Source organism: Geotrypetes seraphini, chromosome 6 (assembly GCF_902459505.1).
Source record: "Geotrypetes seraphini chromosome 6, aGeoSer1.1, whole genome shotgun sequence".
Classification (NCBI taxonomy): Eukaryota; Metazoa; Chordata; class Amphibia; order Gymnophiona; family Dermophiidae; genus Geotrypetes; species Geotrypetes seraphini.
This window is the reverse complement of record NC_047089.1, coordinates 212,461,123-212,908,709: the sequence shown is the minus strand read 5'-3', so window position 1 is coordinate 212,908,709 and position 447,587 is coordinate 212,461,123. Positions and strand designations below refer to the sequence as shown.

The window sequence follows — 447,587 nt, the reverse complement described above, 5'->3', positions numbered from 1 at the left end:
GTATAGAATCTGGCCCTTAATGCCCAGATTTTTGTGCAGGAGGTAACTTACTTAAGGAACAAAATTTGGCTTAAACTGACCTTTTATTGCTGCAGATAAAAAACGTGAAAGGGCCTTCCTTCTATTTGAGTTTCAATGATTTCGTCAAATGGAGTCGAGAGAAGAGAGGAATCTGACTTAGAGAATGACACGGTGATAAAATTCATCACCGTTCCCGTCCCTGCGGATAACCGCGGGAAACCATCTTCATGTCATTCTTTAAGGAGAGAGGGAAAGAATCAGAGTATGAATGGCCACAACCTCTGACTCACAAGCTTTGCTTTGAAGAATGTTGAGATTGAGCAGCAACATTCCAGAGCTGAGATTGTGATGTCATAATGCCTCATTCCACCAGTGACTAAGAGCCAATCACATCAGTGATGTCACAATGGCTTCATTATCCTTGACTCACATAAGAATCAGAGTATGAATGGGCTCAGCCACTGACCCGCAAGCTTTGCTTTGAAGAGTGCTGGTTTAGAAGGACTGAGGTTGAAATAGACGCTAGAAAATGACATGGGATTATTTCCCGCGGTTATCCGTGGGGACGGGAACGGTGATGAATTTTGTCACCGTGTCATTCTCTAATCTGACTATTCCTTGATGGTGTAATGTGAAATAATGGGCCTCACCCCCACTACTCTGGTTTGGACAAGAAGGACTCTCCTGATTGTTTATAGCAGGGGTGCTCATACTTTTTTGGCTTGCAAGCTACTTTTAAAATGACCAAGTCAAAATGATCTACCAACAATAAAATTTTAAAAAATACAGAGCACACTGTACGTAGAGAAAATGTTAATTATCATTTATATTCGGGGTTTTTTTCAAAGGTCAAGGCAGATGACTTTAAAATATGCAATGTCACCTCAGTAACAACTATACAAAAATAGACAAATATACCCCCTCCCTTTTACTAAACCGCGATAGCGGTTTTTAGCGCAAGGAGCTGCGCTGAATGCCCTTCGCAGCTCCCAACTCTCATAGGCTCCCTGTGCTAAAAACCACTATCACGGTTTAGTAAAAGGGTGCCACAGTGCAAAATATAGACAGCAGATATAAATTCTCAAAACGGACGCATTTTGATCACTAAATTGAAAATAAAATCATTTTTCCTACCTTTTTGTCTGGTGATTTCATGAGTCTGTGGTTGCATTTCCTTCTTCTGTAAAGCCAATATTTCTTTCTGCCTTCCTTTCCTTCTCCCCCTGCCTGCCTGTCTTTCTTTCTTCCCCCCCCTCCCCAAAGCCACCACGCCGATTTCTCCCTGCTGCTTCCCCAAGCCAGGCCTGGCGCGTATAAGCGCCGGGCCCACAAGACTTCACCTCTGACTTCAATTCTAACGCCGGGGAGGAAGTTCCAGGCCAGTCAAACAGCGATTGGCTGGCCCAGAACTTCCTCTCCGATGTCAGAATTGACATCAGAGGTGAAGTCTTGTGTGCCCGGCGCTTGTATGCGCAAGGCTTGGCATGGGGAAGTTTTGTGAGTCCGGCGCGTTGCCTTTGCGATCGACCATTTGGGCAGTCATGGTTTACAGGATAAGCGGGAATGAACTGTTTGCACTGAATCAGTGAGTCCGATTCTTTTGGACAATGAATCGATGCACCAGTTTGAATCGATTCAAATTGTCGAATCAGGCAGCACTAATGCATATGTAGTTGTGGTAAAAACAAGCAATGACATATCTTTCAGTCTGTTGATTGGCAGAAGGCTCTTGCTTTATAGAAGACAGCAAAAGGGCTATAGCTCTGTTACACAACATACCCAATATTTGGAAACCCCTTAATGATGGAGGCAGAGCATGGGGAAAAAGATCCATTGCCTAACACAAAGGAATTCAAAAACCAGGTCTTGATAATTATTTATTTATTGATAATTTTACTTGCCCATACACTAGAAGGCCCTCTTTTCAATTACCACCTTGCTCTTTCTGTCCTATTAAATTGTGGTGTTCTTCTCTGTTCAAATTTTTTGGTTTTAATTATGATTAAACTGCTTTGTTTTCACCAAAACAAAAGGTAGTATTATAAAATCTTAATAAACTGTAATACTTAGTTTCTGGAAGTCAATTTGGGGACAAATACAGTGGTGCCTCACACAACGAACTTAATTCGTTCCAGGAGCAAGTTTGTTATGCGAAAAGTTCGTTATGTGAAACGCGTTTTCCCATAACAATACATGTTAAAAAAAATAATTCGTTCTGCAGCATAAAATATGCTAAGATGACATAAAAAAAGATAAATTTGTCAAAATGGTGAAAATGGTGGTCTTGCTGAGGCCAAACTCTTTGACGAGGTCACACTGTTTTACCCCACATTCACTCCTTCTAATTATTTCCCGTTTCATTTCAACAGAAATCACCTTCCTGCTTTTTTTAGAAGCCATGATATATAAAAAATATTGAGTTTATCTTAAAAGGACGACTGTATACAGTGAGAGAGGGCAGTTAAGCGCAGTGACTAACGACTGCCTGCAGTGCCTGCGCGGAAGGATGCAATACATCGGCAGCTCGGGCGACTTCGTTGTGTGAAACGAAGTTCGTTGTGTGAAACGAAGTTCGTTGTGTGAAACTAAGTTCGTTGTGTGAAACGCGTTGTGTGAAACGAAGTTCGTTGTGTGAAACGAAGTTCGTTGTATGAATCAAGACATGAAGTTCGTTGTGTGCAGCGTTCGCTGTGCGAGGCGTTCATTATGCGAGGCACCACTGTAAATCTTATTCTTGAGTCATCTGTTCCCTAAACCTATGAAGCTGTAATTTGTGGTACGTTACTACATGTTAAGCCTACTTTAGATAAGTATAAAAGTCGCCTTTTCCTGATCATGACGGGAATAGCTGTTCAACTGATCACACATAATTGGAAGAACCATGACAGGATTAATTACACTTTATGGTGGGTAAATGTGTGTACCACATATATGAAATGTAAATGTGTGTACCACATAAGTATGAAAGAATGATGGCGGAACATTTGGGGACTAGTAAGTCCTTTAAGGATGTATGGAGTCCATTGACTACTTTTGTTGCATTACAGTAAGGGTCATGTTTCTTCTCTTTTCATTAGATTTCTTTACACATCAAGGGAGGGAGGGAGGGAAATGTACTTTGAGGAGTTAAATGATTTAATTATAATATTGAAATCACATCATATGTTTTATTGTATTAATAATTAAGATGAGGATGGGAGTAAATGACTGTTTAATGTAATAATTGTATAGTTATTAGTGCGTTCTATGCAGTATTTTATGATTTACCAATTGTATTGCACTATCAAAGTTTGAAAATCAATAAAGATTTAAACACAAAAAAAATAAACTAATAAAACACTATATTTAGATAGAGAGAGGGAGGAGAGGAGAAGTCTAGTGGTTTGAGTAGTGGGTTGCAAAACCGAGAAGCTGCAGTTCAAATTCTGATTCTTCATCTAATGTTTCTTATGACTTTAGGCAAGTCACTTCATCCTTCATTTCTTCAGGGAACAGAGATGTGATATTTACCTGAATCCATTAGCCAAGCAGATTTGGTTTGTAGGTAATCAGTTCTGCTGCGAAGTGGATGATATGCAGCTGCTCATACCCATTGGTCCAAAGTTACCTACTGCCCTGAATAAACTGAAAACCTGTTAATGGCAAACTTCAGCTCCCTTTTGGGAACTACAAACTCCCTTTTAAAGCAGTGGTCTCAAACTCAAACCCTTTGCAGGGCCACATTTTGGATTTGTAGTTACTTGGAGAGACTTGGAAAAAAAATAGTTAATATCTTATTAAAGAAATGACAATTTTGCATGAGGTAAAACTCTTTATAGTTTATAAATCTTTCCTTTTGGCTAAGTCTTAATAATAATATTGTAATTTATAGCTAAAAGGACATATGATCAAGAAACTGTTTTATTTTACTTTTGTGATTATGATAAACATACCGAGGGCCTCAAAATAGTACCTGACGTGCCGTGAGATTGAGACCGCTGTTTTAAACTCTAGTTCAGGAATCTTGGGGTACCATTTGACTCAACAATTTGTTGGTCTTCCAAATCCAAGCAACCATCAAAAAGGCAAGGCTCGACTAACTAGTTCACACCACTATAACATCAAGGTTGCGATACAGTAATGCACTCTATGATGATGTGACTACAAGGGGTTGTACTCTATGATGCTTTAGAATGTTGCATTACAACTGATAAAAGGTTTTAGGCAATGTGATCATATCACACCAATTCTGCAAAACTTTCACTGGATACCAGTATGATGCAGGGCTAAACTGACCCTTGATCGTCAAGTGTCTTAAGGAAATGGGTCAGAGTACTTGAAGAATAAGACGTCCCTCTATGTACTTCCAAGGTCACTAAGATCCTTCCAAGACCTAACCACACCCTCTCCTTAGGAAATCCCACAATATGACACACATAACAAGCCTTCTTGGAGGTAGCCTCTATGCTCTTATATGCACTCCTAGGAAGGCTTCACTGAACACCATACTATCTCTATTTCAGGAAGCAGATGGAAGTTTGGCTTTTCTTCCAAGCCTTTAATGGAAGAGGTAAATAACTAGTCTTTGTGTGTGTCACTAGTTAGTATCAGCTGTGCTTACCACAGCCAGACTTGCTTACTACATGTTCTCTAGCTAAGATCAGTAGTATAAGAACATATAAGAACATAAGCAATGCCTCTGCTGGGTCAGACCTGAGGTCCATCGTGCTCAGCAGTCCGCTCATGCGGCGGCCTAACAAGTCCAGGACCTGTGCAGTAATCCTCTATCTATACCCCTTTATCCCCTTTTCCAGCAGGAAATTGTCCAATCCTTTCTTGAACCCCAGTACCGTACTCTTGCCCTATTACGCCCTCTGGAAGTGCATTCGAGGTGTCCACCACATGTTGGGTATAGAACAACTTCCTAGCATTCGTTTTGAATCTGTCCCCTTTCAACTTTTCCGAATGCCCTCGTTCTTTTATTTTTCGAAAGTTTGAAGAATCTGTCCCTCTCTACTCTCTCTATGCCCTTCATGATCTTGTAAGTCTCTATCATATCCCCTCTAATCCTCCTCTTCTCCAGGGAAAAGAGCCCCAGTTTCTCCAGTCTCTCAGTGTATAAAAGGTTTTCCAAACCTTTTATCAGACGTGTTGCTCTCCTCTGAACCCTCTCAAGTATCGCCATATCCTTCTTAAGGTACGACGACCAATATTGGACGCAGTACTCCAGATGCGGATGCACCATCGCCCGATATAATGGCAGGATAACTTCTTTCATTCTGGTTGTAATACCCTTCTTGATTATGCCTAGCATTCTGTTTGCCTTCTTAGCGGCCGCTGCGCACTGTGCCGTCGGCTTCATTGTCATGTCCACCATTACCCCCAAGTCCCTTTCTTGGGTACTATCATTCAATAACATCCCTCCCATCGTATAGTTGTACCTCAGGTTTCTGTTTCCCACATGTAATACTTTACATTTCTCAACGTTGAACTTCATCTGCCATCTCGTCGCCCATTCCCCTAGTTTGTTCAAGTCCCTTTGCAATTCTTCACAGTTCTCTTTAGTCTGAGCTCCACTATATAGTTTGGTGTCATCCGCAAATTTTATTATATCATTGGGTATGTAAGCACTCTCTACATCATTGGTCTCTAAACTGTTTAATTATTTTATTTCCCAATAATGGACCTCTCTTGTAATTCTTTTCATATTGTGTTTTTTAAAAAGCTTAAATGCACATAGTTTTATGGCGGCAGGAACACCTTTTGACATGTTTCTCCGTCAGGCTTTCTCAAGGAATTGCCCTCTCATTTAACCCGCACATCCTTTTGACTGTGTATCTTCTATTAGTCAAACATGCAGCTCTTCCTCTCATCCACTTCCCTCTTTCTGTCATGAACTTGGTTAGAGAAGCAGAGAGTAGCAAAAAAAAAAAAATAAATAAAAAAAGACCAGAATGATGATGAGGACCACCCTAAAGGTCTTCAAGGGCCATCATTGACCCCCCCTGGACCTTGCATTGAAGAACACTGCTATAGTGTGTACTGTTGTTTGAATACACAGACAATGCAGAGCAGACCAACAAATTTGATTTATCGAAGGATTGAGTAAAGGAAGATCATTGCCTCTGTGATTCCACTGTTTGAATAGGCAATAAACAATGTCTAGGTTATACTTGCTGTACAGTGCTTTGGGTGACTTTCCCTAAAGCAGGAGTAAATAAATTTTAGGTACATAAGTATCTATGTGTAATATATATATATATAAAATATCCCACAAGGTTTCAAGGTTTTATTAAAATTTGATTTAATCGCTTATCTAATTTCTAAGCGAGTATACAATATATATATTTAAAAAGCATGAACGTAATAAAAAATGCCATTAACGATACCATTAATACTTACAAAAAGAAAGCAATTACAAAGAAACATCAACTAATAATTGGCATATTAAAAAGGGATAAACGAGACAGACATACAGGAGACAAAAGGAAATAGGGTTAAAAATACAATTTGAATAGGAATGAAAGACAAATAAGGGAAAAAAACACACCAAACAAAAGGAAAGGGCTCGTTGCTGCTTAATACATTGGTGCTGACTAGTCCAATGTTCTGTAGATCAGTGTTCTTCAACCACCGGTCCATGGACCAGTGCCGGTCCACAGAAATTTCCTGCCGGTCCACAGGGCTAGCACGTGCATCAGGCCCAAAACAGTGTTCTTCAGCCGCCGGTCCACGGTGCGATCGATGCGGCGTTATCTTCAAGCCAGCTCCCTCTTCCTAACTGATTCAGTGTACAGAGCCATGGGCAGTGGCTCCTACGCGCGTCCTGCGCCTGAACCGGAAGCCTTCTCTCTGACGTCGCAACGTCAGAGGGAAGGCTTCCAGATGAGGCACGGGACGTGCAAGGTGCAATTAGTACTATTATGGGGGCGGGGTCTGGGGTGGAGATTGGGTAGAGATGGGCGGGGTCTGGCCCACGACTTAGCCCAGTGTTCTTCAACAGCCGGTCCACAGACCGATGCTGGTCCACAGAATAATTATTTTATTTCTGCCGGTCCATAGATGTAAAAAGGTTGAAAAACACTGCTGTAGATAACTAGAAGGCCTTAAGTTCCTAAATTGTGCAAGGGTTAAAAAATAGATTAGCTTGAGCTGCATCTGAAGTAGAAACTTGAGAAGGGAGCTCTGTGGAGTATAAGAGCAGGCCGGTTGTGTAATTACAGCCTGTTACTCTATGCATAGCTACATTATACTAACTTATGTTTGGGGAAACCAATTAGAATAGTTACTTTAATCTAACCTAGTATTTATATAGGCATGCCCAACTTTAATTAAGTCAATCCTGCTCAGGACAGGACAGTTGCCTATCCAATCCATGTTTTTTACAAATAGCTTTGATATAAGGCAACATTGGACAGAGCTTTATTGAGTTATATTTCTAAGTAACATGCTATCTTTTGGACAGAAAAACTAGGGCTATGTGAAATGAGAAAAAAAAATCATCTGTTTTTCAATTCTCAATGCAGAAAATAGCATAGTTTGAATTAATCTGCATAGGGCATATGGTATTTAAACTTTTTATGACCTTTACCTAAGAATGAGGGCAAAAATTAGACCCTCCCTCCCCCCTTTGGGACATAAGGATATAATAGTTGCCTGACTGCAGTGGTTCTCAAACTTGTCTTGGGGAACTTCCAGCTAATCAGGTTTTCAGGATATCCACAACGAATATTCATGAAAGATTTACATTACATTACATTAGGGACTTCTATTCCGCCTATACCTTGCAGTTCAAGGCGGATTACAAAAGAGCTAACTGGACATTTCCAGTGAAGTTACAACAGTATTGGTTGGTTGGGTTTTTTTTGGTTACAAGGGAGGAGAGGTAGCTGGATTAATAATAATAATAATAATAATAACTTTATTCTTCTATACCGCCACAATCTTGCGACTTCTAGGCGGTTTACAATCAAGAATGCTGGACATTCAGCGAAATACAATAAGTAGATATTCAGAGGAAATACAGAGATCAGAGACCTCAGGAGGCAATAGTATAGAAATACAATTTGCTGAGCGAAAATGTAATATGTACATTTTAGTAGGTAATGTCCGACAGGACCTGTTGGGGATAAATAGCAACGTAAAGTTACGATAAGATGAAGATAACAGATTATATTTATAACAGTGGAAGAACTTGCAAATTGGATATTAAATTGACTAAGTTACTGTGTGATATAACAAATAGATTACAGTTAGAGTACAAATAAGATTACATTACATTTCAGGGATCTGAATACTTGGTTGGTGTTTTGGGGAGGAAGAGATTATTTAAGTGGAGGTTTTGGAGGAGAATTTATCTAGGAGGAGGGAGAAGGGTTGGGTTAAGATATCTGGATAAATTTTTTGAAAAGTAGAATTTTGATTTCTTTTCGAAAAGTTTTGAAGTTGCCTGTTGCCGTCAACAGGTTGGAGATGGAGTGGCTAAGTTTATTTGTACCTCCCCCACTGTATGCAAATCTTTGTATGAATATTCATTATGGATATCCTGAAAACCTGACAGGCTGAGGAATCACTACCTACTGGGTCAGAAAGGTCAATCTAGCCCAGTATCCTGATTTCAACAGAGGCAGTCCAGGTCATAAGTACCAGGCGGGATCCCAAAAAGTAGCAAGATTTACCCCTATGGATAAGCAGTGGCTTTCCCTGGGTCTATATTAATAACTGAGGGAAAGACTTATAGACTTTTCCTCCAAGAATATGTTCAAACCTTTTTTTAAACCCACCTAAATTAACTGCTTTTACCATTTGCTTTAGGAATGAGGGCCAGAGTTTAACTATTCCCCCTTTTTACAAAACCACGGTAGTGGTTTTTAGTGCAGGCCGGTGTGCTGAATGCTATCCGCTGCTCCCGACACTCATAGAATTCCTATGAGCATTGGGAGCAGCGTGCTGGCCTGCGCTAAAAACTGCTTTTGCGGTTTTATAAAAGGGAGGGGGGATATGTTGAGTGAATAATAGTTTTTCTCTTAGGCTTCCGTGGCTAGCGCCATGATTGTTGCAATTATCCGGGTCTCGCCGCATCTACAGACCACAAAGCATGATGGCTGAAACATTAGTTCTACCTACTGAGTTGCGGCAAGACCTGGACAACTGCAACAATCAAAATATGTGTTCCTATTTGTTTTAAACATGCTACTTAAAAATTAATGTAATCTATGGGCCTATAACCTTTTATATATGATGTACATTAGTATAAGTTTCCATGCACAAATACCGTGCTTTGGGAATTGTGCTGCTATCTGGACTACACTTACTTTTTCCACTATTCTTTAAAGCAGTGTTTTTCAACCTTTTTTGGGCAAAGGCACACTTGTTTCATGAAAAAAATCACGAGGCACACCACCATTAGAAAATGTTAAAAAATTTAACTCTCTGCCTATATTGACTATATATAAAGTAATTCTCTTGAATAGGAATCAAATAAACACAAAGAAAGTATTTTATAATTACTTTATTACGAAATAAAAATTATAAAAATTATAAAATACTTTATTCAGTGCGAAACCTGGGCCTGTTTGGCTGAACACAAAGCTGATATTCTGGCTGGAATCGAAGAAAGACACACACGTAGCTCTTCGTCAACAGCTCTCAGTCTCTCTCTGTATTTGGTTTTTATAGCATACAAAAATAGACAAATATACCCTCCATCCTTTTTATTAAACCACAATAGCAGTTTTTAGCGCAGGGAGCTGCGCTGAATGTCCAGCGCTGCTCTTGACGCTCATAGGCTCCCTGCGCTAAAAACCACTATTGCGGTTTAGTAAAAGGTGACCATATTGTAAAATATAGACAGCAGATATAAATTCAGAACTGTGCATAGTAAGTGAAGGGAAGTTTTCATCTCTGGGAATTTACCCAGTTAACTATTAAGTTATTTGGGCAAATTCCTTTGAAAACTGTGGTAATACTGCCTCCACTTTGCTAAATTTAAAATAAAATAATTTTTCCTACCTTGTCTGGTGATTTCTGGTTGCACTTTCTTCTTCTGACTGTGCATCCAATCTTTCTTCCCTTCTATCAGCCTGTATGCTTTCTCTCCTCCACACCTCATTCCCTCCCCCAACTTTTTCTTCCTCTTTCCCTGACCTTTCTTTCTTTCTTTCTTTCTTTTTTTCTGTTTCTCTTCTTTCCTTCTGTTTCCCTGCCTGCCCCCTTTCTTTCTTTCTCCCTGCCATTCCCCAAGCCACTGCCACTGCCGCTGCCATCGGGGAACAGGACCCACCAATGGATAACAGGCCCCAAAGCCGACGCCGACGCATGCTCTCCCTGACGTCAATTCTGCAATCGGAGAGGAAGTTCCGCCCAGCCAGGCAGCGATTGGCTGGCCCGAACTTCCTCTCCGACTGCAGAATTGACGTCGGGGAGAAGAAGACTTATCGGCTCGATAGATTAGATCGCCAAGACAAAGTGAGTCCTGGGTGATCGACTCACTTTGCCTTGGCGAGCTACTGGCGCCCCTGCCTCGGGCCCCCTGTCAGCTCCGGGCCCGGCGGCCCTGCGGCACACCAGGCAACATCTCGCGGCACACTAGTGTGCCGCGGAACAGCGGTTGAAAAACACTGCTTTAAAGGAAGCCTCAGCCCCACCACTCCACAGCAAAATTGTTATTTTGTTGCGAGAAGATTTGTGTGGCTCTTCATCATTGGCCGTCCTTGATATATAGTATTCTAAGGTGTTTTGTTTATATTTCCCATTCACAAAAGTGCTTCAATAAATAATTCAATAAATAGTGCTAAATGTTTCTATTTTGTAATGGTACTTAGCTTGCGTTATCCAACTTGAACACAGCCAAAAGCTCAGGAGTCTGACCCCTGTTTTGGCTGTGTTCAAGTTGGATAACGCAAGCTAAGTACCATTACAAAATAGAAACATTTAGCACTATTTATTGAATTATTTATTGAAGCACTTTTGTGAATGGGAAATATAAACAAAACACCTTAGAATACTATATAACAAGGACGGCCAATGATGAAGAGCCACACAAATCTTCTCGCAACAAAATAACAATTTTGCGGTGGAGTGGTGGGGCTGAGGCTTCCTTTAAAGAATAGTGGAAAAAGTAAATGTAGTCCAGATAGCAGCACAATTCCCATAGCACGGTATTTGTGCATGGAAACTTAAAAATTAATGGCATGTCCCCTCATCTTTGTGTTTTTGTGTTTTTTTTAAAAGAATAAACAATTGATTTGTGTTTACTTGCTCCTCTCTACTAAGGATTTTATAGACATTATATCTTCCATCAGCCAGTGACTTAGCAACGGTGCCTGGCATCACTGCCCTGTCCGCCTCCCCCCCCCCTCCTCCCATATGTACTCTTCCCTGCCACTCTGATATCTCTGTACCCTTTGCTCTTCCCCACTGCTCGAAAATTACCTCATCATGCCCTCCTCTTGTACCTCTTTCCCATCTTTGCCGGCGGCGAGCAGGCTGGAAGAGCTACTGCTTGCACCGGCTGAGGCTTCCTTCAGCCATCCCTTCTTGGCCTTGCACACAGGAAGTGATGTCAAAAGAGGGACGGGGCCAGCGCAAGCAACACATATAATAGCCTGCTCGCTGCCGGTGAAGTTGTAAAGAGATACGGGGGAGGTGCAGTGATGTCAGAGCAATGGGGATAAGCAGGAGGGCAAAGAGAAGAAGTGCCCCCACCAAGTCGGAGCCTGGGGCGATCCACAACCCTTGCACTCCCCTTACTAGGTCACTGACTGCAGCCATCTCTTCTCCAAGTTGAAGAGCCCTAACTTCTTTAGTCTTTTCTCTAATAAGGAGTTCCAGTTCCTTAATCATGTTGGTTGCTCTTCTCTGTACCATTTCCAGTTCCACTACATATTTTTTTTGAAACGTGGCGACCAGAATTGCACACGGTAGTGAAAGAATGATCTCACCATAGAGAAATATGGATATTATGATATTCTTAGGAAGAAATAGAGAATAAAACAAACATTCTGTTGCTTTTTTTTGTTTGCTGCCATCACACATTGAACAGAAGAATTCCATGTATTTTCAACAATGCACCTGTATCCTTTTCCATGTTAATGACTCCTAATATGTTAACCTAGCTGACAGGAGTAGGCAATTCCGGTCCTCGAGAGCCAGAGCCAGGTCAGGTTTTCAGGATATCCACAATGAATATGTATGAGATGGATTTGCATTCACTGTCTCCTTGAGATGCAAATTTATTGTGGATATTCTGAAAACCTGACCTGGCTCCAGCTCTCGAGGACCGTAATTGCCTACCCCTGACCTAGCATCATGTTGCTATAATTTGGGATATTTTTCTCAATGGTGCATCACTATGCACTTGTTCATATTAAATTTCATCTGCCCTTTGGATGCCCAGTCTTCTACCCTCCTAAGGTCCTCCTGCAGTTTCTTGCAGACCTCATGATCTACAACTTTGAATAGTTTGGTATTACAGTAGAGTTTTGATTATCTGATATAAATGGGACTGACGGGTTGTTGGATAATCAAAAAGTCGGACAACAAAGAAAAAGTGAATGAGGGATAAAACCGAAGAATATTGAATGAATGTTTCAAAAAGAGGAAGCAGTAAAAAAGAAGTTCTTAAAATTTAAGGTGCCCAAGAAAATTCCCTACACTGCTTTTAACTAAGAGTGGTGCTGGGAAAGAGAAAAAGAAATCTTCAATGCTGTGATATTACTAGGATAAGTCGGATAAAATCTATAATGTTGGATAAGCAAAGATTGGATAAGCAAGACCTTACTGTATTTGCAAATTTGGTCACCGCACCCATTCCCATTTCCAGATCATTTATGAATATGACAAAAAAAGCACTGGTCGCAGTACAGATATCTCTGTGGTATTCCATTTGAAAAAGTATCTGCAAAAGTTAGAAGTGTGATCTAATGTTTGGGAACTAAAATTCAATGTGAAGAAGCGCAGAGTGATGCACTTGGGGAGTAGAAATCCAAGGAAACCATATGTGCTGAGAGGTGAGAGGCTGATATGCACGGATGGGGAGAAGGACCTTGGGGTGATCGTGTCTGAGGATCTGAAGTCAATAAAACAGTGCGATAAAGTGGTGGCTGTAGCCAGAAGGATCCTGGGCTCTATAGAAAGAGGCATACCAGCTGAAAAAAAGGAGGTGTTGATGCTCTTGTATAGGTCATTGGTAAGGCCCCACCTGAAGAACTGTGCTTGGTTTTGGAGACTGTATCTAGCTAAGGATGTAAAAAAAAACAAAGAAAAGAGACAAAAATGGTATGAGACTTGCGCCAAATGACATACAAGAAGAGATTTGAAGACCTGAATATGTATACTCTAGAGAAGAGGAGGGACGGGGGAGATATGATACAGATGTTTAAATACTTGAAAGGTATTAATATAGAAACAAATATTTTTCAGAGAAATAAAAATGGTAAAACTAGAGGACATGAATTGAGGTTGCAGGGTGGCAGACTTAGGAGTAATGTTAGAAAATGCCTTCTAGGGAGGTGGTGGAGATGAAAACGATGACGGAATTCAAAAAAGTGTGGGATGAACACAGAGGATCTCTGATTGGAAAACAAATGGTGTAAAACAAACTCCCTGTTGTTTTCAGATTTCAGTACAAAGCAATAATGGTCTGCCATCAATTCTTATACCTGAACTGTTTAAGAGCACGATGTCAAACTATCTCTCCGTTCTGGGAATTCTGCTCTATTAAAAACAAATGCTAATCCAAAATACGCTGAGAATGTGACTCGGACAAGAGGTCATGGACTGAAACTGAGGGGCACCAGGCCCAGGACAAATATTAGGAAGTTCTGTTTCGCACAACGAGTGGTGGACACTTGGAACGCTCTCCCTGAGGAGGTCGTGATGGAGACCAGCATTCTGGGTTTCAAGAGCAAGTTGGATGCACACCTTCTTGCAAATCACATTGGGGGAATACGAGTAAACAAGGTTTCTCAGCAGGGAACACCTGGCTTGGCCTCCGCGGGTGCGGGTCGCCGGACTGGATGGACCTAGAGTCTGATCCGGCGAAGCCATTTCTTATGTTCTTATGCTGTGCTGGGGTCAAATCATGGAATTCTCTTGTCAGTCAGTTACGAAAATGTTACGACAAGGGTAACTTCAGAAAACTGCTTAAAACGCATTTGTTAATGCATTTATTTTAGAATTTGATTTTTAGGATTGTCCTTTTGCTGGGTATCTCATATGATTTTTTGAGGATTATTCGTCATGTTTGATTTTATTGTTTTATTGTATTATGTATGTAAAGACATGTAAACTGTTTAGGCTTAAACGGTATATAAAGTTTTAAAATAAATAAATAAATAAGGACGGGGGCGTCCCATATATGGTGAATTGGTTTAGGGTGAGCTGGAGAGGGCTTTGATAGAAGCTCCAGTGACAGGATAGGCTGGAGTGGGCTTTGATGGCAACTCCGGCAGTGGGAATCTAAAGATAGTATTGGGCGGGCTTCTATGGCTTATTGCCCAGAAATACAAATTAAATATAAATGTATAATGAGTGTGCCTGGGCAGACTGGATGGACCATTTAGGTCTTTATCTGCTATCATTTACTATGTTATGTCACTATTCACCTTTCTCCATTGAGAGAATTGGCTATTAAAGCTTAATGTTGTGTTTTCAGTCTTTTTTTTTTTTTTTTGTAAATCTTTATTCATTTTTATACGTACAGTAAGTGTGATAATATATAAATACATTTGCACATTGAGAATATCACTTAATATTCAGCAATAATACCAATCATAAAATTTTATCTCCCTCCCTTTCCACCCCTTCATAATAAATAATTAAATTACTTTATATAAGATGTCATACTTAAAATCCCCCCTCCTCCCTGAAAAATGAACTTTAAGAATTAAGGGAAAAGTAACAACTAATCATTACAAAATTTTGTTAATGGCTCCCACACATCTTGAAATTTCCTAATATATCCTCGCTGTGTTGCTATTACTCTTTCCATTTTATACATATGACATAATGGATTCCACCAAAAATTATAATTTAGTCTACTCCAGTTCTTCCAGTTATAAGTAATTTGTTGAATGGCAACCCCAGTCATTATGAGTAATAACTTGTTATTATTTGACTCTTTGCTCTCATTGACATACCAACTAATACAGTATCATATGACAATGCCACTGGATTTTCTAATAAACAATTAATTTGGTCCCAAATTGATTTCCAAAAAGTCATAATAAATGGACAATAGAATAATAAATGATCTAAAGTCCCTGCTTCAAGATGACAGTTCCAACATTTATTAGACTTAGAGCTATCCAATTTTTGTACCCGAACAGGGGTCCATAATGCTCTATGTAAGAGAAAAAAACATGTTTGTCTCATAGATGCTGACACTGTACATCTCAAACTCCAAGTCCAAATTTGTGGCCATTGAGACGCAGAAATTTGATGCTTGATCTCAATGCTCCAAATGTCTCTCAGACCAGTGTTTGGTTTCTTTTTAATAAATCCAGTCAGCAAGGAAGTCCACCTGAAGGCATAAGAACTCCATACTATATTGATTATTAAGGTTTTTCCACTCAGGGAACCCCACCTGAATGGCCTGCTTCAGTTGCAACCATCTAAAACTTTCTGATTTATTGAGGCCATATTTATGTTGCAACTGTGAAAATTCAAGCAGTTTACTATTAGAGATAACATCATCCAATAAATGTATTCCTGCTATCATCCAGTGCTTCCAGATAAGCTTTTCTCCGCCAATTTGAATCTTAGAGTTCAGCCACATAGATTGATTTGTAGATTTGTGAATTAGAATAGTTGTGAAATTACTTACATATCGCAATGTTTTCCATGTATTTAGTAATATTCTGTTATCTTTACAGTACCTAGGCATTTTGATACTGAGAACATAGCATAAACGTATAGGAGACATGAATTGCCATTCTAACCACAACCAATCTGGGAGTTTTTCCATGAGCTCTGGGAGGACCCAATACATACCCTGGCACAAAATATAGGATTGATGGTACTTATAAAAATTGGGAAAATTTACCCCTCCCTCTGAGATCAGCTTTTATAGAGATACAAAGCAACTCTAGGAGTTTTACCCAGCCAAATAAATTTTGTAAGAATGCTATTTAATTTTTTATAAAAGGACCCTTGAAAAAACCCCAGCAACATACCCATCTGATAACAAACCACAGAAAAAAAATCATCATTTTAATAGTTTGGACTCTCCCCCACCACAAAAATCTTTGGATGCAGGAGATGCATTCAGTGTCTGGATTGAAGTTTGATCGGATACTACGTTACACCCTGAGGCAGCTAAATTGTGAAACACTGGCCCTCGTTGGTGTACCGATCAACAGAAGATAAGTTGAATTTATTTTTTCATCTATCTTGGATGTTTTCTAAGCCAGTTACAACATAGTACAGTGCTTGTTTCATCTGAAGGAGGTTTTTTAGCTAATGAGGTGAACGCTCCACCACCCTTATTCCGTCATTGTAGAGGTGAGAGGGCCCTTGTCTGAGGCTTTTTCCTCCATTTGAAAATGTTCATTTAGTCTGTACTGTGTCACCAATTCATCTGACATAGTGCATCTTACCATTGTGAAAGTGTTTAGATTTAACCTCAACATGTTAAAAACAATTTTAAAGAAGGTTCTACCATTGATTCTCTGTTCTGTACCATTGCCAATAAGCCATGTGGCAGGCAAAAAGGCCTTTCTATTGTAAACAGTCTTTGCTGCCTTTTCTGCTCAAGAGTCAACTGGTCAGTAAGGGATTATTTTAGTTGGCTGAACACTTCAGAAGACAGATCATATCCCAGCCACATATCTGGGCCAGAAACCTGTTAAATTCAGTACTCCACCTTTAATAAGCAATGGAATAGACACCAAAAAGGTTGGAGTTAATCTGGAACTCATTTTAAAACTCAGTGCCAAGTCTTTCAAAGATATTCTTTTTTGAAGATTTCCAGATGAATTCAATTTATTTCAGATTTAGTAAATCACTGGCATTGTTGAGTTTTCTTAAGAGCAATTTATTTTAATAAAGTGGTGTTTTCCATTCATAGAGGCTTTAGAATTTTGCCTCTGTTGTGATCATTTATACATTCCAGTTTCAGAAATGTTCCTGGTTTCACACATTAATTATATCCTCTGTGCCAATTGTAATTTGGTGGCATAAAACAGGAAGTGGCCTATACAGAACAGGAAGTATCAGCCTGCCATCAGGGCCAGTGAAAGCATATTAGGAACCTTAGACAAACCTTCAGTCTTGTTTCCTTTCTATGCACATAGGTTCACCCCTTCCCTAAGATTCTGATAGTTAAATGCAAAATTTTGATCACCTCAATTCTCATGCAAACCACTGTTCACTTAGGGTTATCAGATGTCTGGGAAAACCCGGACATGTCCTCTTTTTAGAGGACTGTCCAGGCTCCTCGATGGGCTTTCCAAAACCCAGCGAGCTCTGGCCACATCTGGAGGGGCTCTGAGCATGTGCAGAGGACGTCACATACATCTGTGCATGCTCCAAGCCCTCCAGGCGTGGCTGGAGCTCGTCCAGAAGAGAGGAGGCTTTGTGGGGGTGGGGCTGGAGGCGGAAAAGGGTGGGGTCATGAGTCCTGGGTTTCTTGGAGAAAAATATGGTAACCCTATGTTCACTACCACAATCTTGATTGTCTTTCATTGCCATCTATTCTTGATCTATTTTAATCTGGTTCCTCCAACTCCCCCCCCTACTTTCTATAGATCAAGGGTCTCCAAAGTCCCTCCTTGAGCACCGAATCCAGTCGGGTTTTCAGGATTTCTCCAATGAATATGCATTGAAAGCAGAGCATGCACTTAGATCTCATGCATATTCATTGGGGAAATCCTGAAAACCCGACTGGATTCGGCCCTCAAGGAGGTACTTTGGAGACCCCTTCTATAGCTACAGCCCTTGCCAAAGTCTCTGGTGTCCCATTCCTAACACTGTTCCCCTGCTGATCTGCTGCTTTTTGCTATGTGTGTAATAATCTTCACTGTGTCATTAATAATCACTCTGAGAGCTAAATAGATTCACTATTTTGGATGCAGCTTGTTCTTGTTTCTGCAGTTCATCTGTATAAATATTGTATGCATCTATGCCTAGGGTTACCAGATTTTCCGCAGGAAAATCCAGACCCATGGCCACGCCCAAGGTCCACCCAATTCCACCTGTGTCACGCCCCATTCCGCCCCAGCCAGCATCGGCGCAAGTGCGGACGCAACGCAATGACGTGACGTGCGCGGATGCCCCTTCCCGATGCAATGTTGACGGGGAAGCTTTTCAAAACCCAGATAAAGTGCTGGGTTTTGGAAAAGCCGTCTGGAACCCTGGAAATGTCCTCAAAAAGGAGAACATTTCCAGGGAAATCCGGACGTCTGGTAACCCTATCTATACCAGTTTACTCCAGAGACAGGTGCTTCTGTGCCAAAATGAAGATCTATGTCAGGTCTTTTTTTAAAAATAAAACCCTTGTGCTCAATGGCTTAGCTGGGGAGGTTGGCACCCAGAATTGTTGTGCCATGTGCCCCCCATACACCCTGGTCTTCCCCATCACGCCATGCACCCTTCCGCCTGAGTGCCCTTCCCCATCATTTGAGCACCCCCCCTCCTCTCCCGCCCTTCGCATAACTCTCAAATGTTCATTGTCCACCTGTTGCTTGCACCGGCCTCAGATCCTTTCTGACATCACATCCTGGTCCTGTGACCAAGAATTGACATCACAAGGGATTTGAGGCCAGCGCAAACAGCAGGTGGACGATGCTGCTCACGCTGGTGAACATTTCAACAGGTACGCCGGCATTGCTACCCCCGTGAAGACAACACTTAGGGTGGTCCACATCCCTCCCCCTTACTACGCCACTTGATGTGCTGTAATTTGTCTGGTCCACCTTTGCTCTTCTATTTTTCTGTGTTCTGAAGAAAACCAGGCATTTGGCAATGCTCACATCCTGAGACCTGAGCACATCGCACATGTGCACATTGCAAAAGCTTTCCAATGGCTTAATCTGGCTTCCCCACAATAAAAGATGTTACTTGACAATATACAGAGCAGCCAATCTGATTCTTAAAGTAGTTTTCACAGTAGAATTAACAACAAAGAATATGAAGTTTCAAGTTTATTTATGGCTTGATATACTGACCATCACATGTATCTGGACGGTTTACAATATAAAAAATTGGAAAAATCCAATATAGAAATTTGGTTAAAATAAAAAAAAGAGTGGGTAAAACTAGACTAAGACAAAAATACACTTATTAGAAATGAAAGGAACTGGGGAATAGGGAAGTTTTAGTTATAATATGTAAATAAAAATAAAAGGAAGGATAGAGGGATAGGAAGTAACAGAAGGGAGATGGGGATGTCGCTTCTTAAAAACATTTTTCCCCTTTAATAGGTTCTTAAGTGCATTATGGATAGGCATCTTTGAAAAGGAAAGTTTTAAGGTTTGTTTTGAATTTATTAAGAGAATTTTCACTGCGAAGATAAAGTGGCATTGTATTCCAGAGCGAGGGTGCGACTACTGAAAAAATGGAATTTCTAGTATAGTAGAGGTCCTTGATAGAGGGTACTGTCAGTAAGTTCTGATTCGTAGGTCGAAGGGCCCTAGGAGGGGTATGTGGGATGAGATATTTGTCAAAAAAAGCAGGAAGGTGGGATGTTGTAATTTGAAAGGTTAGAAGAAGAATTTTATATTTTGTTCTGTGAGATAGGGAATTATGTACATTCCCTTTTTGTCCATCTGTGGAGTCTGCATGTGGCAAGTTTTAGGGGGATGGGAAAATTCTGAGCTCGTAGAAATAGTAGTGGGGAAGTAATGTTTGGGGTAGATCAGTTTCAGGCATTTAGTTTTTGGAGTTGAAGCCAAGGGCATAGCCAGTCGTCTGTTTTAGGGGCTGGCGTAGGGGTAAACTAGTGGGTCATGCATTTTCTCTCCCTCACCCCCCAATGTTAAAAATCCTACCTTTGCTGGCAGAGATGCCAAAATCCCACCAACCAAAGAGATCTGCTACCCAAACAGTCCCCCTCCTCCCTTGTCAAGTCAGCATTGAGCCTCCAGCTGCCAGTTCGTGCAAGAACTGAGCATGCTCAAGAAGTGTTGGCGCTGGCAACTGGAAACATGCCGCACTCTTCCTTGTTCCCATGGCAGAACGATGGGGAAGGGCGGATTGGGCAGCGGATCTCTGGCTGGCAGAGCATCGGCATCCCCATCAGCCATTGAACAGATGCTGCAGCTTTACTCTGTACAGCGTTGCGTATGTCGGGTAGCGCTATAGAAATTAATAGTAGTAATTAATAGTAGAGGGAACCTGAGCCCCAAGTGACTGCGCGGTTCATAGTCTGAAGCGAGTGAGACAATCGTGCCTGGACAAAGGCGGGTGGATAATCGCGCACAGGACATCAGCGCGCTGGATTTAAACTTAATATTAAAGTGTTCCGAGGGGTGGGGTGGGGAGGAAAACTACCGCAATTAAGTTAGTAGTGTTGGTGCTGCCGTTGGGGGGGCGGGTTTGGGGGGAATTATAGAGGAAACAGGCTTTTTCCCTATTTTTAGGGAAAAAGTTCAGTTTCCTTTGTAATGTGGGGGGTTCTCCCCCACACCCCACCAATGGCAGCGGCAACACTACGCCCCCCCCTCGGAACACTTTAAAATTAAGTTTAAATATGGTGTGCTGATGTCCTGTGCGCGATTGTCTGCTCGCCTTTGTCCGCGCGTGATTTTGACGAATCACCGACTGCACCACTAGTTGGAGCAGTTTGTGAGATGTTGTGTCAGTTGTAAGTAGTGTTTGTGGGAGTGGGATAGTGTGTGTGATGGTGAAGTAGTTGTGGGAAGCTGGGTTTGGGGGGTGGGGCAGTTTGCAGGATGATGACGTACTTGAGGGGGGGGCTTGTGTTAGGAGTTTGAAGTTTACGAAGTGGCGAGTCAGATGGAGAAATAGTTTTTGAAGTGAAGCAGTTTGGTAGGGGTAATTTCAGGAGATAGTTTTTGAAGATAGGGCAGTTTGCGGAGTGCAAGGGCAGTTGCAGGAAGTATTTTTAGAAATGTGGCAATTAGTGAGGTGGGCTGGCCATTGTTGGGCTATAGTTTTTGGGCTGCAGGATATTTTGGGGAAGGAGCAGTTGCGATGGGGGTTCATTTTTGATGGGGTAGGAGAAGTTTGGTGTTTTAAATAGTAAGAATTTCTACCTTTCAAACTGCCTTCTCCTGTTCTCTTAATGTTACATTTCATTCTATCTGAGGCCCCCTTTTATGAAGCCGTATTAAGCTTTTTTTTATCGCTGTATTAGCTCCAATGCTCATAGAATTCCTATGAGCGTCAGTTAATACCACTGTGTCCGGTGATAAAAAAGCCTAACTTGACTTTGTGAAAGGGGGGTGGGGGTAAATTTCTATGGTACAAAATCTGGAACTCCTTTCCTATATAAATGTATTGGGTCATATTTTAGAGGAGGGGGACTGATTTCTCTGGAACCCCTGGTCAGATCTGGCCCAGTTTCAAACTAAATGTCTCTTTTTACTAGTTTTGGCAACTATTCCTATTCTATGGAAGCTGGGATTCTCCATAGAAGTGCGTTGAACCATTTGAGGGGGAGAGGCAGAGGCATTTCTTTTGATTTGGGCCATTTTTAATATTTATTGTGTCTTTTGTTGTTGTTTTCCCGCATGCCAAGTTTCAGCCTATTTTGTTAAACTTTTTAAGTTATTTTCTCCCCAGCTAGCCAGACATTTTGTATAATTTTTTCCAACCGTGGGTGGATTGGAAAGAATAAAAACAGATTATGCAGGAGGTAGTAATTATTATTATTAATCCCTTGTTTGTTTTTTTTTGGGGGGGGGTGATTTTGTAATCATTTTTATTAGGAAGGGTACAACAGGATAATAGAAACAACAAAGACACCAATAGCTTAAATACAAGTAATCTAATCCTTTGTATAACACCATCAGGCATCTGTAGCATTGACATATAGTAATATCTGTGCTGATCTGTATCAATACTAGGTAGAACGCCTAACTAAAGGTTTGTGCAATATTAAGGTTCTGATTTACAAAGTTTTTGCCCTGGTCACAAAATGGGAAAATCAGTCTTTAATCATCTTATTAGAGGTGAAACAGGTAATCTTGGAGGTGAAACTGTAACTTGTGTTTTCCTGTCTATGAGGCATAAGAAAATAAGAATAGCCATACTGGGTCAAACCAATGGTTCCATCTAGCCCAGTATACTATTTGTCAATCCATGTTCCAAGATCTGGCAGAAACCCAAATAGTAGCAACATTCCATGCCACCAATCTCAGGGCAAGCAGTGGCTTCCACCATGTCTGTCTCAATGGCAGACTTTTCCTCCAGGAACTTGTCCAAATCTTTTTTTTAAACCCAGCTATGTTAACTGCTGTTACCACATCTTCTAGCAACAAGTTCTAGAACTTAACTATTCTTTGCGTGAAAAAAAAAATATTTCTTCCTATTGGTTTTAAAAGGCAGGAGGCTTGCATTGACAGTTGTATGACCAGATATAAGAAAAATGCCCCAAAAGAAAAAAATCACTACTTAAAAGATACAATCACTGGAGTTAGGGTATAACTAAGAGCAAAGCATGCCCTATGAGTGCAATGGCTTCCAGGATATACGAACTACAATAACATAAATAATAAATGTAAATGAGTTATAAGCGAATGCTCTAAGATAGAAGTTGAAAGCTCTAAGGGGTAACCTAAATAGAGCGACTCCAGTGCTTACCAGAAGCAAAGCCAGCAATTAGCTGGCTAGCCGCACACCATCATCTGGGCGTTCCCACGTGCAAATAAGTGTTTAAATCAATCAAATAATGAAAACAGTGTTCACATGAATATACCAGCCATGCCAAAGCAAAAATTAAAGCTCACAAGGCATGCAATGCCCCGATTGGCAGACCCGCAGGAGATTAGAAAAAATGAAAAAAAAAAAAGGGAACTTAGCTGCATTTAGCTCCACTTGGTCCGTGAACACCAAGAGACTGGAACATCCTCATAGGTCTTAAATTGGTGAGGAAAGTCCAATTTCCATGGTTGTATAACCAGGGCACTTGTGTTTCAGGGGGACTCTGGGAATGGTGAATTGGGTAGCACACGAGGAGCAGCACACCATGCATTCTTTAAGTTAAAGCACTATTAGCCTATAAGCAGGGGTACTCAGCTCAGTCCTTAAGCTGAAACACATTCAGCAGGCCAGGATCCTCACAGTGAATATTCATGAGATATGAGGGATCTTCAAAAGGTTTCCACACTTTTATATTTTTTAAACAGTATTTATTAAGTATCTTAAAAGCAAATTATATCACTTGTTTCAAGTTTCACCCTATTTTGCGATATATTTTTTCCCAGCATCCTGTTATTACCTCTTATTACTTCTCCCGCCCCAACCATTTCCTGTGAAAATATGAAAGTGTGAAAACTTGTTTTGAAGAACCACTTAGATGTGCATAGAATGGGGGTAGTGCATGCATACATATTCATTGTGGATATCTTGAAAACCAGACTGGCTTGGTGTGTTCTGAGGACTGGTTTGAAAACCCCCGATCTGGCAATATGGGCCATTTGAAAACCGCTTACCTTCCCTGCTCTTAGAAGTACCCCCTGTGTTTTCTGGGTGGTTGTCAAAACCTAGGGTTAACAGATGTCTGGATTTACCCGGACATGTCCTCTTTTTAGATGACTGTCCAAGTGTCCGGACAGGTTTTCAAATAGAGAATGACACGGTGACAAAATTTATCACCGTTCCCGTCCCCGCGGATAACCGTGGGAAATAATTCCATGCCATTTTCTAGTGTCTATTTCAACCTCAGTCCTTCTACACCAGCATTCTTCAAAGCAAAGCTTGCGGGTCAGTGGTTGTGGCCATTCATACTCTGATTCTTATGTAAGCCAAGGATAATGAAGCCATTGTGACATCACTGATGTGATTGGCTCTTAGGCACTGATGGAATGAGGCATTATGACATCACAATATCTGCTCTGGATACCAGAGACTGTCATTCTGTAGTGTCTGTTTCAACCTCAGTCCTTCTGCCCCAGCATTCTTCAAAGCAAAGCTTGCGGGTCAGTGGTTGTGGCCATTCATACTCTGATTCTTCCCTCTCTCTTTAAAGAATGACATGAAGATGGTTTCCCACGGTTATCCGTGGGGACGGGAACGGTGATGAATTTTGTCACTGTGTCATTCTCTATTTTCAAACCCAGCAGTTTGTCTGCATTTTGAAAAGTGTTGAGCTCGGGGCTGCATCTGGAGGGCCTCTGCGCATGGGTGGATGCAATGCGATGATGTCATACACATGCACGCATGTATGTGACATCATCGTGTCACATCCACACATGCATAGAGACCCTCCTGACACCACCCCAAACCGATGAGGTTTGTGTGGGGCAGGGGTTGGGAGGTAGAACAGGAATAAATGCTGATTAAGGACCAGCAAAGCTTTCTGTTGCTGAAAGCTAAAAACGTTAGCAGTTTCGAAAACAGCTGCATTAAAGACACTCGGTCAGCTCCTGGCACTGAAGAACCAATTCTCCACTAATTGAATAGAGAGAGCACGCTGATAGACTAACCATTTGCAATTACTGCTCAGAAAAGGGCAGGTTAGACTGAAGGTCTTTAAGAAGGGCTTGCTTGTTTCTATGAAAAGTTGGAAGAAATATTGTTTGATCCAGAACATTTCCCTTGGAGGGAACAGGAGTCAGAAACATTGGCGAAAGTTAGAAGGACCAGCCCTAGGTGAACTATGAACCATGCATCCCATGCCCATCCATAGTCCAGCATCATTCCTTCTCTCAGCTAATCCTTCCCCTTCCTCAGGGGCAGCCCTTTAATGAGGCCAACTGAAGCGGCGGCCTCAGGTGGCACTCTTGAGGGAGTGGCATCTTGATGCCAGCCAGATGTCAGCTATCTGCTATTTGATTCTCTCTCTCTGCCGCTTCCTTTCCCAGCATCTAATGCTTTCACCCTTCTCCCCCAATTGTCATTTTTCCCATTCTCTCCCTCCCCCGCATCTACCTTTAGTTTCATGTAAAAGTTGACGGTAGCGATTCCATCCTGCCAGTCTCTATGTCTTCGTTCCACTTTAGCTTGCCCCAGTGGAAACAGGGGGGTTAGAGAGGGTGGGCCGCAGTAGAGAGAAGGTGCAGGGACTGGCAGCAGTGAATTGCTACCGCCGCATGGCAACTTTTACGGAAAGCACTAGCTACAGGGGGAAAGCATTAGATACTAGGAAGGGGAGTGGCAGAGAGGCTGGCAGCAAGATGCTGCTCCCTCAACAGTGCCACCTGAAGATAGATATTGGACTTGGGGGAGGGAGTGGGAGAAGGGAGAGATGTTGGACTCAAGTGAAGAAAGGAAGGAAAGATAGACTTAGGGATGGCCTAAAGGAGGAAGGAATAGATTTGGGAGATGGATGGGGAGGGTAGAAGAGCTAGAAAGGGGACAGGGAGAGAAGGCAGAAATATGTCAGGAGGGATGCCCACTTCTTCATGCCACTGAAGGCGCACTCCCACGCCTGGCGCCCCCCTCCCAAACATCCTCTATCCTCCTCCTTCCCCCCCCCCCCACACACACACACATAAAAAAGGCAGGAGGCACCTGAGCCAATCATGGACTTCCTCCCTAAGGAATGACCTGACTGTGGGGGGCTCAACAGAAGGAGGGAGTGGGCATCCCTCCTACCATAAGTTTGGCAGGCAGGCGGCCGACAGAAGCCCTGACAGTGATAGGAGGCTGCTTCGCCTGTCAGGGCTCTGCACCGACCCAATCGCTCACTGAGCGATTGTCTGAGAGTTTGCATGCACCTCTGTGCAAATTTGATAGTGAATCAATCCTTGTTTAAAAATCAGCCAACAGTGATTGAGTCGCTATCTTTAATGAATCTGGGCCTTAGAAATTCACACTTGCTGCTCATGCCAGCCCCAAGCCTTCCTTCTGACACAACTTCCTCATCCTGTGAACAGGAAGTTGCATCAGAGGGAAGGCCGGGAACAGGTATATGCAGTGAGTATGAGTCCCTGCTCACTGCAAGCAAATTTAAAAGATACTGAGAGGTTAGGGGAGTGGAGTTAAGAGACTCCTGATTGCCTGGGGGAGTCGGGGTGGGGGAAGGAGAGAGAGATGCCAGGAGTCTTCAGCTGCTGGGGCTTGGGAATCTCTGTCAACCACACCACAACTGTGCCGCTGTTGGGTGTGCCTGAGTTCAAAGTGGATGGGCCTATGCCCACTCAAACCCACTCATGGTTATACCACTGTATTAACACTGATTTCAGCGGGCAGGAGAGGCTGCTACCTGCTTAAATTGCTTGTGCCCACCCAGCTGACAATATTCAGCCACATTTAACCGTGCCGCTGAATATCGGCACTCATCAGCCTTGTTCCAAGTGGGCAGATTATGTAAGGTTACCATATGGCTCCAGAAAAAGGAGGACGGAGTCAGACATCTGGGTTTTACTTCCATTGAAAGCAATGGAAGTAAAATCCGGATGTCCCAATCAGTTATCCTTTTCCTGGAGCCATAGGGTAACCCTAACGGTATGCAGGGTCAAAACCAAGAGTGAGGAGGGTGCTGGCAATATTCAGGATGGGCACCTGCATAGCTTGAGTTCCTGAATAAATTCATGTAGACCAGTCTGAGCTCCCCTGGGAGAACAGTACAGAAAATTGAATGAATGAATGAATGAATGAATACATAACCAGATATTTAGGATTTCATAAAGCAATCCTAACTGTGCTTGGTTAGCTATGAGGGTGTCAGAACTGAATTTCAGCTGGTATCCGCATATCTTCCAGTACCCTGGACCTACCTGAATTCTTTGGTGGTCCAGCAGGACAATGGGAGCACAACCAAACCCCACTGCTGTTCCTAGCAGCTGCATGGTAAAAATGGCCACCATGACCTCTAGCGGTAGTCTTGTGGTACTTCTGCTAATGTTTTATGTTTTATTAACATTTGATATACCGCTTAAGCATATTACATATCTAAGCGGTTTACAATAAAATACAGGTACTTAGAACTTTCCTAATACCATGAGACTACCACTAGAGGTCACAGCAGCCATTTTTACTATGGAACCTCTAGGGACAGGATCCAGTGGGGTTCTGCCTCCATTATCCTGCTGGACCACCAGGGAGTTCAAACAGGCCCAGGATGGCCTATTCTGAGGGGGGTGGGTGAGGAGGGGATCTTGATTGTTGGGGGGGGGGGGCATGGATGCAGGACTAATGCCAATCCCAGATGATATTCAGGTGGGACTGGCAAATGTCCCAAGGTCTGACACACTCCAGTCAGTTGCCATATTCATGATGCCCAGACATTTTCCCCAGCATTGAATATCAGGGCCCAATTCTGTCTGTGGCCTCAATGTTTTATAAAATTGCTGATTGCCATAGGTTGAATATTGACAGGTATTTATGTGTTTGCTTTCTTTTAATTAGGGGAACTATAGTTTCACTTTTAAAACGTCATATCTATAAACGAAACAGAAAAAGTTTAACCCAGTGCTACCTCTGGATATAAAGAGGCAGCTGGAGTTCCAGCACCCCCCCCCCCCTTAACACACAAACTCATTTGCACACTGAGGAATGGATTGGAAGCAGGGGGCTGGGAAGATGCAGGTAGGTGGCAGGAGAGCCTTACGGAATGTGAAAGCAATAAAGGTCGGTTTGAATCGAATTTGATGTTGGGGCTGGTTCCAATGAAAGACTATCAAGCCTGTGAAATCCACTCAGGGAAAATGCTGAGGGGGAGGTGGTCTAACCCGGCTTCAAACCAGACAGAGGGGGGATTGGGTCTGGTGTGGGGAGAGCTTTAGGACCCAGCGGCCTCTTGTGTGTAAGCGCAGGAGGAGGTGGAGGAGAAGAGGGGCTGGGATTCATCCTGGCATGGAGCAGCAGCTGGAGTCGGGAAAAGCCTCCAACGAGATAGTGCAGGGACGAATCCGCTAACCTCCCTCATTAGAGGGGAGGAAAGCAATACCCCCGGTGCAAAAGGGGGGGATCGTTTATTCTCTATAGGAGGAGCAACAGGGCAAACAAGTTGCAAGGAAAGGGCAAAAAGGCTGACATTACTTTCGTCTTATTTGATGATTAAGCCTTACATGCTTGAACTTCTGCTCTCCGTGCAAATTGGATACAGGCTGCAAACTCTTCCCCCCCCCCCCCCCCCCCCCCCAAAGCCTGCAGTTTAAAGCGGTGCCGCTGCTTATTTCCTATGGAGCCTTGACTGACCCAGAACTGCCCAGAGGGTGACCAGAAGCGGCGGCGGAGGAGTCCCCCCTTAGGATGGGCTGACGCGAGGCTCCCCCGGGCTGGAAGCTGCCGCTCTCTCCAGGATGCCGTGGGGGGCTGCGGGCTGCTCGTGCTGGCGGCTGCTGCTGCTGCTGCTGCTCTCCTCCGCCTCGCTGGGCTCGGGGTCCCAGGCGTGCCCCGTGGCCGGCTGCAAGTGCGTGGGGGAGAGGACGAAGCAGGGGCTCGGCCACCCCAGCGCCGCCCGGAAGAAAGTGGTGTGCAGTAACGAGGAGCTGCTGGAGCCCCCTGATCCCCGCCTCCTGCCCAACAGGACCGTCACGCTGTGAGTACTGCGCGCAAACCGCTGGCCAGATGTGCTGGAGCGACGTAGACGCGTTCCACAATGTTGCTTTCTCTTCACTTGTCAGCGCGCCTTTATTTTTTTATCGTCTCCACTGGTCTGGCTGGGTCATTCATTCAGTCTGTTGGGGGGATTTCTGTTCTCTAGTTTCTTATTTCATTCTGAGTTTCTTTTTCTAGATGACACTATTTTCAGCCCCTTCTTTGGGGGGAGGGGGGTCGCCCCCCCCCTTACGCCTTTTTGCTTGGTTCCATGAAAGCCGTTGTATTCTTTAGATGGTGCCACTCCTGAGCTTTGGGGGGGGGGATGTGAAAGATACTAGTTGCCTTGTCCCTTTTATTCAGTAAGGGGAAGAAACGGGGGGGGGGGGGGAAGGCAGGGACTGTACTGATGCTGCTCTTTAGTACCACCCTGGCACAAAAAGCTGCCAACTCCGGTGGGTTTATGGGACACCTTGGCCAGATGTGTGCTACAGACTAATGACAAGAGTTTGCACTTCATGTAATTCTTTGCCCTAGAATAGGAGGCAGTGTAATTAGGGCTTAGCTCCACTGCAGGAAAGAAGAATTAGACACAAAGCATAGACTCTCTCTTTGCTATGGGTAAGGTGGTCTACTGAGAGAACTCTTCAGGGACTTCTGGGGAAACAATTTTGAGATTCCTGTTGCAAAGAAGTCTGAAGCAACTGTTTTACTAGAGCATGTCATTTCCTCAAACGGGGCCAGTCCATCCATTAAGGAAAACTAGGCAGTTACCGGGTAGGGGGGGGGGGGGGGAATCAAAGAGCAGCTGTAGTCAAAGAAGCAAAACAATAGATCACGACAGCCACATGTACTCAGAATTTTCAATTTAATATTTAAAAGCGTTAATAATAATAACAGTTTATATACTGCAGGACCGTGAAGTTCTATGCGGTTTACAATGAATTAGAAAGATTCTATGAATTAGAATGGTGTCAGGTCAAAAGCGTGCAGGGACAAAGGCGCACCCAGACAATTGAGCGCAGCGTGGAGGCGTGAGCCGCTCAAAATTACTGTTTTTAGGGCTCCAACGGGGGGGGCGTGGGGGGGAACCTCCCCCCCCACTTTACTTAATAGACATCGTGCCGCGTTGTGGGGGCGTTATGGGGGGTTTGGGGGGTTGTAACCCCCCACATTTTACTGAAAACTTCACTTTTTCCCTGTTTTTTAGGGAAAAAGTTAAGTTTACAGTAAAATGTGGAGGGTTACACCCCCCAAATCCCCCATAACGCCGGCGCGATGTCTATTAAGTAAAGTGGGAGGGGGTTCCCCAACAAAACCCCCCGTCGGAGCCCCTAAAAACAGTAATTTTGAGCAGCGCACGCCTCCGCGCTGCGCTCAATTGTCCGGGCGCGCCTTTGTCTTTCGCGCTGTTGTCTATGAACCATTAGAATGAATTACAATGAATTAAAAAGATTCAATGCAGTTTACAATGAATTAGAAGATTCTACAAATTGAATGGAACATTCATAGCTAGAGATTAGTGGTTAACAGTTTACGGGATCAGATTTGGGGGCTGAGATTGTGATGTTACCTAGAACAGGTATGTTTTTAGATGTTTCCTAAATTCACCATAGTTGTTTGAGTGCATAATTAGTTTTTCCAGGTCTTGCCCCCATGTGGCTGCTTGATACGATAGAAGATGTTGATGGTGTCTCTTAAATTTACATCCTCTAGCCCAGTGGTCTCAAACTCAAACCCTTTGCAGGACCACATTTTGGATTTGTAGGTATTGGAGGGCCTCAGAAAAAAATAGTTAATGTCTTATTAAAGAAATGACAATTTTGCATGAGGTAAAACTCTTTATAGTTTATAAATCTTTCTTTTTGGCTAAATAATAATATTGTCATTTATGGTTAAAAAGACATATGATTAAGAAACTGTGATTATGATAAACATACCGAAGGCCTCAAAATAGTACCTGGCGGGCCGCATGTGGCCCCTGGGCCGCGTGTTTGAGACCACTGCTCTAGCTGATGGGGAAACGAACTAAGGGGGGAGGAGTTGGTTATCGGCCTCAACTTAATGGGGAGAGTCGTAAGGCTGCGCCTAATACCCTTGCACCAACCCTGTTGACAGCTTGAAGCGCTAGGGATGGGGACTCGTACATTGCCGTTTTGTGGCTTTGGCATTTCAAAGCTAACATTCAAAGTGGTGGGCACTGGAGGATTGACTTGCCCAGGGGTCACAAGGAGCAGCACTGGGATTTATTTATTTATTTTTTTACATCTTTATTTTAAAACCAGCATAAAGTGCAATATATTATCAATCAATTAACTCAATAGACAGCACTCAATTCCTTCTAATGATATAATAAATCCATAACCCCCTCCTCATCCCCACCCATCCTTCCTAAAAGTGTAAAAACATTTACTATAATGCAAATGGACAAGATAAACAACCTTGCAATCCAATAATAAATTAATTACATACCCACCCATCCTGGATGCATATAATCAAAGGGCAAAATCCAATAATCAATCTTTACAAAATTTTGTCAATGGGTCCCAAACATCCTTAAATTTTTTTATAATGTCCCAATTGTATTGCTCTCATATGTTCAAATTTATAAGTCTGGCACAAGGATTCCCAACAAAAACTATAGTTTAATCCAGGGGTCTCAAAGTCCCTCCTTGAGGGCCACAATCCAGTCGGGTTTTCAGGATTTCCCCAATGAATATGCATTGAAAACAGTGCATGCAAATAGATCTCATGCAGATTCATTGGGGAAATCCTGAAAACCCGACTGGATTGCGGCCCTCAAGGAGGAACTTTGAGATCCCTGGTTTAATCTGTCCAAATTTTTCCAGTTTTTCAGAATAAGTTTTATAGCGACTCCCGTCACGATGAAAAGTAATTTGTTGTTATGGGAAGTTATTAGACTCTTGGCCCTCATCAACCTGCCAAACAGCACTGTATCATATGTCAATGCCAGTGGATTTTCCAGTATTCTATTGATTTGACTCCAAATGAATTGCCAAAATTTAAGTATCGAGGGACAAAAGAAAAGCAGATGGTCCAGTGTCCCTATATTGAGATGACAGTGCCAGTGTCTATTTGACTTAGAACTATCTAAATTTTGTAATCTAACAGGGGTCCAAAAACTTCTATACAACAAAAAAAAAAATCATGTTTTGTCTCATAGATGCTGACGCTGTACATCTCATCCTCCAAGTCCAAATTCGTGGCCATTAAGACGCAGAAATCTGCTGCTTAATCTCAGTGCTCCAAATATCTTTTAAGCTCGTTTTTGATTTCATATTCCAATATTCTGCACTGGGATTTGATCTAACAACCGCTGGGTGCAGACTGCAGAGGCAGCAGCTCAGCCAGCGAGCCACAGCCCTTCCCCTAGCAGGGGGGTCTCAAAGCCCCTCCTTGAGGGCCGCAATCCAGTCGGGTTTTCAGGATTTCCCCAATGAATATGCATGAGATCTATGTGCAAGCACTGCTTTCAATGCATATTTGTTGGGGAAATCCTAAAAACCCGAACTGGATTGCGGCCCTCAAGGAGGGACTTTGAGATCCCTGTACTAGGGGGAAGGCATTATAAGGACCTTAGCTTTACCTACTGTAGTTGCCCTGGATGTGCATGTCTAGCTCAGATCAAGTTTCTGTTCCCAAGGCACATCTCCATGGCCAGAGCAGAGTACTTTATTAGCTCCTGGGTTAACCTTCAGCCTTGCCCTTACACACACATACAATTAACTTCCTGATCCAGCATCATTCCTTCCAAATGATCCTGTAAAACTGCAAATATTAAACTTTGTTTTATTTCTTTATTAGTTTTATAATTTTGACAATCAAAATCAAAGCATAAGAAAAAATATCATGAAATTAGAAATATCATTAAATCCACATAATTCAAGGAAAATTTATTATTTACCTGTGAGATCTAGGTCTCAAAATCCCAATCGGCAGAATTTATCTGATCTCCTAGAGAGGTCAGAAGTTGAAACTCGGGTACCAGCTACACTATTAGTACAGTTTGGCATTGATTCAGATAATAATAATAACAGTTTATATACCGGAGTACCGTGAAGTTCTATGCGGTTTACAAAAGATTCAAAGAAGGATACAAATTGATTGAACTTAAAAGAGGTGAAAGATAGTGGTTAATAGGTCAAGAGAACCGTTATTGAGGATGAGGAGATGTACGGGTCAGCTGTCTAGATACTTCAGGAACTGATGTGTTTTTAGGCGCTTCCTGAATTCCTCGTAAGTAGTGGGCGAGAATAATTGTTCTAGATCTTTACCCCATAATGCTGCCTGATGTGAGAGAAGGTGACCATGGTGTTTTTTCAGTTTACATCCTCTAACTGGGGGGGGGGGGGGGGGGGGGGGGGAAATGAAGTTCGAATGTGAGCTTCTCTTGTGTCTGTTGGCTGAGAAGGAGAAAAGGTCAGTTATGTATTTAGGGGCTAGTCCGTATAGTACTTTAAAGCAGAGGCAGGCGAACTTAAACTTTACGCGTGCTTCCATCGGTAGCCAGTGTCACGTGATCAAATTTCTTTAGCCCAAAGATTAGTCTGACCGCTGCATTTTGCATCAATTGTAAACGTCGCATATTCTTTTGGGAAATTGCTAAATAGGCGATGTTACAGTAATCAAGTTGACTTAGTACGAGGGATTGTACCAGGATTCTGAATGCTGACGTATCAAAATATGATTTAATGGATCTAGGTTTCCAGAGAATGAAAAAACCCTTTCTGATTAAGGAGTCCACCTGGTCTTTCATGGTTAGGCATTGATCCAGGGTTACACCCAGTATCTTCATGGTAGACTGAATAGGGTAACTAAGTTTAGGGAATGGATGTTAAAAATATTCTTCAAATATAAAGATGTTCCCTTTTTGTCTAATATTATAAGAATGTACCCAGATGTTTCACATCCGACACAGAGGAGAAGGAAAGTTTCTCATATTGAGACCTAAGGTGGTTCAGTTGGAGGCGACCTTTGTTCTGAGATACCCCTGTAAATGTATAATAATTTATAAAGAGAACAGATATGTTTTTTATGAACCGCAGCAGTTATCTAAATTTATTACTTCTCAGGATAGTAAGTGATAATTAATCCTGATTCTCAGATCATTTACGTAGATAAGGAATGTTCCATGGCAGTCGACCCTCCTTTTGGTTTTCCTGGTTATGTAATTTGTTTGTTAATTTTCAGCAATTTCAGCACCGTCTCCATCTGATTGTGGACTAACTATATTGTGTATTCAAAAAAATTTTCCTTGAATTATGTGGATTTAATGATATTTCTAATTTCATGATATTTTTTCTTATGTTTTGATTTTGATTGCCAAAATTATAAAACTAATAAAGAAATAAAATTAAAAGGCTAGGGGGCGGAGCTTGACAAGATGGCGGCTCGAAGCAGCACGCCGACACCGTAGCAGACCGAGTGTTTTTCCTACCCAGAAATGGTTAAAAGAAAGCCCAAGCGCCCGGGGCTACCGGGTGAGCGATTACCTATAGTCGGCCCGATGGACGAGTTCGTGCAGCAAAGCAGTATCTGGAGAGTAATGCCTCGGCTGGAGGGGAAGCGCTGGCTGAGGCGTGTCTCCCTTCCTTTGAGGGTGTCAGCCTCTCTCAGGAGGAACAGAGTCCTCCGGCCCGCCCTGATGCGGCGAAAGCTGAAGCTGGTGCAGTGGGAGGAGAGCAGCCGATGCCGAGTTGTATCCAGGACGCCTTCCTGCTTGCCCGGCAGGGCGAAGTTCTCGGAGCCATTTGGAAGCAGGGGGAGTGCGCAGTTTCATCTAAGCAGCCGCGAGGAGAAGAGGATCGGATAAAAGTTGTTTCGGGAATATCTGCAGCAAACGCAAGTACTTTGGCTCTACTAGGGGCAACCAGAACTGAGTTTTTGCCCTTACCTAAGCCTAAAATCTTCAATATGGAATCAATTTGGGAGGCTATTTCAAATCTCCAGTCTACTCTGGGGAAACCAGATACAGCAACTTTCTCAAAATTTTACTGCGGTACTATCGGAAAATTTGGATTTCAAGAATAGAGTCTCGGTATTGGAAAATAAATCAAATGACTGTGACACCAGAATAAAATCATTGGAAGCGCAAGCACTAACGGGTTAAAGATAGTGCAAGTTTATATTTCAAACAAGAAATGGTGGAAAACTCCATCAGGAGAAGTAACTTATGTTTTGATTTTGATTGTCAAAATTATAAAACTAATAAAGAAACTTTTGTTTTATTTACATAAACGTGATGAGAGCAATTTCCAAAATCCCTTATATCCAGGTAAGTCAGCAAGCTGAAGCATTTCCACCTTCTCTGCAGATAAAATTAGGTGTTGCTGCTGCTTAAACCTATTTTACTTTGACTGCAAATGTTCTTTGTCCCCCATCACCAGAAGCTGCCACCATAGGTGAGAGCCTAGTTTGCCTAAGGGTTAAAGCCAACCTGTCTCCTTCTAGAAGTAATACTACTATATATGTAGATAAAGATGAATACGTTTTTGACTAGTTAATATTGTCTTCCTCAGGTCCAAACAAAATGGATAGGTTTGAGCAAAAGATAACTGTCAGAAACTACTAGTGAATCCTAAAGCACAAGTTACTGTGATAGGGGAGAAGGGAAATAGAGAATGACACGGGGACAAATTTTGACAATGAGTTTTGTCGCTGTCCCTGCCCCATTCCTGTAAGCTCTGCCTTAACCGCACAAGCCTCGAACACTTATGATTTTAAAGAGTTTGAGGCTTGTGCAGACGAGGACAGAGCTTAGGCATTGGTGGAATGAGGCATTATGACATCACAGTCTGAGCTCTAGAATGTTGCTACTTATGATTTTAAAGTGTTTGAGGCTTGTGCAGATGAGGACGGAGCTTAGGCATTGGTGGAATGAGGCATTATGACATCACAGTCTGAGCTCTAGAATGTTGCTACTTATGATTTTAAAGGGTTTGAGGCTTGTGCAGACGAGGACGGAGCTTAGGCATTGGTGGAATGAGGCATTATGACATCACAGTCTGAGCTCTAGAATGTTGCTACTTATGATTTTAAAGGGTTTGAGGCTTGTGCAGACGAGGACGGAGCTTAGGCATTGTTGGAATGAGGCATTATGACATCACAGTCTGAGCTCTAGAATGTTGCTACTTATGATTTTAAAGGGTTTGAGGCTTGTGCAGACGAGGAAAGAGCTTAGGCATTGGTGGAACGAGGCATTATGACATCACAATCTGAGCTCTAGAATGTTGCTGCTTATGATTTTAACGTGTTTGAGGCTTGTGCAGATGAAGACGGAGCTTGCAGGAACGAGGCAGGGATAGGAAAAGACCTCTACAGGATAGGAAAATGGTTACTGCGGGGACGGGGAAAAATTTGTCCCCAAATCATTCTCTAAACGGGAGTTAATACATTACAATTGAACTAGAGCTGTTCTGGATCTGATGGGGGGGAGAGTGTCAAAGAATTCCTCTTCTAATGCTGCACCATGGCTTCTGAGCCCGATACCACCTGAAATTGCTAGTAAATCAGTGTATTTATTATTGTTGGTCCAATGCTTTTTTCTCTCTCTCTCTCTCTGTGTTTGGAGAGAGCCAGAGTTGAGAAGTGGTGCAATTTCCTGCAGTGCAAATGGAGATAACGGAATCTGGCTGGGTGACTAGCCCCAACACAGTCGCATTCTTTCCCGTTAACAGCTCTTGGTTCCCTTCCACCTTTTCCCATCTGCATCACATCCGCTAAGTACCACACACTGAGCCGAATGGTGGACTAGGAGATAACAGGAAGGGAAAGGGAAAAAACAGGCAAAATGCAAGAAAAATATAAGATTATTTTGAGGAGGAGTGCGTGCACGTAAGGCAACGCAGTTGAATTTTCTGCTTAGCCAGGCTCTGTAGGCATCATTTATTGACATTCTGAAGAGAACACTAGCTAATTAATAGATACATTTAGGGATGTGATGTTTTTAGGTACTGTCTAGTTTGTCATTAAATGACCAGAGTTGTATTAACTTTATTTAAGCTGCTAAATAAGTACGTTGGGTACACTGTCACAGTCCAGCTGAAATGTAACTTGCATGGCTGGGGCTCTTCTCTCTGGAAAAAAGGAGGCTCAGGGGAGATATGATAGAGACCTTCAAGATCATGAGGGGCATAGAGAGGGTGGATAGGGACAGATTCTTCAGACTGAGGGGGACAACAGGTATGAGGGGGCATTCGGAGAAACTGAAGGGAGATAGGTTCAAAACAAATGCAAGGAAGTTTTTCTTCACCCAAAGGATCGTGGACACTTGGAATGCGCTACCGGAGGAAGTGATCAGGCAGAGTACGGTACATGGATTCAAACAGGGATTGGACGGATTCCTGAGGGATAAATGGATCGTGGGATACTGAGAGAGGTGCTGGGATGTAACACAAGTATAGAAAGCTAACCAGGTAATAAGTATAGAAAGCCAACCAGGTCGTGCATGGGCAAGACCAGAGGGTGAGGACTTTGATGGGAAGATAGGACTTTAATGAGAAACCAAGGTGGAAAGGGGCCCCTTCTGGTAATTCAGACAGGTCGTGACCTGTTTGGGCCGCCGCGGGAGCGGACTGCTGGACAGGATGGACCTATGGTCTGACCCGGCGGAGGCACTGCTTATGTTCTTATGTTCTTATGTCAAGTAGTACGGTGATCAGAGCTGTGTATACACTTCTCCCTCCTTATTCGCGGTTTTAGCACTCGCGGTTTTGATTATTCACAGTTTTTAGCTTGCTGGCTCCTCCCCCCCAATTACATCAGCTTGCACAGAGAAATCGCCGATTCCAAGCGTTTACAAAGAAAAGCGCCGATTCCCTGCAGTTTCTTCACCGTGTTTTGCCTCTCCTTCGGGAACAGGCCAGGTCTCCCGCCATGTTGTTTGCGGTTTCACCATAGTCACGATGGTTTTTAATAGAAAACAGCTAATAACGTATAAAAAAAAAAGTTATTCGCGGTCTTTCAGTATTTGCGGTTCTGTTAATCCCCTATCACAGCGAATACGGAGGGAGAAGTATATGTGCTTATCTGATACGCTTTAATAAAGACACAACATTGAAGGCGTCGGTGCAGTGCGCCACAGGTTCAAGGAAAGCAAACAAAATGTTGGGTATCATTAAGAAGGGTATCACGACCAGGATGAAGGAAGTCATCCTGCCACTGTATCGTGCAATGGTGCGCCCGCATCTGGAATACTGTGTCCAGTACAGGTCGCCGTACCTCAAGAAGGACATGGCGGTACTTGAGGGAGTCCAGAGAAGAGCAACTAAGCTAATAAAGGGTATGGGGGACCTCTCATATACTGACAGATTGAAAAAACTGGGGCTGTTCTCCCTGGAAAAGCGGAGACTTAGAGGAGACATGATAGAAATCTTCAAGATCCTGAAGGGCATAGAAAAAGTAGACAGGGACAGATTTTTCAAATTATTGGGAACCATAAGTACAAGGGGGCACTCGGAGAAATTGAAAGGGGACAGATTTAGAACAAACACTAGGAAGTTCTTTTTTACCCAGAGGGTGGTGGATACATGGAACGCGCTTCCGGAGGCTGTGATAGACAGGAGCACGTTACAGAGCTTCAAAGAAGGTTTGGATAGGTTCCTAGAGGACAAAGGGATTGAGGGGTACAGATAGGAGCAGAGGTAGGTTATAGGGATAGGAGTAAGAGGTAAGTTATAGAAATAGGCAGGGACCACTGCTCAGGCAATAGGCCTGACGGGCCGCCGCGGGAGCGGACCGCTGGGCGAGAAGGACCTCTGGTCTGCCTCAGCGGAGGCAACTATTTATGTTCTTACTTTTTCTATATAGTACAGTGCACTTGGTATCGTGCACGACAATTCACATTCTGATAATTCTGCAACAAAATGTTGGTTCATAGACAACCCCGCGAAAGACAAAGGCGCGCGCCGACAACTGAGCGTAAGACGGAGGTGCGCGTCGAAGAAAATTACAGATTTAGGGGCTCCGACAGGGGGTTTTGTTGGGGAGCCCCCCCCCAGTTTACTTAATAGAGATCGCGCTGGCGTTGTGGGGGGTTTGGGGGGTTGTAACCCTCCACATTTTACTGTAAACTTAACTTTTTCCCTAAAAACAGGGAAAAAGTGAAGTTTTCAGTAAAATGTGGGGGGTTACAACCCCCCCACCTCCCACAACGCCCCCTCAACGCGGCGCGATCTCTATTAAGTAAAGTGGGGGGGTTCCCTCCCACACACCCCCGTCGGAGCAGTAAAAACAGTAATTTTGTATGGCGCGCGCCTCCGTGCTGCGCTCAATTGTCTGGGCGCGCATTTGTCCCGGCGCGCTTTTGACCTGACACCAAAATGTTTATAGTTTCAATACCAAATCTTCAGTCAACATTAGAGGTGATAGGATTCCCACTATCTATCTATCACACATTCGGTGTAACCTCTTTGAGGGTCACTTAACATAAACATAAAAATTGCCTTAGTGGTTCAGACCAATGGTCCATCTAGCCCAGTGGCCCATCCAGGCCATTAGTACCTGGCAAAACCCCAAATAGTAGCAATGTGCTATGCTACTGATCCAGGGCAAGCAGTGGCTTCCCCCATGTCTGTCTCGATAACAGCCTATGAACTTTTCCTCCAGGAAATTGTCCAAACCTTTCTTGAATCCAGCTACGCTAACCGCACTTACCGCAACCTCGCTCTGGCAACGTGTTCCAGAGCTTAACTATTCTCTGAGTGAAAAAAATATTTATTCTTAAAATTTATCGACCACTTAAATCTAAGCGATTTCCATTAAAAACATACATAGCATTATAACAGACATCATGGAAAACAAGAGATGACTGTCGGAGCAAAGCTTTAACAATTCACAATACTAAAATAATACCATATTACAGTACAACGTCGGGCTCTTCCACTTCTATATTTCCCATAAATTCAGACTACAATCAAACACTATCGGCCGTGTGATTATGCGTTTCTCAGTAGAATGACATTATCAAAATTGCAGTATCGAAATCATAATTCTCCTTTCTTTACGTCTTGTAAGATAGCTGTAGCATAATCAATGCCCCCCTCATGTATCGCTTGCATGCGTCAACAAACAATTGTGTTTTTTCGGCATCTTCTTAAAGCTCAAACAATCGGTACAAAGTCTCAACCTGGGTTCGGAAGCTGCAAACTTCATGGAGGGAAGAAGGGGGGAGATTGCCTTAATGTGAAACATCTTGGGATTTCAGTCTGGAGCAATTTTGGCACTGAAGAGAAAATTGGAGCAAAGATTTGAAAAATCCTCTCTCAGTTTGATGCTGCCATTTAGTTCTTGCAGGAAAACAGAACTTATTATGGACTGTGTTCAATATGTCATACACATCCCTCCCCCCCAAAAAAAAAAAGAGAGAGAAACTGAGTAGCAACTTGAAGTGAATTCAGTGGTCGTCTCTGTCTGCTGGGACGTTCTTCTTGGGTACCATCTTCACTTCACAGCTGCTGGATCCAAATGGGACGGGGATCATTCTATCCATATTTACAATGTCTGACTACTCTTGGTGTCTTTTTTTTTAAATTCATGTCATAGAAACATAGAAAGATGACGGCAGAAAAGGGCTACAGCCCATCAAGTCTGCCCACTCTTCTGGCCCACCCTATCAAGTCTGAGTTCTAATGACCCAGATCCTTAGCTCGACCCCCAAAGGGATCCCACGTGGATGTCCCATTTATTCTTAAAGTCGAGCACGCTGGTGGCCTTGATCACCTGCACCGGAAGTCTGTTCCAGTGATCTACCACCCTTTCTGTGAAGAAATACTTCCTGGTGTCACCACTATGTCATCTCCTATAAAACTAGGGAATACACAGATAAGCAACTGCTCCTCCAGTCCTCAAATAAACTGAAAATGTGAGGGCTCATGAGGACTACAGGGCCCAAACAAATAGCCTAATATGATATTGCTTTCAGCCTTTCCCTTTACATCCGTGCTGCCAAGTGTTATGGTGGGTTGTTTAACTCAGAATTTTTAAAAATTTGTTCTGAGTTTCCCTTCTATTGTACTCAATCTGTAAACAGAGTCGAGCCCCTTTTTTGGAGAGGACTCGGTAAATAATTTTCAAATTTGGTTTAAAGCACTATTTGGTACTGCGCCCACCTACCTTCTGAAACACTTTGTTCTCCAAAACAAACTCCGCCTCTCACATAGAACACTATTATTCGTCTTTCTGAATCCCAAAGGATGCCAATTCAAAAGATTCCTCGACAAGACACTTTCCTTCCAAGCAGGAATCTGGAACAATACTTTAAGTCAGTGTTCTTCAACCACCGGTCCACAGAAATTTCCTGCCGCTCCACAGGGCCAGCACGTGCATCAGGCCCAAAACAGTGTTCTTCAAGCGCCGGTCCACGGTGCGATCGATGCGGCGTTATCTTCAAGCCAGCTCCCTCTTCATAACTGATTCAGTGCACAAAGCCACAGGCAGAGGCTCCTAAGGGCATCGTGCGCTTGAACCGGAAGCCTTCTCTCTGACGTTGCAACATCAGAGGGAAGGCTTCCAGATGAGGCACGGGATGTGCAAAGTGCAATTAGTACTATTATGGGGGCAGGGTCTGGGGTAGAGATGGGCGGGGTCTGGGGTGGAGATTGGGTAGAGATTGGCAGGGACTGGCCCACGACTTAGCCCCGTGTTCTTCAACTGCCGGTCCACGGAACGATGCCGGTCCACAGAATAATTCTTTTTCTGCCAGTCCATAGGTGTAAAAAGGTTGAAAACACTGCTCTAAGAGACTTACTCCTTAACTCATTGTCATACCAATCATTCAGAAGATCACTGAAACCCCATTTATTTGACAAACTCGTTTAAACTTCCTCTGCGTCTACTTGCATGCTCCTGCCTTCTGATATATATAATTGTCACACGCCTATTTGTTTACTCCTACTTCTTGCTCTTGATGTAACTTCGCTGCATTCCTACAGCCTCTCTTGTTGTAAACCATCTTAAACTGAAAGGTATGATGGGATATAAGTAAAGTTATTATTATAAATCTAAGGATTGGATTGGACCCTCCCTGGTTATTCCAGGCTTTCTTAAATTATTACTCATTTTACCAGGAAGTTGTTCCCAGGGCAGGATTAGGCAGTCACCTAGGACAGCAGCTTGTTGGGGAGGTCAGCAAAGAGCAGTAGCAGCCAATGTACAGTAATAGACCGCGATAACCCCACAATATCAGGAAAGGCGGGCAATTTGCAAATAACCAAGTTTCCAAGTTGTATTTAAAATTTGATTAAACACGTTTTTTGTTGGGTTTTTTTGGGGGGGGTTCTGGTACAAGTTTTTATCCTAACTCAACACATACTAAGGATCTAATACCAATATACCTAATATACAGTTTACAAGTTAAATTTGTCTTAGTTATAGTCCAAGATTTTTCAGTATAAGCTTTTATCCTAATGCGACACATTTCTGTGCATACAGTAAGTATCTGCATTACACTTCCAGGTATCACACAGAATAACATTCCAGCACATGTGCAGATGTGTGCCAACATGGTTTTCTGTTCAGTCATGTGCATAGCACTAGCATTTAAAGGTGCGGGGTGTCGGGGGGGGGGGGGTGTCAGGGGTGGGGGACCCTGGCAGCAGGAGGGAGTAGGCAACCCTCCTGCCGTCCTTGAATTTAATGATGCAGGGGAGGTCGGAGGACCCCTGCGGTAGCGGAGGGAGTGGGCATCCCTCCTGCCGTCCTTCAATTTAAAGGTGCAGGGGCTTTCGGGGTTGTTTTAGGGGTGGGAGACCCCGGTGGTAGGAGGGAGTGGGCATCCCTCCTGTCGATCTTATACAGAGTGTGAGGGGCTGGGTAGTGGCAGACGAGGGAGCGTCGGCGAGAAGGGAGAACATTTCCTTACGCTGCTCTCCCTGCCAGCCAATCAGCTGAGCTGTCAGGACTTGGGGGACACCTATGACTCAGTTAATCGGGGCAGAGAGAGCAGCGTTGCCAGAAAGGACGAGCTGTGCCTTAGCAATTGCTCTTCTGAGCAAGTGCCAGATACAGTTTCTCCCGCTCTTTACTGGAGATTCTCCACACAAATACCGGCCAGTTTTGAAAATTCAGCCCAGAGACTGCTGATTGTGTGTGAAGTCATCTGCACTGCAGCACTCTGCCATACAGAAGTTTATTCATAAAGGCAGTTAATAAATCCCAATAAAAAATACATTTTCATTTGGTTTTGTTTTGTTCCATTTTAGCATTCACTGAAAAGAAACAGAACAAATCTCCCTTACATGTCCTTAATGTTTCTTGCAGGAACCTGCCATCTGTAGGTGATTGCCTTCTCTTCACCTGGTTTCATTTAAGCAGAAATGTAAAAGAAAATAATACTTTTTAAAATCAGATAAACTTGGTACAGGTGAAGGTATCATGTATGAACATAGATCACTCTTTAATTCATGTACTTTGTTGGTCCAATTAAAAAAAAAAAAAAAGTATCAGACGGGGAGAAACAGTAGGATTTGAACCAGGCTTCTTTGGTTGTCAGCCTGGTGCTGTAGTTATTAGGTTACTCTTTCACTTTCCTTTAAAAAAAAATTGTAATTTCTATTTATTATCTTTTTAAAGTGGACCAACACTGCAGCCACTCTTCTTTATCCAAGATAGGAGACGCTTCATTTAAGGAAGAGACTGCTATAAATTGTGCCTATGGGTTGGGTTGGTTTTTTTTTTTGGTTTTTTTTTTCGGGGTCCCCTCCCGGGATCAAGGTTGGGCAGCATTTGCTGAGACTGATCGCAAAAGGTTTTTGAAGTCATATGCTCGGTTCTCATTTACAAAATTAATATAGGACCAATGGAGAAAAGCAGATTAATCATCAAGTACATTGTTTTGATCTCCCCTCCTCCTCCTTCTTTCCTGCAATTTCCCATGTTTTCTCTGTGCTCAGATTCTTGTTTTCCTTTCACTCCCAGGACCTCTCTTCTTCCAGTCTCTCACCCTCCTTGTCTCTGGTTCCATGTTATTCTTCTATCCCCTCCCTTTCTCAGGATGACCTCTCTCCTAGTCAGTGGGATGGAAAAAGTGCAGCCTTTGTAACCAGACGTGGAGAGCAGAGAGAGGCTACGGCCAACCTTGCTGTCAAACACAGGGTACTTTAAACCTCTTCCAGATGTGCAAGTCCTAGAACAGAGCTCGCTTATGCGAAGGGCTTGATTGCAGTGAAATTACATGTCGTCTGGGGGGATATAGAGTTTCCAGCTTATGATCTCTTCCTAGGTCAGTTCAAGCTTCCAGAGAGGGCTTGTTTATTTTGTGAATTGCCGGTCATAAACAAAACTAGCGTGCACGAAGCACTGACCCCATAACCGCCCCCTCATTCACCCCAGGCGAGTGGCGATTGGGTAACAAGTTTGGCTAACTTTATTGGAGTCCTCGAGAAAGAAATGTGCCTTTAAAAAAAAAAAGAGAAACATTCCTTTTCCCTTATTCCCTATCGCTTCCAGGTCACAGAATGATTCTTCTGTGCTTGGTGTGCAGTGTAGAGTTAGCAGTAGAAATTTGAAGGGGGGGGGGGGAAAAGGAGAAGCCCTGTATCGATGTAGGATCATTGAACTGTAATGCATCCCAGTGATCAAGAGCCTGTTCTGGTGAATCCGGTGTTCTTTTTTTATCTGCAAAACCTAAAGCTATTAGGAAATTCAGTGTAATCGGGCGGAGGGGGGGGGAGGGCCGCGAGTGTGTAATGGGGTGGAGAGGTACCGGCGCCCCCACCAAGATGGCGCCTGGGGTGGTCTGCCCCCTCCCCCTTACTGCTTGGGTTGTGGTCTGCTCCTAAAGTGCCATAAGAAAAGCAGCATGGACTAGAAATGGGCAGCCAGAAAAATTTTGGGGTTCCCCCATTTTTTTTCCCTTCTCAACCAATGTCATTAATACGTACATTATTTGCATATGGTGCACTCTTTTCTTGAAGAGTGGGCGCTAAAATGTAGCTGGTAATTCAATGAGCGCTGTGCTATTCTACAATGGCATCTGGGTGCTCAGATTCCGTTACAGAATACTAAAGTACGTTGGCAGCAATGAGCTTGGGCACAACCATTGATGCCATCTCTATAGCTGGTATAAATGCGTATTCTTAATTTCTGTCATTTATGCGCATAACTAACAGTAAGTTTAATACTTGAGCGTGCGACCTGCCTATGCCCCTCCCACATCAATTCCTACTTTGCAGTTATGCTAGAGAAATTAGCTACAAACCTCCAAAATCTATATATGGTTCTCAAAATTGCACACACAATTTAATTGAATAACAAGCCAGTTGGGGGCAGGATGCAGAGAGCTCTGGCAAGCTGGTAGAAAGCCCGGGTTGAGAGTGATTTATACGCTTGCTGGGCTAAGCTCGGCACAAATAGCATGCAAATTATATGCACACTTTTTGTGCTGAGCACCTCCGGTGAAAGTGGGAGGAGCTGTGTTTGGCACCTGCCCACAAGGATTGAGGGTTAGGCAAAGATAGGGTTACTAGATTTTCCATCTGGTAAAAGAGGACGCGTGGCTCTGCCCCTGAGCCTGCCCCACTCTGCCCCCCCCCCCCTCCTGGTTCACTGCTAGACCACCAGGAATTTAAAAGGTACGCTGGGGAGGTGGGAAGGAGGTAAAAAGTTCTCAAGAGTCGGCAAGGACAGGAGGCGGCAAGGATCTCTCCTGTCCTGGCCCACCGCTGGACCACCAGGGATTTAAAAGGTACGCTGGAGAGATAGGAGGGAGGTAAAAGTTCTTAGGCAGGGCAGGGAGGGAGGGAGGGAACTGGATGCACAGCCTGTCATAGCAGAGAGGGAGGGAAAACATGGTGCAGGGCAGGGAGGGAGGAGAGCTGGGTGCAGAGCCTGGCAGGGCTGGGCACAGCTATAGAATCACGCCTACCAAGTTAGGTGGCTAGCTTAACTCCACTTGGTACCAATGAAGAGGTGTTGAGTGCCGATTTAGCTTATCCTATTACTCAGTTAAGATAGGCGCCTACATTGGCTAGGTATGCCAATGTAGACACCTAACTTTAGGTACACTTTATAGAACTTGGGGGACAGTGTACATACTATGGACTAGATTATATTTATGGAACTTGAATTTGGGCATCGTAACAAATAAGCGCTGAACCTTTTCTGTAAATGGTGTTCTGAGTTGCGCATGTGGAATACTGCGTCCAATATTGGTCGCTGTACCTTAAGAAGGATATGGCGTTACTGGAGAGGGTTCAGAGGAGAGCGACACGTCTGATAAAAGGGATGGAAAACCTTTCATATGCTGAGAGACTGGAGAAACTGGGTCTCTTTTCCCTGGAGAAGAGAAGACTTAGAGGGGATATGATAGAGACTTACAAGATCATGAAGATCATAGAGAGAGTAGAGAAGGACAGATTCTTCAAACTTTCAAAAAATATAAAAACAAGAGGGCATTCGGAAAAACTGAAAGGGGACAGATTCAAAACAAATGCTAGGAAGATCTTCTTTACCCAGCGTGTGGTGGACACCTGGAATGCGCCTCCAGAGGACGTAATAGGGCAGAGTACGGTACTGGGGTTTAAGAAAGGATTAGACAATTTCCTGCTGGAAAGGGGGATAGAAGGGTATAAATAGAGGATCACTGCACAGGTCCTGGACCTGTTGGGCCGCCGCAAGAGCGGGCTGCTGGGCACGATGGACCTCAAGTCTGACCCAGCAGAGGCATTGCTTATGTTCTATGTATAGAATAGCCCATAGCGCTGGTGTAAATATTCATGTTGAAATTAGGCGCGGATCCCTCAGTTTCTATAATACTGTACGCATTTTTAGTGCACGCCTCTGACATACCCATGCCCCTCCCATGGCCATGCCCCCTTTTCTGTTGCACGCTAAAAGATTTATGTGCATATCTTAAGAACATAAGAATAGCTTTACTGGGTCAGACAAATGGCCTGTCAAGCTCAGTAGCCCGTTCTCACGGTGGCCAATCCAGGTCACTGGTACGTGGCCAATCCAGGTCACTGGTACCTGGCCAAAACCCAAAGAGTAGCAACATTCCATTATCTCAGAGTAAGCAAGATTCCGGAACCCCAAATAGTAGCAATATTCCGTGCAGAATCCCCAAAGAGTAGCAAGATTCTAGAATCCCAAGGAGTAGCTTCCCCCATGTCTTAATAACAGGCTATGGACGTTTCCTCCAGGAATTTGTCCAAACCTTTCTTAAAACCAGCTATGCTATCCTTTTTTTACCACAACCTCTGGCAACGCGTTCCAGATCTTAAACTATTCTCTGAGTGAAAAAATATTTCCTCCTATTGGTTTGAAAAGTATCTCCCTGTAACTTCGAGTGTCCCCTAGTCTTTGTCATGTTTGACGGAGTGAAAAATCGATCCACTCGTACCCGTTCTGCTCCACTCAGGATTTTGTAGACTTCAATCGTATCTCCCCTCAGCCGTCTCTTTTCCAAGCTGAAGAGCCCTATCCGTTTTAGTCTTTCCTCATACGAGGAGCACATAAATCAGAATCGTTGCCGATCAACACCAGTAATTGATAGCGCCCAATGATTTGCGCTACATGGCTTGTTACTCAATTAAACTGCATTTGCAAATAGGGTATGCCCAAATCTGCACATGTAATTTTGAGCACCCTATATTTAGAATCCGGGCATATATGCAAATAGTGTTATCGATGAACGACGTTAGTTTTAAAGGACAGACCATTCCTAGCAGGGACTTGCCTGTCCCCAATCTAGTGCCTAGTCGTCACCTCTGATGCTGTTTTGTCTCTCTGTTTCTCTCAAGCCCCCCTTCTATCCTTTTCCTTGCTATGCAAGGGATGCATCCTCCAGGTGTGCTGCTGACTACAAATGCATACCTCGATCAGTGATCCCCCTCCCTCCCCCCCATATTGCAGATCTCTGGAAGGAAATTAGTGAATTAATCAAGCAGGTGGGAGAGAGCCTTTCTTTCCACAGGAAACATTAAATATAAAGGCAGGGGAACCCTATTCTTTTCATGGGCTGGGGTGAGGGGTGGGTGGCTTTCCTCTTCCCACATTTCTTATGAGATTTGGGAGGACAGGAAGGGATTGTTATTGTATGCAGAAAGCTTTTTTTTTTGAGCAGATGCCAGTGACCCCCATTCACTTGGGGGAGGGAGACTTTTGCCATGAGTTTCAAAGCCTGTGGGCACCGATGCAGCATCAGAAATACAGCTGCAGCCGATGAGCCTGCAATATTGAAAAAAAAAAAAAAAATGCCCTGGTTTTCATTACCCAAAGCTCTGGATCAAGCTAGTGAGGTCCCAGAGAACAACTTTGGGCTTCTTCTGATTTCATCCTTTTCCATCCGATATCAGACTCTCTGACTACTATTCAGATCAGTTTTGAGAGTACTGGAACTTGCCCCTCCCTTTTTATGAAGTCGTGTTAAGCTTTTTTTATCATCAGCTGTGGCGGTATTAGCTCCCATGCTCATAGAATTCCTATGAGTGTCAGAGCTAATACTGCCGTAGCCGGCGATTATAAAAGCCTAATGCAGCTTCGTAAAAGGAGGAGTCTGTTTTTCCTGCAGAAGCATGATTACTTGATACTGTTGCATTCAATATCACAAAGTACATTTCGTATCATGAGTGTGTTTGCGTGTGGTGGGGGGAGGGTTGTAGACAGAGGCCCACCTATTTTGGGCCTAGGCCCATCCTTGCTGTGGTTGGCGGAGATCACCACTCCCACACCTTTTCCTGGCCAGAACTCTTCCAAGCTGGGTCACCAGTGGCAAGTGTCCCAGAGAGGCTCCTGCCACTGCTGCGAGCTCCCTACATATGTACCAAAACTGAGCAAGCCGGGGGCCCACGGGGTGGCAGCAGATACTCCTCTGGCTACCCAACTTGGAAGAGCTTTGCCTGAGAGAAGGTCTTCAGTTGGTAGGGCTTGGGGATCCCTATCAGCCACAGCAAGAGTGGGTCAATTATGCATAGGGTTTCCATATTTGTGAAGACAACAGAATGAGGACATGACCCCCAAACCCTGCCTCCCACCGATCCCCACCCTCTTCAGATTTCACCCATTCCTTTAGTCCCCTTTCCCATCCTCTGTACCCTTTTAGCCCTCATCTACCCTCCACTGCATCTCATCACCCTATCAGTTCCATCCTATCTCTCCTTCTTTATTTTGCCTCTAAGGCCATTCTTCTATTCCTGTTCCTATATTCCACCCCTGTCCAGCTTCTCTTTCTTCTTTACTCTTTCTTCTGTACCCCCACCCCAGGACCAATATCTCTCTCTTCATGCCCCTGCCCCCTCCTCATGGTACTGCATCTTTTTCACCCTCCCTGGATCACCATCTTTCTCAGTTTCAACCCCCATCCCAGCATTTGCCTATCTCTCCCTCTTCTTCACCTTCTACTCCCCAAAAGCTCATTGTGGCAGCATCTCTTCCTATACTAGGGGTGGGCAACGAGGGCCTCAATCCAGTCGGATTTGAAGGATTTCCCCAATGAATATGCATGAGTTCCATTTGCATACAATGGAGGCAGTGCACGCAAATAGATCTCAAGCATATTCATTGGGGAAATCCTGAAAACACAACTGGAATGTGGCCCTTGTTGCCCACCCCTGCCCTACACCCTAGCTATGGGTCTCGCTGTCTCTCTCTGTCTGTTTGTCTGTCTCTCCATATCTTGCTGTGGGTATCATGTTTCTCCAGGGCTAGTGCAAGGGTACTGGGTACCTGAATCCTCCCATCAATTTTCATGCCATGTAAAAGAATGCATTAATAGTTCTTTGAATTTGTGTGGCTGTAGGAAGCTTTTATTTTGCATTGACTGTAGCTGCTCTTTTCTGCCCCTAGAAGCTGCTGTGCTGGGTGACCGCCTAGTCTTTCCAGATAGTTGGGCCATTTCTACCTTTGCGTAGAGACCTGTGCTGGCTTTACTTGAGGTTCTGTATTCATGCCTGGATTCTCTAGTTGCCGTGCATTTTATCGATGGCGCTAAACCATCATTAAGTGCACTGATTTTAACACCCAATTATCAAAACGGCTCACCGTGGTCTTTTCCGTGCCTTCTAACAGCCTCTGATTGTATATGTAGTACAATGAGGTCATTAATATTAAACAATCGTTAATATTAAAATAAGCTCTCCGGGCAATTCCCGAAAAGGAACGCCCCCTCCATTTATGAGGAATCGGGACCAATATTTACCAGCAGGGTCTAAGCCAGTGGTCTCAAACTCGCGGCCCGGGGGTCACATGCAGCCCGCCAGGTACTATTTTGAGGCCCTCAGTATGTTTATCATAATCACAAAAGTAAAATAAAACAGTTTCGTGATCATATGTCTCTTTAGCTATAAATTGCAATATTATTATTAAGACTTAGTCAAAAGGAAATATTTATAAACCATAGAGTTTTACCTCATGCAAAATTGTCATTTCTTTAATAAGACATTAACTATTTTTTCTGAGGCCCTCCAAGTACCTACAAATCCAAAATGTGGCCCTGCAAAGGGTTTGAATTTGAGACCACTGGTCTAAGCTGTTGTAGCCTTACTTTCCGGTCACTATCTGAGTGCTGTTTGGCTCAGGCACTGATTGGAAAATAAAGCAGCTCAGACCCATCACCACAAACGACCCCAATTCCCTCTCCCCCCCTTCAGAGCCCAAAAACAAGCCTGGTGATCTAGTGGTCCCCTGCCACTGCTGTCCCCCACTGATGTTCCCTCAAATTCCATGCAAAAGATTGGTAGGAGGCATGCCCATTCCCTCCTGCCTCTGCCAGGGAACCCCCCCGACAACAAGCCCCCAAGAAGAAACCCTGGTGGTCTAGTGGGTTGTCCTCCCACCGAACCCTTTTTTTTTTAGAAGACCAGGAGGAGGGATGCTTTGCTGGCAGACCCGCCTCTTCAAAATGGTGGGCCTTTCCCTTCCTGGTGCATGCTGGGATGCACTGAGAGAGGCCTAATGCCCTGATTGGCCCAGGTGCCTAAGACCCCTCCTCCTAGTGGCCTTGGGAGGGGCCTTAGGTGCCTTCTACCTAGTAGAATTTCTATAATATCCCACATAGGCTGTGATGGACAGATAATGATGATAATAATAATAACTTTATTCATGTATACCTCCAACACCTGCAGTTCTAGGCGGGTCCTTAACACAGTGGGCTAGTGTTCAGACAGACGATAGTGTGTCGGAACAGGCCTACAGGCATCAGATTGTACAACTGTTAGTCGGATCCTCTGGTGGCAAAGTTCCGGCACACTATTGTCTGAACGCTAGCCCAGTGTTAAGGACCCTTGAGGAAGGCAATTCTTTGCCGAAACACAGACCGTGTAGGGTCTGTTTACCTCAAACACAATACAATTTTTATGTTTTTATCTTGCTGGTATCTGTCGGATTTTGATTTTTTTGCGTTATTGATTTGTTTTGAACACCAATAAATTGTGACATTTTAACTCCTGGAGTCCAAGACCTGGTTCCATTGTTTTGTTCCATAACCACAAAATTAAACTACGGCCCCTGTGGGCCCCCACCCCATTCCGATGCCAATGCTTCTTAGTCAATAAAAGGAGTTTGAAGGGTATGTGTAAGTAGATAGGGAGTCAATGGAGTGACTTGAGGAGAGGGGTAACGTGAGCATAGCGACAGTGGTGGAATATAAACTGTGCAGCAGAATTTTGAACAGATTGAAGGGGAGAGAAATGGTTTAGTGCAGTGGTCTCAACATGCAGAAAGTGAAGTTTAGATAGTTTTTCACTTTCTGCATGTTGCACTGCTTTCAGCTGTGTAAAGCTGAAATTATCAAAAGTAATTAAGGAAAGATTTATAAACTATAAAGAGTTTTACCTCACGCAAAATTGTGATTTAGATTCTAAAGTATCAACTGCAAGAGACAAGATTTTGGTGTAGTCCTCAAGGCTTTTTTGTAGAGGGGAGAATCAAGTGTCCGGTGGTCGCATCCGCAGCTGCCTTCAGCTCTCACCTTCTCCAGTACTGGACACAACCGCCATCTTACATCAAGCAGTCACTGCCAGGAGAGGTGCCAAATTTTGCGATAGTTCATGAGATTATGTACACACACACAAGCTGCATGTATACACACACAAGAAGCATTGCCTCCAATGGTTACCTTACATTCTAGAATGTTACCCGTCTCACTGCTGTAACTAGTACTGCCCGATTCAGGAAAAAAATGTTTGATTCAATTTGATTTTCCTGTCCAATTGAGTGTTTTTTTTTTTTTTTTTAAAACATCCTGGTGGGTTTATTTTATAGCCTCTTCACCCACCCCACCTCCTTTGCCCTCTCCTACCCACACTGGTGCTGTGGTGTAAACAAAATTAAACAAACAAAAAAGACTTTTCCTCTCTCTGTTAAATGCTAGCTCACGTTCACGGTCTAACACTAGCTCTGGTAGGATACACATTTCAAATCTGACACATTGTAATCACAAAACAGAAAATAAAATTATTTTTTCTACCTTTTGTTGGTCCCAGGCTCTGGTTGTCTTCTGATAATTCGTTTGCCAGGTTCTCCTTCCCATTTGTTGTTTTCTTCTTTCTCCATGCTAACCATCCATCTTCCATCTCAGTCTTCCCCTTCCATTTTCCTTCCCTCCCCTGGAAGTCTGGCATCTTTCCTTTTTTTCATCTCCATCCCTGCAACTGCAGCGATGGACTCCACCATCTCCAGATCTACCATCTCTCCTTTTCATCTAGCATCTCTCCATCCTTCCTCACCACCCCAGGGTCCACCAGCTCTCCATTTCTCTTCCCAACTACCCTCCTATCCAGTGTCTCTAGCTCCTTCCCTCACACCATCCCTTGTGTCCAACTTCTCTCCCTTTCTGTTTCTTCCCTCCCTAAATCCCATGTCTCTTTGAAACCCCCTTCCTCCCTCCCTCCCACCCTCCGTGTACTTCTATACTAGGGCCCCTCTCCCCCGAAAGCCTGCATGTCCCCCCTTATTTGCAGCATCCTCCGGCTTCCCCCCTGGTCTCCCGGTCTTAGTTTCAGCTAATTACGGCAGCCTGCAGAGAGGATCACCAGTGCTGTAGCGATCCTAGAAGGGCTGCCATTGGCCTCTGCAGCACGTTCCCTCTGCTGCAGTCCCGCCCCTCCTCTGACGTCGGGGCAGGATTGCGGCAGAGGGAACGTGCTTTGGAGGACAACGGCAGCCTGCAAGAATCGCTACAGCACTGGCGATCCTCTCTGCAGTCTGCCATAATTAGCTGAAACTAAGACCGGGCGGCCAGGGGGAAAGCTAGAGGATGCTACACAGAACGCCTAAGCACTGCAGCACTCGACTGATCTGAGAGGCTCCCTAAAGCAGGAACAGCAGCGGCAGTGGACGGCCAGCAAGAGGCAGCGCTGCCGCTCCTGCTTTAGGGGACTTGGGCCAAATCTGCACTGAGGGCCTAAAAATAGTACCTGGTGGGCCACATGCGGCCCATGGGCTGCGAGTTTAAGACCACTGGTTTAGTTGAAGACCTTCAAGGATTAAAGTATGTTGGGATAGAAGGAGAGATATTAAAGAGCTAAAGAGTGAATAAAGAGTGAGTAGGTCAATAAGAGGAGTTTACTTTGACCTCTATACGGAAGTTGATGGGGAGCCAGTGAAGTGACTTGAAGAGAGGGGTGATGTGAGCATAGCGAGTCTGGTGGAATATGAGTAATGCAGCAGCATTCTGAATGGATTGAAGGAGAGAGAGATGGTTACACTGAAGGCCAGTGAGAAACAGGTTGCAATAGTCTAGTTGAGAGGTGATGAGGGAGTGGATAAGAGTTTTGATAGTGTGCTCAGAGAGGAAAGGTTGGAACTTGGTGATGTTATAGAGAAGAAGTGACAAGTTTTGGTGGTCTGTTGGATTTGGCACCTGAACACCAAAGTAGGTGTATTTAGGGGGGTGGAAAAAGATTTAGGTGCCTATAATGTAGGCGTTTAAAACCCTGGTCTATATTACAAGTACCTAAGTTTTAAGTTGGGCACTGTTAAGCGCGATTCTGTAATGGGTGCCATGTGCGATTGATATGCATTAGGCTGCCATAGAGAGGCGATGAATTGATCAGCTAGCCAGCCGGTAGTGCTAGTGTGTAAGGCAAAGCACTGCCAGCTGGGAAGGTAGGAGTTAAGAAGGGGGGCTGCGGGGGAGGGAATGAGGAGAAGAAGAGAGACTAACAACTGGGGGAGGGAAGGTAGGAGAGAAAAGACTGGATTACAGTGAGTGAGTTAGAAAGGAAGGATAAAGATACCTTGGGGGGGGGGGGATAGATACTCCACAAAGGAGGGAGAGAGACCGCCGGAGAGATAGAGGGAAAGACAAAGACCCATGTAGAGAGGGGGAGGGAGGCAGGCAGGCAGGCAGAGAGATGGTAGACAGTGGGAAAGAAACAGAAATGTTGGATATGGCAGTGGAAGGGAAGGTACAGCGATAAAAGATGAATGGTGAGCAGGGAGAAAGAAGAAAACGCCAAATGGGCAGGAGACCCTGGTGAGCAAGTTAACAGAAGACAAACAGAAACTAGAGCCTGGGATCAACATGATTTGATTAATAAAATGAGCAGACAACAAAAGGTAGAAAAAATAATTTTATTTCCTATTTTGTGATTACAATATGTCACATGTGAAATGTGTATCCTGCCATAGCTGGTGTTAGACAGCAAGTGTGAGCTAAGACCTAACAGATAGAGGAAAATACTTTTTTGTTTGTTTTTGTTTATACCACAGCACTGGTATGGGGTTGGAGTGGGCAAAAGGAGGTGGGGTAGGTGAAGAGGCTACAAAATAAACCCATCAAGACGTTTGAAAAAAACCCACCCGACTAGGTGGGAAAATTGAATCAAAAATTCAATTCAATAGGCCAAATCGAATCAATTTTTTTTTTTTTTCGTTAAATCAGGCAGCACTAGTATGGAGTAGGGTTACCATATGGCTCCAGAAAAAGGAGGATGGATTGAGACATCCAGATTTTACTCACATTGAAAGCAATGGAAGCAAGGGCAGATTGAGACATACAGATTTTACTTCCATTGAAAGCAATGGAAGTAAAACCCGGATGTCTCAATCCGAACTCCTTTTTCTGGAGTTATATGGTAACCTTGTGGAGAAATGTGCCATCTAAGAATATCCTGTATATTATGTAGCCTAGAATATTTCATTACATCACTGAATCCTCCCAGAATGACTGTGGATTATTTACAGCTGGTCATTGCTCTGTGGTTTGAATCCTAATCCCTGTGTATTGTCTGAAGGATGTCTTTAATCATCACTCAATTAGTCAATTAAGTTATATGTTGCAGCACATGTCCTCTGTGCAGTCTGATGGAGAATGAATGTCTGTCATAGGAATACCAGCTGCCCCTTTTGGGTGCCTGCAAGGCAGAACTGAAGCAAACCAAAGGCTTCTGGGTCCAGGAAGGGGTTGAGACTGTGGTCAGAAGGAGTCTGGACTAATGGAGCCGGATGGGGGTTGGGGGAGGGAAAAGGAGGTAGAAGTCTTTAAGGATCTTGGTGGTGTTAGTTCTAAATGTTACAAGAAAACGCTTTAATAACATGAATAGTGTGTGTGTACAATATTTCTTTTCAACTAGTGTTTCTGTCTCTGAATCATAGGAGAAATTATGTATTCTATGGTTTTGGCAGATGTGTCGGTGTGCTTTGTGGCATTCTGCTTCGTGTATGTGATGCAAACATAAACCGATTTCTGGACCGCATAACCAAATAGTTCAATGCGGTTCACAAAAGATTCATATAGAATCATGAGAGATGAATGAATATAATGAATACTAATAAGATACTGATATGTTTTGTGTTTTATTGTCTGACGGACTTGAGTGTGCTTTAGTGTGAGAGGAGAATCTACGTGGCACTGGTTGCTTCCTCTGATAACAAAAAGCATCTGATGTCCTGGGAGTTCGTAGTGAATTTAGGTAGAAACCTAACAATGAATAGAGAAGCACAGTATGCTCTGCACTAGTGCTGCCCGATTCAGAGAAAAATATTTCGATTCGATTCACCCTGTTGAATTGATTTTTCGATTCGATTCACTGTTAATGACACAGCTTTTTAAGTTTAAACATTTTATTTAACCAAGGCAATATCATATCAAAAATTCCCAGCTTCCATCCCCAGCCCCCCTGCCGATTTCAGCTTCCGTCCCCAGCCCCCAAGACTCACCAGCCCCCCTTGCCGATTCTCAGCCCTCTCTGCCTGTTCAGTTACTTACTCGACTGGATGTGGAATCGCGGGGAAGAGAAGAGAAATGCGGAGACAGCCAAAAAATACCCTTTGCTTCCAACTGGTCCGCTGCACGAGGTCTGCTTGCTCCCCCTCGACGCTCCCACGTCCTTTCGTTTCTTCTGATGTAACTTCCAGTTTTACAAAACCGGAAGTTACATTAGATGGGAACGAGTCCGGCGGCCGGCAGTGATAAAAGAATGAACTTTAATCGGGATGAATCGGTAAGTCCGTTTTTTTACAAAAACGAACCGATTCGAATCGTGAATCGGGCAGCACTACTCTGCACCCTAGTCATAGGGGCTGTGATCTGAGCCCAGGTTCCAGCAACCTCTCTGGGAACATAACATGGCTGTAAGTACTTCCATGTACACAAAGAGGGGCCATTATTTCAAATTTTCAGCTTGTAAAAGGATGTTTTTGCACATGGAAAATGATTCATAAGATTGTGCAGCTTAATACACTTGTTGGCATTCCTGGGGGTTGAGGGGGGCATAAATGAGTGGAGGTGTCTATTTTATAATCTGTTAGAACCAGTCTTGGCTAATAACCTGAATGTGGACTATCATCGGTCCAAATGTCTTCCCTTAATTTTTTAATTTTTAAGGGTTAAATTTTATTTTATATAGTGACATTTACTGTTTTTCAAAATACTATTGCCTCTATGGGCTCCTATAAAGATAGCATTTGTATAAATTATGCGCATATATATATATATATATTTGCACCCCTGTTGGGAACTCTTGCTTATAATATAATATAGTATAGAACTTAGCTCAGGTGTGGTTTTCTACCCGACCGCCTGGAAGTGACATTTGAACCGATAATAGCCCGCATTCAGGCTAGGGAAAAAATAAGACTGGTTCTAACGGCAGCCATTCGTTGGTGAAACAAGAGCCTTGTTGGACTTGGACACCGGTTCCTTATCTTCACTTCAATGCCGAATATGCAGGAAGATCTTTGCGTTGGATCGCGATCTTGGGTCGTTTAACAGCTGTGAAGATAAGTGAACATTTTCCCTAGGTTCTTTTACCTGTTCCCTGTGCACAGTGGTGGGATATGTTCCCGTTCTGAAAGATTACATTTTTGAAAGATAGTGGAGTTGTTTGCCCATGATACAGAATAAGAACGGCTGCCGTCTGCATATGAAAGAAAGTTGAGGCTTTTTCTCCACTGTAATGAAATGGTTTTTCAGTGGGCATTTCCACCACTTGGCTAATAACATTTTCTTGATTTAGAGGTTGATTTAAATGTCTCTATCATATCTCCCCTCTTCCACCTTTCCTCTAAAGTATACAGATTGAGATCTTTAAGTCTGTCCCCATACTCCTTATGACAAAAACCATGCACCATTTTAGTAGCCTTCCTCTGGACAGATTCCATCCTTTTTATATCTTTTTGAAGGTGTGGCCTCAAGAATTGCACACAGTATTCTAAATGAGGTCTCACCAAAGTCTTATACAGGACTTTCTTAAGAGATCAGACTCCACAGGTGACCCTTGAGGGGAGGAATGCTGGCCTAGTGCCTATGCCTCATTTAAGATGACCTCTATTTCAGGAAGCAGGTGAAAGACTGTGGTGACTGAATATGCACTTGCTGCATTTCATCTAGCTTGCTGCACACTCTGTAACCGAGACCAGTGTCTCCATACCTTATTCAACCAAACATATAATTTGCCTTCAGTCTAGCCATCCACTTATCCCACTACCTTATCTTATCCATCTTGTCTGTCTATGGTGCTAATTTTAGAAGCTCAATTTGTGTTTTGCACATTTGAAAATTGGCATTTAGAAATTCATATTCCAAATGCTGATTTTTATAAAGCCAGGATATGAATGTCTAAAAACTGCTGCACCGCAAAAGAGATAAGAAGACCCAAAAATCCACAGTAGAATAATCCAATGATGATAACGAAAAACTGTGGATGCTGATGTTCTGAAAATGATTTATTATACGTCCTTTCACAATAAAACCATAAAAACATAAAAATACATATGTAATAGTCCAACCGGTTGGACTGTATAGCCATATGACAAGGGGATATGGCCTGGATGTGTTGATTTGGGTAGATTTAAAACATGGACATTCATTCTTTATTGTAGAAGAGGAAGGAACATCCATCCATGTCTATAACGGTAGATGTCTGGATTTAGACCTACCATTGAAACATCCAGAGGACCTTTGTTGAAAAGATCAGTAACTGTTTGCATTTACCCTGTTTTAACTGTAAAACATAACGCAGAATAAGTGCAGTCTTTGTGGTACATGTAAGGAATGTGCCCAACATCTGCCCTGCATGTATAACCCTCATAATCCCACACATTGTGGTGGTGCTGCTTGAAACCTATGTTTCCCCTTCCAGCCCCCCAAACCAGATCTAAAGCCCCATCATACCAGACACCCCTAAGGCCCAATCACCCTCCTGACACTCCTCCTGTGATTCAATCACCTACAGAAAATCCTGATCTGGATAAGAGGTATGACATCTCCAAGCTCTACCTCCGCCCACCCCTCATTTCCCCTCCCCCAGGCCCTTCCTGGGATGTAGATAGGGTTACCAGATTTTATATATGTAAAATCTGGACCTCCTAGACTCACCCCCAGGTCCACTCAGTTCCACCCATCCTCACCCCATTATGCCCACCCCACGAGTGATGTCGGTATGATGCTCGTTCATATATTGCTTTCTACTTTGGCTGAAAGTGTAAAGGTGAAGAAAGGCCTGGTAAAAGAAGAATGAACTATTTTGGTTTAGGTTCTTTTCTTATCCTAAGACTACCAAACATAGTCTGTTGAAAGCAAGGACAGAGGAGCAAATAAGTTTTATTTTGCAGTATTGCGTTTGGAAGTTTTTGTCATCCAGTAACCTGTTCTGGCAGTGTGGAAAGCCTGTATCTATACACATTAATAATTTTTATAACTAACAGACAGAGAAAAGTGCTTGAAGGAGACAATTACACAAATACAAGTCTATGGTGCAATTCAGTCTGCTGTGGTAAATCCACAGGTCCTGAAGGTATTTATAAGGAATTTTATAAGGAGTTCATCGAGATATTATGGTCCTCTCATCTAAACATGCTGAAAAACTGTTATCTAAAGGATATACATTCCAATTACCATGAAAATTGCATTGGTTATAACCTTATTGCAAACAGAAACTAATGAGCTTGACTGCTCATTATCTGGCCCATTTCTTTGATCAATGCTGACATTAAAATCCTTGCCAAAATATTTGTTTTACGATTACAGGAACACATTGCATCTCTGATTTTATTGGCTCAGTCTGATTTTATTCCTGGGCAGTCAGTGTTTCACAATCTCAGACAAGTGTTTAATGTGACCTTTTTCTGAACTTGTGTTCTCAAATGGTGATGAGTTGGCACTTTTGGAAAATTAGAAATTATTTTAATCTGTGGAATGGACCTATAGTTTGAGGTACTGAAACACAAGTGGCTTTTTTTGTTGTTGTTGTAATATATTGAGGGTATGTTCATGTACGAGAGGCCACTGAAAAGTTCTCAGCCCAACCGAGAAGAAAATGATGTGGAGTCATGAAACTTACAAGTATTCCACACTTTTCTTGACACTTTTTATTTTATTTTTTGTTTCAATGAGGCAAATGATGGGCAGAAGTATAGGGATACCAAGCCATTATGACATCACCGATGAGGTTGGCTCTCAGGTCCTGGTGGAATGAGGTACTATGACATCACAATATGAGGAGCTGCTGAAATGTTCTTAGCCTAACTGAGAAGAGAATGATGTGGAACTTTCCTTGACACTTTTCATTTTAATGATATGAAATGAAATGAGAAGTGTTAAGAAAAGTGTGGAATAACTTGTACGTTCGATGGCTCCACATCATTCTTTTCTTGGTTAGGCTGAGAACTTTTTGGCGGCCTACTCTCTGATTGTAGGCATAATTAATCACTTTGATTATGTTCGTGAAGGTACAGTAAGATCCTACAACTAGTTAACACGTGAAGTCCGTAAACCCACTGTGCTGTTACTTTTTTAGTTGTTGCAAATTAAGGACATATTCTGTCAATGGTACAAAAAGTATTGTGCTCCAGTTGCAAGAGAGGTTGAAAAATGCCAGTGATTGCAACTATCTTTTATCATGGAAAAGAAAAGGTTTCTATGCTATATTGATTAATCCATGTCTAACGCACCAAATAGGGTTGGGTTGAAATTGTATGAGAATCCTGGTGTTTTGGAGGGCTCTTACTGGAATAGGTGATTGATAAAGGAAAATAAGAGTAGGGAGTTATACCTGCCTGGTGTATCTCTCCTCTTTCTAGTCAGCAGTTGGCTTGTATTGTACAGTATTTATTGTTGGATATGATGTATGCCTCCAGATGTTCTTCATGAACAGGTAATGCTTTAACTGGACTGGGCTACATAAGCTGCTGTTTTTCACTGTAATCTGTATTGCAAGTAAAGAAAAATAATAGTTGTTGAAAAATAATTATATTTTCTCTACCAAGAGAGTCTGTTTCTTATTAACTGTTTTGGATAGACTTAAAGTATTGCTTCATTTCTGCTTTTATAGACATGTGTGAACTAGGAAGTTCAGTTCAAGTTCAGTTTATTTGATATGCCTGAAATCAAAGTAAAAGATCTCTTATCACAGCCCCTAACCACTCACCCCAGAGCATCTTTGGAAATAACTGAAGGAATCTCTACACCAAAATGCACCCCTTCCTCTCTGAGTACACTACCCGGTCCCTTGTCCACACTCTCGCAACCTCACGTTTAGATTACTGCAATTCTAACTGGCCCCTTGCTGTGCTGCCTCTCTCCCCTACGCAAAACTCTGCTGCTCGACTCATCTTCTATCAACTTCGCTACACTCATGTTACCCCTCTCCTTAAATCACTTCACTGGCTACCTATCCACCTTTACATACAGTTCAAGCTCCTATTGCTGACCTACAAGTGTGTTCATTCTGCTGCCTCTCAATATCTCTCCTCTCTCCTTATATACCTCCCAGAGAACTCTTCCTCAGATCAGACACTCTTAGTTGTACCCTTCTCCTCCACTGCCAATTCCAGACTTCGTTCCTTTTATCCAGCTGCCCCCTGCGCCTGGAATAAATTGCCTGAGTTTGTCCACCACACCCCTTCCCTTGTTTAAAAGCAGACTGAAAACCCCACCTTTTTGATATAGCCTTCAATCCATAGCCCTAATCCCCAATGCCCACCAACCTAGCCAGTAGATTAACCATGGCTTCCAGTCAAACATCGTATTACCTACAAATTACTTTTTAATGACCTTTTAAAGTGCTTCTTCTGTAAACACCTTATCTCACACGCCAGTTGACTCCATAAACATCTGTAAGGAATTTAAGATCAGCTTCTTAATGTTCCATTCTATAGGGAAATAGTACACGAGCGCGTTAGGGATGCAGTTTTCTCAGTTAATGGTCTAAAGTTGTGGAATTTATTACGTCTTATTGCGTCGATCACTAACTTCCATCAATAAGTTTAAGGCAGATCTGAAAACATTTCTTTTTGCGGATGCATCTTAATTTCTCCTTTAATATACAGCGCTGTTGGCATCATGGAAAATGGAAAATCCCCCAATATGTTTCCCCCCCCCTTGCTTTTCTATTACATTATGGTGTGGGGTAGTAAAATTTTATTAAACTTGGAAGCATGGAGACTCAAGAGTCAACTTCTCAATTTCTTCTCTGTCTGCACGCTTCATGTGCAACTTCCAGTCTTGAGGCCAATACATACATTCTGCTATGAGATTAAACTGGCTGGACGTGTCCGCTACGTGTGTAAGATTTTAAGCTGTTCACAGTTGCACAGTGGGGGGCATAGCATGGGTCAAATGGGAGCAGTGGCATAGCGAGGGTGAGAGGCTCCCCGGGCAGTGGCGCCTCTCCCTTGCCCTCATCTCCGCGCCCCGCTCCTTCCCCGATCCCGCCTGCCAAGCGCACCCGCCCCTTCCCTTCCCCCATACCTATAGTTGAAGTTGTCGCTTGCGGCGGTCAACAACATGCTCCTCGCGACCCTGTCGGCTCTCCCTCTGACATCGGCTCCTATGCGCGGCACTTGGAAGGGACGTCGGCGGGAGAGCCGAATGGGTCTTGAAGAGCACACTGGTGTCCGCCTCGAACAACAACTTCAGCTAGAGGTAGGGGGGAATGGGAAGAGATGAGAGGAGGAGGGGTGCCGGCACCCCCATCAATATGGCACCTGGGTCGGACTGCCCCCTCCCCTAACTACGTCACTGAATGGGAGGGACATAAGCTGGATTTGGAGATAGGATGAAAATCTTTGGCTCAGAAATGGCTTCCTCTTGGCCTCTCTGTACTGCAGTGACATTTCTCGTACAGAGCTTGCCTGGAATGCCCTCCTATTAGAGGTGATGGGGACACAAATTTTGACAGAATTCAAAAGGCATGAGATAAACACAGACGATCCCTATATAGCAAGAGGATGGGATCAAAGCAAAAACAAATGACTTTCATACTTCGAAGAAATACATAGACGTGGTAACCTGCACAGAGCGGCAGGTACAAGCCTAAATAGAGACATGAAGGAGGTAACCTTAGGATTACCAGATTTCCGGATTTACATGGACTTGTCCTCCTTTTAGAGGACTTGTCAGGGTGTCCAGATGGATATATAAAAAAACAAAACCCCAAAACAGCAGTTTCCCAGGTTTTGGAAGGCCCTGACTCTGACAAGAGCTTGGGGCCATGTCTGGAGGGCCTCGGAGCATGCACGGATGCGACTGATGATGTCATGTGCATGTGTGTGAGATCATCATGTCACATCCGCACATAATCAGAGGCCCTCTAGATGTGACCCTGACCTCGGGGAAGAAGAGATGAGGTTTGTGTGGGGCGGGGGTGGTGCAGTGCCATGTGTCCCTTTTTTTGTTTTGCTTCAACAAATCTGGTAGCTATAACACTTCTCCCTCCAGATTTGCGGAGGATAGGGGCAGAGTCGGACCACGAATATCCGGCTCTGACCCACCCCCGCCTCCCTCCCGCCTTCCCGGCCTTACCTGGTGGTCTAGCGGGCTTTCGGGGCAGGAACGATCTTCCTATGCTCCTGCCCCGTGCAGATCGCCATTAGGAAATGGCTGCTGTGAGTTCCCGTAGTCTCTCGAGACTACGACGGGAATTCCCTACAGCTATTTCCTAATGGCGATCTGCACGGGGCAGGAGCATAGGAAGATCGCTCCTGCCCCAAAAGCCCGCTAGACCACCAGGTAAGGCCGGGATGCCGGGGGGAAGACTTAACGATGGGGTTTTTTTTCTTTTTTTCCCCCTCCTCCAAAAATCATGAATATGTGAAATCGCGATTACCGAAACCGCGAATGGGGAGGGGGAAGTGTACTCTTATCTACCTTGCTGGGCAGACAAGATGGACCATGCTGTGCTTTATTTGCCATCTGTTAATATGGACTAGGTTCACTAAGCCCACCGATCGTGTCCCAACCAGTTTGCGATCATTTTGCAACCCCCGACCTGATTCACTAACCCTCCTCCCGATCCAATCCCGATCCGCGCATGCAAATGAAAGGAATGGCATCCAAAAGTAGGAAGGCAGCGATTCACAAAACAAATTCAGGAGCACCGGCTGGGCTGGCTGATCACAAAAGAAGCGATTGCTGGGGACTAGTCGCTCTCGTCCTTGCCGACTGTCCTTCTCTCTTCCGCCCTGAAATCCCAGCCCTGCAGCCTTGAAACCATCAAAAAAGTGCCCTGCTGTCTACCGCTCTGTTCTCTTTTGCCCTGCTTCCCTGCTCTCTTCCTGCCTCTCTGTGAAGCCATGTTTTTAACCCGCAGTTTTAATCCACGAGATAAAAGCGGGGCTGCACTAACATTTACTTGACAGCTGCCCCGAAATCCTTGCTTTACCTCTGACCAAGCCCCCCCTTGCAGCATGTTCTGTTCATTAAAGCCCTCCCCCCCCCCCCATATGGAGAGCAAGTGCATGCGCGGGCCACTTCTACAGGCAAGAAGATGGTCTGCACATGTGTTAGGATCGCTCTGCAGCGATCAGTGGAGTCGGTGTGGGGCGTGCCTCCGATCGGGTTAATTTACATGAAGACTAGTAGACAATTGGTCGCTCGCCCACGGATCGGATGGGAAAGGTAAGTTTAGTGAATCTTGGCCTTTGTTCCTCTAGGGTCTCTGAATGTTTCATTTTCGGCCTAGAGAGGAAAAGTCTTATTTGAGAACTGAGCCTGGGTCCAGTATATAATACCTGATATCGCAGCTAAGGCTATTCTTGTTACTCCATGAGATCTGTGGTTGAACCAGCCAGATCAGTGTGGCGTCCTGCTGAAACTATGTGCTTGGAATCCATGCAGTTGTATCGTAAGAGCAAACCTGACTCCCTTCTGCTTCCTTGACAGTGCATCGTGCCGACTCCCTGGATTTCTAGAAGCCGAACATCTTGTGGAAGCATAATGTGGGAACAATTAAAGCTACTTTGCCCTCCCTTAGAGCTGTCTTTTAATTAGATCTTATAAATCCCACAATTACTATAATGTGGATAATTAGAAATCTGGCCAAATTTATAAGTTAGATAACACTGAGCATACTTTTTTTTTCTGTTGAATGTTTAGTCTGTTCACTAGATCTGATGTTAGATCTGATCACTATTAAAAGCTTTTTTGGAATTTTTGAGTGTTTCTTTTGGTTATTTTCCTGCCTTAGCAGAGACTTACCACTTGATGGGCAAAGTGAAGTAACTGGTTCTTATTTCAGACAACTTGTTAGAGATTCCCTGCCTGAAAGCGGTGACCATGGAAACCAACCAGGGCAAGTGCAACAGGGTAAATAAAGTGTGGCAAGGGGGCATGGACCTTGGGAGAGGAACCAAGCAGGAATGGAACCCCGTGCCACACCTAACATGCTTACCACTGTGGCACAGGGCCACAATCGGTCCCTATGCCACCAGGCAGCTCAGGAAACTGCTGGAGGAGCAAGATGCAGCAGTACTGGAGCATAAAGAATGACTCGGGGGGACAAATTTTCCCCCATCCCCGCAGGAACTCATTTTTCTGTCCCAGCAAGTTCTTTTCCTGTCCCTGCCCCATTCCTGCAAACTCTGTCCTCATCTGCACAAGCCTCAAACACTTTAAAAATCATAAGTATTTGAGGCTTGTGCGGTTAAGGCAGAGCTTACAGGAATGGGGTAGGGACAGCGACAAAACTTGTGGGAATGGGGAAATTGAGTTCCTGCTGGGATGGGGACAGATTTGTCCCCCCGTGTCATTCTCTACTGGAGTATTGACCTTTGGTGAGAGAAATCTGTGCTGCGTTTATTTATTCCAGGTCTGGTTGGCATTAGGTGAGCCACCATGGTGGTGACAGGCTTGACAGCAGAGGAAGGGGGGGGAGAAGAGGTAAAAGGTGAAGAGATGCTGGCAAAGGAGGGGGGCAGAGTGCATTGACTTGAAAACTGCGGGGGGTGGAGTTTGCTGAAAATAGAAGTGGAGCCATGATTTGTTAACAATGTCCTCTTCCCTCCCTCTGGATGCTCTGCAAATGGTAACAGCGGTCATCCATCTAGTGCAGAGTTTGCCAGCCCAGTCTTCAAGACACACCTAGCCAGTCTGATTTTAAACATAGTGCCGCTAATAAAAACACAGTGAATACATCTAATGGTGCTGGTTTTTAAACAGAGGAAATGGACCTCATAAAAACCCGAATATCTATCCACTTAAAATTATGTACTGTTTTTGTCTTTGTTAATATCACATCAAAGGCTGACAGTAGATATTATAATAAACCTCACTTATAGCTATTATTCTCAATTGTATGGACCTTCAGATCGCAGCCAGGTACAAAGCTACCGGTTGCTTTACTCTTTGTCAGTCCAGCCTTTATTTATTATTCATGTTGAACTCATTTTGTAATTTTTTCTTAGAATTTTCTGTATATTAATATTAAAGGAACGTCACTTAGCTTATAGTGATCCTGTCCTGTATTCACCTCTCCCTAATACAGGATAGGATCACTATAAGCTAAGTGACGTTCCTTTAATATTAATATACAGAAAATATATATTAATATACGAAGAGTAAAGCAACCGGTAGCTTTGTACCTGGCTGCGATCTGAAGGTCCATACAATTGAGAATAATAGCTATAAGTGAGGTTTATTATAATATCTACTGTCAGCCTTTGATGTGATATTAACAAAGACAAAAACAGTATATGATTTGATTGACAATACTACAGTGGCTTTTATATATTATCCACTTGAAAGACACCTATTTCCCGGGTTTGGGGGTATTATCATAGATGAAAAATTCTCTGTTGTGCTATGACTTAAATACTTGTTGATATGTCTTTTTATTATTTTTCTGTGTTTCTACTTGCAATGCTTGCATTCAATCAGTGGCGTAGTAAAGGTGGCGGTGGGGGGGGGAATGGTTTACCCCTGCCACCATCTTGGTAAGGGCGCTGGCACCTGTTCTTCTCTCAACCTCCCCCCCCCCCAGCACCACCATACTCAAGCTCTTCATTTGCGTGTGCGACAACATCAACCTGCTTCTCGCGCCAGAGTCAGCTCTCCTTTTGACGTCGCTTTCGGGTCCCGTGAGGACAGCAAGTGGGCGATGATGCTGCTCGTGCTGGGAAAGTTTTAAAAGGTACGGGGGAAGGGGGAGCGTGTCGCAGGGCAGAGAAGAAGGGTGAAGAGTGCGGGGGAGAGGCGCCTCTCACCCTCGCTCCGCCACTGCATTCAAGCTCAATAAACTTATAGTACTTGCTTTGAATCATGGTGGTATTGAAATGTACAGTAGAAACTTATTGAACAACGTATGCAGCAATGCTTCAAATGTTCAAAAAGCAACCAAAGACTTTATCTTTGTTCCCGCTTGAATCAACAGGGGCACGGCATTTTCCTGATAGTAGATAGCAGTTTAACAGCAGCGACACGTCAAGCACTTCCTTTGAATAAGTCATCAAAGAGTAAAACCGTGTGGCGAAGATACGTGCTTGGTTGCTTTGTGAAAGTTTAAAGCATTGCAAGTACAGTACTCCCCACGATATTCACGGGGGTTCCATTCCAGGAACCCCCGCGAATCTTGAAAAACCGCGAATATGGTTTTTCAGGGGGGAGACTGGAGAGGGCAGCGGGAGAGGCAGGAGAGAGCAGCCGGAGTGCCGGCGAGTGCAAGAAATCACTCGCGGTATGCTCCGACCGCCTCTTCCTGCACTAAGTCAGGCCTTATCCAATCAGCAGCTGCGTGTCAAAGCAGCTCCTGATTGGATAAGGCCCGACTTAGTGCAGGAAGAGATGGTCGGAGCATACCACAAATGATTTCCTGCACTCGCCGGCGTTCCGGCTGCTCTCTCCTGCCTCTCCCGCTGCCCTCTCCTTGTTGGCGGTTCGTGGTCGGAAAATACCGTGAATGACCGGGACCGCGAACCGCTGACTGCGAACGACTGGGGGAACACTGTACTATAAGTTTATAAGTTTGAGACTGAATGCAAGCATTGCAAGTAGAACACAGAACAATAACTAAAAGACATATATAAACAAGTATTTAAGTCATAAGACAACAGAGAGTTCTTCACCTATGATAATACCCCCAACTACTGCCAACAAGAAAGTCCACATAAAGATCAACAATGAAGAAATAGATAGAAGTGGTGACGGTTCAACAGCAGAGATCAAGCGTCGATTAGCACCGGGGTATGCAGCCATGGTGGTGAGCATGGACCAAATATGGAAGCACAAGGACATCTCAATTGCCATCAGACAAAGGTTGATCACTGCCATTGTGTTTCCAATTGCGACATATGGCTGCGAGACATGGACACTCACGAAAGCAGATAGAAGAAAAATAGACACCTTTGAACTGTGGTGCTGGAAAAGACTTCCACAAATCCCATGGACAGCTAGGATCACCAGCAAAGATGGCCTTGATCATATAAACCCAGAGTTGCCCCTGGAAGGCAAGATTACCAGACAGAAACTGACCTATTTTAGACATGTGATGACGGTGAAATCACTAGAAAGGAGGTGCTATTCGGAATGGTTAATGGTGAAAGGAAGCAGGGAACACTAAAGGCTCGATGGCTGGATACTAGTGCTGCCCGATTCAGGAAAAAAAAATTTTGATTCGATTCAGCCTATTGAATTGGTTTTTTGATTCGATTCGATTTTCCTGCCCAATTAGATGTTTTTTAAAAAAAACCATCCTGGTGGTTTTATTTTATAGCCTCTTCACCGCCTTTGCCTTCTCCTAACCACACTGGTGCTGTGGTGTAAACAAAATAAACAAACAAAAAAGACTTTTCCTCTCTCTGTTAAATCCTAACTCAGCTCTGGCAGGATACGTGTTTCAAATCTGACATATTGTAATCACAAAACAGAAAATAAAATTAGTTTTTTCTACCTTTTGTTGTTTGGTCATTATTCAAATCTTGTTAGTTCCAGGCTCTGGTTGTCTTCTGATAACTTGCTTGCCAGGGTCTACTTCTTTCTTCTTTCTCCGTGATAACCATCCATCTGCCATCTCTGTCCTCCCCTTCCATTTCCCTTCCCTCCCCAGGAGATCTGGCATCTTTCCTTTTTCTCGTCTCCCTCCACAGATCCACCTTTTCTTAACTACTCTTTCATCCAGCATCTCTCCCTCCTTCCCCACCACCCCAGGGTCCACCATCTCTCCCTTTCTTTTCCAAACTACCCTCCTATCCAGTATCTCTATCCCCCCCCCACACACACACCATCCCTTGTGTCCAACTTCTCTCCCTTTCTGTTCCTCCCCTCCCTAAATCCCATGGTTAATTATCTCTCTCCCTTTCCCCTATTTTCAGACCCATTATTTCTTCCCCCCCAAAGTCCGGCATATGCACGTCTCTTTGAACCCCCCCTTCCCTCTGTGTACTTATACACCAGGGCCCCCCCTCCCTTGAAAGCCTGCCCCCCCCTTGAAGGCCTGCATCCCCCCAGAAGGCCTGCCTGCCTGTCCCCCTTGAAGGCCTGCTCACTCCCCCCCCCGGAAAGGCCTGCGTGTTCCCCCTGGCTTCCCCGCACCGTTTACCGTATAGGAGGGGCGGGACGGGACTGTTTACCGTCAAAGGAAGGGCGGGACCGCAGCGGAGGAAACAGCATCAGAGCAGCGCAAAGATTGCTGGCATCATGATCTTGCTGCAGGCTGCTTCTATACGGTAAATGGTGCGGGAAGGCCAGGGGGGAAGCGAGATGCCAGGGGAGGGGGGAACCGTATAGCAGCACTAACCGGCTGATGCTCCCCCTTCACCCTCTAAATCAGGTGCAGCAGCAGCCGGCCAGCAAGAGCAGCGCTGCCGCTTCTGCTTTAGGGGGCAAGGGGGGAGGGTCAGCCGAATCAGGAACAGATTTTTTTTTTTTTTGTTGTTCTTTTGAATCGATTCACCCGAAGTGAATCGATGAACCGATTCGAATCGGGTAGCAATACTGGATACCATCAAGAATGGCATGGGGATGAACATCAAGCAATTGAAAGAAGCCATAGAAAACGGGGAAGCATGGTGAGGACTAGCCTATAGAGTATCCAAGACTCGGACATGACTTGATAATAGTAGTAGTAGCAGCTAATTCTCCCAAAACCTGAAAATAGGTGTCTTTTAAATGGATAGACACTCGAGGTTTGGGTTGTTTTTTTTTTTTTTTTAGGTCTTTTTCCTTTGTTTAAAAACCAGCACCATTAGATGTATTCACTGGTTTGTATTAATGGCACCATGTGGAGGAGGTTTTGAACACAGAGATTTAGTCTCCCGATTGATAAATTCTGATTTTAAAGATATCCATAATGAATGTGCCTGAGCAGGGATCCCATATAGCTCCAGAAAAAGGAGGTCGGATTGCGATATCCAGGTTTTATTTCCATTGAAAGCAATGGAAGTAAGTAAGATTGAGATAGACATCTGGGTTTTACTTCCGTTGAAAGCGATGGAAATAAAAACTGGATGTCTCAATCCATCTCCTTTTTCTGGAGCCATATGGTAACCCTCTGCATGATTTAACCTTATTTACATTGCCTCCATTGTATGCAAATCTGTCTCATCCCAGGCTGACTTTTTTTTTTGCTCTTGGAATTTCTAGGATTTATGAGTGAAATGGTGTGGTGGATGTGTTAGTCCACTTATCAAGGCAATATATAGAAATAATACAAAAAACAAAGGCAATAAGGTAATACCTTTTTTATTGGACTAACTCAATGCATTTGATGATGAGCTTTCAAAGGTAATCTACCTTCTGGGATTTATGGGAAATGTTTTACAGTTTAATGAAGCTCATCTGCTCTGTGGGGATAGAGCCCATTATCCTAGTGCACTCTACAGCAGATAGCTGCTTCAGGGCTGTATCAGCCTAGAAAAATGAAGTGTGTCTCTCATGCAGTTTTTAAAAAGCTGCTCTTGGCTTGGCAGGTACACTTTGTTTGCTTTTCTTCCATAATTAAGGCAGGCAGTAGTAAGTGGTCTTTCTGTAGCCCTGCCGGGTTTTATTTTTTTTGCACAGAAATTCTTTTCTCCGGAGTCCTGTGTGAATCCACAACCCGCATTGCTCCTCGCTGTGGCTGGCATTTATTTATGGGGGATTTATTCATCCAAGGTGGTATACAGCAGATACAATTTAACATAAATACGTACCATTTTATTAAGAGCATAACAATAGTAAAATGACTAAATATAAATATAAATACAATTACTCCCCCCCCTTTTTTTTTTTTTTTAAACCGTAGTGTCGGAGCTGTCACCGTCATGGCCGATGCTAAAAACCACACTATGTTTTTGTAAAAAATAAATAAATAAATAAATAAAGGGGGGGAAGGGAATGAGGTAAACCTGAAATTTTCAAATTGAACCTAATAACAGGACTGCCATAAAACAGTATAAAAAATACACATTTAACAGTACTGAAATTCAAATAATAGAGATATAAAACAATGTCAGCGTAATACTAATGAAACGCCTAATGATAGGCCTGCCAAGCTGCTGCTGAGGAGCCAGGATGGTGCCACTATGCAGCATCTCCTTCCAGAGGCGGTAAGAGAGGCCTTCATAAAATGTCATCTCCTGCTGCCACTGGTCCCGTAGGAAATGACGTTCTAGGAAGGCCTCTCCTGCTGCTGCTGCTGCTGCTGCTGTGGGAGGGGCTAGGTGGCACTGGGGGCGGGATTAGAAATAGTTGTGGGCAGATTTGGACAGCCTTATGGATGGGACTGGGTGGCGTTATGGGCAGGACTGAGCAGTTATGTGCGGAGCAGGGGCAGGATGGGTGTAGGCCCTAAAACTCCCACTTAGTAATAAGCATGCATTAGAACATTCAGATAACATACTGTAGATATGATGCTAATACAATACAGCTTACTATGTAGACAAGGGGTGAAGTGTAGATATATAAATTAAGACAAGATAATGTGGTACAGAACTAGTTGGGTGGTTAAACTCAAGGCAAGTTTTTTCTACAGTTAACAAGATATAAGGAACTAGTCTTAAGTTACAATGTGTAGTTAGCTAGTCTAGGTACATAGTGATTGAGATGGCTATTATATTTATAACTGCTTTAGATTGCAGTTTGAACCTAGAAAGAAGGGGGATAATGAAAGTGTATCTTTCTTTTCCAACCTCTGATTTCCTGTTGTGACTCCTTAGGCAAGGCCAACTCAACCACTAGACTATGGCTCAGGGCGCAAAAATCCCTGGCCCCTGTGCTCACCGCCAGTGCTCCAAAGATTTTTTTTCCCTCTTTCTCTCTCTCTCCAGCCCCTAGTCCAGCATTGCTCCCTCTCTCCTTCCTTCCCCCGTGGCCCTCTAACATTACCTTTCATGCCGGCAGCAACAGCGTGCACAGTAGGCTGCTCTCAGCCAGCCCTGGGGCTTCTTCTCTGCTGCGTCCCACCTGCAATTCCTATTGGCGGGACATAGCAGAGGAAAGACCCAGGGCTGGCCGAAAGCAGCCTGTTCTGCAAGGTAATGTTTAAAGGCAAGCAAGGTAACATTTAGAGCAGGGGGTGCCCACACTTTTTTGGCTTATGAGCTACTTTTAAAATGATCAAAATGATCTACCTACAATAAAATTTAAAAATTAAAAAAACACAAAGCACACTGTATGCAGAGAAAATGTTAATTAGGCAATGTCACCTCAGTAACAACTATACAAAAACAGACAAATATACTCCCTCCCCTTTTACTAAACCGCGAGAACGGTTTTTAGCACAGGGAGCTGCGCTGAATGCCCCATGCTGCTCTCGATGCTCATAGGCTCCCTGTGCTAAAAACTGCTATTGTGGTTTAGTAAAAGGGGCCAGCAGATATAAATTCTCAAAATGGACACATTTTGATCACTAAATTGAAAATAAAATCATTTTTCCTGCCTTTGTTGTCTGGTGGTTTCATGAGTCACTAGTTGCACTTCCTTCTTCTGACTATAAATCCAATATTCCTTTCTTTCTGCCCCCCTCCCTTTTCTTTCTGTCTCTTTCTTTCTCTCTCTCCCCTGCCCCCTCTTTATTTCTGTCTTTCTTTCTCCCCCTGCCTGTCTTTCTTTCTCTCTCTCCCCCTGTCCCCCCAAACCATCATACAAGTGCCGGTCCCACAAGCCTTCACCTCCGACGTCAATTCTGACGTCGGAGAGGTAGTTCCAGGCCAGTCAGGCAGCGATTGGCTGGCCCAGAAATTCTTCTCCGACATTAGAATTGACGTCGGAGGTGAAGGCTTGTGGATCCGGCGCTTGTACATGCCTGGCCTGGCTCGAGGAAGAAGGAAGAGCAAGATCGCAAAGGCAACGCGATCGACTCTCGTTGCCTTTGCGATCTACTGGTCGATCGTGATCGACCATTTGGGCACCTCTGATTTAGAGGGTCACAGGGGAAGGAGGAGGAGGAGAGAGACAAGTCGACAGAATGCTAGGAATGATAAAGAAGGGGATCACAAATAGATTGGAGAAAGTTATCATGCTGGCCATGGTGCACCCTCACCTGGAGTACTGCGTACAGCACTGGTCGCCATACATGAAGAAGGACACAGTACTACTCGAAAGGGTCCAGAGAAGAGCCACTAAGATGGTCAAGGGTTTGGAGGAGCTGCCATACAGCGAAAGATTAGAGAAACTGGGCATCTTCTCCCTCGAACAGAGGAGATTGAGAGGGGGACATGATCGAAACATTCAAGGTATTGAAGGGAATAGACTTAGTAGATAAGGGCATGTTGTTCACCCTCTAAAGTTGAAAGGGGACAGATTCTGTACAAACATAAGGAACTTCTTCTTCACCCAGAGAGTGGTAGAAAACTGGAATGCTCTTCCGGAGTCTGTCTTAGGGGAAAACACCCTCCAGGGATTCAGGACAAGTTCCTGATGAACAAGGACGTATGCTGGTAGGGCTAGTCTTAGTTAGTGTGCTGGTCTTTGACTAGAGGGCTGCCGCATGAGCGGACTGCTGGGTATGATGGACCACTGATCTGACCCAGCAGCGGCAATTCTTATGTTCTTAGGAAGCAATGTTATACTAGAAGCTTGAGAGAGAAGGGAAGAAATCTTAATCTTTGTGGATAGGGGCGATACTGGGAAGGGGGGGGAGACACCACTAATCGAAGTTGCCTCAGGGTGCCATAACTCTCTGAGCCAGCCTTGTCCTTAGGTCTTCTTTTCTGTACCCCTTCATCTCCATCCCATATTGCCTAGCATGAATTCATGACAGCTGTAAAGTTTGCACCACGCCTTTTTTTTTTTTTTTTTTAATGTGGATTTGGCTCACACCTCTTTCAGTAGTAGCTGAAACTGAGCTACATTCAGATACACTAGGTATTTTTTTTATATCTTCCTGCCTTGCTTTCAGGAAATAGGGTAAGGAGGGGCCTGGTTACCCCAAGCATGCTTTTATATTCCATGGTGTATATACAGTAGTTTTGAGGTGATTCTGGCTAGCCATGGTAACTGCCTCCCTTTTTGGCAGAATTTGCAGCTGCTGGTGTCAGAGGCCTGCTCCCGCAGTAACCCCTCGCATTCCTCCAGGCCTCATCACTCAGTTCCAACATCTGCTGCCACTTATCTTGGTGTAGCCCTGCCTCCTGATGTGGCTTTTCTAACAGATATTGTTCCCCTGTATTCTGCTGACACTGGGCACACTCTGCAGCTCCTTTGTCTCCCATCTTTTTTTGGGATCACAGGTGCTTTTCATATCCCAGACAGCTCTTTGTTTTTCCTCATAGATCATAGAGGGTTTGGTCCTATTTGTTTGAGGTTTCTTTGCCTTGGATTATTACATATGATCACAAATCTTTTTATTTATTTTTTTTAATTTCTTGCTGTCTTTTCCCAAAATGAATAGTTATCAACATTTTACCAAAGGTGTTTTATAAAGTGGTTATAGTTTATTATCAATTCTTACAGTTTGGACTGATTTCATTAATCTTAGAGGGCTGGAATTGATCACAAAATGATTGAATCCCCAAATCTGAGGTTTTGAACAGATGTTACATGCAAATGTCTGCCACAAAGAGATGATTGACTATGATTGAAAGTTAAGAGCACTGTGACGCCAACATCAAGGCTTTGATCAGATGGAGAGCTGTCTTCTCAAGGTTATACTCATAGTTTTAAGCACTAGTTGCACTTTAAGCATTTTTGTTGTTAGGTGCCATTGACTCGTGCTCGAGTCCTAGCAACTTGATGAATTGCATATCTAAAAAGAAATTGGTTTTGTGCTAGTCCGGAAAGATCCTCCAGTGTCATCCCCATGGTTGTTTTTAGCGTGTCCAGCTATCTGTTTGCAGGTTGCTCTCTTCGCCTGGTTCCTAGGATCTTCCCAAACATGATGTCCTTCTCCAGTGATCTCTCTCTCTCCTGATGGTGTGACCAAAATAAGACATGATTTAAAATATCTCCTTTTCTACTTTCTCCATGAAGTTTTCCCCTCTTTACTATAATTGTTCTTCCCACAAGAACGGGGGTTCTCAACACAGTCCTTGGAACACACCTAGTCAGTCACATTTTCAGGGTACCCATTATGAATATGCAAGAGATTCATTTGCATACAATGGAGGTAGAGCATGCAAACCTAACTCGTGCATATTTATTGTGAGTATCCTAAAAACTTGACTGGCTAGATGTTTCCTGAAGACTGTGTTGAGAAGCCCTGCACTAGAAATATCGAGCATGATTGCAGATAAAAATCTTATAGCTTATTTTGTCTGACTGTCCTGCACCAGTTCAGGCATATAATCTCTTCCTCTCCTTAAGAGATCCAATGTAGTTGTCCTACACCTTCTTAATCACAGCCCTACCAAGGTACATCATAATGACATGCCAATGTAGGACCCATCTAGATTGCTACTCAAAATGCAGCATGCACAACCTCAGTTCACAACTTGGGAAGTTCTAGTGTAAAGAAATATCTGCTTACATTACTCCTGAGCCTACTCTTTATCATCCTCATCCCACAATCTCTCCTAATGTAGAGCAGGGGTGCTCACACTTTTTGGTCTTGCGAGCTACTTTTAAAATGACCAAGTCAAAATGGTCTACAAATAATAAAATTTTTAAAAACACAAAGCACACTGTACGCAGAAAAAATATTAATTATCATTTATATTCCAGGGGTTTTTCAAAGAGGTCAAGGCAGATGACTTTATGCAATGTCACCTCAGTAACAACTATCCAAAAATAGACAAATATACCCCCTCCCTTTTTACTAAACCGCAATAGCGGTTTTTAGCATAGGGAGCTGCTCTGAATGTCCCGTACTGCTCTCGACGCTCATAGGCTCCCTGTGCTAAAATCCGCTATTGCGGTTTAGTAAAAGGGGGCCATAGTGCAAAATATAGTCAGCAGATATAAATTCTCAAAACGGACACATTTTGATCACTAAATTGAAAATAAAATCATTTTTCCTACCTTTGTTTGGTGATTTCATGAATCTCTGGTTGCACTTTCTTCTTCTGACTGTGCATCCAATATTTCTTCCCTTCTTTCAGCCTCCTGTATGCTTCCTCTCCTCCAGAACTCATTCCCTACCCCAGCTTTTACTTCCTCTCTCCCTGCTCCTCCCCTTTATTTCTTTCTCTCTGCCCCTTCTTTCTTTCTGTCTTCCTGCCCCTTTTCTGTCTGGCTGTCTTTCTCTCTCCATGCCCCCTTTGTTTCTTTCTGTTTCCCTTCATTCTTTCTGTCTCTCTGTCCCCCCTTTCTTTCTGTTTCCCTTCTTTCTGTCTGCCTGCCCGCCCCCTTTCTTTCTTTCTCCATGCCCTCCCCCAAGCCACTGCTGCTGCCATCGGGGAACAGACCCCCAAGCCGCCCACTGCCGAGTTGTGATCTGTCCCTGCTTCCAGACGCGGTAAACAGAAGCGCTGGGCCGACTGACCTTCTACCTGATATCAATTCTGACATTGGAGAGGAAGTTCAGGCCAGCCAGGCAGTGATTGGCTTCCTCTCCGATGTCAGAATTGATGTGGGGGATGGGGGAAGCTGGTCAGCCCGGCGCTTCTGTTTACCGCATCAGGAAAGCAAATGTTGTCCGTGGATAAGCAGGTAGAATGTGAAGGCAACGCGAGTCTATCACGGAGCCTGGGATGGGCTCCGCAATCGACTCGCATTGCCTTTGCAATCTACTGGTCGATCGCGATCGCCCTTTTGGGCACCCCTGATATAGAGCCTCCAGAGAAGCTGGCAACAGTGTGTCAGTCCTACTTACGTAAAATCCAGACCCAAAGACCCACCCCCAGGCCTGCCCAGTTCCACCCATCCCCGTCCCCCCCTCAGCCTGTTCTCATCGGTCGGGAGGGCATCCGCTCAAATGCGATGATATCACGCACGCGTGCATGCGAGATCACCATGTTGCATCTGCGGATGCCCTTCCTGACACGATTTGCTTTTCAAAACCTGGACAAAGTGCCGGGTTTTGAAAAGCCGTCCGGACGCCTGGACATGCCCTCTAAAAAGAGGACTTGTCTGGGTAAACCAGGACAACTAGTAACCCTAGTCTTATGGCTGCCTCTGAGATACGCAGGCATTTCAAGTTGGCAGTTTGAAAGAAATACAACAGGGTTTGACAAGAGATTCCCCCAGGCGTCCTAGATCAGTGTATCGCAAACTGTGTGCCGCGACAAGATTCCGGGTGTGCCGCGAGAAGCACATTAACATAGAAATATAGAAACATAGAAGATGACGGCAGAAAAGGGCTACAGCCCATCATGTCTGCCCACTCTGCTTACCCACCCCCTGTCTATGCCCTAATGACCCAATTTCCTTATCTTGACCCTCGTAGGGATCCCACATGGGTATCCCATTTATTCTTAAAGTCTGGCACGCTGTCTGCCTCGATCACCTGCATTGGAAGCTTGTTCCAATGATCAACCACTCTCTCTGAAGAAATACTTTCTGGTGTCGCCATGAAATTTTCCTCCCCTGAGTTTGAGCGGGTGCTCTCTTGTGGCCGAGGGTCCCTTGAGAAAGAAAATATCATCTTCCACTTCGACACGTCCCGTGAGGTACTTAAATGTTTCGATCATGTCTTCCCCTCTCCCTACGTTCCTCGAGAGTGTAGAGCTGCAATTTGTTCAGTCTCTCTTTGTACGAGAGACCCTTGAGTCAGCTAGTGCCGGTTGCCTGTCCTCCTCACCGGTGCCGCTCCTGCTATCCGCACCTCCCCACCAGCATAGTCATTTCTGGATTAACAAGCTCAGGGCTCCATCTGGAGGGCTTCTGCACATGCTCGGACATCGACGTGATGATGTCGTACGTGCCCCGTGAAATTATCACATTGGCATCTGCGCATGTGTGGAGACCGTCCAGCTGCATCCCCGAGTTTAGTGTGCCATACTTTGGAAAAGTTTGCGAGACACTGCCCAAGACAAACCTCCTTTCTTGCAACCCTCTTAATTAAGTTTCAACACTTCAGCCCCCTATGCTTGTGGTAATTAAGTGTAATTACCATCACCGCAAAACCATCCCTCCCAGCATAAGCCCACAGATCCACCCACTCCTACCCCCCAATACCCAGCCACAAATATTCTATCCCAGATACCCCTCAAGTCCCCCCTTCCTGCTTTCCTGAATGGAGCACTAGAGGGGACCTGCTCCTAGCCCCTACTGCCTTGGGAAATTTGATGCGATAGGGCCCATCATCACTTTTCTGCCCAGGGCCCTTTCAGTCCTAACCTATGCCACTGAACCTGATACAATGAAAACAAAGCACTTTGACCCGGAACACTCAGGAAATGACCTTTCCAAATTTATTGTACAATGTAAGGGGCCAAATCTTGAGTCTTAACATGTGGGGCTGCTTATCTGTGGTCTTTTCTCACCACTTGACTATTTGGCCTCATTAGCGTACTTAGCTGGATTTATTTTTTGATGAAAAGCCACACAACAACTTTGTTATCTGCACAGTCTGGGAAGCAGCCAACTCAACAAGGCACTAGAGTCTCAGTGAAGCATTCTTCTGGAGCTGAGGGATAATTCAGTTTATGAAATGTAGGAAAATGTTATCTTTGTGTACCAAAAGGCATAACACACATATACTCTCGCCCACTACCCCAGTGCAGCATAAGGCATGTACAGGACTCCAACCAAGGGCAGATAACATCAGTAGAAGTGAAGGTTCCATGCCCCACTCAAAACAAAAGAAACAATCCAACTTGTCTGCCATGAGCAAGCCGAGCGATGAATAACACAAAAGATGTAATTAATGTACAGTACAAAAAATATATAACCCTTTGGACAATGTTGTAGCCAATAATGTCCAATCACAAATCCAATCTGTAATTGGCTAACACTCTTAATCCCTCAGGGAGAATGCTTTAACTAGGAAAAATGTAAAATAATTACAAAAGTTCTTTAAATAATGGACATCAGTATGAGCCCTTGGCATACAAACGAGGGATTGCGGGCTCGGGTAGTAACTCATAGGTGACCAGCACCAGACACAAGTCTAAATGAGAACTGCCCCATACATCATTTAGTCCTTTTTGATATTATCACTCTAATCAAAATCCAATTTAAATCATAGTCAACATTCACACCGGGGGATAAAGGAAAAAATACAAAATAAATAAACTCCCAAGAACCATCACAATATCACAGTATCTAAAATAATTGAGTGTAAAGTGCAGAGTGCAAAAGTGCTTACAAAAAATTCATACTAGAATATCGTGCTCCATTGCTTATTGTTGAAATATGATAATCTTGCTTAACGCAGAGTATGTATCAATGTTAAAAAAAGATGTGAAATAGTAAGAAAAAATGAATACTGAAACCCTCAAATTGAAAAAATTCATACAACATTCATAAAAAAGTGGATGAATAAATAAGTACAACCACAGTTCATGAATCGAATTAAGAAAAATGCATGTCCTATATAGAGTTCATGCTCCCTCGTAGCAATTCATAGCACCACTTAATTCATGAAAAAGTTCATCCGCAATTGTAATTCATTAAGAAATACTTGGCTGAAGTTTGTCTTGGAAAAATCTACTGCCACACAAAATGTGGGGGGGGGGGAGAGGTGGTTTTTTTTTTTTAAGATTCTTTATTCATTTTTAAAACTTAAATTGTGCACAAAAGATGATGCATTTACATAAAATATTATATTTAATAGAATAACAAGACTTATTTTCTCCCACCCACTTCCCATTAACAAACACCTCATAAAAATATTTGAAATCAACCCTTCTATACTTCTTAACAAATGCCAAACAGTCCCTCCTCCCCGGATGTGCATGTTTTCCTCAGTTATACAAATAAATCAATCTTTACAATATTTAGTTAATGGTTCCCAAACTTCCATAAATTTTTTATAATATCCCTTCTGAATGGCCATAAACTTTTCCATTTTAAAGATATAACATAGGGATTCCCACCAGAATGAATAATTTAATCTGTCCCAATTTTTCCAATTCTGTAAGATAAGCTGCATGGCAACTTCTGTCATTATAAACAAAAGTTTGTTATTTTTTGCTGAAATTTGACTTTTTGCCCTCATAGCTGTTCCAAATAAAACGGTGTCATATGATAAAGCCACTGGATTTTCTAATAAATCATTAACCTGATCCCAAATCGATCTCTAGAATTTTAGTATCAAAGGAAAATAGTATAGTAAATGATCTAACGTCCCAACTTCCAGATGACAATGCCAACATCTATTAGATTTAGAACTATCTACTCTATGCAAACGAACTGAGGTCCAAAATACTCTGTGTAATAAGAAAAACCATGTTTGTCTCATAGATGCAGACATTGTACATCTCAATCACCAAGACCAAATTTGTGGCCATTGAGATGCAGTAATTTGATGATTTATCTCAATGCTCCAAATGTCACGCACACCATTTTTTGGTTTCTTATTAATGTTTACCACTGAGCGGCCTGGTGACCCAGGAAGTCCATCTGAAAACATATGACCGCCAAGCTATTTTGAACCTCCAAATTTTTCCATTTAGTGAACCCTTCCTGAATGGCCTGCTTCAACTGCAACCATCTATAATTTTGTGATATATTGAGACCAAATTTGTGTTGCAATTGTGAAAAATCAAGCATCTTACCATCAGAAATAACATCATCTAAATAAAGTGCGTATGCCTCCTATCATCCAATATTTCCAGATGACCTTAAATCCGCCAATCTTGGAGTTCGGCCATATACACAAAATGTTAATCACCATTCAGAGCTCCGTTTTACCACCTTTGTCAGGAGTGGAGATTGCCAACAATAATTTAGCAAGGTGACAAAGGCTACTAAAGACCCGTCAGCCTGAACTTCCACAGCGTGTAACAATCAAATCGCTGAGGAATGAAAAATAGTAATGACGTCTCAGAAGTTTAAGAATGCCTAGGAGAACCCGCGAGAGCAGCGCACGTTAATGTCCAAGGTGACGTCAAAAGTGAAATGACCAGGCAAAAATGATGTGACCTCGCAAAAAATGTGAATATATATATATATATATATTCACATATACAGCGCAAAGAGCGCTGAAAAATCAAAACAAAAATCTAAAAAATGTACATAGAGAAAACAAATATTAAGGAAATGAAACAAAGTAAGACAAAACAAAACAAGTCCCATATTAGCCATCAGAAACTTAGAAAGATGAATAAGAATAGAAAATCATGGACGTTCATAGCAGATTTAGCTAGTAAAACATCTGTATACGTTTTCATTAAGACCCATAGAAACATATGATTTAAGGTAAAAAACCCAAGAATTTTCCCGCTTAAGGAGGTAAGTATGTCTGTCGCCATCAAAACTTGTGGGAATCTGTTCCAAAATGCACCATTCTAATTGAGAAAAAACATGTTGGCGAGTCATGTTATGAGCCACCATAGGCGCGGTAGACTTGCCCGTTTTCAAGCAGCTGCGATGTTCGATTAACCTGGTCTTAATACTGTGGGTAGTACATCCCACATATATTAGTCCACATGGGCAAGAAATTACATAGACAACAAACCTGGACTCGCAGGTAGTATGTGACCTAAGCTGATTAGAGTGATAATATCAAAAAGGACTAAATGATTTATGGGGCAGTTCTCATTTAGACTTATGTCTGGTGCTGGTCACCTATGAGTTACTACCCGAGCCCATAATCCCTCGTTTGTATGCCAAGGGCTCATACTGATGTCCATTATTTAAAGAACTTTTGCAATTACAGTATTTTACATTTTTTCCTAGTTAAAGCATTCTCCCTGAGGGATTAAGAGTGTTAGCCAATTACAGAGTGGATTAATATACAGTAACATTCTTTTCATTGGTCTCTCTTTTAATTGTAATTACCGGCTCAGTAACTATTTTTTTATTATTAACCCTTAAGATCTGTCGTACCTGTTTCATGATTACCCACGGTTCTCTACTATTGTGATTTTATTCAATCTGGTATATAACATTCTCCTTGCCTCCTCTCTCCCACAGTATCGGATCACGGTATATTAATCGCATCTTTTGACTATCGCTACTAAGGTGCGCTAGCATTTTTAGCGTGTGCAAAAATTAACACCAGCTCAATGCTGGCATTAGTGTCTAGCGCATGCGACAATTTATCGTGCGCTAAGCACGTGCGGCAATATAGCGCGGGTTAAAACCGCTAGCGCAGCTTAGTAAAAGGAGCCCTAAGTCTCTTCTTTATTTCACTGCTCTTCACCATTACACTTTTTGTTGGGGGGGTTTTTTGGGGTTTTTTTTTTCAAAGTATTATGGTACACGTTGGTTCACCCTTATTCATCACCACTGATCACAGAGATCGTGCATGCTTTGGCCACCCATTTTAAAGAATCGTTTATTCACACTTAAGTCACACATCACAATCCATTGGTCATGCACTCGGCTAGCACTTCACCACTCTGAACATCTTATCATATTACATTTACCTCTAGGACCCCTCAGAAAGGAGTGTTTCTCCGAAACACAGCCTGTGTCGGGTCCTGCGTTTTCACACATGAGAACCAATCATTGAGATCATCATAGTTTATTAATAAAGTAGCCTGGCGCTTTGTACATCGTCTTTGAAGATTTTTCCTTTTGTTATGCGCCACTCAGCCAACATATGCACCCCAACAGAACAGGTACAGCACTAAGCTTTCCTGGCAGATACTGCAAATTTAACTGGCAAGCCAGGGATATCATGTATTTCAGGCTTTAGTCTTTTTTTCTCCCATGCTCTTTCCATTCATAAGTCTTTTCTGAGTGAGCAGCATCCATTCTAGCTGTCCCATGCAGTTTGTGTGATGGGCTGAGTGTCTCGGTTACAGCATAGTGTGGCCCACGCTATAGTTTCTATGGATACAAATAGCTTCAGAGGTTTCTGCTCTTCTTTGGAGAGGGTGGAAATATAGTCACAGTTAATAGCACTGATGTAGTGTTTCCTTTTTTTAAACTACAATAAAAATATATTTCATGGCAACTAAAATTATCAAGAAATAATTTCTTTCCTTTTCCCCTTCCTCTAAAGCTCCCCAGCATGCTGCAGTCCTTTGTCCATGTAGTATAGGGAGACAGATGGTTACTTCAGCAACTGGAAAGTAGATAATGTGTGCTCTTATGTTTTCATTTTCAGCGTCAGGAAATCACTAGCCGGTTAATATTTAGCCAACAGAGCCAACATTTAGAAAAGAAAAAGTGGACACTGAATATTGGCATTACCTTCCAAAGCCCACCTGAACCCTCCCCACATGACCCAAAACTTCCCCCTGAAAATTGGTCAGCCCCCCCAATCCGATCCCCACTTTACAGACAGGCCCCATTGCCTGTTGACCCCTCCCTACAGTAGTATTGCAAGACTTCTGGTAGAGGTAGGGTTACCATATGGCTCCAGAAAAAGAAGGATATCTCAATCTGTCCTCCTATTTCTGGACTTAAACCTAAAGTAATATAACCCTGTGGTATTATCTATAAATACAAACAATAGGCGTAGAATAATTCTACGCCTATTGTTTGCTCCTATTTCTGGAGCCATATGGAAACCCCAGGTAGAGGTCATGGCAGCCATTTTTTGATGGGAGGACCTGCAATGCGCAGGAGCCAGAGGGGCACACATTCAGCAGATGGTTCAGACCTTGCAGGTAGATCTTAGCCCAAAAGTTGAGGTATTTTGCTTCTGTTAATGACAACGATTAAAGAGCCTACGGCCGGTGAATTACAAATAAATGTATATTGGTACTAGATCCTCAGTATTTGTTGTGTCAGGATAAAAACTTATATTGAAAATCTTATACTATAACTTTGGCAAATTGTAACCTGTAAACTGTATATTACATATATTGTGGTTAGATCTCGTATGTGTTGAGTTAGCTTTAGAAACTCAATAAAAAATTTTAAAAAAAGGTCTGAATTCAACAGGCTTCCAGTTACACTACACTACACTACAATTCTTATATACTGCCAGTATCCCCAGTGGAGCTCAGTGAGGTATAACAAATCAAGAGCTGGGCATTCCCATGATTCAACATCCAGATACGACATATTCTTCAAATAAAATAAGTTTTCAAAGATTTACAGAATGAGCTATAAAAATATAACTCTCTAAGCTTATTGGGTAATAAATTTCAGCATTCTGAGGTAAGAACTGACTTATAAATAACATTTTTGGGACCAGGATAAGCAAGTTCTAAATATCTTTTGGCTGTTCTTAATAGTATCAAAGTATTCATGTATTCTTGTACCTCACCATGAATAATAAGGGAAATAAAAGTATATAGCAAGGTTCGGTTCTTGGGCCTGTTCTTCTTTTTAACATTTTTGTAAAAGATGTTGCTGAAGGACTATCTGATAAGATTTGCCTCTTTGTGAATGATACCAAAATCTGCAAGAATAGACCCCCCCCTAATCGTGAAAACACGAGGAAGGACCTAGTGAAGCTTGAGGAATGGTCTGAAATTTGGCAGCTAAGATTTAATGCTAAGAAATGTAAGGTCATGCATTTGGGCTGCAAAAACCTGAGGGAATGGTACAGTTTAGAGGCTGAAGAACTTTTGTGCACAAAAGGGGAACAGACTGGGATACCACCTTTTTGTAGTTACCCAACCACACTCAATTTATAATTTTAACTTAGCTTTTTTTTGCAGCAACACCCCTCCCAATGCGTTTCAACCACTTCCTCGGGGTCGGGGATGCAATATTTTTAGTCAGGCTGTCCACTTTTGGAAATAAGAATTGTCACCATTAGCGCCATAAGAATGCGGCAATAGTTAGAATGCTGTTGACATGAGAAATACAGTTGAGAAGAAAGGCTAGGGCTTAAATCTCAAGTGTTGACTTGAGTGGGCTTTTTTCCTTCAATCTCCATGTAAATATATTAAGAGTTTGAAGAAAACTTATGTTTTCTAAGATCCAGAACATTTAAAGAATTTCTTAGAATGAAGGCAGCTTCCAGTGCCTATAGGTGTATCCACCCCTTTAGATGTATAATTTGAATGATGCGGATGTAAAATGGTTTACCGCTCTGGTCCAATTAAGAATTTTCCTGTGGATTTTTTTAATACCTCCAAAAGATTTCCTGTCAATCTTGCTTCCTCTTGCCCTTTTTCTTTCTTTCTTTTTATTTTTCTTTCTTTCTTGAGGTTAAAATAGAGGCTTGCTATGTATTTATTTGATTATATATTTATGGGAGGAAAAAAATTTCATTTTAAGAATTTATTTTCTTTAACAAGTGTTTTGCTTGTAAATTGTGAAAATTGTAAGAAAAAAAAAAAGAGGTGATAGGCTCAGGATTAATCTAAGGAAATAATATTTTTACAGAAAAGGTAGAAATGCATAGAATACACTTCTCCCTCCGAATCTGCAGTTTCAGTATAAGTGGATTCAGTTATTCGTGATTTTTTTGCAATTTTTAAGCCATCCAAGCATCCCTGGAACCTTACCTGGTGGTCTAGCGGTGAAGCGGGACAGAAGCGATCTTCCTATGCTCCTGCCCCGTGTAGAGCCATCATCAGAATGACTGCCATGAGTTCCCGTTGTAGTCTCAAGACTACAATGGGAAGTTACGGCAGCCATTCTGATGATGGCTCTGCACGGGGCAGGAGCATAGGAAGATCACTCCTGCCCTGCTTCACCGCTAGACCACCAGGTAAGGTTCTGGGGACGCAGGAGGGAGGCGGGAATGAGTCAGAGCTGGCCGAGAAGTTAATCGCGATTTTTCACACTTAACGGTCCGGCTCTACACCTAACCCCCGTGAATACCGAGGGAGAAGTGTAGTCTCCCAGTATAGGTGGTGGAGACAGACTGTGTCTGAATTCAAGAAAGAATGGAACAGGCACGTGAGATCTTAGGGAGAGGAGGAGATGGTGGAAGCTGTGGATGAGCAGACTGGATGGGCCATTTGGCTTTTGCCTGCTGTCATGTTTCTATGTTTCTAACTTATAGATGATTCTCGCCTCCACTGGTAGTCGGTAGAATTTCCCACTATCAATTCTGAAAAAGGGTAGACACATCAAGGGTAGACACGCCAACCACGCCCAATTCTGGAAAAAACTGAAAACTCTGCTCTTTGACAATTAATTTTATAAGATCACCATAAGCACCTATTCTTTTGCTTAGTACAATTAGGTTTTCTCCTCCTTCCCACCCCTTCCTCCTTCCTTCCCCTCTTCCCCTATTTCCCCTTCTTCTCCTTTCCAGGTCGTCTAGAGCAGTGGGTCCCAACCCTGTCCTGGTGGACCTCCAGGCCAATCGGGTTTTCAGGCTAGCCCTTATGAATATGCATGAGAGAGATTTACATATAATGGAAGTGACAGGCATGCAAATCTGCTTCATGCATATTCATTAGGGCTATCTTGAAAACCCAATTGGCCTAGGGGTCCTCTAGGACAGGGTTGGGAACCACTGGTCTAGAGACTGTTTAGGTTTGTGCGACTCACAAATATTAGATTAGATTAACAGTAAAAAATATGAATATCTGTGTCTACTTATATTTATAAGAAACAAAAAAGAAGACCCAATATTCCACAGTGAGAACAATCCAATAAAAAAAACAAGACTGGATGTAGATGTTCTGAAAGATGATATATTATTCTCTCTTCGCAATAAAAACATTAAAATGCAAATATAAGTCTATAATACATATGTGATAGTCCAACCGGACCCTACATGGTCCGTGTTTCGGCGAACACGCCTTCCTCAGGGGTCCTAGAGGGGATTGAGGTAGAATGAAATAAATAATAATAATAATAAATGATAAGTTATCAATAGCATTAAAGTGACTGTGGTGCCAACCTTATGCATGCAAGTTAATGGCTAAATTTGCCCAAAAGATGAAAAAAGTGCCAAGTGTGACCATGCTGTGTAAGGTGACTGGGATCATGGACAAGAGACATAAGAGGAAAAAGAATGTGTAAGGTGCCAAGAACAACGAAGGAGAACTGATGAATGGGAAACTAGAATTTCATAGTGTATAATGTGCAGATTGGAAAACACATTGATCGGGATGGTTTGTTTAAATGGAGAAAGGGGGACTTATTCTTGAAACAGCCTCATGGCGAAACATGTTGATTGTGACAGGTCCCTTACCCGATTTGATCAAGAGACAAATGAATGAAACAACATTTTTTAAGATAAGTTTATAATTTAAAAGTATTTATGAAAGCACTAAGCACTTTATAACAGCTTACTAATAAGCAAAAATATAAGAAAAATAATACAAAGACGTTGAAAGCATACATAGAGGGGGCAAATGAAGAAGCCATAGCCATTAAGATATTTGTGTCACCGAACAAAAACGGGAGACCAAATGGCATGTCTGAAGCCCTAAAAAAATATATATAAAAAGTTTGCTGCATTGAATAAGGTATAACAAGTATTGGTCAATGTTTTACGATTGACTGGGGCATTTACTTATGTAATGTGCACATTCAGACATAAAAACAAGCTCTGGTGTATATCGTGATCTGGCCGTGAAGACATACTGATAAAAACCATATACATACCAGATGATGTAGGGTACACAGATAGAAGAATAGACTAAAAACAGTGTACTTGTCTTTGAGCTATAGATAAAATAACTGGAAAAATTAGAAGAGGCTGATTTACAGCTTTTGGTGGAACTCTTTATGCCACATATTCAAAAATGGAAAGGATAATGGCTATACAGCAGGGAAATTTAAAAAAATTTCAGGTTATTTGGGAGCCATTAACAAGATACTGTAAAGATTGGAATTATTGCATAGAATAAATATTAATTCCCTTTTGTTCATACATGTCCAGGGTGGGGTGGGGGGTGGAAATATTTTCTAATTTCTTTTGTTTATGATTAATTGTTGGATATAAGGGAGGGGGATATTTGATGAAAGCTATAATTTGACGATATAATAAGTAATGTTAAAGTATAAAATGATTGTATTTTGTATTATACTTATTGTTTCAAGTTTCAAGTTTATTAAATTTTTGATTGATCGCTTTGTCATATTTTCAAAGCGATGAACATTAATACAAAGTAATAAAAGTGGATACAAAATTACCTTATTAAAACAAAATAAAATTAAAATTACATGTAATCTAAAACATTAATTATCAATAATCAATAAATTTATACTATATACCTACTTGACATAACATGAATAAAAGGAAAAAGGGATAAGAAATACAAAATTCAATAAAAAGAGGGGTAGGGTCAAAACATGAGGTTGGGAATTAAGATTGATGCATCATTGTGTTCATATTTATAAGTACTTAATCGAAAGCGTCTTTATAGAGGAACGTTTTTAGGTTGATCTTAAATTTATCAATATCTTGTTCATTTCTTAAATAGATTGGCAAGGAATTCCATATTTGTGGCGCTGTAACTGAAAAAATGAATTGTCTTCTTGTATTTATAATTTTAAGAGAAGGAACTGTAAGTAAATGTTGTTCGTTGGATCTTAATGATCTATTAGTGGAGTAGGGAATTAGAGTTCTATAGATAAAGGCCGGAGTTTTATAAAGCATTGCTTTAAAAGTGAGCAGACATATTTTATAAGTTATTCTGTGCGATACTGGAAGCCAATGGGCATTTTTGAGAAGTGGCGTTACATGATCAAATTTTTTCTTTTTTGTTATTAGTTTGATGGCGGTGTTTTGAATTATTTGTAATCTTCTTATTTCTTTTTGTGTAATCCCTTGAAAGAGGGCATTGCAATAATCAATTTTGGAAATTATTAAAGAGTGCACCAAGATATTTAATGATTTAGAAGAAAGATATTGCGAGAGAGAACGTATTTGCCGAAGTCTATAAAATGAAGATTTAATGATATTGCTTATATGTTCATGGAAGGTTAATTTGCTATCAAATGTCACTCCTAGAATTTTAATACTGTGAGTTTTAAAAAATATGAATAAAGATTTATACAGGATAAAATAGGTCATATATAAAACAAAACATATGGAACTAAAAAATAAATACATGGGATGCATAATGAGCTATAATTTAAAAGCGTAAGAACTATACCCTCATACAAAACACTTAAATCAATGAATGACGATGTAAAATGAAACAGTTGGAGAAACAGGACAAGATACCTGAATTACCTAGAAAAGAAGAACAGGACAATCGTGACTAAAAGATGCTAAAATAAACATTACATCAAAAACCACATTGTATAGCGCAATAAAACAAAAACTTAGGGCTCTTTTTACTAAGGTGTGCTAGGGCTTTAACGCACGGAATGGCGTTAGTTCTAGAAGCGTAGCGTGCGGTATTGCGTGCGGTAATTTCCTGCGTGCGCTAAAAACGCTAGTGCACCTTAGTAAAAGGAGCCCTTAATTAAACATAAACGTATACCCAGTGATCTACAGAGCTGAAATCATTCTACAAAATTGGCCTCAAAATCCAAAGGATACTACTCAAAGCTTATTATCATTAGCCTGTTGCCGGAAAAAAAGCCAGAGTACAAAACTTCCTCCGAAGAGAGGAAGAAAAAATTCTCTGGCCCAAAATCCGGACTTAAATCCACTGCCTCAATAGAACACCAGGTACAAAAAAGTCAAAAAGGTTGCACAACAATCACAGTTACTTAGCGGACGAGCAGTAATATAACTTTGAAGTCTTGCTACTTCTTCATACGTCCGTCGGTGAGTATCTCGTAATCCTTTCACCAGTCAAACGATGATTGTAATCCCTCATAGGAAAAGCTAAATTAATTCTGAGCAAAATTCTGGATAAATCTCAACAAGAGACCTTGCAAGGCCTTGTTTTGCGGGTCGCTGCATCAGGTGGAAGTCTGAGATAGGCATCTTGCGGTTTCGAAAATGGATATTTTCTCCACTTGATTGTTGGATGTCTGTCACAAAACGTCCAAACTCAGACTTAGACATCCTATCGAAAATGTCCCTCTTTATCAACTGAACTGAAATCTGTATCTGGTTATCTTTTATGCGTGGCTTAAAAATTTGGTTCTTCCACAGATATTTGTATTGAGACCTACACTATGACAATATTCACACTGAATTTTATTTTTTATTATGAGATAGGAACGCCAACTACATTGAACCCAATATTCAGACAGCAGGAGGCAGCCCAGCTATCTCCCACAGTCAGCAAAGAAGCTGGAAATTCTGGGCTGTATCTGGTGACTGGCATTGAATTTATGGGAACTTTTTGGCTTCTAGAAACATAGCTTTTAAAAATGCTCCACTGAGAAGTCACCCTCAAGTTACCACAGCTTCAGACCGGCTCAAAAATGTTTCATGCAAATAGGTAAATGTTTCTCTCTGTGCATTACACGCAGGGTTACCAGATGTCCGGATTTCCCCAGTCATATCCTCATTGTAGAGGTTTTATAGTCATATTTGTATTTATTCAAAACAATTAAACCAGACAGAAATAGAGTTGCAGGGGTGGCCTGTGCTGTTATGCTCCCAAACAAACCACCATCCTCTCCTCCCCTCATACCCCAAATCCCGATTCCTGAGCACATTCCAGTATCGGAAACAATTCTAAATAAGCCATCTGGCTGCCTACTGGGAACACTCATGGGTGCTGTTTATTCTCTGGCCAATTATAAACCATAACAAGATTGTTCTAGCACTGCAGCAGAGATACAGTTGTATTATTAAGGGAGGTGAAGTTCACATGGTCATGGGGGGCATGAAGGCAATGGAGTTGCGAGAGTGAGAGGCACCTAGGGCAGTGGCACCCTTCGCCCCCTCTCCCTCCCCACCCCTTTGCCTTCCCCTGTACCACTAACTTTCCTGGTGCGAGCAGCATCACGAACTTGCTGTCGGCATTGGCTCTCCCTCTGAGGTCTCTTAAGCTACGCTAAGCCTCTTCAGAGCGGGGATGCTAAAGCAGCTGTCAGCGCAAATGGAGGATTGCTCAGCCAGGGCAAGCCAGGTGCAGAGCCCGGAAGTGTCGTCAGAGGGAGAGCCGATGCTGGCGCAAGCAGTTGGAGTTGCTTCCTACGCCGGCAAAAAGCTAGAGATATGGTGGGGGGAGAGGGAGGCAGAGAGGAGGGATGGGTACCAGCACCCCCACCAAGAAGGTACCCGGGGCAAACTGCCACTGGATGGGAGGTATACTGAACATCATCTCTCATTTGCAGTCCTATTCTAGGGTACCCCTGTTGGACCAGTACTGAAATCTCAGCCTCTCTCCAAACAGTACTTTCAGTGTACCTCACTTCTGCTCTGCACTGCCTCCTGCTGATAGTTCCTCACACAGCCTTAACCCCTTCACCTCATACCTGCTCTATATCACCCTCTGCTATTTCAGAGCTGAGATTACTACACCCACCTCTTCAATTCACCCCAAACACGCACAGTTTGGGTATTTATTTAGCACAATCCTGATGGATGGAAAATAAGACAGAGAATATTATAATGCCTCTGTATCGCTTAATGGTGTGACCTCACCTTGAGTATTGTGTGCAGTTCTGGTCGCCGTATCTCAAAAAAAATATAGCAGAATTAGAAAAGGTTCAAAGAAGAGCAACTAAACGATAAAGAAGATGGAACCTATTTTGTATGAAGGCTAAAGAGGTTAGGACTGTTCAGTTTGGAAAAGAAATGGCTGAGGGGAGATATGATTGCTGCACTTCTTCGAGGGAGTAAACAGGCAGATAGACAAAGGCGAAGCAGTTGTCACTGTATATCTGGATTTTCAGAAGGCGTTCGACAAGGTTCCACATGAATGACTACTTCGGAAAATTGCGAGCCATGGAATCGAGGGTGAAATACTCACATGGATTAAAAACTGGCTAGAGCATAGGAAACAGAGAGTGGGGGTAAATGGATAATACTCAGACTGGAAGAGCATCACCAGTGGGGTGCCATAGGGCTCGGTGCTTGGACCTGTGCTCTTCAACATCTTTATAAACGATCTGGACATTGATACGATGAGTGAGGTGATTAAATTTGTGGATGATACGAAGTTATTCAGAGTAGTGAAGACGCAGGGAGATGGCGAAGATCTGCAATGTGACATAATCAAGCTCGAGAAATGGGCATCGACATGGCAAATGAGGTTCAATGTGGATAAGTGTAAAGCGATGTATGTCGGTAACAAAAATCTCATGCACGAATACAGGATGTCCTGGGCGGTACTTGGAGAGACCTCCCAGGAAAGAGACTTGGGAGTTCTGATCGATAAGTCGATGAAGCCGTCCGCGCAATGCGTGGCAGTGGCGAAAAGGCATAATTGGAGGCACCTAAGTGTTGGCATGTAAATAATGCCAACTTACACTAGTATTCCATAATACTCCGTCAAATTCGCTCTCTTTCACAATATCTTTGTTCTAAATCTCTAAATATCCTGATCCATTCTTTAGTAATCTCTAGAATAGATTACTGCAATGCCCTTTATAAAGGAATTGCACAGAATGAAATAAGACGGCTTCAAATAATACAAAATACTTCAATTAAATTACTAACAAGGACAAGAAAATTTGATCACGTAACACCATTGCTCAAGAAAGCTCATTGGCTTCCAGTATCCCATAGAATAACATATAAACTAAGCCTACTCACTTTTAAAGCGATGTTTTTTAAAACACCTGCATTTATTTTTAATACACTAATTCCTTACTCTACAAATAGAACATTACGATCCAACGAACAGCATTTATTAACAATTCCATCTCTCAAAATCATTAATACTAGAAGACAATTTATCTTCTCTGTTACTGCTCCACAAATTTGGAACTCTCTGCCAATATACTTAAGGAAAGAACATGATATTGAGAAATTTAAGATTAACTTAAAAACATTCCTTTTCAAAGATGCTTTTGATTAACAAGTTCTTCCCTTGAATTTAATAATGCTGATTTCGACAATTCTTTGAACTCCCATCCTTATGTTTTTCCCTACCTTCTTTTCTATTATAAATTGTATTTCATTTCCCCTTTTTCCCTTCATTCATGTTTGTTAATTTGCATTCAATTTATTTATTTTAATGGTTATATATTAATTAATGTTTTATTGTTAATTTTAAAAATGCAATTTTATCTTAAAGTTGTAATTTAAATATTTTCTTTTATGTATGTACATCGCTTTGAAACAAGATTAAGCGATTAATCAAAAATTTTAATAAACTTGAAACTTGATAGAATCTGGCACCCAGATGACAGTATAGAATTTGTTGCCTAATGTTTGGTGCCCTTATTAGAATTGCCCCCTGAATGTCCTCCATACCAGACAGTGTAACCCTAGCTTTACTTGCACTGATTAGACATGCTCTTAATGGCGATGCATTGTTTTGGGATTGAAGGGTTGTGAAACGGGCCGTAAGGGCTGTGGATGAGGCGGGGTAGTAGAGCTGTGGGGTGGAGGGGTTTGGGGCTGAGGGGTTGTGGGATGGGCCATAGAGATGTTGTGAACTCTCGTGCCATGGAACAGATGGGGCTGGGGCATCCCACACTGAACTGGCGGCTCTTGGACGGCAGCAATGAAGGGGCGGCAATGAACCTGGCAGCTCTCAAATGGCTGCGATGAATCATCCTAGACCTGAAAATTAAGAAGTACAGTGTTTCCCTGCGAATTCGTGTCAAAGCAGCATGTCAAAGCAGCTCCTGATTGGTGTAGCCCGACTTTACTACAGGAAGAGGCGGTCGGAGCAGACTGCGAGTGATTTTCTTCACCTGCCTGCACTCCAGCTGCCCTCTCCTGCTTCCCCTGTCTTTTAACAGGCGAAAAACCGCATTTGCAATTTTTCTAAATTCGTGGGGGTTCCTGGAATGGAATCCCCGTGAATTTCGGAGGAGTACTGTATAAGAAAATACTTTCAGTTGGAGGCTTTTTGAATAATGCTTGAGTGCCTGAATAAAATTCATGTAAACCGTTCTGAGCTCCTATGGGAAAACGGCATATAAAATTGAATAAATAAACTGTAGTGCCAGTACATCCAAATTCTGATGTGTAAGATTTGAACTGCCCCACAACTAAGACCAGGCTACAGTGAGGAAACGTCTCTTTTCACCTGGGAACATTCAAGAGCAGGTAAATAGGGGTGTAAGGCCTGTGCTAGGGACTCTCTACCCTGCCTATTGTCTATCTGCATGCCAAGCCTCCACTGGACCTCCTTGCCCTTGTCCTTTCATTCCAGGGCTTTTTCAGGATAATGTATTTATGTACAAGATCAATAAACTGAGGCCCACAAAATATTACACAGGGTTAGAGCAGAGAGAGCTGATGAGGTGAAGAAGACCCTTTGTCATTTCTTTCCAAAGAATAAATTAGTGTTTCTGAAGACTCTGCATTCAGGATTAAATACCAGTGGCCCAGATTTTGACTGTTTGCCGCTGCTGAAGTAGTCTTGAAACGTGGCAGGCCTGGGAGTCGCTCTCTTCTCCGTCTGTGGTTTCTCAAACCTTCGACTTGTGGAAACAATCTGGGCAGGCTGGTCTGTGTGTCATTTCCTCTTTCAGTCCTCAGCTGCCTTGACACAGCAGAACCTGGGGACAGCTGCTTATTAACACAGGAAAGCCGGCGAAGGCCTCCTACTGCAGCATTGGAAGTTTCTTAATTGATTACAAAAAGTGAAATAACTACAGTTACCAAAAAAGAAGAGAAGTTAACCACAGCCCTGCAGGCAGAAGGCTGTGTGATTGCACGTCATTCTAATGAGAAGGCTGTGTTATGTGAAAACCATTTCTTTTTATGCTGAAGAATTAGATTTGAATTTCTGGGAATCCCCTTTGTCAGACTTGTCATTAGGGTGGTCTGCAGGTTTCAGTGGGAAATGGATTGAAAATTGTTTTCCTGTGCCCCAGAGCACAACCGGAGCAGGAAGTCAATTAGCTTGTGCTTTTCTAAGAGTAAGCCACTTGGGGCTCTGCTTCCGGGCTTTTCTGAAGGTATATTAGTCAGAATGTGAGCCCACCAGGACAGGTAGGGAGAAATACTTGAGTACCTGAATATAAACTACTTAGGCTATAATGGTCTATAAATGCTAAAAAAAATAAAATAAAATAATAATAATGTTACAAAGGCTGGTAGCAACTTATAGACTGGGGTGAGGACGGACTACATAAAAAAGTGTGACACCCAGAGGGGTGGGAGGCAGTAGCATGCAATCGGGGCCTACAGGGGATTTGCCCCACCCCCTAAAGGTCCTGAGGGCACTGCTCTGAATTTTATAGGGTGAGCAGGCAGCAGGCAGATGCTGCTCAGCCAATTAAATTCAGATCAGTACTGTCGGGGCCTTCAGGGACTTTGGAGAATCCCCAGCCCAAATGGGCTTTTTTTTTTTTGGTGGGGGGGGGGGGAGTTATGTTTTATTTGAAGCATGCCACTGGTGGGAGGAAATGTAAATAAAACAAAAGTTCTTGCTAGAGTAGCTAGAGATGGGTAGAAGGACTTGCTGCACATTGTATAAAGACTGAATTGTGGCCTGGAGGTCCTCCACCTCTGTTATAGATATAAGGGGCCACACATTTCTAAAAGTGGCTTTGGAGTCCCTAGAACTTACAATGTTTCCTTGCAAAATATGATAGGAGTGTATTAATATACATTTTCCTACCTTAAGTGTAAGGAATGTGATGCAATATGTGAATATAAAACCCTTCATGAGGGAGCTTTTTCCCCAGCTTTTTTGCCTATCTGCATGGTTTGGTATGCCTGGGATTTGTAGAAAGTGTCCACTATTTGAAGTTCATTTGTCAGTAGATCCCTAGGAGGGCTGAAGGAACTTGAAGGATTGATTTACGAATTCAACAAAATAGAAGGGGAAAAGTCTGGTACCAAAGCCCTGAAGACTGCAGGACCTGAGGAGAACAGATGTTTTGCTTTTCTGAGAGATGAAAAGCTGAGTTACAGAGGAGAGTGGAAAAAAATCCTGAAACTAAGGAATTTCCTTTGGTCTGTGTATTTCTACCTAAGTTATTGAGTAAAATCTCCTCTTATTCTGAGCTGCCATTCTGACTTTACATTGTGTGAGGGAAGCTACGTGCAGAGCTAGGGTCTTAAAAACAAGTCTTTCTTCACACCCCATATAGCCCAAGGATCAGGGGAAAAGAGTTCCTGCCTTTGCCCACTCTCACAACCTAGAGCTCTGTCATCCACAGTTCCCCAGTGCTACATAGACATTGAGTGGATGGCGCTTGTCTGATCCAATTGGATGAATGAAAGAGTTGATCACATGACCTCGACGTTGCGTACGTTTAAATAGACACCGTGGCCTTGTTCGTGTTAGAAGCCAGTACAAGGTCGGGAGAATGAGCAGAAAGGTATGAATTAGACCACTCTGATGATGCACGACAGTTTTAAGTGGGATATAGTTTTTAAGACTGTCTTTGTATCACAGGGGGGGAACTGCCTTGAATAATTTGAATGTTGGACTACGGTAAGCTTCCAGTGAGGACTGGAGAAGAAGTCTCGGTGACACTGCTGTTCATCAGAGTCTATTACACCGATGATCCTAAGAAACTGATGAATAAATGCTTGTATGGGATGTAAGATGGCTGTATGAAGATATTGTCACAGGTGAATGACAGTTTATTATGGAGGAAAGTGTAAGGTCATTTTTAAAAGTCAGGGACTGCAGAGAGACCAAGTGCCAAGATCCTTCAGTCTCACAAGCAGCAGGAAAACCTGTCTGCTTGACTCCAGAGTGCAGTCTGTGGCCAAAAATAAATTCAGCTTCCACTGATAAGCATTCATTGACTGAACAAATAAATTCAGAAGAGGAAGGAATTCCTGCAGCCAACACCTTCAGGCCAGGGCCGGGAGATGAAATCAAACTGACTGTGATACAAAAGGGCTTCTGTGAGCCTGTTCTGAGGACTTAGGGCTAGAATCACTAAGGACACCGATCGTGTCCTGACTAGTTTGCGACCCGATTTTCCTACGACCCGATTCACTAACCTCTGTGTCGATCATCCTCCGATCTGCGTATGCAAATGAGGGGAAACAGCATGCAAAGTAGGCAGGCAGCGATTCACTAAACAAATATGGAACACTGACTGGACTGGCAGATCAACAAAAGAAGCGACTGCTGGGGACCAGTCGCTCATGTGCTTTCTGACTGCATCTCCTGCTCTCTGCCCCTCCTCTCGCCGCCTTGCTCTCTGCCTTGACTTTCTGTCCTGCTCTCTGCCCTGAATCTCCTTTTACCACCCCGACTCTCCTGCCCTTCCCCCGCAGTGCGAGCCCGTGGTTTAACCCGAGGTTTAAAGTGGGTTAAAACCACGGGCTCACAAAATATTAAAAAAGTAAAAAGCTTGCAGCTCTTTAAGCATGTGCAGACCATCTACAGACAAAGAAGATGGTCTGCGCATCTTCAGGATCGCTCACTAGCAATCCGTGCGGTCGGTGGGGGTGTTCTCCGATCGCCCCCATCTGCATGCTGACCCGTTGAGAATTTGTCGGCCTGCTAAGAATAACCCACGGATCGGGCACGATCAGGCAGGTTAGTGAATCGGGGCCTTAGAGGTATAAGAATCTCAGTTTAAGAGACTTAGGGCAAGATTCTCAAAACTTTAATAATAATAATAACTTTATTTTTTTATACCGCCATAATCTTGCGACTTCTAGGCGGTTCATAGTGAAGAATAGCTGTACAATCAGCGAATTACTAATGCCATTATTAAACTATTTTCCGGCGGTTTAGCCTGTACGCAGTTTAGCTTCAGATTATCAAAAGGGATTATGTCCATCTTTAACGAGGTTTCTAGCAGTCTCCGACACTGACATGCAAATGGGCTCTTCAACATTGAAACGAGCCCTCCGGTGGATTCTTAAAAAATGCCGAGCCATTTTCAAAAAGCGGCGTCAGCCTTAAACAACCTGGGCCAATTGGAGCCTCAGGTCCCTCCACGATGGGGGAGCGGTCAGGTCGCAGTGGGTAGTTTAGTGCAGCAGGAGAGAGTGGCATCTCCCCTGATGTGGGGTGGCAGTTGGGACACGGTGAAAGTTTAGTTCGTGCAGCAGGAGAGAGTGGGCATCTCTCCTGCTGCAAGGGGGGGGGGGGGCGTTGCTGGGATTTTAGGGCAGCGGGAGAATGTGGACATCTCTCCCGTTGTGTTTTAGGTTTTTTTGGGGGGGATGGTTACCGCGTTGATCGTTTTTTTGTGTTTTGTTTTTGTTTTGGGGTGGTTTTTTTTTTTTTTTTTTTAAAGAATGTCTCAGGTTTTTAGATTCGGTAACAAAACAGCTGGTTTTTGAGAATCCTGGCCTTAATGGGATGTGACTAAGATCCAGTGCTGGGAACCTCAAGAGAATGTAAAGAGGCCTTTTTGGGGCAAAATTGGAAAAATCTCTCTAGTTTGCATTTAATTGAAAATGAAGATATGGACACACTTCCACTCCCCGCTGGAAATCAGATGATTGTTTACTAAAGTAGGGAGATTTATTTCTCACCCCCCCCCCCCCCCACATACACACACAGAAATATTTCTTCCCTGCTCTCTGCCATTGTTTTCCAATGAAAGGGAAGTGTGGTGGAAAGCTTAGTGTCCCAGTAACATGGTTGAGTTAGTGAGAAAAATTCATCCTTATGTTACTCATGCAACATCAGCAACAAAAAGAGCATTGTACTTATGAGGGGAGCCTCACAGCAGTTATGGAATACAGGACTTAGAAGAACAGAGGATGCAGGTCCCTCCTATCCGTACCATTCTCCCTCACTGCCAACTCCAGACTCCGTCCCTTCTATCTTGCTGCGCCTTATGTCTGGAACAGACTGCCCAAGTCATTGCATCAAGCTCCATTACTAGCAGTATTCAAATCCAAGCTAAAAGCTCACTTTGTTTTTTTAGGCCGCTTTTAACTCCTAACTCCCAATCCCCATAAGTTACCTATGCCCATCTTACTATTCTCCCTGTGAAAAACTCCCCAACCTCTATATGTACTATTTGGTTGTCTGAACTAGATTATAAGCTCTTCTATGCAGGGACCATCTATTACATGTTAAATGCACATATACAGCGCTATGTACGCCTTTCAGCGCTTTAGAAATTATAAATAGTAGTAGTAGATCCCCCATGAACTTGGTGCTCACCAGTCTTTCTGCAGTCATGTTATGACTCCAGATCACTTAGCTGTAGAAGACATGTGATCCCTGGGAGATGCAGGACAATACTGTCCAATGAGGTGGCCTCCCAGGTTGTGATCAAATGCAGGTTTCGTGACCCCATTTGGGGACCTGACCAAAACTCTGAGAATCTCTGGTTACAATCTAGGATGGTGAATGTGATTGCACTAGAGAATGACACGGTGGCGGTTTACCCGCGGCCACCGCATTTTAGCCGCGGGTCACCCGCCGAAAACGGGGAAGAAAACTAGCAGTCGCTGCGGCGACGGGGACAAGGCAGTCTTGTCTCCGCAGTGAGGTATCAAGGATCGCGCGGTCCCCGCAGCCACCGCCCGCCCGCCTGTAGCATTTAGCCAGCTCCCTCCCTCCACCTCACCTTAAATTTCGAGTTTTCCGGCTTCCTTTTTTCCGAGCCGCACATGTTCAAAAATCCGTGCACGCGCGGCTGCGCGAGTCAATCAATCTTCTCCTCTGACGCAACCGGAAACAGGAAGTTGCAGGAGAGGAGAAGTTTGATTGACTCGCGCAGCCGCGCGTGCACGGATTTTTGAACACGTGCGGCTCGGAAAAAAGGAAGCCGGAAAACTCAAAATTTAAGGTGAGGTGGAGGGAGGGAGCTGGCTAAATGCACGGCTTTTTGAACGCGTGCGGCTAGGGAAAAAGGAAGCCGGCAAACTCGGAACGAATATAAGGTGAGGTGGAGGGAGGGTGGGGGCTGCTGGACCATTCTTCATTACTTTGCCATACTAATTCCATTCTATGTTAGGTGCCACGGACTCAGATTCGAGTCCTAGCGATGATGAGTTAAAGATCCCAAAAGAAGCCAACTTCTAAATCCAGTGGTTAGAGCTACACTACACTCCTTGTGACCCTGGGCAAGTCACTTAATCCCTATTGCTTCTGACACAATGGGCAGTTCCAAAGACCAAGACTGGCCAGTGTCAAAGACAGGATGCTGAGCTTGATAGACCCTTAGTCTCCACTGTTTTTAGTGATCAACAAAGTTCTATGTTTCTATAATCACCCTAATTCTGTTATCATTGGACTAAATATTCAAAATGATTTAAATGGCCAGGACAGGCTCCTGGCTGTTCAAATCATCTGTCCAGGGCTAACCAGGCATTTTCAATCTTCATGTTCAGCCCAAATGGTGTCACACAATTCAGCAAAAATACCCAATGTTGTTCCTCATAATTTAAATATTGCTCATAGAAGGAACAACATTGGGTATTTTTGCAAATGGAAGTTGGAGGGTTAATTCCCTTGAAACAGCCAATTGAGTGAAACATGAATTCATGCTGGGACACAAGATAGGTTGAATTTGTTTTGAATTTAAAAAAAAAAAAGATCAATGAAGAATACTATAATGGCAAGAAAATATAATGATAAAACAGCAACTAATTTTGCCTATTTTTATATATTAAAAAAGTACTACATAAGGTGAATGTCCATATTGCTGTCTGTTGTTCTGCTGAGCACTGGCATTGAAACAGCAAAATGCATTTATTGCATACTTGTCCTCTGTCGGAAACATTATGGTGGTATATTAGTTGTGTTAATAAAAATTTATAAACAAAGCCCTGCCAGCTGAACATCTCTTTCTCTAGTTCAGCAGCAGGAACTTTGATTTATAAGAATGGAATGCGCTAAATATTAGAGTACTAAGGCTTATATGGATGCTGCGGGGACGGTGACGGGGCGGTGAATGGGATGGCAGTGGCGGTGACGGGGCGGTGAAAGGGATGGCAGTGACGGTGACGGGGCGGTGAATGGAATGGCGGTGACGGGGCGGTGCAGAGGATGGTGGGCCGGGGACGGGGCGGTGACGGGGACAGATTTTTTCCCCGTGTCATTCTCTAGATTGCACTGCAGAACAAGAAAAAGTTCAGAGCACATCATAAAAAAAATCATCATTCTTTCTCTTTTTTTTCTTCAGTTTTGATCCATAAGTTTAATATAAAGATGTTATTTCTGTGTTTGGATTTTATAAAGTACCATAAAAGGCTAATATAAATTGATCCTTTTTATTGGTCTAATTTGAGTGAACACGCTAAACAAATACTTCTGTGTTTATGCAAGGTTATCCTGGAGAAGGACCACAGCTGGCTGACAAAGGCATGTATGGGAATGGAGGAGATATTGCACCATTAATTGAAGACAGTGTTTATGACTAACTTAAAAAATTGAAAGTAGATAAAACTATAGGGCAGGATGAGATATATCTCAGGATGTGAAGGGAGCTCAGAGACGTTGCGGTGGGTCCTCTTACAGATATGTTTAATGGTGACGGGACAAAAGCGTGCGAGACAAACACGCACCGACATTTGAGAGTGGACAGTTGGGCGCAAGACTTCAGTGCGCCGCTCTAAAAGCTTATTTTAAAGGGCTCCGACAGGGGGTGTGGGGGGGAGCCCTTTAAATGCTGCCGTGTTGGGGTTGTGTGGGGATTGTAACCCCCCACATTATACAGAAAACTTAACTTTTTACCTATTTTTTCGGGGAAAAGTTAAGTTTTCTGTATAATGGGGGGGGTTACAACCCCACCCAAAACCACCCCCAACGGCAGCGCCAACACTATCAAGTAAAAGGGGGGGGGTTCCCCCCACACATCCCCCGTTGGAGCCCTTTAAAATAAGTTTTTAGAGCGGCGCGCTGAAGTCTTGCACTCAACTGTCTTCTCTCAAATGTTGGCGCGCGCTTCTGACTGTGAACCATGTTTAATAGATCCTTGGAAACAGGACAGGTTCCACAGGACTGGAACTGGGTGGATATGGTTAAGGTTACCAGACGTCCTGATTTTCAAGGACAAGTCCGGGAGTCTGGACGGCTTTTCTAAACCTGACACTTTGTCCGGGTTTTGAAAAGCTTCCCATCAAAATCGTGTCGGGTAGAGGCATCCACGCATACGCGGACACAACACGGTGGAGTACTGCGTCCAATATTGGTCTCCATACCTTAAGAAGGATATGGTGCTACTCGAGAGGGTTCAGAGGAGAGTGACACATCTGATAAAAGGTATGGAAAACCTGTCATATCCTGAGAGATTGGAGAAACTGGGTCTCTTTTCCCTGGAGAAGAGGAGATTTAGAGGGGTATGATAGAGACTTACAAGATCATGCAGGCGTAGAGAGGGACAGATTCTTCAAACTTTCAAATAATAAAAGAACAAGAGGGCACTCGGAAAAGCTGATAGGGGACAGATTTAAAACGAATACTAGGAAATTCTTTTTTACCTAACGTGTGGTGGACACCTGGAATGCGCTTCCAGAGGTCGTAATAGGGCAGAGTACGGTACTGGGGTTTAAGAAAGGTTTGGACAATTTCCTACTGGAAAAGGGGATAGAGGGGTATAGATAGAGGATTACTGCACAGGCCCTGGACCTGTTGGGGCCGCCGCGTGAGCGGGCTGCTGGGCGCGATGGACCTCAGGTCTGACCCAGCAGAGGCATTGCTTATGTTCTTATGATGTCATTGTGTCGCGTCTGCACATGTGTGGATGCCGTCTGGGGTCAGGGCTGGGGGCGGAACAGGGCATGACACAGATTGGGGTAGAACTGGGCAGGCCTGAGGGTGTGCCCATAGGTCCAGATTTTCATTCGGGGAAATCTGGTAACTCTAGATATGGTCCCTGTTCACAAAAAGGTGGAAACTACAGGTCACGAAGCCTTATCTTTGTAGTTGGAAAATTAAGAGCTCCTTTTATCAAGCCGCACTAGCGGGGTTAACGCGCGTGACTTTTCATCACGTGTTAACCCCCGCGCTGGCCTAAAAACTACAGCCTGCTTAAGAGGAGGCGGTAGCGGCTAGCACAGCTGGTGGTTTAACGCGCGGTATTATGCTACCACGCCTTTGTAAAAGGAGCCCTAAGTTGAGGCACTCCTGAAAGAAAGGATAGTGAACTTTCTAGAATCCAAGAGGTTGCAAACTCTGAGGCAACATGGTTTTCTAAGGAAATCATGCCAAATAAATCTGAGTTTTTTGGTTGACCAGAGAATTGGATTGATTACTACCGGTAATCTATAAATCAAGATCCCATCAGTAAAATAGCGATGTACATGGGTTATTTTCATCAGTGCTATAGCAGGCTAACTATTGTTAACCCAGCCAGTCTATCTACTGTACTTTCATAAAGCTGAAGTTACTTGAAAGGATGCAGCCAATGCTATATATGTATCTGGTGTAGGAAGAACTCTTCAGGTTGAGCTTGTACAGGCATAGAGGAGAGTACATAGAGCAGCAGGGGACAACTCTAGCTTCCTTACTGGGCAGATTAGATGGACCATACAGGTCTTTATCTGCTTTCATTTACTATGGGCTAAATATTCAACTGGCAGTGGCCAGCTTTTTTTTTTTTTTTTTATCACCACCAGCCTTATGCCTTTAGTCAATGCTGCTAATCCGAGCATTGAATGTCCAGTTATGTTCTGCCGGCTATCCCTTATCCAGTAAAGTGTGATGTTCAGCACTTTACCGCCTAGGTCAGGGGTAGGCAATTCCGGTCCTCGAGAGCCGGAGCCAGGTCAGGTTTTCAAGATATCTACAATGAATATGTATGAGATGGATTTGCATGCACTGCTTCCTTGAGATGCAACTTTATCTCATGCATATTTATTGTGGATATCCTGAAAACCTGACCTGGCTCCAGCTCTCGAGGACCGGAATGGCCTACCCCTGGCCTAGGTGAAACTGGATAAAGATAGGACTGAGTTTTATGTGGTTTGATTTGTCCGGTTAACTGAAGTGGTTAAGTGCTGAATATTGGCACTTAACCACATAAGTGCTGATTCTGCCCCCCCCCCCCACCCCTTCCTCCTGCTCACAAAATAGCTGGCTATGGCTTTAGTGGGTAGTGCTCATATTCAGCGACATTATCTGGTTATTTGACACACATTGGTGATTTAATTGACCAGAAGATTCTCCTACCCTATTAAATCGCTTAGCATATCAAATTTATTTTGACTAGCTTTCAGGAGTTAACATTACCTTCACCAGGTATGAACACAAGTTGCAGATGAGAGCAAGAGATGACATCCTCAGAAAAATACAAGGAAATCATAACACATCTTTTGCACTTCTCCCTCCGTATTCGCTGTGATAGGGGAGTAACAGACCGCAAATTCAGAAAAACCGCAAATAACTTTTTCATATGTTATTCGCTGTTTTCTATTAAAAACCATCGTGAATATGTTGAAACCGCAAATAACATGGTGGGAGACCTGGCCTGTCCCTGAAGAAGAGGCAAAAACACAGTAAAGAAAGTGCTGGGAATCGGCGATTTTCTCTGTAAACGCTTGGAATCGGTGATTTTTCTAAGCAAGCTGATGTAATTTGGGGGCAGGAGCCAGCAAGCTAAAAACCGTGAATAAGCAAAACCACGATTGTTGAAACCGCAAATATGGAGGGAGAAGTGTATATACCTATCCTGAAAATGTGGTAGCTGTGCGGTGAATGATATTCACTGAATGTTTCGAGAGCTTATACAGACAGAAAGACAAAAAATGAACATGTAAGTATTTTTTTTAATGGAGAAGACGCAGTGCACAAGACGCAGAAGTGAGTGCTGGAAACTGAACCTGTTTTGGCTCAATAAATTCACAGCCATATGTAGGGTCAGTTCTGACAGCCGGTAGGTTGAGAATGCTGCACTCCCCTCCCCCCCCCCCCCCCCCAGCTTTCTCAGCAACCCCCCTGCCCTCACACAGCTGGAGTGCACAGTACATTTGTATATAACTAATTGTCCCCACTTCCCTGTATGGGCTCCTGCTGGAAGCTGTTTCCCTCTATACAAACAGACCAGTGCTGGGGCTGGGGAGAGCAACAGGGGATTGCTGTTCCTTCACTAGGACAGAATTAAGGTTTGGGGGAGGGGATGCAGAAAGCTTGCAGGTCAGTCTGCATTGAACAGTTTTGAAATGAGCCATTTCTTGCTTAAAGACGCAATTTCCTGTAAATCCAGGAAGGTAGCAGGATCTGGTGTCTGATTTTGATATGATAGTGCTCTGAGTTTCAGATGATCTGGATGGTTCTTTCTAGAAGACAGATCATGTTTAACAAAATAACCTGGTGTAAAACGTCTAGGGTAAAAAATTCTTCCCCCCCTCCCCCAAATTCTGTATAAGTTGCTCAAAGTTTGGTGTGCAGTTTTGGACACAGATCTGCACTTAAACTAATTAAGTGCTAACAATCAATTACTGGAGTTAACAAGCACTTAATTGGCAGTAATTAGTTATGCATGGATCTGCACATTGCCTTATTCAGCATGTGCACCTACATTTTCTAGCGTGGAGGGACATGGGTCCGTCGGGGGCATCGCGAGAACTGACGGCAAGCCAATCGCAGAGCAGAGCGGGACCAGGCAGGAAGCGCAAAGGTCGCGCTCCTGATTTATGCGCCATTCTGCAGGGAGCAAGGCAGCCGTCCAGAACCGACCACGCCAGTTAAAAAAGGTACCGGGGGCAGGGGGAGAGATGTATTCGCTTCATGATACGCACCCACTTTTCCACCCCTTTTTTGAGGGTAGTATTCTAGAGAGGGTGAGGCAAAAAAAAAAAAAAAATCCCCTAGTTTTTTTGTACTTTTCTCAGCATTTGCTTGGAATTTCAATGTGAAATTTTATAGCTTTGTTTGTGGCTACTATCCAAATTTATGTGCCAAGTAGAATGAGATTATCTTTAAACACAGCAAAGTTAGAGACATTCTAGCATGACCACCCAGCAATTTTTACACATTCAAATATGTTTGCACTGTAAAACTACCTTTTCTTTGAAGAAAAACAAACCTTAGAGTACCGTCTTGCTGTTAATGATGTTACAGTGGTATAGAGCTAGATTCTCAAAACTTACCATGCCTTTAACTAAGGTCGCAAAACCGGTTCTAGCTGGTTTGGCCTGCCATTAATTTATCAGCCGAATATATCAGAACGGTTCACCAAGGGTTTTTTTCAAGCTTTTTAGCAGACTCCAACTCTGCCATGCAAATGTAGTACAACGAGGTCTTTACTATTAAAATGGGATTAAAATAGGGTCATTAATATTTAAACGATCACTCTTATTATCACCATTGGGCTACATTTGCGGGCAAAATTTTCCGGTAGGGTCTAAGCTGTTGTAGCCTTACTTTCTGGTCGGTGCCTGAGTGCTGATTGGCAGCTCGGAGCCCCCCACACACACACCGCAAATTAAAAAAAAAAAATAAATAAATATATATATATATATATATATATATATATATATATAAAAAGACCCCCGATTCCTCCCACCGATCCCCAACCCAGGGTCATTCGATGCCCCCATTCAATAGAAGGGACCGCCCACTCCCTCCTGCCATCGGCGTCCCGCAATTTCATGCATTATCAATATGGATTATATTGTATTGACTATAATAGAAAAGGAATGTGAGATAAGGAGACTGACATTAGAATGGAAACATTCTACAACAGATTCTGAAAAAAATAAAAACTCTCTTCTTTGAGAGCATTCCTAGATTGTTTTAAAATTTCTTCTTAATATCCTCACCATAAAATCATTGATGCAGTGTTCTGGTTTTCTAATTAATCTAATCTAATCTGAATTTCAGTATCATATTTATCCAGAATAGATTATGGGGAATTGCAATGATAGTGACATTTTGATTACAATTTTTTTTTTTTAAGATTTGCAATAGTAAGTAGGGAAGGGCTGATATATAAATTACAATTTACCTATACCCACTGTATCATTTCTTCTACCATAATCTCCCCAACCCTGAAATGTCTTGTCTAAATTAGATTGTAAGCTCTTCTGAGCAAGGACTGCCTATTGTATGTTAAAATGTACAGCGCGCATATGCCTTTCAGCGCTATAGAAATAATGAATAGTAATAGTAGGGGGGGAGGATTTCCATGGTGTGTATAGTTACTTTGGGTTAGATTCACTAAGCAAACCAATCGTGCACTGATCGGTTTGCGAGTCCTTAGCGACCAGATTTCCCTCCTGCAGTAGTCACTAACCTGTGTAGCGATCCGCTTCCGGTGTGCGCATGCAAATGAGGGGAACTGCATGCAAAGTAGGCAGGGACGCGATTCACTAAACTTTTTTTCGATCTGACTGGGCTCGCAAAAAGCGACTGCTCAGGACCAGTTGCTGAAGCCCTTTGTGACAGTTCATAGACAAAACCGCCGAAGACAAAGGCGCGCACCGACAACTGAGCGCAAGATGGAAGCGCGTGCCAAAGAAAATGAGTGTTATTAAGGGCTCCGACGGGGGGTTTTGTTGGGGAACCCCCCCCACTTTACTTAATACAGATCGCGACGACGTTGCGGGGGGTTGTAACCGCCCTCATTATACTGGAAACTTAACTGTTTCACAGTTTTTTAGGGAAAAAGTGAAGTTTTCTGTAAAATGTGGGGGGTTACAACCCCCCCAAACCCCCCACAACGCCCCAACAACGCGGCGCAATCTGTATAAAATAAAGTGGGGGGGGGAGTTCCCCCCCACACACCCCCATCGGAGCCCTTTAAAACAGTCATTTTCTTCAGCGCGTGCCTCCGCGTTGCGCTCAGTTGTCTGCGCGCGCCTTTGTTCCGGCGCGTTTTTGACCTGACACCTTTGTGACTGCCCTGCCTTCTGCCGCCCTGCTTTCTAACCTGCTTTCTAACCTGTTAGCCCCATCTCCTGCGGCCCCGAATGAACCTGCCTGCCTGTCCCAAGCAAGCCTGCCTGCCCCGAACCCCCTGCCTGCCTGCCCTGATCTCTCCTGACTGCTCGCCCTTCCCCACAGTGCAAGCCCGTGGTTTTAAAGCGGGGCTGCACGTCGCAGTGCAACGTCAGCTTTAAACCCGCGGGCTCGCACTGAAGGGAAGGAGGGAAGATGCTGTCGCCACCACATATGAGCAGGAGAGTCGGGCCCCGAAGTTTAAAGTTTAAAAAAAAAAAAAGTTGCGGCTAGGAAGGGTCTGCGCATGCACGCGGATCGCTCATGCAGGCAGATGGGGGCGTTCATCCTATCGCCCCTATCTGCATATTTTAGGTTAGTGAATTCATCGGACCTGCCTGAATCGGAAACGGATTGTTCTGATTTGGGCAGATTAGTGAATCTAGCCCATTGTCCAAGATTATATATTGGTGTAGTAATGGTGATGGTTTTCTTGAGATGTGCTGATTAAGTTATAGGTTGACAAGGTCTGTCATACAGGTAGGTTTTCAGGTTTTTTTTCAAAAGCTGAGCTAATTCAGTTCAGTCCTAATCGTTGTTGGGAAACTTTTCCATGTTCTGATGGCTGTATAGGTGAATAGGGATTTATAAATTTGTTTGTATTTGACTCCTTTGGATGAAAGAAGCCTTAGTGGTTTGATTTGAACAGATTAGCCCTCAATATTAATAAATCAAACGTCATGTTTTTCCCTTGGAAAGATAGCTCTAAAATTTCCTCTCCAATTTCTATTAAGGGGGTACCGCTTTACAACTGATAAGTAATATCAAAATTTTGGGGGTTGTTTTTGATGATAAACTAACTTACCATAACCACGTTAGTAATATTGTCAAATCTACCTTTTACAGACTGCGTCAAATTTGTTCTCTATCCAAATTTTTATGCCCACAGACTCTCAATATTCTAATTCATTCCTTGGTTATCTCAAAAATTGATTACTGCAATGCTTTATTACATTACTGAATTCTATTCCGCCTCAACCTTGCAGTTCTGGGCGGATTACAAAAGAGACAGCTAGCCCAAAAAGAAATTAGACGCTTGCAGATTGTTCAAAACGCCTCAATTAAACTTATAATGAAAGCAAGGAAATTTGATCATGTCACTCCTCTTCTTAAGAAAGCGCACTGGCTTCCTGTTACACATCGAATTCAATATAAATTAAGTCTGCTCACCTTCAAATCTCTGGTATATAAGACCCCTGCCTTCATTTATAAGTTATTAATTCCTTATACCCCATCCAGATCACTGAGATCTATCGACCAACATTTATTAGTTACACCCTCACTCAAAGTTATCAACACACGTCGGCATTTTATTTTTTCTGTTACAGCTCCTCAGACTTGGAACTCCCTTCCTATTTATTTAAGAGAAGAAAATAACTTAGATAAATTTAAAAGTAAACTTAAGAGCTTTCTTTTTAAAGATGCCTATGATGCTTAGGAGCCCGAACCTACCGCTATAAACTCTTACAAGGTTACTATCTTATTCCCCTCCTATTGTTTTCTACCATAATTGTTCCTCTTTCTATCATCAAAATTGTATTTCCTTACCCATTCATTCCTTCTGTTTCTTCTGTTATTATTTATATTGTTAGTTACTAATCTGTTATGTTTGTTTAGTGTCTACTTGTTTTTAATAACCCCAGTTTTAATCTGTAATTTGAAAGATTTGTTTATCGCTTAGAAATTTGAATAAGCGATTAATCAAATACACAATGAACTTGAACTTGAAACTTGAACTTAAGTGTGATTTTGAGACGTGTTGAATTATTTGCTCTGAGGTGTTAGCGTGTAGGGGTGTGGAACATGATGCAGGATAGCTTGAATGTGATTTGGGCACGTGTAGGTAACCAGTTTTGTTTGTGGTAATATTCTGATATAGCATTGTATTTTTTTTATTTATTTTTTTAAGTCAGAAGAACATCCTGATTGCTGTGTTTTGAATCATTTGTAATTTGTGCTGTAGTGAGAAACTCAGGCCAGCACATATATAGGGTTACCAGATTTTTGCAGGGAAAAAAAAAAGAGGACATGTGGGCCCTGCCCTGTTCCGCCCGCAGCTCTGCCTCGTTCCACCCCGAACCCCGGCCCCACACAAGCCATGTCTCTTTGGAGCTGCGTCTGGAGGACATCTGCGCATGCGTGGATGCGATGCGATGACGTCGCACGCATGCATGTGGCATTACCGCGTCGCATCCGTGCATGCGCAGATGCCCTCCAGACACGGCCCCGATCTCGACGCTTTTCAAAACCCAAACAAAGTGCTGGCTTTTGAAAAGCCACCCGGACACCTGGACAATCCTCTAAAAAGAGGACCTGTCTGGGTAAATCTGGACTAGAGAATGACACGGTGACAAAATTCATCACCGTTCCCGTCCCCGCGGATAACCACGGGAAATAATCCCATGTCATTCTGTAGTGTCTGTTTCAACCTCAGTCCTTCTACACCAGCATTCTTCAAAGCAAAGCTTGCGGGTCAGTGGTTGTGGCCATTCATACTCTGATTCTTATGTGAGCCAAGGATAATGAAGCCATTGTGACATCACTGATGTGATTGGCTCTTAGGCACTGGTGGAATGAGGCATTATGACATCACAATATCTGCTCTGGATACCAGAGACTGTCATTCTGTAGTGTCTGTTTCAACCTCAGTCCTTCTACACCAGCATTCTTCAAAGCAAAGCTTGCAGATCAGTGGTTGTGGCCATTCATACTCTGATTCTTATGTGAGCCAAGGATAATGAAGCCATTGTGACATCACTGATGTGATTGGCTCTTAGGCACTGGTGGAATGAGGCATTATGACATCACAATATCTGCTCTGGATACCAGAGACTGCCATTCTGTAGTGTCTATCTCAACCTGTCCTTCTACACCAGCATTCTTCAAAACAAAGCTTGCGGGTCAGTGGTTGTGGCCATTCATACTCCGATTCTTCCCTCTCTCCTTAAAGAATGACATGAAGATGGTTTCCCACGGTTATCCGCGGGGACGGGAACGGTGATGAATTTTGTCATCATGTCATTCTCTAATCTGGACATCTGGTAACCCTAAGAATAGAGCGAGTTGCAGTGGTCTAGCTGTGATAAGACCAGCATTTAGACTAGAATGGCAAAGTGGTGATTGTGGAAGTAAAGTTGGATCAGTCTTAGTTGCCTCAGTCAGCCTATAAAAGGCTTTTTTCATAAGGGATCTGAGGTTTTTCTGAAAGGAGAGTATGATTCCTAGAACCTTGACAGTTTTGTCTATGTTTAGAGTAGATCTTGATGGTACTGGTAGGGATGTGAGGCCTGTCTGAGATGGGTTGTGGAACCGTAGTAATTTGGTTTAGGTTGTGTTTAGCTTGAGTTTGTATGTAATGCCCATGAATATATTTTTTTTCTATACCATCTGATATTTTTATGGATAAGAACATGAGAATAGACTTACTGGGTCAGACCAATGGTCCATCAATCCCAGTAGCCCGTTCTCACGGTGGCCAATCCAGGTCACTAGTACCTGGCCAAAACCCAAAGTGTAGCAATATTCCATGCTACCAATACAGGGCAAGCATGTCTTTCTCAATAACAGACTATGGACTTTTCCTCCAGGAACTTGTCCAAATCTTTCTTAAAACCAGCTATGCTATCCGCTCTTACCACATCCTCTAGCAACGCGTTCCAGAGCTTAACTATTTGCTGAGTGAAAAAAATTTTCTCCTATTGGTTTTAAAAGTATTTCCATGTAACTTCGAGTGTCCCCTAGTCTTTGTAATTTTTGACAGAGCGAAATATCGATCCACTTGTACCCGTTCTACTCCACTCAGGATTTTGTAGCCTTCAGTCATATCTCCCCTCAGCCGTCTCTTTTCCTAACTGTTTTAGTCTTTCCTCATACGAGAGGCGTTCCATCCTCTTTACCATCTTGGTTGCTCTTCTTTGAACCTTTTCTAGTGCCACTATGGGCTCCTTTTATCAAGCCGCGCTAGCGGGGTTAGCGCGCGTGACATTTAATCACACACTAACCCCCACGCTGGCCAAAAAACTACCGCCTGCTCAAGACAGGCGTTGGCGGCTAGCGCAGCCGGCGGTGTAATGTGCGCTATTACACGCATTAAACCGCTAGCACGGCTTGATAAAAAGAGCCCTATATCTTTGAGATAAGGAGACCAGAATTGAACACAATACTCCAAATGAGGTCACACCATGGAGCGATACAGGGGCATTATGACATTCTTAGTCTTGATAACCATCTTTTTTTAAATAATTCACAGCATCCTATTTGCTTTTTTGGCCGCTGCCGCACATTGGGCAGAAGGTTTCATTGTATTGTCTACAATGATACCCAGATCCTTTTCTTGGGTGCTAACCCTTTACTTGGGCGCTAACCCCACTCAAGTCAGTTCCAATTGGATTAAGTAGAAAGATGTAATCTGCATAGGATAAAAAACATTCTCCCTCGGTGAAAGAAATGTTACCTAGGGAGCTCATGAAAAGGTTGAATAATACGGGGGGATAGAGGGGAACCGTGAGGGACGCCACAGAAGGATTTCCAGGTTTGTGAGACTATGCCATTTTTCCAGACACAGTATTCTCTATTAGTTAGAAAATCTCTGAACCATTTGAGGACTGATCCAGTTAGGCCTAGTTTATTTAGTTTAAGTAATGCGTCATGATCTATAGAGTTGAAGGCGGCTGATATGTCAAATTGGAGTAGGATAGACAGTTGTCCTTTGCTCAACATCTATTTGATTTTAGTTGTTAAGTTCAGTAGTAGGAGTTCTGTGCTGTGATATGGGTGAAAGCCAAACCAAGTGGGATGAAGGCAGGAGAATTTGTTGATGTAGGCAGTGAGTTGAGTGCAGAATAGGGTTTTGAGTAGTTTGGTTAATAGGGGAATACCAGCAATTGGTCTGAAATTTGATGGGGTGGATAAGTCTTCTCCTTGAGTTTTAGGAATTGGTATGAGTGCAATGTGTCCCATATGTTCTGGTAATTTGAGAGCTTGCTAGTAGGTTGTAATGGAAATTTCAAATGAGTCATAGTTTTATAGTCTTTGGGATGTATGTGAAGAGACGTGAGAGACATGTATTCAGTACACAGCTTTTGAGGGATAATCTTTTCAGTTGAGTATATATATCATCTGGGGTAAGAGGATCAAAATCGCTCCAAATTTGATCAGCTGTGCAAGAATCTGTGATTCTAGTATTTGGTTGGTGTACAGGGATTGTAGTATTTTAAAGGTTATTTATATCAGTTTATAATCCCTACATGTTTTCTGAAATGTTGTCTCACAGAGGTGATATCCTGGTTGGCATTACAATTTTTTACATGATGTGTACATTAATCCTAGCCTTTAGTATCTGACTTGTTTCTCCACATCACCGCCACCTACCAAGATGCATACTGGCTATCTGTACAAGCATGAATACTTTTTAAATTCTACTTCATGCTCTACAAAACCCTACTTGGCAATGGACCATCCTACCTGAACACTCGCCTAACTTGGAACAACTCTTCCAGACCAAGGAGAACTCAGGCACCCTTCACCCACCCCCAATCAAAGGAATTCAGTGTAAAAAAAAAAAAATACACAATGGACTACTCGCCACGCAAACAGCAGAACTAGACAGCTGCATCTCCAATTTAGTGATCTCAGCGCCAAACTACAAAACTTTCAGGAGGGAAATAAAAAACAGGTTAATTCAAGAAATATGTCAAGACAAACTCCTGATACAACCAATAACCTCATCACCAGACTATAAATGTTCCAACCAATAACTTTCCCGTAATCTTCTGGATAGGACCAGAATCTCATCCTTTTGTAATCCGCCTAGAACTGCAAGGTATTGGCAAAATAAAAGAAACTAATGTAATGTAGCATCCTTCTCTACACCTCTTGCATTGAATTATATAGAAATAGCTGTCTATATTTGCTTATCTCTGATCTGAAGACGAAGGGTTACCTTCTTACAATGCTCTACTAGTTAGTCCAATTAAAAAGGTATCGCCTTAAAATACTTTTTTTTCTTTCTTTCTTTTTCTTTCTACATATAATCTTTACATTAGGAAGGAAAGTTATGCACACAATATCTTATCATAAATAAACCATTGCCTAACTGCATCCGAATTTATTCTACCTGATACACCATAACTCTGGAACTAAATGTGTTTCCTTATTAATACTAGTCTTGGCAGTGTAACTGGTCTCCATGTTCTAATTACGTGCTGCCTCCTGTTCCCTCATGTCCGCTTCTCCTTCCAGTCCTCTTTCACCTCACTCTGCTTCTCTTCGGGACTCACCCATAGCATTCTGACTAGCACTGCAAGTCCTGGGCAGTAGAAATAATGATGTGTGAGCAGACATTCCCCATCAGTGTCTCACTGCCCAGGCTTGGCCCTTCCCAGTCAGAGGTCTTTTCTATATAGCTGTGGGTTTCAGACTGACAGAATGCAGATGCTCACATCTCTCACTGTGCAGCCGTAGACGGAGAAGTAGTTGCCCCCCTGAAGAGATAAAGAAGATAGCACGGGACGTATGGTTGGTTGATCTTCAGCCTTCAGCAGTTCATTTGATCAGTCTTTTTTTGAAGCCGTGTTCAAGGCTGGTCTAAGAGCTAAGATAAAGTGAATTATTGAATTCAGGCTGTAATAGTTATAAACTCCAGAAAGATACTACTTAGATCAAGTGAATTAATGATGAAAGTTAGTGTGTCTGGGTGAGATTGAGGACAAGGGCTGGAGAAGGGAATATACATAGTCCATTTTCTTTAGACCTGTCATATACAGGCGTAGCTGTGCACACCAGAACACCAGACCCTTGACAAAGCCTTATCGGCGAAACGGGTCCCGTCGGGCTCTACTTGCACTGGCAGCGCGTATCTGAAACACAAGCGGCAACAAAAAGATAAGTGCCGCCAGTTTTCATTTATTGAGTCACAGATAAAATATAGACTTAGGTACGCCAAAAGATAAGTTTTTCAAGTTTCAAGTTTATTTAATCTTTTGATGAATCGCCTATTACAATTACTAGGCGATGTACATAATCTAAATAAAGTAAAGAAAGAAACTTAACATAGTAATAATAAATATGAATTAATACTAACATGCGGGGTAAGGATTGGCATTAAAGTTACAATGTTTGGGTATGGTAAGAAAAAAGGAAAAAACAAAAGGAAAGGGTACACAATACCAAAGCACAATCAGTTTAGAATAATTAAAACAAATTAAAACAAGTAAAAAATTTCAAGAGTTATAGGCATATTTAAATAGATAAGTTTTTAAAAGTTTTTTAAATGTTATTTTATCATATTCTGTTCGAATGTACTGAGGAAGGGTATTCCACCATTGTGATCCCGCAACAGTGAACATGTCTGATCTTCTGGTCCCTATGATTTTTAAGGAAGGTACAGAGAGTAAATTTTGATTTGATGAGCGCAAAGAGCGTTGAGTTTTATATGGGATCAGTGATCTAGAGATGAATTGCGGTTCATGGGATGCTAAGGTCTTAAAAATGAGAAGCATTATTTTAAACAGAATTCTATGACCGATTGGTAACCAATGAGCATCTATTAGTAGAGGGGATACATGGTCAAATTTTTTTGCATTATAAATTAATTTTATGGCCGTATTCTGAATTATCTGTAATCTCCTTTTTTCTTTTTGTGTAATATTTATAAATAGGGCATTACAATAATCAATTTTTGATATTATAAAGGAATGGATTAATATCTTTAATGAACAAGGACTGAGAAATTTAGAAATTGACCTAATCTGACGTAATTTGAAGAAACAATTACTAACATTGAGAGAGATATGTTCATGATAGGAAAGTTTATCGTCTATAAGTACACCAAGAATTTTAACTGAAGATACCAAATTGATCGAAATGTTATTGAGATAAAATGGTTTTGAGAGTGATATATCTTTCTTCCAGTTGAATAGGATGGATTTAGTCTTATTAATGTTTAAAGCTAATTTATTTGTGTCAAGCCAGTTTTGTATTTGTTCTAGTTTTTGGTTTATAGAGGAAATATCTGTGTCATTTTCCGGATCCAAGGGATGTATAAGTTGGATATCATCTGCGTATGAAAATGGAGTAAAGCCTATAGCCTGACAGATCTCTAATAATGGAGAAAGGAAGATGTTAAATAATAAAGGAGACAAGATGGATAATGCATAATTTAAAAATACAAAAATACAAAAAGAAAAACTATGAACACCCAATGAAAGAGAACTGCCCATCTGCCATCAGCTGTTACAGTAATTGTACTGAGCAGCGCAGGAATCTGAGGGGTTCATAGTAATTTAATACTCGACTTGGAAAGTTGTTTAGCCAAGTCTCACAAGTTCGTTGGTTTTTGTGATTGGAACTACATTTTAAGCAGAGAAGTGGCATATTAGTAGAAAGATGGTAATATAATAATAACTTTATTTTTTCTATACCGCCATAATCTTGCGACTTCTAGGCGGTTTGCAGTGAAAGAGAGCTGTACAATCGGCGAATTACAAGGTGAGAACAGGTAGGAAGTCACTGAGTAATCAGTGTTTACAGGTTACAAATAGGTTACAGTATAATCTTAAACATTTTACATCAAAAGGGCTGGATGGTCAGCGAATTACAGAATACAGATGGTGAGGAAGACACTGAATAGTCAAGAGAAGAACAGAATACATTTGTGAAGAAGCGTAGTATCAGCATAAAGAGAAAAGTTTTAGGATGGGGGGGGGGGGGCGTTGTCTGGCTGGGAAATAAATCTGATTTCTTTCTGAAAAGTGCCATAGGTCTGCCTGGCTTTGTCAGTGAAGTTGCCTAGCCAGGTTTGCTGTCTGCCAGCTTGAAACTTAAAAGTTCTATTCGGAAAGGTTCTGTATTTGCAACCTATGATCTTCGGGTAGGCAAAGAGGTTGCGATTTCTAGTTGCCCTTATGGGGGTGTAAAGTTCAAAGTGAGGTAATAGGTAAATTGGGGCCATTCCCCACACCAGTTTATAGCAAAAGCAGGAAAACTTGTGCCTCAATTGTCAACCAGTGCAGCAGGTTGTAGTAGGGACTAATGTGGTCAATTTTCTTTAGTCCGAATATTAGACGGCCGGCCGTGTTTTGCACTATTCTTAATTTTCTCAGGTTTTTTTTGGGTATACCCACATAGATGATATTGCAGTAGTCTAAGGTGGATGGGATCAGTGACTGTACCAGTAGTCTAAAAGATTTTTTGATGGTAATGGAGCATCAGGAGAATATCTGATATAAGCCTTAGCTCATTCTGACATATATTTGCATGCCTACTACTTCCACTGTATGCAGATCTATCTCATGCATATTTATTAGGGCTATCCTGAAAACCTGACCTGTTGGCTGTCTCCAGATTTTACTCAGCTGAATACCTGGTCACCCAAATTATGCAGAAGGAGACCTGAGTCGAAACTGAATACCCTGCCTGACAAGAAACAAAGTGACAAAAAAGAGGAAAGAGGGGACAAGTGTATTCAAAACAAAGAAACTCGCTAGCGCTGGAGTCCATTTGGACAGAAAATAAGAGCTCCTTTTACGAAGCTGCATTAGCGGCTCTAGCTCGCGTGACTTTTAATCATGCGCTACCCCTGCGCTAGCTGAAAAACTACCACCTGCTCAAGAGGAGGCGGTAGCAGCTAGCGCGTCTGGTGGTTTAGCGCGCGCTATTACATAGAAACATAGAAGATGACGGCCGATAAGGGCCATAGCCCATCAGGTCTGCCCACTCTACTGACCCACCCCCAAGTCTACTATCCTAGGGATCCCACTCCTGGTGACAGGTTCCCTTGGCTTAACCCTCTAAGGCAGTGGTTCTTAACCTGGGTTCGACCGAACCCCAGGGGTTCGGTGAGTGAGTCTCGCGGGTTCGGCGGAGGTCAAAACACACCTCCGACTCATATAGCGCTTCGGTCCCATTCAATCATCTATCAGTTATTCAGTGATTTTGATCAAGACTGATCGTGTACTCGGTTTCTTGATCTATCAATCTGTAACTAACGCCTTATATACATCAATCAATTCCTGATCAAAATTTGTGATTTAACTGATAGATGATTGAACGTGACCGAAGCGCTTATGATTCGAGATGATACGCCCCACTTGTCCATAACTGGCTGCAGGTGATCACGCAACATCGCTTGGCCTATCTGTGCTGCAGGGGATTTGATGTGCACAGTAGTTGAATTGTAACTGTTGTGATGGTACGTCGTGTGATACCTATCTTAATATTTTAATCCCTTACTAACTATGTCGAGCAAAATACAAAAGTGGTCGGAACGTGATGGGAGTCAGCGTCCTAATTGCATTATTATTCGAAATATAGGAGAACTTTTTTGTTTTCAAAATTGATATTATTTTTTTCCCTCAGTGTATACCTATGTTTTGAATTTGTAAAAATCATATGAAACTGGTGGGGTTCAGTACCTCCAACAAGGTTAAGAACCACTGCTCTAAGGGATCCCACATGGGCATCCCATTTGCTCTTAAATTCTTGCACGCTGTTTGCCTCGATCACCTGCACCGGGGGCTCGTTCCAAGGATCAACCACTCTCTCGGTGAAGAAATATTTCCTGGTGTCGCCATGAAATTTCCCGCCCCTGAGTTTGAGCAAATGCCCTCTTGTGGCTGAGGGTCCTTTGAGAAAGAGAATCTCTTCTTCCATCTCGATACGGCCAGTAATATACTTAAACGTGCGTTGAAATGTGCGTTAAACCGCTAACGCGGCTTCGTAAAAGGAGCCCTAAGGTTTTGCCCATTTTTATTTTGAAGCTTTTTTTAAAAAAATGTAACAGTTGTGGAGTTCATTTAGTCGTGTTTTACAGAATTTCATTTAGTGGCTTAAAGAGATTATGTGAAGGGCAGAGAGTCAGATGATTAGAGGCTGTTGACTTGAGACGGGGACCTGGAATAACTATTATTGGAGGCTCAATTATCCAGTCTTGATTTTAAGTCTGATGCCTCTCTCCCCTTATTGCTTACAATTAAAAGTTTGAGTGAGGTTGTGATTTGAGTTTTATGTGGTCCTCAGTGGGTACTTGTGGTGAGTTTATTTGTTTTTCAACACACATCCCCTCTTTTTTTGTGTTTGATCACAGTGAATACTCACTTATTGTGTAGTTTCTGACCTTTCTTTTTTTTTCTTAAGAAATAAAGTGACAGCAGGAGCAGTTGATGGAGGAATTAGCAATGGCTTAACATGAAGGACTGTTTGTTAGTGGATAATTCAGCCTCCCCAAGTGCACTTTGTGGTAGTGCTTTGAACAGTTTATTGTACTGGGAAAGTGGTCTATAGAGTTTGAAATAAATAAATACATTTGGGCTAATTCAAGGCTTGGAAATCACTCTGATTAACTTGCCATTTGTCTAAGCCATGAGCTCAGGATGGCTCTTGGTTGAGGTTAAGAACCTGTGCATTATGGGAAGGAGGACTGCTGCCCCATCACTTGACTCCGTGGGGGGTTAATCTATGATGTCAAAATCAGATTTTCAGACTGTAGTTCAATGTATGGTGATCTCTAGACTTGATTTTTGTAACTCTTTGTTGGTGGGTATCACAAAATGTTGAATTAAAGCATTGCAAATAGTGCAGAATGTGGCGGCCCGTATGATCACAGGGATAGCCTGGAATGATCATGTCACTCCAGTGCTGAAGAGTTTGCATTGGTTGCCAATCCAATCATGGACTGAATACAAAATTTTGACCTATGGGGAGACGCCCTTGTACCTAAAACAGCTTCTAAAACGATATTTTCCTTCTAGGAATTTAAGATCACAATCCTCGATGAGGTTGTTGCTTGATTATTAGATGGAACAAGTTATTCAAAAAAACTCAAGCAATAGCTATCTCTGTTGTAGGTCCCATTTGTGGAATACACTGCACCCAGCGTATGGAAAATTTTTCATATGCTGACAGGTTGAAAATGCTGGGGCTGTTCTCCCTGGAAAAGCGGAGACTTAGAGGAGATATGATAGAAACCTTCAAAATCCTGAAGGGCATAGAGAAGGTAGACAGGGACAGATTCTTCAGACTGTGGGGAACCACAAGTACAAGGGGTCACTCGGAGAAACTGAGAGGGGACAGGTTTAGAACAAATGCTAGGAAGTTATTTTTTACCCAGAGGGTGGTTAACACATGGAACGCGCTTCCGGAGGTTGTGATAGGCCAGAGCACATTACAGGGGTTCAAGGAAGGTTTAGATAGGTTCCTAAAGGATAAGGGGATTGAGGGGTACAGATAGAAGTAGAGGTAGGTTATAGAAATGGTCAGGAACCACTTCACAGGTCATAAACCTGATGGGCCGCCGCGGGAGCGGACCACTGGGCACAATGGACCTCTGGTCTGACCCAGTGGAGGCAACTTCTTATGTTCTTATGTTAAGATTATGTAGAGAGAAATTCTAATTTTTTAAGAAACTGTTGAAAACTTACCTGTTAAAGCATTTTACTAGTTTTGAAGAGAAATGTATTTTACAGTTCATATGGGGGTGAACTTTTTATTAGCAAAAATGCTATTTTTAATGATTATATTTGGAAGGAATGGATAGGATGTGTCTGTTGTACTATGAGAAAGTTTTGAATGTGTATGTTTTCTATTGTAACCCGCTTAGGAGACGGGCAGGAAAGAAAATTTTATAATAAATAAAATACCAATAATGTAGTGACTTGTGCTTAGGAATCACTGATTGCTTAGAAATTTAATTATAGTATATGGAAGTTCTGGTGGTGTTGACTTTGTGAGAATTGAGAATTGAGAGTAATTAATGCATAAATTACTCTTATACTAGTCTATCTTAACGAGGAAAATCTCCACAAACCAGAATCACCTAACACCCAAACCCTCTCGCCAGATCTGGAAACTCACCCTTTCCCCACACCTGAAGAGGTACTGAGGGAGGATCTGCTCTGCTAAGGAGAAGAAACATCCATTGGAATATCTTGCCTGCTGGCATTCAAACTTGGGTTTCAGTAGGTTATTTTATTGTTGTTCTTTTCTTTAGCTCAGCAAAATCAGTTAGGCAATAGTATAGCTTTTAGAGTCTCTGTTAGGGTTTCATACAAAAACAATTTTTAGACTAGATCAGTATTTTAGGTTGCATTTCAGATTAGGGCACAAATAGCTGTTGAGGAAAGTCTCTGTTTGGTGGTAATTCCCTCTTGCCCACCCCAAGGTGGAGCTTTTTTTGATTTATGGGTTCTTTAGCCAGCCAGGAACACGGCATTGCATTGGTAGAATTTTTCTGCTCTTTCTTTTTTCATCCAGGGGTAAGTACTTCTGCAACCACAGTATGGCTGAGAAACATCGTGTCACCAAAGCTGCTGCTCAAGTTACAGGTACCCAAACAGAGAGAGTGGTTCCATGTGCAAGCTGTCTTTAGCTTGAATCTCTCATGAAAGAAATCAAGGAACTGACAGAAGAGGTGGTAAGAGTGAGAAGCATCTGTGAGGATGAGAGGTGCATTGATAAAATGGTTCATAAGGTGTTAAAGATTTCCAGCAGTGGAGAAGAAGAGGTTGTACTGAGTGAAGACTGCTGGACTCAGATTGCGGAACCCTGCAAGATTGGTCCTATGACTCCACCCATCCTTGAACTGAAGAACTAGTATGCAGCCCTGGAAGTGGAGGAGATGAGAGCATCCAAGGGAGAGGAAGGACCAAAGCTGGAAATCCCCCAAATTATTGGATCTGTGACAATTAGGAGGCATAAGATAGTGGTGGTTGGCGATTCCCTTCTGAGGGGTACAGAAGCGTCCACTTGTAGACCAGGCAAGATGTCCCGGGAGGTATGCTGTATGCCTACTGCTAAAATCCAAGATGTTATGGAGAGCTTGCTGAGACTCATCAAGCCTGATGACTATTATCGAATGCTGCTCATCCACGTTGGCACTAATGATACTGCCAGGTACCCCTGAGAACATATTAAAAGTGACTTTGTGGCTCTGGGGGAGAAGATAAAGCAGTCTGGTACACAGGTGGTATTCTCGTCCATCTTCCCTGTCGAGGGTAAAGGCCATGGCAGAGAAGCTCGCATCTTGGAGATGAATGCATGGCTACATGGATGGTGTCGTTGAGAGCATTTTGGCTTCCTGGACCATGAGATGATTTTCCAAGGGCTACTGAGCAGGGATGGTATGCATCTATTAAAGAAGGGAACAAGTGTCTTCGGCAACAGGCTGGCTAATCTACTGAAGAGGGCTTTAAACTAGAAGTGATATGGGGCAGGGTGATCAAAGCCCCCAGGCAAGTATAAGCCCTCGGGTATGAAAATCACTGAATACCTCTACATGGATGGGGAAAGGGGGCAATGTCTGGAAAGCAGTATATACTAATGCTCGAAGTATGGGAAACAAGATTCTGGATCTAGAAGCTGTGATGGAAGATGAGTTGGCTATAGTGTTGATCACCGAGATGTGGCTCATGGAGAACCATGACTGGGATGTAGTTATATCGGGCTATAATCTATTCAGGAAAGACAGGGTAGGAAGAAAAGGAGGGGGGAGTAGCATTATATGTTAAAGATCATATTAAAATCTCACAATTGCAGGATCTGCAGGGCAAGGAAGAGGCACTGTGGATCAATTTGGAAAGAGGGAATGGTGAATATATTTACATTGGTGTGATATACAGGCCTCCATCATAGACAGAAGAAATAGATAGAGATTTAATAGTATACATTCAGAATATATCTGAAAAAGGGGAAGTCTTACTAATAGGTAATTTTAACATGCCGGATGTTGATTGGGGTATCCCTATTGCAGGGTCTTCTAGAAGAAGAGAGATCCTGTATTCTCTACAAGGATATCTATTCCAGCAGTTGGTAATGGAACCCATGTGGGATGGGGTCATACTGGACTTAGGGCTCCTTTTACGAAGCCGCATTAGCGGCTTTATCGCATGTGACTTTTTAGCGCGCGCTAACTCCTGCGCGAGCCGAAAAACTACCGCCTACTCAAGAGGAGGTGGTAGCGGCTAGTGCGGCTGGCAAATTAGCATGCGCAATTACGCGCGTTAAAACGCTAATGCGGCTTCATAAAAGGAGCCTTTAGTGCTTACAAATAGGGAAAAGTATCCGATGTTACAGTGGGTGATCATCTGGCATCCAGTGATCACTGCATGGTATAGTTTAATATTAAGACGGATATAGAGAGGGCTCATTCAAAAGTAAAGGTTCTAGACTTAAAAAAAAATAACTTTGTTTGGATGTAGTGCTCGTAATGCATTTATAATCTTGCACAATAGTTTATATGGTAGATAGAGTTGATTTAAAACTTTAGCGGAAACTGAAATCTAAATTTGGGATAATAAGCTCCTCAGGAATTAGCCTCTCTGTGGAGTTATGACATCAGCTGTCATGCCAAGTGTGGTGCAAAATCAGCCACTGTAAAAACACTGTGGCTTTTAATTTCAGTTTTCATTAGCTGCAGTATATATGTGTGGGGGTAAAATATGGTCTTTCATTATTTTAATGATTGTATTCTGGCTTGGATACTGTGGGTTTGCAGAAGGATGCCGACTACAAGCTCTGATGATCCCCAGCAGCCCTCAATGGTTCACATTTATACAGCCAAAGTCTGGGAGGGAAGAGGTCATGTTCAAGAGGTAGGGAGGGGGGGGGTGTTCCACAATAGATTAGAGCACTGTTCTTCAACCGCCGGTCTGCGGACCGATGTCGGTCCGCAGGAAATTTCTGCTGGTCCGCGGAGGGCCGGCAAGATTGCTGCTGCTGCTGCTAAACCCGACAGGAAATCTTCTTTCTAACGTCAATTCTGATGTCGGAGAGGACGTTCTGGGCCAGCCAATCACTGCCTGGCTGGCCTAGAACGTCCTCTCCGACATCAGAATTGACGTCGGAAAGAAGATTTCCTGTCGGGTTTAGCAGCAGCAGCAGCAGGGCGGTAAGAGCAGGGGAAAGAGAGGAGGGAGGCTTTTTTTTTGCCGGCAAGGAGGGAAGGAGGTAGTCAGGCAAGCAGACTGGCTTTGGCTAGGGAGGGAGGGAGAGCGGTAGACAGGCAGACAGGCTGGCTTCGGGGGTAGGGGTGGGTCAAAGTGTGGAAGGCAGTGAGAGGGACATAGGAAGGAGGCACTGAACATAAGAACATAAGCCGTGCCTCTGCTGGGTCAGACCTGAGGTCCATCATGCCCTGCAGTCCGCTCACGCGGCGGCCCATCAGGTCCAGGACCTGTATACTAGCCCTCTTTCTATACCCTTCTATCCCCTTTTCCTTCTGAAAATTGTCCAATCCCTTCAGAAAATTGGGGGCACTAAAGACAGGAAGGGGCACTAAGGATATGGGAAGGAGGCACTGGGGGCACTAAAGACATGGGAAGGAGGCACTGGGGGCACTAAAGACATAGGAAGGGGCACTAAGGACATGGAAGGAGGCACGGGGGCACTAAGGACATGGGAATGAGGCACTGGGGGCACTAAGGACATGGGAAGGAGGCACTGGGGGCACTAAAAGCATGGGAAGGAGGCAGTGGGGGCATTAAAGACATGGGAAGGAAAAAGGGAGGGAATAGAAAGGGACAATTGTTGGGCCTGAGTGCAGAAAGAAAGAAATGAAAGGATACACAGACAGAAGGAAACACAACCAGAGACTCATGAAATCACCAGACAGCAAAGGTAGGAAAAATGATTTTATTTTCAATTTAGTGATCAAAATGTGTCAGTTTTGAGAATTTATATCTGCTGTCTATATTTTGCACTATATTTGTCTATTTTTCTATAGTTACTTAGGTGACCGAGCTCGTGGAGATGGGGCGGAAATGGGGTTTTTAAATTTTAGTCCTAGTAGTGTGCCGGTCCACAAAATAATTCTTTTATTTCTGCCGGTCCACGGGTGTAAAAAGTTGAAAAACACCGGACTAGAAAATGACACGGGGACAAATTTGTCCCTTATCGTGAGTTTTTGTGTTTTTTTTTGCTGTCCCTGCCCCATTCCTGTAAGCTCTGCCTTAACCGCACAAGCCTCGAACACTTATGATTTTAAAGTGTTTGAGGCTTGTGCAGATGAGGACAGAGCTTAGGCATTGGTGGAATGAGGCATTATGACATCACAGTCTGAGCTCTAGAATGTTGCTATTTATGATTTTATTATTTTTTTTAATAAATCTTTATTAATTTTCAATTCAAGAATAGTGCAATGAAATATATATATAATTAACTTCAGAACAGCACTTACAACCAAGCAAAGAAATCTACAAAATAGTTTTCACCCCCCTCCCTCCCACCCTAACTCAAGAACAGAGACAAAGTGCATTAAATTATGCATACTAGTTATGATTTTAAAGTTTGAGGCTTATGCAGATGAGGACAGAGCTTATGAAGGTAACCCTTCTTCTTTAGATCAGAAATAAGCAAATGACAAATATCAGTATATACTGTATATAAGGAAAACATAAAAGCATTTCAGTGATGGGTAGAGGGAGAAGATGGGCAGGAGACAGTGAAATAACAAAGCAGTTTTAAATGTCTTTGTAGTGGGAAAGGAAGCCCAGATCTTTAAGTCCTTTCTGTTAGGTGTCAAAAAATGTGATCTTTTTAATTTATGTTCTTTGATTGTCTTAAAGTTCCCTTTTTAGTATTCTTACCATAAAATTATTGATGCAATGGTCAGTTTTTCCAAAGTGCTTTCCAACAGAGGTGGCATTCTGATTGATATTGCAATTTTTAATATGATATCTATTTAAGTTGATTCTGGTCTTTAGCATTTGGCTTGTTTCACCAATGTAACATCCCTCTTTGCACTGATTGATGTATATATACTACATTAGAAGATGAACATTTAGAGGCGTATTTTCAAAGCACTTAGACTTACAAAGTTCCCACCCGGATGCCCCATAGGAGGGGTTCTGACTGGTCTGGATGCCCCATAGAAGGGGCCTTAGGCGTTAGGGCCAATCAGAGCCTCAGTCCCCTCCCCGGTGCATCCCAGGAAGCTCCATTTTAGATGACATAGGCAGGCCAGCTGGGAGGAGGGAATCCTCGCTCTCCATCCATCAATGCTGAAGTAAGGGGGAGGGGGGCGTCGGAGGCAGGGAAGGTCACTTGCAGTGGGGAGAGTGGGCATCTCGTCCACTGTGGGCAGTGTGCGCGGCTGAGCGGCAGCAGGTTTCTTGGTAGCAGGGAGAGTGGGTATTGATCATGCTGCAGAGGGGTGGGGGTGTTGCCACTGTTTCCGGAGGGGGGGAGATGTTTGCTGCTGCTGCTGCAGGAGAGGAGTGTTGTGATGCAGTGGGAGTGAGAATGGGCATTTCTTCTGCTGCATCACAACACAGGCTTTCTAGCAGTTTGTGACACTGACCGGCACCCCTTGACAAGTTGCTTATTTTTGTTGCAAAAAGCCAATGCCGCTTTTAGAAAATGGTTCGGCATTTTTTAAGAATCCACCAGAGGGCTCATTTCAATGTTGAAGAGCCCCTTTGCATGTTATCGTCGGAGACTGCTAGAAAGATCGCTATTGACAGAGATAATTCGTTTTGATAATCCACCGCTAAAATGCGTACAGGTAAACAGTTTAGCGACGGCATTAAAATTTTGAGAATCTTCCCCTAAGTGCTTTGAAAAATGAGCCCCAAAAGCATTCCAATGGCGGTCTCACAGAAAGAGGGGGAGGGAAGTGGGTAAGGTGAGAAAAGAAGGAGAGCTGGGTAGGTAAGTAACAGGGAGATATAGATGGATGATAAGAAGGTGACAAAGCAGTCTAACTTTATGGTTTGTAAAGCAATAGAAAACCAAGATCTTTAAGTCCTGTTTGGCAGGTGTCAAAATATTTTATCATTTTGATGGGAAATGAAAATGTCAGATTTGCTGTCTGTACCTAGGCCTAGATTCACTAACCTCACAGATCTAATCCGATCCGTGAGGTGACCGTTCGCCCGATTCACAATGTGTCCGCATGCAAATTAGGCCGATCGGAGGCACGCCCCAAACTGACCACATTGATCATTGAAGAGCCTGTAGATGGTCTGTAGATTTGCCTGTAGATCAGTGGTCTCAAACACGCGGCCTGCGGGCCACATGTGGCTCTCCGTTTTATTTGTGGCCCGCGGTCTGGACTGGATCATTCCCTTCCTTTTGGAGCAGCAGCGGGTCTGGCCGGTTCGTTCCGTTCAAAGCTGCGGGTTGACGGCTCCTTGCGCTATTCGCTCCTGCATCAGAAGCCTCTCTGACATCACAATATCAGAGAGGCTTCAGATGCAGGTGCGGATCTCGCAAGGAGCCGCCACCCGTGGCTTTGAATGGAATGAGCCGGCCAGACACGCTGCTGTTCCAGTGGCGTACCAAGGGGGGGGGGGCGGTCCGCACAGCTGGTCACTCTCCACTGTTCTTCCTAGTGCGGCTCGCGGCTCGTCTAGAGCAGGGGTGCCCAACTGCTTCCCTTCTCACCGCCGGCACCATGCTCTATGATCTCCCTGCTTCTCTCGCCGCCTGACCTCAATTCTGATGTCGAGAGGACGTTCTGGCTAGCCAATCGCTGCCTGGCTGCCCGGAACGTCCTTTCCGACGTTAGAATTGACGTCGGGCGGAGAGAGTTGGTCGGCCCCATGGAGATCTCGGCCTGTTCCCGATGGCGGCATCAGCAGCCTATTCCCCGGCGGCCGTGGCATGGGGGAGGGCAGGAAGGAAGAAAGAAAGAAGGGGGGGGGGCAGGGAGCCAGAAGGAAAAAAGAAAGAAGGGGGGGGGACAGGGAGCCAGAAGGAAAAAAGAAAGAAGGGGGGGACACAAGGAGCCAGAAACAAAGCAAAAAATGGGACAAGGAATCAGAGAAAGACAGACATAGAAAAAGAAAGAAAAAGTTGGGGAGGGAATGAGGTCTGGAGGAGAGGAAGCATACAGGAGGCTGAAAGAAGGGAAGAAATATTGGATGCACAGTCAGAAGAATAAAGTGCAGCCAGAGACTGATGAAATTACCAAACAAAGGTAGGAAAATGATTTTATTTTCAATTTAGTAATAGAAATGTGCCAGTTTTGAGAAAGAAAAGATAAAGAACTTTAAATATGAGTGCTGCAGAAAAAATAGAGTACTTGGAGGGCCGCAGAAAAAATAGTTAATGTCTTATTAAAGAAATGACAATTTTGCATAAGGTGAAACTGTTAAATGAAAGTTTTATAAACTATAAAGAGTTTAATCTCATGCAAAATTGTCATTTCTTTAATAAGACATTAACTATTTTTCTGTGGCCCTCCAAGTACCTACAAATCCAAAATGTGGCCCCGCAAAGGAGTTTGAGACCACTGCTGTAGATGATCTGTGCATGCGCTTTTTTTTTTTTTTTTTTGCTCTTGGTGCAAATTTTTTAAAAACTTTTTTACTCACTGTGGCTTTAACCGGCAGGTTTAAAGCGGGGCTGCACTGCAGCGTGTTCTGGAACTTAATAGAACACGCCATAATGCAGCCCCGCTTTAACCCACGAGTTAAAACCACGGAGTCAGGGCGGCAAAAACAGGAGAGTCGGGGCAGGGAGCAGGGCGGCAAGAGCAGGAGAGTCAGGGCAACTTTTCCTCAGCTTTCGCTTGTTTTTGGATCGGCCAGCCCAGTCGGTGTGCCTGAAAATGTTTAGTGAATTGCTGCAGGCTACATTTGCGGGCCATTTCCCCTCCTTTGGATGCACAGATCGGATCGAATCGGAGGTTGATCGGCACCACGGTTAGTGAATCGGGTCGGAGGAAAATTGCAAACACGATCGGTGGGCTTAGAGAATCTAGCCCCTATTCTTTGAGAAGACCTAACTGAATTCAAAAGGGTTTGCCTTTTTTTTTTTCGGTAGGAAATGCCTGGGATGAGGGGCAGCAAGTGCTGTCTGTGAGTCTAGAAGTGCTAATTGTTCATTAAAAGCTTTAATGAGCTTTCAGCCGAGCTGTTGTGTTCCAGGCCTCCTCTTCATGGGGCTGGCTTCTCACTCCCTGCTGCTTACCATGACTATAGGCTCCTTTGTGGTCAACTGAAAGCTGTTTACTTTGAGATAAAGAATGAGGTCTGCCAGAGTTCCAGTTACAAAATCTCTTCACAGACTTTTGGCATGTGGAGTCAGGTCTCTGGCCTTTCTATTTTTTTTTTTCCATTGCTTATTTATTTATTTATATTACTGCTCTGATTTTCCTGGTTATAACTTATTGGAGAAAAGTAAATAGGGGCATACCTCAAGGATCTATACTGAGAATGCTTCTTTTTTATTTTATTTATAAATGAGTGGAATAGGCATCAAGGAGTGACACAATCAAGTTTGCAGGCGGTGTAAATTTTTTCAAAGCTATCAAACCATGAGTGGATGGAGAGTTACCTTATTAGTTTCATTTGTTTTCGAGCAAGAAGTAAATGCTTTCTCCAGTTTATATTTTTGTAATTCGCCAAGTTCTATTTTTTGGGGAAAAAAAAGTTTGGATCCATGCAGATGCTACCAGGCAAACACAAGCACGACGAAAACTCTTCTTGGCTTTGAGAACTGAAACAGTGACTTTGGGTGCAACTTTTCTACTAGCCCAGGGGTAGGCAATTCCGGTCCTGGAGAGCCGGAGCCAGGTCAGGTTTTCAGGATATCCACAATAAATATACATGAGATAGAGTTGCATCTCAAGGAGGCAGTGCATGCAGATCCATCTCGTACATATTCATTGTGGAGATCCTGAAAACCTGACTTGGCTCCGGCTCTCGAGGACCGGAATTGCCTACCCCTGTACTGGCATATCCATGTAAATGTTTGGTTAAATACCGTGGAGTTAAATAAGTATTTTTCTCACCCAAGCAGTTGCGAGCTTTTCTGGCTATGAAGAAATTAGCCGCAGGGAATGTTTAGCCGTAAATGAAAAGCAGTTTAAGTAGCGGGAACTAGCTGTTAAGTCAATTCCTTTTTTCTTTTTAATTTGAGTTTCTCTTCCTCATATTCGGGTTCTCTCTCTCTGACTTAATTGTGGTCTAAGAAAGAAAGTCATATTGTTTACCTATTTTGATTGATATTATGTTGGTTCCTTCTGTTTTTCAGAAGCAAAAGTTATCATCTTGTAATTATATGAAAATTCAATATAAGAATTAAAAAAAAAAAAAAAAGAGTGGATGGTGAGGAATTGCAGGAGGACCTTGAGAGACTAGGATGTTCATTTTCAAACTTTTTGACTCATGGGCCACAATGGGTTCTTAAATTTGACAGAGGGGCCTGACCAAGAGCATCTTTCTATCCCTCCCATCCCCCTTGTCAGCAGAACCCTTGAGCACCCGCCTCCGCTGGGCAGCCAAACCCCCGCTGATCCTCCATCTTTCTCTCCCATCCAAACCCCGCCGACCACGAGCCCTACATACCTCCCTCCAGAGCAGCGTTGGGCTGGCAGCACTCTAAACAGGCTGCTTCGTGGCTTTCTCTCATCGGGGCCTTCTGTGTGCCGCGTTACTGATGACATCAGTGATGCGGCAGAGGGAATTCCTCGATTAGAGAAGTCCGCAAATCAGCCTGTTTAGAGTGCTGCCAGCCCAACGCTGCTCTGGAGGGAGGTATGTAGGGCTCGTGGTCGGTGGGCTGGATAAAACTAAACGGGCCAGATATGGCCCGTGGGCCGTAGTTTGCCCATGTCTGATATAGACTTACAAAGTTACATAGTAATCGTGTACACTTTTGAAAATGTGCCTCTAAACCTCTTAAAGGGCAATTCTACTGTATAAAAGGGTTGCCTACTTTTTGCAGTCTCTCAAAAAAATTTTTTTTTTAGCTCTGGCACACTAAACAGAGCAAATGTATTTTTTGTGGCACATTATACTTGAAATTATAAAATTGCACTGGTAGGCTAAGGGCTCCTTTTATCAAGCCGCGCTAGCAGGGTTAACGCATGCGACTTTTCATCATGCGCTTTCCCCCGCGCTGGCCTAAAAACTACCGCCTGCTCAAGAGGAGGCGGTAGTGGCTAGCGCGGCCGGCGGTTTAACGCACGCTATTATGCGCTTTAAACCGATAGAGCGACTTGATAAAAGGAGCCCTAAGTTTATAGCAGCCAAAGACAGACCAGCCATTTAAGCGGTCTGATTTGGCCACTAAACGTAGCCATCCAGGTCTTTAAATTGCACTACATAGCCAGCCGAGCTATCTGCTAGTAATCGGCGGTCATCTCAAGCTGAAAATTAGTGCTTCTTTAAGTTTAGTATTTATACACTGCTTATAGCCTAAGCAGTTCAGGTACTCAAGTATTTCTCCCTATCTCTTCCAGTGGGTTCACAATCGGACAACTTTCCTGGGGCAATGGAGTGTTAAGTAATTTGCCCAGGGTCAAGAGGAGCCAGCACTGGGCTTGCAACCTGAGGGCGCTGAGTAGAGAATGGCATGGGGACAAATTTTTCCACGTCCCCGCAGGAACACATTTTCCTGTCCCTGCCCCATTCCTGCAAGCTCTGTCCTCATCTGCACAAGCCTCAAACATTTCAAAATCCTAAGTGTTAGAGGCTTGTGTAGGTGAAGGCAGAGCTTACAGGAATGGGACATAGACAGGGTCAGCGGCAAAACCTTGCGGGTACGGGGCGGAGAAATCGAGCTCCTGCGGGACGGGGAAAAATGTGTCCCTGTGTCATTCTCTAGTGCTGAGGCTATAACCCTAACCACTAGGCCACTCCTCCACTCCACTTAGCTACTTACCGTATTTTCACCTAGATAACGCGTACCCGTGTAAAACGCGCACACGGGTATAGCGCGCGGAAAACACAAATTTATGTACAGAAATTTTTATATACCGCGCACACCCGTATACCGCGCATGCCGCCCCGACTCTCCTGTCGCCGCCCGACTCTCCTTTCGCCCACCCCGACTCTCCTCTGACCACCCCGACTCTCCTTTCGCCCGCCCCGACTCTCCTCTCCCCCTTGAAGTCCTGTCCCCACCCTGAAAGCCTGATGCCCCCCCCCGATGTCCGATTCACCCCCCTGCAGGACCGCTCGCACCCCCACCCCGAAGGAGCGCTCGCACTCCCACCCCGAAGGACCGCTTGCACTCCCACCCCGAAGGAGCGCTCGCACTCCCACCCCGAAGGACCGCTCGCACTCCCACCCCGAAGGACCGCTCGCACCCCCAAAGCCTCCCCCCCCCTCCCCTATGGAGAAGCTGTCTACCTTGTTTCCGGATGCCAGCGAGCCCAGCTGTTTCCTCTGCCGGCGGTCCCGCCCCTTCTCTGAGCCCTGCTGCGCTGCTTCCTCTTCCAGCGATTCCGCCCTTTCTCTGACGTTAGAGAAAGGGCGGGACCGCCTGAAGAGGAAGCAGCGCAGCACAGGGCTCTGAGAAGGGGCAGGACCGCCGGCAGAGGAAGCAGCTGGGCTGGCATCCGGAAACAATGTAGACAGCTTCTCCATGGGGGAGAGGGGGAGGCTGTGGGGGTGCGAGCGGTCCTTCGGGTGGGGGTGCGAGCGGTCCTTCGGGGTGGGAGTGTGAGCGCTCCTTCCGGGTGATGAATCGGGCGTCGGGGGGGGGGGGGGAACTATGTAAAAAAAATTTTGTACAACGCGCAAGGTTATGCGTGGTTTGTAAAAACCACATATAATGCGCGCGTTATATGCGTGAAAATACGGTAAGTGCCATTTAACCAACCATTAGCCATTCCTATCCAGTTAAATAGTGTTGAATATCGGGTGACTTATTTCTATGTTCTCACTGCACGCTGGGGGATGTACAATACTCCTGTTTTTGTTATGAAAAACAGTGCATCTCTCTGCATACTATGGGATGAAACCTAGGATTGCTTCAGCTTTATGTTTACCCTAAATATAGATCAAAGATGGTCGTTCGTACAATGAAATAGGACGTGCACGTTTTGTCTCACAGTCCAATTTCCATAGCGTTTCACACCTGCTCCTGATAACTCTAAGCCCGTATGAACTGAGAGTGTGCAGTGACCTGCCCTTCCTTTCTCCAGCATGGCAGGACATCCTTTGGAGACATGAAGGCTCTTGTAAAGCTCTCCAGATTCTAAGTACCGTTTCCCGTAATACAGGAATATGGATCTTCAGTTCTGCTTCCTCTCTGTGAATGCTAACAAGGCCCTTCCACCTTTAATGAAAGAAGTAACTAATTTGCTAGTCTCGCGCGCACACATAAGGAGTGATGCCAGCCACACATACCATAGCAGGACATGTTTCTCCACTCCTACCCTAGCTAAGATCATTTTCATGTGCAACTTTGCTCAAATTAGTCCCCTTCTTTTTTAACTCCTGTTATTCTAGGGTTACCATATGGCTCCGGGCAAAGGAGATAACAAAAACAAGAACCTTCTCAACAAATAATTTAAATAAGGAGAAAAATAAAAAGAGAGAAGGTACCGTATATACCAATACAGTGTATATTACTTATAATAATGAAAATTTTCATCATTATTTTGAGTATATTTTCTCAAATATTAAAAATCTATTGCACATATCGATAACATGATCAAAAATTAGCACTTAACTTATTGAAATCCAAATGGCTTGCACCTTAATAAAGTCCTTTTGAAGTCCTCAAGTGTATGTGTCTATATCAAGATCATACAGACATTGAATGGATAATGATCCAAATGTTTGCGTCATCAGGGACAAGTTGTTGAAAGTGATAAATCTGAATACAAGCAAGGAACATGCAGTATCCTGCAGATTGGAATATCTAATAACATAGTAACATAGTAGATGACGGCAGATAAAGACCCGAATGGTCCATCCAGTCTGCCCAACCTGATTCAATTTAAATTTTTTAAAATTTTTTCTTCTTAGCTATTTCTGGGCAAGAATCCAAAGCTCTACCCGGTACTGTGCTTGGGTTCCAACTGCCAAAATCTCCGTTAAAATCTACTCCAGCCCATCTACACCCTCCCAGCCATTGAAGCCCTTCCCAGCCCATCCTCCACCAAATGGCCATATACAGACACAGACCGTGCAAGTCTGCCCATAAATACTGAAGAGTATAAATTTTCCTGGCAATTTGCACATTATGCAGATTATCACTTTCGACAACTTGTCCCTGATGAAGCAATTAACTTGTGAAACGGTAGAGCCGCCGTCGGACTTCCAATGAATTTCTGATTGGATGTCAATGGAACCTTGGATTTCTAAAGGACTCTAACAAGTTACAAGTGTTTGGATCATTATCCGTTCAATGTCTGTCTGATCTTGATATAGACATATGCACTTGAGGATTTCAAAAGGACTTTATTTAAAGGTGCAAGCCATTTGGATTTCAATAAGTTAAGTGCTAATTTTTGATCATGTTATGGATATGTGCAATAAGAACATAAGAATTGCTGCTGCTCGGTCAGACCAGTGGTCCATCGTGCCCAGCAGTCAACTCACGCGGCGGCCCTTAGGTCAAAGACCAGTGCCCTATTTGAGTCTAGCCTTACCTGCCTACGTTCTGGTTCAGCAGGAACTTATCTAACCTTTTTTTGAATCCCTGGAGGGTATTTTCCCCTATAACATACTCTGGAAGAGCATTCCAGTTTTCTACCACTCTCTGGGTAAAGAAGAACTTCCTTACGTTTGTACGGAATCGATCCCCTTTTAACTTAAGCGCGTGTCCTCTCGTTTTCTCCACCTTAGAGAGGGTGAACAATCTCTTTTTCTCTACTAAGTCTATTCCCTTCAATATACTCAAAATAATGATGAAATAAATTAAATAAATTATTATAAGTAATATACACTGTATTGTTATAAACCTTCTCTCTTTTTCTTTTTCTCCATGGAAAGGAGGACAGATCGAGGCATCCGGGTTTTACTTCCATTGAAAGCAATGGAAGTAAAACCCGGATGTCTCAATCAGTCGTCCTTTTTCTGGAGCCATACAGTAACCCTATGTTGTTCTATCTTACCCACCTATCCCCACCTTTTACAAAACCGCGAGAGCAGTTTTTAGCGCAGGCCGGCATGTTGAATGCTCTGTGCTGCTCTCGACGCTCATAGGAACTCTATGAATGTCAGGAGCAGCGCGGAGCATTCAGCGCGCTGGCCTGCGCTAAAAACCGCTATTGCGTAGTGTTTTTCTCTTTGCCCTGTATTTCTGAGCGTGATAGGGAGCGTCTGAATGTGCCTATTACTCCGGAAGAAGTGTACTGGGCAATTGGGAATAGCCCTCTGCTGAAGGCGCCAGGTGAGGATGGCATGCGAGTGGAATTTTATAAACTTCTAAAAGAAGAGATTATCAATCCACTTGATAGGATGTTTAACATTATGGTTGGTGCAGAGGCTTTGTCTGATGGTATGAATATGGCACGAATTCTGGTGTTGCCTAAGCCGAATAAAGACTCTGAAAAAGCGTGACCATATCGTCCTATTTCTTTATTGAATACGGAGGTTAAACTGTTAGCGAAGATTATGGCAAATAGGATGGCTTCTGTTTTGCCCTCCCTCATTCATGATGCCCAAGTGGGATTTGTGAAGGGAAGGAGAATTACTAAAAATATGAGAAAATTGTTACTGTCTTTGGAACAGAGGGCGATGTATAATTTACCTTCGGTGCTGGTCAGTTTTGATGCTGAAAAGGCGTTTGACAAGGTACGATGGGATTTTCTATATGATACATTAAAAGTATATGGTTTTGATGTTTTTTTTGTATCCGCGGTCCATGCTTTGTATGCGCTTCCACAAGCTAAATTGGTGTTAAAAGATTTTGAAAATGATAAATTCTCTATTTACAGGGGGATGAGACAAGGTTGTCCCTTAACCCCGTTATTATTCGTACTTACTTTAGACCCCCTTATTCGGGATATATATATGCAATGTCATCTATATGAGGGATTGATATCGGAAACACAACTTTTAAACTTTCAGCTTTTGCAGATGATATTGTAATACACCTCACGGATCCTTTGCCTTCTTTAACGGCATTATTGGAATTGATTAAAGAATACGGTGATTATGCAGATTTCCATATAAATTTAGGTAAATTAGAGGCGCTAGCGTCCTCTGTGGTGGTAAAGGCCTTATGGGGGTCGGAGTTTCCATTGACTTGGGCGCAAGGGCAATTTATGTATTTGGGAACAGTAATGACTATGTTGACTTCCCAATTATATCGTCTTAATGTGGATATGCTTCAACAGAATATGGAACCTGGATACCTGGCAGACGTTGACCCTTTTTTAATGGGTCGCATCTGCTTGGTCAAGCTGTTTATCTTTCCTAAATGGTTGTATATGTTGCAAACTTTGCCGTTATGTTTACTCAAGAAAGATTTAAAGATCTTTTATTAAAAAATTACTTGTTTCTGTTGGGCTGCTAAGAAACCTAAATTAAAGTTGACCTATTTGCTGGGTAATTGGAATAGAGGGGGGTTGGGTTTACCGGATATGCGGATTTATAATTATGCGTGTTTACTTCGTCATTTGGGTGATTGGGTAAATGTGGCAAGCATTTATACTCCACTTCAGATGGAACAGGAGTTTTTAGCTCCTTATGATATATTTGTGTTACTACATAGTACGCGGAATGCGTTACCATCTCTTATTCGTTCAAGTGTTGTATTTAATACTTTACAGACGGTATGGCGTTGGCTTGTGCAATTATTGGGAAGGAATCCATTCTCTTGCCTTTGCAGGGTAATTCGGCTTTTCTTCCGGGTAGAGACTCTAGGGATTACAGATTATGGGGTGCAAGAGGAATTTTAAGATTGGAACATATACTGGGAGATGAGGGGGAGCTTTTGACTCGTACCGAATTGTTGGCTAAGGTGGGGGAGACTTGGGGAGCGCAGTTTGTATGTATATAAGTGGAACATTATGTGAGATCCCTTGACAGAGTACAGTTGAGTTTGCATTTTGGTGCTAGATTGAGAGAGTTGTTTGCTCAGGAGGAGGGGATGTCTCTTTCGGTGTCTTGTATGTTTTTGCAAAAATTACAACCAGACAAGGACTATCAGAAAATTCAGGATAAATGGGAGAAAGATTTACAGCTTAATTTGAGACATTGGGATGTTACCCGTATTATAAGAGCGACACCTGGGGTGACATCATGTTCATGGTTAAGAGAAACGTATTATAGGGTTACATTACATGCTTATTACACACGGACACAATTGTTTTATAGTGGAGGTCTTCCTACACCTTTATGTCTTAAATGTGGGAGGGAGGGTCATACATTAGGTCATGCATTTTGGTTTTGCCCCATAATTCAGCACTTTTGGAAGCGAATAATAAATTATATGTCAAAGATAATTGGAAGATCTTTGCGCTGTTCTCCTTCTCTCTTTATTTTGGATTTGCCAGAAGCTTTTGGCCATTTGCTTAAAGGACATAAGGCGTTGGATAGGAAAATGAGTCTCTTGGCTAGAAAATGTATACTTCAATACTGGACGATCCCTGATCCTCCGAGGTTTTGGCACTGGCGGAACCAATTACATCAGTTGGCCATTTTGGAAGCTAGAGATGCTGGAATTATAAGAAAGTGAAAGATGTTGTTTATACAAACCTGGGATCCATATTTGCAAGCTTTGCATCCTAAGGGCCGTAGTGCGATTTTAAGTTGGGTCTCTTAATTGGGCTTTTATTTAGTTGAATGAAGAGAGTATCATTGGGAAGAGAGTACTATTGGGTGGGGAGGGGTGGGTGTGGAGAGGGATGGTAGAGGTTATTGAAAGGTTCAAACACATAGTTACATATAGATAAAGTAAGGGTTTATTGAAAGTGGAATTTGTCTTTTATTATGTATATTATATTATTATAGTTGATGCATTATTGATGTGCTTTGATGTTGTATTTGTTGTATTTGATGATGTTTGCATCAATAAAAACTGTTTGAATCTAAAAACCGCTATTGCGGTTTTGAAAAAGGGGGGGGATATATGTTCCATCTTTGCTTACACCCTATGCTGTCTGTTAAAATGTTTTATCGCGTATTGCGTTGACATTGCAATGTAGCATGCTATGCCATACTTTTTATTGCAATTTTGAATATTTATACTGCTGTTGTCTATTGCTTATATTTGACTTATTCTTGCTATACACCGCCTTGAGTGAATTCCTTAAAAAAAGAAGTAAATAAAACCTAACAAGTAACGCTTTCCCAGACTAGTTGTCTTTATATAATTTTCTCATTTCTTTCTCTCTCCCTCTCCTTTCCATTTGTATTATTTTTCGTTCCATCTTGTTTTCCTTTCTCTCTTCCAGAAGCTCCTCTATTTGGAGTCCTCCCTGTGGCAACCAGCTGTGTCGCACTCACTCTTTTTATACGTTAACGTGTGTGGGTCACTTCATTTCTAACACCTGGAAAATGAATGCCTGAAAGGTCTTTCTTTGCAAGTCACCACTTTAGCTATTAATGCTGGGTTGCATTCTCTCCACTCGCCTCCGCCCCCCCCTCAGAGATAATTCTACCATCCTCCCTTTGTGTCTTTCATATTATCTAACAACATGATCCATTTTAGATGTGGGTGCAAGAGATGCAGGAGAAGCCAGGCTGGTCTCTTTTTTTAGAACCGTGTATCTCAAACGACGTGCCGCCTGAGATTTCAGGCGTGCCGCAAGACGCTGGGGAGGAGGAGAGGCGCCGGCTGGCTGTCAACAAGATGTGCCTCTCGTTGCAAGGTGCCAGTGCCTCTCCTCTCCACGCGTCTTCCCTGCCGGCATCCCCAACTGGCAGCTCAAGGCCCGTCTGGAGGGCTTTTGCGGCTATCGATGTGATGATGTCACGCATGTACGCGACATCATCGCACCGACGTCCGTGCGCTTCCGGATGCCTCGAACTGCGGCCACTACGTTTAGTGTGCCATGGCTCGACACAGTTTGTGGTACACTGCTTTAGAACATCTTCCTGACTCTTGTTTGCGACTGAAGCTGATGCTTTTCCTCAGACCACACACTAGCATTAGAGGGTAAGGGGTTGGGGGGTTCTTAAGTCTTGCATGCTTGTGGAATTCAGGTTAAATAATCAGGAATTTTTCTCTTTCCCTTTCTCTTTTATTTTCTCAGGGTTCTGAACAACAACAGGATAGTTCTTCTGAAGAATGCCTCTTTCTCCGGACTGCTCACTCTCGAGAAGCTGTAAGTGCCTGTCATCGCATGCTAACTATAAAAGACATTATTCTTTCAGGGGTTGGAAAACCTGGGGGAAACACAGTTTTTTTACATGGAGGAGGATGGAGACGGTGACTATTTTAGGGCTGGAACAGCTGTCAAATCATTGGCCATAACGTAGGACGTTGTGAGTCTTTTTTGTGGAAGGTTAATTCCTTGGTAGCTGCCAGGAACTTGTGCACTGCCATATGGGAGCTACCTGAGAGAAGGTACAAGATGCAAACACCACCAACAGGACCATCGTGTCTTCCATGTAGTATAGCCACTCCCAGGGTTAAGAGCTGACTGTTGGTCACCTGTTCCATTCTTGGTTTACTCCATTGCATTGCATATATGCCCCCTAATTCTCTAACCTTACCCCTCCCCCCAGATTCCATATATGGTGCTGAAAATTACACATGCAAGTTTGGGTGTATGCACAATTTAACTGAGCAACGAGCCAATTAGTACCAAAAATTAGACATTAATAATCAGTAATTGGCGTTAAATGGCAGCAATTTGGATTAGCTATTCTCTAAAGATGCACGCCGCAGATTTTGTAGCGCACAATTGGAAACGGGGGAGTGGCCATGGGAGGGGCAGGCCAGGGGCATTCACTAAAGATGCGCACATCATAGAATTTATGGAATCCACGCCTAACTTAACGCGCAAGGATTTACACCAGGATTCAGCTTGCGTAAATCCTTGCATCTAAAGTCGGGTGCAGACTGTCAAAAATGACTAAGACTAGGGGACCCTTGATGAAGTTACAGGGAGATACTTTAAAAACCAATAGGAGGAAATATTTTATCAGTCAAAGAATAGTTAAGCATTGGCAGAGGTTGTGGTAAGAGTGGATTTTAAGAAGGGTTTGGACAAGTTCCTGGAGGAAAAGTCCATAGTTTGTTATTGAGAAAGACATGGGGGAAGCCGCTGCTTGCCCTGGATCGGTAGCATGAAATGTTGCTACTCTTTGGGTTTTGCCAGGTACTAGTGACCTGGATTGGCCACCATGAGAACGGGCTACTGGGCTATTATGGAGAGCTGTGAACTAACTGTCTACATTGAATGATCTGTAATCTTTGATGTTTGTACAAGTCTTATTTGCTTTATTTTATGCATGTTACTAATTGTAAAGCCTCTTAGGAATAGGTGGTTGAGAAATTTTATAAATAGATAAATATTTTTACGTTCTTATCCTAGTGCTATGCACTGTTCTATAAATGGCGCCCATCTTGGAGCACCATTTATAGACTAGCACTCGACGTGCTTTTTTCGGTGCTCACACTTAGGCACCATTTGCTTAATCTAGTCCTTGGTGCCAAAATGTACGCACAAAGAAAACAGAAAAGACGACCAGTAATTTCTTTATTGTGGTCAAGAATAAAGCTTGCCTCAGGAGTCTTAGTCACAATGTGAAAAAATGTGTCACATCTGTTCTCTTATGCTAACAATGCTCAAGCCGAACAATTTATTCAACACACAAAACAGGCAAAGCAACCAGATAAAGGTGCGTGTGCCATGCAGAATAATATATCAATGTCTGCCTTCATTTTTCTGTTTTCTTTGTGTCTCTGCCTTGATAAGGAAGGATCTCCTGTTTGGGTGTGTTGTGCCAATCAGTGGCGTACCTAGGGGGGGGCGGGGGGGGCGGGCCGCCCCGGGTACCAGCCCTGAGGGGGTGTTCCCGGCCTTGCCGCTCAGTCCCCCCCCATGCCCGAAGGACCGCTCGCCCCACTGACCTTCCAGCACACCTATGAAGCAGCCCGCAGCAGGATCGCGACGTCAGCAATCCCTCAGCTGCTTGGGCGCTGCTTCCTGCGCCGCGGTCCCGTCCCTCCTCTGACGTCAGAGGAGGGGGCGGGACCGCGGCGCAGGAAGCAGCTCCTAAGCAGCTGAGGGATTGCTGACGTCGCGATCCTGCTGCGGGCTGCTTCATAGGTGTGCTGGAAGGTCAGTGGGGCGAGCGGTCCTTCGGGCGTGGGGGGGGGGCAGTAGCTTAAGGTAGCCCGGCGCAGGAAGCAGCTCCTAAGCAGCGCAAAGATAGCTGACGTCGCGATCCTGCTGCGGCGGCTTCATAGGTAGTGCGGGGAGGCCAGGGGGGCGAATGGTCCTTCGGGGTGGGTCGGGGCATCAGGCCTTCAGGGTGGGGCGGGCGGGCGGGCAGGCAGACTTTCAAGGGGGAGGGGGGTGACAGGCAGGCAGGCAGGCCTTCAAGGGGGGGTGCAGGTCTTCGGGGGGGGGGTGCAGACCTTCAAGGGGGTGCAGGCCTTCAAGGGGGGGACAGGCAGGCAGGCCTTCAAGGGGGGGGACAGGCCTACAAGGGGGGGGGACAGGCCTACAAGGGGGGGGGGGACAGGCCTACAAGGGGGTGCAGGCCTACAAGGGGGGGGACAGGCCTTCAAGGGGGGACAGGCCTTCAGGGGGGGTGTATGCCTTCAGGGGGGGTGCCGACCTTCAAGGGGGTGCAGGCCTTCAAGGGGGGGACAGGCAGGCAGGCCTTCAAGTGGGGGGACAGGCCTTCGGGGGGGTGCAGGCCTTCGGGGGGGGGTGCAGACCTTCAAGGGGGTGCAGGCCTTCAAGGGGGGGGCAGGCAGGCAGGCCTTCAAGGGGGGGACAGGCCTACAAGGGGGTGGGACAGGCCTTCAAGGGGGTGCAGGCCTTTGGGGGGGTGCCAACCTTCAAGGGGGGGTGCAGGCCTTCAAGGGGGGGGACAGGCCTTCAAGGGGGGACAAGCAGGCAGGCCTTCAAGGGGGGGACAGGCCTACAAGGGGGTGGGACAGGCCTTCAAGGGGGTGCAGGCCTTTGGGGGGGTGCCAACCTTCAAGGGGGGGACAGGCCTTCAAGGGGGGACAAGCAGGCAGGCCTTCAAGGGGGGGTCAGGCCTTCAAGGGGGGGGACAGGCCTACAAGGGGGTGGGACAGGCAGACCTTTAAGGGGGGACAGGCCTACAAGGGGGTGGGACAGGCAGACCTTTAAGGGGGGATAGGCCTTCAAGGGGGGACAAGCAGGCAGGCCTTCAAGGGGGGGTCAGGCCTTCAAGGGGGGGGGACAGGCCTTCGGGGGTGCAGGCCTTCGGGGTGGGTGCAGGCCTTCGGGGTGGGTGCAGGCATTCGGGGTGGGTGCAGGCCTTCGGGATGGGTGCAGGCCTTCAGGGGGGGACAGACCTTCGGGTGGGGGGTACAATCCTTCGGGGAGGGTGCAGGCCTTCAGGGGTGGGGTTTAGGCGTTCAGAGGGGGACAGACCTTCGGGTGGGAGGTAAAGTCCTTCGGGGGGTGCAGGTCTTCAGGGGTGGGGTGTAGCCCTTCTGAGGGGGGACAGACCTTCGGGGGAGGGGGGTCCTGGTGTAAAAGTACACAGAGGGAGAGAGGGAAGGGGGGGTTCAAAGATACGTGCATATGTCAGACTTTGGGGGTTAGAAATAATGGGTCTAAAAACAGAGGAGTGGGAGAGAGATGGTGCATAATGGGATTTAGGGAGGGAAGGAACAGAAAGGGAGAGAACTTGGAAACAGGGGATGGTGTGGAGGGGGGATAGAGATACTGGATAGGAGGATAGTTGGGAACAGAAAGGGAGAGATGGTGGATCCTGGGGTGGTGGGGAGTTGAGAAAAGGTGAATCTGTGGATGGAGACAAAAAAAAGGAAAGATGCCAGATCTCCGGGAGAGGGAAGGGAAACGGAAGGGGAGAACAGAGATGGCAGACGGATGGTTAGCACGGAGAAAGGAGACCCTGGCAAGCAAGACAACAAGAGCCTGGGACCAACAAGATTTGAATATTGATCAGAGAACAAAAGGTAGAAAAAATAATTTTATTTTCTGTTTTGTGATTACAATATGTTAGATTTGAAAAGTGTACATGAGACAGCTTGAAATGGGAACTTTTCTATTTTTGTGAATGGCAAGGCTGAGTTCAGTTAAAATATATGCTTTATAAGAAAATATAATAATGTGTTTTATAAAGTTTATAAGCATTGCTGGCATACTCGGTGAGGTGTTCCTAGTGTTGGTGGTGGTGGTAGCATGTCAGTGTGTTGAGAGGAAGAGGTAGTCTGGGAAATTCTGCTGAGCAAACTCTGGGCCCATTTCCACCCCCAGTTAGTCCACTCCACTCAACTGGTTCACACACTGAGTGGGTCTTTGGGTGTTATTTCTGGGTAGTTGTTTTAGAATCTCTTCCAGTGGTTTGTCAGTATCTCCTTCTGGTCCAAGGAAGGAAACTTTGTCAACCTTAGCATTGACCTTCAGAATATGTTTGTAACAGCGCTGCTTGTGTGGCATTAGGCTATGTAGTGATCGAAAGAAAAAAACAGACCTTTGCACATTTTTGCACTATATGGTGGGTGTATGAGGAGATTCATTTCCTGCACAGTTAAGTCCATGTGAAGTTACCTTGTGCTGTATTTGACATCTAGCAAGGTCTCTGTTTGGAAGGAAAGATCTAAGCTTAAAAATGAAGTGGCCAGAAGTTATGTTAAAAGTAGATAGCGTAGCTGGTTTTAAGAAAGGTTTGGACAAATTCCTGGAGGAAAAGTCCATTGTCTGTTATTAAGACATGGGGGAAGCGTCTGCTTGCCCTGGATTGGTGCACTCAGCAGCAACAAATACTAGTTTTGGCTGGCTCTTTCCCCGCATTTCTCCTCTCTTCCCCACGATTTAATATCCAGTTCAGGCAGTAAGTAAATGCATCGGCAGGGGGGGTCTGGTAAGTCTTGGGGGCTGGGGATGGAAGGTGAGAATCAGTTCTGTAGGCTATCAGAAATTTGCTTAATTATCTACTCACACAGAAAAGCAGTAAAGTCAATAGGTTCTCTGAGTGGGAACAACCTGTTTGATCTTGCACTCTTGTGATTGACCAATTGTTTATCACTGTTTAATTTATCACATTGATTAATTTGAGCACACCTGAGGTGTCCTATGATGGTGTGCACTGCAGGCAGAGGAGCCTTATTGTGTAAAGCACTGGAGAATTCTCTCCTCTCGCTTACCTCTCACGCTGAGGACACCCTGCTTCAGTATAATCATTTATATGATTTATCTTATAAACATTATTACGTGGTCTTTTCCTCAAGTGCTGAGACATCAGGTTGTTCCCACTTGGAGAACCTATTGACTTTTACTGCTTTTCTGTGTGGCTTTAACATTTTTGCTATTCAGTATACCTAAACTATTATTCAGTAGAAAAAATATGGTTTGTTCAATCAAATCCTGTGTGGACATTGGACTTCTATGAGTGAATGTTCTGCTTGATTGAACAAACTAAATTTTTTCTACTGAATGTCTAGGTACAATGAAAGTAAATAGCAAAAATGTTTGAGTAGATAATTAAGGAAATCTTTTTCATATTGCTTGCTTATGGACTGGGAAAAAAGACTGTTCAAGCAAATGTCTCCAGAACTGCTTTAATGGAAAAATGTGATTTTTTTTTTTTAAGTACTTTGTGAAATTTATTGTTGTTGTGAAATTTATTGTTATACTTTGTTTAAACTTAAAAAGCGGTGTCATTAACAGTGAATCTAATCGAAAAATCGATTCAACAGGGTGAATCGAATCGAATGAAATATTTTTCTCTGAATCGGGCAGCACTATTGGCTACCATGAGAATGGGCTACTGGGCATGATGGACCATTGGTGTGACCCAGTTAGGCTATTCTTATGTTATGTTCTCATCTGTAGGGGCCTTTGTTTTCACTTCTTATTTTAATGTATTTTTTTCCTGGGAACTTATCAGTGTTTTTTTATAATGGGAACAAAAATGGAAGAGAATTAATGTGTGTGGAATGGGGGGGGGTAACTAATTTCTTCAGCTAAATAATTCAATCCACTTCAAACAGACATAGGAGAACTCACGCACCATTCACACACCCTCCAACCAAAAACGTCAAAAGAAAAAAACTGTTCGACAACCTCCTAGCCATTCGAGCTGCAACACTTGACCCCCAACTCTACAACCTATTGACCTCGACCACAAACTACAAAACCTTAAAAAAAGAAATAAAAACCCTTCTATTCAAAAAACACATAAAACCAAACTAACATAATCAGAACTGTCCCAAGCATCACCTGCAACTACTCCATATGTACTTCTGATGTCATGACAATTCCGACATAATTTATGTTATGTTATGTTTGGAATAATGGTTACATAAATGAGGTTCAATAAAAGAAAATTTTCACTGCCTGTTTCTATTCTGACCATTTATTCCATTTCATGGTTATTGCAAAAAAAAAAAAAAAAAAAATTTTTCCATGAGGGGGGGGGGGGGGGTGTCAAAAAATGATGGGCCCCGGGTGCCACATACCCTAGGTACGCCACTGGTGCCAATATCTAAGCAGCATTTGCCCACCAATATTAGACAGTAGAACACTAGCACTTATTCACACAAATGTAACTTATGCTAGGTGCGCATTCAGCATTATCCAGTAATTTGAGTGTACAAGTATGTAAATGAGGAGTCATATACTGTGGGTGGGGCATCAGTGGGTCAATCATTTATGTGCATAGGTTATGGAATTCTATCATTTACACCAGTATGCCGCAAATTTTTAAAGCTGCGGCACACTAAACGCGGGCTCGAGGCTGTAGGTAATCCGGACGTTCATGGATGTTGATGTGATGATGTCGCATGCACATGTGACATCATCACATAGACATCTGCGCATGTGTGGATGTGCTCCAGCTGCGGGCCTGAGACTCTAGAGAGAGGGAGAAGAGCGGATAGCAGGAGAGGCACTTGCACTGTCTAACTGCCTATAGGATGTGCACGTTCTGTAAGCAGTCAGCCAGCGTCTTGCGGCACACCTGGAATCTGCCACGGTACACAGTTTGCGATACACTGATTTATATACTAAAATGCCACATTTAAATGATTCTTATCTTTCCTATTATTATTGTTGTTCTTTTCTGTTTTTTATTCTTTTAAAAATTTGAAAAGCCGCTTTGACCTTTTGCATTAAACGGTATATCAAATGTACAATAAGCATAAACACACAACTATGCCTGCCATAGGCATGGCATAGTGGGTGTGCCTAAAAGTACATAAATGCTATCATACGCTAGTATTCTATACAGAATCTGGGCCCCCAGAATGCGCATTCATGAAGCTACATTTTGATGCCTAAATATTGGTGGATTTTTATAGAACTGTCCCTTTGCCTATAAAGTTTGCTTTTCTTAGGGAGATGTCGCCAATAGCCATCTCCTTACCCTATTCATAATTCTGCAGTCCTGCTTCTAGCATAGACCCGTAACAAGTTTGTCTGAAAGCTAATTAAAAACATATGAAATTTAAAAAAAAAAAAAGTTTTGAAAAAACAACTTTGACTGCCAAGCGCAGTCAATCTCCTTATCTGGCAGTGAAAGGCTTCTTTATGGCCACTAGCGCATTAATCAGGGGAGATTTATAATTCTCATATGTGTTTGATCTGTAGGTATGCAGGAGGGGAGGGGGGCAAGTTACACTGAGGAGCTTATTCCAGAAACTCAGATGGAGCTGTATCGCACATTTCAGCAAAAAGTTCTTCGTGTTCTGAGCAAAACTACCCAGTGCTGGCTGTGTCTGGCATCGCACGTGCAGCTAAAGCCAGAGCTTGTACCAGTCCAACAGGAGACATGGGGGATTAAGATTTAAAAGCAGCACCTCAAATGGCTGCTCTATACAATAGAGTCTAAGGCCCCAATGCTCTAAGCTTACCGTGCCTTTACCAATAGACGCTAAACCAGATCTAACCGGTTTAGCGTCAAAGTATTTCACCTACCGATGCACAAATTGGCTAATCGCGGTCTATTCCGTGCTTTGTAGCAGCCTCCGATAATCGTTTCAAAATGTATTAAAATGAACACTCCGGGCAATGGCTAGACATTGTCTGATGATCCACAAAATGAAGCCAAAGCATCAAAAAGTGGAACAATAGTCCCTGGATACATCTGGAGGCATCCGATGCAAAAGAGTTTTATTAGACTCCAAAAGATCAAATAAAAATAATAAGGCCCTCTTCTATCAAACTGCGATAGCAGTTTGTAGTGCAGGAAGCCGCGCTGCTCCCGATGCTCTTTAAGTTCCTTTGAGCATCGGGAGCAGCGCGGGCCATTCAGCGCGGCTCCCCATGCTAAAAACTGCTATCGCAGTTTGATAGAAGAGGGCCTAAGAGTTTAAAAAATCTTTTGTATAAATATATGTCAAAATTGCTTCCATTGTTTCACCATACACTAATTGCTCCAGGTATAGTAATATTGCACTGGATCCTACACGGGCCGTGTTTCGGCGGAACTTTGTCTTCCTCAGGAGTCCCTGATTAATAGTTAAAAACTTGTGGGCGAGCAAATTGTTTTAGATGTTTTAGATCATTGGGTCTTCCCATTTTTCTTTGTTGTTTCATCATAAGGCTTAAAGGGACAGACTTAAAGATCTCAATATGTGTGCTTTGGAAGAAAGGTGGGAGAAGTGAGATAAGAAAGAGACATTTAAATACCTATGTGGCATGAGGTGAGTTTCAATTGAAAGGAAACTCTGGAATGAGGGGGCATAGGATGAAGATGAAATGTAAAGTAACCTCAGAAAACACTTTTTCACAGAAAGGCTGGTGAATGCTTGGAATGGCCTCCTGATGGAAGTGGTGGAGACAAAAAGTGTATCTGAATTTGAGAAAGCTTGGGGCAAGTACGTTGGATCTCTAAGAGAGACGGGGATAGTAGATGGTATTGTTAGGCAGACTAGATAGTCCATATAGTCTTTATCTGCCTTCATTTTTCTACATTTCAAGTTTCAAGTTTAATTAATTTTAATATACTGACCATCGATGTGCACTTGGCTGGTTTAAAATGCCAAAAATGAAAGGTTAAAATAAATTTTTGTAGGGGGAGGAAATGTGAGCATTAAATAGACAAATTACAAATACGAACATGAGCTTGAGGGGAAAATTAATAATTACATCATTAAAAACAAATTAATTAAAGGGAAGGGGGGAAGGATAAAACACCAGGAATGGGGATCGCCTCTTTCATCATGGCATAAGTGTTTCCCACCAAGACCAGTCTAGATAGAAAGTATATGGTTTGCATATGTTTTGCAAGCTAATTAAGAACATAAGAATAGCCTTACTGGGTCAGACCAATGGTCCATCAAGCCCAGTAGCCCATTCTCACAGTGGCCAATCCAGGTCACTATTACCTGGCCAAAATCCAAGGAGTAGCAATATTCCATGCTACCGATCCAGGGCAAGCAGTGGCTTCCCTTATGTTTTTCTCAATAACAGACTATGAACTTATCCTCCAGGAACTTGTCCAAACCTTTCTTATAACCAGCTACGCTATCCGCTCTTACCACAACCTCTGGCAATGCGTTCCAGAGCTTAACTATTCTCCGAGTGAGCTACCTAGGCTTTTTGCAAATTGTCCCTAAAAGGTCTTGTAAAAGACTCATAATGCTTTTGTGATGAGGTATGATACAGCAGTTCTTCAGAATATAATTAACGGTGAATGGAAATGGAACGGTGTTAATTTATAGAGGGATCTTACGCTGTCCTGATAATAGTGAAAAGGCCTCAGTGAATCCCTGTTGCCTCTTCTCAGAAACTCTTCATATTGTAAGGCATACCTGTACTACAGCTTCTGAAAGCAGCAGATGCACGTAGATGGGGTTACCATATTTATCGTCATAAAATTCCGGACACCTGGCCAAGCCCCATCCCTCCCCCGGCTCCGCTTGTTTTGCCTCCCCATCCCCGTTCCGCCCCCACAAAGTCTTGTCTCTTCTTTCCCGACCTTTGGATTGCATCAGGAGGGCCACCAGCATGCACGGATGCGAGCGACGTCATCCGCGCATGCTTGTTGAAGGCCCTCCAGACGCGGCTAGAGCTTGGGGCTTTCCAAAACCCAGACAGACTGCCGGGTTTTGGAAAGTCTATCCAGGCACCAAGCCAGTCCTCTAAAAAGAGAACAGATCCGGGTTTTCCCGGATGTCTGGTAACCCTACACCTAGAGCATATTTGCAGATGGGATTAGTCAAAATCCTGATCAAGAAAACAGACTCTTCTCTATAATCTGGGATTGCTGCAGGCAGGATATATGTGGTACTGTCTAAACCACTTGCTCCTGAGCTTCTCTGTGCCTGTTACACCTCCTCTGCCTTGCGAGTGACGTCTGAGTCGATGCATTCTCCTGTGGTTTAAATGGAACAAAGCATCCCAGGTACTCTTCTTTATACGTGCTCTTCAGGGGAGGGGGAGAACGGTACTGCCCAATGTCAGGGACAGTACCACAAGCATCGAGATGATCAGCAGCTGGCACTGAACTTGTACAAACAGCCCATTCACTCAGGTCTCTGAATTCTATCCCCCCCCTCCCTCTTTATTGCCCTCCAGAGTCTTTAATGGCTTAGGAACCATTTTTTTTTTTTTAGCTGTGCAGCAAAAGTGTGCGCCTGTGGGGCTTTTAACAAACTCCTTGTTCTTCCTTTGTGGACGTCTCCATGGTAAAAGAAAGGGTTTCTAGGGGCTAATCTGCTTAGGTGGGCTCTCCAGCAAAGGGGACGGAAGCTTTTAGACGTGAAAGGCTTTCCCCATCCCCTCTTCCTCTGCTGAATTGTTTCTGATTTGTTCTATCTTCAGAGGGTTAATTTTCAGATGTATTGTAGCCCATGGGGTAGGAAGACGCACTCGGGATAGACAGGGGGTTAAGGCAGTTTGTTTCGGTATTTTGAGACGTCCTTATGCTTCACAAATAAGCTCCATAGTTTCACATTTTTTAAATTTTATTTTTACATGTTTATTAATAAATAGACCCGCTCCTTAAAATGGGACCTAAGAACATAAGAATTGCCGCTGCTGGGTCAGACCAGTAGTCCATTGTGCCCAGCAGTCCTCTCCCGCGGCGGCCCTTAGGTCAGAGACCAGTGCCCTAACTGAGACTAGCCTTACCTGCATACGTTCTGGTTCATCAGGAACTTGTCTAACCTGGAGTGTGATTTCCCCTGGAGAGTGATTTCCCCTTTTCCAGTTTTCTACCACTCTCTGGGTGAAGAAGAACTTCCTTACGTTTGTACGGAATCTATCCCCTTTTAACTTCAGAGAGTGCCCTCTCGTTCTTCCTACCATGGAGAGGGTGAGCAACCTGTCTTTATCCACTAAGTCTATTCCCTTCATTATCTTGAATGTTTCGATAATGTCCCCTCTGTCTCCTCTTTTCAAGGGAGAAGAGGCCCAGTTTCTCTAATCTCTCACTGTACGGCAACTCCTCCAGCCCCTGAACCATTTTAGTCGCTCTTCTTTGGACCTTTTGTTGGCATATTGCATGTTTGCTACTATACTGCTGTATGTTCCTTTTTGTAAATTTAGCCCTTAGATCATAAGTCCTTTGCAGGCAAGGAAATACCTATTGAACATGTATGTAACTCAACCCGATCTACCAATAAAATGATGTTGGCTAAATATAAATAGTAAATAATGTATTAATTGAATGTTAGTAGACGGTATCTATCCTTCTGTCAGCATCTGGTATGAGCCATGTGGTCGCCAGGCAGGAACAGTCTTAAATCTTTTTTTCTCCTCCCATCTTTGGTTTGGTAGTTTAGATGTGGCTTAATTATCAGATACAGATGTTTGTTGATCCTAGGAGGTGAGGGAGGAGGGGCTCCAGATGGTGAAGGAAGGAGCTCAAATACTAAGGAAACTGGTTCTCTTATCGCTGCATATAATTCTTTCGTGTAATAGTTCTCTGGTATACTCTTCACATGGAGTGGAGGGAGTAACCTAATGGTTAGCACAGCAGGCTGGGAAGCAGAGAGCCCAGATTTATATCCCAAAGCAGCTCATGGTGGCCATAGACAAGTCACTTAACCCTCTATTGCCTTGGTTTGGACAGCAGTGCCAGTCTGGGTCATGCTCCCCCCCATTTTGGGCAGAAGCAACATAGTGGTGGCTCATACTAGACAGGAGAAAACAGTGTCAAACTACTCCTATATCATGCTAAAAAAATCAAACCAAACCATGAGGTTATGATCACCAGGAATTGGTTTGACTCAAAGGCACATCTGGATCCAAATGTTCTTCATCGGCAACTGAAATTAAATCTGCAGCCAAAATTCATTGCTCAGTTTTAGGCAAAGCCAAAGCTGGCCCTGTTCCTGAACAATAGCAGGCCCCAGTCCCTCCATCCCACTCCGTCCTTCCTCCCCTGTCCTGAACAGAAGGGCTCCCTTCCCTCCACCCATAGCCACCCCTGTATCATTAGAACATAGAAACATAGAATATGACGGCAAAAAGGGGCCACTGGCCCAACAAGTGTGCCCACTCTTAAGGACCCTCCCCCCTTAGCACTTCCATAAAGTGAACCCACATGCTTATCCCATTTTTTCCTAAAATCGAGCACGTTGCTTGCCTCAATTACCTGAAGTGGAAGATCATTCCAACGATCAACCACCCTTTCAGTGAAGAAATACTTCCTAGTGTTGCTATGAAATCTCCCACCCTTGAGTTTCAACGGATGCCCTCTTGTTGCCGTAGGTCCTGGAGTACCCCCTTGCCATAGGTCCTGGAGTACCCCCTTGCCAGTCAGATTTTCAAGATATCCACGATGAATATGCATAAACTTGATTTACACACATTCCCCATTAGTCTAGCATTTGGCTGAAGCTGAAAGAAGGCCATATCTGAATTTTGGACTGTGAACTCGTGGCAGCCAATTAGCGAGCAGTTCTGCACAGGCAGGAGCAAAGGAAGGTTTCTCTTGCCACGATTCACTACTGGACTACCAGGGTACGCAGGAGAGGCGGGAGGGCAATAAAATAATTGGAATCGTGTTGGGACAGGAGGCAGGAGGGATCCCTCCTGTCCCGGCCACCGCTGGATCACCAGGTCTCATGGCAGGCCCGGCAGAGGCCTGCAAACAGGTTTGGGAGGGGGACGGGTCAGTGCTGACTTAAATATAAACCAAAACTCCAATTTGTGGGCCGTTTTTTTGGCCCAAAAGTCTCGGTTTATATTCGAGTATATACGGTAACTGGCCATTTTTAAAGAGGGATATTACGGGGGCAGAACTGCGGAAGAGCCAGGAGCTATAAGGGTGTCAGCAATGGTCAGTGCCACTGTCCGCACTACTAAGTGACTAAATAGCAGTCTTAACTTTGGTTGCTTTGCTATGCAGGTACTAGCACTCAATATTGTCCAGTACCTGCATAGATTCGAGTTAGTGGCTGAAGATGTGGGCGCAGTCCCTTCCCTCTTGCTCTTCCAACATGGTCTGACCAACTTTCAGCTCCCTCCCCCTTTCACTCCTGTCCTTAATGGTTCCTTCAGGAAAATGAGCTCCAAAACTCTAGCAGTCTGATCTAAGGAGAGGGGTGGGTAGAGGGTGATAGAATATAAGGGGGGAAAGGGATTAGGACTTGTATACCGCCTTTTTGTAGCTATACAACCACACTCAAAGCGGTTTACATACAGGTACTTCAAGCATTTTCCCTATCTGTTGCAGGCTCACAATCTAATGTACCTGGGGCAGTGGAGGATTAAGTGACTTACCCAGGGTCGCAGGGAGCAGTATGGGGTTTGAACCCACAACCTCAGGGTACTGAGGCTGTAGCTCTAACCACTACCCCATACTCTCCTCCACGTATGTAGATTCCAGCAGGTATCCAAGACCTGCATAAGTTTCGGTGGCAAACAGCAGTCCAGTCAGACCTAGATATTCAATGCCAGGCATAGATTGGCATTAAATATCTGGCTCTAACTTAGCTAATGATGGTCACTACTGACTGACTATTGACCGGTGGGAGCTTTCAGCAACTTTTGTTGCAGGTTGATCTTACTGAATGACTAAAATGAAGCCCTTTTGGAAAACCGAGACGTCACCTAGCCACAGATAAGCAGAAGACTGGGCTGGGGCTGTAGGTCTTGATTATGCTTCTCTTCCTGTGTGAAGGTCACATTTTTCCCCTCAGTTACATATTTTTGAGGGAGAGCTTGGTACTTCTTCCTAGAAACGCTACGGCACAGAAAGCACAAGCTTGCTACATCTTGGATGTGAGGTGTGGCCTAGTGGTAGAGCTGCTGTCTCAGCACCCTGAGATTGTGGGATTGATCGTAGCACTGCCCCCTGTGACCTATGCTCCCTCTAAGCTGAGCACATGAGCAATTCTCATACATTCTAAGAATGTCGCTTGCAAAAATACTTGCAAATCTGGAAAATTGTTGGTTTTTAGAACTTGTTACTTGCATGAAAATTTCTTTTAGAACGTGTCGTTAAATGAAATAAAATTTGCACGCACCTGGCCAATCCTTAGAGGGATCACTGCCTGTGACTCTGAGCAAGCACGTAATCCTACATTGCCCCAGGTACAAAATACAAGAGATACCCGTATACTCGTATGTAAATGACTTTGAATGTGTAACCACAAAAAGGCAGTATATAAGTCCCATTCCCTTTGTATTTGGGGAAGATGAGAAAAAGCTGGATTCGTCTATATCAGGGGTAGGCAATTCCGGTCCTCGAGAGCCAGAGCCAGGTCAGATTCTCAGGATATCCACAATGAATATGTATGAGATGGATTTGCATGCACAGCCTCGTTGAGATGCAAATCTGACTCATCCATACTTATTGTAGATATCCTGAAAACCTGACCTGGCTCCGGCTTTTGATGACCGGAATTGTCTACCCCTGGTCTATATTGATATTTGTAAAAAATAAATTAAAAACATATAGAATTAGATCATAGGCACCACTATTTCAGAATGATTAGAGTGCCAAACACAATATAAAGTACACATTCTGGACACAATGCAGACGTTTACCTAATATTTATTTATTTTAGGTAATATATAAAACAATATTTATTTCAAAAAGTTGTGGTCCACTCTCTCTAAAATTCTAGGCAGGTGACAATGAAATCATGCATAAAATTTAAATAAAACAAAAATAAGTCAATAGACAAAAGTAAGGTACATAAGTAAAAAATAAATATAGAACCTCTGCAACACCCTCACCAGGATTAATCCTCACCTTCTCTTTAAATCAACCTGTTAAAGACTGAAAGACTGTCCAATTAAACTCATAATCACCTCTTGCTCAGCACCCACTGAGCCAGTTCCTATGAATCAGAGTGACGAATGAATGGTCCCTCAGAATTGTCCCTCAGTGCACAGAAGCAACTAAATAAACCATGACTGGAAAACATACCAGCATTTTTCACGGCATTAGGGCTACAGCTCCTGTTCATTAAAACCACCTGCTGTGAAATACCAAAGACAGTAGGAATCATATCCCACATGGAAGCTGCCCAGCCTGCAGTCAGATGAATTTCAAAAAACATTTGGCTATAGTTTGCTTGCTTTGTTCTGGGTTAAGGACACAGAAGCACCAGATGGGGTTCAGGTGTACTGTACAAGAACCTTTTACCCCCAGTGGACCCAGGAGAGGTTCAGACAGGGACTGAATTAAGCATACCAAGAGATGTTAATTAATGTTAAGCCTGGATCTAGTTGCTTAGCAGGTATGTACTATCCACAGCTGATCACATTCATGATGGCAGAGGGGAGAGGGAGCTGGGTAGTGGGTTCTTTAGAAAAGTACCTGCAATGACAAACATGGGATGGGAACATTTTTAATTTAGGATATGAGAGACCCCCCTCCCTCACTTCCCTTTAAGGAGTGGAGTAGTCTAGTGATTGAGGACACCTTGAGGGCGTGAGTTCAATTCTTTCTTCAACTCCTTGTGACTTCAGGTAAGTCACTTAACATTTCATTGTCCCAGGTACAAAATAAGTACCTGTCTAAAATATATAAGCCACTTTGATTATAACCACACAGAAAAAGCAGTGTATCAAGTTCCATTACCTTTACCAATGTTGTTTCACTGCATAAATGGCGTTGAGTTGCTATGTACCTGTGTACATGTTATCAGAGTCAGGTTGCTATATACCTGTGTACATGTTTCAGAGTCAGATTTGCACTGCACACTTTGCAAAGGAGCTTTCTGTAAACCTGTAGGGTCATGAAATGGTTAACTGTTGTTTAAAATATTGCTCTGGCTTACATAGCTGAAAACAGTGTACAATCTACTGACCTCATCTGCCTAAAATGTATGTCCCTACCTTACCACATTGTAAGCTAAATAGATAAGAGTTTGAGCCATGATGTACTCTACCCTCCTGTACATGTAACATTTAGAACTGTAAGATTTAGATAAGCAGAGAAATGAGCTAGTTCCCTATAGGACTATAAGTTGTAGCCCTGAACCGATCATAAGTGCTGGCTTAGTACCAATAATAATTGTAGAAAAGTTATAGAAGTAACAAATGAGAAGTTGTAGTTTTTGCATGTATTAGTTTGCATATGTTTAGTGAAAAGGGCATAAAAGTCTGCATTTCCTGATTCTAACACTCTGGTAAGCAGGCTGTTCACTGCACTAGAGTCCGGCATGCTATAAATAAACCTCTTGTACTTTCTTCACGCCTCTGACTTTGTGTGTCCAAGTGACCTTTCAAACCCATGCAGCATTTTTCTCAAAGAAGCATTAAGCCCAATTTTACATAGGATATCAAAGTATGATTTGGAACGTCTAAGTTGGGACATGCACATTTTCTTGGACATTTTTAAAATGGCTCATTGAATATGGAGACTTTCACAAAATACACCTAAGGATGCCAGGAGATAAATGTGCAAGCTCTGGAATGAAGAAACAATTTATTTTATTTTTTTTTTAAAGAGTTTTGAATGTGTACATGCTGCTTCTTATAACACACAGATGCAAATTTTACAATCTGTGCATAAGACAGATTCTATCAAACTGGGGCCTAGATGCACTAAATAGGATAGGTAAGACCGTGTGTGTCTGCTCCAATCCGATTTTTGATCAATTCAAAAAGAGCTATTGATGCACTAAAAAGTTTGCATGCAAATGATTCACACAGAGGTTCTTCGTAATCCCCGTCTCCTGTCCGATTGATGGCTGTGAGAGTGACTTTCACACATGCGCAGAGCCAGCACTGGAAGCACGAACAGCTGAGAGGCAGGGGCCTTAGTCATCTAATCAGGGCCTTAGGCTCCTCCCTCTGTAACCTGGGATACAAGAGAGAGAAGTCTAAGGCCCTGATTGCCTGAGACAATCAGGGCCTTGGGTCCCTCGCCATGCATCACATGATACACCAGGGAGGGGAAGGCTTGTCATTTTGGACAGATGGACCTTATATTAGGAATATATTAGGAAAACTGGAGGAGGAGTGATGGAGCATCTCTCTTGCTCCCAACTTCCTTAAAAGATACTGGGGGAGGGGGTGGAAGGGAGGAGATGTTTGGGGGGCACCTGGCGTGGAGGTGGGCCTTCAGTGTCAGGAGGGAGTAAGCATCCCTCCTGCCATTTCAGTGCTGCAGGGGGATGGTGGTGGGCATGGCAGGATGTAATGGGCATCCCTCCTGCTGATTTTTGCTAGCACGGGGGGGGGGGAGGGGGGTTCCTGGTGCTGTGTTCTTCAGGGGTCATCAAGGAAGAAGGGGGAGGATTTTTTTCTTCTTTTTTTATGGGACCAGTGGTGTACCTAGCATATGTGACACCTGGGGCCCATCATTTTTTGACACCCCCTATCTATATGAAAAATATGATTTTTAGTAACAATACACATATCGCACAACAATAGCGTACCTAGGAAAAGGCAGCATCTTAAACACTGCAGTGAGCACTAGAACACCAACACATACATTGTAAAACTAAACAAGCCAGATCTCGCACAGTCAATTGATTTTGCAGTCAATGCCAACTGAAAACTATGTTCTTTTCATACACACAGAACAGAGATACACCCTCACCCAATATGGAATAATCACAAACTAAAAATAGAAATATGTAGACAAAAGTTAAACTGAACCGCCAAGAAACCAGACTCTGCATACAATGCAACACCACAACACCACAAAAACAGTAGCACATGTCCTCTAATACTGTGCAAAATATAAAGACAGTAGATGTAAATTTGAAAAAACTGATACATAACAATCACCACTTTACAAATTAACAAATAAAAATAAAACAAATAATGAGAAATAAGAAAATACCATTTTATTGGACTAATCCATTTTTCAATTGGCTTTCAGAGGCCAAATCTTTCTTCAGAACAGTACTGTTATGGTATCCTGTCCTGACCTGAGGAAAAGGGTTTAGTCCAAAAAAATTGTCTTATTTCCATTTTCTATTTATAAAATTTTGTCAATACTGTTACAATACTATTTGATTCTAAGTAAAGCAACAAAAAAATCGTTCTACCTTTTCTGTTTTAATCATCTTCTCTTTGCTCTCTTCTTTCTATACAGCATTTGTCCTCTCTCCCTTCCATGCAACATCTGCCCTCTCTTTGCCCCTTCTACCCAGCTTGTGCCTCTCTCTCTCTCTCTCTACCCCTTCCATCTACTGTCCACCCTCTCTCTGCCCCTTGCATCCACTGTCCACCCTCTCTCTTCCATATGGCATCTTCCCTCTTTCTTTGTCCCTTCAATAAACTGTATATCCTGTGCCCTTTCTCTCCTTTGTACATGATTCATTTTAGCTTCACCCCCTCCCCTATGCTCTAGCATCTCTCTGTTCTCCTTTCCTTCCTTCCTACTCCACCCCATGGTCTGGCATCTCTATCTCCTTCTCTTCTTTCCCCCCATGCCCTGGCATATCCCTCCTATCTCTCACCTCTGGCACCTTCTCTCCTTTCTTTCCCTCTGGTCTAGCATTTTGTCTCCTTTAGTTTCCCTTCCTTCCCCCATGCCCTGGCATCTCTCTCCTCTCCTTCCGTCTCCCCCTCCCATTCCATTATCTAGCATCTCTTCTCCTTCCTTTCTTTCCTTCCTTCCACCTGGTCTGGCATCTGCCTCCTCCCCTTCCCCCCTGACATCTATCCCCCCCTCCATGGTCTGGTAGCTCCTTTCCTTTCCTTCAATGGTCTTGGCATCTCTTTCCTCTCCCTTCCCTGGTGTTCCTTCTCCCCTCTCTCTCCCCAATTGGGTGCAGCAGCAGCACTTCTCTCCTGCCCCTTTCCCAATTGAGTGCAGCAACAACAGCATCTCTCTTCCCCCCCCCTTGGGTGCAACAGCACAGCATTTATCTTCCCATCGGTGGAGTCACAAGCTTCCCTCCATCGCTGACCTCTTGCTGCTCTTCCTTGCTTCAGGCCGTCCTCAGTGCCAGGTCCTGCCTTTGCAGAAACAGAAAGTAGGCAGGACCTGGCAGCCAGGAAGGCCCGAAGCAAGGAAGAGCAGTAAGACAAGTTTTACCTTCCCTCCATCACTGACCTGTCTCCCTTAGCTTCCCTCCATTGCTAACCTTAGCCCTAGCGAACTCATGCTCCAGGGCTCGAACGTGTGCATGCTGACTTCTCTTCTCCTCCCACCCCCCTGGAACATAACTTCCGGTTTCGGAGGGAAGAGAAGGGAAGCTGGCATGCATATCTTAAAGCCCCGAAGCATGAGTTCGCTACGGGCTAAGGTGGGAGGCATGGGTTGGGTTTTTAAAAAAAAAAATGTTAAGCAGCGGCAGAATTCGCGATAGATGGCAGCCGGGCAATCATCTAAATTAGCTGGGCGCAGCGCCCGGCTAAAAGGCCCTAGGGCAGTGGTAGGCAAACTCATTAGTCAAAAGAGCTAAAATCAGCAGTACAATGCCCCCTTTCTTTCTGTATGTCTGTCTTTCTCTCTTTCTCTTTCTCTCTCTCTCTCTGTGCCCCATTTCTTTCTTTCACCCTGCCCCCTTCTTTCTTTCTCTCTCCATGCCCGCTTTCTTTCTGTATGTCTGTCTTTCTCTCTCTCTCTCCGTGTCCCATTTCTTTCTTTGTTTCACCCTGCCCCCTTCTTTCTTTCTCTCTCTCTCTCTCTCTCTCTCTCTCTCTCTCTCTCTCTCCGTGCCCCATTTCTTTCTTTGTTTCACCCTGCCCCCTTCTTTCTGGCTCCCTGTTCCCCCCTTTCTTTCTTTCTCCCTGCCCTCCCCTCCCCCATGCCACCGCCATTGGGAAAATGCTGCCACTGCTGCCATTGGGAACAGGCCTGCGCCGAGTTTGCCCTGCTTCTCTTCCCCACGGGGCTGACCAACTCTCGCTGCCCGACGTCATTTCTAACATTGGAGACGAGGTTCCGGGCCAGCCAGGCAGTGACGTTGGGCAGCGAGAGTTGATCGGCCCCGCAGGGAAGAGCAGGGAGAACTCGGCGCTGGCGTGTTCCTGATGGCGGCGGTGGCACTCAAGTGGCTAAAGAGCCGCAGTTTGCTGGCCTAGGGAGAACACTGGAGGGTGGCCAGCTGTGCACCCCCTTGGGGCGTGCACCCGGGGCGGACCTCCTCCCCCTTGGTACGCCATTGTATGGGACAGATATTTTGCATGTGCAACATACACATGCAAATATCTGTGCCATTAAGTTTCAAGTTTTATTAAAATTTTGATGTATCGCAATATCATAAATTCAAAGCGATTTACAATTAAAAACAGGGCCTTAGTTATTAACTACGACAAACACATGAACATTACGGACTTATACATAGCATAGTAAAAAAACACACGAAAGGTAAGTACAATGGGAGGGTAAAAATTTTAAAAGTGTAATACAAGAGTAAAAAGGAAATTAACAAGATTTAAAAAAAAATTTTTCTCAGGACCTGAGACAAAGGAAATGCAAGTTTCTGCAATGAACGGGGTCAAAAGAAAATCCGACGATTATGTCTCAAAGGCATCCTTATGCAACCAACATTTTAACAGTCCTTTAAATTTACTTAGCAATTTTTCTTCCTTAATAAATGCTGGTAAAGAGTTCCATATTCTGGGCGCATATCTTGTCTTGTATTTATTATACTAAGCGACAGGCAGACCTGTCAGTTTTTTCGGATCGCTAAAACTCTTGCTTTTTCTTTTTTTTGTGCATAGTAAAGCAATGTTAGTGCATCAATCGCTTGGCTAGTTTGTATGTGGTTTTTAGCTAATTTGGTTGGCTGGATCGGAAAATGGGTGATCGAGGGGAAAAACACAAGGCGAGTCATTTTGCGCATTTGGTTGGCAAATGCGATCGTCGTGTCAAAACAGCTGGCTTTAGTGCATCTGGGCCTGAATGTCCAGGAAATGTTTATCAAGAAGCTGAGAAACAATGCACATACCTGGCTCTAGAACAGCAGTATATGGTATAGGAAAACCTAGTAGAACATCACACAGGTTTCTTAAGTAGTCTGGTGGGTTGGTTAGTGAACCATAGAGAGGACCCAGGCCCATAAGGCACTCTACCCACAACATCTATGGTATTAAGTATGAGCCCATCAAAACCCACCCAAACCCTACTATACTGCCATATAGATGCCACCTGCAGCCATAAGAGTTACTGGGGTAGTACACAGATGGGTAGGCTCACCATAAATTTTAAGGGGGTTATGGTGAGTTGTGCCCTCTAAGGTGTCCCACTGCTTTGTTGAGATGTCCATGTGGCCAGTCCATTATTATGCTGGCCCCTCCCATGTCCAAATGATCTGGATTAGGACGTTTTGAACATGGACATTTTTGTATACGAAAATGGCCAAAAAAATAAAGATGTCCTAAAGGCCAAGATACCTAAATAGGTCATTTTCAAAAATTTTTTGGGATGTCTAGCAGTTTTGAAAATGGATGTTGCCTCACCTTGATATTTGGATGTCTTGCAGGACATGTCCAAAGTCTGACTCAGATACTCTATCAGAAATGCCCCTCTATATGTTTAGATTATATGCAAAAAAAAAATAAAAAAAACCCCAAACAAAAACACCCCAGGTATGAGTATAACCTAGTGCTATAGGTACAGGTCCTCATTTTAAAAGCCTTATTCACATTTGATATGTTCATAAACTGGCAACTTAAATGATTATCTTGTTTAAATGTCTAAGGCAGGGGATAGGTATCAAGGTGAGTTTTTATATAGCACCTCGATTTACCATGGAAGTCGGCAATCTAAAGTATAACAGTCATGCACATTGCTAAATATGGTAAATAAGTAATACTGTTTGCGAGCAGCGATAGTCCAGTGGCCCGGAAGCATTAGGCTTCAAATCACAGCCCAGTGCTCCCAGACTCCCAGACTGGAGCTCACGGCTTTGAGGCTCAATGCTCTCAGCAAGGTAAAAAAAAAAAAATCCCACAGCCTTTGGATGGGGCCATTTACTCTGATTTTATCCACATAATGCAACTTCCTGGACCAGTGTTTAGGAAGTGACATCAAAGGAAGAGCCGACGCTGCTGTTTGTGCCAGGAATGTTGCAGAGGTACGGGGGAAGGGAAGTAGCGCCTGTGGCAGGAGAGGGTAGGAAAGGAGCATGTGGAGGTGGGGGGCGCCTTTCATCCTCACTACGCCACTGTCGGGAGTCCTGCAGAGTTGGGCTGTCCCTCACTATTGAAAATGTGATATTGAAACAGCACCCCTACTGGCAGAAATATAGGTGGAGGACTCCCACACCGCTTAGAGAGAGCATATAGGTATAGTTATACATATAAATTTTGCGGCACTCATTTTGCGTTTATCATTACTTAATATAAGAATAATTTAAAAAAATATATAGATTACACATTTCAAATTATTCCCTCAATGTTGTGCTCTACTCTTTCCCTCCATTTTCTCCACTGTAGCAGAGCTCTGATCACCCAAGAGTGTGTTCCCAGGCCTAGTGGAAGCACCCAGTGATTAATAAGGCAAAAATCCAACAGGGTCTGCAGTCCAGTGAGAGCAAGCAAAAATCAAAAGAAATACTGCAGACTAATATGTACAAGGTGAAGGCTAAATTTATTGTACCAAATAATACAAATGCCTGTGTGTCTATATAATCGCGAGTCAGCAGTGCAGCACAAGAAATGAAAGTCAAAACACAGGCATTTGTATTATACCATTTTTATTGCGGTTTATTCTAAACCAATGGTTCCCAAACATGTCCTGGGGGACCCCCAGCCAGTCAGGTTTTCAAGATATCCCTAATGAATATGCATGAGAGAGATTTGCATACCTGTCACTTCCATTATATGCAAATCTCTCTCATGCATATTCATTAGGGATATCTTGAAAACCTGACTGGCTGGGGGCCCCCCAGGACAGGTTTGGGAACCACTGTTCTAAACCTTATCAACCATGGACCCCTGAAGAAGGTGTTTTCTCCGAAACACGGACCGTGTTGGGTCCCTTGGTTTGAAATAAGGTGATATCAGTGACTGCATTCGTATTTGGTACAATAAATTTAGCCTGCATCTTGTACATATTAGCTTGCAGTATTTCTTTTGTTTTTTGCCAGTGATTAATAAGAAATGACTCTCAAGGTCTTTCTGTGCATTTGGATTAAGCGGCTGACTGGCGGAGATTCAGCAGAGCCAGGACTCCAGTGAACTGTGGTGTATATAAGATCTCTCTACTGATACCACTAGTTACACAAAGCCTATGCTTGTATAGACAAATTGGTTCTTTATCTCAAACCACAACATTCTGTGGTTTATTCTGTACTTGTAATACGCTCGTACTGCTGCCTGACACCCACAGAAGATTTGGTGGAAGTCCAACGGGTGGTAAACCAGACTCAAGTATTCTAATTTTCAGCCTGTCACTGCTCTGAATTACATCTTGGTGAAGCAAGAGAGATGTCCAGCCTTCGCAAAAGCACTAGGATGAGAGTTCAACATACCCCATGAATTTGTACATATGCTAATGCAAATGTATCATATGCTTTCAAGGGCTGTATGGGGTAAGTTGCAGGCATTTCTGCAGGGGGCATTAACCCATACTGATCAATCAGTGACCCCCCCTATGAAAACTCATTTGTATCCACACTCTACTCTGGCCCTAAGCATCAAAATACAAGATCCCAGCAGGGCTTTCCTGCTTGAGATTCAGGGACATATTTAGTCCTCCAAACAACATTGAAAGTCATTTTTTAAAAGCAGTTTTGAAAAATGTTTACTGTCAAATCTTATCTTCTAAATACAGGTTTGTGTTTTGATGTTCACCAGATCACCTGTCAAAAGCCCAGGACTTGGTGGTTACAGTACAGACATCCTTCTGTAACTGAAAGCAAATTCTTTTGTCCTACTGGCTCACCACATGTCCACACTATTAAGGAGACATGTTTGCATGCACTGAATGAACATTTAAAGTAGAGAATGACACGGTGACAAAATTCATCACCGTTCCCATCCCCACAGATAACTGCGGGAAACCATCTTCATGTCGTTCTTTAAGGAGAGAGGGAAGAATCAGAGTATGAATGGCCACAACCACTGACCCACAAGCTTTGCTTTGAAGAATGCTGGTGTAGAAGGATTGAAGTTGAGATAGACACTACAGAATGACAGTCTCTGGTATCCAGAGCAGATATTGTGATGTCATAATGCCTCATTCCACCAGTGCCTAAGAGCCAATCACATCAGTGATGTCACAATGGCTTCATTATCCTTGGCTCACATAAGAATCAGAGTATGAATGACCACAACCACTGACCCTCAAGCTTTGCTTTGAAGAATGCCAGTGTAGAAGGACTGAGGTTGAAATAGACACTAAAAAATGACATGGAATTATTTCCCGCGGTTATCCGCGGGGACAGGAACGGTGATGAATTTTGTCACCGTGTCATTCTCTAATTTAAAGCAGTCATGTCAAACCTACAGCCTGTGGGCCAAAACCTGGCCTTCCGAGCTTTTACCTAGCCCTCTGAAGCTTAGCAGGATTCCTGCTTTCCCCGACACAACTCAGCTATCTGCAAGCTGCTTGGTGCCAGAATTTGGGTTGGTCTTGCGGTTTCAACTCTTGCCAGACTTGAAACTGTGAGACCAACCCGAACTTCGGGAATCCTGCTACCCAAGTTTACAGACAGCAGAATCACAGAGGAAAGCAGGAACCCCACCGAGCTTGTGTTGCTGGAGCCAGATGGGAAAAAAACTGGGTGAAGGCTGGAGGGGGCTATATATCAGAGAGAAAAGGACTGGGTGAACAGGCTGGTAGGGGTGGGGGGGGGGAGGCTGGAGGAGATACATAGAGACTGGATGTTCTCAGAGAGTGCATGAGTGTGTGATTCTCAAAATGAAAGTGTGAATTTTTGTGTGTACTCGCATGTGTTTTAGCTCTGATTATTACAAAATATAAAACATGGTTCACGATAGAAAAAGGTTAGACCAAGCTTGGTTTAAAACATTTGCTGCCCAAATTGGAACATAAGCTTTCCTCGTTCACAATCATCGGTCACTCTGCACATGTTGATAACCAGCCTGTAGAATTCAGCAATTCACTCAGAATCTAAAAACATTATTATTCATTCAAGTTGATTGCACTTAAGCATTAGATATATTCCTTTAGGTTCGTTATAGCACTGTTACATGTGATTAATAATTGCATGGACTATTTTAAGTATTAGTTATCCAGAGCAGTATGTAATTTTTATTTTTTTTGGGGGGGGGTATGTCTTGTCTTGTATGTTTTTTTGTGTATATATTAATGATTTGTACCCTGCTTAAAACTGTAGGATAATGTGTGCTAGAAATATCTTAAATATGTAAATTTTCCCAGAGCTAGAATCTGTCAATACCAGCAAGAATGAAAAATCACTTTGGGCAGCCACAAAACTTAGAGACTTGAAGAAAGCACAGATGTTTATTCAGCATATGCGGACCCCTGAGCCCAAGCTGGCTCAGAAGTCCCGAAACCAGGAAGTTACAGAGATATTTATACATTCTTCTGGCTATACAACTGAATTCTAGAAAAAACTTTTCACGTGTTACTTTTCTTAACAATCATTGGTCCTAAGCTCACACTAGCAGGTCACTTATCTAAGCCCTGCAGTCTTTCTGTTACATGTCCAGGAGGGCGGAATACAATATCATGTATGCTGAGATAGCCATAAGAAGCTAGAATGCCCAAGCTAAAACACCCAGTGCAGGCAGGCTAGAACATGAGATAAGTAAGGTCTGCAGCTAAACATAATTCAGCATTTTAGTAAAAAGAAAACTTAGTTCAACACTTAGAAAACTAGTCCCAGACTCCTTCAAGAACAATATACTGTAACTGGATCTAGAAGGGGGGCTACAAAATGGTTCATGGTGTGCCCAAAAAGTCATGACATGCACGTGGCTTAAGGAGCTAAACAGGTATGCCCTAGGGGAGAGAGAAGATAGATATGGTGGAGATGATTGCTAGATCAAGATATGGTGGAGCAAAGAGATTTCTAGACCAAGAAGTTATGATTCCAAGTTCAAAGGGAATAGATTTAGAAATCTTGAGAAATTGTCCGATTGGTATTTGGGTTGAAGAAAAATGACCATATTAGTCCTTAATACCGACTGTTACATTGGCTCTCGGTGGAGGCACGAGTACTATTCAAATTTTCTTGCATCTGTTTTAAGCTGGTTTGGGGATTTTCCCCAAATTACCTTTTATCTCATATAGTCCAACGAGGATAACCAGGAATTCCAATATATTTGCTTATCCAAAAATTACTGGCTGCAGATACAAGACTTTTTTGGATAGGGCCCTTGCATTTCAAGCAAGTAAGCAACAGCCCTGGTGGGGTAATTATATTGGTGGAGTTATGTTGTCTTATGGTGTGTTTCGAAAAGTAATTAAGTCAGCGTTGTTTGATAAATTTATTTCCTAAATGAGGATATTACTGTTAATCAAAGTTCTACACTGAATATATTAGGAAAACTGTTGTATTTTAATTATTTGTATTTCGCTGATTGTCCAGTCTTCTACTGTGTAAACTGCCTAGAAATTGTTTGATTGTGGCAGTATAGAAGAATAAAGTTATGTTATGTTATGTAAATAAGATCAGAAAATATTTCTCCATGGAAAGACTGGTGGATGCACGGAACAAGCTCTCGGGGGAGATAAACATAATAACAGCACTGAAGAAGATATGGGATAAGGCCAGAAGGTCCCTAGTTGAGAAGAGGAGGAAAATCCAGAAATCATTTGAGGTTTATAATATTCTTAAGGGAAGTAACCCCCCCTTTATGAAGTCACATTAGGGTTTTTTTTTTATCGCTGGCCATGGCGGTTAAAGCTCTGATGCCCATAGAATTCCTATGAGTGTCAAAGCTTCAAGAGTGAATTAAAAACTTACCCCCACCCCTCATGGTTTTATGAAGCTGTGTTAGGCTTTTTTAAATTGCCGACCACAGTGTATTAGCTCTCACACTCATAGGAATTCTATGAGCATTGGAGCTAATACCACTGCAGCCAGTGATAAAAAAGCCTAATGTGGCTTCATAAAAATAGGGGGTGGGGTGTTACTTATTTGAGGATACTCATATGAGACTTAGGCTACTTTGCACGCCTTTAGATTTGCAAGGTGTGGAATGCTAGAGCCATGAGAGCACAGGTTTTGGTTATTTTTTTTAATCATTTTCATTATTGTAGCCTCTTTGCCAATATATTATTCTACTATTTTGGTAGCTATTTTATCTTTTTTTAAATTAATCTTTATTGATTTTCAAACTTTGACAGTGCCATACAATTAATTTAGATATAAACACTACAAAAAAGGCACTTTAAATACACACTTAATACATAAAACAATCATTCCCTCCCTCCCCATAACTTGTTATATTTAATAATCTTTATTCATTTTTTTTTAACTCCCAGTAAGTGTAACATATATAATACAATCATTTATACTTAAATCACACTTAATATATCATCAAATTCTAAACTATATCGAATAAACCCTCTTCCTTGTATCCTATAGTTATTCATAAGTAAAAGAAATCATAAAATATTCCCATCCCCCACCCCACCCTGGACGTATATGAAGCAAAGGGGGAAAAAAATTAATGTTTAATCTATACAATACTTTCAATCTTTGCAATATTTTGTTAATGGCTCCCAAATAACCTGAAATTTTTTTTAAATTTCCTGCTGCATAGCAATTATCCTTTCCATTTTGAATATGTGGCATAAAGAGTTCCACTAAAAGCTGTAATTCAGCCTCTTCCAATTTTTCCAGTTATTCGTAATTTGTTATATGGCAACCCCTGTCATTATGAGCAAAAGCCTGTTATTATTAGAGGATATTTGGCTTTTAGCCCTCATTGATATGCCAAACAATACAGTGTCATAGGATAATGCCACCGGATTATCTAACAAACTATTTATTTGATCCCATATTGATTTTATCTTAAGCTGTAATAAAACAAAAACATGAAGGAAAAGAAATATTTTTTCCGTCATGTTTTTGTTTTATTTCCATATAGTACCTTGAAGAGTGGACTAACACAGCCACCACATCATTTCATCTGGAGCTGATAAATTGCTTATATTACAGGCTTACTTCAAAAAGAAAGAAATAGCCTTTTGTGGTCAGAGAATCCAAGTCTTCCCCGACGTAGCTCTACACAATTGCACAGACAGACCTTTATGCAATCAAATCGCATGTGCTTGCTCGGGAAGCCCCTTTTCTTTTCACAGTCCCCCTGTAAATGTTTGAAAACCTTTCTGGGGAAAGTTGTAGGTGGTTGGTTTTTGGTTTTTTTAAAATCCTATACTGTTAGCATATTTCCTGTGGGGTAGTGTACGAGTTGTGTCTTCTGAACTTTAGTTTCTCTGTGGGGCACAAGGGTTTGTATGAGATATTGTTGAATAATGACTTTGGAATTTTGAATTCTGATCTTTACCTGTTTTTAGTTTCCTGTAAAACGTCTTCAGTATCTCCATGATATGGGCTATATAAATGGCTTTTATTCTTGTGGCTTAAAAATTCTTTGCCTACACTTCTTTAACCCCATCCTTTGCAAAGCCGCACTAGCGTTTTTAGCGCTGGCCATGGAGGTAACAGTTTGGACGCTGAAATTCTGTGAGCATCGGAGCTGTTACCGTGGCAGCTGGTGCATAAAACGCTAGCACGGCTGTGTAAAGGAGAGGGTACATTTCTTTCTAAATTTGTGTAAAATTATAAATTAAATAGAGGTACACTTAACTGCTGTGGTCAAGCCTAAACCACCTGAAGCAACTGCATTATGATGGCTATACAAGGGGGTGCTGAAAAGTTTTCAGCCCAACTGTACTGCTGCGTTTCTTATCTAACAAGGGTACGTAAAAGTAACCTCCAAGAAAGCAGCAGAGTAGTATGATCCTTTATTGCATAAACATTAGATAAGAACCAAATATCGCAGATAGACATCAGATAATATACAAGATAAAAGCAGAGAATATATATATCAACAAACTAGAACACTTCACCGTGTATGCCACATTCCGTCCTGATGCTGACCGGGAATTCGGGCGATCAATAGGTCGGTACATAAATGGTTCCACTTCCCATGGCTGCAGCTGAATTCAAAGGAAAAGTCCCAGGGTTGTTTCTTATATACCTTTTGTCCTGTCTCGCTGCTGTCTCTGAAGTAAACAGGTGTCTCTCTTATCTCCTAGCTGGAGTTCAAACTCTATTCCTTATCACGGTGTCAGGTCAAAAGCGCGCCGGGACAAAGGCGCGCGCAGACAATTGAGTTTTTACGGCTCTGCCGGGGTGTGTGTGGGGGGAACCTCCCCACTTTACTTAATAGAGATCGTGCCACGTTGTGGGGTGTGTGGGGGGTTGTAACCCCCCACATTTTACTGAAAACTTCACTTTTTCCCTGTTTTTAGGGAAAAAGTTAAGTTTACAGTAAAATGTGGAGGGTTACAACCCCCCAAACCCCCCACAACGCCGGCGCGATCTCTATTAAGTAAACTGGGGGGGCTCCCCAACAAAAACCCCCGTCGGAGCCCCTAAAAACTGTAATTTTCTTTGGCGCGCGCCTCCGTCTTGCGCTCAGTTGTCGGCGCGCGCCTTTGTCTTTCGCCGAGTTGTCTATGAACCCCTTATCACAGTGTACACACCAAGATGCTGAAGTAAGTTGTTTTGCAGGTCTGCGCATACACAGATGGTTCTCAGGGTAAACAAGGTTGAGGACAGCAGTCCGGCAGATGAGTTTTGCCAGGTCCAAGACAGACATGAAATAGCACCCGCAGTATGCTCTTGGTAACAAAGTTCACATTGGTCAGGAGGTCATGATAGCAAATAAGCAGACTTGAGGAGACATGTCTGAGTTTCAGTTACCCCCTGGCCATAGGCATAACACCAACCAAGATGAGAATGATGTGGGTATTGTTCAATTGATGATCTGAAACAATGTCAAAACACATAATTTTGTTTCTGCAAATTAGCATTTAACAAAATAACACTCTTTTCAGCTGCAGTGGCAAAATAACACTCAGAATTTAGGTGGTGAGCATTTAAATTGGTAGGGCTGAGAGCTTTTTAGCACCCTTTCCTTTGTAATAATAGTGAGACAAGCATAGGACAATCAAGCCATTATGAAATTACTGATGAGGTTGGCTCTTATTGGTGGAATGAGACACTATGACATCACAATCTCAGTGACAGGTCAAAACGGCGTGAGACCAAGCTGCGCTGACAATGGAGTGCTGCCAATCGTGTGCAGGACATCTGCATGCTGGATTTAAACAGTATTTTAAAGCGCTCTGTTGGCACTCCCATTGGGATGGGGTGGGGGGAATCCACCTCCCCATTACAGAGGAAACTGTACATTTTCCCTAAAAAACAGGGAAAAAAGCTGTTTCCTCTGTAATGGGATGTTCCCCCCCACGGGAGCACCAACAGTTCTAAGTGAAGTGGGAGGGTTCCCCGCCCAACACCCCCCCTCTTGACAATACTGTGTAAATCCAGTGCGCAGATGTCCTTCGCGCTGCTTTGTCTTGCGCGGATTCGTCTATGTACCCACAATCTCAGCTGTGGAATGTTGCTATGAGGGGGGTGCTGAAAAGTTTTCAGCCCAACCAAGAAGAGAACGACATGGATATGGTTCAATCAACGATCTGAAACGGTGCGTCAAAAAAATAGAATTTCATTTCTGCAGGTTGGCACTTAACAAAATAAGATAACACTCTTTTCAGCTACAGTGGCAAAATAACACTCAGAATTTAGGAAGTGGGTTGGTTGGGCTTGTGGGTGGAGTTAATTTTCACAATATGTAATGAAAGTTAATTTTATTAGTCATATTCGGCTTGCAAGCATGAAAGCTATCAAAGCAGCGTACATTGAGGTGCAGTATCTTTCCATTAATTGATGGTATAAACATCTGTTTGCAGCATTCTGCTTCATATGAGGGAAACACTGTTTTGGGGTGAGGGTGGGGGGGTGGTTTGCTATGCTAACTCAGGCCGGGTCTTATACTGGAAGCAAATGTATAGACCAAAGGGCTCTTCCTTACTGTCTCAGTGGGAGAATTAAAAACAGGCTGAACTAATCAGGGCAGTAACAGGGCCTTCTCTATATAGATGTAATCCACTTAATGGTCATTAGCAATGTCAGCCTAAATTACTCATCATCAGCTTCCGATTAATAAAGTTGTTCTGAATTTTCTTAAAGAGGGGAGAGTGAATTGTAAAGTTTTCAAAGCTGATGGTCTCGTGTTTACAAATTACAACCATCTGGGTCACATTTGGAGCCTGCCAAGCAATAGGAAAGGACAATCCATCTGTTTGTGATGAGGGTCGAACTTCTGGCAGTGCAGCGTCCCCTGAAACTCTTATTTCATTAAGCAATTGCCTTACGATGCCTGCCAGAAGACCCGCTCTGCAAAGGGTAAAAAACAGGTAGATGTCTAGGACTGACTCTTGTGATTTACTATGCTCAAGGTGTATAACTAGTACTTTTGGCACAACCAGTTTCACAGATACCAGGCACAAAAGAACTCTGTCATCCTTCACAGGTTAATGTAATGTAATTTATTTCTTATATACCGCTAAACTCCGTTAGGATTCTAAGCGGTTTACAGAAAAATAGACAATAGGGTACATTAAAATTATAAGTAAAATAGGTACTTAGATATTCCCTTACTGTCCCGAAGGCTCACAATCTAACTAAAGTACCTAGAAAAATGACAATTAGTAGAGTAATGAAAAAATAAAATAGAGATAGAAGAGAAAAATAAGAAAATAAACATTCTAATAAGACTACAATGGTCTAAAGGACTTTGAAAGGTTGAAAAAAGAGGGGAGATAGGAAATAGTTTCACAGATACCAGGCACAAAAGAACTCTGTCATCCTTCACAGGTTAATGTAATGTAATTTATTTCTTATATACCGCTAAACTCCGTTAGGATTCTAAGCGGTTTACAGAAAAATAGACAATAGGGTACATTAAAATTATAAGTAAAATAGGTACTTAGATATTCCCTTACTGTCCCGAAAGCTCACAATCTAACTAAAGTACCTAGAAAAATGACAATTAGTAGAGTAATGAAAAAATAAAATAGAGATAGAAGAGAAAAAATAAGAAAATAAACATTCTAATAAGACTACAATGGTCTAAAGGACTTTGAAAGGTTGAAAAAAGAGGGGAGATAGGAAATAGAAGCAGAAGGGAGAACTGTTGAAACTATAGAATTCTTGGGAAATTTAAATGAAATTTAAATAATAAAGTAGGAAACAAAAACCAAGTGGCAAAACAATGAATGAGATTTAAAAATAAAATATCATAAACTAAAACGAAAGTGAAAAAATAAAAACAAACAGTCAAGACTGAAGTCCAGCTTGAAATGACTTCACTGCTTTGGCTGCAAAACTTCTCCAGATGTCATCCGATCCATGTCGGCAAACCGGAAGCCCCAAATTCGGAGTCGATAGCATCAGGCACAATAGCAAAGGTCTTTCAGAAGGGATAGAGAAGAAGAGTGACTCTGGCAAGTCACTTAATCCCCATTGCCCCAGGTATATTAGATAGAGTGGGAGCCCGCTGGGACAGTTAGGGAAAAATGCTTGAGAACCTGAATCATTTGTAATCCACATAGAATTGTAGGATATGCGGAATATAAATTATAAAATAAAAAAAGAGTAATCGGTGTCAATGCATGACACCAGAGAGAAGGTACATGCACGCCATGACACTCCTGTAGTTACAGGAATACTCATGAAACTTTATCCAGCTTTAGGGTTACCATATTTTTCTCGGGGAAACCCTGGGTACATGACCCTGCCCAGTTCTGCCCCCAGCCTCTTCTCTTCTTCCAGACGAGCTCCAGCCATGTCTGGAGGGCCTGGAGCATGTGTGGATGTGTGTGATGTCATTTGCTCATGCTCAGAGGTCCTCCAGATGTAGCTGCAGCTCGTCGGGGCTTTCCAAAACCTGGACAAATGCTGGGTTTTGGAAAGTCCATATGGGAGCCTGAACAGTCCTCTAAAAAGAAGACCTGTCTGGGTTTTCCCAGACGTCTGGTAACCCTATCCAGCTGCATCATCAGAGGTATGCATCCACATGGATTCAGCCCCATAGGAACCAGCTCATTGGGTGCTTGAGCACCCCTAATAAAAGCATATAAACATGATGGCAGATAAAGGCCAAATGGCCCACCCAGTCTGCCCATCCTCAGTAACCATTATTTTTTCCTCTCTCTAAGAGACCCCATGTGCCTATTTTTGACTATGTCCACTTTGTCCAGAGATAGGTAAATTCTATTAGGTTTAGCACCCCCAATAATTTTGAAATGTTGGCTCCGATGGCAAGCGCTGGATTGGTGATGGGCCTGACTAACAAAGCATTTGAACTGCCTATCTATGGTGTGGGAGTCAAAGTTCCCTCTAAACTGTGCTGCATTCTGAAGTTACTTTGTCATTTTAACATGTAAGTCAGGCAGGCCCTGTAGGATCCATTCACCCAGTATAATTCACCCTGCATTAGGTCTGCGGCCATCGGGAGCAGCCTCTTGCATAGCTTAGAGTGGGGGTGGGCAATTCCGGTCCTTGAGAGCTGGAGCCAAGTCAGGTTTTCAGGATATCCACAATGACTATGTATGAGATGGATTTGCATGCTTGAGATGCAAATCTATCTTATGCATATTTATTGTGGATATCCTGAAAACCTGACCTGGCTCTGGCTCTTGAAGACTGGAATTGCCTACCCCTGGCAGGGGTGGGCAACTCCAGTCCTCGAGGGCCAGAATGCAGTCGGGTTTTCAGGATTTCCCTAATGAATATGCATGAGATCTATTTGCATGCACTGCTTTCAATGCATATTCATTGGGGAAATCATGAAAACCTGACTGGTTTCCGGCCCTCGAGGACTGGAGTTTCTCCACCCTGGCTTAGAGGGATCATTCATAGGTAGGAGGTGTGGATGTGTGGCGGCTTGTGCAGTACACTGTGTGAATGTGTGCCATGAAGAAAAGGCATTTCGAATGATGCAAAGAAAAGAGCATAACTGAAGACAGGCATCTTATGATCTCAAAGACTCAAACAACCTAACATTGATTTTGTTGATTCTTTAATTGATATCACAGCCTACAACTCCAGTTATCTTCTGGACCAACATGATAGTAGAATTCTTTACATATTTGGAAAGCTTTTCAATGGCGAGTCCACCCAGTGCATGCCTGGTTTGTGCTTGTGCCAGCATGCTAACCCCACTCTCATGGAAGAACACTTTCAGGAATTTAGAGCCTTTCTATCTGGTCTGGTTCAAAGAATATATACTTAGAGTTCGACAAGGTAATTAAGAAAAAACAAACAAACCCCTGATGCTCTAGATGTTAACTGAAGAAATTGCTTCTGCTGCATCTGTGTGATTCTAGACACATGTACTTTTCCTAATATTAGATAGGGAAGCTAATATAGAATCATCGGATGTAGAATAATTTGCCATATAATCGATTGATAGGCTGTGATTAGTTTTTACCGATGTTGATTTTTTTTTCTTTTACTTTTTAATTTATAACATTTTATTGAAGGAAATAATTAAAAATAATATAGTACAAATAGATTTCATTTCAAAAAGATTCACAAATATAATATTTTCATACATATTTCTATCATTCCTCCATAATATTTTTCCATATGACCCATATCAACCCCCCTCAACTACCCCCACCTCCCTTCCCCCACTTCCCCCTCCCCTTTCCCCCTCCTATTCACATTATATTAAAGTAATTAATAAAACAAGGAAATAATATGAAAGTTATCATTTCATCAATATATATTTCAATATGACCTATTTCATCTTACCCCTACACCCCCCAATTCTCCCCACCCTTTTTGGTTCTTTTACTTTTTAAACAAACTTCTCTCTTCCTTGACGTGGACTTTGTATTTTCTTTATAATCAATGCTTATTGTACTTGGTGGTAAATTTAAGAAAAATAAAAAGGGGAATATAGAGCAACAACTCTTCTAAAAGAACAGGAAAGCTCGTAACTTCTTCAGTTGGTAAGCTGTGGGATATAAACAAATGGTTCTTTTATCCAAATTAGTTCAAACAGAGTTTCAGTGGAGAGATGGCCTACATCGATGACGGGATAATCGCGCGTCAGACGCCAGCACGCCGACAATCCAGCGCCAACAATTCGGTGCAAGACAGAAGCGCGCGGGGGAAAAAATAATTTTTAAAGAGCTCCGAATGGGGGTTTGGGGTGGCAACCCCCCCCCACTTTATTGGTTAGTGTTCGCGCTGCCGTTGCAGAGGGGTGTGGGGGGGTGAAACCCCCCACATTATAGAGAAAACGGAACTTTTCCCGAAAAAAATCAGAAAAAGTTCCGTTTTCTCTATAATGAAGGTTTCCAACCCCCCGAATCCCCCCCTCCAACAGCAGCGCAAGCACTAACCAATAAAGTGGGGGGGTTGCCACCCCAAACCCCCCCGTCGGAGCTCTTTAAAAATTACTTTTTCCCCTGCGCTTGCGCTGAATTGTCGGTGCTGGATTGTCAGCGCGCTGGCATCTTGCGCGCCACTGACTATGAACCCCACACATCACACAAGCTCAGGTTGCTCCTTTCTGGTCAGCTGATTCTGTATAGGATGCGAATATTGGCGGCCACCTAAAAAGCAGCTCCCGATCGCTTGTCAATCATGCATTGATGTCCTATTCAGAATCGTGTCTACAACTCTCAGACAGATGCCTTAAATGTAGGCCAGCATTTTGCAGACCTATATTTAGGGGCTGATTCTGTATAGGACGCCGGTCTCAGCGACTGCCTAAGAAGTGGTTGAGAATCGCACAAAGGTGTCTTATCTAGAATCGTGTCTGTCTTTAAAAAAAAAATGATGCCTTACCCCCTCCCCCCCCCCCATTCTCTAACTGGTGCCCATGTCACCGATGCCCGTTACAGAATTGTGCACGCGTGATCTAGGGATCCCTTGCCATCAGCTGATCATAGCAAGGGAATCCCCTAACAGCTGAGCTGGAGGTCTTTCTGAAGCTGTGATTTCGGTGAGTCCTGCCGGCTCAGCTGATCGAGGTTGGGGAGTAAATAATTGTGAAGGTTATCAAATGATGATCACAGGTGGGGGCAGTGAAGTAGATAAGTAGAGAGAGAGCAGTTGGAGAAGAAGACAAGATTAAAGCAGTGACCATACTGGTGAGTGGGGATAATGGAGAATAGCTGGAGGTCAAATGAGGAGGTTAAGGCAAGAAACCTAGAGGCATAAATGTCAGAGGGATCATCAGAATGAATGTTAAAATCCCCAAGAAAGAAGGAGGGAGATGATGAATCAAAGAAGCTGGAAAGCCAGGAGTCACCTTCGGTGAGGAAGGGGACTTGTTAGAGGGGAAAATAAATGACGGCTATCCGGAGAGGTAGAGGAGTGAATAGGTGAGCAGAGTGGACTTGAAATGAGGGATGGCTGTGGGATTAAGGCGGGAGAAGAGATTGGAATCTGTGAGAAGGAGAGAGAAGAAGCTCAACACCTCTGCCTTGACCAGTAGGGCTTGGTGTATGGGAGAAGGCAGCAGCTGCAGTGGAGTCCTCAGGGCAAATCCATGTCTCAGTTAGAGCAAGCAGGTGGAAGGAATGAGAGAGAAAGAGGTCATGAATGTAGGGCAGTTTGTTGGAGGCAGAGAGCACATGAGGAGGATAATTTAGTTAAATAAAATTCCGTTTTTGCAGTAACAGATAACAGTCAGAGTGGTCCAATTTAATACTACACAGGTGTCCTCTTCTCTTTAGACAACAGGTTAGAAGCCTGACGCTCGCTGTTTTATTAGCTGCGAAATGTTGGCTAGGAAGTATGTGAGTATTTTGTGGGTGTAAAATATTTTCTTTTTAATGAATTTCATTTCTTGAAAGCAGGCAAGCAGGCTGTTGCTGTAATTCTCTAAGCTCTGAATATTTTATTGGAACGCATGGGACCAGCCCAGAGGACACTGAGGTTTTTCTACACAGATAGTTTTTATTTTTCTGTGGCAGTGTGTTCCTGTTGTTTCTGCTGTTTTTACTACTGTCTATGCAAGATACCAGGGGCAGTACTTGGCGCACTTTTTTTTTTTGTATAAGTTTGTGAACAATTGCAATGAAATAGGCTTTGGATCTTGAGGCAGGCACTCTGCGCTGAAATGTAGTTTTGCATTGAGTCTTTTTAGTGGATGCATAATAAACGCTACTCTTGTGTTGGAATCAGAGTGTCTTGTTCAAGTTTTATTATTTTTAATATACCGACCATCGACAAGAATCTAGCCGGTTTACAATGCTAAAATAAAATAAAAGATTAAAAGAATACTTATCTAATCTAATCTAAACCTTAAGTTTATATACCGCATCATCTCCACGAATATGGAGCTCGACACGGTTTACAAGAACTTAAAAATATAGATAGAGAAGAAAAAGGTTTGCATGAACTTATATGTAGAAGGGAAGAAAAAGGGGGGAGGATAGAATTACAATTTGATGAAAAGCCAAGTTTTCAGTTGTTTGCGGAATAATTGGAGGGAGCCCAGGTTCCGCAGCGGATGGTGAAGTCGTTCCAAAGTCCTGTGATTTTGAAGAGAAGGGATTTTCCCAGTTTACCTGCATAGTGAATGCCGAGTAGAGAGGGGAAGGCTAGTTTATATCTTTGGGCGGTTTTGGAGGAGTCGGGACTTGAGGAGTTGTAAGATAGTGGGATAAGGGGAGGAAGGATGCCGTGAATGATCTTAAAAGCCAGGCAGGAACATTTGAAATGAATTCTGGAGATCATTGGGAGCCAATGAAGTTTGGCAAGGAGTGGGGAGACATGGTCAGATTTGCGTTTTGTAAAGATCAATTTGGCTGCAGTATTCTGGATTAGCTGGAGTCTTTGAAGACTTTTTTTGATAGGTTAAAGTAGATGGCATTGCAGTAATCTAGTTTGGAGAGGATGATGGATTGGACAAGGACGGCAAAATGTTGTTGGCGGAAGTAGGATCTTACTTTTCTCAGCATGTAAAGGCTGAAAAAGCATGATTTTGCCAAGGAGTTGAGGTGGTCATTGAGGGAGAGAGAAGAATCGATAATGATGCCAAGGACCTTGCATGAGAACTCAAGCTGCAGTGCATCGCCTGAGGGTAATGCAAAGAGGGTGGGCAGGTGTTCTAATTTTGGGTCGAGCCAGAGTAATTTATAGGAGAGGGAAGAGTTGTTTGCTCTTTGGGGGGTTTTCTTCTTTTTTTTGTTCTGATATTCCAATCACATGCATGTGTAAGTGGCCACTTATATCGGCAAATGACCTCTTATAGAATACTGGTGGAAAAGAACGTGCCATGATTTGATGGTACCTACTTTGCCAATGGGCAAGTGCATGGGCGGAGTTTGGCCAGAACTCACAGGTACACGCATATATGGTAAAATTTAGGCTCACTTCCAATATCACAGCTCTAACTTTTTTATCCTTAATTAAATAAATAAATAATTGAATTGAATTAGTAAAGTGTGAAACTCGAGTTGGGGGAGGTCGGGGTTCTACAGTTGGCATTTCAATAGCATAATTTGAGCACTTTTGAGCACATGCACTTTAATACAGTGATCTAGGGCAGCCAACAGGAAAATTAACAAAGCCACCGACTATCCAACCAACAAAAAGATAAGTGGTTTCATTTCTTTTCTACGTGTTTATATTTTTATTTAATAATGTTGGTGTGGGTTCTAGTAAGTGGCAATGGGACAGTGAAGGCGATGATGGTCCCATAGGCAACCATAGTTTGGTGTTATCACTGAACAGTTGGGTTGAGGGTCTGAGCACTTTACTAATTAAATTATTTATTTAAGGATAAAAAAAAGTTAGAGCTGTGATATTGGAAGTGATTTGTATCATTATCAACACAGAATAGTAATTTCTAGCTCCTTGGATGATTGGAGTATCGTTAATGAAAATTTAGGATCAGACATATATACAACATATTGGGGGATGATTCTATAAAGGGCGCCTAACTTACACCACCACCCCTTTTTAACAAAACCGCACAAGAGGTTTTAGTGCCAGCTGGCGTGCTGAATGCTCTGCGCTGCTCCGATACTCATAGGAACTCTATGACCATTGGAGCAGTGCAGAGCATTCAACGCGCTGGCCGGCGCTAAAAACCTCTTGTGCGGTTTTGTAAAATGGGGGGGAGGGTTAATTGGCAAAATACCCTTAATAGGCTCAGTAATTGCTATAAAAAATGTAATTGGGCAATGGGATTCTATAAAAGATAGGCGGCTGTTTCTATTGGCAGAGCGTGACTTAGGTGCCGCTAAGCCCCGATTCTCTGAAAACTTAGGCGCCTGAAATGCAGGTCTTTAAAACCCTCGCCTACATTTCAGGCACCTAAGTTTAAACTTTATAAGATGGTGGGGAAGTGAAAGAGGTGAGGGAACAGTGCCAGACATGTAGGGAGGAGGAAAAGAGAAGGGGAGAGACCAGACCGAGGGCAGGGGAGAAGAAAAGGGGATTAATTGGCAAAATACCCTTAATAGGCTCAGTAATTGCTATTAAAAAAAGTTTAATTGGGCAATGGGAGCCTATCCAATTTGATAAAAGATAGGCGGCTGTTTCTATTGGCAGAGCGTGACTTAGGTGCGCGATTCTCTGAAAATTAAGGTACCTGAAATGCAGGCCTTTAAAACCCTCGCCTACATTTTAAGCGCCTAAGTTTAAACTTTATAAGATGGTAGGGAAGTGAGAGAGATGAGGGAACAGTGCCAGACTTGTAGGGAGGAGGAAGAGAGAAAGGGGGAGACCAGACCGAGGGCAGGAGAGAAGAAAAGGCTTAACCTGAACACCAGGTGAAGTCAGTGACCAGGTAATTCGGCACTCTTAGTCACAGGCACCTTGTGCCAGAGCCTCACCTAGTACAGTCGTTAAGCCAGCCCTGGCTGCCAGGCTATGCTCCCTAGTAGCAGCTGCATGTCAGTTTATGAGGAGCTAAAACCAGGAGAAACATAACCTCATCCCCTCCCTAGTATTATCACACCTAACCTCTCTTCTTACCTACTTCTATAAATCTACTGGAGTTCCGTTCCTTCACTAACCATGTAAACCGTGTCGAGCTCCACCTGTGGAGATGTTGCGGTATATAAACCCAAGATTTAGTTTAGTTTAGTTTAGTTTAGTTTATTATCCAATTAGAAAGGAAGATGCTCTAATGATTAAAGATCCTTCTTTTACTCATCAAGTAATAGTATGAGCAGATGAGCTCGGCTTCATAATTTTGATATGATTCTCCGTTTCTGCTTCCCTCTACAAGGTGTTGAAGCCGAGAGTAAACCTAGGAAGCCATCACCTTCCTCATCGCCTTACTTCCACATTACCTGGCAAAAGTAGTAAGAAATAGGTTTCTCGTTACTCACAATTCTCATGGTTATTTTAGGCCCCTTGAGTGGAAAATAAAAAGACATAAAGATGAAGTATCCAACCCTCGCTGTGGAAGCCAAACAGTCTTGTTGACTTTAGCCCTGAAAGACTTTGGTGTAAACTCACTGAGTGGCACAGTGTAAGGCAGTTTTTTTTAAAGTAAATGAATCCCAGATTCTGTAAACACTGGCTTAAGGTGGGCTTGTTAGAACAGAGCTATTAACTTTCACGACATGAAAGAGATGGGGAGGCAGAATGGAGCCTTCTTATAGAAACCCACTTCACAAATATTGGCTCTATAAAGCCATAGCTTACAATGGACCTTGTGAAGAAAGTGAGTCACTGGGAGCCGGCCTGGAGACCAGCCATGGTTAGATTGCATATACCAGCCAAGAACTGTGGATGTGGGACCATGTGTTTGAGGAACTGGACATGTGACTGAAAAATATTCTTGTAAGAAGAGCATCCTTGGAATTAGAATTGATTTTCTTAGGATGGTACTCATTGAACTATAAAATGATGTCTATAGGCCTACAAAATTATCTCCTTAAGAAGGAACTTGGATTTGGCTTAGGCCTTTTCTCAGTAACTCAAGGTGAGTTAACATTTGGAACAATAGGTATTTACTTGTTCCTGAAGGACTTGCAAATTTAAGTCTGTATCTGAAGCAGTGGAAGGTGAAATGAGTAGCCTGAGATCACAAGAAGCTACAGTAGGATTTGAACTGAACCGCCCTAGCTCTAACAATTAGGTGGCTGCTTCATTCCAGCGTAGAAGCTGATCCTTCTAATTGAAAAGTTAATCGTGGGACCGATAGCACTAAACCTTCGGTAAAAAGAGGGGAGAGCAAGCTCTGACTTTTCAAGGGTTTGGGTAAATTTCCCATTGCAGACTCTATAAGAAGACCTAGAATGGAAAGGTGTAGGGTTTCCAGACATCCAGGAAAACTCGGACATGTCCTGTTTTTAGAGGACTGTCTGGGCTCCTGGATGGACTTTCCAAAACCCGACATTTGTCTGAGTTTTGGAAAGCCCCCAACACGCTGCAGCCACATCTGGAAGCCTATGAGCATGCGCAGATGATATCATACACATCCGTGCATTCTCCAGGCCCTCCAGACACGGCTGGACCTTGTGTGGAAGAAGAGAGGAAGCTTTGTGAGTTTGGGGCTAGAGGCAGAACTGGGAGGGTCTGGAGATGGCACGGGGTGGGGTCATGTGTCTGGAGTTTCCCAGAGAAAAATATGGTAACCCTAGAAAGGTGCCAAATGATGGTTTCATTCAAGTTTCAAGTTTAATAAAAATTTGTATACCACCTATCAGTCTTCTAAGCGGTTTGTACATAATAAAATAGGATAACATACATTAAAGCATACAGGACCTACTGGAACGATAGGATTAAGGTAAAGAATTACATTATAAAATAGGAAAGAGAGCCATATAGGGGAAATACAAAAGGAAGGGAGATCCCATCTGATAACCAAAGCAGAAATGAAGATGTTTCATAAGGTAAGTAAGTGCATTAGAGGTTGAATGCATCTATAATAAGAAATGTTTTTAGTTTTCCTTTGAAATGATCTAGCACGTGTATTATGGTATATTGAAACAGTCTATATCAGGGATCTCAAAGTCCCTCCTTGAGGGCCACAATCCAGTCGGGATTTCAGGATTTCCCCAGTAATATGCATTGAAAGCAGTGCATGCACATAGATCTTATGCATATTCATTGTGGAAATCCTGAAAACCCCACTGGATTGCGGCCTTCAAGGAGGGACTTTGAGACCCCTGGTCTATATTGCAGTGTTGAATCAAGTTCATTAAATCAATTCTATGTTGTAATATTGGATCAGACCAATATTAATACGCTATCCAACAGCACCCAAGTTATCAAGTCAGTGTTAAACACAATGGAATCTTGGATGCAAGAATTTAAGTTAAAAATAATCGGGAAAAGACTAAGTGCTCCTTTTACAAAGCTGCGGTAGCACGCTAAACTGCTAGCCGCGCTAGCCGCTACTGCATCCTCTTGAGCAGGTGGTAGTTTTTCGGCTAACATAAGAACATAAGCAATGCCTCCGCTGGGTCAGACCTGAGGTCCATCGCGCCCAGCATCCCGCTTGCGGGGTGGCCCAACAGTAGTAATCCTCTATCTATACCCTTCTATCCCCTTTTCCAACAGGAAATTGTCCAATCCTTTCTTAAATCCCAGAACCGTACTCTGCCCTATTACGTCCTCTGGAAGTGCAGTCCAAGTGTCCTCCACACGTTGGGAAAAGAAGAACTTCCTGGCATTTGTTTTGAATCTGTCCCCTTTCAACTTTTCCGAATGCCCTCTTGTTCTTTTATTTTTTGGAAGTTTGAAGAATCTGTCAAGTTTATCAAGTTTATCAAGTTTATTAACACAATTTGATTAATCGCCTATTATAATCACTAAGCGATGTACATAGCATAAAAATATATCAAATAAAAAGGGGTTAACATTTTAACAAAAGAACATTTAACTTGAACAAACATACAGTTGGGAAGGAAAAGATAAAAGTTACAATTTTTGTTTGGGGTAGAATAAGGAAATAACAATAGGTAAAGGGGAGTAATAACCTCAGCAATTTTAAATTTATTATATCTATTCTCTCTATGCCCGTCATGATCACGCGCGTTAAAGTTGCTAAAAGAGCCCTAAGTTCTTTGTATCATCAAAAATTTCAGAATCAAAAATTAAGATCAACTCAATATCATTTCCAATAAGCCCTACAATTAAAATCTTGGGAGTGGTTTTTGATCAGAGTCTAACTATGAAAAATCAAATAGATACTGTGGTCCAGAAGAGTTATTATACTCTATGGAAACTTCGCACTATCAGAGCTTATTTTGACGCTACTGCCTTTACACTTTTAGTTCAAACACTATTAGTTAAAATTTTGGACTACTGCAATATTATATATCTGCCAAGTGCATAGAAAAACATGGCTAGGCTGACCTTGGTCCAAAATACAGCAGTTAGAATGATTTACGGACTGAGGAAGTATGATCATGTGACCCCCCTATTACCATGAGCTACACTGGCTCCCAGTTAAGGCCCGGGTGATCTTTAAGTTGGGATGTTTATACTATAAAGTCGCTTTTGGTGCTAGATTTGTTACTATGATTCACGGGAACAGTAGACAATCCCATGCCCTATTTATGTTCCCTACTGTTAAGGGCTGTAAAAATAAGAAATATGGGCACTGTCTTTCCTATCAAGCAGCTCAATTCGATAAAGAATTCTGCCCATTACTGACCAGATCAATATCTTATAAACATTACAGAAAACCTTTCTTTTTTCTAAATTTGTAGCTAGCTTATTCTTGCGTATTGCATTATCTCTGTATCCACTCATAGCATAATCTTTTGTAAACCGCATTGAACTAAGGGTTATGCGGTATAGAAATCTGTTATTATGTTATGTTATGTAATGGACTTGATTCAGCACTGCAATATAGACTGTTTCAATGTACCATAATAAACTTTTAGATTATCTCTGGTTGATGTGCACAGTCCCTTCCCCACGTACTCTGTGATTGTATTCTTTCCATGGGGGTTCTGTTTCCTTGTTTTTGTTTCTTAATTGTTTACCTGCAATTACATCACGTTCTTTTCCAGATATAAATTAAAAAAAATAAAAAAAAAGATTTGGCATCGATATGTGAACATTTCTTAAGAAAGAACTGAATATTTCATGGGGTGTCCTAATTGTATCACATGACTGTATATGTGGAATCTGAGGGTTAATTACTAGTAGGAGACCTAAGTGCTATTCTGTAATGGTATGCATAAGTGGCATAGTGTATTAATGTATAAGGGACATGCATATAGATGAATTGATCATGGGTGGTGCTCCCACTTACACATGTAACTTAGAATATGATAAATTGCATGTACCCTCGCTGCGTTGAGGTGATTCATGTAATGCCAGGTCTCTGGCTGGTGTAACTGCAGAAGATACACTGATACTGGGTTACACTAGTATTCTATAATGGAACCTTGGCATCCAGAAGTCATTATAGAATGGCCTTTACGCACACAGTACTGGAACACCTGAGTGGGAAAATAAAACCTTTGGTAAACAGAACCTCAAAACATCCGTGTAGACAGTTCATCGCAAAAAAAAAAAAAAATGCAGCAATGTGAGGGATTGTTTAAATTGATAATGGAGATATGCAGGAAAACCCAGGGTGAGAAATCCTAAGGGCTCCTTTTACGAAGCCGCGGTAACAGTTTAACGTGCGTAATAGCGCGTGCTAAACTGCCGGCTGCGCTAGCCGCTCCCGCCTCCTCTTGAGCAGGCGGTAGTTTTTCGGCTGGCGCGTGATTAAAAGTCGCACGCGTTAAAGCCGCTACCGCGGCTTCATAAAAGGAGCCCTAAATCTTATGCTTAATTAATTATGCTTTTGGACAAGTGATATCAGTGAATACGTTTAAATAATAGTTATATATGCCTAGTGATTCTATTTGATACAAATCTGAAAGGTCTCCATTTCATCTGGAGCAGCATTTATGTCCTTCCTGGCACCCATCCTCCATTTGAACACCCACAGAGTGAGTGAAATATTGATTGCACCTAAGGAACTTAGCAGAACCAAACTTGAGTCTTTAGTAAGCCTGCCTGCCTGAGGGGGAAAGGTCTTGAAACTGGAGGAAACTGGAAGGAAAATAAACATTGAACAAAAAGAAGAACCTTATCCTAAATCGCTGACGATTGTAATCCTTGGCAGGAAATGAAGGGAAGTGGCAAAAGCAAAAATGCATTTACATGAGCCAGTTGTTCCCAGCTTTCTGTTAGTAGAACGTTTGTTTCTCTTGTGATTTTTAAACTTACCTGGGAAGAAGGTATTTCCAAGCTAATAGATAATCCGTACTAGAGAATGACAGGGGGATAAATGTGTCCCTGTCCTCATGGGATCTATCTCCATCCCTGTCCCGTCTCCACAAGTACTATCCCTGCCCCTGCCCCATCCCTGCAAGCTCTGTCCTCATCGTCTCCAATCCCGTCCTATCCCCATGAGTTCTGTCTCTGTCCCTGCCCCATCCCTGCAAGCTCTGTCTTCATCGTCTCCAATCAGTCCTGTCCCCATGAGTTCTGTCTCTGTCCCTGCCCTATCCCTGCAAGCTCTGTCCTCATCTTCACACGCCTTGTGCAGATGAAGACAGAGCTTGCAGGGATGGGACAGAGACAGAACTCATGGGGACAGGACGGGATTGGAGATAGATCCTGCGTGGATGGGAGCAAATTTGTCCCCATGTCATTCTTTAATCCCTACAATTACAATTATCTCTTGCTCTTACGAGTACCATGCAGGAACAACTTTCATTGTGATAGCCCTTAGAAAAATAATGTCAAAGGGTGAGGTGTTTACTGGAGATATATTCTAGGGCCTCTTGAACATGTAAAAGAAGTAAGGCAGAAGAAAGCAGTGCTTTTGTCCTTTTTCTAAGTGGGATGAATTAGCTGCACCTTGAAAAGTGGTTCAGGTATGTCCTGAGCAATGCTGGGGATTTGAATGGAGCTTGTAATTATGGGGTATTTTCTCCTTGTGCCATCAAGGTGCAAATGCTGCAGAGAGTGCACAAAACATGGAGGGTGGGAGGAGAGGAATGAGATGCAAGGGACTGAGGAAGAATCAAGTACTGCCTCATATTAATCCCTGATGTAGGACAGTATTGAGAAACAATATGGCATATAAGAGGTTAAACATGCTGGAGAGATCTGTGTACAATCTAGTGTGACTGCACTATAATCAAGGAAACACAGGCACGGGGCTTCAAGTCAATGGCATGGCTTGTGCTACTACTGTGATTTGTTTAGGTTCTTGGCACGGAGTCTGATAAAGTCCTAGGGATGTGTACTGACAGAAGGAAGCTTTGCACAGGCTTCAGAGAAAGTTTATATTATCTCTTTTTGTTTATATTTAAAGCAGGCGTGTGCTTGGGCTCAGAGCCCAATGCATATTCTTGTTGCGGAGGGATGGGGGTAGGCGGCACTGGGTCTACAGGCACTTTCTTTTTCCCTGTTAATCTGCTTCATCCCTCCTCCTTCTCCATACAGTAACATCCCAGGCTAGAACAGGCCTGCAGGGAAGGTTCCCAAAAGGGGATTTGGGGGGGATGGGACAGAGAGTGATCATGGATGTGGTGGGGAGTTTCAATTTCTGCTGAAATGCACTGGCAAAAAGAAATTTGGTCAGCCTTTAATAAAGATGCAACATGGGAACAGGGGGTGATCTAACATGAAGTGTAGCACTTCATATCCGATCACTGAACATTATTGAAGACCCACAGACCCCCCCCCCCTCAACCCCACAAATGCATTGGTGAACTACTTTAACCTCCATCCCTTGAACCCCAACTAACTGAGGTGGCCTAAGTGGATTCCCGTCCTGTCACCCTCCCCATGAACCTCTAATCTTGGAGGCAGGAGCAATGCACACTGGCTACCAATCTCACATAGAATAACACAAAATTATACTCCTCACATTCAAAGCCCGATCCTCTTATGCCCCAGAATTTATTATCAGACTCCTTATCCCATATGCCCTCTCAAGATCTCTCTGATCAAATAATCAGCATTTACTAGTAATACCGACTCTTCATCAAATAATATATGCTACCACGCGCTCTTCGATCTTCTAGGTAACTGCCCTCCAATGATGGAAATCTATGCCAACCCATCTCCGGGAAGAATCAGTGCTAGATTGATTCAAATCTAACCTAAAGACATTCTTATATAAAGATGCATTCAACCTGTAGCATTCGAAACGCTTGTCATCACACAGACAAATTCTTTCCCTCCCTAATGTACTTCTGATCTAGTCTCTCTATCTATTGTACTTCTACCCCTTAACCTCCTTTCTGATAATGTATGTCTGTCCTTGATATTCATACGTAAATCCCTGATTTTAAATATTTAACTTTGTACGCCGCTTAGAAGTTAGATAAGTGGGATAGCAATTGTTAAATAAACTTGACTTGCTTCTGTGATACCGATTTGAAAAATGGCAGCCCCTGACCTCATGCAGTGCATTAAGGTGCACTGCGCTGGGTCATTCTGCCAAACTAGACAATCGGGCGTCAGAGTCCAGCCTTGCTTGGTCTTTAAAACCTCCCTTCCTGTTAGTGCATGAGTCAATCCTCCACTCACACATTGACCAGAAGGGAGATGTTTTAATATGATTCAGAAAATGGCTTCATCTTATCACGGTGCTGTTATACACAAAACAATAGGTAGACCACATGAGGATGAATAAGTTTATTGAAAATCCTCCCAGGAGCAGTGCCCAACGCGTTTCACCTGTGTGACTTCTTCAGGGGCATAAAACTAACTGAAATTAAAAACTGCTTTTGCCACCAAAAGTAACTAAAACTGGTGTCCAGTGTATGCTACCTGTTGGTTTTGTACTCCATGTAGGATTCCCTAATGCAGGGGGTAGGCAATTCCGGTCCTCGAGAGCCACAGGCAGGTCAGATTTTCAGGATATTCACAATAAATATGCATGAGACAGATTTGCATCTCAAGGAGGCAGTGCATGCAAATCCATTCATACATATTCATTGTGGATATCCTGATAACCTGACCTGCCTGTGGCTCTCGAGGACTGGAATTGCCTACCCCTGCACCTAGTGGACCGTCTGCCTGGCTGTTATTACAGCAGCAGTAATCTTCATGTCACTGGTTTACTGCGCTAAAATATTTTTTTAGCACTTGCATTAGTAATTTGTGCACGGTATTCTAATACCTGGCTTTCGCATTGACTCCTTGGCATCCTGTCACAGGCTTAGGAAATGCAAAAATTCTGCGTTTGTCAAATAACACCATGATGAGCTCCCTACTGGTCTTTCGCAGCTCTAAATGGTCTTTGCCCGTACAAAGATGCTCTATTATTATTATTTTATTTCTGGATGTAGAGAGGGAGGGGGAGAGATCAGTAAGCAGCTCTTAGGCTGTGTGTGCAGAATACCTGCCCTTCAGGTGCAGGTAAAACAGGAGCTGTCCCTTCAGCACCACCCACTCAACTGTGTAGCTCAGCACGGACGGCCAGCTACTGTAAACGGTGCCAAAACCGGCATGTCAATCTCGCTTAGGCACTGTTTAAAAAATCACGGCTAATGGCGCCTACCAGAAAACTTAGGTGTCTGCAATGTAGGCCAGGGTTATACTGGCCTACCTTACAGACGCCCAAATTCTTTTGAGAATCGCATCTAACAGCACCTAGGGTCATATCCACCCCTAACCACACCTACTTTGATCCTAGGCGCCATTAGTTGCAAGGTGGCATACACATTGGCATAGTACGGGCAGGGTATGGGTGTGTCTCTGACTTACATGTGCAATTTATAGAATACTGTAAGTTGCATGTGCTGTTTGCTATGTTCAGGCATGCCATTCATACCTGCCATAGATCTGGAAAAAAATAGGCACATCTACATGATCTTATGTAGGTTTATGCTAGATTCTTTAACAGAATCTGGGCACCCAGATGCCATTATAGAATAGGCACTCCATGTACTGCACTGGGGCAACCAAGTACTTCTAAGTGTCCCGTATAGTATTGCCTTCAAACCCCCAGATTCTATATATGGCACACAAAATTGCATACCCGGATGTGAAACACTTGTTTACTCTCCAAAAATACTAGGACTAGGGGGCATGCATTGGAGCTACTAAGTAGTAGATTTAAAACTAACCGGAGAAAATATTTCTTCACTCAACGTGTGATTAAACTCTGGAATTCATTGCTGGCGACTGTGTTGAAAGCAGTTAGCTCAGCAGGGTTTAAAAAAGGTTTGGATAATTTCCCAAAAGAGAAGTCCATAAGCATTTATTAAGATGGCTTGGAGAAATCTGCCCCTTATTCTTAGGATAAGCAGCATAAAATTTCCTTGGGATCTGGTTTGACCACTGTTGGAAACAGGATGCTAGGCTTGATGGATCTTCAGTCTATCCTAATATGGCAGCTCTTAATGTTCTTAACTGAGTAACAACCCATTAACTAGCAATGACTGAGCACTAACAACCAATTATTACAGTTAAATGTATGCACATTTTGCTTTAACGCTATTTTATAAAGATTCGTGTGCAAATGTTCTAGCATGCAACTGAAAAGGGGTGGTGGCAATGGGAGGGTCAGGACATTCAGTACTATGGAATTTGGGAGGATCCATGCCTAGCTTAAACACCAGGTTTCAATTAGGGTAAATCCTCGTGCCCCAAATTCGGTGCAGATCCCGGTGCTAAACAGTATTCTATAAACAATTTATGTGGTGCCCAAATTTGGGTGTCATTTATTGAATCTAGTTCAGTATTTAGAAGAATAAATGATTATCTTCTCGTTAAATGTGACTTGTTGGCCATGATGGGAAGGGGTGTGGCTGCAAAGTCATGAATATGTAATGAGTTTTCTGCAGCAAGAGTGCCCCTATGAGGAGTGTCCGGAGCAATATACTGCGTGGCCTCATGCCAGATTCCACTCACTGGAACTCATAAACTTCCAGCAACAGCCAGATCAGAATATGTTACGGTTACACAGCCAGACAAAGAACAATATTTGAAACTTTTTTCTTTCTATCCAGCATGATTTTTTTCTGTTTAAGTTGGATACCCCAAGGTCTGCATTCCTGCTAGACAGAACTATCCAGTGCATGAGTGCGAAATGGTTACATTACAAAATCATGGGCCTCAAGGACTATGAGAAAAGAAAGCACCGAGGAAAATTGATTAAAAGCAATAGACAAATTCTTTCATGCACACAAGAACCCTGTTCGTTGTTAGAATCAACTTGAACAGGATCCCTTTTGAATTGCAGATAATCATCAAGGGGCCTTTGTTTTATCATCTGTGCATGGCTTCCTTTAATCATATGGTATAGCAAATATCTTGTCAACAAAAGTGTCTAGTGCCTAACAAATCACTGTTATACAACCCCCTCATGGTTTTGAAAACTGTTTCATTTCTCGTAACTTTGTTTTGCAAATGACAGGGTTTAAATGAGCCGTACATGAAGAAGGTCTATGGTACTACTCGAAAGGGTCCAGAGAAGAGCGACTAAAATGGTTAAGAGGCTGGAGGAGTTGCCGTACAGTGAGAGATTAGAGAAACTGAGCCTCTTCTCTCTTGAAAAGAGGAGACTGCGAGGGGACATGATCGAAACATTCAAAATACTGAAGGGAATAGACCTAGTAGAGAAAGTAGGGAGAACGAGAGGACACTCTTTAAAGTTGAAAGGGGATAGATTCTGTACAAACGTAAGGAAATTCTTCTTCACCCAGAGAGTGGTAGAAAACTGGAACGCTCTTCCGGAGTCTGTTATAGGGGAAAACACCCTCCAGGGTTTCAAGACAAAGTTGGACAAGTTCCTGCTAAACTGGAACGTACGCAGGTGAGGCTGGACTCATTTAGAGCACTGGTCTTTGACCTGAGGGCTGCCGCGTGAACGGACTGCTGGGCAGGATGGACCACTGGTCTGACCCAGCAGCGGCAATTCTTATGTTCTTATGATAATTGGATATGAGGCCAGATAATAATAATAATAATAATTTTATTTTGTATACCGCCATACCCAGGGAGTTCTAGGCGGTTCACAGCAGTTAGATGAAATACAAACAGTGCAGTTGAAATTGAAGAACCTAACAAAAATCCGATATATACAGTACATACGATATACAGTACATCTGATATATACAGTATATACGATAAGTACATACAAAGAGTTTAAGTGAAGGAAAAAAATACCTATAAGCCGTGAGGAGGGAGCAACAATCTTAAAAGAATGAGAAGGGGTAGAGATGGAATACGTTAAGGATTTGGTCTGTTGAAAAGTTGAGTTTTAATCTGTTTTCTAAAACTGAGATATAAAGAGGCATCAAGCACAATTTGGGCGAGCCATGAGTTTAGTTTGGCCGCTTGAAAAGAGAAGGTTCTTTCGAAGGATCTTTTAAGATGACACGATTTCAGTGAGGGAAAAGCAAACAGATTTATTCTGCGGGAGCTCTTATTGTTGTAATTCAGGTTGAAGTGTGGGTAAAGATAATCCGGTGACAGACCAAATACTGTTTTGTAGCATGAGAACTTAAATAGAACTCTGGATGATACCTTGAAGCAAAAACAACCAAACTTGACCGGCCACCAATGCAGTTGGCGGAGAAAAGGCACAATATGATCAAACTTTTTCAGATTGAAAATTAGTCAACTAGCTACATTCTGAATAATGCACAATCTGTAAAGATTTTTTGAGCACCAGCAAAATAGACAGTTTTCAAGTTGGGTCTTCTGTTATCTGAGTTGGCTGGGAAGAGATCTATTGCATTCAGTGGATGTTATGCATGCAAATAGATCTCAAGTATATTCAATGTGGAAATCCTGAAAACATGGCTGGATTTTGGCCCTCATTCTCTGTCTTTTTAGCATAACATTTAATTCACCATCCACAATGAAAACAACACATCCTGGAATTGATTACCGATAGTTTAACTGAATGTTATTCCTGGTCATCTATCCTAAGATAATGTTTATCTTTATCAAAAAATTTACACACAGGGATAAGCTGCTGCAGACATTCCTGATTAAATTGAAGCCAGCTTCTGAGGAGTTAACTAACAAGTTTTATTTAAAAAACTAGCCCCATTCGACCTCCTTTTACACTGGACTCTGGAAATCAGCCTCGGAGTGCTCTTTTTGTTGGATACAGTGGATATACATCTAGGGAATAAGGTCACTTCTATAAAATATTTTCAGAATATGAATCTGTAGCTCATGTCCTTGTTCATTTTCAGATCTTCAGAAACAGTCTGAAACGGATGAGATTCGAGGCAGTGGGTTTCAGAAGAAAGTATTTGCCTAGGACTAACAGAAGTGTCGTCGTAAGACTTGGTGGGGAGGGAAGCTCAACCGATGACAGAGCTGGGAAACTTGTACACGCATGCTGTTATGTTCCATTTGCATCAGACAGCTGGTCAACCCCAACCATCCGCCCATTTCATCATTTTCAAACTTATATTGGGACAAGAACTCTGCAGCATCAATACTGAAGCTCATGCAAACCGCTCTGAATTGACTCCCCAGTCATTAGTAGAAGCTTCCAATAGACCATATGAATGAACCAAGCTTCCAATAAAGCATATGAATTAACTTGTATGTGTGTACAGACTGCTCCATAAATAATAGCTGGTCTTCTTACTCTTAGATAGAAGTGGATCTGCTCTAATAGTTGCAGGCATGTTTTCTAGATATTGTAATAGAATATCCAGGGAGGAGTCATCTATTAGAGTTTAGAACTCAGGATTCCAGGGCAGTGCCGAGGCCATGGCTAAAGACCTCAGGGGCAGGCCTCAGCTGCCTGCTCTGTGATAGACAACTTAGCTGCTACAGTGTCTACATTTAATTCAGTCAATGAAGATGTGGTGAACAAACAGGCTATTGTTGTTGGATGTCCTTTGCTAATTTGATGTTCTTTGTCCTTGTACACTCTACGATCCATGCCAGGAAATTTTTCCTCTGTCCATACATGGGTAACTAATCTCTGTTTATACATTCATTCATTCCTAGACAGTCTCATTCCCATCTTTCTCAGAGCAAATAATAACAGGCTGTTGGCCAGATAGCATCATGCGAGCAGCGTGGGATCTGAGCTGCTCAATGAAACTGGGAGGAAAAGTCTCCACCACGGACTCCACTGAAGGTCCAGCGGTGGCTACATCGGGGAATAGGGAGCTGCTTGTTTCTCGTCTTGTGTGAATATATGGAGGAGTTGAAGGAGAGTCGGGGTGAGGAGTTTCCCAGACTGGTCAGGAAATGATTCTGCGCTATTGCAGAACAATGGGGAACTTTTCTGTGCAAGACAAGCTTATCTTTCAATTTAGATGTTACGTTTAGCACTGGAGATATGAAAAGAAACAATGCCCTTGTGCAGTTAGCTATTGCTGTTTCTGTAAATATGTCACAAAAAAACTTATTGATCGTGCAACCAATTCCAGTCCTTAGCAGTAGCATTTAAGTACACTCAACACTGATCAAGTTACTGTTATCTTTAAGAGTGCTGGGGGTCGATATTGAAAGTGACTTAGGGGCTCATTATCATAAGAGCAAAACATCCACAAATTGGCATAAAGTGGCATTTGGATGCTTTTCTTGCAAAAACGTCCAAATTGCTATTTTCAAAACCTATATTTAGATGTTTTTCTAGGCCGTTCATTTCCTAAATTCCAAAGGGGCATGTTGAAAGTGTGTTTTGGGTGGGCTTTAGGATTGGGACATTTTTGTAGTGATAATCAAACATTTAATAAAATGTCCAAGGCACCATTTAGACGTTTGGGGCTTGGTCTGTTTTACAAATGAATAAGGGCCAAAAAGGTATCTAGACTGACCAGATGTCCACTGGGGGCATGAAGGCATAACTCCTCCTCACTCCCCCCGTGGTCACCAACCCCCTCCCACCACCCAAAGATGTGAAAGAAACAGTACATGCCAGCTTGTATGGCAGTTTCTGATGGCCACACGAACATCTCAGCAGAGCAGAGGGGCAGCCTAGGAGGTACTGCAGTGAACATCACATGAAAAGTCCAGGTGCACATCTCACCATAACCTGCTTATGGTGAAAAACCTACTGTACCTACATAAAGATGACACCTGCAGGCATAAGGGCTATTGGCCCAGGGGCCACATGTGGCCCGCCAGGTCCTATTGTGAGGCCCTCGGTATGTTTATCATAATCACAAAAGTCAAATAAAACAGTTTCTTGATCATATGTCTCTTTAGCTATAAATGACAATATTATTATTAAGATTTAGCCAAAAGGAAAGATTTATAAACTATAAAGAGTTTTACCTCATGCAAAATTGTCATTTCTTTAATAAGACATTAACTATTTATCTGAGGCCCTCCCAAGTACCTACAAATCCAAAATGTGGCCCTGCAAAGGGTTTGAGTTTCAGACCACTGCCCTAGGGCAGGGGTAGGCAATTCCGGTCCTCGAGAGCCGGAGGCAGGTCAGGTTTTCAGGATATCCACAAAAAACATGCGTGAGATAGATTTGCATCTCAAGGAGGCACTGCATGCAAATCCATCTCATACATATTCATTGTGGATATCCTGAAAACCTGACCTGGCTCCGGCTCTCGAGGACCGGAATTGCCTACCCCTGCCCTAGGGTGTCCCTCTGCTCTGCTGAGATGTCTGGGTGACAGTCTGCCAAGAATGCTGGCCACTCCCACATCCCAATGGCTTGTTTGTGTATGTGTTTTTGTTTTGGACTTTTTTTAGAAAATGGTTCTAAAAGATAGATGCACTAAGCTCAAAAACATCTAGAAAATAGTCATTTATGAAACAAAAAAGTTATACTTTTTCTGATTTGAAAAATAATCATTTTTTCTATTGGATTTTTGGACATTTCCCCCCAAAACGTCAAAATTTAGATGTCACATCGAAAATGCCCCTCATAATCTGCCAAAAATGACTCCCGGCCAGTTAAATTGCTTGTCTGGGGCTATCCACTGATATTTGACCATTAAATTCAAAGCTAGGGATGGACTTGGGGGAAGGGGGGAGGCGGCACTTTGCAGTTCAGTGCTGATATTCACCACTCTATGTTTAGGTGCCATCGACTAGTGTTTGAGTCCTAGTATAAAATCGATGTCACCATTGTCGCATCAAACGCGATCCTCTGCCTCCAACACTGCCCATCTGCTAACATCGTTAGTCTGACATCTCCGCTGAAACCTGTCTGCAAAGGTGTAACTTAATCATTTAGGGGGAAATTCTATAACCAGCGCCTAAATTTAGGTGACGTTAGGTGCCCTGCCAACTGTCAGAAAAGGCAGGGTGGAAGCACCGGCTGATGCCTAAATAAAAGGCGGCTAAAATGGCCGCTGGAATCGTGGCTAGAAAACCACCTTAGGCAGCAGAACGCCAAAGTAGGCGTGGCCAGTCCCTGAAGTAGTGTTAGGTGATCTAAAGTGGCTACCCAGCCATAAATCATGCCAAGATAGACGGCTAAAATGTAGACCTGGGAAACCCTGGGATGCCCCGAGGAGGGGCATAAGGCCTTGATTGGCCCAGGCGCCTAAGGTCCCTCCTGTAGGAGGGGCTGTAGGCACCAGTGCCAACCGGAGTCTTAGGCTTCCTTCCCATTGCACTGGGAGTGGCCTAAAACTCTGGCCTAATCCCTAAGGCTACTACCATGGGAGGGATGTTCGGGGGAGGTGCCGGTTGACTTGTGGGGTTCGGGGTTCCCTGCTGCGGCCTCTCTCAGCCAATCACGGCAGGGGAATTCCACCACTCCCCCATCAGCTGAGTGGCAGGGACTTCCCATAGCCACGATTCTGTAACCGGCGCCCAAACGTGGGCACCGGTTACAGAATCGCGGCTTTGGTGAATCCCTGCCGCTCAGCTGATGGGGGGGGGGGGGGAAACCCCCTGCTGCTCTTGGGTGCTGCGGTCTAGTGGTCAAGATAAATGGCTGAAACGTAGGCCCGGGTTTTCCAGGCCTACATTTCAGCCGCCTATCTTGGCGCGATTCTGTAACCGGCACCCTGGAATGATTGACAGGCGATCAGCAGCCGCTTTTAAGGCGGCCACCGACTTGGTCGCCGGTTACAGAATATCGCACTTAGCCGCATAAGACACAGCCAGCTGCATAAACCCCGATGTGGGGCCTAGATATGGCCTGACACTGAATATCAGAGAATAGTAGTGCCACCATCTAAAATAATGCTCCACCCCACCAAACTGCTTACTGTAAAAACACTTGGCTCTTCCACAACTTTCCTTCTTCTTTCACGCACATGCACATTGCATTGCTTATTTTAGCAGTGGCTTGGGCAATGTTAAAAGAGGTAAAAGGGAACATTTGCTTTGCATTTAGAGAAATTAAGATTTTTTTTCTCATTTACATTTCGGCAGTAGAGGAGCACTTTGGATGTCCGAGTGGGTGGCAGGTAAAGCACTGCCCCCTGAATTCCAGGAAACAGCTTGACTTGAAAGGGTAGCATTTCAGAACCATTCTCTGTCTGCTCCTGTACTATTTCCTCTTCTTTTCAGCAGCTAAATTGTCAAATTGGGGAAAATAAATGTTTCTTAATTATTAAGGTTTGCACTCACTGCCATCATTGGTGGAGTGGTAACATTAAAAAAAAAAGAGAATTCCTCTCATTCAGACTAAGTTCTTCACCTTTATGGATTTTTTTTTTTTTAATCCTTTAGTGAAACAAAAGTTCTTTTATACCACTTTTTTTTTTTTTCCAAAACATGGAAATGTTTTATGTTCTTCATTTCTGTTTTTGCTTCTGTTATTTTTCTTCTTTTGACTGAAGGATCTGGAACTGGTTCATTTCAGCTCTCAAAGCCACCCACATTTGCTGCAGCCAACCATACAGAGAAATTATGGCTCAATAGATTTTGATTACAAAACTTTGAGGGCAGTGGCTTTTCCTTCACTGCTGATCTTTGTCTCTTTCTCCTGAGATTGTTTGCATTATACAGTATATTCTTCTAGGGCCAAAATGCACTTGACCTGTACTGTTGGCTTTTTGGGTATGGGTGGGAGGAGCCTGGATGTTGCTTATGCCTTCTCAGTTCTATTTCAGTGTGAGTTACTTTTGGTGGAAGTCTTACAATCTAAGGGGTTCTTTTACTAAGCTAAGGTAAGAACTAATGCAGTGTATCGCAAACTGTGTGCATCCTGAGATTTCAAATGAGCCGTGGTACACTGGGGAAGAAGAGAGATGTCGGCGCAAGCTGACTGTCTACAAGATGTGCCTCTCATGAAGAGAGGCACATCCTGTAAGCAAGCTCCCGACGCCGGCACCTCTTCTCTCTTCCAGCCCTTCTCTCCAGTGCAGGTCCTTCTCTCAGCGCAAGGCCCGTGTGAAGGGCCTTTGCGCATGCTCTGACATCGGAGTGCTGATGTCACGCATGCACGTAACATCATCACGCCGATGCCAGCGCACTTCCGGGTGTCTCGAGCCGGGGATGCTAGGTTTAGTGTGCCCCGGCTCTAAAAAGTTTGCGAGACACTGCACCAATGCGTGCGTACTACAGGAAAAAATGAATTGTCTTGGAGTGCACTCAGGCATCCATTGGTAATTTTGGGATCCGTGTGAAAATAAAATATATATATTTTTTATCACTGAAGGTAGGTCGGGGCAGAGAGTGGGCCTTTTAATACCCCTCCTGATGTTGTTATTCCCTAAATGTTTTTCTTTTGGTTATTTTATTTTAAACAAATGTAGTTTATTCTTGTATTCCTTATGTATCTTCAAATAACTATAGATAAGATTGTATGTTTATTGTTCTAATGGTTGTTATTTGTCCCCCCAAATTACTATTGTTAAATGCATTGAAATATTTGATATTGCGTTCAAATCAAAATTTTAATAATCTTGAAACTAATTGATTAGCGCAGCTACATTGCCGCATGGCGACCAATTAGTGCATGAGCACTTATCACCTACAAAACAGGTGGTAGAAGGGGCTCCCACACTAATGGGAAAATTATCATATGGCCATTAATACAGTGTTCCCCCACAAAGTCGCAGTTCGCGAATCGCAGACTCGATCATTCGTGGTCTGCACCGACCGCCACTTCCTGTAATAAAGTTGGGCTACACCAATCAGGAGCTGCGTGTCAAAGCAGCTCCTGATTGGTGTAGTCCAACTTTACTACAGGAAGAGGCGATCGGAGCAGACCGCGAGTGATTTTCTTCACTCGCTGGTGCTCCAGCTGCCCTCTCCAGCCTCCCCTGCCTTTTGACAGGAGAAAAACCGTATTTGCGGTTTTTTTGAGATTCGCAGGGGTTCCTGGAACGGGAAGCCCTGCAAATTTTGGGGGAGTACTGTACTGCAAATAGACAAAATGACCATTTTACCCCTATGGTAAAAATGGTCTTGGTATGCAGGCACGACCCCTGTAAGGATGTGCTCTGGCCATTTTTTACCTCAACTTGGTAAAAGGGCATCTAAGTTTGTTAACTGAGGTATGGAACGTTAAGTGACTTGCAGTGGCGAAGTAAGGGGGCGGTCCGCTCCGGGTGCTCCTCTCAGCCCCTCCCCACACTGCCGTTTGTATATGCCGCTTCCCTTCCCCCGTACCTCTGTAACATTCCTGGCATGAGCAGCAACCCACAAATTGCTGTTGTGTCAGCGATGGCTGTTCCTCTGTTGCCACATTCCTGGACCCGTGCCTAGTAAGTGACGTCAGAGGAAGAGCCAACACTGGTGTGACAGCAGCTTGGGGGGTTGCTGCTCACACCAGGAACGTTACAAGGGAGAAGGAAAGTGGCATGGAGGAGGCGGGGAAGAAGTGAGGGGGGGGCAGAGTAGGACACCACCACCCCGGGCGCCGGCGCTCTCACCCTTGCTACGCTACTGGTGACTTGCCCAAAATCAGCAGGATTTGATCCCTGGCTGGCCCTGGTTTTTAGCCTGATGAGCCAATCATTAGACCAGTGGTTCCCAACCCTGTCCTGGAGGACCACCAGGCCAATCAGGTTTTCAGGGTAGCCCTAATGAATATGCATGGAGCAGATTTGCATGCCTGTCACTTCCATTATATGCAAATCTCTCTCATGCATATTCATTAGGGCTAGCCTGAAATCCCGATTGGCCTAGTGGTCCTCCAGGATAGGGTTGGGAACCACTGCATTAGACTCCTCCTAACAACAACTTCTTGCTCTGCAGCCCTCTTACTCTCTTTCTTCACTCCCCGCATCTTCAAATTCTATCCAGGTGCAGTCCCCCTTCCCCCCCCCCCCACACACACTCTCTTCTTAGCCTTACTCACTTAGGGCTAGATCAGGGGTGGGAAACTCCAGTCCTCGAGGGCCAGAATCCAGTCAGGTTTTCAGGATTTCCCCAATGAATATGCATTGAAAGCAGTTCATGCAAATAGATCTCATTGAATATTCATTGGGGAAATCCTGAAAACCCGACTGGATTGCAGCCTTCAAGGAGGGACTTTGAGATCCCTGATTTAGATGTAGCGATGTTCTGGTAGCTTTATCCTGTGGGCTTGCCAAGAAAACTTTTGTCTTTTCTGTATTTAATTTCAATTTGAAGTTGATTGTCCATTGTTCAATTTCAGCCATAATATAAAAAATGTGTTCTAAGATTTCATTAGTTATGCTATTCAAGGGAATTAAAATAGAAATATCATCATCATATATGTAATAGTTTAAATTTAGCTTTTGCAATAGGTGTCCTAAAGATGAGATGTAAATGTTGAATAGTGTGGGCGATAGTGGGGAACCCTGGGGTACCCCAGAAGGGTTTTTCCATGGGTTAGAGTAATTCCCGTCACTAGCCACTCGGTACGATCTTTTTGTTAGAAAGCCCTGAAACCAGTTCCTAACTTTTCCCGAAAGCCCCATTGAGTCTAGGCATTGTAGCATTATTTCGTGGTCAACTAAATCGAAAGCACTACTAAAATCTAGTTGTAAAATCAGAGCGCTTGAGCCTCTGCTAAAAAGACCGTAAAGGAGATTGAGAATAGAAGCTAAAACAGTCTCGGTGCTATACACTTCCCCCTCCCCATTCGCGGTTTCCACACTTGTGATTTCACATAATCGCGATTTTTGGGGGGCAGGTCGAAACCCCCCCCCCCCATATTTTTGCCTTCCCCCCGGCATCCCGGCCTTACCTGGTGGTCTAGCAGGCTTTCGGAGCAGGAGAGATCTTCCTGCGCTCCTGCCCCGTGTAGATCGTCAATAGGAAATGGCTGCCTTGAGCTCCCGCCGTAGTCTCGAGGGAGATGTGTAGCTACTGGGCTTGATGGACCATTGGTCTGACCCAGTAAGGCTATTCTTATGTTATGTTCTTATGTCCTGCATGCAGTACATAGCACCACCACTGGGATGCCCTTTATTAAGCAGTCTTAAAATGGGTTCATAGACAAAACCGCCGAAGACAAAGGTGCGCGCCGACAACTGAGTGCAAGATGGATGCGCAAGCCGAAGAAAAAGAGTGTTTTTAGGGGCTCCGACAGTGGGTTTTGTTGGGGAACCCCCCCACTTTACTTAATACAGATCGCGGCGGCATTGTGGGGGGCTTGGGGGGTTGTAACCGCCCTCATTATACTTGAAACTTAACTGTTTCCCTGTTTTTTAGGGGAAAAGTGAAGTTTTCAGTAAAATGTGGGGGGTTACTACACCCCAAACCCCCCCAATGCCCCCACAATGCAGCGCGATCTGTATTAAGTAAAGTGGGGGGGTCGGAACCCCGTCGGAACCCTTTAAAACAGTCATTTTCTTCGGCGCGCGCCTCCACGTTGCGCTCAGTTGTCTGCGTGCGCCTTTGTCCCGGCACACTTTTGACCTGACACCCTTAAAATGTGTTTACTGTTCTCAGCTTATACATTGTTACTTTGAAACCGTGATAAAATATTTCTTAAAATCAAACTACAAAGTTGAATTTGTTTCATACCAAGCTCAGGACAAAACCACTCTGAGGTGTTCAAAAGCTGCTGTATGGTATTTTACTGTTTTCAAAGGCCCTGATAAGATGAATCTCAGAAAAAAAAAAGGCCTTGTCCAGCAGAAGTGTGTTTTGTGCTACAGTTATGTAAGAGCAGGACTGGAAGAGATTGCAGGAGATTGTCTGAACCGCTGCCCTCACACCTAAATCACCCCAGACAGATGGGTCAAATATGGCCTCCTTAATCATCTCATTGGTGTCCATATGATGCAGCTGGTCAAGAGAAACTCTACCGAAATCAGGAAAGAAGGGTGCTGGATTTTATTTTATACTAGCTGATAACCCGGCGTTGCCCGGATATTTATTTATCCCAAAATGTCCAACCCCCTACATGTCCCACCCCACTTTGTCCCACATGTCCCACCCCCCACGTTACCCCCCCCCCCACATGTCCCATATGCCCCACCCCCATGTCCCAACCCCCTACCCTCCACATGTCCCAAAGGAATGTCCCTCTCTATGGGGCTGAACTTAGACTTAAACGGCATCGGGAGTGTCGGTATTCATCTCTGCGAGCCCGAAAACTATGGGTTGGACATTAATATCTGTCGCTTTTGATAATTTTAACATATCACCCCCTTCCCACCCCCACAGTATTTTACCCCGTCCCACCTGCACAATATTTTTCCCCAGATAGTAAGTCATATGTGTACCAAGTTTGGTTGAAATCTCTCCATGCGTTTCAGAGTTATGCTGAGTATTCATCTGTAAGCCCGAAAACACTATGGGGTAGATACTAAAATCTGTCATTTTCAATCATTTTTACATATCCCCCCCCTTCCCACCCCCACAGTGTTTGTCCTCAGATAATAAGTAATGTGTATGTCAAGTTTGGTTGAAATCTGTCCATGCATTGAAGAGTTATGCTGGACCATACATACATACACACACACACACATATTCAACTTATAATGTGAAATATTTGACAAAATGAATACAATACAACTAACGTAAAATTTGATTGTAAACAACATTTTTAGTTTCACCTCCAGGAGCAAGAACATATAAATTCTTGGGTGAACCCACCCTTGAGCAAGCAACATAGAGTTGTGGGCCGCGAGACCCCCAGAACATATCACCCCAGGTAGTGAGGGATCTGCATACCAAGTTTCGTTCAAATCGGTCAAGCCGTTTTTGAATTACTGTGAGAATGGCAGCTTTTTACATTTTTTCCATTGACATGAATGGGTGAAATCTGATTTTCTGTTTGTAGCTCCGCCCACGTGTGCAGGTGGGCCGCGAGACCCCCAGAACATATCACCCCAGGTAGTGAGGGATCTGCATACCAAGTTTCGTTCAAATCGGTCAAGCCGTTTTTGAATTACTGTGAGAATGGCAGCTTTTTACATTTTTTCCATTGACATGAATGGGTGAAATCTGATTTTATGTTTGTAGCTCCGCCCACGTGTGCAGGTGGGCCGCGAGACCCCCAGAACATATCATCCCAGGTAGTGAGGGATCTGCATACCAAGTTTCGTTCAAATCGGTCAAGCCGTTTTTGCGTGATCGCGGCACATACACACACACATACATACCTCCGATTTTATATATATAGAAGATTTTCACAAAAGCAGTAGGTGGAAAACTGTGTTGCGTTAGACTGAGTTTTGGGGTTCAACTCCACTGTTAATTTTCTCCTTTCTTTCTTGTCTATGTTGGAGTCAAGGGTTCCCTCACTTTCAGTCCGTCTGTCTCTCTTCAGCTGTGAGAAAATCAATATTTACAAATAAAACACTTCCAACAGCTCAAGTTCTGTGATTAATATTCTCTTGTTTATTAGTTCAATAGACTGGGATCTGTTTATACTGTAGCCAAGTAAAATGAAACGGGAACGTCCTGCTGTTCTGAAGGCTGGTGGCTAGTATGGGGGGGAGGGGAAGACTTATTCCAGTATCTGAAGAGAAGACGTACGAGGAGAGACTGAAAGCCCAGAATATGTATACCCTGGAGGAAAGGAGGGACAGGGGAGATATGATTCAGATGTTCAAACATTTGAAAGGTATTAACTTGGAACAAAATCTTTTCCAGAGAAAGGAAAATGGTAAAACCAGAGGACATAATTTGAGGCTGAGGAGTAGTAGACTCAAGAGTAATTTAGGAGATTCTTTTTACGGAGAGGGTGGTTGATGCCTGGAAGGTGTTCCTGAGGGAGGTGGTGGAGACGAAAATGGTGACAGAGTTCAAAAAAGCATGGGATGAACACAGAGGATCTCAAATCAGAAAATAATGGTATATGTTGAAGAATTAAGGCCAGTACTGGGCAGACTTGTACGGCCTGTGTCCGTATATGGCCGTTTGGTTGAGGATGGGCTGGGGAGGGCTTCGACAGCTGAGATTGTTTAGATCAGTGGTATCAAACTCAAACCCTTTGCAGGGCCACATTTTGGATTTGTAGGTACTTGGAGGGCCTCAGAAAAAAATAGTTAATGTCTTATTAAAGATTTGACAATTTTGCATGAGGTAAAAACTCTTTATAGTTTATAAATCTTTCCTTTTGGCTAAGTCTTAATAATAATATTGTAATTTATAGCTAAAGAGACATATGATCAAGGAACTTTTATTTTACTTTTGTGATTATAATAAACATACCGAGGGCCTCAAATAGTACCTGGCGGGCCGCGAGTTTGAGACCACTGGTTTAGATGGACTGGAATGAGCTTTGATGGAGAATTCAGTAGATGGAACCTAAGCACAGCACTGGGTCTTGGCCCAGAAATAGCTAAGAAGGAAAATTTAAATTAAATCAGTAATTTAAAGAGAGTGTAAGGTTGGGCAGACTAGATGGGCCATTTGGGTCTTTATTTGCCATCATTTACTATGCTACTATATAAGATGGAGAAAGGGATGTCAGATTCTTTGCTATTATGAACTCCAGCAAGGATGCTGAGAGAGGAATATATGCTTGTTTTACAATTAGATGGATGAGCAAAGGACTGGTTCCTCTCCATACTATACTTGTACTATACTGTATGCAGCTTAAATTCCACTTAGTTTCAGAGTGGATTACAAACAAAATAAGTCTGCTTATAATCTGAAGAGGCATAAGTTTCAAGTTTATTAAAATTTGATATTTATTTATTTGTTCATTTTTATAGCCCGTCCTCCCCAGAAGTTGGACTTGGGAGAGTCTTTGGCCGTCGTGTACCTGGACTTCAGTAAAGCTTTTGACAGTGTCCCACACCGCAGGCTGCTAAGCAAGATGGAATCGATGGGGTTAGGAGAGACACTAATTGCATGGGTCAATGATTGGCTGAGTGGCAGACTTCAGAGGGTGGTGGTTAATGGTACCCTCTCTAAAACATCGGAGGTGACCAGTGGAGTGCCGCAGGGCTCGGTCCTGGGTCCACTCCTTTTCAACATATTCATAGGGGATCTGACTCAAGGGCTTCAAGGTAAAATTACACTATTCGCCGATGACGCCAAACTATGTAATATAGTAAGTGAATACAGTTTACAGAATTATATGGCGCAGGACCTGCTTACATTGGAAAGTTGGTCCTCAACCTGGCAGCTAGGCTCCAATGCTAAGAAATGTAAGGTCATGCACCTCGGAAGCGGAAATCCATGCAGGACGTACTTTTTGAACGGAGAAACTTTAACTAGGACTTCAGCAGAACGAGATTTAGGAGTAATCATCAGTGCAGACATGAAAACTGCCAATCAAGTGGAGAAGGCTTCATCTAAGGCAAGGCAGATATTGGGTTGTATCAATAGAAGTTTCGTCAGCCGAAAGCCTGAAGTCATAATGCCGTTGTACAGGGCCATGGTGAGACCTCATCTGGAGTACTGTGTGCAATTCTGGAAGCCACATTACAGTAAAGATGTGCGCAGAATTGAATCGGTTCAGCCGACGGCCACCAGGATGATCTCGGGGCTCAAGGGTCTCTCGTATGAAGAGAGACTGAACAAATTGCAGCTCTACACTCTCGAGGAACGTAGGGAGAGGGGAGACATGATCGAAACATTTAAGTACCTCAAGGGACGTGTCGAAGTGGAAGATGATATTTTCTTTCTCAAGGGACCCTCGGCCACAGAAAATTTCATGGCGACACCAGAAAGTATTTCTTCACAGAGAGAGTGATTGATCATTGGAACAAGCTTCCAGTGCAGGTGATTGAGGCAGACAGCGTGCCAGACTTTAAGAATAAATGGGATATCCATGTGGGATCCCTACGAGGGTCAAGATAAGAAAATTGGGTCATTAGGGCATAGACAGGGGGTGGGTAAGCAGAGTGGGCAGACTTGATGGGCTGTAGCCCTTTTCTGCCGTCATCTTCTATGTTTCTATGATATTGAAGTCCACCGGAGCAGGGACAGCCGCATGTACAAAGGGCTCCTTTTACGAAGCCGCGTTAGCGGCTTTATCGCACACAACTTTTTTAGCGCGCGCTAACCCCCGTGCTAGCCGAAAAACTACCGCCTGCTCAAGAGGAGGCGGTAGCGGCTAGCACGGTCGGCAAATCAGCGCACACTATTATGCGCGTTAAACCGCTAACGCGGCTTCGTAAAAGGAGCCCTAAATGTACTAAATGCTAAAACCAAATTTCTAAGCCAAAAAATAAAATTACTAAACTGTAGGGTAACGCGTACAAACTCACTTATAGATGTAAATTATCATACAATTGGTTAAAAGGGAGAAATACAACAATTGATAGGATAGGAAGACATACGTAAATGGGAAAATACAACAGGGAGGGACTAATTCTGTTTATAGAGGGTTTATAGATCAAATGCATCTTTAAATAAGAAAGTTTTTAAGTTAGATTTAAATCTGTCCAGAGAAGATTCTTCACGAAGATATGATGGCAATGAGTTCCATAATAAGGGGACAGTTACAGAGAAGATTGATTTGCGAGTGGTATCGTAGACAATTTGACGTAATGAAGGTATCGCTAAAAGATTTTGATTTCTAGATCGCAGTGATCTAGATGAACTATAGGGAATGATTAATCCATTGATAAATCCTGGGCAGTGAAAAATTCTTGATTTGAATGTTAGAAGTAAAATTTTATAGGTTATTTTGTAGGAAAGTGGTAACCAATGTGCATTAATCAGGAGTGGTGTCACATGGTCACATTTTTTGGCCTTTGATAAGAGGTTGACTGCACTATTTTGAATTATTTGCAGTCGTCTGAGTTCTTTTTGTGTTGTTCCCTTATATCAGTGTTTCTCAACTCAGTCCTGGAGTTGCCAGTCTGATTTTCAGGATATCCACGATGAATATGCATAAACTTGATTATACACACTGTTCCCATTAGTCTAGCATTTGGCTGAAATCTGAATTTTGGACCGTGAACTCGTGGCAGCCAATCAGCTAGCGGCTCTGCATGGGCAGAAGCAACCTTCCTTCGCCCATGCAGAGCTGCTAGCTGATTGGCAATTGCATTGTGGTTTATGCAGAGCTTCTATACATTGATACTTTTGGATTGTTTAGCTTTTCCACATATTTTCTACCCTAGGACTAGCAGGGACCCCTGAGGAAGACTCTCTTGTCGAAACATGGACCGTGTTGAGTCCAACGCTCACAGCGAACTAGGTCGTTACGGTTTTTATGTGGATTGCTATGTTGACTTTTATATTTAAAAAAAAAATAAAGTTCATTTCAGGAACATCATTTCTCCACAGTGTTTTTTTGGTTTCTCTCGGACTCTTTATTCTCTGTGGATCATCCAGGGTCAATTTGTTTGTTTTCGTACCACCTTGCCAGTCAGGTTTTCAGAATATCCACAATGAATATGCAAGAAAGAAATTTGCATATAATGGAGGCAGTGCATGCAAATTAAGTTCATGCATATTCATCGTGGATATCCTGAAAATCGGACTGGCAAGGGGTACTCCAGGACCGAGTTGAGAAACACCGCCTTATATAACGCATTACAATAGTCTAGTGTAGGAATGACTAGTGAGTGTATTAAAATGTTTAAGGGTGATTTGCAAATCAGCACCATAACATTAACTTAAAGACCATCAAATGCATCAAATATCATCTATTTCCAGATGATAAATATGCTTTTATAGTTTTCCGGAACTATATATAGGATGGCGATAATCTGATTTGCAAAGGGAGACCATTCCAGAATCTGACACTTAATTATAGTTGTCATTTAATTACAACCCTCATTATCAAATCCATTCATTAATAATATAAATATCTCAGTATAAAGCTATTCCCATAACATTCTAAATTTGCATGACATCCCATAACTCATCCTACAATACAATAGTTTTCATTGAAAAGCCATGTTTTCAATAACTTATGAAAACCCAAGCAATTTTCCATGGATTACAATTCAATTGGAAGATTACTCCATAATCTAGGTCCCACATAATAAAATGGTCCATGTTCCAGTCAATCTCACTTTATCCAATGATGGTAATTGGAACAAATGCTTTTAAGAAGAGCGGGACTTGGGTATGATAGTATGTGATGATCTTAACAGGTTGAAAAGTTGACGGCAAAAGCTAGAAGAATGCTAGGGTGCATAGGGAGAGGAATGGCCAGTAGGAAAAAGGAGGTATTGATGCCACTGTATAAGACTCTGGTGAGACCTTACTTAGAATATTATGTACAATTCTAAAGACCGCACCTTCAAAAAGATATAAACAGGATGGAGTCAGTCTAGAGGAAGGCTACTAAAATGGTTAGTGGTCTACATCAGAAGGCGTACAGGGATCTCAATATGTATGCTTTGGAGGAAAGAGGGGAGATATGATGGAGACGTTTATATACCTATATGGCTTAAATGTGCATTACTCGAGTCTCTTTTATTTGAAAGGAAGCTCTGGAATGAGAGGGCATAGGATGAAGTTAAGAGGTGATAAGCCCAGGAATAATCTTTTAAGAGATCTCTCCAGGCATCCGGATCGGTTTTCAAAACCCAGCACTTTATCCGGGTTTTGAAAACCATTGAGCTGGGGGGAGAGGGGGTCTGCATTTGGAGGGCATCCGCACATGCGCAGCTGCCTCCCGACGCAGCCCTGAAGATGGGGGGCTGAGGCTGGGGGTGGGGCAGGGCAGGACAGGGCTGGGCTGTGGGCAGAATGGGGCAGGGCCATGTATCCTCTTTTTTTGAGAAAAAAAATCTGGTAAGCCCAATTCAAGTTTTCATGTTATCCACAATGAATATTCATGAGATTGATTTACATACACTGCCTCCTTGGTATGAAAATCTATCTCAACCATACTCATTGGTCATATCTTGAAAACCTGACTGGATGGAGTTCCTCCAGGAGAGGGGTGGGACTCACTGATGTAGGTGAGGTATTAAGCCAATTGGTGTAAAGGTTTAGACATTGCCGTGTCTGGTTTTGGTTGTGTCAATGTTTTGGATGGTTTCTTTGGAGAACCGATTATTCTCACAGAGGAAACAGTGCTAAGTTTCTTCCTGAGGCTCTCTGCCAATGAAAATGAAGTCTTCTGTCATTCTTGCTGTATTTGACACTCCGAGAGTCCTATTGACATTGGCCTGGAGTCAGTTTAGCTCACAGAAGAGTACATGCTGGTGAATTCTTCAGGAATCAACAGTGCTGTAATGTGAATAAGGAAAAATATTGTGCATTAACTTTGTGCTAGGGTCAAGAGGGGCAGGAATGGGTCTCCACTGGGAAGCTCAGCAGTAACTGCCATGAAGCCCAAATAAGCTTTGACAAACTGAGGTGGACAAAACTTTCAAAGAGTATCACCCTGACCTGGGTCCTGGAACAGCCAAAATAAACTTCACATGAATACATTTGCAAGTTTTTAGCATAACAGAACCTTTCATTATTTTTTTTCATAATAAACAAACCCAATTATTTTGTACAAAATAGGGGTGAAGACGTCAAGAGTTTTCAGCAGACTTCATAACAATGCTTATCTTATCTTTTGTAAATGGAGTGTGGCTTTCTTTCCAGGCTATATGGTAAATTGAATCATTCACCTTTCTTTTACACAGGGTTGCCAACTTGGTCCACATTCACTTGACAGTTGATCCAGTCCTGGGTTTAGCCAATTACATGCAGAAACTTGTAGTTCAGGTTTTACCACTGGATTCCCTTAGACAGTGATATCCAAACCTGTCCTGGAGGCTCCCCAGCCAGTCTCAGTTATCAGAATATCCACAATGAATATGAGAGAGATTGGCATGTAGTGGATGCAGTGCATGGCAATCTATCTCATGAATTTTCATTGGGGATATTGTGGCCAGGCTTGGATTCATTACTAGTGTTAAACCTGCAGTTATCCAGGCCACAAACCTGACCGAGTGCATTTGTAAAGTTGGTAGGAATCGGGTACGGTGAAAAAAAAACCCTGCATGTTTCAAGATCTGATGAACAGAATGTTTTAAGTTTATTTCTCTCCTTTTAGCATAAGAACATAAGAACAAAACAATTGCCACTGCTGGGTCAGACCAATGGTCCATTGTGCCCAGCAGTCTGCTCACACGGTGGCCCTTAGGTCAAAGACCAGTGCCCTAACTGTAACTAGCCTTACCTGTGTACATTCTGGTTCAGCAGGAACTTGTCTAACTTTGTCTTGAATCCCTGGAGGGTGTTTTCCCCTATAACAGCCTCCGGAAGAGCGTTCCAGTTTTCTACCACTCTCTGGGTGAAGAACAACTTCCCTACTTTTGTACGTAATCTACCTATGCCTTCTCGTTCTCTCTACCATGTTTCGATCATGTTGTAGGGTCATGAAATGGTTAACTGTTGTTTGAAATACTGCTCTGGCCTACATAGCTGAAAACAGTGTATAATCTACTGACCTCATCTGCCTGAAATGTATGTCCCTGCCTTACCACATTGTAAGCTGAATAGATAAGAGTTTGAGCCATGATGTACCCTACCCTCCTGTACATGTAACATTTAGAGCTGTAAGATTTAGATAAACAGAGAAATGAGCTAGTTGTAGACTATAAGTTGTATCTCTGAACCTATCATAAGTGCTAGCTTAGGACCAATAATAATTGTAGAAAAGTTATAGAAGTAACAAATGAGAAGTTGTAGTTTTTGCATGTATTAGTTTGCATATGTTTAGTGAAAAGGGCATAAAAGTCCGTGCATTTCCTGATTCTAACACTCTGGTAAGCAGGCTGTTCACTGCACTAGAGTCCGGCATGCTGTAAATAAACCTCTTGTACTTTCTTCACGCCTCTGACTTTGTGTGTCCAAGTGACCTCTCAATGTCACCTCTCAGTCTCCTCTTTTCAAGGGAGAAGAGGCCCAGTTTCTCTAATCTCTCACTGTACGGCAACTCCTCCAGCACCTTAACCATTTTAGTTGCTCTTCTCTGGACCCTTTCGAGTAGTACTGTGTCCTTCTTCATGTACGGCGACCAGTGCTGGACGCAGTATTCCAGGGGGGAGGGCGTACCATGGCATTCCCACAAGTATCTTAGGCCAGTTAGCCCTAATTAAGTTCATAGACTTTTTGCTCAGTCTGAATTAAAAAAAAAAACACACACACAATTGAAAAAAGCATTCTTCTCCTCAGTTCAAATCACATTCCTGCAGGCTTTGGTCTGGTTTATACCTGCTGCTCCAGACCAGTACACTTCATCCAAGCACAATTGCGCAATATCGACACTTAACTTTGAGCACTACACTTATGTTCACAGCCCCATGCAGTATAGCATCTGAAGAACCCCACTGTGCCAAACTCAGTGATATGGGATCTAACCATCCACAATCATCAGCTTACAATGATCCCACCCAAAATATCCTGTTCATGCTCTCTCTCATTTCAGTGTACTCTGCATTTCTATTTTCAGTGCAGCAGGCTTGGAATGGCATAAGTTGCTTAATAAAGTTATCAAGCAATGGTGTGCTTCTTGCCACTAGATTAAATGTGGCACTGAAACACAATCTTCACAGGATTAGTTTATTTCAAAAACAGTTCCTTTTGAAGCTTCTCCCACTCAAGCTTTGCCTCCACCGGGTCAAGGAAAACCACACAGCATTTAAAGATACTTTTCTCTTCATCAGTAAGCTTTTAGCCCATTTAAGCAATGTGCATTTCCATAGTGCTTTCTGTAGGTAAATGATCACTACTGCAATTATGGAAGTTCAAGCCTTCATCTTTCTCCATGGCTTCAGAATTCTCAGAGCACAGAGACATATTTTCATCCCGAATGTCAGTGTCATGGAATTCTATCTGTGATTCTGAATGTGGTCTGTTCTGCTGCTCTGAAGCTGAATTGGCTTTCCTAACCAAACGTGACTTGCTGACAAGTCTCCAGTTCTGCTGCTCTGTGTTCCTCCCTTTTCTCTCCCTATAGATGGGAAGTTAAAGACATACCCAGGTATGGTCTTTCCCCTGATTAGCTGTGTGTTCTGTGCTGGTTTAAACCAGTTTCCTTTTGTATCAAATGTGAGAAAGATCCCAATACTTTATCTCATGCATTGTGGAAATGTCATCTTACTAAATCTTTCTGGTCTGACATCTTATTATTTTTAGGTTCATTATGGAATTGTCAATTGGTAGAATCTCCAAAGGGGTGACATTTGGTAAAGTTGCGGCTTGTGGGGTGTTTGGTCAGGGAAGAAGTATTCTATTTCAAAAGACATGAATGATTGGTCATAAATGCATTTTGCAATATTGGTTACAAAAAGATTTGCCTAGTTATTGGCATTGGAGGAATCAATTTTATCGTTTAATTTTATTTGAGGTTTGGGAGGTTCGTAAATTTCCTAGAAAAACTCGGTTATTTTTGAAAATTTCGGACCCTTATATACAAAAATTATCCTCTAGAGCATTGAAGCTTTGGAATCATTCTTTGCATTTTTAGTATCTGGTAATTGATGTCACCTTTCATTCTAGGGTTGGGGTGGTAATAGGGGAATGATAGTAACATATGTGAAATTATTTGAATTGTATTTTGTTTAATTCATTTATTACAATGTTATAATTAAAAATTATGGGGGGATAGAGGGAGAGAGGTGGATAAGGGAAGGGGAAGGAAGTAGGGGAGGGTATTAAGAGATGCTAATGGGTAATTTGGAAATATATTTTCAAAAATGAAAGACATTTGGAAATTAATATGATGAATTTTAATGTAATGACTATTTTATTGTATTATATTATTGTATATTTACTTGATTTCTTCAATAAAATGTTATAAATTAAACCAGTTTTCTGCCTAAGGCACAATGCATCTGATTTGGCCTAAGTTTCTGAATCCACTTGTCCTAGCCTAGCGGAGATTTTTCTGTCCTGATCCTTTGTTGCTAGACCTCGAGCTAGGAAATGATAAGCAGGTACTAGGCTGCTTAGATTCAATCTGAAAGGTGCTATTTTAGACAGTACTTTTCTTTTCTGCACTAACCTGAGGTGAGCAATGGGCTTGTGATTAGGGTTACCAGAATTTATGATTGTAAAATCCCCGGATGGGTGGTTCCGCCCCCAGGCCCAACCAGTTCCACCCAGCTCTGCCCAAGTCATGCCCTGTTCCGCCCTCTTCTCGAGCTAGATCCACATTTGGAGGTCCTCTGAGCATGCGCAAGTATGACGCGATGATGTCATACGCATGCGTGTCCAAATAACTCAGATATAATGAAAAAACAATATAATATGCAGTAACACTTTCATAAACATGCATAAATGTCAAGTTCAATGACAGCAAAACAGCACAGGCCTGCAATAAATCCAAACTGAAGGAAAAGGCCTCAGACAAGGGCCCTCCCACCTCCACTAAAGAGTGGTGTTACTTAAAGGTGGTTGAGTGGTCACCTCATCGGAAAAAAAAACCTTCATTAGAATTAAAATTGAAAAAGACTCTGTGCTGTATTGTAGAGGACATGAAACAAGATAGATGAAAATGATATCAACTTATCTTCAGCTGATCGGTACACTGACGGTGGCCAGCATTTCACAAATCTGTTGCCTCAGGGTGTGACACGACCGATCAGACTTCAAAAATGGGATGCCCAATCTCTCCTGCGAAAGTGCATCCCCCGTGACTACCGGCAGGAGGGATACCAAGCCCTCCTGCCGGCACCCCAACCTTCCTGTGACAATACCAGCAGGAGGGAGCCCAAGCCCTCCTGCCGGCACCCCAACCCTCCCGCAATAATACCAGTAGGAGGTAGCCCAAGCCCTCCTGTCGGCACCCCAACCCTCCCGCGACAATACTGGCAGGAGACTCAGCTCATGCGCATTTACATTACGTAGGTATTTATACGTCTCTATCATATCTCCCCTCTCTTGCTTTTCCTCCAAAGTATACATAAGAACATAAGAATTGCCGCTGCTAGGTCAGACCAGTGGTCCATCGGGCTCAGCAGTCTGCTCCCGTGGTGGCCCCTAGGTCAAAGACCAGCACCCTAATCAAGACTAGCCTTATCTGCATACGTTCCAGTTCCGCAGGAACTCATCTAACTTTGTCTTGAATCCCTGGATGGTGTTTTCACCTATGACAGCTTCTGAAAGAGCGTTCCAGTTTTCCACCACTCTCTGGGTGAAAAATAACCTCCTTACATTTGTACGGAATCTATCCCCTCTTAACTTTAGAGATTGCCCTCGCGTTCTCCCTTCCTTGGAGAGGGTGAACAACCTACTACCTATCTACTAAGTCTATTCCCTTCATTATCTTGGTTTCAATTATGTCCTCTCTCAGTCTCCTCTTTTCAAGGGAGAAGAGGCCCAGTTTCTCTACTCTCTCACTCCTCCAGTCCCTTAACCATTTTAGTCTCTCTTCTCTGGATCCTTTCAAGTAGTATCGTGTCCTTCTTCAAGTACGGCGACCAGTGCTGGACGTAGTATTCTAGGTGAGGGCGTACCATGGCCCGGTACAGCGGCATGATAACCTTTTCTGATCTGTTCGTGATCTCCTTCTTAATCATTCCAAGCATTTTGTTTGCCCTTTTTGCCACCGCCGCGCATTGCGCGGACGGCTTCATCGACTTGTCGACCAGTACTCCCAAGTCTCTTTCCTGGGGTGTCTCTCCAAGTACTGCACCAGACATCCTGTATTCGTGTACAAGATTTTTGTTACCAACGTGCATCACCTTACACTTGTTCATGTTAAACTTCATTTGCCATGTCGCAGCCCATTTCTCGAGCATGTTTATATCCTGTTGCAGGTCTTCGCAATCCTCATGCGTCTTCACTACTCTGAATAACTTCGTATCATCTGCAAATTTAATCATCTCGCTCGTCGATCTTTAAGTCTGTCCCCCATACGCCTTATGATGAAGACCACACATCATTTTAGTAGCCTTCCTCTGGACCGACTGCATCCTTTTTATATCTTTTTGAAGGTGCGGCCTCCAGAATTGTAACTTTCTATCTCTACTTCTTATTTGGCATTTAGAAAATTTATGACGACTGATCTATTTGGTAAATATTTTAATTAATTGTGTTTATATCGTGTATACTTGTATTTTAATTTTTCTTAACCACACAGAACCGCGAGGTATTTTGTTATATTATGAAAAAAACTGAACTATTTGCTATCTCTGCATTTGCATTCAATGTCACGGTAGAGGAAAATAGTTCAGTGGCCTCCCTGTGGAAGTGGTAGGGATGAAAACAGTGATGGAGTTCAAAAACATGTGGGATAAATATAGAGGATCCTTATTTGGAAAGAAGATGGAATCAAAGCAAAACTGAAATGATATGATCTTCACGCTTTAAGCAGGGCATAGAAGGGTGCAACCTGCATGCAACACTAAGGCCTTCTTTTACGAAGCTGCGACCCGCCGTTCATTGAGTTCCTATGAGCGTCGGGAGCAGCGCGGGCCATTCAGCGTGGCTCCCTGTGTTTGAAACTGCTATCGCAGTTTCGTAAAAGAGGGGGTTAGCATAAAACTAGTCACCTTCGATGGACAGACTGGATGGACCATATGGGTCTTTATCTGCCTTCATTTGCTATGTTACTTTCTTAGACCCATAACAACTGTCGTGCACTTAGGCACACGTATCCCAGTCTTGGACCTAAGCAGAGGGAAGAGAGCCCCTGCTACAGCCACCAGCATTTGAAAGTGGGAGGCTGTCTCCCGAGTCCAGTCCAGATGGCTTTAGCAACTTCTGCTTTCATGTGTAACGGGAGCTTTAGAGAAAGGCAGAGTCTTCACCCAACCATAAAGAAGAAAAATAAAATTATGCACCCTCTAGCCGGCTTCTTTCCTGTTGTTCTTCCGTTTAACTGGCCAGTGGCTGAATTATGATCTCAGAAAATTAAACTGAGGCCTATTGTATGATGCTCTCCAGAAAAAAAAAAAAAAACGGTGGGGAGGATAGGAAGGTCCCTTCCAGCCCCCTTTGGTTTCCCTTCACACTTCTAGTTATAATTGCAACTCACTGGAGGGTCTTAGTAAGAAATACTTTTTTATCTCTGGCAAGCGGCCCTAGAACCCAGATGATCTATTGCTTCCCTTTCTCATCTCTTGGGCTGTTAGCTGTGCTTCAGCTGTTTGTTTCAATCATGTCGTTTCATTGATATGGTTGTCTATACTGCATTTAAATACAGGCCTCTAGAGTACTGGAAGCCATAAGTGGCATCTCTTCACGCTTGCACTGCAACTGTTGTGAATATATAGCTGGATAGTTGGTGCCTTACGGTTTCATAGCTAGCGAATAGTTCCAGGACCCCTGACACAGGATAAACAAGCCCGTACCTCGCCCGATTGCATCTCTGGAGGTTTGCCCCCAGTTTTTCTATTTAAAATAAAAAGAAAGCACAGTAGGTCTCCAGGTGTGGAGACGACATAGGACCACCAGCTTTAATAGCTTACTCTCATCATTTTGCAGCTGGGTTCTGTGTTTCAGATGGCTCAGGAATGGAGGCGGGGGCTCATCTTTGATGATCAGGATGGTTATGGTAGTTTCTGTGTCAGAGGTGGTTTCATGGAGTAAGTAAGGGATGGGTGGGAGAGGGGCAGAAAGGATGGCATTACAGCGGGTGGGAAAACGGCTCCTATTACCTCACCACTACCTTTAATACAGTTTTACTTGACCTGCTTTGCCCAGACTTCATTAGCCCAGAATATTTTTCAACTTTTTCTATTGGGTGTTGATGAAAAATGTTTTCTGCTGGATAAGATTATGCATTACAGCATGGTTAAAAAGGAATAGATTACATTTAAATTCCTGAAAGATTACTTTTCTCTGGACTTGGAAGTCAAAAATATCCTGCTCTTTTCATGGATGGTATGTTGGTAAATTGCTCCTCTGTTGTAGTTTTATTTTTAAATTTTATATACCACTAACAAGCCGGGAAGCTACTGAAGCAGCAGTGAACATGCAGGTAAAAATCTCAGGGCAATCTCAAATTCCATATTATAGTGGGATCGGCTATTATCAGGATTTCTAAGGTTGCAGTTTTCATCTTTGTTGGCTGCAGTGTGTTAGACCTTTGGTGATTCAGATATGGCTTCTCATATTGATTTCTGTGACCCCTGTTTTTATTTCAGAAAACTTTTGATAAAGTTCCTCACTAGAGGCTCCTGAGAACATAAGAACATAAGCAGTGCCTCTGCTGGGTCAGACCAGAGTCCATCATGCCCAGCAGTCCACTCACGCAGCGGCCCATCATGTCCAGGACCTGTATAGTAATCCTCTATCTATACCCTTCTATCCTCTTTTCCTTCATGAAATCATCCAATCCCTTCTTGAACCCCAAAACCGTACTCTGTCCTATCACACCCTCTGGAAGTGCATTCCAGGTGTCCACCACCCTTTGGGTGAAGAAGAACTTCCTAGCATTGGTTCTGAATCTGTCCCCTTTTAATTTTTCCAAATACCCTCTCGTTCTTGTAGTTTTCGAAAGTTTGAAGAATCTGTCCCTCTCCACTTTCTCTATGGCCTTCATGATCTTGTAAGTCTCTATCATGTCCCCTCTAAGCCTCCGCTTTTCCAGGGAAAAGAGTGTCATGGGATAGGTGGCAAAGTTCAGTTGTAGATTAGGAATTGGTTAAATATAGTCTACCACCAACCAGTATACTAAATGGATGCAACTAAAGCAATGTGTTAGTGCAGCATTTCCAGATTTGAATAAATTAAAGTCTACGCCTGACTTTCTACACCAAAGTATTACTATCACTCCTCTCAAAGGCATTGCCTCCAAATGGTATGGATTACTGTGTCAAGCTCTACCGGTATCTGTATCTACGCTGATGAGTTCCTGGCAACCTGATTTAGATATATCCACAAATGATGAAGTATGGCAAGTGTTGTGGACAAGATTATTTAAATCAATTCGTTCTGCTTCAGTACTTCAATCAACATACTTTTTTTTTTTTTTACATCGGGCTCACTGGACTCCACAGCGGATTGCTAAATTCTCACATAAAGTTTCTAATTTATGTTGGTCATGTGAGAAATATGTGGGTACATTGCCTCATATGATATTTCAATGTTCTCAGCTCAAGATTTATTGGGAAAGAGTTTGGCATACCATTTCCTCGATATTAATGATCCAAGAGCCGCTGAATCTTAAAATTATTGTTTTAGGACTTCAGGGTCTCACGCAACCCCTTTCTGAGCCCAATGCTCGCTTACTTAACATACTATTGTTCTTGGCCATTAAAAACATTTTGCACTGTTGGAAGAATCTATCCAAGGTAGAGTTCATGGCATGGTGGAACACAGTATATATTACTAACAAATATAAAAGTGTAATTGCAGGAAAACATCATTCCACTAGCACATTCCTCAAAATATGGAGCCCTGTTCAAACTTATTGCGCTTTAGACCATTGACAAACAGATTTTCATAATATATTGCTAATTTTAATTTATATAGCTGATGATGCCTCTTGAAAGTTCCATATTTTAATGATTGCTGTGTATAATATGCCGACAATGCTAGTCCCCCTTATTCATCTGATATATGCATTTTATGTAATTATATAGATACATATATACATAATGATTTGTACATTTGATCTATTTTTTGTCTAATTTATTATCTATATTTTGTATTGTTTTGTACATATGATTTGTTTCTTATTTTATTTAATATTTGTACATTTATCTTATAAAATTAATAAAAACATTGGGGGGAAAAAAAGGAATCGGATAGAAAACAGAGAGCAGGGTTAAATGGTCATTTTTCTCAATGGAGGAGAGTAAACAGTGGAGTGCTGCAGGGGGTCTGTACTTGATCTGGTGCTATTAAACTTATTTATAAATGATCTGGAAATTGGAACGACAAGTGAGTGATTAAATTTGCAGATGACACTAAACTGTTCAAAGTTGTTAAAATGCATGCGGATTGTGACAAATTGCAGATGGACCTTAGGAAATTGGAAGACTGGGCGTCCAGATAGTAGATGAAATTTAATGTGGACAAATGCAAAGTGATGCACATTGGGAAGAATAACCTGAATCACAGTTACCGGATGCTAGGGTCCACTTTGGGGATTAGCGCCCAAGAAAAAGATCTGGGTTTCATTGTAGCCAATACGATGAAACCTTCCGCCCAATGTATGGCGGCGGCCAAAAAAGCAAACAGGATGCTAGGAATTATTTTAAAAGGGATGATTAACAAGGCTAAGAATGTTATAATGCCCCTGTATCGTTCCATGGTGTGACCTCATCTGGAGTATTGTGTTCAATTTTGGTCTCCTTATCTCAAGAAAGATATAGTGGCACTAGAAAAGGTTTAAAGAAGAGCAACCAAGATGGTAAAGGGGATGGAACTCCTCTCGGTTAGGGCTCTTCAGCTGGAAAAGAGACGGCTAATGGGAGATATGATTGAAGCCTACAAAATCCTGAGTGGAGTAGAACGGGTACAAGTGGATCGATTTTTCACTCCATCAAAAATTACAAAGACTCAGTGAAGTTACAGGGAAATACTTTTTAAACCAATAGGAGGAAATTTTTTTTTTCACTCAGAGAATAGTTAAGCTCTGGAACGCATTGCCAAAGGATATGGTAAGAGCGGATAGCGTAGCTGGTTTTAAGGAAAGTTTGGACAAGTTCCTGGAGGAAAAGTCCATAGTCTGTTATTGAGAAAGACATGGGGGAAGCCTCTGCTTGCCTGTATTGGTAGCATGGAATATTGCTACTCCTTGAGTTTTGGCCAGGTACTAGTGACCTGGATTGGCCACCATGAGAATGGGCTACTGGGCTTGATGGACTATTGGTCTGACCCAGTAAGGCTATTCTTAAGTTCTTATGCTCTTATGTACCTGTAAAATCTGTGAGGAAGTTTTGGTCAGTAGAGAATACTGCAACCAGACTGATGACTAGTGCATATTATGGCCAAATGATTGAAAAGCTTACATTGGTTCCTCATAGTACATCAGGTTAAATTTAGTCAGATATTCTAAAGCACTTATCTGGCCGATATCTAGCCATGTAGGACAGTGTTTTGTTTTTCTTTTTTAAATGCCATCCACCTTGGCTGAAATTGGTCTGGATATGGTGGATCTCTTCATAAATCTCAAAAAAACAACAACACAATATTTGGTGCCAGTATCCAGATAGCGGCCAGCACTGAATATCTGGATCCAGCACTGACCTGTGCCGCTATCCAGTTAATGGTGACATTAAGACCCTTATTCAGAAAGCAAATCTGAAGTAAGGACAGCAAGCCTTTTTGCTGTCCATAGTTTATCCAGATAGTTATCTGGTTAGTGGACTAAATATCACTGGTAGGTGAATAACTGCTTTACTTCACCCAAGACCTGCCCCCGGCCGCTCCTGCGCCATTCAGAGAGTGCCGAGGCTGTCTGTAAGCGTATTCAGTGGCACTGTTTCGATAATACTGCTGATTGTCCGCAGTCAGTCCCGGCCAGCAAATCGATCTGGATAACTTCTGAACTTATTTGCATATTTGCGTTTGCATTGAATATTGGTCTCTTATAGACCAGATTCAGTAAATGTTGTACAAATCTGGATGCCAGAAAAGGTTGGCACCAAGTACTGTTTTATAAAGGGCACACTGGATTGAGTGTCCTTTACAGAAGAACATGTAGTGATTATTCCCGTGCCCAAATGTGGATGCCAGGACTTATGCCTGCTGAAATAAGGTGTTATTCCTGACTCCTAATAAGGCCTTTTTTTGTTTGACTGTCCTTTCTCAAAGGTAAGGTGTTCTTCTGTTTGTCTGTCTTGTTTCCTAAAATGGGTGAGCATAGGGTTACCATATGACTCCAGAAAGAGGAGGATGGATTGAGCCATCCAGGTTTTACTTCCATTGAAAGCAAGGGAAGTACCGGTAAAACCCGGATGTCTCAATCCGTCCTTCTTTTTCTGGAGCCATATTGTAACCCTAGGTGAGCATCTATGATATTCTATAACATCGTGCACACATTTCCGGAATGCCCTGCCCCACCTAGACCCCGCCCACAGCCCCACCCCTTTTGGATTATGCACCATTGACTTCGATGTGCAGTTTTATAGAACAGTGCATGGCATGATGCAGGCGCAAATCCAAACTGGTGCCAATTAATTACAATAATTGCTAGCATTCAATTGTTAACATTAAATGACTTGTCCCCCGAATCTAGTTGCACAAATACCCCAGGATCACACCCAAATTTAATTGCGTAAATCTGAGCACCATTTATGGAATTTGGGGTATATGTTTAGTAGTAGCTACTAACTCCCTCATTCTGTATAGTGCGCCAAAGCTTAGACGCCAGTTTGGTGCCCAGTTTCTAAACTACAGTGGCAGTTACGCGGCAGAACGGGGATAAAATGGCAAATACTTGACGTGCATAAGTGCATTTAGGCACTGTTCTTTAAAGGGCTAAAGTGTTCTGGCGCATAACTTCAAGGGGGTATTCATGTGCGCGTGGCATGGGTGGGTTCCCAAGTGACAGGCATAACCTATAGAACAGTGGTCTCAAACTCAAACCCTTTACAGGGCCACGTTTTGGATTTGTAGGTTCTTGGAGGGCCTCAGAACAAAAATAGCTAATGTCTTATTAAAGAAATGACAATTTTTCATGAGGTAAAACTCTTTATAGTTTATAAATCTTTCCTTTTGGCTAAAGAGACATGATCAAGAAACTGTTTTATTTTACTTTTGTGATTATGATAAACATACCGAGGGCCTCAAAATAGTACCTGGATGGCCGCAAGTTTGAGACCACTGCTCTAGAATGTAGTCAGCTATGCACATAAGATGCCACATTTAAGCACATGCATTTATGCCTGCTCTTGACATGGCATAATTGGGTGGTCAGTGACATAGTACGGGGGGAGGGGTGGACTGCCCCGGGGGCTGTCTTGGTGGGGGTGCCGGCACCTCGCCACCTCTCTACCTCTTTGGCTCTTCACCGGCGCAAGCAGCACCTCCAACCCGGTGTTCACGCCAGCCTCAGCTCTCCCTCTGAAGTTACTTCCTGGTCGCTTGTGCTGCATGTGCCAATGAAGAGTTAAAGGTACAGGGGGTCGAGAAGGCACATGTGTGGCGGGTGGCGCCATCACCTTGAGTGCCTCCTACCCTCCCTATGCCACTGTGGGTGGTGCCTAAATGGTGGATTTTTGATGCCTAGCTTTTAGCGCCCTTGATAGACTTGAATCCACAACGTATAAGCGCCCTGTCTACACAGAGGCACTAAAAAACCTTGTGCCCGCAACCCTGTCTCCCAGGCTCTCTCGTTGGCTCTCTAGCTGCCCGTAGCCAAATGTTGTGTCTTCAAGGACCTGATGCTAGCATTCAAAACCTTACATGACTTGACGCTGGGCTACATGATGAGTAAGCTTCCTCTGTACATTCCAAACAGGTCCCTTTGCTCTCAGAATGAAATATGCCTCAAAATGCCCCCTGGCCATGCCCTTCAACTGCAAACTAAGCTTTGGAACATGTTACCAGAGAATGGGGTAAGAGAGGATAGCGTAACTGGTTTTAAGAAAGGTTTGGACAAGTTCCTGGAGGAAAAGTCCATAGTCTGTTATTAAGAAAGACAAGGGGAAAGCTACTGCTTGCCCTGGATCAGTAGCATGGAATATTGCTGCTCCTTGGGTTTTGGCCAGGTACTAGTGACCTGGATTGGCCACCGTGAGAACGGGGCTACTAGGCATGATGGACCATTGGTTTGACCCAGTAAAGCTATTCTTATGTTCTTATTTTTACTCCCACTTCATACCGAGCCACTGGAATCGACTGTCCCCGCAGATCATACCTCTTGAAGAACTCCTCAACTTTAGGAAAGAAATAAAAGCAAACCTCTTCACCCAACTCCCCTACCCACGACCAAAAGATTACAAAGAAATATAAATGTATATTGGTATGTGTCGAATTAGGATAAAACTTGCATTAACCCCCCCACACACACACACAACTTGTACTGTAACTATGACAGATTGTAACCTGTTAACTGTATATTATGTATGTCAACCTGAATCCTGTTCTGAGCTCTTTGGGGAGAACGGGATAGAAAACAAATTAAATAAATAAAATTCTTACAGACAACCCCAGCATAAGTAAATGGTTTAATTTAGTCCAGCAAAAACACTGTCCTAAATTAAACCTCATAGTTGTATACAAAGCATCAGAATTAGAGGTCTGCATGGGAACGGGGATCGCGGGAATCCTGCGGGTCCCGTGGGGGTCCCACGGGAATCCCCCCTAACCCACGGGACTCCCATGGGGATGGAAAGCTTTGGAAGCAGGATTCGTCCATATAATATAATGGACACGTCAGCCTTAGTGAAAGAGGAGGTTTATAAGTTAATTACCTGAACAGAAAACAAAAAGTGTTCCATCAAAGAGATTCCACAAGGAAAACAGCAGCACAAACACAAAAGAAACTGTGGAATTGATGATCCTGTCAGAAGAAATTGCTGCTTTTTATGGGGACGGGCAGGGATGGAGGTAATTCCTTGCGGGGATGGGTGGGGACGGAGAGGATCCTGATGGGGACGGGTGGGGACAGAGAGGATCCTGGTGGGGATGGGCGGGGATGGGTGGGATTTCTGTCCCCATGCAACTCACTAATCAGAATACTGCTACAGTCCCTCTAATTCAATATATGGCACTTTGAGTTATGTGTGAAAATTTGGGTGCACGTCCAATTTGCGCATGCAACTTAATTGAGTAATAAGCCAATTAGCACTGCTAATTGACTTCTTAGCAAACAATTATTAGTGTTAATTGGATTTAATTTAAATTTATTCATGTAAATTTACTTGGGGTGCCAACAAGGGGGCACAAAAATGGGAGGATCAGGGGAGGGTTGGGGGCTTTTCTCAAATTTACATGCATAATTAAAGACTAAGGGGCATCTATTCTTGTTAGGTGAAAGGATTTGCACCACGTTTCAAATGCGTCTAAAGCAGGGGTGTCCAACCTTTTGGCTTCCCTGGGCCTCATTGGCCGAAAAAAATGTTTCTCGCACCGCACAAATGCGCAAATGCTGCAGAAAGACAGAGGAGGGAGCTGGCAAGACAATAAACACCCGGGGGCAGCAGAGGAAAACACTGCATCTCCCTCGACCGAGGCCGCACAAAATACTTCATGGGGCCGCATGTGGTCCTTGGGCCGCAGGTTGGACACCCCGGTCTAAAGTTAGGTGTGGGTCCTGGACGTAAGCCCTATTCTATAAAGTGCACCTAACTTTAGGCATGGTTTCTAGAATACTGCTTTGGGGGGAGGGTTGGCGCTGAATTTGTAGGCTCCATATATGGAATTTACCCCTATATGTATAGGTCAGTGGTCATGCATAATTACATTATATTGATGTCTTCTATCCCGCCAATACTTTTCAGTTCTAGGCGGTTTACAACAAGAAATTAGTCTGGGAATTCCCAGGGAGATTACAAGGTTGAAAGCTATAGTATGCGTCAGGATCTAGGAATGGTCGATACGGTTTAATTAGATCATTTGACAAATTTCTTGAATAGTATGGTTGTCAATTCTTTTCTGAATGTTTTGTAGTTGGGCTTCGTGGTCAGCAGATTTGAGAGGTGGTGGTCTATTTTTGCTGCTCTGGTGGCTAATAGACCGTCATATATTTTTTTTTGCTTTGCATGCCTGTGATGGTGTTTATAAAATTTAATAAAACTCTACCTATCAGGTTTAAATTTTGACCCAACGGTTCTCAGCTTAGTGTTCAAAGTCTTAATGAGTTTGGATGCTTTCTGAATGCTCATTTCATATATAAACTCCCACAGAATGCTTAAGGTCTGTTTATTCTTCGACCCCTCTTTCAAACTGAACTGGTCCATATAAATCTGCCTCTTTTTAATACAGCTCTATAGCTATGGAACAGCTTGCCAAAAGGCTGTCAGAACGATTGACAATTTCCGATTATTTAGGAAGTCAGTAAAAGCCTCACTATTCAATTTGACCCTCCCATCCTGACCTTTCAAAGGTTGCTGTTATGGGTTTCTTTTTATTTTAAATTCTTTATTGATTTTCAATTTGAGTACAAAGTGCAATAAACTTTACATACAATTAATATCATGAACAGCACTACATTCGATCAAAGAATAATACAAAATTTATTCCCCCACCCTACCCGGATGTGTGTGCAAATCAAATACGAAATAAAGGCTGCTGTTATGGGTTTCTAATTTGATTTTTCTTTTTAATTGTTTTTTTTTTAAGAACTTTTGCTGGCTTTTACAAAGCTTCAGTAGAGGTTTCTACAGTGGGCCGGCCAAGCAAATGCTCCGATTCTCTTAGGACTTCAATGAGCGTTGGAGCATTCACCTTGCTGACCTGCAGTAAAAAGCCACGGTTTAGTACAGGGAGCCCTTTATTATTTTTCTTGGTAACAATAGCATGACATCATCAAGCGATGAAACAGTTACAAAAAAAAAACCCAACAAAAAACCAACTACAAAATGTGGAATAATCAAAAAGAAAAAGGTAGAAGTACCATCGCTTTACTATGAATATTTTAACATTTTAATTAAGGGAACTTGTTGTTTTGTTTTGTTTTTTAAAATATGTTTATTATCAATTGCAACATAGAATGTACAATCAACCATTAGTATAAGTATGAAATGCGCAACACAAATATGAACCACAAGAAAGAAACAACTAAAAGTCCAAAAGGAAATCCACCTTTTCCCACTACCTTACTCGGATTGCCCAGGTGGCCAGATTAGAAATCCAACGGACCCTCAAAGCAGGAAGGATGGAAAATCAATGCTATGTGGGTCTTTGGAAGGAAGTCTTGTTGTTGTGCCCAAATGATACCCAAGGGCCGCCTTGAGAGTTTTCCCGCTCCTCCAGGGTCTATACGGGTGGTAGGGTGACTGTGATGGGTGTGAATGATTGGGGTGGTGCGCCTGGGGTGTGTATGTTGGGATTTGGATAGTGAGTTTGTGGAATGTGTTAATTGTTTTGGTTTTTATATTGCCTTGTGGTGTTATCTTTTTTTTTTTCAACTTTGAGCCCGATATTGAAAACAATTTAAAAAGCCAGGAGAGGCTGCTGGCCATTTAAATCACTTCTCCTGGGCTATCTGGACATTATCGGCAGCACTTAACTGGATAGTGTCGCTGAAAATGTCTGGTTACTGACCAAGCCGAAACCAACTTTTGAGGGCATTCCGGAGCTGGAGTCAACACTTAACTAGTTAAGTACCAATTTTCAGCACTTAACTGATTAAGATAACTACGTAAAAAGGACCGCATAAAACTCAGTCCTATCTTTGGCCCTTTTATTTACTAAGCCGCAGTAAAGTGCCAGGTTTCAAGTTTATTTAAGATCTGATTAATTGCTTAATCATAAATTCAAAGCACTATACAAAGCTAAAATAACAATGTTCAGGGAAACGAAACAAATAACGTAGACCTGACGTACAGGTCAGACAGTACCATAAGGAAAGAAAGGATAGAAATACAATAATTGATAGAAGATGAGACAAATAAGGAAACTACAAAAGGAAAGAAGGGATCGAAATACAATAATTGATAGACGATGAGACAAATAAGGAAAACTATAAAAGGAAGTGTAAGAGGAAATCAGAGGTCAGAATTTGTGTATGCAATCTTAACTTAGGGGAACTAGCAGTCTAAAGCATCTTTTTAAAAAAGAAAGCATTTTAATTTGCTCTTAAATCTATCTATTGCAGTCCGGGGTGCTAAATGCTCCGACGCTCATAGGGATTCTATGAGCATTGGAGCAGTGTTGGAGTATTTAGCCCTCTGGGCCATGATAGAAACCTCTACCGCGGCTTAGTTAAAGGGGTGTGGGTTTATGCAGTTCATAATAGTCGATTAAGTGCTGAATATCACACTTAACTAGCTATGTGTTTGCTGTTTTTTTGTACCCGGAAATTCACTTCCGAGCTCATCAAGATTCTTCGCGATCAGCGCTTGGAAAGTTAGGGCTCCTTTTATCAAGCTGCGCTAGCAGGGATAACGTATGCGACGTTTCATCACGCGTTAACCCCCGCGCTGGCCTAAAAACTAACGCCTGCTCAAGGGAGGCGTTAGCGGCTAGCGCGGCCAGCGGTTTAGCGCGTGGTAGTATGCGCGTTAAACCGCTAGCGCGGCTTGATAAAAGGAGCCCTTAGTGTCTCTAGTTCTACTCCGCAAAAGTGCATGCACAAGGTTGGAGTTTGTATTTCCAGCACAATAGCGCTATCCAGTGGACCGACTCCCACGCCCCCTAGGCAGGCTTCCAATTGGAGGCCAAAACACGGACTGTGTCGGGTCACCAAAAAGCAAAGGACTTTATATTCATGTATTTATATGTGTATTTAATTTTGACTTGAGCTTTTAATGTATAAAATCTGTTGGTTCCAAGGTTGGTGTGTCCGATCCCGTTCCCTACTTGTTTTCTTTCTCTGTTTGATTCAACGCGGGGTTGTTTCTCCTAGGTTTTTTTTCCTTTTGTAGCCGACATCATCAAAGAACAGTTATGGTTTAACGATATCAAACCATGCAATTAATGGAAAGAAAACACAACCTGTGCTTAGTAATCTTTTTCTTCCATGCAGTATAAGGCCAATAGAGCAGATATAAACTGGAAGTCACAGATGCAGGCTGTCAGTACCTCATGTTTATAAAATATTTTTTTTATCAGCAGAGGCATAGCTTAAGTGCTGTCATATGTAGACAAAGAAACCATGCCATGGAAATCTTGAAGCATTCTGTAATCATATTTTTCACATGAAGGCAGCTCATAAAGATAGAAAAAGCATTTGAAAGGAAAAACAGCATTCCTTCACCCTCTCCCTGCAGCTGTGCAGACATGGTTTGTTCATTTTTAGAGTTATCCACAGTCTTTGTAGCAGACAGTATTTAAATCAACACACAGGCAAATGTTTCCTGCCTGAGATCCTTCAAGGACAACAAAGTTAAAATATTCTATATACTCACAGAGAAATGGTGGGTTATGTTCAAAGTGTAGCAAGAAAATCGGAGAGATGGTACAGATAAGCTTCAGGCAAGTGATGGGGCATCTTAAAACAATACTAAGCAATAAATTACATAAAAATGTAAAAATTGATACCTTTATAATAATAACTTTATTTGTAGACCGCAAACACCTCGCAGTTCAATGCGATTAACAGTAAGAAAAACTGTACAAGCACAGTGATAATACAATAAGATAATATCAACAATATCATCAATGTGATAAAGTTGTCATTGTAAAAATTTGACAAACAGATAAGTTTTTAGTGTTTTTCTAACGTTGTCTATCGTCTTGATAAGAAAAAGAGGACATGAACAAACCACTTAAAGTCCCATTCCATTTGCCCGCTTGAAAGGCGAAAAAAATAAAAATGAGAGGAGACCTAGGAATAAGACCAGAAAGAGGCAACTGTAGAGCCAAGCTGACAGCATGAATAGTGCCTAATCCTGTGTTGGACGGTCACTTCATCCCAGCCTAAAGAAGCCTATGAAGGAGAAAATAAAATAATGTAAATTAAACTTATTTTCTCTTTAATTCTGAGGTTATCTTGGAGGTGTGTGCACCTCCCTAGCAGGCTCCACAAGAACCTGGAGTGCCTCCATGGAAGGACCAGATGCTCTCTCAGTGTGTGCCAAGCCTCAAATTACAGAAAAAAAAATAACTTTGAAATTAAAAGTTATTTTCTCCTCTTGACAGAGTGCATTACTATATTTTAGGGTACTATGCTTATGAGTAGTAATTCACATATCACATATGTGGGCTTTTTTCTGTAAGAGTCAAGTACCTGTTTGAGAGCTAATTACATGTTAGCTATGGAACAGGCTTGGGAAATATGATGAAAAAAAATTAAAATAATTATGAGTCCTGACGTTCTGAAGTTCATGCAGAAATACTCTGAATCGTAGACTATAGAGGCACAAGATGCAAGAATCAGGCAATATCAGATCTTCTAGATCCTCTCCCCACTCCTTCCCTCAAGTCCTGTCCCTCTCACTGATTCTCTGATTCATCTACTTCACCATCATCTACTTCGCTTTCATCCAGCTCCCATGAGTACCAAGTTAATCAAATTTTTAATTATATTCAGATCAATCATTGATTTGCCCTGCGGTTCCCTGAGTGGAGTCCTACATGTACAATCCTGCCAATAGAGGGTGCTGTTTCACTATCATATCTTCAATAGTGGGGGGAGGGGCAGGCAAGTTCTGCAGGACTCCAGAGAACCTGCTTTTCCCTAGTGATTGAAAACACAATATTGAAGCAGCACCCCCTACTGGTAGCAATGTAAGTGGAGGACATTCAGCTTAAAGGGAACAGTGGACTCTGTTCCCTTCTCCACCAGATCTGCTGGCTTTCAAGATCCCTGCAGTATGTAGAAATAAAATTTTAAAACTACGTAGCTGATACCAGTTAATAGGACTGACTTAATATTTTTTGACTAGTTTCCTCAGGTCCAACAAAATGAACAGATCAGAGCAAAGCATGACATTGTATGAACACACCATACAATACTGTATTTGTTTTTGACGTGAATGCCCCTCCATACATTTTATGTGCATTTGGCTGGCACTCAGGTCCCAAACTTTATACCAGCTCTATGGCTGGTGTAGATGCTTGCGCCTATTGTAAATTATAGACGCATATCTTGCCTGATACGCTAGTATTCTATAAAGAAAAGGCATCCTGTTCAGAACTGTCATTAGCAGGGTAATTCTGTTAACTGTTTGATCATTTTAACTTCAAATATCTGATTATTTTAACTTTATCTTCTGACACTTCTCAAACTTCTCTTGGTTCTCCACAGCACACATTTTCAAGATATCCACTGTGACTATGCCATTTCTTGCTAATGGCTACAGCAGTTGGGCTACCTCTCTAGCCCTAAAACTCATGGACAACCTGACTCATGAAGTCAATGGCCAGCAACCATTGGCTGTTGATTTCATGAGTTGGATTCTCCATGAGTTTTAGGGCTAGAGATGTAGCCATTAGAGAACAACGCTGCAATAGAACAAAAAATGGTAGTGCTCCCCTAAGTCCAAGGAGTAAGATTGCAAAGAAAAATAACATCAAAACAACCTACAGTGCATCACAGAAGCTTGTAACCACACTCACACATTTGAAAGACCAGTTACCTCTGCTCCAAATCCCTGGAGTGTACAAACCAAACAGGAAAGGCTTAAAGAACACAGCTATGCAACACAGAAATATCAGCTGTAGCCCTCCATGCCAAGGAAACTGGTCATACAATTAGATTTGAGAAAACAGAAGTCCTGGAGAAAAAAGACCTCTGGTGGCCGAGAAGTCTCAAAGAGGCAATAGGGATAGCATGTCACCCCAGTAACTTCAATGGAAATAAAGGGCTCTCCATAAACAAAGCATGGCAACCGCTCATCCAAAAGAAATTTAGCGCAAAAAGGACTGGGGCCGAGGACAAATGACTTCTCCTTCCATCTCATAGTTTCCAGCCTCTATTCTGGCAGAATTTTAAATTGTGTCTAACGGACTTTCCCTTCACAATTCAAATTTGTGTACCAGTGAACTTTCCCGCCAAAATTCATATTCATACCTAATGGATTTTCCTGCCTCAATCACCTCAAACCCCAGCCAATCAGGTTAGAGGACCCACTATGTATAAAGACAAGCTGCAGCATACTCTTCGGTTCTACCTACCCAGATGTGGTGAAACCCGGACAACTACAATAATTATGCCTAAGACAATATTTGTATTACTAGGGACATATACGAGGGACTGCTGAAAAGTTCTCAGCCCAACCAACCAAGTTTGGACTGTCTCCATCAAGGGCTATATAATTAGTCCTGTGATTTTTCATTCCACATTATTCCGACAGACCGCAAAAAGTGGAAAATTATTGGCCTAAGTGTATAGCCCTCGATGGAGACTGCCCTAATTTTGTTGGTTGGGCTAAGAACTTTTCAGCAGCCTCTTGTACGTACATTGGTTCAATGTGGATATCCGGATCACTCAGCTTTTTATGAGGTCAATAAAACAGGTTTTGGAAGTGCTCGTGCAAAATCTGATAGTAACAAATGAAAATGAAAAGAACCAAAACTATAAAAAGGAAATTAGTGCATAAAATCACAAAACAGACAAATAAAGATGAATGACATTGAATAGGTTGTGAACAACCATAAGGGGTCTGAGGTGCATAAACATATCGAAAAGAAATACAAATGAGTGTGGTGCATATATATATGTAAACAAATAACAAAAAAACATTCATAAAACTCAAAAAAGAGACACCGATTCCAAAATAATTTGTTAAAATTTACTGTAAACCTTAAATCTAGGTATTTAGAATATTACAATTATTAATTAATTATTACGGGGAAATGCCTCAGACTTAGGAGTAGATCTTTCCAACTGGAACTATTCAAGAGAAGAATGAATTAATCTCTTACCTCCTTATGACATCACAGGCTAATTCCCCAACTCCCTACCAAAATATTTATTTTATTACTTTAATTAATTAAATAACTTATAACTTTTAATCTAATATTAATTAATTTAGTAAAGAATCAACATATAACTTATAATCTGTTTTAAATTACTTAAATTTAATTAAATTTACTTTAATTTAAAATGTAAAAATGTAGTTAAAGAATCAGCATATCATTTTTGACACTCAAGACCAATTAGAGTGTCAATTTAATTATCTTCTTACATTTCAATTTCTTTCATTATGTTTCAAGTATATCTTAACTCCTTATTTTAAACTAAACAATCCTGCATTTCATTTAAACTCATCAAACTTGAAAGTGCTATAGTGCTTGAAAGACTAAAAAAGCTAAAAGTTCATAGACAAAGCGCAGAAAAGGCAGAAAAAATGCTGAAATGTTAAAAAAGTATTTCAAAATGAAGTTACTTCGGCTGAAATAAGCCCACAGTTCATTTTAAATTGCTGTACAATTCATAGCAAAACATAAAGTTCATTCAAAATTGTAACGATTCAAACACAAAATTCTTCATATATTGTGTAAAGTACTTAGCTCAAACATCCTGTGCCAAACCAGCTCCGTTGCATGTAATCGATATCCAACAAGGCCTTTGTTTCGCAGGGCAAAACTGTAGCACCCGCTGGATCAGGGAAATGACTTAGGCAACGCTTATGTTAACTTTTTCCAAAGCTCCAAAACCGTGTTGGCCCCAAGCAAAAATATATATATGTAGCATAAGTGAAATGTGGTGATAACAGTGTACTCTACCCAGATCAGAAATTTCTTTGCTCAAAATCTCTTAACATTCTCATTCACTCCTTGGTGATTTCCAAAATTGATTATTGCAACGCCCTTTTTAAGGGAATTGCTCAGAGTGAAATCAAAAGTCTACAAATTATCCAAAATCTTCTCTCTCGAACAGAGGAGATTGAGAGGGGACATGATCGAAACATTCAAGGTACTGAAGGGGATAGACTTAGTAGATAAGTACAGGTTGTTCACCCTCTCCAAAGTAGGGAGAACGAGAGGGCACTCTCTAAAGTTGAAAGGGGATAGAATCCGTACAAACGTAAGGAAGTTCTTCTTCACCCAGAGAGTGGTAGAAAGCTGGAACGCTCTTCCAGAGGCTGTTATAGGGGAAAACACCCTTCAAGGATTCAAGACAAAGTTAGACAAGTTTCTGCTGAACAAGAACGTGCGCTGGTAGGGCTAGTCTCAGTTAGGGTGCTGGTCTTAGAGGCTGGGCATGATGGACCACGGGTCTGACTCAGCAGTAGCAATTCTTATGTTCTTAAAATGCTTCCATTAAACTCATATCAAAAGCCAGGAAATTTGATCATGTAACTCCCCTTCTTAGGAAGGCGCAGTGGCTTCCCGTATCTCACCGGATAACATATAAGTTATGCCTGCTTACTTTCAAATCCCTACTTTATAAAACCCCAGTATTTATGTATAAAGTATTAATCCCTTATACTTCCAATAGAACGTTGAGATCTAATGAACAGCATTTATTGACGATTCCTTCTCTTAAGGTTATTAATACAAGACGGCAATTTATTTTTTCTGTTACAGACCCTCAAATTTGGAATTCTCTTCCTATTTATTTGAGGGAAGAGTGCAATATGGAGAAATTTAAGAGTAATTTAAACACTTTTCTTTTTAAAGATGCCTTTGATAACTAATTAGCCAGTTTTCTGGCTAATTCTATTTCTGTTGTATAATATTATGGAAATTTTCTGTTTCCCCTGCCTTATGTATTTTCCTTGATTGTTCTGCTTTCTTTTAAATATTTTGTAGTTCACTTCCCTTTCTTTCCTTGTGTTTATGGGTTTGTTATGTCTGTTAATAGTCCTGTAGGACTTAATGATTGTTAAGTATTGTATTGTTCCCTAAATATTGTAATTTTATTATGTTCATCGCTTAGAAATAAGATTAAGCGATCAATCAAAAACCTTATTAAACTTGAAACTCAAAGTGCAGTGAGTGCAGTAAATTGTAGGCAAAGAAAAAGATATGCAACCACATAAATAAAATTAATGCAGTGAATAGTGGGCAAGGAAAAAGGTATGCAAGTGCATACAATTTAAAAGGAGAAAATAAAATATAAAGTAATAATTTGTATAATATATCCTTATTTGTAAAGGTCTCAAAACAAACCGCAACACAGATAAACTGGAAATATAATAAGGAGTGAAGGAAGAATAGAGTGGTTATTCATGTATATTCATGTATTTGATTAACCTCTTAAGGAAAAAACATCAAAGCAGTGTAAAATAATAATAAAATTACAACATGGCCCCAAATACCAAATGCTGTAATAATTTATAGTAGTTTCCTACATAAACAACCACCTAATCAGAAATAACACGTCAAGATCAAGGAGAACACGGGCGCTCTTCGTCCATCCCCAGCAAAAGGCATACCAAGCAAAAAACTATGGGCTCCTTTTACTAAGCTCCGATAGCGGTTTTAGCGCACCCGCTAGACGCTAACACTGGGCTGGCGTTAGTTCTAGCCACATAGCGTGGGTTTAGCACGTGCTAAAATTCTGCGTGCGCTAAAAACGCTATCGCAACTTAGTTAAAGGAGCCTTATATGATGAACCAGAGCAGCGAAAATAGAAAGCCACATCACGAAGCTACTGACCGAGACGATCAACTACAAAACATTCAGGAAAGAACTGAAAACTATTCTCTTCAAAAAAATTTGTCAAATGATCTAACTAAAACCTTAGAAACCCTTCCCCAGATCCCATCGCTCATGCTATCCATCAGCTCTTGTAAGATCATTCTATCTATCAACCTTGTAATCTTCCTGGGAATGCCCAGACCAATTCTTTTTTGTAAACCACCTAGAATTGAAAGGTATTGGCGGGATAGAAAACAGTAATCCTCTATAATAAAACCCTTACCCGTGCATGCGCAGTTGAAACAGCGTCATCCCTGCCACCGTGATTTGTGCTTCCGTGCCATGTTCCATTTGCGGCACGCGCCAGCTAGCGGCGCATGCGGCAGTGAGAGCAATGGCAGGAGGGTGTCCTTCGAGGTGCTGCAAGGTGTCCGGTGCTGCGAGGTGTCCAGCTGCTACTGCTGCACAGGGAAGTGGTAGGGGAGAGGGAAAAGGGGCTGTGTTGGGGGGCAGGCAGCAATCATGGTTTGCTCGTGGGGGGGGGGGGGGAGGCAGAGAGAGATAGGCAGGGGACCAGGGAGAGAGACAGACAGAAAGAAGGACAGACAGACAAGGGCCAGTGAGAGGCACAGACAGAAAGAATGACAAACAGACAAGGGGCCAGAGAGACAAACAGACAGACAGCCAGCGGCCAAGGAGAGAGAAAGAAAGAAAGGCAGACAGACAGACAGGGGGCCAGGCAGACAGACAGCCAGCGGCCAAGGAGTGAGAAAGAAAGAAAGACAGACAGACACATCTTTTCTACTACCCGTTAATGTAACGGGCTTAAAGACTAGTGTAATAATAAAATCCCTCAGTTACTTACTGGAGGGGGTGGGGATTATATTTGTCTGTCTGAGGGTGAAAATTTAACTGTTTATCAAAGGTTGATCATTTTGCTAGGTATCAAGCATTCTACTGGCTCTGATGTTTTAAGTCCTATTGTATCCTCACCGAACAGCAGAACATAAGAAACAAATTTTATTCAATTCTGTTTCCATGCATGCAAGCAATGAGTGGCCAAACCTGTTCTGGCTAATTAGATTTCTCCTGGACATCCTCACTTTGCAGTGCCTGTGTTGGCAGAGAATTCTGCAGGTTGACTGAATTTGGGGCCCGATGCTGTATTGTTGGTTCTGCTGCTGTAGCTTGAGAGTGTCCACCATGTTCAAGGCATAAAGAAAATGAAACGTTTCCACAAGATAAAGCACGCAGCCATAAATCTTTGGAGAAAGTTGATCTGGTTGAAATACAGTAACTCTCCAAGGAGGGATAGTTGTCTGCAGTTGTTTATGCAGTTGTTCCTGTATTTCTTCTCTTTCATGGAATGCTATAAATTTTGCATCTCATGTTGCTTTTTTTTTTTTTTTTTTTTTTTTTGGGGGGGGTATTTTTCTACCTTTAGAAGAAATAGTAGTGAGCTGGAGGGAAAAATAGCCAGTTTGCCCTGCTTGCAAAGAAGGACTTCTATAGTGGCAAATTAATTATAGAGATTCTTCCTCTCACCCAATTGTGTATTTTCTACAGGTATTCTTCATTGGGATTTCAAGTTTATTAGGATTTATTAGGATTTTTTTTATATACCGCCTATCAAGGTTATCTAAGCGGTTTTACAATCAGGTACTCAAGCATTTTCCCTATCTGTCCCGGTGGGCTCACAATTCTTTCTACAGACCTGCCCTCCACTTTCTGTTGCATTTATGTGAGAACGTGGGGTTTCTTAATGGAGTCTACTGCTGAGGGACCCAATGTTTTCTCCGCATATGCTAAACCCTGAATTTTGAATACGCAACATGCACTATAAAAGACTCCTCCCTCTGCTAGGGGATATGCGATGAAATTATAGAGTAATATTTTTTAAACCAATAGGAGGAAATATTTTTTTTTCACTCAGAGAATAATTAAGCTCTGAAATATGTTGCCAGAGGTTATGGTAAGAGCGGTTAATGTAGCTGTTTTTTTTAAAAGGTTTGGACAAGTTCCTGGAGGAAAAGTCCATAAACTGCTGTTGAGACAGACATGGGAGAAGCCACTGATTTCCCTGGATCAGTGGCATGGAATGCTGCTACTATTTGAGTTTTTGCCAGGTACTTGTGACTTAGATTGGCCTCCGTGAAGACGGGATACTGGGCTACATGGACCATTGGTCTGATCCAGTAAGGCTGTCCTTATGTTCTCTTCAGCACTGGGCCTGATTCATGAGACAGGCCATTGTGATCTGGACCTTCCATGTGTAGAAGACTTATTTGACTATTTCAGTTGCATGAGTGAATGTTTGACTTGACTCTTTCTAATTCCCTTTGTTTACGAGACTGCTTTTCTGACATCTCTCATAGCTCCTTGAGAAGTGCTTTCATACCCCGTTTCTATGAAAAGCTTTCTTGAGCCAGAATCCCAGTCCCTTCTAGTACTGTATGTATTTATGGTATGTCTCCTGTCCCGATGTGAAAGGGAAAGGTTAAGCAGGATCTGCATGTTTTGTGTCTCTTTATTTGAGGCATTTGAACCAGTGTGCCAGTAATTTAATCCTGTTTATATGTACTGTACCTGAATGTAACTCGCCTTGAGCTACAACTGAAAAAAAGGTGTGAACTAAATCCAAAATCCGTTCATTTATATTACTTTTGCAACACATGATACTTCTCACAGGCTGGAGAGAAGAGACTCGTTATTCCCTCATGACCAGTGCTTCCAGTCATTGTGTGTAGTCTTGGTTTATGATACTTGCAGCTTCTGGTTCTTGTTTACCCTTTTCTTGTCAGTGTCTCTCAAACATTTTTTTTTAGCTCCGGCACACTAGATGAAGCAAATGTTTATTTGTGGCACACGAAATGGAGCAAATATTTATCGGGGCATATTATAACTGAAATTATAAAATTGCAAAACCAACAAAAAATTTAATCTGAGAGTTATTTATTTAAAGTTCTTTAAGCTATGTATGGGCAATTGCAACAACGGTGAAACTAAAGTAGAATAGAATAGAATTTCTTTTTTTTAGTTCAAAAAGTTTTATTGATTTTATAAAAAATGAAATACAAAGCAATGGATGTGCTTGTTTTTAACTGCAAATTAACTGAAAAAGTGGCTCGATAGTCGACAAGCAAACGTGCATTTCATCGTCCACCATCTGCAGTCATTCTCTTTTTTAATAAAAAAATGTAATTTCTTTCAGAGCTGAAAATCCAAATTTGCAAAGTTAAGAAGATCCAAACGGTAACAAAGTTTTAATTGCTTTGTTGCTTAAGTTAGGATAACTACTACATAAAAAATAAAACTAAAATTACTTGCCGTTAGTTTTCAAGGCCCAATCACATCAAAGTATAATGCGTGTCTGTGCGGTTGTATTCTTATGCACAAAGACACTCATAATATTGACAGACTGTTGTATATGCAACATACATGATGTCATCTATTTTAGTGTATACTTATGAAGGGAATTTTTTAAAATAAAGTATAATTTTGGAATCTCTCGTGGCACTCCCAGAAACTCCTCAGGGCACACCACTGTGCCGTGGCACACAGTTTGAGAGACACTGCTCTATCTAGAAGTGCATGGGGGTTCTTTTTCAGCAGGGAAACTTCTGAACCAATGAGGAATTGTAAGATTTGAACATTTCTAGCATAAAAGGAATAGAAACGTAAAAAAGTTGAAATGGACTCTCAGTTCTGTATTTCTATATTTAAATGTAGCGTTCTCTCTTGCTTCCCTATTTTGGCAGGTCTGTAGGGACTGGATCGGGGAGCTAAGGTAATATTGTCTTTAGGTAATAAATCAAAGGCTGGGCAGAGTACTCTCCCCTCCCCTTCTAAGTGGTCAAGCTGATAAGTCCATAATGATGGATGCTGTCAACTGGGGAAAGCATATTCACTTTCCTGGCAGTATACAAAATCCAGCCTGGAGACTGTAGTATTTCCAAGTTTTCAAACTGGGGGAGGTTGGGGTATTTGTTCTTATCTCTGCGTCTTTTTGAAACCTGAACTTTTGGAGGTAACGAGGAGTCTAACTCTAGTGTACTAGCGCCAGCTGCTTTGATGATATCTTTTGCATTATGGGGTGATTCTATAAGGGGGCGTGTACAATTTAAACAACATTGGGTGTGCACAAGGGTGGAGTTTGTGCAGGGTGCACTTGTAGATTATAAAATGCTGTAGCATATACATTCTTGACAAATATTGGCCTGCCCTAACTCTCTACACTTGCCACTTATTCTAATACAATATTGCAATTGCAATTGGCAGGGGTGTAGCCAGATACCCAATTTTGGGTGGGCCTAAGCCCAAAGTGAGTGGGCACAAGAATTCCACCCCTAGCCGGTATTTCTTTTTCCTCTCCCCCTTGTGCTATTGGAGGGGTCTCTTAAACTGCCCTCCCCAACCCCTCCGATACCTTTTAAATCCTTCCATGAATCACTAGTGGTGACTAGTGATTCATACCTGCTGCTTGCACTGCTCTCGAGCCTTTCTTCTAATGCAACTTACTGGTCCCTTGAACAGGAAGTTGTATCAAAAGGAAGACTGAGGGCTGGTGCAAACAGCAGGTATGAGTTGCTGCTCACTGCCAGTGAAGAAATGAAGAATCTAAATCAATGGTTTCAAACTTGCGGCCCAGGGGCCACATGCAGCCCACCAGGTACTATTTTGAGGCCCTTGGTATGTTTATCATAATCACAAAAGTAAAATAAAACAGTTTCTTGATCATAAGTCTCTTTAACTATATATTACAAGCTTGTCAGGCCTGTTCTTGGTCAGTACTTAGAAGGGAAGGTCCAGCAAAAACCCTTAGTACAAAGTGGCGATGGCTCCTGAGGAGCACTGTGAATGCTTCAGACCAAAATAAGTGTCCAAAAAGTGTATAAAAGTGATCCTATGGTCACATTTTATCTGCTCATTGGTATTTACATTCTTAAGTTTGTATAAAAGAAATAAATGTATAACTGATTTCAAACACATGTACGATAAAATTAATGAATCTATGAGGACGATTCAAAAAGTAACAGCAAATTGAAAATTTTGAGATATATAATTCAATTAGAGATACAAATGATATGTCATTTTTCTACATAATCACCCTCCTTTTCAATGCACTTCTCACACCATTGTACCAACTTTTTATGGAAAAAAATGTTTTTGGTTGGCCATCAGCCAGGAATGCACCGCTTCTTTGACCTCATCGTTGCTTTCAAATCTTCATCTACTCAAAGCGTCCTTCAGGGGTCCAACCACAGGAGAATCAAAGGGAGCTATTTCAGGGCTGTATGGAGGATGCAGCTGTAAGATCTGACATCTCAATCTCCAAATGTGAGGGCATGCGCTATTATGAAGGAGAAGAACCCCTTTAGACAATAGTCCTCTGCGATGGCTCCATATTTTTGGCTTGCTCTTTCTGATTACTATGGGGTAATAATAAAAAAAGTGTCCTAAGTGGCTACTTGGACGATCAAAATGCCTGATTGTCCAAGTACCCATAACCAAAGCTGGTTTTTAGATGTATCTAAAACCAACTTAGGCCTTTCCCCTGCCTCTAAATGCACAGAGAGAAAAGAGGTGTGTTTAGAGGAGGGGAAAGGGCGGACAGTGGGCGGGAGGTGGGCCGACCTACACCTAGGCATACAAAACCTATAACCAAAACAGTTAAAGGTTGCCTAGTCGGTACTTAGACCTTTTTCACTTAGACGAAATAAAAACAGGTCTAAGTGCCAAAAAAGGGGCCGCTGAGCTGATGGCAGCTGGAGCCATTAGTTCAGTGGCTCGGCAACCTAACCATCGCGGCAGGAGAGATGCCTCATCTCCCCTACTGCGATGCCATCACTCCTCTACCTGAACTGCCGCGACCCACGGCAATTCCGGTAGAGGAGTGATGGCATCACGGTAGGGGAGGTGAGGCATCTCTCCTGCCACGAAGGATCACTCCCCCCCCCACACACAACATCGGGGCAAGAGGGAGCCCAAGCCCTCTTGCCCTGAGGGAGCCCAAGCCCTCCTGGCCCAGGCGAACTCCCTACCCCCCCGACTTGATCGGGCCAAGAGGGAGCCCAAGCCCTCCTGGCCCAGGCGACCCCCCCACCCCCCACTACATTACGGGCAGGAGGGATCCCAGGCCCTCCTGCCCTCGACAACCCCCCTCCCCCCAACGTCCGCCCCCCAGAACCCCCGATCGGCCCCCCAGCCAACCCGTGACCCCCCGGCCGACCCCACGACCCCCCCACCCCCCTTCCCCGTACCTTTGTTAGGTTGGCCAGACAGAAGGGTGCCAAGTTCTTCCGGCAGGTAGCCCTCCGAAGAATGGAGCAGGATTGGCCCAGCCTAACCAAAGCCCCGCCTACTGGTGAGGCCTAAGGCGCCTGGGCCTATTCTGATTGGGGTCGGCCGGGGGGTCATGGGTTGGCTGGGGGGAGGCGATCGAGGGTTCTGGGGGGGGCGGACGTTGGGGGAGGGGGGTTGTCGAGGGCAGGAGGGCCTGGGATCCTTCCTGCCCGCAATGTAGTGGGGGGTGGGGATAGGGGGGTCGCCTGGGCCAGGAGGGCTTGAGCTCCCTCCTGGCCCGATCGAGTCGGGGGGTAGGGAGTTTGCCTGGGCCAGGAGGGCTTGGGCTCCCTCTTGCCCCAATCATGTCGGGGGGGTCACGGCTGCCGCGGGGCAAGAGGGCTTCGGCTCCCTCTTGCCCCGATCGTGTCGCGGGGGGGGGGGGAGGTTGGTGGTTTGACATGGCAGGAGGGCTTGGGCACCCTCCTGCCTGGATCGTTGTGGGGAGGGGGATTCTGTAACCGGTGTTGTTTTTGACAGACACCGGTTACAGAATCCAGCTTTTAGGCGAAGGACTGGCTCCTCCTTCGCCTAAAAGCCCTTCTGTTGGACGTTTGTGGCTTAGGCATTTTTTTGTTTCATTATGGCTAAAAAGTGTAGACGTGCTGTGGGGGTACTTTTAGACGTAGTGGAGATTGGGCGTTTAGGCAGAGGAAGGCCATAATCAAAACAGGGACGTTTGTTTTGGTTATGGACACTTTCCCTGCTTCTGGGTTGAATGTTTAGGGACTTAGACGCTTTTTTTGATTTTGCCCCTCCCCGTGTTTTGACCTCTGAAGGACGTTTTGAGAGGATGACAAAAATTTGGAAACGATGACGAGGTCAAAGAAATGGAGTGTTCCTGGCTGACGCCACAACCTAAAACATTTTTTTCAATGGTTAAAGAAGTTGGTGCAATGATGTGAGAAGTGTGTTGAAAAAGAGGGTGGTTATATAGAAAAATGGCATCATTTGTGAAAAGGATTAGGTCCCAATTACTGCCCCACACTCTTTCTCTGTCTGTCATTTGCAAGACAGATGCATCTGGGGACCATATCTTAGAGACAAGAAATTATCTCCCAAACATGTCCAGTTTATTGTCAGCTTTGCAACTCTTTTATATCATTTTACATGAATCAATGTTGTTAGCATGTGACGTAAATACAAACCATATATGAACACAGGTCACATGAAATTTTAAAGAAATAACAAGCATCTTTCTATCTAAAGACCAAAGTTTAAAGGGTGCTTTGGTCAGCAGGGCTTTTTGCTTATCTAAAGCTGCTTGCAAATACAGCTATGAAAACAATTGAATTCACTTCACAACAAGATAAGAACACATCTTGTCAAACATAAAATGGCCTTGCAGTATTTCAGCAAGAGAAGGCAAACAGTGTCTGGATTTACAGCTTCAAACACAGCCTAAGGAAAACTACACGTGTCCCTTCAATTTGTATCTCTAATTGAATTATATATCTCAAAATATTCAATTTGCTGTTACTTTATGAATCGCCCTCTTATAAACTAAAGTCTTTCCTGTAGTATAGTGTGGACCTTCATACTGGGCCTGAGTCTATAAATGGCACCTAACCATGCTTAACTTGTAGGCGTTGGTCTGCATGATTATCAAATAGGTGTCATTAGGTGTCAGAGGGCACCTCGACTTAGACGTCACTACGTACCACACAGATGTCTATGCGCAACCGTAATTAGTAATAAAAAAATGTTTCTAACTGTTTTCTAATGGTGTGGTCAATTACCAAGCCATTTAAGCAATTAAAAAACTAATTGCGTGCGGATTTTAGTTAGGCGTTGCTAGACATTTGCAATTAGGGTGCCATTTATAGAATAAGGACCACTGTGTCTGGACACATCTCTATACCTGATGAAAGCACTTAAATCACTTTTCTGCTTCATAATCTCCTTCTCTCTCCAGAGATTTAAAGAATAACTTGATCAGCACCATTGAGCCAGGCGCTTTCTATGGACTGTGGGAATTGAAACGTCTGTAAGTGTTGGGATTCTACCTACAGGTCATGTAGAGTGTCATTGAACCCAATACACTGAACTTGAGGTCTCCTTTACCCTCCTCTACTGGTGGTCTGCAGCCAGGACATACCGTATTATCTCGTGTATAATGCACACTTTTTTCCATCCAAAGAAATGTCAAATTCTGGGTGCTTATTATACACACCGTGATAACTGGGCTCGGTCAGGAGGTGTTGAATTACCTATTAATGTAACGTTTGGTTGATCGCTGGAATAGTCTTCCACTGCATGTGATCGAGGCCAGCAGCGTGCCTGATTTTAAGGCCAAATGGGATCGTCACATGGGATCTATTCACAGGGCGAAGGTAGAGGAGGGACATTAGGGTGGGCAGACTAGATGGGCCGTGGCCCTTATCTGCCGTCAATTTCTATGTTTCTATGACATGCTTCATGAATCTCCATCCCCATCCTTAAGATGCCTTGAAAGTATTCATATTTGGCATGGTTTGGGCCATACTCAAGGCCTTTAGACGTAGCTCCGTTATATCGACAACTCTACCCTGTAGCCACGTTCCCTTATCCACTTAATTAACGGCAACTCTAGTTCAGGGTAGGCTGCACTTTTCCCACGATCCGCTTGTTTTGAATGGAACATTTCTTGAAGCTTGGTTTTATCTTTGCGCCATAGTCGAATGTTCAACTGAGCTACTCCAAATTCACGGCCAGCTTCTCTATTACGCTGAAGAGAACGGTAATAGTGAAGCTGACCGTGAATTTGGAGTAGCTCAGTCGAACATTCGACTATGGCGCAAAGATAAAGTATAAAGACTGTTTATACTTCTGTTTGTGGCATTAGTTCTGGCAATTTGGTACCCACACTGGTTCCGAATATTTATGGCTCCAGCACATATATAGCTTATGCGGTGCCGCATTTACATTACAGGGACATCAACAATTATACCTGTGCATTATACATAGGTAAACAGGTTTTTGTATTACGTTATTTGTAAAAAGTCGGGGTGTGCATTATACAAGGCCGCGTATTATGCACGAGATAATACGGTAATTTGCTTGGTCATGGGATTTCTTTGAGTGTATTTATTTTAAAGCAGGGGGCTTATTCCTCCTGCTTTAAAAATGGTTGCCCAACAGATTCAGATAGAGTATTAATCCCTCCTCCCTCCCCTCCATATTGTTCAGGTTCTGGCCATGAAGAGAATATTCTCAGTTCATAGCTCTGTCCCTGATTTGGAGCTTAATCGAAATGGCAGGAAGCAATTTTTTCCATTGTAATCCTGAGGAAACACTCTGTACCCTTAGTAATAAAAGCTGGTGGCAGGATTTTGACAACACAGATACACACAGATTCTCCCGCTTGGGAGGCAGAGAATTTCTCAAAGAATTTTAGCTGTTTCTAACCCACAAGGGTCACAGAATTAGCCTTAGAGCTCTCTAAAAAGGCTGTACCTTCCATCTTGCAGGATCAACACCCATAGTACTTGATGTAGCAAACACCATCCTATGTCTGCAGTTAGCTTGAGACTATACTGTGCTAGCTTCCCACTGCTATTCATTTTTTATATTTTCATTTTCTTTCAGAGACATTTCCAATAACAGGATTGGCTGCCTGACCTCAGCAGTCTTCCGTGGACTCATCAGCCTCGTTAAACTGTAAGGACCGGGGGGCCTGTGTGTGCATGTCTGGGAGAATCTTTCACTGCTCTAGAAAAGGAAAGCTCAGATTCAGCTATGGAGAGCTTTCAGGGTGGGGCTTGATCATGTCCCATCCTACCGATTCCAATAAGTCCTTTCAGACTGTTGTATAAGTGCACTGTGGGAGGGGTCTTGCCACCTCTGACTCGCAGAACTGTCTACACTTTCTGACTGGACATAGCTGGGGTGGACACAGGGTAACCAAGAAAAGACAAAAACAGTTCTGGTTTTCTGTAATTGATTCAAAATTTGTAGCCCACACTTATCTACTATTCTAGGCATGTAATGATAAAACATTAACAATTAAAATACAAAAACAATGTACAGTGATGCAACAGGGTAAGCAAAGTCATCAAAAGGATCCACCAGAATCTATTTAACAGTACCAGTGGTCTCAAACTCACGGCCTGGGGAGCCACATGTGGCCCGCCAGGTACTATTTTTAAGCCCTCAATATTACAAAGAATGATTTATTATGGAAAACTTGTGCCTTACGTATCCGGCAGTCGCTGTAACCTCACGCAAGGCTTGATTAGGCAGTATAAGAAATTTTAAATAAACTTGAAACTTGTACGTGATTGTGAAGTTGCGTGAGATTACAGTGGTGAGGCGGGCAACGTTCCAGAACGTAAGGTAACCATTGGAGGCAGTGAAGCTTGTGCGTGTGTCCAGTGCTGAAGGAAGTAAGAGCTGAAGGCGGTTGCGTACGCGACCGCTGGACACTTAAGGCTCAAGTTTTCCATAAAGAATCATTCTTAATAATATTGAGGGCCTCAAAATAGTCCGAAATGGTCCGAAATCTTGCCTCTTGCAGTTGATACTTTGATAGTTTTTCACTTTTTGCATGTTGCACTGCTTTCAGCTGTGTATAGCTGAAATTATCAGAAGCAATTAAGGAAAGATTTATAGCGGAACTACTGCAGCAAATTTGCAACTTATCCCTGAAAACAGGTGTGATCCCAGAGGATTGGAAGATAGCCAACGTCACGCCCATCTTTAAAAAGGGATCAAGAGGTGACCGGGAAACTACAGACCGGTGAGTCTGACCTCGGTTCCGGGGAAAATGGCGGAAGCACTGATAAAAGAAAACATCGATGAACATTTGGAAAGAAACGAACTTCTGAAAACAAGCCAACATGGTTTCTGCAGGGGGAGATCGTGCCTAACTAACTTATTACACTTCTTCGAAGGAATTAACAAACGGATGGACAGAGGAGACCCCATAGACATCATATACCTTGATTCCAAAAAGCCTTTGACAAGGTGCCTCATGAGCGTTTACTCCGGAAATTGAAGAACCATGGGGTGGATGGAGATGTACATAGATGGATCAAAAACTGGTTGGCGCGTAGGAAACAGAGGGTAGGGGTGACGGGCCACTACTCGGACTGGAGGAGGGTCACGAGTGGTGTTCCGCAGGGCTCGGCGCTCGGGCCGCTGCTATTTAATATATTCATAAATGATCTAGAAACAGGGACGATGTGTGAGATAATAAAATTTGCGGACGACACCAAACTATTTAGTGGAGCTCGGACTAAAGAGGACTGCGAAGAATTGCAAAGGGACTTGAACAAACTAGGGGAATGGGCAACGAGATGGCAGATGAAGTTCAACGTTGAGAAATGTAAAGTATTGCATGTGGGAAGCAGAAACCTGAGGTACAACTATACAATGGGAGGGATGTTATAAAATGAGAGTACCCAAGAAAGGGACTTGGGGGTAATGGTGGACATGACAATGAAGCCGACGGCACAGTGCGCAGCGGCCGCTAAGAGAGCAAATAGAATGCTAGGTATAATCAAGAAGGGTATTACAACCAGGACGAAAGATGTTATCCTGCCGCTGTATCGGGCGATGGTGCGCCTGCATCTGGAATACTGCGTCCAATATTGGTCGCCGTACCTTAAGAAGGACATGGCGTTACTCGAGAGAGTTCAGAGGAGAGCGACACGTCTGATAAAAGGGATGGAAAACCTTTCATATGCTGAGAGATTGGAGAAACTGGGTCTCTTTTCCCTGGAGAAGAGGAGACTTAGAGGGGATATGATAGAGACTTACAAGATCATGAAGGGCATAGAGAGAGTGGAGAGGGATTCTTTAAACTTTCAAAAAATAAAAGAACAAGAGAGCATTCGGAAAAGTTGAAAGGGGACAGATTCAAAACAAATGCTAGGAAGTTCTTCTTTACCCAACGTGTGGTGGACACCTGGAATGCGCTTCCAGAGGACATAATAGGGCAGAGTAGGGTACTGGGGTTTAAGAAAGGATTGGACAATTTCCTGCTGGAAAAGGGGATAGGAGGGTATAAATAGAGGATTACTGCACAGGTCCTGGACCTGTTGGGCCGCCGCGTGAGCGGAAAATGTAGCCCTGCAAAGGGTTTGAGACCACTGCTCTAAAATATGATCAACAAACAAGCAGCCAAAAAAGGGATAAAGACCATCCTCTTCACAGACTACTTTAACTAATAACGCGACATAGAGGAGATAGTGGGCTAGTCCCCACTAGGAACACGATAGGGTGAACACAGTAGAGATACCCAGATTTGCTGAGGATATGATAAACAAAGTGTAGATAACTAGAATTGTCAGGATGTATGTAAATCTAAGATGAACACAGAATACGCTACAGGTATTATGTGGGTAAATAAGTAGGATTTAGTATAAACATAGTACACGATACTAGTATTATATGTATATATACATAGGATGATTGATTATGGTATAAATGTGTCTGTATTGAAAACCATCTCAGAAAACACTAATTTTGTATTGTAACACCTTTACAGAAGCTCATATATTGTAACACCATTATAGAAGCTCGTGTAAACTGCTCTGAATTGACTCCCCAGCTTTCAATAAACAATAAAATGGGGAGGGGGTAATTAAATTCATAAGAACCAACAACATAAGAAAGGAAAACTTGAATGGTCTGCATGTAGTTCTCTTATGAGAGTTTTAAATTCCAGAAACAGCGCCAGCATTATCCCTTGTTCAATCCGCTTAGCAGCCAGAAACTTAGTAGGATCAAAATAATCATATTTAGCGGACCGAAACTTAATTATACATTTACATGGAAATTTTAGGAAAAATATTATGCCTAACTGCACAATACCAGGTTTGAGTAACATGAACTGTTTCCATGTCCTTTGTGTCTTCCCAGCCGCATCAGGAAACATAGATCACTTGTTTATTCTTCCCAAAAATACAAGGACTAAGGGGCATACAATGAAGCTACTAAGTAGTAAATTTAAAACAAATTGGAGAAAATATTTCTTCACTCAACATGTAATTACACTCTGGAGTTCATTGCCAGAGAATGTCATTACAGAAGTTAGCTTAGCAGGATTAAAGAAACAAAAAAGTTTGGACAAATTCCTAAAAGAAAAGTTCATAAATCATTATTAAGATGGGCTTGGGAAAATCCACTGGGATTGTTCCTGGGATAATCAGCATAAAATCTGTTTTACTATTTTAGGATCTTGCCATTTACTTAAGACTTGGCTAGACCAGTATTGGAAACTGGATACTGGGCTTGATGGATATTTGGTCTCTCCCAGTACTGGTGATGCTTATGTACTTATGTACTCTGGAAAGGCTTTCCTAAATAAGTAAGCCTTTAAGATCTGATTTGTTAATTCTTATCAGATAAAAGCAGAGCCATGTTCATTATGGTAATTTTATCCTTAATAGTCTAAATAGTACAGGGGGTTACTACAGGGCTAGGTTTAAACTGTGAAGGCCTTTGGGCAACAGGGAGGACAGAGGTTCCCCCTGAGAAGTGGTTCCTCCCTCACCCTTTGCTGCTTGGCTTCATGAGTGGCCACTGTGCAACATCACTGATTATAAAATTCAGAGAAGGAACTGTGAGCCTTTTCACTTCAAGAGACCCTGCAGTAGACTACCCCTCCTCTTAAGAGGCTTATTTTCACCATGGAAACCCATACAATGGGTGTGGCACCACGGACCACCTTTCAAAATTTACCACACCATTCTGATTCTTGTATCCCGCAAATGTCGACTAGGAATCATTGCGGCTTACATAATATTAGAAATTATACAGAGGTATAGACCACATACACATGACTACATTATAACAAGTCAGTTCAGCGAGGAGAACAGATGTGTTTTCAGTGCCTTCCTGAATTGGAAGTATGTGGTAAGTCATCGTAAGCTGCTTGGGAGTTTGTTAAAGACTTTGGGTCCTTGGAATTAACTCAGGGCTTGGGTCATAGTTTCACTGATGTCCAAGAAGAGAATCTGCTAAATAAAACCACCAGCCTGTATTAAACATGGGCTGATTTTTGGGAATGGAATGCACACTCTTGGTCAATAGTGCACTCTGTTTAGGAAGAGTGCACCCTTTTTCCCAAATAGCACACCCAAGTTTATTCAAATTTTCTATCCCGCACCAAGGGTCATAGCCTTCTGGTTGACTTACAAACTAAAAGCCAAATAGTAAGCTTTGATGGAGACTTCAGTAGTTGGAACTTAAGAACATTATCGGGCAGAGCTTTGGATTCTTGCCCAGAAATAGCTAAGGAGAAGAAGAAAAAAAAAAACAATCCCAAACCAACAAATATTTAGATTGAATCAGGTTGGACAGACTAGATGGACCATTTGGGTCTTTATCTGCCTTCACCTACTATGTTACTATGTAATAATTAATTCACATAAATCTAATTAAAAATAAAAATAAAGCAAATAAAATAATCTAAATAAAATTAACTAACAAATTTCCTAAACCAATAATAGATCTTTATGCCTGTGAAAATGGCTCCAGAGCTGTGTCTGATCGATGACAGCTGTGGAACCTTAATGCCTTTCTTGAGGAAGCGAAGAGGAGAAGGGGGGAGTGTCTACTGTGTAGCACACTGACTAGTAAAAATTGATAATACTGTGGTACATGATTCATATTAGAGCGTTCCTTCCCCAGAGAGCTTATACTCTTGAGTTCAAGCTCAGATTTCTCACTTTGGCATCCTCTCGGGGGTAATCATTTCCTGGCTAATCCTCTATTTCAGTTCCCCTTTTTCTTCTCAGAATTTACCTGACCCAGCTCTGGACTGCTTCAAGTGTCTATTTTGTCTCTTCTTTAACAGGAACGTGTCGGGGAACATTTTCTCTAGTCTCCAACCAGGACTCTTTGATGAACTGGTGTCTCTTAAAGCTGTGTGAGTATTTCATAAGGATCTGCTGAAAAATGGGCCTGGTGCTTCCCTCCTGCTTTTCACACCTGTTTCCCTCCTGCATCCAGTGCTTCTGTGATTACTCTCTGCTCCTCCAGTACTATCCAGGATAATTTTATTACAAGAATTTTTATTATCTTTACACCACTGACTGTGTGTAGAGCCAGTGGTAGTAAGGGAGGGGCAGTCCACCCCGGGCGCAGTCTTGGTGGGGGTACAGGCACCTGTCCTCCTCTCAGCCCCCCTCCTGCTCCTCCCCACTCCTTCCTCTGCCATGTGTGTGCCTTCACTTACCCCCCACTGTACCTCTAGCTCTTTGCTGACGCGAGTATCAGCTCTCCTTCAGACGTCATTTCCTGGTCCCGCGCCTAAGAAGTGACTGTAGAGGGAGAGCTGAGACCGGATGGGGAGAGGGGCTACTGGTTATGCACTGGTGCATTATAGACCTGATTTAGTCAGGTTTCTTTTCCCTTAGATACAGCATGAGTAAACAACCTCAGGGTAAATCAGGTCCTAAAACAGCGGTCCCCAACCCTGTCCTGGAGGATCACCAGCCAGTCGGGTTTTCAGAATAGCCTTAATGTATATGCAAGGGGCAGATTTGCATGCCGGTCACCTCCATTATATGCAAATCTCTCTCATGCATATTCATTAGGGCTATCCCAAAAACCCGACTAGCTGATGGTCCTCCAGAAACAGGGTTGGGAAGCACTGCCCTAAAGGAACTGCATTAGACCTAGGAGGGGATCTCTCCCTTCCCCAGTTCTTCCATTTCAGTGGAGACTGGGGAGAATGGAGTGGACTCATAGATCTCAACTGCTGGTTGTTACATTTTTGGGCTGTCTCCTTAATTCAAAAAAATTGGTCAAGGCCTAGACTAGGGAGTTCTCCAGAACCTGCTTGAGGACATCTCTCTGATCCCACTTTAGGCTCTGAATGAACTGTTCCTGTATGAAATTTTTTGAAGCTTCTGGGCTGGGAATGGACTGGTAATGGACCAGCAACAGAGGATGTTCAGAAAAGGGAAACTCACAGAAGTTTGCGCTTTTTGCAGTTATCGGCCCCTCCTTGGATGAAAGGCCTTAACTTTTATTCTCATGCATCCAATAATGGTGGAAGCATGATAAAAAGTCCTCTGTTAAGCTGCAAAATGTGATCTTGAGATGTTTCAGGTGACTCCAATGCCCAAGGTGGGGTTACAAATCCTCTTTGATGACTTCAAAAAAGGAATATTGTTCCACATGTTGTGGTTTGGAGAGGACCAACTAAATTCTGAATTTAGTTTACACACCACAAGGTTGTGGTGTCCTGCTGTAAATACTGATGTTTGGTGGGGTTTCCTGAAGAGTGCTTTGATCATGTCTCCCCTCTCTGCCACCACCTCCTCCTGACTCAGGGCTCTGGAATTGTCTTTGCAGTGACTTTGCTACTGAATATCTGATGTGCGATTGTAACATCATGTGGGTGCTCTCCTGGGCCGAAAACCAGACCGTTCAGATCTCTGAGAAGACGCAATGTATGTATCCAAGCACTCTCCACAACAAGCCACTAAGGAATGTCAGGGAAAGTCAACTGACCTGTGGTAAGTCATTCATTAACCTTGAAATTAATTATGATATTATGGGAAGCTAGGCAGGAAGGGAAGGGGGAAAGGTTAGGCTCCCAAACTGCTCTTGCATTGGATTTAAAAACTAAAACTCTGTATGGAAATAAAAATATAAGAATGACAGTAAACTGAGGAAAAAATGAGTGGTTATAAGCTCTTTCTCCTATAAATCACCTATTGCAGTGTTCTTCAATGCAAAGCCCAGGGACTAATGGTGACCCTTAGAAACCTCTGGGGTAGCCTCCTTTGTCTTTCTGTTTTATTTATTTATTTCCTGTTACTCTGCCTCTGGCTAGAAAGGGGAAAGTGGATGAGGCATTTTTCAATAGATAAAAGAGAATGCATTTGGAAATTCTCATGACCTTGAGGGTACACCGCCCCCCCCAGCAAAGCTTGAAGCTGAGATAGTGGGGATGGAAGTCATTGACCCATACTAGTCAGCTGTATTGGGTCCCTGCATGAGAAAATATTTGGTGGCTCTCCTTCAGTTTAGAGAATGACACAGAGACAAATTTTTCCCCATCCGCACGGGAACTCGTTTTCCCATCCCGGCAAGTTATTTTCCTGTCCCTGCCCCATTCCTACAAGCTCTGTCAAAAGTGTTTGAAGCTTGTGCAGTTAATGCAGAGCTTACAGGAATGGGGCAGGGACAGGGACAATGACAAAACATGCGGAGACGGGGGAAATTGAGTTCCTGCGGTGACGGGGAAAAATTTGTCCCCGTGTCAAATTCATTTCATTAGAATTCAAAATGGCCCCTGCTTAAAAATTAATGACTTCTGACCTACTATATAGTTCATACTCTGAATGAAAGGGCATGTAAGTGGAATACATTTAAGGCCTGATTCTAAAATCGGCATCTCAATTGTAGGCAGTGGTAGGCGTCCCACTGCTGTCTAACGGACTGAAAGTTAAAAACGTTAAAAACAAACGTTAAAAACAAAAATCAATGGGGTGAAGGATGTACAGAGACATCTAGGCATGCCTACGGATGCCAAAGGCCGGCATAGGTGTGGTTTACCTAGATGGCGCCCAAGGCAGACCACCCCCACCAAACCTTATTACGCCACTGTTATCAATGGAGGCTATCTAAGCAGTTAATATATTCAGGTACTTAAGCATTTTTCCCTATCTGTTCTGTGGGCTCACAATCTACTTAATGTACCTGAGGCAATGGAGGATGAGGTGACTTGCCCAGGGTCACAAAGAGCAGTGCTGGGCTTGAACCCGCAACCTCAGGCTCTAACCACTAGGCTACTCGTCTCTCTCATTGCACCCAGTGGAGCGGTTTTCTGCCTCAAAATTAGGGACTGTATTTCAACAGTGGCCTCACTGGATACTACATAGGTTTCCCTTAATAATAATAATGATAACTTTATTTATATCCCGTCATACCTTTCAGTTCAAAACTGTTTACAACAAGAGAGACTATATGAATGCAGCTAAGTTACATCATGAGAAAATAGACAGGCGTGTAACGTAGTTATATACAACAGGAGCATGCCGTGAAGAAAAAAAAAAATCTCTTGGCCGCTGCTCTCTGGCACTCTTGATGGAATATTTGTGTGATCCATTTTTAGCAGGTGCTCCAGAGCTGCACACTCATCAGCTGATCCCCTCCCTGCGACAGGTAGTGTTCCAGGGTGATCGCCTGCCCTTCCAGTGCACAGCCACCTACCTAAACAACAGCACCCAGATCTTGTGGTACCACAACAGGCTCCTGGTGGAAGAAGATGAGGAGATGGGGATTATCCTTGCGGAAACCATAGTCCACGACTGCACCTTTATTACCAGGTACACCTAGCCTGATCTGTGTCGGCTCCTTCCTTTCCAGGCTGTTGAGTTATTTTGATCCAAGAGAGAGATTTGGGGGTCAGTCCTAAATTTCTATCATCCCCATCCTGATGCATTGTGGGACTTGCAGAACTGATGTCAATGGGTAGGATCAGCAATTTACAAAAAGCCACACTGCTTTGGAATGTGAGTTCAAAACTAGGACTGGCCAAGCTCATAGTAACATAGTAGATGACGGCAGATAAAGACCCGAATGGTCTATCCAGTCTGCCCAACCCGATTCAATTAAAATTTTTTCTTCTTAGCTATTTCTGGGCAAGAATCCCAAGCTCTACCCGGTACTGTGCTTGGGTTCCAACTGCTGAAATCTCCATTAAAACCTATTCCAGCCCATCTACACCCTCCTAGCCATTGAAGCCCTCTTCAGCCCATCCTCCCCCAAACGGCCATATACAGACACAGACTGTGCACGTCTGCCCAGTACTGGCCTTAGTTCAATATTTAATATTATTTTCTGATTCTAGATCCTCTGTGTTCATCCCACGCTTCTTTGAACTCCGTCACCGTTTTCCTCTCCACCACCTCTCTCGGGAGTGCATTCCAGGCATCCACCACCCTCTCCGTAAAGTAAAATTTCCTAACATTGCTCATGAATCTACCACCCCTCAACCTCAAATTACATCCTCTGGTTTTACTATTTTCCTTTCTCTGGAAAAGATTTTGTTCTACGTTAATACCCTCCAAGTATTTGAACGTCTGAATCATATCTCCCCTGTCCCTCCTTTCCTCTAGGGTATACATATTCAGGGCTTCCAGTCTCTCCTCATACGTCTTCTGGCGCAAGCCTTCTATCATTTTCATCGCCCTCCTCTGGACCGCTTCAAGTCTTCTTATGTCCTTCACCAGATACGATCCCCAAAACTGAACACAATACTCCAAGTGGGGCCTCACCAATGACCTGTACAGGGGCATCAACACCTTCTTCCTTCTACTGGCTACGCCTCTCTTTATACAGCCCAGCATCCTTCTGGCAGCAGCCACCGCCTTGTCACACTGTTTTTTTGTCTTTAGATCTTTGGACACTATCACCCCAAGGTCCCTCTCCCTGTCCATGCATATCAGCTTCTCACCTCCCAGCATAAACTAGACAGCTCTGTGCACGTATGTGGGGAAATTCAGTAAATGGTGCCTGAAATTAGTGTAGATCTGCACCAAACCAGTGTTCTGCAAAGAGCACTCTGCCCAAATTGCACTTTGCAGAATACTAGCTTAGCATGGATCTCTTGCTTAACTTTGGGCAGGAGCACTTAAGCCTGGTGTAAATGCTGCCATGCAACTAATGGCGTCTGGGCACGTAAGTGGCTCGATTCTATAACATTGTGCCTAAATTCTAATCCACCTAGACTCCTGACCAGTAGTGTAGAAAGTGGGGGCATAGTAAGCGGCATCGGCGCCTGTTGCACTTTTCACCCCCTCCCCCTCCTGCATACCTCTTTTAAATGTTCACCGGCTCGAGAAGCATCTGCTTGCTGCTTGCACCGATGTTGGCTCCCTCAAGATGCCATTTGCCAAAAATTGAGATCCAGATTGAGTGCCGGCGTCAGGTGGACAGCACGCTGCCAGGTGCCAGCTGAAAGTCGCCCAGGTTATATCTATCATAAGCCTCTTTGTGATATTCTACTTGTGCATTACAATAATATCTCATTTCACCGGCAATTCCCAAGTATAGTTTTTCTTTATAGGAAGAACTTCTGATCATTGTGGCTACGGTGAATACCTATCTTTCAGAACCTGCAATTGGGATCTAACAAAGCCACCTATATACAGTATGTGTAGTAACAGTGATGTAGTGAGGGTAGGAGGCACCCGGGTCCCCCGTGCCTTCCTCCCTGCCCCCATGCCACACTCGTGCCCTCCCTTACCCCCTCCCCCAGTACCTCTTTAAATCTTCTCCAGCATGAACAGCTTCTCCGGCCTGCTGCACGCGCCAGGGTTGCCTTTCCCTCTGATGTCATTTCCTGACCCCCGCAACTAGGAAGTGATTTTAGAAGGGAGCCAGGCTGGGTGGAGGGAGAAGGGATGATGCGAGCATGCCATGGGGGACCGAGAGGTGGCGGCTCCCCCCCTCCAAGACGGCGCCCAGGCCGATCCACCCCTCCCCCCCTTTACTACAATACTGTGTAGTAAAACAGTGAGGTATTTCACCAGCTACACAGTTCATAAGTTAGAGATGTTCTGCCAAATTCAAGGGGCTCTCACTGCTTTCACTATCAACGGGATTTGGCAGTTCGACTCCATGTAGTGGGCCATTTTGTTTTCATACATGAGTTTAACAAAGGGGTCTCTCAGGCAGCCCTAAACCCTCTTCCAGCAAATCACCGCTTTAGTAGTATAGCACTGGCTTATTAAGATCAGAGCAGTGCAATCCTTTCCAGCCCATATGATACAGCACATACTGCTGTCTTCTCAATAAGACACAGCCTAGAATCCATTACAATGAAAAATATGGATACTCGTATTAGAGAGGGGAGGAACTCTAGATGCAGTGTGCCTTGTTACAGCAAAATGACTGTGCGACCATTCTAAACTGAGGAGATGTAAAAGCAATTTGTATGAAGCAGGAACATTAATATTTCTGACAGACGTGCGCCCTGGACCAGAAGAAAAATTAGGAGACCAGAAATGTCTTGTTTACATTTAGTGTCTGTGTTTAATTTTAGATTATGCTGTGGGATTGCTGCTCTGTTTCCTGCTGACATTAGCTGGTCAGCTCTCAGCACTGGGTCATGGCTGGGTCCATAAACTCTTACTCCCAGCTAACAAATCAGGTGTTTCCTTCTCTGGGAGTGGGGAGGCATATCCTGTCTGTCAAAGAGCTATATCCTGCCCCCATTTCCATGCTCTACTGATGTCCCTGCCAATGTTAACAAGCAGAATAAAACAGAAAAGACCTGTAGTCTTCATCTCTTGACCAAGATACCGTGTCCCCGAAAATAAGACCAGGTCGTATATTTTGCTCCAAAAAACACATAGGGCTTATTTTCAGGGGATGTCTTATTTATTTTTTCATGTATAACAATCATCTCTCCCTTCCTCTCCTCCACTCCAATTCTTCCTCTTTCCTTTCTCCCCCCCCTGCTCCCCCTCAAGTTCGGCATCTTTCCTTCCCTCTCACCCAGGGCAGGATTAACCAATAGGCCAAGTAGGCACGTGCCTAGGGCCCAAAATAGTCAAGGGTGCCCGATGAAGGAGGGCATCAACATTGTTTTTTCCAAAAGACGATGGACCCCTCCAGCATCGATCGGCAACGCGGCCCCCCCCCCATCGACGGAAAGTAAGACAAGCAAGCAACATGGGTAAGAAAGGCAACGGAAACTGTAATTGTGCAAGTGGTGCTGCTTGCCCAAAGCTTCCCTCTGACGCAGCTTCCTGTTTCTGCCTGGGCGCATAGTGGGGTGGGGCGGGGCAGGGGGCCGAGTGTACCTGTGTGCCTAGGGGCCCTTGATGAATTAATCCTGCCCTGCTCTCACCCATCCCCCTTGTGCAGCATCTTTCTATTCCTCCCTCTAATCCTCTTGTGCAACGGAATCCCACCGACCCTCCCACCGTGAGACTGACATACCATACCTTGTAGGCCTCCAAAAACAGCAGCGGTGGCAGCGTTCTGAACGAGTTGTTTTGTGGCCTTCCCTCTGCTGCATCATGAAGCAGCCCATTCAGAGCGCTGCCACCTCTGTTGATTTAGGAGGCCATGGAGCGGAGGTATGTCAGGTCTCACCGGGGTGGGGGTGGGGCGCCGAATCGACGAGTCTGATTTTTTCAGCGAATCGGACAGCATTACTGTCAGGGATGGAGTCGGGGGAGTGTCGGGGACATTTGGGGGGGGTCGATCTTAACTAGGGCTTATTTTTGGGGTACCGCTTATATTAGGAGCGTCTTTAAAAATCATGCTAGTGCTTATTTTTGGGATAGGTCTTATTTTCGGGGAAACACAGTAGCTGAGCTGTTCTTCATATGCACTTAGATTTCACTTCAGCCTTCCTATCATAATTTTGAACTTATATTATTAATTTGACGAGGTTTTAAAATGCTTTAGTCTCAACAAACACACCCAACTAGTGTGTATGCAAAATAAGCCTAAGAAATACATGGTTGCTTTCTAAGGGTGTTGAATAAAGGTGGAGGAGAAAGTAGTGGCATAGCCTTCATGTGGGGGCCTAGGCCCCCTTCACCTTCAGTTCAGACCCCCTCTGCTTTCTTGGCTGGTAGGGGATGCAAAGCCCCGCCAGCTGAAGACAGTCTCCTGCCTGAGTCGTATCTGCAGAAGCATTTAATTCCTCAGGCGCACATTGGTCGCTAATGCCAGCTATCTTGTGCAAGCTCGAGGCTAACTGAGTATGCACGGGAGAGCTGGCACTAGTGACCGAAGCACACCTGCTGAATTAAGTGCTACTTGTTCAGCACAGGTGCAACTCGGGCAGGAAACATTTTCAGTTGGTGGGACTTGGCACTCTAACACAAAGGTAAGATTTTATTGTGGCGGGCAGCCATGGCTGTAAGTGGAAGGGGGGGAGAAGGAGATGAGAATATTGTGCCCCCCCCCCAGTCCACTTTCCATCAATGGAGCATGGAAATGGAGTTCTGGCTACAGCCCTGGAAGATAGAAGGGGACAGGATGTTCATTCTAGCTGCGCTTTTGTTTGGGGAGGGGGGAGGTGTTTTTTTTTGTTTTCATTTTATTCTCTGGTTTTGTTTTTATTTTACTGCTTGTTAAAATGAAATGCACTTCATTTCACGTTGCCAACTCTCTGGTGATTTGTCCAGATCATATACAAAGGTAGAGTGGGGCTTTGAATATCTGTTGACCTATATAGCAACGTTTCAAAAACCATCTTGGACATAGAGAAAGCTGGACTCTCTTCAGACTCTAATATCTCTTATTGAAGAAACATATTGCTTATCCAAAAATGAGGCTATGGGGTTAATTTTCAAAGCATATGGTTGTCTTAAAATGAAAGAAGAAAGTGCATCTGCCAAAATCATCCAAATTGTGATTTTGGAACATCAGAATTTGGACATCCTACACTGCAGTTCATCCAAATTGCAAGAAGGCATGTTGTGCACAGGACTAGGGAGGGCCCAAAATCAGGACATCCAGCAGCAATTATTGAACGGGAAGAAGTGATCCCAGTCTAAAAAGAAGGTCGTTTTTATTTAGACCTGTTTCAGTCATTTCAAGGGTAGAAAAAAGTGCTCTGATTGAGCAGCCGAGGGATTAAGGCTTGACCCTTCATGAATCCCCTAGTGGTTGCTGACTCCTTCCCTCTCACCTGGAAGTGAAACGAGAAAGGGAAATCAGACTATGTGACAGCTTCAGGTTTTATGGACACTGTGAACAAAGCAGAAAATAGATCTGAAGAGTAGGCTAGTGGTCAGGGCAGTGACCTGTCAACTAGGGGGGGGGGCCCAGGTTCAATTCCTACTTCAGTTATTGTTTTTTTCTTTAAATTGTGAGCCCTCCAGAAATAGACATATACCTATACCTATTGTTAGGGTTATCAGATTTTCCATTTGGAAAATCCAAACCCATTAGACCTGCCCCCAGGCCCACCCAGATCCAACTGTCCCCGCCCATCATGCCCCGTCCCCGCCCCCAGTCCTGCCCTAGTCCCACCCCAGCCATGCTGCCTGCTTTGGTCAGGTAAGAGGGCATCCGCGCAGGTGTGGATGCAACGCGATGACATCATGTGCACGAGCGGCTGTCCTCCTGCCCAATGGTGATTTTGAGGGAAGTTTTTCAAAACCAGAACAAAGTGCCGGGTTTTGAAAAGCCATGTCCTCAAAAGGATAACATGTCCGGGGAAATTTGGATATCTGGTAACCCTACCTATTGTACCTAGATATTTATTAATAATAATAACTTTATTTTTATATACCGCAATACCACAAACAGTTCAGTGCGGTTTACAGAAGAAGAGACTGTATACAGACAGCGATATTACAAAAAAACTTTCAAAATCACATTAGCATGGTAAGATTAATCAAATTTTTCCTGGAAGTGTTTTAGAAGTACATCAAGGCAGAAATGGAGTCAGAGAAATGTATCATTGACTTCCTAAAAGTTTGGTAAGAAAGTGCGTTTGAGATGAAAGTTGGTTAAACATTTATTCCATTTGCCTGCTTGGAATGATAATGTTCTATCGAGGAATCTCTTGTAGATACAGCCCTTCAAGGATGGGAAAACGAACAAGTAGGCACTACGTGTACAAGTTGTGCCTGGAAATTCGAAATGATGAGATAGATAGATTTGGGATGAACCTGTTATGGTTTTGAAGCAAAGGCAAGCAAACTTAAAAATAACCCTTGCTTCCATGGGCAGCCAGTGTAGTTTTTTTGTAATATGGGTTTACATGATCCGATTTCTTGAGTTCGTAGATGAGACGGACTGCAGCATTCTGAACGATTCTCAGTCGTTCGGTTGTTTTCTTAAAAGATCCCAAGTATATAATATTGCAATAGCCTAAGATACTTAAGATCAAAGATTGAACCAGCAGTCGAAAAGAGAAGTCAAAATAGTGTTTAATGATATGAAGCAAGCTTGAAGCTATTGATGTAGTGTACAGTCAGTATTTCCCTGTTCTTGGAGGGCTTAACATTTAAAATAAAAGAGTTGTGGGGGGATAAAAACCTGGGTGCTCTGGTTCACAATCCACTGCACAGATCACTAGGTTGCCCCTCTGCTCTGCAAGGATGTCTGTGTGGCCATTTCTGTAAAAATGCAGTCAGGCTGGCATCCTTCCCCTGGATTTTGGTTCTCAAAATTTGGATGTTTCAGTCTGTAAAATGGTTGTTCATTTTGGACATTCTCATATATTTCTGGGCAGGAAATTCCAACATATTTTCTGTTCAAAAATGGTTGTGAAATAATAGCTAACTGCTGAAACCCTAAGGACTCAGAAGCCAATAAAGTCCAACCTAAATACCAAAAAAGGGGGGAATTGGCTCGCAATGAGAATTCTTCATTGCGAGCCAATTCCCCCTTTTTTGGGTTTTTTGTGAAATAATAGACCATTATTTTTGGACATTATGAGCAGGACGTCCCAATTCTGACTTGGATGTCCTTTAGAAAATGCCTCTCTCTATGTAACCTTAAAACACCGCACAAGACCCTTTATGAGCTATGACTACAAGACGGAAAAGGAGACGCACAGATTGTGAGAATTCTATAGCCCATAAATTCCCTACTCACAATATTTCCAATCTTGCCGAGTACGCACTTGCCGATTGATGCTAAATCTGATTTCCATTGACACGCTGCCCATCCATCTGGTCTTATGCAAGTATAAATGCAAGCATAATTCTGTAAATTTTGTTTTCACAGCGAACTTATTCTATCCAACATCCACGTGTCGGCTAGTGGTGAGTGGGAGTGCTGCGTCGCCACGTCACAGGGCAACGTAAGCAAGAAAGTGGAGATTGTGGTGCTCGAGACCTCGGCTTCCTATTGCCCCGTAGACAGAGTCAACAACAACCGAGGGGACTTCAGGTACCCTATTAAGGTCTCGGCGTGGATGCCAAATGTATGCTGGAGAAAAAAGTTACCTGTGCTTCTACTGAAAGATGCACCCAAAATTTCAAGTCGTGCATGCTACTGGAATCCAATGGGCATAAAAGGGAAAAGATCTACCAAGAAGTAAAGGCTGTGGGAGAACATCAGGCTATTAGAACAGTGTCTTGCAAACTTTGCCAAGCCACAGCATACTAAATGTAGTGGCTATGGCTCGAGGCATCTGTAAGTGCGTGGACGTTGATGCGATGATATCACATGCATGCATCACATCATTACGTCGACATCTGCGCATGCATGAAAGCCCTCCAGATGGGTCCTGAGCCGCCAGTGGAGGGGTGCTGGAAGGGAAGACATGCGGAGAGGATAGACGCCGGCTGCCTGCCTAGAAGGATATGCCTCTCGCCACGAGAGGCACGTTCTGTAGGTAGTCAGCCAGTGCCTCTCTTCCTTCCTCGCAGCACACCTGGAATCTCAGGCGGCAGACGGTTTGCGATACACTGTATTAGAAGGCACATAAACACATACACTAGTGGCGTCACAGAGAAAGGCTCCTGTTGCTAAAGCAATACATTCTAGATTTTGTTTTTGCGGTTAATTACTGAGGTTCATCTTTTTTGGCCCATATTTAAAAATGGCGTCTTAAATTAGGCACCGGTAGGTGCCCTACTAGTGCCTAAGTCAGGGGTGTCCAACCTGCGGCCCCGTGAAGTATGTTCTGCAGCCCTGGTCAAGGGCGATGCAGTGTTTTCCTCTGCTGCCCCCTGGTGTTTACTGTCTTGCCGGCTCCCTCCTCTGTCTTGCTGCCAGCGTTTGCGCGGCCCCAGAAAACTTTTTTTCAGCCAATGCGGCCCAGGGAAGTCAAAAGGTTGGACACTCCTGGCCTAAGTTAAGGGAAAAACACCATTTAAAAGAAGATTTAAAACAAATTTCAAGGTGCCTACTGGCGCCTAAAAATACAACGCCAGAATCACTCCTACGTAGACACTTTACGGCGCTTAATGCCACTGTAGGCATAGCTAATGCTGGAAGTGGCGTTATGTGCCGTAAAGCACCTACATAAGTGTGATTCACGGCAAAGGTAGGCACTGGAAATATAGGCCTTGGCCTGCATTTCCGGTGCCCACCTTTCCCGAAGGCTCGATTCTCTAAACAGCTCCTTCCCCACCCTCCCACTTCCATGTGCTCATGCCCCTTCCCTTCCCTCGTACCTCATTAACGTTTGCGGCGCGTGCAGCAACCCCAACCCGCTGCTCGCACCAGCCTTGGCTCTTCCTCTGATATCACTTCCTGGACCCGTGCCTAGGAAATGATGTCAGAGGAAGAGCCAAAGCTGGTGTAAGCAGCAGGTTGGTGTTGCTGTGTGCGCCGCGAGCGTTAAAGAGCTACAAGGGAAGAGAAGGGGCGTGGTGGGGGTGGTGGAGAAGAGGGCCGGGGAGGGGTGCCACCGTACCCGGGCGCCTCTCACCCTCGCTACGCCACTGAGGAGTAGTGGAATTTGCAGCTTGGTGCACTTTGATTGCACTACATATTCCAATATGCAGCCAGAGAGCGTTCTCAAAAGCCCAGGACCAGTCTAGGAAGAGCCACTGAAAAGTTCTCAGCCCGACCAACAAAGTTAGGGCAGCCTCCATCGAGGGCTATACACTTTGTGCAGCGATTTTCCACTTTTTTTCCTTCTGTATTTTTCTGACAGAACAAAAAAAGGTGGAAAATCACTGGATTAAGTATATAGTCCTCGATGAAGACTGCCCCAACTTTGTTGGTTGGACTGAGAACTTTTTTTTTTTTAAGCAGCCCCTAGAAAAAGCCTCCCTTCAGAACCTGATCTTTTGGCAGCCTCGTTGGTATGGCTTAACCCAGTGTTCTTCAACTGCCGGGCCGTGGACCGGTGCCGGTCCACAGAAATTTTCTGCTGGTCCACAGGGCCAGCACATCCATCGGGCAGAAGACGGTGTTCTTGCCTCCGGTCCAAGGTGTGATCAATGCGGTGTCTTCAGGCCAGCTCCCTGAGTGCTGCAGTGCACAAAACCGTGGGAAAAGGCTCCTACGTGCGTCCTGCGCCAGAACTGGAAGCCTCCTCTCTGACGTCGCAACGTCAGAGGGAAAGCTTCCAGATGAGGCGTGGGACACACGTGAGGAGCCACTGCCCACAGCTTTGTGCAATGCAGCACTCAGGGAGCTGGTCCGAAGATGCCGCGTTGATCGCACTGTGGACTGGCCTGAAAATAACCCCAGGGGGAGGGGGGCAGGCCAGAAGGCAAAGCACATGGAGGGAGAGAGACAACGGTAGGGGAAATGCTTTTATTTTTTTTATTTAGTGATTGATTTGTCTGTTCAGGAAGAAATGCATTTGTTTCTTTTTCCTCTGCGGTTGTACTGCTTGCAGAGTCTTGCATCTTAGGGTTTGTTTGTGAATATTAGTATTTTTAGTTTTTGGTCCTGCATTTGCATGGGGTTATCTGTTTTCTGGTAGGAATGAATGTTAAAAAGCATACAGTGTGCTTTGTGTATTTTAATTTTGTGGTTAACCATTATATGTTGTTAATACAATTATATTGTGGGTATATATGAAAAATGAATGGAAAAAATGGTGTTACAATTAGTACTATTATGGGGGTGGGGTCTGGGGCAGAGATTGGGTGGAGATGGGCACGACAGTGTTCTTCAACTGCCGGTCCACGGACCGGTGCCGGTCCACAAAATAATTATTTTATTTCCACCGGTCCATAGGTGTCAAAAGGTTGAAGAACACTGGCTTAACCCGTCTGACTCCTTACTGAACCTCTACCTTTGGCTGAAACAGAAATATGGAAGTTGAACTGCATGATTTAGGACAGTGTCCCGCAAACTTTCTTGAGCCGCGGCACACTAAGGGCTCCTTTAACAAAGCCACGCTAGGGCCTTAACGCGCGGAATAGCGCACGCTAATTTGCTGCATGCGCTAGGCGCTACGCCTCCTTTTGAGCAGGCGGTAGATTTTCGGCTAGCGCGCAAATTATTGGTGCATACGTTAAAACCGCTAGCGCGGCTTAGTCAAAGGAGCCCTAAATGTAGTGGCTGCGGCGCAAGGCATCCGGATGTCCGTGCATGCGTGAAGGCCCTCCTGTGAGACGCCAGCAGGGAGGAGGGCCAGAGAGAAGGAGAGACACTGGCGCCAGCTGATTGCCTACAGGACGTGTCTCTCGTGGCAAGAGGCACATCCTATAGGCAGTCAGTTGGCACCAGCACCTCTCCTCCTCCCCAGGGTGCCATGGCACACCTGAAAGCTCAGGAGGCACACACGTGTGCTGCGACACACAGTTTAGTGATACACTGATTTAAGAGGTCTTTAAGCTTGTAGTATTAGTTAACTGAGGGCTGCAGGTGATTGTAGCATCTGTTAGCTGTCATGAGTTTGATAGCAAATTCCTTTCAAGCGCTTCCTCCCTGGGCCCTTTGCAGAGAATCCAGAATGAGAGGTGTTGGAATTTTGCTGGCAGGAGAAAAAAAAAAAAGATATTTTTGGAGCAAGCTGTAAGATGTCAGCTGGTCTTGCATGGAATATAAATTACCAGTACAGTCAATATGGAGTAAATTATCTCCGCTTTTCATCTCCTTTTCTCTATCCCCCCTGAGTTGAGCAGGATATGGGATTAGATATCGGGAAATCTTCTCTTTTTTCCTAGAAGAGCCTGCTTGCCAAACATATGATGTTAAAAAAGAAACAAGACGCCCTTCTCAGCTGCAGGGAATTTGCAGAGAAGAGGGAGTTGCAAGAGCAGTTCAGAGTCTTGGACACTACACTGCCAGTAGCCACATGGAACTATAACATTGTCTGAGAATCCCTAAAACAAGGTTATCCTCAGTGCTTCCTCCATTCCACCCTGCCTTCATGCCTGAGAATGGAGTGTGCGTGTATGGGAGAGGGTTCAATATTCTATTGCTTTTTTTAGGGAAAGGGGATCCGATTTGATATATTGCCTTTCTGTGGTTACTACTACTATTAATTATTTCTATAGCGCTACCAGACATATGCAGCGCTGTACAGAGTCACGAAGGACACGCTTCCTGCTCTAAGGAGCTTATAATCTAAACAGACAAGACAGACAAACAGGATGCCATGAATACAGTTAGGGGGAATGGTTGATCTGCTGGCTAGGGTGGGGGGCTGTGGGGAGTAGGATTATGGATTGAAGGCTACATCAAAAAGGTGTTTTTAAACAAGGGAAGGGGTGTGGCAAGCAAATTCAGATAGTTTATTCCAGGTATACGGGGCAGCTAGATCAAAGGAACGAAATCTGGAATTGGCAGTGGAGGAGAAGGGTACAGCTAAGAGCAGCTGATCTGAGGAACAGAGTAGAGAATGGGTTGGGGAAAAAAATCTGTCCCCGTCACCGGATCACTGTCCCCTTCACCGCCCCATCCCTGCTGTCCCCTTCACCGCCCCGTCCCCGCAGCATCCACCCTTCCCTCTCGCCACCTCACTGCCCTTCGGCACTCCTCGCACAGTCCGTGCAGCTCCATCCCTCCCCCTTACTTCATGGCATGTTTTAAGGTTTGAGTAGCTTGTTGAAAGCCGCTGGAGTGTTCATGAAATTGCATCAGAGGAGAAGCTTCTGCCCACACATGCTCGCGACTACACGTACACTCCGACGGCTTTCAACAAGTCTCAAACCTTAAAACGCGCCGCAAAAGTAAGGGGGAGGGAGATAGATAGATTCGGGTAGGTAGGAAGGAGGGAGGGGGCCGCGCACGATCGGTGACTGCGCACGTTCCCTCCCTTAACTGTGGGGACAAGGCCATTCACCGCTCCACGGGCGGTGGATGGCCTTGTCTCCGTACTTGCGGTGAGCACCTTTCCCCCCTCCACTGTTGTAGCGGGTTACCCGCGGCTACTCGCGGGTAACATCCACCGTGTCATTCTCTAGAACAGAGTTCTCTGGGAGGTGTATAAGGAGAGAGAAGAGAGGAGAGATATTGAGGGGCAGCAGAATGAACACACTTGTAGGTCAACAATAGGAGTTTGAACTGTATGCGAAGGCAGATAGGGAACCAGTGAAGTGATTTAAGGAGAGGAGTAACATGAGTGTAGTGAAATTGGTAGGAGATGAGTCGAGCAGCAGAATATTGCAAAGATTGTAGTGGGGAGAAGCGGCACAGCGGGAGACCAGTTAGAATTGCAGTAATCTAAGCGTGAGGTTACAAGAGTGTGGACAAGGGTCTGGGTAGTGTTGCTCAGAGAGGAAGGGGCTACAATCAAAGCAATTTACGTATTACGTATAGGTACTTATTTTGTACCTGAGACAACGGAGGATTAAATGACTTGCCCAGAGTAACAAAGAGCTGTAATGGGAATCAGATCTGGTTCTCAGACCACTGCACTGACCATTAGGCTACTTCTCCAATCTGTGGAGTATGTTCTTGCTGTCAGTCGCATAAGGACTACAGAGCCCAGGATCGATCTTATATGGGAAGATACTTGGGAGAAAATGATTGTGCCTGGAGATTGCTGCAGTGACTGTTTTTCTTAACCAAGGCTGACCCTTTAATGGGAGATCTGGCAATAGAGGCAGAGTGGATGGAAGGTATAAATGATGGGGACTCAGAAGGTAATTATTCTCGTATCTTGTCAGGGAAAAACATGATTGCTAAATCTTAGAATGTAGTGAAATTTATTGATTTGATTTGATTTCTATCCCGTCCTCCCGGGAGCTCAGAGCAGGTTACAAGCCAACATTCACAGAAGTTACATTGGACAGTACATTTGGTGATACAATACAATACTGTACAATAAGTCACAAAAGAGCAAGGCTGGATAGTATAGTGACTTGAGGACATTCATGGGGAATTCCTGGAGGGGCATTACAGAAGATTGTCATAGGTTTATCTCTGTTCATGTTGGAACTTTCACTTTTTCTTCACAGTTGTTGTAACGATACTTGTGTAAATTTTGCTGATTACAGTGCTTCGCGGTCAGCGATTCGCGATCCCAGTCATTCGCGGTATTTTCTGACTGCGAATGACCAGGCAGGAGAGGGCAGCCGGAGTGCCGGCGAGTGAAGGAAATAACTCGCGGTATGCGCCGACCGCCTCTTCCCGCACTAAAGTCGGGCCTCACCAATCAGGAGCTGCGTGTCAAAGCGGCCCCCTGACTGGTGAGGTCCGACTTTAGTGCAGGAAGAGGCGGTCGGAGCATACCGCGAGTGATTTCCTTCACTCGCCGGCGCTCCGGCTGCCCTCTCCTGTCTCCCCCGCTAAAAAACCGTGTTCGCGGTATTTCAAGATTCGCGGGGGTTCGTGGAACGGAACACCCGCGAATATCAGGGGAGTATTGTACACTGTTTTTGTGAAGAAAAAAAAAAAATTTCAATAAAACGTACATAGACTAAAAAAAAAACTCAACTATTCTGCGATGCATCTGTTTTCTATTTGGAATACAGACAGAACCATACTTCGTTATACTTACAGACCACAAGCTTGACCGAATCAACTATCCAATGCATACATAGTAAACATAGTAAATGACAGCAGATACAGACCTGAATGGTCCATTCAGTCTGCCCAAGTCACACTCATTATACATTCATGTTTCAATTGTCTTTTCTGGGCAATAGACCATAGAATTCCACCCAGTACTGTCTTTAGGTTCCCACTGCTGGATTTGCCATTGAAGCCCACTCGAGCTTATCCTAACCATCCAGTCACTAAAACTTTTTTCAAAGCCCTCCCCAGCTCATCCTAAACCAAATCACTTTATATGGGATGCCCAGTACTGGCCTTAGTTTGTTTTATACCATTCATTGATGGTTAAAACACTGAAATCTTGCTCAGTATACTGTATTTGAAAGGACTTGATGCAGTTTAATAAGAGGGCAACGTTTGCTGCTTTGAAGGGAAGGGCTTTTAATTTTGAGAATGGCCTACTGTCCGGCAGCGGAGAGTGATTAGAAAGGCCTGTTTTCCATTTTCTTACGAATCATACATTTTGCCAAGGGAAATTTTATGAAAAGCTTGCCTCAGCTTTGCTGGCTAAGCCTGAAATCCCTCACTGACTTTCCAAAGTTCACACATACGACGAGATATTTGCAAATCTTTGATGCAGAGGGTGAGAGAAGTTGGAACGTCCTCACTGACATCTGCAGTATTATTTTGCACTTTAATAAACTATAGCAGAAGAGAAGCGGCTTTTTTTTACTGCTGTTGGTTATCCAGATTTTTGACTGACAATAAAATTTGTCAAAATGTGGAGCGGGGATCATAAAGGGTCGTTGGCAACAGTTGGGATTTGTAGACTGTATTCCAGGGATACAAAAAAGTATTAGAAGATAGAACTGGACATGGAATGCAGGCTGCAGTAGTGATCACAGTTCTTTTACAAAGTTCTCCCATCACTTGATGGAAACCATATGTTGTTTTTTTTTCTTTTCTGAAACTCAACCTTCTTGCCTGTCCTTATGTTAAACACAAATGCAAAAACCCAAAGGGGAATATCTCAGATAATAACGATCAAAAATCCCCAGATACAAATTAAGGGAGGTGGGTAGCACTGATAAATAAAGTAATATTTATATTTTTTATTTTATATGTATAAACATATAATTATATGAGGCCTCAGTGTAATAGTCAAAGCTATGGTGCTCTGGCGAACCAGTGCTCCAGGCTTAACACTTTAAGGGAGGCTATTTTTCAAGCCCCACCGTGCACCATCATAGGCCTACATACATGCGCAAATCATATTAATAACATGTTAAATCAATAAACTTTTTCACACAGTGCTAATAAAATTACAGTGCTACCAATATCTCAAGATTAAGGCTCAAATACCAGTGAAGTGCTTGAAACTTATCTGCGATGTTTGCGGCATGGACCCCTGAAAAGAGTCAACAGCATGAGAGGTGTTCAGTCTGGGTTGATTTGTTCTGTATTATCAGCGAGTGCGCTGCTTGCTCTCTCCATCCAGGTGGCCGCGAACCTTGGCAGGAATTACTGCATACCAGCCCTGTCTGCAGTATCCCTTTACTTCTGTAAGCATGAATGGAGGTGTGCAGGAGAAGAGGGCCTCACGAAGATGTGACCGTACGGGGCGATGGAAAGAGGGGGATTATTCCAATTGCCTGTATACCAATGACATCACCAGGGTCCTTTACACCTTCGTCTTGGTGAGTACAGGAAATCCGGACGTCTGGTATGAGGGACTGGTATTTGAAAATGAATTATGGATGGTGGGATATATATATTTTTTCATATCATTAACTTGGGTGCTTTTAAAGATGGTGGATCCAATACCTTTGCATTGCTGTGGCCAGGTTTGCACAACAATTCAGACCACAGCAATGCAAATATCAATTTACCAGGGCAATCACTAACCTGTGTCACCTCAGTACTATAGGCTTTTGAATCCTACAATCATTTTTGCTTGGTAATATAGCGTTTTGCTCAAGATCAAAAGGAGTAGCAGTGATATTTGAATCCTGGTTTCCATGATTCTCACCCTGCTACTCTCACCACCACACTACTCTTCCATTCCACTTTTGAGATTCAGGAAATTAAGTCTTCAGGGATTTCCTTAGTTCCCCTGGAGTATTCCGGATAAGATCCTTGTTGCTTCTATTTTTTTTTAAGACCTATCTATTTAAAAAGTACAATATTTAATAGATATCAATATCAATTTGATAAATGGATTTTTATTATTTTTATGGAATAAGGTTTACAGAGGCTATTTTAGTATAAATAATCTGTATTGTGCATACTTTGTTTGAATGAGTTAGGGTCATACTTTATCAGTTAGTATCTTTTATTGAATTGTGTTATTTCCTTTTATAAGACACTGTTATCTGGCTCTGTATTTTAAATACTTTGTAATTTATTGTGTAAACCGCCAAGAACTGATGGTATGGCGGTATACAAAAATAAACTATTATTATTATTATTCTCAAAACAACCGCTTTTATGAAGCGATCTCCCTCCCCTCTCCTTTTTGTCCTCTCCCCTCCCCTTCCTACCTCCCTTTTATTTTTTTGTCTTTGATGTAATTTTAAATCTTCCCCTCCCTCAGTGCCTATCGTACCTAATCCGTCCATATCTTTGTCTGGTTTTTACGTTCCCCTATTTATTTATTTATTTTTAATTTCTATTATTGCATTTTTTTAACTCAAATTTTAGGAATTGTAAACCATCCAGATATTTGTTTGATGGTCGGTATATCAAATTGTAAATAAACATGGAAACTTAGGGCTCCTTTTACGAAGGCGCGTTAGAGCCTTAACGCACGGAATAGCGTGTGCTAAAATGTCACGCACGCTAACCACTACTGCCTCCTCTTGAGCAGGTGGTAGTTTTTCAGCTAGCGCGCACTATAGCGCACGCTAATCCGGTGCGTGCGCTAAAAACGCTAGCGCACCTTCGTAAAAGGAGCCCTTAGATCAGGGATATCAAAATCCCTCCTTGAGGGCCACAATCCAGTCGGGTTTTCAGGATTTCCCCAATGAATATGCATTGAAAGCAGTGCATGCACATAGATCTCATGCATAGACATTGGGGAAATCTTGAAAACCCGACTGGATTGCGGCCCTCAAGGAGGGACTCTGAGACCCCTGCCTTAGATGCAATAGCATAGACCAGGGGTAGGCAATTCCGGTCCTCGAGAGCCGGAGCCAGGTCAGGTTTTCAGGATCTCCATCATGAATACGTATGAGATGGATTTGCATGCACTGCCTCCTTGAGATGCAAATCTATCTCATGCATATTTATTGTGGATATCCTGAAAACCTGACCTGGCTCCGGCTCTCCAGGACCGGAATTGCCTACCCCTGGCATAGACCATTGACTCTTAGCCTTTCTTCAGTTGTGACATGCCTACCAGACATTGTTCATGTGTGTGACTACTGAACATTATAAGTCACAGCTGAACAACAACAACAAAAAATCTTAAATATTTCATTGTTAAAAATGATGCAAAAGAAATATAACATTTTCTTAAACATAATTTCCTTTGTGTTTTATAAACTGCTGTTAAAATTAAAGTTTACAAGTGAATATTAAAACTTCTTTGAGAAAAAGTAAAATGTTTGGAAAATCTGGTAACCCTATGTCTACCTAGCTTGCAAGCACAATGTTTGTTAAGGAAAGCATAGGCTTTCTGTTTAAGCCTAGTTTTTGGTGATACACCGGTTGAAAACCATTGGCATAGACTGGGGCATAAATACTACTGAGCAACAAAAAAGAAATCCAACCAAATCTGCAGGAAAACCACCGGAACAGGAAAACCAAACAAAAACTGCAGACAATGTACACGATGCAGGCAAGAATTTATTGCACCAAAGATAAAATGCAGTAAGATAAAAACCTTTTTACCAACCAAGAGACCCGACACGGTCCGTGTTTCGGACAACACGCCTTCGTCAGGGGTCCATGGTAAATAAGGTATAAAATATACCGCATGAAATGAAGATAACAACAAAAGCCTGACTGTTGAATACGCCAAAAATGCTGCCAAAAATAAAGCGTTTTTGGTGTATACAACAGTCAGGCTTTTGTTGTTATCTTCATTTCATGCGGTATATTTTATACCTTATTTACCATGGACCCCTGACGAAGGCGTGTTGTCCGAAACACGGACCGTGTCGGGTCTCTTGGTTGGTATAAAGGTTTTTATCTTACTGCATTTTAACTTTGGTACAATAAATTCTTGTCTGCATCGTGTACATTGTCTGCAGAAATACTACTACCACTACTACTACTACTTATCACTTATATAGCGCTGAAAGGCGTAAGCAGCGCTATACATTTTGACATTTATGGACGGTCCCCGCTCAGAAGAGCTTACAATCTATCTTGGACAGCAGACACAACATATAGGGTTGGGGATGCAGAACCCAAGGTGAGAGGAGTTAGGAGTTGAAAGCACTCTCGAAGAGGTGGGCTTTTAACTGGGCCTTGAACATTGCCAGAGACAGAGCCCACCGTAGGGATTCAGACAGCCTGTTCTAAGAAATATGATATCAATAAGACCCACTGCTCTAGTTATGGAACAGTGGAGTTAAGAGAAACACAGAAAGACATGAAATTCCTCAGTTTTGTTCTGCAGACCATTTTGTAAAACTTTGCGGGTGGTGTCTTTCCAGATGCCCATCAATGCCTCCAACACTCTGACACTTGCCCACCAGCTCTGTGTCTACACTGCTGAAGCAGCCAACTTCTCCGACATGATGGACGTCATCTATGTGGCTCAGATGATTGACAAATTCATTGGATATGTGGATCAGATCAAACAGGTAATGGACCGAGGCTGAGAATGTGAACATGGAGTATGTGCTGCTCTTGGCACAAGTCTGGATGATGGGTTGTAGCAGAGAGATGCACTTGCTCATGATTCTTTGTCCCAGGCAGTTTCTTCTCGCTTGTTTTTTTGGTCCAACTCAGCTGGAGACAAGGCCCTGGATCTGGTGCCATAAGCCTTCCTTCAAAGCTACATGAAGGTGTATTTCCCCCATTATATTTTGTACCCATCCCCCAACATACTCAATTCTGCCCAGGCTTTGACTGCAGTCTATAAACTGGGCGCTAATATTTATGTGCCCATTGTCACCCGGATTCTATATATGGTGACTAAAGTTGCGTGCATGAATTTGGCTGCATGCCCAAATTGCGCCTGCAACATAATTGTTTATCAAACCAGTTGGCACTGACAATTGGCCTCTAACAAGCAGCACAAATTAGAATTTGCAACTTTCTAAGTGTATTTTATAAAATGGTGCATATAAATTCTAATGTGCAGATCTCTAAAGAGGGTGTGGCCATCAGAAAGGCATGGGTGGGGCATAGTCATTCCTAAAAATTACACATGTTGTTATAGGCTACGCCCGATCTATGCAGAATTTAGGCGCAGGCACTTACGCCAGGTATTAGTTGGCATAAATGGTCGCACTTATATTTTAGTCACAGGGCCAGCCACCACATGTATTCTATAAATCGCACCTAACTTTAGGCATGGTTTATAGGTGTGTGTGTGTATGTGGTGGTGGTGGTGCAGGGAGGGGGGGAGGCGTTCCTGTGCCAAATTTTTTCAGCACCATATTTAGAATTTACTCCTGTATGCATAAACATGTAGCATAATAGCATATATGCACGAATATCCCTGTGTACGTGCATGTGCCAGTCTGCTGCCTAAAAGCTCTTCTGTAAATACACAACTGTCTTGCATAGCACATATTTGGACCAGGTTTTTATATGTGTAAGTCTGATGCTTAAAGTTAGGCATGGGAATTGCCACTATGTGCTAGAGTCTATAAAGAGCACGCACCCTTAATAGAATAGTGCAAGGGTAGGCAATTCCAGTCCTCGAGAGCCACAGGCAGGTCAGGTTTTCAGGATATCCACAATAAATATATATGGGATGGATTTGCATGCACTGCCTCCTTGAGATGCAAATCTATCTTATGCAAATTTATTGTGGATATCCTGACCTGCCTGTGACTCAAGCGGACCGGAATTGCCTACCCCTGGAATAGTGCTTAGCGCCAGTTTGGTTTTTTTACACCCATTTTTGAGTGCTATGTATAGAATTCCTCCCTTTGTCCCTGCTGCATTTAAACGCAGCAATATGATAAAATAAAGAAGCAACCTCATACCAGGTTGCACCAGTAGTCTTTAATAGAATCTTGGTTTCTAGTTTTTTTTTTAAGTTCAATTTATTTATTGAGTAATGAAGAAAAGGAAAAAAGTACAACATAGAACAATGGCTTCTAGTTTCATCATAGAACAGGATCCCACCTTGCAGCCTTGGGGGCCTCTAAATAGAGGTGCCCAGTTATAGAATATCCCCCTTACCCCTTCTTTTACAAAGGTGCGCTACGCTTTTTAGCATGTGCTAAACGCTAACATATGCATGTTATCCTATGGACGCGTTGGCGTTTAGCGTGCACTTTGATTTAGCACGCGCTAAAATGCGTAGCGGGCCTTTGTAAAAGAGGGCCCAAGTGTCATCTTTGAGCGACAACCGTCACGCCCTTCCCCTCAAGGGCGGTGAATGCTGCTTTTACAGCTTCCCTAGCCCCCTGTGACTCCAAGAACAAATGACCTGACTCGGGAATCAAACCAGACACCTTTCACGCATCTGTACACAGCATGTATCTGAACTTTTTTTTTCCTCTTTCTAATCTGAATTAGAATAAAGCCATAGTGTGTATAAGAGAGAGTCACGGAATCTCTTGGTGATCAAACTTATCATACCACTGAACAGCAGTCCGCTCACGCGGTGGCCCCCAGGTCAAAGACCAGTGCTCTAAATGAGTCCAGCCTCACCTGTGTACATCCCAGTTTAGCAGGAACTTGTCCAGCTTAGTCTTGAAACCCTGGAGGGTGTTTTCCCCTACAACAGCCGGAAGTTTTGATTATGTAATCATCTTGCAGCGTGAGAATATTTTATTTATTCATTTTTTAAAAATCTAGCTCACGCATTTACAGTAGTACTTCACGGCAATTTACTAAAATGTCACAGACTAGTTTTCTATTTTCAGTTTCATGAGCTCAAAAAAAGTGACTTTTTTTTTAGCATAGCACTCGAGCTAGCTAAGGAAGAGTCCATTTCAGAAGTTTCTTTAGAGCTTGTTCTAATTTCCCCATGACTGCTCTGTCTAAATTAAACTTTATCACCAGCCGTGACGGTATTAGCCTCAACACTCATAGAATTCCTATGAGCTTCAGAGCTAATACCGCCATGGCCAGTGATAAAAAAAAAAAAAGCCTAACACAGCTTTCTAAAAGGGGACCCCAGGCCCTCTTTTAATAAGGTGCGCTAACCGATTAGCGCACGCTAATCGATAACGCGTGCATGTTAGTCTATGGACGCGTTAGCGTCTAGCACGCATAATTCGATTAGCGCGCGCGAATCGGTTAGCGCACCTTGGTAAAAGAGGGGGTCAGTCTTTATTCAGCAAACCCAAAACGGGTCGTGTTGCGGCACACAGTGCCTGCATCAGGAGTCTATACAAAAAAAATAATAAAAAAAAAATTGTTCAGAAATAATGAATACATCTTATTATGTACAAGCTATATAAATAAATCTGAACCACCAAATAACAAATATACAGAGAATATAGGGGATAAAAAGTAATTAAAAGGAAATTAAGAAGATGAAAAATATTGTGAAGGGTGTTGTTGCAAAAATGTGAGTGTGAGTCTATTTAGGATATATAAAAGTGAAATGGAACAATTAGTGCAAGGTTGTGTGAAAAATACACATATTATTAGTAATAATTTATTGTTGTTAGCAGAAATCTGACTTTTGCTCTCATTTCCATTCCAAATATCACAGTATCATAAGATAATGCCACTGGGTTATCTAATAAATTATTAATTTGGTTCCAAATTGATTTCCAAAAATTCATAATATATGGGCAATGAAACAATAAATGATCTAAAGTCCCTGCTTCTAGATGACAATGCCAGCATCTATTAGACGAAGAACTATCTAATTTTTGCAACCTAACAGGGGTCCATAACGCTCTATGTAACAGAAAAAAACAAGTAATGTAATGTAATGTAATTTATTTCTTATATACCGCTACATCCGTTAGGTTCTAAGCGGTTTGTAGAAAATATACATTAAGATTATAAATGAGAAGTAAGAAGGTACTTAAAAAATTCCCTTACTGTCCCGAAGGCTCACAATCTAACTAAAGTACCTGGAAATTAATAAAGAAGAGAAAATAAAGATGGTTGAAAAAAGAAAAATTCTATGTGAACTTATAGGATGGAAATTAAACTGACAGTGAAGAACTGTATGAAAAATACATATGGAATGCAGTTAGAGAGGGTAGGTTAAAGTCTCATAGATGCAGACACCGTACATTTCATCCTCCAAGACCAAATCTATAATGACTGGGGTTGCCATTCAGCAAATTACATATAATTGGAAGGATTGGAGGAGATTAAATTATAACTTTTGGTGGAATTCTTTATGCCATATCTATAAAATGGAAAGATTTATTGCTTTACAAAGGGGATATTTTAAGAAATTTCAGGATGTGTGGAAACCATTAACAAAATATTGTAAGGATTAAGTAAAATTATTTCCCTTTTAATTATCAGTTCAGGATATAGGGAGGGGGTATTTTTATTATTACATATATTATAATAATGGAAGATATGGATGGGAGGGATGGGAAAGGGGAAGGGATAAAAATTTATATAATGTACCAATGATTGTTTATAAGTGATATATTTATTGTTACTGTGAATGAATATATTTTACACTTAATGTAATTTTGAAAATGAATAAAGAATATAAAAAAAAAAAAGAAAAGTTTTCCCACAAAAAAAAAAAGAAAAAGAAAAATACACATATTAAGCTGGATGATCTTATCCACAATAAAGTGACAGGAAAGTGAATATGGGACTAATTTGATTGAGTGAATGTGAAGATAATAATAAAGTGTACCAGAAAACTAAAGAAATGTGAAAATTCTTCCTTACCGTCTGGTGAAATAAATAATCAGAAACAAGAAAAAGAAAACCCAACAGTTCCACATCGAATTGGAGTCCAACAACAACAGCCGGAACTATGGAGAAGATGTTCTTGATGCAGGCGTTTATTCAATCAATAATGGTTTGCAATAAAAATCCACATATGCATAAATTGAAGAGGATCCAACACGGTTTGTGTTTAGACACGCCTTCCTGGGCTAAGAGCAAGTGCGGCTGCGCTGAATTATTGAAGGGAGGAGGAAGTGGTACTCAGACGACCTGGAGACCTCTGTATAGGTTTTCTGCTGATTTCTCATTCACATTAGCTTTGTTTAATCTCAAAGTACCATTAAGGACCCCTGCGGAAGGTGCATCTGTCGAAACACGGACCGTATTGGGTCCTTTTCAATTTATGCATATGCGGATTTTTATTGCCAAACCATTATTGGTTGAATAAACGCCTGCGTCAAGAACATGTTGTTGTTAAAATAAATAAAGAAGCATGAATTGAAGATTACAGCAAAGATGAAATTACAGACTAATGTATATATCTATGAAAAATATATGGAATGCATATTGGTTGGAAGAAGATATATGGCCAATACCCTTAAAAAGTTTTATTCATTATTTATGTACAATTTTTATTTTTTTGTATAAACTCCTGATGCAGGATCTGTGCGCTGAAACACAGCCCATGTCGGGTTAGCTCAGGGGTGGGCAATTCTGGTCCTCGAGAGCCGGAGCCAGGTCAGGTTTTCAGGATCTCCACCATGAATATGTATGAGATGGATTTGCATGCACTGCCTCCTTGAGATGCAAATCTATCTCATGCATATTTATTGTGGATATCCTGAAAACCTGATCTGGCTCCGGCTCTCAAGGACCGGAATTGCCTACCCCTGGGTTAGCTGAATGAAGAATAGTCTTGGTGCTTGTTTTGTTCTTTTTGTTTATTTATGTAGTGTATTTTGACCTTCTCCATGCTTTTTTCATTAATTTAGCGTGATCATCATACCGTTGAAGATTGATACATCCGTACCTCTCCTCGCTCATGATATTTAGGCCATGGTCATTAAAAATGTAGAGTCTGTCATACCAAGAGTATTATCTAGTTCCATATGGATAGAAAATTTTGGTAAATCGTTACCAACACAACAGTATCAGGTTATATAAATCACTCAAAAATAACTGAACCTCTTCTGCCTCTCTGCTTTTGCCGTTTGCAGCTAGGTACAGTGATTATAGAAATGGCTAGTAACATGATGCAAGTGGATGAGCACATTCTCTGGATGGCACAGATTGAAAATAAAGCTTGTACCAGCATCATTCAGTCTGTGGAGAAAATTGCAGGCTTGAGGCTCAGCAGCAACTCCCAGGACCTGTCTGTGGTAGGATATACCCCTAATTACATTTTTACAACAGTACCTGCTCTGCTGTTTGTTAACCAAACAGCAGTATTTCAGTTACACATTAGAGAATGACACGGGGACAAATTTGTCCCTGTCCCTACAGGAACTCAATTTCCCCGTCCGGTCCCTGTGAGTTTTGTCGCTGTCCCTGCTCCATTCCTTTAAGCTCTGCCTTAATCGTACAAGCCTTGAACACTTATGATTTTAAAGTGTTTGAAGCTTGTGCAGATGAGGATGGAGCTTGCAGGAATGGGGCAGGGACAGGGAAAGGACTTGCGGGGATGGGATGGGAAAATGAGTTCCTGCGGGGACGATGAGAAATTTGTCCCCATGTCATTCTCTACTTGGGAGAACAGTATAGAAAATTGAATAAATAAATTGTGTGAAAAGTTTCAGCCTCTGATAACCAGAGTTGGTATTGTGACATCATAATGCCTTATTTCACCAATGCCTAAGAGTCAACTTCATCAATGATGTCACAATGGCTTGATTGTCCTTTACGGCACACTTTTACTACATTTTGATTTCTAGAATGGTGCAGTGTAGAGAATGACACGGGGGACAAAATTTTTCCCCATCCCTGCAGGAACTTAATTTCCGTATCGCGTCCTGGGTTTTGTCACTGTCCCTGACCCTGCCCCATTCCTTTAAGCTCTGCCTTAACTGTACAAGCCTTGAACACTTATGATTTTAAAGTGTTTGAGGCTTGTGTGGATTAGGCATTTGTGGAATGAGGCATTATGACATCACAGTCTGAGCTCTAGAATGTTGCTACTTATGATTTTAAAGTGTTTGAGGCTTGTTCAGATGAGGACAGAGCTTAGGCATTGGTGGAATGAGGCATTATGACATCACAGTCTGAGCTCTAGAATGTTGCTACTTATGATTTTAAAGTGTTTGAGGCTTGTGTAGATGAGGACAGAGTTTGCAGGAATGGGGCAGGGATAGGAAAAGAACTTGCTGGGACGGGATGGGAAAATGAGTTCCCATGGGGACAGGGAAAAATTTGTCCCCCATGTCATTCTCTATTACACATTTCAGAGCAGGAACATGTCCTAACAGAGTGCAACAGCTTGATGTTCATTGTTTCTCACTGTTTCCTTACAAGAACTCCAGAAACATTGCCCTGGAAGCCTATCTGATTAAACCGGACAGCTATACTGGTCTGAGCTGCACTGCTTTCCAGAGGAGAGATGGCAGCTGGCCACAAACACAGGGTGGGAACAGGCAGGAGCAGGAAGCTAATCAGCCCTCAGACCAGCTGCTGAAATTCAGGTGTACCACAGGCAGGTCCAATGTCTCTCTGGCCAACTTTCACATCAAGGTAAGTAAAGAGATCTGGTCAGCTAAACACAAATTGCATTTCCTGTATTAAAAATGTAGATTCTATTCTTTACATTATCATCCTCGCGCTGTGACAGGTCACCTAAAATTAGGCGCCAATTTGAATGTGTAAGCGCCGGCTGCATGCTGAATGGTATTCTATAATATAGGCAGGCAATTCGCACAGTGGTGCCAAAGTAAGAGGGTGGACACGTGGGTAGGGTTTGGTCAGAGCACGGGTGGATCCCACATATGCGTATGTAACTTACTGAATAGTATTGCCACATTTAGGTGCGTGCATTTATGCCTGCTGTTGACATGGCAGAAGTGGGTGCGCCTAAAGGTTGGCGCATAAATACCAACTTATGCTAGTAGTGAATTTGGAGCCATGTCATGGAGGAAAGCTGTGGCTCACTGGTTGAGCTGCCGCCTCTGCACCCAGAGGTTGTGAGATCAAATCCTGGTGCTGCTCCCTGTGACCCTGGGCAAGTCACTTAATCCTCCAGTGCCCACCGCTTTGAATGTCAGCTTTGAAATGCCAAAACAACAAACAGGCAGTATACAAGTCCCCTTTCCCTTACCCTTAAATCTTGCTATTATAGAGCAAGGTGATTTTAAAATATCAAAATTTGAGGTTAACTCTTGTCACTTCTGTGTTTGTGGGGCACCAAAGAGACCTGTGAATTATGAGAGAGTTTATTCTAGTGGCATAGCCGCAGGAGTGCCTGCCCCCCCTCGCCCCCACACACATTTTGGGCTGGGGCCCCCTCCAGAACTATAGTGCCCCTTTAAATGGCTGGCAGTTCCTGAGCTGCTCCCCTCCTCCTTGTACTGCTTCTTTGATGCAGAAGGCGGGGGCATGTCTCCGGTTGCCGGCGCCAGGGCAAAAACTAAGTGTGCTTGGGGAGTCCTGCAGTGGGTGGCTGTAAATACACCGCCGACTTTGCCATTGCAGAAGCAGTGTAATGAGAAGGGGAGTAGTTCAGGAACTGACTAGTAAGACATCCAAGTGCTGGTTTATAATGTCTTTTGGGCATCTATCTTTTTTGAAAATGTGCCCAAAGTGTGAAAATGCAAAGGGTTGTTTACAAGGGTGGAGCATGGGAGAGGGCTGCCACTTATGCAAGTTGATCAATAGGACCTGTATATATGAAAAATTCACCTTATTTTATAAAGGAAGCCTCAGCCCCACCACTCCACCGCTGTGTTAATTCATGCCTGCGGGAAGAATTACGTGGCACTTCATCATTGGCTGCCCATATATATTATTTATGCTTTAGTGTGATATAACACTAAAGCATAAATAATATATATGGGTAGCCAATGATGAAGTGCCACGTAATTCTTCCCGCAGGCATGAATTAACACAGCGGTGGAGTGGTGGGGCTGAGGCTTCCTTTATAAAATAAGGTGAATTTTTCATATATACAGGTCCTATTGATGAAATTGATATATATTTGAGTGGACTTGAAAGATATATTTAAGGTAGTGCCATAGGTTTACAGGACTTATGCAAGTTGAGCATGCCTTTACCCCCCCCTTAGGGGCTTATAGTTCCTTCATCATTAAGGAAGGTGTGACTGCAGTTGCATACATATAGGCACACCAATGCTGGGTTATACCTAGTATTCTGTAATGGAATCTGAGTGCCCAGATAGACTCTTACCACACTTGGCTTTGGGGCACATATGATATGATATGCGACTTGTAGTCTGCCAAATCCCAAATTTTAGATTCAAAGCGGTTTTATAGGAAAAATATAGAACAACCATAATGAACATCTATCAAAATGTATAATATGAAGGACCATAAATTTTAAGAATACGATTTCTCAAATAGATAAGTCTTTACATTTTTCCCAAAAGGATAAATAAGTAGGCATGGTCCTAAGTTCAATAGGTAACAAACCGCTTGAAAATGAAAACTAAGTTGCAAAGATGTATGCCATTCTGGAAAACAAAGGGAAATATAGCAACCTAGAATCCCCGGCTCGAGAAGAAGCTGGGGAAAGAGGAAAAATGAATAAACCAATTAGATATTCATTATGTAATGTTGCTGTATAGTTTGCTTCTCAGTGTCCAAGATTCGCTGGAGGCCACTGAGGATTAGTCATTTTTATTTCTGATCCTGTCATCTCCCATTAGAAAAGCATTGCATTGGCCTCCATCCAGCTGCCTCCCAGTCTCTTCGCCATGTCGACCTCCTTGTCTCTACCACTGCATTGCAAGCTCCAGTTCTTGGTGTTCAGGAATGGCAAACTCTTTCTCAGCACAGGGAACTCGTCAGGGCTTGCAGATGATGGCAAGCGAAGAAGTGTCTCCACACCAGTGATCTATGCTGGAACAAGTAAGCAAAACTATAGTTCATTTGCCATGTACATGCTTTGGATAAAGGCACCTACAAATTGATAATTTAGGTTAGGGAAAAGCTCGCATATCAAGAGACATGTGTTGCCAGTAGTTAAAGATTCCAATAATTATACCAAGTATCTGGATCGCTTCCTACCCTTTCCATTATATGTAAAAAGTTATTTATTCCAATACATGGTTCAGCTGATGTAGAATGCAGGCTCTATACGATATTTTGGGACTGTACTTCCATTATAACTTATATAAATATCTCCTGTAGAAATTCAATGCGGTGGATATATAGCATGCCTGGATTTCCATTAGGGATTCTGAATGCCTGAAGGACACTTGGCATCAGACACCAAGCAAATCAGAGAAAGGAAGAAGCCAGTCTAGAGTCTAGATGCGCTTCTATTTTCATTGATGCAACAATTTCACTGTGGCTTGAACTTCCCATCAGTTTTTTATAAATGTAATCTTCCTTTCACGCTGCTCTGAAATTTGTCATTATTTAATGCTTCTCGACAGTGACACCAAAATACGATTCAGTTTGTAGAGCTCCTTAAATTGCCTGGTCCCACTGAATCAATTCTTTCTATCCTTTATTCTTGAAATAATACCAAGCATTGACTTCAAGCCAGTCACATATAAGACTGATTGATTTTCATAGTTTTGATGACATCATAAGCCATGAGACCAAAGGTCAGGTCACCAGAAGCCAAGAGGACAATCTGTGCTTTATTTTCTCATTGAGTGTCTATGGTTAATTGCATTTAGCATTAGTCATGAATGGATCTGTCTGTTTTAGTCATGGCTCTTCTTGAGATGTCAGCCAGGGTTCAGCTAAATTTAAAATTTTTATGTATAACTGTTCCATGTATCCCAGTCCTATGTTCTCATATTTGTGGAAACCAAAATAGTAAGAAAATCCAGTTTAAAAAAAATAAGTATCTATCTATCTATCTATCTCTCCATCCCGTCCTCCCCAACGACCTCATATCCCACCCCCATTCCCCCCAAACAAATACATTTCAACTCCTCAGAAGTAGCAAGGAAAATTTCAGAGCCTAGCTGTGGGAGTGGAAGCAGTAATAGTTTGTAGTGAGCATGGAGATTAGGCAAGCATATGTTTTGAATAGTGGCTTGATGGTTAGAGCTGGAGAGATGCCAAGTTACCCAGTTCCAAGAAGGAGATTTTTGGCTAGGCCTGGCTTTCTGACAACTTTGTTCTGGTGCATTATGGGACCTGAAGTGCTGATTTCAATAGGCAGAATCGTGGACTATAAATATCACACTGAACTGAGATGTAGATTCAACAACCAGACTAGCCAAAATGTCTTCCTGCTGGAACTGGGTAACTTGGCAACTGTGCAGTTATGGGCTAAGAACCAGGATAGTTGGGAAGATCATTTTTTTCTCTCTATTGCCTTTAGGACAAGCCAGAGATGCCAAAGGTGGACTGCCACAAAGAGTAGATTTAAGGGCAATGAGTCTGAGGTATAAAGTTACAAATTCACAAATGGAAGAATCAAATAATATATTTAACTTTGGGGGTTTCTGAAAGGTTACAGACAGAGTGGAGGCAGTCTTAGGATCTAATCTAATCTTCTATTTGTGAGTCGCTCATACCTATACAGGCTCAAGGCTACTTAAAGAGAGGAGGGAGAGGAACGGGAGGAGAGGGGGAGAGAAGAGGGAAGAGGATAGGCAAGGCGGGGGGGGGGGGGGAGAAAGAAGAAGTAGGAGAGAAAGTGGAAATTAAGAAAGAGGGAAACAGGTGATTAAGTGTCAAAAAGATGGGATAGCTTTTGAAGGAATTTGTCCAGATAACTTAATAGCTAATTGGGTAAATTCCCTGGACCAAAAACTTCCCCTCACTTAGAATGTGCACAGGGTACATTTATACCAGTGGACTTCTCCACTTCAGCTGAAATTTTCAAAGGGAAGCACTATTAATGTGAGAATGTCCCCACTAGAGACAGAGAAACATATAGACCCATGTACTCTGTTTCATTTCAATTACATGCACATGCATTCACCCTACTCCCCTCCCTACATACACAATACATGCACACACTCTCTCTTTCTCTATCGGTGCTGGGCTGCTTCTGCTGTTCTTGTGCTCATTCAGCCAGTGCAATTGCTGGTGGAATGACCACATGCATTGCTTCCTGTGGGATGTATGTTGTAGTAAAGGCAATTTAGAGGTAGGACTTTGTGATATCTGATCAAAATGCTAAGGCTGAGGAAGAATGTAAGCATGTTAGAGGTGTGACCAATGACTATCCGTATTGTTACTCTTAGGAGGATGTGGTATCGGTAACATCACAGACCCTGTCCTGGTCTCATTCAGACACTTTGAGGATGGAACGGATCCCATTGCCGCCTACTGGAACTTTGATATATTGGGGGGCTATGGAGGATGGAGCTCAGAGGGGTGCCAGTTTGCTTATGCAGAGCCCAATGTTACCACTATCTATTGCAAGCACCTCAACAACTTTGCTGTTCTGATGGTAAGAACATCAGTCAACCACGAATGACATCTCTTTTCAACTTTTAACCTCTTCTGTCTGATTTGACATAAAATAAATGGTTCTTGTACTGGAATGACCTGAAATTAGCTAATGTTCTGTAATAATTCTCTTAAATATTTATAGCGTGCAGATGCCCCCATTCTTATTAACAGTTTCCTCAACAAATATGGCTGCCTTAACTTGATCAAAAAAGTTTAGAAAATAAAGAGCCATTAAATTGATAAGTCCTGTTACTCTATACTAGTGGTTCCCAACCCTGTCCCTGTGGACCACCAGCTAGTCAGATTTTCGGAATAGTTCTACTGAATATGCATAAGAGAGATTTGCGTACAATATAGGTGACAGGCATGCAGATCTGCTCAAAGCATATTCATTAGGGCTATCCCGAAAACCTGACTGTCTGGTGCAGTGGCATAGTAAAGGTGGCAGGGGAGGGTGGTCCATCCCAGGTGCTGGCTTGGTGGGGGTGCGAGCACCAGTCCTCCTCTCTGCCCCCATTCCTTCCCCACCCCACCCCCACTACCATGCCCACGCCATTTCCCTTCCCCCATACCTCTTTAATGTTCGCAGTGCGAGTAGCAACCCCAACCTGCTGCTTACGTTAGTGTCGGCTCTTCCTCTGACGTCACTTTCTCGACCCGCACCTAGGAAGCGACTCTAGCGCAAGTAGCAGGTTGGGGTTGCTTCTCGCACTGGGAACATTAAATAGGTACGGGAGGGGGGGAAGGGAAGGGACACATACGTGGGGGTGGAGAAAGAGCGGATGGGGAGGTGGAGAAGAGGGTGGGGGAGGGGTGCCACTGCCCCAGGCGCCTCTCACCCTTGCTACGCCACTGGGCTGGTGGTCCTCCAGGTCAGGGTTGGGAACCATTGCTCTATACCATCTCCAACTCTGCAACACTTCCAGCAATGTAATGTACAGTGAATAAGTTTAATAAAAACATAAGAATTGCCATACTGGGACAGACTGAAGGTCCATCAAGCCCAGTATCCTGTTTATTAATGGATCCAGGTTGCCAACTCAATCCAGATTCAGCTGACAGGGTTGATCCAGTACTGGGTTTGTTTACACCAGTGCATAATGGAACTTGTAGTCTTCCTTTTTCTAGGGAACGCAAGGGGGAAATCAGAAGTACAAGTCCTTGTGTGCCGTGGGGTAAACCCAGGACTGGATCAACCCAGTCAGGCAAATCTGGATCCAGTTGGCATCCTTAAATGCAAACATATCTCTGCTAAAGTTAATTGATATATCCCCAGCCTTGCTCTGAACAATATAGAGTGAGGCTTGTCTACTGGAATCATGACATATAAGCCACATGGGTAGCAAATGTGCTAAGTTTGTCTCTTTTCTGCATATCACTGTTGTCCATAAGGTGTGATACTTTTATTTTTTCAATTAGTTTGAGATATTTGAGCGTAGAGATTAGGCAAGCATATGCAAAAAGGGAATCGTAGACATAATTTTTATAGCCTAGCAAAGAAGTGTTCTTGCAAGTTCAAAAGATTTCAAAAAATTCAGGGTCAAATGGAAAAAAAAAATTATCAGGCTGGAGGAAAAGTAGGATTAGTTGTATATAGATCTTTGAAAAAAAGCATTTCCCAAAGCTAGATATAATACAGAATGATTAAGCTGATTTTCGAGAACAGCTTCTCAGATTGCATTACTGATGGAACTAGGTTTTCCAAATGGGTAATAAATTGAGTAGATGTTCACCTAATGTAAACTTGGCAACCATCCCTGCTTGGGACAGCTTGGAGCACTGAAGATTTTTCCAGCATGAGAGCTGCAGGGAAGACAGAACCATATTTTTTTTTCACTTTTTGCTCTCTCTTCTTAAACAGAGAAAACCAAAAAAACTTTGTGGAGTGACGATGTTCCTAAATGGACTTTATTTGAAAGTATCAAAGTTCCAAAGGTACACTAAAATCATCCACATAAAATAATTCCATCCACATAAAAGTAAATCATCCACATAAGAGCCTTAGAGGACCTAGTCCGCTAGGGATACAGGACCCAACACGGTCCGCGTTTCGACAAAAAGTCTTCTTCAGGAGTCCCTGGGGGTCCTATAAAGGTGAGTACGTGGGAAACAATTGTGTGGTGAGCAATGTCTCACTTCTGGCTCACCACACAATTGTTTCCCACGTACTCACCTTTATAGGACCCCCAGGGACCCTGAAGAAGACTTTTTGTCAAAACGCGGACCGTGTTGGATCCTGTATCCCTAGTGGACTAGGTCCTTTAAGGCTCTTATGTGGATGATTTTATGTGGATGGAATTATTTTATGTGGATGATTTTAGTGTACCTTTGGAACTTTGATACTTTCAAATAAAGTCCATTTAGGAACATTGTCACTCCACAGAGTTTTTTTGGTTTTCTCTGGATTTTCTTCTTTGTGGATATTTTGGGGTCAATTCCTTTTGGTTTTTTTTTCTCTTCTTAAACAACAGGAACTGAATAACTTCCCCAAGCAGTCCCAGAATGTGGCAGAGGTGCTCCATCCGATTATTTACACCTGCACAGCTGTGCTGCTCCTTTGTCTCTTTGCCACCATTATCATTTACATCGTCAACCACAGGTGAGAACACAGGAAGAGCCAAATGACAGAACACAGGGAGTTCTAGTTTTTCTGAAAGCTTGGATGGGCTCAACCTCTCCCCGATAATAAGGGGTGCGTTTATTATCTTTAACCTGAAAACCGGTTTCCGAGGCACCAATTTTGTGAATGTTTTGCTTGTCTTGCAAAACACTCGCAAACCGGTGCACTCATAAACCGAGGTACCACTGTATTTTGTAAGTTGCACATAAGTGCAGTTGAGAAGGGGGCATGTCAACAATCCACCTGCTTCATTTATAGAATTACAACATAAGAATAACCTTTCTGGGTCAGACCAATGGTCCATCAAGCCTAGTAGCCCGTTCTCATGGTAGCCAATCCAGGTCCTTAGTATCTGGCCAAAACCCAAGGAGTAGAAACATTCCAGAATCTCAAAGAGTAAACAAGATTCCGGAACTCTAAAGAATAGCAACATTCCATGCAGAATCCCCAAGGAATAGCAACATTCCATGCTACCGATCCAGGGCAAGCAGTGGCTTCTCCCATGTCTTTCTCAATAACAGACTATGGAATTTTCCTCCAGGAACTTGTCCAAACCTTTCTTAAAACCAGCTACTCTATCCGCTCTTACCACAACTTCTGGCAACGCGTTCCAGAGCTTAACTATTCTCTGAGTGAAAAAATATTTCCTCCTTTTGATATACAAACATGAGTTGTGGATATTCATTGGGGCATCTGGGCATACCCACTTACAACTGTTATTGGCTTGGCATAAGTGGGCATGCATTCGTTTGGGCATGCCATTGGAGGTTTGTGCAAGTATTTTATAATGGGATCAGGGCACTCTGATGCCATTCTAGTATTGGTACTTCCTGCGCTGCAACAGGGAATTAGTAATTTCAGAACAAGATAATTGTGCGGTTAAGAACTGCACCTATAAATTGATCATTTAGGATAGTGAACACTGACATATCGTGAGATATGTGCTGCCAGTAGTAAAGATTGCAACAATTATATCAAATATCTGGATCGCTTCCCATGCATTCCATAATGTGTATGTAGCAATTTATTCCAATACATGGTTCAGCTGATGTAGGATGCAGGCCCTGTATAATATTTTGGAATTGTACTTCTAGGTTCCATTATAACATAGAAATTGATATAAATATCTCCAGTAGAAATCCAATGTGGTGGATATATATAGTATGCCTGGATTTCCATTAGGGATTCTGGATGCCCGAAGGACACTTGGCATCAGAGACCAAACAAATCAGAGAAAGGCAGAAAGCAGCCCAGAGTCTAGATGCACTCAGGGGGAAATTCTGTAAAGGATACCTGTTTCTACAGCCACCCAAGAAATGGCTGAGAATCACCACCAGCATCCTATATAGAATCACATCTATCCTAAGGGACAGACGCCCAACCCCTCCTAACCAGTCTGATTCTCTAACCGGCACTCAAGTCACACTCACCCTACATTCCCCAACACCCATCTGACATTCCTGGACACTCCTCAACACCTTTCTGACACTCACCTGACATTCCAACACAGTCGACCCTCACACCCCAACATCCCCCCTGACACCTCTCGAACCTCCTTCCATACGTTTAGGAGATGGCTAGCAAGAGGGATGTCCACTCCCCCTGGCCGAAAGGCTTGCCTCTTCCAAAATGATGGGCCTTCTCCTTACCGGTACATTCAGGGATGCACTGAGGAGGGGCCTATGACGTATTGGTTTAGGTGCCTAAGGCACCTGGGCCAACTGGAGTCTTAGGCCTCCTTCCCAGTGTATTCCGAAATGCACTGGGAGTGGCCTAAGATTCTGATTGGCCAGATACCAAAGGCCCCTCCCATAGGTGGGAGGGTCCTTAGGCGCCTGGGCCAATCGGATCCTTAGGCCCCTTCCCGGTGCATCCCAGAATGCACCGGGAAGGGGAAGGCCTACCATTTTGGAAGAGGTAGGCCTGCCGGCAGGAGGGAGGAGGGAGTGGGCATCCCTCTTGCCAGCTATCTCCTAAAGGTATAGGAGGGGGTTTGAGAGGTATCAGGAGGGATGTTGGGGTGTGAGGGAGTATCGGTGGGTGTTGGGAAATGTCGGAGAATGTCAGGTGTGTATTGGGGAGTGTCGGGTTTGTGAGATCGACGGGGCCGGTGGCAGGAGGGAGTGGGCATCCCACTTTGCCAATTGGATGGGGATGTCGGGAGTGTCAGGGGTTCAGGGGATCGATGGGGTCAGTGGCAGGAGGGAGTGGGCATCCCTCCTGCCAGTCAACTTTGCGTGGGGGGAGCGAGTTCCCAACCACAGCTGCTCAGCTGATCGCGGCAGTGAGATTTCTTTGCTGCGATCAGCATAGCGGCCGCGAGTATTTGAAATGTAAACCAGCTTTTTGTTGGCCTACATTTCAGACACCTATCGCAGCCCTAGGAAGATGCTTTGGGATGCATAAGTTCGCCCAAGGCCACTTCCGGGAAAACCACACCTACGCCCAGCCTTGGATGAGCTTATGCATCCCTATGCATCTCCCTCAACCTCGACACACACCTACAATGTAGGTGGCCTGCCTCGGAGTGTTTTTTTAAGAAATGTGCATCCCGATTGACTGGTTAGACAGCAGTGGGACGGTTACCATCGCCTACAATCAAGACGCAATTTATAGAATAGAATTTGGCCCTTAATGTTTTAATTGATGCAAAAACTGCATGGTGGCTTGAATTTCCCATCTGTTCTTTATAAAATTAATCTTCCTGCCATACTGTTCTGAAATCCTATATTTTCAGTCACTATCACATTGTATTCAAGCAATAGTCCTTGCTCCTAAGTACTTTTTTTCTTTGTCTGTGATGGAAGGAACCTGGGTCTCCAGCCTTTTGCTAATGCTTTTCAAGAGGCTGATCAGTATAAATTGTTCTTTCCTTTCAGCGTCATCCATATCTCGCGGAAGGGCTGGCACATGCTGCTTAACCTCTGTTTCCACATTGCAATGACATCTGCTGTGTTTGCAGGAGGAATCACTCTCGCCAACTATTTGGTTATCTGTCAGGTTGTAAGTAGCTGCGCTCACATACTCTCCAAAATCCAAAAGATTAATTCTAAAGTACATGCTGCAGTTCACCGTGTTCCCTAGCCTAAGCCACACAGAAGGGCCCATGCAGAAAGCTACCGCAGGTTACAGTGCACTCTTAATGAGCAGTTTACTTGATGCTAAAAGAAGTTTTTGCACTCCGCTGTAGACATCAGCATATTAAAATACAGGCTAAAAGTTAATCAGATACCCTTTAGTATGCAAGAATGGGTGTGTGTGTGTGTTTAATGCCATAAACCAGGGATCTCAAAGTCCCTCCTTGAGGGCCGTAATCCAGTCGGGTTTTCAGGATTTCCCCAATGAATATGCATTGAAAGCAGTGCATGCACATAGATCTCATGCATATTCATTGGAGAAATCCTGAAAACCCGACTGGATTGCGGCCCTCGAGGAGGGACTTTGAGATCCCTGCCATAAACCTACCGTGTGGTAGCCCCTCCCCAGCATGACTGCCCCCCCCCCCACTTCCTCCCTACTGTTCCCTCTAAGCTGAGCAGGAGTCCTCCACCCACAGTCTCACCAATAGAGGGTGCTGTTTTACTGTCACATTTTTCAATTGTGAGGGACATGCAAGTTCTGCAGGACTCCAGGGAACATACCTGTCCTTAGCGACTGAAAATATTCCACCCCCTAGTGGTAGCAATGCAGCTGGAGGACACCTGCTCAGCTTAGAGGGAACACCACCCCATCTCTGGACTCCCTTTCCACACATACCCTGTACTCAGATACCAAGAAGGAGGCAGGAGTGATGCTCACTCGCTCCTGCATCTAGGTCATCATGTGGGGCCAGTTTGCTATATAAGAGAGAAATTTCCTTATTTGGCATATTGGACCCTTCCAGTACATCCCAGGATGCACTGTATGGAGCAGTGCATCATGGGAGATGACACACTGGAGGCAGGAACAAATGGGCATTGCTCCTACCTCTTTAAAGATACTTGGGTCTGGTGGGGGGGGAGGGTACTTGGAAAAGGGATTAGAATGGGGTAGTTGCCACTAGACACCAGGGATGACTTTTTATTAAATTCTGGGGGATGGTTTTAGAGAGGGGTGCCTCTAGACCAGGGCTGCCCAAGTCCGGTCCTCAAGATCTACTGACAGGCCAGGTTTTCAGAATATCCACAATGAATAAGCATGAGAGAGATTTGCCTGCACTTCCTTCTTGGTATGCAAATCTCTCTCTTATGCATATTCATTGTGGAAATCCTGAAAACCTGGCCTGCCAGTAGATCTCGAGGATCGGACTTGGGCAGCCCTACTCTAGACACTAGGGAGATAGTTTTAAATAGGGAAGAGGGGGGCCTATCAATCTGGGTGGGGGAGTGGGAGAGAGGCAGGCTGGTGAGCTGGTCCCGGCCCTGGTCACACTGGGGAGTGAGAGGTCCAAATTGGGGAGGCAGCCAGGTCAGTTGGGTGGAAGGGGAGTGATACCGGGGCTGGTGCAGACTGCTGGCACCTTTTTAAAAATGTCACCCTTTCTGTCAGTGCCAGAAACTGATAGGAAGGGTGACATTTGACGATGAGCTGAGTATTTCTAGCGTAATTTTTAATACAAAAGACATATAACTGACCATGTAAATAAGACAAGCCTTTGAAGGATGATCAAGAAATATTGTATAAAATTACTCAGAGATGTGAAACTCTGAAAGGAAGGCTACAAAACCTCCCTTGGGTAAAGAGTTTACCTTCCAGTCATTGTTGTTCTATAAAAAAATTTTTGATCACGACCTGGAAAGGCTAAAAAGTTCAAAATAACTGGTTTGTTCTTGTTGTTAATATCATGCAAACGTCACTGCATACTTGATGAAAAAAATCCACTTAGCTGTTAAACAGGAGTGAGGGGGTCCCAACGTGGCCCCGTTTCGTTCCCTGCTTCAGGGGACCCGATGTAAGCTGGTTCAGATTGAATCCTAGTCGATACTAGTGCTGGAATGGCATAACTGCGTGACTTGCAAACAAACGCATCATAGCTGGGGAGTCAAAAAGAGAACTTCTTGACCAGGTGGTCTGAATCGCAAGAAGTTATCTTTTTGACTCCCCAGCTATGATGCTTGTCTTATTTACATGGTCAGTTATATGTCTTTTGGATTTTGACTCTTTCTGACCTAGTGTTTGTCAAATAATATCCCTGAACGTAATTCAGTAATTTTTAATACAGCAGTAATTTTGCATGCTCATTGATTCACGTGACCCATGGCAATTTTACTGAGGAAACCCCACCTGTGGTTAATGGATCTACCATGATGGTTTCTGCAGCAGCCCCAGAAATGTCTTTCTTTTGGCAGAAGAAGGGATGCTACAGTGATAGGAAATAAGTTGGGCAAGGCTTTGAAAACACTTGATGGAGTGATGCCTTCTGTACAGAGCATAAATGATTTCTCATCTAATGCTAAACCAAATGTATTGACAGCCTGAAACACAACCCCCTCCCCCTTCCCACAACACCTAGGCCAATTACGGTAGAAGTGTTTAGTGTGACCCCATGACAGATGCATCCTATTTGCCTAGTTATCTGAAACGACAGTAGTTTATCTCGACACCACATAATACTGATTTTAATCTACACCACAACTGCAAAGAGAATACAGTCTCTAAAAATGATTAGAATGAATACAACCAAGATCCCTTGTGATTTGCTCTTTATCTCATTCACGAGAAGAACTAAGGCCACGATGCACAAAGCTCCCAACACCACAGTAAAAAAAAATACTGTGGCGAGAGCGATTTTTCTTTTACTAGCATGCTATTCATGTGGAGCATCGTCGGTAAAAGAGGGAGGAACTGTGCCTAGTGCTTGCTCAAGAGCAAATTGCTAGCACAGGTCCTCCTCCTGCCTGCCTGTCAAAAATAAAACGCAGCCCCTGATCTCCCTGCCTGCCGGTTCAGCTGATCAGGGCAGGGGAATCCCTGATCAGCTTAACCAGCAGGACTCCCCAAAGTCACAGATTGGCACCTTCAGGGAATCCTGCTCGTCTAGCTGAACAGGGATTCCCCTGCCCTGATCAGCTGAACTGACTTTTTTTTTTAATGGGCGCATCTGTAATGTATGTGTTACACATGCTCAACAGCTACATTCATGAAAAAAATGTAAAAACCTCCACGCCTTCCTGCCGAGCCCCTGGGCCAGGCCTGAGCTCCTGACCCCCACCCTCACCCAATACCCCCTACCTTTTTTTTTTCAAATCAGCGTGAGGGATGACCACTCTATCCTGCCTCAAGGGTTCCCCCACCGGGCTGAGAACCTATCCCTAAAACCCCAACACTCCCCCATACCTTTTTTTCACATCTGCAGGAGGGATGCCCACACCCTCACCTATTTGAAGAGCTGGGCCTGCTGGACAGGAGGGAGTGGACATCTCTCCTGCCTATTATCTTAATAAGGTAGGGGGATTGCTCGGCATGGGGGGTCCTGGAGAATCTGTGGCGGGATGGAGTGAGCATCCCTCCTGATGATTTTTTTTAAGTATAGGGATATCAGGGGAGTGGCATCGTGGGGGGGAGGGCACTAAACCACCAGGTTTTACTTTGGGGTTCAGGTGGATGGAGGCTTGACAGGAAGGGGAAATTGGAGACATTTTTTCAATGGCAGGTCTGAGCTGCTGTCTTATTTTCCTGTCAATGCCTGAGCTAATCAGTGCTCAGGCACTGATAGGAAATTAAGGCTCCGACAGCTCAGACCCTGCCATTGAAGTTTGGTTGCTAAACTGTTTTGTTTTTTTTTGCTATGTAATTTACATAGAGTGCTCATTATACAGTAATACTATTAAGCTCCTTGTAAAGCATTAGCATAAGATTCTCGGTGGCTGCTACAACAATCAATAGCAGCCACGGCGAATCCTTTTCAGCATGAGCAGCAGAATATCCTTGCAAGTAAGACTGGTTTTAACCACTCTGACTTGCAAGGAAACTTTTTGTACATCGGGGCTAAGTATTCTAAGATTTAAAATTCTCCTTCTTCTCCTCACTTATTTTTGATGAGCAAAATAAATCGTGGCAAACTTATACCACACTTAATTTCTAAATACATTTGGCGAAAAGGACAGAAGTCTTCAGAGGGGGGGGTCACTTTTTTTTAAGGACTGTTAGCTATTCATGTAATGTTTACATTCACTTCCATTTCAGGTTGGTATTATCTTGCATTATTCTTCATTATCCACTCTACTGTGGATGGGAGTGAAGGCACGACTCATCTACAAGCACCTTACCCGCAAACCTCCACAGCAGCAGGAAGGGGAAACGCCCCAAGCTATACAGAGACCCATGCTAAGGTACAGCAGTGTCATCCACACAGGACAGCAATGCTTTCAGGGCATGCTAAATTAAGATTGTTCACACCCTTGGAGGGGGCAGAGTGAAGGGATCCTGGTCATCTCGATGACTCGTAGGGGGCAATTCTCTAAAGTTAGACTCCAAGATGCTATAATTGGCAATACATGTAATTGCCATAATAGAATACTAGCCTAAGTCTGCATTTATGCACCTAACTTTAGACGCGATCTCTTAAGCTAGTTCGATGGCTGGTTTAAACGCTCACACCTAACTCTTAAGCAGTTAAGACACATAACTGCACACCACACGCCTCCCTTGCAGTGGTGTGCTATGGATCTTGAAGCTGCAGTCCATGCCTCTCAGTGAAGGACTGAGCCAGGATTCAGATATTGATCACTGTCTGAGAGGGGTAATGGATTTAATCAGTGGTGTACCAAAGGGGAACAAGGGAGCGGTTTGCTCCAGATGCAGTCCATAAGAGGGTGCTCCAAGCGAGAGCTTGGTCCGACTCCGAGAATTTCTTCCGGCAGCAGCAATATTCACAATAAGCTGGTCTGCTGGTGTCAGGCTTTCCTCTCGGCCGGGTCCTGCCTAAGTGGAAACAGGAAGTAGGCAGACCTTGTAGAGAGGAAGATCTGATGCTGGCAAGAGCAGTGAGCAGTGAAGGCTCTGCTGCTGACAAGAGTGGGGAGTGACAAAGAGGAAGAGAGAGAGAAATGCTGCACCTGATTGGAGAGAGGGAAGGAGAAGGAAGACCAGGAAAAGAAGAGGAGATGAAAGAAAGATGCCAGACCATGGGTAAAGATGGGAGGGAAGGAAAGGAAGGAAGGAAAAGAGATGTCAGAACATGGAGGGGGAGAGAGAGAGAGATGCCAAGGCATGGGAGGATGGCAGGGAAGGAGTTGCCAGACCAGATGGAAGAAGGAGGGAAGATGGCAGAGAATGGAGGGAGAGAGACAGATGGAAGGGAAAGAGATGTCAGGGCATGGGGAAGGGAAGAGAAAGAGACATAGATGCCAGACCGTAGAGTGGGAAGGAAAGGAGAAGAGAGAAATGCCAGAGCATAGGGGAGGGGGTGGAGACAGAGATAGAAAAATGGAGAGGGGGTGAAGCTGAAATGAATCGTGTACAAAGGAGAGAAGCTGGATGGAAAGAAGACAATGATGAGAAGATGGTTAAAGCAGAAACAACAAAAGGTAGAAAAGAGATGTTTTTGTTGTTGTTTTAGAATAAAGTAGTATTGTAGCCGTATTGTTAAATGTTTATAACTAGAAAATGGAAATAAGGTAATCTTTTATTGAACTAATTTTAATATATTTTTTTACTAAACTTCAGAAATCAAAATCCCCTCAGGTCAGGATAGGATACTGTAGCAGCAGTATACTGTACTGTACTGACCTGAAGAAGGAGGTTTTGGCCTCTGAAAGCTAATTGAAAAATGGATTAGTTCAATAAAATGGTATTTTCTTATTTTCCATTTTTTATTTCTGTTTGTTAATTTTTAAAGTGATGATTGTTTGTCAGTTTTTTCAAATTTAAATTTTTTATCTTTATATTTTGCACAGTATTAGAACAACAGAAAAAAAGAAAACCCAATGTTCCACAGTAAAATCAATCCAATGATGAAAACAAAGGAGCTGTGGATACGAATGTTCTGAAAATGATTTATTATACATTCTTATACATTAAACCATAAAAATGCAATTGTAATAGTCCAATTGGACCCTACACGGTCCGTGTTTCGATGAACACACCTTCCTCAGGGGTCCAATGGGACAATTAGACTGTATTCAGTCCAATTCTTTATCTGTGCATTTGAAAACCATTAGACCTCTGAGGAAGACGTGTTCACCGAAACATGGACCGTGTAGGGGCCGGTTGGACAATTACAGTTGCATTTTTATGGTTTCTGTATATGAGTGTATAATAAATCATTTTCAGAACATCTGTATCCACAGCTTCTTTGTCTGCACAGTATTAGGAAACGTGTCACTGTTTCTGTGGTATTGTATTGTATGCAGAGTTCAGCTTCTTGGTGGTTCAATTTAACTTTTGTCTACTATTTCTAGCTTTAGTTCGTGATTACTTATTCCATACTGGGCGAGGGTGTATCTGTGTTCCGTGTTTATGAAAAGGACATGGATTTTTGTTAGCACTGACTGTGCAGGATCAATCTGTATTAATCTGGCTTGTTTAGATTTACAATGGATGTATTGACGTTCAAGTGCTCACTGCAGTGTTGAAGATGCTGCCTTTTCCTAGGTGCACCCTTGTTGTGTGACTCATGGATTATTATTAAAAATATTTTTATTTAGAGAAGGGGGTGTTAAAAAATAGTCAGCTCCCCAGTGTCAAATATACTAGATAAGCCACTGGATTTAATTTACCGCCTCAGAGTCTTAGCAAAGTCAGCAGCTCTCTACAAATTACTGTTATGGGCTTGCGACTTCCATGAGCATGATCCTATTCTTAAAGGAAAGGAAAATAAGCTAGAGCCTGAACTGACAGTGCTGCCCTGCTTCCCCCTCCAGGGACTGTGTGTAAACAGGAAATGTTCTGTATCTAGATGGGACATGCTGCATAAACTGTTTATTTTTGCTGACTTAAATAAAACCCTTCCCGTTCAGTGCCTTCATAATGTTTATCTTGATCCTATTCAAAATGTACTAATTGTCCCTTATTGTTCTTAACTCATGAGCCTGGAAAGTAGAGACCCTGGGGTCTTAATGGTTGAGTTTATGTGCAAGAGAAATTCAGTGTAATTCTGTTTTAATTAATGTCAAAGTTTAATCTGGGTGTGAGCAGAGAAATTGCTCTCCAAGCCTCTAAACAAGTTTCAAGTTTATTAAGATTTTTGACTAATCGCGTATTGCGATTTCTAGGCGATGTACAATAAAAAGGGGATACCTGTAAACAATAATAAAAACATAAAATTAGTGATCTAAGATGGCCGCTGCCTATGCGATCGGGTAACGTGCATCCGACCCGAGCTTGCCGACTGTTTTACTTTATGCTGGTGACAGCTGTTTCCAGCTTAACTACATTCCTACCTGAACACAATGCCAAAAAGGAGAGGCCGGAGCACTGCTGGTGCCTCGCGGCGCTCAGGAGGGCCGATTCGCAGCAACATTGAGGACTTGCTCCGGAGGATGCAGGGAGCTGCGTCTACAACTCCGGAGGTTAGCCCGCTGAGGATCCCGGGTGTGGGCGAGACCGGCGGGATTTCTCTTGGACCAGATACTACTCTCAGCCCGGAGATTAGAGCACCGCCTCCTCCACCACAGATAGCCAGTTCTCCCAAGGGCGAGGAAACCCCGAATGAAGGGGCGGTCCTATCCCCAGAGGCAGATTCAACACCAGGGAGCCTGGGAATGGAGATCCCGGTTCAGGTAATCTCTGAAGAGAACTCTGGAAATTACAGCAGCAGGAGGAGGTTTTACCCAGAAGGAACAGAGTCATGGATATCTTAAGGAAGGTGAGAGACTATGCACTTCAATACAAGTTTCTTTTTGGGATAGGCCTGCTGAGGTGACCTTAGAAGCCCTTTGGGACCTGGTAGCAAATTTTGGGAAGACATTAGCCCCAATTTCCAACAAATTGAAAATAAACTGATTCACCATTCAGAAGAGCTAGAAAAATTAAAAATGGACATGACTTCTTCAAAAAATATACTTCAAAAGACTCAGCAAGACATGGCTTCAGTAAAACAACTTCAGGAAACTATAATTAAAGATAATTTAAATCTTAGAAGAAAAGTAGAGACATTAGAGAACCATGCGAGTATTAATAACTTGAGATTGATAAATTTTCCAAGAGTAATCATAGTTTCACCTAGAGACATGCTTAGGGAGATATTTAACTGAAATTTTGGAAGTTCCGGAGAGAAATCTGGCTGGCCCGGAACTTCCTCCCTGACGTTAGAATTGACATCGGGTGGCGAGAATTGGTCAGCTCCGAGCTGGGGAAGATAAGCAGGGAGAGTTAAGACCTTGGCGCTGGCCTGTTCCCCAATTGCGGCAGCGGCGGCAGCCTGTTCCCTGATTGTGGCGGAGAGCAGTGGGAAGGGAAGCAGATTGGGAACCCCTGCTTTAGGCGAGGACAGATCGCGGGCCGCAAAATAGTCCCTGGCGGGCCGTGTGTTTGAGACCGCTGCCTTAGTGTATACTAATTCCATTAGTGTGTGCTAAATGCTTTGAGGCCCATTTTATACATATGAGCTTCTTAGCATTTAGCGTGACACATGCTAAGCTTTAATAAAAGGGCCTCTAAATTCCTTAAGAGAGTGTTATAGGTTAAAAGGTGCTTGTTTTGGATTTAAAGCTGTTTCCTTCAATATTTTTCAAAGAGCACTAGCTGACATGACTATCCACCAATTTCATTTCTAGTCTTGATTACTACACAAAGGGTTACCACCCCAGCCCCACTCCATTCCGCTCATCACACCCATTCCGCCCCAGCCTCACCCCCCCAGCCCGCCCTCCTCATGTTTTCGTGCTCAGAGCCGCATAGAGAGGGCATCCGCGCATGTGCGGGTGTGACGCAATGACTGCACACACGCATGTATGCATGTGCCGCCACCGCTTTGCATCTGTGCAAGCGCAGATGCCCTCGCGATATGGGCCTGAGATGGAAGCTTTTCAAAACCTGGATAAAGTGCCGGGTTTTGAAAGCCATCCAGACGCTCGGACATGACCTCTAGGACAGTGTTCTTCAACCACCGGTCCATGGACCAGTGCCGGTCCACAGGGCCAGCACGTGCATCAGGCCCAAAACAGTGTTCTTCAGCCACCGGTCAACAGTGCGATCAATGCGGCGTTATCTTTGAGCCAGCTCCCTCTTCCTAACTGATTCAGTGCACAAAGCCACGGACAGTGACTCCTACAGGCATCCTGTGCCTGAACTGGAAGCCTTCTCTCTGACGTTGCAACGTCAGAGGGAAGGCTTCCAGATGAGGCAAGGGACGTGGAAGGTGCAATTAGTATTATTATGGGGGTCGGGGTCGGGTGGAGATTGGGTAGAGATGGGCGGGGTCTGGCCCACGACTTAGCCCAGTGTTCTTCAACCGTCGGTCTACAGACCGATGCCGGTCCACAGAATAATTTTTTTATTTCTGCCGGTCCATAGGTGTAAAAAGGTTGAAAAACACTGTTCTAGGACATATCCGGATATCTGTAACTAAGACCAGTTTCACAAATCTTATTGAACTGTAGAGATCATTAGCTGTCAGTTTAGTCACCCCTCTGTTTATCCCAATGAATCTGTCCTGTCCATCTTGTCCCCCTTGTAAGTTTCAATGGCACTTCCCCCTTCCTTATTCTCTTGTTTCATTGTATTGTACCAACAGCATTAGTATCATATCTGTTATTTCAATGTTCTAATGAGTGGCTATTATGGCGTTTTATTTCTATTGTGATGACATCTTGAGTATTATATCTATGTTATATGAATGTTCTTCCATGATGTCTATCAAGGTATCATTTGTATTCTGCTGATATTTATTGTACTGATATATAATTTTCTACAGTGCTGCTAGATGGGTACATTTTGATACAATCTGATTAAGGTGACCATATGTCCCGTTTTCAACGGGACTGTCCCGTTAATGGACCGATGGTCCCGTTGACCAGACCCACCTCTTCAGGATGCCGAAATGTCCCGTTTTCAGGGACAGCGCCCAAAGCTGTGTGCCAGGACAACGGGACAGGCAATCGCTTCCCCTCCCTCCAGCGCCGATTCTAACCCCCGCCCGCCGCTGCACCTTCTTCCTGCTGCCCAGAAGCCTTCTTCCCGACGTTGGGAAGAAGGCTTCTGGGCGACAAGAAGAAAGTGCGGCGGTGAGCGGGGGTTTGAATCGGCGCTGGAAGGAGGGAGGCTGGCAGGCAGCAGCAGCGGATAGGGGGGTTTGAATCGGGTTCTGGAGGAAGGAAGGCGTTGGCGGGGAGGAGGTGGGACAAAGGCTGGAAGGCAGTGAGGGGGACATAGGAAGGAGGCACTAAGGACATAGGAAGGAGGCACTAAGGACATAGGAAGGAGGCACTAAGGACATAGGAAGGAAGCACTGGGGCACTAAGGATTTAGGGAGGGAATAGAAAGGGACAACTGTTGGGCCTGAGTGCAGAAATAAAGACAGAAATGAAAGAAAGGATGCACAGTCAGAAGGAAAGCAACCAGAAATTCATGAAATCACCAGACAGCAAAGGTAGGAAAAACGATTTTATTTTCACTTTAGTGATCAAAATGTGTCAGTTTTGAGAATTTATCTCTGTTGTCTATATTTTGCACTATATTTGTCTATTTTTCTATAGTTACTGAGGTGACATTGCATATTTTAAAGTCATCTTCCTTGACATCTTTGAAACCCCCCCCAAACATAAATGATAATTAACATTTTCTCTGCGTATAGTGTGGAAAAATTGAGGGCGGGATTGGGGCGGGGCTAGGAAGGGATTGGGGCGGGACTGACAATTAATAGATGTCCCATTTTGAGGAAAAAAATAAATGGTCACATTATGTATACCACATGTTGGGAACCTCTGGTCTAGGGTGGACATTGTTTTTTTCAATGAAATTACTTAGTTGGGCAGCAACCAATTTTTCAGTGATTTTCACCACAAAAGTAAAAGTGAAGATTCTGGGCTATAATTTGAGATGAATGAAAAGTCAAGTGGAGTCTCTCGGGCAGGGATGAATTAATGCTCATTTTCATTCACTGGTCATTACTAAGACTGGAAGAAATCATGGAGACAAGGTATGGCAAAAGGGGCTCAATGATTAGGCAGAGGATCAGTAAAAGAGGAGGTGGATTTCATTAAAACTATGGTTTTGGAAAGGGTGAGTTGAGCAAGGGCACTGAAATTACTCATACATTTTGTGGTGCAATAATCATGGAGAAAGCATGCATATCCTTTTATTTGATTAAAATGGCAAACCTGCCCTTACAAGCAGTGCCATTATCTTACTCCATCGTGCACCATTAATGCACACAAACCAGGTGTTTGCATGCTAATAGCAATTTTTACACATGTACACATTTGCGAGGTTTAGAGGCACTATATCAAGGGACGGTCTTTGTTGTGTGCTGTCTCATCTGAAGTATCAGTTTAGTTACTGGAGGGTATCCTGCAAGTGGAGTAAGTCTGATCCTCTCTGTTACAGGTTTTACCTGATTGCTGGAGGTATACCTCTTATAATCTGTGGCATCACTGCAGCTGTCAACATGAACAATCACAGAGACAGTAACCCTTAGTAAGTATGTCTACAGTTGTCGGTTACACCTCCACTGATGACGGGCGGAAAACTACGATGCACGTCTTCATAACAGAGGAACATTTTCAAAGACTTACCTACATAAACTAGCGAGTGAAGGAGTAGCTTTGTGGTTAGGGCAGCGGGCTGAGAAACAGGGGAGTCCAGTACGAATCCCACTGCTGCTCCCTGTGATCTTGTGCAAGTCATTTAACCCTCCACCACTGCCTTAGGTACAAGTTTAAGTTGTAAGCCCACCAAGGATAGACAATTACCTACTGTACCAGAATGTACATCACTTCAATACCTTCAGGCTTGCATACATAATAAGAAATTAAAATATCTGAAAACTAGCTCAACTAGATCAACTACAAGACGGCTGGATATTCACAGTAGGCATAATTTAAGTTGTATTTATGAGATTTTTTGGGGAAAGGGGGAGCATTATGAGTGAAATCAGAAAATAATATATGCAGATTGTATTTTCAAATTTATGCATGCAAGTTAATCGCAGCTGACTCCGCAATTATTGCATTAGTTATTAATTGCGATTAAAAAAAAATTAATCACATTGCAGTTTTTCCTGTCTCCTCCAAACATCTGCTCTATTCTCTTTCACTTCAAACCCCTGTCCTCAGCACAATTCAGCATCTTTTCTCCCTGACCAGTGATTCAACATCACCCTCTCTCCTGTGCCACTCAAACTAGACAGTTGCTCGGGGACAGAAATACCACCCGTTCCCGCGAGGAATCCCCTCCGTCCCTATAAACTACAGAAATAAGTTATTTCATTTAATTATGCTACTGAATTAAAGGCTCTGGTAGAAATCCATTTACAAATAAGCAAAAAGACTTTATTAATTTGGAAATATTAATTGGGAAGAATACATACTTTGTAAATGGGTTTCTACCAGAGCCTCTAATGTTTATAAATTTTTATCAACACAACTAATATACTACTTTATCCAAAAGCAAAAAAAAAAAAAAAGAAATAGAATTTTTTTCCTACCTTTGTTGCCTGGTTTCTGCTTTTCTCATGTTCTCATTCAATTCCTTCCATCCACTATCTCTCTTCTCTCTGCGTCTTCCATTTGCTCTGTTGCTGTGCCTCTCCCTTTCTCCCTCCTTCCAACTTGGTCTGGCACCCATCTTCTTCCCTCCGCTCCCCCCATAGTCTGGCATCTCTGTCTTCTTCCCTGCCAGCATCTTCTCCCCACTCTCTCTTCCCCATTTCCTTTCAGCGTTCTTCTCCCCCCCCCCATCTTCCCCATGTCCTTTCAGCATCCTTCTCCCCCTCCGTCTTCCATATGTCCTTTCAGCGTCCTTCTCTCACCCCCCGTCTTCCCCATGTCCTTTCAGCGTCCTTCTCCACCCCTATGTGCTTTCAGTGTTCTTCTCCCCCCTCTGTCTTCCCCATGTCCTTTCAGCGTCCTTCTCCCCCGTCTTCCCCATGTCCTTTCAGCGTCCTTCCCACATCTCCCCCATGTCCTTTCAGCATCCTTCTCCACCCCTTTGTCTTCCCCAGTGCTTTCAGCGTCCTTCTCCCCCCTCAGTTTTACCTTAAGCGTCTTTTCCTCTCCACTCCATCTTTCCTCCCTTTCTCCCTCCCTGCCCCTTACCTTTGTGGCGCTTCCCCACCCGACTGACAACAGAACAGGCCCGGTCCGACAAACCTCCCTGCTCTGTAGCCGCGAATCTAAATTACCTTCTTACAGCAGCTGGAGTATTGAAGCTGCTGTAAGAAAGTAATTTAGATTTGCGGCTACAGGGCAGGGAGGTTTGTCAGACCGGGCCTGTTGTCGGTCGGTCAGAGGAAGCGCCACAAAGGTAAGGGGACCTGGCCTGCTGTGCACCCCCCTCCCTATGGCTGTACCCAGGGCGGACCGCCCTCCCCGCCCCCCTTGGTACGCCACTGCCGATCGCAGCACACAGCCGATCGGAACAGAAGTCTCCCTGATGTCAGCGCTGACGTCGGAGGGAGGGAGGGCTTTGCTTAAGCCCTCCCTCCGACATCAGCGCTGACATCGTAGAAGACTTCCGTTCCGATCGGCTATGTGCTTCAGCAGGGCAGGTAGGGAGCAGATGAGCCTCGCATCCAACCCCGCAGAAACCCCGCAACCCTCCACGGGATCCCCACAACCCTAGGGGGCATCCCCACGGGATCCCTGCGACCCGAAGGGGGAACCCGTGGGATCCCCTTCGTCCCCGTGCAGCTCTCTAACTCAAACTTAAAGGTAGTTTTCTGTTGGTTCTTGGCAATGGCAGCATTTGCACACAGGCTATCTGCAGCCTGCTCCAAAGCTTTCACTTTGGCCCATGCTGCCGTCTCTGACATCACTTCCTATTTCTGAACATTTGGGATGGGTCAGAGGGAAAACCAGAGCAGACCCCAGGCAGCATGTGTGCAACACTGCTGGTGCCAGAGCCCAACAGAAGACCACTTTAAAGTAAACTGGAGGGGAGGCCTTGAGCGGGGGGACAGATGCTGAATGCAAGATAAGGGAATGAACTGCAGACCTGTATGTAGAATTGGAGGGTCCAGGGTGGAAGCTATGGCTGAGGCAGTGAGTTCCAGTAGCAATTTCCTATGAATGTCCCTACCCAAGCTGTCCTTAAGTTACTGTACTGTCCAGCCTTGCCATTATGCTACGGTATTGTATTGTAGTATATTGTATTGTATTGCCGAACATACTGTGCAATGTAACATACTGTGAATGTTACCTTGTAACCCGTTCTGAGCTCCCGTGAGGACGGGATAGAAATAGAATTAAATAAATAAATAAATAGAGATGAGCTTGGTGCTGCCTGATTCAGGGAAAACTTTTTCGATTCGATTTTCCCACCCAATCGAGGTTTTTTTTTTTTTTTTCCAAACGTCCTGGCAAGTTTATTTAGTAGTCTTTTCATCCATCCCACCCCCCTTTGCCATCTCCAACCTCACGCCAGCACTGTGGTGTAAACAAAAATACTTTTCCTCTATTAGGTCCTAGCTCACACTTGTTGTCTGACACCAGCTATGGCAGGATACACATTTCCTACCTGCCATATTGTAATCACAAAATAGAAAATATAATTATTTTTTTCTACCTTCCAATGTCTTATCCAATATTTGTTTATTTCCCACTGTATACTATCTCCTGCTCTTCCTCCCTCCCTTGTGCCCTGGGTCTAACCTCTCTATTCTCCACATTGCAGCATCTTTCCCTTCCACCCCTCCATTATGATGTGCAACATTTCTTTTTCTCTCCCTATGTCTAACATTTCTCATTCTCCATGCATGTTCCCTCCCCTCCACCCTATGAAGGATTTCTCCCTCTCACCTCTTTCTACCTCCGTTTCATCTCTCCACCCCAATTCTTCCTCCCCCCATGTGCAGCATCTTTCTCACTACCCACGCAGCCCCTTGTGCAACACCTTTCAATTCTTCCCTCCCATCCCCTTGTACACCACCACCACTACTGTGAGACTGACATGCCTCCAAGGCCTCCTAAAGCAACAGCAGCGGCGGCCTGCCCGGCTAGGGCTTCCCTCTGCCACCATCACTGATGACATAATCAGTGACATGACAGGGGGAAGGCCACGAAGCAGCCCATTCAGAATGCTGCTGCTGCCGCCGCTGCTAATTTAAGAGGCCTCAGAGAATGTCCGGTCTCATCAAGTTTGTGTCCCTTGTTCATGGAGGGAGGAGATAGAAAGAGATAATGGACCTGGGGAAGAGAAGAGGGAGAGAAGGAAGTGAAAAGCTGAGATACTGTATCTAGGGGAGGACGAGATTTGAAGTTTACAGGTTATAGACAGGTACTTATTTTGTCATTTGGACAATGGAGGTTTAAGTGACTTTGTCCAGAGTCACAAGGAGCCACAGTAGGAAATAAATGAAATACCTTTAATTGTGCAATTAATCTCGATTACAATTTTTAATAAAAATACAGCCCTACTTATTTTTTTTACAAAGATATACCTACCCTCAAAGCAGACATAAAATGTATTCCTATCGACAATCAAAGGGATAGAATGCAGATGCTTTCACTTTGAAACCTGGTACAAAGTGCATGCATTAGAACAGCAGCATCATCCTTTTGACTTTCTTTTCATCCCCCAGCATTTATAAGTGGTGACTCTTTCAAAGCTCTTTACGTTAAGCTGCTTCCAGCATGAAGGATTTAAGTAATGCCAGGGCCCTGCTGTGCAGTTTCATAGGAAACCTGAGCCAGCAGCTCCTTGGCATAGGCTAAACATTAGTGCAAAGGATTTTTGAAAATGGGAGGTGGTGCCTCTATAAACGTTACACAAAAGAAATAAGATAACTTGTAACATCTAAAATATTCGTATGGCAGATAAGTGCATATAGCACCTGTCTTAAAGACACTTCATTGTACATTAGCAAAGAACCCAGAACTGACCCTGCCTATCAGATTCCAGCTCTCTTTAAGCCTGCTTTGATAATAAGACATTTAACATGTTAATAGGGAGGTTTATGTCTAACAAATCTTATCGTTTTTCCTTTCCTTTTTCAAGCTGTTGCTTGGTTTGGAGACCAAGCCCTGGTGCTTTCTACATCCCAGCAGCTTTCATTCTGCTCATCACCTGGATCTACTTCCTATGTGCTGGAATCAACCTGAGGGGCCAGAATGGGACCCCAAAAGACACCCCCGAGTCCAGTGAGCCACAGTTGCGATTAGGTGGCAGCAATAACCTCTTGACTGACTCAGGCTCCATCTCGGTCACTATGAATTCTGGGACTCAGGTCACAGATGATGTAGACCGTGTTTACTCCCTTAGGGTACAGCTCTGGGCCTTGGTGATTACCCATTTTCTTTACATTGCTTTGTGGACGTTTGGAGCCTTGGCTATTTCCCAGGGATGGTACTTAAATGTCATATTTAGCTGTCTCTATGGCATCATAGCAGTGGCACTTGGACTGTTCATCTTCATCCACCACTGTGCCAGGCGGCAGGAAGTTCAGAACTCTTGGTTAGCATGTTGTCCATCCTATAGAGGCACTTTGCCCATGCAAGCTTACATTCACCCTGGGGTGGCAGTGGCTGACAGCTCCCAGGTTTTCAGTGGCTGCAATCCTGAAGTAGCCAATTCCATTAAGTCATCGTCATCACCAAGTAACAGCAGCAATTCCAACCTGGGACAATGCAAACTAACAAACCTACAGCTAGCTCAGAATCATGTAGAAAGCTGTCCTTCCAAACCATCCTGCTGTGATGTAACTGAGCCGGTGCACAATACAAACAGCAGCACTTCCACCAGACACACTAATAATCTCCACAGCCGCAGGCATCACAAAAGCAGAACTAAGCAGTACCGAGATGGCAAACATCACAGGTTGAAAGTCTTGAGAAACCCATCATCGGACCACCCTTCTAGTGAAAGTGGAAGCGTCCACAACAGCCATTCTGAGAGCTACCAGAGCAGTAGGAATAGCCCCCTGAACAATGGTAGCATTGGAGAAGTACCTCGGACCAAGGATGTCACCTTGACACATTCTGAAGGAAGTGACACTAGCAACCAGCCTGCACAAGACTTTAGCCAGATCCAAAGGAAAAGTGGCAGCAGAGACAACTTAAAACAATCCAACACTATGGAAAGAGAGTCCCAGCGCAGGTCCTACCCGCTTAACGCTGCCAATCAGAATGGCACGTTGAAGGGCAGTAAATATGACATAAACCTCATGAGTGCCGACAGCACCACAGGCATGAAGACTGGCCTCTGGAAAAGTGAAACTACTGTGTAGTTTTGACAGATAAGTATCAACTAGCAATAACTGTATACATTTGGCCTTACTCAGACTACACCAAGAGCAAACCAAACGGCCCAGTGCAGCAAGGACTGATAGGCCAGCCCATTCTATCGTCACTATCAAACCAAATCAAATCAAGCACAGGTGTGCTACAGCGAATCCACATGCCTAGAATTTGTCAAGAGCATGAACAAAAAAATTGGGAAAGCGTTCACTAGGTGTTTCTCCACATATGTGCTTGTGGGTATATGCATTTGCACAGATATGTAGTACCATTTATCATGCCTAAACCCTTTGTTCTTTGCACTGCTTGTTGTTAAAAAGAACTGTTAACTCGCAGCCTATGGAACCAGCCTTGCGATGGAGAACACATTATACGCTGCGTGAAGTCAAAAGACTGGTGACTATGGAGAAAAATCTGTTGAGTGTGGTCTTTCAAAGGGATGACAAATGACTCAGCTCCTAGAGGAAGAATTTAGGCCAGTATTAAGTTTGGATTCTACATTCCAGTGCACTGTGATAAGTCTGGTACCTGTTTCTTCCTCATGATTATCAGTATTGCATTATCAACAGCATGCATCAGGTGGAGGAAATTGGGAAGCCAGCGCTAATCAAAAGCCTACCTTCTGAAACAGGGTCACTTGCCAGCCTCAAGACTATAATACTGGAACCAAATACAGAGAAGCATAGTGGCAGACAATCACCCTTTCACAGTGAAGGGGAAAATATTTGTAATCATTTTTGCATGATATGTTTCATCTGGAAACTGATTTTTTTTTTTTTATATATATACAGAGAAATTTATTTTTCAAATATAGAAATATATATTATATATATGTATAGATAGGCCATTATTTTGAGAATGTGATTTTTTTCTGATTAATTTTATATGAGGTGATTTCCCAATTATCTGTGACAACCTTTTGGGGAAATAACATTCTTTTTTCTCCATAAGGGAACGTTGATATGGAACCAAAGATGACTGTTAAAGAAAAAGGATGCTTTTTCCATTCATACCTTAAATCTTAAAGAAAGATATTCTGATGTGAACATTTCCATTATTTATACATAAATATAGAAAATCCAGCAGAACCAGATTGGTACTGGGATTTTCTCAGTCCTGAAAGGGCAAGCCGTGATTTTATAATAGAATAAAAAAATTAATCTGATTTTTTTAATGAAGAAATTTAAGCCCTATGGGTTACTAATGCTATGAAAATAAAGCCATAGTTCTGAACATGTTAAATCAAGCTGATAAAACAAAATTACTGACAACTGTTCAGTGGCAAAAATCTGCTGCAGGTACATTAAATCCTTAAAGGCACAGATGTATCTGCTTCGTCACAGGAGCTGGGAGGAGAGGAAGAAATTCAGCTGGACATGTAGAAAGGTCAAAAAATGCAAAATCTCATAATGTGCCTTTAATAAATGTAAAAGCACATGCTACTGGGGAGGGGAGAAACTTTTTACTCTGATGAGAAGCACTATAAACCAACCAAAAATGTGCCTCAATAGGCAGATGCACTTAGAGAAAAGTTCTGCACACCTAAAATGATGGCTTTGCTTCTTGCTTTCTACACGATAAATTGTTGAAGAAATACAACAAAGCCTTGAGGAAGTGTTATTCTAAGTAAGTAAAAACAAAACCTTCAAATTTTAAAGCCATTTTCTTTTTAAATGAAGATGTAAATGTTAAAAGGAGAGCACCATAAGTATCACTTATCAACAATGCACAGTAATGTTATTAACATGCATTATTTGCCACATGTCCCTAGGTGAACCATGAGCTGTGAACACCACCCAACTTCCCTTTTCTAGTCCCCAGGTGGCCAGTATCTCTCCTTTTTCTCATCCCTCACCTTAAACCCAGCTCCGCCCCACCCCACCCCTGTACCCACCTTACAGTTCAAATCTAAAATCCCCTTCCCTACTCCCAACCCGATGGCCAGCATCTCCCCTCTGTTCCCTTTCCCATACTGAAGCTGCAAGAGGAGCGAGTGCTGTACAGGACTTTTAAGCTCAAGTGAGGCTGTGTCCTACCTCTCCTCTGTTGTAAACTTCCTGTCAGACTGCAGGACAGAGCCTGTGCTTCTTGTGCTGCTTTGAGCCCAGAAGGAGCTAGGGCAGAGATGACAAGCCCAGCAATGGCTATGAAAGAGGGAGAAGATGCTGGTTACAGGGCAAGTGTAAGCTCTGTCCATACCCGTTCATAGCAGAACCCATTTGATGCAATGGGCCCTATGGCAACTAATGTGATAACCACAGTGCTGCATACCGTTAGTAAATGATTCTCTGAACTGCATAGTAATCTCTGCCTCTTGCATTGAGAAATGGCAAAAACTGTAATGTGATGAGCACTTAAAAGCTAATACATACTATTTTTGGCAGAGTCTATCGATATACAATTTGATTACTTTGATCATTTCTGACAGAGTTTGCCAAGCTGCACATAGTATAATAAAACATATTGATCTTCCAATGAGCTACAAAAGTAGTATCATTCATTGGGACTCGGATGTTCCCCAAAGCACTTATTTACAAGACACATTCCAAACACAACCTGTTGTAAATAGACTGTGGTTTAGACCAGGGTAAGAAGTGCTGAAACACAAAAGAGAAACCTCAGCATGAACTGTAATTGTATGACAATCTGCACGCAGGCTGTGACCCAGAACTGCCCGTTTCAAAGCTAAAGGGTTCAGGCAGTAACAGCGGAGGCATTTTTCAGCTTTGACATGTTTTAAATGCTTATAAATAAGAATTTAAACATTTAAAAAAAAAAAACCAAAAACTGCAAGATTCTTAGCTTAATGGCACCAGGTCTTTACCATACTATAATCTGATTTCTAGCACATAAGGAACACTAGCGCCACCTCTTGGGGTAATTTAAGATTGGCTCAGAACACTAGTCTGTTTCATTTCTGAAATTTTAAATACATATTAATTTAAAAAGTTGCATTAAATAATAAATATTGGCTATGTAGAAAGAAAAAATTGCTCTTTAAGAAAAGCGAGTGAGATTATGGCCTGTGGAAACAGAGGCCAACACCTGAACTATTTCTGATAGCAAATGCACCAAACAAAAGTTGCTGTTTAAATATTATTTCATTAAATATCCACATTCATTTTCTCCACGTTAATCTGCACATTATTAAGCATCGATGCCCCATTTTTACTCAAAGACTGGAACGTTTTTTTTTTGCAGACGTTAAAACACATCCGTATTACAGGTGGATGAAGACATGTTTGTATGACAGTAACGTTGCTGTACAAATTAACAAGACTGACAGTGCAAACACAGAAACTAGGTCAATCCCAGTGCATGGTCCAGAATTCCCAGCTGTTGCGTTTCACCACTGCAGTCGCCATCTCCACCAGAATGACATAAAACTGACCCCTCCTTTACTAACGCTTAGCGCAGGTTTCAGCGCTGGCAGTTAACTGCTCATAGAATTCCTATGAGCGTCGGAGCAGTTAACCATTCGTAAAGGAGGGGGGGAGTTTTTATCAGTTCCTCCTATGTTCTGTTCTGCTGTACTCTTGTTAGCAGTCTTAGCAAAACCAGCTTTGGCCCAAGCTTTCACGGCCATACGCAGCACTCGATATAAGCATGGAAAGTATTCTAAACAAAAAAAAACCCACAAAACCCAAACAAACCAATCAAGCAATCTTTTTAATGTATAAAATGATCTTTTCTCTGCTCCCAATAAGGCCTTTATTTTGAGTTAGCTGTTAACATCACCCAAGCTAGTTCAGTCCAGATCATTATTGCAAAACTCCCACAGCACCCTCCTGTTTAGTTAGATGTGAAAATTATCTGTATGCTTTAAAATTTTGTATTTAATGATTTGAACCATTTTATGTTACCAAAACACATTGTCTAATGTTGCTTAAGGTTTGTGTGCTCCTTGTGTGGCAACTGTACTATATATATTTGTGTATGAGAGAGCTTTGCAGTGCTATGCTTAAATTCATCTGCTGTTCACATAACAAAAGAATGAAATAGCAACTGGGAGCTCATCATGCTGTCTCTACCAGTATAATATGCCAAAAACTGTGCCTAAATGGGGTTTCCCCCTAAATAAAATGCAATTTTTTTTAGCAGATCTCTCTTGTTTAATATATTAAAGGTATACAAGATGCACTGAATGGAAGACTGTCATTATTTCTAAGATTCCCAAGATGGCAGACAAGGCCTAAGGCCCATCTGCTCTGCCCTTGCCAGATTCACTGTGGGGAATCTGCTTCAGGTCAGGTTCTAACTCAGGCTTTGATTTGAATTCTACTACTATCCTTGCCACCTTTTCTGAAAAGAACAGGAGAAGAAAAAAAAAAAAAAAAAAAAGAACTGTTACTGAGCCCCACCCTTTTTCCAATATTGAGAAATCTGCCACAATCATTGCTGGGAGACTCTCCCACCCCCCTATGATCCCAGGCACGTCTTGTCTCATAAGCTATGCTCTCTTGGTGCTAAGTAACTTACTCCTCCTCATCTGCCACACTCTCAGTACTGGTAGACCGTCCCCACGTCCCTCCCCCTAAATTCATGTTCTTCATGTTGACGGTGAGCTGTCAAAGCTCAAGGTTAACAAAGCAATGGGGCCGGACAACCTGCACCCCAGGGTGCTTAGGGAGCTGAGTGATGTCTTGGCGGAGCCACTGTCCGCACTCTTCAACCTCTCCCTTAGTACAGGCAGCGTACAGTTGGACTGGAGGACGGCTAACGTCATTCCACTCCACAAGAAAGGCTCAAAGATGGAGACAGCAAACTACAGACCAGTGAGTCTAACATCGATAGTGAGCAAACTAATGGAAACTCTAATCAAACACCAATTGGATAAGATCCTGGATGAAGAGAATCTACGGGATCCCCGACAACATGGATTTACTAAGGGGAGATCATGCCAATACAACCTGATCAGCTTCTTTGATTGGGTGACGGAGAAGCTGGATATTGGGGAGTCCCTAGACATCGTGTACCTGGACTTTAGCAAAGCATTCGATAGCGTACCACACCGCAGGTTGCTGAGCAAGATGAGTTCTATAGGATTAGGTGACACATTGACGCAATGGGTTGGGAACTGGCTTGGAGGTAGGCTTCAAAGGGTGGTGGTGAATGGCACCCCCTCCGAAATGACGGAGGTGATCAGTGGAGTGCCACAGGGCTCAGTCTTGGGCCCAATCCTATTCAACATCTTTATAAGGGACTTGGCAGAAGGGCTTCGAGGTAAAATAACATTATTCGCCGATGACGCCAAACTAAGTAATGTAGTGGGCAAATGCACAACAGACGAAGATTCAATGCCCGACAACATGATGCACGACCTACTCCTGCTGGAGCGCTGGTCTAGGACATGGCAACTCAACTTCAATGCCAAAAAATGCAAAATTATGCACCTGGGCAGCCAAAATCCATGCAAGTCTTATACCCTTAATGGCGAGATCCTAGCAAAAACGGTAGCAGAACGAGACTTGGGGGTAATCGTCAGTGAGGACATGAAGTCTGCCAATCAAGTGGAGCAGGCTTCGTCCAAGGCAAGACAAATCATGGGTTGCATATGAAGGGGTTTCGTCAGCTGTAAGGAGGAAGTCATTATGCCATTGTATAGATCCATGGTGAGGCCCCACCTGGAATACTGTGTGCAATTTTGGAGGCCACATTATCGCAAGGATGTGCTGAGACTGGAGTCGGTGCAGAGAATGGCCACCCGGATGGTCTCGGGACTCAAGGATCTTCCATACGAAGAACGGCTTGACAAATTACAACTATACTCGCTCGAGGAGCGCAGAGAGAGGGGAGACATGTTCGAGACGTTCAAGTATCTTACGGGCCGCATCGAGGCAGAGGAAGATATCTTCTTTTTCAAGGGTCCCACGACAACAAGAGGGCATCTGTGGAAAATCAGGGGCGGGAAACTGCGAGGTGACACCAGGAAATTCTTTTTCACTGAAAGAGTGGTTGATCGCTGGAATAGTCTTCCACTACAGGTGATTGAGGCCAGCAGCGTGCCTGATTTTAAGGCCAAATGGGATAGACACGTGGGATCTATTCACAGAGAAAGGTAGGGGAGGGTCATTAGGGTGGGCAGACTAGATGGGCCGTGGCCCTTATCTGCCGTCTATTTCTATGTTTCTACAGTTACTGAAGGCTCCTTTTACAAAGGTGCGTGCGCGCTAAACTGCTGGACGCGTTAGCTGCTACCGCCTCCACTTGAGCAGGCGGTAGTTTCTGGCCAGCGCGGGGGTTAGCGCATGATGAAAAGTCACGCGCGTTAACCCCGCTAGCGCGGCTTTGTTGAAGGAGCCCTGAATTCAAAACATACATTCCCTAAATTCTTGGGAAACCTGAAAAAAGACACAGATTAGGTTCATGTCTGCTCAGAAGTGACAAAGACAATACTCTTAAGTATGAACTATTCAGAGGAGAAAACAATTTTGGGTGGAGGGATAGCACCTCTTTAACATAAGAACATAAGAGTTGCCTCCGCTGGGTCATTCCAGAGAGCGGATGGACTCTCGCGGCGGCCCATTAGGTCTATGACCTCTGAAGTGGTTTCTTTACCATCTCTATAACCTACCTCTGCTTTTATCTGTACCCCTCAATCCCCTTATCTTTTAGGAATCTATCTAAACCTTCCTTGAACCCCTGTACTATGCTCTGGCTTTTCTACAATTTTTACTGTACTTTTATTACAAAGCTAGACATGATGACTAGAGCCTGCGGAACGGAGAGGGAAAAATGCTTCAGTACCTGAATAAATTCACATAAACTGTTCTGAGCCCCCCCCTGGGAGAACGGTATAGAAAATTGAATAAATAAATATTTGTTTCTGGCACCTGAAATTTTTGTGCTCTTGTAAAAAAAAATTGTTTTTCTTTCTTTAACTTCAGCCTATGCCAGGAAGAGGAACTTGCTGCTCCATGCGGCTCAGTGTAAGGCTGAGCCTCACAATTAAATTACAAGAACTCTTGCGCTGGTGTCATGTCTCATGAGACCAGTGTAAGAGTTCCTGCACCACATGATCAGACTAATCCAGAGATGTCACTAAGGATAGTATAGAGTAGGGGTCTCCAAAGTCCCTCCTTGAGGGCCAAATCCAGTCGGGTTTTCAGGACTTCCCCAATGAATATGCATTGAAAGCAGTGCATGCACATAGATCTCATGCATATTCATTGGGGAAATCCTGAAAACCCGACTGGATTCAGCCCTCAAGGAGGGACTTTGGAGACCCCTGGTATAGAGTATGAGGTTCTTCCTGGGGTAAGGCGAAGGGTGGAATGCAAGGAAAGGCTATCAAAGAAGGGGTAAGTTATTAAAATCAATTTGAATTACACAATCCTGTTGTGTTGGAACTGCAGGAAAAAGGAGAAATTAGGTTCTTACCTGCTAATTTACTTTCTTTTAGCTTCTCCAGACCAGTAGAGGTTAATCTTTACGAATGGGTATATATCCAATCATGACCAGCAGGTGGAGACTGAAAACAAAACTGTGGGACAGTATATAATATACTCCCTTCTCTATTTACATCAGTCTGCCGAATAGCCAAGCAGAACTAAGAACTGGAAAACAATACTCTGAACAGGAGTAACAAATAACATACCCAAATGCTGTTGGAAAATGCAGAGGAGAAATACCAGAAGGAAAATGTCCCCCAGCTCGCCAGCTAAGCCAGCCGAGCCACAGCCGCTGTTCTTTAATTCTCCCCGGCCCTAGAAAAATACTAGAACCCGCAGCAAAAAACAAAAACTGCCCGCGAAACAGCCCCAACAACAACAACAACAACAGACAGGGTGGGGACCTCTACTGGTCTGGAGAAGCTAAAAGAAAGTAAATTAGCAGGTAAGAACCTAATTTCTCCTTCTTTAGCACTCTCTAGACCAGTAGAGGTTAATCTTTACGAATGGGACGTATCAAAGCAGTCCCTCACACGGGCGGGACCCCCGAAGGGCCGACACCAGAACACACACACCGAACACTGCGTCCTGACGCGCCAGAACATCTACCCGAAAGAGTCTGACAAAGGAATACAAGGAAGACCAAACCGCAGCCTTACAAATGTCCACTGGAAGCACGAGCGACGACTCAGCCCAAGAAGCCGCCTGACCCCGAGTAGAATGAGCTTTGAGAAACTCCGGAACGGGCTGCTGCCCCAGAAGAGAAGCGGAAGCAATAGTCTCCTTGATCTAGCATGCAATAGTAGCCCTAGAAGCGCCAGCCCCCCTAAGAGGACCAGTCAGAAGGACAAAGAGATGATTTTATTTCCTGATCTCCTGGGTCCGTTGCACATAAGCGCGAAGGACCCGACCAACATCCAACTTGCTCAGCTGTCTTTGCTCAGAAGAGCCCTCCCAACTACCCAAGACCGGGAGGACCACAGATTGATTGACATGAAAAGGAAAAACTACTTTCGGCAGAAAAGGAAGGAACAGGCCTCAAGACAACCTGCTCCCTAGAAAACTCCAAGAAGGGAGCCCTACAAGAGAAAACCTGTAGCTCAGAAACACGCCTAGCGGAAGAAATGTCCACCAAAAAGACCGTCTTCAAAGTAAGGTCCTTCAAAGAGCAGCCCCCCAACGGTTCGAAGGGCGGGTGCATCAGAATAGAGAGAACCAGACTGAGATTCCAAGAGGGAATAGAGGACCGCACGGGAGGCCTGAGCACCTTGGCCGCCCGCAAAAAGCGAATCAGATCAGGAATGGCTGTCAAACGCTGACCCGTCACAAACCCCCGAAAGGCTGACAAGGCCACAAGCTGAACCCGGAGAGAAGCCGAAGCCAGGCCTCTATCCAGGCCATCTTGCAAGAACTCTAGGATGTTAGGCACAGAAACGCGAAGAGAGACCACTCCCCGCACCTGGCACCACCCCTCAAAGAAGTGCCAAATCCACACAGAAGCCTGAGAGGTAGAAAGCCTCCAGGACCCCAAGAGTGTAGAAATCACCCTATCTGAATACCCCTTCTTACCAAGGCGTCCCCTTCAAAAGCCAAGCCGTAAGACAGAAGGGAGACGGGTCGAACATGGGAATGGGACCCTGCGTCAGAAGGTCGTCCAAGGGAGGCAGAGGAAGAGGATCCACCACCAGAGTGTCACCAGATCTGCGTATCACGGATGCCAAGGCCAAACTGGAGCCACCAGAACCACCAGACCCATATGGCGAACAATGCGGAGAAGAACTCTGCCCACTAATGGCCACGGAGGGAATATGCACAACAGCCCCTCTGTTGGCCATGGTTGAACCAGAGCATCCAGACCCTCGGCCAGTCCATCCCTGCGACGACTGAAGAAGCGGAACACCTCGGCATCGCCACTCGTGGCCGTCAGGTCCATCAGGGACTGACCCCAAGCCTGCATTATCAACTGAAAAGCCACAGGGCTGAGATACCACTCTCTGTGATCTAAGATGTGACTGAGGAAGTTCGCCTGAACATTCTCCACCCCGGCCATGTGAGAGGCCGAGAGGTCCAGAAGGCGTGACTCCGCCCCAAAGCATGAGCCGAGCCGCCTCCTCCGCCACCTGAGCTCTCTTGGTGCCTCAGCGATTGATATAAGCCACCGCTGTGGCATTGTCAGACCGGACTCTGACCGACTTGCCCATCAAGAGGGAGCGGAAGGCTAACAGCGCCAGAGGGACGGCTCTGGTCTCCAACATGTTGATCGACCAGGACGCCTCCTCCATGGACCAGGTGCCCTGAGCTGAGTGACCTAGACACTGAGCCCCCCCCCAACCGAGGAGACTGGCATCCGTGAGAAGCACCGTCCACTGCGATAGATCCAGACTCATCCTCTGGACCAGATGAGAGGTCTGGAGCCACCAAAGCAGACTGCAGCGCGCCAAGCCTCACAGAGGGACAGGGACCTCCAAACTGAGCCTCTGGGGTGACCAACTATGGAGCAGAGCATACTGAAGAGACACATGTGGGCCCGCGCCCACCTCACAACATCCAGGAACGCTGCCATCGACCCCAAGACTTGGAGGAAATCCTGCGCCCGAGGACACCGGGACGCTAAAAGAAGGCGAATCTGAGATTGCAATTTGCTCACCCGGGCCTCTGGAAGGAAGACCTTCCCCAAGGAGGTGTCGAACAGAACCCCAAGGTACTCCAGATGCTGAGCGGGGACCAACCGACTCTTGGAAAGGTTGACCACCCAGCCCAGTGACCGGAGAAACTCAACCACCCGAGCCGTAACTCGGGCGCTCTCCTGCAACGACTTCGCCCGAAACAACCAGTCATCCCAGAAGGGGTGCACCAGAATGCCCTCTGACTGCAATGCCGCCGTGACGACCACCATCAACTTGGCAAACGTCCGGGGAGTCGTGGCCAGGCCCAAGGGAAGCACACAGAACGGATAGTGCAGACCCAATATCGCAAAGCAAAGAAAGAGCTGAGGAGAGGCCCGAATGGAAACAGGCAAGTAGGCCTCCGCCAGAGCGAGAGAAGTCAGGAACTCCCCCGGCTGAACCGCCAGAAGGACAGACTGCAGTGTGTCCATGCGAATAAAAGGGAATTCTGAGAGTCCTGTTGACCTCAGTTTAAACCAAGGATGGGCCGAAAGGTCCCCTCCCTTTAGGGCCCCATAAAGGAAATGGCGTACCAGCCGATACCGCACTCCTGAGGGGGACACTGGACAACTGCTTTGAGATCTAGCAAGCGCTGAAGGGTCTGGCGAAAAGCTAGCGTCTCCCATGCCACCTGACATGGGGAGGCTAGATATGATCCGGCAGAGAGCGGGCAAAATTCAAGTACATAACCGTCCCGCACCACCACCAGGACCCACTGATCGGACGTGATCTTGGCCCACTTGGGAAACAAGTTGCGAAGCCGGGCACCCACGGGAACCAAAGGGGGCGCCGGCAAAGAGACATCGCGCAGGACGGGCAGCAGGGGAACCGGGGGGGGAACTCCCAGCCCCACGACGGGCCCCCTGAAAAGACTGCATGCGCTAAGCCAACCGATCCCGGGGAAAAACCGGAAGCCTGGAAAGAAGCAGTCCCATGCCCCAGGCGAAACTTGCGAAATTCCCGCAGACGCCCCCGGGCAATGCCAACCCGAGATGCCGGGCGGGCACGGTCCTCAGGCAGACGGGGCACCTCAGAGTCCGTCAGAGTCTGAACCACCGGATCTAAGTCCTCTCTAAACAAAAAACAACCCCCGAAAGGGAAATTTTGGGAAGTTCAGTTTTGGACGCGGCAACCGCCGACCAAGCGCGAAGCCACAAGGTACAGCGTGCGGCCACCAAAAGTCCCAGACTTAGCAGCACCAAGTCACAAAGAACAACCGAGAGGAACGAGGCAGTCATCACCACCTCCTGATCCACTAAGGACCAGTCATCAGACTCACGATCCAGGACATGCTCAGACCACCGAAACACGGTGCGAGCCACCAGCCCCACACAAATAGCCGCCTGGACCCCCAAGGCAGAGACATCAAAATTATACTTAAGAAGTGTCTCTAACGTACGCTCCTCAGAGACCCTAAAAGCAGAACCGTCCATAACAGGCACGGTATGCTGCTTAGGAAGTGCCGAGACCACCGCGTCCCCCATTGACGAAATTAAGGTAGCCCTATCCCCCTCCGGGATGGGATATCCATGAGCCAAGGCGCACACTAAACGAAACGGCGCCCGTAGGCCACTGCGCCAACACAAAATCCCGAAAATCCTGACGCACAGGAAAAGAGCGGGAAACAGGACAGACCCCCTGAAGCAGAGGGGCCCCCTTACTCGGGGTCTCCGGTTGCGCAACTTCAAAAATGCAGCACCAAGGAGACCTGCTACATCAGGTCTAAAAGCTCATCCCTCTGAATAAAAAGCGCACCACGGACGCATCTACTCTGGAAGACGGGAAACCCGCCGCCCCGCTGCCAGCGGGCGTCCCCTCTAGAGGATCCTGGAAGCCCGCCAAAGCAGCCAGGTCCTCAACCATGCCAACACGCTCCTCCGACCACCAATTCGCAATCCAAGCCCCCCCGCGGGCGCTTGGATGAGGGAGGAGGAAGAGGGGACGCCAAACGAAAAGAGGGAGGCAAAGCCATAGGGGGCGCGGAGGGAAACCACCCCCGAAACCCCCCAGGTGCACGTGGGACCCCCAATTGTCTGCACAAAGAAAGAAATTAAATTGGGGACAAAAAACCCCTGGGGGTCCCCAGGGACTCCCTGCCCCAGCAGGGGTCCCTGCCGAAACCTGCCCCTGTGTTTGCAATACAGGGGGAAGGTCACCTGAGGTTGCAGACAAAATGGAGGGCCAGACAGAGAAAATGGCGAAGTTCCCGCCAAAAATGCTCCCTCCATGGCCTGTAGCGGCTGAGAAGGCTGAACAGTCCCAGCCGCTAAAACAGGCAAGTCGGCAGCAGCTGTCAAAAAATCAGCTGAGAGGGAATCCTTCGGGGAATCCCTCCGTGGGCGGTTGGGGAAGACCGGGCTTCCCCACTGCTCCCAGCCGACTCGCGAGGCACCATCGGCGGGGAGCTCTGGGCACCTGCAGCCGCTGCCGACGGAGCTCCACCACCTCACCGGGCCAAACTACCGATTTCAGTCCGGCCGCGAGTGCCTCGCGGCTGGACCTAATTGTGTCCCACTCCCCCGGAGAAGGGCACAATTGCTCCATACGCGACCTAGCTAGAAACAAAGTGCCGGTTAGAAGAAAAAATACAGTAAAAAACATTAAACTGACAGGGAAGCAACCCTGAAGACCGGCACTACCTCAGGATTTTTTTTTTTTTTTTACAGAACAGACTCCACAGGCTCTCGAAGCAATATGCCTTGCTTGATTTAGGGGGCAAGGCTTACTGCTGAGGCTCCTCTAAAAAAATGTAGGGAGGTGGAGGAAGTGGGGGGAGGGACCCTGCTTGAGACCCGCCGGGTTTGACACCCCCGAGGTCGGACGGACCCCCAAACAGGGCCCGCCCAAGCTCTGTCCGGCCAAAAACAGGGACTAGAAACCCCCTAAACAAATTCCAACAGCCCTACCAAGGGAGATGGGTACAGATCACTCAACACCTGCTGGAGACTGAAAGAAGATTGATGTAAATAGAGAAGGGAGTATATTATATACTGTCCCACAGTTTTGTTTTCAGTCTCCACCTGCTGGTCATGATTGGATATATACCCATTCGTAAAGATTAACCTCTACTGGTCTGGAGAGTGCTAAAGAATAAGCTTTTCTGAATCCAGAGCAAACAACACAATTTTAGGCCCTCCTCTGGGATAAACAGATCAGTGGTAATTCAAATTAAGAATGGATCTTCATTTTTTGTTTCATCATATGGAAGGGGTTTTGGATTTAGCTAAGATTTTTTTTCAAAGGCAGCTCAAGGCAAGTTACACTCGGGTACAGAAGGCTTGTAGGCTGCAGTGGGGGTGACTGAAGAGGCCTAACTAGGGCGGAGGTAGGAGGGCTGCTGGCTGCATATTACATCCATGAGCACCATTGGCAGAATTATGGGTAGAGGCCAACTAAAACTGGCATGAAATCTAGCATGAAATCTGGGTTCAGGTTTTGGTCAGAAATGCCAGTTCATTTTTGGTTGAAACTAAAACTATCCTCCATCTTGTGATCACTCTCCGTTCCCCATCCTGCCTGATCATCCATAGGTCCTCCCCAAGTCTACCTTAAGAAGCAAGCCCTGGTGGTCTCTCGGGGGCAGGAACAAACCAAGGATGTTTAATTAACAGGAGATGGTGTCATGTAACAACAATGAAGCCATCTCCTTATGCTGCTGCCATCTTGATACACTCAAAAACTTAGTCTCCTGTCAATTAAACCTCCTTGGTTTCTAATAAGCTGTTTTAGGTGAATCAATATGGTGACAAGCTTCACATCAGGTAATAGGCCAAGCCCACTCCTGCTGTGTTCCGTTAATTAAACCTCCTTGGAACAAACACCAATCGTTCCTGCCCCATGCTGCTGCTGTCAAAATGGCTACCAAGACTGCCACAAGAAGTCTCAGCAGCCATTTTGACAGGGCAGGAATGAATGGAGTTTGTCCCTGCCCCAAAGAGGCCACTAGATCACCAGGGCTTTCTTTTTAAGGTAAGCCAGGGGAGGGCACATGGGCGGTCAGGCGAGATGGGGGGGGGCTGTTGGAAGAAGGCACATGGGTGGTTGGGCAAGATGGGGGGGTAGGGGTGATAAAGAGCAAGTGGGGCTTCTGCTAGGGTGGAGGTTTAATTTCAGTTGAAACTTAGCAGCCAGTTTTGGTCACAGATTGTTTTGGTAGAAACCAAAGATCCTGGTTTTGGTCAGGCTCTAATTAAGGGCTTGATTTACTAAACTTTTTTCCCTTGCAACGGAATGTAAAATCAGGTCCTAAAGGAGCTGCAGCAGATCTTAGAAGATATTCCTCCTCCTAATTCCCTTCTATAGTGGAGACAATAAGGGGGGTAGGGGGGAGAAGAGGTCTCGGCTCTCAGTGCCGACTCCTACATCTAAAGAAAGTTTTGTCAAGGCCTGCATTAGTACATTTAGAGAAACATATGTCCCTATTATTTAAAAAGGTACAGTTGTTTCAAAGCTATGTACCATTCTGCTTTTTAAATCTTTACCTGCAGCAGTTGAAGCATGCTCCCAAATTAATTAGAAGAGGTGTGCTATTTAAGGGGCCATTTTTTAAACTATCTAGGGAGCTTTTGTTAGCAAATCTATTCTTTAATTTTCAGAAGGAAAACCCAGACTATTTAGGCCTGGCAATAACAAAAGTATCCACAGGCACTGTATACACAGAAATTTCAAAATGAAATCCCTATGCACAGTTTACCTTTCCATCTTTAAAAGCTTCAGGCAAATCCACACATATTATGAACCAGCGTGCATGCTTCTGGCCACTGAGAAGAGGAAAAATTTCAAACCTTTAAAAACTGCCCTCTAAATTGGTTCTAAGCAAAAACATCCCATATTCAGTTCATCTCTCCTTTAATATTGTTTTATTATGAAGAACTTTTTTCCACAAAAGTTTCTATAGACACTTTCCAACATCTAAATGGAGACAAATTATGGTGTGTATCGATACTGTACAGTAAACATAAGAGCTGTCTCCATACTCGCTCTCTCTGCTTACTATCAGCTCTATCTATCCTCAACAAGCCAGGCAAGCTTTAAGCGCAATCCAAATTAACAGAGGAGGAACTACATTAAGATGGAGCTAGTGAAGTTCTGAGTCCACAAACTCTGAAACTGTGTGCCTCTTTGGCCACAGAAGACTAACACCTATACCTCAGAGTACAGTTTACTAAAAAAAGATGGTAATTTCTAGAAATAAAGGAAAGAAGGCAAAATAAGGCCAAAAAATAAAACAACCTTCGCTCTCCCCTAGGTGTGCCTTTCAAAAGATACACAGATCAGAAAAAAGCATCTGTACAACATTAACCATGAGAAAGCGGGAGGGTTTTGAAGCTCTTCTACTTAGAAACATTTCTCTCTGACAGGAATACACATATGTAGGGCAATTCTACAAAATACCATGTAAATCATTAAAATACCAAAACGCCAGGCAGAGTGTGGATGGAACTCGCACTTATGCGCATAATTTACAGAAGTTACCAGAGCGTACGTGCACACAACCCCAAATTCTATATTTGGTGCTCAAAATTGTGCGTGCACTGTAACAAAGAGTTAACTAGTGCCAATAATTGGGCAGTCAATTACTGGTACTATTAATTAGAATTTACACACACATTTGTAGTTGGTATTCTATAAACATGCATGTGTAAATTTTTCATATGGATCCTAAAGGGGGTGTGGCCTTAGAAGGGGCATGGACAGATCAGGGGACTTTCTAGAATTTGTGCACAGTGATATGGAATATGTTAGATCCGTGCCTAATTTAGGCATAAGGATTTAACCAAGTTTCCGTTGGTGTAAATCCTTGTGCCTAAAATTAGGCACAGATCTTGGCTTTAAACAGTACCCAACTTGGAGCACCCAAATTTAGGCACCACTTACAGAATCTAATCCACCATACCAGCTGTAAGTGCTCATGCCTAACTTACAGGTACTTATTTTAGCAAGCGAGGATCCTATAAAGGAGAGTAGGCCCTTGTGTATCTTTATAGTACATGCAGCCAGCTATAGAATTACTCCCAAGATGCTTCAGTCTCTGCTCACATCTTACTGACTGGGTCTTCATGAAGTGCAAAAAATGTGTTCTGAATGAACCAAATAGGATCTATGCCTGATGCCATTGGTTGCGACGCCCATCCAGGACAGAGTTACTTCAAGGGCTGCAGTGAAACAACTTTTCAAGTAAAAATGTGCTAAAGTAGTTTGTAAACAACACAGGCTGAGTTTACTTGCCATGTGTGTGTCTGAAATGCTGAAGACCTGGACTTGGTATAGGTCAGTCCCAGGGGTGTGCCTGCTGAAATTCCTCCATTTCCCTGGGGGTGCGCAAATACTGTTCTATTTCACTATCAGAAATGTCCTCCTCTCCAGTGAATACTCGCTCCACAGCACTGGCTGTGGTTCGCATTCTCTTCAGGTCTGTTAGACATGGAGGCAGAAAGGACCTCTTAACCGCAGCCTTTTGTTTCTTGCACAAGTCTCCTTGGCGGACAGCTTCTGAAGTTTCCACCACCACTGCTACTGCCAAATTTCCAGGGTCTTCTGCTTCCAGATCATGGCTTTTATCCTGGCTGACTTCTGCACAGTCCTGTAGGGATTTGTTCAGCAGAAAGGTACGATGTTGGAGGATTTCTCCAACATGCTGGACCACTGTCTTTTTGCTAATGCCAAGCACACTCAGCCAGGATAACTGGGAGGCCATCTTTAGGAGGACAGCATGGATTTCTTTAAGCCGCTGCCGGGTTGGTGGTGGAATGTCCATATTTGCCAGCTTGCAGAAGTGATGTAAAGTACAACTCAGACGCTTTGAAGGGCACAGTGACTGCCAGGCAAGGTAGGCAGCAGCAGTAATGATGGGTATAGGGTGGCGGCCTGTGACTAGCCAGGTTTCACTTGCCAGTTCTACAATTTGCAGAGTCCTCTCCACCACTCTCTCCATGCCTTCTACAAAGTGGGCGGGAATGGAAGATGACTGCTGGAACACTCTGAAACTGAACATTAAAGAAAAACAGTATTTTTACACAGAGAATTTTAATACAGGAAAAAGATCCTAAGCTATTCTTTCCAACCCAATGAAAGTTAGAAACATTATACAAAAAGGGATGAGAATGTCTTCCTGCCCACCCATCCATCTAAGGCAGGGATCTCAAAGTCCCTCCTTGAGGGCCGCAATCCAATCAGGTTTTCAGGATTTCCCCAATGAATATGCATTGAAAGCAGTGCATGCACATAGATCTCATGCATATTCATTGGGTTGAAAACCTGACTGCATTGCAGCCCTCAAGGAGGGACTTTGAGACCCCTGAACTAAGGGGTAAAATAACCCTCCAAAAATTTAACAGAATGGGACGAAAGCACATGGGAAAGTAAAAAGGGAATCTGGCTGATATTCATCCACCAGCGGTTTCATTTACCGTCGCTGGCTAATTTAGCCCTGGATATTCAAAACCGGGCGATGTATGGGCACTGGTACTGAATATCTAGGGCTAAATTGTCCATCATTGCCTGCTGGCTGAATACTGGTTGGGACCCACATAAGTGCTGCTACCTTTTCAAAGTGCTTGGAGCATCCATCAGCCCTAAAAAGAGAGTCACTATCCTCCCATCTCCCAGCTGCCCAAGCCCGTAACTAATGGAACCCCCTTTCGACACTCCCCCTCCTCTCTATCTCGGTAGGCCTTCCTAACTTAGAATCCTGATGGTCCAGTGGAGCCAGAAGCAAACCCCACCTCACTTCTGCCCCTAGTGGCAACTTCTTGAAAATGGCTGTTGTGACCTCTTAAAGCAGCCTCGTGGTAAGCAGCACCCATTTTTAAGAAGCTGCCACTAGGGGTAGGAATGAGGGGCATCCACTCTGACCCCATCACCCCCACTGAACCACCAGTGATCTAAGGTAGTCCTGGGTGGGTCTCGGAGTGCTTTGAAAAGTTTAGGGAAATTTATGCAGGTCCTGGCTGATATTCAGTGCCAGGACCCATATCGCTAACCCAGTCTATTTAGGCAAAGTCAGTTGTCATTGTCAGACTTTGCACTTGCTTTTACCCACATGGTTAGGGGAGGCCCTCCATGGCAGGAGTCAGCTCTATAGGTGCCAGTGGGCCAAGCACCCCCAATACTGAGCAAGCACCTTCAATGTGTCCTGTAAGAGGTCATTTGTATTGTGTTTGGCACGCCCAGTCATTTCGAAATGATGGCACCTAAGGCTCTGAGAAGTGCTCAGGACTTGGGAGGTTAGGAGAGACTTTTTTTCAAAGGTCAGCAGAGCTTTACATTAATGTACAAATGGTATAGGGAAAGGTAGCTTGACTAGACATTTTTGTGGGTTTAAAACCTCTACTTAACATTCTCTAATGTACGGTTTAGCCCAACCTTGCCCAACATATGGCCTGCAGGCCAGAATCGTACCCACCAAGTGCTGCTATCCGTCCTGCAGAACGGTATTTTTGTTGCTGTAGTTGTGCCAGAATTCTTGCTTCTCTGCTACAGCTCAGGTCTCTGTAAGCTTGAGCCACGCTATGCAAGAAGTTTGGGAACTCTTATGGTTTCAAGTCTCATAAGACTTGAAATGGTGAAACTAGCCTGAACTTCCTAAACTGTTTAGCTCAACCTTATAGAAAGCTGAGGTACAGCAGGAAAGCAGGAATAATACAGCTTCTTATGCAGCTGAAGACAGCCAAGATGAAAGAGACCGGGGAAGGCTAGGGTATATGAGAAAGAGAGAGATTGGGTAAAGGCTGAGGGAGGGGGTACATATGAAAGAGAGAGCGAGCATGAATTCTGTGTACTTTGTTTGTCTAGCCAAATCTTCCTTCCTTTCAGTGGTGTACTGAAATGGCTAAATAAATCATGTGGGTTTTTTTTGTCATGGCAGTATACTGGGTTGCTATTGGTTATCAGGTGGTTATGGAGGAAAGCAGGGGACCTCCTAAAGATCTGCCTAACTCTAGTTTGCTTATAACAACAACATTGGGTCATCTTCCTTTAGACACAGCTAGGCAGGTCAAGTAAGAACATAAGATTTGCCAATGTTGGGTCAGACCAGTGGTCCATCGTGCCTAGCAGTCCGCTCACGTGGTGGTCCTTAGGTCAAAGACCAGTGCCCTATTTGAGTCTAGTCAGTAGGAACTTATCCAACCTTGTCTTGAATCTCTAAGGGTGCTTTCCCCTATAACAGGCTCCGGAAGAGTACCCACACTGGAAGGCAGATCTTATGCATAAAATCACTTCTGAAGTGCAAGACTAAAGCTATTGTTTTGCTAAATGTGTTGCTATGTGGTTTGGAGGCAAAACATTTCAATAAGATAATTGCCTTGTTAATCCACTTGAATTAAAGGAAATAAAGGCTAACCAAGGAAAGTAATACTTTTTTTTCCTGGGCTAACTTACGAAATGCATTTCTTGACTAGCTTTCGAGAATTTTCCTGGCAAGAAAATTAATTTAAGCTACAACTTGTAAGTCACTGTAATAAGCAGAAAAGAAAACACCATAAAGAAATGAAATGCGGGCAAGATCCTCAAAATTTAAATATCACAGAATAAGCCACTAAGATAAGCCACTTGGGGGCATTATGATCTCTAAAGCAAGTAGTGCTAGGTCTTAATTAGCTCCTGCCCAACATTGCCACACACAAACACACGCACAAAAGGACATAACTTACTTTTTGCAGTGGGCGGTTACTAAATCCTTCAGACTTAGCGCCGGAACATCCAGCTTTAGTGTCTGCAGCATATGGAGGTAGATGCTGGCAAATTTTGCCTGGTCTGCGTAGATCAAGGAGCAAATGGTTCCTATTGTCAGAGGCCAGTTGTGCTGGCGGCAGGTCACATATACACAGCCCCCAATCAGGATCTCTTTCTTTTGAATGTTAACATAGTGGTAGGAGGGGTGATCAAACACTCGCTCATAGTAGGACACTGCTGTGTCTTCAAAGGTTGATGGGAGCCGTAGAACTTTGCAGAGATCACGCACACGTTTCAGACCTAGAAAAGAAGCACGCTTTTTAAAATTCTCAATTGCCTGACTCTGTATACAGAGACAGTACAGTACACTGTGCATCTTTTGTCACGTAGTAATGGGTCTGGCAGCCTCAAGATGTGTCCCTGCAAAATGCACAAACTGGATAACTAGGTCTAAAAACTATTCATGGGCTTTCTTCCGCAGTGTCTGTACACTCCAGGTGTAAAATCTCACAGAAGTCAAATGAACATTAAAAACAATTGGAGGCAACCCTAAAGAATTACAAATGCTTATTCCAACAATTTATTAAATGAAAGAATGAAGACAGACTGCAGACCAGACAATCAAGCCAATGTTTACATGAAAGAAAATCTGCTCATTAGCAGTCACTCGCCATTCCTGTACTGTTGTTTTGCGTTCTCCTGCAGTGAGCCCGCGTTCTCTGTGTAAATGTCACCCCCTTCCCTCCCTAGGAATTCTGAGGAGAAAGAACAAATTGCAAAACAGTCTTACCATATAGTTTCCGCTTGCTCAGGGATTCATTTAGGCCGGTGCTATCTGTAAATCTCACTTCTGCAAGCAAAAAATAGTAACATATCAAATGCGGAAGAATACTAAAAGCCTCATTCACTTCTACAAGCTCTGATAAAATGTTGCCCTGACCAAAGCACACATACACAGCTCAAAGTAATTCAACCACAAGCACCAGCATCTGCCGACGCAGATCCGCGAGGATGCTGGTGCTTGTGGTTTGAGAATCCAAGGGAGGGTGCATGAAAGGGAAAAGAGCATTATGGGATGAAGCGCTTAGCGCCAAAGTTTGAAAGCACAAGCATGCCCAAATATAAATGTGATGATATCAGATCAGAGCTGGAAATCAGTAGCATAACAATAATTTTGTCCCCCGATGAAGGCTATTTGATAGCCAAAACGCTCCAAGATTAATTTGAGCGCCGGGTAGTTCATGGTCCCCTAACGTTGGTCTGGCTGGAAGGCCACTAAGATGAGTGTTGTTGCTCTTCTATAAAGTATACATTTAGAAGCATATAATTTAATAAATGGATTTTAAGGTTTGATAACACATTAATAAATGATATAATATTTTAAAAAATTGATTAAAGGGTTGCACCCCCAGTTAGTTAGACCGCTCTTTTAATTAATAAATAAATAATTAAGGTTAGGAAGGAGGTTTTGAAGTAAATGATTATACCACATGCATTCAGGATGAGGAGTTGAAATAACATCTAAGTTATAAGAGGTCTCTTTACCGAGAACAATGCATATTTTATGATACTTCAACCTCTCTATTAAATTTGGAGATGAGTTCTATTGTTCAATTAGGGTATTATCTAAATTATTAGGATAGTGGGTGAATAAGAATGAAATATTAATATAAACAAATTAAGACACTGATGTGCAAAAGAAGATTGTTTAAAGTGAATATCATAAATTATCCTTTATACCCCCTTTTCTCTGTTAATAGATATTCAGTTGTGGGTTGGATAATCTAGAGTTGATCCTTGTGTATTGTTGTGAGGTAATTGAGGTCAACCTGTTGGTTATTTTTCCCCCCAACAGCACGAAAGAAAATTAACAGGAGCGATACCCTCTCTCTCCTGCCAATTCAACTCCCTCTCCCCTCACACACAGCAACGATGTAACAGGAGGGATGCCAACTCTCTCCTGCCACCAGAGGTCACACACTGTCCCCGCCAATCCCGACCCCCCCCCCACATATCTTTTCAGAGACGTTGGAGCAGGATGGAAGCAGTCCCCAGTCTTAGTACCAAGGATCCAAAAGCAGAATCCTCCCATACTGCCATATCTATCCTATAGAATTTAGTAAACGTTTGAAGGGAAGACCATGTAACAGATCTACATATCTCCTCTGGAGCTATCGCCTGCGATTCCTTCCAAGAGGAAGCTACTCCTCTTGTTGAATGTGCTTTCAGCGACACTGGAGGTTGTTTGCTGCATACAATGTAGGTAGAGGAGATCGCTGCCCAAATCAAGCTGGAAATGGTGGCCTTGGAAGCTGGTTTGCCTCGCCTCAACTCTTTGGTTAATACAAAGATGATGGTCTGATGGACAAAACTCATTAGTCACTTCCAGATGACACAAGAGAACTCTGTGGACCTCCAGAAGCTTTAAAGCCTTGTCTTTCCTCTTTGAGTTGATAGGCTAATAGTCTGACTTCCTGGTTGATGTGAAATGATGAAACGTTTGGCAAAAAGGATGGTACTGTAAGCAAGGTCACTCCTGATTCTGTGAGCCTTAGAAATGGTTTCTTGCACGACAAAGCTTGCAATTCTGAAACTTTCCTAGCTGAGGTAATTGCAACTAGGAACACCGCTTTGATTGTAAGATCTATAATAGAAGCTTCCTTCAAAGGCTCATACGGGGATTTCCTGAGACCCTCTAACACAATATTGAAATTCCAGGAAGGGAAAGGATCTTGGATTGGTGGCCTCAGAGCTCCTTTGAATAATTTAATGATGTCTGGGTGAGATGCTAGCAAAACTCTCTTCTCTCGGACTCTAAAGCAAGCAAGGCCTGCCATCTGCACCTTTAGAGATGCCACTTCCAGGCTGAGGTAGTCCACTTGCACATTGACCACTCTGGCTACGTGTGCAGCTATGATGGCTAGCAGGTGTTTTTCTGCCCAACTGAACAGGACTTTTGCCTCTTGCTGGAGCAATGCACTTCTGGTGCCTACCTGCTGGTTTAACATAAGCTACTGCCATGGGCATTGTCTGAAAATACTCTTACGATTCTGCCTTCCAGCACAGACTGTGGTTTTCACAGTGCCAGATGAACCACTCTCAGTTCCACCCTGTTGATCAATCACTTCCACTGGGATGGTGTCCATTCCCCTTGCACTGGGCAACCACTGCAGTGAGCCCCCCCCCCCCACCCCCAGCTGAACAGGCTGGCATCCGTGTCAGCATAACCCAGGAATCGATCTGAAGTGGAATTCCCTTTGCTAGAGACTGCGGTTGGAGCAACTATGCTGGTGGGGGTGGGGGGTCCTGGAGGAGAAGAGGCACAGAGAAGATGAGAAGCATCAGGACGTGCCTCTTGCCGTAAGAGGCACATCCTATAAGCAGTCAGCTGGTGTGGTGTATTGTAGCACACCCAGAATCTCTCCACAGAACACAGTATGGGATACTTTGTTCTAAATGATATATGGCTACTGGAGTTTTGAATCTTAAATGCAAAGTGTTACTATTTTTTTTTTTTTAAATTCCTCTCATTTTATTCACTCTTTCTGCTCTATCTGCTCTATTAAAGATGTCTGCATTTTTTCCTCAATGCCATCAATGGGTGGTGCTCCAAGGGTGGGGGCAGTCCACCCCATGTACAGCCCAATAGGGGGTGCTCCCAGGGCCAGCATCTTCCCCTTTTGGAGCAGCAGCCCCAGCCTTTACAACCTGCCACTCTGTCACTGGAACCGGCAAAGGCAGTGGCCCAACTCCAGTCAGAGCAGCAAGTTGTGAAAGCTGCTGCTGCCGAGGATGGAAGGCAAATTTTCAGCGGGGGGGGGGGGGGGGAAGAAGGATGACCAGGGAAGGGAGAGAGAGATGCCAGACTGACATGAGGGAGAGAAAGGAAGGATTGGAGATGCCAGACCATGGAGGGGGAGGGAAAGGGAGAAATGGAAGGAGAGGAGAGAGATGCCATGGCATGAGGGGAGAGAAGGAGACAGATGCCAGACCATGGTGTGGGATGAGGTATAAAGGATGTTGCTTTAGAATATAGTACTGTAGCCGTAGTGATAAACATTTATAAATAGAAAATGGAAATAAGCTAATCTTTTTATTGGACTAATTTTAATACTTTTTTTTTTTACTAACTTTCAGAGACCAAAACTCTTCCTCAGGTCAGGACAGGATACCATAACTGCAGTATACTGTACTGTACTGACCTGAGGAAAGAGGTTTTTGGCTTTTGAAAGCTAACTGAAAAAGGTATTAGTCCAATAAAATGGTATTTTCTTATTTTCATCTTTTATTTCTATTTGTTAATTTGTAAAGTGATTATTGTTATTTTTCTTTTTTTCAAATTTACATCTGCTATATTTTGCTTAGTATTAGGGGCCATGCATTACTGTTTCCGATTCTGTGGTGTTACTCTGCATGCAGTCTGGCTTCTTAGCGATTCAGTTTAACTTTCATCTACATGGGTTAGGGTGTACAGTATCTGTGTTCTACTTATGAAAAAAACATGGTTTCCTGTTAACATGGACTGTGCAGGATCGATCCGTGCTAATCTGGCTTGTTTAGTTTTAGTGTGTTTACTGATGTTCTAGTGCTCCCTGCAGTGTTTAAAATGCTGCCTTTTCCTAGGTACACCCTTGTGTGACTTGTGGATTATTACTAAAAATATTTTTTTATATGGGGGGAGGTGCCAAATATGCTAGCCCCTGACTGTTACCAATAAAAAGCCATCTGGTACCCAATGACAATTACTTATGTATTTTTAAATTAACAATTCTTGCATTATCACCTATAAAACATATACAAAACCATACGCTGCCTACTTCATTTATCCTCCCACCTGCTTCCCAATGAATGTAATTTTCAAATGTGCTCTCAGAAACCTCATAACTCAAGTTCGAAAAAGTCCTACGGTATCTGACCTTGCAAGAATCCTTCCTCCGTGAGCGTGTGCGTGAGGAGTCCCTCTGTCAGGATACAGCCGCAATCGGAGCACACCAGCTGGTTCTGCGCGTAATGAGCATCTTCCACGACGTCTGCGGAACCGCAGTCCGGGCACCGCTGAGGTTCTGACATCTTGTGAAATCTGCTCCTGCAAACCAGGAACAGAGACACCGAGTCACACGTACGGCCCCGCTTCTCCCTCTCTCAACAGCCCCTCCCGGCCCACTTTAAATCTTGGATTTTTACCTGCACGTTGCGGCAACTACGACCAGCAACCTGCAGCGAACGCTCTTCCCTCTGCGGCGCCCCGCCCCCTGACGTTATTTCCTGTTTCCGGCCAAGCTGCGCGAGCAGAGTGAAGGTTCTGGGTCGAGCGCTGGCTGCTTGCTGGAAAACGGCGAAAAAGGCGGATCCTCCGGATTCTATCTATGGTCTGTGCGTTGAACTATTCGGACGATGCGCTGGATCCTTCTAGTAAAAAGATCCAGAGGCTCTGGTTCCCTTTTCTTGTCTGCCAACGGTTTACCCGGGGATTTGATCGGCACAGACAAGAAAAGGAAGCCAGATCCTTTAATATAACTTTCCACTGGGAGAATATGGCGCGTGCCGGTGACTCAAAAGCCACTTCCTCTTGGATCCAGTAACAGTAATGGGTCATCATTGGGATTAGGCTAAGCCATTCTTTGGTTTATCCCCTTGGCATACATGGACTTGCAGCTTAAAGCTTTCTTAGGGAAATCAATGGAAAATTCACAGACTATGCATAGAATGGGATATAACCAAAACTAAGTCTGGCCTTAATGATCTTCTGGAGCCCTCTGATAACATTCGTTTTGAATTGATACATGTGTTCAAGGGGGTGCTGATCAGCCCAACCAACTTCCTAAATTCTGAGCGTTATTTTGCCACTGTAGCTGAAAAGAGCGTTATTTTACAAAGTGCCAATTTGCAGAACCATAATGTTATGTTTTGACATTGTTTCTGACTCATTGAACCATAGCAGTGAAAAGTGTGGAACTTTCAAGTGTGGAACTCTGAGCCATCATGAAATTCCTATTCCTGCAGAAGAAAACTCCAAATGAAATTCATTAATGTATGATGCAAACACTGAATGACATGACTATCATACTTAGGGTTACTAGATTTTCCAGAAGGAAAATCAAGACCCACGGCCAGATGCCCACAGGCCCGCTCAGTTCTGCCTGCATCCTGCCCCAGCCCCCCCTTAACCTGTTCGTGCATCGGGATGGCATCTGCGCCTGCGCAGATGTGATGCAATGACATCGTGTGTGACATCACTGTGTTGCATCTGTGCATTTGCAGATGCTGTCCTGATGGAAGCTTTTCAAAACCCGGACAAAGTGCCGGGTTTGAAAAGTCATCCGGACCCCCTGGAAATCCAGACGTCTGGTAACCCTAATCATACTCCACTGGTGTGCAAACTTTCAGAATGGAGAGGCCTCAAATGGTGTCTTTTCCTGAACTTGTTGACCATCTCCATGACCTGATCTTGGCAGATAGATATCCAGCGAACGTGTTAGGTGTATAGTCCACGAGCAGCTGGATATGCAGCAGCTGTCAGCCAGATACGGCCTCCAAAACTGAACACAATACTCCCAAGTGTGGCCTCACCAATGACCTGTACATGGGTATTAACACCTCCCTTCTGCTGTTTACTCCTCTTTCTATACAGCCTAGCATCCTTCTGACTACAGCCACCGCTTTATCACACTGTTTAGATGCCATTAGATCCTCAGACACCCCAAGGTCCCTCTCTCCATCTGTGCTTATCAGCCTCTCACCTCCTAGCATATACGGTTCCCTTGGATTTCTATCCCCAAAATGTATCACTGCACTTCTTCGCATTGAATTATAGTTGCCAGATGCTAGACTATTCTTCTAATTTTTGCAAATCCTTTTTCATGTTTTCCACTCCTTCTGGGATATCCACTCTGTTACAAATCTTGGTATCATCTGCAAAAAGGCTGAAAATGTTTATGTTTATTTACTATTTGATATACCACTCCTGCATTTTACTGACCTAAGCGGTTTACAATGTATCAAACTAAAATAAAATTAGATACTTGAGAAAAACTACCCTATCTGTCCCGAAGGCTCACAATCTAGCTAAAGTACCTGAAAACTACATTACAGTGGTACCTCGGTTTCCAAGTGCACAGGTTTGAGAGTTTATTGCAAGACGAGCAAAACATTCGCAAAATTGGCGCCTCGGAAACCGAGCGTGTCTTGATTTGCGAGCGGTGCCCCCCATGATCTGGCACCCTCCCCCCCCTGTGATCCGGCACCCTCCCCCCCCCGCGATCCGGCACCCCCCCTCTGCAATTGGCCCCCCCCCCCGCCGCTTCTTACTGTCATCTGGGTACTGGCACTGGCATGTCCTGTGCGTTGGTGCCGGTGCCCAAAGATTGGCCTCCTCTTCTTGCTGGGCCTTGAGCATCTGCGCGTGCTCAAGGCCTGCGAGTTCACGTTCTCTCCGAGATGCTCAAGGCCCAGCAAGAAGAGGAGGCCGATCTTCGGGCACCGGCACAAACGCACAGGACATGCCTGTGCCCAGATGACAGTAAGAAGCGGGGGGGGGGGTTGCCCAATCGTGGCGGGGGGGGTGCCCAATCGCAGTGGGAGGAGGGTGCCCAATCGCGGGGGGAGAGTGTCAGATCACGGGGGGAGGGTGCCGGATCGCAGGGGGGCCTTCGGGGGGAGCAATGCTAGTTCTCGTGGGGGAGATAGAGCAGCGCCGCTGGCCTCGGAGGGGTGGGAACGTATCAAAGCAAGTTTCCATTATTTCCTATGGGGAAACTTGCTTTGATAAACGAGCATTTTGGATTACGAGCATGCTCCTGGAACGGATTATGCTCATAATCCAAGGTACCACTGTATTTGTAGAAGCATTTCAATAAATGCATTTTCCTAGGATTATGAATGTTTCTGTATTGATACGCTGTCAAATGCTGTAAAATAAGGCTGATATGAAGGACCTGTTATTTGTGTGTTGTATGTTTTTTTATTTTATATGATTGTCTTTTGTAAAACTGCCTAGTTATAGGCAGTTAAGAAATCCTTTAAATAAATAAATAAACCTTACCTTTTAAACCTTCAGCAATGCCACTCACAAACATATTGAACAGTCTTGGTCCCTGCACCGATCTTTGAGGCACTCCACTACTCACCTGACCCTCCTCTGAGCGAATTCCATTTACCACAACCCTCTGGCGTCTGTCTATCAACCAGTTTCTAATCCAGTTCACCACTTTGGGCCCTAACTTCAGACCACAGAGTTTGTTTAAGAGCCTCCTATGAGGAACCGTGTCAAAGGCTTTGCTGAAATCTAAGTAAATATTGAACTTATTTTATTACAGTATAAAAAGAAACAATATTCTGAACAATTGTCATTTTATAAACAAAAATAATACAGAGCAAGGATCAACAAAACCTCTGTCTCCCCCTTCACAAATATCCCCTCCACTATCGAGAAAACTGTATAAGCCAAATTATTACAGAATGCTACACAGAAAAATCATGCTAACAGAATACCACAGTCACACATGAAAGCTATAGTGTTAGGGGAGTGCAACTAGGGCAACTACCCCCTGTCAGAGACAGCCCTAAGCCAGATGGAAAATAAAGAAGCAAGGCCTGGGCTTTGCAGTCCCTAGTTATGTCTAACACCAGCTCTAGCAGGATACATATTTCAAATCTGATATATTCTAATTAGAGAATGACACGGGATCAAATTTTTTCCCGTCCCCACGGAACTTATTTTCCTTTCCTGTCCCCGTGAGTTCTTTTCCTGTCCCTGCCCCATTCCTGTAAGCTCCATCCTCATCTGCACAGGCCTCAAACACTTTAAAATCATATGTTCAAGGCTTGTGCAGTTAAGGCAGAGCTTACAAGAATGGAGCAGGGACAGTGATAAAAGTTGCGGGGATGGGACGGTTAAATTGAGTTCCTGTGGGGACGGGAAAAAATTTGTCATTGTGTCATTCTCTAATCACAAAATAGAAAAAAAAATTGTTGTTTGGTCATTTTATTGTTCACATCACATTGGCTCTGGTTTCTGTTTTCATTTGTCTACTCTTAACTCACTTGCCAGGGTCTCCTAACCATTTGACATGTCTTCTTTCTCCATGCTTCTTCCTCCATCTCTGTGTATGTTTTTCCCCCATGTTCAGCAAGCATCTCCCTTCTCTGTCTTCTTCCCTTTCTAGTATTTCCCCTGTTCCCATCTCCCTGCTTTCATCATCTCACCATTCTATGATCCCCTCCTCCCTATGCCATGCCTGTCCAGCATCTTCCTTCTGTGTTCTTATTTTCCTCCATGTCTAGCTATGTCTAGTCATCTTTCTGTGTCCACAGGGCGATGAATGGCTTTGTCCCCATACCAGCGGTAACCTATCTTTTTTCCCCATATTCCTGCGTCATTCTCTAGTGCCAGCATCTGTGACTCAGGGACACTGTTGCTGCCTGCCTAGCTTAGCAAAAGGGACCCCCAGCCACCTTCAGAGGAAGTCCTCAGCTGACATAGCATGAAGGTCCTCATCAGCTGAAGTATTTATATTTTATATTTACCTTAGAGGCTCTGGCAGAGACTCATTTACAAAGTATGTATTCTTCCCAATTAATATTTCCAAATAAATAAGTGTCTGCTTGTTTGTAAATGGGTCTCTATCAGAGTCTTTAATTCAGTAGCATAATTAAATGAAATAACTACTTCTGAAGTTTATGGGGATGGGTAGAGATGGAACAGATTACTTGTGGGGACAGGCTAGGACGGATTTGATTCCATGACGATGGATTTCTAAGTTTTATTATCAAGTTTCCAAGTTTATTAAGAATTTGTTATACTACCTTATCATACATTTCAAGGTGGTTGATTTCCAATGGGGACTGTCAGGGATGGGTTTGATTCCAGCAGGGATGGGTTTGATTTCTGTCCCCGTGCAACTCTCTAATCCCGCCTCCTTGGTCCAGCATTACAAAGGTTACCAGATTTTTGCACAGAGAAACCTGGACACATGGCCCTGCCTTGTTTTGCCTCCTATTCCACCTCCTGTCCCACCCCCACAAAGCCTCGTCTTTCTTTTCTGACCTCTGGGCTGCATCTGGAGGGCCTCTGAGCATCTGCAGATGCATGTGACATCATCTGCACATGCTCAAAGGTTCTCCAGACATGGCTGGGAAGTCGGGGCTTTCTAAAACCTGGAAAAACTACCAGGTTTTGGAAAGTCCGTCTGGGCACCCAGACAGTCCTCTAAAAAGAGGACATGTCTAGGTTTTCCCAGACATCTGGTAACTCTAAGCATTGCTGTATTTGCTTGGATCGCATTCAGTGCCTGCATTGCAAGCAGGCTTCCTCTGTCAGCCCCAAGAGTCGTCCTGCAGCTGTGGAAATAGGAAGCTGCATCAGAGGAGGTGGGATGCAGATACAGGAAGGCTCTTAGGGCTGGCAGAGAAACATAAGAATAGCCTTACTGGGTCAGAAAATGGTCCATCAAGTCCAGTAGCCTGTTCTCACGGTGGCCAATCTAGGCCCCCAGTACCTGGCCAAAACCCATGGTGTAGCAACATTCCATGCTACCGATCCAGGGCAAGCATTGGCTTCCCCCATGTCTTTCTCAATAACAGACTATGGACTTTTCCTCCAGGAAATTTTCCAAACCTTTCTTAAAACCAGCTACTCTATCTGCTCTTACCACAACCTCTGGAAATGCGTTCCAGAGCTTATTCTCTGAGTGAAAAAAATTTCCTCCTATTGGTTTTAAAAGTATTTCCCTGTAACTTCATCGAGTGTCTCCTAGTCTTTGTAAATTTTGACAGAGTGAAAAATCGATCCACTTGTACCTGTTCTATTCCACTCAGGATTTTGCAGACTCCCCTCAGCTGTCTCTTTTCCAAGCTGAAGAGCCCTAACCTTTTTAGTCTTTCCTCATAAGAGAGGAGTTCCATCCTTTTATCATCTTAGTCACTCTTCTTTGAACCTTTTCTAGTGCCGCTATATCTTTCTTGAGATAAGGTGACCAGAACTGAACGCAATACTCCAGATAAGGTTGCACCATGGAGCAATACAGGGTCATTATAACATTCTTACTCTTGTCAACCATTCCTTTTAAAATAATTCCTAGCATCCTGTTTGCTTTTTTGGCCGCTGCCACACATTTGGCGGAATGTTTCATCTTATTGTCTACAATGACACACAGATCCTTTTCTTGGGTGCTAATCCCCAAGGTGGATCCTAGCATCCGGTAAACGTGATTTGGGTTATTCTTCCCATTGCAGGCAATGTCCATGACCCAAGCAAATGCATCAATGCTGGACCAAGATTAATTGCACTTAAAATTTTTCATTATGTTAGTTAATTGCATTAGTTAAATTGATTAATCCACAGCCCTAGTTTCTTTAAACTCCAACTTGATGGCAGCAGACCCACAAGGCTCCTTTTGATGTGTGAGCCTCAGACACTTGCTCTGTTTGCCTCCCTCTAATGTTGGCCTTAGTTCTTAGACAGTGGTGAAATTCTCTTTCAGTGTACTGCTAAGATAATTTTTGCAGTGGACTGGTCTAGAAAAATGCCCCATAGGATTACCCCTGACTGTTCTCTGTAACAGGACCACTGAGAGACAAAGTCAGGCCCAGGGTAAACAGTCTTAAGGGCCCCAACCCCATCATTAGTCAAAAGTAAAATTTTCTTCCAGTCTTATGTCCAACATTTCTCCCTCTCCCCACACACAACATCTCTCCTTCCCACCCTTCCTCCCCATGTCCAACATTTCTCCCTCTCTCCCTCCCACCTGCAGCATCTCTTTCCTTGCATCCCCTCCCCGCATGTCCAACATTTCTCCCTCTTCCCCACCACTTCATCTTTTTCCTTCCTTCCCCCCATGTCCAACAATTCTCCCTATATCTTCCCTCCCTTCCTTTCTCAGTCTGAATCTTTACCCCCCTCATCTACTTTCACTAGCGTCTCAGAGTTATCATCACCATTATCATCATCAGCAGAAGTGACTCTCACACGTTGTCTATGGCTGATCCTGAAACCTCCCCTCTGCTGCTTCTAACCCCCTATGATGCAACTTTCTAATTCAGCAGAGGGGACATTTCCAGTTCAGCTTCTGCCAACATGTGAGAGTTGCTGTTGCCGCTGCTGGCAACACCTTAAAAGAGAGGCTTGTGAATGGAAGGAGGGGATGAGCTGCGGGACTATGGAACCCAGTATTTGGATATACATCTGCTGAGTGAGCCTGAGCCCATCTGTGGCTATACCCCCCAAAGAGGATAGATTTTCTATAGCTGGCGCTAGACACCCACCTTGGAGGCCGGGCCTGGGAGAATCTTGCTGCCCCTGTTCCCTTGTTCTGTAATAGTATTAGTTTCTTCTTTCAAAATTGTAACTTTAACCCAGTTTCAGCATTATGATGGAGCTGGTATTGAATCACCTTACAAACTCTTATGAAACCACCAGATGGAGCTGCTTGTCAAAAGAAATATGCCTAATTGCATTTGTTATGTCCAGAAGAGTAGCTGTATTGTTTGTAGCAGCAAAATTGACAGTCTGGCAGTACCTTATAGACTAACCAGTTTATTAAGGCACAAGCTTGAGAATACTTTGGTCCTCCAAACTCATATTTCAATAAACTGTTTAAAACATGCCACCTACCTCTTTGTCATTAAACTATCATTAATAACAAACCCTCCCCAAATACAAACAATGAAAAGAATGACAAAGAAAACAATATTAATTTGAAAGCAAATCACCGGATGATGTTGTACTTAGGACATTTCCACAAACAATGCTATGACAAATGTGTTTTCTAGATGTTTCGACAGTACATGATGACAGGATGCGCGATGCCTATGTGGTTATTTATTTTAGTAAAACTCTCAAACAGGAAGTGTCTAATGACAAATGTGGACTTCCAGCGGCTCACTGTTGATCTGAGTGTTCTGGAATAACCAGGGTGGAGAAAAAGTTATTTGCAGCTATATCTCACACAGCAGCCTCACACGATGAACTCGGGCTCCTCAGCAGTATTCTAATTACATTGTTCATAGAAGTCAGGTGGAGAAGCTGGGGAAAGGCTTGAACAGAGGTCAGAGAATAGAATTTTGAATTCTAGTGACACGTTAGTCAGTCCTAAGCTTCAGTATTGTGGCTCAATAATTACACTTCTATGACACTATAGCTGAAGTTTGAAAATCTCGTAAACCTAATCTCACATGATAATGTGGGCAGTGGGGGCCCCTCATTCCTCATCTTCTCCATTTATCTCATACTTTTTCTCCACCTCAAAGGGATGGTATTACTTAAAAATTCACAACACAGATGTTAGATTGCTATAAACTAAACTAAACCTTAAGTTTGTATACCGCATCATCTCCATACAGATAGAGCGCGGCACGGTTTACAGGTAAATTCAATAAATGAGGGAAGGACATAATAAGAAATTAGAGGTTATGAAGAGGATAGCTAGCTTTACATTTTGGAGAAAAGCCAGGTTTTCAGATGCTTTTGGAATAATTGGAATGAGCCTAGGTTCAGCAGCGGGGCAGGGAGGTTATTCCATTTCTCAGTGAATTTGAAGAAAAGGGATTTCCCTAATTTACCTGCATATATGACGCCTTTTAACGAGGGGAAAGATAGTTTGAGTTTGTGGATGGATTTGGTAGTTTCAGGTCTTGAAGAATTCCAGGATAGTGGAATTAGGGGAGGAAGAATGCCATGTAGGATATTGAATATTAGGCAGGTACATTTAAAGTGAATCCTAGAAATCACCGGAAGCCAGTGAAGTTTTGAGAGAAGCGAGGAAACGTGGTCAAATTTCCTTTTTGCGAAGATCAACCTAGCCGCAATGTTCTGGATCCGCTGAAGTCTTTGAAGATTTTTCTTGGTTAGACTTAGATAGATGGAATTACAATAGTCCAGTCTGGAAAGAATGATTGATTGTACAAGGACAGCAAAATGTTGTTGGCGGAAGCAGGATCTCACTTTCCTCAACATGTGAAGACTAAAAAAACATTTTTTTTACCAGAGAGTTGAGATGATCATTAAAGGAAAGTGTAGAGTCAATAATGATGCCCAAAAGTTTGCTTGAGAATTCGATCTGCAGGTTCTCAGCCTGGTTTTGCTAGTCCTTCTGGTAGGAAGTAGCCGAGAGAAGGTATTAAGTTTCTAATGAACAGTTGTAGATGTTAGGTTCATCTCCTCCTTCATGATAGCTCCTATCTTCCCCTTCTTCTACCCTCTTCCTTCCTCATCTGCCAAGTTTGGCTAAATTTGTTGTAAATCCGATAAATTTGTTGTAAATCTACATGTCTATGCGGATCTTAATCTAATTAATGTAAACCGCCTAGAACTCGCTGGGTATGGCGGTATATAAGAATAAAATTATTATTATTATTACCTTGATTGCATAATTCATGTTTCAATTTCAAGTATTGAGAGTTGTATTTTTTGTAATTTTATAGTGTCCCCTCCTGATGAAGTGTGAAACTTGAGTCGGGGAGGGGGGCATCTCTATATTTTAAGCACCAGCATTTATGCACAAGCACTTTTCTAATGTAGTTGCCTTATGAATGGAACTATCAACTGCCTGCCGCAGAACATAAGATAAATTCTCTTGTTAATTGTCTCATATAGTTCAAGTTCCATAACATTCAGGTGGCAAGGGACGGTAAAGGCAATGATGGTCCCTATGGCAACCACAGTTTGGTGAATACACTGAACAGTTTGGTTGAAGGGTCTGAGCACTTTACTTTATAATTTATTATATTTTGAATTTCTGTGATTATATGGTGGTTTGAGGTTTTATTTATAAACATTCTGGCTGATATGTGGCGCTGTTTAACTGGCCAGGAACAGCTCCTGGCTTGTTACAAGTTTCAAGTTTATTTAAAATTTGATTGGACCGCTTATCACAGTTTCTAAACGGTGTACAATTCTAAAAAAAAGGGAAAGACATACAATATGTTTAAACGGTCAAATACATAACAAAACGACAAATTGACAAACTCATGGAAACAAGGGGAAAGGGGGGGGAGGAACTCCAATAATTATAGGACAGAGAACATGAAAGGAAATAACAATAGGAAGGGACAAAGACGATTAGGATTCCTAAAAATGGCGTTAAAATTGGCCTCTTAAGGAATTTTAGGGAACAAAGGCAACTTTGAATAGAAAACCTTTTAGTTTAACCTTGAATCTATCCAAGATTGCTTCCTCCCTCAATGCTGCGGGAAGGGAATTCCAGATTAGGGGGGCCGTGACAGAGAAAATAGTCGATCGCCTCGTATTAATAAATTTCAAAGACGGGGATTTTGATCATCAGACCTTAAAGATCTTGAGGGTGCATAAGGAATAAGAACTTTTTCAATAAATAAGCATGTAACTGTCCAAGCGCTAATATTTGGCGCGAGATGGTCGCTGAATATTAGCGCTTAGCAGATAGCTGGCTATATCACACAATTTAGCTGGCTATCCTTGAAATTTAAAGCTCTAGCTGGCTAAGGCCCTCTTTTATTAAGCCACAGTAGAAGTTTCTACCATGGCCCGGAGCACTACATGCGCCAATGCTGCTCCAGTGCTCATAGGAATTATAAGAGTGGCGGCACATGTAGTGCTCAGGGCCATGGTAGAAACCTCTACTGAGTCTTAGTACAAGGGGGGTAAGTTTAGCAGCCAAATCTTATTTATAAGAGCCCATGTTTAGACTAAGAACATAAGAATTGCCATACTGGGACAGCCCAAAGGTCCATCAAACCCAGTGTCCTGTTTCCAACAGTGACCAAGCCAGGTCCCAGGTACCTAGCTAGATCCCAAGTAGTAAAACAGATTGTATGCTGCTTATCCTAGTAATATGCAATGAATTTCCCCAAGCCATCTCAATAATGGCCTCTGGAAATTATCCAAACCTTTTTTAAACCCCGCTAAGCTAACTGATAAGCTAAGCTAGAGAAAATCACTTCAGCTGCCGTGGATCTGTTGGGAATTAAAGAAATTCAAACACGTTGAAAGATAAATTTTCATTACGTATTGTGATGGGCATACTGAGTCTGGGTTTAAAGGCAGGGGGGGGGAGAGAGTCCTTTTTTCCCAAAAATGCAGAGGTCCAGGGTGACAGCAGGGTCTAAAGAATAGAAGCAGGAGAAATGACCTTTTCAGCGGATGAAGCCACTATGTTTCTGGGAGGCTGAGAAGGAAGAAGGTGGGTTTGTACCTCAGGGGAGGGGCAAGGGAAAAAGTTCCTACCGAGGTGTACCTGTTCCAGGCCCCAATACACAGAACCTAAAGCCAGTAATAAAGCCGTGCTGAACTAGCGCTGGCATTAATCTGCACAGAACGTTCAGAGTGGTTTAGCACAGGTAATGTGTGCCCTAACAATGACTAGAAATTGTATTTAAATGTAGCTCAATGGATGTTAATTAGGTCATTTGCTATTTCCTCCCAGTACTGTTAACACTGGAAACCGACAGTCAAATCGGGCTGCATCAATGGCTGGTCTATCTTTGGCCGCTATAAACGTAGCCGGCCAGCACTGAGTATTGACTGAGCTGCCTAAGTTTGAAGAAACCCACAAACTCCGTGCTAGCATCTTGTAGCCGTTAGTGCACAGAATTCATTGTAATACTGAGAATTCCTTGATGCAGCTGAAAATAGGTGAAACAAGGCTCTTGTCAGAACTGATGTAGTTATATAAAAACTAAGAGTGGAGAGACCGTCGGCTAATGAGCCAGCATATGAAGTAAAAGTAGGGGACGCCAAGGCAGGAATGTGAAGCCGTCGTTGGACCACTGCCATTCTTTGAGCTAAGTGAATGATTCGGATACTTTTACCCCACGCAAGCACATGATGTCATTGAGGCAACATCCACATACTTCTGGGTGCCCTCGAGTCATGGCCACCAGTTTAGTGTGCCGTGGCTTGTAAAGTCCTAACGACTTGATGAGCATCATCAAGTTTTTGTGGCAGAATATGTTTATGTTTATTAAAAGATTTGTTATACCACCCAATCATACTTATAGGCCGTTTACATCAATAAAAAAGAAAAATCAAATTATACAAATACAACATTACAAACAGCAATACTACTGAGATAGAAATGAAGCAAGTAATTATAAAACAGACTAAGCTCAAATAGTAGAAAAGGGTAAAAAAAAAAAACTGCAATAAAAATAAAATAAGAGGGAGGGAAAAACATAGGGACTCGCTGCAATGCGAGTCTAAAATGATTATAAAACGCATCCTTAAGCAAGAAAGTTTTTAATTTGGATTTGAATTTATTTAGTGATATTTCCTCTCTCAAGTGTTTTGGTGTCGAATGCCAAAGTGTGGGAGCGGTGACTGAGAAAATATTTGTCCACATAGTGTTGATATATCTTAGGGAGGGAATCAAAAGTAGAAGTAGATTGCCTTGCATTTCTTTTGCGCAGTATAAATTTGATGTCACCGTTGTCACATAAAACACAATTCATGGTCTCCATCACTGCCCATCTGCTGCTGCCCAGATGGGTGGTACATCGTTAGTCTGGCATCTCCGCTGAAACCTAGCTGCTTTGGGAGGCCCTGCTGGTAGTGAAACTACTGATGGCATAGCTTTCAGTTTATCAGATGTGGCACAACAAGCCCATATACCATGACTGGAGTGGCTATGTAAATAGTAGCCAAAAATAAAAGGGATATTCAATGCCAGTCTTTGGAAATGGCTCAGCTTTGAATATCTGAGCTCAGCACCAACTATGGAAGTCAGCCCAGCTAACTCCTGCGTTCTGAAGATCAGCTCCATTATAATCAAATAAGTCAATGGTATGAACAGTACCTAAGCCAGTACTAGTTGATTCAAAACAAAGATGATCTCAGCAATTGCTTACCTGCCTTGGGACCAGCAGACTTTGTTACTCTCTGCACCATCACCACCATCAAAAAAGGTAGCCCACCAAAAAGTATAGCTAAACCCAGTTTGTACTTAATACCATATTTGGGTTCCCTGGCCCCCAGCTGAGTCCTCCTGTCCATACCCAGCTGAGTCCTTCTGTCCATAGAGGCACATGATTCAAATTAGTCCAATATCTAGAATTCCTTATTATTACATTACATTAGTGATTTCTATTCCGCCATTACCTTGTGGTTCAAGGCAGATTACATAAGAATTGTCATGATATTAAGAAGTACATAAGGATATTAAGAAGTACATAAGGAATAATTTGAACATTTTCTAATTTGCTAAGGAGTAGATAGTATTGCAGGTGAAGCTTGGGACAGATCTTGTTGTGTTATATTGGTTTTATGTATTTTTTGAAGAGTAGGGTTTTTGTTTCTTGTTTGAAGGTTTTGTAGTCTGTGGTCGAAATCAGCAGATTGGTGAGTTGTCTGTCCAGTTTTGCTGCTCTGGTGGCCAGTAGGTTGTCATACAGTTTTCTTTGTTTCACATTTATGGTTGGCGGGTGTGTGAATAGTGAGTGGGTTCTCCTGTGTCTGGTTGAGGTGGATTGAATTCGTCTATTGTTCCAGTAGGTTGGGCTGTCTCCATCTATAGCTTTAAATAGTAAGCAGTGGAATTTGAAGTGTACTCTGGCTTGTATTAGGAGCCAACGTGATTTGTGGTAAGCTTCTGTGATGTGGTCATATTTTTTCAGCGAATAGACAAATCTTAGGGCTGTGTTTTGTATCATCCTGCTAGACCAGTTTAGCCAAGTGAGTACAAGCAGTCCCAACAGTCTCTCTAGCCACCTACAATAATTGGGCTTTGTGAGGTACATAAGAATAGCCTTACTGAGTCAGACCAATGGTCCATCAAGCCCAGTAGCCTGCTCTTATGGTGGCCAATCCAGGTCACTAGTACCTGGCCAAAACCCAAGGAGTAGCAATATTCCATGCTACCGATCCAGGACAAGCAGTGGCTTCTCCCCTGTCTTTATCAATAACAGACTATGGACTTTTCCTCCAGGAAATTGTCCAAACCTTTCTTAAAACCAGCTACGCTATCCGCTCTTATCACAACCACTGTCAATGCACTCCAGAGCTTAACTATTCTCTGAGTGAAAAACTATTTCCTTCTATTGGTTTTAAAAGTCTTTCCCTGTAACTTTATTGAGTGTCCCCTAGTCTTTGTAATTTTTGACAGAGTGAAAAATTGATTCACTTGTACCCATTCTACTCCACTCAGCTGTCTCTTTTCCAAGCTGAAGAGGTAGCTCTAGTAATTTTTTTTTTTTAAATTGCCTCCAGTATCCCTATGTAAGGGATGTTCACTCCATTTCATGGTGCATTACTGGTTAAATTCTGTTCTTAATTGGAAAAAATGCAGTTTTGAAATTATATTTTACCAAGGTAAACATTCCTTTTTAGTGACCAGCAGATTTATATATTTCCAAATGTGGCTAGACAGACACAGTTTTGGAGGAAGCAGTTCCTGAAGCTGAAGCTTAGAGCTTGAGCAGTGGGAGCTACCTGTTTGCTTACATTTCCATGCAAATGCCTGGTCACATGGAATAAGAAATATATATTTGTTGATCCTTCCCATTTGGAAACATTTCTTGGGGATAAACCTATACTTCAAGGAGAAAGTGCTTAATATTTGTGTTTTTCAGGTTTGAGATACGAAAAGGCAGTCTTTTATAGTTTATTTTCTGCCTGTTGTGGATCACAATTGTTCTTGTAGAGTTTTCTTTTTCTCAGGAGCTAGTTTTGTTGGCTTCTTAGCAGGACAGGATTAACCAATAGGCCCAGTAGGCATGTACCTAGGGCCCAAAATGGTCAGGGGGGCCCGATGAAGGAGGGCATCAACATTGTTTTTTCCAAACGGCGATTGGCCCCTCCAGCATCGATCGGCAACGCGGGCACCCCCCCCCCCACCGATCGGCAATGCAGGCCCCCCTCCCCCCATCGACGGAAAGTAAGACAAGCAAGCAACGTGGGTAAGAAAGGCAAAGGGAACTGTAATTTTGCAAGTGGTGCTGCTTGCCCAAAGCTTCCTTCTGACGCAGCTTTCTGTTTCCACCTGGGCGCATGGTGGAGCGGGGCAGGTGGCCCAGTGTACTTGTGTGCCTAGGGGCCCTCGACAAATTAATCCTGCCCTTCTTCTTAGACATGGTCTAATCGAAAAGACTTTTCTTTTTGTCTTTGTATTATTCTGATTTAAGGTTAACAGATTTTTGGTTGAGAAAAAGAGGACACGTGGCTCCACCTCGTTCTGCCCCCAGACCCGCCCCATTCTGCCCACAGTCCTGCCTCATTCCGCCCCCCCCCCTCCAACTCTGACCTCACACAAACCTTGTCTGCGTCTACACCTGCATCATGGTGACATCACCGCATCACATCCGCACATGTGCAGATACATTCCAGACGTGGCCCCGATCTCAACGCTTTTTAAATCTGGACAAAGTGCTGAGTTTTGAAAAGCTGTCCGGACACCTGAATAGTCCTCTTAAAAGAGGACACGTCCGGATAAATCTGAATGTCTGGTAACCCTATTCTGATAATTTTCTTGATTTTGTGTATTGAATTTATTGCAAAGAATTTAAAAGACCCCCCAAACAAAGGAAAGTGGGAGCATGTATTGGATCTCTAGCCAAGTGCTTTTCAACCCAGTTCTTGGGCCAAGCAAAAGCAGTTGGGTTTTCAGGATATCCCCAATGAGTTAGATTTGCATGCACTTTCTCCTCAGGATGCAAATCTATTTCACTAGTATTTTAGCCCGTTACATTAATGGGTGCTAGAATATATGTCTGTCTGTCTGTTTTTATTTCTGTCTCTCTCTTCCTCCCGCCGTCTTTCTTTCTGTCTGTCTCTGTCCCTGGCCCCCTTTGCCTGTCTGTCTTTCTGTGTATCTCCCTGCCCCTGTGTCTTTCTTATTTTCTTTCTGTCTCCCTTCCTCCCTCTGTCTGTCTGTCTGTCCAAAGCAGCATTCCCTACCCCTCCATTTCCCTCCCCCCCCACACACCATTTCCCTGTGCAGCAGCATTAGCGTTTCCTCTACCCCCCTTTCCCTTCCCGTGGTCCCGACTACGAACCTGGCGATTCCAGCGTGTGCATCAGTCTTCACATGCTGCTTCGGGTCCTTCTACTACCCTGATTTACTCTGGCACGTCCCTGATGACATCATCAGAGACGCAGCAGAGCAAGACTGCTGCACACGCTGGAATCGCCAGGTTCGTAGTCGGGTCCGCGGGAAGGGAAGGGTGGGGCAGCAAAGGACTCGGGTCCCGGGTGGTGGAGTCATCACAAGAGCCGGTTTGGAAAGTTGCTGGACTCCTTTCGGCTCCGTTTTTTGGTTCGTCCCGGTGGGGGGGGGGGGGGGGGCAGGAGGCACTCTTTGTGCCCCAGTCCCGGCTTGTGGAAGCGATCGTCGGTTGGTGATGTACAACGTGCATGCGCACTCTCGCCTAGCGCGACAGATCAGATCTCAGGGAACACGCGGCGAGAGTGTGCATGCGTGGCTAGCATTTTATTATTATAGATGCATATTCATTGTGGATATCCTGAAAACTTGACTGGCTGGGTGTGCCCAAAGGCCAGGGTTGTTAACTGCTCTAGCCAGTTCTTACCTGAACCAGTCATCTTCTGCCTTCTCTGCTGAAGCTTGGGACTCCTGCCGAGAAGTTTCTTAATTAGGGGGGGGGAGGGGGGCTTACAAACCAATAGAGCCAGGAAAGTGTAAAGCTTACCTGCCTTGCACCCTAACCTATGTCCTCTTCAGTACACTAGAGCCAAAGAAAAGCTGTGGCTCAATTTTGCAATCGTTGTTTTGGGTTTGGTTTTCAATTCCTATCTCTTCTGCTTCCTTTACACCAGTGTCTCTTAAACCTTTTTTAGGTCCAGCACAGTAAATGGAGCAAATGTTTTTCGTGGCACACTAAACAGCAAATATTTTTCACGGCACATTATAAAATTGCAAAACCAACAAAAAATTTAATTTGAGAGTTATTTATTTAAAGTTCTTTAAGCTATGTATGAATAATTGTAACAACGGTGAAAGAAAATAGGATAGAATTGCTAATCAACATGATGGCTGTGCTTGTTTTTTGAATGCAAATCAACACACAACGCATCTCGCTAGTTGACAAGCAAGCACACATTTCATCATCCACCAGCTGCCATCATTCTTTTTTTTTTTTAATTTATTTTGTCAGATCTGAAAATCCAAGTTCGCAAAGATAAGAATATCCAAATGGTAACAAAGCTTCGATTGCTTTGTTGCTCAAGTTAAGATAACTACTGCATAAAAAAATGAAAATAAAATTACTTGGCATTAGTTTTCAAGGACCAATCACATCAAAGAATAATGCTTGTCTGGGCGGTTGTAGCCTTACACACACAGATGCTCATAAAATTGACAAGACTCTTGTGTACGCGACGTACATGTCATCTATTCTAGTGAAAACTTATGGAGGAAATTTTTAAAAATAAAGTAAAATTCTGGATTCTTTCGTGGCACACCCAGAATCTCTTCGGGGCACACCAATGTGCCCTGGCACACAGTTTGAGAGACACTGCTCTACACTAATGACTTACCACCTCAGATGAGGCAAACATTGGCAACTTGAGGCCACACTGCCAGCCAAACATCTCCTCCTTTTATTAACCAAGCTGAGTGAATTTCAGCTCAGCTTAAAACTGAGAAGAGTATAGCAAGATTCATGCATTATCAGAAATCTAATCAGAACAGCTGCTGTTGTCCAGAACAAGTTCAATAAAAAAAAATATAATAATAAACAACCCATGGATATCAGCCAGGCTATGTTTTAAAAACAGCCCTGAACAAACAAGCATTTAAAGGTGACTTTGATTTGAAAGTTTGCGTTCACAGAAGTATGATACGTCCGTGGAGCAATAAAATAACTGTTGATACAAAAAAAAGAAAAAAAAACCCAACAAACCACCCAAAGACTAAATACAGGCACAGAATGTAATTTGCACTCTTCCAAACCCCCAGAAGTATGATCATTGTGACAGAGCCATAGGCAGCAGAGAATGGAAGAGAATTATGTTTTTAATACCTTGGCTTCCCTGGTGCTTTTGAATTCACCCCTGCACTATATAGTCTAAGCTTCTCTTGAGGTTTCTTTCCTTTCAATACATTTGAAAATAGCTAAGAACTCAGTTGTTGCAGGGAGTAAGTGGCCAGCCTGCACAAGGCTTTTTTTTTTTTTTCCCAAGAAACAAACTTTTGCTCAGGTCTTAACTAGTTTTCTAGTGCTAGAACACTGGAGTTTTCACCCTCCCCACCTCCCTCCATTTTTTCTCTAGTTTGAGGGATCAGTATGTATGCTATTCTTTGTTAACATAGTGGACATTTTCCCGTTCCAGTGGATAACCATGAGAAACCATCCTCATATCATTCTTTAGGGAGAGAGGGAAGAATCAGAGTATGACAAATACCATAAATAGATTGTAACCTACCCTCTCTAACTGCATTCCATATGTATTTTTCATACAGTTCTTCACTGTCAGTTTAATTTCCATCCTATAAGTTCACATAGAATTTTTTCTTTTTTCAACCATCTTTATTTTCTTTTCTTTATTAATTTCCAGGTACTTTAGTTAGATTGTGAGCCTTCGGGACAGTAAGGGAATTTTTTAAGTACCTTCTTACTTCTCATTTATAATCTTAATGTATATTTTCTTCAAACCGCTTAGAACCTAACGGATGTAGCGGTATATAAGAAATAAATTACATTACATTACATTACATATGAATAGGCCCAAGCACTGACCCTCAAGCCCTGCTATGAAGAATGCAGGTGTAGAAGGACTGAGGTCAAGATAGACAATAAGGAATGATACAGGATGTTTCCCACGGTTAGCTGCGGGGATGGGGACAGTGACAGGCCAGTGTCTCATAAGCTTTTTCGACCACAGCACACTAAATTCAGAACCGGGTCTACAGGGCCTCTGAGCATGTTTGGATGTTGACCAGTGACATCATATACATGTGTTACATCATCACGTCAATGTCCAAGCATGCTCAGAGGTCCTATGGCTGCGGCCCTGAGCTCGGAGGCCTTGCAAAACCCAGACACTGCTGGATTTTGGGTAGAAGGAAGTCTGTGCAAGCCTCTAAATACCAGTACTGTGAAACAAAGGTGCAAGAGTCCAAACATATCCGACAGTAAAAGCACACTTTGGGATCTGTTTTCTACACTTAAATATGTCTTTCAAGTGAAAAAAATGGTAAAGCTTATATTTAAAGGCGCAAAATGACACCAATGGAATGCTTCAGTTCAGGGTTTTACTGGCATGTGCACGAGTTACAATTACCGTGAAACTTTTGTGCCTGTGCGCCACATATGTACTCCTCCTTACTTTTGGTCTCATACTATTGTATATGATTTGCAAGTAATTAGCTTTGAGGAGCTAAGTTTTTGCACGGTTCCCACAGTTTAGGGTGGGCACTGTTCATTTTAGCACCAGAGTTCTGAGCACTGGAGCTCCAATGAACAAGGCATTTCCAAGGAATCAGAGAAAATGTCTCTTAGTGGGCAAAGGGACCAAAAGGGAGGAGGATAACCAATCAGAGAAAGCAAAGCAGTGGGGTAGGGCTTTTAACTATCCCTTCCTCAGAGTGAAGGAGAGATAGAGGCATCCAGAAGATTCTGAAATGCTGTTAGAGCCTGAAGAAATGGAAGCCTCCACCCCCCTCTGGCATCAACCAGCAGAGCTGACACCCGTACCCACCAGAATGCAGCCCAACCGTTCCACACACCCTCCACTGCCTGGCCAGGGATTGCTCTTCCTCAGGTGACAACCATCGTAAGTACAGCACTGCTCAGAATCTATATAGTGAACCTGCCATATCAGAACAACACCAAATGCCAAGACTTAAACAGGAGAGTGGAAGAGAGATCTGAGAAGGGCCCAGCCCAGCAGCAAAAGAAACAGGAAGGTTAGGACGGAGGCTTAGCCTTCCCAAGCATCTTATACAGGGTGCCCATGTCTTTATTTTAGAAGCCACCAAGATATGAACTGGGTGTGCCCTAGGGCATTGCAATTAAGTTGACTCTCTAGTTTCCACACTAAGTAATATACAAACCTCAAATTTAAATTTTGAAATGAGGAGCACCCTCAGCGTGGGTTTGAAAGCTTTAAAGAGCAGCTCAATAAAGCAGCTCTAATGCTTAGAAAAGCAAAAGCCAGCAAACACCGAGCAGAAATTGCTACTCCCGTCGGCCGCACACCATCACCTGGGTGCTTTACAGTGCAAATTAAGTAGAAACAATGTGCAGTAAATAAATATATATAGATGGAAGACAAAAAGTCCACTGTCCTGCAATGCCCCGAATGCCAAACCCACTGACCCAAGCCTGGAATTACTCTGACCTACAGTTGTGTTGGCCTGTTCGGTTCCTGAGGAAGGAGCTATGGCCCTGAAACCCTGCTGGGTTGAGCCGTGTTGAAAGAGGATTGCACTTTAATTTTTGTCTTTGACTGAAAAGAAGCTGGACTCTCCTTGTTACTATCTGACTACAGCACTTTCATTTAGCTAAGTAATTGGAGGGACAAGTGACTAACTTTTTCTCTCCTGTTTGGGTCAGTGGGTTTGGCATTCAGGGCATTGCAGGACAGTGGACTTTTTGTCTTCCATCTATATATATTTATTTACTGCACATTGTTTGCACTTAATTTGCACTTTAAAGCACACAGGAGCACCCAGATGATGGTCTGCGGCCGACGGGAGTAGTAATTTCTGCTCGGTGTTTGCTGGCTTTTGCTTTTCTAAGCATTAGAGCTGCTCTATTGAGCTGCTCTTTAAAGCTTTCAAACTCACGCTGAGGGTGCTCATTTCAAAAATTTAAATTTGAGGTTTGTACATTCTTTAGTGTGGAGACTAGGGAGTCAACTTGCCTGCAATGCCCTAGGGCATGCCCAGTTTATATATTGGTCACTTTTCAAGGATTTATTTTTTTCTTGGGGTTTTTGCTGTACTTATTTTAGAAGCCCAAATTTGTCAAGGAAACCTTTTGTAAATTTAAGAAGGGGTCCAAAAATATCTATAACTTCTTGCAAGACCAACTCCCAAGTTTTTTCATTTGCAAATGGTACTCGAGATAAATCAGTATTAATTCAATAAATAAGGCAAATAATCAGTTTCTGGGGAATAACCTATTAGTTTAAGGTTTTCACCCAGGTATGTCCCACAGACAGCATGCACCATAAAGCGCAGTGGGCCTTACCCCAAAAAATCATTTATATCACCATTATTTTTACTTTTTCAAGCACCATTTGGGTCTTGGGCATACTTAAATCACCATCTAGACATTTATATACACATCTAAAACTGGAAAGTTTTCGTCTAGGAAGGGGGCATGGTCTGAATGTGTTTTGGCAGGCCTAAAAAATAAATGTGCATTCTACATGTCAAAAGAGAGATGTCAACTCAGTTATGGAAGCTCTGACATAGGACATTATTATTTAAAAGTAGGAAGGGATATGGGAGGGCTCAAGTGGTCAACTGCAACATGCAATCTGCTCTATATTTTAACTGAAAATGGTGGGCTATAACAGAGGCAGACAATCCTGGTCATTGAGAGCCCCAGTAGGTTACTTTTCAGGATATCCACAATGAATATGCATGAGATAGATTTGTGTACCAAGAAGGCAGTGCAAACTCCACATCAGGGCTAGTTGAAGATATGGATCAGTTGAGCACCTGCTCAGAGTACCAAGCCTGGCTCACTTGCTCCTCTGCAGCGATTATCTCCATGTTCCTGGCTAGCAGCAGAATCTCTCTCCCTTCTCTCCTCTCCACTTGGGTCAGGCATCCTCATTCTCAACCACTCTCCACTTCCCATGGTCCAGCAGCTCCCCCTTCCACTATCTATCTTTAAACAAGTGAATCTCCTCGCTAGCAGCAGTATTAAAAATTCATGTAAGGCTGCCTGTGCTATGCCTAGAGCTCTCTCTCTTTGCTGCATCCCTCCCCACTATGATGTAATTTCCAAGTTGAATGCTAGCTTTTATTTTTGCTTTTAACATTGCTTCTCACATAGAAATTGTTTCATATCCTAACTGGCCTAATGCCCTTCTCCTTACACTTTCTCAGAAGCCACTAGATGCCCTTTGACCAGTCATACTGAGGCAAATTCACATCTGAAGTCAAGGGCAGAGAAGATATAGACCACCTGGAGGGTCCTAGATCACCTTCATATGCAGCTCAAAATGGCCTGACAGCTGCAATTGTGACAAGTAGCAGCCAATACATCATCTTTGATCAACTCATTGATTGAAGATGACCCTTGTACGGTACAGAATCTTAATGAGAGCAACTTAGCAGACCCAAACATCATCACTACTGGAAAGAAATAAACTTCAGTAGATGGACATGAGGAGAACACATTTTAGACATTGACAAGAAAGAATGGTTTACACCAAGCCTTTTCCTTGCAAAAGATACAACATTTGAGTAGGTACCTTAAGAAATGTATGTAAACCAACACAACTGTCACACTTTAGGTGAAATTTTGGGAGGCTGATCAAACTTGACACAAATTTTTTAAAGCATTTTATTTTATTTTTAGTGTTCAAAAAGATGAATTTCAAAGTAGATTAAAAACATCTTTCCTTGAGTCTACAAAAAAGATGCAAGTACCCTAAAAATAAAAATATATAAACCAATATACATGTCACAAATATTTTACATTCATTTTACTTGAATAATACATTCTGGTATCCTTCTGGGTTTAAGCAGAGAAAACAAAAACTCCAGTTCATCTTTCAAGTCAGAAGACAGAACAATCACTGGAATATACAAGCTGCATCCCCAACAGATTGGCATAGTACTGAAGGATTTATTAAATAGAGACATTTCACATGTGATTAGGCACCTCAGCAGGGGAAAAGTGAGAATTATTGCACTGGAATGGAAGCTCTGCTATTTGGAAACAGGCCATCACAAATTACAATTAGAATCTAGCATTTTCTTAAAGCTTCAGTGAGGCAGAAGGTTGTCATTTCCTTCTTTCCCTGTTTAATCACCAAATATATGACTAGAATGTCTTTTTTTTTTTTTTTTCTTTCCTAAGGAGTCCTGCTTCTGGACTTTTTCACAGCAGTGGTTCATTACCAACAGAAGAGAGTGTCAATAGGAATGACGAAATGTGCACGACTAAATGTAATTGGATCTTCCCAATTTCTAGTGTAACAAGAACACTGAAACAGCTCCATTAGATTAGATTAAAATTCATCAGCCCCAGACCAGTGTTTAAGAAACCTTCTGGATGATATTTAAAAGGGCATAATTAATGTCTAAATCCACATTTGGGAAGCAGTGGTAAATGATACCAGAAACAAAGCTGATTTTCAGCAAAATGTCTTATGAAAATACAGTTTTATGAAAGATATACTAAAAAAAACCCACACAAGGACATTAAAAAATGTTTAGCCCTCTGTTTCAGTTATCGTGCCCATAACATTCAGGGACCTATTTACTAAGGGCTCCTTTTACAAACGTTAGGGCCTTAACGTGCGGAATAGCGTGCGCTAAAATGCCGAGCGCACTAGCCCCTACCGCCTCCTCTTGAGCAGGTGGTAGTTTTTTGGCTAGCGTGTGCTAAAAACGCTAGCGCACCTTTGTTAAAGAAGCCCTAAGTCATATTAATAGGCATTAATATCCATTTTAAACATCTAATAGTTAGCATTGCCAATTGCCACTTTATACAGAAATTTGTGTTAGGGGCATGGAACAGGCAAGAGGTATGTCTTGCAGTGAAAAGGCCAGTTGTACTGCATGCTCTTGACTCTTGTTAAGAATGTGGCAGTAAACTACCTGCCTGGAGGTGTAAGGTGTTAACAGCATGGCTGCTGGCGTGCAATGCCATTAACATGTAGCAGAAACCTTTTGCCATGTTAGCAGCAATGCCATCTTTACCTAAGTGCCAGAACTCCAACAGTTACTGTGGGTTAACTTTTGCATTTATCTTGCATTAACTGGAAAACCTTAACTTAGTAAATAGGCCCTTCAGCAAAAAAATACACTATTCAGAACTCCAAGTACATGAGAAAAAAATACTATTAGAAATTTATTTCTTCCAGGTATGTCCACCCCATAGAAAAGGGAAAGTTACATTAAAATTTTCTGTAGTGATAAAAATCACTTTATAAAAACATCTTAGAATTTTCATTTTAGGATTTTAACTATTATAATAAACATGACGAACAAAGAAATCATTTTTCTACATTCAGATAAGGCTCTGTGAAAATAGATTGTAAAGTTCAAGCTGTTTCTCCTTCTGATGTCATTAGTAGTTCAACCACAAAGCTTATATTTCATGAATCACAAATACCACAATTATTACTCCTAATTAGTAAACCAAGGAAGAATACATAGATAATTGATAAAATACATCCTATATAGACAGAGGTATAGTTTGCCTGCTAAATTAGGAGGGCGTAGGGGTTGCATTCTGCAATAGGACATGTTTGGATTGAGGGCCGGCCCCCCCCCTCCTAAACTACACCTATGGCATTTTAAAATTTAGTAATTATAGTAGATTATCCATACATTTCTTGCATCACCTACCAAACCCTGTTTACAATTGTCACTGATAAAGTAGAAGGGCTCCAGCATGAACTTACATCCATGCTAGAGCACAAACAGACCGCCACAAAATGTACAGTTTGGTTATCATGAGTTAGAGCGACACACTGAGAATCCTATTTTCTTTCTGGTTCCCAATTTGATTTCTAAAGTAATAAGCAAGATTCTTTTTCAGCTTCAGATGTAGGAACATATTACATTACATTACATTAGAGATTTTTATTCCGCCTGTGCCTTTCGGTTCTAAGCGGATTACAAAATTGGAAGAGAACTGGACATTTCCAGGAAGTTTACATATCAGGAATATAACAAGTTTACATATCAGGAATATAATATTTCCATGTGAAGAAAATTATTCCTGTACATGTAGATTACTAAAAAAAAACCACAGGCCTCTGAAAGGCTTACAGTGATACTGTGTTTTATTAAAAATGATAAGAGTTGAAAATATTAGGAATATAAAAGTTAAGTCTAAGTTAATAAATAAATACTGTAGCAAGGCATGTTCCCAGAACCCAAAATATAGAAAGACAAGCTTGACCTTTCCTCAAAGATTTTGAGGGTAAATTAGTCCATTAGCTCGCGATATCCCTGACAATTTCTAATTCAAAAATCTCACAACACAAGGAAAATCATTTTGAATGCCAAGTATAGACTTTTCAGACTGAATAATTTGATTAGTGGACAGACAGTCATGGCTACATCATTCTAGCAAGAAACTAACTTCTTATGAGTCCAGCTGCAAGAATGTAGACAGCAGTTAATTTTAGAAACATCAGGTCATTTCATAATGACAATAAAAGTATCGACTGTCTGTCATCTGAAACTGTCATATTGGAGGTATTTCAGTATATAATGCACTCCCCTGTCTTACAGCAACAGATTTTTGTACCGGTGTTAGGTTACTTCTAGTTCAAGGTTCCACTGAATAGGGACTATTTGCCAGGCACAAAGCCTAGTTTTAAGAATTTTAGATTGCAAAATGATTTTGTTTTTTGTGCTACCTGTGTAAAATACTTCACATGCTTGTCTGTATGGCAGTTAGCCATTATAGGTGGCTTGTGTAGAAGCTTTGTTATAGTGAATGGGGGTGGGGGAAAACTGACCAAAAATGCAGAGATGTACAAGTATATTCTAAAAATTCTATCTTGTATAGATGTTTTGGGCATAGAATATTCTTCCTGTATTAGAGAATGACACAGGGAAAAAAATCTGTCCCCGTCACTGCCCCGTCCCAGGACCACCGTCCCCTTCACCGTGTCGTCCCCGTCACCACCCTGTCCCCGCAGCATCCACCCTTCCCTCTCGCCACCTCACCGCCCTTCAGCAGCCTAAGATTCTCCCTCCCTCCCCCTTACCTTCGCGGTGCTTTATTAAAGAAACTTACTGAAGCCGGCGAAGTCTGCCTGCCTGCAGTCACGTGTGTGTGGGCGGAAGCTTCTCCTCTGATGCAGGTAGGGAGGGCGGAAGCTTCTCCTTTGGCCGTAGGTAGGGAGGGGGCTGCGCGCGATCGGTGACCGTGTGCCTTCCCTCCCTTAACTGCGGGGACAAGGCCATTCACTGCTCCAAGGGACGATGATTGGCCTTGTCCCCGTGCCTGCAGTGAGCACGTTTTTCCCACCACCGTTTCGGCGGGTTACTGCCACCGTGTCATTCTCTATCCTGTATTACAAACAGCTCAACCTGCAGACTCTTCCATTAATCAGCAGAAAAATGAGGGAGGAAAGTAAAAAACTGTGACCTACCTAGACAACTTTGTGCGGTCTTGTGAAAAAAGCCTCATCAAATTAAATGAGCAGCCACAAGGCAACGGGTATGTTTCCCTTGCAGCACAAGGCACTTAACCTACAGTCAAATGTAGAATTTTATTCTGCTGTTAAAGCGGAAGTCATGAAGATCCAGACAAAACAGGTTGTTTCATCTCCACAACAAAGCACTTTACACAGACTCAGCAGTGTTACATAAAGTACATCAAATCTGCACAATTGGAAGGGTATGCCAGGACTGAGCTTTTTAATTGTGTAAATCTGATCATTAAAAAAAAAAATTCTACCTCACTGTAAAGCTAAAATTTGTGTAAAAAAAAAAAAAAGAGAGGCCAGGCTGGCATGTATCTAGGATGGGTTTTCCAACGTTAGCTGGTTGGCACAATCAGCTAAATTTGTCTAAGCGGCTTCATATCTAACCAAATAAGTTCTGTAGTTAAATTTAAACCACAGCTTTAAACCAGTTAACTGCAGCTGAACATTCACTGTCAAATAGTTAACTGTGATGCATAGTGGCACTTTGGAAATCTATGACTAAGGCACATGGGGGGGTGGTGGTGGTGGCAAAAAACAAACAACCAACCCATAAAAATTGTACTACCCCCAAGCAGTGTTAATAAAATGAAATCAATACCACAAAAGTGGATCTAAATAGATTTTGACACAGAAAGCAAACTTCGCATAATGTGTATGGGTGCTCTAATGTGTAGTCATGAATTATGCAGAAATTCTTTACAATTCAGGGACAAAAGGGAACGTATGCATGATTCTGCCATTGAGCGAGACAGAGGCACTCCCCAGAGGAGAAACAGAAGATGAAGAATGTGTTCATGTGAGCACAACAGCAGACTGGATAAAACAGGTAAACAGCAGACATACCTGCCAGCAATGCTGAAACAAAGTGTCCTGGGTGGGTAGTACAGATAGGCAAACAACTTCAAACCAACTTTCCTATACCTGATTTGCTGAATGAGGTCTTGTTCCTGTACTCAAACTTCAAAACTCTGTTACCCTGGAAATCATTTGACCTCAATGGGTGCATCACACAGTGGTAAAAGTGACAGTGCTGTGCACCACTACAGCCGCTTTCAACATGCCTTCAGAAATAAAACAAGCCTGAGCTAAAATACGCCACCACACTGATTCTCAACATTCTGTGAATACACCTAGACCTCTAAAACAAGACGCAGAAAAAAGGTTTCCAAATTAAGGCACCATTACACGGGATCACTTTGGTTTTTCTATCTATAAGTCCCATGAGATTCTTTTTTCCTGTGTAGTGCAGCACTTAAACTGAAACAGATTTACAGAGCTGCTCTATTTTGCTCTATAGTTAATATAAAGCAATTCTCAATGTATAATACTTAGGCAACTCACCTTTCAATCTTAATTTATCGTTTTCACTTGATACTCAAAACAATTACCTTCTCTTCCCTCACAAGGATTAAGCTCTGGCATTAACAACCTCACATACTAGCATTCCCAGTTTGGAGAGTCTCAGACTAAGATATCAATAATATAGGAAGCACACACAAATTTAAAAAAAAAAAAAAAAAGTCCATAAAATTTAACATTCGCCGATCATATTTTTACTTCCAATTTGCAAAAAACTGAAATCAGCAATTTAAATTTCCATGTTCACCATGTTGTTAATCATGCGATTCAGACCACTCTGGGATGCACAATAAGTGTTACTGGTGGAAGCATTCCATCATGGAGATAATTGTTTAAAAAAGTGACTTTTATAAAATTTAGGGCACAATTAAAAAAAATAATTATAATTCCGTTAGAGCAGGGTTTCTTAACCCTCTCCTGGAAGCACACTGAACCAGTGGCACATTTATTGTTGCATTCTGGAAAATCCATCAGACAGATTTGCATACAATGGGTTTCCTATATATGCAAATCTAATTCATACATATTAACTTAATGCCTGTCTAGGTGTAAAGCCTTGTTTTAGAGGATAAATTGTGCAAAAGGTAAATCAATGAAGGTGAAAAATTGCTCTTGCCCTCAGTGATACATCACAAGATGACTAGATTTAGCTGTGGAATAAAGTAGCATTACCAGAGATATGGGAAGCCTCCATTTTAAACAGGTGCAAAACTTGTAGTATTTTTGTATCCCCATCTTTGGTAAAGCAGATTTTCAAAGGAAATATATTCCTTTTTGAAAATTAAAAATGAAAACCTGCAGGTACAAGAGTCCAATGGACTTTCAAATTATTTGCCTTGCTGAACTTTTGGCTCCTTAATATTTTAGGGTAGTTCTTTTTGCATCACTGATAATGCTGAGACTCTCCAAACAGCAGATAGCTTTTCTCTTTTCTTGTGCCAGTTTCCTTATTCTACTGAATTAGTATCACAGGTTCAAAAGAATCTAATCACATCAACTATAAAAGATGCAACCTTTAAAATAATTTCTTCTGATTTTAAAAAAGCAGTAGCTCCAAATAAACTTTATTATAGAAGAATAAAATTTGATCTCAGTTTATACTGTGAATTCTCTAAAATTCCTTTCCAAAATTAAGTGAATTTTAGGGATTTTTAGCAGCAGCTTAAACATGGAATCAGTATGAACTGTGCAAGATTCCACTGCACGCTGCATCTTGCTCTTAACCTACACCACCCGCTTGGCCTTCAGTTCCCCCAATTTCTGTGGACATTTATCCACAGTCTGAATCTATGGAAACTAAGCTGAGATCCACAAAACTCATTTCCTCCATTTCCCCAGATGGATTGAAACCCAAGTTTCTCATCAGGTCTTGTTCTCCTAAACAATATGTAACTGCTTGGTTCATTTTTCTGACATCTCAGTAGGCACTAACAAAATGCCTTCATTTTTCAGAGTCTCTAGAAGTCACTAGAGAAACTGACTTATGGAGATTAAAGTTCTATTCTTGCCCTCCAGGAATGCAAACTGGCCCCAAAGCCCTGAGCAACTTTTGATAAGATCTTGTATTATTAAACTGTTTACAGTGCTCAGTAGCAAAACTTGGCAGAACTATCCGGTGGAATAGGTACTGCACACTGGCAATCATTAACTGGTAATCAGATGAGTGGCAATGGACTTTTGACCATTTAGAATATGAGAAAGATGATGTGTGTGCTTCCTTTATAGTTAAGACAGCATTGGAGAATCAAGTATCAGTTCAGCTCCAGGAATCTGGGTGAAGTTAATCTTTAACAAATGCCCTTTCATTCCTTCTGTTTTAGGCTTGTTCATTTGCTAGGAGCTTACACTTTACCAGCTTTTTTGCTAAACAGAGATGAAGCCCGCAGAATGCTGGGTGTCTCCTCCATTACTCTCACAAGCAGATTGTCAATGTAGTCCTCGAGTTCTTGCACCTGAAGCTCTTTCTTTGAAATAGTCTCTTTCTGTTTTAAAACTAGCTGGATCAGCTCATCATGTGTCAGCTGAGCATATGCAGATGCAGGATCTTTGGGGTCATATTTCTTTAGAGTTGGGGAGACAAAAAAAAGTTAAATAAGTCACATTTTCAGGTTCAGGGACCAAACTAGCCTATATCCTACTTTCTCATCTGTGCTGCTATAATTGGTGTAATTGACCTTTATGTTCCATATGTTATGTGAAGGTCAGAATTCCCTTAGTAATATCTAAAGAATAGCACTGTGGAAATCTGATTATTAAGAGATGGTTACATTGATTTACAACAGCAGTTAATTTCAGTTATGTCAATTTCTTGGCTTGCCATATGTCCACATGTTTGTGCTCAAAAATATACATTCCCCGCCTCTCTCAATAGTACTCCAGGATCTACTTTACAAATAGTAGTTTTCTTTCCCTCCAAACCTAGCAAGTCACTCCTGTTTCTTGGGGTTTCTAGAACCAGGGGTGACTTCTGGCACCATGATTATTTGCTATTATCTGAGGATTTCCCCCCCTCCCCCCCATTTTATATTACTGCCCAACCAATTATGCTCCTTCCAGAAGTCTGCAGTCATGGGCCCTAAATCCAGTTACAGATGTACTATTCTGCCACTGCCATTAATTGCTTTATCAGTGCATATTAATGTGTGCTACCCTTTACTCATCTCAGGATGGCGCATACCTTTGCATTGAATTCAATATGTTCTTGATTTTTGCCCACTGTCCCAAGGCTTGATATGGTTGAAGTTCTAGTCTGAGTGGCATTCATGGGTTTCACTGGATGAGGTCTGAAATAAAACAGTAAGTAGTAATGAAATGCATTTTGTTCATTCACTAAAAGAGTCAATACCATTGGGTGGAACACAGAAACCCGACACCCCCTTCTTGAGGGTCTGATGCTCAAAGCCCAGGCACTAAAGCCTACAACACATACCCCATAGTTCAACAGCACAGAAAACCACCTAACCAATGCTCAAAGCAAATTAAATTGAAATTTTATGTGAAGATAATTCATGCTATTAGCCCAAAAGCAGGGGAGGAATGTGCTTGGCATATGCACACAAAAGTTTCACAGTAAACGCAGCTCTTGTGTACATACCCAGACAAAACTGAAGTAGAAGCACACATCAGTGTTGTTCTTCTGCACCTTTAAATATGAGCTTTTCAAAAATTGGTTTGCACTTACATTTCTGAAAAGCTCATATTTAAATGCAGAAAAGCAGGTGCTTTTACTTTTGCTTGGGCCTGCACTCATTTATTTCTTACTATCAGAAGCTGCAAGGGCTTCTTTCTGCTTCCAAAAGAAGATAAAACTGACAGTTTAATGTAAGAAATTTTGACAAGTCCTCTCCTCAAATCCTTTTATGTTGCCCCCCCGAGCTAGTGGTAAGTTTTCAGCGTTATAGACCATCATTTGCTTTGGGCATTGTAACGCATTTAGCACAAAATAATGTGTGCTGAAATTAAGCATTAACCGCTTCTTATATTAGATTGTAAGCTCTTTTGAACAGGGATCATCTAATACATGTTAAAATGTTTACACCTTCAGGATTACAGAAATGACAACTAGTAGTTTCAAGTTTTATTTTGACTTGATGAATCGCTTATTCAAATTTACTAAGCGAATTACAATAAAAGAAAGATAAACATACATTAAGACTTACTATTTAAAATTTAAAAATGATGGGTTAGACCGACAGACTTACAAACTAAGGGATGGAGGCATAAAGGTACAATTCAACGCTTTAAAGTCGAAAAAGGAACCATAGATGGGAAAAACATTAGGGAGGGAGTAGTATAAACCTGGAGGGTTACTACTTTAAGATTTGAGTATAATTTAAAGATTAAAAGCATCTTTAAAAAGAAAAATTTTAAGTTATTTTTAAAGCGGCTAAGATCATTTTCCTCTCTTATATATTGAGGCAAAGTGTTCCAAAGTTGCGGGGCCGTCACCGAAAACATATCATGTCGTTGAGTTCCGATAACTTTCAGGGAGGGACTACTATGAGCTTTTGGTTAGTAGACCGAAGCGAACGCGGTGTATTATAAGGAATAAGCATTCTATTGATAAATTGTGGTTCATTGGTGGAAAGAGTTTTAAATACTAAGAGTAATGTTTTAAAGGTGATACGGTGGTTGATTTTGAAGCCAGTGTGAGTTGATCAGAAAAGGAGTAACATGATCATATTTTTTACCGTTATGAATGAGTTTGACGGCTGTGTTCTGTATTATTTGGAGGCGCTTCTTTTCTTTTTGTGTGATGTTTATTAATAATGAATTGCAGTAATCGAGTTTAGCGATAATTAGGGAGCGGATTAGAATGTTTAGTGATTTTGGCTCGAGAAACTTAAAAGATCGAGCGAATCATGCAAAATCTATAGAAGCAAAATTTGACGGTATTACTTATGTGTTCATGATAGGAGAATTTATCGTCAATAATGACACCCAGTATTTTTAGAGATGTTACTAAATCCAGATGAATGTTATCAAGAGTGAAAGGAGTACTCAAGCTTAGTCCCTTTTTCCATGGGAAAAATAAAGCTTTTTTTTTTGTATTTTTAGAGCTAGCATGTTGGAATTAAGCCAGTCTTTGATTGTCTCAAGTTTTTTGTTGATCTCAAGTATTTCTTCTGTATTTTCTGGATTTAGGGAATGTGAAAGTTGAATGTCATCAGCATATGTGAAAGTAGTAAAGCCTATCGATTGACATAGACTTAATAGGGGTGATAGAAAAATGTTAAACAATAATGGGGATAAAATGGATCCTTGCACTGACTTTAGTTTTGTGCATTGGCCCCTAAACCCAGAAAAGGGGAGTTCCGTGGTCTCCACTGGTTATTGTCAGGACTGAAAGAAGCTGGTTTCTTGAATTACAAGTATACCACTACCATGACAACAATAATCGTGACCTTAGAATTACATGGTTCTAACTGTACAAAACATCGCAATGCTGTTGGCTCGCAGTTAGAACCTTGTAATCCCATGCATAGACTAATTTCTGTACATAGAACCATGTAATTTCTTATGAAATGAAGGAACGATTAAGTTGCAATAAATCCTTGTGAGTGTTGTAACATCTACATGTCAGATAGAACCCGGAAGTCATCGGAGTTAAAAATACTGAAAATTGTCACTTAGAACCCTGTAATTCTAAGGTCACAAATTGCTTACCTGAGGCTAGAAGACATTTACAAAAATGTTCCAAATTGGTTTATTAGTATGCCGACAGACAATGTCAGAGCACAAATGCGTGCTTAAAAAAAAAAAAATTAGCTAGGGATTAATCCTGTTTGCATAGGTTGTTACATTACTATATCCCCAGTGGGGTTGGCTGGCAATTATCCTATGGGTTTCCAGGCCCAGCCAAAAGACAATCCTCTGCTCATAGTTCAGTTAAAACGTAAGTGAATTGGGATGCTACTTGTTACTCAGGCCCATCTCACCTAGCATCTGGTGTTCGACACTGGTGACAAATAGGTGCTTCAAGGGAAATGAGTATGTAAGGGGGCATATACAGAGGAGTCCATTTAATGAGTCTTGAGAAGGAACATCAAGGAAAATAATAGACAATATGGCCCAGATTCTCTAACCAGTGCTAGTTAGAGAATCACACCTCCAGCAAAAGGTAGGCACTGGAAATGAAGGCCAGGGTTTTCCAGGCCTACATTTCCAGGGCCTACCTTTGATGTGAATTGCATTTCCGTAGGTGCTTTACAGTGCCTACGGCTACTTCCAGCATTAGCCATGCCTACAGTAGCATTAGGTGCCGTAAAGTGCCTACAGAAGCACAATTCTAGCGCTGATTTTTTTAGGTGCCAGTAGGTATTTTTCACTTGAGCTTGGGCACCTAAAAAACCGGTGCCATTTAGAGAATCCAGGCATACGTTTCTAATCACTTTGTGATCTGAACATGCAGAAAAAAGTCAAACAAAAATTAGTAGAGCAATCACACTAATTTTAGATGTTATGAAGTTCTTATGAAAATATATACAGCAAAATCTCAATATTCGCAGGGATTAGGGGCAAAGCTGACCCACAAATATTGAAAAGTAACAGATAATTTTTAGGGCCGGCTCTGACCCACCCTCGCCTCCCTCCTGTGTCCCGAACCTTCCCTGGTGGTCTAGCAGTGGTCCTTACCTAGTGTCTAGCGATGATGCAGGGCAGGATCGATTGTCCTATGCTCTTGCCCCGTGCAGAGCCGTCATCAAATTGGCTGCCCTGAGTGCCCGTTGTAGTCTCGATCCTGCCCTTAGTGCCCGTTGTAGTCTCGATCCTGCCCTGCGTCAACGCTAGACCACCAGGTAAGGTCTGGGGAAGGTCCGATGCAGAGATTTGTTTAAAAAAAAAAATTGCGAATAACCAAATCCGCGAGTACTGAAACTGCAGATTCGGAGTAGTATATTATTGAAATTGCAGCCAACACTTTCAAGGGCATTAAACACAAATGTTTTTATATGAACTATAGACATCGTCATTTTTTCACATTTATACCTAGGAATTTAAAATGTTACAATGCCTGGCATTATCTCAGAGTTAATTTCCGCTTGTTTTTATCTAAGGCAGATCAGATTCCACAGCTAATTACTGCTGTTATAAACAGAGGCAGCAATAAGCTGTGCATATTTGCATGTATATGACTGCTTACCCTTCATTCATTTCTCAATTTAATCTTAATTGCAATCTCTAGTATCTGACTGAGAATGAAGCAATCATTCAAAGTAATAGGTAAGTATTGAATTAGCAGACAGAATGCAAACCTCAGACTAATGTTATCTGATACATTAACAAGGGCAGCTCATATCTAATAAGTCTGTTCTACAGATGTTTTAAAAGCCTTGTCATGCTGTACTTTGAAATATAAGTTTTGCCCTTTGCAGTAGTGATGAATATGTATAATTATGTGCAACTAGGTTGTTTGTGATTCTTATAGGGAGTGAGAAATTGTGTTTTAGATGTAAACTGTCCTGAGCTCCCCTGGGTGAACAGTATAGAAAATGGAAAAAATAGATAATGAGAGAGCATTATTTTATAAAAGAGTAATGACACTGAAATTTATACAAATTGCTACCATTTTGTTAGTAGCTAAAGGCAGCATCTCTTTTTGGTTGGAGGGGCCAAACAAACCAGTTTCCAAGCCTGCCGCCAAGCTCTCTAGTCACTAATGCTGTATTGGGCAAAATATTCCATTCTCCAGCAATAGCTACAGGTGCTAGAATTTGACTTGAATCCGGGTATGAAGCGAGGGTTGCTAGCACCCTTCCCTAGGCCTTCTGCTGCCATTACCCTACTTCTTAATGGGCAAAATCATCATAGTGTGAAGCCTTCAGTCACAGGCCTAAAGTCCAGAAATGCTGCAACTCTCCCCTTGAAGGGGGCAGGACATGCAGTGCTGGAGCCTGGGTCCGATACCATTGCCACGTTACCTTAAGTGTGGAGCCTAATCTCCCCAACTCCTTCTCCTTTCAGGCTGTAAAACCATGCAAAGTACCGAGGTCTGCAAACACACACTGGAAACTCAAGGCCTAGTGCTAAATGCTGCTGCCTTCATAGTTTGGATAGGCTGTGTGTGGGGCTGGGGTGAGGAGGAAGAAATATAATGGACACAGAAACAGAAGAAAGTGGGGGTTTTCATCATTTGGAGTCGCATGATTGTTGCGGTTGTCCAGGTCTTGCCACATCTGAATAAATAAAACAGGCATTTCGGCTATCATGTTGCGGCTTTCTTCAAGGAGTCACAAAGAACTTAAAAATCTTTGCGACTCCTTGAAGAAAGCCACAGCATGATAGCCAAAATGCCTGTTATATTGGATAAATGTAGTTGCTGCTTTCCAGAAAGCACAGTTACTTACCGTAACAGGTGTTATCCAGGGACAGCAGGCAGATATTCTTGACTGATGGGTGACGGCACCGACGGAGCCCCGGTACGGACAATTTTAGAGTGATTGCACTCTAAGAACTTGGAAAGTTCTAGCAGGCCGCACCGCGCACGCGCAAGTGCCTTCCCGCCCGACAGAGGCGCGCGGTCCCCAGTTAGGATAAGCCAGCTAAGAAGCCAACCCGGGGAGGTGGGTGGGACGCAAGAATATCTGCCTGCTGTCCCTGGATAACACCTGTTACGGTAAGTAACTGTGCTTTATCCCAGGACAAGCAGGTAGCATATTCTTGACTGATGGGTGACCTCCAAGCTAACAAAAAGAGGGATGGAGGGTAGATTGGCCATTAGGAAAACAAATTTTGCAAAACAGATTGGCCGAAGTGTCCATCCTGTCTGGAGAATGCATCCAGACAATAGTGAGATGTAAAAGTGTGAACTGAGGACCATGTAGCAGCCTTGCAGATTTCCTCAATAGGCGTGGAACGGAGGAAAGCCACAGATGCTGCCATAGCTCTAACTCTATGGGCCGTGACAGAACCTTCCAGTGTCAGTCCGGATTGAGCATAACAAAATGAAATGCACGCTGCAAGCCAATTTGACAACGTACGTTTAGTAACAGGACGTCCTAATTTATTCGGATCAAAGGACAGAAAGAGTTGGGGAGATGCTCTGTGGGGCTTAGTATGCTCTAAATAGTAAGCTAGAGCCCGCTTACAGTCCAAAGTATGCAGAGCCTGTTCTCCAGAATGCGAGTGAGGTTTCGGAAAGAAGACAGGCAGAACAATAGATTGGTTGAGATGGAATTCAGAGACAACCTTAGGGAGAAACTTTGGATGTGTACGCAGAACCACCTTGTCATGATGGAAGACTGTAAAAGGTGGATCCGCAACTAGTGCATGTAGCTCACTGACCCTCCTGGCAGAGGTAAGAGAAATAAGGAAACTTGAAAGAAGCGGTAGCCAAAGGTTCAAATGGAGGCTTCATTAAGGCGGAAAGAACTATATTGAGATCCCAGATAACAGGAGGGGCTTTAAGAGGTGGTTTCACATTGAAAAGACCCCGCATGAATCTGGACACCAAGGGATGAGCTGAGAGGAGTTTTCCATGGACTGGCTCATGAAAAGCAGCAATAGCACTAAGGTGGACTCTGATGGAAGTAGACTTGAGGCCAGAGTCAGACAAAGAAAGAAGATAATCCAACAACGTCTCCACTGCAAGGGAAGTGGGATCAAAATGATGAAGAAGACACCAGGAAGAAAATCGAGTCCACTTCTGAAGGTAACATTGCAGAGTGGCCGGTTTCCTGGATGCGTCCAGAATGGAGCGAACGGGCTGAGACAAAAGAGTATCAGTCGAAGTCAGCCCGAGAGATACCAAGCTGTCAGGTGCAGAGACTGGAGGTTGGGATGTAGAAGGGTCTCCTGATGTTGTGTAAGCAGAGAAGGAAACAGTGGAAGAAGAAAGGGTTCCCTGGAACTGAGTTGAAGTAGAAGGGAGAATCAATGTTGTCTGGGCCACCGTGGAGCAATCAGAATCATGGTGGCTCGTTCCCTCTTGAGCTTGAACAAGGTTCTTAACATGAGAGGCAGAGGAGGGAAAGCGTACAGGAACAGATTGGACCAATCGAGGAGAAATGCATCCGCTGCCAGACGGTGGGGAGAGTAGAGTCTGGAGCAGAATAGGGGCAGCTGGTGATTGTGAGGAGCTGCAAAGAGGTCTATCTGAGGAGTGCCCCACTGAGCGAAGATGGACTGTAGAGTTAAAGGATCGAGTGTCGAGCCTTGGGGCACCCCTGACGGGTTTTTCCATGGAATACTCTATTAGCATACTATAGTTTCCATCCTCATCATTTGAAATACAACCTTCCAATTAGTCAATTTCTCCATCTTCAGAGAATCTGTACCTCCTTACAAGACTCCAAACCCTGAACTGGTGTCTTTCTATTGATTGGATTCCTGGGGTTCTTTGAGGTCTTTTCTCCTCCTTTTGGATATTTATATGCATCATATGCTATTTTTAGTGTTCTACATCAGTGGTTCCCAACCCTGTCCTTGAGGACCACCAGGCCAGTCGGGTTTTCAGGCTAAATATGCATGAGAGAGATTTGCACATAAAGGAAGTGACAGGCATGCAAATCTGCTCCATGCATATTCATTAGGACTAGCCTGAAAACCTGATTGGCCAGGTGGTCCTCCAGGACAGGGTTGGGAACCACTGTTCTACATTATATAACTGCCTTAGGTATTCGTGAGGCTGAAGAATTCTGCTGAGCTTGTCCGCCAAGGAATTCTGTTCTCCCTGAATGTAGATAGCTTTCAGGAATAGATGGTGATCTGTGGCCCAAGCCCAAATCTTCTGGGCTTCTTGGCAGAAGAGGCGAGAGCCTTTCCCACTCTGCTTGTTGATGTAGTACATCGCAACTTGATTGTCTGTGCACAGCAGGAGGACTTGAGGAAAGAGAAGATGCTGGAAGGCCTTGAGGGCATAAAACATTGCTCTGAGTTCCAGGAAATTGATGTGATGCTTCATTTCCTGAGCTATCCAAAGTCCTTGAGTTTGGAACTCGTTCAAATGAGCTCCCTAGGCATAAGGGGAGGCGTCGGTGGTGATGACAAGTTGATGAGGAGGTAGATGGAACAGAAGACCTCTGGAGAGATTTGAGGATATCAACCACCATTGTAGAGACTGACGAAGAGATGATGTTACAGATATGTGACGTGAGCAAGGATCCATCGCTTGGGACCACTGGGTAGCTAGGGTCCATTGAGGAGTGCGCAGGTGAAGACGTGCAAGTGGTGTGACATGAACTGTGGAGGCCATGTGACCCAAGAGTATCATCATTTGCTTGGCAGAGATGGAACGTTGTGGAAGCACCTGCTGACATAGAGATTGAAGCGTTTGAAGACGGTTGGACGGCAGAAATGCTCTCATGAGGACTGTGTCCAAGATTGCGCCAATGAATTGAAGTCTCCGAGTGGGGATGAGATGAGATTTGGGTAGATTGATCTCGAACCCCAGCAAACGTAGAAATAGAATGGTCTGGTTGGTGGCCTGGAGTACTGTCTGAGATGAATTGGCCTTTATTAACCAATCGTCCAGGTAAGGAAACACCTGAAGGTGGTGGGAACGTAGAAAAGCAGCCACCACAATCAGACATTTGGTAAACACTCTTGGAGAGGAGGCAAGACCGAAGGGTAGCACCTTGTACTGGTAATGACAACGATTGATCATGAAGCGTAGGTACTGTCTGGAGGCCAGATTGATCGGTATGTGAGTGTATGCTTCTTTGAGATCGAGGGAACATAGCCAGTCGCCTTGATTGAGAAGAGGGTAAAGAGTGGCTAAAGAGAGCATTCTGAATTTCTCTTTGACCAAGCATTTGTTGAGATCGCGAAGATCTAGGATGGGTCTGAGATCTCCTGTTTTTTTGGGAACTAGAAAATAACGGGAGTAGAATCCCTGCCCCTTTTGATCTAGAGGAACTTCCTCTATGGCATTCAGAAGGAGGAGGGATTGAACCTCCTGAAGAAGGAGTGAAACCTGAGGAGTGTTCAAAGCAGACTCTCTTGGCAGACTTTGGGCAGGAAGTGTCTGAAAGTTGAGAGAGTAGCCGTGGCGGATGATGTTGAGGACCCACTGATCCGAGGTGATGGTTTCCCAACGGCTTATGAAAAGAGTAAGGCGTCCTCCTAAGGGCTGCGGAAGGTGGGCGGCAGGATGGAGACTGGCTATGTCCTGGAGAACCAAGTCAAAAGGGTTGTTGCTGCTGTGCTGGTCTAGCAGCTTGCCTCTGTTGTTGCCTCTGACGCCTGGGTTGCTGCGGGGCCTGTGGTAAAGGACGAGCCACAAATCTACGCTGGTAGGCCGACTGTTGGCGAAAAGGCCTGGTAGGTGGGGTTTTCTTTTTCGTTTTAAGGAGAGTGTCCCACCGAGTCTCATGAGCTGAGAGCTTTTGGGTAGTGGAGTCCATGGATTCTCCAAACAGCTCATCCCCCAAGCAAGGTGCATTGGCCAGGCGATCTTGGTGATTGACATCGAGTTCTGAAACTCTAAGCCAGGCCAGTCGCCGCATGGCCACTGACATAGCCGTGGCCCTAGAGGTCAGCTCAAAGGTATCATAGATTGATCTGACCATGAACTTACGAAGTTGTAAGAGCGATGAAGAAGTTTGGCGAAAGGCAGATTTTTTACGGTCAGGGAGGTATTTCTCAAAAGTTGACAAAGTTTGAATGAGATGCTTAAGGTAGAACGAAAAATGGAAAGCATAGTTCCTAGATCTATTAGCTAGCATCGCATTCTGATACAACCGTTTGCCAAACTTATCCATGGCCTTACCTTCTCTGCCAGGAGGAACAGAGGCGTACACACTAGCCCCCGTGGATTTCTTTAAAGTAGATTCTACCAGTAAAGACTCATGGGGGAGTTGCGGTTTGTCAAAGCCCGGAATAGGTATGACCTTATATAAGGAGTCCAGTTTGTGAGGAGCTCCTGGAATGGTCAAAGGTGTCTCTAGATTTTTATAGAAAGTCTCTCGCAAAATATCATGGAGAGGCAATTTTAAGAATTCCCTTGGAGGCTGGTCAAAGTCCAGTGCATCGAGAAATGCCTTGGATTTTTTGGATTCAGCCTCCAAGGGAATAGAGAGAGAGTCGCACATCTCTTTGAGAAAAGAGGTGAAAGAAGTTGCATCAGATTTGGAGGATGGATCTAAACCAGAAGGATCCTCGTCCCCTGACGAACACTCTCCCTCAGAGAGGAAAGGCTCCTCTGAATCACCCCACAGATCAGGGTCCCTCACTTGAAAGCTACGGTCCCGTGACTCCGGTGTGGAGGGTTCTAGGTGTCGAGTTTTGTGAGTCGACTTAACAGACCTCTGAGAAACGGTAACGGGAGATGTCATCGGGCGTGCCGGTGCCGAAGTTTGCACCGCCTGGTGTAAAGACCTCAGTTCCGGAGCTAAAACTGGCATGGATACCGAGGAAGCTGTTTGTACCGGTACCGACAGAGTGGATGCCGATAAAAGAGGCTGTTCCACTGCCGGTACCGGTAGATCAGACCGGACTGGGACTGGAAGGCTCGGTGTCAGAAGAGCAGGCAGGAGCTGCTGCAATTGCTCTTTGAGCTGTACTTGCAGGACGGCGGCAATTCGCTCGTCCAGCGAAGGCACCGGTACCGCTTTTTTCTTCTGCGGTACCTTTGGTGCCGCTCTACACTCCGAAGAGGAACCAGAGGTCGAAGGGCTAACCTCAATCGGAGCGGAGCGCTTCCGCGGGCGCCTCGAGGTCGGCAGGATTGGGCTCGCTGCCACTGAGACCGGAGGACGCTCCAGCGGGGAAGGCTTCTTAGCCGGCTTACCTGAGGGATGCGACGCCGATGAGGTAGGTGCCGACTGTGTCGGGGCCGAAGTCGGGACCGGTGCCGCCGAATCCGACATCTTGGTTCCAAATAAAAGTTGCTGTTGGATCTGGCGGTTTTTTAACGTTCTCTTTTTGAGAGTGGCACAGCGGGTGCAGGTGGACGCCCGATGGTCAGGACCCAGGCACTGTAAGCACCAGTTGTGCGGGTCAGTGAGGGAAATGGGCCTTGCGCACCGCTGGCACTTCTTAAAACCGGGTTGGGGGGGCATGAATGTGAAAACGGCTTCTGCCAAATCGAAGGCCGAGGCCTCGATGGTGGCAGCAGGCCCCGCCGGGGCGAACCCGAAAAAGAGAGGAAAAAAAAAAAGAAAATTCTTTTTTTTTTTTTTTTAATTATTAAAAAAAGAAAAGAAAAAAGGGAAATACAAATTCCGAAAAGGTTTACGCGAGCGGGAAGGCGAATGAGAAAAAAGTTTTCAACAGCCGTTGAAAGTGCCTCTTCTTAGCTCCGCGGAAACTAAGAAACTGGGGACCGCGCGCCTCTGTCGGGCGGGAAGGCACTCGCGCGTGCGGCCTGCTAGAACTTTCCAAGTTCTTAGAGTGCAATCACTCTAAAATTGTCCGTACCGGGGCTCCGTCGGTGCCGTCACCCATCAGGCAAGAATATCTGCCTGCTGTCCTGGGATAAACTATGCTATCAATTCTCTTGTTGGCAGTGTAGTTAGGTGTACAAAAATAAGGACCCCTCCACCACACTTTATAAAACTAGTCTTGATCTTTGCTACCAGCAAGAGACAGAGTGATGGGACTTATGTACCGTAAGTGACCAACAACCTTATTTTCAAAGCAATTTCTGATGTTCTGACTCTAGCAAAATAAGGTCCTTGATAGGATGGTGTGAACAAAGTACTGAAAGTTTCACGACTGCAACATTAAACACGCTTATTATTCTTCACGCAAAGCTTGGTGTCAACACGTTATATCAGTGACCCCCAGTCTTATAACTTTCAAGATTTCCATTACATGCCCCATGATACCCAGAAACATAGGTGAACAGCAGCTGAAGTACTCACACCAATTGCAAAAAAAGAAAAGAATGCCTTCACAGATACCACAAAGCTTGTAGCCCGAGTGCTATGTAAAACTACTGAGTAACAGAAATACAGCCCTGAAAACCAATGTGGCAGCACCAAAAAGAGACTACCCTTGTGCAGCAGCAACCCTCAAGTCAACTTTAACCCAAAAAGCAACCATAGGCTAGCAATGCACAATTAAATCAAGAAAGAAAAATTAAAGTTCTAGAGACCTCCCAGGAGACTTGGGAGTTATGATTGACAAGTCGATGAAGCCGTCCACGCAATGTGCAGCGGCGGTGAAAAGGGAAAACAGAATGCTAGGAATGATAAAAAAGGGGATCACGAACAGATCGGAGAAGGTTATCATGCCGCTGTACCAGGCCATGATGCGCCCTCACCTGGAGAACTGTGTCCAGCACTGGTCGCTGTACATGAAGAAGGACACGGTACTACTCGAAAAGGTCCAAAGAAGAGTGACTAAGATGGTTAAGGGGCTGGAGGAGCTGCCGTACAGCGAAAGATTAGAGAAACTGGGCCTTTTCTCCCTCAAACAGAGGAGATTGAGGGAGACATGATCGAAACATTCAAGGTACTGAAGGGAATAGACTTAGTAGATAAGAACAGATTGTTCACCATCTCTAAGGTAGGGAGAACGAGAGGGCACTTTCTAAAACTGAAAGGGGATAGATTCCGTACGAATGTACGGAAGTTCTTCTTCACCCAGAGAGTGGTAGAAAACTGGAACTCTCTTCCGGAGTCTGTCATAGGGGAAAACACCCTCCAGAGATTCAAGACAAAGTTAGACAAGTTCCTGCTGAACTGGAACGTACGCAGGTAGGGCTAGTCTCAGGACGCTGGTCTTTGACCAGAGGACCGCCGCGTGAGCGGACTGCTGGGCACGATGGACCACTGGTCTGACCCAGCAGCGGCAATTTTTATGTTCTTATGTTAAAATGCTTTTGCACCGACAGAAATGCAGCTAATTTACTGAAGACAATTAAAAACAAACGAAAATAACTGTGCCTTTTCCACTTATTATGAATTATTAATTCTATCACTGTGCCAAGTTTGGTAAGAAACTGTAAAGTGATATGAACATGCATGCTTATCTGAAAGGCTGGAAATTTAAGATGAAAAGGAATTCTAAAGTACTTTTATTGGCATTTACTAATATTTTTTTTACCATGGCTAGATTACTGTAATAGTCTATGCTGTGACCTACCTTCCTTAAGCAGCAACAACAGATTCAAGATATTGCAGCTAGCAAAGTGTCAGAATGCAAACATGGAAAGCAAACAAGCCCTATCTGAAAACCCTGTGGTATATTAGATTAAATTAAAAACTTTAACTTATATTTAACTTTTATCTGAGCAATGTTTAAGATATCGCTAGAAGAATTTAAGGTCAGTAATTATGACCGTCTTATTTTGGTCACACTGTCAGAAGAGAAAGATCATTGGAGAAGAACATCATATTTGGGAACATCGAAGGAACCAGGCAAAGAGGGTGACTTGCAATCAGATAATTGGACATCTTGAAAACAACCATGGGATGATGCTGCAGGACCTTATCGAACTAACACAAAACTGATTTCTTTTTAGATCTATAATTCATCAATTCGTAGAACACAATGGCACCTAACATCAACAATTAAGGCACTCTTCTTAATTCCTTCATTAACCCTCCCCCCAAAAAAACCCCCAACAAAAAACAAAACAAAACAACTCGGTAAACAAAGATAAGGCACAGAGTTTTCTCCGTCTCTGCAGTTATGGAATTCTCTGCTTAAGGATTAGCAAACTATACAACTTTCAAACAGGGCTCAAGTGTACCAAGAGCACCAGGATTAGAATTCTACTTGGTATAAGAAGAATAGGCATTGATGCATTAGATAGATTATGTTTTATGCAGCCAAGGAAATATGTAGAGATACATAAGTAGATAGCCACTAAAAAAACCCATCTCTTAACTTATTTTATGGCACTACCAGATGTATTAAGGAGCTTACTATCTAACTGGGTACCTGAACAAATGGGAGATAAAAATGGCTTGCCCAAGTCACAAAGAGTGTCAGTGACAGAAACAGGATTTGAACAGGCTGGGCAGCCTGAAGTTTGCCACTGAATATTATGAGGCCTGCGAGACCATGGAAAGTACTAGACACAGAAAATATTAACCATACTGTAGTTTTGGTAATTTTAAATATTGTAATTCACAGATATTTTCAGAATAGCCACTCTAGCAATTTGCTTCCATCATTTTAAGTTAAATATTTACTTATTTATCTAATTTACGATTTGTGAGTCACTCTACACCTAAATAGGTTTATTTAGGCATAGAGAAGGTCTATGGAGCTCTGTGACCTTCTGGTCCTGACATTATGTAATGTTGCAGCCTGCAAAGGGTAGTACAGACATTCATGTGGCCTTCTGTGTATAAAGGTTGGTCACCTTTGCTCTAAGTGCAGAGTGCTATGTACCATGAATATATTTACCTGACTTGTTACTGTGCTATATTATGATGCTGGGTGGGGGAAGATTTTATGATTTGATTATGAAATTTTAGAATGTATTTAAGGATATTAAAGTTAATGAAAGATGTTTATGTGCTGATGTACTAGACTATGAACATTACCAATGGCAAAGCATGTAAGAAATAGATATCAACGCCAGCATCCAAAAAATTCAGTTCAGGAATTTACTGAACAGAAATGTCTTATTCCACTAACCAGCTAACTTTTGCCCAGACAATGGAGTTGTCAAGATATAAATAAGTGCAAATCGTAACCTGTTAGCTGTATATTATGTATGATTAACCTGTAACCCGTTCTGAGCTCTTTGGGGAAAGTGGGATAGAGAGAAAGAAATGCATGCATGTATGCTGAGGGCGGAGCTAGAATGCAGCCAAAAAGCACTGAAATTCTGCACTATCCAATATAACCAGCCAAGTTAGGCCAAATCTCTGTCCTAAAGTAGCCAGAGAAGGACAGTGGCTCTAAACTGGAGAAAGATTTTGAACTTTCTGGTCAACATTTAAATAAGTTATCTGGTTAGGTTTGCCTACTGAATATCAATCCTCATCTATTACTTTTGTTAGCATTTGTTAAAAAGTAGACTATTATCTTTTCCCTTCCTGCTCACAGAACAGCATTATGGGCACCAATGAGGAAGAGAAACAGACATTAGCTGAAGATGAAATAATCTGACACAGGAGATGTGCTTTTTGAACTCAAGTTATCTCACCTGTGCTTGGTAGACACCATCCCATCACTCTGCCGAGACTGGATTGGATGTGTCTCAGAGGGTGAAACCCATGCCCGCAGAAGTTTCTTCTTGCCTTTGTTTTCAGCTTTGTCAGAACTCTCTGCTGTTGGACTTTTCGAAGACTCTGCTCTATAACTGTGGTTTGTGTCAGAAGGAAGCTGGAAGCTGGAAGAGGAGAAGAGAGCAGAAGGACTAGAAAGGGAATGATCAGACAGAAAGGGGTTAGATTCATTAGGGGAGTTATTTTTTTGCACATCAGATACATCACTTTTGAGGTTTTCTGTCATGCCGTTAATCCCCTTGAACTGATGTTCTGATTTTTGCTGGTTTGGCTCGTTTGAATAAGACACATGTTTATTGCCCTCAGAAGCTACATTTTGGTTTGCTTTATTGGAGCTAAATTGGTCACTTTGCTTCTCAATCAGGTCCTTCTTGGATTCTGGATGCCATGTTTCTTCAGAGGGAATGTGACTTGAGCTCTCCATTTGATCCATAGAACAGGGTCTATCTGAAGGATGTTTTTCAGTAACTTCTTCCTCCTTGTTTCTTACCATCAACCACTCATCTTCTGGTCTCTCTGGGATTACTGGAAGCTCATCTCTGATATTTAGATTATCAGCTGGAGTTGCCATTTTGAAGCCATCTGATACAAAATGAGACACATCTTCACTATCATCAGCCTTACTTTGAGAACCTTCCTCATCACCCTTATCATGGTTTTCAAGTGTGAATGCATCTAATAGAACAGGTGTTTTTTCTGAGCCTCTCTCAAGTTTAAGAGGACTTTCTTTGTGTACTACAGACTTCAATGCAGAAACTGTGAAGTCAGTCAGTGAGGACTCCGATATTAAAGAAACACTATTTGTTGAAGAGTTAGATTCCATTTTGTTTTGTTTTCTTGGCATTGGCTTTGGTGGTACAAGTTTAGATTCTATTTCTATAAGAGATCCTTCTTTCTGTCCTTTAATGGGCTGGGTTGGAACCCTTGCAGTTGGTTTGGGTGGCTCTTTGTGAAGTAATTGGTTATTTGTTGTCTGCTCTTCTGATTTGCTCCTTACATCATGATCTCCTAGGGTAATCACTTCAGCTAAACCTGAGAGCGCTTCTTGTTTGTTGTCTGATGTAATTTTATTTAAGAAAAATGTGTGTTCATTCCTTTCTTGATGGGCCTCAGCAGGACTTGAAATGGCTTCATGTTTACTTAAAAGAATCAATGTTGAATCTAACTGATGAACAAATTCTCTTTCTTTCAGTGAGCTGTCTGTTTTGATAGGGTCAAACATTTCTTTGTCCTCGTTAGTTTTGATTTTAGCAGAAGTCAAAGTTGTCACTTTGGTTTTAGAGGAGCTATCAGACGTATACACTCCATCAGATACAGAAACAAACTTTCCATTGGTCAGGAATGAGTTGATAGCTTGCTCTTCATGAGATTTTTCTTTTTGTTGCTCATGTAGATTTCTATCTTGCGATTCAGCATCCAATGCCTGCAAAGAGTTCAAGCTTTCTTTACCTTTTAGCTCATTCAGAAGGGATTTAACTGAGCTCCTAGCATTTGTGTTTCTTTCAGAAAATGGAGTAACAATTTGTACTTCTTTAGTTTCATATGGTTTCTTAGTAATCATTTTCTCCTGAGAACTGGAAGGCCTTTCAGAATGTGAGTTAAAGATATCGTCTCTACTAGAGCTTTTATTATTTAAAGTCTCATTTTGGGGCTCGGACAGTCCTAAATTAGTGAGGCTCTCTTTTGAGGAAGGTAAGCTTTTGCCATGAAAAGACCAGGAAAGAGATGTATTCAGAGAAGTAAGAGCGGGGGGCTGAGTAGAAAGATTTTCAAAGTCTTGTGTATTTATCTCCTTTCCCATTTTAGGGGAGAAAGAAAAAGGGTCAAGATCATTAGAAAGAGAGAAAGAAAACTCAGATAAAGGAGAAGCAGAAGCAATCCTGGCTTTGGTTTCATCCTCTGAAGACACGTCCAGTCTGCAAAGAGGACAAAATAAAATCTAGAGGTCAGTTGCTTCAGAAGACACAAAATCCCAGGAATTTTAAAGATTATTACCTAAACAATTTCACCCCTTCCCCCCATTTATGTTCATGTTTTACAATGCAAACCACAAAATACTGCTGAATTTTTTGACACTTATACTGAAAGACTGCTGCTTTGGACAGTAACTGTCCATTATTATATTACTAAACTATCATCAGAGCATGCTGAGGGTATTGTTATTGAACCTTGTGTTTTCCTGTTGGCAAAAAAGACTTGAAAATTAGAATACTTCCAAAATACTGGGGGGGGGGGGGCAGTCTAGCTTTGAATTCTGGTGCCTGAAGTAGCAGAAAAAGGGTGACATTTTCAATGTCAATGGCATAAAACAAAGTCTTTAGATGAACAAGCCTAAGGATATACTTGAATCCCTGGGGATTCCTGATTTGTGACTCATAAGACATGAAGCCAAATCAACCTCCATGTTCTAGGGGAAAAAAACACCACAGTTGTGCAATGATCTTTTTTTCACTTCTGTTACAAACTTTAAGCTAGAGTTACTAAGGTGCGCTCCTGCAAGCCCTATTTTGTGCAATAGGATCCAATTACTAACATACTGTACTTTAATACAAAGCAAAACCAAGAATAAAGACTTTTACATTGAACATTTGGTTTCCTCAAATATCCTTTCTGTCATCAATGGGCAGTCACCCCTGCAGTTTATTTTTGTGGTTTTTTTAAACACACTAATAACATTTTAGTGCATGTTAGTAATTCTAGCTGTTTTGCACCATAAGATTTACTAGAACAACAATTGATTACTTTTTGTGCCAAAAGGTCAGTGTTAACATTAGTTTATTAGTCAAGATGGTAACTGAAGATAAAAGTACTGATGGTAAACATCTGCAAATAAAAAGAAAGGAAGGAAACAGAAAAAGTAGTTGTAGCTTTTGTTAGAATCATGACGCTCTAAAAACCCTCCTACACCCAAACCACTAGGCCTGCACCATTAAAAAGGTTAGTCATAAAGAAACTTACACAGGGATCCACTCTTCCCAATACCCCACAGAGCTAACACTTGCACAGAAAGAGGCTTCGTAAAGCAAGAATACCAGAGCCAAGACAAACACTTGATTGCAAATGGGGACATTATAAGTTTGGTCAAAGAAAACCATTAGTATGTTAAGTTTAAAAGCAACACAGTCATTCCTTCAAAATGCCCACCTGCTTAGAAGCCTCAACCAATTGAATCTCAGATTTATAGAAACATTATTTTGGAATTGTGTTCCAACTGCATATTTATACAATGATATAAATGGGTAACAGCTTCTATTTTGACAGAAGGCAGAATACTGGTTGGTAGTTAGTAAAAATAAATCTTCAGTAAAAATCTGGTAAAGCTGAAACTTTAAGTATAAGTAAATTTGAAGTTCACGATTATGTGCTTACATATAGTACATAAATGGTAATTTTCAGACTCTCTGTGGATTTTGCAGGCCTGTACATACCTTTGTACTCACTGACCTGCAAGCCAGTTTTCTAAAGAAAACACCACAAGTGGTTTCTCTTTTAAAATTCCAGCACTGGGTTGGTACCATGGGAGGTGCGAACCCTAAATATTTTGCAGTGTTAGCTGTTAATGTAGGCATGCACTGATAGTTATTGCATGCTTCCCAATATAGTTTAGAAGATCTCTTAAGTGTTTTAACACTATGGGAGGCAGTTTCCAATAGTCAACTTAATTGCAAATCATGCAAATCCTTACAACATGAGTACTATATGCAAATTTTCAAAAGGGCTACTCTGGTTTCTTTTTGAAATTAGTATGACCAATATATCGGCCCTAAAAGCATCCATGTTTTGGGTCTACTCTTTCTATTGGTGCATAGCAGAGAAAATAGCATGAATACATTTGAAAACTAAATGCACATGTGCTCTCTTCCTCCCTTGCCTTAAAGCCCACACTTTCTTTATCCTATAGCCCTTGCACATGTTCAGCTGCTTAACCGAGGGCAAATTTCAGCCAACCAATTTTACTACTATAAAAGAACTTTGAAAAGAGCCCTCTTGACTCAAAAAATAATCATGGAATAAGACTGCATATGTTTTAGACAAGCAATTCACAATATATGATGTGGATATTCAAAGACTAACCTGGGCTTGACAGCTGAGGTTTTTGTGGTCCTTGCTGAGGCCAGAGGTGGCTCTGGTTTCTTTTCTTCCACAGCCAGATCTTCATCAAATGGATTGAATGGCTTCTTCTTGCTAGGAGCATCTTCTGTGAGAGCTACCTCAGAATCCTTCTTAGGACTGTTAACAGGTTTCTCTCTCTCTTCAAAGGAAACTTCAGAAAACGGTCCATCTTCATTGCTTTTAGCAACATCCTTCTTTCCCGTGACAAGAGATAACAGAGAGGACTTCTTGCTCTCTTTTGTTTCCTTGGGAGGATCAATACTTACAGGAGCACTACTGTTCTGGGATTCTTCAAGTGCTGGCTGCTGCTTCTCTAGAATTTTCTCCTCTTTCATTTCTTTTGGAGGGTTGAAACTTGCAATTGTGTTACTGCTCCCAGATTCCTCATTGTTTGAGGCTTTATAGGATGGCATGGTCATTGATTTGAGGGCGTCTTTAGATAACGATCTTGATACATTTTTATCAGCAGGCATGCCTGCAGTTGTGGCCACCTCGTCCAAGCTTCTGGAAGAGAGGTTATCTGCTGATGCATATACTGGTGTTTTCCTAAAAACCAGAGGTGAAGTACTAAGGTTACTGTCCTTTGATAGTGTGTCACTTTTAGGCTCAGTATTCTCCGTGTAAACATGGTTTCCATTAATGCACAAATTGGATCGTGTGATAGGGTCATTCTTTGACCGAAGGCCACTAAAAAAGGAGAGCCCTTCTTTCTTGGTGTTGCCAGAGGTCATCTGGTTCACCTGACTGGGATCTGCACTGACGGTTCTTTTGTGAGTCCTAATTCCTGGAAGATGAAGTAACTTTGATGATCGTCCTTCTGTTTTATTTTGAAATAGATCTGGAAAAGAAGAATTTAATAGTAAAACATTGATTTCTCTCCTGTTGCTTTAGATTACAAACACTTAACTGCAGAAATTTGTGGCAACTAGATAATTTGATATCTAACACCTGAATGCACTAATTTGAGCACAGAAACCATCAAGATGATAAAATTCTGAGCAGTACTTCCCCGACAGTTGAAACATAACACACTTTATAAATCAACAGTACTAAACTGTCACTCAGGGACCCACACTAGTCGTCAGGGCTGCTGCAAGGGTAGTCTGTGCCCTAAGCAAACCTTCAGTCTTGTGTCCTCCTCAATTAAATTTTTAGACACTAAGGTCTCTATCCCTTAGAATTACTCCAAAGCACCCTTCCAAAAAACATCCTGTAAGAAGCCACCCTACTGGATGTCACACTTTTAAAAATTAAAAGCTGGGTTTTATAAATATAATAGGGAAAATTGTATAATGGGGCACCTATAAAATTTCTCAAACTCACACCTACTGTATTTTTCGCTCTATAAGACACACTTTTTCCCCCCAAAAAGTGGGTGGAAATAAGGGTGCGTCTTATGGAGCGAATACTAACTAATCCTCTCCCCTACCTTAATTTCTCCGGCAGTCTGACAGTCCAGCGCTGTAGGGCAGGAACTTTCAGCCTCCTGCCCTTCCATCCAGCTTTCTCCCCAGCGGCAGTGGCAGAGTCGGAGTGGCAAGAAGGCAGGTGCAAGTTTTTCGATTCCTGCCTTACCGCTCCGTGAATGGCGGTCCAGCACTGCAGGACAGGAGCTTTCAGCCTCCTGCCCTTCTTCTCCTGCTTTCTCCCACTGAGCGGCACCGGCAGCAGCAAGCAGGCAGCTGCGAGAACTGGGGCAACCATTCACAGAGCGGCATGGGACAAGGCAGGAAGTGAAAAACTTACACCTGCCTGCTTGCCGCTCAGGGGGAGAAAGCAGGAGCGAAGAGCAGGAGGCTGAAAGCTCCTTCCCTACAGCGCTGGACTGCCGAAAGAGTTAAGGTAAGGGGGACCCTGCCTGCCTGGGGTTAGGGGGCCCTGTCGGGGTGGCGAGGGCCCTGCCTGCCCTGCCACTAGGCCTGCCTGCCTGCCTTGCCAGCCCTGCCACTAGGCTGCTAGGCCTGCCTGCCTGCCACTAGGCTGCTCTGTCCCCTGTCCCGGCCTGCTCTGTGCCTTGTCCCAGCCTCCTGCCCTGTCCCGGTCTACCACTAGACCACCAGAGGGGGGAGGGGGGACAGTGTACAGAGCCTGGCAGGGAGGGGGACAGGGTGCAGAGCCTGGCAAGGAATGTTGGGTTGGGTGCAGAGCCTGGCAGGGAGAATTTAGTTCAGAATTTTTTTTCTTGTTTTCCTCCTCTAAATCTTGGGTGCATCTTATGGAGCAAAAAATACGGTATTTTACAAAGGCATCAAAGTGCTTTTGTGCCCTTATACAATAGTCTCCTACAATAATCAAGTTATTCATGAAGACACTTGCACCAAATCATACCTGTTCCAGGAAAGAAGTAAAATGTGTATGTACTCTATTCATGTAGTTGTGTATTTTATAAAGTAAATAGATAGATCACATCACTGCCCAAACTATACTCCCAGTAACACTTAATATGCAGATCATGAAAAAACAGCCACTAGTTTTCTTTGTGCCTACTTTTTACACATGTATGCCCCTGTACAACTTTATAAGAGCATTTTCTGTATGTCAAACTTGCAAGGACAGTTTGCAAAAGCTGGGTAGTTGGGTTATTTGAAAACTGATCACCCTGCAGGCAAGGCACACACTGAGGCCCTGATTCTGTATAGGACGCCCGGGAGAGGTGTCCTATTCAGAATCGGGCCTACACTAAACCCCGATTCTGTAACCGGCGTCCATGTTACAGACGCTGGTTAGAGAATCGGGTTAGATTAGACACGGCCCGCTACACTTATCGCGGCAAGGGATCTCTCTGCCGCTATAAGTATAGCGGGCCGCGGCCGCCTGTCCGATTGCCGGCAGGAGGGTGCCCCCCCCGACACTACCGACTGCCCCCCCCCCCCGACACTACCGATCGCTGGCAGGAGGGTGCCCAAACCCTCCTGCAGCCCCCCCGACACTACCGATCGCTGGCAGGCAGGTGCCCAAACCCTCCTGCCGCCCCCCCCCCCCCCCCCCCGACACTACCTATCACCGGCAGGAGGGTGCCCAATCCCTCCTGCTGGAAGACGCATCCCCTCCGCACCCCCCCCCCGCGCTAACAGCCCCCAAACCTCCCCCCCACCAAACTAACCTTTTCTTGTTGGCCAGACGGGTCTTGCCCATCCAGCCGGCAGGCCCGCCTCGTCGAAATGAGGCGGGCCCGCCCCTTCCCGGCCCATCCCTGCGAAGCCTAAGGCCTGATTGGCCCCGGCTCTAGAAGCCTAGACCAATCAGGCCTTAGGCATAGCGGGTCCGCCATCCCCACTTAATCTAAGGCCTGATTGGCAGGTTAAGTGTGCCTGTACATGCATTTTTTAAATATGCATATATATTGCAACTTCATTCAAATTATGCCCCCAGGAATGCCTACTCGTACAAGTATGAGGCACCATCTTGTCGGCATGCATATTTAAGTGTCCATACATCATTGTACAATTTTATAAGATGACTTTTCTGCATGTAAAAGAAGCTTCACACAAATATTCACAAAACAGCCCCCAGCAAATAAAAGAAATGCTCATCTTCAGAATGGCCAGTAGTCCTGTGTTTTTATTTTCAATAATAACTAAATAGTGTATCCCACTTACCTTCTGATTTTGGAGACAGTGGTACATCATCAAAACAAGGTTTGAAATCACTTGGTCTCAGTACAGTTTTCTCTGATACAACAGGCGCTGGCTGAAATGTGGGTAGAACAGTCATGGACTGGGAGAGGGTGTTCTTCTGTAGCCCAGACTTAGAAAATAAGTTCTTGATTTTGTTTTTCTTCTTCTCTTTCTGTGGAGCATTCTCCTCATCACTGTCACCTGCTGACCGAGTAATACTGGGCACAATGGCCGAGGCAGTGTCAGGCAGACCATCGTGTTGCTTCCTCTTGATTTTGTCCTTCAGTTTTCGGAAAGGTGACTGGGACTTCTCATGCATAGACAAATCAAACAAACTTGCTGTCATGTTGTTTCTCATAAACTGCACATCTATCTCAATCTGACCCCTTTCTTTTTCCTTCTTTCCTGGTTTTGATTGCAGTTTATACCACCTATGAAGTAAAAGAAAAACAATTTTAGTAGATCTAAAAAAAAGCATTCACAATTACTTTTGACAATTTTATTGAGCTCTTTCTTAAATTAGATGTGCTGTCTTGCTTTACTGAAGTGTCAACATAAGAAAACTAAATTAAAATTAAGCCATACTGACAAGACAGTACACATAAAGAATCAATTCACTATCCAAACTAACCATATTTCCTAGGAATATATGAATGGAAGAAAATAGAGAAACAAACAAGCTTCATAAGTAAGTCAGATAGCAAGGAACAGGTAGCATTTGAGGACATCAATACTGTCCCAACCTGAGGAAGTTGGCTCTAGACTTCAAAAGCTACTCCACAGATGTATTAAGTTCGACCTATTAAACAAATTATCATTCCTTTTCTTTATTTTTATGCAACAACCTTTAAAGTGGACTAACATGGCAATCGCACTGCTATTACTATAGACAGGATGCCAGGTTAAATTAACATTTTAGTTTATCTCTGGCAGCTTAGTGTGATGAAATGTTACAATACACACATGGCAATCCTATCTCTGTCCTCACAAATACCTACTTATATGATTGTAGGTACTATATTTCTGTTAAGGCCAACCTAATTTCGATTTGTTTCCTAATTCAGTCCTTTTTCGATTTCAGTCATAAATATGAGCGCATTTTTTTTTGGTTGAAACTAATCTAATCTATGCACAATTTAATGATCACACTATACCAAAAAGGTCCAAGGCAAATCCAAAGAAACCGTAAAATATAATACATAGAATACAAAAGCAAACAATAAAAAAATAAAAAAAAAGTTTTCTAATTTTTATGAAACCTTAAATAATTGATATCAGTTCTAATGTGAACAAATAGATTATTCCAAAGTGTAATAACAGCGTAAGCAAAAGAAGAGTTGAGCTGTCGTTTATACTGTACTCCTCTAATCTGTGGAAAATACAGTAATAAAGTACCACATAATCTGGTGGAAAAATAATGCAAAATTAGATTGTCTGAAGAGTCTGTAATATATGATGAACTATTCAAGCTGATTTAAACTTAATTTGCCTCTTAATCGATAACCAATGAATATTATTATACGCTAATGCAACACTTTCATATCTTTTTAGACCAAAAAATAACGTAACCGCAATATTCTGGAGCAACTGCAATTTTTTGATCAGTTTCAAAAAAACTCTGGTGCAGCCCTTTCTCCCATCTGAGATCCAAGGCCCCCCCGGACCCCTACCCCTTGTGGGGCTGGACTCCCCAGCCCCAGGCTTACCTTAAAAAGCATTGGTGATGCAGTGGGGACAGCAGCAATCACCACTCACTGTTGCTGGTTCCAGTCAACATGGCTGCCAGAATTTCATGCAGCAGTCTCACAAGACTGCCACCAGAAGTCAAAGCATTCATGTTGAAATTGGAACTTATATAGGTAAAACCAATTGCCTATTCATGCCAACTCCAACTCCAATCTCGACATGGCTGATGTTATTTCTGGCAGCAGTCTCATGAGACTGCAGAGACAGCAGGGTGAGGTGGCTCACTCCTACCCCCAATGCATCACCAGTGCTTTTATTAAGGTAAGCCTGGCATGGAGAGTCTAGGGGGATAACCATTTTGCTGCTCCTGTTCAGGTAGGAAGGATGGCAGGATGGAGGGAGTGCAGTATACAGTATATATTTTTACAGTTTCTGTCTTGATTGAAACCGAGTGACACAAATTCAGCCAAAAGTTTGGTTTCGGCTGGCCTCTAGTTTTTGTTCAACTGCTTTTTATATGCATATACTGCTGAGCAATTTTCTAAGTGCCTGAGTATATAAAACACTGTTCTACATGCTCAAGTCCCTTATGAACATAAGAATTGCCACAGTGTTAGACTAAAGGTTCATCTAGCCTTTAATTCCATTTTAAAAAGTGGCTATACCACGCCACAATTTCTAAACTAAACTAAAACTTAGCTTTACATACCGAGACATCAACCAGAGGAAGCTCGACTCAGTTAACAATAATTAAGAAAAAATATGCTAAAATTGCAAGGAGATTAATTTTCAAAATGTTTAGCAAATAAGTTTTTAAAGATTTATGGAAGAATTGGAAAGGACTAGGACATCTCAAAGTTAAAGGGAGTTCATTCCATAATTGAGAAAATTTTAAAGCCAAAGAAAGGCTAATGTTCTTGACTCCTTTAATTCCTTTCCTAGAAGGAAGGGAAAGTTTAAATTGTTGAATGCCTCTTACATAGGAAAATCTGTAAACGTTCCATAACAGAGGAACAAGAGGAATAAAAATACCATATAAGAGAACAGAATATTAATGGATACATGGAAAACATTGCGTTATGTCAGTAATTTAACACCTAATCCAATCCATAAATCAACAAATCAATCTTTATGGGTAAACTCCAAGATTCAAATTGGCGGATTTAAAGTCGTATGGAAGCATTGGATTATTGCAGGTATACGGATTTTAGATGATGTTATTTCAAATGGTAAACTGCTTGATTTTTCACAGTTACAATAAATTTGGTCTTAATAAATCACAAAGTTTTAAATGGTTGCAACTGAAGCAGGCTATTCAGGAGGTGTTCCCTGAATGGAAAAATCTTAATAACCAGTATAGTCTGGAATTCTTATGCTTTCAGGCGGATTTCTTGGGACACCAAGCCACACAGTGGTATAAATTGATATCTGAATATATGAATAAAAAACCAAGGACTGGTCTTAGACAAATTTGGAGCATTGAGATTAAGCATCAAATTTCTGCGTCTCAATGGCCACGAATTTGGTCTTGGAGAATGAGATGTAACTTGGTTCTTTTTGTTACATAGAGCTTTTTGGACCCCTTTTCGATTACAACAGTTAGATAGCTCTAAGTCTAATAGATGCTGGCATTGTAATCTGGAAGCAGGGACTCTGGACCATTTAATATTCTATTGTCCCTGTATCATGGCCTTTTGGAAATCAATTTGGTCTCAAATTAATTGTTTACTAGAAAACCATGTAGCTTTATCATATGATACAATTCTGTTCGGGATGTCAATGAGAGCAAAAAGTCAAATTTCATCAAGTAATAATAAACTTTTATTGATTATGACAGGAGTCGCCATACAACATATCACCAGTAATTGGAAAAATTACAATAGGCTTAACTATACATTTTGGTGGAATTCGTTATGTCATATTTATAAAATGGAAAGAACAACTGCCATACAAAAAGGGAACTATAATAATTTTAAAAGGATTTGAGGGCCATTAACAAATTGTGTAATGAATAGACATCATTTTCCACTGAAAGTACATTTATACATAGGGGGGAGGGGGGATGGTATATAAGTTCTTTTAAATATTTTATTAATAGATAAGAATACAATATTTATATGATATTTTGAATTAAATATTTGTGGGAAGGGTGGGTGGAGAGGAAATAAATTTATGTATGTAAAATGATAATTGAACGAATTTCAAGTGATTGTGCAAAAGTTTCAAAGGATTTAATATTGTGTACTTGATGTAAGATGAAAAATGAATAAAGAATTTGAAAAAAAAAACCCAACAACAAAAAAACCCATAAAATTTTGAAAGCAATACAGACACATTTGAATTGAATCCTGAGGTGAACCGGGAGCCTATGAAAGCTCAAAAGCAAAGGAGTCACATGATCGAATTTGCATTTTCCATAAATCAACTTCATAGCGGTATTCTAAATCAATTGTAACCTTTGGAGACAGATCTTTGTGATGCCAAGATAAATAGCATTTCAGTAATCTAGCTGAGATAGTATAATTGATTAAACCAAGACAGAAATTTCCAGGTTTTAAATGACTTTTCTTTCAGGAATTTACCCCAGCTGCATTTTACATGTTCCGACAATGGATTTCCACAGCTTAACTATGCGCTTCATGAAACAACTCTTTTCTCCCATCTAAACATACTAATTAGTAAGTGATCATGTGATTTGAAAAAGTAAAGAACTGATTTTGTTTACCCTTTCCACTCCACTCATGATTTTCGAGACTTCTTAGCATCTCTCTCTTATTATCAAAGATGTAATTAAAACTCAAAAGCTAGTCTCAACCGCATAAATAAGCTAGTCATCAAGAGAGTTAATGTCAGGATTTTCATACAGTTCTATTGGGAGACTTCAATATGCCGGACGTAGACTGGAGCACACCTTCAGCAACAACCAGCGGCAGCAAGAGGCTATTAGCCTCCATAAGAGGAGCATGCCTCAATCAAATGGTAATGGAGACCACTAGGGCCCAAACGATCCTTGACCTAGTACTCACCAATGGGGAAAGCGTCTCAGAAGTCTTCGTGGGAGATAAGCTAGCCTCCAGCGATCATAACATGGTATGGTTCCACCTGAGGAAAGGTTTCCATAGATCAAACACTAAAACAAAGGTACTCAACTTCCGAGGAACAGACTTTGCACGCATGGGAGTCTTCGTCCATCAGGCGCTCCAGGTCCAAACTGAGACAGGGAATGTGGAGGATATGTGGTCATCCCTGAAATCTGTCATACACGAGGCAACCGGCCGTTACATAAAATCATCACACAAACGGCGAAGAAAAGACAAACCCCAGTGGTTCAACGCAGAGATCTCACGTCTCGTTAAGGAGAAGAAAAACGCATTTGCTTCCTTCAAACGCACGGGGAAAAGCGAAGATCAACTGCTACACAGGATCAAGTCCACAGAGGTCAAAACTGCAGTCAGGGAGGCCAAACTTCGAGTGGAAGAAACTCTAGCAAACAACATTAAGAAAGGGGACAAATCCTTTTTCCGGTATATCAGTGACAGGAAAAAAAACACAGACGGGATAGTACGCCTGAAAAAAACGGATGGGAATTACGCAGAATCGGATCCCGAAAAGGCCGAACTACTAAACGAATACTTCTGCTCGGTCTTCACCTGCGAGGCGCCAGGGTCCGGCCCTCAATTGAAGCCACAGACAAACACAAAAGACCCGTTTCGGAATTTTAAATTCACACCCAGCGGGGTTTACTTTGAGCTAACAAAACTCAAGGTGGACAAAGCCATGGGACCGGACAATCTGCACCCCAGAGTGCTCAGGGAGTTAGGTGATGTCCTGGCAGAACCATTAGCCATGCTCTTCAATCTCTCACTGAGTACAGGGACAGTCCCCTTGGACTGGAAAACAGCTAACGTCGTTCCTCTACACAAAAAGGGTTGCTGCAAATTACAGACCGGTGAGTCTGACATCGATAGTATGCAAACTCATGGAAACACTGATCAAACGCCAATTGGACACGGTCTTGGACGAAGGGAATCTACGGGACCCCAATCAACATGGATTCACCAAGGGTAGGTCCTGCCAATCAAACCTCATCAGCTTCTTTGACTGGGTAACAAAAAGACTGGACGAAGGAGATTCACTAGACATAGTGTACCTGGACTTCAGTAAAGCTTTTGACAGCGTCCCACACCGCAGACTGTTAAACAAGATGAAATCGATGGGGTTAGGAGAGACTCTGACGGCATGGGTCAATGATTGGCTGAGTGGCAGACTTCAGAGGGTGATGGTTAACGGTACTTTCTCTGAGACATCGGAGGTGACCAGCGGGGTGCCGCAGGGCTCGGTCTTGGGTCCACTCCTCTTCAACATATTCATAGGAGATCTGACTCAAGGGCTTCAAGGTAAGGTAACATTATTCGCCGACGACGCCAAACTATGTAATATGGTAAGCGAGGACAATCTACAAGATATTATGGCGCAGGACCTGCGTACATTGGAATGCTGGTCCTCAACCTGGCAGCTGGGCTTCAATGATGGAAAGTGTAAGGTCATGCACCTGGGTAGCAGAAACCCATGCAGAACTTATACCTTGAACGGGGAGACCTTGACCAGGACTTCAGCAGAACGAGATTTAGGAGTAATCATTAGCGCAGACATGAAATCTGCCAATCAGGTGGAGAAGGCTTCCTCAAGGGCAAGACAGATGCTGGGTTGCATCCGTAGAGGTTTCGTCAGCAGAAAGCCTGTAGTCATAATGCCATTATACAGGACCATGGTGAGACCTCAACTGGAATACTGCGTGCAATTCTGGAGGCCACATTATCGCAAAGACATGCAGAGGGTCGAGTCGGTCCAAAGGATGGCCACCAGAATGGTCTCAGGGCTTAAAGGTCTCTCGTACGAAGCAAGACTAAACAATTTGCAGCTCTACACTCTCGAGGAACACAGGGAGAGGGGAGACATGATTGAGACGTTTAAATACGTCACCGGACGTATAGAAGTGGAAGATAACATTTTCCTTCTCAGAGGCCCCTCAACCACAAGGGGGCACCCGCTCAAACTCAAGGGCGGAAAATTTCATGGCGACACCAGGAAGTATTTCTTCACGGAGCGAGTGATTGATCAATGGAACAAGCTTCCAGTACAGGTAATCGAGGCCAGCAGCGTGCCAGATTTTAAGAATAAATGGGACGCCCATGTGGGATCCCTAAGTGGGTCAGGGTAAAACATTGTATAATATTAAGGGGAGGGTCAATAGAGTGGGCAGACTTGATGGGCCTTGGCCCTTTTCTGCCGTCATCTTTCTATGTTTCTATGTTTCTATTGGGGATCAGCCGCACTATTTTACTTGGAAGAACGACTTTCTGTACTTACAATGGAGCACATGCTTTAGTTGTTTATCTGCAAGTCAGGTGATGCACATTCAGAATTAGGATATTAAAAAGAAAAACATTGGAGCATTATGTTTAAAACCGTTTAAACAAACCCTGGTAATCTTATCAATCCACTGGAGGTACTGGCAAACAGGTGACATCACTCATGTAGTGTTTACAGAAACTAAGAGGAAATTAACCCTCCCACTTGTGGTTGCATTCCATAGATAGCTTTGCTAGCTGCAAGAACAGGGAACAAACAAAAGAGGAGGAGAAAGAAGAGATGAAGCAGAGAGACATCCCAAAAGAGCAGGAATAGTAAGGAAGGAATTTTATAAAGGCATTCTCTTGAGGAAAAGTGCTTTTATCAAATTATACCCGAAGATGAACATGTAAAAAGTAAACGTGGTGACAAAGTGTGACCTGTATGTAGGTGTATTTAGGGACAGAGAATGGGTCAGTTGAGATTTATGCCAGTTTTAAAAATAAACACATGTAAATGGTAGTATCTAAAGTACAGTTGCTCCTGGGCAGGCGTAAATGTAGATTCTATCTAGGTATAAGGGAATTTACATATCCAAGTCAGAATGTGGGGGAATTCGCATACTAGTTTACAAGAAGCCTTATCAAATATAGAGCCTCTTGTAAAACAGATGCAAGGCTATACAAACAAAGTCCCTCTATGTACAGAGCAGAGATTTTAAGAAGCAGCATATAGAATCCTCCTCCCCATAGATATGGAAGCTGCTTTCTAATATTACTTCGCCCTCTGCAATAGGGCCTCAATCTCAGCATCAGCACCAGCACCTCCCCAGGATGCCACGGCACACTGAGGAGGAAGAAAGGCGCCTGCCAGCTGACTTCCCTACGCAGTACAGCGCCAGCGGTGCCCGAATCGCTGAAGGCTTGCATGTTTCCCCCTTCTCTCTAGCATCCTCCGGCTTCCTCCCTGGCCTCCCAGTCTCACCTTTAAAGCTAATTACAGCAGCCTGCAGAGGCTCACCGGTAGGTAAAATTATTTTATTTTCAACATAATCATTGAAATGTGTCAGTTTTGAGAATTTATTACAATTAGTAAAGGGGATGGGATCTGGGGCAGAGCTTGGGTGGGCCTGGGGAGGTCTGTGCTTGGAGTACTCAGTTGATATTTGTTAGACTTAGGGGGTACTTAGCTTGAAGTAGTTGAGAAACACTGCTGTAGGCAATCAGCTGGCGCCAGTGCCTCTCCTTCTCTCCGGCCCTCTTCCCTGCTGGCACCCCTACTGGCATCTCAGGGCCCATTTGGAGGGCCTCTGCACATGTGCAGACATCGACGTCATGATGTCACGCATATGCGTGATGTCATCACGGCAATGTCCGCACACTTCTGGGTGTCTCAAGCTGTGGCCACTACCTTTAGTGTGCCCCGGCTCGAGAAAGTTTGAGAGATACTGGTTTAGTATCATCTGCAAATTTAATCACCTCATACTCGTCGTTCCAATTTCCAGATCTTTTATAAATAAGTTAAAGAGCACTGTGTACAGATCCTTGTGGCACTCCACTGTTTACTCTCCTCCATTGAGAAAAATGACCATTTAACCCTACCCTCTGTTTTCTATATGAAAGCCAATTCCTAATCCACAACTGAACTTTGCCACCTATCCCATGACTATCTAATTTTCTCAGGGGCCTCTCATGAGGAACCTTGTCAAAAGCTTTCTGAAAATCTAGATACACTACATCAACTGGCTCACCTTTATCCACGTTTATTCACACCTTCAGAGTAGTCAAGCAAATTGGTGAGGCAAGATCTCTCTCGGCTGAACCCATGCTGACTGTCTCTTTAAATCATGTTTGTCTAAGTACTCCATAATTTTATTTTTTTTATAATTGTTTTCATCAATTTGCCCAGCACTGAAGTCAGGCTTACCGATCTGTAATTTCCCGAATCTTCCTTGGAATCCTTTTTAAAAAATTGGCGAAACATTGGCCACCTTCCAATCTTCAGGTACTATAGACAATTTTAGCGACAGGTTACAGATCACTAACAATAGGTCAACAATTTCATGTTTGAGTTTTTTTAGTACCCTGGGATGTATACCATCCTGTCCCGGTGATTTACCACTTTTTAACTTGTCAATTTGGCTTAGTACATCTACCAGATTCACCAAGATTTCTTTCAGTTCCTCTGCATCATCACCCTTGAAAACCATTTCTGGTTCAGGTAGATCTCTTACATCTTCTTCCTTAAAGACTGAAGGAAAGAATGCATTCAGTCTCTTCGCTATGGCCTTATATGGTCCCACAGATTCCTTCACAGGTTTTCTGCTTCTGAAGTACCTAAAAAAAATTGTATGAGATTTTGCCTCTTTGGTAAGTTTTTCTTCATATTCTTTTTTTAGCTTTCTTTATCAATGTTTTGCATCTAACTTGCCAGTGGTTGTGTCTCTTCTCATTTTCTTCATTCGGTTCCTTTTTCCATTCTTTGAAGGATGTTTTTTTTGGCTCCAATAGCCTCTTTCACTTCACCTTTTAACCATGCCGGCTCTCGTTTCCTCTTCTTTCCACCTTTGCTAATACACGGAATACATCTGGTCTGGGCATCCACGATGGTATTTTTAAATAACATCCAAGCCTGGTTTACAGTCCTAACCTTTGCAACTGATTTTTTAAGCTTCTTTTAACCATTTTCCTCATTTTATCATAGGTACCCTTTGAAAATTAAATTCCTCTATAGTAGATTTATTTTGTGATGTCACTCCCAGTATCAGCTCAAATTTGATCACTTTATGATCACTGTTTCCCAGCGGACCCAACACAATTAACTCCTGTACGTTGCCTTGCATTCCACTATCTAAGTGAAGTGGCCAATCCAGGTCTAAACTACCTGGCAGAAACCCAAAGACTAGTAACATTCCATGCTATTGATCTCATGGCAACCAGTGGCTTCGCCTATGTCTTTCTCAATAGCAGACTATGGACTTTTCCTTCAAGAACTTGTCCAAACCTTTTTTAAACCCATCTATGCTAACTGCTGATACCTCATCCTCTGGCAAAGAGATCCAGAGCTTAACAGAATAAAAAAATATTTCCTCCTATTGGTTTTAAAAGTATTTCCCTGTAACTTCATCTAGTGCCCTCTAGTCTTTATAATTTTTGATGGAATGAAAAAAAAATTGATTCACTTGTACCTGTTCTACACTACTCAGGATTCTGTAGACTTAAATCACATCTCCTCTTAGCTGTTTCTTTTCTAAGCTGAAACGCCCTAACCTCCAATCTTTCCTCATATGAGAAGAGTTCCACCCCTTTTATCATCTTGGTCACTTTCAAGAATAATCAGAACATGCACTGGCTTTATTTGGCAATCCCTTTAGAGCTGCATTGCTAGCAGAAATCTCACAAAATTATGGGAGCTCCAGTTCACTTGATCTGTCACTATTCCAAACTGTAGATGGGGATCATTTTCTTCTCCTATACCTTTCGTGGTATTTGCTTGCTTCAAATGAAAACATAATTTGTCTGTAAAATATTATGCATCTTATTGTTATCCCACCCAACTTTTCCTTTCTATAAAATCCTAACATCAATATTTTGAGCTATTTATACCAAAATAAAGAGGCATGGAGGAACAAAATATAACCAATTGTACAACACAGCTCCACTATAGTTCAACAACTTCACTCGTGCCAGTGCTGAACAGCTTAAAACTTAAATGGAGGAAAAAACCTCAGGATCAGAGAGAATCAGAAACAGCTCAACTCTCAAACATCATAGGCATAAAAAACCTCTGGAACACAAAACCTCTTGAACACAAAAAAAAAAATTCTAAGCAATCAGGTGAGCACAACTTAAGCAAAAACATTATCTTTGGGACTTTGCTGTGCAAGGCTGCCCTGTGAACTTCTAAAAGCTAAGTTACTCAGCATTTCATATTCTGCTCTTTTGACTGGTTTTCAGCATTATATCTACTTAATTTCTCTTCTCCTCCCTGTTTCTAACTAAAAAAATATAAAAAAGCACAAAAAAATAAATCCTTCTCTTTCCTCTGTTAAATCTTATTTCCTCTTCCTGCATTGTTGTTTAAAATACTGTGTTTTAGGTGGTATAGAGCCTATATTTCTGGTGCCTGTGGCTCAGGGTGACTAAAGTAGGGAAAATCCTGTTATAAATCCTGTGTTTTAGGGTAGCACTGATAGAACCTGCAGGTTTGTTTAAAATACTGTGTTTTAGGTGGTATAGAGCCTATATTTCTGGTGTCTGTGGCTCAGGGTGACTAAAGTAGGGAAAATCCTGTTATAAATCCTGTGTTTTAGGGTAGCACTGATAGAACCTGCATTTTTGTTTAAAATACTGTGTTTTAGGTGGTATAGAGCCTATATTTCTGGTGTCTGTGGCTCAGGGTGACTAAAGTAGGGAAAATTCTGTTATAAATCCTGTGTTTTAGGGTAGCACTGATAGAACCTGCATTTTTGTTTAAAATACTGTGTTTTAGGTGGTATAGAGCCTATATTTTTGGTGTCTGTGGCTCAGGGTGACTAAAGTAGGGAAAATCCTGTTATAAATCCTGTGTTTTAGGGTAGCACTGATAGAACCTGCAGTTTTGTTTAAAATACTGTCTTTTAGGTGGTATAGAGCAGCGATGGCGAACCTATGGCACGCAAAGGCCTTGCAGCTGGCACGCGCAGGGCCGCCATAAGGGCAGTACTACCAGGGGGTGCACAGGAGAAAGAGCTGAACGGGGACGATGGGGGACCCGCGGGGTTAAATATAACTCGACTGCCCTGCCGCTCACACAGCCGATCGGAAATCTTCCCCGACGTCAGCGCTGACGTCGGAGGGAGGGCTTAAGCAAAGCCCGCCCTCCGACGTCAGCGCTGAAGTCGGGGAAGATTTCTGATCGGCTATGTGTGCGCGGCGGGACAGGCAGGAAATAGAAGACAAGCCTACGCGGCTCGAGCTACATTTTGCTGAGAAAGTTGCTAAGATGGGCTGGGAGACAAACGGGGAACACAAAAGGGGGAGGGAATGGTTTTTTGCACACAGAAGGCATGGACTTGGGAGAGAGGAAGGGAGGGAAAGAGATGCTGAGGTGGGGGAGGGAATGGTTTTTTGCACACAGAAGGCATGGACTTGGGAGAGAGGAAGGGAGGGAAAGAGATGCTGAGGTGGGGGAGGGAATGTGTTTTTGGATACAGAAGGCAAGGACTTGGGAGAGAGGAAGGGAGGGAAAGAGATGCTGAGGTGCGGGAGGGAATGGGTTTTTGGACACAAGGCATGGACTTGGGAGAGAGGAAGGGAGGGAAATAGATGCTGAGGTGGGGGAGGGAATGTGTTTTTGGACACAGAAGACATGGACTTGGGAGAGAGGAAGGGAGGGAAAGAGATGCTGAGGTGGGGGAGGGAATGTGTTTTTGGATACAGAAGGCAAGGACTTGGGAGAGAGGAAGGGAGGGAAAGAGATGCTGAGGTGGGGGAGGGAATGTGTTTTTGGATACAGAAGGCAAGGACTTGGGAGAGAGGAAGATAGGGAAAGAGATGGTTGTGTACACGGGGAATAGAAGAAAGGAGAATTTTTGGTCATAGGGAGGGAGTGAGGTACAGACAGTGGCATACCAAGGTGGGGGTGGGGGCGGTCTGCCCCGGTTTTACGCCCCAAGGGGGAGCACAGCTGGCCACCCTCCAGTGTTCTCCCTAGGCTGGCAAACTGCGTCTCTTTAGCCACTTGAATGCCACCGCCGCCATTGGGAACAGGCCGGTGCCAAGTTCTCCCTGCTTTTCCCTATGGGGCCGACCAACTCTCGCTACCCGCGTCAATTCTGATGTCGGAGAGGAAGTTCTGGGCCAGCCAATCGCTGCCTGGCTGGCCCAGAACGTCCTCTCCGATGTTGAGAGTTGGTCGGCCCCGTGGGGAAGAGAAGCAGGGCGAACTCGGCGCCAGCCTGTTCCCGATAGCGGCAGTCGCAGCCTATTCCCCAGTGGCGGTGGCAGCATTTTCCCAATGGTGGTGGCATAGGGGACGGCAAGGAGAAAGAAAGAAAGGGGGGGACAGGGAGCCAAAAAAAAAAAAAAAGAAAGAGGGCTGGGTGAAACAAAGAAAAATGGGGCACGGAGAGAGAGAAAGACAGACATACAGAATGAAAGGGGGTATGGAGAGAGAGAAAAAGAAAGAAGGGGGCAGGGTGAAACAAAGAAAAAGTTTGGGGAGGGAATGAGGTCTGGAGGAGAGAAAGCATACAGGAGGCTGAAAAAAGGGAAGAAATATTGGATGCACAGTCAGAAGAATAAAGTGCAACCAGAGACTGATGAAATTACCAAAGGTAGGAAAATGATTTTATTTTCAATTTAGTGATCAAAATGTGTCCGTTTTGAGAATTTATATATGATGTCTATATTTTGCACTATGGCCCCCTTTTACTAAACCGCAATAGCGTTTTTTAGCGCAGGGAGCCTATGAACTTCAAGAGCAGTGTGGGACATTCAGCGCAGGTCCCTGCGCTAAAAACACTATCGCGGTTTAGTAAAAAGGGAGGGGGAATATTTGTCTATTTTTGTATAGTTGTTACTGAGGTGACATTGCATAAAGTCATCTGCCTTGACCTCTTTGAAAACCCGCGGAATATAAATGATAATTAACATTTTCTCTGCGTACAGCGTGCTTTGTGTTTTTAAAATTTTATTGTTGGTAGATCATTTTGACTTGGCCACAAAGGTAAGGGGGAGGGAGGGGAGCTGCTGAAAGAGTCTACTTTGACGTGGTTGCAGGCTTACAAATTTTTTGGTCAAAGAGTGCGGCGAAAGAGAAAAGTATGTGTGTATTCGGCCCATGAATGAAATCATTAAAACATTATAAATTGCCAATAAATTGAAATGAAAACCAAAGGATTGTGAATCAAATTGATTCTCTGACAATACAAAGATTCCAACCTTTAAAAATGATGTTACATAGTTCAGGCAACTTTATAAAGAGTTTTTAGATACTAAAATCTTGTTATTAAGGTTTAATTGACGTGCTGGCACTTTGAGGAAATTCTTTGGTTTTGTGCGGCAGTTTGGGCACTCGGGCTCAAAAAGGTTAGCCATCACTGGTATAGAACCTATATTTCGGTCTTACTAGTGTTCAGCCATTGTTTTCTGCTGATTAGGTGGAGAAAGGAGGGGCTCTAGTTTACTTCTAAGGTTAATTGCATTATCTTTGGGACTTTGCTGTGCAAGGCTGCCCTGTGAACTTCTAAAAGCTAAGTTACTCAGCATTTCATATTCTGCTCGTTTCACTGGTTTTCAGCATTATATCTGCTTAATTTCTCTTCTCCTCCCTGTTTCTTACTAAAAAAATATTTAAAAAACCACAAAAAAATAAACCCTTCTCTTTCCTCTGTTAAATCTTATTTCCTCTTCCTCTTCATAGGAAAAAGGGTAAGACTTTGTTAACTCTAATTAAATCCTGGTGTCTGTGGCTCAGGGTGACTAAAGTAGGGAAAATCCCGTTATAAATCCTGTGTTTTAGGGTAGCACTGATAGAACCTGCAGTTTTGTTTAAAATACTGTGTTTTAGGTGGTATACAGCCTATATTTCGGTCTTACTAGTGTTCAGCCATTGTTTTCTGCTGATTAGGTGGAGAAGGGAGGGGCTCTAGTTTACTTCTAAGGTTAATTGCATTATCTTTGGGACTTTGCTGTGCAAGGCTGCCCTGTGAACTTCTAAAAGCTAAGTTACTCAGCATTTCATATTCTGCTCTTTTGACTGGTTTTCAGCATTATATCTGCTTAATTTCTCTTCTCCTCCCTGTTTCTTACTAAAAAAATATAAAAAAGCACAAAAAAATAAATCCTTCTCTTTCCTCTGTTAAATCTTATTTCCTCTTCCTGCATTGTTGTTTAAAATACTGTGTTTTAGGTGGTATAGAGCCTATATTTCTGGTGCCTGTGGCTCAGGGTGACTAAAGTAGGGAAAATCCTGTTATAAATCCTGTGTTTTAGGGTAGCACTGATAGAACCTGCATTTTTGTTTAAAATACTGTGTTTAGGTGGTATAGAGCCTATATTTCTGCCATACTAGTAGTCTTACTTATAGTCCCACCAACCCCAGGGACCACTATTCATATAAAGAGACCCATATAATCAGGACTACTCAAATCAAGTCACTTCACAACCAATCAAGATGACCTTTATTCTATACAATCACTGTGGTGCTTTAATTCCAAGACATACTATTTGGAGGCTTAAGGCTTGCCCCATCTGTCTTCAACTTGCCAGTATTAAGGAGGAGCTCTGCAAACTTAAACAGGAATTGAATACAATTAAAGCAGCTTCCATCATTCCACAAAATCATACCAACTTACCACCTCTACCTCAAAGAATAAAACAGCCCAGGAATAAATGGGTCACAGTAGGCTCAGGAAGACTGCGACATGTAACACAGAAACATCCACCTTCACTAATATTACCTCTACAGAATTCCTTCGCTCCACTAGTGCACTGCGATACTCAGGAAAACAGAAGGGAGGTGGGACTGGAACCAATGAAGGTAACTCAAGAGAACAAGCGCACCCTAAGTACAAATAAAAAAGCCAAAAACAGAAAACTATTACTGTTGGGGGATTCCATCATCAGAGGCATTAACCTTGGAACACAAGACGAGGAGACCAAAATAGTGAAATGTCTTCCAGGATCCTCAGCTACCAGGAGTTCCAGGCAAATACTGACTATAATTAAGGAAGAAACTAAGGATTTTAACACTGATGTTGTTATCCATCTGGGAACAAATGACCTGGCCAACAACTCCACACTTGCAGCACAGAAAGCTTTTCGGGAGCTTGGTGAGGGCGTGAAACCTTTTGTAAAGACTTTAGCTTTTTCTGAAATACTGCCTGCATATGGAAAAGGAGAGCAAAGAGTGAAAAACACAGAGGACTTTAATAGATGGCTCAGAGCCTGGTGTCATCAAGAAGGCTTCAGGTACATAGGAGGATGGGGAAATAAATGGAAGGACAAGAAGCTATATTGCACTGATGGGCTACATATTACTACAGCAGGAAAAAGAAACCTTGCAGAGAAATTTAGACCATATTTTTTTAGGCATTTAACTAGAAGGTGGGGGTGGTGTATGTACGAAGGACAATTATAGAGACCACCCCCGGCAAAAGAAAAGATGTGATAGTAGTAAAGGCTGCAACATAAGCAATATCAGCAACTCATTTCTTAGTATTGCAACGGAAAGTGAAATGACACAAAAATCCATACGAAAAAGGAGATTATCGCTGAAAAATAGCTGGAAAGCGATGACCACAAATGCTCGCAGTCTAAGCAACAAAGTTCATGATCTGCAAGCCCTGATATTAGAGGCAGATCTAGATATTGTTGCTATCAGAGACATGGTTCAGTGAATCACATGGATGGGATGCAAACATACCGGGATATAATCTTTTTAGGAAGGACAGAGATGGTCATAAAGGTGGAGGAGTAGCTCTTTATGTAAAGATTAATATCCAAGCGACCGAAATGCAAGGGACCTGGGGAAAGAAGCGATATGGATTGCTCTGAAAAGAGAAGATGGAACTTCTATCTATGTGGGTGTAGTCTACAGACCTCCGACTCAATCGCAGCAAATTGATAAGGATCTGATTGTGGATATCCAAAAGTTTGGAAGGAAAGAGGAGGTTCTGCTGTTGGGAGATTTCAACCTGCCGGATGCGGACTGGAATGTTCCGTCTGCGGAATCGGAAAGAAGTAGGGAGATTGTGGATGCCTTTCAAGAGGCTCTGCTCAGACAAATGGTGACGGAACCCACAAGGGAAAAAGCGATATTGGATCTGGTCCTCACAAATGGAGAGAGTATCTCTAATGTTCGAATGGGTGCTCACCTGGGTAGTAGCGATCATCAAACGGTTTGGTTTGATATAACGGCTAAAGTGGAGAGCGGCCGCACGATACTTAAAGTCCTAGATTTCAAACGTACGGACTTTAATGCAATGGGAAAGTACCTGAAGAAAGAGCTGTTAGGATGGGAGGACATAAGAGAAGTGGAAAGACAGTGGACTAAGCTGAAAGGAGCGATAAAAATGGCTACAGACCTTTATGTGAAGAAAATCAATAAAAACAACCCGACCATGTGCCTCAGGCCCTGCCCCCAGGAGGGACCTAAGGCTCCCGGGCCTATTCTGATTGGCCCAGGCGCCTTAGGCCCCACCAGTAGGCGGAGCTTTGGGACGGATGGGCCAATCCGGCCTCATTCCGTCGATGGCTGCCTGCCGGACAGGCGGGTTTGGCTCCCGTCTGTCCGGCCAACTACAGAAAGGTACGGGGAAGGGGGTTGGGGGTGTCGTGGGGGTCGGCCAGGGGGGTCGCGGGTCGGCTGGGGGGGCGGTCGGAGGTTCTTGGGGGGGGCGGTCGTTGGGGGGAGGGGGGGTTTGCGTCGAGGGCAGGAGGGCCTGGGATCCCTCCTGCCCGTAATGTAGTGCAGGGTGGGGTTAGGGGGTCGCCGTGGCCAGGAGGACTTGGGCTCCCTCCTGGCCCGATATTGTCGGGGAGTTGGGGAATCGGCGGGGCAAGAGGGCTTGGGCTCCCTTTTGCCCCGATCGTGTCGGGGAGTCGGGGGGGCAAGAGGGCTTGAGCTCCCTTTTGCCCCGATCGTGTCGGGGAGTCGGGGGGGCAAGAGGGCTTGAGCTCCCTCTTGCCCCGATCGTGTCGGGGAGTCGGGGGGGCAAGAGGGCTTGAGCTCCCTCTTGCCCCGATCGTGTCGGGGAGTCGGGGGGGGGCAAGAGGGCTTGAGCTCCCTCTTGCCCCGATCGTGTCGGGGAGTCGGGGGGGGCAAGAGGGCTTGAGCTCCCTCTTGCCCCGATCGTGTCGGGGAGTCGGGGGGGGCAAGAGGGCTTGAGCTCCCTCTTGCCCCGATCGTGTCGGGGAGTCGGGGGGGCCAGAGGGCTTGAGCTCCCTCTTGCCCCGATCGTGTCGGGGGTGCCAGGGACCACACGGAGTCACCCACCGTACCACCCGATTCGGGTAAGCGCAGGTATCGGTGGGTGGCTTATTTGCGGGGGGGGTGCCTTATTTTACATTTTTTTCTAAAAAGGGGGGGCTGTCTTATTTGATGGCCCTGCCTTATCATCGGGGAAACACGGTAGAAAAAAAAAAAAAATGAACAGTTAAGTCCCAGTTTTTGCCGCTGAGACTCTGCCCTCTCACTGTAAAATTAGACTCTACTTAGTCTGTCTTTAAATTTAAAAAATGTGTGTTGTTTTAAAAAACAATTATGTTTTTAGATGTATCTAAATAAAAATAATAACCAAAAATTTATCTTTTTTTATGTCATCTTAGCATATTTTATGCTGCAGAACGAATTATTTTGTTTTACATGTATTCTTATGGGAAAACGCGTTTCACACAACGAACGTTTCACATAACAAACTTGCTCCTGGAACGGATTAAGTTCGTTGTGTGAGGCACCACTGTATTAGTGAAAGGAGGAAGATAAAAAATGGAATTGCTAGGCTAAAAGATGCTGGGAACAAATATGTGGAGAGTGATGAGGAGAAAGCAAATGTGCTAAACAAATACTTCTGTTCTGTGTTCACAGAAGAAAATCCTGGAGAAGGACTGAGATTGTCTGGCAAAGTTACACGAGAAAATGGAGTAGATTCTGCGCCGTTCACGGAGGAGGGTGTTTATGAGCAACTTGAAAAACTGAAGGTGGACAAAGCGATGGGACCAGACGGGATCCATCTCAGGATACTAAGGGAGCTCAGAGAGGTTCTGGTGAGTCCTATTAAAGACTTGTTCAACAAATCTCTGGAGACGGGAGTGATTCCTGGGGATTGGAGGAAAGCGGATGTGGTCCCTATTCATAAAAGTGGTCACAGGGATGAAGCAGGAAACTACAGGCCGGTGAGCCTCACTTCAGTTGTTGGAAAAATAATGGAAGTGTTGCTGAAAGAAAGGATAGTGTATTTCCTTGAATCTAATGGGTTACAGGATCCGAGGCAACATGACTTTACAAAAGGTAAATCGTGCCAAACGAACCTGATTGAATTTTTTGATTGGGTGACCAGAGAGCTGGATCGAGGACATATGCTAGATGTAATTTACTTGAATTTCAGCAAAGCCTTTGATACAGTTCCTCATAGGAGGCTGTTGAACAAACTTGAAGGGCTGAAGTTAGGACCCAAAGTGGTGAACTGGGTCAGAAACTGGCTGTCGGACAGACGCCAGAGGGTAGTGGTTAATGGAAGTCGCTCGAAGGAAGGAAAGGTAGACTAGTGGAGTCCCTCAGGGTTCGGTGCTGGGGCCAATCCTGTTCAATATGTATGTAAGTGACATTGCTGAAGGGTTAGAAGGAAAAGTGTGCCTTTTTGCAGATGATACCAAGATTTGTAACAGAGTAGACACCGTAGAGGGAGTGGAAAATATGAAAAAGGATCTGCAAAAGTTAGAGGAATGGTCTAATGCCTGGCAACTAAAATTCAATGCAAAGAAATGCAGAGTAATGCATTTGGGGATTAATAATAGGAAGGAACCGTATATGCTGGGAGGAGAGAAGCTGATATGCATGGACGGGGAGAGGGACCTTGGGGTGATAGTGTCCGAAGATCTAAAGGCGAAAAAACAGTGTGACAAGGCAGTGGCTGCTGCCAGAAGGATTCTGGGCTGTATAAAGAGAGGCGTAGTCAGTAGAAGGAAGAAGGTGTTGATGCCCCTGTACAGGTCATTGATGAGGCCCCACTTGGGAGTATTGTGTTCAGTTTTGGAGACCGTATCTGGCGAAAGACGCAAGACGACTTGAGGAGGTCCAGAGGAGGGCGATGAAAATGATAGGAGGCTTGCACCAGAAGACGTATGAGGAGAGACTGGAAGCCCTGAATATGTATACCCTAGAGGAAAGGAGAGACAGGGGAGATATGATTCAAACGTTCAAATACTTAAAGGGTATTAACGTAGAACAAAATCTTTTCCAGAGAAAGGAAAATGGTAAAACCAGAGGACATAATTTGAGGTTGAGGGGTGGTAGATTCAGGGGCAATGTTAGGAAATTCTACTTTAAGGAGAGGGTGGTGGATGCCTGGAATGCGCTCCCGAGAGAGGTGGTGGAGAGTAAAACTGTGACTGAGTTCAAAGTAGCGTGGGATGAACACAGAAGATTTAGAATCAGAAAATAATATTAAATATTTAACTAGGCCAGTTACTGGGCAGACTTGCACGGTCTGTGTCTGTGTATGGCCGTTTGGTGGAGGATGGGCAGGGGAGGGCTTCAATGGCTGGGAGGGTGTAGATGGGCTGGAGTAAGTCTTAACAGAGATTTCGGCAGTTGGAACCCAAGCATAGTACCGGGTAAAGCTTTGGATTCTTGCCCAGAAATAGCTAAGAAGAAAAAAAAAAAAAAAAAAAAAATTTAAATTGAATCAGGTTGGGCAGACTGGATGGACCATTCGGGTCTTTATCTGCCGTCATCTACTATGTTACTATGTTTAACATTGTCCCTACATGGGCCTGTGTTTCATGCCACAATTTTATTTACCCCTCCTTTACAAATGCGTAGCATGGTTTTTAGCACTGGCCGCAGCAGTAACAGCTCCTACGTTCATAGGAATTCTATGAGTGTTAGAGCCGTTACCGCCACGGCCAGCGCTAAAAACCGTGCTACGCTTTTGTAAAATGTAGGGGGGATATTTATTTATTCATTCATTCAATTTTCTATACCATTCTCCCAGGGGAGATCAGAATGGTTTAATTAATTTATTCAGCTATTTATGCCACCATATAACAGATGGGAGTAAAGATTAGTATAGAGAATTTTTATTTATTACATAACACCTCTATAACACCAACATTAATTACTGTTCAGTTGGGTATAATAGCTTTCCTGTAATTGATCTCTAAAGATAACTTTTTTCATGCATTCTTCTATGTGAATCCATGACAAACACCCTTGGAGAAGGTAGCATTTCTTAAGAATGTTGGGTGGCAAAGTCACAGCATTCTATTTTTGCCAAATACAAACCAATATATATAACTTATATAATACACATTAGCAAGTTATTTTAGGGTGTGACTTTTCCTATAATTAGGCTTGTTGTGGCTGAAGTCACTTGTGTCTCACATTTAAGCTATGTCATTTTAATGTGGTTATGCCTATACTACCACACCTAAACATTCTTTTCTGCATTGTGGATTGAATAACTTCTTAAAATAAACTAACTAGGTGTAACTTTCGATTAGAAGATATGTTAATTACAGAGGACTATGAAGACAGACGTTTGGTATCACGTGTATGTAGTGGCATGCTGGAAGCACCAGAATCACATGTTCCTAGGATTTGAAGTTTGTTAGCACCAGTACAGCAGATTTCATTCAAAGATTTAAATAAAGAAAATTCCTTCTCACTGGTTACAATGGGAAATAGTTATACAGTGATAAAGGAAATACAATACAGGAAATTATAGAATAGGAGATAATGTCCTATTATGGATTAAGAACTGGTGAATTATAGAAAACAGAGTAAGTTTAAATGGTCAATTTTTTCAATGGAGAAGAGTAAATGTTGGGGTTCCCCAATGGTCTGTATTGGGACTGCTGCTTTTTAACATATTTGTCAATAATCTAGAGATGGGAATAACTAACAACTTTGTGTCATCAGCAAATTTTAATTAAGTCGCAAGAGGATTGTGAAAAATTACAAGAGGATCTTGTGAGATGGGCATCAAAATGGCAGATGACGTTTAATGTAAGCAAGCGTAAAGTGATGCAAGTGGGAAAGAGGAACCCAAACTATAGCTACATGATGCAGGAATCCATATTAGGAATCACCACCCAGGAAAAGGATCTAGGCGTCATCGTTGAGGATACATTGAAACTTTCAGCTCACTTTGCGGCAGCAGCTAAGATAGCAAGTAGAATGTTGGAAATTATCAAGAAAGGAATGGAAAACAATGATGAAAATTCTATAATGCCCCTGTATTGCTTTATAGTACTGCCATATCTTGAATACTATGTGCAATTCCGGTTGCCGTATCTAAAAAAAAAAGACATAGTGGAATTAGAAAAGGTACACAGAAGGATGATGAAAATGATAAAAGGGATGAGATGACTTCCCCATGAGGAAAGGCTAGAGTGGCTAAGGCTCTTCAGCTTGGAGAAGAGATGGCTCAGGGGAGATAGGATAGCGGTGGGATCTTGATAATTGGTCTAACCACATTTTGTCTAATACTCCACTGCAGCTGCTGCTTTCTCCCATGGTGGCTACCACTTCTCCCATACGCCTTGTCCTACTGGTCATGGCGAAGGTGTTGGGCTTCTTCTCTCTCCTTCTTGCAGATTCCAACCTCTTCTCCCTCTATCCCACAGCTTTTCCTCATTTCAAGTCCACTCTGTCCACCTATTCACTCCTTTACCTCTGCAGATAGCGGTCATTTATCATCCCCCCAACAAGTCCCCTTCCCCCTTTCTCACTGAATTTGACTCCTGGCTTTTGGGCTTCCTTGATTCATCTTCTCCCTGTCTCATTCTTGGGGATTTTAACTTTCACCCTGATGATCCCACTAACAAGTATGCTTCTAAGTTTCTTGCCTTAATCTCCTCATTTGATCTCTAGCTACGTTCCACTACCCCCACTCACCAGGATGGCCACTGCCTTGATCTTGTATTTTTCTCCAACTGCTCTCTCTCTCTAACTTCTTTACCTCAATGCTCCCCATCTCTGATCATCATCTGATAACCTTCACCATTACTCACCCTCTCCCTCTGCCACACCCAGTTACAGCCACCATTACTCACCCTCCTCCATACCCAGTTACCTCCAACAGGTTTAGAAATCTTCAAGCCCTCGATCCTTTCTCATTCTCAACCACTGTTTCACCTCTCCTTGCCTCCACTATGTTATCCAAGTCTGTCCAAGAGGCTGTCTTATTGTACAACTCTGTTCTCTCCTCTGCTCTGGATCCACTTGCTCTCCCTGTCCTTGCTCTGTCATGTGTACCAAACCTCAATCTTGGCTCACTCCCAGTATCCGTTACTTACGTTCCTGTCCCCGCTGTGACGAGCACCTTTGGCTCAAATCTTGCATGCGTGCTGACTTTCTTCACTTTAAATTTATGCTGACCTCGTTTAATTCTGCGCTTACGTGGGTCAAGCAAGACTACTACATCCAACTAACTAACTCCCTTTCTTCCAACCCCCTCTCCTGGTTTGCCTCCTACCTCTCCCAATGCACCTTTAGTGTATATGTTGGTGGGTCCTCTCCTGCTGCTACTCTGCTAGCGGTTGACGTACCCCAGGGTTCTTCTGTCTTAGGACCTCTTCTCTCTCTACACCTCTTCCCTCGGTGCCCTGATCTCCTCCCATGGCTTCCAGTATCACCTATATGCTGATGACTCCCAGATCTACCTCTCTACACCCAAAATCTCACCTAAAGTCCAAGAAAAAGTCTCTGCCTGTTTGGCTGACATTGCTGCCTGGATGTCCTGCCGTCATTTGAAACTAAATATGTCCGAGCTGCTCCTCTTTCCTCCTAAACCCTCTACTCCTCCTTTCTCCATCTTGGTAAATAATACTGTCATTGTTTCAGTCTTCTCTGCTCGCAACTTTGGAGTGGTCTTCGATTCTGACCTCTCATTTTCTATGTACATCCAACAAGCTGCTAAGACCTGTTGCTTTCATCTCTTCAATATCATCAAAATTTACTCCTTCCTCTTGTCCATGCTCTCATAACCTCACGCTTGGATCACTGCAATCTACTTCTAACTGGTCTCCTGCAGTGTCACCTCTCCTCCTTGCAATCTGTGCAGAACTCTGCTGCACGACTCATCTTCTACCGGTAATAAATAAGATCACCTAGGTCCTAGGGAGAGATGGAGATGAAATTTTAAGTTTCAAATGTGTGCTAAATTCAAATACTTTTTGTTAACAAATTCTGAAGCAAGGAACCATAGAGAACTTTTTGTTTTCACAGAGCTAAGCTCAAAAAACTACTTGGCTACAAGGACAACCAAAAACACTAGCTTCTCAAAGTTCATTAGATCCAATATCCATCTCCAAAGACAGAGGACTGCAGCAAAACTATTCCTTATTTTTGCCAAATATTAAATTGTGCTTGCCAACTGAAATGAGTCGCACACAAGGAAACACAAGCCAAGTGACACAAAATGTAATAAAGATCTTAAAAGATCAAGGCAGTGAATTCATTCCAGGACCCTGGCGCACAAAGGCAGCTAACAGTAACTCAAAAGAATGTAGTCAAACAAGCTGGTTGCTCAACTGGAACCTGTAATATACTGAATAGAATGATGTGACCTGCCTACTGATGAGAACAACACAACAATAATAGGAGACTGACTAATGGTGATAAATACCAGTGAGGAGAAAGTGGCTGATACTCTGAAAAAAATGCTCAGAAAAGTGAAACTCTGAAGAGGGGGTGAAAACCTCCTCTTAAGGGAAGAGTTTACCGTCCAGTCATTGCATTGATACGTGAAAATTCACTTTCTGACCACTGGTAAAAATGTTGAATTGTTTTTACAAGCTCAACACGAAATATTCAAAAGTCTCTTATGCAAAAATATCTCTCAATGGAAGAATAATGCACACTTATCTCAACTATCAACTATCGGTTTGCCTGGTTCAGGGACATGAAAAGGGAGTTATTACTGAGAGGGAATACAGGTTTTTATTCTGTAAATACCCCAAAACTCCAGTTATCTATTTCGTCCCAAAGATCCACAAATCTTTAATTAACCCTCCAGGCAGACCGATAGTTTCAGGGATAGGGTCAGTTTTAGAACCCCTGTCATCCATGCTGGATTCCTACCTCAAAGACCGGGTTCCCTTAGCACCCTCATATGTTTTAGACTCAGCCAGCATAATAAAGTTTTTGTCTACGTTTGATAACATTCCAGATGGTGCTATACTTTTTACCTTGGATATCACTGCCTTATACACCAATATACCCCAGCGTGAAGCCATAGATATCATCAGAGTTGAGTTACAATCTTTGGCCATTTCTGAGATCAGGATCGATTTTTTGACCACACTGGCCTCTATTGCATGAATTATTTTCAGTTTGGAGATGTTTTTTATAAGCAGATCAAGGGGACAGCCATGGGAGCCAAAATGGCTCCGTCCATAGCCTGTCTTTACGTGTCTAAGTTTGAAGAATCTTTTTTATACCCTTCAGTACGTTGGCAACATTTGTTATTTTGGAAGCGATACATCGATGATATCCTAGGAATATGGATAGGCACTGTTAGAGAATTGGATCAGTTTTTAGTATGGCTTAACAGCTGTGATGACAACTTACAATTTACCATGACTAAGGTAAAATTATGTTCTTACCTGTTAATTTTCTTTCCTTTAGTAGCAGCAGATGAATCCAGAGACAAGTGGGAATAGCTCACATCGACCAGCAGGTGGAGATAGAGAAACTGATTAACCGTTGGCTTTATAGCCTGGTATTCCTCCTGAACGGACACGTATCAGAACTTTAGTAAGTGTCCTTAGGCATATGTTGTTTAAAGATGCAAAGGTAGGCCCTGTTTATCTTTCCCTTCTTTGAAGATGGTATAAGGACATCTATGTTTGTCTTTCTTTCTTTGACATGAATGTTTAAACAGAGTTGTAGTGAAGTGAATTCAATTGTTTTGTTAAGCCGTATTTACAGACAGCTTTAGTTAAGAAGCTCTGCTGGTCAAGGCTTTTTCTGACCCTCTGTGGACTTCAATCTCCAGATAGGAAAAATGCTGATGTGTTTAAAGTTTCATGTGACCTGTATCCATATATGGTTTGTATTTACGTCACATGCCATCACATGCTGACAAACCTGATTCGTATAAAAGATGTGAAACTCATAGTAAAAGACGGACATATTTGAAAGATGGTTTCTGGTCTTTAAGATGTGTCCCCAGGTACCTGACTTACATATGACAGAGACAGAGAAAGTATGGGGCAGGAATTGGGACCTGAATCCTTTTCAGTTGGGGGCTTGTCCGCGATGGGCAGATGATATCACCGGTATTTTGTGAGTATTTCTGAATTTTTTCTGTTCTTTAATACTCACTGGGTAGTGGTGACCTGTACCCACCCTTTATTTTAAGTTCAAGCTTTGGGTTCTATTATGGAGTTTTTTTGGGAAAAATCTCGGGGTACTTTCGGTAAGCGCCCCTCATATATATAAGCAGCTGCCATTCTTTCGGGAAGAATGAAATTATTTATAGAACCCCCCTGCCCACTCTGTCATTTGTAAGGTTAAAACTTTTATAGAGTATAAGATTTTATTGTCTCTTATTACTGTACCTCGCTTATAAGGTAAGATAAGCGAATATTTTTGCATTGTTATATGGGTTTTGTAATGAGTCATAAAGGCACTTACTCCTAGACAAATGAGACTTGTACGGCTGTGTGTGTGTATGACATTTTTCCTTCAGTTCCCATCTTTCTGTGTCACCAATGTTTAATACTGAGGTAGGACAGGCTGTTATGTGGAATGAAGTGAAAGCGCTGTTTGAATCAGTCTAAGATCTTTCCCTTGTAGTTTGTACACAAGCACTATTTCTTGTCTTCCTTTTGATCCTGACTAATTTTGTGCGTTTTTTCTATGGCTGCTTTCTTTGTGTTCTGTGCTGGATCATAAAAAAAAGAAACAAGAAAAAAAAAAAATTCCGTTTTAAAGGTTTTCTTTCTTGTGCAGAGCAAAGCTAATCTGTTCTTTGCTTTCATTATCAGGGTCTGTGCATGAATGTTTTTGTCCCTTCCCCCAGACTTCTCTGTTTGGGCTTCCACTGACCCCCTATAGTGCTTCTTTGAAGTTACTCATTCTTGGTTTTATAAAGCAGTAAGGTGAGATTCCACTGCTCGTCTCTTGACTTTTCTCCGGCATTATCAAAACCACCATCTCTTCTTATAATACGCCCATCGCTTTTGTTGCCAAAGCTGATGGCATTCCCTGTTTCGTCCTAGATTTTCGGGCTGTTAATGTTTTGGTAATTCTCATTGCCCTTATGTTTCTTCCACCATTCCACCGGCAGCCAATGATTTTTTTCTGTCATTTTCCTAAAGAATGCTTTATTTTTAGTCCCTTTGGTGAGGCTGCCTTCACCTTTAAGCAACAGTATACCTAGTGTGGAATGTCCTTCGGGCTATTCTACAAGTCATGCACTGCCCCTCATGGTCCTATTCTTATTTTGTACAACTTTTGTGTTCCATAATTCTAGAGACCTGTCAGGCTGATAGTTTGCACCTTTTATAATGGTTGTCTGTGTGTGGTCACAAGGTGTCATGAAATAAACTGCACTGGTGTACATCTGAAGTGAAATACCTGGGTTTTGTCCTGTCTCATGGTCAGAGGAAAATCTGCACTTTCTGCATTGCTGCTATTCTAGGTCTGCCCCGCCCAGCTACCAAGAAAGACATGCTTACTTTTCTTGCTATGATTGGTCACTGCCGCCAATGGATCTCTGCTTGTTCCTTCTATGACCAGATTTTGAGACAGACCCTGGTTTCTGAAATGACTGCTCTTATCAGATGGACTTATGAAATGTTGGACATTTAAGATGTGCTTTGGTTTCTAGCTCAAGTTTGGGTTTCCCTGCTTATGCCCACATGTTTTATCTCTTTGTTTGGGACTATTGTAACACCATGAAGGGAGAACATGGCGGTAAGTTACGCTCTGTTGCCTTTTTTTTATAGTCACTCCTGTTCAAGTTCCCTGGCTGCTTGTGCTATGGTGGTAGAGATGGTTACTTTTCTGATCCTAGGTCACCCCATTACCCTTCATACTTTTCACGATGTCCAAGCCCTTCTTTTAAATAGGCTTCTGGGTCTCAAGGGTGAACAGGATTCTCTTCCTCTCTTTTTTCACAGCTTCAGTCCTTTGTTACCACCCCCTCCTCTGAATTTGATGCCTGGCGTTTGGCAGGTGCCCAAAGCCGCCCTTTTGGACGGACTTTGGTGCAAAGAGGGGAAACCCTGGATACCAGCTGCTAGCTCTCCCTTATTCATTGCCCAATATCATGGTATTGGTTATCGTAGTGCTCGCTCGACATTTTAACTTCTTGCTAGTGATATTTTCATTCTTGACCTTTTGCTCCTTGATACAGATATATAGCTCAATAACTACAGCTGGCATGGTTGTGAATTGAAAATAAATTGGAAAATACAATTCCTTTCTATTGTTTTAGCTGAAATTAGGATGTTGCTAATTTAAAATGTTTTTTCCGGATTTATACATAGCCATCCCAGATCCGTTTTGGCACAGATATTTCTAATGTTTTCCACGGGTCCTCTTTATCACTGCAGAGATAGAGACGCTCCAAAGAGACATTAGCTTTATGCCTTTTTTCAAATATGAGATGGTTATGATATACATTATTTGTTGTTTTGGTTTTTTTATATCAATGTGTTTATTTGCAGAGTTAAATTCAGCCCTGCACACTTGACAGATGGAGTAATAGCTCCACGCTTAAAACTTTATGTTTTGTCTGTGTCATGTCTACTTGTCTTAGTTTAGTGGGTACCCCAGGATACATAATATTGGCCATTTCTAGAGCTCTTTTTCCACTTCTTACTAGCCTAACTGCGCAATGTTCTTTTACTTATAGCTTTTATATTCTGAATATAGTTTAGTTAGGGGTTATAAGAAAAAGCTTTATTTTATACAGCATTTATTTCGTGGTGTTCCCTACATATGATCCATTCAATATACATTTCTGAATACATTCAGTACATCAGTATGGTCTCTCTGAAGTGCATAATAGTTATATGAAGCACGAAAAAACATATCCTTTTGGATTGTTCAATTAAGAACCTTAAGTAACTGAGTATTGTCTCTCTTTTGCCATAGCTATGTCAAGTACATGAATTGGTATTGTTGCATGTTGCCACATTCAGTACAGGCAACATGGTTTCTCTTGTTTTCTATCTCTTATTTGGATCACATTGGAGTACAGCTGCTGAATGATATTTGGAATGCTTTTCAAGCATTTCTTTTCAAGTATCTCTTTCTGTATGCACAGACATCTGGCTGTTCTCCCTTTGAGGTTCTCACGGGATGACCTTTCCCCGCCCCATGGGTAGATTTTCCCTTGATACAGGAGGAATACGTCCAAAAGCTAATTGAAATATTAGGGCTTGTTCAAAGAAACGTGTCTTGCACTTCTCCTTTCTCTCCACAGATTCCTACCCATTTTTTCCAGCCTGGTGATTATCCAGCAGCTTTCCAAGGATCGGAAGCAGACAGATTTCCCCTTTGGCCTTCCCACTACTGTGATCGCTGTGCCCAGGCCCGCTGCACTCACTGAGGAGTTTCCTGTTTGGATCCACGCAAGTCGCTTGAAGAGGGTTAACCTAAAACCCCAGAAGCAAGTCTTCCCTGCGCAGATTTCACCCCCTTCAGAGGAACAACATGATGATCTCATCACAGCATTCCACCAACTTTATCATTCTCTTACTGGCACCGCTGCTGCTAGTTTTTCTCCCTGTATGGATCATTTCTAACTGGGTCTACAGGGATGATGTGTTCTGGGTTCACGACACTTTCTGCCCATACCCATCTGTAAATGACACTCCTGCTGTAAACAGCACCCCCGACACCTCTTTGCGACTAAGACGTCAAGCTGGACTACTCCCTCGCAAAGGCTGTCCTTCAATTGGAATCCAGAAAAGACCGATAGTATGCTACCCTTTGGTATAATTCCAGCAGTGTGCAAGTTGCCACCTTCTCCTTTGAGTATTGTGACATTGTGGACTGTTCATCAATTGATATCCCAAGGCTGTGCTATTGGTCCTCAGAGATTCCTAAAACTAAGGACATATATATATATATGTTACTGACTTACGTGGGGGGGATAAGTGTGCATTCTGGGGAGTGGTAGGGTGGAATATTAATACTGACTGGGCTTATAAACTAGAAAATACCCTGAAAAACAGTGGACCAAAATGGTAAATCACTGCTTACTTGTATGACCCTTCATAAGGTTGGACACTGTTATAGGAAAAGTGTTCCTGCACAAATTATTAAGCTTTCTCTTACTATTGACAACCCTAGACCTACTGATGAAGGTATGTACATTATGGACATGTGGTTTAAGGGTGGGTCTAGCTATCATCAGTTTTCTTACGGGATCTATCTACCTCCACTCATCCTCTCCCGCCATCTTGTGGGGGCCCCAAAAAATACTAACCCACTGGCCCCTACATTCAATAAACTTACTGACATGATGGCTATTGCCAATCCCACTTTTGAAGATATTGTGGCTGTTGAGGTAGGGTTTTCAGAACGTAACCTTTGGTTAGAATGGATGAAATTCACTGCTGATCAACATAATAAGAGTAATTGTTACATATGTGCTCAAGCTAGACCCCATCTAGGAACCGTACCTCTGGACCTCCCTCCTGGTATCCAACCATGCCTTTTTGGGTTATTTACCAGTATCTCCTCTAATTTTACCTATCCTCTTTGTGCACTGCAGTGTTCTAAATACCCTTTGTTGCCAGGACAGCAAAAGCTTGATATTGCCGTTATCATCTATAAGGGCAATTACACATGTCATGTTTCTAATCTGACACAGAGTAGTTTTGTAGGTAATTTACCCCCAGGTTATTGTTCTGTCTTGGCTCATAGGTATGCCCCATTGTTGCTGCATCAGATTTGATATTTACTGGCTTTATGGAGACTTTTGGCTCCCTGTTAAGCTACCCAGCCAGTGGATAGGCCAGTGCACTTTAGTTAAGGTTACCATGCTTCTGCATATTGTTTCTGAAAGGCATCCTTCCTATTCACATGGTTTTTCCTCTTTTTTGTCTTGATATAAATCTGATCACATGTATACATAAGATGCTATAGGGGTCCCAAGAGGGGTCCCAGATGAATTTAAGGCCCGAGCTCAGGTTAAGGCTGGGTTTGAGTTCCTTATTCCCTTTATTACTATCAATAAGAATGTTGATCGGATTAGTTAAAATTATTATAATCAGCAACGCTTTGTGAACTATTCTAGGGACGCCTTGCAAGGTATTACTGATCAATTAGGCTCCACTTCTCAGATGGTTCTCAAAATCGTATGGCCCTAGCTAGGATTCTAGCTGAAAAATTCTCCTCAGTATTTTATGCTATTGTACTTTTCTTTCTGACAATATAGGTCCTACTATGGACATTCAGAAATTAGCAGACCTCTTTGCTGAGTCCAAATGTAACTCTGATTTATCTAATTCTTGGGATCAGCACTTTAGTTGAATGCATAATCTCTTATTATTTGCACTCTTGTCTTGACTGCTCATGTACTGTGTTATTCGTATTACAGCTCCTAAAAGACCCCTCCTTGAGAGACATACCTAGGGTATCACTCCCTTCCAGCTCATGCTGTGTATTTGTGACGTCATTTACATGACGTAAGAGGGGAATTGAACGGACACGTATCAGAACTTTAGTAAGTGTCCTTAGGCATATGTTGTTTAAAGATGCAAAGGTAGGCCCTGTTTATCTTTCCCTTCTTTGAAGATGGTATAAGGACATCTATGTTTGTCTTTCTTTCTTTGACATGAATGTTTAAACAGAGTTGTAGTGAAGTGAATTCAATTGTTTTGTTAAGCCGTATTTACAGACAGCTTTAGTTAAGAAGCTCTGCTGGTCAAGGCTTTTTCTGACCCTCTGTGGACTTCAATCTCCAGATAGGAAAAATGCTGATGTGTTTAAAGTTTCATGTGACCTGTATCCATATATGGTTTGTATTTACGTCACATGCCATCACATGCTGACAAACCTGATTCGTATAAAAGATGTGAAACTCATAGTAAAAGACGGACATATTTGAAAGATGGTTTCTGGTCTTTAAGATGTGTCCCCAGGTACCTGACTTACATATGACAGAGACAGAGAAAGTATGGGGCAGGAATTGGGACCTGAATCCTTTTCACCTCCTGTCCATTCAGTTATGCTCCTTGCCCAAGCATCCCGAGATAGGATAATGAGCATCAAAAAAACTTCTTTCCAGTAGCGAATGTTTAAACCAGAAACTCACGAATCCAACCACCGACAAGAACCGAACTGAAAATGCCACATAAGACACAAACAGATAGCCACAGAAGGGGTGGGGCTCTGGATTCATCTGCTGCTACTAAAGGAAAGAAAATTAACAGGTAAGAACATAATTTTACCTTCCTTAGCATAGCAGCAGATGAATCCAGAGACAAGTGGGATGTAGCAAAGCAAACCTTAATCCGGGTGGGAAGCAAACACCGCCTCCGCAACCACCGAAGCCCAAAATGCCACTATTGCAGGCGCCCCCACATCCAAGCAGCAATACGTAGAGAAAGCACGTTCGGTAGACCAAATAGTCGTGAGACAAATCTCCCCCAAGATAAAAACCTCCGGGCCGAGCTGAAGAGGTAGACCTTGCTCCAGCGGAATGGTCATGCAGATCTTTCGCCAACCGCTTCCCTGCCAGCCAGCAGGCATAAAGAATGTCCTTCTGTACCCATAGCGTGATGGAGGCTGCGGATGTCGCCATACATTGAAGGCGTCCCTGGAATACTACAAAAAAGGAGAAATAGATAACTAAAAGTTATCAGAAACCGAGCCCGCGGAGAAAGCTACTTACTGATCAAAAAATGCAGTGAAGAATAACACTGCTCCCCAGGTTACCTCCTAGGTAGCGGGAAGGAAAACTAAGTGTGACAGAAAGAAAGGATGACTCCCCTACAGAAGGAATAGTGGTACCATCCGAACTGACACCCTATATAACGGAAATCAGAAATAGGAATCCCCGCTGAAAACAGCCTGCACCCAAAAAGAAAACTGCAGAACTGAAACCATGGCTACGAGAAGCAACATGAGCAACGGCACAGCCCCTCGGCGAGCCAAAAGACCAGGATGAAATGAAGCTGACCTTACGCGATGAGCAAAATACCGAGCCCACGTAACAAGCCCACGTAACAAGCCAAGCCTGGCCCTAGAAGTAAAAGGAAATTACACGCTAAGCGCTCGGCCATACACTCGTGCCCAAAAAGGAATTCTGGCGTGGTGCAGACGCTAAGAAGTACCCCAGAAAGGAAAAACATCCAAACGGAAGCAGAAGCCACAGGAGAAGACTTCCTTAACACCTGGACTAAAGAAGAAACAATCTGCTTTTCACCACTTTTACACGTCAGTCACGACCTCTCCAAAAAGCAAGGTCGTACAACTAAGGAGGTACATAAAAAATTCCAGGAGATCGGACCCTAGGCGAGCCAAGCCCGAGATACCAGGAACTTCGTCATCCGGCTGGCGAGAAACCCATCAACACCGTAAGGAAGGACGGCGCCGCCAAGCCAGAGCTTCCGCAAATACAGTGCTCGGAAAGTGAGCTCGAGATGGCAGAACCAAGCTGACATCAGCCAGCGGAAAACACTGAAAAAGAGAATGCAGAGGCGAAAAGTCTCCACACAGCAACCCCCTCTAACGCACACTTCCTAGGCCCGCTGAGAAAGCTAGGAAGTCTAGAATTGAGAGACGAGCCATGAGGATAGGCTCAGGAGATCTCATGTTTATAAAAAGAGTTAGAACGCCCGAGCCACAATTCTCAATATCCAGGCTGCAGAAAATGAAACAGACGAGAAATGTGCCATGCTGAGAGTCCGTGAAGATCAAGTCTGTCTAAACTCATATCCTGATCCATAAAAGGATTTACCAACAGAAGATGAAGATGAGCGTACACCCAGTGAAGCAGAATAACTTCACCTTCCAACCGAAAACAACACCTACTGCCCAAGCTGTAGAGAAACACTCCCATCCTCATACTGACCAAAAGGAACCTCAGTGGCATTCCAGAAGAATAATTAGCAGCTCCAGACAGGCAGCCTGACCATGCTCAAGAGCAGAAGAATGACCAAGGACAGAGGTGCCCCTGAAGACCAGACACCAGGATCTGAGGAAGGAAGCCAGCGAGCCCCCCCCCCCCCCAAACCGACCGCCTAGAAAGGTCAGTGGACATGAACAAGTCCAGTAAAGACCGAGTCATGTCTCAAAAAGAGAAATCACACTGAGCCATCAAAGACTACTTTCAAGTGCCGTTTTTGGATATCAATATAATGTTGGTCAATGGGAGTTTTCAGACAACTATATATCGTAAACCCACTGATCGGAATAATCTCCTACAATACGACAGCTTTCACCCAAAACATTAGAGGGATAACATCCCTGTGGGGCAATTTTTAAGGCTTCGTAGACTCTGCACCTCAGTTCAAGATTATATTTTAAAATCCGATGATATGATGGCGAGGTTTAAAGAAAAAGGGTATCCAGCTAGAGTCATACGCAAAGCCTATAAGAGGGGGCTGTATGCCAACCGGTCATTGTTGCTAGAGTCTTGTCCTAAAGTTGAAGAACAACCTTTGGTGTGCGTTTTACCGTACTCGCACTTAGCCTTTCACATCAAACGTACTATCAAGCAACATTGGCATATAATGCAATATCACCCTGAGTTTCAAGAACTTCCCCGTTTTGCTTTCTCTAAAAAACCAAAACTTAAAACAGAGACTGGTCCATTCACAATTTACACACTCATCTGAAGAAGCTTCCCGCATCGAGGGAGGGCACAGACCGTGTGGCCATTGTAAAATATGCCCGCACAGTATTCCATTACAAGAGATGAGTCTCATCACAAAAAAGAAACCCACTTGTATGGCTTCAGACTGTAACACGAAGCAAGCGGTGTACATCATACAATGCCCGTGTGGTTTAAAATATGTGGGTTGCACCATCTGGAGCGTCAAAACCCGGATAGGAGAGCACATCAGTAGAATTAGAACCGGCATACGAGAAGCTCCCCTTATTCAGCATTGGCTTCTATATCACCACAATGTAGCCGATTTGAAATTTTCTATACTGGATTTAGCAGTTCTTACTAGAGGTGGAGATATATCTAAACTACTCTGGCGTAAAGAACAGCAGTGGATTTTCGAATTAAACACGTTGCACCCTCATGGGTTAAACAATGAGATTGAATGGGTTGCTTTCCTATAACTTTTTTCTGTTTTGGGATTTTTTACAGTTTTTTCATTTTTCAATTGGCTTTATTCATAGCAACAGCTGTCACAGTAACCTGACGTTTTTGACGTCACTACGTTTTGACGGGTCACCCTCCCCCTCCCCCTTCCTTCAGTATAAATCGGGTGAGGTGGGTAGCGGTCCCCGTGGTTTGGAATGTTCGAATTCAGTGTACGGTATGTGAGTATTCAGTGCTTCCTTCCCTCTTATCCTTGCCCATAAGATGGTATAATTTCCCTCATCGTGGCATGTTAGAGTAGCCTGCCACGGTGTGTGGGTTCTGATATCAAATTATTATTTTTCAGATTTTCTCTTGGAAAAGCATCATGACTGCAACGAGCGTTTAAAACGAGAGTTTGGGTCTCCTGAAGCAGATCTCGAAACGGGGCCGCGTTGGGACCCCTGAGAGCTTTAAGATTTTTGAGATAAGTGTGCATTATTCTTCCATTGAGAGATATTTTTGCATAAGAGACTTTTGAATATTTCGTGTTGAGCTTGTAAAAACAATTCAACATTTTTACCAGTGGTCAGAAAGTGAATTTTCACGTATCAATGCAATGACTGGACGGTAAATTCTTCCCTTAAGAGGAGGTTTTCACCCCCTCTTCAGAGTTTCACTTTTCTGAGCATTTTTTTCAGAGTGTCAGCCACTTTCTCCTCACTGGTATTTATCACCATTAGTCAGTCTCCTATTATTGTCATAGCTATTTTTCTGACTAGTATCGATACATTAGTCCCTGTAATTTCTTTAACGTACTGATGAGAACAAGCACGCAGTCACTGCATGGCAACAATCCAAGTTTCTATTGCATGAGCCCTGAAATTACAACAGCAATTTTTGAAATACTAAAATATATTTATAGTCAGCCAAACTAAACCATTCACATGCAATGTATTTGAAACCCACAAAATAAGTAGTTAAACAAGGTGATATATTTTTTCTACAGATCAATGAGACAGAACTCCACTACTCTATTCCAGTAAGAACTACAAAATATAACTCCCCATCTACTTTGACTGGAAAAATGGAGATAGAACCAAGAAATTTTACACATCCTGGTTAAATCTTTGCCAATTGATATAGAAAGGTTTTGTAATACAGTAACTGCCTGAGCCATTAGATCTTGTGCTCCTCCTCATGTATTAACCTTTTTTGTTCTTCTTTACTATAATATAATGTATTTCTCCCCTCTCTCCTGGTTGTTTTTTTAAGTTCTCTTAGTATCTAGTCTTAAATATGTCCCCCTAAATTTTAATGATTTGTAAATATGATTGGTGTTAACCACTTTGACAATTTTTAGGTGGTATACCAAATTTGAATAAAACTTGAAAACTTGGTAACAAGAGTGGTAAAAATGATTATTTAAAAAAAATACCTGTGGGGCTTTGGGGAAAGGTCAGACCCCAAGAGGGCAGCCAATGACCCGATCGCGGTACCAATAATTGATCTGGCAGTCACACCAGATCCGCAGTAGTCATGGCTGATCCAAGGGGAGAACTGGAAAGACATGAAAGGCTCAGGCCTGGGCATGAGCCAGGTAACATCATTAATGCACACGTGCAAACTGGGGTGGGAGGAAATGCCACCAAAGAATTTAGATATTGGGTGGCGTGAGAGTGAAGGAGACCAGGAGGAAGAGAGAGAAAGGGGGGCTTTGATGGGAGCTGCGAGTGCCTTTGTGAATGCGCAATCTCAAGTGTATTAATAAGTGCCCAGTGAGTGCTGGGTCACTAGAGGAACTATGGGAGAACCCCAAAACAGCAGTTTTGGCGCCAAAACATGTGCATGCTCAATAACAGCAAAGACCAGCTCCTGAATACATATTCCCAAAAGTGTCTGCCAGTGGCAGTTAACCTGCCTGTAAGTTGAAAACCTGAGCTGGTGAGAAGAAACTGCTTTGAAATATTATCAACAAAAACTACAAGTTCAAAAAAAACAAACTAATAAATCATGTGAATCCATTCTTCATCTCAACCTCCAACTGAACATTAACCTTGAAAATTAGATTCAGGTGATTCAACAAAGCCAGGCTTGTTAAACTTTACCATGAGATTAAGTAGTCACCATTCACCACAAAGTTTCTACAACAATACTGTGCCATGATCAAAGGAAATTCCAAGAGATGAAAAAGAATGTTTTTGAAATACCAGTGTCTGGAAAGGATTCAAAATGATTTCAAAAGCATTGGGACACCACCAAACCACAGTGAGCCATTATCTCCAAATGGTCAGCCTGTCACAATTATTTCAAGGGTACAGTGATAGAACCTATCTGCAAAATCACAAAATATCCCGACAACTGTTTCAGAGTTCTCTAGCCTCAATAAAGGTCTGTATTTATGAATCTGCAATACAAAATTACTGATGATGTCAGTAACACGGCACACAGAAACTCAGAACCATCAGAAAATACTTTGATGTAGCATCATTCCGCCTACTGGTTCAATCTTCCATCTTGAGCATGCTCAATTATTGCAACATCATTTAATTGGAATCCTTCAAAAAAACCATTCTTAGACTCAGAGTTATTCAGAATTCAGCAGTTCGACTGATTTTTGGGCTGAAGAAATGGGAACACATAAGTCCCTATTATCAAAAACTTCATTGGCTGCCCCTGGAAGCACGAGTTCTGTTTAAATTTTTCTGTTTTTGTTACAAATCAATATTTGATCTGGCCCCCACGTACCTGGTTTCTCAATTTAATCTGGATAGTTCTATTAGGCTCACACATAGAATTCATCTGTTCACCTATCCGACAATAAAGGCCTGCCATTACAAAACATTCCTGTTCAGAACTCTCGCCTTCCAGGCAGGCAAATGGAACGATTGGCTGGGTAACATTATCACACATTCCTCATCCTACCTCAATTTTAGAAAATCTGTAAAAACGAATCTGTTTAATTGATTTGTAACCAAAGAATTTTATAACTTTCCATTTCTTCCATTTTGTAAGCTTGTATTCGATGACTTTGTATTGTGACCACTTTGCTGTTTGTCCAGCACCTTTCGTTGTAAACTGCCTCAAAACATCATGGCTTATATTTGATAACACTATAGTGTAACCACTTCGCTGATTGTCCAGCACATCTTGTTGTAAACCACCTCGAACTATCATGGCTTTGGCAGTATATAAGAATAAAATTATTATTATCAGTACACAGAAGGCTCCAGTGAGAAGGCCGCGAAGCAGCCTGTGAGTGCCGTTGGCCTGACGCTCCTCTACCAGAAGGTGTTTATGGTCGCGGTCAGCAGGGATCGGTAGGGAGGGAAGGATGGAGGGTCAGTGGGAGTTCGGCAGTTTGGTGGGGGCGGCAGCAGTTGCTCAAGGATTCTGCTGCACAACAGATAGGAGAAAGGGAAGGATGGAAGCTGGACAAGGGTTCTGCTGCACAGGGGGATGGAGGGATAGAAAGATGCTGCAGAGGGAAGGCACAAGGGGGATGGGCGAGAGGTGAGGAAAGATGTTGCACATGTGGGAGAAAAGAAAGAGGAAGAACTGGGGTGAAGGAGAGGAAGGGAGAAATGATCAGGTACATGAAAAAAAATAAGCCCTATCCGAAAATAAGACCTAGTGCCTTTTTTGGGCCCCAAAATGAATATAAAGACACTGTTTTATTTTCCGGGAAATACAATAGAACTTTTAAAGACAGTATGGGAAATGACAGTTCTGCACCCAGGTCTGAGTAGCACCCCCCCCTAAAAAAACAACCAAACCAAACAAACCCTGTATTGACGCATTGACGCAAATGTTGTTCTATGCATAAGTTTCAGCACTGCAAACATTTTGGGCTCTATTTACAAAGGTGCGCTAGGGCCTTAATGCGCAGAATAGTGCACACTAAAATGTCACGTGCGCTAGCCGCTACCACCTCCTTTTGAGCAGGTGGTAGATTTTTTTGCTAGCGCACGCTAATCCGGTACGTGCGGTAAAACCTGTAGCGCACCTTCATAAAAGGAGCCCTTCATGTGGAAGAAATTTTTGTGAGACTGATATTGATCTATAGGTAACATTGCAGCAAACACCCACACATGTGCTGACAGTATGCAATACTAACTGCTCTCTGTACATTACCTTGTGTAAACTCCGATTAGTGCAGAAGGGTTCAAGACAGAACATGACTAGGCCCATCCAACACATTAAAAGAACACTTTTCCAAAACTTACTTAGTACAGTTTCCAGCTATTTGACTAAATTTTGTTCATTAAGGCAAGATCTATGTACTGTAACTTATACTTGTGCTAAATTCATGGACTGAGCAAGTTTTGAAAAATGCTCTTCAACTAATGTTTTGGACTGACCCAGTCAAAATCCCTTAACTTGAACCTGAGATGCTGTGGTAGGAGCCTAAATGAGTTCATGCACGAAAAACTATTAATTTCTTTGAATTAAAGCAGTTTTACAAAAAATAGTGGGGCTGATTCCTCAACAACGATGCCAAGAGACTTAATATCAAATTATAGGAAGCGTTTAGTTGCAATTGTTGTTGCTAAAGATGGTGCAACCAATTAAATTTAGGGAACAATTACTTTTTCATAAAGGCAATATGGATGTTAGATAAGTAAATGAAATGATTTTCAAAGTTAATGAATGCTGTGTTGTGTTTAAACTAAATATTAGACAAAGGGAACTTGAGTAAAACAACAGAAACCATTCAATGTGACACGTATTGGGGGGGGGGGGGTCCGATGAAAAATTTTCAGCCCAACCAACAAAGTAGGGGTACTCTATCAAGAGCTATACACTTACCCTCTCTTTTACAAAACTGCGACAGCAGTTTCTAGCACAGAGATCCGTGATGAATGGCTGCGCTGCTCTCGATGCTCATAGGAACTCTATGAGCGTCGGGAGCAGCGTGGGTCATTCAGCGCGACTCTCTGCGCTAAAAACTGCTATCACAGTTTAATAAAAGAGGGGGTTAGTCCAGGATTTTCCACTTTTTTCATTCTGTCAGAAAAATAAGGAATGAAAAAAGTGGAAAACCCCTGGACTAAGTGTATAGTCCTTGATGGAGACTGCTGCAACTTTGTCGGCTAGGCTAAGAACTTTTTAGCAGACCCTCATACAATATTGTTTTCCCACTGTCCTGATTTCTGAGAACTAAGGTATATATATCAAAACTACTTCAGGAGATTCTACCTTTTATAAATATTTCTATACATTGTGCCTGGGAGAGTAGAGACTCCACACTACTGCCTTACTTCTATATTCTTCATTTTAAGAGTACCTTAAGACCTGCTCATGTGATAACTTTGCCTACAAAACAATGTGATGATTATAATGTTGGAAAAAGTGTGTCTTATGGATTATAATGATGGAAAAAGTGTGTCTTATGGAGCGAAAAATACGGTATATCTTGAAATTCTGTAAGCAAATAAGGAAATACAGCCTTGTGATTTACAAGTCAACCCCCCACCCTTCCCCTACACAGGTAACCAACAGTATGTATTGAAGAAAGCCGTGCATTAAGAGTCTTGTGCAGATGGTTGTGTATGACTTCTAACAAACTTAACCAGAGAGTTTTGTTCACCAACACAGAAAGTTAATCATATACCTTTCCGACAGTTTCACATAAGGCTCTGCACAGGGAACAGTTAGTATTGTGTACATGTCCAACCAATTTAAAGTGTCAGCACACATGTGTGTGTGCTGCGATGTTATTCTGTGAATAACTAACAGTCTCACAAAAATTTCTTCCACAGAAATTGTGCAATGCTGAAATTTATGCAAAGAACAACATTTGAGTTAATACATCAATACAATTTATTTTCTGCTCAGACCTGGGAGCAGCACAGTCACATCCATACCATCTTAAAAATTGTGGGTACTGTTTTGCTTGCAGCAAAGAGGATAAACTGGCATTAAGGACCAAATTCTCCAAAAGACGTCTCAAAGATAGGTGGCAGAAAGTGTCCTATCTCCCTCTAATGAAACAATCAGGATGCACATAAAAAAAAAAAAAAAAAGCTTATAGATGCCTGTCTCAAGCCTATTGAGGTGTATAGGGATGCCTAAGGTCAGCATGGTTTGCACCAGAAGAGGTCTTAGACATCCCTAAGTGCCTCCCTAGGTGCATGACCAGCACCTTAAATAAAGACTTTTTAAAATGCTAGCCTACATTTAAGGAACCTATGTTAAAAAAAGACGCGATTCTAGATGCAGCGCCTGCCAATGATTGACATGTGACAGGTGCCCATTTTGCAGGCACCTGTCGCGGAAGGCATCGCTTCCAAAATCAGGCCTGAAGTGCTCTCAGATCAACTAATTTTATGCCTCATCAGACCTGGAATTCAAGTTCTAGCATTGTGTTAGCCTTAAATCTATTTCTTGGCATTGAGGCTGAATAGCAAATATCTTCCTTACCATTTATTTTAGTGTCCTATGCATAGATTCATGAAGCATTATCAGAAAAAAAAGCTAGCTTTCCACTTCCCTATATCAGAAAGCCATAAATCCTACATCAGCTCCAGGATTTACCTAAAAAAGCGTTTCGGCCCCATATTATCTTTGCTCCCACTTTGAGCTGGCTTCCACTTCCAGCCATTTTCACAGAACTTGTTTGTTCGCTTTTCCTTTATAAGCGGTTTTAGATAGAACATTCTCATTCCAAGTTGGCAAAATGAATGCTTGGTTAAGCGAAATGGTATTTAAAAAAACTTTCCTACCAATTCTTTAGAAAATCTGTCAAGACCCATCTATTTGATAAATTTATTACCTCAAAATGTATTTCTTGCATCTTTTTATTGACTGTATTTCACTGGTTGTCAGTTCATTTCTTATTGTAAACCGCTTAGAACTGTTTTGGTATTACGGTATATAAAAATATAGTTATTATTATTATTACTTCTTATCCCTGCATTCTGCAATGTTATGTACCTTTGCTTAGTTTGACCAAATCATTCTTTTTAATTACTTTCAAAAAATTTTTCTATATACTAACTGAAAACAAAAAGACCATGCAGTAGAAAGAATTACACCACTATTCCCTCCTTTCTAGACAGTGACTGAATTTCTATTATATCTTTAGTTTCTATTATATATGAGGGGCTGCTGATAGGTTCTCAGCCCAACCAAGAAGAGAATGATATAGAGCCATGAAACTTATAACTTATTCCACACTTTTCTTGACACTTTTTGTTTCATTTCATTGAATCAAAAGTGTCAAGAAAAGTGTGGAATAACTTGTTACTTTTCATGGCACCACATCATTCTCTCTTTGGTTGGGCTGAAAACTTTTCAGCAGCACCTTGTATACCTATAATCTTCTACCTACAAAAGAGTGAGAGGAAAAAAACTTCCTGTATGAAATCATTTAATTACTGTACTTCCTGGATCTTACATTTAAAATGTAGGTATGCAGATTACGTCTGTGACTAACCAGTCAGCATCTCAAGAAACCAACTTTGGGCAATTTACAATCATGTTCAACCAATATTAAACCTGATTTCTATGGTACTCTTAAAAAAAAAAAAAAAAAGTTAATTGTGTGTGTTGATATGGAAGATTGGGGGTTGGGGTGGTCCTACAGCCCATGTCTCAATGGGCTTTTCTGAAAATCTAAGGATAGCAAGAAGGGAAAACCCCTCTGTTTCCTCCCACCTCCCTCCCCCTCCTTTTTGTTCTGCGCTAAAATACATGTAATATACATTACAGGTACTCCAGGGTTTTTCTTAGGACTCTCCCATGCTATAAGAAAAATTAAACAGAATAAAAATAAAAAAGGCTGAACTTATTTGGATATTCTTGTGGCTCCTTGGTTTTAAAAAAGCAACATGTAGCCCGATTTAAGAAAGATCAATAAACAGCCGGCCTGAACCGGCTTCGGCACTCACTGGCTCTTCCTACGGTTCTTTTCCTGGTGCAGCTCCCACAGGTTGAGGGCTGCCTGGCCCAGGAACTTGTCCAGCCCGACCAGGGCGCGGTGCATGGCAATGACATAGAGAGTGCATCGTTCCTGGTTGCCTTGGTGCAGCAGCGGCAACTCGAACGTGGCCTCTTCCTTCCAGACCGGCGCCAGGCTCTTCTCGGCCACCGACGTGGAGTACTTCTCCTTGCCCAGCTGGAAGATGCAGTAGGCGTCGTTGGTGCCAGCCTTCCCCTTGGTCCGCAGGGCCTTCGCCTGCAGCACGGTCACCTGCACATGAGTGGGGAACCAAATCTGCGACTGCTGGCCGAGAGACATGTTTTATGAAGTCGGAGGAATTCACTATCGGGGGTTCTCCTCTGGATTCGGGACACACTGTACCGACTGATCCCGCGTCTCACCGTTTCCACCTTCTCGCACCTGCTGCCGCTTAGCAACTGTGCCGCGCGCCACCGCGTCGCTAAGGTAATCTATTTAGATCTCGCGAGGGTGGGAGGAACGTGCGTGCCAAGCCTCGAACTGGACGCGCGGCGCCTCCTCCTCCCTATGGTTGAGAGGGTGGTTTTAGCAAGGTGTTTTCCTATCTGTGCGTCATACGTTGTTGTTGCCAAATTTATTTTTTTTCCCCTGTTATAATGAAGAATTGTTGATACGTTTCTCGATTTACATGTTTTATTCCCTGTTCTTGTGTCTGCCAGTTGAGCAGGAAAAAAAGCATCTTCCTCTTTTCGGGGTGTAGGGGTCCATGAAATGATGGTACCGTACTTGTTGCTCACACTTCAAACTACGGGTTTCAGTTCATCGTTACCTTTACCAACAGGGAGGGGATAAACAAAAAGTTTTAATGGGAAGGATCTGCATTTAAGTGATGCGTTCTGAAGGAAAGTCAAACATTGCACAACCCAAATTCTGCCCCACCTTGAGCTGGAGGAAAAAGGGATATTTAAAGCTGCTACAGTACGTGTGGACTGGTATAAAGCAGATGAAACTAAGATTCTGCTTATTGAAATGTTTTCAAATAGTTCCTTAAATCTTTTTTCAGAATTACCTCTTGCAATAACATTTTGTATAAGTTTTTAAAACATCTAGTGCAGAACAAAGTTTCCAAAACGCAAGCTCAATGAATGAAATGAATCCAAATGACTTTGTGTACTGTCTCATTCTTCAAACCTTGATATCAAGGAAAGACTGATTATCATATATATTCTATGTCTCAATAGATGATTGTATTTAATTAACTCGCTTTCATCCCAGGTTGATGTGTACAATCCTTTCCCCCACTCTTTTTTTGCTATATGGTGCCCAAAATTGGGTGCCCTTCCAAGATATACGTCCAATTAAATTGGCACAGCAGCCAATTAGTGCCAATAATTGAGCGGTGATTAGTACTAATTTGGAATTGGATGCACATTTTGTTACCATCACCACCAACACTACCTCCCCCCCCTAGCTGTGAGAGGTGCATGAGTGGGTCAGGGGCATTCCTAAAATTTGCACACAGTGCTAGTCGGGTTTTCAAAATACCCCTAATAAATATGCATGAGGCAGATTAGCATATAATAGAGTTGACATGCATGCAAATCTGCCTCATGCATATTTATTAGGAATATCTTGAAAACCTGACTGGCTAAGTCCCCCAGGGTTGTTCACCCAAACTGGGCACCAGGAATTACACCTGGTTTCAGTAGGCACAAGTCCTGGCACTCAATGCTATTCTATAATGGGTGCTCATTTATTTTATTTATTTATTTTAAAACATCTTTGAGTGATAGCTTTTAAAACATTATTTACTGATTCTATAAAGTCTGCCTAACGATAGGCACCAATATCAGCACCAATTCTGTAAAACTTAGGCGCCCATTATAGAATCATGCTCAGTGTCCTAACATTTAGGTGTCCCAATTTATGCCAAGGTTTTCTATGCCTAAAATTAGGTGCCAATACCAGAGTCCAATGGCACTGATTCACAAAGAGATGCCTAGCTCAGGAAAGTGCCCATGATTTGCCTAATTTTTATAGAATCCAGATTTTTGAGTTAGACACCAACTGTGAGGTGTTGAGTGCCTAGATCAACACTGATTTAAGCCTATTTCCCAATTAAAGCAGGTGCTGAAATTGGCACCTAACTTTAGGTGGACTTGATGGAATCAGAGCCTCACTGTCTATGCTGGTAGACTGAAAAGAACTGGGGATAGAGTGGAGAAAGGACAGGGGAGTAGGGTTGGGCTTTGCCTGCCCAAGGTACTAAAAGTGCCTAGTAATAGCTTGTGACATTGAAAGCAAGAAGTAGGCAGAAAGAGGAAGAGGTACATTCTGAAAAGAGAAGTAATGGGATAACAGCATTGACAGGGAAAAAGGCAGTTCTGGAGAGAACCCGCACTGGTACAGATGTTCATAATTAGAGCTATTTGCAGTGTTTGTTTTCCAAATTGCAAAGAAGGACATTTACATAGAAACATGATGGTCAATAAAGGCCAAATGGCCCATCCAGTCTGCCCATCTGCAGTAACTATTATCTCTTCCTCTCTCTAAAAGATCCCACATGCCTATCCTTTTTTGAATTCAGACACAGTTTTTGTCTTCACCACCTCTTCTGGGAGACTGTACCATGTATCTACCACCCTTTCTGTAAAAAAAAATATTTCCTTAAATTACTCCTGAGCCTATCACCTCTTAACTTCATCCTATGCCCTTTCATTCCAGACCTTCCTTTCAAATAAAAGAGACTCAACTCATGCGCATTTATGCCACATAGTTATTTAAATGTCTCTATCATATCTCCCCTCTCCTGCCTTTCCTCCAAAGTATACAGATTGAGATATTTAAGTCTGTCCCCATACACCTTATGACCAAGATCTTACACCATTTTAGTAGCCTTCCTCTGGAATGACTCCATCCTTTTTATATCATTTTGAAGGTGAGGTCTCCAGAATTGTGCACAATATTCTAAATGAGGTTTCACCAGAGTCTTAGACAGGGACTTCAATATCTCCTTTACTTACTGGCCATATCTCTTCCTTTACACTCTAGCATCCTTCTAGCTTTCGCCATTACCTTTTCAACTTGTTTGAAAAGTGAATGACCTTAAGATCATCACATACAATCATACATGTCCCACTCTTCTGTCGTGCACATAAGTTCTTCACCCCCTAAACTGTACTATTCCTTCTGGGTTTTTTCAGCCCAAATGCATGATCTTGCATTTCTTAGCATGCAATTTTAGCTGCCAAATTTCAGATCATTCTTCAAACTTCGCTAGGTCTTTCTTCATGTTATTCCCACCATCAAGGGTGTCTACTCAATTGCAGATTTGGGTATCATCTGCAAAGAGGTAAATCTTACCCGACAGCCCTTCAGCAATATCGTTTATAAAAATGTTAAAAAGAACAGACCCAAGAACAGAACCTTGAGGGCACTATCTCTTCCATTCTAGGCAGATTACACTCTAGCATACATCTTTTCAGTTCACAATATCAAACCATTGAAGACACAATACATAAAAGACTTTCATAAAATAAAGTAATGCCCTGCATTGCTTTTAATGATAGGATATACAGCAGCAGTAGTGATGACTCACTATCATCTACTATCAACATGTAGTGTTTGTTTGATGACTCATTTTGTAAATAGTGTTCTTACATGTGATTCTGCTCCATACATCAGCCTGTCACCTGTACTAATACATATGTTCAAATGCAAATGACCTTTTCTCAGAAGGGCTTGGAATCTATATGGTGAAACAAACATACTTAGAGAAAGGCTGTTACTTTGTGATCAGTGCCACTTTGAATATCCAGAGCTCCTCCTCTGTATTCTAGGAAGCACTGGGAGCTTTGATGCTAAATAAATATACTTTAGATTTCTATATTTTTCAACTTATAAAATAGATAATATGATAACTGCAGGGCTGGCAGTTCTATTAGAAGATTGCCTAGAGTGCAGTAGCTTTGGGGGTGGTGCCAGGGGCTTCCACATGCTTGATCCTCACAGTTATTAGGGCGCAGAGAATGGTCCACTGCTTCCTGCTTTAGCCACTTCCTTTCCAGGCAGGCTGTGGGACTCTAGTATACCAAGGGCGGGGCAGTGCTTGAAGTAGTTGCAGGGCTATGGTCCACTTGTGCATGGTCATCGGCTCTACCAGCCCCTTCTCCTCACCCCCTCTCCTCAACTTCCTGTTTCAGGATAGGGTCTGGCAGAGATGATGGCCATGTAATCCTGTCCTGCAATCATTCCACACACACCCTCACTGCCTGGAGGAGGTGGGTGCGCTCTGGTCCAGGTAGCTATAAAAACAAGTATGTCACTGCTGCAGGGAGCAGGAGGAGATGGGGGTTAAACCACTGGTTCTCAACCCAGTCCTCAGACAGAGGCTGTCAGCTTTTCAAGATATCTATAATGAATATGTCTGTGTGATTGGTTATAGATCCTGTCGTGGAGAACAAAGGGCTCCCATAGAAATCTTCCCAGGAAAAGAAAATATCAACAGACAGCATGCGTTTGAGTGTAGCCTTTTTAGCCTTTCTTTAAGGTTAGGGTAAATTCCCTAGGTCCCCTAGGAGGGAGGAAGTAGCTTGACGGGGAAGGCTACATGGGAGGTAACGGGCTAGACTATCCCTCAAGGTTGAGGAATGATTGTTTTGGTACCCAACCGATGAATTAAAAGAACCAATTTGCATCTTAATTTGCATACTGTTAAGGGAACGAAAAGGGAATGGGGACTTGTATACCGCCTTTTTTTTGTTTTGGCATTTCAAAGCTCACCTGAGTCTCCCTGGCCGCTAAACTTAGCCAGTCAGCACTAACCGGCTATGTTGCATGACAGCCTGTGAGCGGGCTAGCCACTGACTGTGAATATTCAGTACAATACAATAAATCTTTACTTACATACTGCCAATACCTCCATGAAGTTCACAGCGGTTTACAAGAGTAATTATGGTGATACAAATTAAAAACATGTATTACAATATTTAGGAATCATTCGTAACAAGGCCTATCTTGAAAAAGATAGGCCTTAGATTGTTGGTTAATATTAGCTGGTAATGCTTTCCACAGTTTTGCTGTTTGATATGCCCATCTACACGATTCACAGAGTAATCGCTTGGGAATGACACCTCTAATATCAATGCCATTCTGGTGTTTTTTTTCTTTTAAATTCCTTTAGATTCATGACAAGTATATAATAATAATAATAACTTTATTTTTCTATACCGCCATAGTTAGGCGACTTCTAGGCGGTTTACATTGAAAGAAGGCTGGACATTCAGCGAATAACAAAAAGTCTTAATACAATACAATGAGTCTAAATACAATACAATATAATGAGTCTAAATACAATACAATAAGTCTAAATGGGAAACTTACGTACTAATTGGAGTTCTATGGGTAAAGAATGCCTGAATACATGAAAGGAGCTTCTTGAGAGAAAGAAAAGGCGTTTACAGAGGGGGAAGTCCTAGTGAGGGAGGGGACAGTTTTAGTCAATGAATTTGGCGACTATAAGACCATATACAAATAGAATTGTATTATAACTCATTCACCAGCTTAGTGCTATGTAGCTGGTCCATTCCTAAATAACTAAATAGCACAGAATATTACTACTACTATTTATCATTTCTATAGCGCTGAAAGGCATACGCAGAGCTGTACATTTAGCATTCAATAGATGGTCCCTGCTCAGAAGAGCTTACAATCTAATTTGGATAGACAGGACATCTCAGGGCTGGGAAGATTCCGGTAGAAGGAATGATACAATGGGTATAAGTATCTGGCAGTTAAGAGCTGAAAGCACTTTCAAAAACATGGGCTTTTAGCCTGGATTTGAATAACGCCAGAGACGGTTCACGATGCACTGACTCGGGCAGCTTGTTCCAGGCATACGGTGTGGCATGAAAGAAGAGTCTGGAGATGCTAGAAGAGGAGAAGGGTACAGATAGGAGGGGCTTAACCGATGAACAGAGCTTGCGGGCAGTGGTTGTGCCCAATTATACTCTGATTCTTTCCTCTCTCCTTAAAGAATGATATGAAGATGGTTTCCCGCGGTTATCCGCGGGGACGGGAACGGTGATGAATTTTGTCACCGTGTCATTCTCTAATTTAGATGAACTGCAGAGAAAAAGGGCTCAAAAATGAGTTTTGTGAAAATAGCAATTCAGATGTTTTTGCACAAAATCATTTGCTACTTTGTGCCACTTTTTGGACATTTTTATGTTATGAAAAATGGCCTCCCTAGTACAGAAACATCTTGTCAAACAACACAATAAACATTATTAACTGAAATGAATGAAAACATAAAAACAAAAGTCAGAAAACAAATCAAAACAAGTGTGTCTTGAGACCTTTATGAAATGGTACAAGCTAGAATGTACCATAAGGATGGTTCCCCTTACAGAAAGGAAGTTCAATTGAGTGGACTCCTTATGTACAACTGAAAACATTGGTGTCAAAAAACAGCCACTCGAAACTGTATAGTAAAGATCGAGAATGACTGTGATCAATCTAATGCAGTGTGTTGGGGAACATTGGCGTGTCCTCAAGAGATGGGAGGTGTGTCACAAAAAAACTGGTATAGACAAGCAAGCCTGTTTCCTTATAACTATCACTGCCTGCAATCTGGGAAGACCAGAGATCTTGAGAGTCAGGTTCATGAAATTCTTCTGTCTGGTCCCTATCTCTGCTTCCCCACTACCCCAATAATAACTGCTGCCTCCAGCCCCAACTGAACATGTCACAGATCTGCCATTATCTAGATAGTTTCTGAGTAGCATATTTGCAGGTTTTTGTGATGCTTCACAGTATCTGGCAGTAGAGGGATTTTGTGTTACTGTTGCTGAGGTGACATCAGAATTTGAATATACATATTTGTTTTGTTGGATGACAAATGAGAAATCAGGGACTGAGCTTTTTGATACGGGATAGGCAAATTCATTCAAACTTATAATTAACAATGACATATATAGGCATTCTTTGTTCAGCTGTAAATTTTAGCCTCAGCAAAATTTGGTGTGTGACATACATAAACATTGCCTATCCAGTGTGTCACATACGTGAACATTATCTGTTAGGTGTGTCACAACAGAAAAAAGGTTGAGAACCACTGCTCTAATGTCATCTCTCCCAGAACTAAATGTTATCCTCCCAATATTCAGCCTGCATTGGTTAACGTTTTTTTAAATGCTCACTGTTACCTGCTAAATTATACCCCGATATTCAGTGCTGAGCCATATCCAGGCACTGGCACTGAATACTGAGGCATAATTCCAGCCAGCCTGGCCACTTGGAGCTTATGCAGGCCTAGCCAATATTCAGCTGGGCTCACATAAGAGTTATTCAGACTTCAGCTGAATATTGGGCCATGGCCTATAAAAGTATTTTTCCTTGTTTAAAAAAGTGCCCCCTACCCTCTATTAGTGCTGCCTGATTCAGGGAAAAAAAATTTTGATTCGATTCAGCCTATTGAATCGATTTTTCGATTCGATTCAATTTTCCTGCCCAATTGGGTGGTTTTTTACCAAACATCCTGATGGGTTTATTTTATAGCCTCTTCACCCTCTTTGCCCTCTCCTACCTACATTGGTCCTGTGGTGTAAACAAAATAAACAAACAAAAAATACTTTTCCTCTCTCTATTAAATCCTAGCCCATGTTTGCGGTCCAACACCAGCTCTGGAAGGATACACATTTCAAATCTGACATATTGTAATCACAAAACAGAAAATGAAATTATTTTTCCTACCTTTTGTTGTCTGGTCATTAGTCAAATCTTGTTGGTCTCAGGCTCTGGTTGTCTTCTGATAACTTGTTTGCCAAGGTCTCCTTCTTTCTCTGTGCTAACCATCCATCTGCCATCTCTGTGCTCCCCTTCCATTTCCTTTCCCTCCCTCGGAGGTCTGGCATCTTTCCTTTTCTCGTCTCCATCCCCCCGCAGCTGCAGCGATGGATCCCACCATCCACAGATCCACCATCTCTCCTTTTCTCATCTACCCTTTCATCCAGCATCTCTCTTCTTTGTCCGTGTTCCTATGCTCCCTCCATGCCCAGCATCTTATCTCTCCCCATATCCAGCTTCTTCTTTCTCTCTTCCTTACCTCCTGTATCCCCAGGTACAGGTTTTTTCCTACTATCGCTCCTGCCATCCTGCACCTTGCCCACCTACTTTGGAGCAGTATCTGTCCCTCTTGTACCCTTCCCCTTGTGGTCTTGTATTTCTCTCTCCCTCTCCCTCTCTCCATTAGTCCAGCACCTCTCCTCTGCTTTCCTTCCCCTCTTTTTGGTCTCTCTCGTCCCTTCACTTCACCATAGGTCTGGCATCTCCCCTCCCCTCCCCTCTCTTACTCCTTCTTCCTCCTCCTCCCTCTGCACAGACCTGCCTCCCCACCGCCAAAGGGGTCTTAAGCGTGTGAGACAGACGCACGCCGACAAACAAGCACCGACAATTCAGCGCAAGACTTCAGCATGCCGCAGAAAAACCTTCTTTAAAGGACTCCGATGGGGGTGTAGGCGGGGAACCCCCCCATTCTACTTAATAGGGATCGCGCTGCCGTGTTAGGAGGTGTAGGGGGTGTAACCCCCCACATTATACTGAAAACTTAACTTTTTCCCTAAAAATAGAGAAAAAGTTAAGTTTCCAGTATAATGTGGGATTACAACCCCCCAACGCTAGCACAATCACTATTAAGTAAAGTGGGGGGTTTCCCCTCCAATACCCTCGTCGTAGCCCTTTAAAAGAAGGTTTTTCTGAGGCACGCTAAAGTCTTGTGTTGAATTGTCGGCCCGTATCTGTCTTGCGCGCTTAAGACTATGAACTGGCAAAGGAATTCTTCCTCCTTCTCCCTCTGCACAGGCCTGTTTCCCTGCCCTGAAGGCCTGCTCCCTGCCATGAAGACCTGTTCCCCCCCATGAAGGCCTGCTTCCCTCAGGAAGGCACTTTCTCTCTTCCTCCCCGGGCGAAGGCCTGCTCTCTCCACGAGGCCTGCTCCCCTCCCCGCCGCGAAGGCACATTTTCTCCTTCCCCCCACTGCCTGCACCTTCCCCACTCTTACCTCCTTAACGCTAATAAGGCAGCTTGAAGGCTCGCTGGTGTTATAGCGATCCCTACAGCTGCCCGTGGTCCTCAGCGGCACATTCTCTCTGTCGCGATCTTGCCCCTGCTCTGACGTCAGGGGCAAGATCGCGGCAGAGAGAACGTGCCGCTGAGGACCACAGGCAGCTGCAGGGATCGCTATAACACCAGCGAGCCTGCAAGCTGCCCTATTAGCGTAAAGGAGGTAAGAGCGGGGAAGCTGGGGGAGGTAAGAGCGGGGAAGCAAGAGCGGGCAAGCTGGGGGAGGCCTTTCTGACTGACCCTCCCACCTCAAGCAGGAGCAGCAGCGGATGTCCAGCAAGAGGCAGCGCTGCAACTCCTGCTTTAGGAAGGGACGGGGGAAGGGTCGGCTATTGAATCGGGAAGCCGATTTTTTTAAATTTTATCGATTCGAATCGATTCACCTGATTCGAATCGGTGAATCGATTAGAATCGTGAATCAGGCAGCACTACCCTCTATAAATGCCTCTCTCCCCTCCCTCTCCCTTTCCCTTCCCCTGTTGGCATCAGAGTCCACCCATCTGCCCACACCCTCTCATGTAGGGTCTATCTACATACTAGTGGAGGTCTTCAGAAGAGTGAGCACAGCCCCCTCATTCTTCACAGCTTCCATGCAAAATGACTACCATAAAAGGTCATGGCAGCCATTTTGAAAAGGTGCCTCAATAAGGCAGGAGAGAGGGGGCTGTACTCCTGTCCTTGAAGACCCTGCTGAACTACTAGGTATGTAAATAGGGGGACCTAACTAAACATCGGAGGGGTGGGCAGGTGGAGGGGCTTTAACAGCGGTAGGGGGGAGGTTGAAGAGGAGAGAAGAGGTAGGAAGGTGTGTGTTTAAAACAAACATACTTTTGAGGGCCCCAGCCTGATATTCAATTGGGGCCCCAAATATAGGGTTACTAGACATCTGGATTTCCCTGGACATGTCCTCCTTTTGAGGACATGTCCGGAGATCCAGATGGCTTTTCAAAACCGGCACTTTATCCGGATTTTGAAAAGCTTCCTGATGTAATCACATCGGGAAGGGGCATCCGCACATGCGTGGATGCAATCTGGGGGCGGGGCTGGGGTGAAACAGAATGGGAAAGAGGCAAAACTAGGCGGTCCTGGAGGCGTGGCCATGGGTTCGGATTTTCTCAAAAGAAAATTTGATAACCCTTCCCAAATAAGATGAGCGGCCAAATTTAGGACAGCTTTTGAGCTACCCTAAATTCACCAGCTCATCTTATGCAGGCCCTGGATGAATGTTATTGGTGCTCACATAAGGCCTGGCTCTTTCCTAGCACTGACTGACTGTCCCACTTTCTGGGGGGGCCGGTCACAGCCAATATTCAGCGGTACACTCCAGCTTAGTGCTGCTGAATATTGTGTTTAGCTGCTGATAGGCAATTTAAGCAGGACAGAGCCTCTCCAGGCTGCTTAAATCACTCTGAATATCGGGCCCAATGATTTTATATATTTTGTGCATGCATGCATAACATGATAATAAGTCCAAATTTTGAACAGGACCATCCCATTTTTAGGTAGCCTATCCTGTTGTCCCCAAGCATAGCTTGGGGACGCCGAAATGTCCCATTTTCAGAAAGAGAGCAACCCACTGTAACAATTTCAAAAAAAGGTGCTGTGCCTGGGGACAACGGGATGCGACTTTACAAGCAGCGGGGCCACAAGCCTTCCTCCCCACCAACATAAATTCTGACATCGGAGAGGAAGTTCCAAGCCAGCCAGGAAGTTCTGGGCCAGCCAATCGCTTCCTGATTGGCCTGGAACTTCCTCTCCGACGTCAGAATTGATGTCAAGTGAGGGGGGAGGGGGAGGGAAGGCTTGTGGGCCCGCCACTTGTAAAGTCGCTGCACGTACCTGGCTTGCTGCTGCATCAGCATCGTGGAAGCAGGAAGAAATTGGCAGTGGTGGCTTGGAGAAATAGGTGGCGGTGGGGGAGGGCAGAGAGAGAGAAAGAAAGACAGAAAGGGGGGGCAGGGAGAGAGAAAGAAAGACAGATATCTACAATGTTATTACCTAAAAATTAGTAGATGTCCTGTTTTGAGAAAAAAATAAATGGTCATGTTACGCATGCATAATGAGTGCAATTTCCAAAAGCTATTTATTTTGTTAAATGGGCAGAGTGGAAACTGTCTGCCAACCCTGCAGGAAAAAGCATGGCTTGATGATTGTTCTGGCTGGCTTTAAGTTCTACTGCTTTTTTGTGTTCCTCTCCCCCCTTCTTCCTGAAAAGCTGCCATCCTAGATGAACATTTGATCTGCAGAATTGTTTAACCAACCCTGATTAAGATTAAAGAAGAGAGCCCCCCCTTCCATGAACACTGAAGCAATTATATTTATTTTATTTTTTAATATTTGGGAGATACGTTTATTACAAATGTAACAAAATCCAGTAATAGGCCATTCATTAATCCAATATACAGTAAAACCTTGGATTGCAAGTAACTTGGTATGCAAGTGTTTTGAAAAACATGCAAAACATTTTATTAAATTTAAACTTGATATACAAGCAAGGTCTTGCAATGCAAGTACATACAGTATTTTGTATTAAAGTTTTTGGGGTGTGGAATTAATCATCAGAGTTTCCATTATTTCTTTTGGGGAAATTCGCTATGATATATGAGTGTTTTGGATTACAAGCAAGTTTTTGGAACAAATTATACTCACAAACCAAGGTTTTACTGTATAAGACTCTTGCTGATCATTAGCACCACCTTCTGGGTCTTTGGTGTAGTTTCATACATGCTTGTATATTAGGGTTGTCCAGAAAAATACTGAAGTTGGAAAAACTGTGCGAATTGAAGATTTTCCCATGAATTTGGTTGAGTTTGATCAAAAAATAATAATTTAAAATAATTTTACAGCCCTTTCTGGGCCACTCAAAGCTACTGATTACATAAAGCTCCGTTTTCTTAAAATTTACTATTATTTTTGTTTAATGGAGCAAATTTCTTGGTATTACACTTCTCCCTCCGTATTCGCTGTGATAGGGGATTAACAGAACCGCAAATGCAGAAAAACCGCGAATAACTTTTTCATATGTTATTCTCTGTTTTCTATTAAATGAATTAAATGCGAATAACATGGTGGGTGACTTGGCCTGTTCCTGAAGGAGAGGCAAAACACGGTGAAGAAAGTGCTGGAAATTAGTGATTTTCTCTGTAAATGTATGGAATCAGTGATTTCTCTATGCAAGCTGATGTAATTTGGGGGGAAGAGCCAGTAAGCTAAAAACCGTGAATAATCGAAACCACGAATACGGAGGAAGAAGTGTATAGCTATAATTTTTGTTTTCACACTCAGCAATGATATATTGGTAGCCAGAACTCTTCAAGCTCTTCAGCTGGTGGCAGCTCAGAGACACTGCTGCTAGCTGCAGAGCTTGGAGATTACTGTCTGCCAGACTGGAGGAAGTGGTCTTCAACTGGCAGGGTTTTCATTTCTTTTCATTTTCCTGTCTATCATTTTCCTGTCTAAATGTTGGCATCACTGCTTTTGTTGCAAATATCTTGTCATGTCCAGACCTGGTTGCCTGTCTTTTACTTCTTTGGTCAAAGCAGAAGTCCACATCAGCTTTCTTGTATTCACTTGACAGCAATTGAGAATTTATTATAGTTTCAATGGCATCTGGAGCACCAGTAACAAAAAGTGTGTCCAGATTCATAATAAAGTTTCCTCTTTGACTCCTGGATCACTTTCATGTCCTCTATTTTTTGAAAGACTTTTCCATTCACGCCAGAGAGCCATAACATCCAGCGTGCAGTTCTGTCTGGTCTTTGGGCTAGATTCACTTACCTGCTCAATGGATACCGATCCGTGTTCGATCTGGGCAGGTCTGATGGATACTTCTTTTTTTTTTTTTTAATTCTTTATTTATAATTTTCAAACATTTGACAACATTATCAGTCAAAAGAAAAAATACAATGAACTGAAACAAATTCATCATAAAGGGTCAAAAGACAAATGATCCCTACTTCAAGGATAATAAGAACTTATCAAGGTATGGTTAGTCCACAATTACAGAGAACGGAGCTAAAGAATTGACTGAGAAACATTATAAAGAAAACTAAAGAAAAAAGGAAAACAAAGATTCAGCTTGATAGTCCCAGAACTATGTATCATTGAGCAGACTTATTAGATTCAATCCTCACGGTGATAATGTTATCCGACCTTTAGAAACAATAAACTTAGATAATTGCTGTGATTCATAAAAAACATATCTATTCTGCTGATATACTAATACACATTTACAAGGGTAACGCAGGACAAAAGTCGCTCCTAACTGCAAAGCCTGTGGTCTTAAAAGCAAAAACTGTTTTCTCTTTTTCTGAGTAGCCCTAGATACATCTGGGTACATTCTCACTTTATAAGTCATAAAGGAAACCTCTCTATATCTGAAGAAAAGTTTTAGCAACCATTCCCTGTCCGAATCAATAGCAGAAGAAACAAGCAATGTTGCTGGTACCTGGACATCCATTTCCGACCTCTCCAATAAATTAGTCAAGTCCAAACTATCAGCAGAAAGATTCTGCTGGTTAGGACTCTGAGATTTAGCCTTACTAGGGAGGTAATACATTTTGGATATAGGCGGATATGATGTCTCTGGTACTTTCAAAATTTCTTTCAAATACCTTTTACACATGTCCAGTGCAGGGATAGACACAACCTTGGGAAAATTTATAACCCTAAGATTACCGGTACATCTTCTAACTGCATTCTCTAGCATTTCATACTTGAAATGCAAATTACCACTGTCTTTAATCCAGACCAGGGATTGTGCTTCCAAGGATTTCAGCTTCGGATTCGCTGATGGATACTTCAAGCCACGATATCCAAATGGGGGTGATCGGAGGAATGTGCTCATGCGCAGACAAGGATCGCTAGTGTGCGATCCAGACGCATGTGCATACCATCTGCTTTCGCTGTAGATGGTCTGCGCAAGCGTTCATGTTCTTTTGCTGCGTTTTTTTTTGGGGGGGGCCCGACTTTATCTCTGGTGGCAGCAGCAGCCTCTTTTAAAATAATTTTTTTTTTCAAAACTTCTATGTGAGACTGTGGTTTATAACCTGCAGGTTAAAACCACAGGCTCGCTGTGCGGGGAAGGGCAGGAGAGTTTTGGGGCGGCAGGCAGGAGAGATTCAGAGGAGAGCAGGGCGGTGATTCAGGGGAGAGCAGGGCGGCATACAGGAAAGATTTGGGAGAGAGCAGGGCAGCGATTCAGGGCAGCAGGTAGGAGAAATTTGGGGCAGAGAGATATAATTGTCGGGGCAGCAGAGAGCAGGGCGTGCAGACAGCAGGACAGAGAGCAGGGCGTCAATGGAGCTGGAGAGTCAGAAAGGACATTTGCAAATGGTCTCCAGAAGTTGCTTCTTGGGTTGATCGTTCAGCCCAGTCGGTTCGCAAAATTTGTTTGACATATGAGGCAATTATATGTGGAACATTGTTGCATATCAAGCCTCCCATGGATCGCTACAAAGGCAGGCTTTTCTTGATTATGCGCTGGTAGGGCTAGTCTCAGTTAGGGTGCTGGTCTTAGAACAGAGGGCCGCCACGTGAGCGGACTGCTGGGCATGATGAACCACTGGTCTGACTCAGCAGTGGCAATTCTTATGTTCTTATGGATAGGTATGCAAATGATAACCCGCAATTGAAAAAATTGTGATCGCCTCAACTTTCCATTTTGGTGTTTATGTTTAGGTTACAAATACGAAAAGATGAATGCAGATATGTTAGGGAATAGCAAATTATACAAACTGGTTTGGGGCCCGTTGATATCCTTTGTTAATTTAACATAGTTGTCTTTGTTTAAATTTTTGTTTATTTTTATACATATCCAGGAGGGGGTGGGTGGGTGAGAGGGATATCTTTCTGGTTCATTCTTGATTAAACTGTTGGATGGGAGGGGAGGGATATTTATTTTCTGTGTTGTTATTAATGGAATTTAAGTGCTTATTTTGTTATTAATGTATATGTAATTCATGGCACTTTGTATTAGCTTTGAAAATTAATAAAGATTTAAAACAAGGAACGATGTACTTTGGCATGCCTGGTTAAATATGGCTCCATTGCACATATGGCCTAATGAATCGAGATTTGCTGGTAATTTCTAATAAACAATAATATGTGATCGGAAACATTTGTGCAATTATCATTATTCCCAGGCAACTAAAGGCAGGATTTGGTAGGTTACCCTGTTCAATTATAGATAATATTGCATAGGATTCCTCCTCACCGGACACCAGGACTTGCAGAGTCTTTTAATTACTGTTAATAGGTCCCACACATACAGCAGCCATTCAACAGTACAAAGATTACAAAATTGCCACTTATCTTGTACCATTCCTCTTCCAGCTGTATGAAACACCAACCAAGCATCAAATCCCTATGGGAGAACCCCATTTTGCAAGGCACATCGTCAGGGGAATAGTCCCATTAGATGCAGCAAGTCATTTTTCCCCCACGCAAGCTCAGAACTCATTTTTTCAATTTGGCATTTTTAGATTGTCAGTGGACATAAGAAGATTGCATTCATGAGACCACAACAAAAAGGTGTTTTTTTTCCTCAATATTTAGATTTTCTTGTGTTTTGTAAGTCCCATTGAACTGTTGAAAATTGCAAGATACCAATTTCTCAGGCAGTAGATCAGCTGCTGATGTCTTATTTGCCAGACAAGCCCAATCAGCCATGTTACAGCCAAACATTTAGGGCTCCTTTTACAAAGCCGCGTTAGCGGTTTTATCGCATGCACCATATTAGCGTGTGCTAGCTGGAAATCTACCGCTTGCTCAAAAGGAGGCGGTAGCGGCTAGTGTGTGTGGCAATTTAGCATGTGCTATTCCGCATATTAAGGCCCTAGCCCGGCTTTGTAAAAGGAGCCCTTTGTTATTCTATGAATTTCTGTTTGATTTTTGTATGACGTTGTAACCCAGAAATTTTATCACATATGTCTAATGTCAGATTTATTTATATTTACACATTTAATCTATGTCCATAGCAAAATGATAGCATTATCACCTGTTTAGTGCAAAATTCTCTAATCATGGTACATGGCCTTATCGTGCCACTGGGGCTTGCACGCATCAGAGAAGCTGAAAGCTATGCCATTGGTATTTCACTATCAGCAGGGCCTCCCAAGGCCCAAGCACGAGTTGATAGCACCTAACAACATGTGCAAAATTATCAGCCAATTTTAAGAAAAAAAAACGAATTTTGGTGGTGCATATATTTATTGGCTTTGAGTGGCCCCAGGACGGGCCTATAAAATTGTAAACTATTTTGTGATCAAGCACATACAAATCCATGTGATAAAACTTCAATTAGTAAAGTTTCTTCAACTTTAAGTTTTTCTGGACAACCCTATTGTATATGCTTTTTTGAAATCATTATTTTGTTTAGCCTTCTAGCTTTGACACAGATCAGTGTTTACTGTTTAGGGAATAAGCAGAGGAATACTTATGACTGTTTCTGCTCACTTTGGTTCTAAAAATAAGATTTATTCTTATATTTTGAGCATCCTGAAAACCTGGTCTATTCAAGGACCCTGGGTGCTGATTTTGGGAAATGCTAAAAAGTGCTGGTAAAACTTGGAAGTGTAAGAACTGATCATGAGACGTTTGCTGTAAAATGAAGCAGATCCAGATGCATTTATCTTTTTGTACATCGGGAGCATTACCTCACAAGCTTCCAGATAACACACAATTTGCAAACCTCTTCATTTTCTTTTTTTTTTTTTTTTTTTTTTTACACAATGACCTAGAATGTGTTCCATTGCAAGTTTTCATTTAATTTTCTTTCAAATGAATGTTTGCATTTCCTTTTGTGCTTCATAGATAATTTGAGGAACATTGTTCAATAATGCAGACAATTGGCAACTCACCTCAAATGCACTGGAATAGCGTTGCTGACCTACTTTTAGTCCAAATCCTTGGATGGTTGTTGCATGCACATATAATCAGATCCATCTTTGACTCAGTTCAGATTTAATGGAAACACAGACTATGGCAGCAAAAATGTTAATTTTTGCATTATAATGCTCTTTTGCCAAAAATCATAGGGTTATACTGAAAAATTAAGGTCAGTTTTGAATTTAGAGACCCCAAATCACTATAGAACACCCACTACAATTCATGCCCCCAAACCTCTGTTGCACAGTGTAATCTTTCTTTGTAGCAAGAGTTATTCCCAGCATTAGGGGTTATATGTAGTTATGGGTGCTAAGGGGCTCATAAAAAAAAAAAAAGTCTAAAAGGGGCCTAAATTGGTACTTATACGATTAAAAAGCCGGATCGTCCAAGTACCGATAATCAAAGCTGGTTTTAGACATATCTAAAAGCAGCTTAGACCTTTCACCTGCCTCTAAATGCCTAGAGCGAGAAGAGGCGTTTTAAGAGGATGGGAAAGGCGGGAGGTGGGCCGACCTAGACTTAGTCGTACAGCAAGTATAACTAAAACCTTGAGCAGGTTGCCCAGTCGGAACTTATATGTTTTAACGTAAACCAAGTCAAAACAGGTATAAGTTCCAAAAAGGGGCCGCTGAGCTGATCGCGGCTGCCGCCATCAGCTCAGCGGCCCCGGCAACTTGCCTACCCCCCACCGCAACAATCGCGGCAGGAGAGATGCCCAATCTCTCCTACCGCAGTTCGTGCCAGTTCAGTGGGAGGGGAGATTGCGATCGTGGAAGGAGAGATGCCCAATCTCTCCTGCCGCGATCCACCCCATCACCGAACCAATACCGGCAGGAGGGAGCCCAACCCCTCTTGCCCACGGCGACCCCCCCTTAAAATACATGCAGGAGGGATCCCAGGTCCTCCTGCCCATGACACTCCCCCCCCCTCATGACCGCCCCTCGAACCCCCAATTGCTCCCCTCACCCCGTAACCCCCCGATACCCCCCTCACCTCCAACCCCCCCCTTACAGACAGTTGGCCGGACTGACATATCCCAAGCCCGTACACCCGGCAGGCCCACCATCCTCCGAATGTCCGGACTTAGGGCCTGATTGGGCCAGGAGCCTAAGGCCCTCCCACAGGAGAGGCCTTAGGCATCTGGGCCAACCGGAATTGGCCCAGTTGCCTTAAGCCCCTCCCACAGGAGGGGCTTAAGGCAACTGGGCCAATTCTGGTTGTCCCAGGCACCTAAGGCCCCTCCTATGGGCAAGGCCTTAGGCGCCTAGCCCAATCAGGCCCTAAGCCCAGCATTCGGAGGATGGCGGGCCTGCCGGGTAGATGGGCTTGGGACCCGTCTATCTGGCCAACTGACTGTAAGGGGGGGTGAGGGGGCAATCGGAGGTTAGGGGGAGCCAATTGGAGGTTCAGGGGGGCGATTGTGGTGGGGTGCATCGTGGGTAGGAGGGGTTGGGCTCCATACTGTTCATATTTTAAGGGGGGGTGGGTCATGGGAAGGAGGGGTTGGGCTCCCTCCTACCTGAATTTAAAGGGGGTGGGGTGTGCGTCATGGTAGGAGGGGTTGGGATCCCTCTTGCCCATATTTTAAGGGAGTGGGGTGGTCATGGGGTTCGTACCTCGGCAGGAGGGGTTGGGCTCCCTTCTGTCGGTATTGGTTCAGGGATGGGGGGTGTATCGCGGCAGGAGAGATTGGGCATCTTTCCTGCGGCGATCGCGATCACCCCTGCACCCGAACTGGAACAAACTGTGGCAGAAGAGATTGGGCATCTTTACTGTGGCAGGTCGCAGCAGTTCGGGGGTGGGGCAATCGCGATCGCGATAGGGGAGGTGAGCCATCTCTCCTGCCATGATCGTTGCAGCGGGGGGAAGGAGGGGGGATTCTATTTTGGGCGTTTGGGACTTAGGCTATTTTTGGGTTGATAATGTGTTGTAAGTTTAGATGTAGTGGTGGTCTGGGCATTTAAATAGCTGAACGTAGAAGTAGGCCATTCTATTAAAAAAACACCTCATTTTGGACGGGTTTTTTTTGAGAATGGACATTTTCCCTGCTGCTACTTTCAGCGTTTAGGGCCTTAGGCCAAAAGTGGATTTAAATTTTTTTTTTTAATTATGCCCCTCTAACTTTTCAAAATGACTGGAGTGCTAAATCCAGCACAAATTACTCCTACCTGGATACAGTGAAGGGATTTGCTTTCCCATAAACCCTAAACGGGCGAAAACCTTTCTTATGCAAGTCCCATAAGTTTATTTTTCATTCAAATAAGCCTGAAGTGCACATTTATTTATAAAAGATGGTTTAAGCTGATACAACTGAATAATTTTAGGAGGGATTCTGTATCTTGTTACAGAGAAAAACAGATTTCTTTGTGCCTCACATCTGGAGTGTATTGGACTCATTTTCAAAGCATATTGATGTCTCAAAGTGACCAAAAAAATATTCATCTGTCGAAAATATCCAAATTTTAATTTTGGAACAGCAGAATTTGGCCGCCCTACATTGTAATTCATTCAAATAGCATGGAAGTGTATTGTGGGTGTGATTTGGGTGAGACTCGAGAGAGCCTAAAATTTGGATAATCGAATGGGAAGACACGCCCAAATCTAAAATGAAGATTTATCTTTATTTAGACCTTTTATTATACCCTGAATATGACTGAAAGGTGCTCTGATTGAGCAACTGACCACTGGAGGGATTAAGGCACAACCCCTCATGAATCCTTCAGTGGTTGCTGTCCACTTCCTTGTCCCCTGAAAGTGAAACTAAAGAGGAGACAAGGTTCTATGACAGCATTAGATATTATGGGCATTCTGAACCAAATAGAAAACAGCTCTGAGGATAAACTTATTGGTCAACCCAGTGGACTGTAAACTAGAGGACCCAGTCCTAATTCACACATCAGCTCTTGTTGCTTCACCCTCCCCCTTTAAATTGTGAGTACTCCAGAAACATATATTCACTCGCTGTACCTAAATACTCTATATATTTGACCTCTACAAGCCTGAATGCTGTTGAGATGGTGTTCAGTCAGGTTAGGGTTACCAGATGTCTGGATTTAACCAGACCTGTCCTCTTTTTTAGAGTCTTGGATGTGATTGTATGTGATGATCTTAAAGTGGCCAAACAGGTTGAAAAGGTGACGGTAAAAGCTAGAAGGATGCTAGGTTGCATAGGGAGAGTTATGGCCAGTAGAAAAAGGAGGTATTGATACCTCTGTATAAGACTCTGGTGAGACCTCAATTAGAATATTGTGTACAATTCTGGAGGCTGCACCTTCAAAAAGATATAAAAAAGATGGAGTCGGTCCAGAGGAAGGCTACTAAAATGGTGTGTGGTCTTCATCATAAGGCGTATGGGAACAGACTTAAATATCGCAATCTGTATACTTTGGAGGAAAGGCGGGAGAGGGGAGATATGATAGAGTCATTTAAATACCTACATAATATAAATGTGCGTGAGTCGAGTCTCTTTCATTTGAAAGGAAACTCTGCAATGAGAGAGCATAGAATGAAGTTAAGAGGTGATAGGCTCCGGAGTAATCTGAAGAAATACTTTTTTATGGAAAGGGTGGTAGATGCGTGGAACAGTCTCCTGGAAGAGGTGGTGGAAACAGAGACTATGTCGAATTCAAGAGGGCCTGAGATAGGCATGTGGGATCTTTCAGAGAGAGAAAGATAATGGTTACTATGGATGGGCAGACTAGATGGGCCATTTGGCCTTTAACTGCCATCATGTTTCTATATTTCTATGAGTGTGTGTCACTGAAGGAGAGAGAGAAAGTGAAAGTGAGTATGTGTATCACTGAGGGAGAGAGAGAATGTATCTTTGTGTGTGTGTCGTTGGGAGGCAATGGTGGCGGAAGATAGGGAGGAGGGGGGTAATGCTATATAGCAGTCCTTAGGAGCACCTAGACAGTTGGGTTTTCAGACTATCCACAGTGAATATGCATGAGATAGATTTGCATGCACTGTGCTTTTGGTATACAAATCTCTCTCATGCATATTCATTGTGGATATCCTGAAATCCCAATTGGTGGTCCCTGAGGACTGAGTTGAAAACCACTGCTATGGAGGACAGAAAAGGAAGTGAAAGGAAAGGATATGTATCAATCAATATTTTAAGGTTCAGTTTTGCTCATGAGCTTTCATGGTTTAAGGTTTATTAAACCTGATACTCCATCTTTCACATTTAGAGCAAGGTGGTTTACAACAAATTGTTATAAAGATAAAATCCAATTATATAGAAAAGAACTCCAATTAATAACAGTAAAATAGAAATTACTGGTAGATGAAGAAAGACTAAGGACTGAAGCAGGTCTGCAGTCTGAGCTAACTGAAAAACTAGCACTCAAAAGCTTTGCCAAAAATATACGCTGTTTGAAACGTGCTCATCTGTTCATGGATAACCTTTAGGAAAGTGTGGTGCGGTGTTTAGAGCTACACCCTCAGCACCCTGAGGTGGTAGGTTTAAACCCTATACTGCTCCCCGTGACCCTGGTGGAAAGAAAAAAAAAAAAGAACAGTCTCTACAGGGATAAGAAACATAAAAACATGATGGCAGATATAGGCCAAATGTCCCATCTAGTCTGCCCATCCGCAGTAACCATTATCTCTCTCTCTGAAAGATCCCATGTGCCTATCCCAGGTCCTCTTGAATTCAGGCATAGTCTCTGTTTCCACCACCTATACAGGGAGAACATAAAAACAGCCATACTGGGTCAGACCAATGGTCCATCAAGCCCAGTAGCCCATTCTCACGGTGGCCAATCCAGGTCACTAGTACTTGGCCAAAACCCAATTTTCCATGCTACTGATCCAGGGCATGCACTTCAGTGGTTGGAGCTACAGCCTCAGCACCCTGGGGTTATGGGTTCAAATCCTTGTGATCCTGGGCAAGTCACTTAATCCTCCATAGCCCCAGGTACGTTAGATAGATTGTGAGCCCACCGGGACAGATAGGGAAAATGCTTGAGTACCTGATTGTAAAACCACTTAGATAACCTTGATAGGCGGTGTATAAAAAAACCCCAAAAAAACCTAATAAAACTGGGGAAATGAGGAAAATGTAAGATCATTTTAACTAGAACAAAACCTTTAATGGTGTTCAACAATAGGAGCAGTCTTAGTTAGCGACTAGTTTCCACTAATAATTTATTTAATTGGCTTTTGAAGTTTGTTTTTTGTCAATCAAGAATATATGTATCACTGTTAACACGACCCCTGATGCAGGGTCGCTTGAACATGAACCGTGTCGGGTCATTTTTGTCTGTACTAACTGAGACTGTTCGTTTTGTTGAACACCAATAAAGACTTTGTTCTAATTATTAATGATCTTAGTTTTCTTCATTTCCCCAATTGAAGTGCTTTTTGTGACTCTGGTTTTTTCCTCTGTGACCCTGGGGAAGCCACTTAATCCTCCACTGCCCCAGGTACATTAAGTAGATTGTGAACCCACTAGGACACACAGGGAAAATGCTTGTTTGTAAACTGCTTTGAGAGTGGTTGTAAAAACTACAAAAAAAAAAGGCAGGTTACAAATCCCAATCCCTTCCCCTTAGCTGAGGAAAACATATCTTCTGCACCTTTTAGAAACTGCTTTACAAAATAAGGCCATAACTATCCCATCAGTACAATTTGGTGAAATGAAAGGGAAGGAAAAATGACAGATGCAAGGGAATCTTGAGAGGACCCAGATAATGAGTTTTAAGGAGTCTTTGGAAGATGCTTATAGGGAGGGGACCTGACCCAGAGCCAAACAATTCTTTGTTAGAAGGGCAATGACAGAATAAAGTATAGCGAGCAAGCAGTAGCATAGTAAGGGTGAGCGGCGCCTGGGGTGGTGGTGCCCCTCCTCTGCCTTCTTCCCCACCCCCCCTGCCACATGCACGCCCCTTTCCCTTTCCCCGTACCTTTTTAACTTCTCTGGCATAAGCAGAATGCTCATGTCGGTGTCGCCTCACCCTTTGACATCACATACTAGGTGCTGGTCCCAGAAGTGATGTCAGAGAGAGCACCGATGCCGATGCGGTTAGCAACCTCGTGCCAGTGAAGTAAAAAAAAGGTATGGGGAAGGCAAGGGGTGCGTGCATGCGGTAAGGAGAGAAGCGGGGGAGGAAGCAGAGAGGATGGGGTGCCACAC

At 43.1% G+C, this 447,587-nt stretch overlaps 3 protein-coding genes across 3 annotated transcripts; 1 reads left to right on the top strand and 2 right to left on the bottom strand.

Annotated features, from left to right (window-relative positions):
• Nucleotides 1-27,726: 27,726 nt before the first annotated feature.
• ADGRA2 (adhesion G protein-coupled receptor A2) lies at nucleotides 27,727-307,979 on the top strand. The gene is made up of 19 exons (XM_033948774.1): nucleotides 27,727-28,609; nucleotides 138,236-138,307; nucleotides 239,945-240,016; nucleotides 241,597-241,668; nucleotides 246,812-246,883; nucleotides 248,317-248,480; nucleotides 250,085-250,298; nucleotides 257,680-257,844; nucleotides 265,808-266,006; nucleotides 268,971-269,120; nucleotides 274,539-274,700; nucleotides 275,830-276,045; nucleotides 278,189-278,390; nucleotides 280,697-280,905; nucleotides 283,379-283,506; nucleotides 286,407-286,530; nucleotides 290,692-290,837; nucleotides 297,994-298,083; nucleotides 302,602-307,979. Exons 1-19 carry the CDS (start codon nucleotides 28,371-28,373, stop codon nucleotides 303,827-303,829), a joined length of 3,924 nt encoding a protein of 1,307 aa, XP_033804665.1. The 5' UTR covers nucleotides 27,727-28,370; the 3' UTR covers nucleotides 303,830-307,979.
• Nucleotides 307,980-318,740: 10,761 nt separating this feature from the next.
• On the bottom strand, nucleotides 318,741-328,915 carry BRF2 (BRF2 RNA polymerase III transcription initiation factor subunit). The gene is made up of 5 exons (XM_033950507.1): nucleotides 328,756-328,915; nucleotides 328,488-328,657; nucleotides 324,362-324,421; nucleotides 323,550-323,871; nucleotides 318,741-320,882 (listed from the first exon to the last, which is right to left on the bottom strand). Exons 2-5 carry the CDS (start codon nucleotides 328,639-328,641, stop codon nucleotides 320,168-320,170), a joined length of 1,251 nt encoding a protein of 416 aa, XP_033806398.1. The 5' UTR covers nucleotides 328,642-328,657; nucleotides 328,756-328,915; the 3' UTR covers nucleotides 318,741-320,167.
• Nucleotides 328,916-354,524: 25,609 nt separating this feature from the next.
• On the bottom strand, nucleotides 354,525-425,122 carry RAB11FIP1 (RAB11 family interacting protein 1). The gene is made up of 6 exons (XM_033949671.1): nucleotides 424,434-425,122; nucleotides 381,555-382,003; nucleotides 377,917-378,793; nucleotides 373,761-375,758; nucleotides 358,890-358,995; nucleotides 354,525-358,272 (listed from the first exon to the last, which is right to left on the bottom strand). The coding sequence occupies exons 1-6, from the start codon at nucleotides 424,781-424,783 to the stop codon at nucleotides 358,054-358,056; spliced, it is 3,999 nt and encodes a 1,332-aa protein (XP_033805562.1). The 5' UTR covers nucleotides 424,784-425,122; the 3' UTR covers nucleotides 354,525-358,053.
• Nucleotides 425,123-447,587: the final 22,465 nt, after the last annotated feature.

What these genes read in the sequence shown, in the direction of transcription:
- ADGRA2 (XM_033948774.1), top strand. Translation starts at nt 28,371, where the DNA reads ATGCCGTGGGGGGCTGCGGGCTGCTCGTGCTGGCGGCTGCTGCTGCTG. An exon ending in TCCTTTACACCTTCGTCTTG is followed by an intron (nt 266,007 to 268,970) that starts GTGAGTACAGGA and finishes GTGTCTTTCCAG; the next exon opens with ATGCCCATCAATGCCTCCAA. An exon ending in TGGCCAACTTTCACATCAAG is followed by an intron (nt 276,046 to 278,188) that starts GTAAGTAAAGAG and finishes ATCTCCCATTAG; the next exon opens with AAAAGCATTGCATTGGCCTC.
- BRF2 (XM_033950507.1), bottom strand. Translation starts at nt 328,641, where the DNA reads ATGTCAGAACCTCAGCGGTGCCCGGACTGCGGTTCCGCAGACGTCGTG. An exon ending in GGAGGAAGGATTCTTGCAAG is followed by an intron (nt 324,422 to 328,487) that starts GTCAGATACCGT and finishes TTTTGCTTGCAG; the next exon opens with AAGTGAGATTTACAGATAGC. An exon ending in GTAACCGCCCACTGCAAAAA is followed by an intron (nt 320,883 to 323,549) that starts GTAAGTTATGTC and finishes TTTAATGTTCAG; the next exon opens with TTTCAGAGTGTTCCAGCAGT.
- RAB11FIP1 (XM_033949671.1), bottom strand. Translation starts at nt 424,783, where the DNA reads ATGTCTCTCGGCCAGCAGTCGCAGATTTGGTTCCCCACTCATGTGCAG. An exon ending in AAGAACCGTAGGAAGAGCCA is followed by an intron (nt 382,004 to 424,433) that starts GTGAGTGCCGAA and finishes TTTACTTCATAG; the next exon opens with GTGGTATAAACTGCAATCAA. An exon ending in ATGGTGTCTACCAAGCACAG is followed by an intron (nt 358,996 to 373,760) that starts GTGAGATAACTT and finishes GTTTTATTTCAG; the next exon opens with ACCTCATCCAGTGAAACCCA.